The sequence below is a fragment of the Homo sapiens genome, chromosome 2, assembly GCF_000001405.40.
Source record: "Homo sapiens chromosome 2, GRCh38.p14 Primary Assembly".
Classification (NCBI taxonomy): domain Eukaryota; kingdom Metazoa; phylum Chordata; class Mammalia; order Primates; family Hominidae; genus Homo; species Homo sapiens.
In genome coordinates, this window is record NC_000002.12 from 74,907,475 (window position 1) to 75,484,190 (window position 576,716).

The 576,716-nt window shown below is 40.1% G+C and overlaps 2 protein-coding genes, 6 long non-coding RNA genes, 2 other non-coding genes and 1 pseudogene across 26 annotated transcripts, besides 24 other annotated features; 6 read left to right on the plus strand and 5 right to left on the minus strand.

Moving 5' to 3' along the window:
- The first annotated feature begins 1,486 nt into the window (after positions 1-1,486).
- On the plus strand, positions 1,487-36,020 carry LINC01291 (long intergenic non-protein coding RNA 1291). 3 transcript variants are annotated; one of them, NR_125792.2, is made up of 6 exons: positions 1,487-1,699; positions 23,944-24,062; positions 24,725-24,815; positions 25,187-25,316; positions 30,834-33,265; positions 33,564-36,020. It is a non-coding gene; the product is annotated as a long intergenic non-protein coding RNA 1291 (long non-coding RNA). The 3 variants fall into 3 exon arrangements; NR_189601.1 differs by lacking the exon at positions 24,725-24,815; NR_189602.1 differs by lacking the exons at positions 1,487-1,699; positions 24,725-24,815 and adding an exon at positions 10,522-10,985.
- LOC105374809 (uncharacterized) lies at positions 10,752-51,405 on the minus strand. 10 transcript variants are annotated; one of them, NR_187884.1, is made up of 5 exons: positions 51,258-51,405; positions 23,116-23,569; positions 19,667-20,782; positions 17,342-17,800; positions 10,752-12,812 (listed from the first exon to the last, which is right to left on the minus strand). It is a non-coding gene; the product is annotated as an uncharacterized LOC105374809 (long non-coding RNA). The 10 variants fall into 10 exon arrangements; NR_187882.1 differs by lacking the exons at positions 17,342-17,800; positions 19,667-20,782 and adding an exon at positions 25,916-26,135; NR_187881.1 differs by lacking the exons at positions 17,342-17,800; positions 19,667-20,782.
- Positions 50,755-51,255: an enhancer, noted in NCBI's record as "H3K27ac hESC enhancer chr2:75185356-75185856 (GRCh37/hg19 assembly coordinates)". NCBI's record gives its function as "activates a minimal SCP1, AML or CMV promoter by ChIP-STARR-seq in naive H9 embryonic stem cells {active_cell/tissue: H9 hESC(naive)}" and the evidence as "EXISTENCE:reporter gene assay evidence [ECO:0000049][PMID:30033119]".
- Positions 50,755-51,307: a biological region, named in NCBI's record as "H3K27ac hESC enhancer GRCh37_chr2:75185356-75185856".
- Positions 51,048-51,307: a silencer, noted in NCBI's record as "silent region_11676". NCBI's record gives its function as "represses an Ori minimal core promoter by ATAC-STARR-seq in GM12878 lymphoblastoid cells {active_cell/tissue: GM12878}" and the evidence as "EXISTENCE:reporter gene assay evidence [ECO:0000049][PMID:35858748]".
- Positions 51,169-62,654, plus strand: POLE4 (DNA polymerase epsilon 4, accessory subunit). Its single transcript, NM_019896.4, has 4 exons — positions 51,169-51,418; positions 51,867-51,951; positions 52,631-52,672; positions 61,935-62,654. Exons 1-4 carry the CDS (start codon positions 51,206-51,208, stop codon positions 61,946-61,948), a joined length of 354 nt encoding a protein of 117 aa, NP_063949.2. The 5' UTR covers positions 51,169-51,205; the 3' UTR covers positions 61,949-62,654.
- Positions 51,256-51,756: an enhancer, noted in NCBI's record as "H3K27ac hESC enhancer chr2:75185857-75186357 (GRCh37/hg19 assembly coordinates)". NCBI's record gives its function as "activates a minimal SCP1, AML or CMV promoter by ChIP-STARR-seq in naive H9 embryonic stem cells {active_cell/tissue: H9 hESC(naive)}" and the evidence as "EXISTENCE:reporter gene assay evidence [ECO:0000049][PMID:30033119]".
- Positions 51,378-51,617: a silencer, noted in NCBI's record as "silent region_11677". NCBI's record gives its function as "represses an Ori minimal core promoter by ATAC-STARR-seq in GM12878 lymphoblastoid cells {active_cell/tissue: GM12878}" and the evidence as "EXISTENCE:reporter gene assay evidence [ECO:0000049][PMID:35858748]".
- Positions 76,478-76,979: an enhancer, noted in NCBI's record as "NANOG hESC enhancer chr2:75211079-75211580 (GRCh37/hg19 assembly coordinates)". NCBI's record gives its function as "activates a minimal SCP1, AML or CMV promoter by ChIP-STARR-seq in primed H9 embryonic stem cells {active_cell/tissue: H9 hESC(primed)}" and the evidence as "EXISTENCE:reporter gene assay evidence [ECO:0000049][PMID:30033119]".
- LOC124907850 (uncharacterized) lies at positions 104,015-125,727 on the plus strand. The gene is made up of 2 exons (XR_007087110.1): positions 104,015-117,291; positions 122,786-125,727. It is a non-coding gene; the product is annotated as an uncharacterized LOC124907850 (long non-coding RNA).
- Positions 138,989-292,046, minus strand: TACR1 (tachykinin receptor 1). 2 transcript variants are annotated; one of them, NM_001058.4, is made up of 5 exons: positions 291,072-292,046; positions 213,100-213,294; positions 146,131-146,281; positions 143,777-143,973; positions 138,989-142,249 (listed from the first exon to the last, which is right to left on the minus strand). In NM_001058.4, the coding sequence occupies exons 1-5, from the start codon at positions 291,458-291,460 to the stop codon at positions 141,958-141,960; spliced, it is 1,224 nt and encodes a 407-aa protein (NP_001049.1). In that variant the 5' UTR covers positions 291,461-292,046; the 3' UTR covers positions 138,989-141,957. The 2 variants fall into 2 exon arrangements, with proteins under 2 accessions (NP_001049.1, NP_056542.1); NM_015727.3 differs by lacking the exon at positions 138,989-142,249 and having other exon boundaries at positions 143,562-143,973.
- Positions 146,234-146,313: a silencer, noted in NCBI's record as "silent region_11678". NCBI's record gives its function as "represses an Ori minimal core promoter by ATAC-STARR-seq in GM12878 lymphoblastoid cells {active_cell/tissue: GM12878}" and the evidence as "EXISTENCE:reporter gene assay evidence [ECO:0000049][PMID:35858748]".
- Positions 157,633-157,732: a silencer, noted in NCBI's record as "silent region_11679". NCBI's record gives its function as "represses an Ori minimal core promoter by ATAC-STARR-seq in GM12878 lymphoblastoid cells {active_cell/tissue: GM12878}" and the evidence as "EXISTENCE:reporter gene assay evidence [ECO:0000049][PMID:35858748]".
- MIR5000 (microRNA 5000) lies at positions 183,338-183,440 on the plus strand. Its single transcript, NR_049796.1, has one exon. It is a non-coding gene; the product is annotated as a microRNA 5000 (primary transcript).
- Positions 185,071-185,275: a silencer, noted in NCBI's record as "fragment chr2:75319672-75319876 (GRCh37/hg19 assembly coordinates)". NCBI's record gives its function as "represses an EF-1alpha promoter that drives an FKBP-Casp9 reporter gene in an ReSE screen in K562 erythroleukemia cells {active_cell/tissue: K562}" and the evidence as "EXISTENCE:reporter gene assay evidence [ECO:0000049][PMID:32094911]".
- TACR1-AS1 (TACR1 antisense RNA 1) lies at positions 246,844-372,333 on the plus strand. 3 transcript variants are annotated; one of them, NR_168009.1, is made up of 4 exons: positions 246,844-247,097; positions 248,724-248,841; positions 369,036-369,125; positions 370,604-372,333. It is a non-coding gene; the product is annotated as a TACR1 antisense RNA 1 (long non-coding RNA). The 3 variants fall into 3 exon arrangements; NR_168010.1 differs by having other exon boundaries at positions 248,730-248,841; NR_168011.1 differs by lacking the exons at positions 369,036-369,125; positions 370,604-372,333 and adding an exon at positions 279,356-282,470 and having other exon boundaries at positions 248,730-248,841.
- Positions 306,285-307,285: an enhancer, noted in NCBI's record as "NANOG hESC enhancer chr2:75440885-75441885 (GRCh37/hg19 assembly coordinates)". NCBI's record gives its function as "activates a minimal SCP1, AML or CMV promoter by ChIP-STARR-seq in naive H9 embryonic stem cells {active_cell/tissue: H9 hESC(naive)}" and the evidence as "EXISTENCE:reporter gene assay evidence [ECO:0000049][PMID:30033119]".
- Positions 309,677-310,176: an enhancer, noted in NCBI's record as "H3K27ac hESC enhancer chr2:75444277-75444776 (GRCh37/hg19 assembly coordinates)". NCBI's record gives its function as "activates a minimal SCP1, AML or CMV promoter by ChIP-STARR-seq in naive H9 embryonic stem cells {active_cell/tissue: H9 hESC(naive)}" and the evidence as "EXISTENCE:reporter gene assay evidence [ECO:0000049][PMID:30033119]".
- Positions 310,209-310,384: a silencer, noted in NCBI's record as "fragment chr2:75444809-75444984 (GRCh37/hg19 assembly coordinates)". NCBI's record gives its function as "represses an EF-1alpha promoter that drives an FKBP-Casp9 reporter gene in an ReSE screen in phorbol 12-myristate 13-acetate-treated (for megakaryocytic differentiation) K562 erythroleukemia cells {active_cell/tissue: K562(+PMA)}" and the evidence as "EXISTENCE:reporter gene assay evidence [ECO:0000049][PMID:32094911]".
- Positions 311,573-312,320: an enhancer, noted in NCBI's record as "OCT4-NANOG hESC enhancer chr2:75446173-75446920 (GRCh37/hg19 assembly coordinates)". NCBI's record gives its function as "activates a minimal SCP1, AML or CMV promoter by ChIP-STARR-seq in naive H9 embryonic stem cells {active_cell/tissue: H9 hESC(naive)}" and the evidence as "EXISTENCE:reporter gene assay evidence [ECO:0000049][PMID:30033119]".
- On the minus strand, positions 316,008-401,227 carry LOC107985900 (uncharacterized). Of its 2 annotated transcripts, none has more exons than XR_001739546.2 (2): positions 371,664-401,227; positions 316,008-330,388 (listed from the first exon to the last, which is right to left on the minus strand). It is a non-coding gene; the product is annotated as an uncharacterized LOC107985900 (long non-coding RNA). The 2 variants fall into 2 exon arrangements; XR_001739545.2 differs by lacking the exon at positions 316,008-330,388 and adding an exon at positions 365,265-367,663.
- Positions 380,257-380,306: an enhancer, noted in NCBI's record as "active region_16084". NCBI's record gives its function as "activates an Ori minimal core promoter by ATAC-STARR-seq in GM12878 lymphoblastoid cells {active_cell/tissue: GM12878}" and the evidence as "EXISTENCE:reporter gene assay evidence [ECO:0000049][PMID:35858748]".
- Positions 404,504-404,573: an enhancer, noted in NCBI's record as "active region_16085". NCBI's record gives its function as "activates an Ori minimal core promoter by ATAC-STARR-seq in GM12878 lymphoblastoid cells {active_cell/tissue: GM12878}" and the evidence as "EXISTENCE:reporter gene assay evidence [ECO:0000049][PMID:35858748]".
- LOC105374810 (uncharacterized) lies at positions 425,992-440,578 on the plus strand. 2 transcript variants are annotated; one of them, XR_007087111.1, is made up of 5 exons: positions 438,136-438,224; positions 438,328-438,468; positions 439,139-439,368; positions 439,880-439,949; positions 440,368-440,578. It is a non-coding gene; the product is annotated as an uncharacterized LOC105374810 (long non-coding RNA). The 2 variants fall into 2 exon arrangements; XR_007087112.1 differs by having other exon boundaries at positions 425,992-438,603.
- Positions 473,729-474,229: an enhancer, noted in NCBI's record as "H3K4me1 hESC enhancer chr2:75608329-75608829 (GRCh37/hg19 assembly coordinates)". NCBI's record gives its function as "activates a minimal SCP1, AML or CMV promoter by ChIP-STARR-seq in primed H9 embryonic stem cells {active_cell/tissue: H9 hESC(primed)}" and the evidence as "EXISTENCE:reporter gene assay evidence [ECO:0000049][PMID:30033119]".
- Positions 496,522-496,581: an enhancer, noted in NCBI's record as "active region_16086". NCBI's record gives its function as "activates an Ori minimal core promoter by ATAC-STARR-seq in GM12878 lymphoblastoid cells {active_cell/tissue: GM12878}" and the evidence as "EXISTENCE:reporter gene assay evidence [ECO:0000049][PMID:35858748]".
- Positions 509,025-509,074: an enhancer, noted in NCBI's record as "active region_16087". NCBI's record gives its function as "activates an Ori minimal core promoter by ATAC-STARR-seq in GM12878 lymphoblastoid cells {active_cell/tissue: GM12878}" and the evidence as "EXISTENCE:reporter gene assay evidence [ECO:0000049][PMID:35858748]".
- Positions 509,595-509,674: an enhancer, noted in NCBI's record as "active region_16088". NCBI's record gives its function as "activates an Ori minimal core promoter by ATAC-STARR-seq in GM12878 lymphoblastoid cells {active_cell/tissue: GM12878}" and the evidence as "EXISTENCE:reporter gene assay evidence [ECO:0000049][PMID:35858748]".
- Positions 511,372-511,475, minus strand: LOC124906160 (small nucleolar RNA U13). The gene has a single exon (XR_007088748.1). It is a non-coding gene; the product is annotated as a small nucleolar RNA U13 (small nucleolar RNA).
- Positions 525,263-525,342: an enhancer, noted in NCBI's record as "active region_16089". NCBI's record gives its function as "activates an Ori minimal core promoter by ATAC-STARR-seq in GM12878 lymphoblastoid cells {active_cell/tissue: GM12878}" and the evidence as "EXISTENCE:reporter gene assay evidence [ECO:0000049][PMID:35858748]".
- Positions 525,353-525,622: an enhancer, noted in NCBI's record as "active region_16090". NCBI's record gives its function as "activates an Ori minimal core promoter by ATAC-STARR-seq in GM12878 lymphoblastoid cells {active_cell/tissue: GM12878}" and the evidence as "EXISTENCE:reporter gene assay evidence [ECO:0000049][PMID:35858748]".
- Positions 525,693-525,782: a silencer, noted in NCBI's record as "silent region_11680". NCBI's record gives its function as "represses an Ori minimal core promoter by ATAC-STARR-seq in GM12878 lymphoblastoid cells {active_cell/tissue: GM12878}" and the evidence as "EXISTENCE:reporter gene assay evidence [ECO:0000049][PMID:35858748]".
- Positions 525,823-525,902: an enhancer, noted in NCBI's record as "active region_16091". NCBI's record gives its function as "activates an Ori minimal core promoter by ATAC-STARR-seq in GM12878 lymphoblastoid cells {active_cell/tissue: GM12878}" and the evidence as "EXISTENCE:reporter gene assay evidence [ECO:0000049][PMID:35858748]".
- Positions 525,933-526,092: an enhancer, noted in NCBI's record as "active region_16092". NCBI's record gives its function as "activates an Ori minimal core promoter by ATAC-STARR-seq in GM12878 lymphoblastoid cells {active_cell/tissue: GM12878}" and the evidence as "EXISTENCE:reporter gene assay evidence [ECO:0000049][PMID:35858748]".
- Positions 548,517-549,121, minus strand: GAPDHP57 (glyceraldehyde 3 phosphate dehydrogenase pseudogene 57; annotated as a pseudogene).

The following is a 576,716-nucleotide window of genomic DNA, read 5'->3' on the forward strand; positions in this document are numbered from 1 at the left end:
GAGTAGATCATGAGGTCAGGAGTTCAAGACCAGCCTGGCCAACATGGTGAAATTGTCTCTACTAAAAATACAAAAATTAGCCAGATGTGATGGCGGGTGCTTGTAATCCTAGTTACTCAGGAGGCTGAGGCAGGAGAATTGCTTGAACCTGGGAGGCGGAGGTTGCAGTGAGCCAAGATTGAGCGACTGCACTCCAGCCTGGGTGACAAAGCAAGACTCTGTCTAAAAAAAAAAAAAAAAAAAAAGAGGAAGAAGCAAAAGCAGAAACCTCTGATAAGCCCATCAGATCTCGTGAGACTTATTCACTATCATGAGAATAGCACAGGAAAGACCAACCCCCATGATTTAATTGCCTCTCCCTGGGTCCCTCCCACAACACGTGGGAATTCTGGGAGATACAATTCAATTTGAGATTTGGGTGGGGACACAGCCAAACCATATCACTTATTCAGAAATACAATGAGCATGTAATTTTTTTTTTTTTTTGTATTGGCCCAATCTAGTTTTGAATCAAGATTACATTAGCTTCATAAAAAAGGCTGGACAATTTTCTCTTTTTCACTTGCTGCAACAATTTGTGAGATAAAAAAATCTGTCTCTTGAAGACAGGTAGAGCATATTTGTAAAGCTATCTGGGCTTTAGGGAGAGGAGCTATGATTAGCGTTTCAATTTCTTTAATGCTTGTTAGTCTATTCAAGTATACTATATCTTGGCATTTAGTATTTCCCCACAAAGTTGTCTATAATATCTAAAGTTTCACATTATTTGGATACAGTTGTTCATAATACTCTAAAAACTTTTTTTTTTTTTAGAAAATTTCGAATACATTCAAAAGTGGATTGATAAACCTCTGGTGCTTCAGCAGTTATCAATTCATGGCCAATGTTGTTTCATCTAGAGCCCCGCCCACATCCCCTCACAATTCTTTGAAGTAAATCTCTGACATTGTATAATGACACCTGCAAATGCTCCGGTAAAAATCTTCAAAAGACAAAGACTCTTTTTCAACCTGTTCACAGTGTCATTACCTCCTCCCCAGATAATAATTTATCAACATCAAGAAACTCCCCATTAGTGTTTAAACTTCCAATTTTCTCACAAATGTCTTTTTTTTTTTTTTTGGCGGGGGAGATAACTTTGTCATTTGAATCAGAATCCAAAGTTTACACATTGCACTTGGCAGACCTGCCTTTTAATTTCTCATAACCTCTGTTTCTTTTCAGCTTTCTGTTTTCCTCCCAGAGTTTCCTATGATTGCATCTCTAGTTTGACACGTTCCCTTGTCCTCTGTATTCCTGTAAATTGGTAGTTAAATCTCAATCTGATACAGAAGGGCTGGGCTCCCAGCTAAACCCCACCCCTAAGCCAGGAACCACCGCCCTAAGTGAAAACAGGTGATCCTGGTTTTCCAAGCAAATGTTGCCTTTTTGGCCTGCCCCGCCCCTATCCTGTGCCCATAAAAGACTTCAGCTGGCAGCGCAATAGAAGCGGCTGAGCGGCGAGGATACACGCAGCTGAGTGTCAGAGACAATGGATAGATGCGGCTAACTTCAGACGGTGCGGCTTCAGAGAGGGACCTGGCCGGAGACTGCCGGGCTTCAGAGAAAGCTCACGTTCCCATCTGCTTTCCAGCCTCCCTTTCCGCTGAGAGCCACCCACCGCTCAATGAAGTCTTCCGCATTCATCACCTTTCAAACGGTTCGTGTGAGCTGATTCTTCCTGGACGCCAAACGAGAACTCAGGTGCCAAGAGGGCAGGGGCTACCACCCTGACTCTCCACTGAGCTGGTTGGCACTTGGCCGTACCTGGACGGCAGAGCTGAAAGAGCGCTGGTTGAAACATGCATGGACACTGCTGTGTAGCATGCATAGAGCCTGCTCCCTCCAGAGAGGAGCGACCGGCGGGTTCTGGGGTTCGTTTGCTTGGGTTCCTGCACCCGCTTGCTCTTACGCTCCCCCATGCGAGGAGTGGCCAGTGACGGGCTGAGTGAAACGAGCCACTCCAGTTCCTGCCCATGAAGGGGGTCAAAGGAACTATCCCATCTCAAATCCATGATCAGGTTTAGGTTTGATATTTTGACAACGTTACTTCAGAAGGGTTACTGCAATTACATTATTCTTTCATCTTTGTTGTGCCTGTAATTGTTTTTCCCCCTTTTTCATTGTAGGTTTTATCTATTGCAATTTCATTTTCTCACTCTTTTTCTTTTTTTCTTTTTTCTTTTTTTTTTTTTTGAGACGGAGTCTCACTCTATTGCTCCAGGCTGGAGTGCAATAGTGTGATCTCGGCTCACTGCAACCTCCGCCTCCCAGGTTCAAGCGATTCTCCTGGCTCAGCCTCCTGAGTAGCTGGGATTACAGGTGCGCACAACCACGCCCAGCTAATTTTTGTATTTTTAGTAGAAATGGGGTTTCACCATATTGGCCAGGCTGGTCTTGAACTCCCGACCTTGTGATCCGCCCGCCTCAGCCTCCCAAAGTGCTGGGATTACAGGCGTGAGCCACCGTTCCTGGCCTTTCTCACTCTTTTTCTCGATCAGTCTTGCCAGAATTTTATTTCACTAATCTTTTCAAATAATTAGCTTTTGATTTGGTCATTTCTTTCTGTTTTTTCCTTCTCCATTTTATTGATTTTTGCCTTTCTTTACTTATTTTTCCTTCTTGTTTCTTGGCTCTGTTGATCTTATTCCAACTTCTTGAATTTACAGTTTTACTTGTGTTTGAAGTTATAATTTCTATCTACTGCTGTAAGTCCTACACATTTTGATACATTGCCATTTCATTGATACTCTAAGCAACTAGCAATTTGCTATACTTTTTTTTTTTTTTTACCTTTTAAAATATATTATTTAGTTTCCAGTAATATGTTTGTATAAACTATCCCTCTGTTATTCATTTCTAATTTTTTGGCATTCTGGTCTGAGAACATGATCTGTATGACATTGATTCTTTGGAATTTATCAAGTAATCCTTTGAGGCCTGGTATACGGACAATGTCATAACCCTTATATATGTGCTTGAAAACTGTTTTCTCTAGTGTTGAGCATAGAATTAGAAGGGAGGGGGAGAGGCAAGCACAGAGGCAGATATATTCCACAGCATTCACAGAAGTTATTTCTGGGATGGGAAAATTACAGGTGATCTTTATTTTCTTCTTGGACAGCAGTAGTCTTTACTTGCCTGTGATTCCAAACATGTTTGAAAACAATGTCAGAGATCTCATAGGCCTCCCACTGCCCTGGGTGGGTAAGAGCACTGGTGTGGACAAGAGGGAACATTTGCCATTGCCCATCATCTGGGTTGTTCACCTGACCTTCTGGGCCTGCCATCCTGTTCTATGAAATGAGGATATTTGGCTGGGTGCAGTGGCTCACACCTGTAATCCCAGCACTTTGGGAGGCTGAGGTGGGTGGGTCACCTGAGGCCAGGAGTTCTAGACCAGCCTGGCCAATATGGTGAAACCCTGTCTCTAATAAAAATACAAAAAATTGCTGGGCATGGTGGCATGCGTCTGTAGTCCCAGCTACTCGGGAGGCTGAGGCAGGAGAATTGGTTAAACCCAGGAGATGGAGGTTGTGGTGGGCTGAGATCGTGCCACTGCACTCCAGCCTGGGTGACTGAGTGAGACTCCATCTCAAAAAAATAAATAAATAAATAAATAAAATAATAAAGAAATGAGGATATTTAAGCTCCCACTCAACTTGAACATTTGTATTGTTATTTATAAGCTCCATCTGCTGCTGGCATGAATACCTGAAAATCCTGGGACTGTGGGATGTGGTCCAGGCTCTCAGGTGTCAGCATCGCAGGGAATCCCACAAACCTATCCCTGGAGGGAGTGCAGAATCTCACGTGTGAAGGGGCTGGGGTGAAGCCTTTCTCATAGTATTATCTGGAGAGGGTGTGCCTTTCCCCTTCTTTCATTTTGGGATAAGCGTGGTTTTTTCTCTCACTGTACTCTGTTTTCCAGTCTGCAAGCCCATTTCCAGGGAAAGCAGACAAGAAGCACCAATCGGAGCGTTGAAGTAAATGGGAATCAGTATCCTTGGCAGTGCCTGGACCTGCTGAGCGACAAGCGTGTGTTTTGTTTTATTAAATGTTTTCCTTTTTAATAAGCAGTGGGAAATGTCAGGACCACCTGCAGCTGCCTGCTGACCCTGGGACTGGAGTAGGGGATGCAGCACTCAGCCTCCAGTTGTGTTTTTCTTCTCTGATAGCTCAGTTGTGCCAGGAGTATACTCGCCTTGGTGCTCCAGAATCATCCTAGGGAATCAGCTCCGCCTTCTATACAAGCAGAATTCTACCTCTAACAGGACCAGGTGACCCCTTCTTTGGCAACTTTCTATACATTTCTAAGCCCCTGATGTTGCCCTAAGGCCATTTTCCTATGCTCCATAGGATGAAAATATCAGGAAAATGGTTTGTGCATGTTTATTATTCAGTTTATACACATTATGCATGAAGCAAGTATGAAATTGCTGCACAAACACTGGGATCCAAGAAATGTCATACTACTGAAATCAGATTAGATCTAGTTCTGAGCCCTCCCTCACCAGGGGGATCTGATGTCCCAAATCAGGTATTCTCCAGGATGGAGCAAGAGTCCCTGGGGGATGACAAGGCCAGAACCACCTGAGAAAGAGCCTCCAGTCTTCAGCCCATGTGGTCCCCTGATTTCTGAGCCCAAGTGGCCTCTTGGAGGGCTCCCAGTGACTGCCAGTCAGCTGCGACCCCTGTGCTCAGGTATCCACCCCACTTCGCACCAGATGCTGACCCAGACCCTGCTGAGAGATAGCACCCCAGGATGCAGCACTGGGCACTGCACGTGGCAAATGACCATTTTTTTTTAAGACAGTGTCTCACTCTGTTGCTTAGGCTGTGGTGCAGTGGTACAAACATGGCTCACTACAGCCTTGACCTCCCAGGCTGAGGCTATCCTTCTGCCCCAGCCTCCCGTGTAGTTGGGCCTACAAGCGTGCAAAACCATACCCAGCTGATCTTTTGGTACTTTGTAGAGTCGGGGTTTTGTCATGTTGCCTAGGCTTGTCTTGAACTTCTGGGCTCAAGTGATCTGCTTGTCTTGGCCTCCCAAAGTGCTGGGATTATGGGGGTGAGCCACTGTACCTGGCCGACTTTTGGATTTTTAAGTGAAATGAGAAGCCACTGGAAATGGTTTTGAGCAAAAGAGTGCCAAGGTCTGAGTTAAATTTTAAAAAGTGTACATTAGCTGCCATGGAGACAACAGGGAGACACAGAAAAACCAGTCATGAGGCGATTGTGAAGGCCAGGTGAGAGATGATAGACCAGGGAGTGGCGACGTCAGCCGTAAGAAGTGGTCAGGGTCTGGGTGTGTTTTGAAGATGAAACCAATAGATTTCCTGATAGAATGGATATATGTGTGAAGGAAAGAGACTCAAGGCTGACTCCAAGGTTTTTGGTCTCCATTCCATGAAAGAATGGAGCTGCCATCGACAGACATGGGGAAAACTGAAGGAGGTGCAAGTTCTGAGGGGAAAATCAAGAGACTTATTTTGAGCCAACCCAGGAGCAACAGTGACCCTAGCACCCCGACCGTGGGCTTGAACGCCATTTGCCAGGTTTGCGGATCCACAGTCTGGGGCAGAAAATGGACCAGATGTCCTGGAGCTTCTTGAAGTACCAGATAGCAAGGAAACTATCAAAGATGATTAGGGTTCTGTCAACAGGACTAAGTAGCCAACTAGGAGGAGCTCCCGTTTGCTGAAAATGGGATAATGTGAGCATCAAAAGGATAAAACCACAGTGGATGGAAACATCATCGAATGTGTTTGGTCCATGAATTTATGGCGATATTAACATTGGTCTCATAATTGGTATCTTTTAGAAAATGACAGGGAATCAATTCATTATTTAAAAAACTAGTTAAAAATGGAAAGAAAAACCATTTTGTACTGCCTTTCCTGTACAAACTTTACCTCAGGGTAACCAAGCAGTAGATGAGGGGACATTTCTTTGCATGGAAGGATCCCAGTTAATGAATGAAGAAGAATGATAGGTTTTGAATGTCACCATCTGGCAATCTTCATGAGGTAATAGGCCCAGGCAGTGAACATAAACTGCTCAGAATACGGCAAAAAGAGAGAAAAGCAGACAATTTGTGCCTCTTGATGGGAGACCATACCACCATCTCCAGAATCCAAACACCAATTTGCAGATACTAGAGCAGGGGGTGGGACATGTTAGACTGTAGCATGGGGTGCATTCAGCAAAAGTAAGGTAAGGAAAAGTCTCTAGGACCTTGTTTCAACAAGCACATTGAAAAGAAAAAAGAGATGGAGAGAGAACTTATAGATTAAAAGAGATGTAAAAGATATATCATGCATTACACTGGGTGGGCTTTATTTGGATTTTGAATCAAACTTACAAAAATTATGAGACAATGAGAAATTTGAACACTGTGGTTATTAGAGATGTTAAGATTTTTTAAATGAATATAATAATAGTATGATAGTTATGTTTAGAAACGAGGCCTTATCTTTTTGAGATGCAAACTGAAATATATACAGATGAAATGATGCAACATCTATAGGACTGGCTTCAAAATAATTCAGGCCGGAGGGAAAAGAGACAAGATTGACCATGAGTTAGCAATTGCTGAACCTGTGTGATGGGTATGTGGGGATTCACTATACAAGTCTGTCTGTCTATTTTTGTGGATGTTAGAAATTCCCTATTATAAGAAGCAAAAAAGAAAGGATAAAAAAGGAAAAGGAAAAAAAAGGAGGAAGGATAGGAAGATGGAAGGAATGGAAAAAAGATGGCAAGGAAGAAAGGAAGGAGGGAGGAAGAAAGGAAAGCAAGGAGAAACTTTTGGGTGTGTTAAGTTTGTGCTGCTAATTTCATGTTCACACAGAGATGTTGCATAGGTAGTTGAGTCATGGAGGGACTGAAGTTCAGGACAGTATTAAGGTAGAGTTGAAAATTATGGAGTCTTAAATTGATAAATATTAAAATCACAGAAGTGTGTGAGATCACCTTAAAAATGAATATGAGTAAGAGACAGAGATTTAGTACTACTAAATCTTGGGGATTTCCAAAATTAAGAGGTAGGAAAGAAGAGGCAGAAAAGGGGCCATGCAGATGCAGCTAGAATGGGAGAAGAGAAGAAAGGGGTGTTCTGGGGACTGATGTGTCGGACACCATGTCATCAAGGAGGGGGCACGCGCCATCATCTGTGTCAAATGTGGGCAGGGTGGAGTGGATGTGGCTGAGGGCTGACTAGGGCATTGGGCAGAGAGGAGTTAAGTGTTGACCTGGACCAGGGGAGTTTTGGGCAAGTTGGGGGGGAGAAACCCTGGTGTGGATTACTGAAGGCAGAGATGGAGATGAGAGCCATGAGCACTGTTGAGACTTAGGGGAGTTTAGAATAAAGATCAGCAGAGAAATCAGATAGAGGTGTGGGTGGGATGTAAGGCCAATAGGGTTTTTTTTTTTTTAAGAGATGAGAGAAATTACCAGCATGTTTTATTCTGATGGAAGTGATGAAGGTAGAGGGAGAGAAGAAGAGAGAGAGAGAGAGAGATTGACTGAGAACAGTAATCAGTGATGATGTGAGAGGGGGACAATTACTAGCCAGATGTCCTGGATCACCCGGTGGGCCTGAAACAGGTTTGTAATCAGGTCAACTCTGATGCATTTGGTGTCAGGACACATATATTTCACGGTCAGAGGCCTGAATACCACGTCCAGGTCTTCCCAGGGACCTCATGGAGGTGCTGATGCAGGCTTGATGCTCATGTGGCTATTCTGAATCCGTGTCCACATTGAGGGGATGGGTTGGGCCTCCAGGTGTGGGGCTCACAGGCCAGCACAGGCAGTGTCAGCCCAGCTGAGCTCGCTTGGAGCCATTTTCTTGGTCAACTTGTACATGTTCTTAGTAAATCCCTCACCTTTCACTCACTGGCTGGCACTGAAAAGCAGCTGATGCCTTCCTGTTCCAACGGGAGCATGTGCCTGCTGTTTCCAGCAGGATCCCGACAACTCTGGCTGTGCTCTTGCTCTGCCACTTCTTGTGGCTGCCCATCACTGAGGACAAAATGGTGAGGTGAGGCCAGACAACACAGAACACACATTGGGGAAGGGCCAGCATTTGGTGCTGGGGCCTGTGGTCAGGCCAGGCTCTGCTGGGGCAGGAGGGCGAGATGCTGCTTCTGGGTCTGAGGATGAGACCAGAGGCAAGGCTGAGGTGGAGCTGGGAGCAGAGCAGGTGCTGGGATGGAGCAGCTGGAGAATGCTGGTTGCTTGATCAACACAATGTCTCTTCCCACAAACATTTCCCTGCATTAAGTCTCATTTAATTTCCACCATGTTAATAATAAGAAGCCTGGTAGCCCCTTGGGTACCAATCACAAGGATCACCACTAGACTGAGTCATCCTTCCCGGGTGTCTGCATGTGGTTTCTTCAGCATACAGAACGGAGCTCTGAGGGTTTCCCCCCAGCCACTGCCCACAGCCACATCCCACAGGGAGGGACTTCAGTGCAAAATGTGGAGCAGTCACTCCAGTTTCCCACACTCTGGTATTAGCTCTGGCTTAGGTAACCCACCAGCTCTTCATTCCCCAAGCGATGTGTGTCCTACTACATCCTTTCACAAATGCCTCATGGCACCACGGAGAGGTGCCCTGGACAGAGGGTCCAGAGAGCTACAGTTTACTTCAAGCTCTGCACTGACCAGCCTTGGGCCTCACTTCTTCACGTTTGACACATTTTTATTCTAAGCATTGGAGATGCAGTAGTGACAAAAGAAAATTCCTGCCTGCATAAAATGTGTATTCTAGTGGGGAAACAGATATTAAGCAAATTAAACATATAATGTGCCAGACAGTGACAAGGTCTATGAAGAGAAATAAAACAGGATAGGGGGCAGGGAGGTGTGAGTGGAGTGTGTATGTGCATGTGTGTGATTTTACATAAGGTGATCAGGGAAAGCTTCTAGGAGGAGATATTTGAGCAGAGGCCTGAAGGAGAAAGGCATATGGTTACCTGGGGAGAGCATTCCAGGAAGAAGAAACAGTGGGTGCAAAGGCCTTGAGGCTGAGCATGCTTGACGTCCCAGGAAGAACTGGGGCCCTGTGTGGCTGGACAAGAGGGACTGAAGAGGAAGCTGGCAGGAGATTAGTTTCCAGAAGTGGGGACAAAGTGGGCAGGTTGTGTAGCATCATGGGTCACTGGAAGGTCTCTGGCTTTCGTGCTCAGTCACATAGGAAATATTAGAGGGGTTTGAGAGTGGAGTTACATGTTTAAAAGAATTGCTCTGGTGTTGTGTGGAGAACAGGCTGTAGGGGGTGGGAGGAGGCAAGGGCAGGAGCTGGGGGTCCAGTAAAGGCTATTGTAATGACCCAGATGAAAGATGTTGGTGCTTTGGAGGAGCTGGAGAAGAGGTCAGATTTCTGGATAATTTTGGAAAGTCAGAAAAGTTTTGCTGGTGGATTGCATGTGCAAAGGGAGGGGCAAAAAAGGAGTTGAGCATGATGTGGTCATCATTAGAGCTGTTCACAAATATTTTGGTTGTTTTCTTTTTTTTTTTTTGAGATGGAGTCTTGCTCTGTCATCCAGGTTGGAGTGCAGTGGCACAATCTCAGCTCACTGCAACCTCTGCCTCCCGGGTTCAAACAATTCTCTGCCTCAGCCTCTAGAGTAGCTGGTATTACAAGCACCTGCCACCAAGCCCAGCTCATTTTTGTATTTTTATTAGAGATGGGGTTTCACCATGTTGGCCAGGCTGGTCTTGAATTCCCGACCTCATGATCCGCCTGCCTCGGCCTCCCAAAGTGCTGGGATTATAGGTGTGAGCCACCGTGTCCAGCCAGTTGTTTTCTTTTTTGGGCACTTAGTAAGTTTGTGCTTCCAACCCTCCTTTAAGTTAGGTGTGGCCATATGACTTGTTTTGGACAATAAAATGTAAGCAGAAGAGGTGCACGGGGCTTCTGGGCAGAAGCATTTCACTGCAAGTGCAAGACCCTGCAACATGCACCTTCCCCTGTCTCTAAAAACATGAAAACATTTTGTCAAGATACAGCCTCCGTCAGCCTTAGTCCCTCAGTGAAACTGATGAGTAGAGTCTCCTGTCAACTCAGCCTGGACATCAGCAAAAACATGAACATTTGTGGTGTTTTTGGGGTTCTTTGCTACGGAAGCATCACCTAATTTATATCGACAAATACAGATAACATGATGACAGCATTTATTCTGAACAACTGGAAGATTAGAGTTTTGATTTATTGAGATGGAAAAGGCTGTGGGAGCAAATGGGAGCAAAAGGTTTGAAGGGGGAGGATTAGGAATTTGCTTTTGGACATGCTACGTTTGAACGCATTAGGCATCCACGTGCAGATATTGAGTCAGCAGTTGGGGATGTATGGGTCTGAAGTTCAGAGGAGAGTTCAGGCTGGAAAGAATATATTCGGAGTTGTAAACGTGAGGCCAGGCAGGATCACGAGGAAGTGAGTGTCAGTAGAGAAGAATGTGCATAGCCTTAGGCACTTGAGTGAATAGGCTCAACTGTGTGGAAGTCTGCTGACAGGTCATCTAAGATGAGGACTCTCAACTGACCGTTGGATTTGCAATGTGGACCTGAAGAGTAATTGTGGTGAAGTTGTGAGAATGAAACTGAAGTGGGTTCAAGAAAGAACGAGAGGAGAGAAAGTGGAGTTTGAGTATAAATAACTCTTTTGGAGAGGATTGGTGTAATTGAATGGCAGGGGTATGAGATTTGAGGTCAAGGAAATATTTTTATTATTTTTTACGATGAGAGAAATTGTAGTACACATGTATATTTATGGGAATGACTCAGTAGAAAGACCAAAAATTTCATATGTGAGAGAAGGACCAATTGATGAAGCGATGTTCTTGCGTGGGCGCGAGGATGGGATCGAGTGCACAGCGGAAGGTGGCACTTAGGAACACGCAGCACTCGTCCATGCCAGCAGGAGGCAAGGCAGAATGGTGAGTACAGGCACACGTGTACTGATGTGGTGCTGGGAGTGTGGGTAGAATAGGCGGTTGTTCTGGATGATGGATACGGTTTTTCTCAGCTCTTAAAAATGTATTATTTCAAAATCAAACTTTTCATCATAATCTTGTCTTTAGCTCTTTCCTATTCTTCATCTTGCAGATCTAGATAGTCATTAGGCTCTGTTGATTTCACCTACTGAGTGGGTCTTGTCTGTAATGCCCATCTGGCTCCTTCAGCTCAGTGCGATGGAAGGGCTCTGCTCTGTAGCGACTAGAATTTAAAGCTAGCTGGAATTTATCAGGCATTTGATGGCTACCTGTTTAGGGGCCCTACCAGGGAAGTATTCCAATAAAATTGGGATAATAATATGCTTACCCCATAGGCCCATTTAGAGAATTAAGATAAATATCAGGTGCTAAGCGCTCAGCATTTCCCTGGCACATAGGAGGTTGAGCTGTTGGTATCTTCATCCACCATCACTGCTGTACTTCATGGTGAGCTTTCTATAGAGCAGGTCTCTGCTTTAGAACCTCTGACTCTGCCAGCTACCTGGATCAAATTTGAACTTTTCACCTGTTAAACCAAGGCTTTCACGATCTGGCCCCAAACTCCCTTTTTTGCCCCATGTCCCAGCACTTCTCTTTCATGTTCCTTCTATTTCAGACACAGAACTAGCCCTTCTTCAACCTATATCCTTTCTTTTCAGTTCCACGATTTTACGGAAGATATCTTGTCACTAAGCCTGGCAAAATCCTGCCCATTCTTTAAGATTTAATATATATCACGTTTTCCTGCGGTACTTCCTGGACTTCCCTTCGGACGCCTCTGGTCCCCAGTCTGGCTCCTTCTTAGGCCTGTCCCGTAATTCTAAGCTTGTCTGGCTGTCCTTCCACTATGAGCTCTTTGGGAGCAGGATCTCTGTTTGGTTCCATTCTTTTTGGTGCCTTGAACAGTACCTGGCACCAATAAACACCTTAAGGAATGACCACATTCCTTATTCCCTCCTTTGTATCCACCTCTTTCCTAGCCCTTAGTGTTGCACATTGTTGATGGCCTGTCTTCCCCATCACGCTATTAATGCCCTGGGAAACAAGACATTATCTTTATTTCTCCCCACGTCGCCAGAGCCTAACACACAGTGGCTCCATCTCCGCTCACTGCAACTTCCGCCTCTCGGGTTCAAGCGATTCTTGTGCCTCAGCCTCATCATGAGTAGCTGGGATTACAGGTGTGCGCCACCGTGCCCGGCTAATTTTTGTATTTTTAGTAGAGATGGGGTTTCGCCATGTTGGCCAGGCTGGTCTCCAACTCCTGACCTCAAGTGATCCGCCCGTCTCGGTCTCCCAAAGTGCTGGGATTACAGGCTTGAACCATCGCTCCAGGCCTCGATAAATGTTTAATGAATAAAACGATGAAAGGACCCGTCGCCTCCTAAATGCAGATCTCGAGGGAGCCTCCAGGTGGCGCTCGCCGCTCGGAGAAGCAGGGAGTCGGTGCGCCGCAGCTCCGGCAGGCGTCTGGGAGGTGGTCGCCTCCTCACCTGCCCAGGCGGCCGTCCCCCGGGAGCGGGTGGCGGTGACCTCAGGACTGACGCACTGCCTCCTCCGGGCGGGTGCGCAGCCTGCGTCAGGGGCGCTGTTCTCCCTGTGCTCTTGGACCCCGCAGTTGTTTTAGGAACATTCACTGGAGAGCGAGAAGGGGGCCGCCTTCCGGTGCCCGGTGGGCAACACCTAAGCCGCGGTGTTTACTGGTGAGGGAGTCGGCTGTCTGCTGGCGGCTGTGACAGCTGCAACACGCCACACAAAGATGTTATTTACCTGTCATATTAATGATAGTGTTAGCAAGTGCGTGGCACGTCCAGTACTTTTTTTTTTTTTTGAGACGGAGTCTCGTTCTGTCGCCCAGGCTGGAGTGCAATGGCGCGATCTGGGTTGACAGCAACCCCCGCCTCCCGGGTTCAAGCGATTCTCCTGCCTCAGCCTCTCGAGTAGCTGGGATTACAGGAGCCCATGACGAAGGCCGGCTAATTTTTTGTATTTTTAGTAGAGACGGGGTTTCACCGTGTTGGCCAGGATGGTCTGGATCACCTGACCTAGTGATCCTCCCGCCCCCGCCTCCTAAAGTGCTGTCCAGCACTATTCTAACTGCTATGTACACATTTACTCAAAGGTACATAAGATAATACAAAATAAAAATTTCCATTTTATAATGAGGAAACATAGGGGCAGAGGTTGGATAACTTGGCCGAGATGGTCCATTTAGCAGTAGCAGAGGCATGGTTAGAACCCAGGCGGTCTATACCAGAGCTGGCAGATGCCCCTTTTATGCACCCCTGCCTCCCTCTCAATGTCCAGCAGGGCTACCATCCGTGTTCCAGCTGGCCCGCGCTCAGCCAGCCAGACACCATTTATTAAGCACTTACTATGTGCCAAACACCTTGCTTAGTGTTGGGGATGAGCAGGTAAAGGGGAGAAAGTGTCTCCCTTTCAGAAGCCTCCAGGCTATCAAGGGAGAAAAAAGTGTTGTGGGTGAAAAAGGTGTTGTGGGGGATGGTTGTGCCAAACGGTAATGATGGACAGAGTAACAATGGGCACCCATGGGAGGAGCCGTGGCAAAGGAGATGCTGGCCTTCCCAGACAGCCCACCTGGCCCTTTTCTTGTGTGCCGCTCTTGTTATGGGTTTTTCTGGGGGAGGCATGGGGACACTGGTGCTCTGGCCTCGGTTCTGAGAGCCTGTCCAGGCCCGAGTCCCTCTAGGGCTTGGGCACACCCCACTCCAGTCTTGTCCTTGAATCCCTGCACAGTGGCTGGGACCCTTGTCCTTAGTGCCAACTTCTCTGGTGCTGCCTGCCTGCCTAAATTTCTGAATATCAGGGACTGTGCTCCACTTGCTGCTTGGACACTGCTCCCATCCTCCCACCGGTTCCCATCCTCAGCCTGGTCCCATGATCAACAGCCACAGCTTGCCTGATCTTCCCCTAAACTCTGGTTTTTGTGGCCCCAGACTAGCCAGCTCCCTGTCCTTCTGGTGCAATCACACTTCTACCTCTGCTCCAACTAGTGGTGTCTATGTGTAAGACCCCCAGATCCCAGACTCTTTCCTTTTCCTCTGATACATCAGTCCCCTGCTGACTCCACCCATCCTAGATGCCTTCTCGGTTGATCACTTGAACCACTTTCTTGCTGGCCCCTCAATTTTCTGTCTCCTTGTAAACACTTGCTCTAGAAACCCCCTCCTTTCTCCACTTCTTCACCTGGGGTGCTCAGGGATGCTGAGCTGGAATTCCCAGAGCTGGCAGGTTGGTGCTGGGCAGTTTTGGAAACATGATTTTCAGGCCCCAGTGTAAAAACATGTGGGGCCAGGCACAGTGACTCACATCTATAATCCCAGCACTTTGAGAGGCAACTCAGGAAGACCACTTGAGACCATGAGTTTGAGACCAGCCTGGGCAACATAGCCAGACCCTGTCTCTGCCAAAAATTAAAAAAAAATTAGCCAGACATGGTGGTGCGTGCCTGTAGCCCCAGCTACTAGGGAGGCTGGGGTGGGAGGATGGCTTGAGCCCAAAAGGTTGAGGTTGCAGTGAGCTATGATTGCATCACTGCACTCTCACCTGGGTGACAGAGTGAAACCCTGTCCGTAAACAACATACTTTTTATTGTCTGTAAAAAACAAACAAACAAATAAATAAAATAAACACATGGGGCCCTTGTTCAAAAATTTTAAGAATTTCAAGATGACAACAGTAGACAGCAGTTAAACCAAGTTCAGGGCCCTTCTACTCATGGAGCCTGTGTGACTGCATGGGTTATAGCCCCCTGAAGTGCTGGGCCAATGCCCCCACCTTCTCAGAGCTTCCAGGGCTATCTGATTACTCTGAAGTCTCAGACCTGTGGTCTCTCCTGTCTTCTCAAGTGGCCTGCCACCACGGTTGTCCTTAGCTATCCCATCCCATCCCATCCCATCCCATCCCATCCCATCCCATCCCAGTCTCAGACAACATTCCCTGCAGCCTCACTTGCATTCACCCAGGCTTTCTAGAGTGGAGGAGAAAGCCTGGAGTTCCCAACAGTGGGAAAGCTACCTGGACCAGGTGGTGTGGTTGACAATGACTGAGAATCTGTCTTCAGGGATCCCTGCAGAGGCTGGTGTCCTCAACTGTACAGGGATTGGATCTAGATGTCAAGGGAGAAGACGGAAGGTAGAGAAGGAACCAACAAGCAGGCTCCTTCCCATTCTGACTAACTGGGCACTTTCCACAACTTCCTGAATCTAATTCTCTAGGGGCCTTTTATTTTTCCTGTTTCATAATTGTAGAGATGAGGAAACAGGCTCAAAAAGGTTAAGCAGCTTGCGAGCCCACACAGCTAGTAACTGGTGGCAGCAGGCCTTAAGGCTAGGTTGGTGTGAGGGCAAAATCCTACCCTTTCCTCCTTGAATCTCGCTTTCCTAAGGGGCAGAGCTAGGCCTTGACAGTTATTCCCTAATCAAATCTAACTTCCTTTCCTGCCCCCTCTCCCCTGCCACCATCACAATGATTGCCTCATGAGGAAATTTAATCTCATCCTCAGAACCTGCCAAGTTGAGCACTTCTGCTCGCTGATGATAAAAAGAATACCCAACTCTCAGGAAGAAAAAGTCATTTGGCTGTTCTCTGACAGTCCCTCCTCATCTGAACCTCACCTTTCCAGAGTGGGAGAGAATTTTGTCCCTCTCTGCTCCCCACTTGCCCCTGGCCCCGGTTATCTCTGGGCATCTCTCTTTTTCTTCTCTTTTCCTTTTCTTTCCTTTTTTTTTTTTTTTTTTTTTTTTTGGAGACGGAGTCTTGCCCTGTTACCCAGGCTGGAGTGCAAAGGCATGATCTCTGCTTATTGCAACCTTTGCCTCCCGGGTTCAAACGATTCTCCTGCCTCAGCCTCCCAAGTAGCTGGGATTACAGGCACCTGCCAGTTAATTTTTGTATTTTTAGTAGAGATGGGGTTTCACCATGTTGGCCAGGCTGGTCTCAAACTCCTGACCTTGTGATCGGCCTGCCTCGGTCTCCCAAAGTATTGGGATTACAGGCATGAGCCACTGTGCCCAGCCATCTCTCACCCTTTTGTCCCCCATTTGAAACTTTGCCACCAGCCTGGTCCTGGCCACAAGCAGGGTCACATGTTTTCCTGTCTTACTTCATGCCCCTTTCTTTTTTTGTTGAGATGGAGTCTCGCTCTGTCATCCAGGCTGGAGTGCAGTGGTGTGATCTCGGCTCACTGCAACCTCCACCTCCCGGGTTCAAGTGATTCTCCTGCCTCAGCCTCCTGAGTAGCTGGGACTACAGGCACCCACCACCACACCCAGCTAATTTCCATATTTTTAGTAGAGACGAGGTTTCACCATGTTGCCCAAGCTGGTCTTGAACTACTGACCTCAAGCAATCTGCCCTCCTCAGCCTCCCAAAGTGCTGGGATTAGAGGCGTGAGCCACCATGCCCGATCACCCCTTGCTTTTTGATTGTGCTTCAGCCAGCGCCCCTCCCGAGGCAGGTAAAAGTGGTATTTTTTTTTAAATTTTATTATTATTATACTTTAAGTTTTATGGTAAAAGTGGTATTTAGGAGACTCTTGGAAATGAGATCACTGACCAGATACTTGATAATGTTAGGAATTTGTGTTATCTAGATGTGGTGAAGGCACTGAGGTTATATATATATTTAAAGGAATCAGTTTCTGAGGTATAGCTCAAAATATTAATTGACGAAACCAATCCCAAACCAAATATTTGGGATTTGCCTCAAAATAATATCAGAGGGGAGAAATAAGTAGGGTTTTTGGTTAAAACAAGATTGACTATAAATTAATTGATGGTTGCTGAACCTTGGTGCTGGGTACATGAGGGTTCATTGTGCTATTTAACCTACTTTTGCATTTGTCTGAATTTCTCCATGATAAAAAGTTTTTTTTAAATGTTAGGCATTAAAATGAAAGACAGTAAACTCAAGAGCTCTGTGTATGTAAGAGTGAGAATGGGGTGGCAGAACTGGGAAGGGGCCTAAAGTAGGTGAGTGCAACGAGGCAAAGTACAGCACATTTCTGCTTTCCTGGAATAAGTCTGTAAGCAGCCACAGCTCTCCCAACCCTGCCCCAGGCCCGCTGTCCTCAGCTATGACTAGCAGGAGTCCAGGGTCCACTGCTGGGAGCCCACCTCCTCCATCATGTCTTGCTGGAATCCCGGGGGCTTATGCAGGCCTGAATGGGGCTCCCTGAGACTTCTGTCTAAGGAAGCCATGCACTGGCCAGCTTCATGGCTGTGGCTGCTCTTTCCCTCTCTGACACGGGATGCTTTTGCTGGGTGATGGCCCCTTACCTTGGCTTCTGCTGTTTTCTTTTCCAGCAAAGGGTGCTTCTCTGGGTGGGGCTTCAGAAAGAGGCTGGCCCCATAGTGCCTCTCCCTTCTAGGATCCGCTCTGCCCCGGTAGTCTCTTTTATTCTCTCAGGGTGCAACCCTGGGCTGTGGTTTTAGGTGCCCTGCCCTGGTCTTGGTGGGGCTGGCCCCGCCCCATAGGACAAGAAGTTCATGGGCCTTGTCTGTGTGCCACCCAGGGCCAGTCCTCCTTTTGGTGCATGGTTCGTAACCCAGGGCCCAGAATTCCCTGCTCAAATGTCCCAGCCTCTTCCAGGGCTGTGTGAACCTCTTCCCATCTGTCCCGTCTGTGGTGAGGTCACTGAGGCCTCAGGGATAGCTAAGGGGTGGCTCTTATTAGCGGCCTTTACACAGAGTTTGGGCATGCGGGCTGAAGTGTTTGTTCAGTGCCTGCTGGTGGACCTGAGAGGGGAAGAGAAGGTGGGGTGCTGACCAACTGCCTTCATTTATACTTTTGCCAATATTAGAGGCAGATGTGGGTCTGGGGTCTATTTAGGAAAGGGAAAAATGTGATTCCTTTTTCCAACTGTGTCCCCCCTTTCCCTAACCTTCCTTTCTTGTAGGGTGGATTAACAGTTTTTTTTTGGCAGAAAAACACACCAACCAACAAATGAACAAAAATCAACACCCCAAGCTATGCATACAAAACAACAGGCCCAACCCACACACTGAGAAATCGGACACTCAGCAGGCCACTCTGCCAACATGCTTTGAAAGGATACTCTTAAGAGGTTTTGGAGGTAGGGTTAACCTCCGAAGGGGACAATAGGGACTGATGTTTGCCTCAGGCTGGTAGGGACAAAGGGCATTGCAGAGGAGAAGACAATGGAAGTGAGCCTTGTGGGCTTATTTGGTGGCTGGCAGCTTGAAGGTTTCTCCCTCTAGGGCAAAGGTTTCCAAGCTATTGTTCACTGAAGAGCCTCCTCTTCATACATAAGCTTACCTGGAGACCCAGTATGAGAAACAAATGTTAGTGGAGATATTCTGGCCAAAACAGAGTTGGGGGCAGGGTTACTGTCCTGCTTGGTGACCTGCCTACTTTGCCCAAGAAACAAGTTGAAAACTTCCACATCTCGGGAAATGCCCAGGTCAGGCTGCATCAGGGCTGTTCCTCAGGAGCTCAGGGACAAAGTGAAAGCAAAGGACACCAATGCTGGGTGCTTGGGACAGTGTCCTGTTCTCCTCATGTGGTGGTCAGTGCCAGTACACATAGGCAGTTTTCTGCCTTTAAATAAGATAACATAAGAAGCTGTTTGTAAAGTGTAAAGAACTGAGCACGCATTAGGTGATTTCTTTTCTTTTTTTCTTTTCTTTTCTTTCTTTCTTTTTTTTTTTTAGACAGAGTTTTGCTCTTGTTGCCCAGGCTAGAGTGCAGTGGTGCAATCTCAGCACGCCGCAACCTCCGCCTCCCGGGTTCAAGCGAGTCTCCTGCCTCAGTGTCCCCAGTTGCTGGGATTACAGGCATGTGCCAGCACGCCTAGCTAATTTTGTATTTTTTTTTTTTTTGAGATGGAGTCTAGCTCTGTTGCCCAGGCTGGAGTGCAGTGGCGCGATCTCGGCTCGCTGCAGCCTCTGCCTCCCAGGTTCAAGCGATTCTCCTGCCTCAGCCTCCCGAGTAGCTGGGACTACAGCTGCCTGCCACCACGCCCAGCTAATTTTTTGTATTTTTAGTAGAGATGGGATTTCACCGTGTTGGCCAGGATGGTCTCGATCTCCTGACCTCGTGATCCACCTGCCTCAGCCTCCCAAAGTGCTGGGATTACAGGTGTGAGCCACCGTGCCCGGCCCTGTATTTTTTTTTTTTTTTAAGTGGAGATGGGGTTTCTCCATGTTGGTCAGGCTGGTCTTGAACTCCTGACCTCAGGTGATCCACCTGCCTCAGTCTCCCAAAGTGCTGGGATTACAGGCGTGAGCTACCACACACAGCTGCATGAGGTGATTTCTACCAGTGAAGGGTAGGTGTGGGTGTTTTGGGCCTGGCTGTTCTATCTCAGGGCCTACCATTGTCGTCTTGTTCACACTCCCTGTGCTGATTATGAAGCTGATGTCTCTAAGGTCAGACCCACCTGTCTGTACTCTACCCTGTGATTCTGGGGCTGGAACTTGGCGAACCACACTGCTCTGTGGCCAGCTGGCTCCATGTGGGGCTCTGTCAGTAAGGAGGGATGGCAAATTGGCAGAGCAGGGACTTGCCTCTTCCTGGGACTGCTTCTTGTCCCTGTGAGCATCACCCCAACAATGACTTTTCACCTTGCAGTGGCAGTTTACCTCAATAGCAATGGGTTCCAGTCTTCAACATTTTCTGGACTCTCAAATCCAGCCTCACAGATACTGTGCAGTCGCCGCTCCTTAGAAGCCTAGGTCCCAGCTCCGCAGGGCTCCTCTTCCAAGCTTTGAAATTATTGCAACCCCAGTATCTTCCCTGTGTTCTTCAGCCCCAGAGGTAGAGCTGCCTCTGGCAGTTACCATCCCTGTGTTTATCTTGATACTTCCTTTTTGCCTTTCAGCCTCTAATACCTGCTTACTCAATTGCCTAGATTAAATTATTTCTGTTAAAATGCAGGTCCTTTTCCTGTTTTCTTTCCTAACTAGATCTGACTGTTAACATGCCCCTTGGAGGCATTGCCTGAGAAGCACATCAGGGTGTAGCCTTACCTCTCTGTGCTGCTCCGAGGACCCTGATCTCAGAAACCCTGCCAGTGGCCCCAACATGTGAACCATCGTGGTAAAAGAACTCTCTGATCACAAGAAAGTCCCCTAATCTAAGATAATGTTGATAAACAAGCTAACTCCAGGAGGGAGGGTTTAATTTAAGAAAGCCAGTAGGGACCCTAAATCTTTTCATTCCAATCAAAGCTGTCAAAGCCAGTTATCGTCAGAGCCAGTCAGGTGGCCCCAAAGCCGCCATCTACCTGGCAGCTGTCCTGTCACCACGGAAACCACAAGTTGGTGAACAAGGCCCGAAGGAACCCTGCTGAAACTCAGTTGCTTGACATATTTGTCATTATCGAGTCTGCCAGAGTGCAGCATCTCTTGCAAGAGTGATTCTCTGAAACTTCTCCTGCTTCAATCCCTCTACCCATTGTTTCCCAAATAGAGAATATGCCCACCTCTGAGAAAGACATGTGCTGGCAGGCATCACAGGCCCAAGAGGAGGCACTTGTTTACTCGACAACAGACAAGGTGACTGTCTGCTGCATTGGCACCAGGACTAGCATTCTTTGGGCATCCCCAACTACCTTTTCAGGCCCCCGTGTCTTCAGGCTGTCTAGGTCCTGGACTGGTGGTCGTCAAGTCTGCCCACCCTCACTATCCAGCAGCACCAGTGGAGCATGCTTCATAACTACCCTTTCCTCTCTCCGAATTGAGTTTGATGTCATCACCCTGCAAACGATGAAACAAATCCCCATTTTATTGATGACTGATAACTTCAAATGTGACAAGAGGATTCATTTCCTTATTCAATCATTCCACAAATATTCACTGAGCATCTCCTACGTGCCAGGCACCAGGCTGGACTTTAGGATCAATCATAATAATTTTCAGGTTATGGATAATGCCAATGGGCACTTAGGATGATCAGGGAGGGCAGTTCTGAGAAGGGGCATATGAGCTGTGTTCCAGTTGTCTATTGCTGTGTGACAAACTGCCCCAAAACTTAATGGCTTAAAACAATGACAGAAATTACATTACTCATGAATCTGCAGTTTAGGCAGGTGGGGACAGCATGTCTCTGCTCCACCTAACATCAGCTGAAGGTGGGAACTGGAATCATCTGGAGGCTTCCTCACTTACATGTCTAGTGGTTGATGCTGACTGATGTTGGCTGTTGGCAAGGACCTCTGACAGGTCTGTTCCCCGAAACACCTGCATGTGGTACATGGCTTTGTCACAGCATGATGGCTGGGTTCCAAGGGTGAGCCTCACAAGACAGAGAACCAGGTGGAGGCTGTGCCATCTTTGGTCACCTAGTCTAAGAAGTTACAGTCACTTCTATACCATTTAATTCATTAGTAGCAAGCCACTGAGGCTAGTCCATGTTCAAGAGGAGGGGAATTGGATTCCCCCTTTTTTTAGGATAGAAAAGAATTTGTGGACATGTTTTCAAATGACCACAAACTATGACCTAAAGAAATTAGTGGAAGAGCATTCCAGGAAGAATTGTAAAGTCTCTGATGCTGGAAAGGCTTGGTGTGTTTAAGGAAATGAAAGGCCAGAAAGGCTTGAGCACAGCAAGGGCAGAAGGTAAGATTTGAGGTTAGATGTGGACAGAAGCCATATTAGGCAGTTATAGGTGCTTGGATTTTATTCTGGATGCAGTGAGGGCTGTTGAAAGATTTAAGGTTTGTATTCACTTCTTGAAAGGATCACTCCAGCTAATATGCAGAGAATGGATTGAGGTGAGATAAGGGTAGGGAAAACCAGTTAGGATGCTATTGGAGTGGTTTGGGGAGAGAGAGTGATGGCTTGGACAAGAATGTTGGCACTGGAGATGAAAAGAAGTAGATAGAAATGGTGGAAGTAAATGAACAAGTCTACCAGGAGACTGAATGTGAGAGAAGGAAAGGAAGGCAGGAAACAAGAATTCTTGGGTTTTAGGCTCATGTCCATCTTGATGGTGGAGCCCTTTCTGTGATTGGAAGACTAAGAGAGGAACTTGTTGATACGGGCAAAAGGTAAAATCCAGAGTCCAGTTCTAGGCACGTCAAACTTGAGAGGTTTGTAAGGTATACTGAAGGCAAGAAGTAGACATTTGGATATATGAGCCTGAAACTCAGTGGAGAGCTTGGGACTGGAAATATAAATTTGGGAATTATCAGCATATGGATGGTATTTAAAGCTGTAGGCCTCGGTGAGGTCACCAGGGGAAAATCTAGAACAAAAGAGTGTGGAGACTGAGCCCTGTAAAGGGTAGCCTGCAAAGGAGATTGAAAAGGAGTGGCCAAAAAAGACAGCAGGGAAACTAGGGCATTGGATGTTATAGATACCCGAGAAAGCGTTGGTCTGAATGACCGTTAAGACTCCTCCAGATATGAATTTCTGTAACTTTATGGATGTTTCAAATCCCTTCAAGCTGGGAAATTCTGTCTCTGTTGCATCTTTGGGATAACAAACTTCCTGAAGAATCACTGTGTCTTTTCAAAGACTGAAAATGGATTCCCAGCAATGTGAAATCTTGTGCCTGAGTCCTAAAGTGATCAAAGGTAAGGTTGAGCCTAGGACAAAATGAGGATCCCCTGGAGGGAAGCTAGGGCAACACAGTAAGTGGCAAAAGAATACGAGTGAGGTTATTTGACTATCCTCTTCCAGTAGGGCTGGCTCAGCTATGGCAGACCCCAGGGTGGTTAGGACAAATGGCAGCCCCATACAGGGACATACATGGACACTGATCCTTGTTTTTTTCCTTTTTGGGGCCTTTCTGAATCTCCACTCCATGTGCAGGGTTGACCTGTTTCCTTGAGGAACTCTGAGATTTGCATCAATGGAGTTATCTGAGGGCTCTGTGGCTTGGGCTCTGTGCAGGAGGGCAGCCTGGCAATTGGATTGTTCCTGCTGGCTGGTGCCATTGTGTGATATTGAGTCACCAGAATGGTGCCGATGCACTGCTTTTGGGTGATAATCAGGCGCAGGATGAATTCGGGGCACTGGGCTACTGATGGTCAACTGTTAGCACCTGGGCTTGGGCTGTGTGTGGGCACCCATGCCTCAGCTCTCACCTGTTCATGTTCCTCCATGGTACCATCTCTGATTTGTGGCGTTCAAAGGCGTAGGATGGCAGCAAGCCTCCTTTACCCTGTATATCCATCCCCTTGCTGTTGGCACCTAAGGTTGTCACCCCATGCCCTCATCAGTCTCTGTACCACATATCAGGAAGTCCTCCAGTGGTGGCTATGCCTGCCTTCTCTGAGGACTTTAAAGACCTTGGCTTTGCCACGCCAACAGGCTCTTCCAACCAGTGCCTTTCCTCCAAATGATATGGCGATGTTTTGCTTTCCCAGGTCGATCTTAAGCCATTCCCAACAAGGAGTGGACATCCTTGTGTGAAAAACACTGTTTTTCTTGCTCCAGTCACGTCTCCTTGCCTTTCTTGTCTTTTGGTGGTAGTGTGCAGAAGCAGAGGTGCAGGAAATGTTGAAAGGGATCACATTCTAAGAATGTAGTTATAATGGCCTGAAGAATTCAAGAGAATACATGGTTGGAAGATGTGTCACTTTATGGTTACACTATAAAACTCCAAATGAAAAATAAATTATCATTCATACTTTCCTGAATATTCTGGGTAAGGCTTGCATTTTGGTCATTATTAATGAAGTACAGAAACAACCTCTGAGAGAGTGGTTGGATGCCAGTATTTGCAGGTGCCACGATGAATGATGCAGCACTATCAGTCAAGATGCAACCAACATTAGACAAATGGTATCAGAGAACCACAGAGGCGAAAAAACAAAACCAAAACCCAAAACTATATTGTTTCAATACAAACAGGTTCCAAAAGCTATGACATCGTGAGTGACAACAATGTTGCCGCCTCTTTCTCACAATAGGAAATAAAACTTTAACCAAAAGAGCATGGGCAGATATTTCCCGGATCTGAACAGGAATAGCTGGTGTCTGGACTCTATGAAGAATCTTCATGTGCAGTGATAGAAGAATAAACACATTTGTAAGTACCTCTTCTCTATGGATTATTCTAAATCTTCATTGACAAATGTCAGCACCTCACATAGGCCCATACATTTTGAAATACCTTTTAAAATTAAATTGTTTAGATAGGCAAGGGTCTTATAAAATATTTTTTTAGGGCTTTGTATACTAGGGGTGGCCCTGGTTACTGGTGATCTTGAAGATATTGTCTCAGTGGCCTGGTGGTGATAAATACCTCACTGGAGTAAGTGCAAGCGGAGTTAGAAGAGAAAAATTGGAGACAATGAATATAGACAAGTTAATAAAAAGGACTTTTTCTATAAATAAGAGCAAAGAAGTGAGGCAGAAGTTGGAGGGGTGTGGGGTAAAGAGTGTGTATTTTTTAGATGCATTCATGTATTCTGTTAGGAATGGTCAAGTGGAGGGGAGAAATTGATGATGTAGGGAAAGGAGAGAGAGAGAGAGAAAGAGAGAGAAGCAGAGTGAGTTTCTTGAGTAGGCAAGAGGGGATGGGAGTCTGATGGAGAAGTAGAGAGGATGTCCTTAGAGAGGAGCCCTGACATCTCAGTCACTTAGCTGGTGGGAAGGCAAAGGATGTGGGTGCAGATACTGGTAGGTGTGCAGGTGTGGTGGTGCGAGCTTGCAAAAGTTCCCAATGCTTCTATTTTCTTTGTGAAATAGGAACCAAGTTCACCATGGAGAGAGTGAGTGGGTTGGGGAAAAGGTGTTGTATGTTTGAGGAGCGAGGAGAAGGTGTCAAATAATCATCCAGGTGAGCAGATTAGTGAGCAGCATGAAAATGTGATAGGATTTCTGGCCACACTAATGACCGTTTGAGACCTAATGACAAGACCAGTTGGACCAATCAGTTGGGTTGTTGTTGTTGATATTGTTGTTGCTTTCTCTAGCCGCATATAGCTGCATAGGGGCTGGTGTGGAATAGGCATAGAATTTGATTTCACCAGGGTTGGGGTGCTGGTTATCACCTCTTGCCTCTCAGCTCCAAACCCACCTTCATTGCTTGCTTGTGATATTGGAACCTTTCCCCTTGCTTAGCTAGTATGATGTTATATGCTTCATCAGTAGGGGACACTGGAGGATGAACAGTATTTCCTAGTTTAATGTTTTTTTTTTTTTTTCTAGGCAGACTTTTGTAGTGCACAGTGACCGGTGACCAGCAGCATGTGTTTCCATAGGCATCTTCTCTCAGTACCCCAGAAGGTGAATTGCCAGTGAGTCCTGCCAGGATGCCCCTCGGTGACTGCACCACCCAGTAAGTCATGGCTGTGTACTTCCCATCAAGGTCTGGATCTCAGCTCAGGTAGTGGGGGCTGCTCTTCCATAGTCATTCCATCCTTGTGTGCTCTGCCTCAGCCCTGGGGATAGTGGCCGCTTTCTGTACATGTCAGTCCTCTATTCTTTAGACTTCTTGTTACCCCATTAGCAGCCAATTCTCTTTTGTTACTGCTTAGCAGCCAACTTTTTTTATATTAAACTTTCCCCAACCAAATTATAGTGTGGTTTCTGTGTCTTAATTGGACCCCGGGTGATACAGTTTGCGTTTTGAAAGTGAAGAATTGTCGAAGTGATGTTCATCACTTCTTTCTTTTCATTTCTGTATTTTTATTGCTCCTTTCTGTCTCCTTCCCCAGTAATATATAAACTTACTCAAATGTCTCCTACCTGAAAAATAAAACAAAATGGAAGCCATAGTTGGCTTCTTATCTTCCTTTAGTTACTGCTCTGTTTACTTTTACCATCAAGTTCCTCAAAAGAGTACACTCTAAATCTGTGGTAGAAAGAACTGTTGTTCCCAACTCCTAGTTTCCCCCTGTAATAGGGTGACACAGCCCTGCCCATGGTGTGACTTGCCCATTCTCCCTGAAGGGACACGTGCACCCCTGCTCCACTGATGTGGGGCTTGGCCTTAATTGTTGCTTTGATCCGTGGAACATGGGTGGAAGCGACAAAGTGCCAGTTCTAAGCACAAGGTTATGAGACAAGGCATATTTTGGTTCGTCCCTCTTGATCTTCTGCTGTCTGCCATGAGAAGAGAATGTCCCACAGTATGGTTGCTCTTTAGGCCTGGGACCTGGAATGAAAAGACAGGCAAAGGCCAGCTGAGGGTCTGCTCTGTGGCTAGGGCTGTGGCCACTCTCCCATTCTTTTCCCTGGCACCATCTCAGGTCCAGGAATAAAGAAGAGCAACAAAAGTTTTCATTAGACTTTAAAAACTTTGAGTCTTACTCATATTTAATCCTTAGTTGCTGAAGAAGTGACTTTCATATATAGGAGACCCTAAGGGGGTACATTCTCAGTGAAGTGACAGCCATGGGGGAGGGAAAGATTGATCCATATGAGGACTTCAAGGTCCTGGCATATCAGGACAGGTCTTTAGGAGTCCTGTTGACATAAATAAAATAGGTAGATTATTGAGACTGAGGCCAGGCCCTAAACACTAGTGTATTAATTTGCTAGAACTGCCATAACAAAATACCACAACTGGGTAGATTAAACAATGACATTTGTTATCTCACAGCTCTGGAAGCTAGACTTCTGAAATCAAGTTGTTGGCAGGATTGGTTCCTTCTGAGGGCAGTGAGGGAAGGATCCATTCCAGGCTTCTCTCCTTGGCTTATTGGTGGGTGTCTCCTTGTTTATATCATATTCCTGCTGTATGTATGTCTGTCTGCCTATTTCTCCTTTCTATAAGGACACCGGTCACGCTGGATTAAGGCTCACTCCTTAATGACTTCATTTTAACTTAATGATCTCTCTAAAGACCCTCTATCTAAATAAGTTCACATTCTGAGGTACTGATAGAAATACAACATGAATTTTTGCGGAGACAACATTCAACCCATAAAAACTAGAATTAATATTCCTGAGAACAAGGGGTGGCAAAGCCTCCTCCTTCATCTGGGGTGAGGGGAGTCTTCTGAGTAGATAAAGAACTCCTTTTAGGGTAGAAAGGAGCTGAAGTTCATCCAGTGCAAGTACTGAGTGAATTTATTCTAAGGTCCCAAGACAAGAGAAAGATAAAAACAAAAACGGATGTATCACTGAAGGAGATGTGCTCGGCCAGCTTCCGGCAGCAGCAAGAACAGTGGGTATATAAGCTCCAGTAGCCAAGGTTGCCCAGGTTACCCTTTTCAGGGGCAGCAGTAGAGGCATAGTTGGTTCCGGAGTCAGAAAGACCCAGCATCTTCTGCTGATGCTCAAGCTGCATGTTTTTTTTCAATCTTCGCAGCTACAAATTTTTATCCCAATGGGGAGCACTGTTTATAGGTTGGAGGATTAGGTTCCATAGGAAAGAAAGAAAATGAGGAGAGACACATTGGACAAGTTGGTGGGAGACTGTGCCACTCGCCCTCTAGCCTTTGACCATAGACAAAGATTAAATAAGGTTATATAGATAGGAAGAAAGAAGTAGAGGGGGCAAAGAACCAGGTAGCTGACTCATTTAATCCTCCCAAAAGGGTTTTTCTTATTGCAGTTTCTTTGCAACTCTGACCATATTGTAATATTAATCAATCAATCTATCACTTGCCTTTGTTGATATTTCTGTACCCTCCCCCTGCCCTAAATTTATATGTGGATGCCTTAACCCCCAATATGACTGTATTTGGAGATAGGGTCATTACAGAAGTAATTAAGGTTAAATGAGGGCATACAAGTAGGGCATTAATCCCACAGGATTAGTGTTCTTATAAGAAAAGACAACAGAGAGCTCCTGCTTTCTCTCTCTCTCTCTCTCTCTCTCTTTCTCTGTCTCTCCTCTCTTCCTTTTTGCACATGCACAAAGAAGAGGTCATGTGAGCATGGAGCCCGAAGGTGGCCATCTACAAGCCAGGAAAACAACCCTCATCAAATTGGCTGACACCTCGACCTTGGACTTCCCCCTCCAGAACTGCGAGAAATTAATTTCTGTTTAAGCCACCCAGTCTCTGGTATTTTGTTATAGCAGCCCAACTGGACTAATGAAATTTATTTAAATTATATTTCCCCCATTAGAATGCAGAAACCAAGCATCTCCATTTCCCAAATACCACCAGTACCTGGCATGGTAGCTTTCACATGGCAGACACTCAATAAATATTTGTTGAATGAATGATTAGTAAATCAATAACATAATAGGTAGTATTATCCTCATTTTAAAGTGGAGAAAATTGACAGATATGAAAGGATGCTTAATACTCACAACCTAGGGACACAAATGGCATTTCCTTAACCAAAGTTAGTTGAAAGTGGGCCAGGATAAAATAACATCTTCAGACACAAACTACATTAAAGATTGCTTTAGCTGATCCAAGAGAAGGGTCATATTTGTTCCAATTTCAGTCTAGTGTCCTCTCTGTAAAAGGGATTAGAGATTTGCCAATCCACATCTGGTTCACTCCCTGTAAATCAATGCCCTCAGAGTCAGTAGACAGACACAAAGCTTAGAGGAATTTAATTGCCAAAGGCAATGTGGGGATATGAGAGGATGAGCATTTGCTGTCTCCTGAGAGACCTCACAGGGTGGCACTGCCTCGGTCCAGGGTCTGGTCTATGCCCTGCAGGTTTAGAAACTGGATCTGTCAGCACACTGAGAGTGGATCCATCCCTCAGCTTCAACTCTAATTAATTAAGCTCAGAGAGCTGATGCATGAAACCAGCATGTCAATGTATTGATTCACAAGAGGGATAAAACTGCCACTGTGTCTGGAACACTTGTCTCTACATGACTTGCACATTCTTTTAATGAAGTCAGACCTCCAAGGAGGGCAAGTTATCAGAATGTTGCTTAGTGAGCGTGGAATCCAAAAGAGCTAGCTAGTTAGATGATTCAAACATTTAATGACATTAAGCTAGGAGAGCCGATACTGCCACGTTTACTGTAGGAACGGCCTTTCTAAAGGTGTTAGATTATTCAAAGCCATTGGCTGAGGCACCATCTCCAGTGGGCACTTCTTACACGGGCTCTGCTGATGTTCACCATTCTCATGCTCCTGTTTTTATGCTTTTTATGGCTGACTAACCCTGCTTTGACTGGCTCTTTTAGTCTTTGTACTTGCTAAGCTTTCAGACATATTCTGTCTGTTTCAGATGACTTTATCCATTGGTTTTGATCTGTTTTGTGTAGAACTTAATTCTCAGACAATAATCTTATTTCTTTAATTTACTCATATTTGTGAAAGTTCTCACGAAACTCTTCAATAGCCAAATAGATAGATGGCTTCTTGTAGTTCTATCTTACTTTATTTGAAAGATATATTTGAGAACACTTATCAGAGACTCTATGTCTCATCTTTGTACTGTGCCCAAATCACTTACTTTCTCCATTTGTAGATAATCTCCAACTTAATTACTACTTGTTGATTTTTGAAATTTGCTCATTGAGTACCACAGACCTTGGAACAATGCAGGAGTTAGAAGTGCCATTCCCCTCCATGCAGTTGAAAACCCATGTATAACTTTTGACTCCTCCAAAACTTAACTACCAGTAGTCTACTGTTGACCAGAAGCCTGGCTCATAACAGAGTTGGTTAACACGTAATTTTGTATGCTCTATGTACTATATACTGTATTCTTACAGTGAAATAAGCTAGAGAAAAGAAACTGTTTTTAAGAAAATCATAAGGAAGATAAAATATGTTTACTATTCATTAAGTGGAAGTAGATAATCACAAAGATCTTCATCCTCATTGTCTTCACATTGAGTAGGCTGAGGAAGAGGAGGAAGAGGAGAGGTTGTTCTTGCTGTCTCAGGGGCAGCAGAGGAAGAAGAAAGTCTGTGTATACGTGAACCCACGCAGTTGAAGCCCATGTTGTTCAAGAGTAAATGGCAATGTGATCCATAACCTGGGACACTCTAAAAGATAACTCAGTTGGATATTTCAAAATGTTAATATCAAGAAAGAATGGGGGGACTGTTCTGTTAAAAGAGTCATCATAATGAAATATAATGCATGAAACGTGATTGGGTTCAGGTTAAAAATATAAATGCAACTATAAGAGATATTGTTGGGAAAAGTGGAAATTCAAATATGAACTTGTTATTCAGTGGTATTATGAACAATTGCTAATTTCATTTGGTGTAATAATGGTAATGTAGGGGACTGTCTATGCTCCAGAGATGTAGGCAGGGTGTTTCGGGTTGAAGAGTTACAATGTCTGAAACTCGGTGTTAGATGATTCAGCCAAAAACAAACAAACGATGTCTATCTATCTACACAGAGAGAAGCAAACATGGCTAAATATTAGCAATGTCAAATCTAGGTGGAGAGTAAATGAATATTTATTTTACTATTTTTTAAAAAATTTTACTTTAAGTTCTGGGATACATGTGTAGACCATGCAGGTTTGTTACATAGGTATACATGTGCCATGGTGATTTGCTGCACCTATTAACCTATCATCTAGGTTTTAAGCCTTGCATGCGTTTAGGTGTTTGTCCTAATGCTCTTTCTCCCCTCATTTTACTATTCTTTCAACTTTTGTCTATGTTTGAAATTTTTCATACTAAAAAGTTAAAAAAATTATGTATTATAATAAGTGGTTTGTAAATGTAGTGGTAAGAATAAAAATTGAGCAATATTTACTAAAAAGTAAAATTTGAGAACCTAGGAGATAATTGTCTCTTGGGAAATTGGGTCATTCCTTCACCTCCCTAGGCTTCTACTTTCTCACTTCAAATCAGGGAGGTAGAGTTGGATTAGGAAAATCTTTAGTGTCTATTGAGGTGTAATATCCTAGAGTTTGATGTAAAGTATAAATGTACTCAATTTTGTTTGCTCTCTCTTCTTAGGTAAAAAGACATCCCTTAACTATGGCAAAACAACAACAACAACGACGACAAAAAACAAAACAAAACAAAACAAAACCCTGCATCAATTTGATAAATAATCCTCCCCGTTGATGTCACTGGTTTTTTTCTGCACATCTTCTCACTGATATTTAAATGCTGAGCTTACACTTTCCATGGACATGCTTAATGACTAAACAATAGTTGAATTCTAAATTAATCAACTGACCAACCAGTAAGAATTTATTGAGCAACTCCTTTGAAGCCGTCTATCTGTTAGGTGCTGTGGGAGCACAAAAGAAATAGGACATCATCTCTGCCTCAGGGAATTTAGTGTTTTGGGGAAAACCTGAGTGGTATACACAAAGCAATTGAGGAACAACCTAGGACCTTGTAGTCCATTAGGATTTCCAAAAATAGAAAGAGAATGGAAAGTCACCTGGCTAGGAGAAGCCAGTGGAAACTTGACACGAAGAAAAAAGAGCAGCTAATTTCATTCCTGTCCACCAGTTATTTATGTGTTTATCTTTAATTACATTTGTTTGATTTCCCTTATTAAAGTCTGATGTCTTAAAAAAGCAGAAAAGTGAGGCAGGTCAGCAGGGGATGTAAGTTGGGAAGAAAGACAGGTGAGGGCAAGAATTTAGGCAGGAGCCACAGTGTTGGTTGTGCAGGTGAAGGTCAGGTGACGGAGGGTAACCAGTCATGGATGACCCAGGCAGGAGCCATAACCAAAATGTTAGAAAAAGTTGGTAAGAAATTGTTCCAGGCCAGGCGCAGTGGCTCATGCTTGTAATTCCAGCACTTTGGGAGGCCAAGGTAGGCGGATCACTTGAGGTCAGGAGTTTGAAACCAGCCTGGCCAACATGGAGATACCCTGTCTCTACTAAAAATACAAAAACTATCTGGGCATGGTGGCACGTGCCTGTAATCCCAGCTACTCAGGAGGCTGAGGCAGGAGAATCACTTCAACCCAGGAGACAGAGATTGCAGTGAGCCGAGATTGCGCCACTGCACTCCAGCCTGGGTGACAGAGTGAGACACCATCTCAAAAAAAAAAAAAAAAAAAAGTTTTCCAGGAACAAGGGCAGAACTTAGCTACTGAGTTCTACCGAAGGCCAGGATCTGAGTCAAGCACCAAGGTTAACTCCCAGGGAAGCCAAATGTTCATAAAAGGAAATCTTTCCAAATCACAAATATCAGGGCCTGCTAGGTAAATTCTAGCTTCTCTGTGCCAAGGGCTGTGTTCCTACTCTCAAGCGCCACTCACTGACTGTCTGGGTGGTGCTGTGGGCTTCTGTACTTTTAGCTTCATCAGCTGCACCTGTCCTCTTTTCCCATAAGACGCCAGGACCCTCAGAATCTTCCCTCTTACCAGAAATTTGGGTTTTGGGCTGGGTCCCTGGACCGAATTCTGACACTCTAAGTGTTTGCAGACTATTTTGATAGAGGTAGTGATTATGATGCCAGAAAAGTGAAGCCAGTTTTTATTAGAATGTTGGCCATCTTGAATAATCCATTCCCCCACTTCCATGGGACATCTTCAAAGAGATTTTTAAAAGACAAATATGATCTCTACTAATGAGATATCTTCAGAAGGTAGAATTAAAGCAAAATTAATGTACACAGAATTCCTATTTCAATATATTTATTATTCACAACATTTCTACACACACACACACACACACACACACGCATACACACACACACACACACATTCCTGCACAGGTAATTTATAGTGGCTAATCCACTCAGTACTGTGGACTTTGGTTTTAGAGAGCATTGTTTTCAAGGGTAGTACAGATAATCTGCCTCCAACATATTCTATTCTTAGGGCTCTAAAGTCAAAGGAGTTTGTACAGACCCCTCCCTGCTAAGGTAATTATGTCCTCTTCATATCTTGCATGAATGTTTGCTCTTAGAGTGATGATCTGAAATATCAACATCCTGCAGGACCTAGTCTGGTCTGGAAGAAGAAGAGATATGTCATCTCTATGGGCTTTGATCTTGGTAGGCATATTTATTCACCAGGTACACAAATGCAACTTTAAACCCTCAGCCACATTTAGTAAACTATTTCTTCATCTGTTGCAGTCTTATTCTGATGGGAAAAATTTCCTCTGTTTTTCAAGTTTAATTTATTATTTTTTCAAATTACAAGAGCAATGCATATTATTGTAACCAGAGAGATAATGCCAAGATCGGTAGAGAAAAACTTAATAATCTCGACCTCCTATAACCATCTCTCTTCCCATCCCCCTGAGGTAATAGCAAATGTTAACAGCCTGCTACCTCTGCACATCTTCCTTCCTTCATGATTTCCCTACACACACACCCATACACACACGTGCGCATGCACACACACACCCACTCAAACACACGGTGTACGTCCAGGAGTCAGAAGTGGCTACAGAGATGGAGTCTTCATTATTAAGGTGAGAAAATGATAAGACAAATCACCCTTCTATTTCTACCTCCATGGAAAGCTAAATCTTCCATTTATATTTTTATAGTCTTTTCAGCACTGTCTTAATGGTCTTGAGAACATATTACCCTGAAAATGTAAAAATAGAGCCAAAGAGGTGAAAGCTCCTTGCGTGGCTTCTGACCAGGGATGGCTGCTTCCATGGGCTTTAGCTCTGCCAGTTCTCCCTAGACTGGGGCAGGTAGGCAGTGAGGATTTCAGCATATATTAAGTGCCAAATAGAAACAAATATTTGTTTCTATTATTAGAGTAAAACAACAGAAGCCTGTATTTTGACCAGAGGCCTGGAATCTACTACTTTGTGAATTAGCTAAGCAGCCCCAGTTGAACGTGAACCAGCCTGGAACAGAGTGGACTGCAGAGGCAATAAACAAGGATGTCGTGAAGACCCTGTTTCTTTCTAGCGTGGCATCCCAGGATAAAATATACAATTAATAGATACTGGAAGGCACACTTTCTGATTATGGAGAAACCATCAAATTTGGCCATGGTTTTGCATAGGGGCTAGGTTGGAAATTCAACTAGAACAATTTAATGTCTACTGGCAAAGCTTCTTAATTATGGAATGAAAGCTACCTCAAAGTGCCTGGAGGCTTGAGCTGAATGGTGAGATCTTCATTGACCTGACCTCCTCTGTGCTGAAGTTTGCTGACTTGAGGAGACCTCCCCTAAGAACAGACCCTCCCCTCAGGGCTGCCTTCAGCGATGATGATTGACGCTGGCAAGTCAGTCAAGTGGGAAGTTTGCAGCACACACGGCTCAAAGGACTCACCCAGTTTGCCCTGTTGGAGGATGTTAACCTTTGCACACTATTTTTGACATTTAATTTTTCCTTCCATTTAGTGCATGACTCTTTTTTTGTCTTTCTAGTAAATTCATTTAGTTAGTATTATTCTTTGCCTATTTTGTCTTTTAAACTTCTGGTTTTTAATCTTTCGTATTTTATATTATTTATTCTTGGTGTTCATGCTTCTTATTCTCTTTTCTGCTATTTTATCTTATTGTTGTGATAATAGTATATTTGCAGTAAGCTCCTTTTACTAACTTCATTTATTTCTACATAATGTTTTATCTGGCTTTGACCACAACTATATAAGGGGACAGCAAAGTGGAGCCACAAATGGGAAGATTGTGAAGAGGGCCCTTGACCAAATAAAGAGGAAACCTTTTCCCTGAAGAGGACTTTTCAGCAACCCAACTAATTCACTCATTTTTCTCAAAGTTGAATTTTCTTCCACAAAAACCCCTTGACTTTGTTATTGAGTAGATCCTCAGGCCTAGGAAAATAATGTCTACATCGACCAAGGAGATATCTGAACTACCAGTACTTCCTGCAGCATCTTTGTTTTGGTTGGCCTGGGCAGGTGGTGGGGCACGGGGGTGAAGGGAGGGGTCTGAGGTGGGTAGAAAACAAGGGTATCCCCAGGGCTATGGGAGGAAGGTCTAGTGGACTGGAACCATTGTATCTGTCGATTAGTGGAGGCAATCATATTTGTGATCCTTGAGCTAATGGTCTAGTAAGACTATAAACTTGTTCATAATTAAAGCTGGCAAGAGGGTTCTTACCCCAGGTAATGAGACAAGAGTGAACCACAGGAGGAAGCCAGCACAGAGACCGTATGTAATGAGTCCCTTCATGGGAAAGGGATGGAAAACAGTCCTCAGGCTAGCAGCAGAGGGAGTGCTGTCTGTTGTGGGTCTTGACCTGCTTAAGAGGTCTGACTTGAGGTGAGGCTGAAAGACAGCCCCGCTGGGGGCTTCAAGATAACGATGGACGGATAGAGTTCTCTCACCGCTGAATATCTCCTAAGGCATTAGTAAAACACTATTTAAATATTTCCTCTGTAACTCAGTTGTGCTATTAAAGCTCTGTTTCTCAAAGTAGGTCTGTAGATGTTCTTGAGAGAGTGAGTGTTTCATGAGAATTTTCAAATTTTCTGCTTTCGTTTTGAAGATAATCTTAAAGAAATAAAATCAAAATGTTCTACTACATTATTTTTAGTGCTGAAGGCTGAGTTTGGTGCCAAATGAAGAACAAATAACATCACGGCATGCTATGGAAATGTCGATTTTGCATTAAGTTTGAATAGAGAAAGATGTGGGAAAATTGATCAATTTTGTGGCCCAAAGGTAGTACAGACATCATTAGTTCAAAATGTCTTCTGTCATAGCAGTGGCATATCATGTTGAGAAGTTATTGTGAGACATACCAACTTGAACTGTCATTCAATAGCAGGAAAGAATACTGTTATTTTTATTCAATAGTATTTTTAATGTTAATCTTCAGTATTTTTATTATTATGTACTTATTGTGGTGCACTATTAAATTTATCAGCCCCTCAAACTAATGGATTAGTAGTTAAACAAGCTTATTTACCAAAAACGATTAATCCTACGATAACTTGAAGAAAGACTTAAGATATGCTTCCAGTATTGTTCAAAGTCAAAAGAATCAAGAGGACAGAAAGTGAAGCATAAAACATACAAATAGTAGGTGTATTAAACCCAACGCCAGCAATTTAGTTCCAGCAAAATATCATTTATCACACTGATGTTTTCTATATGAACTCTAGTGGCTTTTGTATGTTTGCTTGTTTTTAATTTGCAGCTTTGCTTGAGTTTTGAAGTAATTTAAGAGCTATATGTATGGGAAATTTATATCTGTTCATTTTGAAGTAACACAATAAAAATAATGTAGAGCAACAGTAGGATTTTATGGGAGTTTTTTTTTATCTTTTAAACATTATTCAAGCTTAAAAAATCTATGACAGAGAATTAATGGGAGGCTTTTATGTCTACTCTTTCAGTCTCAGGCTAACTGGGCCATAACACCTCTTCAGGCTGGGGTTGGGGTAATGGAAGCAATTAATGAAAGACAAGGAAAGAAATCGGGGATGAGTTAGATATTTGTGGACCAGTTCATCCTCTGAATGTGGATAACTACTACTTAGTCACAATCTTGGTGAATTTTGTTTTATTTTGAAAATCTAATATTAGGATATCTGAGTTCTAAGAAAACCAGGAGAGACTTGTAAGTGTTGACAAAACTTAATAGAGTAAAAGTAGATATTGGGGTAGGCGCAGAAAACTGGAAATTTAGGTTCATAGAACTGAGGTGAAATGTGTGTGTGACTGGAACAAACCTGTGTGTGTGTGTGTGTGTGTGAGCTTGTGTATTCATGGTGAAGTTCTCAATAAATTTGCCTACAATTGTGTGTGGCTGGTGGATGGGCTGTCTGGATGAATGGCATCACCCATGCACCAGACTTCTTTCCCTAAAAGTGTTTGTTCTGGGGGCTTTCCTGGTTGTCTCAGGTGTAAGTTCAGATGTACTCTAGGATTTTCTTGAGGTAGAAAACAAGATTCCATGACTGCTTTTCAGGACTGTTACTTTCCATTGCAACCAAATGTTGGAGTGACCATCGTGCTAGCGGGAGGCCAGCACTCTTTCTACTACCTCTCTCACTGTTTATTTCAGTTCTTTCTTGATTGCTGTAAACACATGTATGGCATGGACAGCCAGGTCTTGGTCAGGGTTAATCTAGGAAGGGTGAAAGGCAAAGTGAATCCAGATAGATAGATGTCATTAGAGTGAGAATGCCAGGGATTAATGGCATTTGTGACTTCATGGGGCCTCAGATAGCCACTTTCCAATTTTATGAATGGATACTACATTTACATAGAAAAACAGCATCTGCTCTCCCCAGTGCTTAGCGGTGATCAGTGTAAGTCTTGGAATGCCAGAGGGTGATCAACTGATGCTTTTAGCTGCTTGTAGTTCCTCCGTGTACTGGTCAGCTACAGGGTGGGAGTTCTCTGATATACAGAAACATGCCACGGATGCTGTGGAATGGACTCCTCCGGATGCAGTAACAGGGTGATAGTGCAAGTGCATTATCTGTTCAATGAGCAGCAGCAGTACTACAGGCTTAGGACCCGTTCAATACATTCTCCCTGACTCTATCAGCGAGTGATGGGTGGAACAAAGGTGAACTGGAAAATGGAGAGGCTTTGAGTAATACCTTCCAAAATAAGAATACAAATTGAGATCTGAGGTTTTCCTACTCTACGTTCTTACGATAACCCATAGTTTTCTTTTGTTACCTATAATAGTTTATAATGACATATTTATGCATTTATTTGGTTAATGTCTATCATATATCCTATATTTTAAGCTATATAAGGCCAGGAATTGTAGGTACTTTTATTTACCAGGGATCCCAGTGGCTAATACAGTGCCTGAATGTGTGGGTTTTTTACAAATTCTTTAAGAGTGACCCACTACTATTTCTGATTATAAGTATTAGTCATCTTGTTGCTGCATAACAGATTACCCCAAAATTTAGCAGCTTAAAACAACATATATTTATTATCTTACAGTTTCTGTGGGTCAGGAATTTGGGAGTGACTTAGCTAAGTGGTTCTGATATTAGTTAGGCTGCAGCCATTGAAGGCTTGACTGGGGTTGGAGGATACACTTCTTAGAAGGCTCATTCACATGAATGCTAGTAGAAAGTTTCAGTTCCTTTGCTGCTTATTGGTGGGAGGCCTCAATTTTTAACCACATGCATGACTTCATAGGGCTGCTTGAGTGTCCTTATGACATGACAGGTAGCTTTTTCTGGAGTAAGTAGTATGGGGATGCAAGGAGAGAGGGAGAGACAGGAGGAAGAAGCAATACTTCTATTAAAAATAGGCTTTTTCATACCGTAAAACTTACCCCCACCCTTTTTTTTTTTTTTTTTTGGACATAGGGTCTCATTCTGTTGTCCAGGCTGGACTGCAGTGGTATGATAATGACTCACTGCAGCTCTGACCTCCCGGGCTCAATTGATCCTCTTACCTCAGCTTCCCAAGTAGCTGGGACTACAGGCATGTGCCACCACACCAGCTAATTTAAAAAAAATTTTTTTTTTAGAGATGAGGTTTTGCCATCTTTCCCAGGCTGCTCTTGAACTCCTGGGCTCAAGCGATCTACCCGCATTGGCCTCCCAAAGTGTTGGGATTACAGGCTTGAGCCACTGTGCTGGCAAATTTACCCTTTTAAATTGTACAATTCTCCCTGGTCATCTAGTGTTTATGAAAAATCACCAAAATAAATGAAGTGTACAATTCAGTGGTTTTAATACATTCACAAGGTTGTGCAACCATCACCACTATCTAATTCTAGCATATTTCCATTACTCCAAAAAGAAATTCCATTATTTGTCGGCAGTCACTTCCTATTTCTCCCTCTCCCCAGGCCCTGGCAACCACTAATCTTTCTGTCTCAATGGGTTTGTCTAATCTAGACACTTCATATAAATGGAATCATACCATATGTAGCCTTTTTTGTCTCACTTCTTTCACTTAGTATACATGCCACATGGCAGCATGTATCAGCATTTCATTCTTTTTTATGGGCAAATAATATTGTACTGTATGAATAGACCACATTTTGTTTATCCATTCATTAGTCAATGGATATTTTGGTTGTCTTGGCTTTTTGGATACCATGAACTTTGCTACTATGAACATTTGTGTACAGGTTTTTATGTGGACATATATTTTCAATTCTTTTGGATATGTACCTATGCGTAGAATTTCTGGGTCATATGGTAATTATATGTATAAATTTTTTTGAGGAACTGCCAAACTGTTTTCCAAAGTGGCTGCATCATTTACATTCTGACCAGCAGTATATGAAGTTTCCAGTTTCTCCACAACTTGCCCACATTTGTTTTGCTGTTTTGATATTTGCCATCCTAGTGGGAAGTGGTATTTCATTGTGATTTTGTTTTGTATTTCTATTTTCCTAACAAATATTGATGTGCAACTTTTCATATGATTATTTGCCATTTGCATATCTTCTTTGGAGAAATGTATATTCAAATTCTTTGCTCATTATTAAATTGGGTCATTTGTCTTTCTATTATTGAGTTGTAAAAGTTCTTTATATATTCTAGGTACAGTTCTGGCTATCAGGTGTATGATTTGCAAATACTTTGTCTTTCCACTTTCTTGATAGTGTGTCCTTTGACACAATTAATTTAAATATTTTGATGAAGTTTGGCTGAGTGTGGTGTCTCACACCTGTAATCCCAGCACTTTGGGAGGCCAAGGTAGAAGGATTGTTTGAGGCCAGGAGTTAAAGACCAGCTTGTGCAACATAATGAGACCTTATCTCTATTAACAAAATTTTTTTTTATGAAGTTCAACTTATCTGTTTTTTTTTCTTTTGTTGCTCATGTTTTTGATCTCATATCTAAAAATTCTTTGCCAATCCAAAGTCATGAAGATTTAACTCCGTGTTTTCTTCTGAGTTTTATAATTGTTGCCCTTATTTGTAGGTTTTTGATCCATTTTGAGTTAATTTTTATGTATGGTGTGAGATAGTGAATTCAACCTTATTCTTTCGCATGTGGCTATTAAGTTGCCCTAGCACAATTTGTTGAAAGGACTCTTCTTTTCCCATTGAATTGTTTTGGTGCCCTTGTTGAAAGTCAACTGACCATAAGTGTATTTCAATTTTTGGATGTGATTATAAGTGGAATTATTTTATTAATGTGATTTTTGGCTCGTTCATTGCCATTGTATAGAAATAAAATTGATTTTTGCATATTGATTTTTGTTATAGTTCAGATATTTGCCCTACCCAAATCTCATGTTGAAATGTAATCCCCCTGGGGGGTGGGGACAAGATGGCCAACTAGAAACAGCAGTGTTCGAGGCTCCCATTGAAAAAAACCATAATAAGCATGTGAATGTTTCCCTGGCAACCAAGGTATCCAGGTTCTCTCATCAAAATTGACTAGAAGGCTGGCATGACCCACAGAGAGAGGGAAGAACAGTGCAGTGTGGTGGCCCACCTGAGAACCACATGGGGTAGGGGTGGCGGTGAGTGAGAGTGCTACACAGCCGGGGAAACTGCTTTTTCCATGGAACTGTGCAACCTATGGATCGGAAGATCCCACTCGTGAACCCATGCCACTGGGGCCTAGTGTTCCAACCCCAGAACGTGCAGATTCTTACAGCCTCTCAGCTGGAATCAGCTTAAGCCTACCAAACTCCCAGGAGGAGGGGTGACCAGCACCATGGCTGTGGCTGCCTGCTGTCTAAACTGTTTGAGCACCTTGGGGGAGGGGCAGCAGCCAGCATTGGGACTGGCAACTACCTAATATGGTAAGCTTCCTGGGTGGGGGAAGGGTGGAACCCATTTCTATAGCTCCAGTCTGCGCCTTTCCCCTGCTGGAGCCAGGGAGGCTGGATGGCTTGATCCCAAGACTTGTCCCCACAGCCCAACACACTGGATGTGGTAGTTTGCAGCCAGAGTATGTCTTCAGGCCTGACCCTGCCTGACCCATCCTTCCCCATTAGGTGGGGGTTTCCTGCAGGAATGCCAATAACTCCAGCCAGAGGCTCAGGGACAGAATCCGAATCTCCCTGGGCCTGAACCCCTAGGGGAAGGGGTGGCTGCAGTCTCTGTGGACCCGCAGACTTATCCTCTCCTCCTGGTAGTTCTGAGGAATCCGGGCAGCCTAGATGAGTGGGTTTCCCGCGAGTGAAGCACACTCCCTCCACCAATGGACAAAGTGCCTCTTTAAATGGGTTCTGTTTCCCGTGCCACCCAACTGGGGGAGCCCCTCCAACAGGGGTTGTCAGACACCCTATACAGGAGCGATCCTACTGGCATCAGGTTGGTGCCCCTCGAGGTCAGAGGTCTCAGAAGAAGGAGGAGGCACCCATCTTTGCTGTTCTCCAGCCTCCTTAAATGACATCTCCAAACACGGGAGTGAATTAGATGAATAGGGCCTGAAGTGAACCCTCGGCAAACTGCAGCAGCCCTACAGAAGAGAGACCTGACTATTGAAAGAAAAACAAACAAGCAGAAAGCAACAACAAGATCATCAACAACAGCAACAAAAAGCCCCCACAAAAACCCCATCCAAGGGTCAGTGGGCTCAAAGACTGAAACTAGACAAATTCACGAAGATGAGAAAGAATCAACAAAAATGCTGAAAACCCAAAAAGCCAGAGTGTCTCTTCTCCTCCAAATGATCGCAATGTCTCTCCATCAAGGGTGCAGAACTGGACGGAGCATCAGATGGATGACTTGACAGAAGTAGGCTTCAGAAGATGGGTAATAAAAAACTACACTGAGCTCAAGGGGCATGTTCTAACTCAATGTAAAGAAGCTAAGAGCCTTGCTGAAAGGTCAGAGGAATTGCTAACTAGAATAACCAGTTTAGAGAGGAACATAAATGACCTGACGGAGCTGAAAAAAACAGCACAAGAACCTCATGAAGCATATACAAGTATCTACAGCTAAACTGACCAAGCAGAAGAAAGGATTTCAGAGTTTGAAGACCGCCTTGCAGAAATAAGGCATGCAGACAAGAATAGAGAAAAAAGAATGAAAGGGACTTCCTAAAAAGACTGAACCTGCAATTGATTGATTGGAGTACCAGAAGGAGATGAGGAGAATGGAAATGAGCTGGAAAACACACCTCAAGATATTATCCAAGAGAACTTCCCTAACCTAGCAAGATAGGCCAACGTGCAAATTCAGGAAATACAGAGAACACCATTAAGATACTCCATGAGAAGATCAGCCCCAAGACACATGATCGTCAGATTCTCCAAGGTCAAAAAGAAGGAAAAACTGTTAAGGGCAGCCAGAGACAAAGGCCAGGTCACCTACAAAGGGAAGCCCATCAGACTAACAGCGGACCTGTCAGCAGAAACTCTATCAGCCAGAAGAGACTGGGGGCCAATATTCAACATTCTTAAAGAAAAGAATTTTCTACCCAGAATTTCATATCCAGCCAAACTAAGCTTCATAAGTGAAGGAGAAATAAAATCCTTTACAGACAAGCAAATGCTGAGGGATTTTGTTACCACCAGGCCTGCCCTGCAAGAGCTCCTGAAAGAAGTACTAAATATGTTAAGGAAAAACCAGTACTAGCCACTGCAAAAACACACCAAAATATAAAGAGCAATGACACTATGAAGAAACTGCATCGACTAGTGTGTAAAATAACCAAATAGCATCATGATGACAGGATCAGATTCACACACAACAATACCAACCTTAAATGTAAATGGGGCAAATGCCCAAATTAAAAGACATAGACTGGCAAATTGGATAAAGAGTAAAGACCCATTGGTGTGCTGTATTCAGGAGACCCATCTTATGTGCAAAGACACACATAGGCTCAAAATAAAAAGATGGAGGAAAATTTACCAAGCAAATGGAAAGCAAACAAAACAAAACAAACAAACAAAAAACAAAAAAGCAGGGTTGCAATCCTAGTCTCAGACAAAACAGACTTTAAACCAACAAAGATTAAAAAAGACAAAAAAGGGCATTACATAACGGTAAAGGGAACAATTCAACAAGAAGAGCTAACTATTCTAAATATATATACACCGGATACAGGAGCTCCCAGATTCATAAAACGAGTTCTTAGAGACCTTCAAGGAGACTTAGACTCCCACACAATAATAGTGGGAGACTTTAACACCCCACTGTCAGTATTAGACAGATCAGTGAGACAGAAAATTAGGAAGGATATTCAGGACTTGAACTCAGCTCGGAACCAAGTGGACCTAGTAGACGTCTACAGAACTCTCCGCCCCAAATCAACAGAATATACATTCTTTCAGTGCCACATGACACTTACTCCAAAATCGACCACATAATTGGAAGTGAAACACTCCTCAGCAAATGCAAAAGAACTGAAATCATAACAAACAGTCTCTCAGACCATAAAGCAATAAAATTAGAACTCAGGATTAAGGAAATGCACTCAAAACCACACAATTACATGGAAATTGAACAACCTGCTCCTGAAGGACTTTGGGTAAATAAGGAAATTAAGGCAGAAATCAAGAAGTTCTTTGAAACCAATGAGAAAGAGACAATGTACCAGAATCATATACAAAAATCAACTCAAGATTGATTAAAGACTAAAATGTAAAATCTAAATCTATAAAAACTCTGGGAGACAACCTAGGGAATATCATTCTGGACATAGGACCAGGTAAAGATTTCATGACGAAGATGCCAAAAGCAGTTGCAACAAAACCAAAAATTGACCAATGGTCAATTAAACGAAAGAACTTCTGCACAGCAAAATAAACTCCCAGCCAGGCATGGTGGCTCATGGTTGTAATCCCAGCACTTTGGGAGGCCGAGGCAGGTGGATCACTTGAGGCCAGGAGTTCAAGACCAGTCTGAACCCCATCTCCACTTAAAAAAAAAAAAAAATTAACCGGTGTGTGGTGGCGTGCACCTGTAATCCCAGCTACTCAGGTGGCTGGGGCATGAGAATTACTTGAACCCAGGAGGTAGAGGTTGCAGTGAGTCAAGATCATGTCATTGCTCATAGCACTCCAGCCTGGGTGACAGAGCAAGTCTCTTATCTCAAAAAAACAAAAAAACAAAAAAACAAAAAAAAAAAGAAGAGAGAGAAAAAGAAAGAAACTATCAACAAACCAAACAGACAACCTAAAGAATGGGAGAAAATATTTGCAAACTATGCATCTGACAAAGGTCTAATATCCAGAATCTATAAGGAACTTAAACCAAAAACTACCCAACCTTATTAAAAAGTGGGCAAAGAACATGAACAGACACTTTTCAAAAGAAACATACACACAGCCAACAAGCATGTGAAAAAATGTCCAACATCACTAATCATTAATGAAATGCAAATCAAACTACAAGGAGATACGATCTCATACCACTCATAAAGGCTATTATTAAAAAGTTAAAAAATAACAGATGTTCATAGGGTTGCAGAGAAAAAGGAACATTGATATACTGCTGGTGGGAATGCAAATTAGTTCAGCCATGTGGAAAGCAGTGTAGTGATTTCTCAAAGGACTTTAAACAGAATTACAATTCTACCCAGCCATCCCATTATTGGATATACACCCAAAGGAATCCAAATTGTTCCATCATAAAGACACATGCATGCACTATTCACACAATAGCAAAGACGTGGAATCAACCCAGATGTCCATCAAAGGTGGACTGGGTTAAAAAAAATGTGATACATATGCACCACGGAATACTAACACAGCCATAAAAAGACCAAGATCATATCTTTTGTAATAACGTGGATGGAGCTGGAGGCCATTATCCTAAATGAACTAACATAGGAACAGAAAACCAAATACTGCATATTCTCACTTATAAGTGGGAGCTAAACATTGAATATATGTGGACACAAAGAAGGGAACAATAGATACTTGGGCCTGCTTGAGGGTGGAGGGTGGGAGGAGCATGAGGATCAAAAAACTACCTATTGGGTACTATGCTTATTACCTGGGTGATGAAATAATCTGTACACCAAATCCCCATGACATGCAATTTACCTATATAATAAACCTGAAAAAAAAAGTTGAGAAAGTTTGAGAACTGCTGCCTAAACAATTCATTTAAACACTGAATTGATTAAGAGTAACATTTTCCTTTGTATCTTTTGTTTTTCTCTTTTCTTTTTCTAAACATGCTTTCCCCTTGTAATTAGTTTTTAAGTGCTTAAGTAATTCCTGCATCCCAGGATTTCCATGGACAAACTTATGATACTTTATTTTTGTCTCTTTATTTTTTCCTTTTAAAGAGTCTGGTGATTTTTTTTTTCTTTTTTGTTACCCTAGTATGCCCTCTATTTTCCCTATGATGTATTTAATCATTAACCTTCCAAATATGTGTCTGTATATGTATACATTTATGTACACATATATATTCATGCACAAATATAGATAAAATGATGCCCTGTTAAAATAAATAATTGGGAGGCCATTAGGCTGAGATGGCTCCACTGTCTCGGGTTTCTATACGGCCAAACTGAAACCTAACTCAGTGTGAACAGCCATATTGCAGGAAAACAAAGCTTAAGCTTAACCAGTCAGAAACTGTTGAGCTGGAATTTTTTCCTTGACCTTGTGGGAGGGAACTGGAGTAGCACATTTCATTCAGCCTGCCACTGGCCACTCCTCATGAGAGGGAGCATGTGAGCAAGAAGAGTGCAGGAACCAAAGTGAACTAATGCTGGAACTGGCCGGTTGCTCCTCTCTGGCGGGAGCCGGCTCTGTGCAGGGCCCTGTAGGAGTGTCCCAGCCCTTGTCCTCTTGGCATTTGGGTTCTTGTCCAGTGTCTAGGAAGAATCGTCACACGAATGAATTGAAGGTTGGCGTATGCAGAGGATTTTATTGTGTGATGGAAGTGGAAGTGGCTGTCAGCAGAATGGGGAGTTGGAAAGGGGATGGTGCGAGAAGAAGATCTTTGCCTGAAGCTGCACTGTCTGAAGTTAGCCACATCTGTCTGTAGTCTTAGATGCTCAGTTGCTTCTCTGCTCAGCCATTTGTATCCCTGATGCTCAGCTGCTTGTATCCTCAATGCCCAGCTTCTTGTGTCCCTGACGCTCAGCTGCTTGTATCTCTGACGCTCAGCTGCTTGTATTGCTCTGCCAGTTAAAGTTTTTTTATGGGCACAGGATAGGGGTGTGGCAGGCCAAAAAGGCAACATTCAGGTAGAAAAATGGGTCAGCTGTTTTCACTTAGGGCTGTAGTTCCAGGCTTAATGGTGGGGTTTAACTGAGAGCCCAGCCATTCTGTTATCACTGCCAACTCACCTCTAACTAGGAACTTTATGGCTACTGCTCTACTTTAACCAATCAAATATTTTCTTTGTCTTGTTCCTCAAATACTTTATAAAGCATCTCCCCTCCCCCTGCCTCAGTGGAGCCCAGACCCAGCTGTGGTTTGGCACTACCCGATTCATGAATCACTATCTGCTCAAATCAACTCTTTAAAATTTTAATGTGCCTAGGTTTATCTTTTAACAATACACACGTGTACATACAACACATATATGATTTTTTTTTAAAAAAATTCAGAAATGAAGTGATACTGGTTCCTCCACTAACTTATCTCCTGGATAGGACACTTACTCCAGTATGGTAGATGGCAAGCTGTCTTTAATCTTTAGCTTATTAGATAAAATACTTCACAAGTTAAAAGAAAACTTTAGACAAGTTAAATTTTACAGAGTTTAACTGAGCAAAAAATGATTCTCGAATCAGGCAGCCCCCAGAACCAGAATAGATTCAGTGTGATTTTAGGCCTGCCGCATGGTAGGATAACAAGGAAAATGATGTCCAGAAAATGGAAGTGAGGTACAGAAATAGCTGGAACGGTTACAGCTTGATGTTTGCCTTATTTGAACCTGGTTTGAACCTGGTTTGAGCAGCTGGCTGCCTGTAATTGGCTGAAACTTGGCTATTTCTTACAAGAGTAAGTGACCGTTTTCACATCAAGTTACCTTGCATTTCTCTACATATGAAGAAACCTTTAGGCCAAACTTAAACTATGTAAAGAGACAGCTTTAGGCCAAACTTCACTTAACACACATCATGTTTTTTTTGCATTAATTTTCATCACGTAGCCTTTTAAAGATATTTTTAGCCTTCATTCTATTTGGACTGGAATGCGAACCGTGTGTGCGTGTGTGGCTTTTTGAGCTTTTCAACCTTCGTCTTCCTGTTTCTTCTGCCTTTTTTCCACTGAAACTCAAAAACTGTGAAACGTGATTTCCCTTTCTAACACACCTTAGTGCTGTTCAATACTTATAGTCAGGAAGTCCTGTCTGGTCTCCATAAACTCTTGGTTAGTCATAGTCAAACCAGGGAGAGAAGGACTGCACCAAGTGGTGAGACATTCAAGTGATGAGGAAAAGAAAAGAAAAGAAAAAAAAAAGAACACGAAGGGGAACAAAAAAGGAGAAAAGGAGGAAAGGCAGGGAACATATGAATGAGACAAAATTGGGAAGAAAAGGGGGTTGAAATGAGAATCCTCTGAAAGCCAAGTTGACTCAGCCCTTTCAAGAACTCTTAACTCCTCCTGCCCGTTAAAGGTGTGTGAACCAGAGCAACTCCATCTTGAATAGGAGCTGGGCAAAATGAGGCTGAGACCTACTGGGCTGCATTCCAAGATGGTTAGGGCATTCTAAGTCAGCGGATGAGATAGGAGGTTGGCACGAAATACAGGTCATAAAGACCTTGCTGATAAAACAGTTTGCAGTAAAGAAGCCAGCTAAAACTTACCACCAAAACCAAGATGGCCAGGAGAGTGACCTCTGGTCGTCCTCACTGCTACACTCCCACAAGCACCATGACAGTTTACAAATGCCAGGGCAACATCAGGAAGTTATCCTATATGGTCTTAAAAGGGGAGACATGAATAATCCACCCCTTGTTTAGCAGATAATCAAGAAATAACCACAAAAATGGGCAACCAGCAGCCCTCAGGGCTGCCCAGCCAATGGAGCAACCATTCTTTTATTCCTTTACTTTCCTAATAAACTTGCTTTCACTTTACTTTATGGACTTGCCCTGAATTCTTTCTTGTGTGAGATTCAAGAACTCTCGCTTGGGGTCTGGATCAGAACCCCTTTCCTGTAACATTTTTCTGGTGACCACGAAAGGACTCTAGCAAGGAAACCCCTGACCCAAAGGCTAACTTTGGGTAAGTGGTGGGGTCCAGTAACACCCCCACCATTGTCAACTGTCTTATGTTAATTCAGAATTTAGGTCAATTTAGTACTTAGCTACTTTGCGATTGCTGGAGTATAGCTCTTGTGAGGTGTTCTTGTGCACTGTGACACAAGAATCTGGTCATGCTTTTATGAATTTTGTGTGGAGCTTTCCATGAGTGAGAGTGTCCATAAATGTAATCTGAAAAGAACCCAGGACTGAGGCCCTAATGGCTGCTCTGGTTCAATTTTCAGCAACTCATATCCTCTTCTGCAGATTTTAATTCTGGGCCAAGACTCTTATTCTGCTATAGTGGAGTGTCTCTGTGCTAATTCAGGGTTGGGGCTCATTACATGATACCCCAAAGTATGGTACTTTGGAATGCTGAGTACTTTGAACTGAAGAAAATTGGAAAGGCCTCAGAAGCAAGGTCTTTCTGAACTTCTCCTGTCCTGTTTTCCACTGTAAGCAGTAGAAGTTATTACAGTTACTGGCAGCAAATTGCAGCAACCTCGATTCTTGTCTCCTCAGAAGATGTCGACTGAGGGGCATAAGGCAAAAGAAGAGACTGAGGCAAGTTTTAAAGCAGGAGTGAAAATTTCTTAAAAAGCTTTAGAGCAAGAACGAAAGGAAGGAAAGTACACTGAGAAGAGGCCCAAGTGGGTGACTTGAAGGACAAGTGCAAGGTTTGACCTTTTGACTTGGGTTTTTATGTGTTGGCATACTTCTGGGGTCTTGCATCCCTTCTACCCTGATTCTTCCCTTGGGGTGGGTTGTCGAAATGCACAGTAGCCTGCTAGCGCTGGGGAGGGGAGCAAGTGCAGTGTATTTATTGAAGTTGTAAGCATGCTCACCTGAGGCGTTCTTCCCTTTTTCAGTAGAATGCCCCCAGAAGGTCATATATCAGTTAAATTCCACCATTTTGCCTCTTAGTGTGCATGCGTGAGCCCGCTCGCCCAACTCCTGAGATCTCATCAGGAAGCTCCTGATCATCAGTTTCAGGGTTTTTCTATCTATAGGGAAACTGCCTTTCCCTGGCGCTGGCTATGAGCAATTATTATTTTAGAGAGGCGGTGTGACCACTGTCTGACCATCACCTGATGATCTTCTGACATTCCTGGTGGAGCGTGGGGGCCCTATCCTGCCCTGTTCGTGTCTGACTAGCTACCCACTGTAACATCACCACTCTTCGCAGTGAGTCATGGAAACCAGAATTCCTCTTTCCCAACGCAGGTCATAGAAACTAGAATTCTCCTTCCTCCAAGCAAGTCGTAAAACCTAGAAAGGTTATTTTCTGCCTTCTCCCTTGAAGACCCTCATTCCAGAAGGGTCCTGCCCTAATACCAGAAGGAATGCTACACAGGGAGGCCAAGAAGAATATGAACAGACAGGCCTTGCTGGGTTTCCCCATTCAGTCTATTACCATTAGACTATTATCATTCCCTTTTTGTCCAATCCCATTTCTTTTTCTTTTTAAGACACAGGGTCTCTCTCTGTCGCCCAGGCTGGAGTGCAGTGGTGCAATCATTGCTCACTGTAACCTTGAACTCCTGGGCTCAAGCAACTCTCCCACCTCAGCCTCCCAAGTAGCTAGGACTATAGGATCACAATACCCAGCTAATTTGTGTGTGTGTGTGTGTGTGTGTGTGTGTGTGTGTGTGTGTGTGTAGAAATGGGGTCTCCATCTGTTGCCCAGGCTGGTCTCAAACTCCTGGGCTCAGGCGGTCCTCCTGCCTTGGCTTCCCAAAGTGTTGGGATTACAAGTGTGACCCACCGTACCAGGCCTCTAATCACATTTCTACACAGCGATCCCTTCTTCATATAACCTAAGCATAAAAATAGTTTCCTCTAGGTCTCATGGTCTGCATTTTTGGACTCTCATGTCATGTAAAACTTTGATTAGACTTGTTAGGCTTTTTGTGTGTGTTATAGGAGTGTCAGCTGTGACCCTTAAAATGGGTAAAGAAAGGTTTCACACCTTTCCACTCCTACACCAGTCAGAGTTTACTACATAATTTTGGAACTGAGTGATTTCAGATGTGTTTAATTCAGCTTCATCTTGGCTTCACCACATTCTGCCCTGTGTATGCGACTCAGTAACCACTCTGCACCTCAATTTTTTCAAATAAGGTTTGAAAAAGAAGGTTATAATATTTACCTCAATAGGGTATTGTGAAAATTACAGAAGTTATGATTTACATAAATCTAAAACACTTTGAATCATGCACATAGTAAATGTTTAAAGGTGTTCACTATTATTATGATTGACTTAGATTAAACCTATTTTAAATATTAACTGTTCCTCTACGCTATCAGACCTCCAAGTGTGGTGTGGGGATTCATGGGGGTGGGAATTTTCTGGAGACCCTTTTCAGGAGTCCATGAGGCCAAAATTATTTTCTTAATACTACTATGAGGTTGCCTTTTTCATTCACATTCTCTCAAGATGTAGTAGTTTTTTAAGAGCTACCTGAGAAGTGCTAACGTTAGCAACAGAAGCAGCTAGAGAATCCAGTTCTCACATGAAATCAGACATTAGAGACTTTTCTTACTAGATTTAAAAAAAATTACTTGTCATAAAAATGTTGTTTGTTAGCTGGTAACGCATTAGTAATTTTAAATCAATATTTTAAAACTTTAATTCTAATATAGTAAGTATTGATATAACTGACAGAAACAAAAGCTCCCTGGGCTCTTTAACAATCTTTAAGACCGTAAAGGGATCTTGAGGTCAAATTTGAGAACCAAAGCTGTGATGCAACCTCTTTTTGAACAAACGTGGATGCCTCACCACCACAATTTCATCTTTTCTAGCCTCCATGACTTTTTCTTGTTTCCTCTGGCTGGGCTGAATTTCTTCATTTCTGCCTGCCAAAAGCCCTACCCCTCCTTCAAGAGCATCTATAACTGGTTATCCTTGAATTTGGTCCAGATTTCGCTGCCTCCTTGGCACCCTCTTCCACGATGCTGGGCCCTCCAGGGCCGGGCCTCCCTCGGACACGTGCCCTCGTTAGCCTTGGAATATGCACACTCTGTTTTGACGGAGACTCTCTTGCGAGCCTGGTCTAGATTTCTCCCCTCACCAGCCAGGCACAGGCACCAATGGGAGGTGCCTGGGCTCCACAGGCCCGTCGGGGCCAGAGGGTCGCCGGTAGCGTCAACCAAGTGCACGACAGCCCACGGGTGGCTAGGCGCGTGGGAAGAGCCGGAGCCCGACCCCCGCCCACCCGGTTTCCTGGCAGCGCACTGCCGCGTAGGGGCGGAGCCGCGCGCCTACACAGGGTGTGGCCTCCAGCCCGCGCGGGAAAGGGCCTGCGCCGCATGCGCGCGCACAGTCGGCGGCCGCGCGCAGCACGCTCAAGGCCGGGATGGCGGCGGCGGCGGCGGCAGGAAGCGGGACGCCCCGAGAGGAGGAGGGACCTGCTGGGGAGGCAGCGGCCTCGCAGCCCCAGGCCCCAACGAGTGTGCCTGGGGCTCGTCTCTCGAGGTTGCCTCTGGCGCGAGTGAAGGCCTTGGTGAAGGCAGATCCCGACGTGACGCTAGCGGGACAGGAAGCCATCTTCATTCTGGCACGAGCCGCGGTGCGCCTGCAGCGCGAGGGCATGCGGGAGTGGGGGAGGTGGAGTGTGGGGCGGGGCCTCGGGGCCTCCCGCGGGCGGGGCTTAGGGCGGCGTGGCCCGGGTTTTGAGATGTGGGCGTGGACCCGGAAGGCGGAGGAAAGGGGCCGGGGACCTGTGCGAGTTTTGTTAACACTCCTCCCTCTTGTTGAGGACCTGGATAGTGAGTGACTTTAATTTGTATCTCCAGGGCCTCGTACAGAACTTGTAGGAGTCTTTAGTGAATGAGGGAGAATACTGGGAAGAGGGTAGCGGAATGGATCTTCATGAAGTCCAGGACAATCTTAGCTTCCAGAACATTTTCTTGCCCCGAGCCTTTCTTCTCCCTTTCTGCCCCCACCCACAAACCGGAGCCCTCACCTCCTCAGTGTGTTAGAACCCATTACTAAAACTTTGCTTTTTTACTTCACAGGAACTGTTTGTGGAGACCATTGCAAAAGATGCCTACTGTTGCGCTCAGCAGGGAAAAAGGAAAACCCTTCAGAGGAGAGACTTGGGTAGAGTGGCACTGCAGTGTCTGGGGACAGACAAGGGAGGGCTGGGCTGGTTTCCCCTTGTGCAGGTTGAGAAGACGTCACTCTGATCTGAGAGGTGCCACAGCGTCTCTCCCCAGGATGGTTTCTGTTGGCCACAGTGCCAGGAAGCCCTACCTGTAGAGGCTGTCTGCTTGGGGTGGCGGGGCAGTGTGTGAAGGTGTCTGGGGTTGCCGTAGCGGACTGGATCCCTTCATACCTTCTGCCAAATTGCACCAGAAAAAGATATTTCTTTTTCACCTAGCAACTGGGGATTTGATTTCTGACTCTTGTCTGGCTGGGAACCCTCACCTGGGTAAGATTTCGTATACCGTATTCTCATGCGCCCTGCGTCTATTGCCACGTTCTTCTCTGACAACTTTAAGAGCAAAGCGAATAAATAATTTAGGGGTAATTTAGGAGGCCCCCAACCCCCGCGTTGAATGGTATTTGCCTATGCTTTTCTTAACTCTTCTAGGGAGACAGCTAATATATATAAGAGTTGCTGGTAGAGTAGATATGGATCTCAAGGCAGCAAGGGACGCATCTTATAAATGCCCTCATTTGCCCAAAGCCTCATGCCCTTCACTGCAGATTGTGCTGTTTTCTGACTGAGGTCAGCATGGCTGAAGTTAGTCAGGTGTCTCTTTTCCTTGTGTTTCAGATAATGCAATAGAAGCTGTGGATGAATTTGCTTTTCTGGAAGGTGAGTTCCCTCTCAGTGGGCAATCATTTCCGCCTGTCTTTTGCATGTTGATGTGAAATTCAAAATCTCATAAAACGGATGCCTGCTTCTTGTTTGTGTAGGGATAATTCTCCGCACTTGCTATTAGGATAGAAAAAAGTAACTTGCTAAACCTAGTGAGGTTCAGTTTTCTCCCTTGGGGAATTAAAATTTCTACCTGAAAATTGCTAACCATAAAGAAATAGGAGGGAATATAAAGATCCCAGTGGAGTTAGATGAATTCGAAAGTTCGATTCCTACTTTGATCGCCATCCCTAAATGTCAGGCTTGCCCCCCCTCATCATGTTACAGATCAGAAACAATTGTTAACATTTAAAGGGTCACCGCTTGTTCTTTTTTCTTCAACAATCTGTGTGAAGTGATTATTTTGCTGCAATAAGACTTGTACTTGTCTGTATTTTTAGGAGTCATGGATTAACTTGTGTACTAACTAAATTTTGTCATTAAAAAAGAAAATATTTGAAATACCTAATTTTAGCTACCTAGCCTCAGAGCGATTTCTGCTACTTAATTCTTCAGTCTGATCAGCTTACTCTTCACTACACGTATGTAGTCATGTGCTGCGTAATAACTTTTTGGTCAGCCATGGACTGCTCACATGAGGGTGGTCCCATCAGATTATAATGGAGCTGAAAAATTCCTTTTGCCCAGTGAGGTAGTGGTCATAACATCCTAATGAAATACATTACCTTTTCTATGTTTAGATTTGTTTAAATACACTTATCCTCATGTTACAGTTGCCTACAGTATTCAGTACAGTAACATGCTGTTCAGGTTTGTAACCTGACAACAATAGGTATACCCTGTAGACTAAGTGTGTAGTAGGCTATACCATCTAGCTTTGTGTAAGTACCCTCTATGGTGTTCACACAGTGGTGAAATCGCCTGAAGATGTGATGCATTTCTCAGGATGTATCCTTGTTGTTGAGCGACACATGTATTTTGATTGAATAGCTTAGCAAAAGCCATGTATCCTTATTCTCCCAGGGTGTTCTCATTACCTCCTTCAAGCCTTATTACCTTTAGAAATATCTTGATTTATTCCACTCTTTTTTACTCCTTTGTTCTGCATCTCCCTGTCAACCTAGGCCCCTGGTCCTTTTGATAGATATTTTTTAAATGTCTTATTAGATAGATAGACTACCATGGCCAACTCTATGTCTAGACTATTGAGCATTCTTTTAATTTGCAGATTTTTCTTCAGCCTCTCTTTCCACCTACTCATTTTTCTTAAAATTAACTTTTGTTAGTCCTACCTAAGGCAGGCACTCCTTGTGACAGACTTTCTGTAAGTTCTGCAGTCAAAAATGTTTGGAGCCTACTTTACCTCTTCATTTTTAATTACCAGCTTTTCAAAGACATGAGTGATATGATCAGATTTGTATTTTAAGTGCACAACATTGCTGCCCTGGGGAAAATAAACTGGAGGGTACTAGGAATAGAAGTGGGGTGGTCTTATGTAGTTTTCCACTCTAGCCTCTATCACAGCATAGTGCTTAGCTTGGATTTTTAATAAATGGCCATTTATTGAATGATTGGTGTGTTTATTTTCATCCTCTGCCTTCATCCTCATTTATCTCTGTAATTGAATCCCTTTGCTCTGTCCTACATTGGTAGATCTGAATGTTAGCCATCATAGCCCCTGTGGATTCAGTCTGCATTATATTATTTTTTACTGGGTAAAATAAATGTTCTTATGTCCTTAGGTGTGTATGGTCTAAGTAAATACATTTTTTTCGTTTTTATAATACATATCCATACTTGAAAATCAAATCGTTACCTAATGGCTTATAATGAAGTACAGCTGCCGTCCACCCACTGTTTTGTTTGTGTTTTGAGCTTTTCTGGTGGTTACGTTTATTTCTAACTAATATGCTTACCCATTGGTTTGTCAGCTGTAGACGGTATGTATTGACTTCCTGCTGTGATAAATGAAGATTTGGCTAACCTGTAGAACCCCATAAATCCCCTGCTGTCTTTCTGATTTTTGGTAGTTGTATCACTAGTTTTAGTTTCTTTACCTTTACAGTTTATATAACATACTAGGATGTCTTTGGTTGTTGTGTCCAATTTTTAATGTATTCCTTGACTCCCCAGTTTGTAAAGTATGACTATTAGTGCATGTATCCCTTTTCCCTTTCTAGTTCACATCTAGCTATCAATTTGTGTTATCTAGTAATTTGACATTGTCAAAGCTAATAACATTTGTATCTTATCACAATTAAATCTTCCATGCTTTATCTCTGGTTGATTGTAGAAGTTGAAAACTAGGACTGTAAACAGTCTTTCTCTACCTTCTCTCTGTCCCTTAATTCCTCATTCAGGTCCCCTCCCTGCAAACAACTGTTACTAGTTTTCTTCTGTAATCTGGATATTTTATGCAAATATGTTTGTATGTGTATATGTATATTCTTTTTCTAAGTCATATGAAATACAACGTATGTAAAGTGTGTGCTGTAAATGTAAAGTCAATAAATGATAAAATGAACACTCTCGTAACCACCATCTTGGCCAAGAGATAGGGTATTGTCAGCCCCCAGAGTCCCACGTATATTCATTCTTCATCATACCTATTCTCATCCCCTTTCCCGACATTACTGTTTCCTAACTTTTTTGGTAATTACTTCCTTTTCTTTATAGCTTACTATATAAGCATGCATCCCTGAACACTAAGGTTTAGTTTTGTTTTGTTGAACTCTCTGCAAATGGAACCAAACCGTATGCATTCGTTGGCCAACATCTGTCACACAACTGTTTTAAGTTAACACATTTATGAGATTCATCTGTGTGATTGCACATAACTCATTTGTTCGTGTTCCTTGCTATATGACAGTACCACAATTGAACTATTTTAATGTTGATATTTGGGAAACCTTATTTCTCCTATTATAAACAATTTGCTGTGAACAATCTTGTACATATTTCTCTAGGGTGGATGTATATGTGTGTATAAAATATATAATACTGCTGGGACCTAGGCTATATAGAGTATTCGTATCTCCATCTTTGGCAGGTACTGCTGAACTTCCTGTATTCCAATTCACGTTCCTACCAGCAGTGCATGATAATTCCCATTGCTTCTCATTCTTACCCACACTTGGTATTACCAGAGTTTTTTATTTTTGACAAGCTGTTATTGAATGTAAGTGATAGTTGCATGTGGTGTTAATTCGTATTGCCCTGATTGTGGGTGACATTGGGCGTCTTTTCATATACATGCCCATTTTTTTTTGAGGGGTGTCTTCTATTTTTCTGTTAGCTATTTTTGTCCTTTTTCTTATTGACTTATAAAAATGCTTGCTGTATTTTATTTCATTTTTATTTATTTATTTTTTTGACGTGGAGTCTTGCTTTGTCATCCAGGCTGGAATGCAGTGGCATGATCTCTGCTCAATGCAGCCCCCCCTCCCACGTTCAAGAGATTCTCACGTAACTGGGACTACAGGCGTGTACCACCACGCCTGGCTAATTTTGGCATTTTTTTGGTAGAGATGGGGTTTCACTGTGTTGGCCAGGCTGGTCTCGAACTCCTGACCTCAAGTGATCTGCCTGCCTCCGCCTTCCAAGGTGCTGGGATTACAGGTGTGAGCCACTGCGCCCAGCCGTGCTTGTTATATTTTAGATATGAATCTTTTTTAGTATATGAGACGTATCTTTTCCTGCCTTTTCACTCCTTAAAAGGTTGTCTTTTGATACGCATTAAAATATAAAGGTAATCAAATGTATCAATTTTTTTCCTTATAACTAATGCTATTTGTGTTCATTTTAGAAAATATTCCCTACTGTATTGTCATGAAGACATTCTGTATATGCTAAAATCTTTATAGTTTTGTCTTTCATAACAGTGGAGTTGAATTTTTGTGTATTGGGTTGGGGGTCCAGTCTCATTTGTGTCTTCATATTTAGATATCCGCTTGTCCATATCGTCATCTCACTGCTTTGCAGTGCTACCTTTCTTATCAATCAAGGCTGTTTCTGGCCTTTCTGTTCTCTTCCATTGATCTATTTGTATCTCTTTTCCATTGATGGGTATTCTCACATCAGTACTATACTGTCTCAGTTATGGTAGCTTTATCTGAGAGAGCAGATCTTCCCACCTTGTTTTTTTCTAAGTATCTTTGCTATTTTTGAATCTTTGCATTTTCATGTACATTTTAGAATCTGTCAAATTCCACAAAAAGAGATATTAATTGGGATTGTATTGAATTTATAAATTACTGTGGGGAAGAAACGATATCTTTACAATAGTGAACCTTTCATTTTATAAATATGGTCTACTTTAACATTTATTAATATTTAGTTTTTAATAAATTATTTTACCTGAAGAAATCTTGATGTATTTTGTTAAATGTTGTTCTGTAAGTACTTAATATTTTTGATGATATTGTTAATGGTATCTTTCTAAAGAAAATTTTATTTTCTAAATATTGCTGTTTTTAGAAATATAATTGATTTTATGTTAATTTTGCAACTAGCATCTTTCTTAGCTGTTATTCTTAGTTTTTTTACTTAAAAATTTTGTTTTGATGTAGTTCTTAATAATTTGAATGACATATCTGTTGATTTTTGAATTTCTTTAATTACATAGTAGTATATCATCTGCCAATAATAATAATTTTGTGAAGTTCTTTCCAATCCTTATCTTTATATATTTTTTTCTTGCCCTACTGAACTGGCTAGAATCTCTAGTACAGTGTTGCATGGAAGTGGTAAGAGCAGGCATTTTTGACTTCCAAGGGAAAGCTTTCAGTATTTACCTAGTAATTATGCTTACTGTAGATTTTATGTAGATTTTTTAACAGATTATGAATGTTGCATCCCTGTTTATAAAAGAGATTAGTCTTTTTTTTTCATACTGTGTGTGAGCTTCATACAATTCATTGGCAATTATACACTTTTTATCTATTTTTTTTTTTTTTTTGGTGGGGGATGGAGTCTCACTCTGTTGCCCAGGGTGGAGTACAGTGGTACGATCTCAGCTCATTGCAACCTCTGCCTCCTGGGTTCAAGTGATTCTCCTGCCTCAGCCTCTCGAGTAGCTGGGATTACAGGCTCGCACCACCACACCCCAATAATTTTTGTATTTTAGTAGAGATGGGGTTTTGCCATGTTGGTCAGGCTGGTCTTGAACTCCTGACCTCAGGTGTTCAAGGTCCACCCGCCTCAGCCTCCCAAAGTGTTGGGATTACAGGCGTGAGCCACCGCGCCTGGCCCACTTTTTATCTTATCTATTCTCTGGAAAACTTATTGAAAGATTGGAATTATTTTGTTTTTGAATATTTGATGGAATTCAGTGATGCTGTTAGAGGGGTTGCAATGCCAAATTTGGTTATTGTATAATTTAGATTTTCTGTGTTCTTACTGAATTTCTTCTGTCTGCTTATTTTACCTGTTTCAAAGAGTTATGTGTTAAAACTCTACTGCTATGATTATGGACTATTTCTACTTATATTTCTGGGTCTATTCTTTCATTATATATTATGAAACCATGTGATTAGATATATACAAATTTAATGTTGTTATATATTGTTGGTGATTGAGCCTTTTATATTTGTAAATTGGCTATTGTTATTTCTAACTGCTTTGAGCCCTAAAGTCTATTTTGTTTAATATTATTAAAGCTTATCAGCTTTCTTTAGTTAGTATTTATTTGCACGGTACGGATTTTTGTAAATCTTTTAATTTTTATCTTTCCATATATTTGTGAACAGAATTTAACTGGATTATTTTCCTAAATTCAGACAGTCTGTGTCTATAACTGGAGCACGTCATTTATTTATGTTTAATGTAATTGGTCATATCTATGAGTTTGAATTCTATTGTCTTATTTTGTCCTGCTTTTTATTTGCTTGTTTTATGTTTTGTTTTTTTTTTCTCTCAATTTTTGGCCTTCTTTTGGATTATTATTTGATTTTTTTCCCTCTATCAGCTTGGAAGTTATATGCTCTATTTCTATTCTTTTAGTGATTATCAGTTACTATGTAAGTCCTTAATTTATCAAAGCCTATTTAGTACCTTTCCCCTCATTCTCAACAAATTGAGATCTCAGGATCCATTAACTCAATTTTCAAATTCCTCGTCTCCTAATTTATGTGCTGTTATTGTCATGTATTTTTGTTTTGTCTTTGTCAATCTACATAAGGCATTTTTATTCCTGAATTATGCAGTCAATGATATATGGATTTAGTCACATACTACCTTTGCTTTTCTTTCCTTTCTGGATTATTATTATTTTTGAGACAGTTTCATTTCGTCACCCAGGCTGGAGTGCAGTGGTGCGATCTCAGCTCACTGCAACCTCTGCCTCCTGGGTTCAAGTGATTCTCATGTCTCAGCCTCCCAAGTAGCTGGAATTACAGGCATGCACCACCAAGCCTGGCTAGTTTTTTTTGTATTTTTAGTAGAGATGGGGTTTCACCATGTTGACCAGGCTAGTCTCAAACTCCTGACCTCAAGTCATCTGCCTGCCTTGGCCTCCCAAGTGCTGGGATTACAGGCGTGAGCTGCTGTGCTTGGCCTCCTTTCTGTATTTCCGATCCTCCATTTGTGATCATTTTCTTCTTCCTGAAATAAATCATTTAGAACTTCATTTAGTATGGTCTGGTAACTGACTCTCTCATTTTTTTCTTATGAAAATGCCTTGAATTTCATTGTTGGAGGATAATTTGTTGAATATAAATTCTAGGTGGAAAATTATTTTCTTTTAGCACATTGAAGCTATCATTTTACTGCTTTTTTTTTTGGCTTCTATGTTTTCTATAGAGAAATTACCTGTTTGTAATTCTTTTGAAGCTAGTTTATCCTTTTTGTTTTTTGTCTGCTTTTAAGATTTTCACTTTGATTTTCTGTGGTTTCACTCTGATGTACAGAGGTGTGGATTTCTTTTTATGTAGTTTGTTTGAGCTTCTTGAATCTATAGATTAATGTCTTTCATCTGTCCTGGAAAATTCTCAGCGAGTGTCTCTTCAGCTATTGGCTCTGCCTTGTTCTTTCCTGTGTCTCTCTCTGGGATTCCCATTAAATATATGTAAAAACTCAATCATAATTTTGCCTCTCTAGTATGCATTCTGTGTAATTTTTTCTGATCTTCCAGTTTATTCTCTCCATTTGTCTCATTTCCTTTAAACTATTTTTTTTGTTTTTTTTTTTTAGTTTCAGTTTTTGTATTTTTCAGTACTGTGAGTTCTGTTTGGTTCCTTTCCAAATCTGTTGTCTTTTTTTTTAGCTTAATAAAGTATCAAGCAATTTTTGTGAGTACTTTTTGTTGTTCTTATTTTCTGCAGGTATTTTGAAGTTTGTCTTTTAGTTCTGTAAACATAGTAAACACAGTTGTTTTATAGTGAATGTTCCATCCAATATATGACCTAATATTCAAAGCCTTTTGAGTTTTTTGTTTGCTAGTCTGTGCCGAATCTAACATCCATAGTCTCTTGAGACTGTCTTTTTGTCTGTTGTTTCTTTTGGTACTGTCACATGGCCTTTTATCCCCCTATATGCCTATCTTTGGATAATGGTTATTTTCTTTAAAAAGTATTTGTTAGATAAGTTGAGGCCATATGGTGATACTTTCTCCAAAGAAAATTTCCATTTGCTCCTGAAGCCACCTACAGCCATTATCAGTGCAGGACTTCTGAATCCAGATCTAAGACTTGAAGGTTTCTGGACTATCATACTGATATGAACTCAGGCTGCAGGCCTGTGAAGGGGCACTGATTAAATTCCAGTTCGTCCTTACTCTGAGGGGGCAGCCTTTTGGGCTCTAGCTTAAGAAAGATGGGTGTCAGACTTCCTTACTTGGGTAGACTCAGGGATTTGACTCTTGGTTCCTTCAGCCTACACAAATAACCGCCCAGTTTCTCAGCTTTTTCAGATTGGCAGATGTCATGAGAGCAGAAGTAACATTAGAGGCTGGGTTTGTTTTGTGTTCTTACTGTCTCTAGATTTCACATTTGCTTTTTCTTGATGTCTCTTCAATTCCTGAAGATTTCCTTTTCTTATATATTTTATTTAGCTTTCTCAGTTGATCTCAACAGGAACTTGCCATTATGAAAAGCACCTCTATTTTTTTTTAAATTAGAAGTGTTTTTGCTTTATTTTTCTTATGTTTTTATTTTCCCTATATTATCTAGGTCATTAAAAAAAGTTTTGGTATCCTTTCAACTGTGTAGCTTTCTTCAGATACCTGGTGATTTTCATTCTATTTAAGAATAAGGGAATAAGGCTGTTTGGTAACTGTGTGTGTGTGTATGGGATGAGGGGGTGGTTGTTGCCTGGCAGCTTTGCTTTAGGGTGAACAGGGGTGGGACCAGATGTTGTCCTGGGTGACCCCGAGGGTATGAATGCAGAATGCTTTGCTGTGGGAAGCTGGCAGTTTTAGAGGCTGTTCTAGTTTTCTCCATATAGTTCATTTGGTTCTTTAGAAGAGAGCCCTGTGATCTTTGTTTTTTTTTTTTTTCCAAGTTAGGTTTAAATGCCTGTCTTCTGGTTGTCCTGCCTGTGGGGAGGGTTGTGGGGAGATAGGGGCAACTGTTTGTCATACAGACCCTCTGGTCATTAACCCATTTTCATCTCACATCACCATTCCTGGTGACTTGAGCCTGGAGCTTCCTCATGGTTCTTTTAGGCATATGGGCCTCCTTTTCTGCTGCAGCCCCCTCTGTTCATTCTAGGCTCCTTTTTCCTCTGCTCTATTTATAAGCATACTTTGATCAGGTTTCTGTTACTCAGTTTTTTGTTGAAATCCATTAACTGCCAGTGGGCCCCTATTTGTTGTAGATTTATACTTTTTAAACTTTTTTACCTTTTGAATGGAATCTTGGATGGGAGGGCATACGTACTTGTGGGCCCAGTCCCCCATCTGGAACTGAAACTTTCTAAAAAGATTATAAACTCTTTAATTAGAGAGTTTACCTCATTTATTTTATATTCTTTTCTTATATGGTCTTCATCAATGTTCATTAACTAACACAACGACTTCTTAGCCCTTTTCCCACTTCTAATTCTAGCTCTTCCGACTAGTATGCTTAATTCCTAACTGCCCACCATCTGTAATGACATGTTTTCCCTGGGGATATTTTGGATGGATCATCCTCAAAATTAGTATTTTGGTCTTAGAGAACTGCTGCCAATACCGGAGCCTCTTCTGCATTAAGTTTGCCCAGCTTGTTACACTAATCCAGCTTCTGAGGTCCCCTGATATACTCATTGCTCTTTGTATGTTTAGGTACTTTAGATTGATTGCCGAGCGGGGCAGTTTTGTGAGCCTTCATCTGAAGCCTTCAGTTCACCCCTCTGCACAGGCCTCAGCTTTGAAGAACGGAGTCTTTGCACTTACACACACTCTTCCTGTTCTGCCTTCACCTATGCCGGGATAAGCAGAGATCTCATCAATTAGCTCTTCTCTGCAAGGTCTTCCACTATTTCTGTCTGTCTTCCATATCAAGCCTGGATGCAGCTGCTGCTGCTTAGAGCAGAGATGAAGAAAGTGTTCTGCATAAGTGGCTTCCTGAATGATGAGGACCAGAATAAAGGTTTTTGATCAACCTCAGTCCAGTGTGTTTTATAATCTCGCCTTTGTTCCTACCCTGTGACTGGAGAGTCACCATACCTGGTCACAGACCTTCCTGATCTTCCCTGCCAGCCATTCTAACATACAGTCCTTTCATTAATTTTGTTCTTTTATTTTTCCAGCACATCACCAGAAAGTGGTTCCAGAATTTATGGAACACCACTTGCCCTCAGGAGTTCAAATAAATATGGTCCTAGATTGAAAGCCAGTTAAATTTTTTTTAAGTTTTATTTATTGACATATCCACATACTCTATATTTCACCAATTTAAAGTGTACAATTCAGTGGTATTTAGTATATTCACAAATATGTACACCAGTCATCACAGTCGATTTTAGAACATTTTATTTATTTATTTATTATTATTATACTTTAAGTTTTAGGGTACATGTGCACAATGTGCAGGTTAGTTACATATGTATACATGTGCCATGCTGGTGCGCTGCACCCACTAACTCGTCATCTAGCATTAGGTATATCTCCCAGTGCTGTCCCTCCCCCCTCCCCCCACCCGACAACAGTCCCCAGAGTGTGATGTTCCCCTTCCTGTGTCCATGTGTTGTCATTGTTCAGTTCCCACCTATGAGTGAGAATATGTGGTGTTTGGTTTTTTGTTCTTGCGATAGTTTACTGAGAATGATGATTTCCAATTTCATCCATGTCCCTACAAAGGACATGAACTCATCATTTTTTATGGCTGCATAGTATTCCATGGTGCATATGTGCCACATTTTCTTAATCCAGTCTATCGTTGTTGGACATTTGGGTTGGTTCCAAGTCTTTGCTATTGTGAATAATGCCGCAATAAACATACGTGTGCATGTGTCTTTATAGCAGCATGATTTATAGTCCTTTGGGTATATGCGCAGTAATGGGATGGCTGGGTCAAATGGTATTTCCAGTTCTAGATCCCTGAGGAATCGCCACACTGACTTCCACAATGGTTGAACTAGTTTACAGTCCCACCAACAGTGTAAAAGTGTTCCTATTTCTCCACATCCTCTCCAGCACCTGTTGTTTCCTGACTTTTGAATGATTGCCATTCTAACTGGTGTGAAATGGTATCTCATTGTGGTTTTGATTTGCATTTCTCTGATGGCCAGTGATGGTGAGCATTTTTTCATGTGTTTTTTGGCTGCATAAATGTCTTCTTTTGAGAAGTGTCTGTTCATGTCCTTCGCCCACTTTTTGATGGGGTTGTTTGTTTTTTTCTTGTAAATTTGTTTGAGTTCATTGTAGATTCTGGATATTAGCCCTTTGTCAGATGAGTAGGTTGCAAAAATTTTCTCCCATTTTGTAGGTTGCCTGTTCACTCTGATGGTACTTTCTTTTGCTGTGCAGAACTCTTTAGTTTAATTAGATCCTATTTGTCAATTTTGGCTTTTGTTGCCATTGCTTTTGGTGTTTTAGACATGAAGTCCTTGCCCATGCAGAATGGTAATGCCTAGGTTTTCTTCTAGGGTTTTTGTGGTTTTAGGTCTAATGTTTAAGTCTTTAATCCATCTTGAATTGATTTTTGTATAAGGTGTAAGGAAGGGATCCAGTTTCAGCTTTCTACATATGGCTAGCCAGTTTTCCCAGCACCATTTATTAAATAGGGAATCCTTTCCCCATTGCTTGTTTTTCTCAGGTTTGTCAAAGATCAGATAGTTGTAGATATGCGGCGTTATTTCTGAGGGCTCTGTTCTGTTCCATTGATCTATATCTCTGTTTTGGTACCAGTACCATGCTGTTTTGGTTACTGTAGCCTTATAGTATAGTTTGAAGTCAGGTAGCGTGATGCCTCCAGCTTTGTTCTTTTGGCTTAGGATTGACTTGGCGATGCGGGCTCTTTTTTGGTTCCATATGAACTTTAAAGTAGTTTTTTCCAATTCTGTAAAGAAAGTCATTGGTAGCTTGATGGGGATGGCATTGAATCTGTAAATTACCTTGGGCGGTATGGCCATTTTCACAATACTGATTCTTCCTACCCATGAGCATGGAATGTTCTTCCATTTGTTTGTATCCTCTTTTATTTCCTTGACCAGTGGTTTGTAGTTCTCCTTGAAGAGGTCTTTCACATCCCTTGTAAGTTGGATTCTTAGGTATTTTATTCTCTTTGAAGCAATTGTGAATGGGAGTTCACTCATGATTTGGCTCTCTGTTTGTCTGTTGTTGGTGTATAAGAATGCTTGTGATTTTTGTACATTGATTTTGTATCCTGAGACTTTGCTGAAGTTGCTTATCAGCTTAAGGAGATTTTGGGCTGAGACAATGGGGTTTTCTAGATATACAATCATGTCATCTGCAAACAGGGACAATTTGACTTCCTCTTTTCCTAGCTGAATACCCTTTATTTCCTTCTCCTGCCTCATTGCCCTGGCCAGAACTTCCAACACTATGTTGAATAGGAGTGGTGAGAGAGGGCATCCCTGTCTTGTGCCAGTTTTCAAAGGGAATGCTTCCAGTTTTTGCCCATTCAGTATGCTATTGGCTGTGGGTTTGTCATAGATAGCTCTTATGATTTTGAGATACGTCCCATCAATACCTAATTTATTGAGAGTTTTTAGCATGAAGGGTTGTTGAATTTTGTCAAAGGCCTTTTCTGCATCTATTGAGATAATCATGTGGTTTTTGTCTTTGGTTCTGGTTATATGCTGGATTACATTTATTGATTTGCGTATATTGAACCAGCCTTGCATCCCAGGGATGAAGCCCACTTGATCATGGTGGATAAGCTTTTTGATGTGCTGCTGGATTCGGTTTGCCAGTATTTTATTGAGGATTTTTGCATCAATGTTCATCAGGGATATTGGTCTAAAATTCTCTTTTTTGGTTGTGTCTCTGCCTGGCTTTGGTATCAGGATGATGCTGGCCTCATCAAGTGAGTTAGGGAGGATTCCCTCTTTTTCTATTGATTGGAATAGTTTCAGAAGGAATGGTACCAGTTCCTCCTTGTACCTCTGGTTGAATTCAGCTGTGAATCCATCTGGTCCTGGACTCTTTTTGGTTGGTAAGCTATTGATTATTGCCACAATTTCAGCTCCTGTTATTGGTCTATTCAGAGATTCAACTTCTTCCTGGTTTAGTCTTGGGAGAGTGTATGTGTTGAGGAATTTATCCATTTCTTCTAGATCTTCTAGTTTATTTGCGTAGAGGTGTTTGTAGTATTCTCTGATGGTAGTTTGTATTTCTGTGGGATCGGTGGTGATATCCCCTTTATCATTTTTTATTGCGTCTATTTGATTCTTCTCTCTCTTTTTCTTTATTAGTCTTGCTAGCGGTCTATCAATTTTGTTGATCCTTTCAAAAAACCAGCTCCTGGATTCGTTAATTTTTTGAAGGGTTTTTTGTGTCTCTATTTCCTTCAGTTCTGCTCTGATCTTAGTTATTTCTTGCCTTCTGCTAGCTTTTGAATGTGTTTGCTCTTGCTTTTCTAGTTCTTTTAATTGTGATGTTAGGGTGTCAGTTTTGGATCTTTCCTGCTTTCTCTTGTGGGCATTTAGTGCTATAAATTTCCCTCTACACACTGCTTTGAATATGTCCCAGAGATTCTGGTATGTTGTGTCTTTGTTCTCGTTGGTTTCAAAGAACATCTTTATTTCTGCCTTCATTTCGTTATGTACCCAGTAGTCATTCAGGAGCAGGTTGTTCAGTTTCCATGTAGTTGAGCGGTTTTGAGTGAGATTCTTAATCCTGAGTTCTCGTTTCATTGCACTGTGATCTGAGAGATAGTTTGTTATAATTTCTGTTCTTTTACATTTGCTGAGGAGAGCTTTACTTCCAAGTATGTGGTCAATTTTGGAATAGGTGTGGTGTGGTGCTGAAAAAAATGTATATTCTGTTGATTTGGGGTGGAGGGTTCTGTAGATGTCTATTAGGTCTGCTTGGTGCAGAGCTGAGATCAATTCCTGGGTATCCTTGTTGACTTTCTGTCTCGTTGATCTGTCTAATGTTGACCATTTTCATATGAATGGAATCATGTAACAATGTGGTCTATTGTGTCTGGGTTTTTTCACTTTGATAATGTTTTTAAGGATTATCCATGCTATATAGCATCTACTAGTACCTCATTTTAAAAAATTGTGGTAAATTGTACATAAAGTAAAATTTACTTTTATAACAATTCTTAAGCATATAGTGGCATTAAGTACATTCACATTGTTGTGCAACTAACCCCATCATCTATCTCCAGAACTTTAAAAATCTTCCCAAGCTGAAACTTCATACTCATTAAATAATCATTCCTCATTCCCTACATCCTGCAGTCCCTGGCTAAATTTTGGTTTGGAGGAAAGGTGTGGGTGACATAACAGGAAGGAGGCAGAGTACCTAGAAAGTAGCAGTTAAGGAAAGCAGCAGGAAGCCTTGGACAGTGGTTCTCAAGTATTACTGGGTCATGGACCATTTTTAAAATAGTCCATGGGATTTGCTCCCTGGAATGATGCACAGATGTTCAGTACTGTCACATTTAAAAAATAAGCTTTATTTTGGAGTAATACTAGATTTGCAGAAGAGTTGCAAAGGTAGTAGAGAGAAGTCTTATATGCCCCTTACCTAGTTTCCCCATTGTTAACGACATTACCAAGTACATTTGTCACAACTGAGAAACTGACATTTATAGGTTACTGTTAACTACAGTCTATTTGGATTTCATCATTTTCTTCATTAATACTCCTTTTCTATTCCCAGATCCATGTTACTATATCACATTTACTTGTCATGTTGTCCCAGTCTTCACTGGTCTATGGCAGTTTCTTAGTCTTTCCTCATTTTTCATGACCTTGACAGCCTGAGTAGTGCTGGCTGGGTATTCTGTAGGATCTCCCTAACTGGGGATTGTCTTGTTTTTCTTGTAATTAGTTCTATAACGTTGCATATGATTTTGAGCATGAAACAGACCCCAGAGGCCCTTCTGTAGGCCTCCTATTATCATTGCCAATGGGAATTTAAAAGGACATCGTGGTCCGTTTTCAAGATAAACTCAGATTACAGTTTGCAGCTCAGTGGGGTATGAAATCAAAGTGTGTTGCCACTAGCATTTTGAAGTAGTAACAGTGTTGAATTTAGTAAAGGTAAGTGTTGTAATTGTTTCATTTACACGTGTGTACATTAGGTTATTGTGTAAAAAGTATATGGTGGGCAGAAGGGAGGCCCCCATCACCTTCACCTGCTGGTGTTATGCCCCTGAATGTGTTACATTACATGACAGATTTTGCAGGTATAAGTCATGTTACTAATCTGTTGACCTTCAAGTAGATTATCCTGGATTGTTTGTGCAGGCCCAGAGTAATTACGTGAGCTCTTAAAAACAGCTTTCCGCCAGCTGAGGGCGGAAGGGGCTGTCAGATTTAAGGCATGAAAAGGACAAGGCCTGTTGCTGGCTTTGAAGATGGAGGGGGGCATAAGGCAGGAAATGTGGGCAGATTTAGACACTGAGAGTGATGATCAGCAGTGAGGAAACAGCCTCAGTCTTACAACCACATGGAACGGAATTCTGCCGGTAGTCTGTCCAGTTGAATGTGGATTTTCCCCTCAAGCCTCCTCAGAACAGCCGGGCCAGCTGACACATTCTGACACATTTGCTTTGGCCTTGTGAAACCCCGAGCAGAGAATCTAGTTATGCCATACTGGACCTCTGGCCTGCAGAACTCTGAGGAAAATAAGTGTCTAAGGTGCTGAATTTGTGGTAAGTTATTATAGCAGCAATAGAAAACTAATATACTTCTCACTGAAAGTCAAGGTAAAAAAAAAATCAGGAATACTACTGTAGTGGAAAGGATCCTGGATGGGGTCCGGGAGACACTGGTTTTCATCCTGCTACTCATTATCTCCCATGATGTGTTAATCACTTACCCTTCCTGAGCTTTCTCTTACCAATTAAGTGGGTTATTTTAAAGTTTTTTCCACAGGACATATTTTTCTTTTGTGAACTTTATTTTTTTCAGCAAAATTTACCTATTTTAGTGTGCAGCTCTGAACATTAAATACCTAAAATCACCATCACAAGGTATAGAACAGTTACATCACCACAAAATTCCCTCATGCCACGCCTTTGTAGTCAACCCATCCCACCAATAATGTCTGTGGAAACCAGTAATCTATTGTCCCTGTGATTTTGCCACCTCCAGAATGTCATATAAATCAAATCACACAGTATGTAGCTTTTTGAGTCTGGCTTCAATTTAGCATAAGGCATTTAAGGTTCATCCATGTTGCATGCTATCAGTAGTATGTTCCTTTTTATTGTTGAATAGTGTTTTGTTGTATGGGATGTAAGTACCACAATCTGTTTATCTGCCAATTGAAGGGCATTTGAGACTTCCAGTTTTTAGTGATTATGAATAATGCTACTGTAACATTTGCATATAGGTTTTTGTGTGAACATCACTTTTTGTTGTCTCTTAGGTATATAGGAGTAGGATTGCTGGATCTTATTTAAGTGTATGTTTAATTATTAAAGAAAATGCCAACTATTTTCCAAAGCGGCTGTACCATTTTGTACTTATACCAGCAGTGTTTAAGAATTTCAGTTGTTTTGCATCCATGTCAGCAGTTGGTATTAAAAATTTTTGCCATTATAATAGGTGTGTAGGGGTATTTCAATGTGGTTTTAATTTGCATTTACCAGATATGTATTATGTAAATATTTTCTCCCAGTTCCACAAGACATTAAATTTTGAAAAAAATGCTATAAATGGTTCTTAGCTGCACTCAGCTCTGTTGGTGAGATGACTCAAATGAGGCACCTGTGCCTTCCAGGGGACTCCTCACTTTTCCACCTTTTGGTATAAGCCCCTGTGGAGAAGCAGGGCTTCCTTTGTGGTCACCAACTCCTGTGCCCTCCTCCTGCCTCAGTGTCTATCAGTCACGGGCTAATGGATCAGAAAGAGACCAGGCATTCCCAGTATATCTGACTGGGAGCACTAAAGCAGAATTTCCTGGTGGTAAAGATCATGCTTGGAGACGGGGAAAAGCAAGCTATTGAAATCTGATATTAACAGTGTGAAGGACTAATATTCAAAAAGAATCAGAGAACATTATGCTAAAAAGTAGAAAACTGTCCTATTTATTTATTTATTTATTTATTTTGAGATGGAGTCTTGCTCTGTCGCCCAGGCTGGAGTGCAGTGGGATGATCTCGGCTCACTGCAACCTCCGCCTCCTGGGTTCAAGTGATTCTCCTGCCTCAGCCTCCCAAGTACCTGGGATTACAGGCACGTGCCACCACACCCGGCTAATTTTTTATATTTTTGGTAGAGACAGGGTTTCACCATGTTGGCCAGGCTGGTCTCAAACTCCTGACCTCAAGTGATCCACCTGCCTTGGCCTCCCAAAGTGTTGGGATTACAGACATGAGCCACTGCGCTCGACCTAGGAAATTTAAAATGTGTTCCTGATTTCTTCATTGTATCTGAATCAGGGATCTGACATTCCTCATTCAAGGCTTCATATCTCTGGACATCTTAACACTTAAAGCATTTTTCTTTTTTTCCCCTAATTAGCTCAGAATGTTCTCTGTACCATCTTGTATTTTTTATACTGTTTAAAGTTTTGTGTTTCTTCTTCCTTCGTTTCCTGTAGGAAGCTAGTTTCCCTGATCAGATCTACAATATCTAGCTAACTTGGAATCTTCAAGAAAAATGGATGGTATGCTGTATGCATATCTGGATCAGGATGGTGAGGTAGATATGTCTCACAGTCTCTCTAATGCCTAATTTAATAAATGAGCAATCCCTGCCCCCCCCCCACCAAGTTCATACAAATTAGCAAAATATTTTGCCCCAGCAGTCAAGGAATGGGGCACGTTGCAGTGCCACAAACTTTAACAAGCAAATAAGGAATGACATGGAAGATTCTAGAATTGAGAGGAAGTGCATGACACAGAAAGGTTTCTAAACCCGTCTGCCAGAAGTCATAACTATAAGTCACCCAAATCTTGGAGAGTTTTTATACTCTCAGTCAGGAGGAAATTAAACCAAAGGGTTGGTAGCTTTTCCCTTTTCTGACTGTGGAGAAGTGGAAAGGGTTCCTGGGGAGAAATGGGTGAAGCAGATGGAGATGAACTCTTCAGTGGATGTGAGGGCTATAGGCTAAGCTAGAGGATGCATCTAGAGCTAAGGGGATGGAATGTAGCTCCAAGTAGGCGGAGTAAATCCTAGTACTGTGTGTTAAACCTCCAAGATGGCACACCTTCTAAGCTGAATCGTCCCTCTCCACTCACCATACCTTCAGGTCAGGTATATAGAAATACATAGAAGCGCCCTCAAACTGCAGCTCAGTTGAGAGCACAAATTGACCTCAGGTGTAGTGGAAAGTAAAGTGGCCAAGAAAATGGATGCCGGAGCCAGAATCCCTAGTTTCTTATCTGCTACTTAGGAGGCATTCGAGAAAGGAGACTCTGTGAGTCATATCCACTTCACCATTAAGAGATTAAGTTACGGCCGGGCGCGGTGGCTCACACCTGTAATCCCAGCACTTTGGGAGGCCGAGGCGGGCTGATCACGAGGTCGGGATATTGAGACCAGCCTGGCCAATATGGTGAAACCCCGTCTCTACTAAAAATACAAAAAATTAGCCGGGCGTGGTTGCGGGCGCCTGTAGTCCCAGCCACTCAGGAGGCTGAGGCAGGAGAATGGCGTGCACCCAGGAGGCGGAGCTTGCAGTGAGCCGAGATAGCGCCACTGCACTCCAGCCTGGGCGACAGAGCGAGACTCTGTGTCAAAAAAAAAAAAAAAAAAAAAAAAAAAAAAAAGATTAAGTTATTTAAACAAGTCACTTAATTTCTTTGTGCTGAAACTTTCTAATCTGTAAAATGGGAATAGTGATAATACCTCAGGATTCTTGTGAGGATTAAATGAGTTAATATATGGAAAGCTCTTAGAACAGCACCTGGCACATATTAAGTGCCATATAGTTGTGTCAGGTAATATTGTTATTATTATATCACAGCAAAATGGAAAGACTGCCCAAACATGAGCAGAGTGAAAAGAAATAGCACAACTATATAATAAGCAAGAGCAAAACCAAAAAGTGTCCAAAGGCAAGGAGCCCAGTCTAGAAGAAAGCATAGTCCAAGGTACAGAAGAAAATTCCTCCTGAGTGTTTGAATTACAGAATAGTAACATCATAAACTCAATGAAACGAGCCCAAAAGCTAACTAATACGTAAAGAAATGAAGGGGAGGTTGCAGACCTCACTTTTCATTGCCAGTCAATTTATATTCTCTAAAACGGAAACATGGTTTAAAAAAAAGCTTGAATTTCTTTTTTTTCTTTTTCTTTTTCTTTGTTTTTTTGAGACGGAGTCTCGCTCTGTCACCAGGCTGTAGTGCAGTGGCGCAATCTCAGCTCACTGCAACCTCTGCCTCCCGGGTTTAAGCGATTCTCCTGCCTCAGCCTCCCGAGTAGCTGGGATTACGGGCACACACCACTATGCCCAGCTAATTTTTGTATTTTTATTAGAGACGGCGTTTCACCATGTTGGCCAGAATGGTCTCAATCTCTTGAACTTGTGATCCACCCGCCTCGGCCTCCCGAAGTGCTGGGATTACAGGCATGAGCCACCATGCCTGACCTTAAAAATAGCTTGAATTTCTTAAATTTTTATAGTCTCTTAACCTTCAAGGAGTGTGTTCAGAAATCATTTTTCTTATGCCAAAGAAACATTCGAAGTCCAGCATAAAGTTCATTTTCACTTGGAGCTTTTCCTTCTGTTAAATTTTCTTCTAAAGGCAACTTTAGTATTTTGTAATTAAAATAGCAGGTGTTGTATTATTTTATGTAAGTATTTCTGTTTACCTGTCTGCTCATTCTACCCATCTTTCTCTCATGGAAGTATGTGTAAAGTGATTTTTACTTAATGATGGTTATTTCTAGGTGGTGCAATTTTTTTTAATCCTTTGTCTGTATTTTTTTCTGCATTGCTTAGTATATGATGCACATTGTTGTGTTGTGAGGAGGGACCAGAAGAACTAGGAGGAGATTGGAAAAACTTTGTGATACTAGGCTGGGACTAAACAGTAAATCTCTGAGCTGGCCCTGAGATTGCTTGTCCCAGTGTTGCCTATTGGTTTCCCAAGAGCGATAAAATCTCCCAATTTTCTGGAAGCCAGGTTACACTTTTTTTTCTCTGTGTTCTCTGGGACCTGGGAGGTGATAGCTCCTCTTGGACAATGATCTCTGTTCCAGTACAGGAGTTAGAGCCCCAAAGGCAACAAGGATCTCACTTGTAGAGTGCTACAATATGCCAGGCATTCTCATGATGCATTATTATTCCCACATCACAGAAGAGGAAGTAGGCTCAGAGATATTAAAAGAGTGAGCTTGAATGCTCACAAGTGCAACTTCCTCTTAAATGGTTCAGAATAAAAATTTCAGTGATAATATAGTATAGGTAATAAAGAGAGTGAGAAATTAAGTGGTGGAGCCTAGCCTGAACTGTAATTCCATGATTCCACCCCCCTCATTCTCTAGGAATGACCTGCATTCAGCCACAAATGTCTTCTAGGTTTTCTGCACAGACTGCATTGGGCCCAGATAGGTTGGAGAAAGTTGTCTTTTTGAGCCCCTAGCCTCATTGAAGAAGGCAGCATGCTGAGGCAGAAGGGGCATGGATTTGGAGTCAACAGACCTAAGTTAACTCTCACTCTGCTCTTTCCTAGCTGTTTAGCACTGGCAGGACACTCTGCTTTCTTGGTCCACTGTTTCTCTAAAACGAGGATGTAGACATGATAACGATAGAGGGTGTACTTGGAGCATCCATTGTTTTGGGCCCTGTGTTAAGCACTCGAGGTGCAAGATCTCATTTAAGTTTCCTGACAGCTCTGTGCAGAAGGTACTATTATCTCCATTGTACAAATGAGAAAACTGAGGCTTAGACCTAAGGTCACATAGGAATTAGGGTTAAAGCTGGGATTTGGATCCAGCCAATGTGATTCCAGGGCTTATTTTCAGCAAGCTACACTGCGATGGTCTCTAAGATCCCTGAAAGCTGTCAAAATGAGGTTTCCAGACACGAGTAGAACTGACTGTGTGGGTGGTGCTGTGAGGGCTTACCACAAGGCAATATTGGACCACCTCTTCAATCCTTCATTGGTGGCAGCCTGCTGGCCATACCTACTCCTTGATTTCTCTCCCCGGTTAGCAAATCACTTGAGGCCTTCAATTTAATTCCCTCTGAAGTCAGACTTCCTAAAAACAAAATCCACCCATTGTCCCAGATCTCCATTTCTCCATGGAGAGTTACAAACATACAGAACTGGATAGTGGCCAATAATTAATCATGCTAATGACATGTCCTCTTTAGAGAGTGTGTGCATGTAAGTGTAAATACCTTTGTGTGTCTTGTCCATCCTCACCTAAGCTTGTCCAAGGATGTGATGTACATGTTTTCATGTGTTAAAGACAACATTTGAAATGTTACTGCAATAAAACTAAACATCACCTATCCTATAAACTAGCAATTGCCTTAGGCACTTACTTAAGGAACATGAAAACATATATCCACTAAAAGAGTTATACATGGGCTGGGCACAGTGGCATGAACCTATAATCCCAGCACTTTGGGAGGCTGAGGCAGGAGGATCACTTGAGGCCAGGAGTTCGAGACCAGCCTGGGCAACATGGTGAAACCCCATTTCTACTAAAAATACAAAAATTAGCCAGGCATGGTGGCACTCACCTGTAATCCCAGCTACTTGGGAGAGAGCCTGTGAGGCTACAGGCAAGATGGAGTCAACCATGCCATATTTGTCTCACTGTTACAATCTTTGCAAGGGCGATTTCAAAATCAGGGTTAGGCTGTGATGATTTTAGAAATTTCCCTTGAGTTTTCTGAGAAATGACAATTACACTTTTCAACGGATTCTGGCCCAGAAGCCTCCCAGACTTTTTTCAAGCCACATACGGAGTTTAATACACAGAGTTCTCATGTATCATTCACTACAAGTTATCTGAACCTCAGAAATGTATTGTCCCTGCTTGAAAAATTTCTTGTAGTGCAAAGGAAATGTGTGAGCATCTGCTCAGAATACCATAATCAAGAGCCTTGTGCTCCGAATAATATGCTCTAGTATGCAAGCTGTGGTGGGCTCTCCCCAAGAATTTGGAACAAGAGGTAGGAAGATTGTCCCTTGAGAGTAGAACCTTAAAATAAAGCGATTCAGCCTCAGACTCAACTTGACCTGATCAAATATATCTAAAAGAAGGCATCAGTAGTAGGGGACACTGGTCAGTGATGAAAGTGAGGAAGGAGTCCCAGAGACAAATGTTGCTAGGGCCTGTTCTACACTACATGGGGTCACTAGAGCCTTAGTCAGTGCCTCTGTGTATAGTGCTATGGTCCCATTGGCAAGACAGACCTGTCAGCCTGTCCCATTCAGGTACCTTTAAACACTGCAATCATATATCCAACTTCCTTTGTTCTGAGCCCACCTTTTCCAAGCAACAGTTTGATGCTGACTTGGCTTCCCACGTAACTCTGTCTGTAGGGAGAGAAGGTGCTTGTTATGGGAAGTTGGACTATTTGCATTCACTGTGACATTGATTTTTCTTTGTGAATGAATGGGGCCATTTCTGGCTATGATTTTTCAATCCTTGTTGCTTCACTGTGGGGAGATGAGAGGATGTGGTGGCCATATTTACTTGGAATATTTCAGTCCTCGTGAGTGATTCCACTTGTAGATTGCTGACTCGCCAAGCCACGGACAAGCAAGGGATACGGGCAAGGAATATGTTCTTAGAAAATTCTATACTACCAGAAAACATATATGTTAAAAGAAAATTTCCCACAGGAAGTGATATAGGAAGGAATTGAGGCATTTTGGTCACTCATACTTGGGAGACTGCAGACTGCATTATGCCCATATTTATAAAATTCTATAAATATTTCGATGTTTCAGATGAGTTGGGGGAGGAAGAAAGAGAAAGGAAAAGCTGTAGAATCAGGAGGAGATGATCTGGCCTCATTGAGGGTGTGGGGCATCGTGGACCAGTTCCAAAATAATTGAAACACAAATGTCCAGTCTCAACACAAGACAGAGAGCACTGCCACTCACTGGCTGTTGTGCTGAATTACCTGGCAATGACAGGCACGGTTTTCTGTATTAGTGTAAAGATTAATTTGTTGTAACAAATATGCCTAGAACATACTGGCTTAAATAAAGTAGAAGTTTATTTCTCTTCCTTGTAACACTTCAACTGATCTAGACTAGCAGGGCAGCTCAGTTCCATGGGGTTATTCTGGGACCCAGGCTCTTTTCATCTTACTGCTTTGTCTTTCCTTACTATAGCACTGTCCAATAGAATTTTCTGTGATGATGGAAATGTTCTACATCCATGGTGTATAATATGACAGTCAGCAGCTACATCTGGCTATTGAGCAGTTGAAATGTGGCTAGTGTGACTGAACCAATGTGATTAGTTCAAAATAAAAATTGAACTAAAATTTTAATATTGATTTTAATTAATTTAAATGTAAATAGCTGCAGGTGGCTAGTGGTTACTGTACTTAAAAGAGCAACTCTAGATCAAAGGTGGGAGGTCTCCAAGTCTAGTTCTAGTTCATACGAAGAGGGAGGAGAGTGTTAGTAGGACAAGGTGCTTGTTTTTAAGTTGGCAATGACCCAGAAGTTGCACACATTATTTTAGTTCAAATCCCATTGACCACACTTAGTTAACTGGCCAATCCCTACTTCAAAAACAGCTAAGAAATACAGTATCTGGCCAGGAGGCCGTGTGCCCAGGTACAACTTTATTATTATGGTCAAGTGACAGATTTTAGTGGACATCCAGAAGCCTAAGCCACAGCATCTCATCTTTGCAACCCTTAACTGTATGACTGTGTAGAATGCTCATATGAGCATTTCTAAGCCTGCTTAATAATACCCATCACAATTTCATGAGGTTATTGTGGGGGTCCCATGAGATAACACTACTAAAACTCTCAGCACAGTGCTTGGCACATCATGTTCAGTCAACATTAGACATTGCTATCGTAGCTTTTCTTACCTATAATCTTGGCCTTCAGTAATGCATACTGAGCCTTCCAGACTTTCCTGTTCTGAGTGTGGGTTGCCTATGGTAACAAAAGCTCTAAATAAGTAATGAGGGCTATTTCAAAGACACATAAGGGAAACACCAGACATGTACATCAGACACTGAGCTTGGCTAATGAGAGTATGTTTCTGAGAAAAAGGTTCATTTTATGTGCTGACAATCCCAGGTTTCTCGGCCTGAGAAATACTCACTGAGATTATTAATGTTACCATGAAGGGGCTCTTTGGAGACAGCTGGAGAGCTGGACAGCCAAAGACAGACAACATGTCCCTTGCCCTCCCCACTCCCTAATAGAGTGCAGGATAGCAAAAGGAGAAAGACATGCTTTTAAAAAGATGTCTGTGCTGGTCAGCTTGTGATGTTTCTTGATGAGCCGATAATGAGCGCATCTCTACCTTATTAGAAAAGATAAATAGAGACTGACTAGGGCGCTGCAGGGCAGTGACAGCTGTAGAAATTATCTGCTCTCATCTCAGGGATGTCACACCAGTGTCACAAAACAGAGATCAACATTTAGCTTTTAAAATTACCTGAGTAAAGATAGTGAATTCACTAGAGACTGTCAATGCATTTTAAAGAAATGTGTCATTTCAGAATAAGCATCTGTGAAACTGTATTTCAAAACATTGTGTGACAGTATTTCTTATTTGTCTTACCTGCTAAAAAGAAACTTTGTGCCTTCTGTGTTTAGAAATAATAAAATACTAATCTGGTGAATGCTGGATGAAAATTTTAGGGATAATTTCTAGATTCCTCCTCTTTAAATTGTTACTATATGGCGCATGTTAAAAACGAAAGCTAAATTGGGTTTTTGTTTTCTCTTAATGTCCCTCATAATCATGAGTGACATGAAATACAGTGATTTCATGACATAGTTTGTAAAAGTGAGAAGGTCTGTAATTCAGAACAAGTATCCTAGTAGAGAAAAATGTCAGACATAACCGAAATGGGGAGAGAAGATTCCCAGGAGAGCTTGTGATCTACCGCTGAATAGACCTGTGGAGGATTTGACAAGGGAATTCCACTGCACTCAACTTTTGTAAAGGGCAAGATTTCTCCCAGGGTCTGATTCTCACAATTTTATATAGCTAGTGGTTTAGGAATGATGGTATAGTCAGTCCTGAAGGAAAGTATCTATTTAAGTTAGCCTTGAGAGCCAGGATTCAAAAGCTGGGGACAGATGGATGGAGGGTCCCCCTTCAGTTGAAGCTAGGAAAACACTACCCAGTATTTTAAAAGAGAATTTTGCATTTGTGAGACACTGAGAATAAACATGCTTGCTTCACAGCTGATGAAATCTCGTGGAGAAAAGACAGCTAAGGGATCATTCTAAAGGGAATGCAGTCCTCCTGTGACTGCCCTCAGGCCCTCGGATAAGGTCCAGACTGCTTAGTAAGACTTCAAAAAGTCTTTGTGATGGGACATTGCCCACCTTTCTATGCTGATTTTCCCCTCTCCCCTCCCTGTGCTTCAGCTGCTTTGGAGTTCCTGAGGAAGCCCTGGTCTGAGGCTTCACTGATGCTGTTCACCCTGCCTGGTGTACTTTCTGCCTCTTCTCCTCTCCCCTGTTTGCCTGCCTAACTCCTACTCACTGTTTAAGTCTGAGGCCAGGAAGGTTTTCCTGTCCACCCTCTAGAGGCAGGTAAATGCCCTTACTCTGGGATCCCATATCCCTCTCTCTTCCCATCACAGGGCTCGCCACACTGTTGAGTAATTGCCTGTTTCCCAGTCTGAGCCTCCCATTGGATGGCCAGCTCCATTAGGGAATGATGGGGTCTGTCTGTTTTGTCATTACAGCCTCAGTGTCCCCACTCAGGGTCTGCTGTAAGACAAATAGAAGATTGATCTCAAAAATCTCATTAAGATGTTTTTGGTTTAAAAGAGTAGTAGGTAAATCTATGATTACTATGGAAAATTAAAACCACAGAAGATAAATTTAAAAATGTAAGTTCTTTTTACTCCCACTCCACAGTCAATCTCACCATCCCCATAGGTAACAACTGTTACCAGTTTGCTGTGTTAACCTTCCAACCTTTTTGTATGCAAATTTCATATTCATAGATATATAATTTTAAGGCAAAAAGCAAGCCATATAAGGGTACATATGTGAAACACACATGTTGACACACCCAATTTATGTTAAAAATATATGTGTGTAGTTAACATTCTAAGTTGTCAGCAGCAAATGAACCGTTGATTTTAAACAAAAATAATTTAATGTAAAGTAGCTCATAAAATAAGCAGGAAGGCTAAATAAGCAGATTTGAAAAATGGGCAGGAAGAACAGGAAGCTGGACAGCCGGCAGCACAGCTACACTTCCCCACAGAGCAGGTCCCATGAGGACCCTGCAGCTGTCCTGCAAGCCCTGAGCTCGTCGGGGGTACCCGACTGTCTCCAGCAGGGCAGCTTACTGCTGACCAGCAAATGCTGATTGATGCTGTTGCTAGTGTTATGATGAAGTCCAGTCCACCCCGACCCCCAGTGATCTTTGCACTGTTAATTTTTGACTTGAAGGACCAGTCAGAGGACTGGTCAGGGCTAGGCAGGAGACTGCAACCAGCTGCAGTGGGACTGAACACACAGGTGTCTGGAGACAGGCGGCCTCTCCCTCCTACTAGTTCTCCTTCCTCCCAAGCTTTTCTTTTTCAATATTCTTTTGTTTTCTTTTAATGTTTAAATTTTGGATCCATCTGGGATTAATTTTGGCCCACAGAGTGACATAGGAATCCAACTTTACTGATTTTCTGAGTACTCAGTTTTCCATATGTCATTTTATTTTTTATTCTTTTTTTTGAGGCAGATTCTTACTCCATTGCACAGGCTGGAGTGCAGTGGCATGATCTCAGCTTACTGTGACCTCCACCTGCCGGGTTCAAGTGATCCTCCTGCCTCAGCCTCCCGAGTAGCTGTGATTATAGGTGCCTGCCACTACACCCAGCTAAGTTTTGTACTTTTTTAGTAGAGACGGTCAGGCTGGTCTCGAACTCCTGACCTCAAGTGATCTGCCTGCCTCAGCCTCACAAAGTGCTGGGATTACAGGTGTGAGCCACAGGGCCTGGCTTCAATATACCATTTAAAAAGTAACCCATTCCCTAAATTCCTTGACACATACACCCTCCCAAGACTAAACCAGGAAGACCAATAACAGGCTCTGAAATTGAGGCAATAATTAATAGCCTACCAACCAAAAGAAGTCCAGGACCAGATGGATTCACAGCCGAATTCTACCAGAGGTACAAAGAGGAGCTGGTACCATTCCTTTTGAAACGATTCCAATCAATAGAAAAAGAGAATCCTCCCTAACTCATTTTATGAGGCCAGCATCATCCTGATACCAAAGCCTGGCAGAGACACAACAAAAAAAGAGAATTTTAGACCAATATCCCTGATGAACATCGATGCGAAAATCCTTAATAAAATACTGGCAAACCGAATCCAGCAACACACCAAAAAGCTTATCCACCACGATCAAGTTGGCTTCATCCCTGGGATGCAAGGCTGATTCAACATACGCAAATCAATAAACAATCCATCACATAAACAGAACCAATGACAAAAACCACATTATTATCTCAATGGATACAGAAAAGGCCTTCGAAAAAATTCAACAGCACTTCATGCTAAAAACTAGGTATTGATGGAGCGTATCTCAAAATAATAAGAGCTATTTATGACAAACCCACAGCCAATATCATACTGAATGGGCAAAAACTGGAAGCATTCTCTTTGAAAACCGGCACAAGACAAGGATGGCCCCTCTCACCACTCGTTTTCTAAATGGTGTTGGAAGTTCTGGCCAGGGCAATCAGGCAAGAGAAAGAAATAAAGATATTCAATTAGGAAAAGAGGAAGTCAAATTGTCCCTGTTTGCAGATGACATGATTGTATATTTAGAAAACCCCATCGTCTCAGCCCAAAATCTCCTTAAACTGATAAGCAACTTCAGCAAAGTCTCAGGACACAAAATCAATGTGCAAAAATCACAAGCATTCCTATACACCAATAACAGACAAACAGAGAGCCAAATCATGAGCGAACTCCCATTCACAATTGCTTCAAAGAGAATAAAATACCTAGGAATCCAACTTACAAGGGATGTGAAGGACCTCTTCAAGAAGACCACTGCTCAACGAAATAAAAGAGGACACAAACAAATGGAAGAAAATTCCATGCTCTTGGATAGGAAAAATTAATATCATGAAAATGGCCATACTGCCCAAGGTAATTTATAGATTCAATGCCATCCCCATCAAGCTACCAATGACTTTCTTCACAGAATCGGAAAAAACTACTTTAAAGTTCATATGGAACTAAAAAAGAGCCCGCTTTGCCAAGACAATCCTAAGACAAAAGAACAAAGCTGGAGACATCATGCTACCTGACTTCAAACTGCACTACAAGCCTACAGTAACCAAGACAGCATGGTGCTGGTACCAAAACAGCGATATAGACCAATGGAATGGAACAGAGGCCTCAGAAATAACACCACACCTACAACCATCTGGTCTTTGACAAACCTGACAAAAACAAGAAATGGGAAAAGGATTCCCTATTTAATAAATGGTGCTGGGAAAACTGGCTAGCCATATGTAGAAAGCTGAAACTGGATCCCTTCCTTATACCTTATATAAATATTAATTCACGATGGATTAAAGACTTAAATGTTAGACCTAAAACCATAAAAAACCCTAGAAGAAAACCCAGGCAATACCATTCAGGACATAGGAATGGGCAAGGACTTCATGACTAAAACACCAAAAGCAATGGCAACGAAAGCCAAAATAGACAAATGGGATCTAATTAAACTAAAGAGCTTCTGCATGGCAAAAGAAACTACTATCAGAGTGAACAGGCAACCTACAGAATGGGAGAAAATTTTTGCAATCTACCCATCTGACAAAGGGCTAATATCCAGAATCTACAAAGAACTCAAACAAATTTACAAGAAAAAAACAAACAACCCCATCAAAAAGTGGGCAAAGGATATGAACAGACACTTCTCAAAAGAAGACATTTGTGCAGTCAACAGACACATGAAAAAGTGCTCATCTTCACTGGTCATCAGAGAAATGCAAATCAAAACCACAATGAGATACCATCTCATGCCAGTTAGAATGGTGATCATTAAAAAGTCAGGAAACAACAGGTGCTGGAGAGGATGTGGAGAAATAGTAACGCTTTTACATTGTTATTGGGAGTGTAAATTAGTTCAACCGTTGTGGAAGCCCGTGTGGCGATTCCTCAAGGATCTAGAACTAGCAATACCATTTGACCTAGCGATCCCATTACTTGGTATATACCCAAAGGATTATAAATCATGCTACTATAAAGACACATGCACACATATGTTTATTGCAGCACTATTCACAACAGCAAAGACTTGGAACTAACCCAAATGTTCATCAATGATAGACTGGATTAAGAAAATGTGGCATGTATACACCATGTAATACTATGCAGCCATAAAAAAGGATGAGTTCATGTCCTTTGCAGGGACATGGATGAAGTTGGAAACCATTAGTTTCAGCAAACTATCACAACACAGAAAACCAGGCACCACATGTTCTCACTCATAGGTGGGAATTGAACAATAAGAACACCTGGACACAGGGCGGGGAACATCACACACCGGGCCTGTCGGGGGGTGGGGGGCTGGGAGAGGGATAGCATTAGGAGAAATACCTAATGTAAATGATGAGTTGATGGGTGCAGCAAACCAACATGACACATGTATACCTATGTATCAAACTTGCACATTGTGCACATGTGCACTAGAATTTAAAGTATAATTAAAAAAACATAAAAAATAAATAAAAGTAATCCTTTCTCACCCTGCCCTTGGTACACGATGTTTTGCAATGCCACCCTTTTACTGTATTAAATCTCTGTGTGCTTGAATATATGTATTCATGGATCCTCTATTCTCTTACACTGATCTGTCTATTCATGGACTAGTACCAAACTGTTTACTTTTAATTTCAAAATAATCAATATATATTTTTTGAAACTTTATACTTTGAAATAATTCCAAACTCGAGTTGCAAAATTAGTGCAAAGAATTTCTATCATCTAGCTTAGTTTCTCACTCTCTTTATTACCTATACTATATTATCACTGAAATTTTCATTCTGAACCATTTAAGAGGAAGTTGCAGACATGATGTCCTTTTATGCCTACTTTAGTAACTATTTCCTCAGAACAAGGACTTTCACTTAGATCACCACAGTACCATGCTCAAAATCGGGAGATTTATCATTGTTACAATGCTATTATTTAATCTAAGGAATTTATTCACATTCTCTCAGTTGTCTGAATAATGTCCTTTACAGTAATTTTCAGTCATTTTTTTTCTGGTTCAATTGCAATCCAGGATCACTCCATTTATTTATTTTTATGTCTTTTTCTTTTTGTCTTCTTTAAAGTAGATGAGATCTTCAGACTTTGTTTCCCATGATTTTGACATTTTTTTAAGAAAACAGGCTATTAATATTTTTTAGACTATAATTTGAGTTTGTACAATATTTTAAAAAGTCACACAATGTTATTTGTATCTGCCAGCGTCCTGGCAGAAAACACAGGCACTCAGGCTATTCAAGAGACTTTAGTAAAGGGACAATTTTCAGAGATGTGGGCAGAATTAAGGAATGCAATAGGGATGGTGAGGTGCTCAGGGGAGGGCAACAGCAGAAGCCAATCTCATTTCTAGGTCTGAAGGGGTAAGGGGAGTGGACACAGGACAAAAGCCAGGAGAGATCCGGAGCTTGGAGAAGAAATGAAGCCACCGCGTGGGAGCTCTGCCCAGTGCAGGATGTCGCAGGAGCCCCTCTCCCTCCTTCTGCCCCTTTATCTCTGCCGTGCCTTCCATTGGGTGAATTCAACCAGGCCCCAGGGGCAACGGAGCAGCAAGGTCAGCTTCCTGGGGCCCAGGGCAGGGCAGAGGAGGGCAGAGTAGATGGGGAAACTGACAGTGGGAAAGCAGGGCAAAGCCACAACACTGGGCACCATGCTAACAGCATCAAATGAGGAACACACTGTCCACCGCTACCCAGTCCTGCTCCTCAGAGACAACCACCTCCAGCTGTTCTAGTTCATTTCCATAGTGTTCTACTGAGCCCTTGCATATTTCTAAACAATATACTGCTAGTTTTCAGTTTATCAATTGACTTCCTTCTCCTATTTTCCCTTCCTCTACTCCCATCACAGTTACATATTTTGTTGTTGTTAAATCAATAGTCAGTGTTTACATTATTATGACTGCAAAGATTGTTTAAGCCAAGGGCTTCATGATGGTTGAGCTTCCTTTCTTTTTAAATTCCTTTTTTCTGGAGCAATAAGCACATTGTTTTTTAATTTGTCTAGCTTTTAACAAACTTCTTGCTAAGCTCATCTAAACTCTCTAGAAATATTTTCATATGCTCTAACATATCTGCTTCTTTTATTTTATATTCCTGTCAGCCCGCTCCAATCGGGATTGGTCAGGCCCTAGACCTTCTACCTGCTGTTATCTGGAAGTTTCCCTATGCTGTTGTGGCAGGCGGAATTCTAAAGCTGTTCTTTAAGATTCCATCTACTGGTTCTTCAGTCAGACACTGGTCTAGTTTCTACTGTGGGACACTTTGTAGATGTTAGGAAGGTTACTAATCAGCTGACCTTAAAATAGGAATTTTATCCTGGTGAGCCCAGTGTAATCACATGAGCCCTTAGAAGCAGAAGAGGAAGGCAGAAAAGTCAGTCAGGGAGATGTAGCTGGAAAGATGAGGCGGAGGGAGAGGTGAGAGAGATTTGAAGCATGAGAAAGCCTGACTTGCTGTTGCTAGCTTTGATGATGGAGGAAGGGAATCATGAGCTAGGACTGGAGTGGCCTCTAGAAGCTGCTGAGACTGACCCCATGGAAACAGGGACCTCCATCCTACTGACACGGGCCAACCCCAAAAGTGGGGCTCAGCCAGGGAAGATTCTTGGCTTCACTCAGGAAAGAATTCAAGAGGGAGCTGACAGTGAAAGAAAACAAATTTATTAGAGCAATAGTGTACAGCAAAATGGCTGCTCCATAGAGGGCACAGGGCTATCTCATAGGGCGGCACAGAGGGGCACTCGTGGATTGCTTGGTAGCTATATTTATACCCACTCTTACTTGCATGCTACATAAGGGGCAGATTATTCACAACCTTTTTGGAAAAGAGGCAGGGAGTTCCTAGAACCATATAAAGTAACTTCCCGGTCATTGCCATGGCATTTGTAAACTGCTGTGCTGCTGGTGGGAGTGTCTTATGCAAATGTGTTATGATTCCTAGCCCTAGCTGGTCTTGGCTGGTTTAAATCAGCTCCTGTTTTGTTCAGTGGGGTCTTGTGATCAGTGCTCGGAAGACGAGTCTTGCTGATCTCCTACCTTACCACAACTATATGGAACTGAATTCTACCAACAACCTGAATGAGCTTGGAAGCAGACTTAACCGCAAAGCCTCCAGAAAGGAATGTGCCCTATCAACATCTTGATATAGTGTGAGGCTATAAGCAGGGAATCAGCTAAGCCACTCTGTGCCTGGGTTTCTGGCCTGCAGAAACTGTGAGGTAATAAACTTGAGTTGTTTTAAGCCATTACGTGGTAATTTGCTACATCAGCCGGAGAAAGCCAATACAGCTGTTGTCATGGCTTCTCTCTTCCGTTTTCTGTATTGGAGTCCCTATTTTCTAGGTCCTTTATCTTCCTCCTGGAGCATATTCTCTAGTACAGCTGTTCTTAAACATCATGGTCTCAGGATCCTTTTACATTCTTAAAAATTATTTAGGACCCCAAAGAATTTTTGTCGATGTGGTTATCTTTACCAACATTTATTTGCCATCCTAGAAATTAAAACTGAGAGATCATTAAAATATTTATTAATTTCAAAATAATAAAACATATTACATATTAACATAAGTAACATTGTTTATGAAAAACAACTATATTTTTAAAGACAAAAACATTACTGAGAAGAGAGGCATTGCTTTACATGTTTGCAAATCTCTTTAATGTCTGGCTTATTAGAAGACAGCTGTAGGGGTTCAGCCTACATCACATTCCAAAAAAAAAAAAAAAAGAGAAGACATCTAGATGCTCAGATCTGGTTTGATGTATTGTTTTGATCGAGGTATGTGAAGAAAATCTGTTATCACACAGATATGTAGTTGGAAAAGTGACGACCTCGCTGATTCCTGAAAATGTCTCTGAGCCTCCACTGGTCTCTGGACCACACTTTGAAAACTGCTGCTGTAGTATCTTGCTGCTCAAAGTGTAGCTCAGGGACTAGCAGCAACAATATCATCTGAGATCTGTAGAAATGTGGAATCTCAGACCTTCAGAATCAGAATGCACAGTTTATAAGATCCTCAGGTGACTCCTGTGCTCATGGAAGTTTGGGAGGCACTTCTTCAGTAGCTTCTAGCCAGGACAGTATTCTGGGGACCTTATATGTCTGAAAATTCCTTTCTTCTAGCCTCATGCTGGCTTGGTAGTTTGGCTGGGTATAAGCTAGATGCTAGGTGGATAATCATTATAGTTTTCCGTTTTTGTTTCCCCAGAGAATAAATCAATGGTATCGAGTGGGAGAGTTGGGGACATTATTTACTTGGCAGAGTTGGGGAAAGGACAAGGGGTTTCTCAGTGCCCTGTAAATAGACTTCCCACCTGTCTCCCTTTTTTCAGTTCCTTGCCTCATTCCTGCCTCCCTCAGAACATTGTCCTCATACTTTCTGGGTGTCTGAAGGGGCATTGTGATCTTGTCCTCATTGTTATATCATCTTCTACTCTGAATAAAGTCCTTTACAGTAATTTCATAGTGATCTTTTCTTTCTGGTTCAATTGCAATCCAGGATCACACCATTTATTTAGGTTTTATGTCTTTTTAAATTTACATTAGATCTTCAGACTTTTGTTTCCCATGATTTTGACATTTTGAAAAGAAAACAGGTCATTAATATTTTTTAAGACTATAACTTGGGTTTGTACAAGGTTTTAAAAAGTCACACAATGTTATTTGTATCAACAAGGGTCCTGGCAGGAAACACAGGCACTCAGACCATTCAGGAGACTTTAGTAAAGAGTCAATTTTTGGAGGTGTGGGCAGAATTAAGGAAGGCAATAGGGATGGTGAGGTGCATCATCCTTACTGCCTTCCTTCATTAGGAATAAAGGCTATAAAGGCGCCTCATTTATAGCTTCCTCTGCCCCTCCCCTTCTCTTTGGATTTTTGTTTTCCCTTTTATTATTTCACTGTCCTTTTAATGATGTTTCAATGGTTGTGTTTGCCCAGGAGTGTCCCAAATAGTTTTAATTACCAGAACACTACAAAATGTTCTGCTCTCTGCTGGAGCTAAAAGAGTTTTTCTGGCCCATCTTTTATTTTTATTTTTTCATAGAAACGTATAGGTTCCCCCCCCCCCCCCGCCTCAATCTATTGGCATTTTTATTGAGATCATATTAAATTTATAGTTTAATTTAGGGGAGAATTGACATCTTTAAATTACTGAGTCTTTCAAAGACAGGGTATGGTTTTTCATTTATTCAATTATCTTTTATGTCCCTCAGTAGAATTTTAAAATTTACTTCTTGTAGATTTTGCCCATGTTTTGAATTTTATCTCTTTGGTTGTTGTTGTAAATGAGATCATTTTTTCCCATATACTTTGTAACTGTTTGGTGTTTCACTTACCATCCTATCAATGAGGATTTTTGATCTGTAAATCTCCTTTTGATATATAAATCTCCTTCATAACTTAAAATGTATTCACTAGATGTTGGTTTAGTTTTAAAAGTAATACATGATATTATAAGCAATATTAACAAATGAAAAGTAAAATTTCCTCTCTCTTGGTCCCCATTTCACCCCTAGAGTTTATCACTGTGGGTTATTTCTTGTATAATTTTTCCAGAGCTTTTTTTTTTTTTTTTTTTTTTTTACTTATACATGGGTATATATGTATGTAACAAGATATTCTTTCTTGTTGAAATGATATTCTTTCTCCCTTTTGGGTGAGGCCCAATAGCCTGGACACACAATAAAGGCCTTATACTTCCATGGGTTCAACCACCTTTGTAGGCTGTGCTAAGAGATTTTAAGTGAGGGTTGTCTGCATTAGACAGCTTCCCTCTGGCCAATGAGAGTAGGGGGTGTAGAGGCCGAGAGGTTTCTTTGGAGTTTTCTTCTCTCTCTTTTCTTCTAAGAGTTCTTTAGATGCAAAGTCAGGGCCTCTCTTCTTTCTTCTGGGCCAGGTAAAGTGCTGCTGATTAAAGCCTGCCTTGGATTGAATGAGCTTCCTTCTCATGGCTTCTCTGTTGTCGCTGGCTTTTGTCTGAGTCACCTTCACAAACAATCAGCTCTCTAGCTGGTTTGAAGAAACCACCTTGGCCAGGCACGGTGGCTCACACCTGTAATCCCAGCACTTTGTGGGGCTGAGGTTGGTGGATCACTTGAGGTCAGGAGTTCGAGACCAGCCTGGTCAACATGGTGAAACCCTGTCTCTACTAAATTACAAAAATTCGCTGGGTGTGGTGGTGCTTGAACCTGGGAGGTGGAGGTTGAAGTGAGCTGAGATTGTGCCACTGCACTCCAGCCTGGACGACAGAGCAAGACTCTGTCTCAAAAAAAAAAAAAAAAAAAAAAAAGAAACCACTTCAAAATTACTTGATAGAATAGAAAAATCCAGGCTCTGTAAACACATGAAGCTTTGTGCATCCTGTTGGCCATTCCCTTAAATAATAGATGAGAGAGTTATGAATCCGATGACAAGAATGGTCACAGTGCCTGCCTCCACCAAAGTTGGATAAGTGATAAAGGACCAGGGGTGATGGAGGGTGATTTTAAGTGTCACTCAGGGCTTCAGTCAAAAATTTGGGGGGTTACTCTTCTAGGGATTTTCATACTGAACATCACCAGAAATTCCCTTTAAAAGATAACCAGAAATTTATCCTTCTTCCTGTTTTACAAGCGTAGAGCAAGAATTCTTTTAGGTGAGCACACACTAAGGGTGCAGAACATAACCAAAGAAAATTCTCCATAACCCATTTATCTTGCTGGACTTAGAAAGGTTGAGTGACAGTTACAAATGAAAGGCCTCCTAGGTATTTTATTTCCAGTGGTAGTTTAAGGAGGAAATGTGTTTCTGGGAATATTTGCATAACAATAATAAAGCTGTGCCCAACTTCGGATGACAAAAACTTGAGTTGATTAAAATATTTTTAAAAATGTGAATTGGATTGGAAAGTGTTATTTAAATATTTTCTGTTCTGTACTGACATTCAAGAGGACAGAAGTTGAGGAGAGAGGACGGAATGTAGGTGCTCAGGTTAGAGCCCCAGAGGTGCATCAGTTCCACGGTTGGGTCTTTGCTTTGTGTGCCAGAAATTCAGAGACAGTCTCATAAAAACCACATTCATAGGAGACTTATGCATATGGATATTCCATACCCTGCAGGTGAGGCACCACGGAGATCACCCCTGTGTGGGGCTGTGGGTGAGAAGAATGAGCAGCAGATGCAGTCTGTTTCCCATTGCTGTGGCCTTTGGTGCACCCCTCCTTGGACCATCTGTGGCTTCCTCTGGCCAGGGGTCTGTCACTGAGCCATCTGAAGTACCTGCCTCTCCCACTTCATCTCAAACTTCTGTAGCCAGCATTGCCTAAGTTCCCCATCAGAATCTACCCTCTGTACCCCATGCCAAAGATTGCAGATAAACATGCTGCCTAGGGGAAGATGTTTCCAGATACATGTATATGCAGAAGTGCCCCCCATTATGTTAGGACTTTACAGTTCATCTGGTACTAGGCTTGAGTTCCAGCTGAGAGGGTGCTCCCTTCTGAGCTTGAGGCCAAGACCCTTGGTAAGTCACCTACACTTACTCCTGGCAGCTGCTAGCCAAGATATGGCAAGGTGTGGGAGCTTCCTGGTTAGTCAAAGGTATTTCAGTGATTCCCAGATGGGCTTCATGAAAATTACTGGTGTTCGCTTCTCTTCACATTCCACCCTCTCTTCTCTTTAACCAGCATCTGTAAGAAAGAAATAGGAGGGGAGGAGGGGTGGGATTAGGGTTGGGTTTTGCAGTTGCAGAATTTTAGTGGTCAAGGCAACTAAAAGCATTGTATAGATCCTCACTAATCCTGGTGTCCCTGACTCCACTTAGGCTTACAAGGTCCAGGCCAATGCCCACCGCACAGCACTGGGAGTCATATTATAAGATGACCTCAGCTCTGGCAAATCTCTGTACTGTCTTGGGAGCCGGTTCTGGTAGAGGCCAACCATCTAGTTTGGGAATGGGAGTTGCTCACTACCAAGCCTGCTTCCAGCTTTCAAAGAGTCTGTGTTGAGGTTACCTGAACCATGGCAACTGGGAGAGCCATGCTGGCTCCAGAAGCTCAGGTCAGGCCAGTCATGCAGAACAAAATGTTTAGTTTCTTGAGTTCACTCTTTGTTAAGTGTGTGTGTTATGTGTGTGTCTATGTGTGTGTATATATGTGTGTGTGTATAAATATGTGTATATGTGTGTATATATCTACAAATATATATTAGATTTAACATATAGCATATAGTGTATATATCTACAAATATATATTAGATTTAACATATAGCATATATATTATATACATATTTTGTGGATGGTGAGGTTGTATGGGAGAATGCAGTAGACACTGTTTATATGCTATCATCTTACCTGGAAGTCAAGGATATGTAATCTGAATTTGCTTAATCAATTAGTTCATTAATTCACAGCTTACTGACTAGCCTCAGTGACCTTCAATGGTTATCCGAAGCCTAAAAATTATATAACACTATGCCAAGAATGAAGAAAGATTAAAAAAAAAGTTGTGTGCCCTGTCTTCAAGAAGCTCAGGATCTTTGGGGGAGACAGGCGTGTAATTCATTACATTTTACATCTGACAGAAATGAAGTGTTAAAAGAGAAGTATACAACAAGTAACGTGGAAGCTCTGATGAGAAAAGAATCAATTCTGTCTGTGAGGATTATGGACCAGACCCTGAGAAGATAATCTTTGAAGTACCCTTGGGGCATAAATGGAATTTCACTTCAACGGTTATAAAATAATTAGTCTTGGCTGCAACACCTTTTTTTTTTTTTTGAGATGGAGTTTCGTGCTTGTTGCCCAGGCTGGAGTGTAATGGCGTGATCTTGGCTCACTGCAACTTCCACCTCCCAGGTTCAAGCGATTCTCCTGCCTCAGCCTCCTGAGTAGCTGGGATTACAGGCGCCTGCCACCACGCCCAGCTAATTTTTTGTATTTTTAGTAGAGACAGGGTTTCACCATGTTGGCCAGGCTGGTTTCAAACTCCTGACCTCAGGAGATCCACCCACCTCAGCCTCCCAAAGTGCTGGGATTACAGGTGTAAGCCACTGTTCCCGGCCTGCTGCGACACTTTTAACTTATGTTTGTATGGCAGTCCCATTGACTGAGTAGTCTCTCACGCTTTGTCTTGTTTAATTGGAATAATAATTTTGCAAGGTTAGGTAAGAGGGTATTTTTTTTTTCAGGTAAGATTGAAATTTAGAGAGCCTTAATGACTCGCCCTAAGGTGATCCAGTTATTTGGGTGAGGGAGGGCTGTAGATGTGGAGCTAGTATTGTCTATCTGTCTCCAAGTACTGCGAGAGTCCTTTCTCAGCCCTTGCTTTTAACAGGCAAACCAGAGGTGCATTTCAGGAGTTTGCAAATTTTGATCATTCATAGCTTAATGATACAGGAATTTTTGCTCCTTAGTTCAGCTAAAATCCGGGTTCTTGTCTCACAACCAAGAAAAATTAGGCACATGGACACATTGAAAGGTGAGGAGGATGGATTCATTAGGCAAAAAGAAAGCTCTCAGCAAAGAAAGAGGAGGTCTTCTCAACAAACTCCCACTTTACAGATTGAATACCAGGCCACCGCACACGAGCTGAAGAGGACCTACTCCTCCTCCTGCGTAAGGCGTGAATTCCTGGTGGTTCCATCCCATTTCCCCAGTGCATGTGGGCCTGCTGCAGTCATGCCCAGGCAAGACCTTGTGCAGGTTCCCTCATCTGTACAAAAACATCTGGCACAAACACTTGTGGGGCAGGTCGGAGATTTTCCAGGGACCCTGCCTTATCTGCCTCCTGCATCTATCATTACTAACTAGCCTCAGTGACCATTAGTAGTTCTCCAAGTGTGGTCCCCAGAGCAGCAGCCTCAACATCACCTGGAAACTTGTTAGAAATATAAGTGCTCAGACCCCAGTCTGCAACTGCTGAATCAGAAGTGGTGGGGTGGGGTCCCGCAGGCTGTGTTTGAACAAGCCCTTCAGGGGATTCTGATGCAGGCTTAAGTGTGCGAATCTCTGGTGTAGATGATCTGAGGATTCTCTTAAATTAAAATAGATGATATGAAAACATGAGAACTGACTCTAAAAAAGCCTCTGACAACCCAAGTAATCCTTTTAGTATCAGCACTTAGGTTAAATCATGCTTTCCTTTCCTTGTCTGAGGACACTTATCGAGCAGGATGATGTGCCATAGGGCTGGAATAAATTTGGTATTTAAAGTGCATGTACTTATTTCGCTTTGAGAAAACACAAATATATTCATAGTCACAGAAAACAGGGACCTAGAATGCAAAGTCAAGTTCTCCCATAACTAAAATGCAAGGTTATATGTTGCTTCAGAACACAAAGAGATGGATTTCTGACAAGGGTTACCCACCAAAGAGACCCCAATCCTGAAAACTTCCAGATCGCACCCAGGAACGTGCAGTTCCCAAAGAAATTCAATAGAAAGATGGGAGAGATCCTAGTGTCATGGCATTTCATTCTCTTGAATAGTTGGTGAGAAAAAAACAAGAGGGATGAGGGGATTCTGTTACCATGACAACGTGGAGAGGCCTGGCTGGTACCCTGGAGCTGACAAAGCTGGGCATCCCGATTCTACAATAGAGAAACGGGGCTGTTGAGGCCTGGGGATTGGGTAGAAATGAATATTCTTCTATTCCTGTACACTTCTGCCACACTGCCTGATTTTTAAAAAATTGATGCAATTAAACAGCATGCACAGAGACTGTGGCTGATGAACATCTTTTCATGCATTTCCCCTACCTGGAAGGCACTCCCTTCCTTTTCTGTCTACTTTCTATTCATCTCTCACTCAATAGCTCCAAACCTGCTTCCTCAGGAACGATTCCTCATTCACTGGTACTCAGCAAACCACAGCATTCAAAGGCTCTTCCACTGAGTCCTGCTTTACAATAGTTTTTTGTTTTTTTTTTTTATACACATAAACTATGTCCTTCAGTGGGGAAAAACAGTAACTTTTACTTCCTTGTGCCTTCAGGATGGAAACAACAAAGCTGTCCATAATCTTTTTTCCTCCTTTCTTTTAAAATAAAAAAAGCTAACAATGATGTGTGCTCCACCTGACCTATTAGACTGGTAGAAGAGCAGTGTCACCTGAGGGCTTGTTAAAAATGCAATTTGGGGCTTTGCCCCAGATCTGCTCAATTAAAAACTTTTTAGAGGGTGGGGCCAAGGAATCTCTTTTTAATAAGCCCTTCAGATGATTCTGATACACATTGAGTTTGTGGATCACTGTGCTAGACACATCTGAGTGTTTCATAATTTTTTCTATTTAATTTTCACAACCACTCTTAATTTAAGAACTATTATTATCCTCCAAACAGATGGTGGAACTGAGGAGCAGAGAGTATGAGTAAATTGTTTAAGGTCCCTGTGGTGTATTGCTTCCAAAGATGTGGGCAGCAATCCCTCCTCCTTTTTCAATGTGACTTTGCCAATTTTCTCCATCAAAAAGTGCAGTCTATTTCCATCCTCTTTGAACTGTACTGGTCTATGACTTTCTTTGACCAGTAGAACACAAGTAAAGTGACATGGTGCAACTTCCAATGCTAGGCCTAAGAGGCCCTGCAGATTCTGTTTTCACTCTCTTAGTCCTCTCACTCTCCACGAAAAGTCTAGGCTATCCTGTTGGAGATGAGCCACATGGTAATAGGTATCCTGGAGAACGAGCAACTGGACCATGTGGAGAGAGGGGCAATGTGGAGAAGAATCAATGTGTGCCAGCTGACAGCCAGCACCAAGGCCTAGTCATGTGACAAGGCCATCTTGAACCTTCAGCCCAGCCTCTTCAGCAGCTGACTCCAGCCTCATGAGCCTTGCTAAAGCCACATGGAGAAGAGGGTTGCTAAGCCCTGCCTAAACTCCCAACCCACAAAATTCTGTGCGATAAAATGACATTGTTTTAAGCAACTGAGCGTTGGAATAGTTTGTTACACAGAAGAGGAGAACTGAAACAGTCATATATTTGTCAAAAATAAATCAATAAAATAAAATGGGAATTGTTATTTTTTTAACATATTGGCTTTAAGCCCAAATTCCAGTGCAAGGAATTTGGTAAGTTGTGGTACTGCGTACTATATATAGTACTTATTTTTTTCCACCTAAGCTAGGTAGTAAGAATGATAGCTAATGCTTATGTGGTACTTATAATGTACCAGGCAGTAAGTGCTTTGAATATATTTTAATTTGTTGATTTTTAAATAATTTTTGAAATATATACTAAGATAATTTATTTTCAGCCTTTTTTCTAATGCAAGTTCTTAAAGCTCTACATTTTCCTCTAAATACTACATTAGCTGCATCCTAAACATTTTGATATGTCATATTCTAATTAAGTTCAGAATAATTATGATTTCTTCTTGGACCCAAGAGTTTTTTTCCCAGAAGTATATTGCTTAATTTTAAGATTTTTCTAATTATCTTTTTATTTTTTTCTAAAATAATTCCACCGTAGTTAGAAAATAATATTCTGCATGTTTCAAACATTTGAAATTGATTGGGACTCATTTTGTGGCCTAGCATATTTTTAATTTTGGCAAATGTTTCACATGTACTTGAAAAAAAAAGCATATACTATAGTTGATGACTGGCTTCTATAAACTTTTGATGTTGTTAATTAAGGGATAATTGTTCCTTTAAGGTAAAGGACCTCTCCAGACAGAAAAAGATTGTGCACCCTTAAGAGGCCTGGAGGCCCACGATTGGAATTACAGGAACTTAACCATTTTTGAATGCTTTTTTAAATTTTAATATTAATAGTTTACATCAATTATGCTTTTGACTCAGTAATATATCTGTGTTTACTTTGAGATAAAATAATTTTTCCAACAACACACGCCAGGAAAACACCAGCTCCTAGACTGATATCTGACACATAGGAGACACACAATAAATATTTGTAGGACCAGTGAATAAATGAATTGGTTGGCTTTGCCTGCTGTCTTAGGCACAGGATCCTCTTCAAGGATGCTGTAGGCTCACTAGTCAGTTGAGGTCAGCACTTCTTCCTCAGGAGACTTCCCTGATATCTGCTGGAAAACTTGTAACAAATATGCAAACTATGATATCTTGAATGCAAACGGGGCCCCCAGAATTGTGTAATATCCAGCATGCTCAAACATGCTTGTAGTTTCAGCTGGGGCCCACGTAGAGTAATTTCATCCTCCTGGCTCATCATTCCCCCACATAAAGCGAACTGCTAGGGAAGCTATATTCAGGCCCAACTTGACAGTGGTCTCTCTTTACCTCAGCTGGAATCTAAGCTGAGGTCCTGGGTCCCAGTGGGTGTTGCAACTTGCATTGTGCTTCCACGGGGCAAGCCTTGGCCAACAAGTTGTATGTAATTGTGTTTCATGCAAGGAACAGTAAAGGAGGTACTGTGACATATCTTCATAGATGCAGAGATCATTTTTTCCAATGGAATAAAATCACTAGCTGTGCATTTGTGAATAAATTGAATATATAATTATAAACATTCCCACAAAGAAAACTCCATGCCCACATTTTTTCGCTGATGATTTCTAGCAAACATTTAAGGAAGAAAGAATATCAATTGTATATATAAACTCTCTCAGAAATTAGATGAGAGAATATTTTCTAACTTATTTTATAAGGCCAGCATTACTCTGATATCAAAATCAGACTGACATTACAAGAAAAAAAGATAGCTACAGATCAATATCCTTCTGAACATAGCCACAAAAATTCTTGACAATTAGCAAATCAAATCCAACAACATAAAAAAAGATATAAAACAACATGACCAAAATGGGGTTTAATTCCAGATATGTGAATTTTGTTTAACATTTAAAAAATCAATGCAACAATCACATTAACAGATTAAGAGAGAAAAATCAAATTATCATCTCAGTAGTTGCAGAAAAAGCATTTGACAAAATTCAACACCGATATGTGATAAAAGTTCTCAGTTAACACCAAATAGAAGGGAATTTCTTTAACCCAGTAAAAGGCATCTTCAACAAACCAAATGAATACAATCTCCTCACTCTTTGCTCACAGATCTAGGGTATCAGATCTGCATCTGTTAGGTACAGACATCAGTACCAAATATCTTTTGAATGCTTACTCTGTGCCAGACTATAACCCAAATTCTATACTGGTATTATTCTTTGATTATCTTAATAACCCTATGAGATATAGACTATTATTCTCATTTTGAAGATAATAAAATGATTCACAGAGACATCAACTACCTTAAGATTACACACACTGCTAGTAAGGGGAGGAGCTGAAACAGTCTGATTCTAGGGCCCATGCCCTTAGCCACTGCATGATAGGCCCATCTTCTTATCTGAGGTTTGACTTTGAGGCTTAAACCAAAGGGCAAGCATCCAAGGCCGAGGGTGAACCCTGGTCATGCAGTAAAAAAAACCTGTACAGTTTTCAAAAGCCACACGTGTCTGCCAGACCATGCCCTATGGTTGCATCAGTTATACACAGTGGTGGTAGACCTACATTTTAGATTCCCAACCTCTGAGATTTTGATTCTGTGTCATGAGGGTGGGCCAGGGCATCTGAATTTTTTAAAAAAGCTCCACAACTGGAAGGAGAACCACTATAGAAAGTGTTCTCTGTGCTTGACCCTGGACTGGGCACCTTGGTCCTCAGAAGCTTTACCTCTGAGTATAGCTTTTACCAAGGTGTTACTGTCTTAATCGCACCTTGTTAAGTCTCAATTTCTCATGCATGCTCCCATTTACACGTTCTGTGCTCAGTGCCTATGCAATGTTTATTATCTAATTCTTTCTAAGAAAATGCTGATTTTGTTCAGAATGGCAATATGCCCAGCTAGTAAACTACATTTCCCAGTTGTCCTTGCAGCTAAGGGTGGCAGTGTGACACAGTTCTGGCCAATGAGATATAAGTAGAAGTTGGCAAGGATATTTTAGAAAGTTTTGCCTTCATGATACAGACAGAGCTCCTTTAATCCTTGCCACATTCTTCTTTTTCCTCCTTTCTGGAATGGAGAGCAGACACCAGGCAACTTGAGATGACCAAGCTCAAAGAAGAGAAGCAGAAACATAGACAGTACCTGGGGCATTGATGTCACCATAGCACTGATGCAGCAGCCTTGGACCTCCAACCTCCAGTCTTAGTATGTGAGGAAAAATAATTCCCACAAGTTTATGTTTGTGCCACTGTTACAGGCAGCCAAATACAACCTCTAATTCATATGCTTTCAATACACATTTATTGAGTGCATGACTTTGTTAGCTGCCAGGGATATAAGGCTGACTAAGCCAGGCTCTTTTTTTCAGGAAGCCCACCGTCTGGGTAAGAGGGCACATATATAAAAACAAGAGTAATACAGTGTGATAATAGCTACTGGAGAGATGAGCGCTGATGGCCAGTGAAGATCAACTCTGAATGGGCTGAGAAGACTACTAAGAAAGTGATGTTTGCTTTTAGTCTTAGCAAATGAGTTGAAATTTTCTAGGTGGATTTAGGATGGGGTGGGTGAACGGGCATTGCTGATGGGTAGAAGGGCATGCGTGAATATATGGAGTCCTAAAACAGCACAGCATGCTCAGTCAGCTCAGTGTTGTTGACCTGTATGTAGGCTGAGGGTAAGAGGTAGTGTGCAGTGGGAGGTAGACCAGCTCATACATGTATAAAAAATATACATGTGCCATGTGGAAAAAATACTTTTTCTATCAGGTGCCTGTCCTTGGGAGTCAGCAAATTATTTTTAGCAGGGAAGTGATTTGATGAGATTCATGTTTTTAAAATCCACTCTGGCAGGAGTGTGGAGAATGGACTGGCAAGTGCTGCAGGAGAAAGACTTGTGAGAAAGCTAAAACCAGCAAGAGATGTTGAGAGCTTATGCCAAGGCAGTGGCAATGGGGCTGGGCAGGAAGGGGTGGAGAGGATTTTGATGGCCATTTCAATTTCATAAAATGACTTTTTGGCCCTTTATAGGACCAAAAAATCATTGGGATTTTATATTTCTTCATATTATCAAATTTTTATTTTATTATTTTATTTTATTCTATTTTGAGACAGAGTCTTGCTTTGTCATCCAGGCTGGAGTGCAGTGGTGCGATCTTGGCTCACTGCAACCTCAGCCTCCCGGTTTCAAGTGATTCTCGTGCCTCAGCCTCCCGAGTACCTGGGATTACAGGTGCCTGCCACTATCCCCAGCTAATTTTTTGTATTGTTAGTAGAGACAGGGTTTCACCGTGTTGGCCATGCTGGTCTCGAACTCCTGACTTCAGGTGATCCACCCGCCTCGCCCTCCCAAAGTGCTGAGATTACAGGTGTGAGCCACTGTGCCTGGCCATATTATCATATTTTTTATTTTCATTGGAACATTCCCTTTGATCTTATTTTACTTTCTTTTAGGCATGTGCTATAATAATAGTTTCTCTGTCCACACGATGATGGTTGAATGCCTTTGTCTCATTAAGTTTTCTTCCTGAGTCCTACAAAAGACTTTCTCAGCACCTCTTGATCTTCATGTCTGCTCTCAAGGGAAGGCTCAAGATTGACTTGCATTAGTAGATCACAGGTGAGATGTACAGCAGAATCCTCCTCCCGATACAGATTATTCCAGCACCAGCACCAGCTCTCAAGAATTGCTGAAAAATATTAGCTGTTTCTATGTTTCTCTGAGAGGAAGCCTACAATCTTAAGGCATGCTCTCTATTATGTACAGCAGATGATGGGCATTTGGGAAGTTCAGCTTAGAGAGAACCCCAATATAATGAACTCAGATTATATTTTAGAGAGTACTCAGAAAACACTAAGCCTCCCAATATGTCCCTTAAGAGGGAGGAAGAGGACGGATTCATGAAAATATTGCAGCAACTCATTTTATGTCACCTACCCTTAGATTAAAGTTGTTCAAAATGATTGACGTTGCTCCTCCCCCAGGTTCCCTGTGGTTTTCATCTACAGGTATGCATAGGTGCCTGCAGATGTTATGAGTTTGAACTTGGACTCACTGGATGTAACCCTGTTTTTGGTTGCTGCTGTAACAAATTACCACAAACTTAATGGCTTGATACCATACCAATTTATTATCTCACAGTTTTGGGGCTCAGATGTCTAAAATGTATCTTATGGGGCTAAAATTAAGGTGTCAGCAGAAATGTGTTCCTTGTGGAAGTTACAGGAGAGAATCTGTTCCTGGCCTTTTCCAGCTTCTAGATGCTGCCCACAGTCCTTGGCTTGAGGCTGCATCACTCTGACCTCTGCTTCTACCATAACATCTCTCCCTTTGACCCTCCTGCCTCTCTCATAAGGACTCATGTGTGATTACATTGGGCCCACCCAGATAATCCAGGATCACCTCCCCATCTCAAGATCCTTAACTTCATCACATATGCAAAGTCCCTTTTGCAATGTAAGGTAATGTTTCACAGGTTCTAGGAACTAGGGAATGCACGTCTTAGGCGGGGGACATTATTCTGCCTGCTACCCCAGATTCAAACTAGAGAACCTGGTCTGAAACAGGTGGCTTAGGAAACTACCCTGCGGCCACAATGAAAGATGAATGTAATGAGTGATGGAGGCTACCTTACCTTCTAATCTCAATGAGATTTTGTTTCATAAGCCCCAGCTTTTCATTCATAGTGATCAGAGCAATTTTAGATCATATATTTAGGGGTTGTTTCTTGTCTATCTTATTCACTGAACTGTAAGCTCCATGAGGGCAGAGACTATGCCTATCTTATTCATCACTATCTCCCTCATGCCTGGCTGTGGCAAACACTAGAGGTAGCCTCCCACCAGCTATTTCTACCTCCTCTTTTTTTTTTTTTGAAATGGAGTCTCACTCTGTTGCCCATGCTAGAGTACAATGGTGCCGTCTTGGCTCACTGCAACTTCTGCCTTCTGGGTTCAAGTGATTCTCCTGCCTCAGCCACCCAGGTAGCTAGGATTACAGGCGTGTACCACGGTGCCCAGCTAATTTTTGGATTTAGTGGAGAGGGTGTTTCACCATGTTGGCCAGGGTGGTCTGAAACTCCTGACCTCAGGTGATCCTCCCTCCTCGGCCTCCCAAAGTGCTGAGATTACAGGCATGAGTCACCAAGCCAGGCCTCTGCCTCCTCTTTAATGATTGAATCTCAGTTCTGTTCTCAGGATATTGCGCTCATCTTCAAGGAATGAACCACAGTGGTCTAAGCCAATGAAGTAAATCTATCCTCCTTTGCCAGTGATTGATGTACCGATGGCCATGTGATCCAGCCCTAGTCTTTTGAGGGCTTCCGGAAAGATCTAATCCCTTGGTGAAAAGAGAAGTCCATGTGAGTGGAAACTCTTGTCTCTGATCCTTTTCTCCCTCTTTAGGAGGTTGTATAAGGTTGTGATGCTTGGGGCTGTGGAAGGCACTGGAATACATGGCTTACTCACTGAGAGGAGCAGAGGGGAGAGATGGGAAGATCTTGGGCTCCTGCTGCCATAGTTGAGCTGCTGTAACAATTCTGGCACTATGTCCAGACTTTGGGTTCTGTGAGATAATTAAATATCTTCATCATTTAAGCCTTGTTAGCCAGAGATTTTGTCACTCGTAACCAAATGCACTTAAACTGATAAACTGTCGCAGTTTCTGGGGTATGGCAGAGATGTCTAATGAGTAAATACTTCACTTGACAGATATGCCCTCACCACAACCTCAAAATTTCCTAAAAGAAAAGAAATCCACCTTACAAGCTAAGCTCTTGCATATGAAGAAGAAGTCCCTGAGGACTGGGAATAGCTAAGAAAATCTCTGCTCTTTTGACTTTCACCATGAGGAGGGGAATGATTGCATTATGGGTGACTTGGGTGCTTCAAAGCAAATTATCCTATTTAACGCCAACCACTTCTTCCCGGCTGATTAGCTTTCTCTGTCCAATTCCCACTGGAGTGCTCACCAGCTGGGAACTGTGCGCCATCTGCTGAGTTTCAGGCAGGCTGAACCAATAGGCAGATGCTCCATCCTAGAAAGAGAGAGCAAGGCAACTTGTTTCTGGGAAATTCCTCACAAACCTCCTGCCTACAACTACAGAACTGGGACACGTAAGCACCCCAGAATCAATCAAGGAGGTTCCAGGCCTCCTGGGGTACCTTAGGAGATGCCTGTCTAAGGCCAGAGTGGGTGGCTCTGTGTGTTGGTGTGCAAGGCTCACACCTATATGCGTTACCTGGGTCCAACCAAAGTGTGGCCCCTCAGGTCACTGAGGGGTCCTGGCTGGGTTCAGGCTGGGGCTCCTGGTCTGAATCCCAGTGGGACCTCAGCCCAAACCCTGCACATCTGCATTCACCTCTGATGACCTGCAGACTGAAGCCAGAGGTAGCATACTGCCTGGGCACTGGAGGGAAGCTGCTGCTGCTACAAATCCCCACTCCATCTTCACCCTGAATGTCCTTCTCACTGAACCTTCTTATCCCATCGTGTCCTTGCACCCTTAGCACAGGGTTCAATACGACCATGGCACTCTACTCCCCATTATGCAAGCTCCTCCCTTTTCCATCCACTCATGTTTCTACTCCTCAGTCTTTAGCTGCCTGGCTCTCCATCTTACCAGGTTACCAAATCAAGAACTCCTGTTTCTCTCCATCTCTTCAGATTGATTGACTCAGTTATGAACTGTTTCCCTTGCTCAGGTTCTTTTTGGAACACAATGTCTCAAATTTATACATTATCCCCATGCTCTAATCATTAATAAAAAAAAATCACCACTTTGCCTGGATTTGGTTTGGGCAAATCCACCTTTTTTTTTGTGGCTTTCCTGTAGTGCTGGAGATCAGGCAAAATTGACTTTTGGGACTTGCAAGGGTAAGCGTCTGTTCCTGGATCCTGGGGATCCCACTAAGGTGTTACTGGGTGAGGAGGCCTTGTTCACCTGCTCCCTTGTTCATTTCTCTCTTCCTCTGGAATTTAGTCCAGCAAAAATAAAACTGTGTTATGAGCAGCAAGAGCATCCATGAGATTGAAATACTGTCCACAGCTGTCCTGTTTACATGATTAATGAGAGAGCCTGTGCCTGGCTGGATATGATGAGAATTCAGGATTGGCATGGAAAAGGAAGCTGTAACAACAAAGAGAGGCAAGGGATAATCTATCTCTGGAGAGCAATTATTTTAGAAAAAATAGTACATGAAAATAAAGCTATATGCTCACTGCCTTCCACTTCGGGTCAAGTAGCCTGAGGGAGTTGACCATTCTTGGTTTTAAATTCTTTAGATAACTAGGCACATACACCTGGAGAATAACAAATGTCCTTTTTAAAATGCCACTGCTGGCCAGGCACAGTGACTCACGCCTGTAATCCCAGCACTCTGGGAGGCCAAGGCGGTCGGATCACGAGGCCAGGAGATCGAGACCATCCTGGCTAACATGGTGAAACCCCGTCTCTACTAAAAAAAAAAAAAAAAAAAAAAAAAAAAAAAAAATTAGCTGGGCGTGGTGGCACATGCCTGTAGTCCCAGCTACTTGGGAGGCTGAGGCAGGAGAATTGCTTGAACCCGGGAGGCAGAGGTTGCAGTGATCTGAGATTGCACCACTGCACTCCCGCCTGGGCGACAGAGCAAGACGCTGTCTCAAAAAAAAAAAAAAAGCCACTACTCCCTCTTGGTCACTACTGGTGGCAGTGGACACTGCTGGAAATGCTTTGGGAGGCAACTAGGCCAAATGCACCAGCAGCTCAAAAAATATTTACAGTTTGTGACACAGAGATTTCACTTCCAGGAGTAAGTCAGAAGGAAAAATCCCAAATAAGGGGAAAAAAGTAATAAACACAAAATTGTTTACTGCAAGCCCATTCTATCATAGGAAAACATTGGAACCAACTTAACTACTCAATGATAGAAGGATGATTAACTCATATTGCATTCCCCTGATCAAATATTATGAAGTCAGGAAAATTTTAATTACAGAGATGACAGCAACATAGGAAAGTAATGATATAAAATTTTATGCACACTTAACTGTAGTGCCCTAAAAATATATGCTCATATAATCAAAGATACATAAAATGGGAAATAGCTGTGTTAAGGTGGTAGAATTATTGTTAGTTTTTTCTTTTTATATCCACCCAATGTAAAGTTATTATATGTCCCTTATAATACATAATAAATACATAAAATGCAAATGGTTAACAAATGGGGCAAGAACTAGCATTAAGGGGCTATTAAGTTTCAGGTATTATTTATATATGTGTTATCTAATATAATTTTTATTTCTGTCCTAAGCGATGTCTCTTTTTGAATTTTTACATATGGGGAAACTGAGGTTGAGAGAAGCTGATTGAGGGTGAATAGGAGGTGGAAAGAAAACAGATAAACATTTAGCATGATTTGGAACTTGTCCAGCAGCAGGACAATTAAGAAGTAGCAGGGATTAGAGAGCCCATTCTACTCACTGGCAACATGGGATGGTGAGGGCAAGTTCTCTCCTCAGCTGTTTTTCTCGTGCTGCTGTCCCGGCAGGGAATTGAGGGATGAACTATTGTAGTATCCAATGGATCCAGGATTGCTGCCCATCTCTGCATATTCTAGAGGTCCTCCTTCCCAAATGGGTGACATCCTGTTGGGCATCATTTCAACACTCGGGGAATAGGATGTGGTTGTGAAGCCCACCTGAAGATTCTCAAACACACATTTCTTGGGGATGCCCAGAAGAGGTGATGCAATAGGTATCCTAAAATGTCTAACCAGGGGTTCATGGAGTGTCAATTATGGGTCCAGTGTAAGAGGGGAAAAGAGTGAGCAGAGGAGGGAACTGGGGAGGTGATGACAGAGAGAAATGGAAGGACCCAGGGAAGTCAGAGAGCAGATGCAGTGAGAATAAGGGCACTGGAGAGCTTGAAGGACAGGAAATCATGGCTGGTGTTAACGTTTCCAGAAAAATGACATGTTCCAGGGTACAATTTGGAAGTGTGTGCCTGTTATGGACTGAATAGCAACCCCTGCCAAATTCATATGTCAAAGCCCTATACCATCCAACGTGAGCATATTTGGATATTGGGCCATTAAGGAGGTAGTTAAGGTTAAATGAGGTCAGTTAACCCCAATAAGGGTCCCTCATTATTGTGTCTTTAAGGAGGTACTTAAGGTTAATTTAAAGGGTGAGACCCTAATTAAATAAGGCTCTAATGGGAAAACATAAAGTTTTTTTTTTTTTTTTTTTTTTGAGACGGAGTCTAGCTCTGTTGCCCAGGCTGGAGTGCAGTGGTGCAATCTCGGCTCACTACAAGCTCTGCCTCCCGGGTTCACGCCATTCTCCTGCCTCAGCCTCCCGAGTAGCTGGGACTACAGGTGCCTGCCCCCATGCCCGGCTAATTTATTTGTATTTCTAGTAAAGATGGGTTTCACCGTGTTAGCCAGTATGGTCTCGATCTCCTGACCTCGTGATCCGCCTGCCTTGGCCTCCCAAAATGCTGGGATTACAGGCGTGAGCCACTGCTCCCAGCCTGGAAACATAAAGTTCTTATAGAGAAAGAGACACTCAAGAGCTCTCTCTCTCTCCCCACATGCACAGAGGAAAGGCCATACAAGGGCAGAGAGAGAAGATGGCCAGCTATAAGCCAGGAAGAGAGCCTTCACCAGAAACCAAATTGGTTCGCATCTTGATCATGGACTTCTAGCCTCCAGAGCTGTGGGCAAATAAGTGTCTGTTGTTTAAGCCACTCAATCTGTGGTATTTTGTTATGGCAGCCTAATCAGAGTGGGGTGGGGGAATCTATAGAGCTAAGATAGTCAAACTGTAAGGCTGATGTGTGGAATGGTTCACCTATATGAATGATAAAAATGCCCATGAAGGCCGGGCATGGTGGCTCACATCTGTAATCCTAGCACTTTGGGAGGCCAAGGAGGGTGGATCACCTGAGATCAGGAGTTCAGGACCAACCTGGCCAACATGGTGAAACCCTGTCTCCACTAAAAATACAAAAAATTAGCCGGGTGTGGTGGTGCATGCCTGTAATCCCAGCTACTCTGGAGGCTGAGGCAGGAGAATTGCTTGAACCCAGGAGGTGAAGGTTGCAGTGAGCCGAGATCGTGCTACTGCACTCGAGCCTGGGTGACAGAGCCAGACTCCATCTCAAACAAAACAAAACAAAACAAACAAAACGAAACTACCCATGAAGATGATTATAAAATGAATCACAATGTTAGCTAAACTTACTGGGCACTTGTGGGCCAGGAAATCAAAGTACTTTAAATGCATTAACTCCTCTACCAGTCCCATGATATAGGTGCTACTATTTCTTACCCACTACACGTGTGAAAGCACTGAGGCAGAGAGAAGTGAAGTAGCGTATCTAAAGTCACAGAGCTAGTCCGAGGTGGGGCTCGAACCACACACATAGGCTGGAGAGCCCACACCCTTAACCACTTTTCTGTATTGGGATGTGGGAAATGTTACAAATCAAGGGCCAAAGAAAGGATGTACTCAGAGAGGTGAAAGAAGAAAGGTTTCCCAAAGTAATCGGTCAGATCAGCTGACAACTCTGGATGCTCAGTGGGTGAGAGATGTCAGAAGATGATCTCCTTTCCTCACATCCAGAGGGAGATGAAAACCTGTGGTGTGAGTTTTAAGGGATATAGGATTTTTGTATGGGAGTGGAAGAGAAATAGTGTGGCAGTAAGAATGGGGTACTGAGCTCTGTGGCTATGTTCATACCTAGCAAGCTGCATCCACCTGAAAAGGTTGTGATGTGGCAGAAGGTCCGTGTTAAAAGTAGGTGCTGGCTAGAGAGGGTGCCTTCAGGATCTGCTGCTGCCTGCAGAACTGGAATTTCCTCCTGACCCACCTCTCAGGGATGGCCTGAGTCTCCAGCCCTCACCAATTCTTAGGAAAAGATGAAGTTGTTCTTAGTTGTAGCAGTCTAGATCAAATCAAGTGATGTAAAACACAGTAGCTTAAGCAGAAGCTTAATATGAGAATTATTAAATATGATAAAAAGAGGCTGGGCACGGTGGCTTGCACCTGTAATCCCAGCACTTTGGCAGGCCGAGGTGGGTGGATCACTTGAGGTCAGGAGTTCGAGACCAGCCTGGCCAACATGGTGAAACTCCGTCCCTACAAAAACTACAAAAATTAGCTGGGAGGCGCATGCCTCTTGTCCCAGTTACTGGGGATGCTGAGAGAGGAGAATCGCTTGAACGCAGGAGGCGATGAGCTGAGATTGTGTCACTGCACTCCAGCCTGGGCGACAGAGTGAAAAAAAAAAAAAAAAGAATCACTATAAGATATAAGGAAACTATATAGTACCCTAGGGCTGAGAGAGAGTACCCAAGAAAAAATTAAATTGGAAAGGTTTCAGATGTGATTGAAGAACATGTGATTTAGTCCACCTGACAGGAGAAATGTATACTGGCTTTCCCAGTCTGAAGCTGGTCTGGAGTTGCTGAGTGAGCAACAGGCCACCTTCTGAAATGCAAGTACAGGAGCAGGCAATTAGCAACTGGTGGCAAAGGCATGCAGTGGGAGTCTGGGCACTGACAGGCAGGAGGGCTTCAGAGAATGTGGCATTCTCTGAAATTTACAAAATTTGCTCCTCATCTCATCATCTTCTGAGGGCCAGGATTGGGGAATTCATGTGGACATCCTAGAGATATTTTGTGATAAAAATGTGAGAGTGTGGAATCTTGCACTGCTCACGAATGGGTTGCACCTTACAAGGGGTCAACAAGATTTCCAATGGAGATGATTTGATCATGAGAGGAAAATCCAAGGACCAACATTTCCAAATGGGAGGGGACACAGTCTTAATTTTGGCATTCCTCCTTTATGGCTCTCTGATAGTCCCCTGCCACCCTCCCTGTTTGTTATGGGGTTAAGTGATGGAAGCAGGGACAGACCAGGAGGGGGCTGTGCTCTGTGAACAAAGGCACAACCTTGTAAATTTAAATAAAATAAAACCAACTCTGAGTCCCCATCCTGTTGGATGAGAGGGGAATTGTACTGTAGGGCTTTCTCCTTCAACCCTTCTTTGCCTCAGAATGGTATAAAGGTTCCAGGGGCTTTATGAAGAATAAAATATTTGAGGAGGATTATGAGGGTTTTGGCTACTGTTGAGTGCTGTGGGGTTTTTTTTCTCTCTCTTTTCCTTTTTAATAAGTAGATAAATGGGGGAAGAAAAGGCTAAACTAATAAGAAAGAATAAAGTGTTTCACAATTGTTTTGAGGGTATTTCTCATAGTCTATTTGCCTAGAAAGCAGAACCCAAGGTAAAAGTTTATGGTGTAACTAATAAACTGAATTCAACAACACCTTAAAAGGATCTTACACCATGAACAAGTGGGATTTATTCCAAGCATGTAAGAATGGTTTAACATATGCAAATTGATAAATGTGATACACCATATTAACAAAATGAAGGATAAAAATCATATGATCATCTAAATAGAGACAGCAAAAACATTTGACAAAATTCAGCATCCTTTTATGATAAAAACGTTCAATAAAGGAGATATAGAAGAAATATGCCTCAACATAATAAAGGCCATATATGACAACCCCACAGCTAACACCATACACAACAGTAAAAAGCTGAAAGCCTTTCCTCTAAGATCAGGAAAAAGATAATGATGCCCACTTTGGTCACATCTTCTTTAATGTAGTATTGAAGGCCTAACCAGAGCAATTAGGCAAGAAAAAGAAATAAAAGGCATCCAAATTGGAAAAGAAAAACTAAAATTTTCTCTGCTTGCAGATGGCATGATCTTATATATAGAAAACCCAGAAAAGCTCTACCCCCAAGCTACTAGAACTAATAAACAAATTAAGTAAAGTGGCAGAATACAAAATTAACATACAAAAAATTAGTAGCTATACATGAACTATACATTAGTTTCTATACACTAACAAGGAACTAGCCCTTGAAAGAAATTAAAAAAATGATTCCATTTATAAGAGCATAAAAAAACTTTGGAATAAATTTAACCAAGCAGGTGAAAGCTCTATACATTGAAAACTATAAAGAACTGATGACAGAAATCCAAGAAGTCACAAATAAATGGAAAAATATCCTATGTTCATGAATTGGAAGAATTAATATTGTTCAGGTGTCTATATTACCCAAAGCAATCTACAGATTTAATGCAATCCCTATCAAAGTTCTAATGACATTTTTTCACAGAAATAGAAAAAACAATACTAAAGTTTATACGGAGCCACGAAAAGCCAAGAGTAGCCAAAGCAATCTTGAACATAAAGAACAAAAGTGGAAGCATCACACTACTTGATTTCAAAATATACAACAAAGCTATAGTAATCAAAAAAGCATGTTACTGGCATAAAAACAGATGCATAAGTCAGTGGAATAGAACAGAAAGCCAAGCACAGAAATAAACTCACATGATTATGATTCATTAATCTTTGACAAAGGTGTCAGGAACACACATGGGGAAAGGATAGTTTCTTCAATAAATGGTTTTGGGAAAACTGGATCTCCCCATGCAGAAGAATGAAACTGGACCCTTATCTCATACCATTTACAAAATTCAATTCGAAGTGGATTAAGACTTAAACATAAGACCCCAAACTGTAAAACTAGTAGAAAAAAAATAGGACTTCTTGATATTGGTCTTAGAAATGATTTTTTGGATGTGATTACATCCAAATGGGATTACTTCAAACTAAAAAGCTGCTTCTGTGCAGGAAATGAAACAATCAACTAAGTGAAGAGACAACCTATGAATGGGAGAAGATATTTGTAAGCCATGCATCTGATAAGGGGTTAATATCGAAAATACTTAAGGAACTTACACAATTCAATAGCAAAGAAACAAATAACCTGATTAAAAATGGGCAAAGGACCCAAATAAACATTTTTCCAAAGAAAACATAAAAATGGCCAACAGTTATATGAGAAGGTGCTCAATGTCACTAAGCATCAGAGAAACGCAAATCAAAATGACAATGGGATATCACCTCAAACATGTTAGAATGGCTGTTATCAAAAAGACAAAAGATAGCAAGTCTTGATGAGAATGTGGAGAAAAGGGAACCCGTGTACACAGTTGGTTGCAAAGCAAATTAGTACAGCTATTATGAAAAACAGTATGGAAGTGCCTCAAAATTTAAACATATAATACCATATGGTCCAGCAATCCCACTTCTATGGTATTTCAAAGGAAATGAAATCAGTATCTCAGTGAGATATCTGTGCTTCCATATTTATTGCAGCATTACTCACAATAACCAAGATGTGGAATCAGCCTAAGTGTCCATCAATGGATGAATGGATTAAGAAACTGTGTACATGTATACCTACAGCGGAATATTCTTCAGCCTTAAAAAAGACGACAATTCTGCTATTGTGACAATATGAATGAACCTGGAGGACATTAAGCTAAGTTAAATAAGCCAGGCACAGAAAGACAAATGCTGCATGATCTCATGGTTAGGTAGAATCTAAAAAAGTCAAACTTATAGAAGCAAAGAGTAGAATGGTGGTTTCCAGGGGCTGGGAGTTGGGAGAAATGCAGAGATGTTGGTCAAGGGTACAAAGTTTTAGTTAGGCAGGATGAATAGTTCTGGAGGTCTAATGCATAGTACAGTGACTCTAGTAACCAATGCTGGATTGTATACTTGAAATTTGCTGAAAGAGTAATCTTAAATGTTGCTACACACAATAATAACTAAGATAACGTATATGTTAATTAGCGTGATAGTGGTGGTAATCATTCCACAATGTATATACATATCAAAGCATCACATTTTATCCCTTAAATATATATAGTTTTATTTATTTATTTATTTTTTGAGACAGGGTCTTGCTCTATTGCCAGCTATGCTGGAGAGCAGTGGTATGATCATGACTCATTGCAGCCTCGACCTTCTGGACTCAAGTGATCCTCCTGCCTCAGCCTTCTGAGTAGCTGGGACTACAGGCACCCATCACGAACTGGCTCATTTTTAAATTTTTTGTAGAGATGAAGTCGTCTATATTGCACAGTCTGGTCTCAAATTCCGGGCCTCAAGTGATCCTCCCACCTTGGCCTCCCAATGTATTGGGATTACAGGCATGAGCCCCTGCACCTAGCCTACACATAATTTTTATTTGTTAATTTTACCTAAATAAAGCTGGAGAAGAAAAGCTTATGGCTTTATATTTTGTTTAGGAATGCAGACCAGTGGTGTCCTAGAGCTAGCTTGAACTGCCTCACAAAAGCTGATCATTTAATTTTCAGAGACTGTTGTTAAACACAGCCATTTAATTTTTAATAATTAAATTACATAAACGTACAATTAGAAGAAATTATATTAAAAACAAAAGCAATAAATACCCAAAACTCATGACTCCCTAATTATTTGACTATATTTTTCTATTATCTATGCTTTTGAGGTTATTTACATTTATTATGGATATACCAAAAAAATGTAGTATCAGAGCAACTCCACTTCCAGTAACATTATGTTGTTAGGTTGAAATCAGACATTTTGGGAGTACTGTACATCACAGATAGAGGCAAAGGCTACAAATCAGGGCTTGATTTGTCTTGTTGATTGTATAGAGTTAAGAAAGTAAAGAAGAAAATGTTAATATTACAAATTAAACTTAAAAGCATGTCATGTTTGGAGCCGTTATGTTAGGAATACTACGTAAAATGGAAATGTTCTTCCGGAATGTGAAAACTGTTGTCCAATACAACAAAGAAATTGTTCATGCCATGACGATTACAGTTCAGTCACATGTCTTTGTACTTTCCCTTTCATCTTACTTATTAATTTAAACGAAAATATCAGCCAACATTTACATTGGAACTACACTTGAGAGCCAGATATTAAATATTCACCAGCACATTACTGGCACAGGCCCCAGGGGCCAGGAGTGAGGGAAAAAGGAAGTGAGGTAGGGAAAGAAACAGTGCAAATATAAGGAGGTGTGGGTTCACATCCAAAGGAATTGAAAACAGGATCACAAAGAGTTATTTGCACACCCGTGTTCATTGCAGCATTATTCACAACAGCCAAGAGATGGAAGCAACCTACAGGTCCATTGATGGAAAAATGAATAAAGAAAATGTGCTATATATACAGGATGGAATACTATTCAGCCTTAAAAAAGAAGAAAATTATGTGATAGGCAAAAACACAGATGAACCCTTGAGAACGTTAAGGACACTGGCTAAGTGAAATAAGCCAATCACAAAGACAGATACATACAGCATGATTCCACTTACTTGAGGTATCTAAAGTAGTCAAACAGAAGTGGAAACAGAAAGCAGAATGGTGGTTGCCAGGAACTGTAGGGAGGGGGATAGAGGAGTTGCTGTTCAGTGGGAACAGAGTTTCAGTTCTGCAAGATGCAAAAGTCCTAGAGATCTGTTGCACAATGATGTGCGCATAGATGACACTGATGTATTGTAAACATTTACAAATAAGATGGCAAATTTTATGCCACTTAACTATATGTATTATATATATTTTTATACATGTATTATATGCATTTTACTACATAACATACAGAAAAGAGGAAAAAAGAAAAGAAATATAAGGAGGCATATTATTGATCTGGTCTCAGAGTCTTAAGGGCAGCTAATTGTGTGGTTTTGTAGTATACCTTCCGAGTTTCCAAATAGTCCACCTGGAGAAGAAAGGGAAAAGAAGTTATCTCCCAGCTCCAACCCCACTTTGTCTACCAGTGATCAAAGTCACTCTAGGGGGTGTAACCTCACCGTACCCCTGGCTACGTCACCAGAAGTTGGCAGGTTTGCAGGTGCAGCAATCTTTCTTAGTCTGCTCTGTGCATGGGGCTTCTCAACCTGTGGCTGTGGTGGCAGCAGCAGTGACCTGGCTCCATGATCATAAGCTACTTCTAGGGCCAGAAAGCAAGGCATGTGCATAGACCTGAGTGGCATAGATACTGAGCCTAGTACAGTGATTCCCTGGGTTCTACATTTAAGCTGAAATCAGGAAAGGAGTTTTATGAGGACACTGTTGTTTGTCACCAGAAATAGGGAGGAAAACAGAATTGCAAATTGGCATGTAAGAGTTTTATTTATTTATTTATTTATTTATTTTGAGGCAAAGTCTCGCTCTTGCCTCCCAGGCTGGATTACAATGGCGTGATCTCAGCTCACTGCAACCTCCGCCTCCTGGGTTCAAGCAATTCTCCTGCCTCAGTCTCCCTAGTAGCTGGGATTACAGGCGCCTGCCATGAAGCCCAGCTAATTTTTGTATTTTTAGTAGAGACGGAGTTTCACCATGTTGGCCAGGCTGGTCTCGAACTCCTGACCTCAGGTGATCTGCCCGCCTTGGCCTCCCAAAGTGCTGGGATTACAGGTGTGAGCCACCGTGCCTGGCAGCATATAAGGGTTTTAGTTGAGGAAGCCATTTGTCAAAAATGCAGACAGGTGACAATGACCTAGGTAATATATTTTCTGCAGAGGAAAAGCATTTTCATAGTATCTACTCAGAGTTCCATACAGCAAAATAAAGGCCAGTACTATTGGTGACTGTTGTACTGTGGCTGTAGTAAGTAGTTTATAAAACTCAGCTAACGAATGGGAGAAAGCTACATTTATTAAAAGATCATGATATTGATAAGAATGCATTTTAATTTTCAAGGTATCATTTCAGAGAGTGAATTTATCTGCATAAAGAGCTGACTGGAACGTAGATTTTATTATTCTCCACTATTGGGAAATTGGCAATGACAAGTAGGGTCAAATCCCCTTTATTTATATTGCATTTATGTTGTGCTTTGGAGAACAGATTGTCACATTAATTAAGCTGAACAAATTCTTGTGAAGAGGACTTACTTTTATTAGCGAGCACTTATTAATCACAAGGCTTTCCTTTCATCTAATCAGTTGTTACAACTACTCTCCTGGTGAAGCAGTTTTTATTTCCCTTCCTATTCAGCAGTGAAGAAATTGACTCAAGGTCATCCAGATAGAACTACACAGAGGAGACATGACATTTTTCTTAACAACGGTTTAGGATCTTGTAGCAAGGGTACTCCCTAGAAGAGGAAAGCAATTATTAAGACAATAAAATTGTCATGAAGGTGCAATTTGTCTCCTCTGTGCTTTCTGTTCCCCAGTCCATCTCAACTCCCTAAAGTTTGAATCCCTTTAGCAACACCCTCAGGGACCTCTGACGTCTCCTCACTTTACCATCCTCAGCCCTTGCTCCCACGCACGTAGCTTGACTATCTCTGGACAGCGTCCACGGTCAGACACAACCTGTGCTCCTTCTTTGTTGCACATCTCTGATGATGACAGTATAGTAGGTCATGGGTTAACCCTAGAAAAAAGTCCCTTTTATATCTCTCAGAAAGCAAATTAGTCCATAAGTAACTCCAGGCACGTTCTCAAGCCTGGGTGAGATATTTATGGCTGGTTGAAGAGAAGAACATCCAATGCCCCTATAATGGCTGCCAGGGCACTCCCCATCCCATCGCTCTCCGCTGCTGTCTTATCCCCTCGCCTTTACCACTTTACTGCACCCTGGTCTGACATCTGACTGCCAGCGCCTGCATTTCCGAAATTGTGGGTTTTTCCCGTGGGAGCTGCAGGCCAGCAGCGCCCCTACCCTCAGCAGCCTTCCACTGATTGACAGAAGTCGGTGTATGTGAATACCCCAACCGCTCACCCTGGGGGTGGGACAACCCTGAGGCCCACGCTCTACACTGGTCTCAGAGTTCCACAGCAGAATCAAGCTCCAGTTGCTTATGTATTAGCTTGCTTGATAATAATCCTTTCACTGACTTCCTTCCTTGCTCATCTCACTTCCCTACTCGCCTAATGGTGCTATCTGGGATTGCCTCCCCAATAAAATACTTTGCTTGGGGATTCTTGCCTCAAGATTGGCCTCTGGAAGGAACCCAAATAAGCAGACTCCAAAATTGTAGGACAAATTTGAACTGAATATAAGACCAACCTTTACTTTCAAAAGAGCCCTGGAAGATGGGGTATGAAGTTTGGCTGAGCTCTTTCTATGCTTGTTGCATGACTTTGATTTGCCTGGAGCTGAAGGGACTCTGGATGTTCCAGTTCTCCACACCTCATTAGTTTTTCAAAGTTGTTTCACAAAGCCAGTAGTTCTCTATTTTTATCTATGTTAGCTCTTTTTGAGATAAAGTTTAATTAATGTATTAGATTCTGTGAGAGAAGCAATGAGCCTGAAATTTAATGAGTTAATCTTTTTTCTCCCTTTCTTTTCTCTAATAATGGGAGCATGTTGGCATTTGGCTAAGTTCCATACAGTTTGATATGTAGTTGTAAATACAAAAATAGATGAACTAAGTACCTAGCTCCCCAAGTTAGAAGAGATGATGGCAAAATACATTTAAGGAAAGTAGGAGGAAAACACAATAAATATAAAAACAGTGATTATTGAATTAACACCCACAAAAAGTATAGCATTGATAAATCAAAGAGTAGGCTCTTAAAAAAAGCAATAAGTTATATAAACTTCTGGCAAGTCTGTTCAGGAGAAAAAAGAGAACACAAGCAGATTTACCTATATACTGTACATCACATTAATGAATCAAAGGATGCCTTTTTATCACAGCTGTTTTTCAGCATTGTTTAGGAAATTATGCAGAATTACCCTAACTTCAATCCAGTAGCACAGGTTTTCCAAGCAGTGGTGGCTGTGGAAGGTCTGGGTAGGAAAGGATAAGAGAACACAGGCTGTGGCATGGGGGTGTTGGAGACAGGACTGCCATTGTCCTGAGGCATATTAGTGGATGTTTTGCATATTAGTGGATGTATAATAGTGATGAAAGGTTGAATAAGTTTAGCTAGGATTCTTTATCACATGACTTTTCAAAGCCCTCAACACTCCAATGTAAGCAGAGAACCTACGAGAGGGAGATAAAGGATCCAGCATTTTTCAAATTCATGGAATGCTAGGGCCCTGTGGACTGTGGATTACACAACACTGTGCTAGGGGCTGTGGTGAAGCAAGAACTGAAAAGCAGCACAAAAAGAACTATAAATTTATTTACAAAAATAGATCATTAATTTTGTTTGCTAGAGAATATGATCGTTTCTCTAGGAAGTGTAAGAAAATTAATTGAAAACCTATATGACCAGCTACAACATAACTATGTACAAAGTAATAGCTTTTCAACATGCCAACAAACACCAGGTACAAATAAAATAGAAAAAAAATTATATTTAAATACCATGAAACTATAAAATACTTAGGAATAAAATTGACAAGAAATACACTGGATCTATATGAAGAAAGTCAAAAAGTGTTCCTGAAAACCATAAAACAACAAATGGGGAGCTTTTTCTATGTTTTGAAGATGTTGGTTTCCCAAATTAATCTGTGGATATCATATAGACACAATTAGAATAGTGATAGAAATTTAAAAGGAATTTAAACAATTATCTAAAGTTAACTAAAAGCTTTCTACTTTCGTGTTGCATTTTTGAAATAAAAATTCGTATTTATTATTTTTGCAATGAGATAAAAATTATTAAAACATGAGAAATACTCTTAAAATATTTAAGCAAGAAGTAATATAGGAAGGACTTACCTTACTAGATGTGAATATAATATATGAAAAGACTATAAAAATGTAACAAAGTTTCATGGTACTGAATTAAGACCATGTGATAAAGAATAGACGCACACTCTAGAAGACTAAATAGCTTAAAATGTAGCAAATGAGTCATCACAAATCTATTCCAAAGACATGAATTGTTTAATAACTGGTGTTGAGAAAATTGGCTATTTTCAAAAGCAGTTAACTTAGAACCTCACTTAGAAGTGTATGCAAAGCTTTAAAAAAAACTTGAAAAAAACCAGCAAGGAAGAGATTATGTATTTAATCTCTAAATAGGTAAAAAAAAATCCCCCAGTAGAAAACAGAAGGAATTACAAAGAAAAAACACGTAGAATTGATTACATAAAGTTTTAAATTTTCCACTCTTCAAAAACGATGTAAAAATGAGAAGGAAAACAACAAATGGGGATTATAAGTTTTAATCATTTAAGCCCTCATAAAAATGATTTAAAAAATTCTGAGATCTCAATGAACAAAGAACAAGAAGATGGAAAATTCAGAAAGGAGAAATTATAAATGACTAATACATATATTGTAAAGCTTTATTCACTTTTTATTAGAGACAGGGGGAGTAGAGGGAGCAAGGATTTGCTATATTGCCCGGGATGGTTTCGAACTCCTGGCTGCAAGTGATCCTCCTGCCTCTGCCTCCCAAAGTGCTGGGATTACAGGTGTGAATGACTGGGGCTGGCCCTAAAACATTTTATATATCGCCTGTATTCCCAGCACTTTGGGAGGCCAAGGTGGGGGGATCACCTGAGGTCAGGAGTTTGAGACCAGCCTGGCCAACATGGTGAAACACCATCTCTACTAAAAATACAAAAATTAGTTGGGTGTGGTGGTAGATGCCTGTAAATCCAGCTACACAGGAGGCTGAGGCAGGAGAATCGCTTGAACCCAGGAGGCAAAGGTTGCAGTGAGCCGAGATCACGCCATTGCACTCCAGACTGGGCGCCAAGAGTGAAACTCAGACTCAAAAACAAAAGAAAAGAAAAGAAAAACAAAACGAAACACATTTTATATATCAACTTTAGTGTTAATCAAAGAAATGCACAATAAAGCACAGTGGATTGCCAAGTCTGGTTGAAAATTGGAAGCTGTATCCTCTCTCAGACAGAGATGGCCTGCTTGCTCCAAGCATCATGCTGGGAAGTGCTGAGCAGCCATGGACCACATTTCCCACACAGTCAGGTGCCACCCTGTGCCTGCGTTCCAGCCAATGGAGAGTTGGTGGAACTGATGTAAGCCTTTTGTGGACTGGGCCCCTAAAAGCCTCCCGCATAGAAATACATCATGTTTTTTGTTCCTTCTGGCTGGCCAGAATAGAAGGCAACCCCAGGATAACCTTGAAGCCAAGTGTTGAAGAAAGCAAAGCCTTGTCAATTCTGGGTCCCTGAAAGACCCAGATAGATTGGAGCCTGCTTATTATTCCCATATCCACTACTGTAATGAGAACAAGAATAAATTCCTGTTGTGTATGAGCTACCATCCGCTTTGGGGTCTATTTGTTACAGCAGTTAGTCTACCATACCACTACTGCATCCCAGGATGCTTTGGCCCAGTCTTACTCTAACAAACTGGGTGCTGCCAACACATGGGGCTTTGTGGGCCATATGGTCTCTATGGCAACCACTCAACTTTACCATTGCAGAGGAAAGCAGTCTCAGACAATACTTAAATGAATGGCTGTGGCAGTGCTTCAATAAAGCTTTACTTACAGAAACAGGCAGCTGGTAAGATTTGTTCCAGGTGGCTGCCAGGTCTCTGCTGTATCCCTTTACCCTGTTTTATTTTCTTTCACAGAACTTACTGCTACATGATGTATTCTATATTGAAGCTCCCTGAGAAAAGAGATGTTTTGTGTCTCATTTATCAACATATCCCCCGCATGCAGAATAATGACTAGCTCATAACAGACCTTTGATAAACATTTGTTGAATAAATGATCATAAGGTTTTGGTGAAATCGGTTCATTCATCCACTGCTGCTATAATTGTTAATTTTAGTATTTTATTTCTGCAAAACAATGTGGCAGAACTTATTGAAAATGGTATTCATTAATTTTAACTTTTTCACTTCTAGGAAATAACCAGGAATGCAAAGAGCTTATCACCTCATTATTTACAACAGTGAAAATGGAAAAAGTAAGCCTAAATCGGGTGATAGTTAATCAAATTATAGTAGACACCTCTAGACATATTTTGAAAATATAAAAATTATTATACAGAATTTTTAATGACAACAGAAAAATGTTAATTTTAACGAAAAAAACAAAACTATAGTGTGTTTCTGAAATGTATATATAAAAAGTGTTGCATCAAACGAGAAGAGAACATGATGATCCTGTTCCTTTGTCTGTGTTTGACTGAGTCTTCATGAGTCTTACACCACTCAAGCAGTGGACACAAAATTAGCAATAAGTTTTATCTGGTTTGTGAGTGTTAAATGGGGCATTCCTCCCTCTTCTGAGCTAAATCTTGGGGAGGTAAAATGAGAATACATCTCTTAATTTTTACTCTTTCTCTTTCTTCCCCTCCCCACAATGCCTAGGGCCCTGTGAGAGGCAGGTGCCTCCCTCCTTCCTATGCAGATCTTTACTTTGTGGCCCAGTTAGTCAAGTCTTGCTCTTGATCTGAACTTTAGGATAATGATGCCTAATCAGCTTTAAGTGGCTACTAGTTCTGTGCTGTGAGGTTGTCCCCACCATTATTCCTTTTAGTAAAAGTCTGAGGATGCTGCAGTAGTGTGTGAGTGTTTTGGGGGTGGGCATGTGCATGGGGGATATACATAAGATGGGAAGGTGATGAGCCTTGGGTTCTGAGCTTTGATCAGGAGCAAAGTGTGCTGATCAGAAATCCAGAGTTGGAGGCCCAGGTTCAGAGTCAGGGAACAGCAGAACCAGATCTATCTTGGGCTGTCTCAGCAGTGGACATGAGCTAAACCTCTACTTCTCCCAAAGACATAGTTCTAGGAAAAAGTGAACCCCTAAGGATATTGAGGAAGGTGAGCAAGATCCTGTGTTTATGTGAGATAGAGGGCTGGTCATTTTATTTTGATATTTCATGGGGATATCTGGGTTATACTTGCATTTCCATACACTTGTACATCTTGTTAGCCTGCCTGGAATGTCCATGGTCAGGTAGTATAGAATAGTATTTAGGCATGAGGACTTCAGAACCAGACTGTCTGGATTCCAAGCCCAGATTTATCACTTCCAGAACTTGAACAAATTTGACTCTTTCAAGTCTCAGTGTTCTCATCTGTAATATGGGGATGGTAAATAGCTCTTGCTTTATGTAGTTGCTGTGGGGGCTAAATGCGATAATGGGATGATGGTGTGAGTGCTTAGTGTAGAGCCTGATGCAGAGTAGGAATTCAGTAAATGCCAACTACTGCTATTATCATTCATTTGTCTTTTCCTTCTTTTTCACTTATGGGATCCTGCTCATTCTTTAGGCTCAGCTCAGATGCCAGACTTGCAGTTGTCCTTTCTTTCTATTATTATGTGCCTTGTGATCTCACAAGTTCTGTGGCTTTAAATACCATCTATAGACTGATGCTGAGTCATCTTCATGCTGACCTCTGTCTGGACCATAGGTTCCTACAACTAACTGCCTATGTGATGCTTCCACTTGGATGACTCTAGGCATCTCTAACTTGAAAGGCCTCAAACAGAATTTTTGATCCCCTGACCCCAATATGCCCGTTCTGCAGCCTTCTCTATCTCAGAGGATGGTAGCTCCATTCCCCAGTTACTCAGTTCCCAAATCCTGCAGTCATTATTGACTCCTCCCTCTCTCTCACACCAAACTGCAGTCCACCAGCAAATCCTCTTGTTTCTGCCTTCAAAATACAGCTGGAAACAGACCACTTCTCTCCACCTCTGTACGTCCCCCTGGTCCAAGCCCCATCACTCTCACTGGGTTATTGCAGGAGCCTCCTGACTGGTCTCCCTGCTTCTGCCGTTGTGGGTCTACCAGCTATTCTCACATTTCGGTCAGAACCGTCATTTAGAAGTATAAATTGTAGGGCATCATGCCATTGCTCAAAAAACACCCTGGCTTTCCATCTTGCTTGAAGTAAAGACTCAAGTCCTTAGATTGGCCTCCAAGGCCATATATATATAGTTTTGTTGTTGTTGTTTGTTTGTTTGTTTTTGTTTTGAGACACAGTTTCACTCTGTTACCAAGGCTGGAGTGCTGTGGCGCAAACTCAGCTCACTGCTATCTCCACCTCCTGTTCCAGCGATTCTAATGCCTCAGCCTCCCTAGTAGCTGGGATTACAGATGCCCGCCACCAAGCCCAGCGAATTTTTGTATTATTAGTAGAGTTGGGGTTTTACCATGTTGGCCAGGCTGGTCTCAAACTCCTGACCTCAGGTGATTTGCCCGCCTTGGCCTCCCACAGTGCTGGGATTATAGGCGTGAGCCATTGCACCTGGCCCAAGGCCTTATATATTCTAACAGTAGTACCTCCCCCCAGCAACATGGATGACTCTCACAAATATAATGACTGAAAAAAGCCAAACACAAACAAGTGCATACTGTCTGCTTTTATTTATACAAAGTTGAAATTAGGCAGAACTTATTTATGGTGTTTGAAGTCAGGATAGTAGTTCCCCTTGGGAGGAGAGATGTTGAAGTGATTGGCAGGGGCTGAGGGGAGGTCCTAGGTGTTGGTAATACTCTATTTCTTGATTTGAGTGGCTGTGTGGTCATTTTGTGATAATTCACAAGCTGTGGCCTTACAATCTGTATACCTTCCTGTAGGTTTGTTATAGTTCAAGAAAGAAGCTTAAAGCTGCAAAATTGGGTTTGCAGATCTATAGGTAGAAAGACTCCTCTTTTTGTAAATTCCCAGTGAGGCACTTGAAACTCTGCCCTGGTGACTTCTGGGCATCAGCCTGTAGGTTAGGATTGGCAAGTACGTGTTGCATGCCAACTCCGATCAGTTAGTGGTGACTGCCTGGAATGCTGCATTGTGAGGGGTTTTGGGTCAGTTTCTGGGCTCAACAACAGCAGAGTGCTATGACTGAGAAGAGACCTCTGTCATGGTGGAAGGAGAGAGAACTGGCTGCACTGTGCCTAGTACTAGCCAGTCCTGTTGATGGTGTCGTCACGTACCAGCTACTTTCTTGCTTATAAAACACCCTATTTTGTACCAACACAGGATGGACCTGAGGTTTCAGAAGCACCACCATGTGCCATAGACACTCCTTTGCACCTCTCTGCCTATGGTTTCTTCGGTGATCCATCATGTTCTAAACCCCATCTGCCTCACTCATCTCAAGCAGCACCTTCCATCCTCTAAGAACTGTGAGGTTCTGGTAGCACCACCCTGATTGGCAGGCATTTACCATCTCATTGTCCCTGCATCCAGCCAGCCTCCAGCTGCCATACCTGCTGCCCACAGTCAGGCCCCTGACCTCACACCGGCTGCCGTCACAACCTGGGGCAGCCAGGGGGCTCTGGCACTGCCACCAGAGACTGGTAGATGACCACCTGTGGACCCAGAGGACAGCAGTGGGTAGAACTCTGCAGGTGGTCTGAGCTCCAGTGGCCTGTTATACCATAGTTGTCCTTAAGCCTCTTTTCACCTCAAGTCAGGGTGAAATGGATGCTGACATTGTCTTTCTGTCCTGCAAACACAAGAACCACATTTCCATCGCTGTGTTTTTACACTTGCTGCTCCCTTTGCACAGATCATTCTACACGTGGCCATCTCCTTCTCCTCATTAGGTTTCAGCCTTAAAGTTGCTTTCTCAGACAGACCTTCTCTGACCACTCTCAGTCATTCACTTTCACATTTATTCACTCAACAAATATTTGTTGAGTGTCTACTCAGCGCCATGTGCTGTTCTCAGTGCAATGGTGCAGCCGTGAACAAAGATGAAACCCCTCTTCTCTATGGACTGTCCCCATAAGGTCGGGCGGAGTCAGATAGTTCAAAAGTAAAAAAATAAGTATACAGTGCATCAAGTAGTGACAAATACTATGAATTAAATGAAAGCAGAATCAGGGGAGAAGAAATAAGAACAGGAATTGGAGCCAGGGCCATTTTAATAGGGTTGTTAGAGGAAGCTACCTTGATAAGATGACAGTTGAGTAGGAAATGGGTAAGCTGAGAGAGTGAGCAAAGGGAATGTCTGGGAAATGGTGTTCCCAGAGAGGGAACAGCTGGTACCAAGGCCCTGAACTGGGAGTACTCCTCTCCTGAGATACCCTCTGTCATATCATCCTGTTTATTTTCTTCCTAGTACCTTTTACTGTTTGAAATTATTTATTTATTCATTGACTTACTGTTTTTGTGTTACATTAGGGAGGCTCTATGAAAGCAGGGATCTTGCTGAGTGTTCACTGCTTCATCCCCTAAGTCTAGTATAAAAATACGCCCAATAAATGGGAATCACTTGTTGACTTCCCATGTCAATTAGTGCAAGCCACAGGAACTTGCAAAGAAAAACAAAAGAAAACCGAAAGAAAGTTTTGGAATGAGGTGAGCGCTCACAGAATTATAGGCAAAGCCGGAGAATAGACAACCAAGCCTTGGAAAGGAAAGGGCAGAGGCCAGGTGGTCCTGGGGATCTGGTTGCAGGAATGAGTGGATGTCTCTGCAGAGCTGTGTGCAGGAGGTGACTTAGCTCCCCTGCTTTCCCCACTGTGGCTCTCCTCTCAAGAATCCAACAGGCTAACCAGGGCTGGCTTCAGGGGTGTGTACCTGTCTTCAAAAGGCCCCTGCTTAGTTTAATGCACAGCATTAAACTTGAAACTCTTAATAACTGTTGAGCAAGTGCCCTTAATTTTTTTTTTTTTTTTGCACTGCAAATTGTGTCTTGGGGCCAGCTGGGCTCATGTACCCTCTCCCTTCCCCTCAAAATCTCCCCAAAGGAAAATGGAGAAGAGCTAGCTGGATTGGGGTGGGGAAATGGCAAATATAGCAGCCATCCCAGAATTCTGTTAAGCATTGGGTTTGTTGGGAGATGGGGGAAGTGGAATTGGCCATCCATTTCTAACTCAGGAGGCAAATCTCATGCCTGTTTCCATTCTCACCCACAAATGCTGTTTACACCATGAAGAGATAATTGTACTTGTGCGCAAGGAGCAAATAACCTACATATTTACCCAGAGGGGGGTGATTAAATAATTTGTGAAGTCTTGATGTTACGTGGCAATTAAACAGTGATAAATCTGTTTGTACTGATATAAAAATATATTTTAGACATATTGTTTAGTGAAAGGGCCACAGGATAAAATTCAAATAGGATGTTTCTGTTTACACAAAAAAGCCAAGCTATTTATATATTTAAATGTAGAAGTAGAGAAGTATATATATGCTTGTATTTAAATATACATGTATCCATAGACATGTGTATACATTTAAAGTATATATCTGTATTTTAAAAGCAGAAGTAGATAAGTATATATATAAATACTTTATATATACATAGCTTATATATATATGTATAATATATACCATGTGTATGTGTGTATATGTATATTGTGTATGTATTTAAGTGTAGAGTAGGGAGGACTGCACAGGGACCTGTTACTAGTGTTACCTCTGAGGTGGGGGTATTGGTAATGTGCATGAAGGGTAGTATTTAATTTAACATATTCTCCTTTCTTTAAATTTCCACAGGTATATGTTCATGTATATGAAAACCTCACGTGCAGATCATGCACTAGATCATGCATACATGGCCCTGGGTCTTCATGGAGGCCTAGGCCCTGCACCCAGCTCAGGTCCTAGCTGTACAGCTCTCAGAGTCAGAGTAGGAAACCCACTTGCTTCCTCTGAGATGAGCCATTTGTGAGACTGGCATTTTGTACTCATTCATACTTGTGGTCAATGTACCGTGTATTTTTTGAGTGCTAGCTATGGGCCAGGCCCTTTTCTAGCTGGAGGATAACAGCAATTATAAGACTGGCAAGATACCTAGGTATATACTGGAGCTTTTTTTCCTACTGGAAGAAGAGAGTAAAAAGTAAGACAATTTCATGTCATAATAAGTGCTAGGGAAGCTGGGATGGGGGAGCTCCTACTTTGGTAGGGTCTGGGAGTACTCCCCAGAGAGCTAATGGGGAGCTGAGAGGGAACCCACTGCCCACGTATGGGGATCTGGGAGAAGTACACCCCATAGTGAGTGGGGGTTGGAGAGAAGACAGTATGGGGTGAGTGGGTGAAAGATTGGTCAAAGGCAGGGCAGAGCCCAGATCTACAGCACCTTGTGGGTTGTGGCTGAGAGTTTGGATTTTATTCTGAGAGCAGTGGGAAACCACTGAAGGCCTTTAAGCAAGGCAATCAAAACATGACCTGATTGATATTTGCAGAGGTGTGTTGAGAATGGATTGTAGAGCTGGAAAGCAATCAGGGAGACCATAAGGAGCTGTTACAAGTTCATGGTGAGTCTCCCTTCTTTTTTGGGGGTCTTAACAGAAAGAGTTGAGGATTGGGGGTTGCAAGATCACATCAACTAGAAAGAGATTCCAGGGATGAGTGTGAGTCTGAGACACACGATAACCCTCTTCCTTCCACACCAGCATCCTGCTGTCCTCTATCTCAACAAATGGCTCCACACAGCCACCTCGGCCAGAAAACTGGCTTGCCAGATATCTTCCGTTACCTCTCCAGAGCCTCTCTGTCTTTATCCTCTTCTGCATCCAGGTGGGTGCTATATGGACCACACCAAAGGACTCCCTTGCTTTCTGGCTTCTGGGAGGGGTCAGCCAATGGGGAGTCCTATAAAGAAATAAGAAGAAGGGAGGAGAGTGAGAACTGGATATTTTTCCCGCAGGCTCATGCTGCTGGTTTGCCTCTCTTTGGCTGTGTTGTTCAACCAGAGGTCACTGTTTCTCTCATGGCAGCCCTTGTTACACAACGCCGTCTTTCTAGGTCAAGTAACTGCTGCTTTCGCTTGTGCCTTCAGGCCTATGGGTGGTATAAGCTCCACCTCTGGGGACTGCTTGATCTCTGTGGCTCCCCTACACCCTGTCCACACCTCTCTCAACAATGCCTTTATTAATCCTCTTGATGTTCTAATTTGATTTTCTGTTTTAGGTCCTGTCTGATATATGTGAGCATCATCCCTGATTCTTCTCTCATCATTTTTCTTTCGCTAATCTATCACCAAAGTATAAATAAAATTTTTTTGTCTTTTTATTCCAATCTCAGAACTAGTGTCCTAACTCAGGCCATTATCATCTTTTACTGGGATTTCTGAAAAAGTTTTCTAACTAGTCTCCTTGCCTTCAATCTTGTCTTCGTTCAGAAATTGTTTCCATTGTTGCTAACAGATCTTTCTAAGATGAAAACCTGGACTGGGCACGGTGGCTTAGGTCTGTAATCCCAGTGCTTTGGGAGGCCGAGGCAGGAGGATCACTTGAGCCCAGGAGTTTGAGGTTGCGGTGAGTTATGATCACTTTGCTGCACTGCAGCCTAGGCAAAAGACTGGGGCCCTATCTCAAATAAATAAATAAATAAATAAATAAATAAATAAATAAATAAGTCAAATGAAAGCCTGATCATATTTCTCTGTTTAAAACCTTTGAATGGTTCCTCATTGCTCTTAAATAAAATTCAAACCCCTAAGTGAGGATTTCTAGGACTTGTACTACCTGGTCTCTGCTTGTATCCTGGCTTATTACTTCCCATCTCATACATTTTGACCTAGCCCCTTAAACTGCTTACAGGCCTCAAAACTTCTGTGCCTTCTCTTACCCCTGGGCCTTGTTTAACTTGCAACCAGGAAGTGCCAAGGCAAAGAAGACAGTGCTAAGTCTGTGGCCAATGCACAAGAGGCTTTTGCCACCCAGGGAGGCTGTATTGCTTTTGAATAAACTCATCTTTCAAATTAGAACTGCCATTTTCAGCTTAGGTGCAGCCCTCACTCTAAAGATAGTCATCTTGGGTGATCTCACATCCTGACATTCACAGACTTCTGTAACACTCAAAAGTTATTGGACAGAATTTCTTCAAGGAAACAGTGAGACCCTCTAGACCTACACTGTTCGATACAGCAGCCACTAGCCACATGTGAGCACTGAGCACTTGAAATGTGGTTAGTGTAGTTTAAGATGTGCTGTAAATGTAAAATACCATTATGATTTGAACATGTTCACAAAGTTCGTGTGGTAGCAATTTAATCCCCAGTGCAACAGTGTTGGGAGATGGGGCTAATAAGAAATGATTGTCGTGACAACTCTGCCCTCATGAATGGAGCAATGTCATTATCACAGGAGTGAGTTTGTTATGAAAGTTTGGCCCTCTCCTGTCTCTCACCCTCTCTCATCTTTCCACCTTTTGTCGTGGGATGACACAGCATGAAGGCCCTTGCCAGATGCTGGTGCCATCCTTTTGGATTTCCCAGACTCTAAAACTGTGAGCCAAATAAATTTCTGTTTATTATAAATTATCTAGTCTGTCATATTCTGTTACAGAAATATAAAATGGACTAAGACAAATCCACACTGGATTTTGAAGATTTAGAATGAAAAAAATGTAAATATCTCATTAATAATGTTTAAATTGATCACATGTTGAAATAATATTTTGATAGGTTAAATAAACATATTGTTAAATTATTTCTGCCTACTTCTTCTTAATTTTTTATTGTGGCTACTCGTAAATTTACAGTTGCATGTGTTGTGCAGTGCTCCAGATCCTACAGCTCCTCACTTTTCTAAGTGTGGTCTGTGAGGCAGCTCCAGCAGCATCACCTGGGAGCTGTTAGAAAATCACATCTCAGGTCCTATCATGAATCTACTGCATCAGATGTTGCAGTTTAACCAGATGTTCACGTTATTTACACACACACTGGAGTTGAGAAATGCTGGTCTATAGAGAAGGGGTGGGATGAACAGAGCCTTACTCATTCTTTCTGGATGCAGATACTTCTTACACCTCCTAAACCAAAGGCTACAGGTGTGCCTTTTGCTTTAAGGAGAGGAATTAAAAAGAAAAGAAAAAGAATGAAAATCTGGAGTATTTTGTTAGATTAAAAAATTCTTTAAACCAGATACAAATTCCTAGATCCTAATCAAGCATTCTGAGCACAGAGGTTTAAGAGGAAGTAAATTTAACAAACTGACAGTTTTTTTTCTTAAATTACAAGTTCATAATAAATCATCCTCATCAGTTGAAGCATAAACTTTTAAGGAAGTAATTAAAACTCTTTTGGAACTCTAATAAAGTCCGAGATTCTGAGCAATCAAAATTTAGATTGCAAGCACCATTGCTGAGGATGGCTAGAACCATTAGAGTGATAAAGGGGTTCACGTCATTCTGAGTTCTAGGTCTGCATGGAACTACAGCAGGAATTGGCTAAGAAAAGTCTGATGAGAGACACAGAAAGAAGTGCAATTACTTTGTGTTTAAAGTTTCTTTTTTGATGAAATTCAAATAGTAAATGCCATTTGTTATTAAGCTTTAAACCACATGTCTCAAGAAATTTTAAGTGTCATATGACCACATTTCTGTGGTCACCATAGCTGCTAAAATGCAATACTTGGCCAGGCACAGTGGCTCACACCTGTAATCCCAGCACTTTGGGAGGCAAAGGTGGGTGGATCACCTGAGATCGGGAGTTCAAGACCAGCCTCGCCAACGTGGTGAAACCCCGTCTCTACTAAAAATACAAAAAATCAGCTGGGTGTTGTGGTTCACACCTGTAATCCTAGCTACTTGGGAGGCTGAGGCAGGAGACTCGCTTGAGCCTGGAAGGTGGAGGCTCTAGTGAGCTGAGATCATGCCACTGCACTCTAGCCTGGGCAACAGAGTGAGACTTTATCTCAAAAAATAAATAAAATAAAATATTTGGCATTTCTAGACCCATTGCTTGACGCCCACTGACAATATCATATCCCATTAGATAAGAGAGTTGTAATAAACCTTTTTATTCTGAATACATTATTATTATTATTATTTTCTTATATGTTGACTCTTATGAGCAGCTGTACTCATTTGCCAGAGGAAACAGAGTGTGATAGTTGCATAATTCTTTGTTCCTCTGACCCCTAGCAACACATGCATGCTTAAGGTTAAAATATTTTATAAATAAAATATTTCCCTTAAATAATGTATTCATATTACAGCAAAGGGCACTGAATAGGTGCATATGTACTAAGATAGCTGCTTCTGGGATGAATTCTTTTTTTTTTTCCTTTTTTTTTTGAGACAGAGTTTCACTCTGTCACCCAGGCTAGAGTGCAATGGCATGGTCTCAGCTCACTGCAACCTCTGCCTCCTGGGTTCAAGCAGTTCTCCCACCTCAGCCTCCCGAGTAGCTGGGACTACAGGCGTGTGCCACCACACCCGGCCAATTTTTGTATTTTTAGTAGAGACGGGGTTTCACTATGTTGGCCGCGCTGGTCTTGAACTCCTGACCTCGTGATCCACCTGCCTCGGCCTCCCAAAGTGCTGGGATTACAAGCGTGAGCCACCGCGCCTGGCCGATGATTTCTATAATAGGAGAAATTCCACCTCCTTTAAAGACCTCTGATATTCTGGCCAAGAGCTTTACTGTAGATCTCAGGGCTCTCCCCAGATGAGAGTTAACAACTCTATTCTCATTAAAACATACGAATAGCCATCATATCCTGGAAGCTCCAGGAAAAGATATTTTACTTCCCATGTTTCAAGCTTGTCCCAAGTGATGGGGCTGTCGTTCTCAATCTCCATTTACTGATTCCTCAGGTGTAATGCTCTTAGGATAAAGTCAAAGTGTGTATTTTTTGTGTGTTTAATTAAATTTTTTTCTGCTTTTCCTCTTTCCAAAAAGTTCTGAGGCAATTATTAGCAAGAATATATGCAACAAAGCAAATAAAATGAAAATGGAGTCAGACAAAGATAAATACATGGAAACAAGTATACTAATGATAAGATAACACCAGCCTGTGTGAGACTCAAAATTCTATTGTGAAGTTTCTGGAATCCAGGGATAAAAGACATGCAATGAATATTACACAACTCAAGATCAGGAAGGAGGAAGTACAGCGGTTTCCCAGTAGAGTCAAAATTTTCTTGGCAGTAAACTTCAAAAAAAAATTCTCATGCAGAGATTATTTAAGGACTGTGGTGTGACATTGTGGCTAAATGGACTTATAATAGCCCCTTCTTCCTTAGGGATATATGAAGATTAAACAAAGCAGAACATGCTGAACCCTTAGACTTGTGATTGACACATAGTAACCTCAAATAAACATTCACTATTGTCATCAGCATGATCTAAAATTACATATATATTACATCGTTAAGTTAATATTGTTTTTAATAATTTAATGGTTAAGGTCCTCAATAATTTAATAATTATTAATGTAATTAATTACATTATTTAAAAACAATTTAATAATTATTAATGTAATTAGTAAATACATTGATGCATTAATAAACACTAATAATATTCACAATAACTGTTTTATAGCAAATGCAGAAGCAGTTTGTATTAGTTGTTTTTAGCCAAGAGCACAGTGAAGGTGTCCAACAGGAGCCACAGCTAATGTGGTCCAAGCATGGGGCTGCCTCATAGGATCAAGTAACAGAGCAGAGGGGACCTAGAGGAATAGCTGGATTGCACAACTCCTAGACAACACATCTCAGATATGGTTCTTGGCCATGCAGTAAGCCATGAGGATCCATCGGGTGAGGAGGGAACTAATTTAAAAAATACAAATTAATTAAGGGCAAAGATGTGCAATTCTAGAGACTTTCAGTAAGTTGCTTACCAGTAACTACTAAGTGAAATATTAAGGGTTACTAAAATTTGGTGTTCAAAAAACTCACATTAACATTATACTAAAATTTGCTGAGGATCCTAATTCAGCATTCTACCAAGAAGTCTGGCTACTCCACAGTGCTTGATAACACTGCAAAGATCAGAGAATGGGAGGGCTTCTTATCAGTTCATCATTAGCAGTACCCTGAGTTTATTGGACTTTTCCTTGGAAACTGTACTTGATTTTTAATGTATTAATTTATTTTTCTGAAGTTCGTTTGGCTAGCCCCACAATGGGCTATGATGTATATTTGCATTAACAGTATTGCTGAAGTTACTGTTTGTATGATCTTCTCAAAATGTCTTTGTTCCAGGGTGTTGTCCTCATGGAATTTTGTCTACTGGAATAGCTTTCTCTGACTAAGTGACCAGTCAAAAAAATTTGAGAGCCACTGCCTTAGATTTTCTTTTCTGGGTATCACATCTCTCAGTTAGACTGACTAGCACTTGGAGGGCTATCACTACATGTTGCTCTGGAAACCAGCAAGGATGGCGTAGGGTTGACTTCCTAATGTATGTGTGGACCCTGTGATGTTCCAAATGACCGGATGTAGTTTATACAGATTTATTAAAGTTGAAAGCCTCTCTCCAGTATCATTCCCAGATGGAAGTGGGGAAGTCAGCCTGCTTCTATACAGAAATGAGCCATGGTGATAATTTCAAAAAATGCCAGATTTGTTTTCTTTCTTAGAAAGAAGTTTGACCTATTGATCTACTCTAACATTGTTTGTTTGTTTGTTTGTTTTTAAGACGGAGTCTCACTCTGTCACCCAGGCTGGAGTTCAGTGGTCTGATCTCAGTTCAGTGGTCTGAGCCTCCGCCTCCTGGGTTCAAGCAATTCTCCTGCCTTAGCCTCCTGAGTAGCTGGAATTACAGGTATGTGCCACCATGCCTGGCTAATTTTTGTATTTTTAGTAGAGACAGGGTTTCTCCATGTTGGCCAGGCTGGTCTCAAACTCCTGATCTCAAGTGATACACCCACCTCGGCCTCCCAAAATGTTAGGATTATAGGCACGAGCCACCATGCCTGGCCTGATCTACTTTAACTCTTGAATGAAGTCCTTGATTCAGTTACCAAGGGTTATATTATCAAACATGGCAGAGAAGATGGTGACTTAGAAAATTTTCAGCACTTCAGTACCATGTCTGTAATAGTGTACTACAACTGGTCTGTACCACCTTGTGAGAGTCAATTGTCCATTTTTTTAGAAATTTATTGAGATGGTTATTAAATCATTGGTAGTTTGAAATTGGCCACAGTGGTAATATTTACACTGGGAAAACCAGCAACTGTTACAAAAATATTTTTTTCCAGAGAGCCAGTTATTAAATATTTACCAGCATATCACTATCTGGGAACCATCTAATATTAAGCAATATAGTCTCCTTGTGTACCTCGGAAACTCAAAATGGGGCTTACCCATCTTCAAATAAGGATAACTAATTATTTTTTCCTAATCATAGAGCTATTTCTCTATAAGTAATATTTAAACCTTCTGCTAGCTTCACTCTAGAGACATATTTCAGATTTGGATCTCTTAATTGAATATTTGGTATGAAGAGAAAATAGATTTCAAACACAGCTATAATATTATCAGCCCCTATTAAACTTCATTCTATCTCAATTATTTACTCACTCATTTACTGTATTTACTCAAAAGATATTTATTAAGCTAATCTAATCTAAAATCAGCACTTTGTGCCTGATACATGCTAAGAAATGGGTGTACATTGTAAAGCAAAACTAAATTCCTTGCCATAGGATTTACAGTCTAATAGAGATTACATACTTTAAAAAAGTCATACAAATAATTTATATTAGAAATTGTGATAATGCCATGAAGGAAGAGAACAGGATGATATAAGAGAGAATAAATATGGGGATCTATTTGGAATGGGACTGAGGGTGATGGGAAACATTTCCAAGAAAGTAACATTTGATCTAGGATTTGAAGGATAAATGGCAGTTAACCAAGCAAAGATGAGGGGAAGTTCATTAAGAAGATGACAAAAAACCAAGTAAGACCCTTTGTAGAGTTCATCAATCTATCCTCAGGCTTCAAATTCATGGACAGAAACTATTTTTGTGTCAAGATGTATAATCTTGGCATAGTTACAATGCTTTTGTAAAACTTGTACAGTTATTCTTTCAAAATTAAGCTGGGTGAAGTTGGTGTTGATCTATCTTTTTGTGCATACTCATGTATCGTTACCTTGAAATTCTCATAGATAAATTAGATAAGGATTAGTGTTGTAACTCGTGGTAATTCTGGGGATGGAAGGGTTGAGTGGAACATGGTTGAGTGGAACATGGACAAAATATAATCCTGGTCTCTAAGTCTGATCCAGCTAGTAAGAAAAATACCACAGACTTGAATAACAGACATTTTTTTTCTCACAGTTCAGGAGGGTGGGAAGTCCAAGATCAAGGCAACAGCAGATTCAGTGTTTGGTGAGGACTCTCTTCCCTGTTCATAGACAGTTGTCTTCTTGCTGTGTCCTCACATGACAAACAGGAACAAAGACCTCTCTGGAGTCTCTTTTATACGGATCTAGGCTCATTCATGAGAGCTTCATCCTCATGATCTAATTTCCCAAAGGACCCTCTTCCAAGTACCATAACATTGGTGATTAGGTTTCAGCCCATGAATTTCGGAGGTGGGGGCAAAAACCTTCAGTTCATTGCACCTTGTTATTAGAGCAAGGACCTAAATTCAGAATAAAAGACTAGTTTGAGTTAATATTGAGTGCCTTGGAACTGAATTAAGATCTATTAAATTTCCCATAAGGTCAAGAATGGCTCCAGAGCCGCTTTGGTCAAACAACTCCCTGGAATTGTGTACTCCAGTATGATCTTTTTGGAAATATCTATTTCTTCTGCTCTTGATGGTGGGTTTCACATGAGGTCACAAAAAGGAACATGTCTTGAAACTCTTGGCCAGTGTTTCTCAAAGCCTGATCCCTGTATCAGAATCAGCTGTGTGATTTGTTTAAAATGTTGATTTGGAGGCACTGCCCCAGAACTACTAAATCACAGTTTCTAGGGAATCTGCAATGATTATTTGAAATCTTCTGTATACTTATAGCCCTGTTCCACAACTTCCTGCCTCCTTCCTAGTAGAAGACCTTGCTTTCTGCATCTCAGAAAAAATTGAAACCATCAGCCAGAAGAATTTCTCTGATATCCAACCATTGAGTCTGCTAGACTGCCTTCCCCCTTTGTCTGCCATCTTCCTGCTGTACTCTGCTTTCCACTGTCCTGCTTTCTCAGAAATTGTCCACTAATAATTCTCTGTTTTCTCTCCTGTGTATTCAGCTGTGCCGTCTCAAAAGGATTATCCTTCGAGGCAGGAAATTATGTTCAAGTCTATTTTATTGAACAACAAATACAAATTTAAAATATCTCCCTTGGTCCCATACTACCTCTAGCTACCATCTTCTCTGCCCTCTACTTCTAAACTAGCCTTTTAGAAGGAGTTCTGTAGGTTTGCATTTCTATTTCTTTCTTCATCATGTGTTCATTCTTCAGCTCACTGTGATCTGCTTTTAACTCATGACTCCTTTCAAACAGCTCTTGGTAAGGCCACCACTGATCTTTTTATCATTAAACTTACCAGGCATTTTCTATTTCCCCTCTTTCTCTATTAATTCTCAGTATTCAACATCACAGAAATCTTTTCTTGGAATATTCTCTTTCATTGGCCTCCAAGGCATCACATTCCCTGTTTTCCTTTCTTCTCTCTGGGCACAATCTGACTCCTCTTCTACTTAGCTATTAAAAGTTGCAGTTGATTACCCAGTGCTATCACACTTGGCAAGTTTATTCATGCCCATAGCATCGACTGCCATCTGTAATTGAACTGCAAATTTATATTCTCAGCCCAACTGCTTAGTTGATGCCTTCTTTGACGTCTAAAAGTTATCTCACATAGCATGTTTAAATCAAACCCATAATATTTCTGCTTCTCTCCTCTCCCAAGCTTGGTATCCCAAGTGTTCTTTGTTTCAATAAATGGTGGCATCATTCAACTAGTTACATAAGAAAAGCCAAATTCACCCTTGAAGCCTCCCCTTTCCTTACAGCCAGTGCCATCACCAAACAAAAGTTTCTCATATAGTTTCTAAAGACTTCTAAAATCCATCCATTTCCTACCCATCCACACCCACCAATTTAGTCCAAGACCCCATCTCTTCTTCCTTGAATGATAACAATTGTCTTCTAATTTAGCTTCCCTTCAGCTGGAGTGATCTTTTCCAAAAGCAGATTGATCCTACCACTTCCTAAATCTTTTGGTGACTTCCTTTGCTAATTCTTATCATGGCCTACAAGGTTCTCCAACACTCTCTGCCTCCCTCTTTTCCAGCCTCACCTACTACGCTCTCCTCCCTCTTCCAAGCAGGCACATTGTTCTTGTTTTTTCAGTACCTCAAAATGCTATATTCTCGTTAGTCACAGGACTTTCTCCACACCAAGTCTTTCCCTTCTCTGTCTAATGAACTCTTGCTCTTCTTCAGGGTCTCACTTTCTCAGGGAAGATTTTCCTGACCTCAAGTTGTGGATCCAGTTTTTTTGTTATTGTTACCGGCTCTCATAAAAGAGCCTTTCTTCCATTAATCATCCTTATCTCAGCTGTTAATTATACTCTCATTAGTGGGGTGATTTGATTAGCATACATTTCCATAAGCCTGAAAGCTGTTTTCTAGTGGGAACCATGTCTGTTTTTACTCCTGTTGCATCCTGATGCCAGCACTGGGCCTGGTGTGTTGCAGGAGATCAAAGAGTGAAGGAATGAAGAGCTAGGTGCCCTGGCTCGAAGGATGCTTTATATTTCTTGTCACAGGGGTCATCAAAGATTATTTCTGGTGTATCAAAGCACCAACATTGCCCTCCGTCCATGGGAATGAGTTATATTCTGTGAAGAAATATTTCTAGGGTTTTGATAAATACTTGTTGAAAGAATGGATTTTGGGAAATCTCACAGTTAGCCTTTCTCTTATTATGTAGCCAAAAAGGAATATGCAGATACTGTGTACCCAGCTCCTAACCACATGCTGGAGGCTGTTCCTGTCATCATGATATATCATGGAACCCAGTACTGTTATCTAAAGATGGTTAAAACTGGGAAGAGTTGTGGGTTATAGTTTTTTTTATTATTATTTTTTACTTGTTAGAAGAGAAAAATCTATCTGACTTCTGCTGTTTTTGTCTCAGTTGCTTTTTAATTTCCTTCTCGCTCTTTCCCACTGCCCACATAAAAAATATTGCTCTATTATATAGACTTCTTTTCTTGCTTGGATATGAATCTGAGTTGAGCATAAAAGGGAAGCTGTAAGTAATCAACAAAGCCATAAAACTGGGTTGAATGTTAGGATTGTATAAAAATATTTTCCTATAAAATGCTCTGGGAATTGTTTTAGAATTTAGGAAACACAAACAATTCCACTCTGAGTTGGACACCACTCAAGATTAGGGCCTCCCAGAAGTCAGCCGCTATGGCATATGTCTGAAAATCTAGAAAGTGAAAGTGTTAGATTTTAGTTTTGATTTGGCAAATTTCCATAAAGGAAGACTAAAACAGGAAGTAGTAGGTGGGGGATAGTGAGCTTCCTTCCTTCAGAGGAATAGAATTAAAATGTTGGAAAAAATAACATTGGGAATATCCAGATAGGGCAAAGTTGAGAAGTGGATTGGGTGGTAACCCCATCTCCCTACAGCTCCTCCCACTGTCTCTCTTCCCTCTGGTGGTGCTGACCCTGCATCCATGCACTCAGTCAGCTTCTCATGCCCAGTCCTTTGAGAGGCTACCTTGACCACGTGAGGCAAGCCTGCGTGTTAGGAATCCCCTCCGTTCACCTGCTCATACTTCATTCTTTCCTGTCAAAGCCCCTCCTCATCGACTTTCCAGCCCATTTTCTGTTTCTATTTTGCCTACTCTGGTGGTGCCATGCGCCGTCTGCACTATAATCACTGACATGCTTGTTAAAATGCAGATTCCTTGGCCTAGCCAGCACTCAGGATCTCTGGGAATGAGGCCAGGAATCCAGATTTTGGCCAACTTACTAAGTAAATTATGCACATTAGGGTTTGAAAACCATTCACTTGGTCCCTTTAGTTTTTAAATTCCTGGTTCCTTTGCTTGGGTACTGAGCTTACCTTTCTTTCCTGAATCAGCAGTCCTGTGGGCAGCCTTTTAGGTAATTTTCTGGCTCATCTTAGCCTCAGGACACCCTCATTTTCTCAGGCAATCAAGCAGTCCCACTCCACACTCCTGACCCCAATATCTAGGTGAGTTTGGCCTTATGGGCAGGACAGGGATATCTAACTTGTTAGTTGTAAACATGAGATATTATCCTGCCCAATGACATTTGTCTTTCTAAAAGAAGACTTTATTCTCCAAACAAATAGATATCTGGGGAATTTTGTGCACTCAAGACTAAATGTACCAAGGTTAATTTCAGTGGGAAATCTTGACAAGCACTCTTCAAATCATAGTTAGAGTCTGGCTGCACATCTTACCTAATCGTAGGGATCACTATAGTGACTGTGAAGACAATTTACCCTTTGAAATATTTGTCCAATGATCTAATGGGTTTATGGAAGCTTGCTGCTTCTTGAAATACTACCATATCAACTAGCTTCCTGGCAATGTGTGTAGGGAGGTCATGCCAGCCTGTGTTGGGTCATCTTTAAGAAAAGGATAGAGGTCCAGGAATATGATAAATAAAAGAGACAGAAGAGGATCTTTCTTAAGACCTTGGGCTTTTGGAATTGGTCATCACTGAGATTCACTTCTGGCAAAGAAATTTCAGAGAAGTTACTTCAACTATGCCCCATTGTTCTCAAATTAAATTAAGGACAATGATACTGATTTCATGGAGTATGAGGATTAAATGTGATAATGCACATACAGTGCTTGGCACAAGATCTACAGAGTAATGCCTGTTGTTATCGTAGTCATTATTATAACATTTGAAATGGGGAGAGGGAAGGAAGCAGTTTTGTTCTTCCACTTTTCAGAGCTTCAAACTTTTGGGAGCATACATTTCTATTTTCACTCATGTGCCTTTTCCTCTATGAAGCAAGGACCTTGGGGGTATCTTGCACTGTGTGTCTTTTCCCACCCCATTTAGTATACAGATGAACACCCAGGCCAAAGAGCTCTGCAGCATGAGGGGAACACACAGGAAAGGCAAGGGCCGCCTGCCCTTGGTGATCACTGGGGATGAGCTCTGAGGTCCTGCATGCTGGTGTAGAACAGCTGTAGTGCCTTCTTCTGTTCAGCTGCTTCTTTTTAGTGTTGGGACCAACTTGGGCATCCTGCTGTGAAAGCCATCTCAGTTTGGGAAAGTGGGTGAGAGGGTTAGGGAATAAAGGGAGAGTGTGGGTGAGTGACTACATGTGATGGGTAAGGGGCTTTGGAGAGATGGATAACGGGAATTTGTGAGTAGGGATGGATAGATTCTCATTGTCTTAGGTAGCTGGGGCTGCTATAACAGAATGCCATAGACTGAGTAGCATAAACAATAGAAATTTATTTCCTACAGTTCTGGAAGCTAGAAGTCCAAGGTCGCTGTGTCAATATGGTCAGTTTCTGGTCAGGGCACTCTTCCTAGTTTGCTGATGGCCATGTTCTTACCTTGTCCTTCCTATGGCAGAGAGCAGAGAGAGAGACACAAGCTCTCTTGTGTCTCTTATAAAGGACTAATCCCATCACGAGGGCACCTCCTTCATGACCTAATTACTTCCCAAAGCCCTTGGCTCATCACATTGGGTGATGGTTTCAGCATTTGAATTTGGGGAAGGACACAAAGCTGCAGTCTATAACACATATCAAGTCTTCTATTAATTAGTGCATCAGTAAAGCATCTAGAGTAGTGAGATAAAACCTAGAGATTTCAGCATAGAGAGCGTTGGGAGGAGAGGGCTTCCAGGGTTGGGAGCAGTGTCAGATGAAAGAGTAGAAAACAAACAGAAACTGGAAGTAAAAAGAAGAAAGAAAGGAAGGAAAGAAGGTGGAAGAGAGAGCAAGAGAGAGAGAGAGATACACAAAATGTAGGGAACCTAATTTTGAATCTGTATGAAAATCTCTGCAGCTACTGGAATATGTACAGCTAACATGCCATCAGATAGTGACTGCGACAGGGCAGCTGGCCCTTAGGGTTCATGTCATTGCTGATGTTGTTTAGTCACTTGTTTCTAATTGTCAGTCTTTTCCCCTTGCAAGCTGCCCAGCTTGAGAGAGAAGCCAGGACCAAAGTATGCAACTCCTTGATGCTGAATTTGGTGCTTGTGAGATATGAGGCTCCATGGCCTCCGTCCTCTTCCTCTGTTTTCCTGAACTGGGTAGAAATAAATAACAGTGTCTCAGAGCATTGCCTGTGGGGTTCAGAGAAGCAATTTCTACAATCAGATGCTCCTTTCACCTTTGAAGATGAAGGAGAAGAACATACTTGGTGTGTCCCCACCATACCCACTGTGCTGGGAGCCATGACTGAAATACTGCTCTTGGATTCTGAGCTCAGGAGCTCCATTAGAGAGTATTACTAAAGCCAGTTGTGGTGCCCAGCGCTGAGCACTTTCATTGTGCAGGCAGGCCACACATGCCTAGGAATAAGTGAAAACGACTTTGCCTCTGCACGGGAATGTCTGCACTCCGCATCCTGTGTTATTTCTTGATTTATAATTTCTTCAATTCGTAGTCTTCCCTCAGCTAACAAGTGAAGAGTGAGCATACCCCTTCATCATGAATTTGGCGTTTTTACTGCCACAAATATTTTAAATGACATTCTACAGCTTTAACTCATCTGAGTATCTGAGGTGAGCTATGATTTTATTCCAAAGCTGTTTCTAGCTTCCCAGCAACCATTCTGGTTCTCTCGGGGCTCATCTGCCTCTCACCGCTCTGAAAGTCTCCAGTTCCTTGCCACTCTTTTATAAACAATTTAAATTGTCTCCTCCTCCTGGGGAGCAGAGGGTGAATGATTTCTTTTGAGAAGATTCAGCTTTAATTGCACCTCTTATTAAACACACACAATGTTTGACATATGATTTGTGGGGATCTTGGAGGGGACTTGTGGATTCCTTAAAGCTTATCCACATACCCCTATTGAAGATGCCTCAATTTAAATAAAACATCTTTATTACTTGTTTCTGATACTAACTGTGTTGGATAGTCTATCTTCTCAAAATTCCCTCTTTCAGTGCCTTTGCAGTTGTTGCCACTACAATTCTGTTACCAGCTGCTTATTGTTCTTTTGATGGAGCTGCTAGGGGTGAGGTGGCACAGAGGATAGGCAACCCAAGGTGTAGGAGGCAGACTGCCAGGGCTCACAGGGATTATCACTGATGTTTCAAAGCCTGCCACAGGTTTCCTGTCTTGTGTTTTCAAACACAGGGGGCTGGATCAAAGCTTGGGTGGTAGTTGTGGAGGTACATGGCTCAGATCCCTCTTTGAGGAAGAATGGCAGGGCACTTGGCTGACAGCCTCCAGCTGCAGGGCTTCAGCATCCACCATGGTGTTCAAACACAGAACACTTTCCCTAGAGAGCCCCAGCCAGCGGCTGAGCACGGCAGGGCATCAGGCCTGGCCATTCTGTTAACGTGCAATGTCTCTCTGGGCAATCTTTGCACGTGTTGGGCTGGGAGCTGCACCACAGTCTGAGGCTCTTCCTAACCACCCCTTTTTTCCCAGGTGTCAGATTGGCATGGTGGTTTGAAGGCTGTCCCTGAGTACTTCTGCTTTCTTTCCCCTTTGTCTTTCTCAGATGTTATTCCCCCCAACCTCCTGTCCTACGAAAACTCTTGTGCTTATAACTCTGTTGTGTCTGCATCCTGACACAGCTTTATTCATAGGCAACATCACTGTCATTTCGCATAATCCCACCTCCCTTCCCAGATCTCAACCTGGGAACTGTTCCCACATCTTCCCAACCCATTTCATCACAGAGTTAAGAGTTTACTGAACATTGATTCCATCCTTCTAGCTATGCAAGTTATTAGGGTTTCTAGTACCATCCCATTTAGCATCCTATAGGATGTTTAGGACCCCTAGAGAAGAGACAGAGGCACGAGAGAGTGAAACACATACTTTATTTCTGTATAAAGATTCTTTCCAGGAGACCAGGCTGGAAAACACGGAAACCTCAGGAATGGCCCCTCTCCACTTATACTCCTCTCCTCACAAATCAGGCCAATGAGGTCAGTTCCTGAGTCCCCTTTCTCCAGGATTCCACTCAGTCCTTGTCTCTTAGTGTCCTGTTGGGGGATAAGGAGGAGAAGGACTCTTGTTCTCTAGCTTCTCCGATAAAGGCCCCCCCACCGCCCCTCAATTACTGTGGTCTAGGAACTGTGAGTTCATGATATACATCAGGGCTCCTCCCTGAGAAAGCATGAGGAGGAAGAGGAGGAAGAGATTCACACAATACAAATATCACAGTGACAGCAATGAGATCTCACATTTTGGAAGTCACGTAACAAAGATGGTTCCTTGATATTTCATATTCTATTACTACTGGACATTACACCAAGTAAACACACTTGGATAAACACAGGGTGATGCATTTCTAGAATAAGAATGTGACCCATGCACAGTACAAATCATGGTGTTTCTTACATGTGGGAGTTGATGACATTTTTATAAGTTAGTGGACATTGGAGACTGGGTCAGAGGAAGGCTTGCTGGCACTGTCCAAGCAGATGCTTTGCCATATTGGAAACTGCCCGGACCACCCAACATTCCCTCTTACTATGCACAGAGATGATACTGTTCAACCAAATTCCTTTAGGTCCCCTGGACTGACTGCCAGCTCCCTTTGGAAGTACCCCAGAGAACTCTCATTCCAGAGGCTCTCCAAAGGTCCCAGTCTTTGGCTTGACTGCCCATGTTGAGTGTGGGTTTTTAGAATTCTGTGGAGAATCTGTCCTCTCAGATGCCTCCAAGACTGCTGGGCAGCTTAGACTCACTAGGACTGGTGAGTTAGTTAGTGATGGCCAATAAGGTAGGCTCTTCAAGAGCTGCAGGGGCTGTGTGTTCCCAGTTCAGGGCAAAGTCCAGAGGAGGCACTCAGTTAATCCTCGTTGAGCTCAACTCTAACCTTCTCTTCCATAGATGGGGTGTCCCCAACTTCTTGACACCATCTTCTCAGGTACTTCTCATAATCATGTTAGCTCTTTACATTCTTCCAAAGTGAGTAATCCATACACAGCAAGATTCTCTATTGGAAGTATGACTAATGCTTAGGGCACTAACTTTTGTTGCTTCTAAATTTTGTCTTCCATTTATATATCTGCAATGATCTGGCTTCACTTAGTTTATTTAAAACTTTCCATGCTGCTTTAGAGAATGTAGTTCTTGAGGTTTTCTGGCTTATACTGTTTCTTCTTCCCCCAGGCCTGTGGATGCCCTGGTAGAATTAGAGCCAGCAGGGCTGGCAAAGGCTGTAAACCATGCATTATTCTCCCCTTAATGTTATGGATGCGGCACATGTGCATCCATTATGCAAACTACCAGGAGGACATTCATGGATGTTACATGAAGCTTCTGCTTCCAGCCATATCTGGAAAAAACACAGATTTGGGAGACAGAAAAAAAAACAAAACAAAACTGCATGCTCACCTTCTGGAAACTCTAAATCTAAATTAGGATATAAAGCATTCAGTTCATGGCTCTTGGAAGACTGACTGTCCTTTAGGGTTGATGAGTCATTCTACCCCTTAGAGACAGGAAGCTGGCAAAGCCATGGAGCAGGGAGGAGACATTCAGAGAGTCTGAAGGGAAGATGCAAGATGCCCTCTTCCCAGAAGTGCAGCTGCAAAGTGCAGCCTTCTTGCTTGTCGCACATATGAGCACGATGCTAGTGTAAAACTAAGAATGAAGGTTAGGGCCCCCACCCTAAAATACCCAAAAGGTTAAAGCAGGGAGCCCACATTTGTCTTCTCTGACAGTGTTCTGCAGCTATGAAATTCTGCCTGCTAAAGCTGGATGGATGCAGGCCTTGGCATGAAGTCCTCTGCTCTGTCAAAAGCCAAAACCTTCCATGAGAAGGAATGTACTCAGGATTTTAAGATAAATCGGAGAATGTCTGAGATGGATAGTTACAGATGGCCTTAGCAGTTGCTACATCTCCAGGAACTGGGTATTAGTTACAAGACTCACTGCTCCTATTCTTTTCTATTCTTTTATTCTTCGTTTTGTTTTTTTTTGTAAAACAAACAAAAAACTCATACAATCCTTGAACCACGGGATGTTAAGATTCGAAGGAACACTTAGATTATCTAGTTCAGTCCCCTTGTTTACAAGTAGGAAAAGAGGGTCAACTACACATTAAATGTAGTGCAAGTCTCCCAATTCCTGGTCTGTAAGAGAACTAGCAGGTATCAGTGGACATATTCTGCTTGCGTCGGCTGCTCAGGACAGTCACCGGGGACATAATGTGGAAGCCCGAGGTTCTCAATCTCATGATGTATAAATGTACTGAAATACTGAGATGCCAAAAAGGGGAATACATATGTTTCTTTTCACAGATGCTTAGAAGACAGGGCTAAATTTTTCATTTAGATGTTATGTGGTGCCTTCTTTTGTTCACCCTGTCAAGCGTAGGCTGGGGTGATAGGAGCCTCCAGCTGCAGGAGGCTAATCTGAGATAACTTTATTGAAGTAACACGGGGCTCCAGGAAAATGAGTCTTCCGGGTCCGCAGCTGTGCTGCAGAATTCATCCTGAAATGAGCACTCGCATGCAGCCAAAGTCACTTCCAGAATGGAATGAATGGGCTTTTGGGAAAAGCTGGTCCGACCTTTTATTTTACAGGCTCAGCAAAGTTCAGTGATTTGGTTTGAGTCACACAGCATGAGGGTGGCAAAGATAGGGAAGAATTGAGATTTTTTGACTCAAGGATGGAATGTTTTCCCTAACCCATACTGACCCTTTTTGCAAGTCCCAGTGTGAGGGTGTTTCTGATGGTTCCAGATGAAGGGAATTTCCATGCATGAAGGGAGGCAGGTCAAAGGCAGTGGGGGCTGCACCTGCCAAAGGCCCTGTGGCCTAGGAGAGCACATTGGAGGAGAAGCTGAAGCTCTCTGTCATGGTCTTGGAGTCACTTCGTGAAGAGCAGTTGGAGGTCAGGTCCAGGGACGAGGGTGTGGCCTTGGGGCCGTCCTCTGGCTCCTCCTCGTGGGCCCCCACCACTGTGGAGATGGTGGTCTCCAGGCGGCTGACTTTGTACACACTGCCCTGGGTCTGGAGATACCGGGTGGATTTCATTTCCAGCCCCTCATAGTCGCCGGCGCTGATGAAGGGGCAGCACCGGAAGGCATGCTTGAAGCCCAGACGGAACCTGGAGAGCGAGCAGATGAAGAGGTGACCCTTTGGGACGGCCTGCTCAGAGGGCTGCCCACCACTGCATCAGCTTGTTAACACATGGACATACCCAAGCGTGATTCTGTTATTGTTTTTAAAATTCAATGACAGCTGGAGATGCTGAGGCCAAAAAGGCTTAAGGGTCAGTCAACAAGGTCAAATCCAAGACTAGAAAAAAAAAATCCAACACTGGAACAATCTTTATGTGAAATACGTCTTTACTGGGGGTGGCCCTGAACTATGCTGTCTCCCCTCACATGGGGTCAGCAGACTTTGAGTCAATTCTACCTCAACAAAACGCATTCACCAAGTGTTTACTATGTGCACAGCACTGTGCTAGTTACTGGGTGGTAAAAACACATATCAAGATTCAGTCCTTCCCCTCGAGTAGCCTGTTAACTGAAGGAGGACTCTCTGCCAATCATGTTTCTTCAGTGTGCCTCAGTTTCTCTGGTTGTTAAATAGGAAGAATTAACCTTTACTTAAAGGCGTGCTGCTAGACTTAACCTAAAAAAAGTGTAGGTGGGTCATGAAACTCTTAGAAATAAGGGTGAATGTGTCAGTTAGACTAACAGAGACCCTTTGGACAAGTTGAAGAGAATGTCTTTCCCCAAATTTCTAGTACCTGAGTGTCTAATTCACAGAAGGCACCTTACAGGCTGAGGACTGATGGATATAAAGATGGTAACAAGCATTTTATTCCTCTCCCGCCTCCTTCCCCATCCAGAGGCTGGTGGTGCTCTGGATGACAGACTGTGCTGCAGCCACTATGTGTCCCTGCCTGCTTTTGGGAGCCCTCTGCACCCCATGGTGAATTCCCTAATGCTGACCACCATTCTGGATGGGCTCTGCCTTCTCTTACTTCTCTGACATTGGCTTCTGCCATCTGCAGGATGGCTCTCCCCAACCCCTTTGACTAAGTGAGGGCAGGAATCAGGCCTCTGGGGTCACAATTCCTTTTTGCCTTACCTTGTCCTGCTGGAACTGCTGGAAGAAAATGGGTAAAGCTGCTCAGATCGTAAGATGGAATGGGAAAAAGACAGTGAGAGATCAGAGAGGGCGAATGTGCTCTGTGGGGGGATGAAATTCTCTTTCTGCATGCATAGCCCGCTGTGTACTGGATCCATAGAGCAGAGTGAATAAACTCACAGGCCATGGCCTGGAGCCTGGATCCAGCTTGCAGACCTGCCTTACATGCATTAACCACAGAAGTTTTTAATTCCCCCACTAGCTGCCAGTATTTATGAATCAGAAGACTTTGGACAATAATATGGATTTCTGGTTCCCTTTGGAAAAGAAAAAAAGAAAATCAGTCCACTCCGGGCTCCCATTCCTGGATGGTGATAATCAGCCAGGCTGAGTTGTGTGATGATAAGTTAGCTGCAGTCCCCACTTGTCCCTCTTGTCTCACAGCTGGGTTTACTCATTTAGGATGGCCGCTTGGCCACTGTGTATGTAGATGGTCTTGTGGCCCCTGGAGAGCTCATGGGGTTGGGATCCTCACCTGTCATTGAGGCAGCAGTAGATGATGGGGTTGTACATGGTGGAGCTCATGGCCAGCCACATGATGGCCAGGTAGACCTGCTGGATAAACTTCTTCAGGTAGAGATCTGGGTTGATGTAGGGCAGGAGGAAGAAGATGTGGAAGGGCAGCCAGCAGATGGCGAAGGTGCACACCACGACAATCATCATTTTGACCACCTGGCAAGAGGGTGAGACAGGTGAGACCACCAGCACATCCCCCTCTCTCACGGCTGCTTCCTCTCTCCTCCCACGCCCTCACTGTGCACAGTATGGGATGAAGCGAGAAGTATTTAAAAGACGCCCCTTCAAGGAGGAGAAAGGATCTTTACTATATGGTGCTACAAGACTTCGGTTATGTCAGCTGTTCTCAGAGTGTGGTCCCAAAACCAGCATCATCACCATCCCCTCAGAGCTTGTTAGAAATGCAAATTCTTGGACCCTATTTCAGACTTACTAAATCAGAAACTCTGGGGATAGGACCCCAAATTCTGAGTGTGACAAACCCTTCAGATGATTCTGATGCATACTCACATTTGGGGACTACTGTGTTACATTATTCTTCATGACTGGAGGAACACAGGGAGACAAATTAATGAGCAAAGGTGAAAGGGTGTTCAGGAGGAAAAGGCCTGGAACAGCAGGCTGGGTGGGCGGGCACAGCAGAAGGGGTGGGACAAGGGGAGATGCAGTGAGCTAGGGCAAGCTGCTTGGTTTTGAGACTGAAGGGGAGGGAAGGAGAAGGGAAAAGATTTGACTAGCTGCAGTCAGAGAGTGCCAGATGTTTAAAAGCGATTTAAAAGGTTTTGTGAATACTGGATACTATGATCTGAATGTTTGTGTCACTTCAAATTTATATGTTGAAATCCTAACCCCTAAGGTGATGGTATTAGGAGGTGGCCTTTGGGAACTAATTAGGTCTTCAGGTCACAGCCCTCATCAATTAAATTAGTGCCCTTATAAAATAGGCCTGAGAAAGACCCCTTGCCCCTTCCACCATCTGAGGACTTAGAAAGTGCCATCCATGAACCAGGAAGCAGGCCCTCCTGAAACACCAAATCCGTCTGTGCTTTGATCTTGGGCCTTTCAGCCACTAGAGCTGTGAGAAATCAATTTCTATTTTTTATAAGCTCCCAGTCAAAGGCATTTTGTTACATCAGCCCAAATGGACTAAGACACCATGCGATGTAACCCCTTCCCAAGGCATCTTTAGCAAAGAACTCTACAGCATTCATACAATGCTATGCAGAGAAGTACCAACAGAGAATACTAAGCAAAGAAGTACCAAAGAAAAAAAAAAGGAATGAGAAAGCTCTTTATATACTGATTTTCAAAAATCTTGTCAATTTTAAGTGAAATAAGTGAGAACAGTGTGTATTTACTATTTGTGTAAAAAAGAAGAGAAAATAATATATATTTACTTATTTATAAGTGCCAATAGCTAGAAGGGTTAAGAAACAGATAACAATGGTTACCATTGTATGCATATCTGTGTGTGTGTGTGCGTGTGTGTGTGCAAGCTTGGGACCTGGGTAGATGACAGATCTAGAAGGGAGAGAGGCTTTCCATGATAAGAATTAAATTTTTTTAAATGTTTCGTTTTGAACTAATTGAAGGCCCTCGAGAAGTTGCAAAGGTGGTGCAAAGCAGTTCCAGGTAGTCTTCACCTAGCCTCCTCCAATGATATCATCTTACATAACCATACCACATTATCAAAACCAGGACACTGACCATTCATCAAACTACTGACTATATTTGGGTTTTTGCCAGTTTTTACATGCACTGTTTTTTTTGGTGTATAGATTTATGAAATTTCATCACAGGTATAGATGAAAACACCACCACAGTCAGGATACAGAGCTGCTCCATCACTGCAAAGAAACTCACTCACGCTCTCGCTTTGTAGGCCACTCCTCCCAAGCCCCCTCAAACACTGACTCCTGGAAACCCCTGATCCGTTCTTCATCACTATAATTTTGTTCCTTTGAATGCCTTTTGATGTTTGAACCACGTGAATGTATTATCTTGTCAAACTTTAAGAAGAGGACCAAATCACTCTTCACTGATCTTTTATTTAAGTGTGCGTGTGTGTGTGTGTGTTTTAATGGATCAAGAGGTTGCAATTACTCTTTAAGAGCAAGCGAAGTGGCTCATGCCTGTCCAGCCAGATCTGGGTTCCAAAGACACTGAAGAAAGATTCCTCTCCTCCTCTCTGTTGCTCCCCATACCTGGGGATATTTTGTGCTAGCTGCCTCTGGGGCTCACAAGTGTGCCATCCCTTCTCGACAGCCTGTTGTCTGTGCCAGGGTGGGTTAGTTCTGCCTGTCCCCTGCTCACCTTGCGCTTGGCAGAGACTTGCTCGTGGTAGCGGTCAGAGGAGTCCCCGGGGATCTCACTGGCCCATAGTGTGATTCCCACTACGGTGTATGCATAGCCAATCACCAGCAGGGGGAGGAAGTAGATCAGCACAGTCACACAGATGTGGTACCTACAGCAAGGTAAACAGGAAAGGTCAGTATGATATACTTATTATTTTAGGTTTTTAATTTTTGTTATTGTTATTGCAGTCAAGGTTTGGCAGCTACCTTTCTCAGCATATGCCATTAATAAGCTTGGGCTGTAAAGCCCACTCCAGGGAGACTTGTCACCTGCATAGGGTGGATAGGTAATACTAATGAATACACTACAGAAAACAATTTATGTTTTTCTTGTGGACTTTTTCCATAATGAATACTCCTGTTCAGATTAAAAAAAAAGAAAACATTGATGACAGGGCACTGAATCTGTTGTATACCCATAGCGATTTCAGTTGATGATCAGTTCAATATCACTTGCCCCACACCACCCCCCAAAACAAGAATGCAAACTCAGGCTACATTAATAGAAGTATAGTCTCTGAATGAAGGAAGTAATTATACCACTCAATTCATACCCGCCAGACTACACTTATGCTCAACTTAGTGCAGGGTTGTAGACCAACTAGTACGTTCAGTTGAGAACTACCATGATGGTTGATAAGGCCCAGTTTATGCTATGTGATAAGTGAATTTATCGGTATCAGAATAATTAGCCTGAATGAGAGAGATAAGAGTAATCCTAGAACTAGAATTAGTGGGTGGGTGAAAGCCACATAGCATAAGCCATTTCTAAGACTGGGCTTTAAGAATATATCTTCAGATAGAAGCTGCCTGGGTCCCTGAATTACCCATTGGAGGACAGGTGCCAACTGACTCACGTTTGACTGGGACATGAGCAAGAAATAAACCTTTGTGGTGTTAAGCCACTGAGATATTGAGGTTTGTTACAGCAGCACAATTTATCCTTTTCTGTTAAAGGGAAGGCTCCTTTTCAGACTTAAATAAGGTTTTTGAATTTTGGGAAAATATATTTTTCTTGGGGGTTTGGGGGTCCTTGGTTTGTCTGGTTAGTTACAGCCCTTTTCTTAGATGTGAGTATAATGGAGATACTCAGAATTCCTAATAATAATAATAATAATACTAGGAAGAACAGCTAATGTTTGGGGGCACTTACTCTAGGTCACTGTGCTAATAATAATGCTAATGATAGTATTAATAGCAGAAATGGTAGTTAAATTTGAGTGTTGATGAAAAGCACAAAGCCAAGCATTTTACTAGCATTATCTTATTTAATCCTTAAGCAAATGATTGGGTAGGTACTATGAATCCCATTTTGTAGACGAGGAAACCACATTTAGAATTTAATTAATTTTCCCAAATTCACAGCTGGTAAAGGGAGGAGCTGAGATTAGAATCCAGGTCTGTGATGTCAGAAAACCAGCCTTTTGTCAATGGAGAAAAGCCACCCAATGATTTTTTTCTTCCCCTCTGTTTACCATTCATGATTATTTTATGCAATGATTTTCTTCCAATGAGGAAAACCCACTTATTCACTCAATTTCTCCTTTGTAGATACTGTTTGCTTTTAATCACTTCTTTGTAAAGCCCCACAGTTTTTGCTACTTATTCAGTCCCTCTGCATATCAAATTTGCATTTGAAGATACTCAAAGACTGCTTAAGTGACAAATCACAGATTGCACCAAGCAGGGTGTGAGTGCATGTGTTCTGTGCAGACAGGCTGCTCCAGTCTCACCTGGCTTTCAAAGCCCTCTGAATTGTCGCCTCCTTTGGGAGCCTCAGGGCTCTCCAACCACTATGGCAGGGACAGCATATTGTGTTTCCTAGCTGATCTCAGTCCCTCCTGGTTGCTGTAATGGCATTGCTTGTAAGCAAAATGTTTGGAGACTACAGGGGCAGGGAGAACTTGAAAACCTCCAAATTGCACTGACTTCTCCTACCTGAAAGAACAGCCCTGCCTCATGCAGACTAATAGTTTGTGACCAAAACATGTTAGCTGAGCTTTGCCGAGACATTGCTACAGGGCACTGAGCAAGATTGGGTCTGAGTGTGATGGGAGGGACACTATGGTCAACTCGCCGATACTCCTTACCCTGGACCAGTGGCCCTCAAACTCGAGTGGGCTTCAGTATCACCTGGAGGGCTTCGACAACCCCACAGGGCTGGGTCCCACCCAGAGTTTCAGACTCAGCAGGGCTGGGGTGGGCCTGAGAATTTGCATTTCTAACAAGTTCTCAAGAGATGCCGATGTTGCTGTTTGTGGTTCAGACTTTGAGAAACATTGTCTTAGGCCAACGGTTCTCAACCGCAAATGTAAAAGAGAATCACCAGGGAAACTTTTAAAATGATCAGTGCCCAAAGGTATTCATTCAATTGACTTGAGGTTGGGAGCAGGAAATTACATTTTAGAAACTTCCCCCAAGTTACTGTAATAGACATCTAGCACTGAGAACTGTTTCAGACCTTAGGTATGCAAGTCTATTGGGACTCCATTGTTGTCCGTGATTTAATGACTTTATTCAAGTGTGTATTAACTGTGTTTTCTGGTTCTGTATCTGATACTTTGGCATCTGGGTCCCTGCAGCTCAGGGAGGGACTGTTTCAGGCAGAGCTAATTCCTTTGGAAAACAAACAACTTTCCACTTGGATGCCTTTCATATGCAAACTAACCGAAACAAAGCCCATACTTCCACTTGCTTGCTTTCTTGGGCTCTTACAGGGTAGGACACTATTTTCCCGCCCTAATCACCCAACGGCAGGCATCAGACAACTAGGGGCAGCTCCTACACCCCGGAGCCTGCCGAAGTTATTCAAACCAGCCAATCTTAAACCTGTTTACCCGGCCTTGCCTGCTCCTTCCTGAGAAAACCCCAATAAAGGCTTTCCTGTGTGGCTTGGCTTGGTGTGGGGCCATGGCCCTTCAGCTTGGGAACTGTGAGTAATAAAGTGTCTTTCAGTGGTAACCATGTCCTGATCTGTTGGCCACACCATACCTGAATACAAAATACAATCTGCTCTTTCCCTTTGTGAAATCACAGATCAGATCATTATGAACATGCAAAGATAAATACGTAAACATAATTTATCAGCCTTTAAAAAATCCCTCCCTTTTTAAAGAAGCAAAAGTTATTGTTATTTATTTGAAAACAACAAAAAAAATGGGCTTAATTTCAGCTAAAATGTGTTACAGTCAGGAGCATTGGTTTTTCCATGTTCCTATAGAGATAATTAAATACAACATAGAAATAGGATCCAGCAATTCTATTTTTAGGTATAGACACCAAAAATTGAAAGCCAGGACTCAAACAGACATTATTTGAATCTGCACACAACATCATTCACGACAGCTAAAAGGTGGAAACAACCCAAATGCCCACCAATAGATGAATGGACAAACAAAATGTGGCTTATACTTGCAATGGAATATCATTCTGTCAGGCCTCTGAGCCCAAGCTAAGCCATCATATCCCCTGTGACCTGCACGTATACATCCAGATGGTCTGAAGTAACTGAAGAATCACAAAAGAAGTGAAAATGGTCTGTTCCTGCCTTAACTGATGACATTACCTTGTGAAATTCCTTCTCCTGGCTCATCCTGGCTCATCCTGGCTCAAAAGCTCCCCTACTGAGCACCTTGTGTCCCCCGCCCCTGCCCACCAGGGAACAACCCCCTTTGACTGTAATTTTCCACTACCTACCCAAATCCTATAAAATGACCCCACCCCTATCTCCCTTCACTGACTCTCTTTTTGGACTCAGCCCGCCTGCACCCAGGTGGAATAAACAGCCTTGTTGCTCACACAAAACCTGTTGGGTGGTCTCTTCACATGGACGCGAGTGAAACATTCAACCTTAAAAAAGAAGGATGTTATGACATGTGCGACAACATGGATGAAGCCTGCAAACATTCTGCTAACTGAATAAGTCAGACACAAAAGGAAAAGCATTGCAGGATTGCATTTATATGATCTATATAGAATAGGCAAATTCGTGGAGACAGAAAGTAGATGAGAGGTTTACCAGGAGTTGGAGGGAGGAGATGGGAGTTATTGTCTAATGGGTACAGAATCTGTTTGAGATAAAGATGTGGATAACTTTGTTTAAGGGTGGGTGGGTAGAAAATTTCAGCTGTTACAGAAAGGTCGAAATGAAGTATCTCTGGAAATGGAAGGTGGTGATGGTTGCACAACATTGTGAATTTACTTGGTGTCACTGAATTGTACACTATAAAATGGCAAATTTTGTTATACATATTTTATCACAATAAAATTTAGTAATAAATTATGTAAGAAAAATTCAGCTAAGCTGGCATTCTAGGTTTCCAGATTCGCAGTCTTTTGCTCCCCCAGGCACTTGACAACTACACCCTCCCCGTGCCACATCCCCACTGAAAAATAAAAGGCAGATTTGATCCTTGGATGAGATAAAAGGTTAAACACATCCTTCTAAATATTGCTTAGATAAACCCCATTTACATAGAAATTACAAATGCTCAATCCAAACAGTGTCCAACTTATCAAAAATTATAAGTGAATGTAGGTCAAATCAATGAAATTCCATTATTAGAAAACATAAAATTAAATACTTTTTTTGATCTTGATGTCTTTTTCAGAAAAGTATTTTTTAAAATCATATCTTGTAGTTAACTGGAGATATGTCTATTTATATGTATATATTTGTTAAAATCATTATTTTAGAGAGCTGGTCAATGAGCCAGCACAATCTTATTTTGTGTGGCTCTATGCTTGCTTTGGCTTTCATTCTGCTATTTCCTAGATTTCTGCCAGTTAGGATTTTATCAGCTCTCAGAATTAATATCTGCCTTGGGAGAAGAGATCTGGGGTTAAGGATGCACTATAAGTGAACATAACAGCAACAGCAAGAGACAGCAACAGAAGAGACTGGCTGACCCCCACCTGGTGAGATATGTGCTGGGTTGTCATAGACCTGAGAGAACCCAGCACCATGATTTTGATCATTAAATCCTGCTGATGAGCTTATCGGAACTTTCAGAAGGAAGGCTCAAGCAACAACTTCATGCCTTTGTTCATCCCTGTAAGCAGTGAATGAGGCTTGACACATTTTACAGGATAAGCTTGCTGAATGCAGACCATGTAGCCTCAAATCCTGCAGATTCCCTTGTCCTTAATGCCACAATATCTTGGTGCTCATTAATCTAGGTTTCCTTATATCTCACTAGTGGGATCATTGTTGAAAGCAAGAACAGTTTCAGTTTCTGAAATAATCCTCAGCATTTGAAATCAAGGTTGATAGGCTAATTAAATAATAACTAGGTGTCTTCATAATGTACTTGGAGGAGACTCTGGGTGCCTTAAGGTAGGGGAAGAAGGCAGCCAAGAGGGCACAGCTCTGGGTTCTCCATCTTTATTCTAATGAGATAGTTCTGCTTTGCTGGGTTTACATATTGGCTTTCTGTGGATGATATTGTTTCGGGGTGGGTGGGTAGAAAATTTCAGCTGTTACAGAAAGGTCGAAGAGCATTGATAGAATCCCAACCCCAATCCAGTGCATTACCATTCTTTGCAATATCCATACCACATAATCATCCAGAATCTTCTTGAATACCCCTGTGACAGGCTGCTCACTACTTCTAAAGCTGAGCTACATCAGCAACCCTTGGAAGCCTATTACAGATGCAGACTCTCAGGCTCCACCCCAGAGGGACAAAATCAGAATATGCATTTTAACAAGACTACCCAGTAATTCCTGTGTATGTTCAAGTTGGAAGCACATAGCTCTTGGTCTTGGTTGCACATTGGAATTGCCTAGGGAGCCTTGAAAAATTCCAATGTGTAGATCCCACTTTAGAGCTTCTGATTTAATTGGCCTGCAGTGCAGCTTTGGGCACCAGAGATCTAGAAGCTCTCCAGGTGATACTCCTGTGCAGCTGGGGCTGAGAATTACTGGCATTGAGACTTTTGATGCTGGTAGCTGCAACTGATGCAGTTCCTCCTTAAACCCAGTGAAAAAACCTGTGGTCACGTAGCTTTCACACTTTATCCTATGTCACAAACAAACCTGAATCTGCAAACCTCCTGGGATGGTCCTGCAAATGCAAGGTGACCATGAACCTGCTGTTCCCCAGAGCCCCCTTTGCATTGAGGGCTTTTGAGGCCATCTCTCATTTGATACAAGCTGAGCAGCCTCGTTCCTCCTGCTCTTCCTCAAATGTCCTTCAGGCTTTCTCTCCTTCTCACAGCATGGTGCTAGATGCTTGACTTTTTACTTCCTGGAAAAAAAATTTCAGGTCCATGTGGCTTCTTGATAGTAAAAGAAAGCAATACTCATGTATTTATTGGTTCACTCACATCTGGGTGTTAGAGCCAAATTCCAAAGACCTTTGAAAGTTCTCTTGCAGGCAGGCAAAAATTGCAACTGGTTAATCGATAAATTCAGCAAAGATTTATTCAGCACCTGTTCTATATCTGGTCTGGTGCTAGGGGCTGGGGACACTGAGGAGAGTTCTAGTCATTGTTTTCTTCTTCCGGAGCTCACAGTCTGCAGGGGAGTAGTGCCAAAGAGTGTGCCATGGGAAGTGGCTGACAGTGGTTACCTCTTCAAGGGGAGTGGAGACATTAAGGAGAGGCACGAGTGAGCCTTTTTCAAATATAGATACAATGTAAAAATTAAAAATAAGCCTAAATACATGGTCCAGTGTTTTGTGCATGTGCGTTAGTGCATAATGCATTGGTGAGATATTCAACCAAGCTGGTCAGGGAAGCTTCCTGGAGGAGGAATTGCATGGCTAAGCCCTGATATACAAGTTGGAGGTAGGCAGGTGAGTTGGGCACTATAGGGAGGGGAGGGAGCAAGTGCAAAGGCATGGGGGAGGAGCCTGGCATGAGGCAGGTACTAAGATGCCATTAGAACTGAAAAGGACATGGCTGTGTGAAGAAGTGCCACAAGACTTGGCTGGAAAGGAAGACAGAAGCAAATCACAAAGGGCCTTTTATGACAGACTGGAGAGTTGTGATTTATTTTGAAGTTGGTGGAAAACCATGAGGTGGTTTTAAACAGAGAATGAACATGGTCAGATACTTGTGCTCTGGCAATAGTGGAGCATGGATGGAGGTGGAAAAGTCCAGAGGCAGTGAGCCTTTGGGGTGCTCTGCGGGCCTGGCAGGAAGTGGCGCTGGCCTGAGTGAGGGCTGTGGCAGGATGGATGGATGATATGAGGGGAGAGATTCAGGAAGCACTGTGGCTTGGGGGAAGAGCTGGTGGACTTGGCTGTGGATGGCAGAATTTACCTGAATTTCTGGCCTGGGTGAATGGGGGAGTGAAGGTGACTGTCACTAGTGTGGGGACCCAGGGAAGAGGAACAGGCTTGTCGGGCAAAGTTGGTAGATTGCCTTTTGGATATGTTGACTTTGAGGGCCAGCAGTTAGATGTCTGTATCTGGATTTGGGCTGGTATTAGATTTGGGAGTCCTCATGTGTCCAAAAACCATAAGAAGACAAGCGGATGCAAGATGGCCATGAGAAGAGAGGAGGTCCACATCTTGCGGTTGGGGGCAATTCCAGGGGAGAGGCTGGAGGGGAGAGGGAGGGGCAGGAGGGAGAGAGACTCCAGGGGCGGGTACAGCCTGCCTCTGAGGGGAGGGAGGATGAGGGTAGGAACTTGCTCTCTGCTTTGGACATCAGAGACCCAGGGCAGATTCAATTTTAGTGGCATCGTCAGAGAAGGTGATGATGGACCAGGTGAGTCGAGTGGGAAGTGAGGAAGTGGAAGCAGTAGGTGTAGATTCCATTCTTAATATACTTGGCCACGAAAGGGAGAGGAGAGAGCAGTCGTTAAATGGGGCCAAGGGCCGAAGGAAGCTGTCTGTGTGTTTGGTTGAAAGGATAGGGGATATGAAGCCCTCTGTACCTCTCTGACACATCACCCAGTCTTCCCTGGGTTATAGCGACACGAGTACATGTCCCATCTTTCTGCAGAGACAGGCCAGGACCAAGCCTCCATCAACTGCATCCAGACATAGGCTCTGGGCAGGAATGTCCCAGAGTCGCCCTGTATCGTGATGGGGTGACCAATCAAGGTGGATGCTCAAGCGCATGCACTTAAATTCATGGAAGAACTGGCGTCACAGGATCCCCATGCTCAAATGCTGCTGCCTTCTGGTGGAGTCAATTCCCATGGGGCAGCTCCTCAGAGGGAAGGCCACACTGACACCTACCCATGAACAAGACAGGGAAGGAAGCAAATTCTTACTGCAGTCTCTGCTCAAATTGCACAAGTCAGAATTTCGTTGTGTTGTTCTCCAGGTTACTTTTTATATACGACTATTTCATCTGCTTGATTAGATTAAATGTTCCTTCTAGGCAGAGCCCATGTGGTGCTCCTCTGTTTTCATCACAAAATCAGCACCAAGGAAATACTTCATAGAAAAATATCATCTTGGGTTTCAAAAAACACTGGAATTCTCACCAGATTTGTCCCCCTCATCCAGCAAGAAGCCCTGTTGACAGCGTCCTCCTCAGAAATTGGCCCAGCATCTGCTTGAATGAGAGCCTTCAGGCAAAGAGCCCGAGTGCCTGAGCTTTTCTTACCTCTTTCTTCTTTAATAGATAGGTTTCTCACTACAAGTACTATATACTCATCGTCGATTTGAAAATACAGACAAGCATTGAAAAAAACTTCAAAGGTTTTTCTAATTATATCACCTAGAAATAAATTCTGAGAAAATGGATTGATATCTTCCTCTATCTTCCTGATATCTTCCTACACACACTCATATTTGTACACACATAAGAATACTGTTAGATTACTTTGAAAACAACACTATGTCACAATCATCTTTTTATGTCAATAAGTATTTCTATAACAAAATTTTTAATAGCTGCAATAATGTTCTATTGCATGGAGGTACCATAGTTATTTAGCTAGTCTTCTATTTCTTCTATTCGGGACATTTGAGTTATTTACAATGATCTAATATTTAAGCGATACTTTAATTAACATATTCAAATATGTGTTGTTGCTCCCATTTTTATTTCCCAAGGTTAAAGTCACCAGAACTAAGTTAAAGGGTTTTTAAAAGGTTTGATATATACTGTCATTTTCCAGAAAACACGTGCCAATCTGTACCAGTTTATGAGATTACCCTTTTGTTTGCACAGCTGCACTGGGCACTATCAGGTATCATAGTTTTTGCCAACATGATAGGTCATACATGGTTCTCTACTTTAATTATAATTCTTAACTCATTGTAACTTAAAATTTTATAATTGTATTAGTCTGTTTTCATGCTGATAAAGACATACCTGAGACTGGGCAATTTCCAAAATAAAGAGTTTTATTGGACTTATAGTTCCACATGGGTGGGGAGGCCTCATAATCATGGCGGAAGGTGAAAGGCACATCTCACATGGTGGCAGACAGGAGAAAAACTTGTGCAGGGAAACTCCTCTTTTTAAAACTATCAGATCTTGTGAGACTTACTCACTATCACGAGAACAGCATGGGAAAGACCTGCTCCCATGACTCAATTACCTCCCACTGGGTCCTTTTCACAACACGTGGGAATTCAAGATGAGATTTGAGTGGGGACACAGCCAAACCATATCAATAATTATGCTTTTTAATCATTTTCATTTCTTCTTTTGTGAACTGACTGCTTGTATAATTTACTCAGTTGTATATTGGGGTGGTCATATTGTCTTTCCTAATTTGGAAAGAACTCTTTATGGCTTCTATTGTGTTATACTTAGAAGGACCTTCTCCATTTCAAAATCACAAAAACATTTACTGATATTTATTTATTTGTTTATTTGCATTATAACTATTCAGCCCATTAAGGATTTATTTTGTTGAGTATTATGAGAAGAAACTCCAAATATTTTTTTCTCCAACATTGCTTACACTTTTCCCAGGACCACTTATTGGATACTCTATCCTTTTCCTGATGATTTAAATTTGCACTTGGACCACATACCACTCACTATATTGTTGGCTCTGTTTCTGGGTTTTTCTTCTGTTTCCTTCATCTATCCCTCCTTACTGGTGTCAGCTCTGCACCATCTCAACTTTTATGACTTTGTAACACATCCTTTATCTATGGCAGTACAAATCTCCTCTTATTTCTGGGATAGAAACCGACCTGGATTACTCTGGTCTTAACTCAGAACACGTAGGACTTTAATCGTTGAACAAATGAACCCTTAATAGTGGCTACACCATTAGAATGTCCTGAATTTTACTTAGTTTTTAAAATAAAATATCTTCAGACCTGCACATTTCTTACGAAGAAGGTTAGAGAATGGTCTCAGTTATTTAGAGCCAGGTTGGCAGCTTCTCAGAAGAGATCAGGTTGTAAATCCACTGGCCCTTCCCAGCATGACATGCATGATGAAGTGTAGTGGTGAATGTTGTTGGTCTGCCTTGGACCTCATGGCCCCCTTACAGATTCTTTCTTGGGCAGCAGTGTTAGGAAAAAAAAAAAAAGGTTCTGAAAAGGGTGCATTGCTAGGAATGGCTCAAGAGTCTGGGAATGCTCTAACGAGAGACATTGAAACACAGACTCATGCAGAAGAAGCTGAGCTCCCTCACCCACACTCCTCCTCCCTTCAGTCTGCTTAGGGAGAGGAGGCAGGGCAGTAATGGTGTTTGAGGAGGCAAGTGGCTGATAGTCCTGCCTGAAATTTCAACTGGGTAGATACGTTAAGAAAAACAAACAAAACTTGAATTCTAAAGCTTCTGCAGGCTTTGAATTGCTGAGAGAGGACAAGTTAGACGGTCTTTGGGTTGGCTGGGGAGCTTATTGTATTTTGGGATAGGAAAAAATAGGGCAGAAGCCTAATTTAGGTGGAGAGTGAAAATGCTAAATTGATCTGTGTGGGGAAAAAATATAAAGAGTACAGGTAACAAGAAAAAGGGAAAAAGATACCATATTAAGCATGACAGAAAGAGGGGCGAGAAAGAGTGCGAGTGCACCTGAGCCCCATGGTTGGAAGAGGGACTTGCAAAAGGACACAGCCAGCAAGACATTTCCTGCAGGGATGGCTGCTCAATGCATTGTAAAGAACAGTGGTATCTGAGTGCGAATTCAAGAAAACACAATTTTGTCCTAGGCTGTAATTCCCCGATTCAGCTCCTCAAATCTTTAGTAAAATATGCCTCATCCAAAAATTCCATGGTAGTGGGGCTTTGAGGAAATAAAGGAGAGTGACTCTTTCCCAGAGTGGAGACAAGTGGGCAGGCCAGGGCTGGTGGCGACCACAAAGCTCCTAGTGGTAAGTTAAGGTTCTTACTTAGGGTGGAGAAGAGGATGTGGTGGAGAGGGAGACCCTGCCTCAGGCAGCAGGGAGACAGAAAGGGACCTCCTGAATCTGCATTATGCTCCCTGGTCAGCCTTTCCAGCCTGGCAAGATGATATCAGTCATCTGAAGATTCCTGGAATCTCTGAGGATGTTCTCCAAGTCCTCCGGCCCCAGATACGGAAATGTGAGGCAGGTAACTGCCACCAGGTGGCGCCAATCTGCAGCCGGCACCTGGACCAACCAGTATTCATTAGGCATTTCAGTAACCTAGCAAGAAAGCAGCATGCATTTTATGAGGTCGAATTCATTACACACCACACAGTGCCCACCTCCCAACCCCTACATTCCTTACCATGTCATGGTGCAGTTTTCCAGTATGTGGGGTGTTTTGTTTTAAACCACTGTAGCATGAGTTTTGCAAATCCCCTTGGAATACTGCAACCCTATTGAGGACAAGGCTGCATTTTATATGTGACATTTGCTCTGAGTATCAGTGGGTACTGATACATGTTTTGCTGATATAATCCACCCACTCTCAAACCCTCTAGATGGGTCTTAATTCTATTGTGTTGTGCTCTGCTTGAGGTTGAGTTAGCTGAGTATCGCATCGCCGCAGTGGAAGGCTTTTTGCTGGGTGGGTAGGCAGGGACAGATCTGGGATGAGCTTCTCTCGATGCAGCAGCTGGAATGAACACTGGGCTGGGGTTGGGGGTTGTGGGAGACGGATTGGATACATGCAGAAGTGAAGCTTGTACTTTATCCTTCTGTCACGCACTCCAAATCAGCTTATTTTTGGTGGGACATTGTTTAGAAACTGCTTCAATTGGTGCCAACGGATATGAGTAAACATTTCTTGATATACGTAAGTTACACCATAAATGTGGGTGTTGGTTGGTATTTTACACTTCCTCTCATCTCTCTCTGGAGTTTGAAAAAGCACTTAAAATAATCAAAACAGTTTTAGTCCCAATAGCCTGTGACTAATAGCCATCCATGTCTCTAAGTCTGGACTAAGCATCCAGACTCACAGCCCTGATGCTAAGTGCCCATTCTCTTTGCTGTGCCCTGAAAATATGTACTCTCAACAAGACAAATCTTAATACAGCCACTACTAACAACTGGCCAGGAACCTTTTCTTCTGAGGAAATTTATTATCAAGTGTAATACAATGTAAATAGCTATCGGCTTAGAAGATGTAGAAATTTCATATTTTCTACCTGCAGTAGTTTCATTGTAAAGGTGTTTCTGGAGAGTGGATTCCACTTCATCTCATTACCTCTGGGACTTTGGGTAAAAGAGAGATATTGCTAACCTCCTTTCAACAGGAAAAATTAAGGTGTAAGGAAGGTAATTGCCTTGTTCAAGTCACTCAGGGTTGAAATGGGAATAGAAAACAGATCAGTCCTTGTCTCATTTCAGCCCTGTGCATTTCTTTCTCTTTCTGCTCAGATGAGCTAAGAAGAAGAATGGATAAATGTCACTCAGAGCGGGGAAACCACAGTTTTTCAAGAATGAACAAATACGTCAAGCACAAAAATTATCTGCAGCATTTTATAATGGCAGATAATTTATTGAAAAATTGTGTAGCTTAAAAAAGCAGGCCCAGGATTGAAATTCATCTAGACGAGTGACTGGAATGCGGCCAAGTCTTCGATTCCATTTCATGTTTGGATTCATTCTTGTATTTCCACAGCCTGTTCTTGTCTTGAACCCTGAGCCCAGAGAGACTCTCGGTTAACTGAAATATGTGGGAAAGACAAACACCCTACTTTCTTTTCTTAGCCAAAAGTTTCCCAGCATAGACAATAGACCATTATGCCATGAGGCACATAGACTGCCAGTCTACAGTTTCCATTAACAAATTGGGCAATGCAATTTATGTGTCTCACAAGAAATTGTCAAGGATACTACATTAATCAATTTGAAGTCTGTTGTGAATTGTGTGTGAGAGGACAAACATTTAATGTGGGAGTGATGACAGATTTTTCTACCTCCCCAAGGCATCCAAAGAGAATCTAATAATTTCTGGACTATCTTTTATGCAACCTCCTCGTCTTACAAAAAAAAGGTCTTTATTGCTGGAAGAAAAGCTAAGCTAATCTATGCAATTGAGACAGAAAGTCTATGCAGATTGGATGAGGGAGAGGAGGTTTTGAATGGAGAGGGTCCGAGGGGAGCAGTGGGAGATTATGAGAGCAGGAGGTTAGCTAAGACAGGGACTTTTTTTTGATAGGTATTGTGGTGGACAGTTGTTTGGGGCACTTTTTAATGGAATTTCTATTTTATCACTTTTGCTAATTAAGCCAGGCTTCCTCAACTTCACAGTTCTTAGATGCTGAATCATGCAGATTTAGGCTTTATAAAGGCTTCATATATATTGTTAGCAAAGTCACCTGTTCAGGTTTGGGGCCAGCCGTGTGTTGAGGTAGCATCTTCAGTTATGGGCGAGGAACATGGGAAGAGGAGGCTGCATAGTTGCTGCTAGGCCCCATGGGTTCAGCTACCCAATTTTTCATGAACCTTCTATTTTGTACTAGGTGCTGAGGATATAATGGTGAATAGAAACGACATGGTCCCTGCTTTTGAGATGCTTGAAGTATAGTGGGGAAGACAGATAATAAACAGATACATCAGCAAATAAATATAAAATCATAAATGTTGCTAAGTGAATAGAGGAGCCAAACAAGGGGAGTGGTAGAGAGTACCAGGGGTGTCCACACAAAGGACTCTGTTAAGGTAATGTTTAACAGAGACCTGAAGTTCAAAGCAGCGACGTGAAGGGTGCAGTGGTGGGTGCCCCATGCAGAGACAAAAGCAGGCACAGAGGCCCTAAGGTCCAAATGTGCTGGGCACATTGGAGAAGCTAACAGAATGCCTCTGTGGCTTGAGTGGAGGGGTTGAGGGGTGAGGGCCATGAGATGTGGTGGGGGCCACAGCCTCTAGGGTCCTTAGGCCATGCTGTCAGGAGCTGGGCCTGCAAAGTGCCAAGTAAAGTCACTGAAGGGGTTAGGCAGGGTGGGATATGATCTGGCTTTGATTTGGTTAGACATGCAAGCCTGGGCCCCGGTAAGAGGCTGCACTTTCATCTGGGCAAGATATAATGAAGACTGGGACTGGAAGGGTGTATCAGTCAGGGTTCTCTGCAGAAACAGAGCCAATAGGAGATATCTATGTCTATGTCTCTAAGTAGCTATTTATCTATCTATTGAGATTTATTTATTTTAAGAACTTGGCTTACACAACTGTGGGGGTTGGCAAGTTTAACATTTGCAAGGCAGGCTGGTAGGCTGGGAACTCAGGTAAGAGTTGATGTGGTCTTGAGGCAGAATTCCTTTCTTTCTAGAAAATCTCAGCATTTGCCCTTAAAGCCTTCAACTGATTGCATGAGGGTCCCTCACATCATGGAGGGTAAGCTGCCTTAGTTAAAGCCAACTCTTTGTAAATGTTAATCGCGTTTACAGATACCTTCACAGCAACATATGGACTAGGGTTTACCAAGTAGCCTTGCCCAGGTGACACGCAAAATTAACCATCATAAGGGCACAGCTGGATGGAAAGAGCTGGGAAAACCCAGGGCATGATTTGGAAGCATTCTAGTAACAATAATAATAACTACCACTACTACCACCATAAACATATTAATAGCTGACACTGATACAGTGTTTCCTATATGCCAGGCTCTCTTTTAAATTCTTTACATATATAACCTCATTCAGTTCTCCCAACAGCAATCTCTGTGTTACAGATAGTAAAACTTAGGTACAAACATTGCAGAGTGCTTACAGACTTCCCTTAGCATAACTCGGGACACCACTCACAGAGACTATTGGGTAAATAGCACCCCCTTGAGTTGTGCAATCCACTTGACCCTGAGAGACAGTTTAAGTAACTGGCCCAAGAATTCTCCATTGTAGAGATTAGTGTTGTCCAGGATGGAAAGAATTATAAAACTGTATGGGAAGGAATGCCATCAGTATGGCATACATACTTTTTAAAATTATATGTACATGATACTGTTTGGCTGTGTCCCCACCCAAATCTCATTTTGAATTGTAGCTCCCATAATTCCCACTTGTCATGGAGGGTACCTGGTGGAAGGTAATTGAATCATGGGGGTGAGTCTTTCCTGTGCTGTTCTCGTGAAAGTGAATAAGTCTCACGAGATGTGATGGTTTTATAAGAGGGGGTTCCCCTGCACCAGCTCTCTTGTCTGCCACCATGTAAGATGTGACTTTGCCACTCCTTTGCCTTCCGCCATGATTGTGAGGACTTCCCAGCCATGTGGAACTGTAAGTCCATTAAACATCTTTCATCTATAAATTACGCAGTCTTGGGTATGTCTTTATTAGCAGTGTGAGAACAGACTAATACAGTATATACATATATATGTATATGTATATCTATATCTATATATGTATATATTTATTTATTAATATAGTGAGTTTTAAAAAATGACAATTTTATTTTAGAATAATTTAGATTTACAGAAAAGTTGCAAAGATAAAACAGAGTTTCACAGTGGCTATTCCACAGCCAGTGCCCCCTTTTACTAACATGTTATTAGTGTAGTACATTTGTCACAATTTATGAACTAATATTGGCATAGTATTAACTGAAAGTCCACACTTTACTGAGATATCCTTAGTTTTTCTCTAATTGTTTTTCTGCTCCAAGATCTCACATTAAGTTTACTTGCCATGTCTCCTTAAACCCCTTTGGGCTGTGACAGTTTCTCAGACTTTCCTTGTTTTTGATAACATTGACTGTTTTGAGGAGTATTGGTCAGATATTTTGTGGACAGTCCCTTATCTGGAATTTGTCTGATGTTTTTCTCATGATTAGAATGGGGTTATGGCTTTTTGGGAGGAAGTGCCATTCTTATCACATCATATCAAGGGTACATGCTATTATTATTATTTATCACTGTTGCTTGATCTCCAGGCTGAGACAGCATTGTCAGGTTTCTCCACTGTGAAGACACTCTTTTTTCTTTCTTTCCATACTCTAATCTTTGGAAGCAAGACACCATGTGCTGCCCACATTCACAGGATGAGGAGTCATGCTCCTCCCTTGAAGACAGATATCTGTATGAAATTTTTGGAATTATCCTGTGTGGGAGGTTTGTCTATTCTATCTCATTTATTATTTATTCATTCATTCCTTTATATCAGTATGGACTCATGAAATTTATTATATATTTGGCATTATAATTCAATATTATGTCATTTATTTTGCTCTAATTGCTTCAACTTTGGACATTAGAAGCCCATTCAATTGACCTACCCCCAACATTGTATGTATGTGTGTGTGTGTATGTGTGTGTGTGTGTGTGTATGTGTGTGTGTGTGTGTTTTGAGCACTTCTTTTCTGGAAATACAAGGTACTTCAGGCTCATGTAAGTGCACTGCTTCTGTCATAGAATCAGCCATTACTCTAAGGAGCCCTGGTTCCTTTTATTGGAGAATAAAAACCACCATCTAGATGCTGGGTGGTACAGAGCCTTGTTAACTTTTCTAAATGAAATCATGTTGATTATGCCATTTCTTCCCACATGTATCCTTCAGAGTGAGTAAAATTATCCTATTTTACATAAGAAGAAACTAAGGAAATGGCCTCCAAAGGTCACACAGCAGACCTCGAACCAGACCCTAAGCCTCATGGCAACAAGCCTCAAGTTTCTTCTAGCCACGCTTTTATTTTCTGCATTGTTTCTCCTGTGTGTCTCTGGGTAAATTTCATGGGTTCAAGAATTTTTACTCATTTAATTCTCATAACAACCAGAGAAGACATGTACTGCTATATCCTTAGCTCTACTTTGCAGGTAAGGAAGCTGAGATACAGACAGGTAAGCAGGCTATGCATAGCCATGCATCTGGTGAGTGGCAGAGGTCAGACATGGACCCAGACCCTCCAATTCCATGGGCTCCATGTCCTAGTCCTCTATGGCAGGGGCCGCAAACTATGGCCCCAGTTCAAAGCAAGTCGCCATCTGTTTTTATATGGCTTGCAAATTAAGAATGGTTTTTATATTTTTAAATGACCAGGGAAAAAAAAACAAAGAAGAATATTGTTTTATGGCATGTAAAAATTACAAAATTCAAGTGTCAATATCTGTAAATAAAATGTCCTTGGAACACAGTCATGCCCGTTCACACTAAGTATTGTCTGTGGCTGTTTTCGTGCTCTGGTGGCTGAGTGGAGTAGCTGTGGAAGAGACTGTAGGACCTGCCAAGCATCAAATATCTACTACTTGGCCTCTTAGAAAAATGTGTTGATCCCTGCTGTAAGGGAAAAATCTAAAGTCATCCTCTTAAAACTGTAAAGGGAAGGGGCTGAATTACAATCATTATAGAGGAAAGCAGCCTAGGCTGGGCCCAACTCTTGCCAATGCTGTGCCTTCACTGGCCTTATTTAGGCTATTGGGATGCCCTCCCTTCTCTGGCACCAATCCAAATCTTATCCTTCTTCAAGGTCCATCTTGTGCTGCTGGGAGATTCTCTGAACCAGTATGGTCTTCCTAATCCCTTCCCGCTCTCATATCCCAGAGTATTCAACATCGACTTACATTTTCATTAACTGATGCCTTGTGCAGTTCTTCATTTCGTGCACATTAGCTTTACTTCCAAGTGCTCTGCAGGCTCCTATAAACCAGAGACCTCACATATCTTTCTTCTCCACTCCCTATGTTATCAACCACAGATTAAGTTTTCTAAAACCCTGCTCTGATCATTGATACAAATGACCTTCCTGTCCAGGCTTCCAATTGCCTATGAAATTAAGCACAAACTCCTTAGCACGACAGTTAAAACTCTCCATAATGTAATTCCCAACCTTAATTCTTACTACTTAGTGCCCAGATTAATGCTTGGCATAGAGTGCCTGCTCCATCAATGCTCCCTCCTGCTCTCCCTCTCTTTGCTATCTCTCATGCCCTTGCCAAACTGGAAGAGAGAACTGAGAACAAACCACTGGGTTTGACAATTATCAGGTCACTCATGAGCAATTTCAGTGTCGGGATGGAGACAAAAGCCAGATAGCAGGAACTGAAGGAGTACGTACGTCATGAAAAAAATAACTGCAGCAAGCGTAGCATAGATGTTTGTTTGTGCTAAGGAGGGACTGGAGGAGTGGCAGCCAGGAGGCCAGTGTTTAGTCTAGGGGGAGCACAGAGTGGATTTGTGGGTGAAAGACAAGGAGTCAATGGCACCGTGAAGTAGGAGTTAGTTAGGGTCAGCTCAGGAGGAGCAGGAACAGGGATCCAGGGCACAGAGGGAGAGAAGGGAAGGAAAGAAAGAAAGGATCCAGTTTCTGTCTTCTCAGTGAGTCTGATGTGAGTCGTCTGCCAGGTCAAGGATGCAGGACGGGATTAGCGATCTGAGACCAGCCACAAGAAGGCAGCTGATGGCATCAGTAAGAGAAGTGCTGAAAGATCGCCAAGTATCATAATCAATATGGCCACAACTAGCCTGGTTTCCCGTCTTTTGCTGGCATTCCTTGGAGACCCAGATGTGAGAGGGAAGAAAATATAAGGAAAATATAGGGCAGAAAAGTTGAGGTTGGGGATCGTCCATGAGAGCATGAAAAGCCCAACTCTAACCCTAACCCTAACCCTAAGCCTAACCCAAACTGGGCATTGGCATTGGCCAGATTAGTAGGGTCGCAGATCACAATCAGATATGGCACCTGGAGGGTTCTTTGGTTGATTCCAGGGCTTCCTGGCATCAGACTCTGATAGCCTGAAGGGCATGTGCACTCCACTCCACAGTGAGGATCTGAGTGTCAGGAGGATGGATATGCTTGCCCTGAGGGCACCCAGCTCTGCTGCCTTGCACAGCGCCTGGCACACATCTGGTGTCCTGGAGGTGACTTAGGAGGATGAGACCAACTTCAGGACTTTTTTCCTCAAATCTTCAAGGTCTATGGTTCCAAGTTTTCTGCGTTTTATGGAAAATGTTTAAACAAAATTTGAGGATTGATGTAGATTTTTTTCAGTCTCTTATTCTGCCAGATAAAAACATTAAAAAACTAAGCTGAGCTAAACTAAACTAAACTAGACTAAACAACTATTGTCATCATCACCACATTCATTAAATACTATCTCAACACCAGAAAACAAATAATCTCAGCAAAAAAGTCAGATTTTTAAATATAGAAACCTCTCTATATAAGAGGAAAACCTCACTACTCACAGGAATAGGGACCCGGTGTTTGGAAACCCCTGAGAATCTATAGTCACCTTCCAGAAGAGCTACAGCACAGCTGACTTCATTTCCACCTACTCACAATCACCCTGATTGGAGCTTTAGGTGTTCCTAAACCCAGCAGTCTAATTTTTACAGAGAAGCTCCATTTTAAAGACAGCTCCCACATCTTTTGTGTGTGGACACTCTCAGTGGAATTCTCACACAGTCACTTTATTTCTAAGAGGAGAAGAATGGAGTAGTAGGTGGTGACTACCTGGTGACCAGGGCTTAGAGCCAACTTCTTTGGACTGACATCCCCCTTCAAGGGAGTAAGTGTGTGTGGCAAGGGGACCATACATGAGGTTGGAATTGGCTGGTAAGGTAAGGAAAGGCAGCAACTGGTTTGAGCCCTGTAACTAAGTGGCACCAAGGCCAAAGAGGGAAAGAAAACAAGAGGGAATAAAGGAAGAGAAGGTGAAGGTCAGGATTTCCTTGGCTGGTGTCAGGTGTCGGGTGGGCACCCACTGAGGCTGGTCTGGCAGGAGGGGGCAGTGGGTCTGGGGGGAGGTGGGAGCTGACAGGAGGCTCCTCTGTCTGGAGACCAGGCACAGAGAAGAAAATCCTCCTGCCATTTGCCGGGAAACTCACTCACTCTTCTGGCCTGTGATGAGGCCCTGGGCAGATTCTCCTTCCTATAGCCTCACATAGGAATGCCACTTCTCACCAGAAGGGCTGTTTCTGCTGGATAGGGTGAGGCATTACTTTTAGACATTTACAGAATATGTTCTCCTCAGCACAGCTGTGAGGCCCTTTCCTACTCAAGGGCTGTGAACCTGAAGGCAACTCCTCAACCCCTGAAATAGAACTGTGGTGGTACCTACCCCTCTCATTCTGTGCATTGCCCAAATCAAAAATGTATCTTGATATTATATAGTATGGTTATGCCTGAGATAAAGCATACATACCAGAATTTATGTTTCTACTTATTTTTAAAAAATACTTGTTATGTAATACTATTTACGAAATGGAAATGAAAAATCAAAATATTTTCACAAGCGGGGCAAGCTGTAACCTGTGCTCCTGGATGCCAGCTCTACTCACCAGGAGCATCAAGCTCATTAGCAGGGTGAGAAACTGAGGCAAGTGGCAAGTGTTGGCTGTGTAGTTGTGACTTGTTGCAAAGGAGAGAAATTGACAACAGGGATTCCTGTCACTTTAATTCCCTGAAACTTCAGCCTCTAGCAAGAGCTCTGTTAAACCTGCTTTTAGACATAGGCATCTATCTGGAGCCCCTGGGTCTTGTAGGGAATGCAGAGCTCAGATTTCATGTCCGTATAACATGGCCCTACAGCATGTGGCTCATTCTCCCAGGAAGATTGGCCCTAGAGCTTGTTGTGTCAGCTTTGAAATGTCTTGTTAAGATGTCACATTTCCCCAGACTGGGGAAATAGAAACTTTAAGAAGAGCAGCTAGTGAGGAATACACTATAATAAAAAGTAATATGACCCAGATTTTTCTTTTAAAGTGAGAAAACTCTTTCACTCACCTTAGCCATTAAGGAATGGCCCCTGAAGGCAGGGATTTTTTTTTTCTTCCAGGCAAGAAGGTGGCTTCAGATCATAGTCTATAGGCTGCCTTCTGCCATGGAGAAGGCAGTTGTGTTTGGGTTGTGTGTGTGCATGAGGATTAGGCTCTGTGCATGGAATAAAGCATTTTAGTACTAACAGGGTCAGGGAACATCTATGTGTGTAGCGTGGGTTGGTAACCAGCTGGTCTTGATTTACCTGGGGTTTTCCCAGTTTCAAAACTAAAAGCCCCACATCTAGGGAAACCCCTCAGTTCCAGGAAAACCAGGATGGTTGGTCACTTTAGATGTGGAAGCACTGAGAACCTGCTGTCATTTTCCCTCACTGGCATGTGACAGGGCTTATCATCCACTATTTAAGATCTATTCTTTTGAGTCCAGGAATTGTCCCATGTTAAAATGCAGGCAGCTTTAAGAAGAGTGACCCATTAAACCATTAAAGCTGAGAAGCGGCATTCTACACAGCTGATTATTCCCTCCTGCTTAACTGTCTCTTTCCTCAGGGATATACAGATTAAGACCACAATAGGATAGCATTTTACATTTACTAGCTAGGGAAGAAATAAAAAGTCTGACAATACCAGGTGTTGGTATGGACATGCTACAACAGGAACTCTTATTTACTGCTGGTGGGTGTGTAAATTCGTGCACCTACTTTGGAAAACAATTATCTTACAAAGTTGAACATGTGCAAACCCAAATGAATTTCACTTTAAAACATATGTCGGAGAGAAGCTCTTGTACTTGGGCCTCAGGAATCATATGAAGAGAGGGATTCTATGACCTAATAATGCTTTAGTTCACAAGATGGGTGTTAGGATTACTTGTTTCAAATTATTATTATGTCCCATACTTACATATATGCTATATACATTCATTTGTAAAAATAAAAATATATGATAACTATTTTAGGAAAATAAGGCAGAATAAATCAAAATATGTCAATGTTCACAATAAATGTAAAAACTAAATTCATCAGTTAAAGGACAGGGATGATAAGAATGTGTTTAAACAGCAACAATAACAACAAGAACAAATTCAGCTAATTGCTGTTTGTTAGAGACATATGTGAAATGTAAAGACTCAGATTAAAAGTAAAAGGACAGAAGAAGATATTTTAAGCTAGAAGTAAATATGTTAACATCAGACAAATGACGTTAAAGCAAAAATAGGAATATATAATCTTAATGTCCAACATTAGGAATTCATAGTTTTTACAAAATCACCATAAAGCTATAACTTGTTTGAATCTACATAACATGTCTTCAGTGTGTATAAAGCAAATCCCAACAGAATTAATAGAAGAATTGGACAAATTCACAACCATAGTGGGAGATTTAAACACAGCATATGAATGGCAGGTTTGTGCTTTGATCTGCCTTTGCTGCTTATTCTGTCCTTTCTTATTTTCTACTGGACTTTAAGCAAGTCTCTTCCTTCTGTTAGACCTTAGTTTCTTGCACCTGAAAAGAGGGAATTGGACCAGATGGGTGAGGACTCCATGAAATAACCATACTCCCATGCCAGTCAGTGCCTGGAAAAAGCCTTGTCACATGATGGATGCTTCTGAGACCAGTGGCAGCTGGCGCTGTTTACTCAGCATGTCCCAGGAGAATCCATCACCTGTTGTCTTTCCTGAAAACGCCACTCTCAAATCCCCCTTACTGATTGCAGGCAGCTTTGCACACACAGAAGCTTATAAACCTTTTTGTCAGCTCAAGGGCCAACAGAGTGAAAACTCATAGACCCAGCTTCTTGGAGCTACATGTTTGGTTTGTCTCTCAGAGTCAATTAGGAGGTGAGAGAGGAAGTCAGTATAGACTGATTCCACTGGCGGGCTGACACTAACAGGACATGCATGCTTGGAAACATGGAAGGGGCCATCTGTGAAAGCTTGGAGTACAGCTTCCCTAAATGGTAATTTCAAACGCAGCATAAAAAGATGAACTGGGAAATGCTAGTTTGGTAACATGGAGCCCGAGACCAGGAGTCAGGAGCCTGGTGCTGGTTTTCTGGACCTGACAATCACTGGGGCAACGTTAGCCAAGGTGCTGCTTGTCTCTACATCTCTTCCTCATTTCTGAAGTGATGGGATTGTGTTCTAACTTCTGAGGCCTTCGCATCTTCGGTAAGGCCTGAGAACTCTAAGTTTTGGTAGGATATCTCTTTTGTTAATTGACTTTTTTATTCAGTAGGAAGGGGGAAGTGAGCTAAAATTTACCAGGTGCCTACTAGCTTCCGCTTTACACAGGTAATTTCATGTAATTTTCACCACACATCTATTATTATTATTATCATTTGAGACAGAGTTTCGCTCTTGTTGCCCAGGCTGGAGTGCAATGGCTCGATCTTGGCTCACCGTAACTTCTGCCTTCTGGGTTCAAGCGAATCTCCTGCTTCAGCCTCCTGAGTAGCTTGGATTACAGGCATGTGCCACCATGCCTGGCTAATTTTGTATTTTTAGTAGAGATGGGGTTTCTCCATGTTGGTCAGGCTGGTCTCGAATTCCTGACCTCAGGTGACCCACCCACCTTGGCCTCCCAAAGTGCTGGGATTACAGGCGTGAGCCACCGCACCCGGCCTATTATTTTAATTTTACTGATGAGAACAGAGGTTCAGAGAGAGAATACTTTGGACAGTGGTGATTTGAACTCAGGTCTTTTAAAACTAAGGACTGCACTGTTTGTACTATAACCACCTTCTCCAGTGGGTAGGACACCTCCAGTAAGAAGTTAGATGGACCTACTGTGAATTTTCATTCCTGTAAGGTAGACTCTTCCAGAAGAAGCTGAGAGGAGAGGTTGTTGGTAAAATCCACAAGTATCTGATAATTGATGTGGGAACAACACAATACACAAACATCCTGGTAAATGATGCTTAGCAGGCTATCCTGAGGCAGAAGCCTGCAGGTAACAGGTCAGTGTCTGCATTCATTAATTCCTGTGTCCATTTATTGAATTTTTTTGGTGTTTACTGTGGATCAGGCCTGAGATGCTGGGGTAACAGTGATGAACAACACAGACCAGCCCTCCTGTCTTGTACTTCAAATCTACTGAGAATTTAGGGGCATCCTTGGGAGTATGGAGCTGTACCCATCCCCAGATAAGAGGTATAAGGGAAGGCCCCCAGGAACATAACCCATTAATGATCTTTTCCTCTTTCCTTTCTCCTCCAATTTCCCAATTTTAGTCAGTCCAAGCTCTGTGTTCATCTCATTTTCTTCCCATAATCAAACTTAAATCAGTGAGCTCAAGTTGGAAAGCTCATTCATATCTATTGCATTACCTCTTCTGGAGAATCTGCATTTTAACCTAGGACTCCTGAGATTGAATTAACCACTTCTCTACTGGCGTAACTGCTATTACTGCAGCAGGACGGTGTTTCAAATCAAGAGTGAGGGGGTGTTCCCCAGATCACCGAGGTAGGTCTCTACTACCATCATGGAGGTCTAGAACAGTGGCACAGAGCTTACCTGAAAGAGCTGTGAAGTGTGACGATTTTGACTACAATACTTAGCTGAATTATGAGCCTAGTTCAGTGCCCCCATTCAGATTCTATTTGGGCTCTTGTCTCTTTTGAACTTGGAGTTTTGCATGTTTTTTTTTTTTAAGTTGCATGACCTTGAGTGATTTCTAAACTCTCTGAATCTCAACTTATGTATCTGTAGAGAAGAGATTATAGCCCTCCTCACAGGAGGTTGTGAGGATCAAATGAGATGATTCATTTAAAGAGCCTAGCACAGTACCTGCCTCATGGTAGGAGCTAGATAAAAACTTAAAATTATTTAAAATAATAAGAGTTTAATTTCTATTAGTCTCTACCTTGTCTCTATTTTATTATTTTTTTCTTTGTATTAAGATACTCTTCTTCTAGCCAATATATCCAATGGCATCTTTGTTTGCTCTCCCATGTTCCACCTGAACCTACTCCAGTCACATCATTTGTGCCATTTCCAACATCATGGGGGTAGAACAAACACGAAACTGTGCCCTTGTAGGAGTGTATTCAGGGAAACCAAGAATTTTCTTTGCATCAGAAGAGCAAATAGTAATTCTAAGTGGTTTTCAAACGATGGATATTCCAGGTTTATTTATTCCTTTTCTGATAATCATTCTGTATGCAAAATGCTGAGCACCATGATCCATCTTTTGTAGGTTCTGGGTGAAGAGAGCTTTCGTTGCTTTAGACCCCCTTTTCCTACTCACTCTCCATCTAGTCACAAATCCTGAAGAGTCTCAGTATTTTAAGGGAAAAATATGACAAAATATTCTCAAGTTCAGGTAAAGTAAACATACACTCTGGCAAACACATCGAAACATCAAAATCCTGTCTGTGCTTGAGGTCCTACCAGTGCTGGGGAGCTCACCACCTCACCAGGCAGCCTATACCATTAATTTCCAGGAGTAATTATTCCTGAAGTTGCCTTTATATAGAAGCCACATGATATACCTTCACATCCCTTCCATTCATTTGTCCTAATTTTGCTCTCTGGAGCAACCCAAAGTAAGTCCCATGCCTCTTCCATGTGACAGCTTTTCACTCTCTCTTTCATATACTTCCCTTCCTGTCCAACACATGGCCGCTGCTGTAGGGTTGCTATCATTTTGAATGAGCTACTATAATAAGTTTCCTGAGCATGTCTCTCTGTGTGTAGTCTTTCTCCCTTCCAACCCATCTTCCCCATTCGTGCCAGATTTCTATTCCCCAAACCCAGTTACTTTCTACTGGTTAAAGTGTTAAATTTGGCACTTGGGCCAGTGCTGCTGCCTGTGGTGTCCTCCCTGCTGTCCACTGGTAGCCCCACCATGCCCAGTCTGTCTTTCTTGATTTCCCTCCTAATGTAACCCTACACCAGTGGTACCCAGTGCTATCTCCAGGCACCATGGACAATTTGTTGCCAAAAATACCTTGTGATTTTCTGCCTCCTTGATTTCACTTGTTCCATATTTATTCTTTCTCTTGAAGGTTCCCCCACTTCACCCTCTGTGTTCAAACTGGATTCATTTACATCTCAGGAAAAGTCCAAACTGTGCATCTAAACCTAATGCCTTTTTTTTTTTTTTTTTTTTTGGTCTCACTCTGGAATGAGTCATTTCCATTCATCCTCTGAGAGATTGCTCTGCAGGGGGTTAAACCAGTCGTAACAATGTTCTGGAGTATTGATCCCATGTTGGTCTTTGGAGTTATCTGGGGAAGAAAGAAAGACTGCAGGTGGAGAAACCACCATACTGCCTCAGCAGCTGTGTCACTCTGGGCAGGTTGCTGCATCACAAGGTACAGAGAAGTTTGGCAGAAACTAATTTTGAAATAATTAAGTTGTTCTGTCCACAGATCATAGCACTAGAAGCAGTTACCCTCCAATCTTGCAAAAGGTTATTATATATCTATTACTTATACTTCGAGATAGTAAGATTGAGATAAGGTTAATTGTTACTGAAATTAGAAATCTAAATGCAACTAGAACTTTCTAATTAAGTTGGTGTAAATATTTAAAAGAGTATAATGCACATTTCAAAGGGGTGAATGCTAAACGTCCCTTTGAAATGTGCTGAGGAAGAGAAATGCAGTGCTCAGTCACTCCGTCCTGGAAAAAGGTTGGCTCTTCAAGAGGCAGAACTCACACAAAGCACATGCATGACAACACACATGCACACACACATGCAGGCATACACACACAACCATCATCTCTTCACTTGAGCATCTATCGCCATTGGTATGCTCAAAAATAGCTATTTATCTGGATTTTTTATTCCCACAATCACTGTCCCATTGGGTCAGTTATAGTTAGATTTTATAGTCTTCCTAGATCAGAACTTTGGAAACATATTGAATTGCCCATTATATAAGAGCATTATTAACTGGCTTAGGAACCTGATGTCTAGAGCCATCACTTGGTTTAGGGGGAAATCACCTAACTACAGAGGACAGAAGATCAGAGCCTTCATTCAAGCTCTTCTATTCACCAATCTCATGAGCTTAAATAAGTCTTTTATCCTTTCCTATTTCCAGGCAGGGTTAGCAGATCCATTGCCTACTTCCCAGGCCTGTTGTGAGGATATATAGAAATAACTGGTGTGAAAATACTTAGGAAAGTTAAAAAATGCACCCAAATATTATTGTTGTTGATGTAATTATTACTCAGTTATTACCCTATTAGCTGATAGATTAGCACATACAAAAGAAATACTTCTTAAACCATCTCCACCTGGGATGGGGATAATTGGAAGGAAGGAAGCCGTGGGTAGAAATTAGATAAGGAAATAGAAAAGACAGAATGAGAATGGATGAATGAGTCAGGAAGAGTGAGGGAAGGATTATTTTTACAAAACCAACTGGGAAATTGCTATAATTCCAGGCCCTATGGCAGACTGCTCGAGAGAAAAATGGGCATGCCAATCAATGCATCAGCCTCTCAATTCACCACACCAGAGGTGCTAGGAGGAATACAAAAGAAGAGCCAGGCCTGCCCTGGGGGAAATCACTTTGAATATAGAAACACGATGTAAATTAGTAAACAAAACAAGACTGTATAATAATTAACAAAAAATTGTATAACGGGCGTGTATTAGTGCTGCCAGGCCTACCTTTATATGAAGGCAAGAGGGGTTCCTGTCCTTGGTCCTGTGATACAGGGGTCCCACGAAGGCTCTTCCATGACCAGCCCACCACCATATGGTGAAAAATCTGCAGGACCAAGAACCCTCTACCCTCATTATGCTGTTAGACAGGGGATGCTGAAATTCCCTGGAGCCTCTTCTAGGGCCTGTGTGAGCCTCTTCCATTGGATTAGTCTCTCCAAGGGTGGACCATCCTGCTCTTTTTGCCTTAGGGGTAGCCAAAGGGTGAAAATAACCTGGATGTAGAGATTGGGGTGTCACATGTATAAGACCCCTCTAGGTTGGGGGCAGAGTCAGGGAGGGGTGGAAAAGAAAGTGGGCCAGGATGAGAGCTATGGGCTGCATTGTCCTGCAAGGGCAAGTTTCCACAAATAATTCCAAGGAGTCCAGGGGTTCAAATCTGGCCTCCAGGTCCACATTAATGCATGTTTTTCAAGGTAAGGGATAGAGATTTTAATTCATCATTTATTAGCATGACCTATAACTTAAATATTTAGAGATGATATGCAGACTCTGCTCTTGTTTCTGACTTGCAAATGTTAGTTATAGGTCTGAGTGCTACAGTAGCTTGTAGAAGGGAGAAACCAACATTTCTTTTTTTTTTTTTTAAATATATATATGTATTTTTTATTATACTTTAAATTCTAGGGTACATGTGCACAACATGCAGGTTTGTTACATATGTATACATGTGCTATGTTGGTGTGCTGCACCCATTAACTCGTCATTTACATTAGGTATATCTCCTAATGTTATCCCTCCCCACTCCCCGCACCCCACAACAGGCTCTGGGGTATGATGTTTCCCTTCCTGTGTCCAAGTGTTCTCATTGTTCAATTCCCATCTATGAGTGAGAACATGCAGTGTTTGGTTTTTTGTCCTTGTGATAGTTTGCTGAGAGTGATGGTTTCCAGCTTCCTCCATGTCCCTACAAAGGACATGAACTCATCCTTTTTTATGGCTGCATAGTATTCCATGGTGTATATGTGCCACATTTTCTTAATCCAGTCTATCATTTATGGACATTTGGGTTGGTTGGTTCCAAGTCTTTGCTATTGTGAGTAGTGCCACAATAAACATACGTGTGCATGTGTCTTTATAGCAGCATGATTTATATTCCTTTGGGTATATACCCAGTAATGGGATGGCTGGGTCAAATGGTATTTCCAGTTCTAGATCCCTGAGGAATCGCCACACTGTCTTCCACAATGGTTGAACTAGTTTACAGTCCCACCAACAGTGTAAAAGTGTTCCTATTTCTCCACATCCTCTCCAGCACCTGTTGTCTCCTGACTTTTTAATGATTGCCATTCTAACTGGTGTGAGATGATATCTCATTGTGGTTTTGATTTGCATTTCTCTGATGGCCAGTGATGGTGAGCATTTTTTCATGTGTCTTTTGGCTGCATAAATGTCTTCTTTTGAGAAGTGTCTTTTCATATCCTTCATGCACTTTTTGATGGGGTTGTTTGTTTTTTTCTTGTAAATTTGTTTGAGTTCATTGTAGATTCTGGATATTAGCCCTTTGTCAGATGAGTAGATTGCAAAAATTTTCTCCCATTCTGTAGGTTGCCTATTCACTCTGATGGTAGTTTCTTTTGCTGTGCAGAAGCTCTTTAGTTTAATTAGATCCCATTTGTCAATTTTGGCTTTTGTTGCCATTGCTTTTGGTGTTTTAGTCATGAAGTCCTTGCCCATGCCTATGTCCTGAATGGTATTGCCTAGGTTTTCTTCTAGGGTTTTTATGGTTTTAGGTCTAACATTTAAGTCTTTAATCCATCGTGAATTAATTTTTGTATAAGGTGTAAGGAAGGGATCCGGTTTCAGTTTTCTACATATGGCTAGCTAGTTTTCCCAGCACCATTTGTTAAATAGGGAATCCTTTTCCCATTTCTTGTTTTTGTCAGGTTTGTCAAAGATCAGATGGTTGTAGATGTGTGGTATTATTTCTGAGGGCTGTGTTCTGTTCCATTGATCTATATCTCTGTTTTGGTACCAGTACCATGCTGTTTTGGTTACTGTAGCCTTGTAGTATAGTTTGAAGTCAGGTAGCGTGATGCCTCCAGCTTTGTTCTTTTGGCTTAGGATTGACTTGGCAATGTGGGCTCTTTTTTGGTTCCATATGAACTTTAGAGTAGTTTTTTCCAATTCTGTGAAGAAAGTCATTGGTAGCTTGATGGGAATGGCATTGAATCTATAAATTACCTTGGGCAGTATGGCCATTTTCGTGATATTGATTCTTCCTATCCATGAGCATGGAATGTTCTTCCATTTGTTTGTATCCTCTTTTATTTCCTTGAGCAGTGGTTTGTAGTTCTCCTTGAAGAGGTCCTTCACTTCCCTTGTAAGTTGGATTCCTAGGTATTTTATTCTCTTTGAAGCAATTGTGAATGGGAATTCACTCATGATTTGGCTCTCTGTTTGTCTGTTATTGGTGTATAAGAATGCTTGTGATTTTTGCACATTGATTTTGCATCCTGAGACTTTGCTGAAGTTGCTTATCAGCTTAAGGAGATTTTGGGCTGAGACCATGGGGTTTTCTAGATATACAATCATGTCATCTGCAAACAGGGACAATTTGACTTCCTCTTTTCCTAATTGAATACCCTTTATTTCTTTCTCCTGCCTGATTGCCCTGGCCAGAACTTCCAACACTATGTTGAATAGGAGTGGTGAGAGAGGGCATCCCTGTCTTGTGCCAGTTTTCAAAGGGAATGCTTCCAGTTTTTGCCCATTCAGTATGCTATTGGCTGTGGGTTTGTCATAAATAGCTCTTATTATTTTGAGATATGTCCCATCAATACCTAATTTATTGAGAGTTTTTAGCATGAAGGGCTGTTGAATTTTGTTGAAGGCCTTTTCTGCATCTATTGAGATAATCATGTGGTTTTTGTCATTGGTTCTGTTTATATGCTGGATTACATTTATTGATTTGCATCTATTGAACCAGCCTTGCATCCCAGGGATGAAGCCCACTTGATCGTGGTGGATAAGCTTTTTGATGTGCTGCTGGATTCGGTTTGCCAGTATTTTATTGAGGATTTTCGCATCAATGTTCATCAGGGATATTGGTCTAAAATTCTCTTTTTTGGTTGTGTCTCTTCCAGGCTTTGGTATCAGGATGATGTTGGCCTCATAAAATGAGTTAGGGAGGATTCCCTCTTTTTCTATTGTTTGGAATAGTTTCAGAAGGAATGGTACCAGCTCCTCCTTGTACCTCTGGTAGAATTCGGCTGTGAGTCCGTCTGGTCCTGGACTTTTTTTGGTTGGTAAGCTATTAATTATTGCCTTAATTTCAGAGCCTGTTATTGGTCTATTCAGAGATTCAACTTCTTCCTGGTTTAGTCTTGGGAGGGTGTATGTGTCGAGGAATTTATCCATTTCTTCTAGATTTTCTAGTTTATTTGTGTAGAGGTGTTTATAGTATTCTCTGATGGTAGTTTGTATTTCTGTGGGATTGGTGGTGATATCCCCTTTATCATTTTTTAATTAGTCTATTTGATTCTTCTCTCTTTTCTTTTTTATTAGTCTTGCTAGTGGTCTATCAGTTTTGTCAATCTTTTCAGAAAATTAGCTCCTGGATTCATTGATTATTTGAAGATTTTTTTATGTCTCTATCTCCTTCAGTTCCGCTCTGATCTTAGTTATTTCTTGCCTTCTGCTAGCTTTTGAATGTGTTTGCTCTTGCTTCTCTAGTTCTTTTAATTGTGATGTTATGGTGTCAATTTTAGATCTTTCCTGCTTTCTCTTGTGGGCATTTAGTGCTATAAATTTCCCTCTACACACTGCTTTAAATGTGTCCCAGAGATTCTGGTATGTTGTGTCTTTGTTCTCGTTGGGAGAAACCAACATTTCTTAAGCCGATGCATCACCTTGGGCAGTTGCTGCATCACAAGGTCCAAAGAAGTTTGCCTGTCAGAAGCTGATTTTATCCCCCTTACTCCAACCAATCAACACCCCCAATTTTCCAGCCCCTTACCCTCCATGATCTCCTAAAAAACCCAGCCCAGAACTCCTTGGGGAGATAAATTTGAGGATCTTCTCCCATCTCCTCACTTGGTGTCCTGCAATCATTTCTCTTTCTCTGCCACTTCTGTCTCAGTGGAATTGGTCTGTTACTGCGCAATGGGCATATAAACCCATTGGTCCTAGCGCAATCGCACTGGAGGAAGTAGTTACTCTCCAATCTTGCAAAAGATTGTTGCATGTTTATTACTTATACTTCAGAATATTAAGATTGGGAGAAAGTTAATTCTTACTGAAATTAACGGCAAATATCATGGAGGATTTGAGGAGGTGGGATCTGACTTTTGCCTTGAGCTAGCTGTTGGGTTGGGAAGGAATTCCAAGGCATGTGAATGACTGAGCAATGTCTGGGAGATAATGAGGGTAATAACGGTGACCTGGCTGGAGTCAGTCACTTTTGATTCCTTCCAGTCCCAACCACTCTCCCTACTCTTCCCTGGGGTTAAATTCCCACCCTTTTTTCATATCTTATTGAAGCTCTACTCACTTGTTAGAACATTTTCAGATTTCCTCATTCCATAAACTCATTCTCTTTCTCTGATCCCCTCTGGAATTCTTTATGTACACCACTAGTATGCACCAGTATTTTTAGAGAAGCTATTGTATGTGACACCGTAGATTAGTTGGCACTACCCAGTATAGAATTTAATTATGAAAGTAATAGTTTCTGGAGTATTAGTTTCATGTTCTTAGAAGTTCCCAGAGATCAAGAGCTCTTCAGTTAAACCCAAAGTGACTATGAAACTGGGCTGTAACAAGGTCATCTTAACAGTTCTGTGTTGTTTGGGTTGAGGAGAGAGAAAATGGAAGAGGAGGAACAATTATTGGTCTCCTCAAACTTTTCCAGGAAAGTTGCTTCTCACAGCAGAGGAACTGGGAATGTGTATCCTCTGGGGAGACTGAGAGCATAGCCCTAGGCTATGCATGTCAAGTCTAGACATTTATATAAAATCTCTTGTTTTATCTAAAAACTTCATGCAGATTTTATATTCTAGTCCATGATATGTTTTTGCATGTCTTAAAACAGAATTTTAAATTACTTATCACTGAGATAAGACAACTGTCTTGTAAGATTTATCATGCCTGTTTTATAAAGTGCAAATTATTCTCAGGTCCAAGTGCAGTACTTGGCACACAGTGGACACTCAATAAATATTTACTGACTGACTGACTGACTGAATGAATGAACCAGGTTGGGGAGTCTCATACACCCAGTCCATTGTACTATATCTCCAAGAGGAAGCAAGCCTGATTTTGTGAAATGGGGGATTATGATGCTATTTCAATGGTCCATATGTGAGGAAAAGGGCCTGGTCAAGGTTTTGGCAGTGTAGGGGAAGGATGGATATGAGAGACACTTCAAAGGAATAATAAAAGGGACTAAATTATTGCAAATGGAATCCAAAAATAAGGATGATAATCGGAAATGGGGAAGTTTCAAAAGAGAGAGAATGTTTAATTCAACTTTGGCCTCTGAGTTTGTGATGACAGTGTCAGATTCAGGTACTCTTAGGTCATATTTCCTAGCAGTGGGGATTTTGAGAGTCATTGTCAATGTGACAATGACTTTCACCTTTCAATAAAATGTGAAATCTTCAATCTGGTAAGAGAAATCATCACTGTTTAGACCCATCTTGCCCAATATGGTAGCCACATGTGGCCAATGAGCCTTGAAATGTGGCTGGTCCAATTGACCTGTGCTGTAAGTTTAAAATACACATTGAATTTTGAAGACAAGTACACACCCACACTCACACCTATACCCAAAGAATAGAAAATATGTCATTCATACTTTTTATATGGGTAACATGTTGAAATGATACTACTATGGATATATAGGTTCAACAATATATACTCTTAAAATTTGTTTCACTCATTTGTACGTTAAGAAATGTGGCTACTAGAAAATTAAAAATTCCACTTGCATCTTGCATTTGTAGTTTGCATGTTATTTATATTGACAGTGCTGGTCTAGAATGTTGAAGTAAGATGACCTGGTAACAGATCCAGTAGAAGATATCCCAGTAGTTCTTCCCCAAAGACTACCAGTGATAAACTTCTGCAAACCTCCCTTTGCAAAAAGTGCTTTTCTCTCTGGAGTGTTTGGAAGACACCATTAATAGATGGTTGCAAACAACAATCATCATTCACCATGCACATTTGACAGAACTTACTATTAAGAAAGGCTGTAGAAGTGTAAACTTGAAACTAATTAAAACCCTTGCCTAAGGAAGCCCCACCAACCCAAGCAACTTTAAGCAGAAATCTGTGATTAAACGCCGTGTTGTGCTAGTTAACATTTCCCCAGCTGTATCTCCACATTGTCAGTGACTCCCCTCACCTCTTGCCATTTGAAACAGTAAATAATTGGGTTTCTGTTCACTTCCTTGCCTTCTTAATCACTTTTCCCCTGCTGAAGTCCAGTCATTTAGACATAACTGGTCTATCCCCTTGGAAAATTTGAAATGTTTTTGATATTGAGACTTAAACATCTGTCACAGCTGTAGCAGGTTCAGGAGTCTCATTGCCTCTTTGCTGTTAGTGGTATTTGGCAAAGTGCTACATAGCATTACATAAAGAACTACTCACTGATGATGAACTCAGCCTCCAGTGGCAGGCATGAAGGGATTGTTTTTGGAATCCTTCTAAGGAAAGCTCTCCTTTGTGGTGGAATGAACTTCCCTCATCTGTAGTCCCCCCATGTCTCGGTCCTCATTTCTCTAGCTGACGTCTACCTTGCAGCTGGATCTTGTTAGCTGAAAACTACAACCTATTTCTTTTGAGTTAAAGACTCAAACCATCCATGTAGCCAGTGATGCTTTGCCTGACCTGCTCCTGCTCCTTCTGTGGCCGCACTCAGCCCACTCTCCTCTGCACCCTGCTCCAGCCACATTGGCTAGCCCTGGCTCTTGTCCTTGATCAGGTCCTGCTGTCCACCCTTATGTCCTGGCCCTGCAGTGCTCTTTGCCTGGAATACACCCTCCTTCCTTCCCTCTCCACGCAGCTAACTCCTCAAAGCTTAGCTCCTGAAATCTCCAGCCTTTTTATTTGCTGTCATGAGGGCCTGAACTTTTCTATCAAAGTGCTTATCACAGCTAATGATATATAGTCAACATGGTTATATAATTATATAAAGTATGTGCTTACTACTTGGTTTTAAGTAGCTAGAGGGATAATGTTTGTTTTGTTCACTGTTGTATCCCAGGGTTAGAGACTCAATAAATATTCACTGAATGAGTGTATAAATGTGTTTGTTATGTTCCTCCTGCAGACTGCTGGAGGCTTCCTGCAGGTGCTGTCTGCATGGCAGGGGGCATTTCTCTGTCCTCTCCTCCTTCTAGCAGGTGGAGGAGACCCCTGTGCTTTAGACCACAATCACCATGTGTGGGGTGATGGGGGTTTAGGCGGATCGGTGACAAGGAAGGGGGATGGTATCCCCTTCGCCCCTGAATCTTGAATCATTCTTCCCTTCTTTATTCCCGTGGCTTGGGTTGATTCTCCTCACTCCCTGCAATTTCCTTCTCTCTAATTTCACATCTTCTCCCTCTTCCCCACAGCTCATCTGCTTTAGCTGCGTGTGGTTGTCTTCCTTCCCTTTCCACATGCTGCCCCCACCCTCCTGTGAGTTTGACAGTTTCCCACAGAGAGCATCAAGCTCTCTTGGGATGCATGTAGGCACTTTTCCATCTGATTATAGTGGTTTCTAGTTTTAACGCACCCTAACTGAATCACACAGGTTCAATTAACTTCACCATATGTGCTGCCCTTTGGCCTAGAACACAGGGCTGCAAGGCAGGTACAGAGCTCTAAATTAGTCCACTGGTAGAGAATTCTTCATCTCCTGGAGATCATAGCTGTCATGACCTTATATAGTAGGTACAGAATGACTTGCCTTTTGCATAAATGAGAACTTTCTTTCATTGGTAAAATCTTCTAGCTCTCCCTTCAAAGATATACCAAGAAGAATAGCACTTCTCACCACCTCCACTGGCAGCCCCTGCCCTCACCTCCTCCAGGACTCTGCTCAAACTTGATCTGATAAATGTGTGGACCTAATGTCTTTCTCTTAACTTTTCATTGGACTCCTCCTGGGTTTTACTCTGAAAACAGAAAGACAAACCATTGAGATTACGTTAAACATGAGCGGGTTAAGAGCACCCTTTCGGGAGTCATCACTCTTGCTTGAAAGTATCTGATGACTTAAAAGAGACCTTAGAGACTAAGGCAATGGTTTCAAACTTTAAAAAAATAAGTGGAGCCCTTTCATTAAGTGAAATCATATGTAGAAGACTTTACTTCTGCATGTTTTAGAGAAATGAGATGTTTGGCCATGTGGACACATTGCTGAGTCACATGGTGCGCTGGTGGCAGAGGCTGTCAGTACCTTAGGTGAGAGGTGAGGAAAGTGAGGCTGAGAGAGTTTAAATTCTTAATGTAGACACTGGGAGCAGTGAAGGGGAATCTGGGCTTGAAGGTCTTGGCTTTGTCACCACTACCACCCCATGTCCTCTCAACCCAGCCAAACCATAGTACATTACAAAGGTTTTACAAATCTCAAACAAACAAATTTCTGGAAAGCACCACCTAGACTAAAATAAATGCACCAGCAGCTCATTACCATCTTAATCTTCATCAAAATCATCATCATCACCATTCAACTAATTGCCTGTATTTCATTGTTTTGCCAATAAGAAGAGTGTTAGGACTTACCACATACATTTGCTAAAACAAATATACTCCCCACCTCCTTCAAGTCTGCTCAAAGGTCACTTCTCAATGACATGACCATCTTGCTGGGGTGTGCAGTTCCCTGCTGTGCCCTCCCCTGAATGTCCATCCTCCTATCCTGTTCTGCTTTTTCTTTTCTTTCCATAGCACTTTTCACTTTCTAACATATGATATAATTTACTTTGTAAACCAAAAATAAAATTCTAAGGCCCCCCAACCATCTAAACAGACTTCCTCCTCAGCCAGGGCTCTTAAAATTTAATCTGAAAGACTGGTTCAGGCCATGAAGGGAAGTGGGGTCGAACAGGCCTCATCATACCTGTATGGGGCATTAACATCAACACGGACTTTAAACATTTCACAGCCTGTTCTCTCTGAAGCCTGCTAGCTAAAAGCTTCACCTGCATGACAAAACTTTGGTCTCCACAACCTCTTATTGCACCAAACATTCCTTTCTATTGATCCCAAGTCTTTAGACAAACTCAACCAATTGTCAAGCAAAAAATGTTTAAATTTACCTATAGCCTGGAAACTGTAGGTAAGAAACTAAGTGCAAGTTTCTCACATAATGAGCAACAAATGTCAGCTAGTAGTTGTTATCCCATCCCCAATCACCACTCTTTTAATCTGTATGCTCTCTTACACCTTTTGAGAATTAGGACAAAAATTTCTCAAGGAAGAGTGGTGACCGTTCCCCATCAGACCCATAGTGTCACCAAGAATGTATCCCTTATGATCCCAAAGTCATCCTCTCTGAAGAGTAGAGTGTGTGGTCCCAGTTCAGAAGTGTTCCTGAGTAACTTGTGCTTATAACTCAGGACACTTCTGAACTTGGACCATACAGGTCTCCCTGCTTCTGTTATCTCTCAGACTGGTCTGTTCTTAGTCACACTGTGGAAACGGGGCCACCTAGCTAAGCTTCCAGCACTTCTCACCTTATCTGAAAAGGCAGCCACTCTCTGTCCATTAGCATTCTACTCTTCCTTCAAGTTCTAATCAAGATATAACCTTCATTCTTGGCTCGGTTTGCATCAATTCTACCTCCTTCTGATTGCTCATGGAGTAAATTTTTTATCTCACACATTATAGTGCTTCACAGAACTCCTTCCTGCAGTCCTCAATTTCTTATGGGCTCGTAGGTGCAAAAAAAAAAAAAAAAAAAAAAAAATCTCCCCTGAATTTCCGCTCCTAACTCTACCATAACTCATGGTGAACTCGGGAAATTACTCAACCATTCTGGATCTCCTTTACTCCATTTTATAGATAAGGAGTTGAATTGGGTGATGTTCAAGACCTCCTCAGATTTCACATTCTAGGAGATTACAGGCAGTTTAACAGCATGGTTCATGACCAATAATAACATGACATTTCTCATTCACAAGGGCCTGGTAGACCCTTCAACTTTGTCAGTTCCAATCTTTTCCATAATCCTATAAGGGAGGTACTATAATACCCATTTTAAAGATGAGAAAAACTAACGTTCATAACTGTTATAAAACCCAACTTGCTTAAGTGAGTCTGTTATTGCAACAGGGCTGGGATTCTACCCTGAGTCACAGCCTGTGTTCCTTTCTCCTTTCTGATCTGTCCTGTGTCTTCTACTTTTTCATATCACTCTTAGCCATGACTGACAGACCTAGGCACAACAAATGACCTGACGTGAACTCTAGAAGTGGGTTCCAAAACTTAAGAAGAGGGATTCACTCACATTCTCTTGGTTGGCTCTGTGACTTATCTGCTGTATGGGCAGTGCCGTGCACTCTTGGGGCTCCTTGATGCTGGAAGTTGGGCAAAAGGAAGCCCACATGGGGAAGAAGCAGTTCTTCCCCTCACTAATGTACGGCTGTGGACAGGTTATGTAAGTTCTGTAAGCCTCAGTTTACAAACAGTCTTCATCTATTAAATAAGGACAACGATATCTATCTCCAAAGATTGTGAGGAGAACTTTATATGAGGAAATGGGCATAACATCAGTGTGAGGTGTTTGTTTTTGTTTCAAACAAATCTGAATGCAGAACTCAGCATGCTATTTAGTTCTCTCAAAAGCACATACACACACTAGTGAGCAGCAGAGGGTGATGATCTTGTAGGGTGACGTAAGAGAGGGTTTATATCACATACACTGTAGCAAACAACTTAATATTCACATTCTGAGTTGCCTTTCCTCACACGGTGCTAAGCCTCACTGGTTCCTACCTCCCATCCCTCCCCCAATTTTAAAAACCTCCCTGCTTGATTATGCAGAATGCAACACCACCAGCTTTAATTTCCAAACTCATGACCCTTAATGCATTGTGGTGCTCAGAAAACCAAGTCCCTGCCAGTTAATAGGACTTACTCTCTTTGGGCAGTCTTTGGGGTTAAAAAAAAAGATTTTATTTCCTTGTACATTATCATCATCATTTTCATCAACAAAAACTTTACCTGGTAACTTAGAAGAATGATTCAGAGAGATGCTAGAAAATGGGAAATGGGGACATTGTAGCACAATTTTCAAGAGATTCATAGATGGATCAGGAAAATCTAGCACTGGATAAAGTAGCTCTGGAATGAGCCTCCTATGGTCAGAATAACTGAACCGACTGTGTCCAGCCACCAAAGCTCACCTGTCACTCTACACTGGTTGAGTGTAGACTGGAGACTCAGAGCCCCACTGGATTCTCACAGCTACTCCATCTGTGAAAGCTCCTGGGAGAGGGGTAAGGCGGCCTCCAAAGACCACTTGGAATTGCCTCACCCAGAAGATCAGAACCCTACTTTCTGGGCAGATACATGGGATCCTCTATAATCTGGTTCACTAGACCAATCTCACTGATCACCATTCAGTGAGAGTTGCAAAGATACGGAGAAATGGAATTAAAGCTATCAAAATAAGAAAATTCCTGATCAAAAGTTTTCAACTACTTATCTACAGGAAAAGTTATTTTATGTGTAGTAAACTAAATTCATTTACAATGTCTTTGTGAGTTATTAATCATCCGCCAGTGGGAGGCAGGCAACAGGAGAAACAGGCTGTGTATCTGAGAGTGGGACCCCTTAAGAGTGCAAAGGAGAAGGGGAGAGGAGAGAAGGTGACAATATGTTGCAGTTTCATTATTACAATTTACAACAGCCTACACATGTTTAATCCTGATTTTCTTCTCTTCACAAATCAGTTCTCCTGTATGACTTTCCACAGAGCAGAAAATGACTATACCTGAACACTAAAAATTTAAATTTTCCATCTTTGCATAGCATCTATGCAGCAAAAGTTTCACAGATCTCAGGAATTAGAGGCTGGGCAATGAAAGGAAGCAGAAGGCTTGTCAGTGACAGCTGTAAGCCTTGCTCTCTTAGCTAGATTTTCTCCATCAGTCAACTTGGAGCAGAATGAGTGTGATCTACTGCTAATCTCCCCTGTGGAATTCTCAACAAACTCCAGGCTGCACAGGTTATAGACACTAATGAAACGTTATGGGTGAGCATTGAGGACAAAGGCTTTAACATCTGTGAAGTAGACAGGAGTCTGCAGCCCCTGAGCCCACCCATCTGCGTAGACTGCAGGAGCTCCCTGCCTTGTATTTGGTTGGGTGCTGTTTTAAGTCTTTGTGGGGTTACAACTAGCACATTCTGTTTGATTTGTAACACTTCAGCAACCAACCATATAGGCTGTTTGGCAGATAGTCATTTATAAATAAGAATAATATATATTATTCTTATTAAGCATAAGAATGCTGTTAGGCATTTTAAACGGAAAAGTTTCATGGCTATTCCATTGATAACTGGATTTACCTGTGGGGTAACAAGACAAAGCTGAGTGTTTTTGCCTTAGAATCCTGGGGTATTAGAATTGATCTCGTTTAAGAGGCTCTCTCTTTCTACATGTGAGGAAACAGGCCCACAGAGAAGCACAGATGTACTCAGGTCACACAGCATGTTAGAGGCAAAGCCAGGGCTAGAAGCTGAGTCTTTGAACTCTGAACAGTTTAGTGCTCTTACCTGACACCACGTTTTCGTAGTTTTGTTTAAGATACTCTGTCCCATGTGCAGATAGCACCACATGCAAATAGCTCTTGAAAACATATTTGTGAGTGGATGATGACAATGCTGTTGGTGCTGATTTAATTATAGGATGCCATGGGGAAAAAAGCTCTACAGTTTTCTAAATGGAAGGGATAAAGTTGAATAAACAAGAGAGTTAAAGCATTGTTCCAGGTCCAGATTAAATGTTCCATAAATACTCTTTGAATTAAAATAAAGAGAAGTAAGTAGGCTATGGAATTTCGTCGGGTAAAGTATTAAGAAAATAGAACCAAAGCTTCATTTCCTTGATTTTTCCAGGCGCCATGAAATTGTTTATCACTAGGAGGGGTATTCACTGTAGTCCAGGGACCACAGTGGTCTTTGAAGTCTCCCTGCATGGTAGCTGGCCTCTTAAGGCAAACAACATTTACAGAATGTCAAGTCTACATAGTTTGTGATTCTCAAACCCTTCTGTAGTGAGGGTTCTCCAAGACAGTGAGTTGTGGTGCTTGTGGTGATAATGGCAGTGGTTGCATTGGTGGTAGTGATGGTGGTAGTGGTGGAGATGGACATGATGGTGGTGGTGATGATGATGGTGGTGATAGAGGTGGAGGTGGTGGAGGTGAGGAAGTGGTGGAAATGGTGGTGGCAGCAGTGAAGGTGGTGGCAGTGGTAGTGATGAGAGATGTGCCATTTGCATTCAGCGTTCAAGGATGGGCAAGAATTTCAATATGCAGAGTTTGTGGGAATGGAAATTGCAAGCTGAGGAAGCAGAAACATATATATATATATATATATATTTTTTTTTTTTTTGCCCAAGATGGCAAAGAGAACAGCTAGAATATGACTGGAATCATTCAGATTAGCAATGATGAGGAATTCACTCACAGCAGTAGCCTTTAGGATAGAGAAGCTACAGTAAGTATGAGAGTCCTCTGAGGATCAACAGAACTTGACCACTGACTGGGAGTGAGGATGGAGTGAGAGTCATGCTCTGTGATCCTCTCCATGAGGGCAAGGGCGGGGAATTGTGTCCCTTGGTTCTTCCATAGGGTCTGTTCCTGTGTTTAGTACATGGTAAGCTTTCTGAAAATGTCTGGTATCTGTTTAACTGCTTTGAGTCACCCTGGCTGAGGAAGTGGACATGTGGCTGGATTTCACCCTTTTCTTGTTCCTTCACTCTCCCTGAGGGTGCACACTTGGGTGGTGGCACACCCGCACATGATTTTAATTTTCGTGGCTGTAACCCAGTTCATATTTTGGTCAGCCTTCAGGTAATCAGCCAGAGATGCTAGCATTGTATACTGCTCTCTTTCCACAGCCTCCATTAGAGGAGGGAATTCACTGGAGGGTAAGGAGTCTGGACAACCTCACAGAAGAGGTGATATTGATCTAAATCTTGGAGAAGGGTAGGGTTGGATCAGCATGGAGGGAGGGCGTTTCGAGAGGGAAGAAAGCAGGGGCTGAGGTTTAAGCACTGGCACGAATGGATCAGTTTTGCAAAAGTGGGCACTGTTGGATGGACTCATTCTGTCAAAGTAGGAAAGGCCTTAAATGCTTAGGTAAAGAAGCTGGGCTTACCCTCAGGACAGGGGCTTTTGGGTCAGGAGAATTAGCGCTCGCCTAATATCCAGGAGCTCTCCCTCATGACTGGTCTTCATTATAGTTAGTTGACTGACTCTGGCAAGTGGGTATGTGAGCAGAAGTGAGGCATCACTTCCAGTCAAGTCCCCTTAGGATGCTTCGTCCATCCCCCTGTCCCTTCTGTGTGCCCTTCTAGATGCTCCAGGTGGTACAGCTACAAGATGGCAGAGCCTCCATCACCTAAGTTCCTGACTAAGGAGAAAGATTCTCCTGGCCTGGGCGGGACTTACACTGTGAGTGAGAAATAAAGTTTTGTTGTGACAAGGATCTGGGGTTTTGGATTATTTTGTTAGAGCAACTATTTTGACAGCCTCTAAGGCTTAGGATCAAGGTGAGAAATAGTGGAGGCAGTGAGGGGCAACTTTGTACAAAAGGGGACATGTACAAAGTCAAGTCCTCTTCATCTGTGAAGCAATCAGATTCTGCAGTGCTCTTTTGGGCACTGGGGAGAGCAGTTGATTGTAAAACTCATGAAATCCCTCTCCTTTCCTCTGGATACCAGCCTTTGGCCTGTGCTGCTCTTTGAACATCTTGGAGTGGTTGGGTTAACAAGTTTGAAAAGAAGAGCTATACTGAAGTGGAAGCAGGGCCCCTCTGCTCTCCCTAAACATCAGCCAGTCCCAGTGGAGGCTCCTTAGAACTCCCCATGCAACTCAGAGTCCAGTTTGAAAATGCCCTGGTAGCATGAAAGGGTGCCAGATTTGGATTTGGAAGATCTGGATTTAAATCCTGGCATCACCAGTTGTGTGATGGATAAATTTAATTGTGTGTATTGGGGTAAATTTCTTGATCACTTTGTGTTGTATTCTTAATATAAGATTGGATATGATAATTGCACTTTGTATTGTACAGGGCTATTGTGCAAATAGAGAGCAGATGTGTAAACGACACTTTGGTACATATTTAGAGCTTTGCAAATATCTGGATTTTGTTTGTTATCATGAATGCATAGCTGTAAAACTGGTTCAGCTGGGGCCTTACTACACCCTCCCATGTTGTTTATGGTATACATTCCAGAACCTTCTCACTTCTTTCTGTCAGTGACCTTGCCTCCCACTTCACTGAGAATATTGAGAGCTTCCAACATAGGTATCTCAACTTCTCTCTTTACCTCTGCACATCCACTCATTCTTCTCTCTTGCTTCAGTGGAAGATGAGATCCTCCTCAGACCCAGGGCCAAACCCTCCATGTGGGCTCACACCCCATTCTATTACACCTCTTTCAGGACTTTGCTCCAACAGTCAACCCCTATCTCTCTTGTATCTTCCAGTACTTCCATCATTCAGTCAGATAATGTGTTCAAGTCTCTTGTATCCTGGAAAATGACATTACTATAGCATGTTGCCTCATAAAGTTAAGTATTATTTTTCTCTCCTCTTTACCACATGCACTTCTGAGAGACTAGCCCAAGTTCCCCATTTCCTTGTGCATTTGGTGGGAAGAATAGAAGTAGGTGCCTTCTGACCACAATTAAACAGTCAATTAATTTTTCATGGGAGTGATAAATGTGGTCAAATAAAGATAGCGAAGTGTTTTTTTTCAGTCTTTTGTTCTGAGTAGGTACACAGTACTTAAAAAATGTTCTACAATGAAGGAACTAGGTGAAATAACTTGCTAACATTTCTTTGATCCTTTCCCACTCTGGGTTTTCAGCAACACCATTTCTTCATTAGTTTTTTTTTTTTCCTACTGTAGGTGGTGAAACTATTTCTGTTCTGTAAAGTACATAAGTATTTGGAGACTTGACCTAAACTTTCTCTTACCTAATAAATGGCACATTCAGGATTAGAGACAACCTGGATCTTTTTAAATAGGTGGCAAAATCATGGGGCTCAACATGTTAAAAGTAATGACAGTGACAGATCATCACAGAAGAGTCATCACAGAAGACTGTGGGAGGCTAAGCCAGTCTCAGGCACCCTTCCTATTCTCAGTCTTGGGGTGAGCATCTGACCACTGTCCATGCCCAGGGTCACCCAAACTTGAGGCAACTATTATTTACTCTTTAAATCCAAGAGATATTTTGTTTTTTTCTCTTGCTCAGCTGAAATGTGAACAAGTGATTTCTCTCCTCCCTAGGGATCTGCATTAAGGTAAGGACAAATGGAGCATTTGGTCTCTCCAATCCTTACCTGTTCCTGGTGGTAGTACAAGGCCAGTGGTATGCTGGTAACACTTGGCTCTTTGAAAAGAAAAACATCCCCAGTTTGTAGCATTCTGTGGTGTCAATACTTGGGTTATAGCTAATTACAATTTCAAAATACAATGTGATGTCACTGAACATGGAGTTGGGAAGAGATGTGCACAGTTGGCTTTTGCCAGCTGGCTCTGGCACACTGCTGAATATGCCACACATTCTGTTAAAAAATAATACACATACCATAGAAAATCTGAAGATCGTAGAAATGCAGGGCAGATGCAGAGAGAAAAAAAGTACTAGGAGACAGATTCATTCTCCAAAAAGACTTAATAATTTGATATATTCCATTCTCAAGAAAGAAAGACAATTCTATGCATAGATTGCTTTTAGTGCTTAGTTTTTACATCATTGTCATTACCATACTGCAGTTCTGTTTCCTTTTTTTACCCAAACATAACATGAGCATTTTCTCATGTTATCACAAATTTGTCCTAGATGTTTTCATTTTAGAATATAGAATATTCTAATGCATAATCAAACCAGACCATATCATGGCACATTGGGTTTGTTTCTAGTTTTTCATAGAAAATTATCTTTTTTACCTTAAAATTCATCCTCAAATATCCCAGAAATATTTCTTGGAGATGCCTGAGGGAGCAGTTGTCTGATGAGAAAGATGAAGAGAGACCTCTGAGAATAGCTGCCTCAATATTGGCCAATCCTTGAGGACCACAAAGCCTTGAAGTGAGCGACTCTCATCTGTTAAGAGACTTCCAGGCTTCAGTCCCTGAAACCCACATCCCTACCAGCCTTGCTCACCACCACATCCAGCTTGCTCTAGGAGTGGATTCTCATCCCCCAACTTCTGGGTTGGTCCCATTAGCTAACCCAGTCTCTCCCACTTTCCTCTCAAACTCTCCTGCTCTGCCTTTGGGTTCCTGCTTTGTGGCAGGCAATCTCCTGTCAATACTTGAAATTTTAGGAATGTTCTTTTTAATTCCAGCCTTAATAGAACTCTGGCTGCTTCCTGAGAATATGTGTTCTTTGTAGTTCTTGCAAATTAAGGCTTTTTTTTTTTTTCTTTTCTTGCTCTCACATTTATTCCCCTCAGAACCAGCAGGTGGAGTGAGGGTTCTCCTGCTCCTCCGTGCCACTTCCAGACCACTTCCCCTTGTGTCCTGTCAGATGCCACCCCTCTGAGGAGCACATATCCTGCCACATCTTCTTTTTCACTTGCTGCTGTCACTCTCCAGCCTCCTGGTCACTCTTCCCTGATCACTGAGGACCTCAGCTCTGGCTCGGAGCCTCCCTCACTATCCCAGCCTCTGTCTCACCCCAGTGACTTCATCCTCCTTGAGGAGGACCACCCAGCACTCTGGCATCTCAGTGCTGAGACTCCTCATCTCCAGTGAGCTCCTTCTCTCTTTTGCATCAGTTATCTGCATCCTGGCCACACCTGGGATATGCATGACTTTTTAAAACATCCTGTCCATAAATACCATGTCCATCCTCCCAAGTCACTTGCCTGAGTACCTCTGCTGTTACAATTCTCTCTGTGGAAACTCACATTCACTGAACCTGACATTTTCTTCCTATTCCTCAGACTCTTCATGTTTTCTTTCCTTCCTTGTCCATCAATCTAATCACTCCTATACAAGTCACCTCCAATTCCCTTACTCTTTCCTCCTTCTATGATACTCATCTGATAAAAATCTCAGGCTGAGATGAATCCAGCCACCCACATTCTTGCCCACAGCTGCCCCAGAGGCTGAACCCAGGGAGAGGTTTGCGCGGCCAGGTTGACTGATGTCACTGTAGATTCTCAGGCCCCTTTCCTTGCATTCTCAGACACCACACCTCTAGTTTCTCTCCTACCCTGCTGGCCACTGGCTCACAGCCCCTTTTATCAAGTCCTCCTTTTCTATCGACTTCCTCAGGGCTTTTTCTAGACCTTCTTCAGCCAGATCTCCCCAGGTGATTAATCTGTCCCCAAGGTTGTAAATCCATCTATGAGCTTATGACTCACGTTTTTATATCCATACCTCAGACCTCACAGAACACATATGTCCACTGGGATGCATTTCACAGGCGTTTCATGACCACTGTCTTCTTCCAGCATTTATTCCCCATTATTGTTAGAATAAAGCATAAACTCAGTGATCCTACAATACTCTTTATGATTTCCAGCCTGGGATCTCTTCCCTTATTCCCATTCTTCCTCACCTACCATGCCACCCACACCCCCACACACATCACACACTCCACATAGCCATGCTGAGTTTTTTCAGAGAGGCAGGATGATGTAGTAGCTAATGAGTGAGCTCCAAAGACAGACTCCCTCAGTTCAGATTCTGGTTTTGCCACATACTTGCTGGAGCACTTGGACAATTTGCCTACCACTTTGAGCTGCTGAGGGGATGAAATGAGATGATGCATGCAAAGTTCTTGGCAGAGTGCCTGGAACATCATAGGTGCATAATGAATGCTAGCAATTATTATTTTTAAATTTAGTTTCTTTGGCATAAATTATAACCTCTCTTTCAAATCTTTGTGCATGTGGTTGTCTCGATTTGGAATTCTTTTTTCCAACAAACTCTGCCTACTGATTTGCTTCCCTCATCCTCCAAATGCCATATGACTAACTCATATCTAACCTCCAGGACTCAGCTGATTACTATCTTGGTCTGTTGAGCATTTCATGACTCTGTGGTAATGAATGGCACTGTGGATTTATTGCAGCACTAACTACTGTATCCACATGCTTGCTTCCCTGCCCAAGTGTGCAGTAGACTCTAAGAGCTTTAAGGTGACGAGTGTGATAGGTCATTGTTTTATCTATAGCATAGTACGTACTATAAAGTAAGGGTTCATAAATATTTGCTAAGTGAATGAATAAAATGATAAATCACATTGCAGAGCCATAGCTCTCTCATTGTGAGAATAAGTCAAAAAATAATGTTCTTGGTAACTATAAGGAAATTTTGTGGTTCAGAAGAATGCAACCTTCAATTCACTGAATATTTTTGGTAACATAAATGTGTCCCCTGAAATAGATTACTATAAGAAAAAAATACTGTTGAAATAGCTAATTTATGTACTTAATAACATCTGTCTTCAAGAAACAAAAGGAGACTTCCATGAAATGAGTTCCAATGTCTATACCCAGACAACCATGATGAAAAATGTGGTTGCTGTATTAAAAAAAAAAAGAATGATGAATAACATGTTGGACACGGCAGAAAACTGAATTAGTCAGGCAGAGGACAAGTTGATTATTCACTGAGAATATTTTAGAAAAAGGAAAACAAGGTGAAAATAAAGATAAGAATATAATAGAAATAGAAGTGAGATTCTCAGCAATCCTAGCTTCTAATAAGAAGATATTCCGAAAGAGATAAAAATAATAGAGATGAAGCAAAAAATAAAAATGATGTAAGCATCTTTTTAATAAGTCCTCTCATTAATGATACTTCAAGACTTTCCATATTAGTAATACTAATAAATAAAGCATCTTAAAGGTAGATGAATGATCACTGTGTACCAGACACTGTGCTAAGGGTTTTATATACAATATTTTATCTAATCCTCACAATAACTCATGATGTAGGTAATATTATTATTCCTAATTTTCATATTGAGGAAACTGAGGCTCAGAGGAGTAAAAAGTAACTTGCCAAAGTCACATAGCTCATGAGTGGTAGCTCCACTGTAGATTACTTTGGGAGTGAGCTCTTGACTCACATTGGGCAAATCGTCATCATGATTCTGGAACTGCACCTGATAAATAAATGCTAGGTTCTCTTTGGCAATTGAAAATAAAGGCCGGGCACGGTGGCTCACACCTGTAATCCCAGCACTTTGGGAGGCCAAGGCAGGCAGATCATTTGGGGTCAGGAGTTCAAGACCAGCCTGACCTATATGGTGAAACTTCATCTCTACTGAAAATACAAAAATTAGCTGGCCATGGTAGCACATGCCTGTAGTTCCAACTACTCAGGAGGCTGAGCCACATTGCTTGAACCCTGGAGGTGGAGGTTGCAGTGAACCGAGATCGTGCCACTGCACTCCAGGCTGAGTGATGGAGTGAGACTCTGTCTCTCCAAAAATAAAAAATAAAAAAATAAAAAAATAAAAATAAAGACATGCCATATGGGTTGCTTGACTAGTGGCATGCTGGCATATGTGAGATAAGCAGAGGCTCAAAAAGCATTAGTGCCATGGGGTTTGTCCTCTTTTCCTGCTTTTGAACTCAGGCCACCATAAAGAAGCTTAAACTCGCCTGTTGGGTAATGAGAAACACATGGTTCAGTTACCTCTGTCATCCTGGTTGACAATCTTCCAAGTACAAGATAAGTGAATAAGGCTTCCTAGGTTATCCAGCAGCCACATGACCCATAGGTGACTGCAGACATATGAGACACTCCCACAGAATTCAGTTGAGCTGGCACAAACCAGAGCAGCCAGCAATCCACAAAATCATGACCTAAATGGACAGTTGTTACTTTAAACCACTAAGTTTCGGAATGATTTGTTACGCAGCAGGAACTAACTGATACACGATCTTACTTCTATTATTTGAAGCCAAAGGTTCTAACTGTAATAGAGTAAATTTTTTTTTTCAGATCTAAAATATATCTTGGTCTGAACATTGACAGTAAGTGTTAGGTTATGGGAAGACTTACTATTTAAATCCTGTTTGGATTTTCTAGATTAACATATAATCATACAAGTATCTTGGGGGGTACATATTAGGTTATCCACAAAAGAAGATATCACTTTGCCTTCAAACAACAAAGGAGCAATCTATGCTGAGCTTAAAAGAAAAAAAATTATTTATATATTTATAAATCGTGATATTCCCACAATTTATACCCAATCAAGCAGCCATTGGTAAGTATATGCCAAATAAAGGTATTATCAAATATGTAAGAAAGTACTATTTTCTGCAGAGAAACTACCAAAAGACATGATTCAGAATGATGGATGATGGATCAAAACTGAAAATTCAAAATAATGAGGCCATAGAACTAATAAACTGGTGATTATCAGTAAAATAAAAATATATAGAGATGACAGTAAATCATTGTTTGTGGACCATAATTATGAAATGGAATAGAAAACATTTTTAAGAGAGCAGATCTCTATTACTTGTTCCCAACTTATTTGGTCTTGGTATTTCTTTACACTAATAAAAATAATTGAGGACTCCCAAAGAACTTTTGTTCATGTGGGTCGTATCTATCAATACTTACTATATTAGAAACAAAAGCAGAGAACCATTTGACAGTGTTTGTTAAGTTGTTTAAAAATAACAATAATATACCTAGAGCCCAGGTGTTGGTTTCTAATATCATTCCCTAATAGAAGAAACCAGGGCTTCTTAGAGAAGTGGTTGATTGTAGAACTGGGGCAGGAAATATACAAGATGAGCCTGGAGCATCCTGTAGTAGCACAAAGTAAGAAAGTCCTCAAAACACACGACACAACACAAAAAGCACAAAACTAGAAACTAAAAACAAAACAAAACCCTCGAATCCCTGTAAGTATGGAATATGTCATAATGGGGTATGTCAAAGAGATACAGAAGCAACCTGAAAGTGGCCCCAATGGCCAAAACTGGAACAATTTGAGCAATAAAATAAATTGAGTAACTCAAAGAAATTATACCCTGAGACCAAAATAAATACCCATGAGTCCATACTAACATAAATAAATGATTGAATAAATAAATAAATAAATAAATATGTAAATGATGGAGAAGAGACAAATCTTCAGTGCATAAAAATTGCAAAGAATTTATGTAGCTACTCTGCAGTAAAGGAGTAGGAACATTCCTCTCCACTCCTTAAGGATAGCCTTCACACAGTAACTTCCTTCCAAAGACTAGAGTATGGGAAAGAGGGGAAAAATAATAATTTTAGTATTTGTGGAGAAATCTGACAAAGATGGTGGAGTAGGGGATACAAGCCTAAGTTGTTATCAGTTTCAAATAGACTGTTATAACTGTCAGATATTTTACATAAGCCTCATGGTAACCACAAAGCAGAAACATAAAGTAGATACATAAAAGATAAAGAGAAAGGAATCAAAGCATACTATTATAGAAAATAGTCAAATCACAAAGGAGGAGAGCAAGAGAGGAAGAAAGCAACAAAGAATCTACAAAACAACCAGAAAACAATTGACCAAATGGCAGTAGTATGTACCTATCCATAATTACCTTGAAAACAGAAAATAAGTGAATTAAATTCTCCAATCAAAGGACACAGAGTGCTTAATGGATTGAAAAATTAAGACTAAAGTATATTCTGCCTGTAAGAGACTCATTTTGGCTTTAAGGACACACAAAGACTGAAAGTGAAGGGGTAGAAAAAGATACGCCATCCAAACAAAAAATGAGCAGGTGTAGATATACTTGTATCAGACTTTAAGTCAAAACTGCAAAAAGAGGAAAATAATATAATTATATAATGATAAAGGGGTCAATTCATCAAGAGAATATAACAATTGTAAATATATATGCACCCAACTATATAAAACAAATATTAATTTAATGGGTCTTAAGGGAGAGATAGACAGCAACATAATAATAGTAGGGGACTTTAATAAGCCACTTCAACAATGGATAAATCATCTAGACAGAAAATTAGTAAGGAAACATAGGACTTGAAACATGCTTTAGACCAAATGTACCTGACAGACATATATGGCACATTCCATCCAATAGCAGCAGAATACACATTCCTTTCAAGCACACACAGAATACTCTCCAAAACAGATAACATGTTAGGATGTAAAACAAGTCTTATTAAATTTAAGAAGACTGAAATCATATCAAGTATCTTTTTTGACCACAGTGATATGAAACTACAAATCAATAACAGGAGGAAAAATTCTCAAAATACGACATACAAATGGCTTTCAGGTATATGAGAAAAATGCTCAGCAGCACTAATCATCAGGGAAATACAAGTTAAAACCACAATGAGCTATCAGCTCAGAACTGTTATGATGGCTATTACTAAAAAGACAAGAGATAACAAGTGTTGGAGAGGGTGTAGAGAAAAGGGAATACTTGTGCATGGTTGATGGGAATGTAAAATATTACAGCCATTGTGGAAAACCATACGGAAGTTCCTAAAAAAATTAAAAATAGAAATATCATATGGTTCAGCAAACCTACTTGTGGGTATATATCTGAAAGAAATGAAATCAGTATGTTGACAAGATATTTGCACTTCCATGTTTGTTGCAGCATTATTCACAATAACCAAGATATAGAATCAACCTGTGTTCCTCAATGGATTAATAGATAAAGAAAATGTGATAAATATACACAATGGAATATGATTCAGCTTTAAAAAAGAAGATGCTTTCATGTGTGACAACATGGATGAACCCAGAGGACATTATGCTAAGTAAAATAAGCTAGGCAGAGAAAGACAAATACTGCACGATCTCATTGACATGTGGACTCTAAAACAGTTGAACTCATAAAAACAGGGAGTAGAATGGTAGTTTCTAGGGGCTGGAGGTGGAGGGGAATGGAGATGTTGGTCAAAGGGCACAAAGTGTCACTTAGGATGAATAAGTTGCAGCAATCTATTGTATAACATAATGACTATAGTTAATAATAATGCATCGTACACTTGAAAATTGCTAAGAGAGTAGATCTTAAATGTTCTCACCATGAAAGAAATGATAAGTATTGAAGTGATAAATATTTTAATCAGCTTGGTTTAATCATTTCCCAATGTATGAAAACATCATATTGTACGCCGTAAATGCACATACTTTTATGAGTTAAATATACTTCAATAAAGCTGAAAAAAGATTAACATCAATAGTAGTAAGTCATATTGATAGCATATACCCTCTAATGAGGTGACAAGAATGGAACTCTACCTCTGTTTTTTTCCCTAAAACATATTACCCCTGTGTAATCATGAAAAAAATGTCAAAAAAATTCCAACTGAGGGATCTGCCACAAAAAACCTGATCACTATGCCTTGAAACTATCAAAGACATCACAAACAAGGGAAGTCTGAGAAACTGTCACAACCAAGAGGAGCCTAAAGAGACATGAATGTAATGTGGCGTCCCGGATGGGATCCTGGAACAGGAAAAAGACACTAAAGAAAAACTGGGAAAAAAGTATGGATTTTAGTTATGAATTATTTATAAATATTGAGTTTATTCATTGTGATAAATGTACTATACTATCAGACATAAATACTAAGAAAAACTGAGTGTGGAGTATCTGAAAACTTTTTGTACTATCTTTGCAACTTTTCTGTAAATCTAAAACTGTTCTAAAATATAACTTTATTAAAAATGGCAATGATAAACTCATCGAAAGTTAACATAAATAATACATGAATTACAAACTATTCTATTTATTTCAAAAAAATTATTAAAGAGAGGGGCATTGTTTTGCATTTTTGCAAATCCCTTTAATAGCTAGGTTGATAGACATCTGGATTCTCATATCTGCTTCTATATTCAGTGTGTTGTGATATCAGAAATCATGGAACCTCTGAAAAACTCTACTGTAGACTCATGAGAGAATGAAAAAGGTAAATAATGTCTTCCTGTCTTTATATAAGTAATTTTAACCTCATATACCTCTTAAATGTATCGCAGGAGTTTTGTTACTACACTTTGAGAATGCTGACATATATTGTAGAACACACAGGTTATAAACTCCAGGTTATTAACAGAAAAACTGGCAAGGGAATATGAGAATAGAAAGTGACAAATTTCCTTTTCCTATAAATGGAAGTAAAAAATGAATTCTGTTATTAAAATTATGTCAATAGTTGTCAATATAATGCCAAGTGACATTATAAATATTGTAAATGTTAATAGCTATGGAAGTAGGGAATATTTTTAAAAAAACTTTAGGATAACTATTTATATAACGAAATAAAACATATGTATCTTTGAAATTACCAAAGATAATAGTCAACAAACCATCTATAAAGGAAAAATAGAAAAAAGAGGAAACAAAAACCAGAAAGTATTAAACCAAATGATGAAAGAAGACCAACTATAACAATATATATAGATAAAGACAATGAGTGTGGAAATGTTCAACTAGCCTATTAAAAGAAAAAAGAATCTTAAGTTATGAACCGATATCAAAATATACTGTATGTAAGAGGAATTCTCACAACAAAATGATAGAGGAAAACTAAATATATGGAAAAAACTAAAATAAAATGATGAAAAAGTATAAGTAAACAAATCAGAGGTGTTACTATTAATACTACAGGAAGTAGTGTTAATGGCAAAAAAGCACTAAATAGAGATATAAATATATTTTCTGTTACTAAATGTATAATCTATAGTGAAAACAAACATATCTTCAGCACATGTAAGGCAAAGCTTTTAAAAATATAAAGAGAATTTAGCAAAAGGACAATTACAATGAAAGATTTTAAGGTATCACTCTCACTCTATGATTGGATAAGTTATCAAAAATCCATAACAGCAACAAATTGAACAAAACAATAAGATGATTCACTAACCAACTTTGAATCCTCATCTGTCTCCATATTTCAGGCCAAAAAGAGCATTCTAATAAGTCCCAAAAGGTAACCTTTGATATATGCCATAGTCTGTTTTGCATAAGAAAGGAAGGAAAGGGAATGGAGGCAAGGATGAAAGAAGGAAGGGGGAATGGAGGAAGCAAGGAAAGAAGAAAGGAAGGAAGAAAGGAAGGAGAAAAGAAAGAAAGAAAACTTGAAATACATTGGACTTAAAATTTTTCTAAATACCTATTGAGTCAATAAAAAAATTTAGGTAGTGGTAGATTGTTTAAAAAGTAAAGAATACGAGAGCACTATATATCAGCATTTATGGAATGGAGACAAAATGAATTTTATTGGTAGATGTTTTCACTATTTGACAATTGAAAATAAATGAACTGAGTATTAAAATAAAAAATCCAGAAAATGTGCATTTAAACGAACTTAGGTAGGGGGAGAAAAATAAAGATAAAAGATACATTAAAGAATGAAAGGCAATAGAATTGGTAAATAAACTATTTTGGCAAGTATTTTGGAAAAAATAGAGGAAGTAGAAATTAAAAATGTGAAAAGATGATGTATAATTGTATGTTATTAAATTAAAAAGTCACTATGAAATAGATTTTTTTCTTAAAAATATAAATTAACAAATTGAAAAAGCAGAAAAACTATAAGTGGCAGTGATGAAATAAAATGTATTATAGAGTTTCTTTCATAAAGGGCTCAAGGGCGAGCTGGTTTTATGGGTAAGTTCCTTTGCTAATTCCAATGCTATTTTGGAAAACAAAGACAGTTTTTAAAAGCATCCCTAGCCTTGATACCAAAATCTGACAAAGACAGCACACAGAAAACCAAACAAATATTACTTTTTGATATTGATATAAAAATCCTATGTAATATAACTAGTCAGTATATTAAAAGCATAACTTACCATGACCAACTAAGATTTATTCAAGAGACACAGGGAATAGAATTAAAATGATTTGCATACATGGGGTACATTAAAAATATACTTTTCTCAACAGATGCTGATATATTTTTACAAAACTCTGTCGTACTAGGAATAGTATAATGCTTCTTAAAATAATAAAATGTGTGACTATTGATAAACAGTCTTCTCAGCAGTTCATTGAACATTGAACTTAATTGTGAAACCAATAACCCAAAACTTACTTAATGGTGAAGTATTGTAGGTGTTTCCAGAAAAGTAAGAAAGTTAACAAAATTATTATTACTTAATACTGTGAAAGTTATGGTCTTACAATACAACATGAAGCAGAAATAAGAGGCATAACCACTAGAAAGATGGAGACAAAATCATTATTTATAGATGATATGATTGTATTCCTAGAAAAAAACAGCTTAATCATTATTAGAATCAATAAATTGGCTAGATAAAAGATAAGCTCACAAAACTAAATTACTTTGATGTATCACCAGCTGGAAAAAATAAAATCATTTCAAAATCATTTCAAAATTTGTACATAATACTCAAATTTAAGCTCCATGTAGTTAATTCCTTTTCCCTCTGAAATGGTTCCTGAGATTATCAAAGGAATGTAAAAATTCGTCTCAGCTCTGGAAACAAGTGCAGGAGGTCACCCACTGGCCAGAATAAATTTCTTCAGTTACTGAGCAGCTGAGACCAAACTGAAGGAGGATCTGGGCAGCTGCAGGAAGAACAACCTGTTTGGGAAAACAATTTTAAGGAACTTGCTGCAGTGCTGAAGGCTGCAGGGTGGAGCTGAGGAAGGGCTTGAGAGAAGGGGTGAGGACAAACCTTGAACCTTCTGTCATCTTTGGGATGTACAATCGGCATCGCGGTAAGAAACTGACAGCTCGCGGGCCAATGTGCACTTCCCATTGGCTTGAATATTTGGAGACATGAACCGTAATGACTAATGAGGGAGAGGGCAGGGCTCTGAATATCCTCAGGCTGCTCCTGTACAGTGTTGAGGCAGCTGGGAAGGGCAGAACCACAGCAAAGCCACACGTACTCCTTTTTAAATCTGGAATTTAAAGACTTGAGTAGAGACCCCTTTAACTTGGAATCTATTTTAACTCTCCATACCGGACTACAGTTATTAGAATGAACAAAAAGGGAAAATGGTTGGATGTTTGCTGAAGCTAATGTGGGAAGAAAAGTAAATGTCTCTTTGTGAGATAGCTTACTTCAAGAAACAGGTGGAAATTCAAAGTAATTCCATATTTGTTTTTAAACGAGATTTGAGGCTGTTGCACTTATGAGAAGGGCAGAAAATACTTCTTTCAAATGAAAACATGGTTACAGAATTAAAAATGCTGTTGCACTTAGGAAAAGGGCAGAAAATACTGCTTTCAAATAAAAACAGGATTACAACATTAAAAATGCAGAGGAAGCCGTGAAGAGCAGATAATCTCTTCATCTTACAGTTTCATCAGAAATGCCTAAGAATTCACCCAGAAACCATAAAATGGTGAAAGAAATAATCAAGTTAGTAAAATAGTAAGGGACACGGAAAGTACACAATTTATGTGTAGCAGTAACTCTGAAAGGAGAGCAGAAAAGAGGGCAGGCCATTAAAAAATGTTGTTTTTAAAGGAGAATTTCCCTGAACTAGAGATCTGACTTTAGATTAAAAGGTCTCAGCAATGACAGAAAATGACAAAATCCTCTACATATACATGTCTTCTGGTGCGGCTTTTGAAAATACAATACGAAATGAAGCATTACAATAAGATAAAGAAAAATCTTAAATGTATGCAGGCAGAAATCACAAATTATGTAAAATGGGAAAAAAATCAGATGGTATCAGATTTCTTCACTTAAGTAAATATTGGAAGACCATGGAACAGTGTCTTAAGAATTTAGAGAGAAAATGATTGTGGTCTATTTTTCATATATTCATTTTATCTCATCTTTTTATTTCTTGGTGATTTTTTTTCAAGTGATAATATTTTTATTCTAGAAGTAGATGTCTTAAAAATTTCACTTTACTTAATTTAAAAATGCAGTCAAGGCAATAATTTATTTTCAGTATAGATAAATTATTTTAAATTGCAGAAAATCTAAAGTAAAAATTTTAGATGACCTATAATTCCACATCAAAGGCAAAAACATTGCGTATTAAATTTTGCTGCATAATTTTCCAGACTTTTTACCTATAATCCATAAGTGCATGAATATACTTTATGAAACATACAAGGGGCACTAACTGCACATATTACTTTGAAGCCTGCTTTATTTACTGATTATAATATTATGATAAATAATATTATGATCATAATATATGATCGGTATTATTAATATTTTCACATTAATGTGCTTGTATAATGCCATTTTAACAGTTGTATAGTTTTTTGTATGAATGATCCATCATTTCTTTAATCAATCTTTTATGATTTGATATTTGTTTCTAATTTTACAGCTCTATAAACCATGCTGACAAAATCTTACATAATTGCTGTTAAGACTTTCTAAGAATGTAATTGCTGATTCAAATCAACTACACATTTGAAAACTTTGACAGATATTGTCAAACTATGCTCCTGAAAACAGCTCCCACCTTCCCCATAACCTCACTGATACTTAACATTTTCATTAAGTTTAACATGGGCCACTCAAATAAAGGAAAAATTGTATACATTATTTGGAATATAATTTTTCATATTCTTTTATGAGCTATAGTGTTTTGAGGGTTGCTTTACTCTTATTGATAAGTTGCAGTCCTCTATGTTAGTTTTTCTCATATATTATAATCTTTTTCTCAGTTTGTCACGTGCAGAAGTTCTTCATGGAGTTTCCTGATATATAGAATTTAACAAACTCATCTATAACTATATCTGTATGTGTGTATCTACTTATATATGCAAACCAGCAATCTTTCATTTTGGCTTCTACCTTGAGGGTTATGCATTGAAAGCCTCTACTCCATCCCAATTTATTTGGAATTTATATTGGTTTTAAGTTGTGAGAAAGGAATCCAGTTTTATGGTTAGTCCAGAGTTTCCCCAGAATATGTTTTATGGATAATACTTCTGTGTGATGTTTACAGGATTAATCAAAAGAAGGATTCCACAATCAAATAAGTTTGAGAAGCAGAAGGTTTAAGCAAAACCACTGGATTTCTTCACTGCAATACTTACTAGGATGGAGACTAGTCTTTGTAATAGAATTTGAAGTGGCAAAACATTAGACACAATGCAAATATATGTCAATATCATACTGGATAAGTAAATTATGGTTTCTCCATATAAAGAATACTATGCAGCTGTAAAGAAAAGATGTGAGAATGCTTGCAATACTGATGGGAAAGGATATCCAAGATTGTTAACAGAAAAAGTCAGAATAGGGTATACTGTATATTGTATTGTGCATTAAGAAAGGAGACAGTAAGAATATATGTTTACACTTTCTTAGATGGCATAAAGAAATGTTAGAAGGTTCATTAGAAACCAAGAATGGTGGTTGTCCATAAAGTGGTAGGGGTAGAAACAGGGCGAGTATGAGAGAGAGAGAGAGAAACCTTTTCCTAATTACTTTTTTACACTTTCTGATTTCTAAACCACACAAATATGTATAAATTTTTAAAAAAAATTTAAAAAGGAAACCCTCTCAAAGGCTCCAATATGCTATTATATACTGTGACTATCCAAGTTGTGGGCAGCGGTAGTATAGAGAGTAATCTACAAACTCATTCAAGTACAGAATCCTACAATTTTAGGTTATTCAGGTTTCCAAAAATAGTGATGGAATAATCCTTACAAATTTGACATGCTATCTTTAGCACATACTAAACACAAAATTTTATACGTTTGAGTTTTTGTGTGTGCATGTGTAATTTCTAGTCTGCTTTTATTAAATGATTCTACCCCTAGTACTGAGTATTTTGATATCTCGAATGGCAAGTCATTTATTATCATTCTCTTAAAAGTTATTTTGCTGATATAAAAATTAATTCTTGTTGTTTATTATTTTCTTGAACGAGTTTTATCCATTAACTCTTTCAGATGATTCACTTTATCAAACTGCCTAAACGTACTCTTAGGAATAGTTTGAGAAGAACTGATATCCTTAGGAATTATATAAAGATAGAAGGGAAACTGTTTTCTATATATCCTTAAACACTTTCTGTGTTTTGAATCATGTGGAATGTAGTTCTCAAATATTTTCTTATGCCGTCCAGTAAAGTCTAAATTAGCATGATATTTTTCATTTTGCTTACATAAGTTCTGGCTATTTCTTAATTATTCTAAGGGTTTTCACTTTTTTTTTGAAAAGGAAATCCATTTTTCATTTTATTTTGTCAAGGATTATTGCTGAATAATTATTGCTGAAATAAGCTACTTTTTTCTTCAACACTACATTTTAACAAATTTAATTTTGGCATTTCTTGAGACAAATATATGATGCTCCCCTTTAACAATTTAATTTGAAGAAATATAATAACAGATTTCCTGATAATTTATTTGCTAGTATTATTTGCTGGAAAAAGTCATGCTCAAAAACATAACATTACTGTTTCAATATAATTTTTATTTTTTTGGTGAACGTTTTAATTGGGATGTTTGCATCTATATTTGTAAATGGAGTTGGTCTGAAGGTTTGTTTTTGGAGTTGTCTTTGTTAGCTTTCTATATTTAGGTTTTACCAAATCTCCATAATAAATGAGCAAGATTTCCATATTGTTCTGTGCTCTTGAAGAGCTTATAAGAGTATTTGAAAGATTTTTCCCTGCACAGATTTTGATCCCAGTGCCTTTTGTAAATGTAATTTTTGAACAGTAGTTTCATTCCCCTTTACCTCCAAGCTGTATCAGTTTGATAATTTATGGTTTTGTGGAAAATCATCCATTTATTCTTATTGTGAGTTATGCTCTCTGGCCTCTGTGCTTTCTCTTTCTCCATCTGAGGACAGCTGCCTCCGGAAGTTGATGGCAGCACCCCAAAGGAGTCCTAAATTGGGTGGACCCATCTTTCTCAAGGCTTCAAGGCTCACACTTTCACCTCCTAATTAGGGGCTATTGGTATGTAGAGGCCATAAAGCACTTGGTGGCTGCCTCCTGTTTGGCGCTATCTGCACAATGTCTACCAGAAATGTAGTAAAATTTCTGGCATTTGTGTGGCAACCTTCCTAGTTTCTGCAGTAACGTTGGCTTTCCTCCTTTTTTCTTCTTCCTTTTTTTTTTTTTTTTTTTTTTTTACTTTGTTCACTCTGATTTCTGTCTGGGAGTCAAGGTTAAGGGCATGTGTTTATGCTAGCATCTTCCCCTGCAGTGTCAATGCACTTTTCCCTCTCCATTTAATTGCTTTTCATCAACCAAAGCGATAATACTAGGGGCTCTGGGCTGTATTTATAAGTGTAGTGGGTGTCAGGGGAAGAGAGTAATCACAACAGCTAGCATAAACAATCAATCCTGGAAACACAAATATGTTGACACCCCTTTGGCCAAGGCCTAGAGCAGCTTGCCAAAGGATCCACATTTTTTTTTAAATTTGTAAAATAATCAAGAAGACGGAAAATTTAAGAAGTAGTGCTGTAGGTATATTTTTAAATATTCCTCTCTTACTCCCTGTTAATGAGGTGATTTTCAATTTTTATTATTGTGAACGAAAGTAAAGAATACACATAGATATAAAAATTTCGGCTGATTTTTGATAATGAATCATAATATACAAAAGATGAAGTAAATAATGACGATGGCATATTTTTGTAGTCTGCTGTTACAGTTGGTACCTGTAGAGAATTATATTAGAGCTAACATATTCATATTCACTCACATTTCCACAAAATATCCAGTTAATTAAATGAACGATTCTGTTTTCTAACATAGCCTCCTCTCCCACTATTATTGGTAATATTTAGAATTCAGAATAGGAATGTCTTACTTCTTGCTAAAACTCTACCATAAAATTATGTACATAGAAATTTAATTATCAGAAAATGACATATGACCAATATTAATAAATGACTCAGGGAAGCAGAAATTCCCAGCTTGTCTAAATCTCATTTTTTTGGATGTCCTTTTCATTTTTCATCCTCATTACAGATTTTTTCTTGGCCTTGATTGTGGGTTCTCTGATGAAGAAATGTTGGCTCATTCATCTTCCTTGTCCTCAGGGGCATTGCCCTAGTACCTTCTGAGACCATTGCCACCCTACAGCCCACATAACAACTACAAGAATGGGCTTAGCTCTCATTAACTTTGAAAGCTACTGCATGCTCCTCACAGTTTTTATAGAAAAAAGGAAAGGGTCAGTGCATTTTGCAAAGTCAAATTTTTCTTCTTTATACATTCACCTTTCTTTCTCTGTGCTTTCTTCTTCAATGGGAAGAGTCACCTTTGATTACATGTAAAATCTTTATCACCTGTCAGTCATCTCCACCTTCCTAGAACTTCCTGTGTAGTGTCATAGTTTTGCCAGAGCAGCCACGCTAAGCTGCTGGGTTGCTAATTATTGCAGGACTTAATTACAAATTATGATAATATTATATTAATGATGAGCCTAACTCCCCATTTTCATGAATGTTATAATGTTAGCATAATTATCTATAACTGTGAATTGTAAACACAGACAGGGAATGGCAGATAAAACTGAGCCAGTTCCCCCAGGGATCTAGGAATATAGCTAGAAGCAGCTAACTTTGAAGCTGGTGGTTTATCTTACCAGTCAGTTAAGAGAAACCACTGAAGTAATAAATTTTCAAAGGAGGGGATTTGTTAACATACGTGTGTGTGTGTGTGTGTGTGTGTGTGTGTGTGTGTCTTCACATCATGTCATAGAAACAATTTTAATAACATAGAAATTGTCTATATGGTAAATGAAATAAGCAGATTATAAAATATATATATATGAATGACTATTAAATTATAAAAAGATGTTCGTCCCCACTCCTAAAAGGGAAATGAGCATTTTAACTATGAGATCCCATTCTCATTATTTTCCCCCATCAGATGGGTAAAAATCTAAAAGCTTGATGATATACTTTGCTGGTGAGGTTGTGGAGAAACAGGAACTCTCACACATTGCAGGTGAGAATGTAAATTAGTACAACCTTGTATGGAGGGCAAATATCAAAATTAAGATGATATAGTCTATTTTTGAGATTTTATGCTATAGGTATTCTTGCATGATATATATAAATGTTATGCATGGTGGCACTCTGTAATAGCAAACCGTTGAAGACAATCTAAAGTCCACCAATAAATGATTGGTTAAATAATAGCATACATTCAAAAAGCAGAATACTAAAAAAAGAATAGAGAAGAGGCCGGGCACGGTGGCTCACGCCTGTAATCCCAGCACTTTGGGAGGCCGAGGCGGGTGGATCACGAGGTCAGGAGATCGAGACCAGCCTGGCTAACACCGTGAAACCCCGTCTCTGCTAAAAATACAAAAAAATTAGCCGGGCATGGTGGCGGGTGCCTGTAGTCCCAGCTACTCTGGAGGCTGAGGCAGGAGAATGGCGTGAACCTGGGAGGCGGAGCTTGCAGTGAGCCGAGATCGCGCCACTGCACTCCAGCCTGGGCGACAGAGCGAGACTCCGTCTCAAAAAAAAAAAAAAAAAAAAAAGAGAAGCTCTTTATGAATAATATGGAAATATCTCTAAGACATACTGAGTTTAAAAAAACAAGGTGCATAACAGTGTGCATAATAGGCTATATTTTGTGTTATAAAGAGGGAAACAATCTATATTTGTGTTGACTTGTACTTATATAAGGCACTTTAAATTTTTATAAGACACCACATTTTTTTTCTTCTTCTTTGAGACAGGATTTCACTCTGTCACCCAGGCTGGAGTGCAGTGGAGTGACCTCAGCTCCTCTCAACCTCTGCCTCCCAGGCTCAAGTGATCCTCCCACCTCAGCCTCCCAAGTATCTGGGACCACAGGTCAGCTTGCCACCACGCAGAGCTAATTTATTTGTAGAGAGGGGGTTTCACCATGTTGCCCAGGCTGGTCTTGAACTCCTGAGCTTAAGCGATCTACCTGCCTGGGCCTCCCAAAAAATACTGGGATTACAGTCATGAGCCACTGCACTGGGCTCCACAATTTTTTTTGTTTGTTTTATCCGTTCTACTGATGATGGATATTTGAAACATCTCCAGTTTGGGGGGTATTAAGAGCAATGCTGATGGGAACATTATGTTTGATGTCATTGAGTGTATATGTGAATGGGTTTTTTTTAGGGTAATTACCTGCAAGTGGAATTTCTGAGTTATAGGGTATGCATAGCTTCTTCTTTTCTAGACAGTATAAAAGTATTTTCTGGGCTGGGCACGGTGGCTTATGCCTGCAATCCCAGCACTTTGGGAGGGCAAGGCCGGCGGATCACCTGAGGTCAGGAGTTCAAGACCAGTCTGGCCAACATGGTGAAACCCTGTCTCTACTAAAAATACAAAAAATTAGCTGGGCGTGGTGATGGGCGCCTGTAATCCCAGCTACTCTGGAAGCTGAGGCAGGATAATCACTTGAACCCAGGAGGCGGAGGTTGCACTGAGCTGAGATAGTGCCATTGCACTCCAGCCTGGGAAACAAGAGTGAAACTCCGTCTCAAAAAAAAAAAAGTATTTTCCAATGTAATTATCAATTTATACTTCTTCTAGCAGTTGACAAATGTTCTTATTGCTTAGTTTGAAACACTTAGTTTTGTCAGATTTCTTAATATTTTCTAGTTTGATGGCTGTGTAGTAAGATCTCATTATCACTTTAATTTGCATTTCACTGGTAACAAATGAAGTTGTGTGCCTCCTCATAATATTTATTGACTTTGTGGATTGTGTGTGTGTGTGTGTGTGTGTGTGTGTGTGTGAAGCCCATGTTCAAAACCTTTGCTCATTCTTTTATTGGATTTCCTGTCTTTAATAGTGCTTAATTTAATTGATGTTTTAGTAAACGTTAGTTTAACTGTATTTGCAAACGTTAGTAAAGAGTTTGAATGAATGATCATGGTTGAAGGTCCACCATACAGCCAGAAGGCAGGTGCAGCAACCTGAGATTTTTCACAAAACATTTTATGTAATTAGCTTACACAATTATTCATCAATTAAATTGGGTCTAAGCATCTTCCCATCACACTGTTTGCTGCCTGTCATCTTCCAGTGAAACCAGATTAATGAATGATGCTAACATTGGTAGTTAACATTCACTAGACCCTTACCCCTATCCAGGGCACTAGGCTGAGGACTTCATATAGGTTATTTTTACTTACATCTCTCAATGCTTCTTTGTGGAATGTACAGCTGCTCCTCGACTTACAATAGGGTTAGATCCAGATAAACCCATCATAAATTGAAAATATTTTAAGTTGAAAATGCACTTACCACACCTAACCTACCAAACATCCTAGTTTAGCCTGGTTTACCTTACATGTGCTCAGAACACCTACATTAGCCTACAATTGGGCAAAATCATATAACACAGATCCTATTTTATAATAAAGTGTTGACTATCTCATGTAATTTATTGAAAATTATACTGAAAATGAAAAACAGAATGGTCGTATGAATACTCAAATTACAGTTTATACTGAATGCATATCATTTTCCCACCATTGTAAAGTTGAAAAATCGCAAGTTGAATCTTTGGAAATGGGGGACTGTCTGTACTATTAGGCTCAGAGCCTTAAATTGCTTGACCATTATGACTCAGCTAGAGAGTGATGGGACTGGGAGCTGATCGCTCATCTAACTCCAAAACACACACTCTTCTAATTATTATACTGCCTCAAAACAAGTTTCCATCTGGTTTCAAATTTGGGATTGTTGTGTACTGTGAAAGTGGCAATCATTTCTTCTAAAAGAAGAGAATATAATTAAGTAGTCTGTTTAGACATGGTAAAATTGAAATTGTCTAGAAAAATAATATAATGTATTATGAAGGATACTGACAAAAAGAAAATAGGTTTGAATAAAGCTATGCTATGCACTTATGTTTCCATCACTGTCATTAAGTGAATGACAAATATACTATTTTGATTTACTATTGTATCAATAAACATGTTACACTTCATGAATAGATAACATTAGATGCTCTTAAGCCAAGCTTACTTTTTAGATTAAAATGATGAAATAAACAACAATGGCAAACATAACTGTACATCCAGTAGCAGCTACCCTAAATTCTCAAAGCAAGGAAATAAGACAATCCAACACATCATATTGAGTCTCAAAGAGATTTTCTAGTCATTCATAAGCATAAAACACCAAAATGTTCAAAATTAAGACTCCCCCAAAATATTATTCTTTTTTGGAAAAGACCCCAGAGATCTGTGGGAAAATTAATCTTTATTTCCAAGTTAAACTTTGAATTTGTTGTAAGATTAAAGAACTATGAGTATTTTGAAACAAAAGTTGTAGAAAGTGATCAGATTTTGAAAAGACCATGAAAACTAAGAGCTGAGCTACAGCCCGTGGAAACAATGGGAGATATTTCTGAAACAGTTTATATAACGAGCTTTAATTCGGAGATTTTTTTTTTCCCTTTTGAGGAAACCTTCTGGCTTGAACATGTTCACAGGTTCTGTATGGCTTGTAAAGCTGTGTTCTTTCTCCCGCTGGGACCTTGCTCAGGCTTGTAGTTTCATCTGAAAGAATAATTTTCGATATTTCCTAGGCTGAGCATTAATCCCTCCATTGCTTGATCGATTAAATCCCACTGTCTGTGTCTGGAAGGCGATGTCTGAGCTTTATGTATTGCTTTCTGGCAAGCTACATTTCCATGCTCATGGAACAGATGCAGCAGGGTAACTGTGTGCAACAGGCTTTCAGCCCTCAAAGCTTGGGGGAAATGACAGGTATGGTGTCCCATTTTAACTTAAGTTTAAAGGTCTCATAATTATACTGCTATCTGATGAATTTGGTTCATACCTTTTGTATGGCATTTAGTAGCTTACAAGGTGAGAATACATTATCTCGTTTGATCTTCACAAGAATTGTTTATAGGAAACAGAGCTCTATTATCTCTCATTTTAATAACGAGGAGAGGCTGTGACCCTTGCCCAGGGTCATATGGCCAGTAACTGGCAATCTTGTAATTAAAATTCAGATCTTTTGATTCTAACACCAGTGTTCTTTTATGATTCACATAAAAAACCCGAGATTGGAGAATTATAGAGGGCTTTCAAAAAGATCCACATTATCCATGTGCTCTGAGTCCAGAAAACTAACTGTAATATAAATGTCACATTGTGGCTCACTTGAGCAGAATGAAACAAAGATATGCCATTTCAATGTTGTTTCAAGGATAAGAAGTCTTGGAGAAAATTGCTGGGATACTTCGAGAAACCCTAAATGTGATCAGGCAGGCCCCTAGAAGATAAGTATGTCTGCCCTGTCAGGGACCTGTAACTCATAAGGTCTCAATGCCTGGCCTGACCTTCCCATGTGTTTCACCTGCACATATTCTATTTCTCCAGCTGTAAAATCCTGGGTGTAGGTGTATTGTTTTGGTCTTCCGCAAAGGGGAATCCTTATCTCAAGATTTTCAAGTGCAAGTACCTTATTCGGGAGAAGAAACACCAGTAGGAAAAGGGAGCAGTGATATAGGGAAGATGCAGTGGCCAATAAAGAGTACATTACCCAGGCAGCTACCCGTGGAGATTAATCCCACAAGGAAAGCTCGGACGTGATGTAAAACACAAACCACAGAGACACACTCCCCTGAGGGGTGAGAGATGGGTGTTCAGATGCCAGCTCCCCTTAGGCATTGTTCTTTTTTTTTGGCAGTGCAAAGTGAAAGCAAGTTTATGAAGAAGGTAAAGGTATAAAAGAATGGCTACTCCATAGACAGAGCAGCCCCTCAATCATTGTTGAGAGCTGCTGGGAGTGGGAGGTAATTCCCCACCTTCCTGCAACCTGTGCAGGAGAGAAGAGCGGCATTCTGTAGCTTAGGAAAAAGTTCCTAGGCAAAGAAAGGCAGATCCCGGCAGGGTAATGTCTCTGGTAAAAGGCCCGAGGGATATGGCTCTGCTATAACAGGATCTAGATCTTACACTTCAAAAATTATCTTTCAATGCTCAGAATAGTATTTGGGATACTATAGTCCCCTGACAACTGTGGACATATCAACCTGATATGAGGGTATATGTGAGAAATGCTTGCAGATACACATTAAATCTGTACCAACAAAAGAATATGGAAAGAAAGAAAGAGCAAGAAGGGGCCAGGAAGGCAGCCTGCACCATCGTTTCTTTGGCATGGGGAGTCATCTCTACTCACACTTTCTCATAAATCTTGTTCGGATGCTCTGGCCATTCGATCATGCACACGACTCTGCTGGGCATGGTCTCTGTGGTTGAGTAGTAGCCCTGGGGGAAGGCCAGCAGGAGAGCCAGGACCCAGATGACACAGATGACCACTTTGGTGGCTGTGGCTGACAGCCGGGGCTGGAGGGGATGTATGATGGCCATGTACCTGGAACAGAGAAGAAAGAACAAAGTTCTGATCTGGTCACCAAAATCTGTATCAGAGATTCCATATTTTTCCTGCCAATAAGAAAATTCATAGAAACCCTTTGATTCCTGATGATTTGTACAATTATTTTCCAATTCCTTTTCCATATTCTACCCTTAAGCTTTGTGATATGCCATACAATGCCAACATGCGTAAGAAAAGCCAGCTAGATTTTTCAGTATTTCAGAACCTATCTAGCAGCATTCAAGGAGAGACATTTTCATCATTGAAATGCTTGTGCTGGGGACAGGACAGCCAAGTACAGGTAAGTGAAATTAGAAAAATAAGAACAATGTTGTAAATTTATTCAATGTAAAGACTGACTTTCATTCTTTCTAGATTAAGGGATAATGGTGATCAGAATAGTACTTTTTTTCAGTCCTTATGTGATATTATAAAAGATTAGCAGTCCTACCTCGGTCCATACAATTTGAGGGGAAGTAAACATGTCTCTGTGACAAAGCATTGGCCTAAAGTCAGCAAAAAACAACAGCTCCTGGAGAAATCTTCATCAATTCTTTGAGCATCTAGGAGTCAGTGTATGGCTAACTATACATACTTCGTGAAGAGAAAGACGGTCTCCACCTGCTGAGGCAGACAGACTAGAGTGCACAAAGGACCAGTATGGATGACACTTCATTGCAGGAAGAGGGGAGCACAGCAAATGATGACTTCATGTCTGGAGCCATTCCTCCATCGCTTCATTCCTGGGCTCTGGCACTAAACAGTGTCATCTGAATGAATGTGTCCACATGTTTGAGTTTGTGCACAGCCCCTGAGATGTTGCAGAGATTTGAAGGATAAGTATTTCATATCAGCCTTTCATATCAGTGATAAGCACATCAATTCTGCCTCTTTCATTTTAAAAGACATCTCTCTCTGCATATTTTTCTTGCAAAGTTTATAGCTCTATACCTTAAAATAAGCATTTTTTAAAAGAGAAGGAATGATATCTTATAGGGCCTTTGGCATTTAAATATTATCTGACAAAACCTCAGAATCACACATTGATTCTCTGACAGTCAGGTGTCTCTGACGTCCATGCGACAGAATGGTCAACGGAGACTTCAAAAATCTGCAAAGAGTAGCAGAGCTGTCAGCTGGCTCCACATCGTTCCACATAATTCTTTTACTGTATTCTTTGGACTCCTAGGATCTCTAGACCAGAATTAGGACCAGGGTTACAAGTAAAGCAATTTTATTCAGTATGCGCTCAATAAATTCCCACTGGACACCTGCCGCACATAGAGCACAGCGTTTCCTTCTGGGCTATAAGCTTGTAATTTCTCCAGGGAGAAAAGGTGCATCAATAAGCAGCTCAAAACACAGCAGTAGGATAAGTGACCTCAAGTGGTAATTGGATCAATACCTTAGAGTCTTAGGGGAGCTGCGGAGACACTCAAGCCCTGGAATGGCAGGTGGTCTACTGGAGGGGCTTCGACAGGTGTGCTGGATTTGGGGTGAGTCTGCTGAGCATCCTGCCCCAACGGGAGGAAGTGTTTGGAGCTTTCTTGTTTCTCCATGTTAGGATTAGGCTTTGTTTGCATGAAGGCTTCCTTGAGCATCCTCTTATCACTGTAAACTTTAGAAACTTTTCTCTGCATTTTTGTGCTAGGGACCTGGGATTTCCCTCTCTGGTCTGTAAGGGCCACTGAAGGTGTTTAGTGTATAGAGTATGTCTACTAGGAGGACACTTCATGCCAACCTTTATATCAGAAGTCATGACAACTCCCAGGAAGGAAACTCCTAGAAACTCTTTCTTCTGCCTCTTTTAGAAAGTGGGTAGGTGGTCTTAAAGTGAGGAGAGAGTGGAATTATAGGAACAGACTTGGAAAAGATATGATGTTGGGGGTGTGTAGTAATCTATAAATCTCTGGGCAAGTTTCCCTGGTTCTGTTGATACTATAAAGCCTATCACTCAAATGCTGTCTGCAGGTCATCAAAAGGGCAAAAACAACTCTCAATATGTTACAAATCAAACATTGTCTGTTTTCTTTAGGTTACCCCAAAATGGCCACGACTACTGCCAAGGCAGGTCCAGGACACCATAGACTAGATGACCTTCCATCTCTGGGGTAGTCCCTTGAAAAGGACCCTGAGAAGTGTTGATTTCTCCCCTAGACCTGTGTCTTCCTTGATGCCTGACAGTGGTGGAGCCCTGTATCCTCTTCAATCATGGGGTGCGGTGGGTGGGGGAAACTCAGAATCAGAGCCAACACATGTGGGCCTGTTCAACCATTATCGTTGCCGTCTTTCCAATTCAGTGAAGGGCTGGACCCAGATGGTCATGGCCAGAACCTCTTTGAGTGTTTGTATTAAAACCATAGGATTGCTTGTTGGATTATTTCCCAAATGCAGCGGTGAAGATGCCTTATCTCACCTCCAGCACTGCATAGTTCCTACCCTCACTGGCAGCTGTGCATTCTCAGGCTTCACAGGAACTTGAGGAGGATGCTCAGGGGAGAATGTGGTAATTACATTGCCCTCTTTTAATATTACCTCAAATGCAAGATTTTAATTTGTTTCTCATTCAGGATAAATGCTCAGTCTTAAATAAACAAATCCTAACACCACTCCCCATGCTCGAATTGGCGATACACCATTCAGAATCTAATGTGACTGGGCTTACGGGGGATTGCACCAGCGTATTGGCACTGTAACTCCAAATGGGTGGCAGAAAGCCATATTTTATCCTTATTGCAAAAATTGCAATTTGGGAACGCACTTCAGTTAACTCTCTACCGTTCTTTAGTGTAGGAGCCATTTTAGTGGCAGATGAAAGTATTACCCACATAAAGCCAGAGAGAATAAAAAAGACTGGCTTTAAAAAATGTATATATGTTCATTTGTTCAAAACAGAGGTGTTTATAAATCTCCCTCCCTCCTTCCTTCCCTCCTTTCCTCTCTTTCCTCCTTTCTTCTATCCCTCTCTTGCAATCCTCATTTCTGGGGCTCGTTTAACATGTTTTTTTCTTATTCACCCAAAAGCTAGTACCATTTGGATAACCTGTACACAGATGGATGAATATTTTCTTTCCTACTCCCCACTTCTAGCTAGGATTCATTAACATACATTTATATATTTATCTGGAACCAGCCTGAGCAATTCTTGCTTATTTGGTTATAAGATATTACGGAGCAAGTGCTGCAAACCCAAGGAAAATACATTCAATAAATATTTATTGACTGCACCGTGCTCGTGGGACTCTAAGGCAGTCAATGAAACGTCTTTCTGGTGTAAGCATTAATCATTAGGCTGCCAGCGACAGGGATCTGGAGGCGTGTGGGATATGGATTATGTTCTTTACTTCAGGTGGTTCCAGTCCCACTGAGGGCCATCAGGACTGATTTGAATTGTATGTGTCCTCCCAGCTGAAAAACCTGAGATGTAGCCTTCCTCTTGCATGATGATGCTTTATAAAAAGAACTCTCTGCTGCACATTTGTTTTTTCTTGTAGGCAGAGTGAAAACAATCTTATTGTGAAAAGGAATTTCAATCCTCTGACAAGCGGCAGTATCTTCATAACTTCCTGCTATACCAGTCCCAAATCACTCAGCAGAGAGAACGTCTTTCCTCTACGATGAGATTTGTCCAGTGGGGCCCTTCTTCCACAGTCTTTCTCATCCAATTCCAGTTTCTGCCCTCACTTCTCCCACTCACTCCTGGGGTGTTACAAGTTTCCTTTAAGGGACCACATCTTCCTGAGTTCAGATAACCAGGGTGGTAATAGCTGAGAGTGTGGCTGCTATAGTCTAGCTCAAGGGTTGGCAATTTTTTTCTGGGAAAGACAGATATTACATATTTTGAGTTTTGTGGTCCATATAGTTTCAGTTGTAATTATCAAACTCTATCTTTGTAGTGTGAAAACAGCCACAGACAGCAAAGAAACTATTGGGCATGGCTGTATGATAATAACATTTTATTTACAAAAACAGGAGGTAGGCTGCATTTGGTCCCTGGCCCATAGCTTGCTGTCCCCTGGTCTAGTTTACAGGAAGCGAAGAGCAGGAGGAATTAGAACCATAGGAGAAGATGGTGTGATATTCAGAAACACTCTTTACCTTTGGCAGATGGGAACTCATTGGGTAGATAACTCCTGTGTCCCACAAGCAGTGAGTAAGGTGGTCTACGGCCAGTCATGACCAAGAATCAGATAAGACCCTGGTTCTAATGTGAGCACAGTGGTCAATCTGGGATGTTTTTCCTCCTCGATCCCTTCCTGGCTGTTCCTGTTTATTTTCACAACTTGGCCCAGTCATCATGTCCTTGTGGCTGTGTTTGTTGCCTGCCTTTACTGCTGTGAAGATCTCTAAACCTTGTGCTGACCACGCTTCACTTTATTTTCTATTTTCTTTTCTTTTCTTTTTTTTCTATTCTTTCTTTTTTTTGTTTTGAGATGGAGTCTCGCTCTGTTGCCCAGACTGGAGTGCAGTGGTATGATCTCGGCTCACTGCAGCCTCTGCCTCCCGGGTTCCAGCAATTCTCATGCCTCAGTGTCCCAAGTAGCTGGGATTACAGGTGCCTGCCACCATGCCTAGCTAATTTTTTTGCATTTTTAGTAGAGAAGGGGTTTCACCATGTTTGCTAGGCTGGTCTTGAACTCCTAACTTAAGTGATTCACTGTCCTCGGCCTCCCAAAGTGCTGGGATTACAGGCATGAGCCACCGCGCCGGGCCTTTATTTTTCTAATTGCATATCCTTCTTTTCTCTTTTCACCCTCCACAGGTCCTTGGCCTGCCCAGGTGCTGAGGATGTAGTAAATACTCATTGAAAGTTTGGTTGCATAAATGATATCTTGGCACATAGCAGTGGCTTCATGAATGCTTGTTGAGTGAAAATAAGTGTAAAAGGAGAAAAACATACATGTTATACCTTTATTCCTCCCAGTCTCAACACATGTAAGACTGTTATGTGAGAATAATTATTGCTCAAAGTGTTTTCTGTCATATAGACACCCAGGATCATCCTGAAGGAGTGACCTCACTGGAATTGGCTCTTCAGAATTTTTTATCTCTTGACATTAAGCCCCTAAATAGAGCCTCAATACCTACTTGTTGACTAACTTTTGTGTTGACTATACGTTGGGAACTGTGCAGGATTCAGTCTTTCTTAGTTTTTTATAGCTTTGATTTTAGGTTCAGGGGTACATGTGCCAGGTTTGTTCTATAGATAAACTCATGTTACAGGGGTTTGTTGCACAGATTATTTCATGACCCATATTAAGCTAGTACCCAATAGTTATTTTTTCTGCTTCTCTTCCTCCTCTCACTCTCCACCCTGAAGTAGACCCCAGTGTCTGTTTCCTTCTTTGTGTTCATCAGTTCTCATCATTTAGTTCCCACTTATAAGTGGGAACATGTGGTATTTGATTTTCTGTTCCTGTGTTAGTTTGCTAAGGATAATAGCCTCCAACTCCATTCATGTTCCCGTAAAATACACGATTTCATTCTTTTTTATGGAAGAATTATATATATAGTATTCCATGGTGTATATGTACCACATTTAAAAATCCCATCTGTCATTGATGGGCATTTAGGCTGATTCCATGTCTTTGCTATTGTGAATAGTAGTACTGCAGTGAACATATGCATGCATGTATCCTTATAATAAAATGATTTATATTCCTCTGGGTATATACCCAGTAATGGGATTGCTGGGTCAAATGGTAGTTCTGATTTTAGCTCTTCAAGGAATAAAGACTTGAATGTGAAACCCAAAGCTATAAAAGCCCTGGAAGGCAACCTAGGCGACACCCTCCTGGACAAAGGAAGGGACAAAGATTTCATTACAAGGACACCAAAAGCAATTGCAACAAAAGCAAAAATTGACAAATGGGATCTAATTAAACTTAAGAGCTTCTGCACAGCAAAAGAAACTATCAACAGAGCATACAGACAGCCTACAGAATGGGAGGAAATATTTGTAAACTATCCATCTGACAACGGTCTAATATCCAGCATCTGTAAGGGACTTAAACTAATTTACAAGAGAAAAACAAACAACCCCATTAAAAAGTGGGCAAAGGACATGAACAGACACTTTTCAAAGAAGACATACCTGTGGCCGCAAGCATATGAAAAAAATCTCAATATCACTGATCCTTAGAGAAATGCAAATCAAAACCTCACTGAGATACCATCTCATACCAGTCAGAATGGCTATTTTGAAAAGTCAAAAAATAACAGATGCTGGTGAGGTTGTGGAGAAAAGGGAACATTTATATACTATTGACAGAAGTAAATTTGGATTCTGTCTTTCTATATGGCATCACCCTCTGGCTCTTCTTCTGAACAAATTGCTCCATCCATTCTCCTTCCATCCTCCCTCCGTTTTAGGGAGCACACAGTCTTTTTACCTGAGGTCACTAACATTTCATCAGTTGAGATTTTCTTCCAGGATATTTTTTTATCATCGAAATTCAGGGATGTTATTTAAGCATATCACTCAACCAGCATCCTTATCTATTCAGCTAAGCTCAAGCTCACAAAGCTATAACCAAAGAGGCCTTTAGCAGCCTGCAGAGATGACACAAAGTTCACACACCACTAAATCATTTTTATTATTAATTAATTATTGTTTATTAATATTAGCAGCAGAGTCTTCGCATCCTCACTGCTATGTTGTGCACAATTCTAAAAAGCATGAGGTTTTGATCTCCATGCCCAGTGCTGATTCACAGCATCATCAGTGGACCCACTTCAAAAGGTGCCAGCTGATAGCAAGGGCGCCATCAACAAGACCATAAAAAATGGGTGCAAAGTCAGATGGATTTGAAGGCCTGCGACAGTTTAGGGTAAAGTGAAGGAGGGGATGCAGTTGACTGTTGTTTGAGCTGTTCTGTCTCATGTGTGATCAAACAGTGACCCATATTGTTCAAAGAAGATTCAGAAATAGAGTCCTTGGGCTATTAGGAAACAAAGTACCTGATGTAGGAGCTCATGAGACGAGGTGATTCCAGACCCTGGGAGCCTTCCAGCCTTGTCTAGATTCTACTTCCTATCTCACTACTATCTGTAGAAATTTTGTTTATCCTTTAAATGTGGATCAGAACCCATCTCTTTCAGGAAAACTTTTTCAATCGTTCAAAAATCTCTTGGAGATAATCATAACCACATTCTATTGAATACCCTCCCATACTCCTGTTAGCTGTCCTCCCTTATGGAACCATCTCATTTTATTTTATAGCAGAACAATCTGTGCTCCTGTTCTATCCCATCACTGGACGGTAAGCTTCCTGAGGGCAGGGGTTGTGTTCACATATATTTTTGTCTTTTGGGAAACTTACCAAAGAGCCTTACACAACTGGTAAAAGTTTGCCTGGATGTGCCAGCTGATGTTTGACCAAAGAACTCCATCTTCATTCAGCAGTTGCAAGCTGGCGGCTCCACTTAGGGCATTCAGACTAGTCTTAAAAGACAAGCTTACAAAGGGACAGATACAATTCTGGAGTATTCTTTCCACAGTGAACTCCTTAATGCTATTTTGGAATGTGAGGCACTAAGCCAGGATTGATAAAGCGCCCTAGTTGGGCATAGATAGAAGGTGCCCCCTAAGCAGCCCAGGTTAAGCCCTTTGATTTTTGCAGAGCCAGGGCTACCATAAAAATACGTATCACTAAGGTCTGATGTGAACGAAGGGGAAAAAACAGTGAAGGTCCAAGTTGTGTATAATATTCTGAGTGTTTCTGCCAGCAGGTGGGCCAGACAGTAAGCATTGGGAATGAGCAACACTAGGAGTATCAGTCAGCTAATCGCTGGGATCCTGCCATTCACAATAAAATGCTACCCCTCAGGGGTGGGACTGGGGTTGGGAGTGGCTGGGGTGAAGCAGGAAGACAGAGCGCGCATTTTTTTCTCCCTGAAAAGAGCAATGGTAGCAAGTTTGTAACACAATGGAAGGTGAGTAAAGTAATGTACCATTTCATTTCCAGCTTGAGGGCTCCTGTCAAGGATTGGCAGAAGCTACTTGTTAGGTAGCTCACAACATTTGTGAGCTACTGTTTTCTTCCTATATGGAATCTCATGCTTGCATTTGGGACTCCACCCCTGAGGCTGTGCTGACATGTATAAGACAGACACACACAGCAATAGCTATCCCCTGGGCAAAAGGCTGATGCTACTGGGACAAACTAGATCCTTTGTGACATTGACCTGTTTGCGATTTAGAGCTAAAACTTAGGTAGGAGGTGTGTGCTGACACACGGGAGACTCAGGTTTATAGAAATTTGACTGGGGAGGTGATAATAGGACCACATTAGCTCCAGCAGCAGAGTAAGAAAAAAAGAAAGAAGAGAGTAGTTTGGATTGTAATGTCTTTGAGATTTTAATTACCGTAAGGGAAAGGGGAATTGCACTGATTGAACTTCATGATTTTAGTGGAAACTCAATAATGGAAAGAAGTTCAAATTTAGGGCATCTTTAAAATTGTTGACACTGTGCTTTTTGGCCGCTGCTGTCACTGCAGTATTGAGTAGTCCTCTCTGGTAAGCTAGTTAGGAAAATGTAGTTGGCCATAATCTTAGAATTGTATTTTCATCTTATGCAGTGTGGCCTTGATATTAAGTTATTAAATAATTAATGCTCTCTTCTGACCAATTTTGAAGTTTTTGTGAACAACATCAAAGATGCATTTCTTTTAGCTATTTGAAAATACAAAATAAATTGTCGTTGAATGGATTTTGAATGTTCCCAACCCCCCAAAATACTAAATGTTTGAGGTGATGGATATGCTAATTACCCTGATATGACCATTACACATCGTATAGATGTATCAAAATATCACACTGTACCTCACAACTATGTACAATTATTACGTGTCAATTAAAACAAATAAACAATTTTTTGAAATCTTAAGAAAATGATGCATTTTTTGGAGGGCTGGATCATCCATTCCATTGGGCCTGGCAGGCTATGTAAAAACTGCTGCAGTCACTCACAAGTATATTTAGAGTTTCCCTGATTCTCTAGCCTCCTCTTTCCCCAAGTGGTAAGCATGTTTTCTGGGTGACCATAGGGTGACCATTGACTTAATTTTGGCCGCAGAAAACTTAAAGCAGAGGCACTTGGGGCCAAAGGAAGGACTAGGAAGGGGAATGATATTTCCCTGCCTCCTCCTCACTCAGGGTAGCCTCTCTTCTCCCACAGATCTCTTTTATTCGAACTAAAAAGCCAGAATCTGTGGGCTGGGATTGGAGTGAGGTGAGTGAGGCACTCACAGTGCAAGTGAAGAATTAAATCCCGTCTTTATTTAAAATGTTGATATTTTGTTAATCATAGATTTTTGTGCATTGTTTGATATCTTAATGTATTGCATTAAAATATTATTTGTCTTGATTACTGAATTTTTGGGGTCCCCTTAAATTTTGCACCCCAGGCAAATGCTACACTTGCCTCACCCTAATCCCAGCCTTGAAAATGTCTCCTGCTGAAGTATAGCAGGTAAGACAATCACTAATCAAATGAAGTGTACTCAGACTCAGGTGCTCAGCATTATTCAGTGCTGCTGCCCCTGCCAGGCACCTGATGTACCAGTCTGTTGTGCTGCGTCCTGTGCCTGCAGCCACCAGATGGGGTGGCAGGCTCAGCAGGAAGCCCCTAACAGTTTAAGTAACATGAACAGGAAAGATGCTGAGTAATCCTTCTCTGGAGAGTATGAAGATTATTTGGGCACCCTTGCTACAGTGATTTTGCTTTTTCTTGTATAGTGTAAATCCACAACTGTTTATTTATTTTTGATAGTGCTTTCTTAGTTAAATCTTTGACAGCAATAAGTTATAATTTCAAAGAAGCACACATCAAATGAAAAGTTTAGTACTGGATTTCTGCTTTTCATAAAAGTTGATGATGAATGTGTAACTTGCACAAAATGATTTTAGACATCTACCTTTTATCACACCAAAGCGTTAATCACTGAACCTGTGAAAACCAAAAGACACACATCTGCTGAAGCAGCAGCAGCATCTACACCAAAAGTTAGTAGTTATTTTAAGACAACCGTGCTCAAAGACAATTATTTAACCTATGCAGGGAAAATGGTGCATTTCCTCATCATTCTGTGAAGCATGACTTCTCGCTTAGATTAAATGACCGTTGTTCTAAATTAACTTCACTCTTTTTCAATTCCAATGTTTCTTGTGCATGTACAAAAGGTCGAGTAATAGCTATTAATATGTTGGCTCAGTTATCAGAAGAATTTGGCAAATAGCTAAATGATTCTAATTTTCTATCAGTGTCATCAGAGTTTTCAAATAGAAAATCAGTTAATATCAATAATGAGCCAATTTTTTTTTCTTTTTTTTTTTGAGACAGAGTCTCTCTGTCACCCAGGCTGGAGTGCAGTGGCACTATCTCAGCTCACTGCAAGCTCCGCCTCCTGGGTTCACGTCATTCTCCTGTCTCAGCCTCTCGAGTAGCTGGGACTACAGGTGCCCGCCACCATGCTTGGCTAATTTTTTGTATTTTTAGTAGAGACTGGGTTTCACTGTGTTAGCCAGGATGGTCTCGATCTCCTGACCTCGTGATCTGCCTGCCTTGGCCTCCCAAAGTGCTGGGATTACAGGTGTGAGCCCCCGCACCCTGCCAATAATGAGCCAATTCTTTAAAAAATTCAACTCATAGATTCAAAGTTTTTGGAAGGTGAAATAATGGACATTGTTGTGAATGTTATCATGGGTCCATTTCAAAATTCAGCAGTGAAGATTAATTTGTTTTGGTACTAATATGAATACATTATGATAAAAATAATGCACTTACTAAATTAAGAAACCCATGGAACAGAAATGTACTTGTAATAGGTTGTGATACACATAATTTGCAACTATGTACAAATAAACTGTGGTATCTTACTAATTGAAACAGAAGCAGTAGTTGAAATTTATAAAAAGTTTTGTAGGTATACAGTAACGGAACTAATTTATTTTGGGTGTGTTTTTGTATGATGAATACAAAAGTATACTACATAGTATTTTAAAAGTGTTTGAGCCTTTGACTGTTTTATGAATTAACCTAAGTAACAGTACCAAACTTTTTGTAAATGAGTCCTCAAAGTTTTGGTTATATTTTATTTAAAATTAGTTGAAAATTGTAAATCAAAATATTTTCAATGGAGTACTCCTACATTTTTAACTTCTGAAGCTTTTGGCAAGTTGCAATTTCTCAATACAAATCTGGCAAACAAAAAAGACATTGAAATTCATTTCTATAAAAGCCAGAGACAAACTGCATGAAATAAAAACTGAAAGCTCCTATGGGGTGCACAATTTAATTTGGAAATTCTTGATTGGCTCTTAGGAATATTTTGATTAGAGGAAAGAATCTTTTGATGGATTTCTTGTTTTTTAGTAAATTGTTAATATTCTCTATCAAAATAAAGTATAAAATTGAGAAAATTTCATTTCTCACAATTATAGTGATTAAATTTGGCAAAACACTAAAATGAAACAACCTGTCAACTAAGACAACTTAGTTTTGTCTTCTTAGTTTTATCTCTTAAATCTAACCTTCTGTACCTCTGTGCTGCATTCTGGTTAATTTTTTTGGATCTTCCAGTTCACTGACTCTCTTCAGCAAGTCTAATCTGCTATTAGATTCGTCCACTGAGTTTTATATTTTAACTGTTATTATTGTTCATTTTTAGAATTTTGATTGCATATTTTTAAAAATGTCTAGTCATTCTTTATAATTTTTACTCACTCCTCATATTGTCAGACTTCTTTTTATTTCATTATACATAATAAACATAATTTATATTTAGTGTCTCTGTTAACTCTAATAGCTTAAGTCTCTGGGTTTGCTTCTGCAGGTTCTCACTCATGGTGACCTCTTCCATTATCTGTTTTATGCTCACTGCATACTGCTTATTTTCTTTGGAACTTTATCTTTGAGGATTTGTTGATGCCTTGTTGAAGGTGGGTTCCTTCAGAGACGATATACAATTGTTTTTGCCAGAAACCTGAGAATACTTCCAGACTGGGACCACTGCAAACTGGATTTCAGAGTGAGGTTTGTTTTAGACCAACCAACTTAAATGAATTTGGTCTGCATCCCCATGTGAGGATACTTTTTCTGCTACGAACTCTCAGAAGAGATTTTTTTTGTTTTCTGTCGACAGCACCAAGGTTGGAGATGGGCAAGTTTCCTGCAGCTGTTGGCAGGCTAGGCATTCGTTTCTAGTTCTCTTTTACACTGAGGATATAGCTTTTTGGTTTCCAACTTTAAGGGAAGGTGGCCTATTAGACAACCCACCTTGGGCAGGTCCTAGGCTTTGTTTCTTGTCCCCATACTCTGTGAGTCAAGGTCAAGGTCAAAAGCCCTTAAGACAAAAGCCAGCTTCACTGCTGTCAGTATGTAGAATTCCTGCCATTATTTAAATTTTGACTTGAGCATTTTTTACTTCTTGCAAGACAATGAATGATTTAAGAAGAAAAAATTTTTTGTGCGTGGTATCTTATTCGGCATTTTTTATTTAATTTCAAGAGCAGCAATCAGGATATCTAGTCTGTCACTTTGCTGCTGTCTTATTTTTCATTTTTCTTTTGTCTAATTTTTCCAAGTAAAAATTTAAAGAATACAGGAAGATATAAAGGTAATGCTTCTCTTTGACTTCAGTCCTTAGGAGTAACACATAGTTAACATACCAAGCACACTCCATTCTATGTACTTTCTTTGCGTTAATTCATTTCATCTTTCACTAACTCTTTGAGGCAGGCTAATGTTATGACCTCCAGTTTCCAGATGAGGAAATTGAGACACAGAGAACTTAAGTAACTCATCCACCAAGTGCTGGGGCTGGGTTTAAACTTGGCAGTCTGGCTTCGGCACCTTTGGTTTGCTTTTTATCAAGGCACTATCCAGGATCCTCACACTCACTGTCAACAATGAGTGCAAACTTCTTTTCTCTGAACATATAAACATATATATTTGTCGGGGACATCTGAACCAGAGTAACTCCATCTTGAATAGGAGCTGTGTAAAATGAGGCTGAAACCTACCGGGCTGCATTCCCAGACGGTTAGGCATTCTAAATCACAGGGTGACATAAGAGGTAGGCACAAGCTACAAGATACAGTTCATTAAGACCTTGCTGATAAAACAGTTTGCAGTAAAGAAGCTGGCCAAACCCCACCAAACCAAGATGGCGAAGAGACTTCTTTGTTTTGGAGACCAGAAGGATGACTTCTGGTCGTCCTCACTGTTACACTCCCACCAGTGCTATGACAGTTTACAAATGCCATGGCAACATCAGGAAGTTACCCTGCACGGTCTAAAAAGGGGAGGCATGAATAATCCACCCCTTATTTAGCATGTAACTAAGAAATAATCATAAAAATAAGCAACCAGCAGCCCTTGGGGCTGCTCTGCCTGTGGAGTAGCCATTCTTTATTCCTTTACTTTCTTAATAAACTTGCTTTCACTTTATGGACTTGCCCTGAATTCTTTCTTGCACAAGATCCAAGAACCCTCTCTTGGGGCCTGGATCGGGATGCCTTTCTGGTAACACATCCATACTTTTTCCTGTCCTGCTTTTTAACTCACTCATTCAATAAGCCTTATTTAACCCCCTTTCTATATGTCAGAGAAGGGCTCAGTATATTCATGTTCTGAAGGAGTGGCTGTCTCTGGAGAAGGACACACATGATAATAAAGATGCAATTTGCTGTGTGCTCCAGAGGACTTATGATGCATTAGAAGCATGAGCAGACAGGAGGACATTTACGCCTGGGCAGGGAGGTTGGGGGAGTTTCTCAGTGGAGGTGACATTTGAATTTGACCTGAAAGGTTGAGCTGGCATGCACAATCTATGGAAAGCTGTGTGCAACATACTTTCTAGGAGAAGGCCACAGCATATACAGAAGCCCAGAGAAGCAAAAATGAATGGCTATTTATAATCTGTTTCAACATTTCATTAGATGCTTATCAGGAGTCAGTATTGTATCTTCTATTTCATTGAATCCCCATGGCACCTGACCAGGCACAAGAAAGCTCCTTAGTAACTACCAGCTGATTAACTTAACGATCCCTTTCTTCTTTCTATTAAGCAGGCAGAGATGTTGACTCTCAGATGTTGATGAAGAAACAAGGCTAGAGGATTGAGTGAGGAAAGACAAGGTCTCACAGGCCTCTGCTGGTGAAGTGCTCAGAGAGAATTCTAGCTTTCAAAGGAATACATGAAAGTTGCTGGGACCAGGGCTGCCAAACACAGAGCAAGAGAGAAATAGGCTCTCCAGAAAGTAAACATTTCCCAGATCTGTGTTTACAGACCACCCTGTGGCCTGTCTTACTGGTGATATAGGACTTCCTTAGTTTGGATTCTCTGGCAGTGGAACCCCTGCTGCCTGAATTATGACTTTCCTCTTCCCATGCGGGCCCCAGCACAGGACATATCTCTTTCCCTCTCCCTATTGCTCTTACTTATTGCTTTTTCAGCTACTTAATCTTTCTTAAAGTGATTTCTTAGAATCTCAGTTTTCTCCTTCTGAAATAAGGATTGATAGTATTTACTGGGCAGTGATGCTGAACAAGATAATATGCATGAAGGGACTAGACAAATTCTGGTGCATAGCAGGCACTTAACACTTGTTCACATTCCCCTTGCTATCTTTGTAACTTCCAGAGGCCATGTGGTCTCTTTCCAGAGATTCAGTGCCTAGCTGAAACCCAGGGTACCCAGGACACCTGGTGCTACTGGCTGGATCCAGTGTCCCGGCGCCCGTGCTATCCGTGCTACTGGCTGGATCCAGGGCCAGGCGCCCAAAGATACTCAAAACAGCAAAAGGCCAATGAGGCAGTGGCGTCGGCTTAATAGCTGCTTCAAGGATGGAAATACTCAGTTTATAACTTAAATAGTATTTCATGGGAGAAAGTAAATTGGAGTAGAATTATTCATCCCTGTAGTCCCCACATGCTAATTCCACAGAGACACTTCAGCATGATGATTGCTGAAACTGCAGACCGGTAAATGGGGCACTAACACCCAGCAGCTGCATATTGGGCCTCCTCCAGAGTTTGCTGGAATGAATTGCTTCCTTGCAGGGGGACCTTAAGACCTAGCTTTCCTGTGGAGGAGGAGCCTGATTCACCCTCTCCCACCTCCCCTATATTCTCCCCTCTCCATTTCGCATTCTGTTTCACCATCGTTTTGCAAATCTCACTTCTAAGAATGGTTGTTAGAGGCTCACTAGGGACACCAGGAACTAGTGGGTCATTGCCAGAGGATGAAGCAGCACAGATTGTGAATGTCAGGATTGCACAGGCGGAGAAAAGCACCTCCCCAAGCAAGAAGGAAGCACATGGGTGTGGGCAGGGGTTGGCGGAACTTGGGCCTTGTAGAAAGAAACCCAGGCACATCATCTCACAGGGCACAGCCCAGCCTCTTCGTTTCCAGAGCCCTCTGTACAGCCCTCACTCCAGCCTTCCTTCCTGCCCTGTGCTGTGGCTACTTCCTTGGGAGACAGGAGTAAGAAGTCCAAGGGGCTTGACCCTCACTTCTTCGTCCTTATCAGCTCACAGCAGAGGACGTGCTAAAGACGTGCTTATTAGTGCAGTGTATTAACAAAAACAAAAACTCATCTGCCAAGCCACCTGAGTCAGAAAGAACAGAGTTCTAGTTTTTTGTTTTTCTGCCACTGACAGGTATGCACTTTTGGCAAATCACCTCTTCATTGAGTCTTAGTTTTCTTCTTGGTGAACAGTTTCTGCAGATGTTCTGTAAGGTCTGTGAACGAGTCTAGGGCCTGAATGAAGGTGGAACTGGGCTGCCTTCCCCCTCCTCCAGCAAAGCCTATCCCCTCTGTGATTCCTGCCTCATCTTACAGCATCCCTGAACCAGCATCTCTCAAAGTCCCCTTACTCTCATCAAAAATGGTCAAAGTCATAACAGGCGCTTTAACTTTTCCATCACACTTGATTATTGTGAAGATCAAATAAGACAAAAGTTAAGAAATTGTAATTGTTATGTGAGGCATTGTTAGGAGTCTCACCAAACAGACATTTAGGCACAGGAAACATAGGAAGAAAGGCAACTCCTGATGGTGTATCAGGCCACATTCAGAGCTCCAGGAAGATCACAGACAGCTGGGGGTGGATGATGGCAGAGCAGAATGCCTGGTAGACTACCTAGGAGATCTGTGATGCCTACAACTGGCTTAGGCCGGGGTCTCAATCAGATGACGATATTCTAATTATCAGTTTGTGTGGTCTCTTGGCCTGGGCTTCAAGGAGAAATTGTTAGGTCAATGGTATCTCACCAGGCTAGAAGTAGCTTGAGTCAGGGATTGGGGTTAGCATGAGTGTTCCTTGTATACTCATGGTGCATGGGACCTCAGTGAGTATGTAGGCTGTTAGGATGGGGAGGGGGATTGAAGGCTGATTGTTTCAGTCCCCTCACTAGACACATGACAGATTTCAAACAACACATTCCAGGTCTTTACAGAGCATAATTAAAAGGCCATATTTTCTAATAGAAAGAACAGCTTATTTTATTTCACTTCTACAAGTTATTTAAAATTAGTATTTATGAAATAGAGTTTTTATAAACAGAATCCTAGACATATAGGTAGAGTGGTCACGCATGGTGCGCCCTCCAATCCCCTGAATCTTCTAGGTCCAAGATAAAATATTTCTTAGAAATCCAGCTGTCGGCAGGGCATGGTGCCTCATGCCTTTAATCCCAGCACTTTGGGAGGCCAAGGTGGGCGGATCACGAGGTCAGGAGATCGAGATCATCCTGGCTAACACAGTGAAACCCCATCTCTACTAACAACACAAAATCAAACTTAGCTGGGCGTGGTGGCGGGCGACTGTAGTCCCAGCTACTTGGAAGGCTGAGGCAGGAGAATGGCATGAACCTGGGAGGCGGAGCTTGCAGTAAGCCAGGATCACACCGCTGCCCTCCAGCCTGGGCGACAGAGAGAGTCTCCGTCTCAAAAAAAAAAAAAAAAAAAAAAAAAAAAGAAAAAATAAAAGAAATCCAGCTGTCCAGGAAGACTCTTTGGCCCCTAGGATCTTCCAGTGCTTGAGATATTTAGAAAGTCTTTGTTGTTCCTATACTCATCTACTTTCTCTATACTCTTAGATCTTTACTGTGTTTCTGTATGATGGGATCTTTGGCATAAGACATTCCAGAGTATTAAGCATATAGTGGTAGGCTTCATCAGTGCTACCCAGGACCTTTTTACATCCAAGACAGCTTAATAGCTTCAATGGATAAAACGGCACTGACTCAGAATGCCAGTAGTGAGGTGTACTGGGAAAGATAAACATTTACCATCACATTGTCCCTTGACGACAGGTGAGGAAACTGGGGTTCGTGGATATGCAGCAGTTACATAGTAGAGATGGGACCCCCACCCATCAGTTCTGCCTGATTCAAATTCCCCACTTTGAAAGGGGTATGTGAGTGTTCCATAGTGCAGAGGCCCAGCAGGAAGACGGGGGACTGGGAATGGCTCAGTCACAGATTTTAGCATTGCTGCTGGCAGTTATTTATCTTCACCACCTCCTATGTGCCAGGTGCTGTGTACCATGAGATAGTTCTACTTTGGGCAGATTAATGCTTGAATAAACTCATTGAAACTTTGCTTTCGACCCATGAATAAAACTACCTAGCCTGGACTCTTGCCTTCTTCCCAAAGAAGGTGGTGGTTACTCAAGTATTATAGAAATACACTACAGGGCTGAATTGGTTCTTTCCATGAAGAAGTTCCATTTTCTTGACTCGAAACTGAGGAAATGTTTGAACAGGCCCATCCAGGTGGGAGTGTCACCCAGTTGATGTGGTTGTGTTCTGATGAAGCTTTGGACTGTGGTATGTTATTACATACCATGGTAAACAAGCTTCTGCTGGGTGGTCGTCATGTCAAGGACTGGGGGATCTGCCTCTCCTGGCTCTGTCCTTATTGGTCAAATATGTAGTCTTGATCCATGGCTGGGTGGTAGCCTGGAGACTCATCTACTCATTCAATCATTCATTCATTCATTCATTCAAATACTGAGTACCTATCAGAGCCAGGCACTATGGCAGGAGCTGGGACACAGAGGAAGAGATCATAAATACCACCCCTCCTCTCAGGAAGCTCCAGTTTTATGAGAGTGATGCATAGCAATTAACTAAACCTACAAATACCTGTGCAATTACAACTGTGGTAAGTCCTATGAAAAAGAACGGTCATGAGAACATGCAACAAGGGGATCTATTTTATTTATTATAAAATAAATTAAATACATAAAGGATGGATGGATTTGATCTGCTGGCCATAGTTTACTGACCTCTGTACTAAATAGTTAACATATTAATTAAGGCTTCTAAAGGAAAGGGAAATGAAATTAACATTTGTTTAAGCATTCAATATAGGATATTTAACCAATGGGGCTGTCCAGGTATCATGTAGACTCTTCATAGCTATCATTTCTTATGAACTGCTCCATCAGTCAGGTATTACCATCCATATTTTACCCCTAAGAAAACGGAGGCACAAAGCAATTCAGTCATTTGCCTCAGGTCACACTGCTAGCAAGGAATTTGGGCAGAGGAGGAATCTGAACAGGCCTCTCAGGCTAGGATCAGAGATCAGACAGGATTTGAATCCAGGCTATCTGACTTTAGCATCTGCAATTTTTTGATTAAAATGAGAGCAGCAAAGGAGAATCTATGCTGGCTGGTTTCCCCACTGCAGCCATGAAGGTATAGCTATGCACATGGTCAGCTCCGTTGGAACACGGGCTTAGCTGTCCTTTCTTTGCTGCTCAGTGGACAGTGGCATCTTTCTATGCCCTTAAGCCACTAGGTCTCTACATAGAGAATTAGGAACTGTTGTATAGGAAGTAGAATATGTCAGAGCTTTATTTTCCCAACATATAAACATGTAAATCATCAGTGTTCAATATTCTGGTAACAAAGTAATCTCCTTCCTGTTGAGCTGAAGATAAGGGATTTGAGAGGCTCCGTTGGGGAGAAATAAAAACCCGACTTGTAAGTTTATTTGAGACAAAGCCAAAATACTAACATCGCATTCAGAAGGGGGAAAACAGTGAGGGGAGGCGTGAGAGGAGCACTGGAAAGATTAGACATCAGGTAATGCAACAGCCCTGGTCAGCCTCTTTAGCAAAATAGAAATAAAAATGTAGCTCATTAATTCTAGGTGCACATCCAGGTTGTTAACGGAGAGAGGAGACATAGTTCAGAAATCTGCTTTTCTTTCTTTTAAATGAACATGTTTCCATTAAAATGGAAATTAAAGCCTCATCATATGAAGCAGTCATTTTCTGGGTACTGTATGATTATCTCTATCTTTCCTGGCCACAATGAGAATGGAAATACTCACATTCATCCATTAGCCTTTGGAAGTTACTACTCTGAAATTCTCAAAGTAGCCTCCTTTCCTTAGCATTGAATGTAGACAGTATTTTTAGGGGTAGGAGGCTGGGTGGATGTAAGTACACACCTTTTCCCACTCAAGTTAATTCAGAAAGGCAAGGGGCTAATGAAAATGAGGGTGGAATGTTGGAAGTGGCAGAAAAGTTTTGTTTTACTTTTTGAAAAAAAAGCAAAGGCAGGTAAATGTACATTTGGAAAAATGATTTTAAGGAAATCAAATTTGCCTGCAAAGTTTACACAAGCAGATCATGTGAGGCATGTGCTTAAAATGAGCAGTGGATGGAGTTGCTTTTGTCTTGGGTAGTTCCTGATTCGTCTGTTTCAAGAGGTGCTGTCAGGGAGTTCTTGAAAAGGCTGTTCCTGGGATTCTGCCAAACCAAATACTGTCATCTCCCTCTGAAGACTCAACTCAGGGTGGCCCCTTAAGAAGCCCTCCTTGAGGCCTTTCTCTAATCTTCTCCATCATCATTATCTGTTGAAATTAAAATGCATCCTGAGGGCATGCTGCCCAGTGGCTTTATATCTTGTCTGCACAATGAGATTGTAAGCTCCTTGAGGAAAAGGACCAGGTTGTGTGTGAATTATGCATTCCTTGTGGTGTCTAGAATAATATCAAGTTCAGAAGACTCAGGTATCACTTGAGATGTCTCTTTCTGGCCCCTCCAATGGTCTGAATAAATCTGACTCAAACTCCCAGTTTAACAGTCTTGATGAAGCCCAAAGCCCTATCCATGATACGTGAGAATTCTTATTGTTTTTCTTTTGATGGGTCCCATTGTGACTAGTTCAAAATACTGGAGACTATGTCTTTTTTCCTTCTCATTAACATGGTTACAAAACTCTCTCTTTTATAAACTTCCATAAAAGCTGGTGAGTCTCTTAAGAACTGGGTATTTAGAGACCTCAGGAAGGTCTCATTGGGCAACACATATAATCTTTTCAGCTCTCTCTCTTCCTCTCTTATCTCCCTCTAGTATTACCTCAGAAGCTAGAAGCCATTCTTCCTTTAGTATTTGGGATCTTCTAGCTCCTCCAGTTTGCAAATCCACATTTATATGGTCTCAGCAGAACAAAGCCAACTCATAACAGGACCCACCATCCTCAGAAAATAGCTGGAGTTTTAAATGTTAACTTTTCCCTATTCCATTGAACAGAACTTGTTGCCTCTCCAAGATAAAACCCTCCCTAATGAAACCGCTTTACAACACTTACAACTTTATTTAACAGCAGAAAGCTCAAAGCTGCCATGCAGAGGGAAGCTATGTAGACTCTGGAAGCCTTGAAGCTTAGGAGCATAGGAATTACAGCTCTGTCTGGTTGGCTTAACCACATCCAGGCATGGAGGCAAGGAAAAAAAAAAAAACTCAAAGCTTTGTTTGGAGGATGGTACTAGGAAAGAACTAGGAAACTAGTGAGAGAAGGTACCAAGCTATGCCTTTGTCCACCCACTATTCAATTTACAAATATTTCTTGGTCCTATATCAGGCACTCCATTGGGTACTAGGAATAAATACGCAGATGAATGAGGCATGGCTCTTTCCCCAAAAAGGACTTATATGTGCTCAAAATGTGTTACAGAAATCCCATGAGGATTCTTGGATATTCCAAGAGGGTCAAATTTCATTGCTCTGTTTTTCATACCTGGGACTGGGCTTTAGTAGACTCTCTCTGGTTTCCTGAAGCTTCATACCCCACATCTGCCCTACTGTGAGAGTCCAACCCCAGGGCTCTAGCTGGCTTCTCTCAACTGTTCTACAGTTTTCTAGGCCACAGCTTGAGATGTGACAGAAAGGAGAAAGGAAACATTTATTGCACTCTACTTGATCTTTCATGTATACTATTTCAAATGATTCTGTGACAATCTGCTTTCAGCCCTCTTTTATGGAGGAGGACACAGAGTTCAGGGTAGTTAATGCCTTGCCTAAAGTAAACCAACTGGAGGGGAGGCAGTGAGTGGAGAGGAGATGAAGCTCAATCCTAGAGCCTCCAGCCTCTGCTTCCACCTTCTGGCTAGCTCGCCACTAAGTCCATTTAAGGTGTCGGCTCACACTTTCTGAGTGTTCCATTTTCTCATTCCTTGTGCCAATTCTCATGCCAGGATTAAAGTTGCCAAATATTTAGGTCTCAGGAGAAGGTTGTTTCACAATAGCCTCTCTTATCCCCTGGGCCTCCTTTCTCAAGAAGGCAGAAGGTTCGCAGTAAGTTTGGCAAACAAGTCTAGTGTATGTTGCCAAACCAGAAACAATTATTCCTGTCTCTCTTATAAGCTCTTCAGTTAAGTCTCTGAAAATCAAATGTGGTGGGTAAAAGCAATGAATAATAACGATAGAAATACCTAATCCACTGGAGGGAAGAGGTCATTCAGTTATTCATGCGTTTATGAACACATTTTTGAGTGCCAGGAACTGTGCAAGGTGCTGGAGACATAAGACAGATAAGACAAATAAGGAATTTACAGGCTGTTAGAGAGTAGGATGTGCTAACCAGAGGGGAGTGCAGGTTACCAGAGGAGAGGTCAGGTTAACCAGCTGGGAGGGAAGGTTACCAGAGGAGAGGGCAATCAAATCAGAGGGTGTGTGTTATTAACTCAAATTCGGCTGATTCTCAAAATCATCCCAGTTGTTTTATAAATATATGGATTCCTGGGCTCTACCCATGGCCTAATGAATTGGAATCTTCCAGAGCCATTATCTATACTTTTAATAAGCTCCCTCATTGATTGAAACAATCATGATAGTTGTGGAGTAAGGTCTCACAGACACAGTATAGAGAACTTTGCTCTGGGTGCAGGGTGGATGCCAAGGAGGGGTCAGCTGATGTGATTCTGGGCTTTGTAGAGGGGGTAATATCTGAAGTGAGCCCTCAGAATTACAGACAAGCAAGTTAGGTGCATGGGGTGCTAACAAGGGAGGGAGGAAGGCCTCACCTGAGCAGAGGCCCTGTGGTGTGAGCTGCCACAATGAACCCAGGAGGTTTGGTTGGGCTATAGTCTGAGGTGCAAGCGAGGACAGGGTTAGAGAAAAGGTAGAAAGCAGGCTGGATCCTGATTGGCCTTGCTGATACTGCTAACAAGTTTGAATTTTACTTTTTCTTGACATATTTTCATTTCAAAACATTTTTGACCATGTTTTCTTTTCAAAAACATTACTTTAGAACTTCTGGAACAAGATGGAAATATGACTCTTCCAGCTTTAGCTCTTGTCTTCCTTCCATTGAAATGTCCAAAGAAATTTATAAAAAAAGAAAACATCAGGGAAGGATGCCTTCTTCGAACCAGAAGTATTGGCACTATTTTGCATTGGTTAACACTGATCGAGCATTACTGTGTGTAGGCATTGTCTGAAATGTTCAGCATCTATTAGCTAATTGAGTTTTCATGGTATTCCATAAAGGAGGTGCTGTCACTAAGCTGCACTGATGAGCTATTATTGTCCTCCTGTTACAGATGAAGAAACTATGGCACAGGGAAGATTACTAACTCCAACGGTCTCATGACTAGTGATATTAGGTTGGTGCAAAATAAAAGCAAATTGGCAAAAACCGCAATTACTTTTGCACCAACCTAATAGTATTTGGACCCAAGGAGACTGGCTCTGGAGACTGGACGCTTACTCACAGCATTGTATTGCCTGATATATTGTGAAATGTGGTGCTAGTGGCCTGGATTGACTGATGAGCCCACTGCCCCCAATTCTGTGCATATGAAGGAAAAGTTGATTCAGGCAGTGGGTGAACGGGGTACATAGTGTAACCTCCCTAACTTCCAAGCGTGTAGAGGGAATATTCTAATGCTGGTACATAGAACAAAGGAGGAGGATCAATTCCTCACCTGCTTAGCAGTGAAGCTCCCTGCCACAGGACTGTTTTCCTTGGTAATTATTTTCCTAGTTTCCACGATCATGGGGAACTTTAACTTGGCACAAATGTTCCTAACTTTCAGCCGTAGGGTCCAGACTCCATGGGGCCACTACTGGGACAATAAGTGTGGTCTTACATAAGTATACAGAAGTTCAGTGGGAGCTGATCGATGGAGCTCCCTGGACTGGAGAGGTGTGATAATTAAAGCGTGGGCACAGCCTGTGGGCTTCTGAGATAAAGTGGACTTCACGATAGACTGGAAGGAATCCTTCAGCACAACATGAGTTCTCTTTGGTGCAGATGCCTTTCACTGTGGCCTCTTCCTGCTCCTCACAGCCAACTATGTTGCCACAAACTGAAGCTGCAAATTTATCTTTTTCTTTTTCTTGGATATAAGATTTGAATAAGCATCCCCACAGCCTCATAGAGAAATGATCCTAACTTGGAACCATGGACATACAGTGCTTTCTCAGGAAAGATGGATAAACAGAAAAATCACTGGGTCTATGAAATGATTTAGCAGTTTGAAGAAACTCATCCGAAGAATCAAAGCAAATATTTTCCACTAAAAGAAGCTTATTCCAAAAAGTGAGACATAACCAAAAAGAAAACTGATTCATATTATCAATGAGACTTGAGATTCAAGCACTCATTCTATCCACAACTAACAAACTGATATCAGAAATATTACTGTTAAACATTTAAAAAATTAAATGTGAATTTATCTTATAAATTTGTGAATTCAAATTTTAAATTTCAAATTTTTAACTGGAAGTGGTAGCAATGAATAACAGATTGGATAGCACAGAAAATGACACTGATGATTTGAAAGTCCACTTTGAGGAGTTCCCCAAAAACCAAGAAGCAAAAGATAGAGATGAATATAATATGTAAAATATAAGAGATATGAGGGGTAGGTTTAGGAGATAAAATAGAGTATAGTAGGAATTTTAGAAAGAAATACAATAATCAATACATTTGGAATGTATTAACACAGCCTGAGCGGAATAAGATTTTAAGTTAAATGGATCCTTTCTAGAAAAAGCATTACCATAAAGATGATTCACTGTTAATATCATTTATTGTATGATTAGATCAAAAGAGAAAAAATTTATAATCATTTCTTTGGATGACTAAAAGACATTTAATAAAAATGTATCATCACTTCTAATATAAGATAGAAATAGAATAATATGTCTTTAATTAAATAAAGTGTATATATTTTATTTAATGGTGAAAATATCTTAAATGCAATGATGAAAAATAGAAGTGGTCTGTCTGTGAGTCAGAAACTATGGTAATGACCATTATTATTAGTAGTAACATTGTTCTAGGAATGCGAGTCAATGCAACTAAGACAAGAAAAAGGAATAAGATATAAATAGTGTAAAGTAGGAGATAACTATAATTATTGTAGATGATAGCTTATCTAAAAAACCAAAGAAAATCAACTGAAAAACAAGACAAATTCAATTTCAGAATGCTGCTGGTTTCAAAACAAATGTGTTAAAGATCAATAACTTTTCTATATAACAGCATAGCCATTTACATAATATAATGGAAATAAGTTCACAATGGTCATGAGAGTATATAATATCTAGACATAAACACGTACTGAAATATGTGGGACTTATATGAATGAAACTGTCAAATATTCCTTTACTAAAAGAAATAGAAATTTGAGTAAGCAAAGAAGCATTACATGCTGCTGAATGGGCAGACCTAATACTGCACTGTTGGAATACTCTAGTACAGTCACTTTTAGGTGTGTGGAACTTGAGGTTCTTATTGCAGATCCAGGTGGAGAGGTGCAGAAAGTAGATGGGATATATATTTTGAATTCCGTAGGGAGATTTGAATTACAGATCCAGCGACAGAGATGTGGGAGTTACTATTGTAGAGTGGTTGGAGCCATAAGATCTCCCAGAACACTGTGGGGAATGCAAAGAGAAAGTGGCCAAAGATCAAATCCTAGAGAATATTAACATTCACAAGGAATGCCAGGACAGAGCGGGCAGTAAAGGAGGGGTGGTATAAGACATAGGAGGAAGGCATAAAACCAGGAGAGAGAAGAACCTTTTTAAAATTTTTTTTCTATTTTTTCAGATGGTGTCTCTCTCTGTCGCCCAGTCTGGAGTGCAGTGGCGAAATCTTGGCTCACTGCAACCTCCACGTCCCAGGTTCAAGCAATTCTCCCATCTCAGCCTCTTGAGTAGCTGGGATTACAGGCATGTGCCACTATGCCTGGCTAATTTTTGTATTTTTAGTATACACAGTGTTTCACCATGTTGACCAGGCTGGTCTCGAACTCCTGACCTCAGGCGATCTGCCAGCCTTGGCCCCCCAAAGTGCTGGAATTACAGGAATGAGTCACCATGCCCGGCCAGCAGCATCTTAGAAACCAAAGAAGACAGCCTCAAAAGGTAGGGAGTAGCCCATGTGGTCATTTGTTACAGAGGAATCAGGCAAGATAAGGATGAAGAAGAGTCCGCTGTATTTGGCTTCTAGGAGATTACTGGTCACAATGGCAAGAATAGCTTTAATTCATTGCAGCTGTGGGGGTACCAAAGTGGAGATGAGGATTATTGCGTTACTTGTGATGCTAATAACCATAGAGGAGCCAGCACATGTGGAATCTACTAGTTACTGAGTGAAGTCACCAAACCCTAATGAGTCTCAATTTCCTCATCTATAAAATAGAGTTGCAGTTGCAGTAAAAAAGTGTGATAATGACTGTAAAATGCTTTTTAAACTATAAACCACTATACAAACAGATGGCATTATTTTTGGTTCTGGTGATCTTCCAGGCAATATTTTAACATGAAATGTGCTAATGATGATGGCACTGAAATAATGGCCTTGAACAATTTCCCCATCACTTCTTCTGTGGTCCCAGTGTTTCATTCCAGGATGGGTTCTGTAACCCTTTTAACACAGAAACACAATCTGCTGTGTGCATTTACACTGATGCAAACTAAGCTGCTGGGGGAAGTCAACTGATCTGAAATGTTTTGCAATACTGTGCATTGTTTCAGCCATCAGACGGTGAGTAGGATTCCTGTTCCAGTCAAGTTAGGTGGCAGAATATTTTCCTGTTTGTCTAAGCAGATGCCAGCACTTAAATAAACACCATGTTCCTTCCCAGAATTTAGCTGGAAAATGCCCCCACCAAAGAGAACCCTGAGATGCTTGGCACATGGCCAAAACCAGCTAACATTTCAATTTTCCTTTACTCCTATTGTGTGGCCATAGGGCTGATATTTCCCCAGAACCTCAGTGGGAACATTCCAGTGACAACTACCAAGTGGTCATAACATAATGGGTTTATCCCCACATTCCTTTCATCCTTTATCCATCCCTATAAAGTGTATTTTTAAAAATTTTTATTTTACTTTAAGTTCTGGGATACACGTGCAGAATGTGCAGGTTCATATATGCGTGCCATGGTGGTTTGCTGCACCTATCAACCTGCCATCTAGGTTTTAAGACCCGCATGTATCAGCTATTCGTTTTAATGCTCTTGCTCCCCTCCTGCTCCACAGGCCCCAGCATGTGTTGTTCCCCTCCCTGTGTCCATGTGTTTTCATTGTTCAACTCCAACTTATGAGTGAGAAAATGCGGTGTTTGGTTTTCTGTTCCTGTGTTAGTTTGTTGAGGATGATGGCTTTCAGCTTCATCCAAGTCCCTGCAAAGGACATGATCTCATTCCTTTTTTTTTTTTTCTGATACAGAGTCTCCCTCTGTAGGCCAGGCTGGAGTGCAGTGGTGCAATCTTGGCTCACTGCAACCTCTGCCTCCCCAGGTTCAAGCGATTCTCCTGCCTCAGCCTCAGGAGTAGCTGGGAGTACAGGCATGTGCCACCACACCTGGCTAATTTTTTGTATTTTTTTAGTAGAGATGGGGTTTCAACGTGTTAGCCAGGATGGTCTTGATCTCCTGACCTCATGATCCACCCATCTCGGCCTCCCAAAGTGCTGCGATTACAGTTGTGAGCCACCACACCTGGCCGATCTCATTCCTTTTAATGGCTGCATAGTATTCCATGGTGTATATGTACCACCGTTTTTTAATCCAGTTATCATTGATGGGCATTTGGGTTGGTTCCATGTCTTTGCTACTGTAAATAGTGCTGCAATAAACATACGTATGCATGTATCTTTATAGTAGAATGATTTATATTCCTTTGGGTATATACCCAGTAATGAGATTGCTGGGTCAAATGGTTTTTCTAGTTCTAGATCCTTGAGGAATCACCACACTGTCTTCCACAACGGTTGAATCAATTTACATTCCCACCAACAATGTAAAAGCATTCCTATTTCTCCACAGCCTCTCCAGCATCTGTTGTTTCTTGATTTTTTAATAATCACCATCCTGACTGACCTGAGATGGTATCTCATTGTGGTTTTTGATTTGCATTTCTCTAATGATCAATGATGTTAAGCTGTTTTTCATATGTTTGTTGACTGCATAAATGTCCTCTTTTGAGAAGTGTTTGTTTATATCCTTTGCCCACTTTTTGATGGAGTTGCTTGTTTTTTTCTTGTAAATCTGTTTAAGTTCCTTGTAAATTCTGGATATTAGACCTTTGTCAGATGGGTAGATTGCAAAAATTTTCTCCCATTCTGTAGGTTGCCTGTTCATTCTGATGATAGTTTCTTTTGCTGTGCAGAAGCTCTTTATTTTAATTAGATCCCATTTGTCAATTGCAGCTTTGGTTGCAATTGCTTTTGGTGTTTTCATCATGAAATCTTTGCCCATGCCTATGTCCTGAATGATACTGCCTAGGTTTTCTTCTAGGGTTTTTATGGTTTTGGGTTTTACATTTAAGTCTTTAATCCATCTTGAGTTATTTTTTGTATAAGGTGTAAGGAAGGGGTCCAGTTTCAATTCTCTGCATATGGCTAGCCAGTTTTCCCAGCACCATTTATTAGATAGGGAATCCTTTCTCCATTGCTTGTTTTTGTCAAGTTTGTCAAAGATCAGATAGTTTTAGATGTGTAGTGTTATTTCTGAGGTCCCTGTTCTGTTCCATTGGTCTATGTGTTTGTTTTGCTACCAGTACCATGCTGTTTTGGTTACCGTAGCCTTGTAGTATAGTATGAAGTCAGGTAGCATGATGCCTCCAGCCTTGTAGTATAGTTTGAAGTCAGGTAGCATGATGCCTCCAGCCCTTAGCTATACGGGCTCTTTTTTGGTTCCATATGAAATTTAAAGTATTTTTTTCTAATTCTGTGAAGAATGTCAATGGTAGTTTGATGGGAATAGAAACGAATCTATAAATTACTTTGGGCAGTATGACCATTTTCACAATATTGATTCTTCCTACCCATGAGGATGGGATGTTTTTCCATTTGTTTGTGTCCTCTCATTTCCTTGAGCAGTGGTTTGTAGTTCTCCTTGAAGAGATCTTTTATGTCCCTTGTTAACTCTATTCCTGGGTATTTGATTCTCTTTGTAGCAATTGTGAATGGGAGTTCACTCATGATTTGGCTCTCTGCTTGTCTGTTGTTGGTGTATAGGAACATTTGTGATTTTTGCACATTGATTTTGTATCCTGGGACTTTGCTGAAGTTGCTTGTCAGCTTAAGCAGTTTTTGGGCTGAGATGTTGGGGTTTTCTAAATATACAATCATGTCATCTGCGAACAGAGACAATTTGACTTCCTCTTTTCCTGCTTGAATACCCTTTATTTCTTTCTCTTGCCTGATTGCCCTGGCCAGAACTTTCAATACTATGTTGAATAGGAGTGGTGAGAGAGGGCATCCTTGTCTTGTGCCGGTTTTCAAAGGGAATGTTTCCAGTTTTTGCCCATTCAGTATGATATTAGCTGTGGGTGTGTCATAAATAGCTCTTATTATTTTGAGATATGTTCCGTCAATACCTAGTTTATTGAGAGTTTTTAAGCATGAAGCGGTGTTGAATTTTATCAAAGGCCTTTTCTGCATCTATTGAGATAATCATGAGTTTTTGTCACTGGTTCCGTTTATGTGATGGATTATGCTTTTATTGATTTGCATATGTTGAACCAGCCTTGCATCCCAGAGATGAAGCTGACTTGATAATGATGGATAAGCTTTTTGATGTGCTGGTGAATTCACTACAAACTCTATTTGTTAAGCATTATGAAACACCAGACACTTTGCCAGGAATAAGGCTTAAAAAGGTGAATGACATTGAATTGCCCTTGAAAAGCTCAGAATTTAGTGAAAAAGAGAAACATGCTATAATTTAATTACAATTTGGTGAGGTAGGAACTTTAATAAGCATATGCTCTAATACGGTTTGGCTGTGTCCCCACGCAAATCTCAACTTGAATTGTATCTCCCATAATTTCCATATGTTGGGAGGGACCCAGGGGGAGGTAATTGAATCATAGGGGCCTGTCTTTCCCATGCTTTTCTTGTGATAGTGAATGAGTCTCATGAGATCTGATGAGTTTATCAGGGGTTTCTGCTTTTGCTTCTTCCTCATTTTCTTTTGCTGCCACCATATATGAAGTGGTACCAGTGAATCTCCTGCCATGATTGTGAGGCCTCCCCAGCCATGTAGAACTGTAAGTCCAATTAAACTTCTTTTTCTTCCCAGTCTTGGGTATGTTTTTTATAAGCAGTGTGAAAACAAACAAATACAATAAACTGGTACCAGTAGAGTGGGGCATTGCTGAAAAGATACCTGAAAATGTGGAAGCGACTTTGGAACTGGGTAACAGGTAGAGATTGGAATAGTTTGGGAGGGCTCAGAAGAAGACAGAAAAATGTGGGAAAGTTTGGAACTTCCTAGAGACTTGTTGAATGGTTTTGCCCAAAATGTTGATAGCAATATGGACAATAAAATCCAGGCTAAGGTGGTCTCAGATGGAGATGAGGAACTTGTTGGGAACTGGAGCAAAGGTGACTCTTGTTATGTTTTAGCAAAGAGATTGGTGGCATTTTGCCCCTGCCCTAGAGATTTGTGGAACTTTGAACTTGAAAGAGCTGATTTAGGGTATCTGGCAGAAGAAATTTCTAAGCAGCAAAGTAATCAAGAGGTGACTTGGATGCTGTTAAAGGCATTCAGTTTTATAAGGGAAGCAGAGCATAAAAGTTTGGAAAATTTGTAGTCTGACTATGCGATAGAAAAGAAAAACTCATTTTCTGGGGAGAAATTCAAGCTGGCTGCAGAAGTTTGCATAAGTAGCAGGGAGCCTAATGTTAATCCCCAAGACCATGGGGAAAATGTCTCCAGGTCATGTCAGAGACCTTCATGGCAGCCCCTCCGATCACAGGCCCAGAGGCCCAGAAGGAAAAAGTGTTTTTGTGGATCTGGCCCAGGGTCCCTGTGCTGTGTGTAGCCTAGGGACTTGGTGCCCTGTGTCCCAGCCACTCCAGCTGTGGCTGAAAGGGGCCAATGTACAGCTTGGGCTGTGACTTCAGAGGATGCAAGCCCCAAGCCTTGGCAGCTTCCACATGGTGTTGAGCCTGCAGGTGCACAGAAGTCAAGAATTGAGATTTGGGAACCTTTGCCTAGATTTAGGAAGACGTATGGAAGTACCTGGATGCCCAGTCAAAAGTTTGCTGCAGGGGTGGGGCCCTCATGGAGAAACTCTGCTAGGGCAGTGTGGAAGGGAAATGTGGGGTTGGAGCCCCCACACAGAGTTCCTACTGGGACACTGCCTAGTGGAGCTGTGAGAAGAGGGCCACCATCCTCCAGACCCCAGAATAGCAGATGCACCAACAGCTTGCACCATGTACCTGGAAAAGGCTGTAGACACTCAACACCAGCCTGTGAAAGTAGCTGGGAGGGAGGCTGTACCCTGCAAAGCCACAGGCATGGAGCTGCCCAAGACCATGGGAACCTACCTCTTGCATCACTGTGACCTCGATGTGAGACCTGGAGTCAAAGGAGATCATTCTGGAACTTTAAAATTTGACTGCCCATTGGATTTCAGACTTGCATGAGCCCTGTATTGTTTTGGCCAATTTCTCCCGTTTGGAATGGCTGTATTTACCCAATATCTGTACCCCCATTGTGTCTAGGCAGTAACTAGCTTGCTTTTGATTTTACAGGATCATAGGTGGAAGGGACTTGTCTTGCCTCAGATGAGACTTCGGACTGTGGGTTAATGGGTTAATGATGAAATGAGTTAAGACTTTGGGGGACTGTTGGAAATGCATGATTGGTTTTGAAATGTGAGAACATGAGATCTGTAGGGCCCAGGGGCTGAATGATATGGTTTGGCTGTTTCCCTACCCAAACCTCAATTTGATTTGTATCTCCCATAATTCCCACGTGTTGTGGGAGGAACCCAGGGGGAGGTAATTGAATCATGGGGGCCAGTGTTTCCCATGCTGTTCTCATGATAGTGAATAAGTCTCATGAGATCTGATGGTTTTATCAGGGGTTTCTGCTTTTGCTTCTTCCTCATTTTCTTTTGCCGCTGCCAAGTAAGAAGTGTCTTTCACCTCCCCCCATGATCCTGAGGTCTCCTAGCCATGTGGAGCTGTAAGTCCAATTAAACTTCTTTTTCTTCCCAGTCTCAGTTATGTCTTTATCAGAAGTGTGAAAATGGACTAATACATGCTCCGAGGCTGAGAGTTAAAGTGTCAGATGTCTGATTCCTTCTAAATCTGAAAACAGGAAGCTTAACAGTTGGTACATAGTAGATGCTCAATTAATGCTTAATAAATGATTGATAAATATCACTAAACAGGTGTATAGATCACAGCTCTCTTAGTCACCCCAATGCATTCCCATTAGAGAAATTCACTGCTAAGGGGTTGTTCCTTAGGAGAATAGACTGTACACCTCACTCTACCATTTCTAGTGGGTGGATCAAAGGCTATTAATTCCAAAGAAAGATGGGGCCAAGACTTCTTTTTTGTTTGTTTGTTTGGTATTTTGTGAGACGGAGTCTCATTCTGTCACCAGGCTGGAGTGCAGTAGCGCAATCTCGGCTCACTGCAACCTCTGCCTCCTGGGTTCCAGTGATTCTCCTGTTTCAGTTTCCCGAGTAGTGGGACTACAGGCGTGCACCACCACGCCTGGCTAATTTTTGTATTTTTTAGTAGAGATGGGGTTTCACTATATTGGCCAGGCTAGTCTTGAACTCCTGACTTTGTGATCTGCCCACCTTGGCCTCCCAAATTGCTGGGATTACAGGCGTGAGCCACTGCACCAGCCTAAGACTTCTTATAAGAGTTCTTTTAGGCAAAAGCTCAGCAGAGGGCAGGGTAGGAACAATACACAATCACCTTGACTGAGTCTAACAAGATGCTATGGCAAGAAAGCACAGGAATTGTCAGAAATCTTTTCTGAAGGCATCCAAGCCTCAGTGGGATGTTATGAAAGACTGCTTCTCAGAAGATAGTCCTGACACCTAAGTGGGTGACTGAGCTAGAACCAGCTACTCACTTGCTGAGAATTATTGACCTCTCTTGTGAAATGTCAATATTGACTGACTGCACTCTGAGCTGTGCTGTTAAAGGCGTTCAGTTTTACAAGGGAAGCAGAGCATAAGGTCTGATGTCTCTTCCAGATCTGATGACCTAAGATTTGTTTATAGGATCAGGAAAAAAACCCATTAAAATACATCTCTTAATTCTTAGAGTATTATTGAAATTGTGTACAACTTGGAGAGAAGCAATGGCAAAACTTCTGAAATTCACCTGGCACATTCCCTGTTTCCTTCCATGTGGCTGCTAACCCTTTTAAGTTGTGAAGACAGAGGATCCAGGTGGACCAACCAGGGATGCAAAAGGGAGGAGGTGGTTTTAACTCCTGTGTGCAAGGATTTAATTCCTCACGTATCCTCTCTTCCTATTCAAGCTAATTCCAGGTCATCAGTGTACTCTAAGTATTCTAATCAGATTCATTAAATTTTTTTTCCTGGAATCACTGATGGTGGGCAGCACTATTGAGCTTTATTCAGGGTGTGGGACTGAGGTCTCTCCATGAGGCCATTCACTTTTGATAAGGAAACTGGCCTCACTATAGGAGTTCAGTAAAGGCCCAGCTTGCTGGCTCACTGATTAATTGAAGGGCGGGGGTGTGGGGCTTGCTGTGCACAACTAAAGTTCACTTGGATGCCCCCCTCACTGCCCAAAGCAATGCTTGGCCTACAGGAAGCTGAGCCTGCTGCTGCCTTCCTCCCGGCTCCTGGCTCCCTCGGGATCTGAACACTCAGGGTCATGCTGTTGCTGCCCAAGCAGGAAAATCCTGTTTCTGAAAATCCCAAACAACAAACAGCTCCCCTACAGAGCTCATGGGGGAGTAGTCAGAACCTCCAGACTGAGCATGTCACAAGGAAGGACTGCTTTGCTGAAGCCACTCACTCCGGGAGATTTATAATTGGAAGTTTGGCCCAGGGAGATAATCAGCCAAGAGCGCGCACGCACACACACACACACACACACACACACACACACACACACACTCTGAAGAAACCCAGTGGAGATTCAGCACTAACCCACCACACACACACACACACACACACACACACACACACACACTCTCTGAAGAAACCCAGTGGAGATTCAGCACTAACCCAGCACAGGTGAGTGAGAAATTACAACCTGTCAGCCAATGAGCCATGGTGATTCCCTCTGAAGAGGGTTTCCCAGCTATCATTCCCTTTCATCCCCACTGTAAGTTAGGCCCTCGTGCATGTTGCCTGGACTGTGGCTGGAGTCTCCTAACTGTCTTGTCTTCTCTGGGTTTTCTGGCCCCAGGTCTCTCCCTGTCTATCTACCCTGCATCCCTGCTGCTGTTGGAAGAGTCCCCTAAAAGACCTTCTCCACAGCACTGCTTAGCTCCTGGTACTCCCTTATCCCTCCTTTCGGCCCATCCTCTGCCACTGGCTTCCAAGTTCGCATTTGGCCTGCTCCCTACCTCAGTCCTGGGCAGTGAGGCAGGAAGCTGCCTTTCTCCTCCAGATGAGTCTGTGCTCTGCCTCTCTCCTTTGCGTCTCCAAATTCACACTGAGCATGAACATCTCTGACCTCACCTTTTCAAACCAAATGAAAGGGCTGCATAAGGACAACTTAGTTTATTTTGGAAGGCTGTTACACTTTGACCTCCATTTAAAAAACAAACAAAAAAATCTAAAAACCCCAAAACGTTGAGGGACTGTTCCCAAGCCCCAGCATCTTTGCCCCATCCTCAAGCCTTCCAGGACCCTCTCTCCATTCTTGGGATTGCAGCTCCTAACGTAGTTCTCCTCTTCAGCTCAAGGACAATTCTAACTGTCTTCTTGCCTGGTATGGCTTAATGAGCCTCAAGCTCACTTAGCATCATCTGGATTTAATTTCCTCTCTTGCCGTGAGCAACCTTGGCTCATCTTTCTGCCTCTCTTCTCCTCTCCTCTTTTTCCTGTCTCCCCCTCCCTTTGCTTACATGCCCTTCTTCCCCCTTTCTCTCCTCTCTCTATCTCTACCTCTCTAATGTCCACAAGTGCCTCACAACTGCCCCATTCAACCCCCACCTGAGTATCACCAGCTCTTCTGGTCCAGCTCACCTGTAAAATCTCTATTCCATCCAGAGAGGCCACCATCTCCTGTTCTAAGGGTCACATAGCTCAGATACAGACAAACAAGGTCAGGACAACCACCCTCCTGCCTTGGAAAATCACCAATTACCCTCCATTATTATATTTCTTGTGAAGCTACATTTACATTTTATCATATCCACATAACAAGAGAGAGAGTTTTAAAAAGGAGAGTGGTCAAATGTATGTCAAGAGACATAGAAACACTTAGAATAATGTAGACAGAACAGATAGCTGGAGTTATTAGAAGGTTATTGGAGACCATCAAAAAGGAATCAAGATGGTTTAGGATATATTCTATTATTCTAACTCAGGATTGGTAAATTATGGCCCATAGGCCAAAGCTGGCCTGCTGCCTATTTTTTTATATGGCTTCTGAGTGAAGAACAATTTTTACATTTTTAAATGATTGAAAAAAATAAAAAGAAGACTATTTCACAAGTAAAAATTCTATGAAATTCAAATTTCAGTGTCCATAAGTTAAGATATCCTGGAACACAGTCACACTATTTGTTTACATATTGTCTATGGCTGCTTTTGTGCTATAACACAGAGTTGAATAGTGTGACAAATATCATATTGTGCATACAAATTATTGTGGTGGGTCCTCGATATGATAACAAGTATTCTTGTAAGCGATAGAAGAGGAGAAGAGACATACAGAGGACAAGGCCATGTCACAACAAGTGGAGACTGGAATTATGCAGCCACAAGCCAAGGAACCTCTGGAACCACCAGAAGCTGGAAATGGCAGGTAAGAATTTACCCAAGAGGCCGGGCGCGGTGGCTCATGCCTGTAATCCCAGCACTTTGGGAGGCCAGGGCGGGCGGATCACAAGGTCAGGAGACCGAGACCATCCTTACCAAAAATACAAAAAAAAAAAAAAAAAAATTAGCCGGGCATGGTGGCAGGCCCCTGTGGTCCCAGCTACTCAGGAGGCTGAGGCAGGAGAATGGTGTGAACCTGGGAGGCAGAGCTTGCAGTGAGTGGAGATCATGCCACTGCCCTCCAGCCTGGGTAACAGAGCGAGACTCCGTCTCAAAAAAAAAAAAAAAAAAAGAAAGAATTCTACCCAAGAGTGTCTGGAGGCAGCACAGCCCTTCCAACACCTCGATTTTGGACTTCTGGTCTACATAACAGTGAGAAAATAATTTTCTTTTGTTTCAAGCCACCCAGTTTGTGGTAATTTGTTATAGCAGCCCTAGGAAATGAATATACTGGTCTTTCATACAAAGTTTACCAACCCCTGTTTCAATCTGTCTTTCTACATTGGATTTGGGTATGCTCATTAGTGTCTAGTTTTCTTCTAAATGAAGTAAAGAGATAGTGAAATGTAGGGATACACTGCATTTCCATTAAAATGACTAAGAGAATGAGAAAGAATGCTCAGCACTATGAAGCTGACAGCTCTTCTCCTCCCATGATGGAGATGGGAGTCGGGGCTGGGTGCTCCATCCATTTCTCCAAAGGACTCATGTCTCCCATGCATTCCAGCTGCTGACCTGGATCAATGGTTTTCAGAAACAGAGGCTAGAAGGGATTATCTCATCAGCTTGTATTCAGGTCTGTGGTAGTGGCAGGGCAGGGGTTGGGGGATTGATAAGGAGGAGGATGAAGAAGGAAAGGCACCACCGTGGAGCAAACTGGTAACTGAGACTTGGAGGAAAGCTAGACCCTTCTCCTCCAAGTCTAAACAAATTCCCTTTCCTTTCATTTTCCTTACTACCATCTGCCCACTGTAGTCCTCCTCACCCACCTATGGAAGCAAGGCTTACCCAGTGACTTTGGGTAGGTACTCAAGCTTCTCTTTCCTACTCTCCCAAAAGAGAGGACTCAGGTCCTGACAAACAAGCATCATAACGACCTACGAAGACAGGATTTGACATAGGAAAATCAGAGCTTGCATTGTTAAGAGTTAAGAAGGGGGATTGTACCCACCTTGTTCCTCCACCTGTTCACAAACAATGTGTCAAAGAAGGGGCAGGTAAGTGGCCAGGCAGCCCTGAAATAGCCTGGGGCCAGGACTGTGACAAATACTCACTGGGAACATCCCCCACCTAAGGGTTGAAGTCAGGAAGAGGAGTGCCCTGTCCTTACACTAGATGGAACTGTTCCTCTATAAAAAAGAAGAAGAAATAAAACCTGATACATGTATTAATCTTATTCAGGGAGATGTGGGTTTTAAGCAATTCAAATATTTCATTCTGTTCTTTCAGTTCTGCCTACTGGCCATTATCAGGAAGATGTGGGAAATAGACTGAAAGAAAATCTTCTGATTATTGAAAGAGAATTTACAGCAGCAAAACAATTTGCAGTGTTTCTACCTAGAGACAGGGAAGTAAGAGAATCTGAGTCCAAGTCCCCACCAAAAAGAGCTTTAGTTTAGAGCCTGTTTCTCAAGAAACTTGCATATGCACACATGAGTTTGGGAAATTCTCATTATTACCTCATAGGTTAGGTCTAAACCTTATTTTAAGACTGAGAAATGGAAACCTAGCTGTGTGAAGAATGCATCAAAGATCATAGAGATGGTTAAGGGCAAAGAGAATACAAGACTCCAACTATGACCCAACTGGGTCCTCCAACACTTTTTACTATCTTTGGATCTGATTCACTTCGGGTAAATGTCTCCTGAGATCTTCCTATGGACGAAGATCGAGCATTTATCGGAAAAGCATTACTCTAGGCAACTATGTAATCAGTAGAATTTTAATTTGACCAAGTGGACATGGAGAGATTTCCACAGCTTATTAACTTTCCCTTGCTCTCTGCCTTTTTCCCAGGCAGAAAATGCATATTATGTATTCCCAGTGTCTGGCTTAATAAGAGGGATTATTATAAAAGGCAGCAATAGGACATCTATTTTCTAAAATATCAAAAAATATGTATTTATTTTGATAAACAGCAAAAATTAAAATGGTCCTGGGGGAAGAGTGCTCTATCGCAGGCCTCAGGCAAAGTTCTAACCTTAGAATCTGTTAGTAGTTAGCAGCAGGGTTAAAAGTTGTTTTTATCAGCTCTGGGTGATTGCCATATATTTTCATCAATTAATTTTTGTTGAAATGCCTGCTGAATATGTGATGTTGCATAGGGAGACAGCTGAATGTTTGCAACATAATCTAATTTGGCAGCTGGGACCTGAAAGCTGAGTATTCCTCAAATCAATATGCCCAGCATCGCAAAGGAAGCAGAACTGAAAAGAGAGGAATGGGTGGTTGGGTGAGATGCTTGCAATGTGGTGATTTAGCTGGAGTTGGGCCTCTGTTCCGAACTCAAACGGTCCCATGTCCCAGGCCTGGCTCTGCCACCAACCAGCTGTGCAGCTTCCAGCAAGTTATCTCAACCTCGAGCATCTGCTTCTTCATCTGTAAATGGAGCTAGTAATTGTACCAACTTTGGAAGACTGTTGTGTTAAGTGCTTTAGAAGTATTATCTCATTTAATTCTTACTACAACCACTACCTGGTAAAATAATTTTTTATTGGTACCTTTTTTTTTTAATGTTTTAGAGAGATAAACAATGTAGCTAATTTTGTAGGAAAGGCCAAAGTAGCTAATTTTGTAGGGGACCTGATTTTTAGTCCAGCTTGGCTGGCAACTAATTTTAGGTCTGTAAAGGTTCAGAAAGTATATCCTGAACACAAGCCCTCCTCAGTTACGTTATTTAAAGTGTTAAATACTCAAGCCAACCGAAACACAAACCAAAGTAAAGAATTTAGATAAGAAAGACATGTGAAAAGGAGGCTACTGGTAAGTACAGAACTCAGTTAAATGTAAATAATTATGAATTAATTGTATTATCTTTTTATTTAAAAATCTAATAAATTCTGATTTTTCTCTCCCCAACTTCCTGTGATATAACTAAGAAAAAACAAAGAGAAACTAGTTTCTGTAAAACTGGAAACTCCGAGAATTCCTCAGTGATATGCCAGGAAACAGGAAGAATTTCCACTAGCCAAAGTTCTGAGGAAGTTACAGGCAGGAAAAAAGATAAGGGTTACCATCTTTTTTTAGTCAATAAAGCTATGCCCACTCTAGGTACTTTCCTTAGAAACATGGAGTCTTCCCAGCAGAGAAAGGAAAGCTAGCCCCAATTTGACTTCTAGAATAATAGAGCCATTTTGACCACACTTTCCCTAATATTAGTTACTGTTTTCTTGCACTGGCTTGAGGCTACAATTACCCATAAAATGTTGTGTGACTAGGAGTGCTTATACCTAGAGGGTCTGGGTGGCAGTTAAAAAGAGCTGAGTCTGACAGAGTCGTAGTGCATTCTGGGAGTTATATTGAATCCTGGAGAAACTATTTACCGAGCATTTACTACATGTCAATAGAGGTACCATTCGCTGGATCAGGCACATAAAGAATTGGGAAGAAGGTCTGACTCTACAGGAATCAATACCACTCATGAAAAGATAGGCAGTGGGACTGGATATCTCCCCATGGCAATATATTCACACTACATACAAGACTTTAAGACAGCAAAAGATGGGCTGGAAAGTAAGAATATCAAACAACACTTGTTCATAAGAGAAGTGAACCAGCAGAGAAAAGAGAAAAGAATTGTACCAGCAGTTATGTGGATAGCCAGGGGAACAAAATTAAAAACATACATTGGGAGTTTTGGGAGTTTACAGGAAAATCTCTCCTGAGCAGACCTTTGCACATTAAAGAATGAGTAAATAGAAAAAAAAATGAAATTGATGACAATGAATTATGAGTACGTATTATAAAAGGAGGGGAACATAATGCTCAAAAGGCAGAAAAAAACAGTTTTGAAAGAAGATTTATAACAAATAAATCTTTGTTTGATTTATTTGTTATGCAAATAAATCCAAAATAAATTAGAAAATATGGTAGTTTTGGACTTTAAAAGCTATTCATAACATGGACACTGTGGAACAGTTCTGACTGGAAATCAAAGGAATAGAAGCTGAAATAAAAAGGAACTTGCTGGGGACAAAAAGGCAGGAATAAAGAATGATTGAGATGAGAAACAATTCTGAAAGAGTTAAAAATGCAGTTACAAAATCGGATTCAGCATCAGAACAGGTAAATTGCAAAAAAGCAAATTAGAAATGAAAGAACCAGCTTTAGAAGTTGCTCCACAATGAAAAGGAAAAGAACAATAAGATAAAAAATAATGGGGAAATAGGGATTCCTGGACAGGAGAACTAACCAATTTGAACAGAAGTAATGATTTAAGACATAACCGAAAAAAAAGTTCCTTAATGAATAAAAGTTGGGATCTGCTTACACTAAGCAAAATCAATATACGTGAGAGAGGGGATACATATCCAGAGATATTCTGATATATTTTCTTATTTCAATGGTAAGGAAAGAATTCTACCAGCCATCCAAGAAGGTAAACATTTTGCCTATAAAGGAAAAATATCAGGCTGGGCTCTAATCTTCTATTATAATGCCAGAAAATAACAGAGCCACATTTACAAAATTATGACATGAGAAATCTTATAGAGTGATAATTGTCTACCTAAGTTGTGCTAAGGTAACAGAAAGAACTTCTCATGAATATAAGAGATCAGGAAGTATATTCACAATACCATTCCTGGAAAAATAAACAAAAACCAAACCCCCCAAAACAAACAAAAACCACACTACTCAAAGACATTAGGGATAAACGGTTGAGAAGAATATTAAAAAAGGAAAGCTGTTTACTAAAAGAATTATGGCAAATCTTGCAAACATTTAAATTGAAAATTAAAGCTTAATAATAGTTATAATATCATTATGAGGCTTATTACAAATGTCAAAAATAGCTCTTTAAAGAGAAAATATACAGCATAATATTTAATAGTAAGAATATGAGTTAACATTCCATAAAAAACTGGGACAGTGAGAGAAAAGAAAAGGGAATTAGAAATACATACTAAAATGTTAATCTTTCACAGAGGTACAATCAATACAGTTTTATTTTTGGCATTGATAGGAAGAAAAGAATAGTTTCAAGTAAGTTATTTTTAATGTAAACTACCAGGAAAATAACAACAGAATGCGCAACTTTCAAGTCATGAGACAAAACAAAGTCAAAGAAAATAGTCCATATAGTAAAGGAGGTATAAAAATGAAAACAGTAGAGAGAACAACAAATCACCTAAAATAGAAGCAGAAGTAGACAAAGCATAGTCACTATTACATGAAACATTAATGGTTAAAACACTTTTATGAAACGAAAATGACTCTAAAAGGTCAGAAGCATGTGAAAAACCATATGGACTTCCTAAAAAAACTATTACTCAGGAAAAGTTACAAACTAAAAGATGGAAAACTTGTGTACAAATATGGCTTATGGATATTGAGCTATATCTTCTCATCAGTTCTGTGGAGAGAAACAGATGGGCAATATTGAGTCTAGGTCAGTGAATGTATCAGGTAATCACTAATCCAGAGGGAATATTAGATGAATTTGTCAAAATTGAAGGAGGAGACCAATTGAGATGCTAACAAGTATTGACTCTTCCAAAAAAAAAAAAAAAAAAAAGAAGTGAGTCTGTGTTGGGGGGAGGGGAAATGTTGGAAACCTTCCAATTAATATCACTCAGGAGCGTATTGAAAATCCATTTGCAGAATGGAAGCCAAAGAATGTTCTGAAAGTGCATTTTAGAATAAAATGTTATTGCTCTGTGACACTTACAAATTCAAAAGAATACAGCCATCCAATTAAAAGTTTACATAATCAGATTTATGAAGGTCAAAGGCATCCTAAAGTATTGCATGCTTTCATTACCCCACCTAAATATTTCTTTAAGCAAAATGGCAGAATCTTTAAAAAATGTGTTAGAGGCACACAGTGTTTTGTTCCCTAACTAATTCTAGCCAATGGCCAATGGTTCTGGATCTCCAAATAGTACTGGAAGAGTGCCAGTGCCTTCATATGAAAGTTTACAATATTTAGTTCTTCTATTTTAGGAAAGAGAACCTTGGGACTAGAATAAAACATGCCAGTGAAAACTGAGAAGCTCCAGCTAGAAGTGAAAAATGTATCAAAGGAAATAGATCTATTTGAGTTCTGTTTTATCTCAGACATACTTAATTATATTTCATGACTTTCTTGGTTAGGAACACAGTTCCCTGTAATTGAAGGTCAATATGATGATATTTTTAGCAATTTTTTGTGCAGTATTTTTTGTCTGAGAGACACTCAAGATTCCACTTTTTTCTGCTTAAAATCTTTTTGCACATTAATTGTATATTACCATTTCATTGAAAGATAGATGACTCAAAAATTTTGTTGATGTTTCAAGGTTGTTAAAATTCCATGCTAGAATCCCAGTTACAATCTGCTATACTTGAGTATGAAGAACTATGCATTTATCATGCGTGGAAGAGACTACTGGGCCTACCTCATATTTTCCCTGTCCTGGTCCCATAAGAGATTATACTTCCCAGTCCGTTTGCAACTAGGCAAGGCTGTATGAATAAGTCTAACCAACAAAATGTGAGTGAAAGTGATGTGTGCCACTTCCTGGCTAAGGCAGTTAAGAGCTGACATGACACTTCCACTTCCCTCTTACCCAGTCATGGCAAACTTGGAAGTCATGTGTTGAAATGACAGTGTCACAGAATGGAGGGAGATTTGATCCCTGAGTCAGCAGATGGTGGAGAGTCCCCATTGATTCACAGGAGACTTTGGGAGAGCAAGCACCAAAGTGCTGTGCTAACTAGAGAAGTCAGGGTTTGTCTATGGCAACTTTTATCAATTTTTTTACCCTTACATAAGCTTTTTTGTGCTTTCCTTTTGGGCTCAAGTTCTTTAGGACCTAAGAATATTTATTTGCCTTGAATGAAAATGTGAATCAGTTCACAGCAGTACAAACTCACAGAGTACAAACTCTAAAATAAAGGCATTTACATAAGTCTTAATAATAAGTTTTGTGTTTCATAGGCATATATTCTATTAAATGCAATTCTAAATGGATTGCTTGGCAGGGCAAAGGTAAATGTTGCCAGATTTCTTATAATTTTTAAAGTACCTCTTTATCAGATAAATGAGAAAAAAGTTGAAATAGAAACAGTGAACTCTGAACTTCTTCCCTAATGACTTATTCTACAAAGTTGGTGCACAGGTGTGTTAAAAATATGATATTCAACGTTGTTTTCATTAGAAGTATTTTATGACTTATTTTGAAGAAAATAATCAATTCAATATAAAAATGTAGATGTCTTAGTAGTAAGGGAAGAGAGCAAGGGAGAGAGAGAGTGATTTGTATCCCAATATTGCATTATTACTCTTCATGGATTTAGTCATTTGATTCAATGAAATTTAAAATGAATCATTTAAGTTTCTTCATGTTAGTTAACCAGTCTATATTTTGCACAAAATGATTCTTCTATTTCTTTGGAGTATTTCATGAAGTGATATAAAATTATCACCCTTGTCTTGAAAAAAAAAATCTCCTAAAAAAGTAAACAAATGGAGGTACAAAAACAATCAAGCAAATACAAACTAAGAAAGCAGGAGTGGGCCGGGTGCAGTGGTTCACAACTGTAATCCCAGCACTTTGGGAGGCCGAGGCGGATGGTTCACGAGGTCAGGAGATCAAGACCATCCTGCCTAACATGGTGAAACCCCGTCTCTACTAAAAATACAAAATATTAGCCAGGCGTGGTGGCGGGCACCTGTGATCCCAGCTACTCGGGAGGCTGAGGCAGGAGAATGGCGTGAACCCAGGAGGCAGAGCTTGCAGTGAGCTGAGATCATGCCACTGCACTTCAGCCTGGGTGACAGAGCAAGACTCCATCTTAAAAAAAAAAAAAAGAAAAAGCAGGAATGACAATATTTATATTGTACAAAATAAAAATAATAGAAAAATAATTATGACTAAATGAATTATCTTGTAAGAATTAAAGACATTATCTAAAAAGGTATAACAATAATGAAAATTGAACGCAGTACGTGAAATAGATAATTTTCTGGCAAAATACAAATGACCCAGTCCAACTGAAGCATAAACTGATAATCTAAAAAGGACAATAGTCTTGGAAGAAAATGAAAAATAATCTGTTGAATTACTTTGGGCTCAGGCAGTTTGAAAGGTAAACTTAAAAAAAAAATTATGTGATAACTATTCCTGTACAAAGAAAAGTAGGTAAAAGCACTGAATTGATTTCATGAAGCAGAGTTAATTTTCTATGACTGTAGTTACACTGGCTCCGAGTGCTCCTGGAAGGCTCTGTCATTTGGGCTCCTGTCTCACCATGCCCACTGCTAATTGGTCTAGCTCAAGCCTTAACTTGGCCTCTGCAGAGGTTGCTAACAATGCTCAGTCCCAAGTTCCATTAACACTTTATGAAAATAATTAGTTATAAGAAGCCATAGATAGAGCAAAGTCAAGGCATGAAGTTGGATCCATGACCATGTGACACTGAACTTGTCCCAATCCTTCTCCTGAATTTTATGATTCATCCTATTGTAGAGGATGTGTGGAGGGGTGGATGCATGGGACCCAGCATGAGCAGGAGCATTGGATCAACCACCTGAGCATCCATGTTAGTCTTACTATCTTCCCAAAGGGCTTATCAGAAGCTAGACGAGGGTTTGGATTAGATTCCTATAACGAAAACCACTAAGACAAAATACCTCAGCATAATTGGTCACAACTCCCACTTCTGGCCTTAATCCCTTTTTGAACGAAAGATCTGCTCACTACAACCTCCTTAATTAAGGATACTCAAGGGACGATGCCCACTTGGGGCTGGTGTCCCATCTTCCATTCTTTTTTATTTTATTTTACTTTATTTTTTTGAGACAGAGTCTCGCTCTGTCACCCAGGCTGGAGTGCAGTGGCGCGATCTCGGCTCACTGCAAGCTCGCCTCCAGGGTTCACACCACTCTCCTGCCTCAGCCTCCCGAGTAGCTGGGACTACAGGCAACCGCCACCATGCCCAGCTAATTTTTTGTATTTTTAGTAGAGAAGGGGTTTCACCTTGTTAGGCAGGATGGTCTCAATCTCCTGACCTCGTGATGCCCCTGCCTCAGCCTCCCAAAGTGCTGGGATTACAGGCGGGAGCCACTGCGCCTGGCCCCATCTTCCATTCTTCAGGTCAGAGCATTGGGCCACTGGAGTAGTCTGGGAGGGGCCTTTGACTTCTCTGCCCCTAAAAGTGAGTTCTCATAAAATATGGTGCGCCCAGGCTAACGCTGGTACTTATTATGGCAAATCCTTTAGCTTCAGGTCCCTGCTCTTTTTGTCCTCCACTTCTGATATGACAAATGCCCAACAGTGGAGGCAGGAAGACAGCCCACCTTCTGTCAGAGCCTACTCCCCAGCTCATGTTTCTCTGTCCCTCCGTTGTATAGCAAACTCTTGCCAAGCCTTTTGGAATGACTTTTTAACAAGAAAAGCCCCATACTTTAATGGGCCAATTCAAACAACTGACATCTGTTAAAGAAGCACACAAATATCCTTTAAGTCCTTAACCTTTAATTAAAAAGTCATGCAAATGTACATTTCCTAAAGGGATACTTTTCCCCTCACTGTGATTAGAGAGGAGTGAGACTCTAGGTCAATCCAAAACATGCAATCATATAGGCACATTGCTCTATTAAAACAAAAATGATTTAATATTAAAACATTCATTATTTAATAAAATGTCACATCATTAGTTTAGGGGAGAAAAACGTGGTCATCTGGAGACAGACTAGAAATTGATTCAGTAAAATTCAACATCCATTTTTGATAAAATCTCAGAAACTAGCGCAAATCTTTTCTTTACAGGATGAAAAGTATCACAAATCAACAAACATAGAATGATGAAATTATAAAAGCATTCCCATTATATTTTGAATGTTCACTATTTAAATATTAAACATATTTTAATGTGTTTTAATATGAAGGCTGCTTTAAGAAATTCAATAAAATAGTATAATCAACTGACTTGAACATTGCAGAGGATAGTGATGAAAACTTAGTCGTTGGCCAATCAATCAGCGCTCCTTCTGTCTTACCACTCCTCAAACCCCACTCCCACACACCTTTATTGGTCTTTGGCCTTGGGGCTCTCACTGACTCTTCCAGAGATAGCAATCAATCTGGCCAATAGTCTCAAGATATTTTCAAAGAGAGCAAGAGTGAGAGAATGAGAGCACAGCAAGTGAGTGGGCTAGAGATTGTGGGCGGCTGGGGTTGCAAAATGTAAAACTTGGAGGCTATTAGAGGTTACATCCTCTTTTATTTGGTTCAGGTTATCTGAGGAAAACTGTTTGTTGGAAGAGAGAAGGATGGAGCAGACATACAGAGAAGTGCAGATATAGGAAAGTCTAGTTCTAGGTCATCCTGAGATGCAGCTGCTGTGCTGCATTTGGGTTATAGATGCCTTAGTGTTCTTATAATAAAATGTGCTTTTTGCTTATGGTAGTTCTAAATGAGCTAATACCAAGAGGCAGTTAGTTACTAAATAGATAGCAAACATTGGATTTTTAAAAAATATGCTCACAATAGCAATAAATAAGACTACATTATGATAATAAAAATATTTTTCCACACTTAGCAACAAAAAGATAAACGACAGGAACAATGAAACTAAAATGTGCAGGACATCTGTATGAGAAATACATTCAGTGCTTGTCAGAGGTAAAATGGAAAACTTAAAAATGGAAGGCTTATAATTGAAAGGAAATTAATTATCCCCCAATGTTTTTATATTTTAATGCAATTCCAATAAAATCACAGTGAAATTCTTCTTGGACCATGACTTAATGATTCTAAAGTTCACATAGGAAAATAAACTGGCAAATGGGCCCAATAGATCAGAAACAGAGAGTAGCATGGTGTATATAGGAGGGTGGCAGAAGGTACCTGCTTGCCTTGTCAGATATCAGAATAAAGTCCTAATAATCAAAACATTGTGATATCAACATGAGGATTGAAAGATGGATCAAACAACTGTAATAAAATGCCTAGAAACAAACCCTACTACTTACAAGAATTTAATATAAAGTACCATGACATTATAAATTTATGGAAAAGAGAAACATTTGCCAAGACATCCTTCTGGCACAATTGGTAAACTATTTGGAAAAAAATTTCATTATCTCACTCATACAAAAACTACAAGGAAATAGAGGCAAATATCTTGGGGTGACAGAGAACATTTTAAACTAAAAATCAGTAGTGAACAAATAAATGCTTGGTATATTATGTAGAACTCTGAATGTCAAAAAGATCTCAGAAAAATTAAGAAAAAATAACCAACTTGAAGTATATTTGTATCTTATAGTAAAAGAGTTAATATTCTTAACACAGACAACTCTTACAAACCAATTTAAGAAATAAGCCAATAAATTCAAATAGAAAAATGATACCATTGTTCACTCATCAAATTGTCAAATATAAAAAAAAATTGAAGCAGATACATGGTCCCCAGTTGCCAAGAAGCAAAATTGGGCATTTTCATACACCACTGGAGAAAGATGAGTTCAGAACTCTCAAGAAGTAAATTCACCAACATGTCAAGAGTTTTGGTATTTAAAAAAATAATCTTTGACTTGAAATTCCAATTTTAGAAGTTTGCCCTGTGGAAATACTCAGTTTTCACAGACTATGTAGAAGAATACTTGTTGTTTATTATTTTAAAAATCTCTAAACAAATGTCAAACAAAGGAGAATTGGTTAAACGAGCTATGACCATATAATAATGGGATAGGCAGAATAGTGCCCCTCCACTCCCAAAAGTTTAAACTCTAATCCCAGGAGTCTGTGATTATGTTACCTGACATGGCACAAATGACTTTGCAGATGTCATTAAGTTAAGGGCCTCGAGATAAGGAGATCATCCTGGTTAATTAGGTCTGCCCAATCTAATCAGGTGGGGCCTTAAAAGGCAGAGAATCTTTCTTAGCTGTGGTCCTAGAGAGGCATGGTAGCAGCTGAATGGTCACAAAGATGCTGTGTTACTGGCTTTGAAGATGGAGGAAGGGGGCAGTGAGCCAAGGAATGCCTTTGGCCTCTAGAAGCTAGAAAAAGCAAGGAAACATTCACCCCTACAGTGTCAGGAAAGAACACAGCTCTGCCAACACCTTGATTTCAGCTCACTGTTGATCTGTGGCGGACTTCTCCCCAACTGTAAGACAATACGTTTGGGTTGTTTCAAGCCATTAAATTTATGGTAATTTGTTACAGTAGCAATGGAAAACTGATACAAATGGGCTGATTTGCTATCAGTAATTAAAAATCATTTTGGTTAAGAACCTATTTAGTTACATGTAAAAAGCGGATTACAAAATTGTTTAAGTACAGCAGCCTAGTTCCAATGATGAAATGTGAATATAGTAGCAATGATTATTTCTCGGTGTTGTAATCACCAGAGACTTTTTCCCCTACTTGATTTTCTATTTTCCAAAATAAACACCTCTTCCCTTTGTAATCAGAAAAAAATACAAAGAAATATTAGGTAAAATACACTTTAATCTACATTTCTCTAATTATTAAATCAGAATAACCTAATTTACAATCGCTTTATTTCTTAAGGCAAATACTTATTTCTACCTTCCCAACCCTAATTAAATCTTTATCTAATACTTTCTGAAAAGTATTATTGTTTTTAATAAAATATAAATCTCTTTCAAGGCTTATTTTCTTAAATTTCATTTTTTGGTTTCAATTTAATTACATATAACAACTGAGTGGAAATCATGTTTGATAGATTACAATTCTCATAATCACTTCTTTTGTTTCGTTTATTCCTCCTTTGAGTCCTCAATTTTGATTCATTTATTCACTAGTTATAGTATGTCTTTGTATTGGTTTAGTTTTTATCTAAGAAAAGGATGTGATGGTTCTACTCTCAAAACCTTGCATATCTGAGAATATCTTTCATGCAGGAATAACAATGAGTAACAATGTGGCTAAGTATATAAGGTCATAATATTTTCTGCTAAAAATTCTATATGGATTTTGCTCAATTACTGTCTGACATTTATTGCCATCTATCAGAAGACTGAGATCAGAATAATTTTTGTTTCCTTTTAGTTATCTTTTATTTTTCTTGCTAGGATAGATGAAGACATTTTACAATTTAAACCTGGAATTCAAAATTTTACCATAAAGTGAAAGGAATATTAATGGGTATAGATTTTTTTCCATTGATGTTACTTTGAATATGTGAGCCCATTTTATATTGATTCTGGAAAGTAGATTCTGCTCAGGAAAGTTTTATTCTATTGTAATTTTATGATAGCTATTCAACTTATGCTGGTTTCTTTTTCAAGAATAACTAGTATGTGGAGTTGGATTTCTGGCTTGTCTTTTTCATAACTAATGATTTTTCTCTCCAGTTTTCATTTTTTCTTCCCCTTTCGTCTCTGTTCTAGAGCTTGAATTTTTCTTCTACATGACAAATTTGGGTTTTCTGTTTCCATTACTACCTTCAATGCAATTTTATTTCCAAAATTGCATTTTTAGATTTCTTTTGTTTTTTTCCTTTCTCTTAGCCAGACCCTTTTGATTTTCTTATCATCTGACTTTTCCATTTGAGAGAGGAAACATTTTCTTGTATATTCAGAGAACCTAATGCAGTGATACGGTTTGGTTGTGTCCCCACCCAAATCCCATTTTGAATTGTAGCTTTCATAATTGCCACGTGTCATGTTGGGAACTGTTGGGAGGTAATTGAGTCATGGGGATGGGTCTTTCCCATGCTGTTCTTGTGATAGTGAATAAGTCTCAGGAGATATGATGGTTTTATAAAGAGGAATTCCCCTACATAAGCTCTCTTGCCTGTTGCCATGTAAGACATGACTTTGCTACTCATTTGTCTTCAGCCAAGATTGTGAGGCCTCCCTAGCCATGTGGAACTGTGAGTCAATTAAACCTCTTTCCTTTATAAATTACCCAATCCTGAGTATGTCTTTATTAGCAGCATGAGAACAGACTAATACAGTAAATTGGTACTGGTAGAGTGGGGTGCTGCTGTAAAGATACCTGAAAATGTGGAAGCCACTTTGGAACTGGGTAACAGGCAGCGGTTGGAACAGTTTGGAGGGCTCAGAAGACAGGAAGATGTGGGAAAGTTTGGAACTTCCTAGAGACTTGTTGAATGGCTTTGACCCCAAAATGCTGATGGTGATATGGACAATAAAGTCCAGGCTGAGGTGGTCTCAGATGGAGATGAGGAACTTGCTGGGAACTGGAGCAAAGGTGGCTCTTATTATGTTTTAGCAAAGAGACTGGCAGCATTTTGCCCTTGCCCTAGAGATTTGTGGAACTTTGAACTTGAGAGAGATGATTTAGGGCATCTGGCGGAAGAAATTTCTAAGCAGCAAAGTGTTCAAGAGGTGAATTGGGTACTGTTCAAAGGATTCAGTTTTATGTAGTCACAAAGATATGGTTTGGAATTGGAACTTATGTTTAAAAGAGAAGCAGGCCATAAAAATTCAGAAAATTTGCAGCCTGATGATGCGATATGAGGAGAAATTCAAGCCGGCTGCAGAAATTTGCATAAGTAATGAGGAGCCAAATGTTAATCTCCAGGACAATGGGGAAAATGTCTCCAGGGCATGTCAGAGGTCTTCACTGCAGCCCCTCCCATCACAAACCAGGAAACCTAGGAGGAAAAAATGGTTTCATGGGCTGGGCCAGGGGCCTTGCTGCTTTGTGCAGTCTCTGGAGTTGGTGCCCTGTGTTCCAGCTGTGGCTAAAAGGGGCCAAAGTATAACTCAGGCCATTGCTTCAGAGGGTGCAAGCCCCATGCCTTGGCAGCTTACATGTGGTGTTGGGTCTGTGGGTGCACAAAAGTCAAGAATTGATGTTTGGGAACCTCTGCCTAGATTTCAGAGGATGTATGAAAATGCCTGGATGTCCAGGCCGAGGTGTGCTGCAGGGGTGAGCCCTCATAGAGAACCTCTACTAGGGCAGTACAGAGGGAAATGTGGGGGTGATCCCCTACTCAGAGTTCCCACTGGGGCACTGCCTAGTGGAGCTGTCAGAAGAGGGCCACCATCCTTCAGACCCCAGAGTAGATCCACCGACCGCTTGCACTATGTGCCTGGAAAAGCCACAGACAATGCCAGCCCATGAAAGCAGCCAGGAGGGGGACTGTACCCTGCAAAGCCACAGGAGCAGAGCTGCCCAAGACCATGGGAGCCCTCCTCTTGCATCAGCGTGACCTGGATGTGAGACGTGGACTTTAAGATTTGACTGCCTTGCTGGATTTTGGACTTGCATGGGGCCTGTAGCCCTTTTGTTTTGGCCAATTTCTCCCACTTGGAATGGGTTTATTTACCCAATGCCTTTATCCCCGTTGTATCTAGGAAGTAACTAACTTGCTTTTGATTTTACAGGCTCATAGGCAGAAGGGACTTGCCTTGTCTCAGATGAGACTTTGGACTGTGTTTTTTTGAGCTAATGTTGAAGTGAGCGAAGACTTTGGGGGAATATTGGGAAGGCATGATTGGTTTGGAAATGTGAGGATGTGAGAGGGACCATGGGTGGAATTCAGGTATTTCTTCATAGCAGTATGAAAATGGACTAATGCATGCAGATATTTTGATTGTTTTCTCTTTCTTGTGCTAAATTATTGAAAATAATGCCTTTTCTAATTCATCAGAAGAGTGCTCTCCTCATTTTGTGCTATAGAATCTTTCTTACAAACCCCATTGTTTTCTTGAATGGAGAACCAGCCAAACTGGGTTTGACAAACAGGGGCCATTGAACATTTGATAACTGGCAGAATCCTTTCTAGCATCTAAATCTGGAAGGCACCCTGAACAGCCCCATCCCAAGTTTTTGAACCTAGAAAGTGTTAATTTTGTGTACTTTTGCTGAACTGAGGTGGAAATTACTCTTTTTGCAAATGCCTGTTTCTCTGTAAGAAAGAATAGTCACATAATTCTTTAATCTGAGAAGGAATATGAGAAAAAAAGTTCCTTGGACACTTTTCTTTTCGGGCTGTCCCCCGTCTAGGCAGCCCCCTTCCATGTCTTCCCTAAGGGGCCTGAACACACATCTCAGATGCCTGAGATGTGTGTTCCCTGTCCCTTCCCTGTCTTCTCCTTGCTCTGCAGTACCCTAGAAGTTGTAGCTCCCCAGGACAAGAGGCTCTTAAGTGGGAAAGAGAATGGAACGAATATATTCTTCTGGTCACCTCAGAAAATTATGACTTGCCCCAGCATCTGCAATACCTGCTTCCTCTTATTAACAGCAGAAAGTACTTGCATTCGTTTGAAAAATAGAAATTTATTTATAGTTTTGGAGGCTAGAAGTCCAAGGTCCAGAAATTGGCAGAGTTGGTTCCTTCAGAGGGTTATGCAGGGAAGGATTTATTCAGATCTTTTTCCTTGGCTTGCAGATGGCCACCTTCTCCCCGTATCTCTTCATATTGCCTTTCCTCTATGTGTCCAAACTTCCTTTTTTTTAAAATCAGGATACTGGTCATACTGAACTGGTGCCTACCCTAATGATCTCATTTTAACTTATTACTTCTAAAAATCCTATCAGCAAATAAGGCCACATTCTGAGACACTGGGGATTAGAACTTCAACTTATGAATCTTGGGGTGGGGGGTCAGGAACGGACACAATTCAACCCATAACAGTGCTGGCAAATGACTCCTCCATCTTTAATCCTGGAGGAGGTGCAACTCCAGGTAAGGGGTCAGGGGATGGATAGGCTTGGTAAACTTCTTGCAATCCAGTAAAAATTGCCCCCATTCACTGGTATAAATTCAGCTGTTAACCTTAGTACCCAATGCAGTTGTAGGTTTCCATAATTTTTTCTACTTTGCTGAGTATTATATTGCAAGAATAAAGCCTGACTGCCAGATTAATCTGGAAGTTCCAGTCATGAAATATTCGTTTATAAATAAGTGATTTTTTTGAGCCTGCTTTACTGTAACTATACTATACCTCATCACTGCCAATTGTATTAATGACTTTTGGGGTTATTTATCAAACCATGAATAATAATTAGGGGTCATTTTCCATCAAGGAAGTTGGCTTTTGGTCTACTTGACAAATAAATCTTGTTAGACTAAAGAAGAAACATCAAAAATGAAGGAAGAATGGAAATGACTGAAGGAATTTAGCAGCTGCCATCTCTACAATGAAGCTGGGGAAAAAGGAGGAAACAGCTCCTTCCCTAACCTTCCTGCAGGAGTGAGCCTCCAACCAATCCTAAATTGAAGTTTTGTCTAATTACACTACAATTATCTACTCTTTTAACTTGAAAGTATATTCATCATACTTTTCCCTCACTAGAAAGAACATCCTTTGACTTGGTAATGATCAAGCTACATTGTTAAGTCAAGAGAAAGGCAGAAATGAGATCTTCCTGTTCTTATGCAAAGAACAGTTCTGTAATGAGGTGTCTTACTCTGCTCCATTTTTTCTGAGCCACTTGGCCTTCCCAGAGGACAGACAGCCTGATGTGCTAAACACCAGTCTCCCTGGTGAGGGCTAATTACAACACTGCAGCTCAGGAACAAAACAATCATTCTCTTTGCTTCACTCCTCACACACTCTCCTGCCTCACTCCCAAAACCCAGGAACTTTTCCTGACTTGGCTCCCAATCTGCCATTACCATCTCTGAATTCTGTGGTCCTTTCTCTTGATATGATACCCCAAATCCCCCACTGAACCCTCAAGTAGTATCATTGTTATGACATCCACTGCAACACTGAAGACTATTCTGTATTGTTTTCTAGTATTTTCTACTGAAAGCACTTGCTAAGCATACAACACCTTTGCAGATAGAGTAGTCTCCTCTTACCTGCAGGGGTTACGTTCCAAGACCCCCAGCAGATGCCTGAAACCATGGATGGTACTGAACCCTATATATATAGACTAAATTATGTTTTTTTGATCTGATAACCAACAGGGCTATTAAGTGACTAACGGTAGGTAGCATAGACAGTAGATACACTGGGACAAAGTGATGATTTACGTCCTGGGTGGGCTGGAGTGGGACAGTGTGAAACTTCATCAGGCTACTCAAAATGGTGTGCAAAGTAAAACTCATGAATTGTTTATTTGTAAAATTTTCCATTTAATATTTTCAAACCCTGGTTGACCGTGGGTAACTGAAACTGCAGAAATGGAAACCGTGGATAAGGGGGGACTATTGTAATAGCAAATGGTTGCTGACAGAGGAAGAGGTGTAATGTAAAAGAAGTTTCTTTTTCTCCTCTCTTCTTAATCCATAGCAATGGAGAGTGAAAGGAGAATCACTTCTATTTCCATTTCAATTGTATCAATTCTCCCTGGTGAGAATTTGCATAATGGTTGGGGATTTCATTAAAGATATCTCCCTAGGAAACTAGATAGCTATGGATTTTGATGACTTCTATTACCAAAGAGAGATTCTGTTCTCAGGCCCAATTTCAGGGGCAGAGGATGATGAGGGGCTGAACACAGGCTTTTAAGAAATCAATTCAGGAGTCTTTATAGATTGATCAGAATCCCAATAGTTTATTGATTTTTACTCTGAAATAATGTCTCCTTTGAGGCTACTGAGTTCCAAGTAACTAAAGGCCAATGAAAGTATCTTTGACACTGTTTCTAGCTCACAAAAGTCCTCAGATATGAATTCCCTCAAATCCCTTTGCTTCTAGATGGTGAGTACTTCCTTTTGCAAATTGGATATTTGTGGGAAGTGTGTTTTGTCACAATGACTCAGGGGAGCTCCTGGCATTTTGTTGTGGGAACCAGGAACGCTAGATGTCCTGCAGTGAGTGGTATTGGTCCTGCACAAGGAAATATTGTCCCACGCCCCAAATGATTTTTGAATGTCCCTCCAGATATTCATGCAGGTGAAAAATCTTATAATTACCCAAACCTAGAACTTATCTCTGATTTTAATATAAATAAAGTGAATAGTTCCTATTGCTGCTCAAAACGACACAAATTTCTTCACACAGTTCTGGGGTTCAGAAATCCAAAGTGAGTTTTGCTGGCTTAAAATAAAGATGTCCTTGCAGAGACTCTAGGAGAATAACTTTGACCCTTCTTTTTTCAGATTCTAGAGGCTGCCTTTATTTCTTTGCTCATGGCCTTTTGCTCTGTTTTCAAAGCCAGCAGCATAGCATCTTCAAATCTCTCTCTGACTTTGACCCTCCCGCTGACTTTGATCCTCCTCCTTCCCACTTTCACTGCGAGGCTGCTTGTGATTACATTGAGCCCACCCAGAATGCCCAGGGAAACTTCCCTATCTCAATATCCTTAGCTTAATCACATCTGTAAAGTCCTCTGTGCCGTGTAAAGTGACATAGTCACACATTCTAGGGATTACAATGTAGACATCCTTGGGAAGGCATTATTCTGCCTATCATAGAAAACATACATTTTGAACTTTGAAAACAGATATCCTGGATTTTCTCAGAAGCTAACTACCATATACATCAAAGAAGATTTTATTTTCTTTTATTGCCGATAATTAATCCTCATTTCAGAAATCACATTACTGACTGTAGCATGGCTCACTATGTTTGAGCTGTCCAAAAAAAAAAAAAAAAAAAAGGAAACAGAAAAAAGAAACCCCACTCTTGTATCTGCCATCCATTGCTACTACATTCTTTTTATTTTAAATAACAGTGTAAGCCTAGCAGATTCATCCTCTATCCTAATGTTGTGTGTCTGATGTTCAATTTCCATATTGAAAAGCAGAGTATTTTATTATAAACTGCTTTTTTCTCATTCTCTTTTATAATACAGTTAGGACATTATATTGATTTTTTTCCTTGAAATTGCATATATAGGTAGATTGTAATATCTATAAATTTTTTTCATTATAGTAAAGGAGACATTATACATTTTTTTTTTTTTAAGTACAGCATTAAGTCGTCTATGGGCATCTCAGATTCCAGGTTCCTCTCTCGGTTGGAGAGTCTTCTCCACGCCAACACTATGCATTGTGTTTTACTCCCTTCAATCTCCTTTAAAACTTCAATCTCCTTTAAAACTCCTCTGAGCCTATCCTTGCTGAGCTCATCAAGCAATTCCCTCATAATAGATTCTATAGTTCTGGTGGCATTCCACTCCCCAAATGGACTTTCCCAGAAGATTTCTGGGGGAGGCCGCTAGCCATCTGAGACTCTTCATCTAGACTGCTGTTCCACAGCAGGACTTTGGGGACTCTGATGGAGCCCCAAGTACTCCCCACAAGGCCTCTACCTTGTCCTCCCTGCACCACCTGCCTCATCACAAGATGTCTCAGTGTCTAATGTCAAGTAGGAAACTCTAATTAGGAAGATGGGCCTTCCTCTTAATGACCCCCAGGACCAATCTCATCATTCCTTACTTCCCTGACCACCACCAGAGGTCTGGGCTTCTCAGTGAACAGTGACTAGGCTTTTATCTCCAATATGGCTCCAAACATTTTCCTACACTGATGTAGTCTCCTGCTCTCCCTGACCCCCAAGGAACACTGTCTTCAGCAAAATCCTCAACCTCTTCTTCAAAGATTTCCTTCACCTTTTCACTGCCTCAAACTTGGCTGTTCCAGGAAACCACTTCCAACACTGCAGTCACCTCAGATGGTGGCTGTTCCTCCTCCACAGTCCACCCACCACAGAGCCGGCACCAGGAGTACTTGCTGCCCCCCACCACCACTTCCAGAATTTTACTCTGTCTTTCTCTTTCAGACCCCACCCCCTCTGAAGCACTTGACTACACCATCTGCCTGCTGCACCATGTTGAAGCCATTTCTTGACTCATTTATTGCTCATTCCCTCTCGTTCGTTGGACCTTTTCACCCCTGGCTCATTGTCTTCATCCCCACCACTGTTCCTGTCTTCACGTTTGGTGACAATAGTATCCACATACATGATTAATTCAACTCCCTGACTCAGTTTCTTGTCGTCCTCACTTCCAATATAGTTTTCTCCACTTGCCTCTAGCCTTCCACTTTCATGTTAAATCATTATCTGGACTTTGTTATCAACAATAACTACATCATTTTCAAAATGTCTATTTTAAGCCTCTCACTGTCTGACCATTGCCTCCTGTCTTTCCAGTTCATGCACTTTTTAGTTGAAGTCCAACAATTCTTAATACTCATCAGGATCTCTAGCCCATTGATTGCACCACTTTTATCTTCTATCTCCTACCCACGTCCTTGCTTCTTTGTTTACCTCACTTAGATTCCACCCACCACCCTACAGTCACTCCTCACATATGCCCTTGACTCCACTTTACTCCTCTCACAAAACCCCAATGCTAATAATTTTCTGCCTGCTCTATGCCTACATGACAGGAAGCCATACGTTATGTTGACTGATTTCTAAATTCTCCCATTAATTCACAAATCTCAAGGCATGCTTCAACATTGCTTGACAATCCCCAAATATTTCTGTAGTCACTTCACCCTCCAGCTCCACAACATGACGATTTCACTTTTCCTCTCCTCTCAACCTCTAACACCTCCTTCCTCACCTTCGTCTATGACCTTATTTTTTATTTCTTTGGGAAAACAGAAGCAATAAAAATGAGCTGTCATTTTATCATAAAATCTACCAGTCTATCTTCACCTTTACCCATATGTCCACCTTCCCTCTAGATCCAGAAGATCTACTTCATTTTGAAGGACAACCTGGACCCATATGCTCACTTAAAACCTTTGCTCCTACATTCATTCATCCCTCACTAGCATCATACATTTCTTTCAATTTCTCTCTTTTTTTTTTTTTGAGACAGAGTTTCGCTCTTTGTTGCCCAGGCTGGAGTGCAGTGGTGTCATCTCGGCTCACTGCAACCTCTGCCTCCTGGGTTCAAGCGATTCTCCTGTCTCAGCCTCCCAAGTAGCTGGGATTGCAGGCACCCTCCACCACGCCTGGCTAATTTTTGTATTTTTAGTAGAGACGGGGTTTCACCATGTTGGCCAGGCTGGTCTCAAACTCCTGACCTCAGGTGATCTGCCCGCCTCAGCCTCCCAAAGTGCTGGGATTACAGGCGTGAGCCACTGCACCTGACAATTTCCCCATTCTTATTTCTATTCAAACATGCTACAATACCTTTCCCCATTGAAAAAAAAACAACTCCCTTAAATCAATGACCTTTCTACCTAATACACTTTCTCTTTTCTCCCACTTATAACTCCACTTCTCCCCTCACATTCTTCTGTTAGCTCACCACTTTAATGAAGCCACTCTTGAGTAAGTAATGATCTCGTCTTGTCAAATCTAGTGGTCCAGTCTTGGTCCTCATTTTACTTAACTTCTCAGCAGTTTATGACACGTAGGTACTTCCTTCTTCCCGAAATGCTTTCTTATTTAACTTCCAGAATACCTTACCTATTAGTTCTCTTAACTCACTGGCTATTATTCCTTGTTGGTCATATTTGCCAGTTCCATCTCATCGTCCTGATTTTCTAAATTTAGAGTTCGCCAGGGCTCAGGCAGGGAAAATGTCTCTATCTCCCTCTTTCTCCTGGGTGATTGTATACAGTCCTATGGTTTTAGTTATATGTCAATAAGTCCCACATCTGTATCCCAGACATTATTGCTCTCCTGAACTCCAGGTTTAAAAATCAACTGCTTATTCATGAAGTATCTCTACTTGTCTATCTACTGCCTATCTCAAACTTCCTGGGCCAAAATGACTCCTCATTTCTGTTCTTGAACCTATTTCTTTTCCAGTCTTCCCCATCTCTGTAAATGAAATCAGCATTCTCCCAGTTGCTCAGCATCAAACCTAGCAGTCATTCTTGACTGTGCTTTTTTCTCTTCTATTTCACATATATCCCATCAACAAATCCTTTGACTTTACTTTCAAAATGTCTCCCAAATCTGATCCCTTCTCACCATGTCTACCACCAGACCCTGGTTTTAGCTACCATAATCTCTTTCCTGGGGTCACCACAGGAGAGCTCCTAACTGGTCTTCCTGCTTCCACTTTTGGCCCCTTACTGTCCATTTGCCACACATCAGCCAAATGATCTTTTAAAACTGTAGATAAGATCATGTCCCTTCCCTGCTAATAATCCTCAGATTGCTTCTTATCATGCATAGAATGAAATCCAAGCTTATCTTGTGGTGGTAGAGAATTTTAATGCTCACTAAATATTCATAGGCTTGCCCACATTTTCCAGAGCCCTTGAAGTTGGGCCTGGCCATGTGACTAGCTCTTGGTAATGGACTATGAAGAGAAGTGATGTGTATTGCTTCTGGACTGGGACAGGTTAAACCTCCTTGCAATTCTCAGTTCTTTCCTCCTTAAATGTAGCAACCAAGGAGCTCAGGTTGAGATGGCTGAGCCACATGATGGAAACAACCTGCAACCAAGTAATATTTTCAGGGAGGTTCTCAGGACAGAAATTGTGCCTACACTAGAGTAGACTTAGACTGAGTGATGAATAAACTGCATGATAAAGCCATTGAGATTTGGGGGTTTGCCTGTTACTCCAGCATATCATAGCCTGCCCTGACTAATAATTGTGGTCTATATGGCCTTCTTCTCTAGCCTCTACCCTGACTCACTCCAATCCTGACTCACTCAGGCTTTATTGCCAATATCATTCCTGCTTTGGGGTCTTTTATTCTAGCTGTCCCTTCTACCTGGAAAGTCCTTCACTAAGATCATCACATGGCAGGTTCCAGGTCTTTGTTCAAGTACCATCTCTTCAGAAAAGCCTTCTGTAATCTCCCTGTTTTAAATGGCTTCCTTCTACTTCCCATGACTCTCTATCCTCTTACCCTTGTCGGTACTCAAAATTACATATTTTATAGTTTATTGCTTGGTGTCTATCACTCTAAATGGAGAATAAGGGCTCTTATTGTTCTTTGTTGTATCCTTAGAATCTAGAACAATACTGGCATATAGTTGATGTGTGTATTAATTACATTAATGGTCCCAACTATTTATCCCTCTCTGTATACTTGCCCTTTTCTATGAGTGTTTGCAGTTCTTGTCACTGAAGAGGTAGAATATAGCTCCCCTACATTAAATCTGGTCTGGTTGTAGCACTTGCTTTGGCCAGTGGGAGGTATTAGATGTGACACAAGCATAGACTTGAGAAGGTGCTTGCATGTGTCTGTGTGCCTTTTGCACTTTTCAAATCCAAAATTATCCTGCTCTGATAGGATAACCATGACAGCATACCTTAGCTAGCCTGTGGAAGCATGAATTGCATGTGGAGCAGAGCTGAGTGGCCCCAGTCATCCCTCCAGGGCCCAGATTATATCAGTTGGCAGCTGGTTGGCCCCAGGCATGTGAGTGAGCCCAGACAAGATTCAGACAAGCACAGCCCAAATTCACTAAATGCTCCAAACTAATGAACTAAATAATAGTTCATTGTATACTGCTGAGGTCATGTGGTTGTTTGTTACACAACATTATTGTGGCAATATATAACTGATACAGCAGAGGCTCAATAAATAACTGTTGAATTTCTACAGTGGATATTGCAGACATTTTACAGTGAATATGTAGACGCTCTTTTACAACCTGCTCCATGTTCCTGATTTAACCATCTGTCTAGCAGTCTGCCAAGTTGGTAAACTGGGAGAAGCTTTAACTTCTTCCACATTCTCATTTCTAACTCTTTACTCTCTTGCAAACATCTAATGGCCTACTAAATCTTCCAATTCCACCCTCAAATCTCTGGAATCTTGTTTCCCCAGTCCTATGTTTTGAATAATATTTTGCCTCCATATCATAATAACTTCCTATTTGGAATCATTACCAATTGTTTCTTCCCCACTCTTCAACATTCTCCCACTCCTCTTAATTTTATTAGCCTCAAAAACAAATATGAATTTAAAAATTGAGGGATCATTTTGAAAAGCTTCTTTCCAAAATTTCCTTTAAAAACATCTAGAAAATAATTTAAAAAGAAAAAAAAGGAAATATAATCTGAGCAGGTTCATTAAGGGGAAAAAAAAATGACAAAGAAAACATACTCCAGACCACGGGTTCTTAACTGTCTGATGTTAAAATTAATTTATCTTTCCCCATATAAAATGAGATATTAGAATTATTTTTAAAAACCATAGTGGATTTAACATTATCCCTATGGTCATGTCACTCATTCATTTGCTCTTCTGAGTATGAAATAAACGATGAATTCATAGTGTCAAATTCCAATAATGCTCAGACTATCTAGTTGAACTCCAGCCTGCAGTGAGTTTGTTACTGAGGCCCCATTAATAGTTGGGGTGGTAATGAATTACCATAGTGCTTATAAGTTGTGATTTTATGTTTCTTCCCTTTTTGTTTTAGTTTTATTCATGGATAAATTTTTAATGTAAGAGATGGAAAGTATAAATAAAAAGTATTTGATCCTCCAAGGAGTCATGCTTCCTCCTGCCCAGGGTTTTCATAAATGCAGTTAACTTGTTTACAATTCTTTCCTCCCAACCTGACCTCACTCCTCTTAATTAGCTAAGACTATATTTGGTTACAAATAACAGAACGTCTGTTTATCAAGCGCTCAAAGAACTAGCGGTTTCATTGCTTTTCTTAACAAGAAGCCCAGAGCTAGTCAGTTTAGAGCTGGTCTGTGGATCAGTGATGTACTCAAGGGAATTCCAGGTACTTTCTAACTTTCTGATCCACAACCCTTAGCTTAGGCTAAGGATTAGACAGGGCTTGTTCTCATAGATGAAACCTGGTGTTCTTCTCCAGGCCTCTCGCCTGTGTTTCAGACAGCAAGAAAGGGGAAAGCTAAGAGTGAAAAAGCATTTCTCCTTGTGGCTGTTGCCTTTTTATTCAGGAAGAGACGCTCAACCTAGGGACTTCTCCTGTACCCCCATTGCCCCAAAATTTCTCTCATGGCCTGTGCTCCCTGCAAGGAAGGCTGGGATGTGGACAGCATCACTAGTAGGGGACTGCAAAGGGCAGGCAACTGTAAATGGCTTGTATGTGGTCAATCTATAGTATCTGCCACAATACCCACCCCTGACACTCTCACCCTGAACTCCCGCTCTTCCTTTAGATCTCAGCCCTGAGCCATACTGACAGTGTGAATTTTCATATACAGCCATGCGCCACAAAACAATGTTTCAGTCAATAACAGACTAAGTATATGATGGTGCTTCCATGAGTTTATAATGGAGCTGAAAGATTGTTATTGCCTAGTGATGTCGTAGCACAACACATTACCTTTTCTATGGGTTGGTATGTTTGGATAGACAAAAACTTACCATTGTGTTCCAAATTGCCTACAGTATTTAGTACAATTACATGCTGTACAGGTTTGTAGTCAAGGAGTAACAGGGTATTCTATATATAGCCCAAGTGTATCGTAGGCTATACCATCTAGATTTGTGTAAGTTCTTACACATTGTTCATGATGTTTGCACAATGACAAAATCACCCAATGACGCATTTCTCAGAATGTATCCCCATTGTTAAGCGATGTATTTCTGTACTCTCATAGCATTAATGTTCTTTACTAGCTCTTAAGACAGTTTAAAATTATACAATGATGTGAATAATCATTGGATTAATGTCTTATTAATACTTATTTCTCCCAATTGACTGTAAGCTCCTGAAGGGCAGAAATCATGTTTGATTCTTGCCATTGTATCCCTGAATCTCAGGTATATATGATGTAGGAGCTCTATAAATATTTAGATCTACATTTACAAGCATGAGTGTGTTCAATGTCAGTAGAAGATAACAATAAAGCAAAGTCATGATAAAAAGAAAATGTGCCAAACTTGACTTGTATTAAAAATAACGTTAGAAGCCAATAACTTACATGCAATAAGAATACATTAGAGGCACAAAGTAAGATTTATTTCTATTTCTTCTTCAATAGTATCTACTTGCTTTTCTTACTGTATAGTTTATGGGAAGGGAGGGCCTCGAAAAAATGAAACTTAGTGTTTTAAAAGAAAAGTTTAATTTTTAAAAATTGCAGCGTTTATCTATGTTTTTTCTCTAAAAAGGTTAATTATTGAGATCCTTAAATCAACAGCTATATTAATCACAGTCTTGTCAAATGTCTTACAAAATGCACAGCCAAGTGAAAAAGTCTGCATTGCTATACTGTGCTTATCTGTTACGTTTCCCTGGGTTTTGTCAACATCTGTGCCCATGAGGATGTGTCTCCTGGGGAAACCGTGTACTACGGCAGGAAAAAGATGGAGTACCGAAGTTCTGCTCACTGAGAACCGCTGCAGTAGTCCCTCCCCTGCTCTGTCCGAAGCTGGCTTTTGCCTTGATCACCCCAGGAAGGAGTACACGGCTGGGTTTCTTTCTCTGCGTTTATATCATTTTCTGGTAGAGCCCTTAAGCTGAGGGAGTAAAATCCTCAAACTACTGTGAAGACTCCATTCCCATTAGTTTTCTGTGTCAATAACGTATTGTGTTATTACTTTTATTCTTTTGCTTCACCTGAAAGGCTCAGCAAAAGTCCTGTGCTACTGCATGATGAGTAAACAGAGAAAAATAAGGAATTTATATTATTTAGGAAACTGGTTGGAAGAAAAGCTTCTCACTGAAGTTCGCTTATTTCAGCCAACAGAATTTTAGAAAACAGTTATTTCACTTATTCATGGCCCTAAACCTAAACTTGAAAAGACAGCATTAAAAAATTAAAGCTTATGTAAGTTGTATTTTATAGCAAGGATGCAAAAACGTAAATGAAATGTTAGTAAGTAAATCTAATAGTGTGCTAAAAGGACAAAGCACAAGAACAGGTATTGTTTATTCTAGGAGTTCTAGAACAGTTGAAGATTAGGAAAGTAGGCAATATGAAAAAATGTATTAATAGATGGCAAAAACACAATTGGCAAATTAAGTATCTAGATTTGATTAAATCTCTTAGTAAACTAGAAATTAAATGATGTAATTTTAAAATGTCTGTCTTAAGCCAATGGGCAACATATTTAACAATTATATTAAGAGAAACATTACCATCACAGGTTAAAAAAAAAGGTGCTTATGATCATGAGTTTTAATTAACTTGTTCTAAAAGATCTAATAAAAAAAGTAAAGGACACAGACACTAGATGTAAGATTAAAGCTGATGATGATTTATAGACTATGCCATTATCTGAGGAAAACCTGAGAAAAAAAACCAGAAAAATCATTAGAACTTCAACTGAATTACAGGACTTATTAAGATAGCTGGTTTCAAAATAACTATTAAAAAATAAATAGCCTTCTAGTACACCAATAATAATCCATTAGAAAAAAAACCAAGGGGAAATATTGTATTTTCATTAGCAACCAAAAAAGTTAAATTTATATATATAATTTATATACAACATATGTGGTAATATGATATATATTAGGTTCTATATTATGTATTATGCAATATATAATAAAACTTTTTAAAAAATGTGTGGGATCTATAGAAGAAAAATGTAAAAAACTGTAAAGAAATCATATTAAAAGCTCGACTACATAGACTATGCATCATGTTCATACACTGAAAAAAAACTTGATATGCTAATAATTCTTTCCAAAGCTAATTTCTAAATTTAATGCATCTATTGTATTTCCAGTAAAAATTTCAACAGGACTTATCCATAAGGGTGTTTTAGATTATGAATCCAGAATTTATCAGGAAGCATATATGCATGTTGATACGATTAAAGAAATAGTCAACAAAGTAGATAGATCAGAGAAAGCCTAAATATAAATAAAATTCATTGTAGGACAAAAGTAATATTTCTAATCTGTAGGGAAATGATCAATCAATAAATGGTGTTTGAACAATAGGATAAACTTATATGGCATTTAAAAAAGAGGTAATCTAATTATATTAAATTATTGGAGTGGAATATTAAACAACAACTAAATTATAAAAGTACAGTAAATGAAATTATTTATGCATATTTGCCTACTTTTGAGTTGAGGAAGGTCTTTTTATGCATAATAACAAAGAGAAAGCACAAAAGAAAAGGCAGATAGATATAACAACATAAAATAATATAAAATAATCACTGAAAAAGAAATGAACATTTTAACCTGAAATATAAAAAATTTTTATATCACATGACCATCAAAAGGTTATAGCCTTTAATATAGCCTCAACCTACAGTTTCTGCAATTCAATATGGAATTTAAAAATTAAGATTTAAATTTAAAGCTCTATTAATTCACAAATACAAAGGAATAACAAATATATTAAAATATACTCACTAGTAAGAAGTGCAAACATAACTAACATTTTAATCTTTTAAATTGGAAAAGATTTTTGTAAAATTGTTAGGAATATGGATAAAGGAACACTCCAATATGTTGGATCTATATATTCTGTTTCACACTGCAAATTACTAAAGCTTTCTGAAGAGTGGCTTAACAGAATGAAGCAAAAGGCTTAAGATGGCTAACACTCTGAACAAACAACTTTTCTTCTAAGAATTTATCCTAATAATCATCCATGTGCGCTAGTTTTGCTAAAACACATTGATGACAAATTATATGTTGTAGCAAAATCTCAAAACACCCCCCAGGGTTTAAGCATGAGGGATTATTTAAATTACGATACTTTGTAACCACTTGGCATGATCTTATAGAATAAAGTTTATTACATAAAATATATCTTTATTATGTAAAAGAAAAATAAAATTGTATATGCTATAGGACTATAATTATGAAGATTCTATGCATAGAAAGAAAGTCTTGGGCCAGGCACTGTGGCTCACGCCTGTAATCCCAGCACTTTGGGAGGCTGAGGCGGGCGGATCACGAGGTCAAGAGATCAACATCATCCTGGCTAACATGGTGAAACTCCGTCTCTACTAAAAATACAAAAATTAGCTGGGTTTGGTGGCTCGCGCCTGTAATCCCAGCTACTCGGGAGGCTGAGGCAGGAGAAATGCTTGAACCTGGGAGGCGGAAGTTGCAGTGAGCTGAGATCGTGCCATTTTACTCCACCCTGGGCAACACAGCAAGACTCTGTCTCAAAAAAAAAAAAAAAAAAAAAGAAAGAAAGTCTTGGCATGAAATAATTCCTAAGAATTGACAATAGTGGTGCTTAGGCAGTGAGATGAGCGTTGATTTTACATTTATTTTTCTTCAAACTATTTTTTTGTAAGTTGCTAATTCTCTTTAATAAGTGTGTAATATTTTACGATTTATTTATAATTTAACTATATTAAACTAAATTTAAACTAAAATGTGATCAGAAAAACATTGGAGTTGTGCAGGTAATATTCAATAGTAAGTTATTTTTCTTAAAAAAAAAAAAGGTGGCTTAAGTTCTTACCTAAATGAACAGCCTCAAGAATCCTTTCAGGATCCTTCCAGACTCATCTGCTTAATCAGAATGTTAGTAATTTGCATTTTTTTCTATTGCTGTACTCATCAACTGTTTTATATACAGCAGTTTTTGTTTTCATCTGTTTCATCTCCATTTTTCAGTCATTGACATTTATTGAAGCTGTGCTATTTTCAAAATGCTGAGGAAGTATTGGGAGGAGATGAAGCAAGGAATTTTTATCCAGGTGTACAGAGAAAAAAAGAAAGGAAAGATGCAGACAAAGAAAAAAGGATGAAAACTTCCAGATGACATGTGGGTCCAGACAGACCCTGGCAGAAAGCCCAGCTCTTGGAAAACTGGCCCTCGCCCCAGGATTTGTAAACAGCACAAATTCACTGATGAAGATGCAGGAGAGGTGAAGAATCTGCTTTGGCCATCTCAGCAGCACTGCCCTGCTGCCCTTAACCCCAACCCACTGGACTGGCTGAGAATATATTCCACAGTCCCTTCTTAACATCCTTCCAGGTTGTAAAGATATTACATATTTATCAAAACAATTAGTGACTTATAAGAAGTCTGAAGAAGACAGAAGCAAATACGCAAACAAATGCAGAGTGCAGTAGCACCTCAGGGCAGAGATAATTCTGCCTGTGACAGGAAAAGATCTTTCAACAGCAGTTTGACAGCTCCTGGTGACAGATCCCCACCACAGTATCCTCCAGCAGACCCCTTGGTGGTATACCTGGGACTATTTTTTGAAAGCCAAACTCTGGATACTTCTGTATTACCTAAACTCCGGCACCTCTTACATTCCACATTGGCACAGTTCCGAGGTCTAAGTTTGTTTTAATTCTCTACAATCTTTCCTGTTCAAGGAGTAGGTAACTAGAATGAACACATTCCCATTTTAAGATACAAATGGGACCTTGGAGGTAGAAAGACGTCCATATTGTTTGTACCGTAGTGTGATTTTAATTAGCTGCTCTTCTCTTGGTTCAACTCAACTTACTAAATTGGATTGGCTGTGAAGGGAATGGAGCAGTAATTTGGGTTCATGCATTTGTGAAGCAGGATTGGGGAGTGCCTCAATGCAGACTGTAGCTGGTTATAACATTATTGGAGGGAAACCAACAAAAACGAGGGAAATAGTATCTGCGCCTTCTTTGCATTCTGCCTAAAGTCTTAGGATCACAGTGTCCTAATTGGATCATTGAAAACCTATGATGGCTTTGATTTGGCAGGTAATCTAGCTGAATCTTTAACACATTAACTTCCAGACCCCTCATCATTCCAGCTGGGAAGAGAAAAGAACTTCAGGAACAAATTTTAAAAATGAAATTTGTTAAATCATGAAAATTCCAATGAAGTTTTCTCTTTTATCTTCCTAGCTCATGTTTGAAGAGCCCAGCTAAGTTGTTGAGCTAACTCGTATTTCAAGCTCAGGGCTGCATTCATTTTGGTTCCCATCACGAATTCTAAAGGCATTTGAAATTTCCCCTTGGCTCCCTGGGACTATTTAGAAGAGTATCTCAGTTGTTTGTAGGGTTTTCTTTTGTTTAAACATTTTCAGAGTCAGACAAATTCTTTTATGAACACATATTCACTATTCAAGTGGATGTTTCTCTACAGTAAAATAAAATTAATAAATCATACAAAGTGGGTATTTAAGCTTATGCTCCTAATCTCCTCACGTGCCACTCAATGTGCACATGAGGTTTTTAAAAATTAGTGTCTCAATTATATTCTATGATAGAGAGAACAGAGGTGTTGCTAGCATGACTGCTCAGCACTCTCCCCTCATGAGCTCAGGCAGCTGTGTGATTTGTGAAGGTGGCTGCTCATCAGTCCATCTGTGGCTTAGGGCACTGGGCTGAGCTGTAAAGGCAGAGTATCATTACAGATTATTTTTTATTATCTGAAATAATGGCAATAAAGTGGAAGTGAAGGTGAAGAAACCCAGCACTCCTAGAGCTATGAAAAAGCCATAAGGCTCTGGCCTCAAGGGGAAACCCAGTTAATTTAAAGAAGGAATCTCTAATCATCCAGTTGGAGGATTCAAGGGTACTAGGTGGTTTTCAGGCTCCAGGAAGAAGGTCCCTGCCACTGATGACCTCATGCCAAGAGGAAAGAAAGCTGCTCTGTAGACCTTCTTTATAAGAGTACAGGTTGGAACCATACTAAGAGCCTGGCTTTGTTAAACCCAACACATACTACAATATTTTTGATGATTTATGTGGGTAAATAGGATACATCCAGAAAAAATCTGGCACATATTTTTCATGACCTCAGAATCTCAAAAAGGCAACTTTAGGACCAGGTCTTGTGGTGATTCTTTTTTCTTTTTGGTCATTTTTTTCATGTCAATAAAAAGGTAAAATGTAGAATGTAGTTAACGTTAATCAGGTAGATAAAGGATGCAAACTAGGGGTGGGGTGAGGCTGTGCATGATTCCGTCTATGCAAATCAGTCAAGGATTTACACTGGAACTACAAAACTCGATTTCAGTGGAAAAAGCATGAGTGGACTCTGTAGGCACCAGGTAGGCAGAACTCCACTGTGAGAGGGGCTCAGGTATCGAGATGCAGCTCTGGGCAAGACCCCTGTGAGGCATAGCCAGATTTGGGTCTCCAACTCAACCCCTGATTCCAGAACCTCAGCTGCCTCTTACAGAGAAGATGATTCTGCCACTTTTGTTTGTATGACTTTGTAACTCTAAGAAGGCATTTTTAAAAAGTAAGTAGGCAATAAAGAAATGGTACTTCTATGTAAGTAGTGCATGTGTAGTAGTGAGTTTTGTGATCAATATACATTGCTTTGTATGTGATTTGCTTTTAAGATGTTGGAAATGAGAATCTGATATATTAGAGAATTTGACTTACAAGATTTGCAATTTTAAGTGTAACACCTAGGAGGATTTAATGAATTAATTTTGTAGTCAATGTTTGGATGCTCAGGAGAACCTGAATTTATCAGTTTAATTCTCAGCAGGTTGAAATGCTTTAAGAGAATTTGTGTGCTAAATTTAGAAGTTTTGATTTATTAGTCTTACAAGAACTAAGTAAGTCCTGAGAAAGATTTTGTTTCTTCTATTTGTAAGTCTTCCTGTTAGGGATTTGAAGATTTTAACAAAGCCAGATGTATCAAATTTGTGAGTATAGTTTGAAATGCTTAGAGGAATTTAATTAATCAAGTTTATAAATACTGTTTACATTTTGAAAGATTATTTGATTTGTTAAGCTTATAAAAATTGTGACTAATAAAAATATGTAAGATTGATTTGATTAAGTTTGAAAATGGTATTCAAATACTTAGTTGGAAGTATTCTATCTCATGTTTAAAGATTTATTGAGCTTTAGTCAAAGAACAAAGGCAAATGAATGTTTCATACTTTAATGCACACAAACTAGATATATAAGAAAACTTCCATGATTTATAAAATATGTTCAAAGGCTAAAAAACACTGTAACTTCAACAAATTGAATATCAATTAAAACTCACGCAGCTATAAGAGCTTTTTGCAATGAACACATTCTCATTCAGATATTAAACAATGATGCTCACTCCATATAAGGGTGGTGACTTTGTGACATAAAGGATTGGAAATGAATGCTTAGGGGATGGTGTAAAAGAAAACATTTGGGTTTTCTGGACCATGATATACAATATCCAAATGATGGACTACTGGTAGACTGTGTGTACATTTCCAAAGATGGAAAGAATGTTGAAAAGCATTTAGCAAGAGATTTGCTGACCCAGTCAGGACAGTTTTAAACTACCATCTTTAGGGGGAAGAACATAAATGTTTTACCCTGTAGCTATTGTACTTGATGTAGAAGGAATCCAGGAGGAGGCTGAGACAAGAATGGACACGTATAATGGATATGATTGTGTGTCAGAGTTTACTAGAGGGCATAATATTAATTACTATTAATTGGTATTTTAGTGGTATTTAGTGGATGTCAGACTTTTCAAATCTTTCCCTCTCTTCTTACCTTCTACAAGGTAAGTTTCATTATAACCATTTTATCAGTTGAGGAAACTGGGGGCCCAGATAGGTTAAATACCTTGCATATGTACACATAGCTACTAAGTGGTAGAACCAGCACTGGAACCCATCGCCTGGGCTCTTTCCTAACCATTCTACTGCCAAAGGCTAGGAGTAAGTTTATTAAAGGGTGCGCTCATACAAAAGACATGAAAGGCACTCAACAGGGAATCCCAAATATTAAACATAGTGATAAAGCTGAATTGGAAAGTAGATTAAGAACTATACAAGAGAAGGGCAGGGGATTAGGCCCAGGGCTGCTTAGACAAATTAATTTCCTTGAGCAGTTCATATGTAGCATTAAAACTCATGCTGATTCGTATGTCTCCAGGTCATCATAAAGCACCTCTTCATCTTTGGTGCTCCTCATCCAGAGAGCTTCATATTTCCCCTTCCACTGAGGTGGAATTGAAGTCTCTCAAGGTGGCAAGAGAGAAGTTTGGTGCAATGTAAGCCAGTTCCCCAGTCAGTCTCACATACGTGGGACTTCACATGCACCACTTCATGCTGGAATTTTCCTGTGTCTATCGTATTTTTATATGGTGTGAACAATGCAGGAGTTGGAGGGCTGGGTGGAGAGTAGGTTTCTCCTGGTTTCACCTCAGCAAGGACAAGTAAAGGAGAGAGTGCACCTGCTGCTAGTGGGGGGTGTTAGAGAAAAATCCAGGGGGTTGACAGCAGTTAGGCCAGAGAAGGGTCCATAAGATGGAGGAGGTGCTTATCATTTTCATCTCTCTGAGTTTCTGGTATGCTTGGGTAGACGGGAGGTAAGATGGTAATGATAAGCACCTCCTCCAATCGGAAGTCTTTTCCTGGGGCACAATACCTGTTGAGGGTGGCAAGGTGTGGGTCAGGTATCCTGTGGGGCTCAGTCAACTGGAGTGTGGAAGAAGTAAGTGTGAGTTAGAAACCATGGTTATTCTAGAACGGGGGTTCTGAATCAAAAGCATTCTATTTTGTAACAAACCTTTATGGTAGGGAGAAATTTGGCCCAGTTTTTCTTTTGCATCAAGGCACAGCATCGTAAGTGTGCTATACGGTCTGCTTGAGGCATCGGGTCTGGTTTTTAGATTTTGGCTGATGTGTGCAGAAGAGAAGCATGGTCAGTTTGCTCATGACGCACACATTTTAATGAGTACCTACTCTGTGCCAGGCACTTGGATAGGTTCTGGGAACAGGAAACAAAATAAGGGATCCCTGTTTTCATGGAGCTTGCAATCTAGTAAGCAGGGAGGTGTGGGAGAGATAGACAAGGTACAGACAGTTGCAACACCACGGGATAAATGCTGTGGAAATATAAGGACCCCTCAGCTAGACTTGCAGGTCTAGGACAGCATCTTAGTATAAGCACTGAGCTAAGTCAAAGAGGACAGCAAGGTCACTAGGGAGGATGCCAGTCCTAGGTGTCTAGGTGATGCTAGACAGAGTGATGGTAGTAAGGTAACTCTGTTCTGGTCATCTCCTTTTAAGAGGGCCATTAACAAATGGAAATAACCAGTAGAGACTAATGATGATGATGTAAAGTTGGAGGAACCAGGGACAGTTAACCAGAGCTGGGGATGCTTCAAGATAAATAGAAGCTTAATACCTTATCCTTATACTTACTGGAAAGCCTGCTACGTGGAAGAGGCCTGAGACAAGTAGGAATAGTCCAAAACCAAAGAGGCAAATTTCATTTCAAGAAAAGGAAGAATTCTGTGATGATTTAATAATTTATTGAATTTAACAAATGGGAAAAATAGAGTAGAATATTTAAGCAGAGTTTGGTACTCTTACAATGGCCCTGTTTGGAAAGTTGAGGGGTTGAACTTTTATTTGGGTGGAAAATTGTCAAAAAGGCCTCTAGTATTTTCTCTTGTGTGATAGGACTCTTACATTGCTTTTCTGCCTCCAATGACAGTTTTCCTTAAATGAGGTATCATCCAAAAGCCACCAAGTGCAGGAGCATGTAGGCAGATGTCTAAGGCACATAAAAGCAAATTGCATGGGTCTTCAAGCTGTGAGGGGGTGGAGAGTGGGAGGACAATGCTAAAAGAAATTGTTTCTAATCGCTCTTCCAGGTTGAAACAGAATCCTCATTGGCATGATGAAGATTAAATGAGACAATGGACTGGAGGGAACATAAATAAAAGATATCATTATCAATTTTATTAACATAAAACTTCCTTTCTAGTTTCCAAATGATGGATATTAATAAATTATTATGAGTATTCCCAATCCAGTGTTCTTGAAGTTAATTAAAACACAAAACTCCACATTCATTTCCCTGTGCCTTGCTGCCTCTCTTCCTCTTTGTCGTTTCCTCCTCTTCTTTCTCTTCATTCTCTTTCATTCTGTCTCCTCCTTCTCTTTTCTCTCCCCTCCATCCTCTCTCCCCTACTGCCCTCCCTCTCCTTCTTCTTCTCCTTTTACCAGGAAGTCTTTCCCATATTCCCAAGGGAGTTCTTTGCTCTAACTCTGCTCCCTCTGCATGGCATTGATTGCATTGGGTTATATGCTGTTCGTGACCTTGTTAATCTCCAAAGACTGAGACACAATGGCAAAGGCAATGTCTTACTGCCTCAGAATATGGCACACAGTAAGTGCTCAATAGTGGTTTGATGGACGGATGGATGAGGAAAGAGATCATTCCCTTCACTGCCATCTAATTTTATTTCCTCTTACCATTCTCTGCTGATATTGTCTCTTTGATCCCTGGCTTGTCATTCTCTAGCCTCACTTCTCAAGTTTCTTGTCGGGCATTCCAACTAATCGTTATATTTTCATGTCAAATTCAACATAGAGTATTCTCATATTTTTCTGGGCAACTCCTCAATTCATTCCCTGATTCACCTGTGAATTCACTTCGGTTGAATCAGTCTGTCATTGACCTGAGGCACTTTGCAACATTTGACTTCCATGCTTCTGTCATACAGCTTCTTCTACCTGAAAGGTCATTTCTTTTTTTTTTAATCAACTTCTCTAAAAATCTTATCTAATCTTCAAGGCCTAACTCAGTTGCCCTATCTTGAGGTCTTCCTTGATCATTCATCACTGCTGGGCAGGATGTCCCTCCTCTTGTCTCCTATGGAATATATCTGTACAACCCATATGAAACATTTTACTTAATACCTTATATTTTAGTTACCTCTAAATCAGTCTTATTTGCCTTCATATATAGCCCTTTGAGGGAATAAACAAGGCTGTGAGTTAGGAAACCTCACCTTACCTTGATGGCATCAACACTTGATAGACTGAATATCTTTATCTAAGTTTGATGGTGTTTCTGTCTCATGATCCTCACTCTAATTCAGCAACAATAATAGTAACAGTGTCTTGTGCTTGTGCTATGTGCTTTTATTTTGAGAATTATTCTTTATTTGCCTCCAATTCAAACTATGATTTCTTCCAGTTTTTTAAAAAAGTAACACCCTTGACCATTCAGGACACTGCAGGCTCCCAGGAGTAGGGAGAGAGTGTGGCAAGTGTAACGGAGCAGCTCCAGAGAGGAGGTGGGCATTGGACCTCTTGAAGAAAGGCCCTGAAATCTAAATGACCCATCTGAGAATTAACAAACTCCATTTTGATCCACATCAATGCTGACATTGGAAAAGACAGGGCCAGTTGTGGCCAATGAGCTTCTAGTGAATGGCCATTCACAGCATCACAGCAGTGCATGGTAATGGGTTTCCAGGGCCATCCGAATTAGTGCAAAGGATCCTGGAATTTAATTCCCCCTCCAGGTGGGGTGAGGGAAGACTGCTCTGAGATAAACAATGAGATTGCAGTTCAACCAACAAGGTAAAGTTCAAGGATAGAGTGCAGGTCTAATAGAGACCTGGAAAGCAGGATATTTAAATTGGTAGCTGAGTATGGCTGGGACAGAGTGTGTAGACACGAGTTCAGTGGACAAAGTTTTTGTGATTTATTCATGTTTTTGTTCTAGGTTCCTCTTTTACATTATCAGCTCTCTCAGAGAGCTCAATTCCTCTTTTGCCTTCAACCATTACTCTCTCTGGGCAACTATATTTTTTGGTCTCAGAGAGACCATTTTATTTGGAGTCTGAGTGAGCAACTGCTACCTTTCATTTTGCTGAAATTATGCTTGCCCCTACCAGGTAGAGAAACAGTGATACCAGGCCAGTGCTTGTCTGGACCTCGCTGTTGCTCCTGTTGCTATGTGCATGGTTTCAAATCAGGTTATCTGTTGCCCATTCCCCAGCTCCCTGCAGGGCTTGGAGATTGCCTCCCTTCCTCTACTCCCTTCTTAGGTTCTGCTCCACAGTACTTGCCAGAGCATCATAATAGAACCAGTAATTGTCACCAACTCCTGAAAATGGGGGTTAGGGGAACGGGGCTGTTGAGGGGGGAGTCATCACCTCTCTGTGTCCCCCATCTTCAAATTTCATGAAACATCATACATACCTTTTAGTTTTATAGTTGTAAAGAATTTTTAAATTCTAAGTCAGAGAAATTATAGAGTTTCAATAGCTAAAATCCCTGGTATTTGTTGGAGTTTAGATAGAGGTAAACCTGATCTTATTTAGCTACATTTGTCTCTGAAACATTTTTAAATTCTAGGTAACTGCTGCCTTCAAAAAATAAAACTCTTTCTAATGGAGATATTTCTTCCCTCCCCTCCTCTCCTATCCCCTTCCCACCTCCCACTTTTCTTCCCTCTTCCCTCCTTCTCCTACCTTCCCTTCCTTTCCCCCCATCCCTTTTTTTCCTTCCCTGACCCCACCCCACCTTTCCTGTAGAAAGACTACAGGAAACATTTAAATTAGTACTGCAATCTGCAACTGAAGTTTTTCTCCGCATATATCTTGATTCTAATAGGAAATTTGACAAAGTTTACCAAGATAGTTTGACTCAACAATTCCTTTAAAAATCCTTTAAAATGAGAAGATATAGCTTTTTAAAAATTCATTTTATTTGATGTAGTAATTCTACTTATTGGGATCTATCTTAAGAAAATAATCAAGAAGGCAAAACAAAATTATCATATATAAATATTCCTTAGATTATTAATTATAATAGCAAAAATCTAGAAATCACCTAAATACACAACAGTAGAGAAATGACTACGTAAATAATAATAGCATATTCACATAATAGAATAGTATGAAGCCATTAAGATTATGTTTCTGAAAACTTTTGAATAACACAGGAAGGTGTTATTAAAGTCTTTCATTAATACCAATGGAAAAATATAGGCTACAAAATTATATAGAATCTAACCTCAATTATGTAGTATAATAGTCATAAAAGAGAAATTCAAAGGTTAGCAGGTGTTGCTTCTTGTCGGTTAGGTAAGGGGGATTGGATTTTTGTGCTCTTCATATTTCCCAAGTCTTCTGCAGTGAACAGGTTTAATTTTACAATCAGGAAAGCCACATTGCTGTTATTTTTAAAGACTTGATTCAAAGGTTGTCTGTTAAAAATTCAAGGAATATACAAACAGCTGATTTAATATTTCCTCTAAGTCTGCATTTCCATGCTGGAGAAAAGGGAGATAACTTACAGGGAGAGGACTTAAAGCCCCCTTTCTTTCCAATACATTCTTGGGAGAGAATGGATGACCACACATGCAGGAAATATATTCATTGGAAGGCCTGAGGGGGTGAGTTTATAGTGTGCTCACCAGGCTGAGCAAGAAAAAATAGAAGGAGCACTTGGCAGACATGGAGACAGAGACCTGAAGTCTCATCCCTAATTCTACCTTGAACTCTAATCTTAGGAATGCCATTGGTAACCTCCCTGGGCTGTATCTGCATGTTGGAAACATGGTGACATTCCCTGTCGCTGTCATTTCCTAAAGCTCTGGCATCCGAGACCTTTTGGTCTCACTGAGCAGGTATCACAGAGGGTCGGGGCTCTGCGGTGGTTTACCTAGAGAAAAACAACAACGGAGCTGAAATCTGGCTCCCTGCCCAATCCACTGTGCGGACTCTGACTCTCATCCCCACCCCTAACCTTCTAAGTTCCAGAGGAAAGATCAGGGCTGCAGAACATGTTTCTGTGTAAGCCAAAAGAGAGAGCTGTCTGCTGGTGCTCCATCAGCTACTGAATGCTCCAGCTCACACTGACTGACAGGTCTTCCTAGAGCTTGTGCAAAGCCCCAGTGCAGAAAAAGCAAACAAACAAACAAAACCCCCCAAAAAACTTGCCCTCTAATTTAGGGGGCATCAAGAGAGTGTTTGTAAGGCTGAACTGGCATCAGGTTTCACTACCCTGATATTCACTTATATATCATGCTATCGACTTTTTTAAGTTTAAGGAAGCTGTTATGAGATTAAAGGAGCATGTCAATGCAGAAAGATTTACAGGTGTACCTCACTTTCAGCAAACTGAATATCTGAAAACCAGTGTAGTACAAAAGATAAATTTGCAAAATAATTCATTTCACTCCCACTTTGAGTAATTGGTTTACCATCTACATTTAAAATACAAACTGATTTTCCACAATTTGTTTTACATAAAACATAGTAAGCACATAGGAGCTGCATATAGAGAGATGTACAGGGAACTAACAAATCAGTATTTGGACACCACTGCAAAGGATGGAAATGAAGATTTCCCTGATTTTAAAAGTGTTCATTGACTACAGGAGCTAAAAAAGACTTCTAATAATTTGCAAGTTATAAACAATCTTTATGCAAAGAGGGTTAGTAGTTTGGAATTTTTTTTGAAGTTTTCTCCTAGCTCCTTCTTTGGGTTTCTCACATTCAGTTATCTCAGGAAGGACATCAAAAGACTCCATTTTAAAATCACAGTGGTAGGTGTTTTAAGCATACTTTCACATCCCAGGTAAACATTTAACACCTGTGCACACATAGACATACACATTGGAGACCTAAGATACTCACAAAGGAGACAATACCAACAGAGCTGTGCTCCAATAATCAATTTTCCATCATGCTACCTGAAGAGCCATTCATTCCAGAATACCATCCCCAGTGTTTGAAATGCCAACCTTTTCACTTTCAGTCAGCTTTGGGAACCCTAACCTGTTGGTTGCCGGAACAGAAGAGCTCTCAAATGCCTTTGCCAAGCATGTTTCTCTGTGGATAGAGACAGGCTAAATACATACATTTTACATTGCAGGAGAAATTTAGAACACCTCTTGGGTAAGCTTCCTGGATCCCTATCCGTGGAGTTTCTTAAGGATAGCATAACTGTCTCTCATTCCTGAATGAGAATTCCTAGCATTACAGAGTAAACTGCATTAGAATTCTGAGTATCTTATGATACTGATGAAATGCTCTTTCACATCCAAAACAAACAAACAAACAAACACAAACCAACGAACCAACCAACCAAACAACAACAACAACTACAACAACAAACTGGAGAGTTGCAGTGGGAGCAGAAAGTCCCAGAATCCTCTAGGTGTACTTAAAACAGGAAGGCAACAAGAGGCTGTCTGACAGAAAAACAGGCCTGGAGGAATTTACAAAGCCCCTTCCAGGGTCTAGTCCTTTGACCAAACCCTAGGTATTGTTTGCAGCCTGCAAGGGTAAAGGGGAGAAGGAATATATGGAAAGGAGCAAAGCAGAAGTTGAAAGTGTCAGGAAGATGAGTGGAGAAGAGATGAAGAAAGGGGAGTTAAATGAAGAAAAGGGGGATGTGTGTTGAAAGGAAGAGAGAGAGTGATGGGTAAAAAAGAGGAAAAAAAGTTGAAATACATAAGATGAAGTTCCCCATCAACAAATGACTCAGTTGATCAGTAAAAAAACCCTCAGAGTGGCCAATCTTCCACTTGACCCATACCCCACCCAGTTCCAAACCTCACAGCAATGCCGTGGTCCTCTATGAGCACTTTCTCGCCTTTTCACAAAGGCTAATCTCACCTATCAAAGGCCACAGCCGTCATGGAGTAGATACTGGCGAAGACAGCGGCGATGGGAAAGAAGTTGTGGAACTTGCAGTAGAACAGGCCGTAGTACCATTCGTTGTGGACAGCATAGGTGAAGTTCACCACTGTATTGAATGCAGCCATGGAGGCCTCCGCGAAGGCCAGGTTCACCAGAAAATAGTTCGTCACTGTCCTCATTCTTTTGTGGGCTAAGATGATCCACATCACTACCACGTTGCCCACCACAGAGGTCACCACAATGACCGTGTAGGCAGCTGCCCAAAGGACAATTTGCCAGGCTGGTTGCACGAACTGATTGGGTTCCGAGGTGTTAGTGGAGATGTTTGGGGAGAGGTCTGAGTCCACCGGGAGGACGTTATCCATTTCGAAGCTAGGCGGTAAAGCCCTACTATCTGTACACAACCCCCCTCTGCAGCAGAGTCCTGTGGCTGGCGCCTGGGGCTCAGGGTCCTTCTAAAGCCAGACAGGAGGGTGGAAGGCTTTTTCTGGGCAGCACTCTTTTTGAAAGCTGAACTGGCGCTCAGAATATAAACGCTTCTGGATGCACTGCCCGCCTGCCCGCGGTGGCTCTGAATTCCTCCACTTTCAAGCTTCAGGAGACGTTTGAGTTCAGAAGTCTGGAGACAGCATCTCTCTTGCGGTAAACTGAAAAAGGGAAAGAAATTCCACCGGTCACAGTTCTAGGAAGCAAGAGATCCCCCGCATTTATGCACCTGCTGCTGCCTGCAACTCCTATTTCTCCTTCCTCCGCAGGGAAAGGCAAAGCCCTGTGCTGCGTGAGGACTTAGGAGCGAAGTGGGGGCCCATTGCAGCGCGACCTGTAAAAGTTCTGAGCCTATGGCCAGGATTCTGGAGCTTCGTATCCAGCTGGAGATTTTTCCTTCTCTTTTGCTGCCGCTGCCGCCGCCTGCAGTTTCGCGGGCACCTCTCGGTTCGGGTTGCTCAGCTCGCGAGTTAGCTGCGCACGAGGCTTTTATAACCCCCTGCAGAGACGTCACTGGGAAGGGGCAGTACCTGGGCTGCGTACTCGCCAGTCCCGGTGCGCAGCGCGGCAGCTGCGCCAGCTGTTGACAACTGTCTCATTCCACCGCCGCAGCTACCACGCCTTTTGCTGCTTGCTACTTGCCGTGGGAGTCTGCGAGCCGGGAGCCCCACGCACTCCGCGAGGGGGCAGTAGGTGGCTTGGAAGTAACTGACACAGATGCGGTCCGCAGCTGGAATCGTCGTTGCACGAGGGGTGCTGGGAGGAAGGAAGGATTTGGGAAACAGCTGGAGTGGAGGACAATCAACTTCCAGGGAATGAAGCCCAGAGCCCTGAGACAGCTCTGCAGAGGCGGCTTGCCTGTGGCAATGGGAAACGGTCATGTGTGGGGGCGATGTGCCAGCGCCGCGCTCCGGGCCGCGCTCCAGCTACCGAGAAGCCAGAGGCGACGACTCCCTGGTCCAGGTGTCCCGAAAACAACTTTCCTGAGGCTGTGTTTAGGAAACACCCCCACAAAATATCTAGCTCAGTTACCTGGCTAGCTGATTCACCTGGGAAGTGACAGTCTCTAAGCTTTGAGGACACTTTCCTCAGCCACCCTGGTGACTTGGCCCCTCGTTCCAGGAGAAGCTCCATTTGAGCCCTCCACCTGACCCCTCTGGATGAGCCTCTGCTCAATCACTGGGGACAGGGCTGAGCTCCCTGCGAATCTTGGTGAGCGCAGGAGCCACACTCATAGGCAGCTTGTCGCTCAGACGCGCGGCTCTGGGCTCTCCGCCAGCAATCACTGCGGCGCTGCGTTTGCCTCCCGGGGACCTGGCAGCCTCCGCCTCCGCGCCTGCCAAGCCTGCAGGCCAGAGCCGGGCTCGGGGTGGCATCGGTGGTCCTTCTCCCTGTTCCCCTTCCAGGTTTGCATAGGGGCTGGAGGACAGGTCAGCCAGCCTTCTCTGCCCGCCTCCATCCTGCCCTGCCGTCTTCTGACTTTGAGGCCTCGTATCCCAGTCCAAGACCATTTCAAACGGTAGAACTGGTGCCAGACACTTGGAGGAGGCAGGGCAAAGACTCGCCAGTCCGTATAAACCCTTTTGGAGAAGCCAAGATGGGATGAGCTCCGCAGCACGTTCCCGCCAGACTGCTGCAGGCAGAGTTCCGCGGAAAACTGAACCCCGGGAGTCCTCAGGGGCCCATCTACCCCGGTGCACCGCCCCCTCCTTTCACTGCGGGGACTCGGAGCTGTGGGACTGGAGCGCGCACCGGCAGACTTGCGCGCAGGTTGGAGTTGGCGCACACCCGCGCCAGCCGGGGAGCGGCGTTTACGCACTGGTACCGCGAGCGCTCAAAGCATCTCTCGGGAAGTGCTTTAAGGCTGGGAAATTTACTATACACTTATGCCGGGCAAAAATTGGATCCCACGCCGGGGAGGAGAATCTGCTGTTTCACTCTGTATTTTTTCGGAGCCTGGGATTTTAGCGTATATAGGAACCGCACATTGCTTTGCCAGGTTCTCCTAGGCACCCGTAAACACACTGCATAGAAAACTCTAGAGATGCTTTCAAGAGAACAGCGTCCCTTTATTTAGAGCGGCTGCACAAGAGGTCTTCTTTGTGGAAGGGAATGCCTCCTCCACCTTGGATCTCTGCTTGAGGCTTCCACCATCTCAAAGAGCTGACAGAGAGAGGGAGGAAAAGGGAGAGGGAAGGGGATGCGGAGGGTGGGGGAGGGGGGAGGGGAAACTTCTCTATCTTTAATTTTCCTTCCAAGCTGTTTAAAGTTATCTTTTCTTTTTTCTCCCTGTCCATTAGAGCCAGGCTGACGTTTTCAAAAGGAACTTTATTCAGTGGTTAAGGGAGAAAAAGAAAGCTAATCGAATAAAATCTAAATATGTAATAAGAGCTAAATATAAAATAAATATGAAATAGCTAAAAAGTAAACATTAATCCATTTATCCTCCATTAGTACAGCAAGTTGATATTTTGAAGCAGGTACTGTGCTGGGCACTGGGGCTGGGGGGTGAACAAGCACTTACAGTATGGAGGAAGACAAACAAGAAGCAATGAACCATACAAAATGGGCGGTATTATGATGACCAAAGGTACTAAGCCCTGAGTGAGGAGAGAAGAGGGAGGCCACCTAACCTAAACAATGAGGGGTATCCGTACAGATGGAAGAAAATCTCATCCATGAAGAAGCCTGAAGAATGAGTTAGGATGGGAAGAGGTTGAGGGTGGAAAAAAGGCGAATATTTCAGGCTGAAGTTTTATAAATCAAACCTTGTCACTCTGCTTAAAGTCCCATAATGACTGCCCACCTATGAGCCTGCAGGTCAGAGCGGGGCCCTGGGTGGCATCAGGGGTTCTTCTCCCTGCTCACCTTCCAGGTTTGCATAGGGACTGGAGCGCAGGTCAGCCCGCCTTCTCTCCCTGCCTCCATCCTGCCTAGCCCTCGGCTAACTTTGAGGCTTTGTATGCCAGTCCAAAGCCACCTCAAATGGTGGAACTGGTGCCAGGCACTGGGACACCTACGTTCCTTACCCTGGCCTTCAACTCTGATGTGTTGATGAGTCTGACTTGGGGTTGTTTTTCTTTCTACTCCGGGATTTTCATGGCTGGTAGCCATATCTTAGGAATCCTTATGACTTGCTAAAGCTAGTTTCTCTTCTTAAAAAGAAAAAGCATATTCATGATGGGTTCACCATTGAGGAAAAAAAAAAGCCTCAGCTATACAGTAGCAGAAGTTGTTTTTGGTTCATACCTATGATATGAGGAGACACTTTATCTAGCATCACCCATCTATAAAGTAATGAATTTTCCCCCTACAGCTTTGCACAAATATATAGATAAAATTCTATACATGCTATTTCCCTCCAAGAGCTGATATTCTTGTTTTCTTATCCTTTTTCCCCCTTCGTTCCTCTTTTCACTGAACATCTTCCTTGACACTCAACACAGGATCACACATCTTAAAGTAAACGCTGTTAACAATGTAGTATAAATCCTTCCTTATTTGTCCAGACTCTTTGATACTATCTAGATGGAAATACAAACATACATAATATTCACACATGTAAATGCAAATATAGGACTTTCATTGTTGTCTGTATTTTGTTTTTCCCACTCTAAACTTTGCCCAGCTGTTTCAGAGTCAACAGGTATAGATTTAACTCATTTTTCAGTGGTTAAATATTATTTCTATGTTATGGATACACCGTAATTTATACATTCAATTCTCTATTCATGAAAATTAACTTTGTTTCCAGTTTTTGTCACTAAAGGCAATTAACAATAAACATTCTCTACATCCTGGTGTTTTCTTTCTATGGGGGTAGATTCAAAGTGGAATTGCTGGGAAGTAGATTATATTTATATTCCTATGCATATGCATATATATGTTGTGAGTTTCTATTCATATTTGTTTATTTTTAAAAGTTTTAAATAAAGTTTTGTTTCTTTGAATTATTTCCTATATTTTATACAAATAACTAAGAGTCTATACCAACTTCATGTATTACTTTTTAAAGCGAAAACATGAATTATTTGCAATTTGCCCATATATTTGCACATACACAGACACCAGCATGGTTTTTAAAAAACTTTTATTTTGGGTTCAGGAGTAACGTGCAGGTTTGTTATATAGATAAATTTTGTGTCACAGGGGTTTGGTGGACAGATTATTTTGTCACCCAGGTAATAAACTTAGTATCTGATAGGTAGTTTTTTGATCCTCACCCTCCTCCCACCCTCCAGCCACAAGTAGGGCCCAGTGTCTGTTGTCCTTTCTATGTGTCCATACGTACTCAGCGTTTAGCTCTCACTTATAAGTGAGAATATGCAGTATTTTGTTTTCTGTTCCTGCTTCAGTTTGCTTAGAATAATGGCCTCCAGATCCATCCATATTGCTGCAAAGGACATGATCTTGTTCTTTTTTATGGCTGTGTAGTATTCCATTTACACGTGTATATATATACCACATTTATATATGTGGTATATATACAAATATGTACCACATTTTCTTTATGCAGTGTACTACCATTCATGGGCATTTAGGTTGAGTCCATGTCTTTTCTATTGTGAATAGTTGCTGCAATAAACATATCAGTGCATGTATCTTTATGGTAGAACAATTTGTATCCCTTTGGGTATATACCCTATAATGAGATTGCTGGGTCAAATGGTAATTCTGTTTTAAGTTCTTTGAGAAATTGCCACACTGCTTTCTACAATGGCTGAACTAATTTACATTCCCACCAGCAGTATACAAGTGTTCCCTTTTCTTTGAAACCTTACCAGCATCTGTTACTTTTTGACTTTTTAATAATAGCAATTCTGACTGATATGGGATGGTATCTCATTGAAGTTTTGATATGCATTTCTCTAATAATTAATGATAGTGAGCAATTTTTCATATGCTTCTTGGCCATGGGTATGTCTTCTTTTGAAAAGTGTTCATGTCCTTCGCTTACTTTTTAATGAGGCTGTTTATTTTTTGCTTGTTAATTTAAGTTCTTCACAGATTCTGGATATTAGACCTTTGTTAGATGCAGAGTTTGCAAGTATTTTTTTCCCATTCTATATGTTGTCCATTTGCTTTGTTGATAATTTCTTTTGCTGTGCAGAAGCTCTTTAGTTTAATTAGGTCCTATTTGTCAATTTTTGTTTGTGTTGCAATTGCTTTTGGCATCTTTATCATGAAATCTTTGCCAGGGCCTATGTGCAGAATGATATATCCTAGGTTATCTTCCAGGGTTTTTATAGTTTTACATTTAAGTCTTTAATACATCTTGAGTTAATTTTTGGATATGGTGTAAGGAAGTGGTTCAGTTTCAGTATTCTGCATATGGCTAGCCAGTTATCCCAGCGCCATTTATTGAATAGGTGCTGTTCTAATGGTCCATGTGTCTGTTTTTGTACCAGTAGTATGCTGTTTTGGTTACTGTAACCTTGTAGTATAGTTTGAAGTTGGATATGTGATGTCTCTAGCTTTGTTCATTTTGTTTAGAATTGCCTTGGCTATTCAGGCTCTTTTTTGATTGCATAGGAATTTTAAAATTGTTTTTCTAATTTTGTGAAGAATGTCATTGGTTGTTAGGAATAACATTGAATCTGTAAATTGCTTTGGGTAGTTTGGCCATTTTAGCAATACTGATTCTTCGTATCTAAGAGCATGGAATGCTGTTTCATTAGTTTGTGTCATCTCTGATTTTTTTGAGTAGTGTTTTGTTGTAGAGATTTTTGTTGTAGAGATCTTTCGCTTCCCTTGTTAGTTGTATTCCTAGGTATTTTATTCATTTTTTGGCTATTCTTGATGAGATTGAATTCTTGGTTTGGCTCTCAGCTTCGATGTGGTTGGTATGTAGAAATGCTACTGATTTTGTACATTGGTTTTGTATCCCGATACTTTGCTGAATTTATCAGATCTAGGTGCTTTTGGGCAGAGACTATGGGGTTTTATAGGTATCATCTGCAAACAGAGATAGTTTCATTTCCTCTTTTCCTATGTGAATGTCTTCTATTTATTTCTCCTGCCTGGTAGCTCTGGCTAGGACATTCAGTGCTATGTTGAATAGGAGTGGTAACATTGGGCATCTTTGCCTTGTTCCGGTTCTCTAGTGGAATGTTTCCAGTTTTTCCCCATTCAGAATGATATTGGCTGTGGGTTTGTCATAGATGCCTCTTATTGTTTTGAGGTATGTTCCTTCAATACCTAGTTTACTGAGGGGTTTTAACATGAAGGGATGTTGAATTTTATCAAAAGCCTTTTCTTCATCTATTGAGACGATCATGTGGTTTTTGTTTTTAGTTTTCTTTATGTGATGAATCACATTTATTGATTGCATAGTTGAACCAACTTTACATCCCAGGGGTAAAGCCTACTTGATTATGGTGGATTAGTTTTGCTGCTGGATTGGGTTTGCTGGTATTTTGTTGAGGATTTTTGCATCAATGTTCATCAAGGATATTAGTCTGAAGTTTTCTTCTTTGTTGTGTCTCTGCCAGGTTTTAGTATGTGAATGATGCTGGCCTCAAGGAATGAATTAGGAAGTCCTTCCTCCTCAATTTTTGAGAATAGTTTCAGGAGGAATGGTACCAGTTCTTCTTTATACATCTGGCAGAATTTGGCTGTGAATCCATCTGGTCCTAGGCTTTTTCAGATTGATAGGCTTTTTATTGCTGATTCAGTTTCAGAACTCATTGGTCTGTTTAGTGATTCAATTTCTTCCTGGTTCAATCTTGGAAGGCTGCATGTTTCCAGGAATTTATTCATTTTGTCTAGGTTTTCTAGTTTGTATGCATAGAGGTGTTCATAGTAGTCTCTAAAGGTTTTTTAAAATTTTTATTTCTGTAGGGTTAGAAATAACCCTACATCTCCTTTGTCATTTCTGATTGTGTGGGGTGTTTTTTTTTGGATCTTCTCTCTTTTTTTCTTTGTTAGTCTAGATACTATTCTACCCATGTTACTCATTCTTTCAAAGAACCAACTGCTGGACTCAATCTTTTGTATGACTTTTCACATCTCAATTTCCTTCAGTTCAGCTCTGGTTTTGGCTATATCTTGTCTTCCGCTAGTCTGGAGGTTGGTTTGCTAGTTTCTCTAGGTGTGGTGTTAGGTTGGTAATTTGAGATCTTTCTAACTTTTTCATGTGAGTGTTTAGTAGTATAAACTTCCCTTTTAACACTGCTTTAGCTGTGCCCGGAGATTCTGGTATGTTGTATCTTTATTCTTTCTGGTTTTAAAGAATTTCTTGATTGCTGCCTTAATTTCATTGTCATTATACCAAATGACAATTGTACATTGTCATTTTTGTTGTACCCAAAGTCATTCAGAAGGAGGTTGTTTAATTTCCATGTAACTGTATGGTTTTGAGCAATTTTTAAAGTATTGATTTCTATTTTTATTGAGCTGTGGTCCAAGAATGTGGTTGGTATAATTTAGTTTTTGTTTTTTAATTTGCTGAGGGTTGTTTTATTGCTGATTGTGTGATCAGTTTTAGAGTATGTGCCATGTACAGTTAAGAAGAATGTAAATTCTGCTGTTTTGGGATGGAGAGTTCTGTTAGTTCCTATTGATCAAGTGTTGAGTTCAGGTCCTGAATATCTTCGTTAGTTTTCATCCTTGATGATCTGTCTAATACTGACAGTGGGGTGTTGAAGTCTCCCACTATTATTGTGTGATTATCTAAATCTTTCATAGGTTTCTAAGAACTTGATTTATGAATCTGGGTGTTCATATATATATATATATGTATATATGAACAAGAAGATCTAACTATCCTATATATTTATGTTTTAAGAGATTATTTATATATATATAGGACATATAAGGTGAGATATATATCTATATCTATCTATATGTAGGATAGTTAGGTCTTCTTGTTCCATTGAACTCCCTTTGCCATTATGTAATGCCCTTCTTTGTCTTTTTGATTGTTGTTGCTTTAAAGTATTTTGTCTGAATTTAGGATAGCAATCCTTGCTTTTTTTCTGTTTTCCTTTGCTTGGTAGATTTTTCTCCATCCCTTCACTTTGAGCCTGTGGGTGTCATTGCATGTGAGATGGGCCTCTAGTAGATGTTGGTTTTCCATTCCTGAGTTACTTCACTTACAATAATGGTCTCCAATCTCATCCGGGTTACTGTGAATGCAGTATTCCATCTCATATATATATGAGTAGCATTCCATCTCATATATATATACCACAGTTTCTTTATTCACTCATTGATTGATGGGCATTTGTTCTGGTTTCATATTTTTTCATTTGCAAAAGTTTTTCGTATATTAACTTCTTTTCCTCTGGGTAGATACCCAGTAATGGGATTGCTGGATCAAATGGTAAATCTACTTTTAGTTCTTTAAGGAATGTCCACACTGTTTTCCACAGTGGTTTACATTCCCACCAGCAGTGTAAAAGTGTTCCCTTTCTGCCCCATCCATGCCAACATCTCTTATTATTATTTTTGGAGACAGAGTCTTGCTCTGTTGCCCAGGCTGGAGTGCAGTGGCATGATCTCAGCTCACTGCAACCTCCGCCTCCTGAGTTCAAGCGATTCTCCTGCCTCAGCCTCCCAAGTAGCTGGGACTACAGACACGTGCCACCACACCTGGGTAGTTTATGTATTTTTAGAAGAGATAGAGTTTCACCATGTGGCCAGGCTGGTCTCGAACTCCTGACCTCTGGTGATCCGCCTGCCTTGGGCTCCCAAAGGGTTGGGATTACAGGTGTGAGCCACTGCGCCTGGCCCAACATCTATTTTTTTTTATTATGGACATTCTTGCGGGAGTAAGGTGATATTACATTGTGGTTTTGATTTGCATTTCCCTGATAATTAGTGATGTTGAGCATTTTTTCATGTTCGTTGGCCATTTGTATATCTTCTATTGAGAATTGTCTATTCATGTTCTTAACGCACTTGTTGATGAGATTATTATTATTTTTTTCTTGCTGATTTGTTTGAGTTACATGTAGATTCTAGATACTAGTCCTTTGTTTGATGCATAGTTTGCGAAGATTTTCTCCCACTCTATGGGTTGTCTTTTTACTCTGCTGATTATTTCTTTCTCTGTGCAGAAGCTTTTTAGTTTAATTAAGTCCCCCTATTTATCTTTGTTTTTGTTGCATTTGCTTTTGTGTTCTTGGTCATGAAGTCTTTGCCTAAGCCCATGTCTAGAACAGTTTTTTCCAATGATATCTTCTAGAATTTTTATGGTTTTAAGTCTTAGATTTAAGTCTTTAGTCAATCTTGAGTTGATTTTTGTATAATGTGAGAGATTAGGATGCAGTTTCATTCTTCTACATATGGCTTGCCAGTGATCCCAGCATCATTTGTTGAATAGGGTATCCTTTCCCCACTTTATGTTTTTGTTTGTTTTGTCAAATATCAGTTGGCTCTAAGTATTTGGGTTTACTTCTGGGTTCTTTATTCTGTTCCATTGGTCGATGGGCCTATTTTTTTTACAAGTACAATGCTGTTTTGATGACTATGGACTTAATAGCATAGTTTGAAGTCTGGTAATGTGATGTCTCCAGATTCGTTCTTTTTGCTTAGTCTTGCTTTAGCAATGCAGGCTCTTTTTTGGTTTCGTATTAATTTGAGGATTGTTTTTTCTAGTTCTGTGAAGAATGATGGTGATATTTTGATGAGAATTGCATTGAATCTGAAGATTGCTTTTGGCAGTATGGTCATTTTCACAATTGATTCTACCCACCCACGAGCATGGGATGTGTTTCTATTCAACATAGTATTGGAAGTTCTGGCCAGGGCAGTCAGACAAGTGACAGGTCTCACACAATTCCCACACAGCCTGCAAGGCCATTCTCACTCCCATCATGCCCCTGCAACAGCACTGAGTTTATTTCTAGGCAGTCAGAAGCAGGGCTGAGATGTTGCCCCAGGCCGCAAGGTTTCCCTCTGAAAAAGCAAACAGGGCTTTCAGGTTTTGCACCTCCCCACCTGCTGCGGCTTCTGTGCTTGTATCTGCATTCCGCGTTTACCCCCTTCCCCAGATTCCGTCCAGGAAACTTCATGTTCAGTCAAAATTATTACAAAGTTCACCTGGAAGTTTTCTTCTCTCTGTGGTGTTTCCTCAATTACACTGGCAGCCCTCCCCAAAGACCTGGGAGACAAACTCAGAAACTGCTTCCCTGGGGACCGAGAGTGCCCACAGGGCTCTTCCCACTGCTTCCTCTCCCTGCATTTTTTGCTCAGCTTTCAAATTCTGGTTCAGCCCCAGGTAAGGTCAAATACTCCTGCTATGATCTGGACTTTCAGTTTTCCCTGTGAGGATGTATGTTTGGGGGTGGATGTTTTCCCTTACACTCTACAGACACTCGCAGTTTTTCAGCTGTCCCATGGGGCCTGCAGTGGTAAGCTGCCTCTTTCAAAGAGGTCTGTGGATTCTCTTGGATTTCCTGGTGTGTTCCTGCAGTAGTTCTTGGAGCAAAGGTTAATTGTATGAGTCTCCACACACTGCTGTGTCCGTCCAAGAGGGAGTTGCATGTTAGTCCTGCCTCCTATCTGCCAGTTTCCTCAACCCTGTAGAATCTGATGACTATGTATCTTGGTGGTGGTAACCTTGTATAGTATCTCACAGGGGTTCTCTGCATTCTCTGAATTTGAATGCTGGCCTCTCTGCCAAGGTTGAGGAAATTTTTATGCATGATATCCCCAAATATGTTTTCCAAGTTGCTTGCTTTCTCTCTCTCTTTTGAGGATGCCAATAAATTGTAGATTTGGTCTCTTTACATAACCCCATATTTCTTGGGGGTTTTGTCCATTCTTCCATATTCTTTTTTCTTTATTTTGTCTGACTGAGTTATTTTGGAGAATCAGTCTTCAAGCTCTGAAGTTTTTTCCTCAGCATGGTCAATTCTGCTGTTAATACTTACGATTGTTCTGTGAAATTCTTGCAGTGAGCTTTTCAGTTCTATCAGATCAGTTTGGTTCTTTCTTAAAATGGCCATATAATCTTTCACGTTGTCTTATTGTATGCCTTAGATTCATTGGATTGGGTTTCAACTTTCTCCTGAATCTCCACGATCTATGTTCCTATCCATATTCTGAATTATATTTCTGTCATTTCAGTCTGGTTAAGAACAATTTCTGGGAAACTAGTGCCGTCATTATTTGGAGGTAAGAAGACACTGGCTTTTTGATTTGTCAGAGTTCTTGTGCTGGTTCTTTCTCATCTGTGTGAGCTGATGTTTCTTCAGTCTTTGAAGCTGCTATCCTTTGGATGAGTTATTTTGCTTTTCTCTTCTATGATGCCCTTGGAGGTTTGATTTTGGCGTAATGTGGGTTCAGTCTACTGGATTCACTTCTGGACGATTTTAGGAAACTAAGGCTCAGCTCAGCACTCCTGGGCTGCATTCTCTAATTCTGCATGGCTGGTAGCAGTCTTCTGGCTTTGTTCTCTGATCACTTAAGGTTAAGAACCTTCTGCACTGGAGGGGCTGAGGTGTTCTCAGTCCATTGGCCACAACACTCTGATGAGTGGTGCTGGCTAAAGCGCTTCACTGGGGACATGGCAGTGGGATCCAGGCTTACTCGCATATGCCAGCAGCCACAGCAGTGTAGCAGGGTGCATGTGTATAGGCTGGGGCGGGATACCAGGGGGAGCAGGGTTGTAGTGTTCCTGTGTGTGCTCATGCCAGTGGCAGTGGCAGTGTGGCAGGACTCTATTTGTATTTAAATGATTGCCTTTCAAAAAGGCAATCTGTATATTTTACTAGCAGTTAAGATTATCCTTTCCCCACATCTACTCCAGTTACTAGGCTTGTTAGTTTGATCAGTCTGTTGGCTATAAAATATTGTAACACTGTTATGATAGAGTGTACATTTTCCTGACTACTACAGAATTTGAACTTCTTTAAGTTTTTTTGTTGTTGTTATTTTGTTTTCGGTTATTTGGATTTTCTTACCTATAGATTGTTTATTCACATCTCTTGCCCCTTTTCTGTTGAATTGCTTTCTAGTCATTTTTTCCTTAGTGTTCTTTGTATATTTACAGATATAAACGCTTTTCCTTTCATAAATATTTCAGATATTTACTTCTAATGCTATTATTTCTCTCTTGAATTGATACGTTTGTCACAAAAACTTACACAATTTTTATGTAGTCATATTTGCTTTAATAGTATTTAGCTTTTCCAGTATGGCTTTTTTTACATAGTGTCCCAGATTTTCTTGGTGGTTTCTTATTTTTTGCATATAGGTCTTTAATTCACCTGGAGTTTTATTATTGTATATGATTAAAAGGAAGTGAACATATTTACTTTCATTTTCTTTCATGTGGTTAGCTGGTTTTGACAGCTGCATTCATTTTCTTAGTGAATTAAACCATTATTATTGTCAAAGATTAAGTTTTCAAACATATGTGATTTAATATTTATATTCTCCAGTCATCCTACTGATCCATTTGTCTATTCCTATGGCATTGCTATATATACCACATAATTTCCTACTTTCCCTATCACTTGCAATCAGGCAGAGCCATGTGACTAATTTAGTCCAATATGTTGTGAGTGGAAATGACGTATGTCACTTCTAGTCTGAAGCATAAAAATGTGTGTGTATGTGTGTGAGAGAGAGAGAAAGAAAGAGAGAGAGAGAGAGAGAAAGAGAGAAAGACAAAGAGACTACTTCATGTATTCTCTTTCCTCTACCAAGCCCCCTTGTTCCAAATGATCCAGCTACAAGATGGAAGGTCTCTATCACCTTGAATTGCCAAGTGACTGTGTAGCACAGACCCCTGTCAAATCATTACGGACACGCAGCATGAGCAAGAAATAAACTTTTGTTGTGTTAAGGCACCAGAGCTTTGGATTAATTTGTTACTCACCATGCAATAACTCATCCTGACTATTACAGGAATAAAGATTCTGATATTTGGTAAGACAAGTTCACCTGAATGGTCATTGAATGCTTTTCTTATTTATTTCTGGGAACGACATTTAAACTTGAATATTTTTTATTCAATTAAACACCCCGTGCCAGTTGACTGGCTTCATTTCTGGAAGATTTTAGGGGACTAAACTGCAGTAGAATTAGTATTCTAATTGAAACTGTCTGAAATTTACTTGTTAATTTTGACAATATTTATATTTTTGATATTACATTTTTTCATCCAGGAACATGATATGCCTTTCTGTTTCTTTAGGTCTCATTTTATATCTTTCAAAAATGATTTTATAATGTTGGCTAAAATAATTTTAGTCTTTTGATTAACTTCATTTCCATGTATTTTGTTGGTTCTGTTTCTATTGTAAATGAAATACATTTTTCCATTTCTTTGTTAGATCAAACCTATTGACTTCTGTGTGTGTGTGTGTGTTTATGCATGTGTGTGTGTGCATTTATGCATGTATGTATATGCTGTATATCCTAGCCATTTTACTAATTTTTGAATTTATTCTAGTGGTTTATTGAGTTTCCCTAGTTTTCAAGCACATAACTAGTATTTTCTTGTCTCACTTAATTTCCTTTACCTTATCAAGACAATGTTAAATTCAAAATAATACCAAGGGCTGGGCATGGTGGCTCACGCCTGTAATCTCAGCACTTTGGGAGGCTGAGGCAGGCAGATCACCTGAGGTCAGGAGTTCGAGACCAGCCTAGCCAACACAGTGAAACCCTGTCTCTACAAACATAAAACAAGAGCGAAACTCCATCTCAAAAAAAAAAAAAAAAAAAAAGATACCAGGTATTTCTGCATAGGTTTCAAATTTAAATTAATGTTGCTTTAGTTTTTTTTTTTTTTACCATTTAGAATAATATTTCTTATTAAATTTGCTAAATAATCTTTATGTTTTATAGTTTATTTCTACTTTATTTTTTACTCTGAAGTATTAATAGAAATGGCTTATTTCTTTTATTTTTAAATGCCTTTTTCAGAATCTGTTGATGATTGTGTAAGTTTTTCCACTAACTTACTGACATAATGGATTAAGTGGATATACTTCCCCACGCTGTTCCTAATACTGACCCGCCATTGCATTCCTGGCGTCAGTTCTGCTTGGTCAGAGGCTAAGTCATTCCTTTGATATATTGCTAGATTCAACTTGCTAATGCTTTATTTTGAATTTTTGCATCTATTTCTCTATGTGAGATTGTGTATAGATTTTTTTCTTTACTTTTCTCTCTTGATCAGGTTTTAGAATTAGTGTTTTGTATTAAAAAATGAAGTTAGAAGCATCTCATCTTCAACTATAGCCAGAAATAATTTCAGTCCTAGTCCCTGAACTAGCAGCACTGGCATTACGAGGAATTGGTTGCAAATTCTTGAACAGATCCAGGACTACTCAACCAGAATCTGCATTTTATTGATTTATATGCACATTAAGGTTTGAGGAACTTAAAATAGGTCCAATGTTTTCCAAATTATCAGATGATATGAAGCTCTTGAGGTGATTATTAAATAAACATTATTATATTCCCTTGAAAATTCTGATTTAGTTTGTCTGAGCTGGAGTTCAGCAATCTGGGTTTTTAACAAGTCCCCTGAATAAGTCTTATCTTCAAGCAAGTTTGGAAATATGTGAGTCTTTTATTTTAAATCCAGCATGAAACTAGGTGAGTCCTTTCTTCATCTCAAAGAAATATTCCTTTAGTATTTTTTGAAATTACTACCTCTTCTTCATCGGTCCTTTTTTTCTCCTTTGGGAATTTTATTGCTGGCATGCTATGTTTCATGCGCGTCCGTGTGAAGAGACCACCAAACAGGCTTTGTGTGAGCAACAAGGCTGTTTATTCCACCTGGGTGCAGGTGGGCTGAGTCCGAAAAGAGAGTCAGCGAAGGGAGATAGGGGTGGGGCCGTTTTATAGGATTTGGGTAGGTAAAGGAAAATTACAGTCAAAGGGGGGTTGTTCTCTGGCGGGCAGGAGTGGGGGTCGCAAGGTGCTCAGTGGGGGTGTTTTTTGAGCCGGGATGAGCCAGGAAAAGGACTTTCACAAGGTAGTGTCATCACTTAAGGCAAGGACCGGCCATTTACACTTTTGTGGTGGAATGTCATCAGTTAAGGCAGGGCAGGGTCTTTTCACTTCTTTTGTGATTCTTCAGTTACTTCAGGCCATCTGGGCGTATATGTGCAAGTCACAGGGGATGCGATGGCTTGGCTTGGGCTCAGAGGCCTGACATTTCTGCCTTCTTATATTAATAAGAAAAATAAAACAAAATAGTGTTGAAGTGTTGGGGCGGCGAAAATTTTTGGGGGTGGTATGGAGAGAGAATGGGCGATGTTTCTCAGGGCTGCTTCAAGTGGGATTAGGGGCAGCGTGGGAACCTAGAGTGGGAGAGATTAAGCTGAAGGGAGGTCTTGTGGTAAGGGGTGATATTGTGGGGATGTTAGAAGAAACATTTGTCGTATGGAATGATTGGTGATGGCCTGGATATGGTTTTGGATGAATTGAGAAACTAAATGGAATAACAGAAGGAGAAAAACAGGTATAAAAGGTCTAAGAATTGGGACGACTCAGGATATCTGATTAGAGAGTGCCTAAGGAGATTCAGCATAGTCCTGCCAGCAAAGATTATTTATTTACTTCAAGAGTTAAGAGTGGCAGTTTGGGGATAGCCCCAGGAGATATCAGCTGTGATGGCTTGGAAAAACAGTGTAAACCGGCAGTGTAAACAAGAGCAGGGCATGTATGAGTAGTTGAGAACGGTGAATAGGAGTATGACTAGACAGAAGATAGTGGGGATGACAAGTTTTTTGGGGCACAGTCTAAGTTGGTCTGGTGTCTGGAATGAGACTGGGGCCTAATAAAAGGAGCGTCTATACAGGAGCTTAAATGGGCTGTACCCTGTAGCATTCTGAGGACAGGCCTGAATTCTGAGAAGGGAAAGTGGTAAAAGTATTGTCCGGTCCATTTTAAGTTAGTGGCTGAGCTTGGTGAGGTGTGTTTTTAAAAGACCTTTAGTCCATTCTACTTTTCTTGAAGATGGAGGACCGTAAGGGATATAAAGGTTTCGCTGAATACTAAGAGCCTGAAAAACTGCTTGGCTGATTTGACTAATAAAGGCTCGTCTGTTATCAGACTGTATTGAGGTGGGAAGGCTAAACTGAGGAATTATGTCTGACAGAACGGAAGAAATGACTGCGGTGGCCTTCTCAGACCCTGTAGGAAAGGCCTGTACCTATCCAGTGAAAGTATCTACCTAGACTAAGAGGTATTTTTTAGTTATCTGACTCAGGGCATGTTGAGTAAAGCTAATTTGCCAGTCCTGGGTGGGGCAAATCCTCGAGCTTGATGTGTAGGGAAGGGAGGGGGCCTGAATAATCCCTGAGGAGTAGTAGAATAGCAGATGGAACACTGAGAAGTTATTTCCTTGAGGATAGATTTCCACGATGGAAAGGAAATGAGAGGTTCTAAGAGGCGGGCTAGTGGCTTGTACTATAAGCTTGTACTTTTGTATATGCAAAAGCATAACCTGCCTTTGCTGGTGTGTGGCGATTAGGCCTGGTGGAACCGCCATCAATAAAGCAAGCGTGATCAGGGTGAGGAACAGGAAAGAAGGAAATTTGGGGAAATGGGGTGAATGTCAGGTGGATCAGAGAGATACAGTTATGGGGGTCAGGTGTGGTATCAGGAATAATGTGGGAGGCCAGATTGAAGTCTGGGCCAGGAACAATGGTAACTGTGGGAGACTCAACAAAGAGTGAGTACAGCTGAAGGAGCCGGGGAGCAGAAAGTATATGCATCAGGTATGAGGAAGAAAATAGGTTTTGGAAGTTATGAGAACTGTAGAGAGTGAGTTGAGCATAGTTTGTGATTTTGAGGGCCTCTAAAAGTATTAAAGCAGTGGCAGCTGCTGCATGCAGACATGAGGGCTAGGCTAAAACAGTAAGGTCAAGTCGTTTGGACAGAAAGGCTACAGGGAGTGGTCCTGGCTCTTGTGTAAGAATTCTGACTGCACTAACCATGCCTAGGAAGGAAAGGAGTTGTTGTTTTGTAGAAGGTGCTTGGGTTTGAGAGATCAGTCGGACACAATTGGCAGGGAGAGCACGTGTGTTTTTATGAGAATTATGCCGAGATAGGTAACAGATGAGGAAGAAATTTGGGCTTGATTGAAGTAATGGGGGCTGTCTGTGAAGCTTTGCGGCAGTACAGCCCGGGTAATTTGCTGAGCTTGATGGGTGTCAGGGTCATTCCACGTGAAAGCGAAGAGAGGCTGGGATTAAGGGTGCAAAGGAATAGTAAAGAAAGCATGTTTGAGATCTAGAACAGAATAATGGGTTGTAGAGGCAGGTATTGAGGATAGGAGAGTATATGGGTTTGGCACCACGGGGTGGACAGGCAAAACAATTTGGTTGATAAGGCGCAGATCCTGAACTAAATTGTAAGGCTTGTCTGGTTTTAGGACTGGTAAAATGGGGGAATTGTAAGGAGAGTTTATAGGCCTTAAAAGGCCATGCCGTAGCAGGCGAGCGATAACAGGCTTTAATCTTTTTAAAGCGTGCTGCGGGATGGCATATTGGCGTTGAGTGGGGTAAGGGTGATTAGGTTTTAATGAGATGGTAAGGGGTGCATGATTAGTCGCCAAGGAGGGAGTAGAGGTATCTTATACTTGTGGGTTAAGGTCGGGGGTACAAGAGGAGGACACAAAGGAGGCTTTGGATTGGGAAGAAGGGCGGCAATGAGATATAGCTGTAGTCCAGGAATAGTCACGGAAGCAGATAATTTAGTTAAAGTGTCTCAGCCTAATAAGGGAACTGGGCAGGTGGGGATAACTAAAAAGGAGTGCTTAAAAGAGTATTGTCTAAGTTGGCACCAGAGTTGGGGAGTTTTAAGAGGTTTAGAAGCCTGGCCGTCAATACCCACAACAGTTATGGAGGCAAGGGAAATGGGCCCTTGAAAAGAAGGTAATGTGGAGTGGGTAGCCTCCGTGTTGATTAAGAAGGGGACGGGCTTATGAGAGTTACCCAAAACTCTCCACTGTGAGAGTTACCCAAAGCTCAGTGTCCGTGATGGTCTACGTGGCTTCCGAGGTGATCGGGCAGTGTCAGTCTTCAGCTGCTAAGCCGAGAAGATCTGGGAAGGAGTCAGTCAGAGAGCCTTGGGCCAGATTTCCAGGGGCTCTGGGAGTGGCTGCCAGGTAAGTTGAACAGTCCGATTTTCGGTGGGGTCCTACACAGATGGGACGCGGCTTAGGAGGAATCCCGGGCTGCGGGCATTCCTTGGCCCAGTGGCCAGATTTCCGGCACATGTAGCAAGCTCCTGTGGGAGGAGGTTCTGGAGGAACGCCTGGCCGCTGCGGTTCAGGCATTTGGAAGTTCTTGTGTGCTGGAGATGTGGCTGCGGTTTGTCTCACAGTGGAGGCAAGGAATTGCAACTTTTTTCTATTATTGTACACCTTGAAGGCGAGGTTAATTAAATCCTGTTGTGGGGTTCGAGGGCTGGAATTTAATTTTTGGAGTTTTATTTAATGTCGGGAGCAGATTGGGTAATAAAGTGTATTTTAATAAGATGGCTTTTTGACATTTTAGGGTCTAGGGCTGTAAAGTGCCTCAGGGTTGTTGCCAAACAAGTCATGAACTGGGCTGGATTTTTATATTTGATGAAAAAGAGCCTAAACGCTCTCTGATTTGGGATAAAGAAAAAGGAGCATTAACCTTGACTATGCCTTTAGCTCCAGCCACCTTTTTAAGAGTAAATTGCTGGGCAGGACGGGGAGGGCTAGTCACGGAATGAAACTGTAAGCCGGACCAGGTGTGAGGAGGGGAGGTGATAAAAAGATTATAGGGTGGAGGAGCAGAGGCGGAGGAAGAATTGGGACCTAGCTTGGCCTGGCAAGGAGCAGCCTGGGGAGGAAGGGAGAGGTCAGATGGGTCTGTAGAAAAGGAAGATTAGAAAGACTCAGCGACGCTTGGGGTTGGTACTGAGGGGACAGGTGGGAGGGAAAGAAGGAAGATATGGGACGAGTTGCACTGGGCATAGAGACTAGGAAGGGACTGATGTGTAAAAGAATGCCTGGACATCAGGCACCTCAGACCATTTGCCCATTTTACGACAAGAATTATTTAGATCTCGTAGGATGGAAAAATTGAAAGTGCCATTTTCTGGCTATTTGGAACTACTGTCGAGTTTGTATTGGGGTCAAGAGGCATTGCAGGAGAAAAGATGCTTAGATTTTAGGTCAGGTGAGAGTTGAAGAGGTTTTAAGTTCTTAAGAATATAGGCTAAGGGAGAAGGAGGAGAAATGGAAGGTGGAAGCTTGCCCATAGTGAAGGAGGCAAGCCCAGAGAAAAGAGTAGAGACACTGAGAAGGGGTAGGGGTTTCTTGCCCTCCAGAAAAGCAGAGAAAGGGTTGGGGCATGGAAATAAGGAATTGGGGCACAGAGATAAGAGGTTGGGGTGTGGAAATAAGGGATTGGGACACAGAGATAAGAGGTCGGGGTGTGGAAATGAGGGATTGGGGGTTCTTGCCCTCTAGAAAAGCGGGACTTGCCGCAAAGGGTGAAGGAGAAGGGGTTGAGGGATACTTGCCCCTCCCCCAGAAAAGCAGAGACGGGGTAGAGACAAGGAGAGAAGGGGTTGGGGTACTTGCCCCTTCTCCAGAAAAGCGGGACTTGCCGCTAAGGGTGAAGGACCAAGGCAGGCATCCCTGCGTGGTCTGACACCCTTGAAACATGGGTGAATAATCAGAGAGGTGTCCCTGCAATGATTAAACACCAAGGGAAGGCTGCCTTCCCAGTCCGTGACCGGTGCCGGAGTTTTGGGTCCATGGATAAAACCTGTCTCCTTTGTCTCTACCAGAAAATACCAGAAAATGAAAGGAATTGAAATTAAGAGAAGGGAGAGATTGAAGTTTGGCGCCAAGATTGAAAGGAGAAAGAGGTTGAGGGATAGTGAGGGAGGTTGGAGAAGAGAGTAAAAAGAGGCCGCTTACTGGATTTGAAATTGGTGAGATGTTTCTTGGGCTGGTCGGTCTGAGGACCTGAGGTCGTAGGTGGATCTTTCTCATGGAGCAAAGAGTAGGAGGACAGGGGAGTGATCTCCCAAGGGAAGTCCCCTGATCCAAGTCCCGGGTCTTGGCACCAAATTTCATGCGCGTCCGTGTCAAGAGACCACCAAACGGGCTTTGTGTGAGCAACAAGGCTGTTTATTTCACCTGGGTGCAGGTGGGCTGAGTCCGAAAAGAGAGTCAGCAAAGGGAGATAGGGGTGGGGCCATTTTACAGGATTTGGGTAGGTAAAGGAAAATTACAGTCAAAGGGGGGTTGTTCTCTGGCAGGCAGGAGTGGGGGTCGCAAGGTGCTCAGTGGGGGTGCTTTTTGAGCCGGGATGAGCCAGGAAAAGGACTTTCACAAGGTAATGTCATCACTTAAGGCAAGGACCAGCCATTTACACTTCTTTTGTGGTGGAATGTGGTCAGTTAAGGTGGGGCAGGGCATATTCACTTCTTTTGTGATTCTTCAGTTACTTCAGGCCATCTGGGCGTATATGTGCAAGTCACAGGGGATGCGATGGCTTGGCTTGGGCTCAGAGGCCTGACACTAAGTCTCCTGCATTCATTCTGTGAATGTTTTAAAAACTATTCCTGACCTCTTGGTGGTGACTAGCACTTAAAAAAATAAGATAGCACAGACTAGAAAATGTCAGAATGCATAATAGATACAGTAAGGGTAATTATCGTTTTGTAAATCTTTTATTTCATTACTTTCCTCTGTGTACAGGGTTTCAATGTAAACTCTACTTTTTGAAACATAGGTTGCCATAAAAAATATTGAAAGCAATTCTATAGGTGTCAAAAATTTTCTCATGGTTTCTATCTTTTTTTATGTTTCTGCTTTGTGCTCAAAGGTATTTATTGCATTTGATCTTCTAAGCCATTTCTTTGTGTCTTTCAATACAGCTACTGAATATTTTAGCCAAAAGTTATTGTTTAGCTTCTGAAGATCATGTTTTACTTTTACTGCACTTGAATCTCTTTAAAGATACATCATTATTATTATGTTTTACTCAGGTGTTCTTTGAGCTCTTTCAGGAGCTCTCTTTTAGGAGGTACCCTTGCTTACATTGCTATTTTCTTTCCTTTTTTTTTTTGTTTTCATTATATTTTTTATTGTATATATTTTTGGGGTACAATGTGATGATGTTTTGATACATGCATACATTGTGCAGTAATTAAACCAAACTAATTAACATATTAATTGCCTCACATATTTGTCATTTTTTCCACGGTGAGAACATTTAAGGTCTCCTCTTTTAGCAATTTTCAAGTGTATAGTAGGTTATTATTAACTATAGTTACCATATCGTGCAATAGATCTTCAGAACTTATGACTCTTATCTAACTGAAACTTTGCAGCCTTTGACCAACATCTCTCCATGCCCTCTTCCCCCTAGCCCCTGGTAACCACCACTCTTCTCTCTATTTCTGTGAATTCAACTTTTTTAGATTCTACATATAAGTGAGATCATGTGTGATATGGTTTGGCTCTGTGTCCCCACCCAAATCTCATCTTGAATTGTATTCCCATAATTCCCACATGTCATGGGAGGGACCCAGCGGGAGATAATTGAATCATGGAGGCAGTTTCCCCCATTCTGTTCTCGTGGTAGTGAATAAGTCCATGAGATTTGATGGTTTTATCAGGAGTTTCCACTTTTGTGTCTTCCTCGTTCTCTCTTTGCCTGCTGCCATCCATGTAAGACGGGACGTGCTCCTCATTGCTTTCTGCCATGATTGTGAGGCTTCCTCAGCCACGTGGAACTGTAAGCCCGATTAAACCTCTTTGTTTTGTAAATTGCCCAGCCTCAGGTATGTCTTTATCAGCAGCATGAAAACGGACTAATACAATGTGATAATTTTCTTTCTGTGCTTGGCTTATTTCACTTAACATGATGTCCTCCAACATCCATGTCGTTGCAAGTGACAGGATTTCTTTCTTTTTAAAGGTGGAATAACATTCCGTTCCATTTTGTGTATGTACACACATACGTACATACACATGTACACACACAAAATGGAGTGGGATTATATATATAATTATATAATTATGTATTTATATAAAATTATATATTTATATAAAAATTATATATATAATTTTCTTTATTCATTCATTCATTGATGGACAATTAGGTTGATTCCATATCTTGACAATTGTGATTAAGAGGGAATCCTTGTGCACTGTTGATGAGAATATAAATAGTACAGTGCTTATGAAAAACAGTACGGAGGTTTCTCAAAAAATTAAAAAGTAGAACTACCATATGATCCAGCATTTCCGTCTCTGGATATTTATCCAAATAAATGAAATCAGTATGTTGAAGAGATAGCTGTATTTCCATGTTTATTGCAGCATTATGCATAATTAAGATATGGTTATTATTTTCTTTATTGGGTCATCAGGGCTCACGTCTGGTGGTTGGTGTACCCTAAACAGTGGGCATTAAGGGATTCCCCAGGTCATTAAAAAATTGGGGGGATTAGTGTTAGGGTTAGTTCCTTCCCATCCTTTCACTTACTTGAATCAAGAAGCTGGCAGGTTATCAGAGCTCTGCTGGGATACCTCCAGAAAGCCTCCCTGCCTTTCATTTTGCTGCCTCAGGGCCAGAGAGACCTAGCTCATTCTTCCTTCTCCCTCTAGGCCTTGTGGATAGTAAGGAATCAGTGGTCCACCATGGGGCAGATGGCCACTCCGATTCTCAGATGTTTTTTAAATTTTCCCTCAATTTTATTTTATTTATTTGTTATTGTCTTATTTAATGTTTGTGGGTACATAGTCGGTGTATATATGTATGGGGTACATGAGACATTTTGACTGCCATATCCTACCCAGGCTCCTCTGTCTTGGTCCTCCCTCTGGGTCTCCATCCTGATCTCCCATCAATGCGCAGCCTGCCAGAGGAAGCCCTGCCCAATTCTGTCATTCTCTCAGCCCAACTCTCCAACAGAGCTCTCAAGGCCCACTTACGTCCAGCTGCCCTGAAGTTCTGAAGCCACTTGGCTGATGAAGGACAACATTGGCAGGGAGAGTGATGGCAGCTATGTTTAGGTCCTCATAAGCCGGATGTGGAGGCATTCCCTTCTTTCTCTGCAGAGTTGATGAGTTACTATTAGTCACTGGCTCCCTTCCTTAGCCATCCTTTCATAAGATAAACTGTCTGGTGTGCATTATGTCTTTTTCAAATTAGGTTGTAGTTCCCTGAGAGCAGGAACCATGTTATTCTACTATTCATTTTCTAGCACCTCCTTCCATACAGTGCTTTACTCAAGTGGATGAGCAATACATACGTATTAAACTGGATTGATTTGCATAAAAATAGTTGGTTTTAGGAAGGTAGTATGAGGTGGGATGGCAGCAACAGAACAGAAATCATCAAACTGTAAATCTTCCCAACACAAAACAGGAATAAAAATTAAATAGTAATAACAAGAAGCCAGGAGAAGAAGAGAAAGGCAGCTGGCACTTACACAGTGTCTATATATGCCAGAACTGCTCTACCTGCTTTATGTGTAGGCACCCTGTTTGACCTTTCGTCAGCACTTCTAACTTATAACATGAGTACTGACTGAGTTTATAACTGTATGTGAATGTTATTCCTCTCACTAAGCAACATTTATCTCACTTCAGCCATTTTCCACACAGATGTTTACGTACTGAGCGGTGAGACCCCTCTGTACTGGAGGTGGTGTGGATGGCAGTGTGGTCTGCTCAGCCAGAGTAGGGACAGAGGCTATGATCTGTCCGAAGAGCTGCTACACAAAGGCTTTGTTTATTAGAGGGCCAGAGAGGCATCAGCATGCCTTTAGGGAGTAAATGACCTAGGGATTGTCTGCGTTAGTTTTAGAGAAGAAAGTTGTCACCAACAGGCTTAAACAAATTATTTTCTTTTAGCTGAACTGATTGAGAGTTGCCATTTAAGTGACAATTGGAAGAAAAGAAGCTGTTATTAGGATGGGGGCGGGGGTGGAGCACAAGAGCGAGCAGATGCTCTAGGTCCATTGACATCCGTATTGGGTTGCGGGTACTGTGAGTTTCTGAGATGGAAACTGATATCAGCATGAGTGGAGGATAACAGCATTTTAGTGTATCTATCTGATAAAGAAGAGTATATATGAAAAGTTGAGGAAGATGCAGAGCAAGCATAAGAATCTGAATGTTTCTTTGCAAAGTGGAAGAGAAAGGAGGAATAAAATAAAAAAAATAGGCATGCCTCTTAAAGACTAAGATTCTAGCTAATGAATACACGGTAGGTGAAACATTAATAAATATATTAATTATGGTTTTGTTTTCGCTTCTATTTCCCAGGATTTATAGCTCCAGTGTGATGTCTTCCCTAGATTAGAACTATGAACATATATATTTAAATGTGTCTCTGTTTCACATGTATTACATTTGACAGGAAGAACTCAGTATTAACCAATATTTTCATATGCTGTCATCCCTTTTAAAACACAGAGTATTAAATAAATAAATTGGCTCAATCAGAGTTGTTTTAGAAACAAAATTTATTAACTCACTAATTGTTCTTCTCTTCCAAAAACATAAAAAATTTAAATTTACTCTAAAGATGGTTCTGTTTAAAAATGTCATTTATTATATAAAGAATTAAAATTTTTGAACTGAAACTTCAGGTTAAAATTTTAAGAAATAAACACAAAATTCAAATAAACAAAAAACTATGTCTATAAACAGAAACAGACACCTACAGTAACAGAGATTTAAAAAATAAGAGAAAACTGCATAATACCGAGTATAACGACTTACATTGATAAATTTTAAACACTTGATTTGTGGTCTTGTCTCTTTGTATCTTGTTTCCTGATACAAAGAAATTAATGGCTGGAAACCAATATCCTCAAATCCTGAACCAGTCACCTATTGGATCCCATGTTACTGAATGACAGATGTATATATGGGACCCTAGGCAGATGGACATTATTACTAGGGCTTTGGCATCAAATCCTTGCTGGCAGAGGTATAAATTGACATAAACTCTCTGGAGGACAATATGACATTAGGTATTAAAAGTCTTAAAACAATACTTACCCCTTTGATCCAGTGACTTTATTTTTAGGTTTTTATTCTCAATAAAAACCAGGGACTTTTGTTTAGGAAGGCTAACTGCAGTTTTATGTGTAATAGGAAATTATAAAAATAAATTAAATATTCAATAATAGAAGCTTGGGGTTGCTTAATTCATGGCATATGCTTATAATGAAACATAAACTATCCATCAAAAATCATATTTTCAACCTTAATGATGTGGCAAAGATGTTTGAGAGTGGCAGGGTACCAAATAGTGTCTGTAATTTGATTCATATTCTGTAAAAAATAAGTACTTATATTACTTACGAGAGAAAACACTGAAAAGAGACCCACTAAAAATTAGCAGGGTAATATGAAACAATTAAAATGTTCTTTTCTCTACTTTTCAGTATTTTCCAAATCTTTAATGATTAACATTTTTAATATTAAGTAAAATTTTAAAAGTGACATTCTCTAAAATTATTAAAGAAAATCAGGGATACATTCTGGCAACCTGTACTATAAAAATCGATGTGGCTGAAGTGATTCCCTTAACTCATGAAACTATCTTCTGGAAAATGGCAAAACTATCCTGTTGCAAAATCCCTCTGTACAAAACTGGTTTCGCTCTTGATAATTGTTTGCTTGTTCCTTTGTTTTGGCTCCTGGATGTGACAGGTGGCAGGCCTGAGCATGAGGCCTTTTGAGGTCTCTGGGCAAATTGAGTTTCAGGCAACCAGTGGCTGGGGGAAGTGGTTAACCTTGTCACATGAAGCCATCTTCTGAGCCATATCCAGCTGGAGTGATGTCTCAGATCCTGGATGTTATAGACACTCTTTAGGATGGCTACATGTTTTGGCGCTTTGCCATCTTCTCAAGTTTTGCAGATGCAGCTATTTAGAGTTAAACTCATTCATCCCTCAGCACTGGAGGCACCACACTAGGATCTGGGAAGACATTGAAACCTGTCAGATAGCATCGGTTCCCACTCCAGAGCAACTGTGAAGAGGCTCTGCTATACATCTATTCACGCTGGACACCAGTTTTTGACTTGGAAGGATGGTAATTAGGTCTGCCTGGTTCAGATGCTGCTCCATAACATGAATTGGAAAAATTGTAATCTTAAAATTGTATCCATTTCATTTATTATCAAAGTAATTCATAATAATCTTTAAAATTACATATGGAAAAGGGCAATAACAGGAAAAGTGATCACCCTGCCAACAGTGCTGCCTTTGGACGGCCCTCCAGCCAGTTGCTGGCTGAGGGATTTCCCTTTGCATCACTCCACATGCTCCTCTACCTTAATGGGAGGATACCTGATCGAGCTCATGCAAATTCTGGAGCCCCAGACCAGACCTACTGAATCAGAAACAGAGTTGAAGGAGAAGGTGCTAGTATAGGGGAGGGACACAATTTGTGTTTTGATAAACCCTTCAGGCGATTGTGATATATGCTTAAGTTTAAGATCCAGTTTGGGGTGTGGTAGCAAATGCCTGTAGCCCCAGCTACTTAGGAGGCTCAGGTGAGAGGATCACTTGAACCCAGGAGGTCGAGGCTACAGTGAGCTATGATTGTAACACTGCATTCCAGCCTGGGGGATGAAGTGAGACTCTGGCTCTGAAAAACAAAAAATGTTTAAGATCCATCATCCTAAAGTCAAAGACGTTTTCTTATACAATGAAAATAACATTGTCATATTGTCATGTATTTAACACTAATACAACAGTCTATTATCTGTTATCTAATTGATGGTGTACTTTTAATTTTTCCAATCATCCTAAAATGTCTTTTTTAGCTTTTTTTTTCCTGATGCAGACCCAATCATGTACCGTACGCTGCATTCATTTGATTGTCATGTTACTTTATTTTCTCTAATCTTGAATACTCCTCTGCCTTTATTATTATTTGAAAAAAAAAACCTTTCAGTGAATTTGGTATTTTTTTTGTTTGTGTTTTTGAGAAAGGTCTTGCTCTGTTGCAAGACTGCTTTACTCTTTTTATAGAGACAAGGTCTCACTATGTTTCCCAGGCTGGTTTCAAACTCCTGGGCTCAAGGGGTTCTCCTGCCTTAGCCTCTCAAACTGTTGTGATTATAGGTGTGAGCCACACTTAATAAAATGTTTCTTAATGCAATCATGATGTAACAATCAGACACTTCCAGACTGTAAGACATTCTGTAAGACTACTGGCATGGACTTTTCAAAAAATACTGTAGAGAAAACTGTTGCTCCCACTACATTTTCAGTCTCTCCTTCATGTCTCAGAAATTGAAAAGTCATCAAAATTAAATTTGCCTGAACTCAGCTTACGGAATTTTCTAGAACAGTGCTGGGGATGAAAATGGTTTGGGAGTTATTTTGTTTTCTACTTTTCTCCACGTTCTGGTTGGAATTCTGCCATGATTAATGGAGAACATAATTAAATATTTGTTATCAGCCACGACCTTTAATGGGGTAGTGTTTGCCCAGTCAAGGGTTTTTCCCTCCTACTATTTCCATGAGATATCAACAGTCACAACAGCTGTCTCTACCTTTCTATAATCTGTTCAGTGCATTTGAACCTCAACAATATAAGATTAGTAATCATTATCTGTTCATTCAACAAATATTCAAGTGCCAGATTCTGTGCTACACATACAGTAGATAAGTATGATTCCTGTTCCGAACAAGAGAGACATATAAAAAGGCAAGTACAATATAGCATGATACATGTAATATTAGGGGAAGCATGGAGCACATACAGGGAACCTGGCCCTGAGCTGGAGAGTCAGGGCAGGTTTCACAATGGGGTGACATCTGAGCTGCCTATGCCATGCTGCAGTAACAAACAGCCCCCACATCCCAGTGGCTTAACTAATGGAGGTTTATTTCTTGCTTCTGTAAGAAGCATTCTAATTACAGTTCCTTGGTCAGAACTAGTCACATGGTCCCCCTGAGCTGCAAGGAGCTTAGGAAGGGTGATTGTCACGAGCTCGGAAAGGAGGACTGTGAAACAGAATTTTGAATGGCATTGTCTCTGCCTCAATCCATCTTTCTGGCTACCAGATACCCATTTTATTCTCTCTTCCACACACAGAATACAGTCAATTCAGTATCTCAGCCAGTTACTGTACCAAATTCAAAGTCCAGGATTTCTGGATAAATTAGATGATTAAGAATATGGTACAGCACGCATATTTAAATGTTTCTAGGTATGAATATATTGACAGATTCTCAGATGAACTAAAAATAGATGAGTATCTGTTCTTCCACCCTACACCAAATATGCAATTGTAAAATAAGACAGGGGAAATCACAATAAACATTCTTGTTTAGAAGGGAGAAGGATAGGAAATACATAGCAGTCACTAGTCCATGGCAATTCGGAAATCCTCCTGGGCAGACTTTATGGGATGCCTTTCACCTAAAGCAGTGATTCCCAGCCAGGGACAATTTTGTCCCTTAGGGGACATTTGGCAATGTCTCCAGACATTTCTTTTTGTCACAACTGGGGAAGAGAATCTACTGGCATCTAGTGGGTAGAAGTAAGGGATACTGCTAAACAACTTGCAACGCACAGGACAGCCCCCATCCCTTAACAAAAAAATTACTGAGTCTAAAAGTTCAATAAAGCCAAGGCTGAGAACCCTGAGCTTGGGATAAGAAGGATTCCTTGAGTAGACCCTGCTCTTGCTTCTTCATCCACTGTGGCTTTGGGTCTTAGTTCTTACTTTTTGGAGCCTTGTTCTTTTCTCCCCATTTTTCTTCATGGTCACATCTAAATGGAGCATTGAGGAGTATTTCTCCTTGAGTGTAGCACAGATGTTACCTCTGTAAAATGAGGGACCCAAGTGTCATTTAAAAGTCTTGAACAGTCATAATTTTCTTTTTTTCCTAATTCTTGGTTTCTTTGACAGCTTAACTGTTTCAAAAACATATCTGATTCTTCTCAGTGTCTTGTGTCTGTACTTATACCCAAAGTTCTTTATAAGACATGTGTATTAGCCAGGGTTCCCTAGAGGGACAGAACTAGTTGGATAGATGTATATATGAAGGGGAGTTTATTAAGGAGTATTGACTCACACAATCACAAAGTGAAGTCCCAGCATAAGACATTTGCAAGCTGAAGAGCTAGGAAGCCAGTCTGAGTCCCCAAACCTCAAAAGTAGGGAAGCTGACAATGCAGCCTTCAGTCTGTCGCTGAAGGCTTGAAAGCCACTGACAAACCACTGGTGTAAGTTCAAGAGTCCAAAAGCCGAAGAACTTGGAGTCTGATGTTCAAAGGCAGGAAGCATCCATCATGGGAGAAAGACGAAGGCTGGAAGACTCAGCAAGTAGGCCTCTCCCACCTTCTTCTGCCTGCTTTATGCTAGCCACCCAGATTGAGGGTAGGTCTGTGTCTCCCAGTTCACTGACTCAAATGTTAATCTCCTTTGGCAGCACCCTCACAGACACATCCAGGGACAGTACTTTGCATCCTTCGATCCAATCAAGTTGACTCTTAATATTAACCATCACAACACGCTTCTCATACGTGTTCTCTATTTTTGCTTTTTCATCCCCTGCAAGCTGTCTTAATGGAGAAGGTCTTGAGTGTCTATTGAAAGGCTTCACATTTAGCCTCATCTCTGACCCAAGACTGAATTTTAAGAGGCTTTTGCCACCACTCAAAGACTTTTTTTTTTTTTAACATTGTTATCTCTTCCTATTTGAGGAATAAAAGAAATTGGCTTTTCCAGTCCTTCAAAGCTACGAATTTCTGAGCTGTTTGTTCTTCATTTCTGCTTAATTTCCTGATTCCAACTCTTTTTGTAATTCCTCGCCAAATGCAGCAAATAACAAATAACACAGATTATTAAATTTCTTCTTTCCAGTGTCTTCCATTCGAGCTGAACAACTTCACTAGGGAAGTCTTTTCCAAGTATTCACAGACAACAATTTTACTAAATATTTTCAACTTTATACATGGATTAATGTTTTCCCAGCATTGAATATCTATTTTCTTACCTTTGCTACCCATCTGCTAAGCCAATGGCACATATATTAGTTTTTACTGTGGTAGTATCCAACTCCTGACACCATTTTCTGTATTAGCCAGAAAATACTAGGCGATGCTATGGTCAGGAATATTTCCAAAGCTTAGTGGGTTAACAACAACAACAACAACAACAACAACAACAACAACAAAACCTCTTGTTTTTTGCTCACAGAAAGCCTGCTGTCGGCTTGGATGACTGACTCTTTTTTTTTGTAGTCACTCAGAGATGCTGCCTCTTCAGGCTTAAGGCTCTGCCTTCTCAACTTGAGACCTCTGAGTTTGCAATAGCAGGTGAAGCAAGACATGAGAATCGGGCAGAAGCTTTCATTGCCACAGGCTGGAAATGACACACATCACTTCTAATCACATTTCATTGGTAAAAGCTAGTGATATAGCTTTCCCTAATATCACAAGGGCTGAGAAGTGTACTTTTCCATGTGCCTAAGAAAGGGAAATATTAAACAAGATTTTATAAACATAAAATATTGTCTCCACTTAGCCAAAAACCTGAAGAGTTGTAAGTAGTTAATGAGATAAAAGGAATGGAATGGGAGAAAGAGTATTCCAGGCAGAGAGGATTATGTATGTGAAAGCCTGGAGACTAAAAAGAATGTGGATCATTGAAGGAATTGACAGAAGTGTTCTGTGGCTGAAATGCTGTGAGGGCAATATTGGGAGAAGGAAGAGAAGAGAGTAAAGAAAACCCAGATAGGGGCTCTCATTGTGCTGAGCTTTGTTAATTCATATTAAGGAGAAAGGAATTCATTCAATGTCAAAGTGGGCATTTTAAGCAGGAGAGTGATAACTTCACAGATATATATTAGAAAAAATATTCTGGCTTCTTAGAGTCCAGAATGGATTGGAGTGGGCAAGACAGGAGGCAGGGATCCAGTTAAGAGATTCTTGCAAGGGACTGCCTGAACTTGAGTAGTTTTAGAGAGGATAGAGTGACGTGGATGAGTTTGACAGAGTCATGGGAGGCAGAGTCAATAGAAACTGATGAGTTATTAGCTATAAACAGGTGGTAGAGTCAGAGACGAGACCTGAGTTTCTGATTGTGCTATTCGGTGGACTGTGACATCATTTGCTGATGGAAAATACAGGCAGAAGTGCCAGCACTCAGACACAGGCACCCCATCCTGTCAGTTTTTATAGTAGAAAGCTGGCCTGTTGTTGATGACAGAAAGACTTGACAATTATATTAGCCACTGAGCATCAGGAGTCAAGGCCTTATTTCAGAACCCCCACTCCTCTGGGAGTTTTGGGGGGCTACTCATTCTATAGGAATAAAATAGGGTGCTTATCAGTGTCAACCATATCCTAATGAGAAGTTGAAGATCCCCACCCATAATGACTCTATGTTAGTACAGTCACTTTGGAAAATAGTGTTACTTACAAAAGTTGAACATATACTATGATAATTAATTTTATGTCTCAGCTTGGCTGGACCATGCTGTTCAAATATGTGGTCAGACATTATTCTGGATATTTCTGTGAGGGTGTTTTGGATGAGATTAACATTTAAATAGGTGGACATTGCAGCTGATGGTCTTTGGACCTGAACTGTATGCTTGGCTCTTTCCTGAGTCTCCAGCCTGCTGGCGCATCTTGTAGATTCTGAACTTGCCAGCCTCCATAATTACAAAAGCCAATGTCTTAAAACAAATATTTTTATAACTATATAGACACACATCCTACCAGTTCTATTTTTCTGAATAACTTGGTCTAATACATATGCTAACTATACAACCCAGTAATTCCACCCTTGGGTAGGTACCATGGAGAAAGTGGAGAAGATGAATAGATGCACAGACAAAAATGTTGACAGCAACATTGTTCATAGTTGTCCCAGTAACTACACAAATGTCCATCAGCAGTAGTATATATAGACACATTGTGCTATGGCCATACAATGGAATAATATACAGCAATGAGAATGAATCAACTAGAATAACACACAAAAACATGAATGAATCTTATGAACATAATGCTGAATGGAAAAAAAGCAAGCTATAGAAGACTATGCACAATAAATTTCCTCTATATAAATTTAACAACATGAAAAAGTAAACTATAATTTTAAGGATGCATATTTAATTAGTAATAATTTAAAGAAAAAAAAGCAATTACCAAAAAAATTCTGGGTAGTATTTATTTTTAGGGTGTATGAAAAGGAACATACAGGAGATTTGCAATGTTCTATTTCTTGTCCCATGTGGTGGTTATGTGAGTCTTCACTTATACTTATCCAACATACTACTCTTTTATGTTTAAGACACTTTAGGTGTTTTCTTTCATAATGTAAAAAAGAAATATAGTTTTCCGATATTCCCTCTAATTTTTTTTCAGTCAGAGGATGGTTTATCCCAGCCATTGGAACTGATAAATTATTCCCATCCTGTTCCCTGCAGAATAATATGTGTGTGTGTGTGTGTGTGTGTGTGTGTGTGTGTATGTGTGTTTGTGTGTGTGTTGGGGGTGGTTCTCTGCTAACAGAGATAAGACCTTGCCTTGTCTACCCCCTGAAAGCATTAATGACCTCAACATGATCTCAAATTGCTGGGCCATATTTGCTTTGACTTCTACCACTAAAGCCTGAAGCAGGGTTTCTGTATCTTGTGATTTTTCTTCTGTTCATTTGCTTCTCCTGATTAACTGTGACAGTGAAAATCTAAAGAGGCCTGGAGACTTTAAAGCAGTTTGAGTAACCACAGTAGCATGTCACTGTTTATAGCGTCTGTTGTCACAAGTTCCAAATAGGCCTGCATTAGCCAGTCTTCAAATCTACTGGCCCTTTTTCACTATTTTTTGTAATGATTACTTTTGGTATGGGTCCAGCTGGGGGTGGTTTTGCCTGGACTGTGATGCCGTGTTAAATCTCCACCTGCTTTTTAGCAGTCAGTCACTTCAAGGCTCCAATGACCTCTAATGGAAGAAACACTGACTTTGTGATTTTTGTTCTCTTCCTTGTCTCAGGGATGTGCCATTATGGCACTGTCTTAGTCTGTTTGGGATGCTACAGAAGAATACCATGATCTGGGCAGCCCACAAACTGAAGCTTGTCTCTCCAAGTTGTGGAGGCTGAGAAGTCCAAGTCAAGGCACCAGCTGACTTGATGTCTGGCGAGGGCCTACTTCCTGGTTCATAGATGGCAACCTCTTGCTGTGTCCTTGCATGGTGGAAGGAGTAAGGCAGCTTTCTGGGACCTCTTTTATAAAAGCACTAAATGCCATTCATGAGAGTTCTGCCCTCATTACCTAATCACCTCCCAAAGGCCCCACCTTCTAATACCAACACATTGGTAATTAGGTTTCATCATATGAATTCTGGGGGTACACAAACATTCAGACCATGGCAGGCACCATCTCAGCAGTGCATTCTAACCCAATTTTGAAATCTTCTTCTGCATGAACTGGGAGTCACTGAGTCTCCAAACATGTCCACCTGGTGTACCGTTTGCTTCTCCTCCAGGCGTCACTGCTTTCCCTCTTGCCTGTCACAGAAGCTCATCCCAGGGGATTCAAAGGGCGTTTGAATTGATCCAAATTTACTTGCTATCATAAGTCCTTTTTCCAGCTCCAGGAAAGACCCCATTAAAAATAATTTCATAAATTTGGTTTCTTTTGATACTGGCTTCTAGGACTTCTCTTCATTTAATAATTTTCCCTCTTAACGCTATTCACAAATTTGTGAAGGTCCAACTCTGTGTCCGCCATATCAAGCCCAATCAGTGTTCTCCCCCAGGAAGTTAACTAGCTTCATTTTTTTCCTTCCTTGGGGAAAAAAGGAAATGGGACCAGCCTAATCTTTGAACATTGGCACATATTTCAAGACATGACTCTGCCAGTGGTCAGGCAGCCATGATGCAGATGCCCTCCTGGATTTATTCTATGAATAGTGATTGTTTTATTCTGCAAATGGGCACCATGTCAGAATTCATCAAAAACCTTGGGTTAGATCCTCCAATGTGTAACCTCTGTTCACAGAGACCACACTTTATTTCAGGGTCATATTAACTACAATAATCTGATTACACTGGATCCTGGCCTCTCCTTTCTTAAAAGGACCTCTAGACCCTGAAAACTCCCAGTTATTTCCACAGACTCTCTCATCAGGGCTTATTAACAAATCCTTCTGGCTACCACATAGCACTTGCTATTTCCTTTACCCTTCTCTAGCCTTCTTTAATGAGGCCTGTGTAGTTCTCTGCCCCAGCTACCCACCAATGAGCTGCCACCCTCAAGACTCTCTGACCATAAGAGTAAGAAGAAATTGGGGGCATTATCCATATTCCTCTTTTGTGACACTCTTTGCACCCCAGTGTCTGAGTCTTTCAGTGAAATAGTGCCTTCCATTTCTGTCTGCAGCCGCTTTCTCCTCAGGGCTCACATGGGGGTCGCCACAGAAGTTAATTTCTATTCTTCTTCATAGCCTTCTTCTTTCTCATCATTCACCAACTCCCATAAGTTCTAAAATCAGCCCTTTGGACATGAGACTTGTATTTTACTTTAAAGCTTTTTCTATGTTAAGCTGCTTCTTCACGAGGAGAGGAAATTGAAACACTATGACAATAATAGGAAGAAGAAGAGAAATCTCTAGGATCCAAGTAATCCTTCTAATAGCAATACATTAATCTTGTCTGGCCATTTGAAAGTTTTCGGTTCTGGTTTGAGGATAATGTTTGGCAAATAATTTAAGAAATCGACTGGACGAAGGCTTCATGAATGATCCATGTTCTCTTTAGATACAAAATTAACACAGAGCTGTATTGTGGAGATAAAGGGCAGGAAGCCATGGTGGTAATCAGTGGACATAGGAAGTGACTCTCTGAGGAAGAATATAATTATGTAGGAATAGCAACAACAAGACGTCTCTGCCCGTGATTATAATTGAGTTCCCTCCACTTGCCAAAATACAGAGTGTTGTCAGAAGGAAAGTAGGCTGGACAGGCATGAGCTACAGGGATTTCTGGAAAGTGAGAGGTGAAGAAATTGCAGTTCAGACAGCTAGGGGGGCTTGGTTCAGGCTGGGGGTGCCTGTGTAGTAAGACAGTTACGGTTCTTCAGGTTAGCAACAGTAAGAGCAGGGCCTGAGGGCTTGCTCTGTCCCTGGGCTGACCTAAGGGCTCTCCCTGTCCCTGGTGGTGGGAGTAGGTAGAATGGACAAGGTATCAGAGCATCCATGGTCTTCCCCAGCTGGGATGCCAAAAGGTTCTATGTGGCCTGCTGTGGGTTGGCGTCAGGTACTTTCGTGAGGATGCATCATTTCCTGCACTCACGAGGAACAAATAGTTTGCCTTTCATGCTCCTTCTTTCTCTAGCATTGCTTTTAGATGACCCTTTTTACTCAAATTTCTATCTCATCATGCCCTTACTTTTGGCAAAAACTCGACTGAATGTGTGTTTGCCTGAACAATGGATGACACAATGCCATTTAGAGCAGTTTCCAAAGGTGGCAATCATAATTTAATGCTTCTTAGTCACTGTGGAAATATAGGGCTTTATCTCTGCTTGACAGAAGGTTAGAGCCTAAAGGAATCTTAGAGATCATCTTCTTCTGTTTGATGCCCTGTAGTTTAAAGTTTATCAATCCAACCATTATTTATTGACTTTCTACCATGTGCCAGGTAATATGCCAGATGTTGGGGACAGAGATAAACAAGACAGAAATAATTCCTCCACTAATGAGATTTATAGACAACAGGTGAGGGCAAAATAGGGTGCTATGGGATTTCACCAAACCTTGTCTTGGGGGATCAGGGAAGGTTTCTCAGAGCCAGTGATATATGAGCTAAGACCTGAAGAATGAGAAGTGGCAGCCAAGCAAAGGGAAGACAGGAAGCCACAGCCCAGGAGAAATAAGTGGCTTTTTAAGGGGAGAGCCAGGACTGTTTCTCAAACCTTCAAACTCCCAGTTCCTTGTTTTTTCTTATTCTGGGCATATCCTAAGCAGTGGAATTAACGAGAAGAAATCACATCACCTCCCTTCAATAATTCCATGGTCTAATAGAGAGATTGATACATAAGTTAACACAACACAATAAGTGCCATGATAGCTCCCAGCACAGGGAGCACCTCAATGCATGCAAGGGTGACACTTAATTCAAGCTGGAGTAGAGAAGGGGAATCAAACACAACTTTCCTGAGGAGGTGACTCTGAACCTGAATTTTCAGTAAAAAGTAGGTGGTTACCAGGTAAAGAAACTGAGGAGAGCAATTTAGGTAGATTTTGTTGGGAAGACCCAGAAGCATCTAATCCCATGGCATATTTAAGGAATTACGAGTCATTCAATATGACTGGAGTGTACATGTCTGTGAAAAAGGGGAGGGAATTAAGGAATGGAACTGGCAGGCAAAAGCCACATTCGGGAGGATTTGCAGTGGATTGTGTTAAACAGTTAGAAGTTATCCTTGAGACAGTAGGAGCTAATGGATGACTTAATTTGGGGCTAATCAGATTTACATCCCTGAAAGAGCATCTTATCAATAATATGGAGAATGTATGGGAAAGGGTAAGTTTAGGAGCGAGGAGACTAGAGCAAGAGCCACTGGAGGAATTCTAACTTGAGACTGTGGTTGTCTGAGTTAAAGCAGTGGGGATGATGGGAAGTGGAGGGTTTTGAGAAATACTTAAGGGTGGAATTAAGGTGACCAGCTTGTCCCAGTTTGTCTTGGATTTTCCTTTTTTTAGCACTGAAAATCCAAAATGCTGGGAACCCTTCAGTCCTGGGCAAACTGGAATGATTAGTCATCCTCGTGAAATCAACCGAACCCCCAAGAGAGACGGAGAGGTAGAAAGCAAAGTCAAAGATGACTTACTTCTAGGACTTTAAATTGGAAAGCTTGACCAATGGTGGCACCATTTATTTATTTATATGTTATTTATTTATATGCTATTTTTATTTCACTTTTTCTTTTAGATTCAGGGTGTACATATGCAAGTGTGTTACAAGGTATACTGCATGATGCTGAGGTCTGGGTTTCTAATGATCCTATCGCCCAAGTTGTGAACATAGTACACAATAAGTAGTTTTTAAACCCATACCCACCCCTCCCCTTTTTAGGAGTCCCCAGTGTCTATTGTTCCTATCTTTGTGTCCATGTGTACTCAATGTTTAGCTCCCACTTATAAGTGAGAATAAGCAGTGTTTGGTTTATTGTTACTGTATTAATTTGCTTAGGATAATAGCCCCCAGGTGCATCCATGTTGCTGTGAAGGATATGATTTCATTCTTTTTTATGGCTGGGTAGTATTCCATGGTTATATGTACCATATTTTATTCATCTAATCCACTGTCGATGAACACCTGGGTTGATTCCATGTCATTGCTATTGTGAAGGGTGCTGCAATAAACATACAAGTACATGTATTTTTCTGGTAGAATTATTCACTTCTGTTGGGTATATACAAAGTAACGGGATTGCTGAGTCGAATAGTAATTATATTTTTAGTTCTTTGATAAATTACCAAACTTTTTCCCACAGGGCTAAACTAATGTGCATTTTCACCAACAGTCATAAACATTCCCTTTCTCCACAGCCCCACCAACATCTATTACTTTTTGACTTTTTAATAACCATTCTGGCTTGTGTGAAGCAATATCTCATTGTGCTTTTGATTGGCATCTCTCTGATGATTTGTGATGTTGAGCATTTTTTCATATGTTTTTTAGCTGATTGTAAATCTTCTTTTGAGAAGTGTCTGTTCATGACCTTTGCCCAGTTTTCAATGGGAGTTTCTTCTTGATTTCTTTTTTTTTTTTTTTTTTTTTTTTTGAGACGGAGTCTCGCTCTGTCGCCCAGGCTGGAGTGCAGTGGCGGGATCTCGGCTCACTGCAAGCTCCGCCTCCCGGGTTCACGCCATTCTCCTGCCTCAGCCTCCCAAGTAGCTGGGACTACAGGCGCCCGCCACTACGCCCGGCTAATTTTTTGTATTTTTTAGTAGAGACGGGGTTTCACCGTTTTAGCCGGGATGGTCTCGATCTCCTGACCTCGTGATCCGCCCGCCTCGGCCTCCCAAAGTGCTGGGATTACAGGCGTGAGCCACCGCGCCCGGCCTCTTCTTGATTTCTTTAAGTTCTTTATAGATTCTGGATATTAGTCCTTGGTCCAATGCATAGTTTACTCATGGCGATGGTGAGATGCAGCTTAGAATTAAACTCTCAAAAGGATGCCTTGGGCTTACATCCAGGGAGAATGGGGCAATGCTCCGGCAAGCAGTATGGGCAAGAAGCTGTGGGGAGTGTGGTTCACTCACATGTCAGCCAGTTTCACAGCAGCCTGTTGCAGAGCAGTGAGTATCGTCCTAGATATGAGTAGGATGACCTGGTCTCCCTGTCCCTCCTTAGCCAGGCAGTGGTTGCAGCTGCATCAGCCTGAGCTCAGGCTGAAGATAGGGGACAGTCCAGAGTTAAACTCTCAAAATAGAGCCTTGGGCTTGGGACCAGAGAGAGCCAGGGACCACCCAGGCTGGCAGCATGAGCAAGAAGCTGTGGGAAGTGTGGTCCACTTGAGTCTCAGTCTCAACAGATGATTGTAGCAGGGGAGCAAGTCCCTGCCTGAGTGTGCATGAGTGCACCCATTTTCCTTTCTCTCTCCTTGGAGCAGTGCAATGGCTGCAACCATGTCTGTAAATCTCCAGTATCTGGGGTCAAAATGGCACCCAGCTGAGGCTGCTCCAGGCTCAGATGCCTGCGGAATTCTGTGTGGTTTCTGTTTCTGGAGCAATATCTCTGTGCAAACTTTAGGCAGCTCCACATGTGCCCTTGCACTTCCTACTTTTGGAGAGACCTGTAGTGCCAACTGTCACATCCATATCTTGTGTCCTAGATAGTAAAGGAGAAGATCAATTGCCAGTGATGGTCAATTATAAGCTAGTTGAAAAAAGTGATGTGAGGCAATAGGGACACAATTAGACTTTCTGGTTTATAAGAGCATAAACTTGAAACAATGCTTTATCTTTCACTCAGCTCTACCAGAAGTGCCTCATTACACACCCTCATTCTCAGGACCAAATCTATTTTGATTAACTTTTAACTAAGAAAAAGAGCTGTCAACATGAATCCTTAAAATTATTTGTGTCTCTAAAAGACAGCTGAACTGTAGTAAATATTTAATACTAAAAGCACAAAATGGACAAATGTTCAAATTAATAAATTTTTCTTCTGACTCCCATTAAAGAAAATAATAAATCCAGAATTTATGAAGCAAGTTTTGTTTAAGCATCCTTCAAAAATACACTGTAGATGCTTTACTTTATTTTTCTAAATTTTGCATTTTAGAAACTTTTAAAACTATAGAAATAGTGAAAGAATAGTGTAATGAACTCCTACATATTTTTAATTTACACTTATTCATTATTAATATTTTGTCACCATTACTTATTTACCTATGTCATCTATCTACAGATATATATATTTCTGGCCAAATTGTTTGAAAGTTGAGTGCAGACATCAGAACAGTTCATATCTAAATACTTCAACCCATATCTCATAAGAACAAAGCCATTCTTACACATGTGCTATCTTTACTAGGTATTTTTCAAGATTGTTGAAAGGATAGAATGATATAATATGTTTAAAAGTACCTTTCAATAAAGTTTACTTTATTAAACTTTAGGAGCTCAACCACTACAAACATTATTCTGAGCTTTATAGACCCCAGTTTACCTTATCAGCAAACTGTTTTTAAGTCTCACATAATTTTCTTACTGCTTGATGATTTTATTTTTAACTCTGAAAAACCTTGACTTTATTCTGAGTATAGTGTGACAGATATAAACATTGTCATATTTCAAGTAACACATCAATTGTCTCAGCATCTCTTACACAATATTCCTCCCTTTCTTTTGACCCTGAATTATAGCAGTCTCTTGCGCGCACACACACACACACACACACACACACACATACACAAACTCCTCACTTGACATGGTTCTGATATGCATGGATTTTAGTTACCATGGTTTGATTAAATGACACCAGTCTCCTAACAACATAATTAAATTTCAGTTATCATGGTATATCGTGAGTGCTTGTATAAGGTACAAGTTTCAGCCCACAAATGACTACATTAAAAAAAAATGTGCATCATCATCCATGATCAGCAACATTCTTTTAAATTCTGTCTATGACTAGTCACTGTGCAACTGTTATTCAGTCTATGTACACACAGAAAAGTGTGAAGTTTTAGTCCCTCCTTGTCTCACAATGATAAATACGTGATGTTTTACAAAAGATGAATAATAAAAAGAAGAAATTCGCCAGCAAAACTGAAAGCGCAACAAAGAAAGTGATAAACTAGAAGTAGAGGTAGAATTGAACATAAATGGAGTTATAAAAGAAATAAATGACCATAAAAATGTTGACACTGCTGTCATTGGAGAAATTCTAGATAAGTAGCCAGAAGGAACTTAGTAAAAGTCTACTTAATGGTGTAAATAAGGAAAGTGGTTCTGACGAAAAGAATGAAGATGTCCTTGAGGAAGCGCTGCCAGGAATAAACTCAGCATTAAAAGAATTCTCAGAGACATTTTACAGCATTGAAAGTGCAAAGGGTAAAATAATGTAAACGGATCCAAACTTAAGAAGGAATATGACAAGTTGCCAAGATATAGAAGTGAAGCTTGCTTCCTATCATAAGATATACCATGAGAAGAAGGTAAGCAATGTTAAAATGACTCTTGGTGAGTTTTTTTGCAGATAAATGTAGCGCTTTAATTATCAATGTTTCTAAAATTTCAGCGTGCTAAATAAACATTAGTTTTGCCATTTTCCGCATTTTTCTATGCATTTGTAACTAACCACAGGATAATTTTTTAAAAATTTATGAAAGATTATAATTTTCCTATTGATTATTAAAATTGTTATGCATGGTATTGGCTTGCATGGTCATTTTCACAGTTTCTTTTCTGTTTAATTCAGACATCTGTATTTTATTTTAGTGTTGCCAAAAGTATACTGTCTTGAGTATCATAGCTTTTAAAATCTGTTTTATCATGTGTCAGAGCATGCTCTCCACCCTTATTATTCTTACTATTAAAAATTCTTTACTATTCTCTCTCTTTAGGTAAATTTCAAACTAATTTTGTCAAATTCCAGCTCCCATGGAGGTTTGATTAAAATTACGTTAAATACAATACTCATTTGGAAAAATTATTGTGTTTATAATACTGCCTCCTCCCTTCAAGAATATAATTGTCGCTGGGCGTGGTGGCTGACGCCTGTAATCCCAGCACTTTGGGAGTCTGAGGCCAGCAGATCACCTAAGGTCAGGAGTTCGAGACCAGCCTGACTAATATGGTAAAACCCCATCTCTACTAAAAATACAAAAATGAGAGAGGCATGGTGGCGGGCGCCTATAGTCCCAGCCACTCAGGGGGCTGAGACGGGAGAATTGCTGGAACTCAGGAGGCAGAGGTAGCAGTGAGCTGAGATAGTGCCACTGTACTCCAGCCTGGGCAACAGAGCGAGACTCCGTCTCAAAAAAAAAAAAAATTGTTGATCCTTCTCTCACAGCCTCCTGAGTGGTACCCTCCTCCTGCCAGTGCCTGAGCTGATGGTGGGAACAGCATGCCTGTGCCCACTGTTCGAAAAAGCCAGAGCCCCATTCCCACCCTGGACACCTAGGCCTGCATGCTCATGCTCTGCATGGCTGTAGCCCTTGTGGTTGGTGGCACCTTGGAGCTCCTGGGCACGAAGCAGCTCATGCTGCAGAGATTGGCAGTTGTCTTCAGAGGGGACAAAATGGCTCACTAGATGCATCCAGGAAGCACTGCTTCCACTGAGAGAGACCAAAGTATTGCACATACTTTGAGCAGACCTTCAGAGAGAAAACACCAACAGCTATTGGAAAGGTGATACAGACACTGAGGGTGAAGAGGGAAAAAGCTAGGAACCCTGTGCAGGATACATGAATGCTAGGGCTAGTTCATGGCCCTGAATGGATCATGTGGAAGGAGTGAGTAGAGAAACAGAGGGACAGCTTACTTTCACCATGGCCCTCTGTGATCTTAGCTATAGGGGACCCCACATGCCCCATGGATGTTTGAATTGGCAGGGGAATCTTCCCTGAGAGTAGGCAGAGACAGGGCTTCAACTGGAGCAGAGCCTAGGGGCTTTTGTGCCTGGGGCAGCTGCAGTGGAGTACAGCCATAGGCGCCCATAGGGCTCTCTATCTTCTTCCAAGTAACTCTAGCCCCAGCTGACCACCAGATCAGGAGAGAACAGGGCTGGTGCTTCCCAATGGGACTGGGTTGCATCTTTTCTGCAGACCCACCTGCCTGCCAGCCCTTCCCAGGACCCCTGCCTGGCCATTCTGCAGGAGTATGCACACAGCACAGCCTCTGCTGCTTAGCCTGGATCCTTTGCTCCATCTAAGTAGTTTCCCAGTGGCCTGGGAGCACATCAGATCCCCCAGCACAGCTGGAACCCAACCCAAGGGTCCAGGGGATGAAGCTGCTGGCTGGTCCCTGTATCCTGGGGTTGTGGTACAGAGCTCGAGAGTGTTGAGCTGAGATCTGTGGCTGGTACTGGAGCTGGGGAGGAGTCCTCATACTCAGAGCACTGAAAGGGGTGATAAGACATATCGGTTCATGGGTTGGTGTGGGAGCAGGGTGTTCCTCCCTCCACAGGGCCAGTTTGGAAAGAATGTGGCCTATCGCCCTGCCATAGCCTCTGCCTGAGGGAGTCTCGTGGCCCAGAACACCTAATAAAGGAAATAAAGACAGAACACCAGTGATCAGAGAGGTCTCCCCCAAGGCCTAGAAATGGACCCGGTGAGGGAGTCAGCTCTCCCTCCTCCACCACAGAGGACAGCTGCAAATATGAGGAAATACAATAAAGCCCTGCAGATAAGCACTTATCTTCTGGCTATAATTCTTTAGTGCCATCTACTGAATCACAGCCTAAACTACAACTGCAAAAATATTCTGTCACTTTGAAACCAAGGACAAGAATCCAGCCGCAAATAAAGATAGTATACAGAGTCTTGGCCCTCTGAAAGCACCCAGAAATGAAGCCAATTGACTATATTCAACTTACACAACAGTTAAAGGAACATAAGTCCTTTCAGATGAGAAAGAATCAACACAAGAATTCTGACAATTCAAAAAGCTAGAATGTCCACTTATCTCCAAACAAACCCACTGGCTCCCAAGCAATGATTCTTAAACAGACTAAAATGACTGAAATGACAGATGTAGAATTCAGAATCTGGATGTCAAGGAATCTCATCAAGCTTAGGGAGAAAGTTGAAACCTAATCCAAGGAATCCAGTAAAATAGTCAAAGAGCTGAAAGATAAAATAGTAATTTTAAGAAAGAACCAAACTGAACTTCTGGAACCAAAAAATGCATTACAAGAATTTCATAATACAATTGGAAGTATTAACAGCATAATACCTAACAAAGGAAATGCAGACACAACACCAGTGTCATGCAGCTGAGAAACAGCATGAGACCAAGCTGAGGAATCTCAGAGCTTGAAGAAAAGTTCTTCATATCAAGTCAGTCAGATAAAAATAAGGGAAAAAAAAGGATTTAAAAATTCATACAACTTCTGAGAAATATGGGATTATGTAAAGACATCAAACTTACCACTCACTGGAATTCCTGAGAGGAGAGAGAGTAAGCAACTTGGAAAATATATTTAAAGACATAGTCCATGAAAATTTTCCTAAATAAGCTAGAGAGGTTGACATGAAAATTCAAGAAATACAGAGAACTCCTGCTAGGTATCATTCAAAACACCATCCCCAAGGCACATATTTGTCAGATTCACTGAGGTCAACATGAAATAATCTAAAAGGCAGCTAGAGAGAAGAGTCAGTTCATGTATCAGGCCAGCAGCAGACATATCAGCAAAAACCTTATAAGTCAGGAGAGGTTGAAAGCCTATTTTCAGCATCCTTAAAGAAAAAGAAATTCCAACCAAGAATTCACTACCCTGCCATATTAAGCTTCATAAGCAAACAAAAAATAAAATCCTTTTCAGACAAGCAAGCACTGAGGGAACTCATTACAACTAGACCAGCTTTACTTATGGCCAGGTGTGGTGGCTCATGCCTGTCATCCCAGCACTTTGAGAGGCCGAGGCGGGCAGATCATGAGCTCAGGAGATTGAGACCATCCTGGCTAACACAGTGAAACTCCATCTCTACTAAAAAAAGAAAATACAAAAAATTAGCCTCATGGTGGCACACGCCTGTAGTCCCAGTTACTCAGGAGGCTGAGGCAGGAGAATCGTTTGAACCCAGGAGGCGGAGGTTGCAGTGAGCCAAGATTGATCACGCCACTGCACTCCAGCCTGGGCGACAGAGGAGAATCTGTCTTAAAAAAAAAAAAGTACTTAAAGGAGACCTAATATGAAAACGAAAGAAAGACAGCTGCTATCACAAGAACACAGTTAAATACATAGCCCACAGACACTATAAAGCAACTAAACGGTCACGTCTGCAAAATAACCAGCTAACAACAGATGGCAGGATCAAAATCTCACATATCAATACTAACCCTGCATATAAATAGTCTCAACGGCCCACTTAAAAGACAGAGTGGCAAACTGCTATCTTTAAGTGGCAAGTTTGCTATCTTCAAGAGACCCATCTCAATGTTAGATAGGTCTCAACAGAGCAGATTCCCTTTTAATTCATCCACAAAATTATGTAATTTGAAGTTATGTTTTCTACCTTCAGAAATTCTTTTTTGTTTTTCATTTCAATTTCCTTTCGTACTCTATTATTTTTTAATGAGGTTTTTACTCGTGTCTTCCTGATATTCTTATTTTACTTGCATATCTTCTTTGATCCTCGGTTGCCCTTTTCTGTCTTCTTTCGGGTTAATTGAAAAAATTTAATATACCACTTAATTTCTTCTATTTGCTTCTTGCTATGACTCCTTTTATTATTTTTAGGGGTTGCTTTAGGACTAACAACATGTATCCTAATTTATCAAAGTTTACTTAGAGTTAATATTGTAAGACCTGACTTCACACTTCATGGATACTTCTTACTTTCTGCTTTCCCTTTCAAAAATGTAACGACATTACAACGGTACAATATTATTCATTCATATTCATTTATTCATTCATATTCATTCTATCGTTTGTGCTATTATATTTTTTTCTTCACTTATTTTAAACCCCACCTACTTTACAATGTTTGTCTTTTTGTTTTGTCTTGTTTTGCTTTAAACACCAGTTGTCCTATAAGAAAATTATGAAAAGAGAAAAATTAGATTATATTTATATTTACTCACTTCCTGCTTCTGGTATTCTGCATTTCTTTAAATCTGAGTTTCTGTCTGGTATTATTTCCCTTCAGCCTGAGAAACATTCTTTAGCACTTTGCATAGTGTAGACTTGCTGATGACAAATTTTCTTCATTTTTATCTCTTTGAAAATTATTTTTATTTTTATACTTGCCTTTAAGAATATGTTTACTAGACATGGAATTCTGGGTAGGCTATTTAAGAATTTTAAATACAGCATTCTTTTGTCTTTTGGCCTCCATTGTTTTTTATGATAAGTCTGTAGTAATTTTTATTTTTAATTCCCAGCAGGTGATCTCTGGTTCCTTTCAGTTTACTCATCAACTTTTATTTTTTTGTAAGTGATTAGACTACAATATATCTTGATGTTGCTTTCTTTGCATCTATACTGCCTGGAGTTCACTAAGCTTACTGTATTGAAGTCAATGTTTTTCATCAAGTTTGAAAAATATTTTGTCATTATGTCTTCAATTATTTTTCATTGCCTCATGCTCACTCTATGTTTTTCTGGGAGTCCAACATTAATTACATTAGTCTGATATTGTCTTAAAGGTCCCTGAGACTCTGGTCATTTGTCTTTAGTCTTCTTTTTTTCTCTGATTTGATCATTTATATTGGTCTTCAAGTTCACTGACCCTTTCTTATGATTTTTCTAAACTGCTGTTAAGCCCAGTGAGCGATTTTTAAATGTTATTTATTGTACTTCTCAGTTCTAGAATTTTGATTTGGTTGTTTTCTGAAAAATAAATTATATTTCTCTTCTGAGATCCCTTGTCTGTTCACTCATCAAGACTGTATTTTTCTCTAAGTCCTTCAAGATATTTTAAGAAGACATTTTAACGTCTTTGATAAGTCCAACCTCAGGCTCACTTTTGAGACTCTTTCTATTGGCTTTTATCCTCTTGACTCTGGATGACATTTTCTTATTTCTTAGCATGTCTGGTAATTTTTTGTTTATAATTTATAATACTGGATATTATAAATAATACATTGTAGAGTCTCTGAGTGCTGTTCCTATGAAGAACGTTATTTTTGTTCTAGCTGTCAGTTGGATTGATTGGTCATTTTGAATTTGTATTGTTTGGTTTTATGCTTTTTAAGGGCAAATCTCTGACATTTCTAAGGTGTTTTCCAAGCTCATATTACTGGTGGAGACTCAGCCTTCAAAACCCACTTTTTATGTGGATCTTGTCAAAGCTTGATTTTAGAAGTCGCTAGGACAGGACTAGTCTTGGTCTTACACTAGGGCAAGGGTCAGCAAACCATGGTCTATTGACAAACTATGAGCCACTGCCTTTTTTGTAAAATGTATTAGAACAAGCCTTTTTTTTCATATTTTATATAGCTGCTTTCACACTAAAACGGCAGAATTGAGTAGCTGCAACAGAGACTGACCCTCAAAAGCTAAAATACTATTATTAGATCCTTTATGGAAAAAGTTTGCCACCCCTGCTTTATGGCATGGTTGTATTGTCATGGTTGAATGTGAAAACTCCACTGGATATATCTTCCCACGCCCCCCTCCTCGTTTTCCCTCTCTTTGGCTCCTCTGTCCCATTAGGTGGGTAGGCTCACCAGGGCTCAGGGCTAGCCACTAGAAAACCCTATACCACAAGAATTCTGTAGCTTCTGGAAGGTCTGCTCTGTAGAAGCAGATTGTCAGCGCTCTGCTGAGGAAGCTTCCCTGCTCCCTGGTCTCTATGTATTCTTGAGGCCTCTGAGGCAAGAAGACTCAGTCCATGCAGATCCATCTTAGTCTTTTATGAGTTGTGTGACCAGTATGCTCATGTGAGGACAAGGTCAAATCTCTCTCCCTACTCCAGGTCTCTGAGTACCAAGTTTTTTCCAAGATCCTCTGCTTTCTGATTCTCATCTCATGGTTGTGATGCTCTTGGGGAGAAAGACACACACAGTTCTCTTTGCTGAGATTCCCAAAAGTGTCTAAATTCTTATACTCAGTACCTGTTGGTTTGAGCAGCCCTTTGGCTCAAGACAAGAAAATAGCTTAGAATTGGAAATTAGGAAGAAAATAAATTATTTTCAGTTCTCCTTGTTTGCAGAATCTTCATTTATTTATTTATTTATTTATTTATTTATTTATTTATTATTTACTGAGCACCTACTATGTTCCTGGCATTCTTCTAGGCAATAGAAACAAATGGTGAGCCAAACAGGCATGGTACCTGTTTCAAGGAAGCTAGTGAGAAAGACTGACATTAAACAAATGATCCCATTAATAAATTCATAATTATGAATCATTATAATTGCTTTGAAGGAAGACTCTGGGGTAGCACGAGAAAGAGCATAGTGGGGAGCTGACTTAGACACAAATGCATGATCATGAACTGATGATTAATGCTTAAATCTCTCAGCTTTCCCACTGTAATTGCTCCCTGATAATGTTTTTGAATTAGCAATGTCATTTTCCCCATAGAAGCATCTTCTGCCCTGGCCGTGTCCACTGAGGACATGATATTTTAATATTTACAACTAGTGATAAGGCTCATAAGTTTAAATGTTTCAGAAAATCCAGATTTTTATTCTAAAATGATCTCAGGCTAAAGCCCTGTAATCCTAAACTACTAAGCAGAACGAAAACGAGAAGACTGTTTATTACTGATGAAACATTTCCTACAGTGAATAAGTATGAACATACCGAAATTTGTTTACAAGATGTTGCGGTTGTGGTTGGGAGGGATAAGGGACAAAGATGGAGGCACAGTTGACTTCTGAATTAATTTCCTGGATAACTAAAGCTCAGTGGTAAACGACTAAGACAAATCATTTCTTTATCTCCAAAATAAACTAAAGTTAAAGTGATGTTTCTTGACCCAGGTATTCTTGGAACCTTTGCTTTTTTATTGCTGGAAGTGTGGCATGTGACCTTTGTTATTGTGAAAAAATCTGAGGCCTGAGCAGCCAATGGAACTAAAATAAACAGATTATTAGTGGAGGGAGCAAAGAAACTAAGTTTGGTGATTCTCAATCCAGTATCTTCCCACTAGGTTTTGAATCCTAGATGCTTAGTCCTGAGTGAAAGTTTTGCTGATCTTTTGCCACAGCTTAGCAGAACCATGTCGTCTTACCAAATCACTATTTTCAAAAAGTGTTAGTAGAGAGTTTCTTTTTAATGAGATTAAGATAAAAATTACTGTGAGAAATCCAGTTATCACTAAAATGGAAGACTTTTATGACATATTCTGAGGGAATTAACTTTATTTTTAAAATTTACCATTATTTTGTTTACCTAAGACAAGTGGAAGATTAACACCACACTTACAAGCAATAAGGTTGTCTGAAATTGATCTATTTTATTTTGGAAAGATTGAGTTGATTTTCTAATAGTTGTTTTTATTGATACCCAGGTGATTTTGTTTATTTTATATTAAGAAAGAAGTATTTACTAAATATTTAACACTTTCGTGCATTTTACAATTTTTTATGATCTATGCAATGTAAGAGTCCTATTGCTATGTGTTGTGCATATATCACAAATAAAACTATGTATTATATACGTACACATTATATGTATATATAATATATATGTATAAATCCAGGGTGGAAAAGGCTTATGTAAATATCTGACACACACACACAAAACACAACGCAGTACAGTTAGACTGCTTTACATAAATGACCATGAAAATATGGGTATCAACACTATTAGCACCCAGCTTTATCTTCTTTGCCATTGTTGTACAAATATTCAGATTGTCTATTTGGAAAATTAAAAGAAGAAATGGATATTATATATAATATAAGTAGTAAAGAAAATAAAATACATGGGAGAAATTCTGGAAGGAGATATTTTGATTATGCACATAGTATAAGCACATATATATATATATGGTGAAATTATATAGTCACATACCTCACAGTTATTGCAGGTTCAGTTCTGACCACCTCAATAAAGAGGATATCATAATAAAGCAAGTCATATGAATTTTTTGGTTTCCCAGCATATGTAAAGTATTACATACTTTTTACATACTTGTAAAAAGTAATTATTGTATTAAATAATTATGTATGCATGTAAAAAGTAAGTAATACTTGTAAAAGTATTGTTGTCTGTTACAAGTGTGCAATAGCATTATGTCTGAAGAAACAATATACATATCTTAATTAAAAATACTTTATTGCTAAAAATGCTAACAATCATCTGAGTCTTTAGTGAGTCATAATCTATTTTTTATTTATTTTCTTTTGAGACAGAGTCTCACTGTCACCCAGGCTGGAGTGCGATGGCACAATCTTGGCTCACTGTAGCCTCCATCTCCAGGGTTCAGGTGATTCTCCTGCCTCAGCCTCCCATGTAGCTGGGATTACAGGCACGTGCCACGATGCCTCGCTAATTTTTGTATTTTTAATAGAGACGAGGTTTCACCATGTTGGCCAGGCTGGTCTCAAACTCCTGATCTCGGGTGATTCACCCAGCTTGGCCTCCCAAAGTGCTGAGATTACAGGCGTGAGCCACTGTGCCTGGCCTGTGAGTCATAATCTTTTTGCTGGTGAAAAGTCTTGCCTGGATGTTGACAGTTGCTTTGCTGACTTATCAGGGTGGTAGTCACTGAAAGTTAGGGTGGCTGTGGCAATTTCTTAAAATAAAACAACAATGAAGGCAAAATAAGGCAAACAATGAAGTTTGCCACATCAATTGACTTCATGAAAGATTTTCTGTAGTATGCAATGCTGTTTGATAGCATTTTACCCACACTAGAACTTCTTTCACAATTGGAGTTGATCCTCTAAATCCTACCTTTGCTTTGTCAACTAAGTTATGTAATATTCTAAATATTTCATTGTCACTTCAACAACGTTTAAAGCATCTTACCAGGAATAAATTTCATCTCAAGAAACCACTGTCTGTGCTCATTCATAAGAAGCAACTTCTTATCTGTTAAACTTTTATCCATAAGATTGCAGCAATTCAGTCACATCTTCAGGTTCCCCTTCTAATTCTAGTTCTTTTGCTATTTCCATCACATCTGCAGTTACTTCTTCCACTGAAGTCTTGAACCCCCCATCGTCATCCGTGAGAATTGGAATCAATTTCTTCCAAACTCCTGTTAATGTTGTAATTTTGACATCCTCCTATAAATCATGAATGTTCTTAATGGCATCTTGAATGGTGAATCATTTCCAAAAGATTTTCAATTTACTTTGATCAGATCCATCAGAGGAATCACTATCAATAGCAGCTGTAGCCTACAAAATGTATTTCTTCAATAACAGGACTTAAAAGTCAAAATAACTTCTTGCTCCATGGGCCACAGAATGGATGTTATGTTAGCAGGCATGAAAACAACATTAATCCCCTTGTACATCTCTGTCTGAGCCCTTGACTGACCAGACACATTGTCTATGAGCAGTAATATTTTTTAAATACTCTTTTTTTTTTTGAGCAGTAGGTCTCAACAGTAGGCTCAAAATATTCAGTAAACCATGCTGTAAATGAATATGCTGTCATCCAGGCTTTGTTCTTTTATTAATAGAGCTATGCAGAATAGACTTAGCATAATTTTTAAGGGCCTTAGAGTTTTCCAAATGGTAAATGAGCATTGGCTTTGACTTAAAGTCATCAGCTGCATTTGTACCTAATAAGAGAGTAAGTCTTCACTTTGAAGATTTGAAGCTGGTGTTGACTTCTCTCTAGCTATGAAAGTCCTAGAAGGCATCTTCTTCCAATAGAAGGCTGCTTCATGTACATTGAAAATGTATTGTTTAGTTTAGCCACCTTCACCAATTATCTAAGCTAGAGCTTTTTCTGGATAACATGGTGCAGGTTCTACATCAGCACTTGCTGCTTCACCTTGCACCTTTATATTATGGAGATGGCTTCTTTTCTTAAACCTTATAAACAACCTCTACTAGCTACCAACTTTTCTTCTGCAGCTTCCTCACCTCTCTCAGCCTTCATAGAATTGAAGAGAGTTAGGATCTTGTTCTGAATTAGGCTTTGGCTTAAGGGAATGTGGCCGGTTTGGGCTTCTATCCAGACCAATACAACTTTTCCGTATCAGCAACAAAGCTGTTTCACTTTCTTATCTTTCATGTGTTCACTGGAGTAGCACTTTTAATTTCCTTCAGGAACTTTTCCTTTCCATCCACAGCTTGGTTGTTTGGTACAAGAAGCCTAGCTTTTGGCCTATCTCAGCTTTCCACATGCCTTCCTCACTAAACTTAATGAGTTCTAGCTTTTCATTTAATTTGAGAGATGTGTAGCTCTCCTTTTCATTTAACACTTAGAGACCATTGTAGGGTAATTAATTGGCCTAATTTCAAAATTGTTGTGTCTTTGGGAATAGGGAGGCCCAAGGAGAGGGAGAGAAATGAGGAAAACAGTCGGTGGAGCAGTCAGAACACACACAACATTTATTGTTTGCTGTCTTACATTAACATGGTTCATGGTTCCCCAGAACAATTACAATAGTAGTATCAGAAATCACTGGTCACATATCATCATAATAGGTGTAGTATAATAAAAAAGTTTGAAATATTGTACAAATTTCCAAAATATGGCACAAAGATAAAAAGTGAACACATGCTGTTTAAAAAACGGTGCTGTAAGGTCAGGAGTTCGAGACCAGCCTGAACAACATGGTGAAACCCTGTCTCTACGAAAAACACAAAAATTAGCCAGGCGTGGTAGCCTGCACCTGTATCCCAGAAACTCAGGAGGCTGAAGCAGGAGAATCTCTTGCACTTGGGAAGCGGAGGTTGCAGTGAGCCGAGATCATGCCACTGCACTCCACCCTGGGCAACAGAGCAAGACTCCATCTCAAAAAAAAAAAAAAAAAAAGGAAAAGAGAAGAAAATGGTGCTGATAGAGTAGCTTGATGTAGGGCTACCACAAACCTTCAATTTGTAAAAAATTGCATTATCTGTAGAGTATAATAAAGTGAAGCACAATAAAATGATTTATAGATATAAATATAGATATACTCACCTACAATGATTGCACATGTGGAGACTGGTGAAAAGAGAAGTCGAAGGTTTCTCTAGGGTTTTGTTTTTTAAAAAAATGGTTTTAATTTGATTTTATTTACCCAGAAGTAAAATATTTTCCCAAGTGTTTCTGACCATTTTAGGAGTTACTTTTCTACTTAATGTTATTTATCCATTTTCCACTAAGGGTTTCTTGTTTTCATTATTGCTTTATGTTAAGTTGTATGTGTGTATACAAATACATATATTTATTTATTGAAAGCATCTCTTTTTATTGTGTTCAAAACACATAGGATAAAATTTACCATCTTAACCTTTTTTAAGTGTATAGCAAAGAAGTGTCAACTGTATGCACATTGTTGTGCATACAGACCTCTAAAACTTTTTCATCTCACAAAACTGAAACTCCGTATTTACTGAACAACTCTTCTTTCTTCCCATCCTCCAGCCCCTCCCAACCACCATTACATATTCTAACAGTCTGACACCTCTCATAAAAGAGAAATTGTGTATTTGTCTTCTTGTGACTGTCTTATTTACAATAATGTCTTCAAGGTTCATCCATGTCATAACATGCAGCAGAATTTTCTTCTTTTCTAAGGCTGAATAATATTTTATTGTATGCATATGCCACATTTTCTTTATCCATTCATCTGCTGATTAACAATTAGTTTGCTTCTTCCTCTCGGCTATTGTAAATAATGCTGCAATAAACATGGGTATGCAAAAATCTCCTTAAGATCATGTTTCCATATTTTTTGAATAAATACTCTGAAATTTCATGACTAGATCATATGGTAGTTCTATTTTTAATTTTTGGGAAACCTCCATATTCTTTTCCATGGCAGCTGCACCGTTTCACATTCACACCAACAGTGCACAAGAGTGCTAATTCTTCCACATGCTTGCTAACACTTGTTCCTTTCTGACTTTTTAAATAATAGCCATTCTAATGTATGTAAGGTGATAGTTCATTGCGGTTTTGGAAGTTTATTTTCTGGGGAAAGTGAACAGGAGTACCTCAAGGACTCTGGGCTCATTAGAGAGCTTAAATGAGACACGGTGCTGAAAACAGAGTTAGGTAATAATAGGCATGTGCTTCCTTTACTAACAGACCTTGGCCCCCTTCCCTAGTACTGCTTCCAGAATGACAGCAGCCAGGGGTATACCAACTCCCACCTACAGTCAGGAGATAAGAAAAAACTTTCTAGTAAAAAAAAAAAGGCTCCACAGAAAAGACACAATTGCAATTTCAAAGGTCCCCAATGAAAATGTTCACTTAACAACAATTTTGAGTATTAGCACAATAAGTTAAATGCTTTTCCAATTCTCAGTTAAAATTACTTTCAGGGAAGGATTCTATACCTATCATCAATCTAGTGTGAAAAATTAAACCAATTTCAGGTATTTAAAAGATTGAAAAATATATTCCCATGTGTCCTGTCTTAAAAGCTAATAGAGGAGGTATTTAAGCAAAAGAAGGGAGTAAATGAAGAAAGGAAGACATGGTATCCAGGAAGCAAAGAGCTTTAACAGAAAGGAACAGTGAAAGAACATTTCAGAAGTTCAGATGGATAGCAGACCTAGAAAGACCTAGAGTCTGGATTAGTTCAGAAGAATAGATGCTTCAAGGTTCTTTGAGGGAGATCTCCATGTTAATAATAGGCATATAAGACATTGGGAGATGATAGAACATTTTTTACAACTTCATCTACAAAAACATCATTCAAAAAAGGCAATTTCTAACAACATACATCTTACATCCCAATTCTTCAAACTTTTAAATTTTCTGTCAGCAAATTCTTCAACCCATTGCTCAGTCTTCTTGGTCATCTATCTATAATTAAATCTGTGTTATCTATAATAAAGAGAGAGTAGCAGCACCTGATCAGTTCATGTGGCATAAGGGTTTTTCTATTAACAGATTTATCAGTTCCAAGTAAGAGACAAGATGGGTCCCTGTCTGCTTTTGGGGTTTGCAGTGTAATAGAAAGATGATTGTTCTAGGGAATCAGAAGCAGTGGGCTCTATGTCATCTCTTGCAATATCAAACTGTGTAATTTTGGGTAATTTGTTTATCTTCTGTTTTTACTTTTTTCTTTGCTAAATAGAGTCAAACCTGTCATAAAGGACTGCTATTAGTTGCAAATTAGATTTCATACCATTTTTAAAACCATAAAGCCTTCTCTCTAAAGAAATCACACTATTGAAATTTTTCTGTTTACTCAGATACCTTCTTGCCACATAAATCTTCCTAGCTGACTTCTGAAAGAAATTATGCAAATGTTAGCAGTAACAGTTCTTTAAAATTTGCTGGTATCTGAGGAGAATCATTGTCCAGAGACACTGTGTTATTTGTGATACTTGAAGTAAGGTGAAAACTGAAGATGAAATGGGCCAAGTCCCCTTTCTTTTCCATAGTGGTATTTTAGTATTATGGAATTGTGTGGTTTTATGGGATCCCTAGTAGCCAAGGAATTTGCTGGAATTTGATGGGTAGCTGAATCACACAGGAAATCAGTAAGGCTGAAAAAAAACCAATCATATATAAAAAATTATATGCTTATATGCTAGGAAGAGCAAATATATGTATATACACAACAAGATATTCTAGGGAGAGCAAATCCAACCTTCTTCTGTCTTTTCTATTTTCTCTTCAGGCCTTCAATGGATTGGATGCTGCCCACTCACAATGGGGAGAGCCATTGGCTTTACTCAGTCCACTAATTCAAATGATAATCTCTTCTAGAAACCCCCTCGCAGACACAACCAGAAATAATATTTAATCAGATATCTGGCCAACCTGTGACCTAGTCAAGTTAACACATAAAATTAATCATCACAGGGGGCCTTCTTCTGTGCGTTTCCAAAACAAAAGGACAAGTGCAGAGATTGCTGCATTTGCTTGTGTCAGCTCAATTTTCTTTAAATAAATAAAAAGTTGAGAAATCAGGAAAATTTAGCTGCAACTATGAGTGTGTTTGTGCTTACAGCAGAAGATTAAAAACCAATTTCACACCTGATAAATAGGTACAACTAATCTGTTTTCACAACAAAGATTTCAAAAAGGTCTTCCTTTTCGAAGGTCAGGTTTATTTTGCAAAGGTAGAGATCTCTACATACATTCTTGCTTTCTTAGCAGTGGTTTATATCGAAGAAACATACAGAGGCTAAAAACTTTAGAGCCAGGCACACCTGGGCTTACATTTTAGCTCTGCCTAATATAAGCTCTATGAACCCAGGCAAGTTACTTAACCACTCTGAACCTCAGTTTCTTTATCTGTAAAATGTTATTATTACCTTCCTCAAAGGCATTTTAATATTAAAGGATATAAAATGTGTCTTTAGCACTGCTCTGATCACATAAATGGTGGTAATAACAATGAAATACCTGCTACCTAAACATCTCACTTTTAGTATCTGCACTCCCCATGACACATAGCATATATTTAATAAGTATTTATTGAATGAAAAGAATCTAATGATTGCCTCCTCCCCTTGCCCCTTTAGGGAGAGGATTAACACTAGCGTCTCGTTTTTATTAGCCTTAGGTTACTATCTTCTTCTTCTGACAGTTTTCCTTACACTCTGCTTACTTTTAGTAAATAAACCACCCCCAACTTTTAACACTTCTCAGTTTACCTAGTTTGAGCTTGCCCTCTGTTTTCTGTTCGGACTCTGTATGACATAGGAATAGTATAACTCAGAAAAAATGTAGTTTCAAAACTTCCAATAATTCTCTGATTTACACTGTTATTAACTGAAACTGACCTTTGGGCAAATCATCAGTTCTGGGAAATCCACCTGAAAGGTCCTATCCTCGATATGCAACGGTAAATGAAGATATTACTCTAAGAAGTCTCCTCACAATATTTAAATTAGGCCAAAATCTGGGGAGAATTAAATGTTCCACAATAGGAAATTGGTTATATACAATTATGAAACATCCATTAATGAAACACCTGAAGCCAGAGAATTATGTCTAGGCTTCAGATTAAATTATGACAATCCAGAGAGAAAGGACTGGCATACTTTCAATTTCATCTAGAGAGATGGATGTGTAGCAAATTTCCAGGAAGTCCAAGGTACTGAGTGACTCTGAGTTCTGAGATCCCAGAATTGTGAGAGATATAGAAAAGCCTACTACTAGATGAGAAAATCTCTCTGTTTCTTTATTCACTGCTGTGGATTCAATGTATGTGTCCCTCCAAAATTCATATATTGGAAGTCAAACCCTCATGTAATAGTATTAAGAAGAGGCGCTTTTGGGAGGGCATTATACTCTAAGGGTCCACCCTCATGTACAGGATTAGTGTCCTTCTAAAAGGACTTGAGGAAATGATTATGTCCCTTTTGCCCTTCTGCTCCTTCTGCCATGTGAGGACATGGCATTTGTCCCTCCCATTATGGGAGGATGCACCAAGAGGTGCCATCTTGGAAGCAGAGAGCACCCCTCACCAGATGCCAAATCTGCCAGCACCTTGATCTTGGACTTCACAGTCTCCAGAACTGTGAGAAATAAATTTCTATAGTCTATAAATTACTTAGTCTAAAATATTTTGCTATAGCAGCAGGAATAGCTGGAGACAGTCACTATATATGTGAGAGGAGTACTTTGAATAAGTAGTCCCAAATTTGGATGATTTGGGTAGCCTGGGAATTTTCAGTCTGTGTAAGTTATATATATATTTTCATTCAGCCCATTTACATAACAACGTCTAGGGATCAGAGATTTAAAAATGAAAACACATGATGTCAAACTCCATGAGAGCAGGGACTTTATTCATTGCTAAGTCTTCAGAAATATTTTTAAAATGTATCCTCTTTGTATGTTTAGTGTCTGTCTTTTTGGCTAGAAGGCCAGCTCCATTCGGGCAGTGATCTAAGTCTATTTGGTTTACTACTATATTCACTGTGCCTTGAACAGTGTCAGGCACATAGCAGATGCTTAATAAATACTTAATGAATATGTGACACTTTGTTATACATTCTTATTTGGAATAATTTTTCAATAACTTTTTTTTTTTTTTTGAGACAGAGTTTCACTCTTGTTGCCCAGGCTGGAGTGCAATGGTGGGATCTCAGCTCACTGCAACCTCCACCTCCCGGCTTCAAGTGATTCTCCTGCCTCAGCCTCCTGAGTAGCTGGAATTGCAGGCATGCACCACCATGCCCAGATAATTTTTGTATTTTTAGTACAGACAGGGTTTCACCATGTTGGTCAGGCTGGTCTCGAACTCCTGACCTCAGGTGATCTGCCTGCCTTAGTCTCCCAAAGTGCTGGAAGTACAGGCATGAGCCACCGTGCCTGGCCCCATTAACTTTTTAAACAGCCTTATTGATATGTAACTCACATGCCATAACATTTACTCATTTAGGTAACCATCACTACAATCAATTTTAGAATATTTTCATTGCCCCAAAAAGAAACCTTTTACTCTTTAGAAGTCACTCTCATTTCCCCTTTTCTCCAGCCCCTAGACACCACTAATTTGCCTTTTTTCTATTAATTTGCCTAGTCTCATAATTTCTTAGAAATATAATCATATAATATGTTGCATTTCATGACTGGCTTTTTTAACATACCATAATGTTTTCAAGGTTCATCCATGTTGTAGCTTGTAAATACTTCATTCTTTTTATAGCTGAGTAATAGCCCATTGTATAGGTATACCACATTTTGTTTATGCATTTATTAGCTGATGGACATCTGTGTTGTTTCTATTTTTTTGACTATTATGAATAATGCTGCTATGAACATTTGTGTACAGGCTTTTGTGTGGGGATATGTTTTCATTTCTCTTGGGTATATATCTAGGAGTGCAAGTCCCAGGTCATGTGGCAACTCTGTGTTTAACTTTTTGAGAAACTACCAAACTTTTTTCCAAAGCAGCTGCACCATTTTACATTTCTGCCAATGATGTATGGGTGTTCCAATTTCTCCACATCTTCACAAATATTTGTTATTTTCTGTCTTTTTTATTATTGTCATCACAGTGGGTGTGAAGTGGCACCTCACTGTGATTTTGATTTTCCTAATGACTAGTAATTTTGAACATATTATGTTTTTATTGGCTTTTTGTATATCTTTGAAGAAAAGTTTATATAAACCATTCTCCTTACCCTTTTTTGGTTTTACTTGTCTTTTGATTGGGTTGTAAGAGTTCATTATATATTTTGAATAGATTTTTATATATTCTGGATAGACTCTTGTTAGATACATGATTTGCAAATATTTTCTCCCACTCTGTATGTTATATTTTCTCTTTCTCGAGAGCACCCTAAAAAGTGCTTAAGAGAGTACAACAGTTTTTAATTTCAATAGAGTCCAATTTTTTATTTGGCTTCTTGTGCTTTAGGTATGATAGCTGAGAAACAATTGACTGATCAAACTTCATAAAGGTTTACACCTAAGTTTTATTCTGAGAGTTTTCTAGATCTAGTTATTGCATTTAGGTCTTTGATCCATTTTGAATTAACATTTGTATATGGTGTGAGGTAGGGGTCCAAATTTATTCTTTTGTATGTAGATATCCAGTTGTTCCAGCACATTTATTTTAAATAATATACTTTCCCCATCACAATTTTTTGCACACTTGTTGAAGATCAATTGCCCATATACATATATATGGCTTTATTTCTGGACTTTCAATTCTATTCCATTAATCTATTTGTACTTATGCCAGTACCACATTGTCTTGATTTCTGTTGTCTTATAGTAAGTATTGAAATTGGGAACTGTGAGTCCTCCTCATTTGTTCTTCTTTATCAAGATTGTTTTGGCTGTTCAGGATCCCTTGAATTCCCATATACATTTGATAATAACCTTGTCAATTTCTCCAAAAAAAGGAATGTAGAATTTTGATAGGGATTGCATTAAATCTATAGATCAGTTTGGAAAGTATTGCTCTCTTAACAAAATTAAGTATTCCGGAGCATCATGAACATAGAATGTCTTTTTATCTCAGGTCTTCTTTAATGTTTTTCAATAATGTTTTATAGTTTTCAGAGTATTAAACTTATTCCTAAGTATTATTGTAAATGGAATTGCTTTCTTACTTTAATTTTTGGATTATCATTGCTAGTATATTGAACTATACTTGATTTTTGTATTTATATCTTGTATCTTGCAAGTTTGCATATGAAAGGCTAGGGTGGGAGGGCCAGTTTGCTCTTGTGGATTTGCATTATCATCTGGTTTAATTGATTCCTCTCACCTCCTTTGTGCTTATTGTTAAATAGATTACATTTATATGCATTACTAGAACAACAATATAATTATATATGTATTGTTTGATACAAGTGCTTTTAAAATCAGTTAGGAGAAGAAATATGTGATTATATTATCTTTTATAATTACCTACAAAACTTCCATTACTGGGATTCTGTGTTTCTTCTTGTATATAATTACCATCTGGCTTCACTTGCTTTCAGTCTGAAGAACTTTTAACACCCTTTACAAGGTGGGTCTGACAGCAACAAATTATCTCCATTTTCATTTATCTGTGCTTGCTCTTATTTCACCTTCATTTCTCAAAGATATGTTTGCTAGATATAGGATTCTCTGTTGACAGAGTTTTTTTTTTTTTTTTCCTTTCAGCACTCCAAATATGTCATACAACTGGCCTCCATTGTTTCTGATGAGAAGTCAGTTTCTTTTATATAAGACAAGACATTTTTCTGTTGGTGTTTTTAAGATTTTCTCTTTGTTTTTGGCTTTTTCACTCTGATATGTCTGAGTGTGGATCTCTTTGTATTTATTCCATTTGGGTGTTTTGTATGTGTAGATTAATTTTTTTAAAATCCTGATTTCATCAGTTTGAGAAGTTTTCAGCCATTATTTCTTTGAATATTCTTTTGAAGAAAGAATCTTTCTTTCTTTTTTCTCTCCTCTCCTCTGGAACTACCATTATGCATGTGTTCAGGTGCTTAATGATGTCCCACATTTCTCTGAGACTCCATTCAATTTTCTTTCATTCTTTTTGTTCTTCTAATTGAATAATCTCCCCTAATGTATCTTAAAATTTGCTCATTCTTTCTTCTGCCAACTCAAATCCTCTGTTGAGCCCTCTCATGAATTTTTTGCTTTGGTTATTGTATGTTTAATTCCAAAATTTCTATTTTTTAAATAATTTATATCTACTTGTTGATATTCTCTATTTGATGAGACATCTTCATCTTCCTTCTTTTACTTCTTTAAGTATGATTTCCTTTAGTCCATTTAATATATTTATAATATCTGCTTGGAAGTCTGTCTTATAATTCCAACATCTGGGCCCTCTCAAAGGCAGTTTCTTCTGCCTATTTTCTCCTGTGTATGTGTCAGGCTTCCTTGTTTCTTTGCATTTTTCATAACTTTTTGTTAAAAAATGGAAATTTAGATAATATATTGTAGCAATTCTGAATACTGATTTACTCCTGCCTCTCCCTCTTCCACACACGCAGTGGCTTGGTGGTGTTGTTTGCTGGCTTCTTTGTTCAGTGATTTAGCTGAGCTATTTCAGCCTATTTCTTTTCTTTGTATGTAGCCTTTGATGCCATTTCTCAGAAAGTGCAGGGTTGGATAAGCACACAGTCTCCCTGGAGTAACAATGGTTTTAACATGGTTCTCTTTGACAGTTTCTTTTCCTGATTTTTTGGTTAAGCTGCCTGTCTATTGCTATCACACCTGCTGATAGCCTCCACTAACTGCTGGCTGACTGCTCTATTGTTTTCAGTAATGCTATGGAGTACAAATGTCACAACATTCCCATCTAAATTTAGGCCTCTTTGGAACAGTAGTTATTGAAGACAAATCTTTGAGGCTTGTTTTAACTCTAGCTATTGCTTTCCTTGGTTCTCTCTATTAAATGTATAGCTGCCCTACAATTGAGTGTGTTGCTCTCATTGCTTTTAACAGCAACAGTGGGCTTGAAATTCCACACTCTGTTCCAAATAAATTAAGTTCCCTTGAGGGGAGCTTGAAGCTTGGGACCTGGCCTTACCCCTGGACAAAACATCTGCACCATTATTCCAGAGCTGGGGGTGGGTACAGTGACTAATTTCTTTTGGAGTAACACCCCTGCTTTATGAGTGGGCCACTAGGTGGGTGCATTAGTCTCTGTTCTTCTTGGTTTGCCTCTCCTAGCATAAAACTTTCACCCTATGAGCAGGTTGCAGTGTGAGCAATTGGATTCAGTATGCTCATCCTGCTGCATGGTAGAGCTTCTACCATATGAATGGGTTCTATACTAAAGAAGGGAGCCCCATATCTCTCAGCTACCCTGGCCTGGAATTCAGCTTCTGCAACAGGGAATCTGGGAGTGGGTTTGAGGGTGGGGGTGGGGATGAGAAATGCCGATAGCCTGGTCCTCTTGGAATGATGCTATAGCCCTAAACTAGGAGTTGTGGAAAAGACAGCCCTGTGATTTTTTTTTCATTCACCCATAGTAGAGCTTCTATTATGCTGAGCTGGAGGACAGAGAAGGGAGCAGGTCATAGCTCAAATGCCACAGACTGTCACTCTTCTTACCGAGATATTCATTTTTTAAAAATGTTTCTCCATTTGTCATACTCTCTTAGGACAATTTCCAGAGACTTAAACATTTTAAGAATCATTTTCACCAGTTATGATTTGCAGGGGAGAGAGTCTGTAGAGCTCCTTACATTGCAATTCTGGTTTTAATAACTTGTTGTTAAAAAATCTTGAAATTGTTTTATATTTCAGATATTCACAAAAGTTATAGAAGAGGGGAAAATGCCAACAAAGGCAATCATAGAAGTAGCTAATAATAAGAAGAACTTGTGGAGCATTGCAGTCACAGAGTTTATATTGTATTTCTGAAAATATACAGCCTGATTTCATTAGCATTTCTCTGTTATTCAAGAAGCCTCAGGGTATCATAAGACCAGATTGTTATAATAACATCAACTAACATTTGTGTGGCACTTAACAATGTTAGTCTTTTCATTTACATAATCTTGTGGTTTGGTATAATACTAAACTTACTTAAGATGGAGTGCTAAAGGCTTTGTCATCTCTGCCTCAACTTTTTCTACCTTTGCTTTGCATACAGTATTGAAAAAGTGAATCTAAACTCTGTTAGAGAAGAAATGACTATGCCTTCATTCAATCATTTGTTTTCCCTTTATAAAGCATATGGCTTATTAATATTTATTAAGGTGAATAATGTGCACATTATATGTGAGTACATGTATGATTTATTCATTCTGTACTTTGTTTCAAAAAATATAAAGCACCTTTCAAAAATTTGTAGAGCAAGATAAAAAAATAAGAAATAAAAAGAGGCAAAGGGAAATGTCAGTGTAGAAAAATAAAATGACGTACCTGGGACTTGCCTGGCTTTAGCTCTGAAAATTCCACTTCTGGGGAAACTCCTTAGTCCCGGGCACACTGAGATGGTTGGTAATTCTAAATTACCAGTAAGCCATTATGGGGCTCTTTTAATATGCTGAACCATGTTCTAAGCACTTAACATCTACTATCTTCACTTGTCCTCACAATAACCCTTTGAAGTGTGCTACTACTACTGCAGCCATTTTACAAGAAAAAAATACTGAAGCACAAAAAGGCTAAGCAACCTGACTCAAATCAGACATCTAGTAAATTGGTAGAACTGGGTATCAAAGGACCACCAGCTCCAGAACTGAAGTTCTTTACCACAGCCGTAAAGTGCATGTGAGTTTCTATAGATGTTCCATACATTTGATTTTAAGATTCCTAGTAGCTAAAGTGAAGAGGAAAATATGATCAGCTACAAAATTCACATTGTCCCTAAAATATTTACTTAGGAGCATGATTATTCCTAATTCTATGAGCCTTCAAATATTTACAGAGTGCTTACTTTGGACAGGCACTGTTCTAGGTGCTGAAGATACAGCAGTGGAGAAAACACATGGAACCTCTGCCCATGTGGACCTGACATGCCAGGGAGATATGCATTAGAGGGAGATAGGTGTTGTAGACAGAATAAAGTAGGGTAAGGAGAATGGGAGCTTCTGGGGAGTGAGTAGGCTACAAATCTAAATAGAATGGTGAGGACAGATATCAATAAGAAAATGATACTTGAGCATAGCCTTGAATGGAGAAAGAGAGAGCCTTATGAGTATCTGGGGGCAAGAATGTTTTAGGTGGAAGAAACAGCAGGGACAAGGGCCCTACATTGGTGGGGGTCAGGGAGGATTGGTGTGTCTAGGGCACACCGCACAGAATAAGTCTAGAGAAAAACAGTAAAAGAGATGATCAGAGAGGGCACTGGGCCTTGAAATGCAGCACAGGAGATAGCATTGGGCGTCGTACAGACTGTGACATCTACTCTGAGTGAAATAGGGTTTTGACAGAGGAGTGCTATAACTTGGCTTGAATTTTAAAATGATCACTCTAGTTGCTGTGTTGAAATTGACTGTGGGAAGGAACAGGGATCAGGGAAATTAGGTAGGAGGCCACATCAATCATCTAGGTAAGAGATGACAGGGCATAGACAGGAAAAGTAGCAGTGGGGAAAATGGGAACATATTTTGTCAATATGGCTTTGGAGGTGAAGTCAGCAGAATTTGTTAGTGGATTGGATGTAGGGTGTGAGTGAAAGAGAGGAGACAAGGAAGACTTCAAGGTTAATTGAGATGAAGAAGCCTGAAGGGGGTTCAGGTTTGTGGACAAAGAGCAGAAATTTAGTTCTGAACAATTTGAGTTTGAGGTGTTTGTTAGACTCCAACTGGAGGTGTTCTATAAGCCATTAGAAATAAGATTCTGGAGATGGAAGAGAGGTTTGGGCTGGAAACAAAAATTTGAGATTCACCTGTTTATAAATTATATTTAATGCCATGAAACTCAATGAGATCACCAAGGAATTAATATAAATATAAAAGAGAAGTAGCCTGAGCCCTGGGGCTCTACAATATTAAGAATCAGGGAGAAGATGAGGAACCAAGAAAAAAGATAAAGAGGAGCCAGTGATGTAGAAGGACATCAAGCTAAGCATGGTGTTCTGTAGGCCAAGAGAAGGAAGAATTTCAAGGAGGAGAGAGTGATCAACTGTGTCAAATGCTACTGTTGGTCAAGTTAAGTAGGGGCTGAGAATTGACCACTGGAATTAGCAACACAGAGGTCACTGGTAATTTCCATAAGGGGCAGTTGAGAGGTCAACAATTTTAAGAGAGAATTCAGGATGAACTGGAGATAATGAAGTTGACTACAGGCTCAGCTTGTGTGCCAAACCTGGCCTGCCACCTGTTTTTGCAAATAAATTTTTAAAAAATACTTTTAACTTTTTTTGGGGGGGGGGTACATAGTAGGTGTACACATTTATGGGTTACATGAGATATTTTGATACAGGCATGCAATGCATAATAATTACAGCAGGGTAAATAGGGTATTCATCACCTCAAGCATTTATCCTTTGTATTACAAACAATCCAATTACACTCTTTCAGTTATTTTGAAAGATACAATTATTTTTGACTATGATCACCCTGTTGTGCTAGCAAAAACTGTCTTATTCATTCTTTTTTTTTTCGTACCCCTTAACCATCCCCACCTCCCCCTCATGCTCTACTACCCTTTTCAGCCTCTGGTAACCATCCTTCTACTTTCTATCTTCAGGGGTTCAATTGCTTTAATTTTTAGCCCCCACAAATAAGTGAGAACATGCAAAGTTTTCCTTTTTGTGCCTGGCTTATTTCACTTAACATATGACCTCTAGTTTTGTTCATGTTATTGCAAATGACAGGATCTCATTTGTTTTTTTTCATGGCTGAATAGTACTCCATTGTATATATTACTATATTTTAAAATTTTCTTTATGGGATCATGTGATCCCACTTTCTTTATTAATTCATCTGCTGATGGACACTTAGATTACTTTCAAATCTTGGCTACTGTGAATAGTACTGGAATAAACATGGAAGTGCAGATATCTTTTCTGTAAACTGATTTTTTTTCCTTTTGGGTATATACCTAGGAGTGGGATTTCTGGATCACATGGTAGCTCAATTTTTAGTTTCTTGAGGAACCTCCAAACTGTTCTCCCTAGTAGTTGTACTAATTTACATTCCCACCAACAGTATACAAGGGTTCTCCTTTCTCCCCATCCTCACCAGCACCTATCTAACTTTTGGATAAAAGCCATTTTAACTAGGGTGAGATAATATCTCATTGTAGTTCTGATTGGCATTTCTCTGATGATCAGTGATGATGAGCACCTTTTCATACGCCTGTCTGCCATGTGTATGTTTTCCTTTGAGAAAGGTCTGTTTAGAACTTTTGCCCATCTTTTGATCAGATTATTAGATTTTTTTTTCAACAGAGTTGTTTGAGCTACTTATATATTCTGGTTATTAATCTCTTATCAGATAGGAGGTTTGCAAATATTTTCTCCCATTCTGTGGGTTGTCTCTTCACATTGTTGTTTGTTTCCTTTGCTGTACAGAAGTTTTTTAACTTGATGTGATCCCATTTGTCCATTTTTGCTTTGGTTTCCTGTGCTCAAAAAATATTTTCCCAGACTAATGTCCTTGGGAGTTTTACCATTGCTTTCTTTTAGTGGTTTCACAGTTTGAGGTCTTTGATTAAGTCTTTAATCCATTTTGATTTGATTTCTGCATATGGCAAGATAGAATGCAGCTATAGTCTAGTTTCATTCTTTTGCATATGGATACCCAGTTTTCCCAGCACCGTTTATTGAAGAGACCGCCCTTTCCCCAGTGTATGTTCTTGTCACCTTTGACAAAAATAAGTTCATTGTAGATGTGTAGATTTATCTCTGGGATTTTAATTCTGTTCCACTGATCTATATGTCTGTTTTTATGCCAGCACCCTGTTATTTGGTTACTATAGTTCTGTAGTATAATTTAAAGTCAGGTAATATAGTTCCTTCACTTTTGTTCTTTGGCTTTTTTGGGTCCTTTCTGGTTCCATATACATTTTAGTATTGTTTTCAGTACTTTAAGTATGTCATTCTACTCTCTACCGGCCTTCAAAGTTTCTACTGAAAAGTCTGCTACCTGATGTATTGGAGCGCCATTGAATGTTGTTTGTTTCTTTTCTCTTGCTGCTTTTAGGATGCTTCCTGTATCCTTGACCTTTTTGGAGTTTGATAATTAAATACCTTGAGGTAGTCTTCTTTGGGTTACATCTTCTTGGCGTTCTATAACCTTCTTGTAGTTGGATATTTATGTCTTTCTCTAGATTGGGAGGTTCTCTGTTATCATCTCTTTGAATAAACTTTCTACCCCTATCTCTTTATCTACCTCCTCTTTAAGGCCAATAACTCTTAGATTTGCCCTCTTGAGGCTATTCTTTAAATCCTGTAGGTATGCTTCATTGTTTTTTATTCTTTTTTTTGTCTCCTCTGACTGTGTATTTTCAAATAGCCTGTATTCAAGCTCACTAAATTCTTTTTTCTGCTTGATCAGTTCTGCTATTAAAAGGCTCTGATGCATTCTTCAGTATGCCAATTGTGTTTTTAAACTCCAGAATTTCTGCTTGCTCCTTTATAATTATTTCAATTTCTTTGTTAAATGTATCTAAATTCCTTCTCTGTGTTATCTTGAATTTCTTTGAGTTTCCTCAGAACAGCAATTTTGAATTGTGTGTCTAAAAGGTCACATACCTCTGTTTCTCCAGGTTTTGTCCTTGGTGTTTTATTTAGTTTTTTGGTGAGGTCATGTTTTTTTGGATGGTGTTGATGCTTGTGGATGTTTGTGTATGTCTGCGCATCAAAAAGTTAGGGATTTATTATAGTCTTCACAGTCTGGGCTTATTTGTGCCTGTCCTTCTTAGGAAGGCTTTCCAGGTATTCCAAAGGACTTGGGTGTTGTGATCTAAGCTGTATCTATATTAGGGGGCACCCCAAGCCAGTGACACTCTGTTTCTTGCAGACTTATAGAGGTACCACCTTGATGGTCTTAGGTAAGATCCAGAAGAATTCTCTGGATTACCAGGCAGAGACTCTTGTTCTCTTCTTTTGCTTTCTCCCAAACGAATAGTCTGTCTCTCTCTCTCTCCCCACCTCCTCTTTCTGTTGTGAGCCACCTGGAGCTGGGAGTGTTGTGACACAAGCACCCCTGTGGCCACCACCACTATTACTGTGCTGGTCAGAAACCGGGACAGCATTGGGTCTCTTCCAATGCCTGCTGTTACCACTACCTGGCTACCACTACGTTTGCTCAAGCCCTTGGGCTCCATAATCGGCAGGTGGCAAAGCCAGCCAGGCTTGTATCCTTCCCTTCAGGATGACAAGTTCCCCCAGACTGTAGATAGCTCCAGAGGTGCCATCCAGGGGCCAGGGTCTGGAGTCAAACACTTTAACTGCTTGGTGTTCTATTGTACTGCAGCTGAGCTGGAACTGAAACCACATGTGAGATAGTCTTTCCCACTCTTCCTCCCCTTTCTATAGGAAGAGGAGTCAAACCTTGTGGCCATGACCACCACAGGCCCATGAGAAGTACTTCCAGTCTACTGGTGATGTTTACTTAAGGCCCAAGGGCTCTTCAGTTGGCTTGTGGTGAGTGCTGTCTGGCCTGGGACTCATCTGTTAGGACAGTAGGCTCCCCTCTGGCCCAGAGCAGGTCCAGAAATGCCATCCAAGAGACAAGTCCTGGAATTGGGGACCCCAAGGGCCCACTTGGTGCTCCATCCCTCTGCGGCTGAGCCTGTACCTAAGGTGCAAGACTAAGTCTGCTTTACTTTTCCCTCTGCTTTTCTCAAGCAGTAGGAGTCTCTCCCCATAGCTGGGGATGTGCTGAGTCTCACCTGAAGCCAGCAAGTCTCAGAGTCTCACCCAATGCCCATGGCATACTACCTGGTTATCACTACTAGTTATTCAGGGTCCAAGGCTCTTTAGTCAGCAGGTGATGAGTCTTGCCAGAATTGGTTCTGTCTCTTTAAGGCAGTGGGTTGCCTTCTGGCCCAGGATGGGAAATGTCTAGAAATGTCATCCAGGAGCTAGGGCTGGAAAGGAGATCTCATGACTCTGACTGGTGCTCTAATCTGTGGCTGAGTTGGTATCCAAGATGAAGACAAAGTCCCCTTTTTTGTTTTCTCTCCTTTCCTCAAGCCGTTGGAAGGAGTCATTTTTGGAGCCATGAGCTGTGCAGCCTGGGGTTTGGGGAGTGGTGGTACAAGCACTTCCTTAGACACCCAGCTAGTGTTTTAGTAGGTTGTGTGCTCCCCAAGTTCACTGGCTCTGAGCATAATTCAGCAGTGGGACTTGCCTAGGAGCTGCAGTCCTTGTGTCTTTAACTGCCTTTTAAGTTTATTCAGAACCCAGAGCTCTTTATCCCACAGTGGTGAGGCTTGCCAGAACTCAGGTTCTGACCACTTGGATGGGTGCCTCCCTCTCGCTAGGGCTGGTTTAAATATTTTATCAGTGGGTGGGCATCAGTTAAGTTCATCCTGGTTTTGTTTTTTGCTGTGACAGGACAGCACTGAGTTCAATACAATGTCTCACCCTCCTTTTCCCAAGCACACGGATTTTCTCTCCACTCCATGCAGCCACTGCTGGGTGTTGAGGGAGGGGTGGCATCAGTGATTCAAGACTGTCTTTCCTACCATCTTCAATGCTTCTTTCAGTGATATGAAGTTAAAACCAGGTACTGTGAGTGCTCACCTAATTTTGAGTTCTTATGAAGGTGTTTGTTTTGTGTAGATAGTTTTTTGTTTGTTTTTAAGACAGGGTCTTGCTCTGTTGCTCAGTCTGGAGTGCAATGGTTCAATTATAGCTCAGTGCAGCCTCAACCTCTCAGGCTCAATAGATCCTCCCACCTCAGCCTCCTGAGTAGCTGGGAGCTGTGACTACAGATGCACATCACTCACCTAGCTAATTTTTTGATTTTTTGTAGAGATGGGATCTCACCATGTCACCCAGGCTGGTGTCAAGCTTCTGGGCTCAAGCAATTCTCCCGCCTTGCCTCCCTAAGTGCTGGGTTTACAGATGTGAGCCACCATGCTTGGCTTATGTAAATAGTTATTAAATTCCGTGTTCCTTCAGGGAGGAAATTCGGTAAAGCCTTCTACTCAGCCGTCTTGCTCTGCTCCCACAAATAAAGTTTTGTTGGAACACAGCCAGGCCTATTTGCTTGTGTACTTTCTGTGGTTACTTTTTCATTACAATGGCAGGGCTGATTAGATGTGACAGAATGTACTGTCCTGCAGAGCCTAAAATACTCTCTGATTCTTTACAGAAAAAACTCATGATACAGACAACAATCTTGAGTTACATTTTTTTTTTTTTAAAAAAAAACATATATTGAGCTGTATTAGGGAGGGAAAATAGAGTTAGACACATTTTCCTCCTAACTAAAGAAAGACTACCATGTACTGAAATAGACCTTCAGCTACATCCATATAGGAAACACAGCACTGAGTTTTAAATGGCTGTTTCTTATAAGATTTCTCCATATTGGCCAAAGGCATCACTTCAAAACACTGTTAATAGAAGTATTTTAGAAATGTATGCTACAAATCAGGGATCTAGCATGTATAGATGCCCTTTTTAACATAGGGATAAAGTTTATGTATCTGTGAAGGAATGTCCTCTATACCATTCAGGCCATCCATCCATTTTTTTCTTTTTAAATTGATGCTTAATAATTGTACATATTTATGGAGTACCTGTGATAATTAATACCCGCATAGAATATGATTAAATCAGAATAATTAATGGTAATCACCTAAAGCATTTGTCATCTCTTTGTACTTGAAACATTTTACATCTTCTCTTCTAACTATTGTAAAATATACAGTAAATTATTTTTAACTATAGTCACCCTAGTGCTTTCAAACACTAGAACTTATTCCCTCTATTTTGTACCCATTAACCAAACTGTCATCATTCCTTGCTTCCCTCTACTCTTCCTAGCCTCTGGTAACCATCATTCTACTCTCTACATCCATGAGATCAACTTTTTTAGCTCCCCCATATAAGTAAGAACATAAAACATGCAATATTTGCCTTTCTGAGATTGGCTTATTTCACTTAACATAATGTCCTCTAATTTCATTCATGTTGCTGCAAATGACAGAATTTCATTATTTTTTATGGCTGAATAATATTCCATTTTGTGTGTGTGTATGTATATCACTTTTCTTTATCCATTCATCTATTGGTGGTCACTTAGATTGATTCCATATCTTTGCTATTGTGAATAGCACTGCAATAGACATGGAAATGCAAATGTCTCTTCAATGTACTGATTTTCTTTCTTTTGGATATATTCCCAATAGTGGGATTATTGGATCATATGACAGATCTATTTTTAGTTTGTTCAAGAGCCTCTGTATTAGTCAGGGTTCTCTAGAGGAATAGAACTAATAGGATAGCTGTATATATAAAGGGGAGTTTATTAAGGAGTATTGACTCACATGATCACAAGGTATGGCCCCACAGTAGGCCATCTGCAAGCTGAGGAGCAAGGAAGCCTGTCCGAGTCCCAAAACCTCAAAAGTAGGGAAGCCAACAGTGCAGCCTTCAGTCTGTGGTCAAAAGTCCAAGAGTCCCAAAATTGAAGAACTTGGATTCCAATGTTTGAGGGCAGGAAGCATCCAGCATGGGAGAAAGATGTAGGATGGAAGACTAAGTCAGTCTAGTCTTTCCACTTGCTTCTGCCTGCTTTTATTCTGGATGCACTGATAGCTGATTACATTGTGCCCACCCAGATTGAGGGTGGATCTGCCTTTCCCAGTCCACTGACTTAAATATTAATCTCCTTTGGCAACACCCTCACAGGCACAGCCAGGAGCAATACTTTGCATCCTTCAATCCAATCAAGTTGACACTCATATTAACCATCACAGCCTCCATGCTGCTTTTCATAGTGGCTGTACTAATTTACATTTCCAGAAACAGTGTACTAGCATTCCCCTTTATCTACATCCTCACCACCATCTGTTACTTTTTGTCTTTTTGATAATAGCCATTTTAACTGGGGTGAGTTAATATCTTATTGTGATTTTCATTTGCATTTCCCTGATAATTAGTGATGGTAAGCATTTTTACATATACTTCTTGGCCATTTGTATGTCTTCTTTTGAGAAATGTCTATTCAGATCTTTAGCCCATTTTTAATGAGATTATTTTGGTTTTGGCATTGAGTTATTTGAGTTTCTTGTGTATTCCGGTTATTAATCCCTTGTCACATGGATAGTTTTCAAATATTTTCTTCCATCTTGTGTGTTGTTTCTTTACTCTGTTTATTGTTTCCTTTGCTATGCATAAGCTTTTTAGCTTGCTGTAATCTCATTTGTCTAGTTTTGCTTTGGTTGCCTATGTTTTTGAGGTCTTACACCTGAAATATTTGCCCAGACCATGTCCTGAAGTATTGTGCCAATGTTTTTTTTCCAGTAGTTTCATAGCTTTGAGTCTTAAATTTGAGTCTTTAATCCATTTTGATTTAATTTTTGAATATGGTGAGAGATAGGGGTCTAATTTCATTCTTCTGCTTATGGATATCCAGTTTTCCAAGCATCATTTATTGAACAGACTGAATTTTCCCCAGTATATGTTCTTGGTGCCTTCGCTGAAAATAAATTGGCTGTAAATGTGCAGATTTATTTATGTGTTTTCTATTCTATTCCATTGGTCTTTGTGTCTGTATTTATACCAATACCTTGATGTTCTGGTTAATATAGCTTAGCAGTATGTTTTGAAGCCAGGTATCGTGATGCCTTTATCTTTGTTCTTTTTGCTGAAGATTGTTTTGGTTATTTGGGTTCTTTTGTGGTTCCACATGAATTTAGAATTTCTTTTCTATTTCTGTGAAGAACGTCATTAGTATTTTGATAGGTAATGCATTGGGTAGTATGGGCATCTGACAAAATTAATTCCTCCTGTGCTTAAGCATGAGCTATCTTTTAATTTGTGTCTTTTTCAATTGTCATCAGTGTTATATAGGTTTCATTGTAGGATTCTTTAATTTCTTTGGTTAAATTTATTCCTAGGTTTTTTCTTGTAGCTATTGTAAATGGGGTTGTTTTCTTTATTTTCATTCTGGTTGTTTGCTGTTGGTTTATAGAAATGCTACTGAGTTTTGTATGGTGATTTTGTAAACTGAAACATTACTGAATTCATTTATTGGTTCTAATAATTTTTTTTGGTGGGGTCCTTAAGCTCTTAATTTATTTTATTTTGTAGTTTTGAACCAGAATCTCACTCTGTCACTCAGGCTGGAGAGCACTTGTGCAATCTCAGCTCACTGCAAACTTCACCTCCTGGGTTCAAGAAATTCTCCTGCCTCAGCCTCCCCAGTAGCTGCAACTATAGGCATGTGCCACCATGCCTGCCTATGGTTTTTTTTTTTTTTTTTTTTTTTGTATTTTTAGTAGAGATAGGATTTCTCCATGTCAGCCAGGCTAGTCTCGGACTTCTAGCCTCAACTGATCTGCCTGCCTCGGTCTTCCAAAGTGCTGGGATTACAGGTGTGGGCCACTGCATCAGGCCTCCTTAGGCTTTTCTAAATATAGGATCATGCTGTCTTCCAACAAAGATAATTTGACTTCTTTCTTTCCAATTTGGATGCCTTTTATTCCTTACTTAGCCTAACTGCCCTGGCTAGGACTTCCAGTACTATGTTGAATAAAAGTGGTAGAAGTGGACATTGTTGTCCAGTTTCACATCTTAGAGAAAACACTTTCATTTTTACCCCATTGAGTATAATACTAGCTGTGGGTTTTGTCATATATTTTGTGTTGGTGGTATGCTCCTTCTGTTCCCAGTTTGTTGAGAGTTTTTATCATGAAGGGATATTGGATTTTATCAAAGGCTTTTTCAGCATCTATTGAAATTATCATGTGGTTTTTGTTCTTGATTCTGTTAATGCGATGTATCACATTTATTGATCTGCATATGTTGAACTACCCTTTCATCCTTGGGATAAATCTCATCTGATCATGATTAATAATTGTTTCAGTATGTTGTTGAGTTAGGTTTGGTAGTATTTTGTTGATGATTTTACATCTATGTTCATCAGTCATATTGGCCTGTAGTTTTGTTTTTTATTATGTCCTTCTCTGGTTTTGATATCAGGGTAATGCTGGCCTTATAGAATGAATATGAAAGTATTCCGTCCTCTTCAATTTTTAAAAGACTTTGAGTAAAATTGGCATTAGTTCTTTAAACATTCGGTAGAATTCAGCAGTGAAGTCATAAGGTCTTAAGCTTTTCTCTGATGGGAGACTTTTTATTACTGCTTCAATCTTATTACTTGCTATGTGGTCGGTTAAGGTATTCTATTTCTTCATGGTTCAATGTTGGTAAGTTGTGTGTGTCCAGGCATTTATCCATTTCTTTTATATTTTTCAATTTGTTGGTGTATAGTTGTTTATAATAGTCTCTAATTATGCTTTGTGTGTCTGTGGTATCAGTTATAAAGTCTTCTTTTTTGTCTCTGCTTTTATTTGTGGCTTCTTTTTTCTCAGTCTAAATAAAAATTTATCAACTTTATTAAAAAAAAACCCAAATTTTTGTTTTGTTGATCTTTTATATGGTTTTTCTTTAGTCACAATTTTGTTTATTTATGCTCTGATCTTTATTATTTCTTTTCCTGTGCTAATTTGAGGCTTGGTTTGTTCTTACTTTTCTAGTTTCTTGAGGTACATCATTAGGGTGTTTGTTTACTTAAAGTCTTTCTACTTTTTTGAGGCAGGCATTTATTGCGACACGGATTCCATTTAGAACTGATTTTCCTCTATCCCACAGGCTTTGGTATATTGTATTTCCATTTTTATTTGTCTCAGGAATTTCATATTTTCTTTTAAATTTCTTCTTTGATCCATTCTCTGTTCAGAAGCATGTTGTTTAGTTTTCATGAATTTGTACAGTTCCCAATATCCTTTCTGTTTTTGATTTCTGATTTTATTTCATTATGGTCAGAAAAGATACTTGATATCATTTCAATTTTTAAAAATTTGCTAAGATTGTTTTGTGACTTGCCGTATGATGTATCCTGGAGAATGTTCCATGTGCTGTTGAGAAAAATGTGTATTCTGTAGATGTTGGATGCAGTGTATGTAAATTTCTGTTAGGTCCAGTTGGGTCTAGAGTGTAGAGTTTAACTTCAATGTTTCGTTGCTGATTCTCTTTCTGGATGATCTGTTCGTTGTTGAAAGTGGGGTGTTGAAGTCCTCTACTATTACTGAAAGCTGTATTTGGGCTCTGTTGAATGTGATATGTTTGTTTTCTCTTGCAGCTTTGAGTATTATTTCTTTGTCTTTGATTTTTGCTAATTTGATTATGATGTGCCTTCAGGAACTACTTCATTGAATGGAATTTGATCAGTGATATCTAAGCTTCCTATAGCCGGATGCTGTTGTCTTTCTCCAGGTTTAGGAAATTCTCAGCCATTATTTCTTTAAATATGCTTTCTAATATGCCATTTTTTCTCTCATCTCCTTCAGGAATTCCTATTATGCAGAGATAATTCTCATAGGCCTTCTTCACTTTTTAATTTTTTTTCTTTTTGTTTCTCTGATTGGGTAATTTCATATATTCTGACTTCAAGTTTTCAAATACTTTTCTCTGTTTGATCAAGTCTGCTGTTGAAACTTTCTAATGAGTTTTTCAGTTCAGTGTTTCAATTGGTTTTCCATGCATATTTTTTTTTGTTTTTCAGAACATCTTTAAGAGGATTATTCTGAATTCTCCATCAGACATTTCATAGATCTGTAATTCTTTTGGATCCATTGCTAGTGCTTTGTGGGGCTTTTTTTTTGTGTGTTGTTATATTTCCCTGAGCTTTTACAATCCTTGTATCTTTACATTGATGCCTGCATATTTGAGGAAGCAGCCACCTCTTCTGGTTTTTGTAGATGTTCTTTGGTGATGCTAGAGCTTTACTACTTAGCATCAGAATTTAAATGTTAGTTTGTTGTTGCTTCTTATTCTGGGGATAATGTATAGTGAGCACCAGAACTAAAATGCTGCATTGAAACTAACTCATTGCCCTGCTGTTGTTTCCCAATCTGGGGAAAACTTACAGTGGGCACTGAAACTTAAATGCTGCCCTATAACTAAATCACTGCCCTGCCATTGTTTCCCACTCTGGGGAAGGCTTAAGCACATACTGGAACTTAATCCCGATCTTTTAGTTTTTTCAGGTCAAAGGAAGGCTCCTTGCAGACACCTGAGCTTTGTAGAAAATCTGGCCAGGCAGCTGGGCCTTCCCATGGATTGTGTCTCCTGCAGTACTATGGTGATGGCCAGCCTCTTCAGTGTGGTGTGTCCACTGGTGGATGTGCAGAGTAATTACCAAGATCTGCATGCCAGTTGCTGCAGTCAGTGCCCCACTCTTTGTCCCAAGTAGTTTGGTTCTTTCCTGGCTCCCCCAGTGTTTCCTGTGGTATCAGAATGGAGTAGTCTTCCTGTGAAGATTCCCAGATTAGTGGGGAGATTGAAAGTCTACCTGCAGCTCCCTACTCTCACCTCAGAAACTGGGTCTGGGGAAATTCTGTCGGTGGCATTATGCTGACTTGGGGTAGGGGTGGCGCAGTCTGAAATGACCATTTCTCCTATTTGTTGCAGCTTCTCTCAGTTCTGTGGGCCCAGGGGGCTCCTCCACTTCTCCCCCAAGTTTGGATGAATTCAGGGTGGTATGTTTGTCTTTGAACAGTTTCCAGTTGTATTTTTGTGAGGGGAGTGATATGGGGGAATTTTCTGTTCTGCCATCTTGCTGATGTCACGCTCAGTTTTTCCTTCCATTGATTTTCCCATTTCTCCTTTTTCCTTTAGATAAGATTTTGAAGGATGAACAATAGTTGTTTTGTTTACTTGGCAAGTATCAGGAGTGTAGCTAGTATGTGTGGCAAATATGGAGTACAGTCATATCAACTAAACTGTGATAGAACTACGGTCCATTTAAAAGAACATGATATGGTTTCCAGTCTCAAGTAGTTTGCCATCTGGGGATAGAGATAAGACAGGTACATGCATTTATAACAGTATGAGGCAGAATGTGATAATAACAAAAGTAGCTAAGGTTTCTTAAGTAACAAGACTGAACTATTGCTCTTTCCTGTCCATAACCATAACCTTCCTTGTTCTAGTAGATGGCAACTCCACCTTTTCAGTTGCTCAGGCTTAATGCCTTGACTCTTTCTTTTGCATTCCATATCCAATTTCTCAGAGCATTTAATTAGGTTTGCCTTTAAAGCACATCTCAAATTTGACCCCTTCTCACCAACTCCAAGGCTATCCTCCTTTTCTTCTCCCTACTCCCACCCCCAAATTCCAACCTGAGCTTCTATCATCCATCACCTAAGGTACAACAGTAGCAACAGGTCTCCTTGATTTTGCTTTTCTCCCCTATGAACTATTTTCAACAGAGAGCCAGACTGAGTCCCTTAAAATGTAAGTCAGATCATGCCACTCCTTTGCCCAAAGTCCTGCAGTCTTTCTACATGTCACTCAGAGTGAAAACTAAAGCTCTTAGAGTGGTTTTCAGGGCCGCAAATGATTGAAACCTATTATCACTTTGACTTCATCTTCTGCAACTCTTTCCTGGCTCCTTCTAATCCTCTGGCCCCTCACACTTGGGCTTGGCTCAAGCTTGAAATGCTCTTCCACTGGTTACCTGCTCAGCTCACTCCCTTACCTCCTTTGAGTTTTTGCTCCAATTCCACCTCAATAAGATTTTTCTCTTCTATTCGATACTGCAACTTTTCCCACACTTCACTCACCTCTCCCATCCCTCTCACCCTGCGTTACTTTTCCTTTTGTTTCATATCACTTATCATTGTGGAACATACTCAGAAATTTACCCATTCAGCTGATTTATCGTTGCTTGTCTGTCTCCCTTGCTAGAATGTAAGACCTATGTCATTCTTGATTTGTTTTGTTAAATTCCTACAACAGTGTCTGGTACATAATATGTTCAATAAATATTTGTTGAGTAAAAAATGGGCACTATTAGCAGAAACTGGACTACTACGTTACATGAATTACTGATTTGAATTTTCTCAAAACAATAAAGTATTATGCATTATCAGCTTCATTTTATTGATGAGAAAGCAGACACGTAGACAGGTTAAGCAATTTTCCCAAGGTCACACAGCTAGTGCATGGTGGAGCTGGAATTTGAACCCAGTAAAATAGGATGAGAGACTTACTGATGAGATGTTACTCATTACACTTGGACAAGTACAAATGATTTGCTTGGCGCCAAAGCCAAACAAGAAGTGGGTTAATTGTAAAAGTATCCAGGACTCTTATTTAACCTAAGGAATACTAAACCTCCATTGCAGTAAACTGAAAAAATATACATTGATTTTGCAGAGCCAGACCTTGATTTCATGCGAGAAGGTGGAGTAGGAGGAAGAGAAGGAGGAGAGTTAGAAGGAGTAGGAGGAGGAGGAAAACCTCCTGGTGAGTGCATTCAATTTCTGTCAAGTATTTTTGTGACTCAGCATGCAGTCAATAGTCAGCTAAGATTCAGAAGTCTCCTTGCCAATAGGGCTGTCGGCATTGTGAGGACAGTTGAAAGGGAGGGAAGCCTGTCGGATAATCAGATGAACCTGTTTGGGGCATAAACTCCTAAACTGTGGTGTGCTGCTTGTGGTTAACATTTATTTCTCAGGGAATAGTTAATAGCCCGTTGTGCTTTGCTTCAATAAATAATGGAAAGAAAGAAAGGCAGGGACAAAAACCCGGGGCTGGATTTAGAGAGTTCTAAACCTTTGGTTTGACAGAGCATATTTTTTACACTTTTTATTCTAGACCAGGTAAGCTTTTACAACTATAAAGCAAGATGCTTACATCAGATGCCAAATTGTCCCACCTGATTCTTTATGCCAGCATCTGCAGATGCATTTAAAAAAGCTTCATTTGATTATGCAGCTTCTTCACAGCCCAAAAGCCAAGCAAGCTGTGGGCTAGTTGTAAAGGTGTCCATGAGCTTTGCTTTATCTAAGGAATACTAAACCTCCAGTGCAATAAACTGAAAAAAAAAAAAAGTTGGTTCTACAGAGCCAGACCTTGATTTCATGGGGGAATAATAATAAGGAGAAGAAGAAGGAAAACTTCCTGGTGAGTGCATCCTACTTCTGTCAAGTATTTTTATGATTCAACATGTAGTCAGTCAGCTAAGAGTCAGAAGTCTCATTCAGCTGAAATTCCAAAACTGAATAATGCATAGTATAGTGTCATTTACTGGAAAAGAGAGGCTTGTTTATTTCCTGAGTTTTACACTCTTTAATGTACTGCCCCAGAAGTTTTCTTTTTTGGAAACCACAATAGAACACTAAAGAAGTGTAATTCAGAAATGTGGCAGATAATTTGCCATTCTATTTTCTAGAACATCAGCTCTTTTTCAGCTAGTAAAAATGGCTTACTAAGTAAATCAGTTTTGGCTCCAAAAATTATTCAGAGGAATCCAGTTTTCTTCCTCCCTCACTAAATAAACAATGAGAAAGATAGATAAAATATCAGTTTGGAGAAACATCAAATGATTAGCTTACATAGGCTACCTTTGCATTTCAGCTGTCCCTGGGTGGCCCCAGGAAAACAATCATATCTGAAAATGATATAATGAGTTACACATGTTTAAGCAGTTACTCTGTGTTAGGCACTGTTCAAGGTAGTCTATATATGCTATCTCACTTAATCCTGCAACAAACCCGTATTTTGGTTATCTGTTTTCACGGTATTGCTGCCTGACAGGCAACAACAAAGTCTCAGTGCATTCAGCAATAGACATTTATTGCTCATGTATCTGGAGTCAGCTGGGTGGCTCTGCTGATTGTGACTGGCTCACTCATATACTGGGTGTCAGCTGATCAAGGCTGGCCCCAGGTGGGACTATTAGAGAGACTCAGCTTTACCCTAATTTGCCTCTCTTCTTTCAGCAGGCTCGTCTGAGTATATTCCTAGGTGATGGCAGAGGGGCAAGAAAGCAAGCAAAAAGAAGCACAGAAGCCCTCTCATGGCCAAAACTGGCTTGGTGTCACTTTTACCTCATTCTATTGGTCAAAAAAAGTCAACAGGCTGAGCCCAGAGTCAGAGTGGGAGAGTACTGCATGGTTACATGACAGAGGATGTGGATATGAGGAATCGTGAAGAACTGCATCCATTAGAGCCATCTGTCACAGAAGGGACTATTGTCATTTTACTAATTTTGTACATGAGGATAGGGAAGCATGGAGATGGTAACATGCCTAAAGTCACATAGCTTCTTAGCTGTGGAACCAGAAAGTAAACCTGGGCCTTCTGGGCCCAGGGCCCGTGGCTGTTAAAACCACTGTGCACACTGCCTTACTCCTACCCTTCACAATCAGGTTTCTGCTCTGACCACCCTAGAAAACATGCCCGTCTCAGGTTACCGATGCTCTCCTATGGACAGATCCAATAGCCTTTGTTAATTGTCCACATCTCTATCCATTCTGTAATACTCCTGCATGCTGCATCCTTGGAGTTCTTTTCTCCTTTGATTCTGCAGAACCTGTACTGTTTTGTTTCTCTTTCTGGCTTCCTCTGTCTGTCTCTCTTCACCAACTACATAATGCATTCACTTCTTTTTCTTGGCATCTCCCTTTCCAAGCACACCCACTCTCCTGGTTTCCATTATCTCCCTGCAGACAACTCTCAACTGGCTCTAAGAAAGCTCACTATAATTTTCAGCAACCTAATTCAGTCGTTTGTCCGTCACAAATAACAGCTCAGGAAAATCAAAGGATTTTCTCACTAGCATCTTATCATTCCATGTCACCTAGCAACTATCCCAGTGCTTGATATTCTGCTACTAGAAACTCCCTACTACACAGATAATACCACTGGAAGGTATAAAGCCACTTGACTGACCTCTCTCCATTCACAGCATTTATAACTGTAAGAAATTGCCAGTGGTTGACTCTTTCCGACCTTCGAAAGTGGCAATTTCATGTGGTTCAGCTTAATAGTATTTATTACCTTGTGCTGTAATAATTTTGTATCTGTATCTCCCATGAGACTCAAAGCTGCTTGATTGAGGAGATCATGCTTGCTTCTGCTTTTCATCAAGTTGCCTAGTACATGACACTCTGTAAGGATTAGACCAAGTAGGTATTGAATAATTGTTTGGCGAATTTAAAAAATTAAAGAAACATTTGAAATCAATGCACCAGAGGCTAGAGACAGAGTGCTAGGAAGGGAACAGGATGGGGACAGGGACACCAGAGCAAAGATAGAGTCAAAGACACATTTCCAAAATGGCAATTCATGCCTTGTGTCAGTTGTACCCACCTCACATTCTTTAACACTTAAGGTTTTTCTGGGTAGTAAGTGCAATACATTCTTATTATAAAACAATATAGACAGTTCAGTATGTATAAATGAGGATAAAATCAAAATCACCCACAATCTCACCACTTTGTGATAATAACCATTAACTTCAATATTGATGAATTTCCTTGAATGTTTTATCTACAATATTTCTTTCATATAGTTGATATCACTCTGTATGCACAAACTTGTATCCTTTTTCTAAATCTTAATATCATAATATTAGCATTTTCTAATGTTAGTAGATGTACTTCTTAAATATTGCTTTTTAATGATAAAGGTTTTTTTTTTTTTTTTTACAAATAAAGATTTGTCTATATTTTGGGTTATTTCCTTAACACATATTCACAAAGGTAAGAATTAAAAAGTAATTTTAACTAAGTCAAGGAGCATGAAAAGTTTTTAGATTCTTGGTACACATTTTTATCCAGTGTTTTAAAAAACTACTACCATAGTACACATCTCCAATTTCAATATCTCTATGTGAGTGCTTGCCTTATCATGAAAAAGTCAATATTGAATATTATTATTATTTTATTATACTTTTATAACTTCATTGGCAAAATGTTAACCTGCCATTTTAAAGTTTGCCTTTGTTAGATTATTAGAGAGATTGAATTTGTTTTCAGACAAATATTTTATTAAGTATGTTATTTTCTCATGAAAATGGTTTGTTCATAACCTTTGCCTTTTGATCTATTGGAATGTGTTTTCTAATCAGCAAGAATATTAGTTTTATTTTGCTTATTATATATTTGAATTTACTTTTACTTTTATAAAAATAATACCTGCATATAGTTAAAAGCCACAGGGTGCTAAAAGATTTGTGGCAAAATAACAGCAGTCCCTTTCTCTGAAGCCCTCCTCAGGACCTATTCTCATGTGTCAGAAGCAACTACTTTCAATTTTTTAGCTGTTTCTTCTAAACATTTTTTGACCATTTTTTGAGGTTGGGTTTTAGGTGAGATCTGCCATGGTATCCTATTATGAAGACAAAGATTTTGCCTCTTTTAGACAGCCTCCTCATTTTCTTCTTAATCCTCCTAAAGTGGTTAAAGTGCAATTTTTGGTTAAATTACAAGTCAGTGTTTCTAAATGCAACGTGGACTCATGCATTGGATCCCGGAATAGAAAAACTGGTAAAATTAAAATGGTATCTAGTGTCACATAGTACTGTATTGACAAATGTCACATGGTTATGGAAGATATTAAAATGCAGGGAATCTGGGTGAAGGGTATACAGGTATACAGAGACTATATACAGGTATATAGTCTCTGTACTATATTGACAACTGTTCTATAAATCTAAAGTTATTCCTAAGGTAAAAGTTTATTCAAGGAAAGTCAGTATTTACACTACGATACACATATATTTGCTGCTGAGCCAAAAAGTATGCCATAGTTATGGCTGCTTTGTAGTACAACATTTACTTTTTTTTCTAGAGTTAATACTTGCCTCATTTTAAATTTATTTATGAAACTATGTTCCAAATCCTCAAGTAAATCTGTTTAACAGATATGACAAATATCTGTCAATATTATTATCCAAGTGCTTAAATACATCTGATAATCTACAGTTAAATATGTTTTAATCTACAGTTAAATATGTTTTCCCCTGGTACCTCCTTCTTTGAGCCCTTGATTCTACTGCTCTAATTTGGTTGATTGATTTGGAACCTTCCTTTTCCTCTTCCCTGTGTTGGATTTGCTGTTTGCTGGATTCCTGTCTTACTTACTCTTCACTTATCCTTTATTTTGCTAAAATAAATATATCTTCCATACCATTCTAAGAAAGAGTATATGATGGATGAACAGTTGAGTCAGGGCTAATACTATTCTTACTCTACTCTTATACCTGTTTGTAATTTGAATAGTATAGAATAATAGCTGGGAATACATTTTCCTCCGGATTTGGAAGGCATTGTTCCATAGTCTTGTAGCTTCCAGTGTGACTCTTGAATAGTCCGATATGATTCTGATTGCAGATTCTAATTATGCACCTATTTTTCCTCCGAGGTTACTTATTTATTTTTTTTGAGGCGGAGTTTCGCTTTTGTTGCCCAGGCTGGAGTGCAATGGTACAACGTTGGCTCACTCCAACCTCTGCCTCTCAGGTTCAAGCGATTCTCCTGCCTCAGCCTCCAAAGTAGCTGGGATTACAGGCATGCGCCACCACCCCCAGCTAATTTTGTATTTTTAGTAGAGATGGGATTTCTCCATGTTGGTCAGGCTGGTCTCGAACTCCCAACCTTAGGTGATCCACCTGCCTCGGCCTCCCAAAGTGCTGGGATTACAGGCGTGACCCACGACGCCCAGCCTCGTCTGAATTTTTTAGCATCTTCTCCTTATCTATCTCTGAAGTAACATTTTACTATCATGTATCTTGATTAGTTTTTTCATTCATTCATTCATTCATTCATTCATTCATTCATTCATTCATTCTTCTGGGCATTTTGACAAGATCTTTCAACCTAGAAATACGGTTTTTCTTCTTTATTTTCTTCTTTATTCTCTCTGATCTCTGGAGTTCCTACTAATTGAGTCTTCTGGGTTGATCCTCTAACTTTTCTCTCCTAATCTTTTTGTTTTTGGTTTTGCTCACTTTCTGAAATATTTTCTCAATTGTATCTTCAAACTCTTCTATTGCTTTTGAAAAATATGGCTATCCTTTTTGATGTCAGTCTTTTTGGTAGATTTTTTATTTTATTTTGAAGGCTATAGAGCAATAACTGGTGATCCTAAGCTGTCCATTCATACTTAAGAATAAAGTATTAAAAAACTAATTAGGAAACTATTCCAAGTAATTTTAAAATGCAATACTATGACTATAAAACTGTAGTGGGTTATACTCCAAAGACAAAAACTATTCCAAAATATATTTAAATAGTTTTCAGTAATCATATTGTTTGTACAAATTGATACTGTTATTCTAAGTTGTAGAGTATGTATTCCTACATAAAACAAATGAGTAATTATATGAAATTCAAATTCTATCATCCTCAGTGTTGTTGAAATCAGAATTTTCATCATGGGAGAAAGGGCACGATAGAAGAGATTAAATAAAAGCTCTAGTCTGAATTTAAATTGAAGCATCATTTTAAATTTGTCATGTATTTTATCTTTTTTAAAAAAATAAATCTTAGCCTTGTCTACTGAAAAAGTCTAGAAATAATGACCGACCTAGTAGCAATAAGTTTCCCTAGCAGCCAAATGGTAGTCTTATAATACCATTTCCCATTGAAAGCAGCCAGAGTTATTTAGAGAAATGGCTGATTCCCGGCCCAGAACAAATTGTCCTACAGACAGCAAGAAAAACTATGAATGACTAATGGCATCATGTCAAAAGGACTCAGGAGCCCACTTTAAAAGGCCCTTATAGCCAAAGATGGGACAATTGAGCGTAAAAAGGAAAATAAATGCAATGAATTGAGACACATTAGATATTTTTAAAATCATGAGATCATAAGCATATCAAAGAAATCTAATTGGTCAACATTAGAGAACACTGGGGAACCAACTCATTATTTTTAAAAGCGGTAAATAAAAAGATGGGATCAAATAATTTATGGGAATGTTTCTCTGTAAAATTATTTTACCTAATAAATAAAGACAAAATAATAGAGTTACAGTATAGCAGTTTTGCAAAATAAATGAATCTAGGTATTGAGCTTCCGTGGCTGCTAACACCATTCAAAAAAGACTCAGTGAAACACCATGTACCTTCTAATGAGCCAACCCAACACCGTCTAAGAAGTAGCTTTGCCACGAAAATAAATCTGAATCTGATCAGCCTTCATTTCCCACTCTCAACTTAAAAGAAATACAGAAGACAGAGGTGTATGTTAAACTTAGCATGAGCAATTGCTTCCAGTTTAGCACTGGAAGTCCTGTGTCTCAGAAAGCCCCCCAGTCCTAGGCAAACCTGTGGGGTTGTCACTCTATCTGGAAAAGTCATCAGGAAAACCCAGAATATGGCAAAGCCTGTCAGTGGGGTGGGCACAAAGATCTTGACTTTAGTTGATTTCTTCTGCTCTCAGTCCTAAGCTTCACCCTAATAATTGGGCCTGAGTCTTTCTAGAGTTTGGTGAGACAAGCAGCCTGCTGCTTTAGGCTATCTTTGTCCTCAGGCACTCACACAAAGTTGTCCATTTTCTGGCCATTTCTCCATCTACTTTTTTTTTTTGGTGTGTAAAATTGTCATAAAATATACATAACAGAAAATTTATCATTTTAGCCATTTTAAAGTGTACGTTTCAGTGACATTAAGTACATTCACATTGTTGTGCAACAATGACCACCATCCATCTCCAGATCTTTTCACTATACGCAACGGAAACTCTATACCCATTGAACAATAACTCCCCATTATCCTTTGGCCCCACCCTGGCAACCACCATTTAACTTTTTGTCCCTTTAGATTTCACTACTTTAGGTACTTCATAGAAGTAGAATTATACAGTATTTGTCTTTTTGTGACTGGCGTTTTTCCCTCAGCCTGATGTCTTCAAGGTTCAACTGTATTTTAGCATGTATCAGAACTTCATTTCTTTTTGTGGCTGAATAATATTGCATATATATATGCATATATATACATATATAATGTATATTTTTGTACAGTGCATGTGTAACATTGCATATATATGCATATATATATATGCTGTGTTGCTCTTTGTACAGTGACTAACAACAGATAATCTATCAATATGTTACTACATCATATTATTTGTGCCTAAACATTCATTACTAAGTACACACGTTAAAGGATGTAAAAAACACATGTACTAAGTACACATGTTAAAGGATGTAAAAAGGATGTTTTCTTTTTTGGACTTTTAATTAAGATCTCAAACCCGGGGAAAATAGGTATTAAGTATCCCCTCATTCAAAAGCAAGTCACTTGACTGTCTCTGCAGGACTTGCAGAGAGAATGACTCGAAACTAATCTGCCTTGATACCTCCTATCACCTCCAGGCTATGTAAGAATGAGCTAAGGACCAAGAGGTCCAGAGGAAGTCAGAGTGTTGGGACATCCCCCACCCACAGGGGAGATGAAAGCTTTTCAAAGATTACAAAGAGGTCTGTTCTGACAGCATAGGGAGTGAGCCTGACTTCCAGTGGATAAGAGTGTGTGTTTCCCATGGGACAGACAGGTGAGGACTCTGGGTTATCCTGGAGCAAGAGCCGCTGGAAGCCAGGGCTTGACAGGAGTCATTGGTGGCCACTGAGGAGATATTGTCCATAACAGGGAGCTGCAGTTGGAGGTCTGCAGTTGGGAATATGCAACCCTGGAGAAGCCAAAGGCAGAGTCAGTGGGGAAGACGGGTAGAAGATCAAGGTAGGGAGAAATAATGAAGGAAGTACCACAGTCCCTTTCCCTATTGCTGATCTCAAAACATGATTCACAGCAGAGCTTAGAAAGGGGGGAAGTTTTAGTTTGTGTAAAAGACTGAAGTTTGGGTATATGGTATTGAAGTTTTAGAATTTTGAACTAATGGAAAAGTTCTGGAATTTGCCTGAGGTCCATCCAGTGCCATAGAAGGAAGATTAAAGAGAGCCATTTTACCAGAGGATGGTGAAAAATACAGTGGCATTCTGTTTACACACTACTTAGTTCAGGTCAGTTTCATATATTAGTACTATTTCTTATTCATGGGTTTTCATCTATGTCCTATTATCTGTCTCTTCATCTATATGCCAGAAGTATACTGTGATGTCCATTGTAACTTTCAATGATGCTCTAATATTTGGCAGATTAAAAAATAGTCTCCATTTGATAATGTATGATCTTGTATACAGTACACCCTTATCTCATACAACCCTCACCCCATACATGCAAGGTTACTATTTTCCCCATTTTAGAGCTGAGGCTTAAGGAACTTAAGATCACAAAGCCATTATGTGGCTGTCAGATCCTTAACCTGCACTCTTGACATAGGACTGTGCCCAACCTGCTATGCCCCCTTATTAATCTTTTGTCAAGAACTTCACAGATACTCTTGTCTGTTTATTTCTCTGTATTACCTTAGTATTAGTTTGCCAATGTATTTGGCTGAGCGAGTAATTACCTGATCAAGTATATTCTCTTTCCAGGTTCTCTCTGCCAGAGGAGACTCTTCTTCTAAGGGACATTTATTTTTTTTACATGGTAGTCACTCCAGATAGGCAGATTGTCACACTAGTAGGGAAAAATGCCCCATGTATTTTCATACCTTAGTCTCTTCATTAGTTCCTTCCTCCCTGGGTTGTTTCCTTATAACATTTGCCGTCTAAAGTGTATCATGATTTTTCCTCAACTCTGCAGTGCTTATATTATTTTCCCCACATTAAACATTTGGAATTAACCATTCCCTTACCTTCCCACTTCCACTTTTTCAAATTACCCCTTTCTTTAAAGCCTAATTCATGTTTCAAATGCTCCACCATTATCCCAGTCAACAGCAGGCATCTTTTCAGTCTGAATTTATTGTGTGCCGCTTGATAATGTTAGGAGCCTTCCTGTGATTTTATGTTTGCTATGAAAAGCATGGCTCTATCTCAAGGGCTCTTAGTATGAACTGATGAGGGTGGGCAAGCCTGTTATATGGGGTGATGATGGAATGGGGTGGGGTGGACAGATCAACTTTTGTGATAGGTGTGGCCTGACAGCTAACTCTCCAAATTGTCAACAGTGAAGTGTGCTGCCAACCTAAGCCTGATTCTAGCCAGCATCTATCCCCAGGGCTGAATGGTCATGCCGTTCACATTCATCTATGCTCAATGCAGCCAGGGCAACTTGGACATGTTTCAATGTACTGAAGAATTAAATCTCCCCATCTCTCCCTTGATTCCAGGATGGAGGCACTCGGGCTGTCAGGCATTTAAAAAATAAACCTCAAGTGTCTTTTCTATGTCAAGCATTGACCTAGAAGTGAGATAGGGAAGACAAGCACTGTGCCTTCATGGGGCTTATAACACCAGTGGAAGGAGAAAGAAAAGTACAAAGTCAGAAGTTCATGACTGCAGTCATGGACTCACAGCCCAAGGAAGTCTTTCTGAGTCAAAGGAGACATGTAGAAGAGCATTTAGAGCAAGGGTTCTCAACTGGGGGTAATTTTGACCTCCAAAGGACATTTGGCAATGTCTAAAGACACTTTTAATTGTCATAACTGTGGGAGTGGAGGCTGCTAGTGGTGTCTTGTGAGTAGAGAGGCTAGGGATGCTGTTAAACCTCCCAAATGCACAGGACAGCCTCACAACAAAGAATTATCTGGCCCCGAACATCAGGTGTGCCAAGTTTGAGAAACCCTTCTTTAGTGGGAGGGCAAAGAAGCTGAGGGAATCAGGACTTTCACTGACTGGGCTGGGGTTCAGGGCTGAGAGCCAGTAATAATAGGAATAAGGACAAACAAAACAAAACAAACAAAACAAAAGCCTGAAAACTACGGCAGAGGGTGAGTTGGATGTATAGATTAGCAGCAGCAGTAGTGTCATGCAGCTGTCATAAGTGACAGCTTGGGGAGCTTGGCTACAGAAGATGATTCCCAGAGCCATTTAAGGCAAAGGAACGCCTACATGCCTGTGATGGACTCAGAGTGAACCTGCAGGTGCTGGCTACTACTGGCTGAGTGAAGGAAGTCAATAGGGTTGAAAGTGGCCTTTAAGTGGGCCTGGTGGCTCACGCCTGTAATCTCAGCACTTTGGGAGGCCAAGGCGGGTGGATCACGAGGTCAGGCGTTTGAGACCAGTCTGGCCAACATAGTGAAACCCTGTCTCTACTAAAAATACAAAAAATTAGCTGGGAGTGGTGGTGCGCACCTATAATCCCAGCTACTCAGGAGGCTGAGGCAGGAGAATCGCTTGAACCTGGGAGGCAGAGGGTGCAGTGAGCCGAGATCACGCCACTGCACTCCAGCCCAGGCGACGGTGCAAGACTGTCAAAAAAAAAAAAAAAAAAAGAAAGAAAAGAAAGAAAGACAGAAAGTGGACTTTCAGTATTTCCTAAATAATTTCAGGGTAGGGACTAATTCTTAGCATGTTTATGTTCTCCATAATGCTTAACCAAGTGTCCTATATTTGTTCAATTACTGCTTATTAATTGACTGATTGATGGTGTCCTTAATTGGTCATGCCATTTCCATCCACCTATGCTCAGCACAGCCAGGACAATTTGGACATCTTCCAATGTATTGAAGAATTAAATCTCCCAGTGAGGATCTTGGCAATCATATCACCAATAGGCTTGGATTCAAATCTGCATTTAAATAGCAATGAAACAAACACACTCCATCCCTGTGGATAGCAAGCAGCATAATCTGCTTACTTATGGCTGGGCACCTGTGAGAAATGAAAGTGATAGGCAGTAACTTCAGTGATGAATTACAGAACAGTTTCATTTAGCTCATTGCACCAAGACAAAGCATCCCAGCAGCCTCTGGAGAAATTAATGTACCTTAACTTGAATTAGTGGATAATTTCAGATCAGCTATTTTACATATCTAGCTGCTTCTCCTTCCCTCCATAGGCCACCTCTTGCCCTTTCTCTTCCTAAATCTGGCTCTCAAAGCTAAGTATTCTAGAAGTTAAACATTGAAGTAGAAATCAGTGGACATGATTCATGTCCTTACCCTCTCAGCAGATGCCTAGCCTTGTTCCTTTTTTACAGAGCCTTGTTTTCACAATTGTCATGTTAGCTCATGGAGGAAGTTGTTACTTCCTCCCATGATAGTTACATGACCATGGAGAACCCTAGAAGTCAGACAGACTTTACAATCCAAAGAAAATTACTCCTCGGTGGTAGGATTTTAGGTACCACAAAGGCAACTGTGGACAGAGAAAGCCTCTGACTGCCCCTAAAAATCACATCATATCTACAAATAAATAATGATGCCATTGCTTGATCATTAAATTCCTGTGGGATGTTGGCCGTGAAACTTCATCTTTTTGTATCTCTATTTCTCCCTTCCTGATGATACTTCCTTTCCATTTGCCAATCCACAACTGGCAAGGAGATCATCAAACGCAGTGGGCAAAGGCAGAATTTCTCTCTTTCTCATAGTATTTGCTGTAGTTCCACACATGGTGACTGAACACCTGGAGCAGAGGCCCCGTTGCACACTGAATTGGCCTCATTATATCATGAGCAAGATCTTCTATCACTGTTACTCCTTATTGTTGTGAAGACTTCTTTTATGTCTGGAAAGACATTTAGGCAACTTAGCATTGTGATAGAAAACAGCTAAACTACTACAGTTTTCTAAGTTCAAATCAAGATTTCACTCACCCCCTAGCATCTTACTAAAACCTGGGTTTCCTATAGGGGAGGATAAATTGCCCACAAAGTTATGACTACCAGAATTGGGACTCTGTTCTGTGAAGTAGAAATAAATGCAGAGACCATTTTTTCATCCTAGAGTAAGTAGAAAAAAAGCAACAGTTATTTTCACTTTCTTTTGGCACACTTGGTTTGGCCTAAAACCATCAACTGTAGAGGTATATTGGTCTTGAAAAGAAAAAACAACCAAGGTGTACAGAAAAGGAAGTGCCTACTTGCATAGTGGAGTTAGAGAAGGTTTCCCAGAGAGGCCATTTTACTTGGCCATTGAATGCTGCAAAAGTAGAACTTTTATAGACATGCAAGTATCAGAGGCATGTGAACCAGAACAACTCCATCTTGAATAGGAACTGGGCAAAATGAGGCTGAAACCTACTGGGCTGCATTCCCAGACAGTTAAGGCATTCTAAGTCACAGAATGAGATAGGAGGTCGGCACAAGATACAGGTCATAAAGATCTTGCTGATAAAACAGGTTGCTGTAAAGAAGCTGGCTAAATCCTACCAAAACCAAGATGGCCAGGATAGTGACCTCTGGTCATCCTCACTGCTACACTCCCACCAGTGCCATGACAGTTTGCAAACGCCATGGCAACGTCAGGAAGTTACCCTATATGGTCTGAAAAAGGGGAGCACGAATAATCCACCCCATGTTTAGCATATCATCAAGAAATAACCGTAAAAATGGGCAACCAGCAGCCCTCGGCTATGCTGTCTATGGAGTACTCATTCTTTTATTCCTTTACTTTCTTAATGAACTTGCTTTCACTTTTCACTGCGGACTCGCCCTGAATTCTTTCTTGTGTGAGATCCAACAACCCTCTCTAGGGGTCTGGATGGGGACCCCTTTCCTGTAACATATTTCTCTGTCCTGTAACACTAAGAATAACAAGACATTACAGCTGTTTCTGTAATAAACAGCCAATAAACATTAACAGCTTAAAATGGTAAAGGTTTATTTCTTTCACTGTGTGCCCTTTCTGGGTTTGCAGGCACATTGTGTATTACTGTCATTCAGGAAGCAAGCTTCAAAGTTGCTTGTTACCATGCCAGAGACAAAATTAAATATATCAAAACATACTGGCTCCAAAAGTGACACACAACACTTCTACTCAACTTCCACTGGGGAACACAAGGCACATGGCCACGCCTAACTTCAAGTGGGCGGGAGAGTCATTCTTCCATGTTCCTGGAGAGTGGGAAGCAGAATATTTGTGAGTAGCCTTAAAACTATCCTGAGGCATGTGGCTAAGAAGAAAGGCATCAAAGAGCCTGGCATGTTTGAGACACAGTAAAAAGGTGAAATCTTAGCTTGGAAACCACCAATGAAAAACGTTATATGCCATACAATTTGGAATTTGTTCTGAAGGTGTGAAAAGTTTTTTTAAAAAGGATGTTAAGCCAAGGAATGATGTATTACATTTGTTTGAGGTACCTGATAATCAGATTAAATCAGATTCCAGCGCAATGATCCCCCTTGCTGCCACATGTGGAAAAATTCACAGATAACCTTGATGGGCTCCTCCATATGGGCTCCTAGGAAGAAAGAGTGAGCCAGGGTTCATGATGGGGCAGCACCAATTTGCTTTCCTGATTTTGTAACAGGGAAAGCAAAGTATTAAGCAGTATGGAGTGATCATTTTGCACTGTAGCATACTTCTTAAAGTTCATTCAGGTACCAGAGGCATTACCATGCATTATGCTAGGAGCACTGCCCCATGGCCAGTAAACTGAAATGCTATTTCCAGACTGGTAAAAAGTGAGATTAGCAAATGTGTTTACAACTTGCAATCCTAGCCCTTCACCCAGGAGCTGTGTTGAAACAACCTGAATCTAAGGGCATAATTAAGAGGACCCAGGGATTTATAGTTTGAGGCTTTTTGCCTGAGTACTTTCCCCAATTCACCCACTACTCTGAGCACAGAAATCCACAAATGTGCTGTCCTGAGGTGTGAGAGGGCAAAGGTCACAGCATTAGAGCAACCAGAATGTTCAAAAGTGTGTTGGTTTCCTACGGCTGCTGTAACAAGTGGCTATAAACTAGGTGGACTGCAATAGCAAAAATTTATTCTCTCACAGTTCTGGCTGTCAGCAGCCTGAAATCAGGGAGTCAGCAGAGCCGTGCTCCCTCTGGAGGCTCTAGGGAAAATCCATTCCTTGCCTTTTCAAATTTCTGGTGACTCTAGGCATTCTTTGGCTTGCAAATTATCACTACACTCTCTGCTTCCAAAGTCACATTGCCTCCTACTCTTCTGTATGTCTTCTTTTATGTGTCTCTGTCCCAACACTTCCTGTCTCTCTCTTATTAGAATACATGTGATTGCATTTAGGGCACACCCAGATAATCCAGGATAAATTCCTGCTCTCAAGATTCTTAATCACATCTTTGCCCCATTCATTTCATTTATTCATTTTGAAGGTAACATTCATAGGTTCCAGGGATTAAGATGCAGAAATATATTTTGGCAGGGGTGGGGGGGGCTACCATTCAACCCACTCTATAGTGGAAATCCTGGAAGGAAGGGTTCCTCAGAGGGATTGAGCCCCAAAATATGCATTTAAAATATGCCCAAAGCTTTGGCTAGCTGTCAAACTATACTATAAGTGTGGGACCCAAGAGAGCCTGATCAAAAAGAAGCAGCTGAAAACTGAAAAAACTGAGTGGAGATTCTAGCTGCTGCCAATGGAAAGGGAGACCATTTGGAGTTTGACTCTAGCTAAGTTAACTCTCTGCTAGAAAAAAAACAAATCATGCTCCAGAGAAATAACAGAATCTAAAGCCTCCATGGAGGAGTTGGCTTCAGGTCAAAATTGTATAACCATAAACAATTACAAAGATTTACCTGGCAGCCTGGCAAGGGGGAAAACTTACCCTCCCTCCCCGTGCCAGACTTGGTGCACAGTTAGTACATTGCAATCTCTGAAGGAAGTTGAGACTCCTTCAGAGACTGAAGACTCTGAAGTGGAGGACTCAGTCACCCTCTCCACCAACCCTAGCTAGCCATGCTCTTGTGCATATCTGCATTTCCAGCCAAGGCACCTCCATTCAGCAGCCTCCTTATGGGTAGGGTGGGGTGGGGTTCAGCTTAGATACCATGCAGGCACCACTGCTAAGACCTCCTTATCCTTGAGGACACTTTTCACCACTCTGACTCAGTCTTTCATGCGTATCTTTTTCCTGTTTCTCTCATTCCATCCCCCGAGTCCAGAAAATGGCAGGAACCTTTTGTTCCCCAGCTGCAGTGATCCATCTGACCCTCACCTGGTGGCACTCCATGAGGAAAAAATGGAGCATTGAGAGAACTGGCACTACTCTTCTCTTTTTGGCCTCTTGCTTAGACTAACACAGTAAGTGAATAAAGGCTTGATTGTTGCTTTCAGTTTGGCTGTTGCCTGAATTGATCACCTTGACACCTCATAGCTCTCAACATCTACTCTATATATTCATAATGTACAGTTTTCAGTTAAAAAATAAGACATGTAGAAACACAAAAATGATGGTGATACTCAAGAAGAAGGAAGATGAGGACGAGGAGAAAAATATAAACCAGACCCAATATTGTCTAGATGCTGCAATTATCAGACAAGGACTTTAATGCAGCTGTTATAAATATAGTCAAGGACTTAAAGGAAAATATATGTACAATGAATAAGCAAATGGAGAATATCCATAGTGAAAAAAACTATATTAAAGAACAAAATTTGAATTCTAGAGCTGAAAAAAATAAAATTATAGAAATAAAAATTTATTGACTTAACTGTAGATTAAAAATAGCAAGAGTCAGTGAATTTGAAAATAGATCAATAGAAATGATCTAATCCGAAGAACAGAGAAAAAATGATGGAATTAAAATGAACAGTCTCTCAGAGAACTGTCAAACCATTTATCAAGTAGCTTAATGTGTATGCAATTGGAGTCCTGGGAAGAGAAGAGATAAAAAAAATTGAGCAGAAAAAATACTTAAAGAAACACTGAATGAAACTTATGAAGGACATCAATTTAAAGATCCAAAATGCGCCCACAAACCCCAATAAATATAAATGCAAAGAAAATCACATCAAGACATATCATAGTCAAATAGATAAAATGGAAAGATAAAAAAGAATTTTGAAAGCAACCAGAGAAACAATGATGTATTACATACAGTGGAAAATGGATGCAGATCACGGCTGGCTTCTTATCAGAAACAATAAAGAATGGAAAACAATGGCTACTTTCCTGGCAAAACCTATGCTATGACTCATATCTCAGTCATATTATAAGCTACAGCTAATAGATAGAAATCTGCTCTAATCACCCACACAAAGTGTCATTATAGAGACTAGAGCCAGGTTTCTTACTCATTATGGAGTAGAAGAGGCAGTGTATAGGCTTCTTGGGATACTAACTAAAAGACACTGGGACCAAGGCTTCAAAGAAACAATGTCAAGTTGGGGAACAGAGGCCTCAGAATTGGGGAAGTCAAAAGCTAAAAATGCAGTACCAGCTGTTTACAGCAGGCCCACTGCCATCTTAAACCTATAGTAGGGCTTGAGCAGGCACATTGGCTTCAGGATCTGATTTTTAAGATGGAGATGGCAAGAATAGCGTTGTAGCCTCTAAGATTAGGCCTACAAGTCCCCTTAACAAGAGTAGTTGCTCTAACATATTGATTCTTTACAATAGACCAACAACTTGGGGATTCAATTATTCATTAAACAAATATTTATCATGCACCTACTCTGTTAGGCTATTTTACATTCTGGAGATACATCAGTAAGAAAATAAGGCAAATCTTATTGCTCTTATGTTGCTTATATTCCAGCAGAAAGAAAGAAAGAAAAATTATGATAAATAAGTAAATTATCTTATATTAGCAAGTAATAATTAGTATGGAAAAAACAGAGAGATTGTGAGTGTTGAAGGAATATTGAAATTTTAGATGGGATGGTCAGGGTAGGCTTCACTTAGAAGGTGACATTTGAGCAAAGAGTTTAATGATAAGGAAGCATTGTGAATATCTTGGGAAAGAGTTTTGCAGGCAGGGATAATAGCCAGTGCAAAGACCCTGAGGCAAGAATGTGCTTTCGGCTGCACAAGGCCTAGTTCATGCATCCAAACAAGAGGTTGGAGCAGTTTATTTCCTCTCTCTTTGAGGTCAGGATGGATTTTGGGAACTGAAGTGGACTGAGCCAACAAGGCAGGGATCAATATCCAGCAGCTATAAGGAGAAGTGGGGATGCCAAGGCTGAGACTAGGACTGGGCCTGAGAACAGTAGTATGAACTCTGCCACTTCTCACTCAAACTATCGTCTAGCTTTTCTCTTTTTCCTGGATCTTCTTTGTGCCTAATCGATATGTTATTTGTAAGCATGAAATCTGACTTTATGAACTCTGTGATAATGTACAATGTTTTCAAGTTGTTTCACTAAAGGAGTAATTATAAAGTCTTAATTGCTTATCTTTTATATCAAAGCATTGAAATAACATTTAAATAGATCAAAGTGTTTAGAGAAAGATGCAAATTGGCTTTATCACAAGAATGTGGGAGAATCTGGACTTTGACTTGGCATATAAGTTGGGTTGCCTGTCCAGTACCACCTTAACTCCTGAAAAATAGGGGCTCCTGCTCAAACTGAGGCTGTACCTATCACAAACACCAATGAATGTGGTAAAGAACACATAATACTTTTGGCCACAACTAGTCAGTGCTGGTTCATTGTTACCCATAACTCAGCATTTGCTCCTGTGGTTAACACCACTCAGGCCCCAAAGAAATGCTTCAGTACATTTCTTGGTCTGTGTGCTCAAAGTACAAAGTAACTGTTTCAATAATACTGTAAGGTTTATGGGTTATGCTGCTGTTGATATTGGACACAAATGGCTTTGAAGTGCAAGAGAACTGGAGCAGTGAAAGTGCGTAGTTAAGTGAAAAGATAAATTATTTGACTTGTCAAATCTCTACTCTCAGATAGCATGCATACAATGAATTCTTGTGCAACGAAGTATAATTTCTCTATAATGCTGAGTGTCTATTTTTTTGCTCTTTGATTTCATGTCTTCAGAGTTTCTCACAAATTAGTATGGAATCCCAACAATTGCAAATGGCAGCTGAGGAATATTTTATAATATCAAATAATTCACATCACTTAAATTTTCATATGTGTAGGTCTATACATAACTTTTGTAGTGCATAACACAAATTTTTACTTTGACAATTAGATGGATATGGTATAAGATAATTGTGAATGATTTCATGTAAAAAATGTTTGATAAGATTTATTTTCAAAAAGTAAAATAAAAGTTGATATTCACCAGTTGTAGTTGTATTTCTTATATTTTAGGAGAAAATTTAATCTGAGAGCATATAATATAGTTTTAATTAATTTTTTACATTTACTTTAAGATTTTTAACTAAAATTTACACAGATGTTTAGAGTTCAAATATATGTCTCAGTTTTAAATTCTCAGATCATTGCTATCAATAGAACAGGATTTTGCCAGAATGGAGACAAAAAAAATGAATGTAATGAAATATATACATAGTAAATTTTGAATTATGTATGTCTTAATATTGCTGTTTATCCAAACATTGCCAGACTATTAACAGACACCCAGATGCAGCAATAACTAAATGTAATCACTTTTGATATTTGATTCATTTAAATTAAAACCATAACTTTATACATATTTTTTGATTTTTATCTTTATGAAGATACATTTGTCAAGATTAGAAGTAACATTTTATTCAATGATTGGTTTATAACTTTTACATATTTAAACAAAATGTATGTTTCTCCATTTGTACTCTTGCCCTTGGTCTTTGAAATATTAGGGAAGCTTCTCCCCTGGCCTTCTATCCACAGGATCTTTTCAGTATGATGATATGAAGCCCAGGGCTCCAAAGATAATTTTTGAAAAGATCATCCCAAACAAGTCACACTCTGGCTGTGAAATATACATTATTTAGATTCCAGAAGAATCAGGTTTGGGGATTCCTTCACCTAACAGTACCTTGTTAGAACAGTGGCTCTGTAATGAAAAGGGGTGAGGACCTGGAGTTAGAAGTCCCAGGTCTATGTCCCAGCCTCATTAGTTACTTCCTTTGTGATCTTAGACAAAATAACTCACCTAGAACATCAGTTTCTTCATCTACGTGATAATAAGTGCTGTTTTGACTACTAAATAAGATGACATGTAAAAGCCTACAGAACAGAATATTGAATTTTGATAGTTGGATTAATAGCCAATCCCAGAAGCAATTTGTGGCAAACACAGTGTGTACTTGTTTACCTGATGGGCATTTTCTGGCTCTTTGCCCTATAGTGCTAAAACAGGAAAGAAAATTTCAAACATATACAAAAGCATAAAAAAAAAGTAGAATAAGTTTTGAATTACCTACCTATACTCCTCTACTTCTCTCCTTTCCCATGGATAATTTTGAAGCAAATTTCAGAGTTATATCACTAAATTAATAAGTATACTTTTTATTTCAGGAAGTCTTTTTATTACACAGGAATTAACATATTTTAGAGTTTGCCTTTGGCATAGATTTTAGGTCTGACATTTGGCAGTTTTTCAAAAGTCTTAATTTCTTTTTTCTCATCAGGGACTCTAGAAATGAATTGAGCAGAAAGTTAATAGATTATCACCTATGTCACCTAAACACATAGCACTAGTATCAGTACTCTTTGGGCATTCTGTAATTTCTAGTAATTTTCACTCTAGCATTATTTCTTCATGCTAAGCATTGTCAACAGAAACACCAATAGAGTCCATCCTTATACCTGCTAGGTTATTAAAATTTTATATGTGGTTGATTTCTCTCTAATTACTAGCTGTAAAACTCCTATCAAAATAGAAAGCTTATTTGTATGCATGTTGTTTCACAAACTGCAGGGTGCAGAACAAATTAAGACACTTTCTTCTGCTTCCCAGAGAGTTAGTGCATTAGCTTCTTATTGCTGCTGTAACAAACTGTCACAAATATAGTGGCTTATGACAACGCAAATTTATTATCTTACAGTTCAGAAGGTCAGAAGTTTAAAATGTGTTGGCAGTATTGGGATCCTTCTGGAGGGTCTAGAGGAGAATCTGTTTCCTTGGCTTTTCTAGAAGCCACATACATTTCTGGATTCTTGGCCTCTTCCTCCATCACCAAAGCAGCAGCATAGCATCTTCTGTTTCTGTTTCTGTGCTTAATTTATTACATTGCCTTCTGTCTTTTATCCTCCTTCCTCCCTCTTATGAGGACCCTGCTGGTTACATTGAACCCATTCAGATAATCCAGAATCTCTTCATCTCAAGATACTTGATTTAATCACACTTGCAAAGTTCTGTTCTTTTCTTTTCTTTTTCCTTTTTTTTTTTTTTTTTTTGAGACAGAGTCTCTATCCCCCAGGCTGGAGTGCAGTGGCGCGATCTCCACTCACTGCCACCTCCGTCTCCTGAGTTCAAGCGATTCTCATGTCTCAGCCTCCCGAATAGCTGGGACTGCAGGCGTGCACCACCACACCTGGCTAATTTTTGTATTTTTAGTAGCGACGGGGTTTCACCATGCTGGCCAGGCTGGTCTGGAACTCCTGACCTCGGGTGATCCACCTGCCTCGGCCTCCTAAAGTGCTGGGATTACAGGCATAAGCCACCGTGCCCAGCCTTCTTTTCTTTTAAATGTAACAAAACATTTCATAGATTCTGGGAATTTGAGTATAAACATCTTTGGGAGACCATTATTCAGCCTACCACACCCAGCCAGCTTAGGGATAGAGAAAAAGGGAAAAGGAAGGATAAAGCAAGCAAGAAAAATAGAGGGAGGCAGCTGGTGGAGAGATGACGACAGGTTTGCAGCAAGATGGTGCAGAGAAGCAGGAGAAGCATCCCTATGTGTCTGACTTGTAGAAAAGTGCTATGGCATGAATGTGTCTCCTAAAAGTTCATGTGTTGGAAATTTAATCCCTCTACCTTATGAATAGTTTAACAGATTAATGAGGATTCTTCTCTCATGAATAAATTAATGTCACTATCACAGAAGTGGGTTCCTTATTGAGAGAGTAGTTTTGTTTCAAAAGTGGGCTCTCTCTGACTTTCTTCTTCTTGCCCTCTTGCCATATGATGCCCTGTGCCATGTTATGACACAGCAAGAAGGCCCTCATCAGATGCCAGTGCTATGCTCTTGGACTCTCCAGCCTCCAGAACTTTAAACTAAATAAACTTCCTTTCTTTATAAGCTATTCTGTCTGTGGTATTCTATTATAGCAACAGAAAATGGACTAAGACAGAAGGTGCTCTTCAACAGCTGGCAAATTAGTGGGTGGAAGCTTCTATCTACAACCTGCTGAAAGCTTTAGAAAAGTGGTGAAAATATCACAGAGAAATGTAGAAATAAGGACTGTTTTAGTGTTTTTTTTCCTGTGGGTACATATATTCTTAATATTTATAAACATGTCTTTTAACCATGAGTAATTTTTATAATACTGGTTTATTCTGAGTGTATGCACACATTTAGACCCTAAGAACCCTAGAATAAAAATAAAAATATTAGCCAGGTGTATTAGTCTTCTAAGGCTGTCATAACAAAATACCACAGACTGGGTGACTTAAATGAGAGAAATTTATTTCCTACAGTTCTAGAGGCTGGAAGTCCAAGCTCAAGGTGTCAGTTTTGGTTTCTCCTGAGGTCTCTCCCTTTGGCTTGCAAATAGCTGCCTTCTTGCTATGTCCTCATATGGTCTTTTCTTTGATGTCCCTTCCTTTTTTTTTTTTTTTTTTAAGGGACACCATTCACATTTGATTTAAACCCTTACCCACATGATCTCATTTAACATGAATTATCTCAAGGGCCCTTTCTCCAAATACAGCTACATCGGGAGTTAGCCTTCAACCTACACATTTGGGAGAAACAATCATTCTATAACATCAGGAATCAGAATGTGCTGGATAAGACAATCTTCCAGATACTATGTTTTGTACTAAGAGTACATATCAGATAACACTGTAGTAAGTATGGGTTGAAAGAGACAATTCCCAAAATGGAACAAATAAAGTGAAGGCCTAACTCCAAACCATCCAGTAATGCCTGCCTCCATAGTCAGAGTGCTCTAAGCAGAAAGAAACACAAGGGCAAAAGTCCTGAGAAGGAAAAGATGCTTAGTAGAGTTGAGGAGTAGAGAGAAGATCTCTCTAACTAGAGCATGGGACAAGAGGGAGGAGGGTAGGAAGGTAATTTTTTTATTAATAGGGACAAATCATGTGGGGCTTTGCAGGACATGGTAAGGACTTTAGATTTTTCTTTTATGCAGAAAATAAAATTTTATCTCATTGCCACTGTGTGGCTGATGAACTTGGGGTTGGAGTGGTAAGAGAGCATCTAGGAGACTGCTTATGAGGCTGCTGTGTTTCTTCAGATGGGGGAAGAGGTGGTTTGACCCAGAGTCATAACAGTGTAGTGGTATTCAATGGTCATATTTGTAATGTATTTTGAAGGTGACCCGAAGGGGGTTACCGCTAAATTAAATTTGGGGTGTGAAGGAAAAGAAAAGAATGAAGCTTGTAGAAAGAGCCCTAGAGAACCCAATATTTTGAGAGCCGATTTGGCAGGAGATGCCCAAAGGAGATAATAAAACAGAGTGCCACCTCCACGGAAGATCGGGACTGAAGACTGGGGCTAATGGGCAGATTGTGGAGAAACCAGGAAAATAGTTATCTTCCTTAAAATGGAATTAGAATGTGATTTTCCAAGAATATTTTATTCCTGAAAAGGGAGAGACTGACGATTGAGATAAACTGGATTGCATCCTCCATCGCTATGCAGTAATTGTACATGTCAGGCACAGCAAGAGTTATGCCATGATCTCCTGTGATATTGTTTGTAGTGGATAAAATGGAAAAGTATAGCATAGACAATATAGGGATTTGTAATTTATTGAGAAAATTTGCTCCAAATGACAAATGACTCAACTACAGCTTAGGAATACTTTTCTTATAACTATAGAAAGCTGCCCATAGCTTAGATGAGGACATAGAGGGCTTGCTCGTTAAATTTGTGTATGATATGAAGCTACAAAGAGACATGAATACATAAAAGACAAAATCATTATCTAAAACCATTTGCATTTATATCTAAAAAGTTTAATTTAATGAGGATTTATGTAAGGTCTTTTACATGGTCCAAAAAAGCCCCACAAACAACTGAACAAATGCAAGTGTGGAGAGTTATGAGTGGATAGACACATCCATGAAAGACATAGCAGTTTTAGCATTCAGAGAGGCCAATATTAGCCTGTAGTGTGATATGACTGCCAAATAAATTAATGCAATCCCAGGTGGTGTTCATGATATATTATCTAGATATACATATCTTAGATATGTATATATATACGTGTGTGTATGTATACATTAGACCACATTTAATCTCTTCGAAGTCACAACTTAAGAATATTGACAAATGGAAATAAAGTTTAACCAAGAGAGATAGACTGAAAAACACACCTAAGATATGGAAGACCTAGGTTATGTTTAATTCATTCAACAAATATTTGCTGTATGATCAGTTCGTGTCAGATGTCTTTATAGGCACAGGAGCTACAGCAGGAAAAAACTGCTCTTAAAAGGATGAAATCCTAGAAAGGAGTAATAGCTAATAACTGCTATATAGAAGAGATATAAGATGCATTCTGGATGGATCAAAGGAGAAGACATTAAAATGATTAGGAGCTTTAGGAAAATCTAATTTTAATATTTAAAAACTAACAAAATTCTTAACAGCTTTCTAAGAAAAATGAATTATTTTGACATAGTAAGTTCTCTTTTAGTAGACTTGTTAGGAAAAATAGGAAGCCATACATTTAATCTTTTCTAAAGGCATTTTACATGCACATTTTAGAAAAGTAGAAGTACAAAAAGAAAGAAAAATCACACTTAATTCAATAACTTTGTGGTAGTCAGTATTTCTCCCTCTTTCTCTAAATATCTGTCTCCATACACTGAAGATCAGGATCACACACACACACATGACTAATCCTATAATTATATTTACATATTAGATGGTTGAGATCTTACTGTGATATAGCTTTACGTTCCTTTTTTACTAAACATTATAAGTATTTCCATAACACTTAAAGTTCTCTGTGAATATCATATTAATGGTGGAACAATATTATATCATATGTGCCATGGATTTTTAAACCATTCCTCTGGTGCTGGAAATTTATGATGTTTTAATTTATTTGGTCATAAATGATTCTGTGGTAAGTAGCTTTGTGTTCGCTGTGCTCTCATCTAATTATTTACTTGGAATAGAGTTAGGAAAGTGTAATTACTATGCAAAAAGCTATGGGATTTTTTAAGATTTTAGATGTATATTATAAAATTAATTTCAGAAAGGTTAAATCCATTTACATGCCTATTAGCATGAGAATTCCAACCTCACCTCACTCTTAGCCAATATTATTATTTTTAAAATCTTTTCTAATTTCATGGGCAAAAATTAGTGTTACATTTTCATTGACTCTCCTTAGATGACTAATGAGGCTGAAAATGTACTTCAGATACTTATTAACTACTTGTCTTTCCTGTAAGTTTTCTTATGCTCAAGTTTTCCAATGGTGGTGCAGAATTTTCCTTATTGACTTGAATATAATCTCTAGACAGTAAGAATATTACTTTGTAAATATTTATTATGTCTTTGTGGCAATTACTTTTTCTTCCTTGTCTTTCTTCTTTGGTTTTGATTATTATATTTACATAGCAGAAAAAATATTGATAAATTTGATGATAAAAAATAAAATTTAGTGAATATTATAAAATAATATCAAAATAAAATGCATAAAGCTTTGAGACACTTGAATCAAATGTTTCCAACAAAATATTAACATGCCTCATATTTAACACTTCAAGCAAATCTATGAAAAATATCAAAATGCAATAAATAGGTGCAAAAAGAACAAAAACACACAATGAATCCAAGAAACAGTTTAATCTCCACAGCAATGAAATAAATCAAAACAAAACATCAACATCAATGATGAAATTTCATCTATCATATTATCAAATATTAAAATAAATGATAATACTGCTGTCCGCATGGTGATACAGATGCATGCAAATTTTGGGAAAACATTTTGGTAACATGCTATGTATTAACAACTTCAAAATATGCTTATTTTTGTTTCAGTAAGTGCAGTTTTGGAAAATTGTATTGAATCAGAGATATGACACAGGCATGTTTATTGCATCATGATCTGTAAGCAGTCTACATATGCAATATAAAGAGATGATTTAAGTAAATTATGTTCTGTTTATAAAGTGAAATGTCATGCTGCTAATGAGTGAGACTGTCATTTTGGAAATTAAAATAGGATAGCTAAGAAAACATTCAGTAAAATGCTTGAAAGATAAAACTGTGGATATCCCCTGGAAAGTAGAAGAAAAAGGTGAGAAATATATGGAAATCCTGGAATCTGTTTGGGAAGGCCAACATTCAATTAATAGGTTTCCAAAAGGAAGAATAAGTAAATTAGTGGAAAAGGAAATGATCAAGGAGTAAAACATGCAAGGACATTTTCCAGAACTAAACGATATTTGTTTCCAGATTCCTGGGCCCTCATGGCCACCATAATGCATGGGAGGGGTATGTAGGGAAGAGACCCACACCAACATAATCATGACATTTCAGAACACTCTGGAGATAAAGATCCTAAATATTTCCAGAGAGAAAAATCATGTCTCAGGCAAAGGCCTGAAACAAGAAGGCAGCAGATTTTCTCAACAACAACACTGGATGCTAGAAGACAAAAATGCCTCGGAAAATCTGAGAGAAAAGGATCTTCAACCTAGAATTCTATATCCAGCCAAACTATCAATCATACAGAAGAGTAGAGTAGTGGTATTTTTTTGGCCAGCAAAATTTCAAGAAATATACCTACATTTATCTTCATTGAAATCCTCTCAAGAAACTACAAGAGGCTGTTTTGTACCAAAGCTAGGATTTATAGTAAGAGAAAAGCACAGAGTTCAGGAAGCAAAGGTCTCTAACAGGAGGGAGGCAAGCAAAATCCAAGGATGATGGCAAGGTAGCTCCCACAGGTCAGCTGTGCAGCAGGCAAAAGGGAAGCCTGTCTTAATAACATTGTGTGGACAGAGGAACTCTGGATGGCTATCTCTTTCCGTTTATCATAATCACCACTAGTCCTTATAAATTTCCCAACTGTGATCTGCTACCTGATAGATTTGAACGTGAAGAACATTGTAGTAAGAGGTGTTTTATGTAATTGTTGAAGGGTGTCAGAAGACTAAGAGATTAAAAGAAATGAAGAAAAAATGTCAATGAGGCAACTTTAACTCCAAGATAAAGAAAAAAGGTAGTAATAATCATTGCTTTTTTTTATATTTTACTGACTACTTCCATCACATGACTTAATGTTCTAAGCCATTTTACACATATCAACTCATTTAATTGTAAATATCACCTTAGCAAGTTGGTACTATTGATATCTCCGTTATTCAGGTGGGAAAAAATAGAAAGATTGGCCTGAGGTGCCAGAATGGGATTCAAGCAGCCTGTTAGGCTCTGAACTGCCTCTCTAAGAAAGAAAATGTAATCACAGCATTCAATTTCATTTGGCAGTAAGCACTATTTGCATAGTCAAAATGATAAAACCACTGAGTACACATTGAACCAAAACTGTCATGTAATCATATCAGGAGGATGAGGGAGTGGGAAAAAGAAAAGACATAAAAGCAAATAAACTAACAAAACACTCTGCCTGCAATAAGAGTCAATAAATAACACCTAGACACACACATATGTGTGCATATATATGTACATATGTGTTCATGTGTGTATATATCTAGGTATTTATCAACTTCCTGTTACTGCGGGTGATATATGTGGATATATATGTATATGTGGGTGTGTATGTGAATAATATGGAGGAAAATATTCGAAGAAAAAAATCGAGAGTAATAGCTTCTAGTAGCTATTTGGCAGCATTTGATTTTTAATTTAAAACTATGTGCATGTATTACACACACATACATACCTATACCTATAATGTACTATATCTATGTACATTTCATGCTGACAAAGATTTTTAAAGGTCTTGGTCCTGGTTAATAGCCTGTGGACCTGAGTGCACCTCTGCTCTTCTGCCTGTCTGGAACCTCCCCTGCCTCTCAAACTTACCTACAACCCTACAATCTAAAGGGTACAGGCCTGCTAGAGCCTGGGACTCCAGGACCCCCTCTACCCCACAGCCAGCCTGGCATGGACCTCATCCCCATTGGGTCTGTGCTTATGTCCTCCCAGCCATTAAATATTTCTTAATATTATCCTTGTTTATGAAATTACCTTAAATGAAAAAAGAAGATACAAATTATTTCTATAAAGTCAATAAAAATGAGTTTATGTGGGAAATAATACATTGTTTTACTCTTTATACTTGTCTAGATTTTAAAAGTGTTTCACATAAAAATCACAGAGTAATTTTAAGACTGACAACAAATGTAAGAAAAAGCACAAAATGAAACTCATAGATGGATAAAGTCACGGATTTATAATATGCCTAACTATGTCTCTGCATTACAGAAGCTGGTACAGGCCAATCCTCACTTTCATAAATAGCCCTGGAAACATTTGAAAGGCAAATGTTTGAGTCAAAATATGGACATAAGTGTTATGAAAGGGATCTTGAGCCTAGATAATTTAAACTAATTAAAAATCTCTATTTATCACCCTTATGATTATAGGAAAAGACAACCTCCTTTGGACCCAGGAGGCCAGGTAGACAGATGACAGCTCTCATGAGTGCCCGGTCAGATAGGAGGCACAAGCCAACAGTCCTAGGCCAGGTTAGATGACTGGCCACTCTCAATCATTAAATCCTTATTCAGCTGTATTAGATATACAGAGCAGGGTGAGAAGTGGTCTAATTTGTTTAATTTTCCAAGCCCAAGACATGTTACATCTTAAATTGCTCCCCTGTCTGCCAGCATATAAGAGTTCTTATTGCAGGCTGCCTATAACTTCTCCTCACAACCCTTTGAACTTTCCGAGCCCAAAAGTCTGCTCCAGAGCCAGATGCCCACTATTGCAGGCTGCCTATAACTTCTCCTCACAACCCTTTGAACTTTCCGAGCCCAAAAGTCTGCTCCAGAGCCAGATGCCCACAGTGTCCAATGCCAGAGCCCCTTTACCCAGGTGAAGATAAGCTGACCAACTATCCCATCTTGCTCTTGCTTGGGCCTGGGTGGAAAGAGAGTTTCCAGGATATGAGATTTTTAGTGCCTAAATCCATCTTGGGCAAACTTGGATGAGTTGGTCACCCGAGCTGGAGGTCACCCTAGCTGTAGATTATTATTGGATAAGATGTAACTGTCACCCACTGGGGCTGTAGAGGAGGGGATCAATGGACATCTCTGCTAGGTGACCAAGGGCTACCTGTGAACACTCTCTGTCCCCCTAACTTTTTCCAGAGGGACAGTGGCTGGAAGATAGAGTCCTCTCCATGACAGTGAGAAATTACCTTTCTTTAAATGAGATGTGAAGGAGAGGTCAGCTGACACAGGAGTCAGCTTTTAAATATTACGTGTAAGACCAAAAGCTTCAGGGGCCTGATAGGTGAAGTAGTGGTTGGGGAACTCAAATGGACAGACGGAGTGGTAGAGATCATAGCAACCTAAGAAGCCTCTCTTAGGGCAGGTGATCCTCGGCTCCCACTGAAATCTCAAGTTGGAAACAGGATCTAGTTTGGTAGATCTTCCCATTTTTTAGGGGAAGCTAGCAACCTGGATTTTTATGTGATATTTCAACTTTTCAATGTGGAAGACCAATTCAAAAACATGTAATCACTGTGCAGTGTTTCTCAACTCATGTCTGTGAGTAACTGTGATGCATGCTCTCTGCAAAAGTAAGATGTGTGTCTCCGTTACACTAATTAAAGGTTCACCATGTGATATAGAAGATGCCTGGAGTGGGGATCAGAGAATATCCGCAAGACTCGCCATTTGGCGTCAGCTGCTTTGCATCCTGGTTCTCTCTCTCCTTTTCTCTCCAGGTGTGCAAGTCTCTCCACATCCCCTTCACTCCCCCCCACCCAAGAATTGGGCATACTACATGGGAGAGATCTTCTTTGATTTGTTTCTTTGCTTCTTCCTCATCCCTCCCTCCCCCAACCAGCTTTGAATATTGAACTGGCCATTTCTCTCTAAGGTGGCACATGGCATTAGAGCAATTCGAAAAATTGCTCTAATTTTTCAATTAAAACTTATGGGTTCATTATTAGTATCTTGCATTTTAGAAATTCCTGCTGCAGAATCAAATTCCCTGGGCTCCTATTTGGCCTTTGAAACCAATACTTTATCTAGACACAATGAAGGGGAACACCCTTGGCTGGGGCTTACTAATGGGGAAGAGCGAGTCCCTAGAGCTGTTGGTGTCTAAGGGCACATTCTACAACTCCTAATTAGTGATTCAGAAATTAATTTTCGTTTTGTAGATTAAAGTTGCATTTGTAAATTAACACATATAAGCCTTCTGGCATATCAATGAAGGGGGAAAGCCACCAACACTGAACTACTGAGCTCTAGTAGCTCTGAAATGCCCAAATAGTGTGAGAAGTTAGGAAGGTCCCAAGGACAGTGCTTCTGAAAGTCTTATCTGAAGCTCACTTGCAACAAATGAAGCATTTCAGGAGGTATTTTAGAAATACAGCTTCAAGGCCAGGCGCGGTGGCTCAAGCCTGTAATCCCAGTACTTTGGGGGACTGAGGCGGGAGGATCACCTGAGGTCGGGAGTTCAAGACCAACCTGACCAACATGGAGAAATCCTGTCTCTACTAAAAATACAAAAATTAGCTGGGCTTGGAGGCGCATGCCTGTAATCTCAGCTACTCGGGAGGCTGAGGCAGGAGAATCACTTGAATCCGGGAGGCGGAGGTTGTGGTGAGCCAAGATCACACCATTGCACTCCAGCCTGGGCAACAAGAGTGAAACGCTGTCTCAAAAAAATAAATAAATAAATAAAAAATAAAAATACAGATTCAAGGGCCTAACTCTCAACCTATTGAATCACATTATGTAATCAGAAGGCCCAGGACTCAACTTTAACAAGCTCCCGGCGTCGTTTTCATGCACAATACATTAGAAGACCTGCCGCTACAGGGCCTTTATTCCTGGTTTCTAAGCAGCCACCAAAGCCTCAGATTCCAGGCTGGGAGAGCAAGATGGAGGTTAGTCTTATCTCACCTTTTGGTCAGATAAAAGAGACTAATAATAAATAGGATAAAAGAATACAAGAGAAGAGGAACCACTCATATGAGAATTAGAAAATCATGTTTGAAATGAGGGCAGTTTTCAAAGAGACAATTATGAGAGGAGACAGCCCAGTCTCATAATGGCAAGGTATTCTGAAAGGCAGGCAAGATTTATTTCAAGTGTACCTCATGTCAAGAACTCCACTAGGCAGTGACATTCATTACTTCAGCAACATTTACTGAACACCTATATGTAAAAAATTCAAGCCAAAACACATTACATAGAATATATAGGGCAATTTAATATTGATAACCTGAAGCTATAACAGCCATTATACTTTCTGTGCAAATAGCATACACTGTTAGTAATATAAACGTAAGCAGAAAGACAATAGTAAGATATTTTGACATACCTTCAATCAATCTGCTAAACCAAGTAGATAAAACTTAATGTTAGAGAACTTTAATAATGTGACCAATAGGTTGGAATTACTAGATGTATGGCAAAGTATATAACCTAAAATGGATGATCCATGTGTGCCCTCAAACACTGATAGTGTAAATAGGCATAATTTTTCCAGAGGGAAATTGGGTAGTATGTATCCAAAATCTTTGAAATGTGCATATCTTTAATCTTGAAATCTTAAACCTAAGAATTTTTACTATGGAGAAAGATGTATGCACAAAGATGGTGGCTGAAACATATACAAGTCCCAAAATGGGGGACTTCTCAAATAAATCAGTGCCTTTGGCATATGGGCATACCTCATTTTATTGTGCTTTTTTTTTTTGAGCTTTGTAGATATTGCATTTTCTACAAATTGAAGGTTTGTGGTAACCCTGTGTTGAGCAAGTCTATCAGCACCATTTTTCCAATAGCATGTGCTTATATGTGTCACATTCTAGTAATTCCCACAATATTTCAAATGTTCTCATTATTATTATATCTGTTATGATGATCTGTAACCAGTGATCTTTGATATTACTATTGTATTTGTTTTGGAGTGCCATGGACTGCACCCATATAAGACAATAAAGGCCAATTAATAATTCTACAATGGCCTCTAAGTGTCTAAGTGAAAGCAAGAGTTACACATCTTCCACTTTAAATCAAAAGCTGGAAATGATTAAGCCCAACAAGAAAGGCATGTCAAGAGTCAAGATAGGCCAAAAGCTAGGCCTCTTGGAGCAGTCAGCCAATTATAAATGGAAAGGAAAAGTTCTTGAAGCAAATTGAAAGAGCTATTCCAATGAACATACCAGTGGTAAGAACGCAAAACAGCCTTATTGCTGATATGAAGAAAGTTTTAGTAGTCTGAATAGGCGGTCAAACCAGCAACAACATTCTCTCCATCCAAAGCCTAATCCAGAGCAAGGTTCTAACTTTCTTCAGTTCTATGAAGACTGAGAGAGATGACAAAGCTGCAAAACAAAAGTCAGTAGCTAGCTGAGGTTGGTTCCTGAGGTTTAGTGAAAGAAGCCACCTCCAGAACATAAAAGTGCACAGTGAAGCAACAAGTGCTGATGTAGAAAAGCTGCAGCAAGTTATCCAGAGGATCTAGCTAAGATCACTGATGAAGGTGGTCACACTAACAACAGATTTCCAATGTAGACAAAACAACCTTCCATTAGAAGAAGATGCCATCTAAGGCTTTCATAGCTAGAGAGGAAAAGTCAATGCCTAGCTTCAAAGCTTCAAGGAACAGGCTGACTCTCTTGTTAGGGGCTAATGCAGTTGGAGACTTTAAGTTGAAGCCAATGCTCATTTGCCATTTGGAAAATTCTGGGGTGCTTAAGAATTATGCCAAAGCTACTCCACCTGTCTGCTATAAATGAAGCAACAAAGCCTGAATGACAGCACGTTTGTTTATGGTATGGTTTACTAAATATATTGAGCCCACTATTGAGATCTATTGCTCAGAAAAAATTCCTTTTGAAATATTACTGCTCACTGACAGTGCATCTGGTCACCTAAGAACTCTGAGATATACAAGGGAATTAATGTTTTCATGCCTAACACAATATCCATTTCACAGCCCATGGATGAAGGAATGATTTAGACTTTCAAATCTATTATTTAAGAAATACATTTTGTAAGACTGTAGATGCCATAGATAATGATTCCTCTGATGGATCTAGGCAAAGCAAATGGAAAACCTTCCGGAAAAATATTATAATTTTTTTTTTTTTGAGACAGAGTCTCTTGCTCTGTCACCCAGGCTGGAGTGCAGTGGCACAATCTTGGTTCACTGAAACCTCCGTCTCCCAGGTTCAAGCGATTCTCCTGCCTCAGCCTCCTGAGTAGTTGGGACTACAGGCATGAGCCACCTCACCCAGCAAATTTTTGTGTTTTTAGAAGAAATGGGATTTCACATGTTGGCCAGGCTGGTTTTGAACTCCTGACCTCAAGTGATCCGTCCTCCTCAGCCTCCAAAAGTGCTGGGATTACAGGCATGAGCCACGCACACAGCCAGGAATTTATAATTCTTGATGCCATTTAAAATATCTGTAATTCATAAGAGGAGGTCAAAATGTTAACATTAATAGGAGTTTAGAAGTTAATTTCAACCGTCATGGATGACTTGGAGAAGTTCAAGACTTCAGTGGAGGAAGTCACTGCAGATATGGAATAAATAGAAAGAGAACTAGAATTAGAAATGGAGCCTGAAGATGTGACTGAATTGCTGCAATCTCATGATAAAACTTGAATGGATAAGGAGTCGCTTCTTATGAATGACCAAAGAAAGTGGTTTCTTGAGATGGAATGTATTACTGGGGAAGATGCTATGCACGTTGTTGAAATGACAACAAAGGATTTAGAATAGTACATAAAACCCTTAGTTGAAAAAGCATTGGCACAGTTTGAGAGAATTTACTCCAATTTTGAAAGGAGTTCTAGTGTGGGTAAAATGCTATCAAACAGCATCACATGCTACAGATAAATCTTTTGCAAAAGGAAGAGTCCATTGATACAACAAATTTCATTGTTGTCTTCTTTTAGAAAAAGGCTACAGCCACCCTAGCCTTCAGCAACCACCACCCTGATTAGTCAGCAGCCATAAACATCCATTAGCAAAAAGAGTATGACTCACTGAAGATTCAGATGATTATTAGCATTTTTTAGCAATAAAAAATTTAATTATGGTACATACATTTTTCTAGATATAATGCTATTGCACATTTAAGGGTTTAGTGTAAACATAACTTTTACATGTACTAGAAAACAAAAACATTTATGTGACTCACTTTACTGTGATATTTGCATTATAGCACTGGTCTGGAACTAAATCTACAGTATCTCTGAGGAAGTATATCTGTATTTTTATCAAAGCAACTGTTTCTCCAGATGAAATTAGAAAGCACAATTTATGAAATTCTGAATGAATTGGAATAGTAAACTCCTAGAGCTTTGTACATTCCCAAGAGAGGTTCCCATTTTCAGTGAAACAAGGTGGGGAGCCCCGAGGCCCGCAAAGGCTCATGACCAGCAGTAGACGTGCAGTGAATTGGTGTGGGCTGGCTAGACATCTGAAAGTCCTCCAACATGAAGGCTGGCCAGGTCTCAGGATCAGATGAGAGGCTTAGAAGCCAGGTATTCAGTTGTAAATCAAGACCATACACATCCCTCCATTATCTGGCATTATGTAATGGAGGGACCAAGATACCACTGGGGTAAAGGAGGACCAGGAAAAACACCCAAACTTTGACCGAGATTATTTGAAAGCAAGCAGAAGGAGAATAAGAAAAATTAAGAAATATGTGTCAATAAGATCGGAATAGTGGTTTCCCTCCGGAAGAGTGAATAATTTAATCGGGGGAACACATGGGTCTTCAAATGCATGCATAGCATTATACATCTTAAGTCAGATAGATGGTAGGTACCTCCTTGAGTGTCCAGAAGATTCAATAATACAGTTCTTAGGAGACATGTGTTACTCTTCTGGGCTGAAGAGATAAGCTGTGAAGGACTATCAGATGTAAGAAGGGTGGAGCGACTTCTTCACAAAAGGAAACTAAACTCAATTTTTCGCAAAAAAACGAAACTAAACTTTAAGACAAAATTAGTGCCCCAAGAGGGTGATGAGTAATGGTGGAGCCATCTGTAAACATCGGTAGAGGTTGCTGGAAGCAGGGAATAGACTGCTTTCAAATAGCAGGTTAGAAGTTTTCTGTCCTCAGGCTGCAGAGGCAGCAGCTCCCACTGTCACCAAGAACTCTGCTCTGGGGTTGGTGGTACATGAAGTCTCAAAATTATCTGTTCCCATAAGCTTGGGTGTGTGTGTGTCCTTCTGTGTGTTCTCTGCCATTCCACAGGCTGTGTGTGTGTGTGTGTGTGTGTGTGTGTGTTGTTGTTGCTGTTGTGTGTGGTGGGGGGGTGGGTCAGAGGGAATTCAGAGGGGGCTCAGAGGCTCCAAAATAAATAAGTGGATGAATGTCTAGTTGCCCCCTTCACCCCCGAGGTGGAAGACAGATTCTTTTAGTATCCTCCTTGCTCTATCTTTAGCAATAAAAAAAATTAATTATGCTGCATACATTTTTCTTAGATATAATGCTGTTGCATATTTAAGAGACTAGAGTTTAGTGTAAGCATAACTTTTATATGTACCAGAAAACAAAAACATTTATGTGACTCACTTTACTGTGACCATTACGGCAGTGGTCTGGAACTAAATCAACAGTATCTCTGAGGAAGTATACCTGTATTTTAATCAAAGCAACTGTTTCTCCAAATGAAACTGGAAAGCACAATTCATGAAATTCTGGTTGAATTGGAATAGCAACCTCCCAGAGCTCTGCACATTCCCAAGAGAGGTTCTCGTTTTCAGTGAGGCAGGGTGGGGTGTCCCGGGGCCTGCAGAGGCTTATGTCCTTGTTCCAGCCAAGGGAGAGAAACACAGTAGAGAACTGGACATTTGGCTGTGCTCTGGCCAAAGGTGGTGAAAATGAGCAAGAGTCCTGATCCATAGCTAACTGGGATGCCCTCGTTCCAAGCAGCACTGCTACAGTTTCTCAGGTGCATCTCACCCAAGGACACAGTCAGGCATCAGGGACCAGGGGGCAGAGTGATCTGGCCAATAGCAGGTGTGCAGGAGGCAGCAGCCTGCAGTATCCGGGGACAGCCACAGGGGTTCCCTGTATGGCCAGTGTGAAAGGCAGGAGGAGGATGTGAAACTGCTCATAGGAACACAGCCCTCTCACTGATTGCTGAGGCCAGGTGGTGGAGGGTGATAATATAAGATCATGCCCTAGAAAAGACCAGGAAACCACATGCATCAATATAACCTTTGTCTATTTCTCCCAACACATGTCTGAGCAACATACTGAGTTTAATTTAGTGTTGCATCGAAAGGAAGGAAAATACGACCTATACATGTAGATTCAAAGGGACCTTTGCTAAAATTATTACGAGATGAAGACTAGTGTCTTTTATACCGCTTGGTACTAACTCTATGAATGAGTACATTAAGAGGAATTAAAATGGCATGTCTGAATAGAACTAAAATTAGGGGAAGAGTTAATTTATGCATCATTTTTTACTAAACAATGAAATCTAAACATGTTATTTATGCTCAGTCATGAATAAAATGCAGCTTTCAATTTCTCCGTTATTGAAGGATGATTATTTCCACAGGCTTATTTAATACTTGTCTGACATCATTTAGTATAATATAATTACCTGAAATGAAATTTCATTTAAAGAAATTAATGGGGTCATGACCCCACACAATATTTTGTAGCCAAGATGCACTTTTTATTGAGAAAAATAAGATTCTTACAGTGTGAACCACCAATGTGAACCACATCTGTCCTGTTGTATCTTCACGATACACATTGACATTAGCATCCTTGTAGGGTAGCAGCATTTTGTGAAGGTGCACCAAAATGACACTTTTTTCCAAGCTTGTTGTTGAAGAAGTGAAAAACTAAATTGTTCCCAGCATTGGGGTTTGATTGTAAACAAGTCACACCCTAGACGGTGAGACAAATTGGATCGAAGTGGAAGAAGACACCCGCTTTCAGGACCCCTCATGGTAAGGGACAGTCCTAGGGCTGTGTAGGCCATCTGCGGAAATTCCATCAAGCCACAGAAGACATATGCTTACCCGGGAGAAAGGCCAAGGTTGAGTGAACTATATGCCAAACAGAAGGGATGAGGCAAGGGTGTGGATGGCAGAAGCAGTGGGATTTGGTGGTTAAGGTAGGCAGCTCAGGATATAAATTCACAGACACTAAGCCCATGGTGGCTGTTCCTCTTATGTGTGGCCTGGGGTATCTTGCTAGAACAGGAGCTGGATTGAGTAGAAACTTTTGTCCCAGGGAGTTGGCTAATGTCCACAGTTCCGGCAGCTAAATGGCAGATCAAGAAATGAACATCTCTTACAACCTCCTCCTGGTGTGCCTTTCTCTACTACAGAGGCTGGAAAACTGAAAACTATATATCCCAGACTTCCTTGCACCAAGATAACCAGAGGCACTTGTGTGAGACCTGAATGTAGAACCAAGTTCTGCAAGGAGGGAAGTGGCAAAATGCGAGGCATCTATTTTGTGGATGTGGCTCTAGCCAGCATGTGATGGCTTTGGAACCAGCTCCCCGTGGGGCAGCTTCTTGACCCCCAGTTAGACATGGAGTGATGTGAGATCCTGGAGCCAAAAGGGGTACAGTAGCTTCCTCATCCACCAACATTCTAATTATAGAAAAAGTCGCTATACTTTTAGTCAGTTTTGTTCCAAAAGTCATTTCCAGAGACCAGCCTAGACTCTGCTTCTCTAACTCTTCCACAAACTTGGAAGTGCCTAATTTCCTATACTAAATCCCGTTCTATTTATAGTCAAGGGGACCCTGACTACTACCAGAGCCCTCCCATTTGACCAGTTATTCTGGTTAGCCTTTCTGGTGCTTGGAAGCCAAAATCAATACTTCCTAAATCAGAAATATATGTTGAAATGTTAATAGTTTGTTTTTCTCTGCTCCACACTCTACCTTACCTCCCTTTTCAGGCATCAAGGATAACACTATTTTCAAATGACACCCAGAGGAAGCCAACACATAGACAACAAAGGGTCATTTTCTTGGCTTTGGGGTTCTTAAAAAGACTTGCAAATCTTTGAGAGCACAGTCTTGAAGGCCAGTACACTACTGATTTACAAAAGCTTGGTGCATGGGAGATAAATAATTTTCATTTTGAATTCTTAAAAAATGGCTTGGCTCAGAAGGAACAAGGATAAAGACTGGAGAACCAATAGTATAGAGTTTATACCATAAAATAAAGAGTTTGAAAAAAAAAGTATGATGTCATAAAGTTTTTCTTATTTAAATGAAGTAAGAGTTCAAAAACTGTCAGCAGGAAAGGAAAGCTAGAGGGGAATTAATGAGAACCTGGATACCTCCTAGATCCCCAAGAAAGTTTTCAGTGCTCCTGCCTCAAGTTTCAGGAGCTGCATATATGATGGGAACCCAAGATATGTTTTTAGAACAATCATGAGAACAGAAGATGTGTCTTGTGGTCCATTTGTCAGAGAGTAACCCAGGAGATGCAAGCCTCACCCAACATTGCTCCTGAATGGTAGAGTGGCAATGTCATTGGATGTTGGGGTAGATGTGCTTGGGAGCAGCTTCACACAATCAGCACTGCTCAGCAAAGGGAATTTATTGAGAAGCTAATGAGGCTTAAGTTCAGGGCTTCTCACAAAGCCTGGGGATGGGCCCAGCTATTTGTTCACAAAGCGCAAATCTCAGGTGCAATCAGTGGAGACAACTGTTTCTCTCTTCTTCACCTGCCTCTCCATCCATCTTCCCTTCATGTGGGGTGGCATTGGAGTGGCCGTAAAGCATTTGGGATCTGTGTAAAAGAAACCTGTGTTCAGGATACATCCCAGTTGAGTATGTTGTGATACATTTATGTGGCTTGCAGGTGCTTCTTGTATCACTAATCCAGTGTAGGAAGAGCCTCCAGGAATACTACTACTTTAAACTGTGCCAAATTGTCTGGAGTCATGAGAGGGGGACGAAGAGTCAAAGGTCATATGGTAATATAAATATGTACCATGGTGCTCAGAACTACTGGAAATACCTGGGTAGAGAAGGAGAAACAATGTCTGTACTGATACTACCAACAGAGAGTATATCTCTGTGTGAAGACATATGTTTTATCAATTAAGACAGAGGAAAGACTTATTTTCTTTCTAGTCCATTAAAAATATATATTCTAAAATGTTGTCATGTAAGTGGCAATTGAAAAATATGCAAAAAATATCAGACAAAAGAATCACCAAGTGACCTAAGACAGTTAATCAATAAAATTATTTTTCTAGATTGTAATGTTTGTTGTATGTCAGCTTTTGACATGTTAATCCAAGAACCATTCCCAAACAATTCAGCAAGGCAGGACATATTGTGTATCAATTCTATACTATAAACTTTAAAATCTTGATGAGCTGGGATATTTAAAATAAATAACTGGTTAAGAAATAGAACTTGAATTGCATTGAGTAGTAATGATAGAAAAAATGTTATGATTTATTTTCTCATTCTAAGTAAAAATTCACATTTGTTCCTAATTTTGTACTTTTGTTTTCTTGAAACAAGTCCCCCGAATTACTTAAAGTACAGGGCTCATAAAAACCAGATGTAACTCTAATACCAGCCTGAAGTTCCTGAGCTTCTCAAAGATGCTGTAGAGCTTCTGAGAGGGCTATGTACCAAAAAGGTCCGTGCTCAGAATAAAGAAGATGCGATGTGTGTGACACTTGTGGCTGGAGGTCAAACCAGGAAGACAGACACCAGTAAGAGAGGCCATATGGAAAATGGGCACAGGCCAACAAGGAGAGAGGAGGGCTGGCAGAGCAGAGATTGTCCCCCAATGGCAGCATGATAGCTGAGTCTCCCACCCCACCCCTGCCCAAAGAAGAAGGACAACAATAAAAGGGATAAAAACTTGATTGCCTTAAAATTAGAAGTATCTGAGCTACTTTGAATTGGCAAGATAAAGTTTTCAACCACTGGGGAAACACAAACACAGCCCTGACAACTAGATTAAATTCAGTTACAGGGAAGTAAAGAAAAATGCCCTTTGATTCCTAGAATGAGTGACTTGCAAAATTCATGCAACTCTAAGTATTTTGGCTTCCCCTCATGATCATCAGAGCCAGCTGCAGAGGGCACTGCAGAGCAGGGCTTTTTCCAGTAGGACATCCCCGAGAACTGGTGGGTGAGGGTGGGTATGTATAAAGGAAGAGAGGCCAGCTGCAGTGGCTCACGCCTGTAATCCCAGCACTTTGGGAGGCCGAGGCGGGTGGACCACCTGAAGTTAGGAGTTTGAGAAAGATTGCCCAACATGGCGAAACCCTGTCTCTACTAAAAATACACAAAATTAGCCAGGTGTGGTGGCGGGCACCTGTAATCCCAGCTACTTGGGAGGTTGAGGCAGGAGAATTGCTTGAACCAGGGAGGCAGAGGTTGCAGTGGCCGAGATCGTGTCACTGCACTCCAGCCTGGGTGACAGAGCAAGACTCTGTCTCAAAAATAAATAAATAAATAAATAAATAAATAAATAAATAAATAAATAAATGGAGGAGAGTTGGAGAGGATGTATGTGGGGCCAACCGCCCCAGCCCCCAAGTGTAGGCTCAGGAACCTGCCCCCTAATTGCAGGAGTGGATCCAGACCACAGGGCTGGTTGTGGATCCCCACTTTTTTGTTCGACAAGCATTTCCTAGAAGCCTCTCATGAGGTTGTTGCTGGAAATGGAGCAGTGAACACAACAAAGTCCTTGCTTTTGTGAAGCTGCCATTCTAGCAGAAGGGAGATGATATGTAAGTTAGCAAAAACCTAATATATTAGGTTGTAATAAATGCAATTCAGAAAAGTAGGAGATTCCAGGGAAAGGGTGCTATTCTACACCGGGGAGTTAGGGAAGCCCTCCATGAGAAGGGGAACAATGTGGAGTCATCTGAGGGAACAAAAAAACCAGGCATGTGAGATCTGGTAGAAGAACTTTCCAAATAGGTGGAAAAGCAAGTGCAAGCCCCAAGAGAGGAGCCTGGTTGGATGTCTAGGAATGGGAGAGGGACCAGTGAAGTTGCAGTGGCAGGAGGGAAGGAACTCACAGACATAGCCAGAGGCTGGACCCTGGGGCTTAGCAAGGACCTTGGATTTTACTCTAAGTAAGATGAGAAGCCACTGGGGAAAACACCTTTGAAAATATTGTAACTGAGAAAATTTTTACAGTGAAGGAAATCTGACCTCACTGACTCCATCTTGCTTCTAATCTCCAAGATGTTCTTGTTCGTTCCTGGGCATAGGCCAAACTAATTTTGGGAGGAACTTAGTTTATAATTTAGCTTCAAAACAAAGATGGTAACAGCCCTTTCCCCAAACAAACACGCTTCCTGCCTGGGGAATAGACTGTCTATGAGGACTAACAAATTAGCCACAAGATTAGAAATTATGGTTTAGGAGTCACATAGCTGGAGGCTGCAAGATTCTAAACATCCTCAAATTGCTTCCAGGGATAACGTCACTACTGTAAAACCTAAGATCAGTGCTTGAAATATTTACAGACTCTGCACTCAGTGGATTGGCTGGCACCACCTGGATCAATTAATTGGCTCATCTGGTCTTGTGGCCTCCACCCAGAAACTGATTCAGTGCAAGATGACAGTTTCAATTCCCTTTGATTTCACCTCTGACCTGACCAACAAGAACTCCCGACTCATTGGCCCCCTACACACCAAATTATCCTTAAAAACTCTGATTCCCAAATTGTTGGGGAGACTGATTTGAGTAATAATAAAACTTCGGTCTCCCCACAGCTAGCTCTGTGTGAATTACTCTTTATCTTTTGCAATTCCCCTGTTTTGATAAATTGGCTCTGTCTAGGCAGTGGGCAAGGTGAACCTGTTGGGCAGTTACACTGGCAGGCTTAGGGGAGAGGAATTAGTTGGTCAGATTGTTTCTAAATTAATCCCTCCAGCTGCTATGTGATAAATTTACTGGGGGAGATGTAAGGGTAGAAGCAGGGAGACTAGTTGGAAGATTCCTGCAATAATCTACAAGACAGATAATGATGGTTTGGGCCACCACATGGAGGTGATAAGAAGTGGTCTTATCCTGGATATATTTGAAGGAAGAGCCAACTGGATTTACCAATGGATTTGATATATGAGTAAGAGAAAGAGCAGAGTGAAGGATAACTGCAAGATGTTTTATGCTAAGCAATTCTTAAAAGAGTTGTCATTTACTGACATAGGGAAGACTGGAGGAAGAACACATTTGGGGCAAGGAAATGAAGAATTCAATTTTGCACATATTAATTTTGAGACAAATATTAGATATCAAAGTAAAGATTTCAAGTAAGTGGTTGGGTATAAAAGAGCTGAGTTCAGAGGGGAGGATGGGGAGAGAGAGAAAAATTGGGGAATCATTGATGTTTAAATGTCTTTGAAGTTCTGGGCCTGCATGAGATCACCTAGTGAGTGAGGATATATAGAAAAAAGAGATATGAGACACGAGGCTAGGGATACTGGAATATTTAGAAGCTGGGGAGATGGAGAAGAAGCAACAAAGGAGTTGAGGAGTGGCTGGAGTTGAGGAGTGGTGCCACATAAATGGAGAGAGTTCTTCTATAAACGGAGATAGTTCCTCCATTTACGTGGCAACTTCTCATCGCCAGCTGTGGGCTGAAGGAAGCTGTTGGAATTCTTTGCATTGGAGGATTTCCTATCATTTTTTTAGGGGACTCATCATTCCTCAAAGGCTGGTTTGGGAACTGAGGTGGAGCTGGTGCTGAGTGATTTCTGTTCTGACTTCAGCATGACATATTTTCAAAGCATGCACCCACCATGGAGAGTGCATTGTTCAAAGCGGTCTCCAAAGAAACAACTCCTGCTTTGCCCAACCTACTCCTTTATCTTCCTATCTAGGTTGGACACCTTACTTTTAGCTATTTCCCATTTGTAATCCCCATGCAGACCCACAGCCTTTATAGGTTGACGCTAACTCCTCCACAAGAGGTGCAGCAGTTTTTGCTACCTCCAATGGCCAACAATATTCCATATTGAGTTCTTAGCCACGACAAAGCAGAGGACCCTGGTATACAGCAGGAAGATGAGGCAAGCAGGCAGATAACCAGGTGAGAATTTGCATCATCAGAGGGCACGGCCTCCACCACTTCCTTACTGGTTCCCTCAGATCTTACATTCGGCGTTCGCAGGGCCTCTGAATTGTAAAACGAGAGGTCACTTCACACGTTAATGTCCAGGCAAAGCAGTGTCAGAAAAACCAATACCCAGGAATGATGAGGAAATGGGAAATCATAGAAAATTAACTTTCAATAAAAAGAAAAGAATTTTCTGCCTGCCTGCTGAACTGAAAGTGACAGGAACCTGCTTCCGGATTTATGCCCAATGGATTTCAAGACATCAGATATTTTTAAGGATAACGTCTTAATCCAGAGGATTCTATATGACAACTTAGACCAAGTGGATATTTATTGGAGGTGTGTGTCCACTGCTGAGGAACATGTTAATTCAAGAAACATTCCCAAACAATTCAGCAAGGGAGGACATACTGTGTATCAATTCTATACTCATAAACTTTAAAATTTTGATGAGCCAGGTTATTTAAAACATAAATGATAACAACTGGCTAAGAAATAGTAGAACTTGAATTGTATTGAGTAGTAATGACAGAAAAAATGTTTAAAGTTTGAGAATTATATCCAAAAAATGCCCTGAGCCAAATAATTGTAATTTTAAAAATCCGTTCAATCCTTTAAGGAACAGGCAATTCCCATACCATACATAAAATGTCCTGAAAATATACTAAGATAAAAGCTACTTACTTAATTATATTAAGATAGGATAATATCTGCTACTAAAACCTGAGGACTATAACACATGCACAAAAGAAAATACACAAGCCACATCCCCTAGATTAATGCATTTAAAAATTTCAATGAAAGAGTGATCTGATATCATTATGGCAGTCCTTTCTGGACCAAAGTGGTGTCTTCCTCAACTCATACCACTGGGCTCCTGGCCCTAGACCCATGGGGCTACATCAAGAACACAGATGAGCCAGAGTGTCACAGGTTCTTGAAAAATGGGCCATACATCTCAGAATTATCTGAGCCAGCCCAGCCCCACCTCCTATTTCTGTTTATATTCTAGAAGCTGCAGACTATGAAAGTTTATCATGATGGTGGAAGAATAAACGGGGGGAGGCATAAGAGGGCAAAAGTGCTCAGGCTACCTCAGAATCCACACCTATGGGTTACAGAGACTGGGACGGAGAGTGAACACAGGACAAAGAATCTGCTTTTCTATTTTCAGGTTGTGTGTGTATAATTAAGTGAAGTCTTTTTTGTTTTTGCTTTGTTTTAAACATGAATTTAGTGGCATTTGCCTTGTAATTTGTAAAACTTCCACCAAGATTCTGGCATTAGTCTGCCTGTTACTTTGAGTTTTTTTGGTGTTGTGTATTTCTTTTTTTTTTTTTGAGACGGAGTCTTGCTCTGTCACCCAGGCTGGAGTGCTGTGGTGCAATCTCGGCTCACTGCAAGCTCCACCTCCCAGGTTTATGCCATTCTCCTGCCTCAGACTCCTGAGTAGCTGGGACTACAGGCACCCGCCACAACGCCCAGCTAATTTTTTGTATTTTTAGTAGAGATGGGGTTTCATCGTGTTAGCCAGGATGGTCTCGATCTCCTGACCTTGTGATCTGCCCGCCTCAGATTCCCAAAGTGCTCGGATTACAGGCATGAGCCACTGCGCCCGGCCGATGTTGTGTATTTCTTTACATTTCCTTATTGCATTATTTATTGCAAAGTTTGAAAGAGCCATAGAGGAACTGCTGCCCAAATGCCATTTTGAACTGGAAGTCGAGGCCACTGGATTTTTTTTAACCAAATGGGTTCACCCATACTTATCAAAGCCACTGCTTTTTTAGCATGCAGCCTTGATACCCAGAGGATGCCAAGAGACATGAGGTGGCCAGTCCAGGCTGAAATGCGATTTCCTTCTGGCTTGCCAGTTGCTCTCCCTAGCCCTGTCAGCAGCCTGACACTTCATGTTCCTTCTTATTTCTGACTTGGCCACATTTTATGAGCTCAGCTGATTGAATTAGTGTTCCCACTCCCTTCCCAGTTATGTGTTACACATTCTCCAAAGGGTATGGCTAATAACAAGGTTGGAGCTAGAAATGTGTCCTCAAGCAAGAATGTCACGAAGAATCCCTTTGTGTCAACCACAAAATAAATATGGCTCCAGCCTCTGAAAAGAGAAAAATGTTAAGATTTTCCTTTATTTCCTAGAAAGACCTGAACCCCTGGGGGAAATCAGCCTAGTTCAAGCAGACACTGCTCATTAGGTAAAAATAATTAGCCCAAGTGCATCTTGTTCTTGTCTGGAAAAGCAAGATTTAGGAGAGATGCCAAAAGCCTTAATATCACTCTGGATGTAATCCAGAAGAAAGGGGGAGGCCTCCTTATGTTGAGGACCCTGGTTTCCCAGGCCTTGGGGTGGGATCAGGTGGTAAATACATGAATATATTACTTCCCATATTCGCTTTGATCAGGAACAGGGAGCAGAGCCAGTGTGAGTAAAGAAAACAGCAAAGAAAAATTTGCAGCTTGCAGCTTGCAGCTTGCATCTCTGGTTGTCAGGCTGCTGTGCCTGCTGTGAATGAAAGGGACGTTGCCCTCCTCCCTCAGCCTCCCTGCAGCCTTTCCTTGCTCTGCAGCCCAGGACATCACCAGCATATAATCAATAGCAGCCCACAGGCCACACGGGTGGTCCTCCAGGCCCTTGAGCATTTAGTGGCAGTAATCAATGCAGTGTTCCCCCTAATGATGAGAGACATCTGCCCTTGATTGCCCTAGGTTACAATGGCTGTGTCATCCTGTCCTGCCACTTGGGCCCCGAGAAACTACTACTTCAAAGATAGTATAATACTGTGCTTGCTGTGTTTACTCTTTAGGTTTACTTTCCCTTAACTCTAGAGTGAATCCTCTTTGCTGTTTGCCATCTTTTCTCAGATGCCTTGGTGTTGAGACAACACAGAAGGACATGGTAAACTGAAAAACTGGACCACTGTACAGCTGATGTTATCCTGGACAACGTGTAATCTTTCCTACTGCTCCCCATTCCATCTTAGCCCCTTTTTCACCTCTTTCCACATCTCTTTGTTTCTCTAAAATTCTGGGTGCAATACGTCAGCTAATTGCCTTTACATCTTATTTGTAAAATGGGATTCCAATATTAAAGAGGAAACAGTGTGGTCGAGGGTAAAGTACACACATTTAGGAAACATCAAACGCCAGCTTCAGACCTGGCCCTGCCATCTGGTAACTGAAGACTTGGTAAAGTTATTGAACCTCTCTGAACCTCTGTTCCCTTATTTGTAAACTTGGAAACAAGTCATTACAATGCCGAGTCATCTTTCAGTGACAATGCATGCATGGTGCTTAATATCATTGCTATTATCACCACCAGCTGATTTTTATTATTATTATTATTTTTTTGGTGAAAATTAGATGAGATGTGAAAGTACTTTGAATACATTGCTAAATAAGTTGTAAAATATTTGCCTACTTTTGGCCAGGTGTGGAGGCTCATGCCTGTAATCTCAGCACTTTGGGAGGCCGAGGCAGGCAGAGGACTTGAGGTCAGGAGTTCAAGACCAGCCTGGCCAACATGGTGAAACCCCATCTCTACAAAAAATACAAAAGTTAGATGGGTGTGGTGCTGCGCACCTGTAATCTCAGCTACTCAGGAGGCTGAGGCAAAAGAATCACTTGAACTCGGGAGTTGAAGGTTACAGTGAGCCAAGATCGTGCCATTGCACTCCAGCCTGGGTGATGGAGTGAGACTCTGTTTCAAAAAAAAAATTGCCTAGTTTTTACATACAGTAATGTTACATGCATTATGACAGCTTTTAATCTCTCATGACATCCTATGTAAACCTTTTTAAATGCAGTGGTATATTGATTTAAATAATATATGTTATGGGGGAACTATACATTTTTATGAATGATTTTGATCATTCTATAACTAGTTACAGATTCTAGGCTATATTACATAGTATGTTTTTGGTTTCAAGTGAAGGAAACTAATTTCCTATGTAGTGGTGGTCCCCCCTTATCTGTGGGGAAACACCTAAGACTCCCATTGATTGCCTGAAATCATGTTTAGTACCAAACTCTACATACACTGTTTTTTCCATGTTATAACCAAAACAGATACTAATGGGCGACTAATGGGCAGGTAGTGTATACAGTGTAGATACACTGGACACAGGGGTGATTCATGTCTGGGGCCAGACAAAGCACCGTGGTGAGAGGTTTTATCATGCTACTCAGAATGGTGCACAATTTAAACCTTATGAATTGTTTATTTCTGGAATTTTCCATTTAATATTTTCAAACTTTAGTTGACCATGGGTAACTAAAACCATGAAAAGCAAAACCACAGATAAGGGAGAACCACTGTATTTTACACACACATACACACACACATATACAGAATTATATGTATAATATATATGTATAGTGACCCTTGAACAACATGGGTTTGAACTGTGCAGGTCCACTTATTCATGAATTTTCTTCTACCTCTGCCAACCCTCAGAGAGGAAGACCAACCCTTCTCCCTCCTCTTCCTTAGCCTACTCAAGATAAAGACAGCAAGGATGAAGACCTTTATGCTGATGAACCACTTTCAGTTAATAAATAGCAAATATATTTTCTCTTCCTTATGGTTTTTCTTATTAACATTTTATTTTCTCTAGCTTACTTTATTGTAAGAATACAGTATGTAATACATAAAATATACAATATATGTGTTAATTGACTGTTTATGTTATTGATAAGGCTTTTAGTCAACAGTAGGCTATTAGTTAACTTTTGGGGGAGTCAAAAGTTATATATAAATTCTTGACTGTGCAGAAAGTTGGTGCCCCTAACCCCTGTGTTGTTCAAGGGTCAACTGTACTTATATATTCATATATATGAATTATACACAGAATTATACATAAAATTCTATATAAGTATATAATGTGTGTGTGTGTGTGTGTGTGTGTAAAGAACGATGCAGATATAGCTTACAAAAATGTTGAAAAAATGGTGGAAACTAGGAATTAGGGCCTTGGGATTTGAAATTGGGGGTTCAGTACCACTAGTATTGTCCTTGTCCAGTTCTTGTCCTTCTCCACAAGGTGGAAACCATGGTCACTGGTGTGGTCACCAAGCCACTATCAGCCAGGAAAGTGTATTTCTCCCAGTGTCTGCATGAGTCATGTGCCCATGCCAGAACAAATCACTTCACTGGGCAATGGGGGCTCATGATTGGCCAGGCCTGGTGACAGCTAAAGCTCTTACTAGAAGGTGGAAGGAATGTTTCTTAGGCAGATAAGTGCAGCTACCATAATCTCTTACATTCCACTTCATGGCTGCCGGGGCTTACACTCACCGTCTTTATTTCCATACACACAATTCCAGAATTCCTAGTGTAACACAGCTATCCCATGTGAAATCAAATATGCATGCCCCACCACCCCTAAAAGGAAAAGATCTCAAAATCACATCCAGTAGCCTCATCTAGCCTGAGACCTGGATGCTGGCTGATGGTCATGTCCAGATACAGCTTCTTATAGTATGTCAATTGATGGCTAATTGGTCCATGTAACCATCCCCAACACACTGAATAACCAATAGTGAAGGTAAAACAGGAAAACCACAACAGGAACTCTCATCTATAAAGGGGGAACATGAAAACATTTGAGATGTTCTCTCCCAGTCTATTGCAGATCCTCTGCATCTGCGCTTGGTTGGCTGGTCTGGCTACCCTGATGATTCTCCTGCTGGGAGAACTTTCCCTACTTGTTGACCTCCAGGACCATGACTGAGAAGCATGTAGGAATGTTTCCTCATCAGGGAGCTGCTTTAGCAATGCCTTTCCTGTTGACATGATTTTGGAGCCTGGGAATTGTTTTAGGAGTGGAGTATTATGGGTTGCTTCTTTCTAAGCTGGGTTTTCTTTGTCACTTTAACTTCCTTAAAACCCTGCTAAGCTGCCAGTCTATTCAATTCATAGGAAAATTTATAGCTAGTAACCAAAGCAATAAATTTTTAAAATCATGGTCCTTAACACCAGATCTTACTCATTCCTTTGCAGTTTTCTTCTCTTAGCAACAGGTCTGGGGGCTCTGTCCACTGGACCAGACCTCAGCCTGGCACTGCCATGGTGCAGGATGAAGGAGTAAGCCCTGATGAGAGACAGAACCAAGCTCCCAATCTTACATAAAGTATCAGAAAATAAAGGCACAGCAACAGCCTCATGTGTGGGAAGGGGGACAGGGGACTGGTCAGGCTTCGCCCACTTCTGAGGACACTCCCATCCCCTCTCTTACAGATGCTCTGTTCCCACCATTGCCTTGCTTTTACTCACAAACAGAATTTAAGTCCCACCCCCACACGTCCTGGATTGCTGGTCACAGGAGAAAGGTCAGCTGCATTCTGCTCTCTTTCTCCTTCTATTATTACGCGGGCTAAGTTGGACAAGGGCTTGTTTCTTTCTTGCAAGGTCTTCCTGTAGGCCAGAAGTGATATTTAACCAGTACGCCTGTAGGCCCAAAACTGTTTATAAATATGAAAAGAGCTACAGCCTTAAGCCTCTTTTGCCTCTGAACTACCCTCTACCCTTCCCCACTGCCCTGGCCCTTCCCCAGGACCTCCTGAGGACATCACAATTAGCAATTAAGGGGCTGGTGTGAGCCAGTCAGTGCCTCAGGGCCCAGCTGCTCATCCCACATCCATTCTGATTGGTGGATTGAGAGCTGTATGAGTTGTTGAAGGTATTTTGAATATCACCCCTGCTGAAAGCCACAAGTAGTCAAGATCCATTAATAATCAGAAATTTTCTGCCAAATCCCCTGAAGTTCCATGTAGACATATCATCTGAATGCCAACAAACAGTTAACAGTTTAGCTATTTTTTTTTTCTGTAGCGCATAAATGTATCTGAGCCAGAATAGATCACAGTCTATGCCTCAATATCTTGAGCCAGCCAAGTTTTGTATTTAAGGTCATCTTTTAAAATCTGTTATTTGAACACTTCAGGCTCTAGTTTTTTAAAGTAATTAGTAGTTTTTGACCTTTAGTAACATAAGCCAACTTCTGTCTAATTTAGGCATAAAACAATATTTATTGGAAACATACTGATAGTTTTCAGGCAGTGAAACAATAAGAAAATTACACTAAGTTTTTAATGAACATTCCAGAATTTTTGTATTCAAAAGAATGTTGTATTTGAAAGTGGTCACCTTGAATGATTTTGCATTTATTCCAACCTCACCATCATTGCTCAGACTTGGTTTTGGACTGTCTAACTTTGAATTGCTTCCAGAACGTACGTTGTACTCTATCGAATAACTAAATTATGCCAGATTTTTGCCCTTTGAAGGTGGATTTGATTTGCTTAGAAAATCATTTGAAATCACATTTGGTGGCTGAGGTGACTTATCAGTGGTTTGGATAATAATTTGGTAAATCATTTTTTAATTTTTTAAATAATTAATTTTTTAATTTTAAAGTCTTTTTTTGTAGCAGAGACTGAAAAGTAGGGGTGAAATGTTGTTTTCTTTAATATTATCTAAGGTTCTTCCTCTCTTTGCCTGGTTGATGACAGGTTCTTCCTCTTCTTACTAACAGGTTAATGATGATAATTAGTTAGTAATTGGCTGACAATCTTCAGCCAACAGAATGTGTGACCAAAAGAGTGACTTTCAGAGTCCAGACTCAACTAGATACTGCAAACTGACCCAAGGGAATAAGGGAAGGGAGCTATTAAGGGAAGTAACTAAAGACTGCAATTCTACCTAGAGACTAATTTAACCATAAGATAGGGAAGTTGCGGAGACAAGTAGTGACTTCTGTGAGTATGCTGTTCGGAGAGTATGGCTATGGCAGACAGGGCTTTGGAATAAAGTGGACCTGAGTTCAAATCCTGCCTTCCCTGTGTGGCCTTGAGCAAGTTACATTACCCTCTTGGGAGCCAGTTGCCCAATCCACAAAGGAGGGATTATCACACCCATCTTGCGGGTTGTTGCGAGAATTACATGTGTATCTTAATTTTAAAAGCCTGGGACAATGCTTAACACATAATAAATACATGATGACACTATTGTCTCACCCACAACAACAGAAATGAGTATGTGTGTTTATTTGCTCTTAAACCCATGCTTGAGCAAAAGACGAGAAGGTTTGAGGAAATGCCACACTATATTCCAAAGTAATAACATAAAGAATCCACGCGCATGAAACCACACACAAATAAATGCAGGAAGTTTAATATTCTATGCAGTCCAAGGTCGATAAAAATGTGTCAAAAGCACGACAAGTGTGAGGTGATAAGAAAGGAAATTGCTTTCAGTGTGAACACCCCCGTTTTCTTTTGCTTTTCCTCACCCTGGCTTCCCACCACTGTCACTGCTGATTTCCCTGATGGCTGTGTCCACCCCAGTTGCCAGATCTTCACGTCGCTGCAGCAGCCTCCAGGTAGACAGATCTGACTCACAGGAGCCCAGCAGGGGCCTCTGGGTTCCCACAGCGTTCAAGTTGACATGGTGTAAAGAGGTGTAATTTAGTGTTCAACCTCTCATCCCTGGGAGCTTCCGCTTTGTCAATGAAGAGTCAACCAGATGCATTTTATTTTAAAATTCTGTTTCCTATAGCAAGTAATTTTCAAAGATGTGCTCTTTCTGAGCCTTCAAATCATCCTCTTAACCTGAATTTTTTTTTCTTAGAGCCCATGTTTGCTTATTTTATATTATTTTTTAGTTAACTAATGCTTTAGGGAACAACTCTCTTGAGATTTATCATCTAGAGAATTGTAGGGGATATCTTTCTCCTGTTTCTAGCCACGGGGTGCTGCAGCTTCCCTCTTCCAACCTGGACTGAGAGGCAATTTTGATGAGTACTGCATCTGGCCCAGATACTGGGGCCTGACCTGATGTCCCCCAGAGGAGCTCTGCTGGACTCAGATGGGCTTTCCCCGCTTTCTGCCTCACAAGTTCTCTGATGAAGGAGGAGTATCAGCTATTCATTTTGTGTATGTGGCGCCTGAACCTTCATGGAACATATCCCAGATCGCAGTGTGCCACAGCCAGATCTCTCATCTGGGTTCTTTTTTTTAAAGTTGGGCCTGAATGGAAATAGAGATGCTGCTGTGTGGTAGGTGGGGGGGAGTGACAGGGCCCCGACTGCTCAGAAGAAAGTCCCCTTTGTGTGACAAGTGACGCACTCTTGAGGTGTGGCTGCTGGAGCAGGTGGTGGGGATGAGGTAAGGCAGGGTGTCTGTAGTTCAGTATGTTTCTCAATCTAATGACAAGGCAGTCATTAGAAATTCCCCAGACTGGTATGTTGTGTCTTTGTTCTTGTTGGTTTCAAAGAACGTCGTTATTTCTGCCTTCATTTCGTTATGTACCCAGTAGTCATTCAGGAGCAGGTTGTTCAGTTTCCATGTAGTTGAGCGGTTTTGAGTGAGATTCTTAATCCTGAGTTCTAGTTTGATTGCACTGTGGTCTGAGAGATAGTTTGTTATAATTTCTGTTCTTTTACATTTGCTGAGGAGAGCTTTACTTCCAAGTATGTGGTCAATTTTGGAATAGGTGTGGTGTGGTGCTGAAAAGAATGTATATTCTGTTGATTTGGGGTGGAGAGTTCTGTAGATGTCTATTAGGTCCACTTGGTGCAGAGCTGAGTTCAATTCCTGGGTATCCTTGTTGACTTTCTGTCTCGTTGATCTGTCTAATGTTGACAGTGGGTTGTTAAAGTCTCCCATTATTAAGGTGTGGGAGTCTAAGTCTCTTTGTAGGTCACACAGGACTTGCTTTATGAATCTGGGTGCTCCTGTATTGGGTGCATATATATTTAGGATAGTTAGCTCTTCTTGTTGAATTGATCCCTTTACCATTATGTAATGGCCTTCTTTGTCTCTTTTGATCTTTGTTGGTTTAAAGTCTATTTTATCAGAGACTAGGATTGCAACCCCTGCCTTTTTTTGTTTTCCATTTGCTTGGTAGATCTTCCTCCATCCTTTTATTTTGAGCCTATGTGAATCTCTGGGACGCATTCAAAGCAGTGTCTAGAGGGAAATTTATAGCACTAAATGTCCACAAGAGAAAGCAGGAAAGATCCAAAATTGACACCCTAACATCACAATTAAAAGAACTAGAAAAGCAAGAACAAACACAATCAAAAGCTAGCAGAAGGCAAGAGATAACTAAAATCAGAGCAGAACTGAAGGAAATAGAGACACAAAAAACCCTTCAAAAAATTAATGAATCCAGGAGCTGGTTTTTTGAAAGGATCAACAAAATTGATAGACCGCTAGCAAGACTAATAAAGAAGAAAAGAAAGAAGAATCAAAAAGATGCAATAAAAAATGATAAAGGGGATATCACCACCGCTCCCACAGAAATACAAACTGCCATCAGAGAATACTACAAAGACCTCTACGCAAATAAACTAGAAAATCTAGAAGAAATGGATAAATTCCTCGACACATACGCTCTCCCAAGACTAAACCAGGAAGAGGTTGAATCTCTGAATAGACCAATAACAGGAGCTGGAATTGTGGCAATAATCAATAGCTTACAAACCAAAAAGAGTCCAGAACCAGATGGATTCACAGCCGAATTCTACCAGAGGTACAAGGAGGAACTGGTGCCATTCCTTCTGAAACTATTCCAATCAATAGAAAAAGAGGGAATCCTCCCTAACTCATTTGATGAGGCCAGCATCATCCTGATACCAAAGCCAGGCAGAGACACAACCAAAAAAGAGAATTTTAGACCAATATCCTTGATTAACATTGATGCAAAAATCCTCAATAAAATACTGGCAAACCAAATTCAGCAGCACATCAAAAAGCTTATCCACCATGATCAAGTGGGCTTCATCCCTCCGATGCAAGGCTGGTTCAATATACGCAAATCAATAAATGTAATCCAGCATATAAACAGAACCAAAGACAAAAACCACATGATTATCTCAATAGATGCAGAAAAGGCCTTTGACATAATTCAACAACCCTTCATGCTAAAAACTCTCAATAAATTAGGTATTGATGGGAAGTATCTCAAAATAATAAGAGCTATCTATGACAAACCCACAGCCAATATCATATTGAATGGGCAAAAACTGGAAGCATTCCCTTTGAAAACTGGCACAAGACAGGGATGCCCTCTCTCACCACTCCTATTCAACATAGTGTTGGAAGTTCTGGGCAGGGCAATTAGGCAGGAGAAGGAAATAAAGGGTATTCAGTTAGGAAAAGAGGAAGTCAAATTGTCCCTGTTTGCAGACGACATGATTGTATATCTAGAAAACCCCATTGTCTCAGCCCAAAATCTCCTTAAGCTGATAAGCAACTTCAGCAAAGTCTCAGAATACAAAATCAACGTACAAAAATCACAAGGATTCTTATACACCAACAACAGACAAACAGAGAGCCAAATCGTGAGTGAACTCCCATTCACAATTGCTTCAAAGAGAATAAAATACCTAGGAATCCAACTTACAAGGGACGTGAAGGACCTCTTCAAGGAGAACTACAAACCACTGCTCAAGGAAATAAAAGAGGATACAAACAAATGGAAGAACATTCAATGCTCATGGGTAGGAAGAATCAGTATCATGAAAATGGCCATACTGCCCAAGGTAATTTACAGATTCAATGCCATCCCCATCAAACTACCAGTAACTTTCTTCACAGAATTGGAAAAAACGACTTTAAAGTTCATACGGAACCAAAAAAGAGCCCGCATCGCCAAGTCAATCCTAAGCCAAAAGAACAAAGCTGGAGGCATCACACTACCTGACTTCAAACTATACTACAAGGCTACAGTAACCAAAACAGCATGGTACTGGTACCAAAACAGAGATATAGATCAATGGAACAGAACAGAGCCCTCAGAAATAATGCCGCATATCTACAACTATCTGATCTTTGACAAACCTGAGAAAAACAAGCAATGGGGAAAGGATTCCCTATTTAATAAATGGTGCTGGGAAAACTGGCTAGCCATATGTAGAAAGCTGAAACTGGATCCCTTCCTTACACCTTATACAAAAATCAATTCAAGATGGATTAAAGACTTAAACGTTAGATCTAAAACCATAAAAACCCTAGAAGAAAACCTAGGCATTACCATTCAGGACATAGGCATGGGCAAGGACTTCATGTCTAAAACACCAAAAGCAATGGCAACAAAAGCCAAAACTGACAAATGGGATCTCATTAAACTAAAGAGCTTCTGCACAGCAAAAGAAACTACCATCAGAGTGAACAGGCAACCTACAAAATGGGAGAAAATTTTCACAACCTACTCATCTGACAAAGGGCTAATATCCAGAATCTACAATGAACTCAAACAAATTTACAAGAAAAAAACAAACAACCCCATCAAAAAGTGGGCGAAGGACATGAACAGACACTTCTCAAAAGAAGACATTTATGCAGCCAAAAAACACATGAAAAAATGCTCACCATCACTGGCCATCAGAGAAATGCAAATCAAAACCACAATGAGATACCATCTCACACCAGTTAGAATGGCAATCATTCAAAAGTCAGGAAACAACAGGTGCTGGAGAGGATGTGGAGAAATAGGAACACTTTTGCACTGTTGGTGGGACTGTAAATTAGTTCAACTATTGTGGAAGTCAGTGTGGCCATTCCTCAGGGATCTAGAACTAGAAATACCATTTGACCCAGCCATCCCATTACTGGGTATATACCCAAAGGACTATAAATCATGCTGCTATACAGACACATGCACACGTATGTTTATTGTGGCACTATTCACAATAGCAAAGACTTGGAACCAACCCAAATGTCCAACAATGATAGACTGGATTAAGAAAATTGGCACATATACACCATGGAATACTATGCAGCCATAAAAAATGATGAGTTCCTGTCCTTTGTAGGGACATGGATGAAATTGGAAATCATCATTCTCAGTAAACTATCGCAAGGACAAACAACCAAACACCGCATATTCTCACTCATAGGTGGGAATTGAACAATGAGAACACATGGACACAGGAAGGGGAACATCACACTCTGGGGACTGTTGTGGGGTGGGGGCAGGGGGGAGGGATAGCACTGGGAGATATACCTAATGCTAGATGACGAGTTAGTGGGTGCAGCGCACCAGCATGGCACATGTATACATATGTAACTAAACTGCACATTGTGCACATGTACCCTAAAACTTAAAGTATAATAGTAATAAATAAAAAAACAACAAAAAAACCCAACCAAACAAACAAAAAAAGAAATTCTCCAGACTGTGTCGTGCGGGTTTCTTGTATCTCTGAATTCAGTACTTTTGCTAGTTTTTCTTTCTTGTTCTGTATCTTCTTGGGTATTAAAATACAGTGGTGAGATAAGATAAAGAAAGCAATATTAGTCTACTATACCATCGTATAGTGCAAAACTTTACTATAAATTTTTTTCCTTTGGTTGGTCTGGAGTTTCTGTATCACTCACCGTCTGCTAAACATTGAAATAAGGTAATCTGCTACTTAGTTTATTTTGGGAACTCTCTGTTCAGAAAAGAGTTGAACACACATCAAGTTTGTTGTTAAAATAAAGGTACCTGGTGTACTTTTTACAAAAATATATATATATTTCTATAATATCTATCTATCTATATATATAGAAATGACTCATGTCCAGTGATTCATGACCACTAGACCAGCCTCTGGATATCAATATTTGAGAGAGATCTTGTTTCTCAGAAACCAGACATGCACTGGTTTGTGGATGATAAAGATTTTTTTTCCACATGGACATTCTGCTGCCTTCTCCCTGCTAACCTCCCAACCTCTGCCTGAGAATTAGGTAGCACATCATAATAATTACAAACAGCCTCTAGCTTCTCCTGGCCTCTTCTAACATGATCCAGGCTCCAGATATCTGAATATTTCTTAGAGATACCTTTTATTTATACGTTATTTCAATGTGGTTGAAAACAAGCCACCGGGCACGGTGCCTCACGCCTGTAATCCTAGCACTTTGTGAGGCTGAGGGAGGCAGTTTACCTGAGCTCAGGAATTTGAGACCAGCCTAGGCAACATGGCAAAACCCTGCATCTACTAAAATGCATAAAAGAAAAAAAAATATTAGCCGAGTGTGGTGGTATGTGCCTGTAGTCCCAGCTACTTGGGAGGCTGAGGCATGAGAAGCTCTTGAACCTGGGAGAGGGAGGTTGTAGTGAGCTGAATTGTGCCCCTGCGCTCCAGCCTGGAAGACAGAGTAAGACTCTTCTCCAAAAAGATAAAAAAAAAAAAAAAAAAATAGAAAAGAAAACAAAGGCCATTCACTAAACAGAATGTTTTGCTCTAGATAATTACAGAGCACAGGCAGAGTGGGGTGTTTATCAGCCATGAGACCTTTGCAATTGATCTATTATGATGTAACACATTTTGGAAAGATGATTTTTAAAAACATGTGTCCCTGGACTCATGGTAATATGGTTCCAGGCCTATTATCACAAATTTGCTCCTTTCTGGTGTCATGCATGATCAATTGAAAGCTACATAATCCTCAGGTGTGAGGTAGTTTTATTCTGGAAAAGCTCTCTTAGATTGTATTATGTACCAGCTTATTTATCCTCTAAGTAAAAATGAGCCAAGCATCCAAGGATCTATTAAGCACCTTCACATTGGTCCATTCAAATCCACAGGCTTTCAGGCATTAACCCATCCCCATAAGAGGCTTCATGAAATGGCTCATCAAATGCCTGGCAACAGAGGAAGCCATCTGGTGAAGGGTGGATTGTGATTATAACCCATCCAGATTTGCCTTCTCATCAGCAACAACACTGTTGTCTCATTCGCCCCTGTAATTGGTCGTGAAAGCCTAGGGACAAAAGATTGAACATAAACCAATCTGACCACCAGGTTTTTTTTGTGTACCTTTTTTTTTTCTTTTTTAAGTTGGGAGCATCCAATCACACTCATCTCTGAGGTTAGAACAATTTACCTTGTGGAAATCCCCTTCGTCATTGAAGATGAATCTTGCTCAGCTAACTACTTCCCAGCTGCTGGGCAGCAGGAATATTCAGGGCCACCATTAAGCCTACCCCTCAGCAAAATCTCCCCATGGCTGAAGGCCAGGCAGTTCAACAGGAATCCTACGGAGCAACCACTGCAAAGCTCACTGAGTGGACTTCCAGGCATTTTCACACCCACAGGAAAAATTGCAAGAACCCATAAAGCCATGCTGAGGAGTATAGGACGTCAGGCACAGGTCAGTGCTGATTTCATCAGAGCGCTGTTCAGATCGCTTGTGCTGCCATTCCTGTGAAAACACTGTTCCAGTCATGTGGCTGAGCAGTGTGTAGACGAACTAGTCTTCCAAATCTTGGCTGCCCACTAGGTCTCACACTTGGGGCTCTTTCCTCATGTGGTTCCACTATGCAGCCAATGTTAACTACTCCAAGCCTAGTTAGCAGACCAGCAGCAGAAGTGTTATGTGGGAGCTTGTTAGAAATACAGAATCTCAGCCGTACCTAGACTTTCTGAATCAAAATCTGCCTTCTTAAAAGATTCCCAGGGGATATGTATGAACGTTACCATTTGCGAATCATATAAGTAGAGTATGGCCTCCCAGAACATGTGACCTATTGGAATCACTAGGAGAGCCTAGACTTACAACGTTATGGTAGAGCTTAGAAGTCTCTATTTAAAACAAATGTTCTAGGTGCTTTTATTGTGACCTGGCACAAGCCTATGGACAGCACCATGGACCAGAGTCTCCCACATGTCCTTGATAATAAGAACAACCTGGAGGAGGAGGCTTATTTTTTAAAAAACAAAATCCTATGCTGGGCTTAATATCTAGGTGATGGGTTGATCTGTGCAGCAAACCACGGTGGCACACATTTACCTATGTAACAAACCTGCACATCCTGCACATGTACCCCTGAACTTAAAAAGTTGAAGAAAAAAAACCCCCAGGCCACTTCCCAGAAATTCTATTTCAGTTGGATCTTGGGGCGAGATACGAGAATCTGTACTTACTCCCCACACACATATGCACACATACAGTGATTCTTGAAAAATTTGGGAAACACAGGAGTGTTCTATAGCAGTGACTCTTCAATGTTGTTGTGCAACAGCATTGTCTGGGGAGGCTGCTAAATGTACTGACTCCTGGAACCTTTGAAAATAAGGGAAGACTACCCAGATAGGAACAAGCAAAAGCTATTTATTCAGAGCTCATTACAGCAAGGAAGCCAGCCACTATCACTTGCATTTGGCAGAAACACAAAGGCAGGCGGGGAAGTGTAAAAGCTGTATAGTGAGCAAAAGGGAAGGGTTCAGTTGTGTCCTGATTGGAGGGTGTTGGCAGGGGCATGCCGTAGATGGTCTAACTAAAAGCAGAGCATCCCATGCAATTGGTTAGGGGTACATATTTGGCTTTCTCCAGCTGGTCTTAAGTTGGAAGGAAGACACACATTAGGGAAGCTAACCAAATCCTGGCCATTTTGGGCTGATTGCTACAGAGGTTATGGTTTGTTTTCCTGGATTGGTTGCTACAGAGGTTGTGGGTCAGAATTCTATTTTTATGTAGCTCTGGCCATTGTCCATTTGTATATTCAGTCTCTCAACATCTACCCCAGAATTATTAATTAAAAACAATGTAATGAGGCCTGGACACCAATATTTTAATAAGCTCCCCAGGTTCTCAAATTGGCTAGCCACACATCTACAGATATCCTGAGTTTTTGCTAACCATCCTACTGCAGTTTCAAAGGTGTCAGGCAGTTTTTATTCCCACTCTGATTACCACACACCATTTGAAACAAGAACTTCACAATCAGAGGGGGCTTCTTGGCAGCTTCCCACCATTTATACACATACCCTATGGGTGGTCAGTATGATACCTGAATGCCAGAGTTGTCAGCGATCTTACTTTGGGGTGAAGCAGGGCAGAAGAATTGAAATAAAGACATCAAGATGCTTTTCAATAAATGTCATCTGAAGACCAGAATATGAACAAGGAGTTGAATATGAATGAGGAATTCTCTATTAGATAATTACATCAGAATTTCCTAGACAACAATTGTAATCAGATAGGGCTCCAGAGGGGCAGGCATCCCAGAATCATCCATGTGGAAGGACGTGTAGTTTGAAGAAGCCACCTGGTTGACTGTGATATTCTTCTGTACCCCTTTGTTGAGAACCACTGATGTAGAGAATGTAATAAACAATTCAGGGGTTACAAACTCCAACACCCACATGAGCCATGAGGGTAACATAAATTGGTAGCATAGCTGGGAACCTTAAGCTGTCTTCTTTTGACACAGACCTAACTTGTTTGTTCATTAAGCAAATGGATATATTTTTCACTTCCACAAGTAAACATGTTCTCTCATTTATATTGGGGGAGAAAGTTCTCAATCTGCCTTTCATTTTCTGACTTTTGAGATATAATTTTTAAATGATTACTGAGAAAAGCAGCAGCGAAAAAACATCATGCTAAATGGCAAAGGAAACTCAGTATCAAAGGAAGAGCTGTAAATGGTGAGACTGGGCCCAGCTGGAGGCTGGACAGCTGCTACTCAGCTCTGGGGAATTGGAGTTTGTTGCCTTTTCTGATTTTTTTTTTAAAGGCAGAAATAGGAGATTTAATATGTAATTGTCTGATCTTTAAATGTTGGCTTAATTTTTATTTAAGATTGTGAAGGTCAAACAAATAAGTCTGATGGGTTGGACACAGGCCTCAAGCCGCCAAGTTTGTAACCTCGGCACTGTAGCATTGCCTGCAAATGAGGTGTTAGCACAGGACCCCGTTCATGCTAAGGGCACCGCAAAGTTCTCCAACCAAGCACGCACCAAGAGCGGGACCACGTTAACTCTACCCAGCCTCCATCTCCCTCCTCAGGTCATCATTTCCACAGTGGAACTTAACCTTGCTATCTTTAGAAAGTAAAGATACCAAACAGATCTGCCGATAGCTTCGTTTTCAATGATGAGCTCAATCTCTCTTCTTTCTTTTCCTCTTTAATTCACAAAACCTAGTGGTTAGGCAGCCTAAGCAGGGAAAGTGTGGGAGTGGGATGTAACTGGTCCCTTGTCAACAATCACTGGGGTAGCTAAGTTGTTTATTTCTTAAATTTAGTTTAAAACGGATGCAGTCAGCAGTTTCTAATTCCTGTCTGGGCTAAAGAAAAAAAATGTTTGCATTTTTACTTTTTCAAGAGTTTTCAGCCTTATTTGGAATCAACTGACTCACATTTGGGTCAGGATCGAAGGGTTGTTGATTCGGGAGTCAGAAAGGAAAAGTAGATAAATTTTAAAATACTTTAATAAAATCTTTATACAAAAGATGTTGGAATTACTGAAAACTTTTAGTCTCTTCAGAATCAGAGTCAAGCAAAAGTGGGCTGGGAAAGGTAGAGGTAGGTGGCTTGAGATTAATGTTTTTTTGTGGGGTACTTGATTAAAATTTATATTTTAGGTGAATGGGTTGATTCACCTAAGCAATACTTTGGCAGGTAATACCTTTTTAAAAAATACCACCGATGCAGATCTGAATAATGGTGTCGATTAATTCAGTTTTCTCAGTAGTGAAATATAAATTGGAACCTCTCTCCACCAAACTTCATGGAAATTTTTGGGAGCATGCTCCTCACCAGCACCATCTCCCTTTGTTGGCCATTTCTGTAATGCAGTTGTGTAAGTTTCATAGTGCAACCCAAGGCCAAACGCTGCCTCCAAGACCAGTGAAGCCAGAGGTCAGGCAAGCTACAATTCTGAAACTAAGTGATGCATAACAAAAAGCTGATTGCCTGAAAAAGGCAATAAGCTGAATTAGCCATAATTTTAACTGGTTTAATATGCTTTACCCAGGAACTGTCTGCTCTGAAAAATCACATGTAATACATTCCTTAATTGTAAAATAAAACATGGAGTATAACACTTTTATTAGTAGTAATTTAGGTTGTTTTCTTCTTCACTAAGAATTGAATAAATATCTATATGTAAAAAGCGCTTTGGTATGTTTCCACAAAGTTTGAGTGTGGTTTCACGTGATCACTCCAGCCAATAATCATTAAAGGCCTCAGCACTCACTGGCAAACCCATGCCTGTTCATTATTAAGCACTGAAAATGATGAGCCAATGAAGAATATGATAATGCAATCTTTAGAATCATTTATGGTTATGAGCATTGATTCACCAAATAAAGGCTTAAAATGTAATGGCCCTGAAAATGGAAAGACTATGTGTAAGAATTTTTAGAAACTGTAAGAGAAGAATGGTAATAAACTGTAAAGAGGAGACCAAATTCATTAGAATAAAAAAAATTGAGATGGGCTGAAGACACTAAGGAACGATTGGAATGAGAAGAATCGCCAAATGTGGAGCACCTAATCAAAAAGAGAACCAGAAATGAATAATCAACAAGGAGCTGTAATCAACATGGGAGAGCAAAGAAGAAAAGACCGGCTGGGAGAGCAAGCCTTGAGGGAAGCTGGAGAATATTCTATCTTGTGTATTTTGCATTTCAAAATCTCATACAAATATGCTTTTCTTATCCAAAAGAAGAGTTTCCCATCTGCTTCGCTTTTTCAGTGGTCATTACGTCACAAAGACAGACTTTTGAAGAAAGGTGCTGAAACCTGTAATTAGCTCTCCACTCTGTGATGTTTTGACAAGCACTGTCATCGGTTTCCTTAACAGTCGTAACTGAGAAAAAAAGGTTATTTGACTGCACAATGAAATTAGACATATGTATATATAAACTTAAATATAATTTGCTAATATGTTATCAATGGCTACTAAGTTCAGTCAGAGTGGGTTACTTTACATCAGGTAAAGCTAATGTAAACATATCAGTTTGAAGGGGTGCCAAATTATTAGCCCTCCTTTGGCACCTTGTGAAGAGTCTCACTGTTGTCTGCGTTAACTTTTCTCACGATTCTTCCCTCCTTTTATTCACTGCCTTCCACCCAGATTCTACTGGGCTTCAAAGCGTTGGACCCCATTCTCTGTGCCTTCTTCTACTTTTGTGTCATGATTTTGCCTGAGTTCTCTTCTCCTCTAGCAGCCACTTAGACTCATAACCTAAGGAGGCTTGCAACCTTGTCCATAGACTAATTTTTCCACCTTAACTAGAACCATTAATTGTAATAAAATTACATATTTAAATAAATTGCTTTCAGAAATTTGACAATAAAATTCCAAATTTGTGCTTTGATTCTTTCTCTTTGTTATACAGTTAAGACCCATTATTCCCTGTAGCTATGGGGAGTTGCAAATCATCCTTTACTCTCCGAACACTTCTTATTCAAATTAGATCAAAAATTCCAGATTCTGCCCTCCTCTGCTGTAACTTCCAGGTCACTTTTCCATTGACACAGGCAAACACAGAAAGTAGGGATAATGCAAAAGGCAACCTACTTTCCTGTGTCTGTGTATTCAGTAAAAAGGATTAGCTCAAAACAAAATGGCAAATTATTGAGCTTGTATTGGGGGTTCTGCTCACTTGCTGCCTTCCACTACTTCTAGAAACCTACTTCCGGGTGATGTTCTTAGGCCACTTCTGGTTGTGCTGAGGATCCTTCCCAGACCTACTTCCTCACGCAGAATACCGTGTGTCAATCCTCATCCTCCTTCCTCCATTTAAGGGGAAAAAGTGTTCCGGAAACGATATCATCTAATATAGTGATGATTTATAAGATGTTGATGCATTTAGTCTCTCAAAGGTGTTTCAGTTTCAACAGAATTATCTTACTCCAGAAGAGTTTAAGGCCAATTAATGAAATACTTTTTTGGGGAAGACAAGGAGACCTTTTCTGATACTCTCTAATAACCCCATGCAACTGAAAGTGTCCGGTGTTTATACCAGTCCTTTAGTCACAGTGGTTGCATCTAGAGTGGGTATAAAGTCTTACTTATGCATCTTAGGCCACCCTTGAAGGCTTCCTTTACTGACTCTCTCTACCAACAACCATTAGGATCTTTCCTCCAGTATAGAGGTGACCTTGTACCATGTTCATTAATTCACATGGTCACTCCCATTTTCTGAGCCCCTGTCTCATGTCAGGACCATGTAAGGCACTAAGAATGGAATACTAACAAGAATAGTTTCTGTGCCCAGAGAGCTTACCTTATATGTGAATGAGGCAAGTGTGTAAAGAAGTAATTATTGCAATGCACTAAGTATAGTAATGGGGCTTGTGTAAGGGCTTGATTCTGCCTGGAAAGATCAGGGAAGTCTTTCCTGAAGAGCTCTCCATTGCCTGCTTCATCCTTATCTGTTTTGTTTATGTTGTGTTGTCTTCCCAAGGAGGTTATGAACGGTCATTTTGTACTACTCACGTGATAAATGCTTATCTACTTATTAAATAACCATAACTAAACACAACTTTGCCCAACTTTTCATTAACCACCTCTTGAGAATCAAAAGTACAGCCATGGAGAGCATTACCCAAAGGTCTATGACTTCCAATCCAGTCTTTGCATATTTAGTGATTAATTTTGATGACTCCCCATGCTGCCAATACATACTCCACCCACACTATCCACCACACACATACCATGCATGATGCACATACATTATGCTGACATGCTGGAATGTTTAACAATCTGAAAATGGGGAAATTGTATCTCAAGATTAAATAAATAAAGCGAGCCCTCATCAAGTCATCAGCATTTGCCCCACAGGATTCCCCCAGGGGGTGGCTCTCCAGCATTTGTCATAAACAGAATGGAGGTCATTAAAGCTTGGCAAAACCTAACAACGTATCTAATTATAGGTTTGAAATTGCAGAACCAAGCAGTAACTACAGGGCACGCTGAGTTTAGTTACTTCTGAACACAATTTATTGCTTTGCTTGGGTAAATTACTCCCCATATTTAAAAAGAAGTGGAGATTTTTTGCATCATCTCCAGAGGGGCAGTCGGTAGGACAGCATCCTCGGGCAGAAATAAAGAGTTTTGAAGTTTTCTAAATGGACTCTTTAATGCAGTTGAACAAAAGGCGCAACCCTTACCAGCAGGCAAAACTAATCTTGAGGTCATCTGGAAAGAGTATCTGACAATTTACATTTATCTGATAAATCTGTCCCCTCTTCAAGTTCTTATCAGCCATGAGGGAGCTGCCAATACTTCCTTATATTACTGGGGCAAATTGGGTAATTTGGTGACTAGGAAAGAAAATAAAATCATAGCTGTGGTTTCGGTTTGCACTTTGTTTCTGGGGAAAAAAATACATTTTTTATATGTGCGTGTGTGTCGTTCCATGGTTTAAAAAATAGATCGGAAGAAAAAATCTTATAACAATGACTGCGTAGCTGTTATACAATATAAGATGTGAAAATTTAAACACATTTTCAAGATTTATTGATTGGCCTTGTTTTTTTTTTTCTTTTTTTAATAAAGCAAGGAACATATCACTTAAAGCAATCATATTGATATAAATATAAAAATGCATAATTTGTTATTCTTTTCTACCAAAATAAGTTTGGGCGATCTTCTCTATAGTGAGTGCACATAGATTATTGGTAAATTAAGTGTTTCTTAAATATATAAAATAAAAATAATTATTTTCAAAATAATTATTATTATCTTGTAAGACAAATAATTTTATTAGTCTTCTTTTCCAAAATGTTATTGGACATTCTTGCCCTTTTATTCATTCAGAAAAGTCTAAATATATATGTCAAATTCCTAAAATCTCCCTTTAGAATTTTGATTAAAAAGTCTAATAGATATAATTTGGTGAACATTGTCAATTTTTTAAAATGAAATCTTTTTCATTCAGTTATATGTTGGACTTTTAATTCAAAGTCTTTTTGTTTCTTTGTTTTTGTTTTAAATTTTACTCACAAAGGTTCTATACAATTCTAACTATGCTTATTTCTAAGTATTATAATTTTTATATTTGAATTGTTCTCTTAGCAATCAGTCTACTTGCATTGTACTGCCACATTGCTAAGGAGAAATGTTAACCATGATAAATAAATTATTCTATATGAAAACCATGTGAGAAGCAGTTTGAACATAATTAGGGTCTGCAGTTTGGAAAGATGCCCCTGAGTTCTGACTTGGAGTATTTTTTGACATCACCATTGTGTTGTTTGTTTTCCTGTGTGTGTGTGCATCTTGCTCCTCTCTCCCTGTCATTGTACTCTCCACAGGATTTTTCTCCTGACATTCACGCATGCACCCCCACCCATCTTGGCTTATGTAGAAAATTACTGCCCATGTCTTTGAGATGCATTCTTGGAACACCCAGAACAAATGCTCTTTATACCCAAAAGTCTTAGTTTAAAATCAGACAATTCAAACAGAGCCTTTAGATTTGTGGAAATCCAATTATCCACTTTTATGAGATATCATCACAAACAGATGAAAATATATTCATATGCTTTAATATATATTCATAGGTAAGATTTGTTTGTAATTTTCTTTTTTGCTATCTATGGTTTTGTTCTAGATAATGCTGGTTTCATAAAATAGATTGTACACCTTATGTCATTTTCTGAACTCTGAAACAATTTGAATAGTGTGATAGATGTTAAGCCCTTGAAAGTGTGAATTTACTTCTCATGAAAAATAATCTACAAGTTGTACTTTGACACCTGTTCCAATTCCTCTCTGTTCATGCATTCAAGTTGTTGAATGCCTGCCCTCTGCCAGAAACCATATTAGATATGTTTCAGTTTCTACTTATCCTTGATTCAATTTGAAGTAATTATTTTGACCCAGAGATTCATCAGTTTCATTGAGATATTCAAATTGAGTGAAGTTATGCATAATCTTCTTTTATAATTTTTGAATCTCTTCTAATTTGGATTTTTGTGTTTTCACTTTTTTCATTAGACTTGTCATATGTGTATATTCTATTGCTTATATGTAGAGAGTTTGTCTTGAATATCTCAGTTCTGCTTTTTCCCTCTATTTTTAAGTATATTAGCTTCTGATCTTATTATTTACATTTTTCTAGTATATTTATACTTATTTTCTAATTTCTTAATGAATCTATAGTAATTGTTTTCTTCAATAATGACCGTATTTACAGCCAAACATGTATCTCTGGTAACTGCTGTGGCTGCATTTTCATGTGTTTTTATATGTAATGTTCTACGTTTTCATTTTATAAATAGTTTGTATTTTTATCGTAAGCTTAAAATATATTCAGTCATTTTATGTGTCACAAAAGAAACAGACACATTTAAGCTAGCAAAAAACTTTTCATACAAAGCCTGTGTGTCTTCTGGCTTTGAATAATAACCACAGTCACTTGAAATACTTTAAATTTTATGTGATTAAAATTAAGGCCTAGAAATTTATTAATGGAATACTTCAAACCTAAATTTTATTTTTAAGAGTCTTTATCCTCCTAGACTGATTTTTTTTTGACTAATTGTGTTCTCTATTAAGACATAAGTTAAGTTTTATTCATCTTTTTATTATCTAAGACATGTATGCTTACAGGAACATAATAGGTTTGCATAAATTTTATTAAACACATAAAGGCAGTCTATAGAAAATATCGTTTTCAGGACAAGAAATAATCATCTACTTTAGGAATCTGAGTAACCACTGGAAATCTCTGTGTTCTATTAATCTGAACAGTTGCTATTACAGGCAACAGAAATGCAAATTTGTTTGAGTAAATAGAGGGGACTTAGGGTGGCATATGTGGGTTAACAGGCACCAGGCAAACACAACAGGATCACAAGCGATGTTGTCAGGATCTATTGTCCTTGCTCCATCTTTTGAATCTGCTTTCTTCTGTGTTGGAGTTCTTAAGGCCCTCTGCTCATGTCAGGAAAGATGTCAATAGCAGCTACAAGCGTATGGGATTTACCAGCTAGCAATTCCAAGAAATAATATATTTCCCAAGTAAAGCCACTAGGAAGGCTCAATTCAGCCCATTTCTGACTCAATTCCTGAGGCTGGGAGGATGAGCTCCTCTAAGATTCCAGGCCTGGGCATGATCACACCTCTGTAATGAGGGCATGTTCACACCTCTGTAGTGAGGTGTAATGACGGGGGCAGCTCTCCTCCACCACCTGGGCTGGTGCCCATCATGTAGGAAGGTTTGTTTCAGAAGACCAGAGGATGAATATTGGGGCAGGCAACAGGTAAGAGATGTTTGCAAAATCATTGTTTTCATAATTTTGAATGTCCTATACTTTCAATTGTAACATGATTGCCTGACATCAATTCAAAACCCTGAGCTCCCTAGAGAGCTCAGTTGGTGTTGCTGTTCTCTTTACTCTTTCTTTAGCCATGAGCTTCAACTAGTTCTCAGCTCAAGTCTTACAGCTCCTCTTTTGTTTCTTTATGTTGAGGAGCGGGGGAAGATTACATTCAACTTCAGACAGCTTGGAAAAAGTTAGAAGCAAAAGATGAATCTGAATGCTGTCTGATAGTCCATTTTTAATCAGAGGAGAGCAATTTTCCCTTCTCAAAGAATGTCTCTTCACATCAGGTATTTGGCTTCTAGGTGCTTGCTGATTAATTACTTACATTTACATAACATTAATCTCCTTTCTAACAATTTAGCAGGCTTCCAGCCGTTTTCCCCGCCTCATCAGTCTGGCAGAACATCCTCGATCTTAAAAGAGCCACAACTACTTTTGCAATGTGTAGATTTTGAAAACTTACTTAAATAAAACAGAATAAAAATCTTAAGCAAAGCTATAAATGATTATATCTTCCATGTATATTAGGTAGATATCTGAATGAAATGCTTGGTCTACACACTTTATTTTGAGTTGTGTATATGGAAAATATCTTCCCTTCTGTTTTGAAATTCCTTCCTTGAATTCTTTCCCAGAATCTTATTCATTCATTCTAAGCTCAGCTCCAATAACACCTCCTTTTGGAGGACCTTCCAGAGCCTCCTGGTCACTTGATATCTTTCATTACAATTCCACATCACTATTTGGGATTACATTCATGCATTCATTCAACAGAAATTTATTGAGCTCTTCCAATGTTAACCCCTATGTAGGTGCTGGGGGCAAAAATGTGATGAAAAACAGAAATAGTCTCTGCTTTCCAGAACCCTCAGTCAAAAGGGATGTGTAAGGTATAGTGACTGTGATGTCACAAAGATAGGAATTTAGCCAGGAGGAAATACTTGCATTAGATCTTGAGGAATAAGCCCAAGTTCACCACACAAGTAAAGAATGGGGTTGGCAGTACTGTCCTTACATGGGCCAAGAAGGGTACCCCATGCTTTCAGGATCCTGCTGTGTCCTTTCTCTAGCTCTGCACCACCCTATGTTTCTGCTTTCTAGAACCGGTTTCAACCACCCAGTGCCCCAGAGTTCCCTACCCAAACATCCCCAAACTCCCTTCCAGGCCTGCACTGGACTTTTCCCCAAGTCCGTACTCTTAAAGGCCAGAATGTGCTGATAGTGTGTGTACCCTAGGCCCAAGCTTTGGGGTGATGTTGGGGAGGGTGAGTGGAGCTTAGATTAAGTGGTCCATACATCTATACCCAAAAGCGTTTGTTGAATTGGAGAAAGCCAGGGAGCAGAGAGCAGTGGAGCGGGCTGGCATATTCTACAGCAGTAAGTTCCAGCATGGAAAAATCCAAGGAGCCTGAAAATTCTAAATCTGAGCTTGGCCTTCAGGTCATTATGAAGATATATTTGTCACATAGGAAGACAGAATGCATTTTTACATAACAGTTTGTTGGCTTGATTTATAACTTTTAAATGTATGCATGTTTGATAGGTGTGCTTCCATTTATGCTCTTGCCTTGGGCTGCAGAAATGTTAGGGCAGGCCTGGAAGCAAGGCACAGAGATGGTTCTGAGCCGACAGAAGAGAGACAGAAAGGTCCAGAGGTGTAATTTGGGAATCCAATCACAAGCAGGTTGGTGTGACCACAGAATGACTTGGAAATTGGCTAGTTATGCATGTGTTCATCTTTCCCTCCAGACGGTATATTCTCTGAGGTCAAATGCCATGGAACATTCATTCCTGTGTTTGGCAGAACATTTTATACAGAGTAAGCCCTCAATTTATGGTAGATGAATTCATGTTGAACTAATGAGGTGATATACATTACTTAGAGGGAAACCACAAATACACTTACACTTTCCACCATTAACTTATCATTAAGACAGCTGTAGTTAAATCAATAATAAAACCTTAATTTATATCAACTGATACATGTTACATGTGGAGTGGGTCTATGCTATTTTGGTTTAGTCACAGATAACTGGTAATAAGTAAAATAAGAAAAACAAAAATGTGGCTAATATGCAAGTGTTGTGTCTCAGTTTACTTTTCTAAAAAATAGGGGCTTATTGTGCTAACCCAAGCCACTATAGGCAGGAACGTGACCATGCATCGAGCACTCAGAGGGGCAGGCATTCTAGGAGATAGATCTCCAATGAGAGCTTGGCACCCTCTGACCCTCTGACCTGTTCACAAGGCCCAGCCATGTTCACTGTTGAGTGCAGGGTCTTTCCAACACAGTTTAGAATGAATTGTATGTGTAAGATTTCTAAGTTTTTGAATGTTCTTTTTTTCTTTCACAGGCATAAGGCAGCCAAGAAGGATGAGCCGGTGATCTCTGCAGTCTGCCCATAACTCCACACAAAACTTTACCCATTGTCACAGGAGAGTATAAGCATAGCATAAAGATCCTCGTAGATGGACTTTCAGCTCCATGCTTAAAGCAACTGACAAGAATCCATTTCTTTTCAGTGTACAAGTGAAGGGTAAAAGACAGAGAAGGAAGATAGAGCATAGGAAAAAGAGTGGGGTGGTGAGTGAATGATAAATAGGTGGCAGTCCTGTGTACGATAAAGATCTCCCTGAACTCCTATCATCCCATTCCCTTCTCTGCCCTCTAGGTACCATCTGTGCATGTGGACACTGACACCACAACCGCATATCTGCTTACCTCTTGCAGTGCTCTGTAGTCTGCACCTACTATGAAGTCCTTCCATCTCCTTGCACACATCATTTCTCTCAGCTCTGCACTTTGGCACATGGAGTTCCCTTTTCTCCTCTCTTCCTCCCACCTGCCTCTTCAAATGGTGACATCTTACTCACCCCTCCCATCTGATCACAATGCTCAGGGATGCTCCCTTTGGCCTTTCGATCCTGGTTAGTTACCCTTTGGCCTGCTTCCATAGTTTCCTATATTTCCCCCATAATAGCATTAGTACATGATATTGCAAATTTCTGTTTACTTATGTGTATCTTGCACTAGACTGAAAGCTCTGTGAAGATAAGGAACTGTGCCCTCACAGCCTTGCTCATGTTCTCCACAGATATTTGTCCATTCATTTGTTGAAGAAATGGTTAAATAAAGGAATGAATGACTAAAGACCAGGTTGGCAGGTAAGCTTATGGTGGGATGCTGTGCTTTGACTGTTTGTGCCCCCACAAAATGCATATGTTGAAATCCTACCTGCCAAGATGATAGGATTAGAAAGTGGGATTTTTAGGGAGATCATTAGGTCATGAGAATTGAGCCTCATGAATGGTATTAGTGCCCTTATAAAAGGGGCCAAGAGAATTATTTGCCCTTCTGCCATGCGAGGACACAGTGAGAAGGTACCATCTATGAACCAGAGAATGGGCCCTCACCAGACACCAAATCTGTTAGTTTCTTGATCTTGGACTTCCTAGCCTCCAGAACAGTTAGAAATAAATTTCTGGTGTTTATAAGCTACCTACTTTCTGGTATTAGGTGTTCTGTTATAGCAGCCCAAATAGATTAAGATGTGGAGCCTAAACTTTACATTCATTTATTTAGGTGAAAGCCAGGGCAGGGGCCTGGGGCAGCAGGCAGAGACACAGCTCTCACAAATGCAAGAGGAAGACGAATCAGGCACTCGTCTGTTCTTCAAAGGATACAGAATGGTTTTATTGACCACCTGTACATGTGATGGCTTTCATCCTGGAGGAGAAGGGCATATCCACACCTACCGAATATCTGTTTCACAGGCAATGTGCCAATTATTTACATGCATAATCTCAGTAAATCCTTAGACAACTCTGTGGAGGCATTTACTGATATCTCCATTTTACCCAGGAGGACACTGAGGTCCAGAGAGATTAAACCATTTGTCTGAGGTCACACGGCCAGTGAAATTTTGATGCAGGATTTAAATCCAAGTCTGTCTCTTACCACTGTATCATGCTGTTTTCAGAGGTGAGGGGAGGTGTCTTAAGAGTACCATATGGCTTCTGCCACTGGGGAGACCACTGTCAAATTCCAAGAGGAAGATCATGAGGGTCTCAACTGAATTACTGAAGGGGAGATTGTGTGAGAAGAGACAGATTTAAGACTTATCTGCAGGGTAGAAATTGGATTGGTGAACTTAATACAATGTTTCTTTATTCATTCATTTATTCATTTCAATATTCACTGAGTTTTATTATGTGTCAAGACACTGCATTTAGTTGGCCCAGGGAAGAATAAATGTGAATAGGACACTGCATTCAATGAATGCTGATTCTAGAATGAGCAGCAAACTAAATCCAGTAATGATATTACAGCATCACCACATACTTTCAATTCTACCTCTTAAATATCTCAATCTATTTCTTCTTTTCTACCCTCACTGACATGTGGTTCACAGACCTCATTATCTCTCACCCGTTGCTGTAGCAGTCTCATACCAGGCCTTCCCATCTTGTATGTGGCACTAACTCGAGTATAAGGCCATTTCATGGTTTTCTGCCAAGAATTGTTTTCTCAGCTCATTGGCAAAACAAACACAGCTTCAGTTCCTAACCTGAAAAGTTTATGCATGAAGAATTTAAAATATTAGTAATCTTTTATTTAACGTATATTTTTTGAACACCTACTATGTGTGAAGTCTTGAGCAGGCACCAAGTATGTCACTGCAAGAGGCATGGCCTGTCTTTGAGGGAGGTACAGACAAGTAAATAGGCAACCCTAATACAGTGCTATAAGTGTAAATGCCTAAAATAGTTTAATGGGGTAAATTTTGGTAGAATATAGGAGGGGCATTTCTTCCAAACTAAGAGTCAGATGGAGGAAGTGACATTTAAACAAAAAAAATGAGAGAAATATGTATGTTTGGAGATGCTCTCCAACAGAACCTTTCATCCTACTCAAAAATATTTTGAATGTATCTTTTGAGATATAGGGAGCTAGAAACATTAAAGAAAATATTGTGCTATTTTTTTCTGGAACTTGAAAACAGAACAGATTGTAAGATGGGGAATGTTTCCTCACTAATGACTTTAATAAAAACTCAAAATCTACTTGTCAGCTTTAATATTCAGAGGCATGTTATGAGGGCGCCAACTAAATTGTATCTTTCTAATCCTTTTCTCAGTCATCTTTTATCCTTCCTATCCCCTTTGTTGAAAGAACTGCCAAAGCTAATTCCCTATCCTGGAGTTTAGGTTGATAAATGGAAAGATTATTTCCACTGGGAATATTGATAGGCTCCAGGTCTTGACGCTTGGGTTTTGAAAGAGGATGCTGCTTTTGTTAATGGAAATTCATGAGTACTTGGAACACAGTGATACAATAATTCCTAAGTCTGGGGTCAACAGGGACCTATGTTTGTTGGCAGGAGGCACCGGCTCAAATCAAATCAGCAGTAACATTAAGACCATCAAAATCAAGAGCTCTTAAAGTGGTGCCATATACAAGTTTGATGCATAGCTATAAATGATGTAGCTGCTTGAAGTCACAGAATCTGTCTGTGGTGCTTTTGTTACCTCTACTTTCTCCATCTGAACTGAGCTGAACACCACCTAAGTCTGATCATGAGTTTCCTGTTCCATAATGGGACCAACACCAAGGACTCTGTCCACTGATTTGCTGCAACCATAACATTTGCTCCCCCCTTCTCTTTTTCAAGTATTTCTCACAATAAAATAAGTACTTCTCCATTCCACAGTTGGGATATATATTCAAAAAGTTGAGATATATATCTCAACTGTATAATGACAGGTGACTTTTTCCCTTACTTTATAAATTGAGGTTGAAAAGTTAACTAATATGGAGATGAGTACATACCTACTAAGTTGGATCTGGGATTTAAATCCAAAGTGTTTGACTCCATACTCTGCGCACTGACTTTGTTACTCCAATATAGATCGGGCAGCAAGCCAGACAAAAATCCCAGCTTCAGTTTCTGGCTCATGAGGTTGACCAACAATATTTAAGTTAAAATCAGTGAGCAGGATGGTAGAACACAGGACTTAGCAAATCAGATTTCCTATCAGACTGGTGGTTTATACTGTTTCTATGATATGGGTAAGTTGCTGGCTCATTAAATTTCTCAGTTTCTATTCTTTTGTTTGTTTTCCAACAAGGACTACAGTCATTTATGCTATTGCTCTTTTGTTTCATTCATTAAATAATAATAATAATAATAATAATAATAATAATAATAATAATGAAATGAAGTGGCACATTGGAAGTAGGACTATTATTTCATGTCATTGCCCTTCTAATGGCAGGTAGTCTTTAAGAATGGTCTTTCCCAGGCCTAGCAGGCCAGTTGGTGTAATAACTACCTTTGAATTCAGAATTTTAGACACAGTCACTATAATGAGCAAGGTCAACCAGATGTCTGTTTAATGATGGTCTACCAGATGCTGATTGGATAGTGATTAGTCACATGGAAGGATGGGTAAGATCAATTGGAAAAAGATTCAGATTTACAGAGATGCTTAAACTTTGTATGTTTGTGGGATGTGTTTAGTAGTCAGTTTGGGAGGAAAGAGAGCCAGGGAGAAGCCTGAAAATATATACATATTCCCATTCATATGAATTCTCTCTCTCTCTCTCTGTCTGTCTCTTTCATTTGTCATCTGAGAATCCCAACCTTAGACATCTCAGAGTCCAGCAACAACCTGAACTTTAAGATCATTTCCAGTCTTGGGAGATTTATTTGGGATGTTCTGAAATTACTATGAGCTTTCCAGGAACTCCCTAGCCAAGAAAACATGACTAGGATCTGACATTGCACAGTTTGATCTGATGAGCCCTAGAGTCCTAAGTCATTTTGACATTACTTCTAACATACAGTTTGATAAAGGAGAAGAGAATGGTACAACCCAGATAGCATCTTAGAAACTCACACAATTAGATTCATAACTCCATTTTCTGAAGAACTATAAGGTAAATGGAGAAAGAGAAAGGGACTCCTTCCTTCTACATTGGAATAGAAATCCAAATCCAAACTAACTAGACTGCTTACTAGCAATCCTAGAATCAAGCTAATTCATTGTTTTACTTAAGTACCATCAAAATAAGCATCATAATAGAAAGAAGGAGGACATAGAGAAAAGAGAAGCAAAGAAAAAAGCCGATCAACTAGGATGTGAAACTTGGAAGGACTGTAATTAAAGAAGATTTCAAAGCTGAAGTGAGCATTTGATGAGAGTATTCATTCTCAGTCTTGGGGAACACAAAAATATCTGGGAATGTTCACACAAAAATCTATACATGAATGTTTATAGAGGCTTTATTTGTAGTTGCTGGAAACTGGGAGAAAAAAACATTCCTCAGTTGTGGAACAAATAAACAAACCATGGTACATCCATACAACAGACAATAAAAAGGAATTGTATTAGTCTGCTTTGCATTGCTATAATGGAATACCTGAGACTGGGTAATTTATGGAGAAAAGAGGTTTATTTGGCTCACAGTTCTGCAGGCTGTACAAGATGTATGGCATCAACATCTGCTTGGCTTCCAGTGAGGCCTCAGGAAACTTGCACTCATAATAGAAAGAGGCATGTCACATGGTGAGAGAGGGAACAAGAGAGAGAGAGGGGAGGGAGGTGCCAGACTTTTTAACAATCAGATGTTGTGGTAACTAGTAGAGCAAGAACTCATTCATTATTGTAGGGAGGGCACCAAGACATTCATGAGGGATCTGTTCCCATGACCCAAACACCTCCTAGTAGGCTCTGCCTCCAATATTGGGGATCACATTTCAACGTGGATTTGGAGAAGACAAACATTCAAACTTATATCAGGAACAAACTACTAATATATACAATAACACAAATGAATCTCAAATGCATAATGCTAGTGAAAAGAAAAGTCAAATTTCGCATAGTTCATTTATAAGACATTCCAGAAAAGGTAAAACTCGAGGGACAGACAACAGTTTACTGGTTAACAGAAGCTGAGAATGGTGGGAAGCACTGACTACAAAATAGCATGGGGGAATTTTTTGGAGTGATGCAAGTAATTTACATCTTGATTGTGGTGGTAGTTACATGAATATATCTTCATTAAAACTCACAAAATTGTACATTAAAAAGTGTAAATTTTGTTGCACATAAATTATATCTTGATAGAAAACAGTCACCTGGGAAATTTTTTTAAATAGCAGTGCCAGGGCCTATGGTAGACCAATTAAATCAGAATCTCGAGGGGCACTGGTAATTTTTTTAAGCTTCCCAGTTAAGAATGCCTGAGATAGAGTGGGGAAAGGTGGGTGGGGGCTCAGGGACAATTAGATCGACTATCACAAACACAGACTCTTCCTAAGGTTGAAGACTTCTTAAGTGGAGTAGGCTCCAGGACCCCATGGAACTCCAGCTTTCTTGACAGGACATAGTGTAGTATCCCTGTCTTCCCATGGGAGGCATTCTTGGAGACCCATTATTTAAACAAAACTCCTCCTGTATCTACCACTGACAGCATCCTAGAGGCTCAAATCTTCACAAGGAATCAAATCAAGTATAACAACATTTAGGTTTGAAGCCTCTGAATTGGTTTATGCTAGAAAAAGATTCAAGGTGGGGGGCCCAATCCCAATATGGTAGAAAAAGATGCAGGGTAGGAAGGCCTAACAATTCAGGGAAAAAAAATCTCCATACAACCCTAGAGATATTTTTCTCTACCATAAACAGCCTTTAAAGATTATGACAGGTCAATATCATTACAGATGTAAAAAGCTGCTTCAGCTTTCTGAAAGCTTTGTCCATCACTGAAGTCTCATTAAAGTGTTACTGCTTCTTGAGTTCAATAATTATAAATATTTATAAATAATTATTTATAAATAATTTTAATAATTTATAAATAATTCAAAAATTATAAATAATTATAAATTATACAATTTATAATTATTCAATGGAATAATTAGAGCAGTTCACTACTCTGAATTTGTACCCATAAAACTCAGTTTTTTGGAAGGACTCTATGTGGAGAAGCTACTTAAACAAGAGAAAGCATGCATGAGCTTGTGCAAAATGGCCCAGACATGAGTTGCTATCAGTGATGTCTCTCTGGGCCAGGTGAGTTTGTGGCATGTTGATAGTTGTACCATGCTCAGTTGACAAGTTTGCTCAGTGTCTCAATGTATACATCATGGCATGCACTCAGCTGGAGAGTTGGGCTTTCTAGATAAGACCTGCCAGTCCCCATTAAACTTCATGCAGAGGGAAGTATTAAATAAGGATGAATCTTGGGCAAGGAGGTAGAGTTTAGCCACACACTGACTCAGAAGTGCACAGGATTTCATCCTTATGGAAACCAATAAATATTCTCGTAGTTGCTTGCTTGTAGGCTGAACTTTGATAAGTGGTACTGTTGCTGCATGTGGGACCAACCCATGTTTCACTGTATGAGCCAGGTCCAACAACTAGAGGGCCAATGAATAAGATTTTCAAACTGGAAAACTGGATAACTAGACGAGAAAATTAAAAGGGGAGACAATATGGAGCATACCACAGCTAGTTGCAGAACAGGATTTTTTTTTTTTTTTTTTTTTAATTTATGGACTGGGATCCTCCTTCCACATTGAGGACAGTCCTAGAGCATCTAAACAATCCTTGGAAATATTCTGGACCATGGGCTACATCACTGAGTTGTTCTTTCTATAATGGGTATTGCCCTTTATCCCTTGTTCCTAATTAATCCAACTCAGGCACAAACATACCTTGCTATAAGGATACCAAATTATTACAGTTTTCTTCCTTTATGGGAAAAATGGAGCAGCTTGCCATAATTCTGTCTCAAGAAAAGATTTATAATACAAGTCCCCTAGCACTAGCTCATTTTCATGATCATACATTGTTCTGGAGAGTGATATTTTATTTTAAATGCATCGTATCAAAAGTACAGCAGACAGATGTAGCCTTCTCATCTTACACATCTTTCCACAATGAATCCTGGAGTCAACATTTCTCACAGTTGTGACTATAAAGATACCGTTGAAATACTCGTAAGAAAAAAAAATACTTACAACCCCAAAGCCCATAAGGTATTGTTTTAAGAAGCATTTTGATAATTTTGTAGATTTTTCTCTGATACCTAATTAAGACAAATTAAAAGTATCCTATCTCAAAACCAACTACCAAAGCCGCCCCTGGACTTGCTCCAGGCTCATGGATTGAATGTGCACAGAATGGGATGCAGTTCCACTGAGGCAGAAGACAGAGCTGGCTGGGGCTGATTAAACGAACACCATAGGGAAGGCCACAGGGGATCCTTCTAATGTAACAGCTACAGCAGAGACAGGCAGAAGAAAGGCAGTCAGACTGACTCCTGTTAAAACAAGGATCAGGCAGGATGGTAATGAAGCTGGATTTTACATACTGGAATTTTTACATGAGATAGAGGCAAACCTGACTACAGCTTGACAGGTAAAGTTTATGCTTGTGGTGCTGTTCTCTCTCATGGGCCCATTTCACTGTTGGGGTGGTATTCTGCAAAATGTACAGTTGTTTAAATATTCTGATATTTGTTCTCATAAAATACCCATGAGTCTCTGATTCCATGATTTTCTCCTTAACTCTCTCCCCCATACAAAGTTTCTTGTCCTGAATCACATTTTTCTCTGAGTTTAGGAAGGCAATTCAGCATGACGGTGGGAAACCTGAGGTTTGAATTTGGACATGTCTGTGTTTAGTCCTGCCCCACACTTACTAACTATAGAACAGAGGTAAGTTCCTCCAGCTCTGTGGGCTTCTTTTCATTCATCCATAAAATAATGGAAATACACCAACTGTACCTACCTCAAAGTTTTTATGTGAACATAAAACCATTAAAGCAAATGACGGGTGGTTGCTGAGCCTGACACACTAAATTCTCAATAAACCATAGTTACCCTTGATAGTATTGCTGTTAAGGAGCCACAGGTGTCTTTATCCAGGGCTAATGAAGCATTTAAATCACTATTGCCAGGAATTTTTCTAAGCTTGACCAAGCAGTTTCTAAGGCTCATCTCTTAGTTAACTAGGACTCCTGGTGGGGGAGAAACCAGCTTGTTCAGCTTCTGTGCACACTCCTCTTGCTGGTGTCAGTACTGTGTCCCTGCACTTAACTCATGTCTCCTCACCTCTATGCCCCAATCAGTGAAATCAATGCTTCAAAGAGATATTTTGCCTTCATCATGAAGATGCTGGGAACTCTTCAAATTCCTTCACTGTCTATTAGTAGCTCCCACTTGGAGACCCAGTCTTGTTTTTAGCTGTGGGATTCTAATCCAATAAGACAAATATTTATTGAGCTCATGACCCTTAAGTTGATTCATTAGTCAGGGTTCTCCAGAGAGACAGAACCAATAGGATGATGGATAGATAGATAATTGATAGATAGATAGATAGATAGATATGGAATTTATTAAGGAAATTGGCTCATATGATTATGAAATAGTCAGTCCCATGACATATAATTTGTAAGCTGGAGATCCTGGGATGGCCATAGTGTGGTTCAGTTCAAGTTAGAAATCCTCAGAGCCAGGTAAGTTGATGGTATAATTGTCAATCTGAGGCCAAAGGCCTTAGAACCCAGGGGTCCACTGGTATAAGTCCTGGAGTACCAAAGCTGGAGAACCTGAAGTTCTGATGTCCAAGGGCAGGATGAGGAGAGCCTCCCAGCCCCAGGAGAGAGAGAGACAGAGAGAGAGAGAGAGAGAGAGAGAGAGAGAGAAACCCTTTCTCTCCTTTTTTGTTTAATCTGGGCTCCTAGCTGATTAGATGGTGCTTGCCCACATAGAGGGTGGATCTTTCCTACTCAGTCCATTGACTCACATGCCAATCTCCTCTGGAAACACACTCACAGACTCATCCAGAAGAAATGCTTTACCATTTCTCTAGGTATTCCTTAATTTAGTTAAGGTGACACCTAAAATTAACCATCACAGTTGAATAATGGACATTCTTGATGATGAACCAGCATTTGTTTATCCTCTCCTGCAGGGCTTTGGATTTTTTTGTTTGTTTGTTTCATTTTTGTTGTTGTTTTTTATAACTGGCCACTTTTTTTTAATAACTGGTTGACTTTCTAGCTCTTTTTCTTTTTGGGATAGACCATCCATTCACAATTGAGACCCAGTTCAAAGTGATTGTTCCTGTTTTAACCAAATCTATATCAATAATAGCAGCTTCTTGTGCTACCTCTCACAGAAGACCTAGGAATTGTTTAATATGTTCCTTTTCCTCTGTATTTCCTATAAATTGGTAGTTAAATACGGAGATTTGATTGGATTCAGACTGATATTTTCCCTCAAGAATACTTAGTAAGTGGCATTGTGTGCCTCCATCAGAAGAAACTTAATATTTGGTTTATCTTTTAGTAGCCAATGTTAATAGTACTAGTGTTAGTGACCAATGATAATAATTTTCTAGATCTATTAATTCATTAAGGGTTGAGAAAGGTTGATATAGTCTAGTTGTATCATTCCATCTTCATTTATTATTTGAAAAACTTCTATAAAGAGAGATTATCTCCTTACTAATGCTTTAGTTACCTAAGGTATTTTATAGAGAAAAGGCAGAATAAATGTTTGATCTTATTCCCCTTCATTTTTTTGTTTTCAAGTAATTGATTGGCTTCTTTGTTTTCTCTAACATAGGCCAGTAAAGGCTTGTTGTTAGTATTATTATGAATTCTTGCGTTTAAACCTATTTGATATTTGTCAGTCCATTGGAGTTATTATCCTTATTGATGCATAAGGTGCACCAGCTGTGGCTAATGGGATCCCCTTTAAGTTGGCTCCCAACATTTTTTTTTGGCATTGTTCCAAGAGTTTTTTTACAGCCACCTTGCTATCTGGCATGGCAAGATGTTCCAGGCTTTGCTGTGCATCTTCTGTCTAACTTTATACCGCTTACAAGAGATAATAAAAGGTCACAGAGAGGGTAAGTAAAATGGTGAAATAAGGATATAATATGAAAACATAAACCAGAACAAAAAGCAGTGTAGCTCTACCAGAATCAGATAACCTTTAAGGCAAAAAGCAATTCCAAAAGTAAGAAGAACATGTAGCAATACAAAATGTGTATGTACCTAATATCATAGCTTCAAAATATATAAAGCAAATTTGATAGAAATGGAATGAGAAATAGGCAAATTCACAAACATGGCAACAATTTTTAACACATCTATCTCAGTAACTGATAAAACAAGCTGAAAATACATCACGACAATCTGTGCCTTAGCTGTCACATGACATTCTTCCTGAGCATATCTGTGTCTTTGTGCCCAAATTTCCCACTTCTTGTAAGAATACCAGTCACTAGATTAGGGCTTTTCCTAGTCTAGCATGACCTGATCTTAACTTGATTATATCTACAAAGACTCTATTTCCAAAGAAGGTGATATTCAGTTACTGGAGTTTAGGACTTCAATTATCAGTGTATCTTTTGGGTGGACACAATGTAACTCAAAATAATACCTAAAGACAAAATACATTTTTTTAACTTTTATTTTAAGTTTAAGGGTGCATGTGTAGGTTTGTTACATAGGTAAACTGTGTCATGGAGGTTTGTTGTATAGATTATTTCATCACCCAGGTATGAAGCCTCATACTCATTAGTTGATTTTCTTGATATTCTCCCTCCTTCCACCCTCCACCCTCCAAAAACGTCCCAGTGTGTGCTCCCTTCTGTGTCCCTGCGTTCTCATCATTTAGCTCCCACTTGTAAGTGAGAACATACGATATTTGGTTTTCTGTTCCTGAATTAGTTTACCAAGGATAATGGCCACCAGCTCTATCCATGTTCCTATAAAGGACATGAACTCATTATTTTTTTATGACTGCATAGTATTCCATGGTACATATGTACCACATTTTCTTTATCCAGTCTATTATTGAAGGGCATTTAGGTTGATCCCACGTCTTTGCTATTGTGAATAGTGCTGCAATGAACATATGCATGCATGTGTCTTTACAATAGAATAATTTACATTCTTTTGAGTGTATACCCAGTAATGGGGCTGCTGGGTCTAATGGTATTTCTGTCTTTAGGTCTTTGAGGAATCACCACACTGTCTTCCACAATGGCTGAACTAATTTACACTCCTACCAACAGTGTATAAGCATTTCTTTTTCTCCACAACCTTGCCGTCATCTGTATTTTATTTTATTTTATTTTATATTTTATTTTAGAGTCTCCCTCTGTCACCAGGCTGGAGTGCAGTGTGCAATCTCAGCTCACTGCAACCTCCACCTCCTGGGTTCAAGCAATTCTCCTGTCTCAGCCTCCTGAATAGCTGGGACTATAGGCGCTTGCCACCATGCCCAGCTAATTTTTGTATTTTTAGTAGAGACGGAGTTTCACCATGTTGGCCAGGATGGTCTCCATCTCTTGAACTTGTGATCCACCCACCTCAGCCTCCCAAAGTGCTGGGATTACAGGCGTGAGCCAATGTGCCTGGCCTCTGTTATTTTTTGACTTACTAATAATAGCCATTCTGACTGGTGGTAGATGATATCTCATTGTCATTTTGATTTGCATTTCTCTAATGATCAGTAATGTTGAGCTTTTTTTCATATGATTGTTGACCGCATGTATGTCTTCTCTTGAAAAGTGTCTGTTCATGTCCTTTGCCCATTTTTTTATGAGGTTACTTGTAAATTTGTTTATAGATGCTGAATATTAGACCTTTGTTGGATGCATAGTTTGCAAAATTTTTCTCCCATTCTGTAGGTTGTCTATTTCCTCTGTTGATCATTTCTTTTGCTCTGTGCAGAAGCTCTTTAGTTTAATTAGATCTGTCAATTTTTGCTTTTGTTGCAATTACCTTTGGCATCTTTGTTATAAAATCTTTGCCTGTGCCTATGTCCTAAATGGTATTGCCTAGGTTGTCTTCCAGGGTTTTTATAGTTTTACACTTTATATTTAAGTTAAAGACAAAATATTAAAAACATTCTTCCTTAGATCATAAATGAGGCAAAGATGTGTACTATTACTACTCCTATTCAATAATTTATTGCATTGCATGGTGCAATAAGGCAAGAAATAAAAGGCATGGAGTTTAAAAATAAAGAAATGAAGAGTGATAGGTTTTATATATAACAAGATTATGTACATATAACATGTAAAATAATTTATAAACTATTAATAAGTAAATTTAGTGACACCATTGAGAAAAAGTCAATGTATAAAATCAATTGCATTTCTAAACACTTGCAACAAAAAATCAGAAAATAAAAAACTTTGTATAAATATAAGTTAGCCTAAGAAAATTTTTAACAAAAATATGCATAGTTTTTCTGCAGAAAAATAGAAAACATTCTCAAATAAATTTTAAGTGACTTCAGTAAATAAAAATATACAGCATATACTTGGACAGTAACACTCAATATTTTAAAAATAACTATTGTCTCTATATTGATCCAAAGAGTTAATGAAATTCTAATGAAAGTCTCAGCAGGTCTTTTATTGTTGCTGAAATTGATAAACTGTTTTGAAAATTTAAATGGGAATCAGACTATCAAGAACAGCTAAGAATATCCAACAGCAAAGTTGGATGACATATTACCTGATATCAAAACTTATTACTGTATACACATGCAGTAATTGAGACCATGTAATATTGGTGCAAAAATAAAAAAAAGAGACCAGCAGAATGGAACAGAGAGAATAAAAAGAGATCCACATATACATATTTACTCGCTCTGTGACAAAAAAGCCACTGTAGCAGAGCGGGAAAATAACGGCCATTTCAATGAATTCTGTTGGGTCAATTGCCTATTTATGTAAAAATAATTTAAATGTTACTCTGCACAAAAATAAATTTCATGTCTCAATGAGGAAGCCAAAAAATAAAACTGCTGAAAGATAACATTGGTGGAGATCTTTATAAAATTGGGATTGACAAAAATTTCTTAAAGAAGATAAAACAGTGTTAACTTAAAGATTAAAAACTTGATAATTTGAACTTTGCTAAAATTAAGAATCTCTATTCAGCGAAAGACACAATTAAAAGAGTGAAAAAAGCAAGTAATAGAGTGGGAAAAGGTATTTCCTGTACACATATTTGACGAAATATATTTCAAAAAAGATAAACTCATAATCATCAATAAGAAAAAAAGGCAATTCCATAGAGAATCAGGCAAAATATTTAAACATAAACTTTATAAAAGTGGACATATAAATATTCTTTAAACAAATGAAAAGTACTAATTATCATCAGATAAATAAAAATTAAAGCCACAATGAGATATTGTAATGCATCCATCAGAATGAGTAAAATTAAAGGCTGATAATACAACAGAAATGCATACATATAGTGCACATACCAAAAGATATATATATATATGGTTGGTGCAAAAGTAATTGTGGTTTTTGCCATTAAATGTAATGCCATTATATGTATGCATTTCTGTTGAATATTCACAATAGCAACATTCTAATATTCAAAAACTGGAAACAACTCAAATGGCATAAAAATAAAATTAGTAAATAAAATGTGAATTTTTTTAAAAATGAAGTACTATTCAGCATGAAAAAACCAATTACTATGCTATGCAACAATGTGGATAAATCTCATAGACACGCTGTTAATCAAAAGAAGCCAGATATGAAAGAATGTATACTGTATGTGTTCTATCATTTACAGTTCAAAAACAGGAAAACCTATGCTATAGCAATGACAGTTAAAAAACAGCGGTTAATTTTGTAGAAGTTGTAACAATTATGAGGGGCCACAGAGGAGTTTCTATGCGGTATTAATGTTCTGGTTAATGTAATGGTTACAATAATGGGTTCACTTTGCAAAATTCATGGTTGCTATAGCCTTAAAATTTTTGCATTTTTCTCTCTATGTGTATTATACTTTAATGAAAAGAACTTGGGAAATATGCATAGGTGGCAATAATTATAAGGGTATTAGAACAGAAAGGAAGACATTTAATTTCAGATTAGGTGGATTTTATCAGTATGGGTGCACTTACCATATGGTCTGCATTTAATGTACTTGCTTGAGCAGTTGGAATAGGTTTAAATTGTTTGGTCATTTGAATGCTGATATCCAGACTCAATATGACCTACATAAAATGAAGCTGAGATTCTATACATCAGTTTTGTAATTGCAATGTGGAATTATCTGGGGAATTTTGAAAAATACTTTTGCTTGGATCCCACTTCTAAAAAGTCTTGGATAGAGGTACAACTTGTACGACAGGATTTTTAACTCCCCACCTGACACTAACGAGCTGACAAGGTTGAAATATAAAGAAAGAAATCCAATAACTTATAAAGACAGGTGTGTAGGATAAGTGAGATTTATCCCTTAACTAGAACCACCCCCTCAATCTTCCACAAGAGTCTCAGAAAATGCTCACTTCACAGTTACATAGAGAAATACATTGGTGAAGGGAGCACCAGCATTTTCAAAAAGAACTTTAATAGCTGTTTCCTGTTGATAAGGATGTGGGTAAGAGATGTCATCATTGAAACAGGCTGTATAATTTCAATGGAGATGGTGGGATCCTGAGTAGAGAGAGGCCAAGTAGTAGCACTTACCCAATAAAGACAAGATTGAAATTGTTATTATAATAGACCCCAGGGCTGGGGTTGATAAGCAAATAATCTAATCAACACAGATCTCTGGTACTGCTTAATTAATTATAAAGCCATTAGGACTAAACTAGATGGTCAGTCTAAGGTACCTGCATAATTATATATATATATATTTTTTTTGTTTGTTTGTTTTTACAAAAAAAACCCTCTAGAGCTGACCGACAGAAGTCTGACTGGAGCCATGGTAAAAGTGAAATAAACTTATTAAAATCTCAGACCTGTGTTAATTCACACATCCAGAGTTCTTTGTCTAAATGGAAGTCTAGTATACTTGAGGTAATAGCACAAGTTTGTTGTATGACACTGTCTCTCTGCTTCCTTAAAGGACCTATGGCCCAAGTGTGCATCATAATTTCCTCTCTGTCCTTTTCTAAAGGTACCAGGGTATCTATACATTAGAAAAAAATACCCTGTACAATGTACCAAGGTATCTGTACATTGGAAAAATTACACAGATATTTTAAGACTTTCTGAACTTTGATTTTGAACTAATTGCTTGATTCCTGGGAACCCAGATGCCACTCTGCTTCAATAGTTATGTAAGTGATAAATGTTTAAGGTTTGTCCAGGATTTATACTATAGTGTGAATCTATTTGTCTAGTTCTTGAGTATTTACTCAGGAAGGAGTTTACTCAGTAATTGGCAAAAGTACCATATCAGCTCCTTGATCCATGGCAAAATTATAAAAAAAACTAATACTACATTCCTGGGAGAACAAAGGAATTAATGCTACTGTCAATGGTCTGAAATATTTAAGGGTAGTGATCCCTATCATATCTCCATTTAACCCAAACATACTGAATCAGACACTCTGGGGCTGTTGTCTGGTAGCCTGTGCTTTAATGAGCTCTCTGGATGAGTCTAATATATGTTTAAAATTTAAGAATTACAGATATAGAGCACTTATTGCTGTGTCTCAAAAAGGAGAGCACACCCAGAAGCACATTGCTTTAATCTGGAAGGGACAGGAGTATATTCTCTATCTTGCTTGAGAGTTACATTAATTCTTCAGATCTATACCTCTATTTAGTCCACAGATACCTTTTTTGTCATTTTGAGTATGCTTTATTTATTTGTTTTTTGTTTGTCTGGTTATTATAATTTGAAATTTTATTTCAGATTCAAGGGGTACATGTGAAGGTTTGTTACCTGGGTATACTGTGTGATGCTGATGTTTGGGGTATGATGGATTCCATCACCCAGGTGCTGAGCATAGTACCCAATAGTTTTTCAACCCTTGGCCCCTTCTCTCCATCTTCTAGTAGTCCCCAGTGTCTATTGTCACCATCTTTATGTCCATGAGTACCCACTGTTTAGCTTCCACTTTTAAGTAAGAACATGCGGTATTTGGTTTTCTGTTCCTGCGTTAATTTGCTTCAGATAAAGGCCTCTAGCTGCCTCCATGTTGCTGCAAAGGACATGATTTTGTTCTTTTTATGGCTGTGTAGTATTCCATGGTATATATGTACCACATTTTCTTTTTCCAATCCACTGTTGATGGACACCTAAGTTGATTCCATATCCTTGCTATTGTGAATAGTTCTGCAATAATCATATAAGTGCATGTGTTTTTGTTAGAACAATTTTCTTTTGGACATATATCCAATAATGAGATTTCTGGGTCAAACAGTAATTCTGTTTTAATTTCTTTGCAAAATCTCCAATCTACTTTCCACAGTGGCTGAACTAATTTACATTCTGACGAACAGTGTATAGGCGTTTCCTTTTCACCGCAGCATCACCAGGATATGTTATATTTTGACTTTTAAAACATGGTCATTCAAACTAATGTGAGATGGTATCTCATTGTGGTTTTTATTTGCATTTCTCCTATGATTAGTGATGATGATCATTTTTCATGTTTGTTGGTCGCCTGCACATTTTCTTTTAAGAAGTTCCTGTTGCCCATTTTTGATGCTGTTATTTGTTTTTTGTTTGTTTAGTTTCTTATAGATTCTGGATGTTAGACCTTTTTCAGATGTACACTTTATGAATACTTCCTCCCATTCCTTAGGTTGTCTATTTACTCTGTTGATCGTTTATTTTGCTGTGCAGAAGCTCTTTAGTTGAATTAGGTCCCAATTGTCAATTTTTGTTTTGTCGCAGTTGCCTTTGAGGACTTAGTGATAAATTCTTTCTCAAGGCTGATATCCAGAATGGTGTTTCTTAGGTTTTCTTCTAGGATTCTTTTAGTTTGAGGTCTTTCTTACACTTAAATCTTTAATTCATTTCGAGTTAATTTTTGTCTATGGTGAAAGGTAAGGATTCAATTTCATTCTTCTACATATGGTTAGCCAGCTATCTCAGCACCATTTATTGAATATGGAGCCCTTTCTTCCAGTCCTATCTATTCTGTTCCATTGGTCTATGTGTCTGTTTTTGTACTAGTACCATGCTGTTTTGGTTACTGTAGCCTTATAGTGTAGCTTGAAATTGGGTAATGTAATGCCTCCAGCTTTATTCATTTTGCTTAGAATTGCTTGAGATATTTGGGCTCTTTTTCAGTTCTATATGAATTTTAAAATAATTTTTTCTAATTCTGTGAAAACATGACGTTGGTAACTTGATAGGAGTAGCATTAAATCTGTAGATTGCTTTAAGCAGTATGGCCATTTCAAAGATATTGGTTCATCCAGTCCATGAGCATGGAATGTTTTTCCATTGGTTTGTGTCGTCTATAATTCCTTTCAGCAGTGTTTTATAGTTTTTCTTGTAGAAATGTTTCACCTCCTTGGTGAGATGCATTCCTATATTTTTTTTGTAGTTATTGTAAATGGGATTGCATTCTTGATTTAGCTCTCAGCTTGAACATCATTGGTGTATAGAAATGCTACTGATTTTATACATTGATTTTGTATCCTGAAACTGTACTGAAGTTGTTTATGAGTTGCAGGAGCCTTTTTGTGGAGTTTTTAGGGTTTCGTAGGTATAAAATCATGCCATCCACAAAGAGATATAGTTTGACTTCTTCTTTTCCTGTTTGAATGCCTTTTATTTCTTTTGCCTGATTGCTCTACCTAGGACTTCCAGTACTATGTTGAAGGAGTGGTGAGAGGGGGCATCCTTGTCTTGTTCCAGCTCTCAAGAGGAATGCTTCCAGCTTTTTGCCCTTCATTATGATATTGGCTATGGGTATGTCATAGGTGCCTCTGATTTTTTTTTTTTTTTTTTTTTTTTTTGAGACGGAGTCTGGCTCTATTGCCCAGGCTGGAGTGCAGTGGCACGATCTCCACTCACTGCAAGCTCCGCCTCCCGGGTTCATGCCATTCTCCTGCCTCAGCCTCCCGAGTAGCTGGGACTACAGGTGCTCGCCACTACACCCGGCTAATTTTTTGTATTTTTAGTAGAGACAGGGTTTCACCGTGTTAGCCAGGATGGTCTTGATCTCCTGACCTCGTGATCCGCCCACCTCGGCCTCCCAAAGTGCTGGGATTACAGGCGTGAGCCACCTATTTTGAAGAATTGTCCTTCGATGCCTAGTTTCTTGAGGGTTTTTGTCATGAAGGGATGTTGGATTTTGTCCAAAGTTTTTTCCACATCTATTGAGATGATGATATGGCTTTTGTTTTTAATTCTGTTTATGTGATGAATTTATCAATTTGCATTTGTTGAACCAACCTTTCATCCCAGGAATGAAGCTTACTTGATTATGATGTATTAACTTTTTGATATGCTGCCAGGTTCAGTTTGCCAGTATTTTGTTGAGGATTTTTACATTTATGCTCGTCAGGGATATTGGACTGTAGTTTTCTTTTCTTACTGTGTTTTCACCAGGTTTTTGTATTGGAGTATTGCTGGCTTCATAGAATGAATATTGGGGGAGTCCTTTCTCCCTGATTTTTTTGACATAGTTCCAGTAGGAGTGGTATCAACTCCTCTTTGTACATCTGGTAGAATGCAGCTGTGAAATCCATCTTGTCCAAGGCTTTATTTTTGGTGGGTAGTTTTTTTTTAAATTACTGATTCAATTTCACACCTTTATTTTGGTCTGTTCAGAGTTTCAATTTCTTCCTAATTCAATATTTGGAAATAGTGTGTTTCCAGGAATTTATCTATTTTCTCTACATTTTCTGATTTGTTTGCATAGAGGTATTCATAATAGTCTCTTAGAAACTTTTATATTTCTGTGAGATTGGTTGGAATGTCACCTTCATCATTTCTGATTGTGCTTATTTGGTTCTTCTCTCTTTTTTCCCTTTTTAATCTAGCTAGTGGTCTATCAATCTTGTTTATCCTTTTGGGTCTCTATTTCATTGAGTTCTGCTCTGATTTTAGTTATTTCTTTACTTCTACTAGCTTTAGGGTTTGTTTGTTCTTGTTTTTCTAGATTTTGTAAGTGTAATGTTACATCATTAATTTGAACCCTTTCTAACTTTTTGAGATAGCTGTTCAGTACTATAAAGTATCCTCTTAATACCACTTTTGCTGCATCCCAGGAATTTTGGTATGTTGTGTCTCTGTTTTCATTTATTTCAAATAATTTTTTTCTGCCTTAATTTTACTGCTTACCAAAATGTCATTCAGGATCAACTATTTAATTTCAATGTTTTCAGAGATCTTCTTGGTATTGATTTCTATATTTATTCCACTTGGTATGACTTTGATTTGTTTAAAATTTACTGAGACTGGCTTTATGGCTAAGCATGTGGTCAATCGTGGCGTATGTTCCATGTGCAGATGAGAAAAATGTACACTCTGTGATTGATGGGTGGAATATTCTGTAGAGATGTCTATTAGGTCCAATTAGTCAAATGTAAAATTTAAGCCCAAAACTTATTTGTTTTCTCCCTTGATGATCTGCCTAATGCTGTCAGTGAGGTATTGACGTCCTCTACTATTATTGTGTGGCTAAGTCTTTTCATAGATCCAGAAGTACTTGTTTATGAATCTGGGCTCCAGTGTGGATGGAGTGTGTATATATTTAAGACAGTTAAGTGCTGTTGTTGAATTGAACCCTTTATCATTATGTAATGTCCTTCTTTGTTCTTTGTTACTGTTATTGGTTTAAAGTCTATTTTATCTGATATAAGAATCGTGATCCCTGCTTTTTTATTTGTTACATTTGCATGACAGGTCTTTTTCTAACCCTTTACTTTCAGCCTATGGGAGTAACATGTGAGATGAGTCTCTTGAAGACAGGAGATGAATGGACCTTGTTTTTTTAAGCCAACTTGCCACTCTGTGCCTTTCATGTGGAACATTTAGACAATTCACATTTCAGGTTAATATTGATATGTGAGGTTTTGATTCTGTCATGAAGCTCTTAGCTTTATAGTTTCTATTGCATGGTTGCTTTATAGGGTCTGTGGGCTATGCACTTGTGTGTTTTTTGGTAGCAGGTATTGTTCTTTCATTTCTATGTTTAGAATTCCCTTAAGGATCGCTAGTAAGGTTGGTCTAGTGGTAAGCTTGTCTGGAAAAGATTCTGTTTCTCCCTCATTTATGAAGCTTAGTTTGGTGGTACATGAAATTCTTGTTTGGAATTTCTTTTCTTTAAGAATGCTGAAAATGGGGGAATATGTCCTATGCTGGAACACCAGGATCTGATACCCCAGGATGACTGCTTAGAGAGGAAGGAGGTCATGGCTCTGAACAAACATTCCTGCCATTACAGGGCATTATTGGTGCTCACAGTTTGCAGGACCTGGCAGCGCAATGACTTCAGAACATTTCAATAATAATGAAAAATCAGCAATTAATTCCTGGGCAGAAGTAGTATCATTGTGAGCTCAGACAAGTTAAAGAGGCTGGGTGGTTGATTGCATCAACTGTGCAAACAAAACCCTCAGGCAATTTCTATTTTCTGAATGATGTTACTCTCCTCCCTGGATTTGTGAGGGGGGATATGGATTTTTTTCTCCTCTCTGCTCTAAGAAGACAATAACACTGAAGGCTTAGAAGTCTCTTTTGCTAGGACTACAGGTGGAAATTTTGCCTGCTACCCATCTCTCCAGCTATCCAGGTATGCTGAATGTAGAGATTGAGAGGAGTTTTTAGCCAGGGTATTATGAGTGTCAGAGTACCATGAGGTATAAACCAAGCTTAGCTATGTGAGGCCTTGGAGATATGTGGACCTGTTGCAAAACCTTGAACAGTGTTAGACTGTGATAACAAATATCTCCTCATGGGACAGAGAGCTTCAAAATTCCACCCAACAAGTTGACAGAAAGGGAATATCAGAGTAGACAAAGTAAGAAATTTCTACAGATGAAATTTCTTAATTGGACTAAGGGTGTTATTTAGTGAACATCGAAGACAAGGAAGATTTTTACAATTCAGCATTCCTACAAACTAAAAAAAATTCATATCCAACTATTTTTCCCTTTCTTTGGTAGACCTCAATAAGTAATTCCTTTAAATTCTCAGAAGATAGCAAAATTTAAAAAGCTGTATTTATTTAATGCATAAAATACCAAAGTCCAATGAAAAAATATTGTAATCTTCACCTATGATAGTCCTACCATTGTGTTTAGAATAAACTGTGATAAGGGGAAAAACAAACAAACAAACAAACAAACAAACAAACAAACAAACAAAAAATCCTGAAAATAGGGCCCCAGTCTCTCTTGGTTTATAAGATTTCTGCTGAGAAGCCTGCTGTTAGCCTGATAGGGTTCCCTTTGTACCTGATCTGACCTTTTCCTTTAGCTGCCTTTATGGCTTTTTCTTTAGCATTGACCTTGGAAAACCTGATAATTATATGCCTCAGTGATGTTTATTTTGTATGGTACATCTTCTTCATCTCAACATTACCGCAGAACATCAACTGGATCCTACCATAATTATATCATACTTGTAGGAAGTACAGCAAGATATAATAGTGCTCTAGGTAAGCATAGGGGATAAATTTGTGTCAGAAGACAGGAGGTATTTTTCATAAAAATACAGACTTGAGCCACCAGAGGGAAGTTTGCAGGACTCAGTGGTGAGGACATTGTGAAACATTCTCTCCAAATTGAAAGACAGCTTCCTATACCTTTTCTCCCTGTCCCCATCAAATCCCAGATTTAAAGGCATGTTGTTGGCAAGTCTCTGGGTTTTTTAAAAATTTATTATTATACTTTAAGTTCTAGGGTACATGGGCACAACGTGCAGGTTTGTCACATAGGTATACATGTGCCTTGTTGGTTTGCTGCACCCATGAACTCATCATTTACATTAAGTATTTCTCCTAATGCTATCCCTCCCCCAGTCCCCCACCCCCTAACTGGCCCAGGTGTGTGATGTTCCCCGCCCTGTGTCCATGTGTTCTCATTATTCAACTCCCAACTATGAGTGAGAACATGCAGTGTTTGGTTTTCTGTCCTTGTGATAGTTTGCTTAGAATGATGGTTTCCAGCTTCATCCATGTCCCTGCAAAGGACATGAACTCATTCTTTTTTATGGCTGCATAGTATTCCATGGTGTATATGTGCCACATTTTCTTAATCCAGTCTATCATTGATGAACATTTGGATTGGTTCCAAGTCTTTGTTATTGTGAATAGTGCCACAATAAATATATGTGTGCATGTGTCTTTATCATAGAATGATTTATATTCCTTTGAGTATATGCCCAGTAATAGGATTGCTGGGACAACTGGTATTTCTAATTCTAGATCCTTGAGGAAACTCCACACTGTCTTGCACAATGGTTAACTAATTTACCCTCCCACCAACAGTGTAAAAGCTTTCCTATTTCTCCACATCCTCTCCAGCATCTGTTGTTTCCTGATTTTTTAATGATCACCATTCTAACTGGCATGAGATGGTATCTCACTGAGGTTTTGATTTGCATTTCTCTGATGACCAGTGATGATGTGCATTTTTGCATATGTCTGTTAGCTGCATAAATGTCTTCTTTTGACAACTGTCTGTTATATCCTTTGCCCACTTTTTGATGGGGTTGTTTGTTTTTTTCTTGTAAATTTGTTTAAGTTCTTTGAAGATTTTGGGTATTAGCCCTTTGTCACATGGATAGATTGCAAAAATGTTCTCCCATCCTGTAGGTTGCCTCTTCACTCTGATGATGGTTTCTTTTGCTGTGCAGAAGCTCTTTAGTTTAATTAGATCCATTTGTCTATTTTGGCTTTTGTCGCCATTGATTTTGGTGTTTTAGTCATGAAGTCTTTGGCCATGCTTATGTCCCGAATGGTATTGCCTAGGTTTTCTTCTAGGGTTTTTATGGTGTTAGGTCTTACATTTAAGCCTTTAATCCATCTTGTTAACTTTCATATAAAGTATAAAAAAGGGATCCAGTTTCAGCTTTCTACATATGGCTAGCCAGTTTTCCCAACACCATTTATTAAATAGAGAATCCTTTCCCTATTGCTTGTTTTTGTCAGGTTTGTTGAAGATCAGATGGTTGTAGATGTGTGGTGTTATTTCTGAGGTCTTTGTTCTGTTCCATTGGTCTATATTTCTGTTTTGGTACCAGTACCATGCTGTTTTGGTTACTGTAGCTTTGTAGTGTAGTTTGAAGTCAGGTAGCACGATGCTCCCAGCTTTGCTCTTTTTGCTTAGGATTGTCTTGGCAATGTGGGCTCTTTTTTGGTTCCATATGAACTTTAAAGTAGTTTTTTCCAATTCTGTGAAGAAAGTCAGTGGTAGTTTGATGGGATAGCATTGAGTCTACAAATTACTTTGGGCAGTATGGCCATTTTCACAATATTGATTCTTCCTATCCACGAGCTTGGAATGTTCTTCCATTTGCTTGTTTCCTCTTTTATTTCATTGAGAAGTGTTTTCTAGTTCTCCTTTAAGAGGTTGTTCACATCCCTTGTAAGCTGGATTCCTAGGTATTTTATTCTTTTTGTAGTAATTGTGAATGGGAATTCACTCATGATTTGGCTCTCTGTTTGTCTATTATTGGTGTGTAGGAGTGATTGTGATTTTTGCACATTGATTTTGTATTCTGAGACTTTGCAGAAGTTGCTTATCAGCTTAAGGAGATTTTGGGCTGAGATGATGGGGTTTTCTAAATATACAATCATGTCATCTGCAAACAGAGACAATTTAACTTCCTCTTTTCCTAATTGAATACCCTTTATTTCTTTCTCTTGCCTGATTGCCCTAGCCAGAACTTCCAACACTATGTTGAATAGGAGTGGTGAGAGAGGGCATCCTTGTCTTGTGCCAGTTTTCAAAGGAAATGCTTCCAGCTTTTGCCCATTCAGTATGATATTGGCTGTGGGTTTGTCATAAATAGCTCTTATTATTTTGAGATACGTTCCATCAATACCTAGTTTATTGAGTGTTTTTAGCATGAAGGGCTGTCGAATTTTGTCAAAGGCCTTTTCTGCATCTATTGAGATAATCATGTGGTTTTTGTCGTTGGTTCTGTTTATATGATGGATTACGTTTATTGATTTGCATATGTTGAACCAGCCTTGCATCCCAGGGATGAAGCCAACTTGATCGTGGTGGATAAGCTTTTTGATGTGCTACTGGATTCAGTTTGCCAGTATTTTATTGAGGATTTTTGCATCAATGTTCATCAGTGATACTGGCCTAAAATTCTCTTTTTTTTGTTGTTTCTCTACCAGGCTTTGGTATCAGGATGATGCTAGCCTCATAAAATGAGTTAGGGAGGATTCCCTCTTTTTCTACTGATTGAAATAGTTTTAGAAGGAATGGTATCAGCTCCTCTTTGTACCTCTGGTAGAATTCGGCCGTGAATCTGTCTGGTCCTAGACTTTTTTTGGTTGGTAGGCTATTAATTACTACCTCAATTTCAGAACCTGTTATTGGCCTATTCAGAGATTCAACTTCTTCCTAGTTTAGTCTTGGGAGGGTGTATGTGTCGAGGAATTTATCTATTTCTTCTAGATTTTCTAGTTTATTTGCATAGAGCTATTTATAGTATTCTCTGATGATAGTTTGTATTTCTGTGGGATCGGCGGTGATATCCCCTTTATCATTTTTTATTACATCTATTTGATTATTTTCTCTTTTCTTCTTTATTAGTCTTGCTAGTGGTCTTTTTTGTTGATCTTTTCAGAAAAACAGCTCCTACATTCATTGATTTTTTGAAGGGTTTTTTCTGTCTCTATCTCTTTCAGTTCTGATCTGATCTTAGTTATTTTTTGTCTTCTGCTAGCTTTTGAATTTGTTTGCTCTTGCTTCTCTAGTTCTTTTAATTGTGATGTTAAGGTGTCAATTTTAGATCTTTCCTGCTCTCTCTTGTGGGCATTTAGTGCTATCAATTTCCCTCTAAACACTGCTTTAAATGTGTCCCAGAAATTCTGGTATGTTATATCTTTGTTCTCATTGGTTTCAAAGAACAAGTTTATTTCTGCCTTGATTTCGCTATTTACGCAGTAGTCATTCAAGAGCAGGTTGTTCAGTTTCCATGTAGTTGTGTGGTTTTGAGTGAGTTTATTATTCCTGAGGTCTAATTTGATTGCACTGTGGTCTGAGAGACAGGTTGTTTTGATTTCTGTTCTTTCACATTTGCTGAGGAGTGTTTTACTGCCAATTATGTGGTCAATTTTAGAATAAGTGCCATGTGATGCTGAGAAGAATGTATATTCTGTTGATTCGGGGTGGAGAGTTCTGTAATTGTCTGTTAGGTCTGCTTGGTCCAGAGCTGAGTTCAAGTCCTGGATATCCTTGTTAACCTTCTGTCTCATTGATCTGTCTAATATTGACAGTGGGGTGTTAAAGTCTCCTATTATTACTTTGTGGGCGTCTAAGTCTCTTTGTAGGTCTCTAAGGACTTGCTTTATGAATCTGGGTGCTCCTGTATTGGGTGCACATATATTTAGGATAGTTCGCTTTTCTTGTTGAATTGATCCCTTTACCATTATGTAGTGGCCGTCTTTGTCTCTTTTGATCTTTGTTGGTTTAAAGTCTGTTTTATCAGAGACTAGGATTGCAACCCCTGATTTTTTTTTCTTTCTATTTGCTTGGTTTATCTTCCTCCATCCCTTTATTTTGAGCCTATGTGCATCTTTGCACATGAGATGGGTCTCCTGAATACAGCACACTGATGGGTCTTGACTCTTTATCTAATTTGCCAGTCTGTGTCTTTTAATTGGGGCTTTTTGTCCATTTACATTTAAGGTTAATATTGTTATGTTTGAATTTGATCCTGTCATTATGATGCTAGCTGGTTATTTTGCCCATTAATTGATGCAGTTTCTTCATAGCACTCATGGTCTTTACCATTTGGCACGCTTTTGCAGTCGGTGATATTGGTTGTTCCTTTCCATGTTTAGTGCTTCCTTCAGGAGCTCTTGTAAGGCAGGCCTGGTGGTGACAAAATCTCTCAGCATTTTCTTGTCTGTAAAGGATTTTATTTCTCCTTCACTTACGAAGCTTAGTTTGGCTGGATATAAAATTCTGGGTTGAAAATTCTTTTCTTTAAGAATGTTGAATATTGGCCCCCACTCTCTTCTGGCTTGTAGGGTTTCTGCAGAGAGATCCACTGTTAGTCTGATGGGCTTCCCTTTGTGGGTAACCTGACCTTTCTCTCTGGCTGCCCTTAACATTTTTCCTTCATTTCAACTTTGGTGAATCTGACAATTATGTGTCTTGGGGTTGCTCTTCTCAAGGAGTATATTTGCGGCATTCTCTGTATTTCCTGAATTTGAATGTTGGCCTGTCTTGCTAGGTTAGGGAAATTCTCCTGGACAATATCCTGAAGAGTGTTTTCTAACTTGGTTCCATTCTCCCCATTGCTTTCCAGTACACCAATCATACATATATTTGGTCTTTTCACATAGTCCCATATTTCTTGGAGGCTTTGTTTCTTTTCACTCTTTTTTCTCTAATCTTCTCTTCTCACTTTATTTCATTAATTTGATCTTCAATCATTGATATCCTTTCTTCTACTTGATCGAATTGGCTGTTGAATCTTGTGCATGTGTCACAAAGTTCTCGTGCCATGGTTTTCAGCTCCATCAGGTCATTTAAAGTCTCCTCTACACTGTTCGTTCTAGTTAGCCATTTGTCTAACCTTTTTTTCCTAGGTTTTTAGCTTCCTTGTGATGGGTTAGAACATGTTCCTTTAGCTTGGAGAAGTTTGTTATTACCGACCTTCTGAGGCCTACTTCTGTCAACTTGTCAAACTCATCCTCTATCCAGTTTTGTTCCTTTGCTGGCAAGGAGCTGTGATCCTTTGGAGGAGAAGAGGCACTCTGTTATTTTGGAATTTTCAGCTTTTCTGCTCTGGTTTCTCCCCTTCTTTGTGTTTTTATCTACCTTTGGTCTTTGAAGTTGGTGACCTACAGATGGGGTTTTGGTGTGGATGCCCTTTTTGTTGATGTTGATGCTATTCCTTTCTGTTTGTTAGTTTTCCTTCTAACAGTCAGTCCCCTCAGCTGCAGGTCTGTTGGAGTTTGCTGGAGGTCCATTCCAGACCCTGTTTGCCTGGGTATCACCAGCGGAGGCTGCAGAACAGCAAATACTGCTGCCTGATCCTTCCTCTGGAAGCTTCATCCCAGAGGGGCACCCGCCTGTTTGAGGTGTCTGTCGGCCCCTACTGGGAAAGTGTTTCCCAGTCAGGCTACACGGAGGTCAGGGACCCACTTGAGGAGGCAGTCTATCTGTTCTTGGAGCTTGAAGGCTGTGCTGAGAGAACCACTGCTCTCTTCAGAGCTGTCAGACAGGGATGTTTAAGTCTGCAGAAGTTGTCTGCTGCCTTTTGTTCTACTATGCCCTGCCCCCAGAGGTGGAATCTATAGAGGCAGGAAGGCTTGCTGAGCTGTGGTTGGCTCCACCCAGTTTGTGCTTCCAGGCCTCTTTGTTTATACTGTGAGCTACTGGAGCCTCAGCAATGGCAGATGCCCCTCCCCCCATCCAGCTGCAGTATCACAGGTTGATCTCAGACCGCTGCGCTAGCAGCGAGCAAGGCTCTATGGGCATGGGACCTGCTGAGCCAGGCAAGGGAGGGTGTCTCCTGGTCTGCCAGTTGCTAAGACTGTGGGAATAGCACAGTATTTGGTCAGGAGTATACTGTTTCTCCAGATACAGTCTGTCACGACTTCCCTTGGCTCAGAAAGGGAAATCCTCCAACCCTTGCACTTCCTGGGTGAGGTGATGCCCTGCCCTACTTCAGCTTGCCCTCCGTGGGCTGCATCCACTGTCCAACCAGTCCCAATGAGATGAACCGGGTACCTCAGTTGGAAACACAGAAATCACCTGTCTTCTGCGTCAATCTCACTGGGAGCAGCAGACCAGAGCTGTTCCTATTTGGCCATGTTGGAAGTAACCAAGTCTCTGAGTTTTTAAAGTAACAACATAGATGTATGTGCTGTCCCAACCTACTTATCAAGGGAATCAAAAGCCTGAAAACTTTGACTCAGGCTCAGAGGAAGAAGTGGGACTCCAACTGATCCAGGTGGATATTTGGCGCTTAAGACCTAGCAGATATTCTGCAGAAGATTCATGTGTTAAATAAAGTCTGTGGCAAGCCAGAATTGAAAAATCAAAGCAGAGTTTCCTCTTGAATTAAGGTATGCCTTCTCTCTATATAACTATATTCCTTTCCAGAAATAGCTACCGTGATTGCTTCTGAGCCCTAGTAGAGACTGAATGCATAAGTATGAAACATTTGGTCATCAAACAATCTGAGCTGCCCATAATGTGCAGGATTTTATGTGATTCGTCAAATTATAAGATTGTTCATGTCCAACAATACCCCACAAACTAGTGGAAATGTTACAGTCAGAGAGGGAATCAAGAACATCCTGAAGGCCCAATTAGGTTCCATAAGCAGATGAATTACATCCCTAGTGTGCCTGCTGCTACCACACTGCAATCTCTTCCTCACCCAAATCGAGTCTTCCAGAGAACGTCTTATAATTCCTTAAGAGAGAAGAAGAAAACTTAAGCCTCATTTGCAAATGCTCTGGATGATATGTTGTTGTAATACAGATTCACTCAGGATAGTCCTCCCAGGAGGTAGAATTTAATTCATGAAGAGAAAGATGGCCTGAAGTATCCATCTATAGTGATTCATGGGAAGTGACTAATGGCTTGGCTAGATTTTTCGGAGATATTAAAGGAAAAAGATTGGAGATTGGTGGCAAGGAAACTGGGTATGAGTTATATGAATAAAACTTTCAAAATTGGCCCATATGGGGTTCATCATTGAATACACAACAAAAGGTCCCAGCTTTGGTGGAAATTGTCAGTAGTCAAGTGGATGAAATCACTGACTTGAAGATGCCAGTCAGCCTCCTTCTCCAGTTTCCCCAAGTCCTTGTTCAGTATGCTCAATAACAAAGCACCCATGGTGACAGGCATGAGGGTTAAGCCTGGGCTCAGCATAAGCACTTCACTTCACTAAGACTGACCCAGCCAGCTATCGCCATAGCTGGGTCCTTACTGTGCCAGCAGCAATGACCAATGCTTAGTCTTTAATAGACTGCAATGGCTCGGGGATCAGCCAGCCAGCTGGCAGTAAGTTGATTGCATTGGACTCTTTTCATCATGGGGTGGAAAATGATATCCCCCTCTGGAATAAACATTTATTGTTGAGCCACTTACAAAGCTTTTCTTTTTTCTGCCTGCCAATATTCTGCTAGCAACACCATGTGTGAATTTACTAATCATCTTATGCACCATGTGAGACTCAACACAACATGATTTCTAGCAAGAAAATTTATTTTACAATGAGAAAGAAAGAAACTGATGCCCATGTATTCACTGTTATACCATGTATTTCATGTCCTAAAATTAGTTGGCTTTAGCAAATGATGGAACAGTCTATTGAAGACTTGGAATGTCATTGGAAGACCACACTTAGTGAGGATGATATGCTGTTCTATATGGTATTTGTTCTCCTATAGTCAGGAAATGTGGTTCCAGGAGCTAAGAAGAGGAAATGCAGTGAAGCTGCATGTCTCATTATTATACCTAACGAACTGCTTACAAAACTTTTCTCTTTTCTCGCCCTATGACTTTGGGCTCTAGAGGTCTTACTACCCAAGGAAGGAAACCTAACCTAGTAAACCAATATTCCTTCAGACTGTTCTGAGTTTTTCATGTCATTAGGCAAAAAGGTTAAAAAAAAAAAAGGGAGTGAGTAATCCTATCACTGCAGCAGCTGCGAAAAATATGTATTTACTCTTAGAAATTCTATAAAATTAAATGTTTTAAATGGTCAAAAGACATGAAAAGATGTTTCACAAAAGGAGACATTTTAAAAATGACAAACAAATGGATGAAAAGATGTTCTATATATTTAGTTATGCAATATAAACTTAAAATACGGAGATACTACTGTATGCTGGCTAAAATGGTTAGAGTTCAAAACAAATTACCAATACCAAGTGTTTATGAGGATTTGGGGCAACTGGAACTCTCATACATTGTTGGTAGGAGTGCCATATAGTCCAACAGCCTTGAAAAATAGTCTGACAGTTTCTTATAAAGTTGAATATACATTTACTGTATAACCTAGCGTTCTACTCCTAGGTAATTAAAAAGAAATTTTATTCATAATAGTAAAAAAATCTAAATATTCATTAGCAAGTTGAGTGGATAAACAAATGAGGCATATTCTTATAAAGGAATGCTAACCAGCAATATGTATGAACTAGTGAAACAGACAAAAGCAAGAATGAATCTAAAAAACCTGCTGATTCAAAGAAGTCAAGCACGAAAAGAGTATACAATAACTGATACCATTTATGGGAAGTTCTAGAACAGGCAAGATTAATCAGATAAATATCAGATCAATGATTGCTTGAGGGAGGGCATGGGAGTTACATAAATAAAGGAGTCTTGGGGAAATTCCTGGGATAATGGATATGTTCTACGGTTTCCTGATTGAGGTACTTATTAGTCAAACCTCATTAAAGTGTTCCCTTAAAATGTGTTCATTGATTACATGTAAGTTACGCATCAGCTGATTTTAAAACTCAAAAATAAAATAATTTTTCCTTTTCCTTTGCCCCATAATTTCGCATTTTTATGAGTATGTTAGTAATGGTTAGCTTAACACTCTGATCCATAGCTTATGAAATATTAAGGTAGGGATTGTTACAAACCTAGAGAAGTTATAAACACAGCTAGAGGTCCTGGGCTTGAAGGCAAATCCAGTAACTGGGTTAATACCATTGGGGGAAGTGGTAAGTGATATAAAATGTAGTGAGAAAGTCTGGCATCTCCAACCTCTGGTTCCTTACTATGCAGCAATGTTGTCCTAATGGACCAGTTCCGTGCTTTTTACCTATTGGTCCTGACTGCATAGACCTGAATCTGATTTTCTCAGAATCCTGGAAACTCCATAAGAAACCAAATATTAATTAAATAAGTTTTTTTCTTACGTAAGCCGCATTTGATTTTTGTTGATTGCAGCTAAAATGCTGCCTGATAAAGAAGGGCTTAGGGAAATGTCCTAGAGAAGGTAATGCCTGAGCTGTGTCTAAAAAAGTCATTACAAAGAAAACAGGAGACATAGGGCAGGAAAGGATGTTAGATGAGAATAATGGCAAATATTTGGGTGTGGATAGAACATGAATTTCAAAGCAGAGAGTCACTAAAGTTTAAGCTGGAAGAGTCTGCAGGAGACAGATAATGTAGGATCTTATGTGTTATATTAAGGAGCTTGAACTTTATCATATAGATGATGGAATACCATTAAATGGTTTTCAGCAGGGGGATGACATGGTCTCATTTGCATTTTAAACAGATCACACTGGCCGCTGTGTGGAGAATGGGTTTGACTGGGATATAAATGGAAGCAGCAAGTTCTTTTGGTAGTTCACACGAGAAATGATAAGGGTCTAAACAGAGTAATGTTCATCTAGACAGAACTGAGGAGACAAATTTAGGAGACCTTTTAGTGGTAAAATTAACAAGACTAGGTATTTGAAGGCGAGAGAGTCAGAGAAATTCTGTTTCCCCAGTAGGCCATTGGTAATAATGGTGTATTCTAATTCAGTTGATATTATTAATACCAATAGCCCACTAGGGAAACAGAGGAGGGCTCCATTTAGAAGAAAAGATGATAAGATCTTTTGAAATATGTTGAGACTGCATATATATGGTACTTCCAGGTGTAAATGTCCAACAATTATCTTGAGAGATGCACCTGAATGCAGGATAGATAACTAGAATTGCCTGTTGATGTAAGAATAGTGAATTATTTGGTGGAATTCAACTCATCATAATAGATTAAATAACAAAGGGAAGCATGTAGGGAGTATGGCTGCCACATATGGCCATGCACGTCATGCATTGAAACCATTCCAGGTGATCCTGGTGATTTTTTTTATATATATATATATATATGTATATATATGTATATGTATATATATATGTATATATGTATATGTATATATGTATATGTATATATGTATATGTATATGTATATATGTATGTGTATATATATGTATATGTATATATGTATATATGTATATGTATATATGTATATGTATATATGTATATGTATATATGTATATGTATATATGTATATATGTATATATATGTGTATATATATATATACACACATATATATATACACAGACACATACACACACACACACACACACAACCCTGTGGGCTGAGGACAAAACCCTTGTGAAAAACACATTTAAAAGGTAGACATATTAGAGCTCTTAAAGTCAAGGAAGAAATGGTCAGAGAAGCAGGAGGACAATAAGAAAATATATTTTGCCCCATGGACTGAAGAAATATTTGTTGCTTGCATGTAATGGCAAACAACAGTAAAATCTACTACAATGACTTAAATAGATGGGGATGTATTGATCTCATGCAACAAAAAGTCTAAAGAAAGAGAGTTCCAGGCTAACACGGTGTTCCTCTATTCTTCTTATCATGGGGCTTTGTCTTTATGGTCATAACATAATCGCTACACTTTCAGGCACATCCTCATTCTAATCAGGCAGAGGAGGGAAATGGAAAGAGGCTGATATTGCATGCCTGCTATGATAGACTAATTGCGAAATTGTTTCCAATTACTTACCCTTCCCTGACTCCACACCCCTTATAATAGGACTATAATGTTGCAAATCCTCTGATTAAGAGACGGAGTCGATTTCCCCACCTTTTGAATCTAACTGGGCCTATGACCAGTTGCTTTGGCCAACAGAATGCAGTGAAAGTGGTGATATGTCCATTGCCAGTCTAAGCCTTAGAAGGTCTGTGTGCTTTCATGAACTCTTCTGGAACTCTGCTACTGCTACATGTATAAGCATGCCTCAGCCAACAGCCAGCCAAATCCCAGAAGCCGATTTATGTAGGTGATCCTAGGATAACCACATAACGGAGCACAATCAAAACCAGAAAAACCACTCACCTGAGCCTAGCCTAAACTGCTGACCTACAGACTCATGAGCTAAATAAATGGTTGTTGTTGTAAGCCCCTAAGTTAGGGAGGTAGTTTATTTTTTTCAAATGATAATTGATAAATAAGTAGAGTCATATCCCCTTAGAAATCTTTCCTAGGAAACTTCCAAGTAAAGATGATAAATTGAACACAAACACCTACTTACATTTCCTCCTATATCACAAATGAACTTAGAGTAAACAATTTTAGAAGGGCATAAATTCACAAGGATAGGAAGAATGGACAAGATGCAACATTTTGGAAGCTGGAAAGCAAATAGTACAGAACAGAAAATTAAAATCCAAAGTAGAACTAGGGAAACTTAAGAATCACTCATTTTATAGATCCTCTAAAAGGTTAAGAAATATATGTTGCAAGGTTTCTCAGTTAGTTGTTATTTGAATATAGGAAAGCTACTGACGGTGAAAGAAGGCAGTCAAACGCTTAGGCGGAAAGGGGTGGGTCCCTGGTGAAGCTCCACCTCCAAGCCGAAGACAGTTTAAAGCCTGAAAGCCTGAAAGCTAGATTTTTTCAGAGATATTAAAGGAAAAAGATTGGAGATTGGTGGCAAGGAAAATTGGCCTGAAAGCCAAACTACAAGGTAAATCCTTGGACCAGACTGAGAACCTGTTTTCCTGTTTGGTGCACTTTCCTCTGATTCATCCCCACCCTTCACCTATTTTACATATGCCTACCCTTTCCTAATTGGTTTTCTGCACTGTGATGCCCACCTTTGAGTGGTGTCTTTAACCTTTTTTGCATACTCACAAACCAATCAGCATGCACTCCCAATTCTGAGTCCATAAAAAGCCCCAGACCCAAGAACACTGAAAAAGGAAAAAACTACCCCAATGTGGAGGTGGGGACCATCCCCCCCATAAACCCTCCTCGTCCTTCCCCACTGAGAGCGTTCCATTGCTCAATAAAATTCTTCTCCGCCCATCCTCACCCTTCAACTGTCAGCATATCTTCACTTTTCTTGGGTACAGGACAAGAGCTTGGGAACCTTCCAACGTGTTTACAAGCTATAATACAGTGGACTAGGGTGTACTTGGCCCAGCTGCGGGATGAGCTGGCGTGCAAGCCAGACTCGGCTCAGGCGGCTGAGTGGGTGGGATGCCTCCAGTGGCACGTCTGGGGCAGAGCAAGGGGGTGGGGGGCGAGGGTGTGTCACTGGCTAGAGGTCCCGGCTGATAAAGTGACCAAGAGAATTCCTGTGTCACTACTGACTTGGGTATATTATATTTTTACCCAACCATCTTAATATTCTTCATTGGTTTTCAGTTGATTTCCAGATTTACAATTATATTAGCTATAAATAATGATTATTTTATCTCTTCCTTTCTAAATTTTACACTTATTATTTATTTTCTAATTGTTTAGGGTTAATCTCCAAAACTATATGAAATAATAGGGAACAATCATAAAATTAAGTAGAATTTATGACCAATTAAAAAAAGCAGAAAGAATCTTTTTGAGGTAATCAAAACTTTGGGGGCATTGTAGTTACACAGGTGTATACATTTGTCAAACTTTATCAAATTGTGAACTTAAAATATAAGCATTTCATACAAGGTATGTAAATTTTCTTTCTTCTTGGTTTAAAAAAAGAATAGTGGTGATATTGAAAATTCAATTTCTATTCTTATCTACAATTGGAATGATCTTAGTTTCCTCATTAAATGTGATGCTGACTTTTGAGATAAATTCATTTAATTGTCTTTAATAAAAGTATATGCTAAATTTATGAAATACATTTTGAACATTGCTATGGACTGAATTATTTCTCCCTAAAATTCATTTGTTGAAGCACTAACTTACAGTGTGATGGTATTTGGAAATTTGGATAGTATTTGGAAATTCACGGGCCTTTGGGTGGTAATAAGGTTTAGATGAGGACATGAGGGTGGGGTCCTCATGATGGGACTACGGTTTTATAAAAAGAAACAACAGAGAACTCACTTGCTTCCTCTCCCCCATGTGATGACACAGTGAGAAGGTAGCCATCTACAAGCCAGGATAAGAACCCAGAAACTGACTATGGTAGCATTTTTATCTTTGACTTCCAGCCTCCAGAACTGTGAGAAAGTAAATTTCTATTGCTTAAAAGCCACCCAGTTTATAGTATGTTTACAGCAGCCTAAACTAAGACAAATATCTACAAAGCTAATTATTTTATCTTTATCCTATAAATCTATTAATTTAATATGTTCCTATATTGCCACAAAGTAAACTATCCCTGAATTCTTCGTGAGGTCCACTGAGCCACAGCATAACATGCTTTAAATGTGCTGCAGGATTCCGTTTGCCAAGATTTTCCTCTGTATTTTTACAGGAAAATTCTTTAATAATTTGTATTTTTGTGCCCTTTTTTGGTTTGATTTTATTATCTAATAGTATACTAGAAAAGAATCCCATTGCAGCTCTGAGTCCTCTGCATTAATTTGTCTATTTAATTTTGTAATTTTTTCAGGGTCAATTTTTATGTTTGTTTTCAAAGATTACCTACTTTATAGGAATTTCAGGTTCATCTAATTAATGTTACATTAAATAATCTCATAATTCTTTTCTCTACTTCTCTTGGTCCCATTTTATTTCTTATGAATATACCTGCTTATTCTTCCTCATCAACCTTATTAAATCTGTAACTCTGCATTATAGTTATTAATTATTTTAGCTTTATCTTTCTGACTTCTTGATTTGGATGACTTGCCATTTATTTTTATACTCTCTTGATTAGTAATATGAGTATTTAAGTTATGAAATTTACTGAGAAGAGCTTTAGTTATATTCCATAGGTTTTGATATGTAGTATTTTATTGTTAATTTATATTTATTTATCCATTTCAATTTTGACTTACTCTTTGACCCAAGAATTCCTTATGAGACTTTTTTCAAGTTTCCAAGTAGCATAATGTTGTTTTCTTCTGTTTCTTGTTTTGCTATTATTATCTAGCATTGAAATATGTTGCATTAAAAAGGAATGAATTTTGACTTTTTTGGAAATTATAGATGTCTTTTTTGTGGTCCATTTGTGGGTATTCTATTGACATTGAAGATAGCAATATTCTGTGTCCAAGTATAAAATTCAATCAGATCATCTATATCCATATGTATATTTCTTTTTTGGGGGGCCGAAGATGGCAAATTAAAGTCTCCTACTTCTAATGTATATTTAATATTTTTTATTTATGAATTTTGATATTACTATTTTTACATAGGTATTCATAGCTACTGGATCTTTATTGTGGATTTTACCTTTTATTATTATATGGTGATTCTATTTGTTTCATTTATTGCTTTTCCACTAAATTTAACACTGTCTAATATTAATACTGTGAACATGTTCTCTTTTTGTTTGCAATTATCTGGTAGACCCTCAATATCCCTTAACTTTCAGCTTTGCTTAGATAGGTTCATTATATAAAACAGTTCTCTATACAGAGCAAGATTTTGCAGTGTGACTTTCAGAGCTCTTTTTCTGTAATGGAGAGTTTCTGTTTACATGCATTGCTATAAAAGGTAGGTCTGATTTTATCTTTCTTTTTTGGTAACAGTTTTATTGAGCTGTAATTCTCATATGATATAATTCTCCCATTTTAAGTAAACAATTCAATAGTTTTTAGTATATTCCAGATATGTACAACCATTGCCACAGTCAATTTTATAACATTTGTTATCACCTCAAAAAGAAAACATGTACCCTTTAGGAAACCTCCCTAGCCTTCCATGCCCCCCAGCCCTAAGAAATCTACTGCTAACTAATCTACTTTCTGCCTCTACAGATTTTCTGATTTTTAGGAAGAAAGAATTCAGTCTTCCGCCCTTAAACATGATTTACCTATGGATTTTTTGGGGATCCTGTTTATCAAGATGAGGAAGTTCCCTCTTATTCTTGAGTGTTTTTACCATGAAAGAATGCTGACTTTCATCAAATGTTTTTTCTGCATCTATTGAAATTGTAGTTTTTGTTTGTGCTCTATTGGTCACTTAATGGTGCATTACATTAATTGATTTTCAGATGTTAAACTAAGCTTGCATACCTGGATAAATTCTACCCCATTATGTTAAATAATTATTTTTGTATTTGCTGCATTAGATTTGCTAGAATTTTGCTGAGGATTAGGGGGGTCCATATAAATAACAGGTATTGGTTTGTAGATTTCTCTTGAAGCCTTGGTTTGGTCAGAGTATTAGAGTTATACTGATATTATACAATGAGTTGCCAAACTTCCTACTACTGAATTTTAACTTTAGGTATTGTATGCTTTAGGTACAGAATTTCCATTTGATGGTTTTCGAAAAATAATTTCTATCTCTTCATTAATTTTCTCTACTTGATTCAACATTATCATCAGATCTTCCTTTACTTCCTTAATTATGGTTTTCTTTAGTTCTTTGATCATATATATGATGGCTACTTGGAAGTTTTTGTCTCTTAAATCTAACATTTGCTTCTCTCCCAGGCAGTTTCTGTTGCCTATATTTTTCCTAATGTGTGGATCATACTTTCCTGTTTCTTTTCATATCTTTAAAATTTTCTTTTTGGAAAGTGGACATTTTAGATAATATCTTGTAGCAACTCTGGGTGCTTGTTACTCCTTTCTAGCACCGGTTAAAGTTCTTTGCTTATTTGTTTGATGACTGGCTGGATTATTTAGTGAGATCTGTTTCCCTTCTTCAATGCTAAACTGCTGAATTTACTCCCTGGGAGACAAAGCCTTGGGTAGCCTAGTCATCTTGGGATGACAATGGGATTTAGCAGGGCTCTCTTTGACCATCTTTTTTCCTGACCATACCCAGCTATAACTCTACAACTAACTGGCTGATGGCTCTATTGCTTTCAACAATGTCCTGGTGCATAAATTGCTCTATAGAATAATCCAATCAAACTCAAGTTCCTTTGAAGGGATAGTTTCTGAGGTCAATATTTGAGATATGTTCTAAGCCCAGAAAAGTTTCTCCCAGCTGTCTCTTTTTTCTGATTCTGTCCTATAAATTTTCTTGCCTGCAATTTAGCCTATATCTGATAATATTCTACCGATTTCTTACCCCAATATTCTTCCGATTTTGTTCACTACAATCTCCACTGTTTTTGAGAGTCCCCTTAAGTTTAAACTTCTTTGTGTTCTGCAGCACAGCCTCAGGAGCTCTGCAAACTAACAAACTAGCAAAACTGGTGAATATGACTGTTTTAAAACAGCCATTTAAAGTCTCTGGAAATGGACCTATATTATAGAACAAATGAAGAAATATATATTCCAAAAAATTTACTAAAATTTAATAATAACAGCGAAAGTCTTTGGTATTTGAACCAGGACTGCTCCATCTCCCACTCTCACAGCTCAAATAGTAGCAAACTGAATTCAATAGCACATTAAGATTATGCACCATGATTAAATGGGATTTATACCTGGGATTCAAGGATGGTTCAACATAGCAAGTTAATAAATATGATACACCACATTAAGAAGATGAATGACAAAAGCCATATGATCAGCTCAATTGATACAGAAAAAGCATTTGACAAAATTCAACATCCTTTTACAATACAAATTCTCAACAAACTAGGAATAGAAAGAATGTACTTCCATGCAATAAAGGCCATATATTACAAGCCCACAGGTAACATAATACGCATTGGGAAAAAGATGTAAAATTGTCTTTCCAGTAGTCTTAAATACATGTTACACTGTTAACTCTTAGCAACTTTGACTTTTGGTGAAAAACCTGGTAAGTACATGATTTTACTTATGTACTAGACGTGGAGCCCAGGACACCAGACAGAAGTGCAGATAAAGTCTGACTCTTTCCAGCATGGCTAGGGCATGGATAACTCTATGTCCCAAGGACTTAACTAGCTGTAGAGCAGGCAACTTGTACAGATAAGAGTCATAGTGGCATTTTATAAAGCATTTAGTAGACCTAATAGCTTTTAAATGGTACAACTTTTTTTTCATAAATTCTCTTCATGGGTCTTGTCTCAAAAATTACACAGACCCTCTATGACATGCTTGAATGTTCTGACTTGTTCTAAATATTCTTCTTTTTAAACAACCAGACATTTTATTTTAGGACAAGAATTTACCATGCAAGATTTTTTATTTTTTTTTTAATTTTTAATTTTTATTTTACTTTACTTTAAGTTCTGGGATACATGTGCAGGTTTGTTACATAGGTATGCATGTGTCATGATGGTTTGCTGCATCTATCAACCCATCATCTGGGTTTTAAGCCCCACATGCATTAGGTATTTGTCTTAATAATGCTCTCCCTCCCCTTGACCCTATCCCCTGACAGGCCACGGTGTGTGTTGTTCTCCCTGTGTCCATGTGTTCTCATTGTTCAGCTCCTACTTATGAGTGAGAAAATGCAGTATTTGGTTTTCTGTTCCTGTGTTAGTTTGCTGAAGATGATGGCTTCCAGCTTCATCTATGTCCCTGCAAAGGACAGGATCTCATTCGTTTTACAGCTGCATAGTATTCCATGGTGTATATATACCATATTTTCTTTATCCAGTCTGTCATGGATGGTCATTTGGGTTGGTTTCACATCTTTGCTATTGTAAATAGTGCTGCAATAAACATACATGTGCATGTGTCTTTATAGTACAATGATTTATATTCCTTTGGGTGTATAACTAATAATAGGGTTGCGGGATCAAATGATATTTCTGGTTCTAGATCCTTGAGGAAGCACCACACTGTCTTCCACAATGGTTGAACTAATTTACATTCCCACCAACAATGTAAAAGCATTCCTGTTTCTCCAGACTCACCAGCATCTATTGTTTCTTAACTTTTTAATAATCACCATTCTGACTGGCGTGAGATGGTATCTCATTGTGGTTTTGATTTGCATTTCTCTAACGATCAGTGATGTTGAGATTTTTTTTATCTGTTTGTTGGCTGCCTAAATGTCTTCTTTTGAGAAGTGTCTGTTCATATCCTTTGGTCACTTTTTAGTGGGGGTTTTTTTTTTTTTTTGTAAATTTGTTTAAGTTCCTTGTAGATTCTGGATATTAGAGCTTTGTCAGATGGATAGATTGCAAAACTTTCCCCCATTCTGTAGGTTGCCTGTTCACTCTGATGATAGTTTCTTTTGCTGTGCAGAAGCTCTTTAGTTTAATTAGATCCCATTTGTCAATCGTAGCTTTTGTTGCAATTGCTTTTGGTGTTTTTGTCATGAAATCTTTGCCTGTACCTATGTCCTGAATGGTAATGCCTAGATTTTCTTCTAGGGTTTTTATGGTTTTAGGTTTTACATTTAAGTCTTTAATACATTTTGAGTTAATTTTTGTATAGTGTGTAAGGAAGGGATCCAGTTTCAGTTTTCTGCATATGGCTAGCCAGTTTTCCCAACATCATTTATTAAATAGGGAATCCTTTCCCCATTTCTTGTTTTTGCCAGGTTTGTTGAAGATCAGATGGCTGTAGATGTGCCATGTTATTTCTAAGGCCTCTTTTCTGTTCCATTGGTCTATATTTCTGTTTTGGTACCAGTACCATGCTGTTGTTGTTACTGTAGCCTTGTAGCATAGTGTGACGTCAGGAAGAGTGATGCCTCCAGCTTTGTTATTTTTGCTTATGATTGTCTTGGGCATATGGGCTCTGTTTTGGTTCCATATGAAATTTAAAGTAGTTTTTAAAAATTATTTGAAGAATATCAATGGCAGTTTGATGGGACTCATGATTTGGGTCTTTGCTTGTCTATTGCTGGTGTATAGGAATGCTTGTGATTTTTGCATTTCAATTTTGCAACCTGAGACTTTGCTGAAGTTGCTTATCAGCTTAAGGAGTTTTTGGGTTGAGACAATGGGATTTTCTAAATATACAGTCATGTCATCTGCAAATAGAGACAACTTGACTTCCTCTCTTCCTATTCGAATACCCTTTATTTCTTTCTCTTGCCTGATTTCCCTGGCTGGTACTTCCAGTACTATGTTGAATAGGAGTGGTGAGAGAGGGCATCCTCTTCTTGTGCTGGTTTTCAAGTGGAATCTCTTTTCTTTATAACCTTCTTTACCAAAAATTCCTCTTTACTTTTATAAGCTTTGAATTAGATGAAAGTCATCTTCCTTCTATTAAAGAGTTAAGGATTTAACTGCATGTTTCTGTGCATGTCCTGTGAAGGGGGAGCAGATAAGGAGGTTATCTACATACTGTAGAAGTTATCCCCCTTCAAGAGGATTGCTCAGTTAGATTTTTGCTAGGGCTTGCCCAAATAAGTTTGGGCTACTTCTAAACCCCTGAGGTAGTATTGTCCAGGTAGTATTGGAGTTATTGGCTAAGAATTTAGGTAGCTTTCCTTGTAGAAATAGGGCTATTAGAAAGATGAATTCAGAGGTCAGGTAAATATTAAGTGAGCACTGATCTTGGAACACACAGTCTTGCCCCAAAGAGGTGTGGGGCATTTAGACATTACCAGGGACTGGTGGGAGAATGATAATTAGTCCCTTAAGCAAAATAAAGAGGTGTGAATCTTTTGTTTTGGAGGGAGAGGATGTCATTTTCCCCAATTACCCAACAGGCTTAGCCTTGACCTCCTTATTCTGCTCTCAGTTATAAAAGACTGAGGAGGCTAATCTGAGGACCTCCTGCACAAAGACACTGGGTTCCAAGGCTGGCTTTTGTAATTTCCTCCCAGTTCATTTTTAAGCCAAGCAATATTACAAAGGAAATCTAGTTTTTTTGTTTTAAGGTTTGGGGGAATTAAACTGCAGTTTTGGGGGATGGATTTGAGCAGCATGTTTTGTGGGATGGAGATACAATTACCAATCTGTGAAGAAAAAAACAGAGGAAGAAGAAAAGGAAAAAGAAAAAAGAAGGTGTCCCTCCCTTTTTTTTTTTTTTATTATCCTGAATGGGGCATCTCCCATCGTCCTTGAGTTCTGGAATGAACCGGCTTTACTGTGTACCCTTGGTCCCATCTCATCACAATTACTTGACAACAGAGGAGATCTGGAGTGAAGATTTGGTTCCCTCTTCATCCTTGAGGTTCCTAAATAACTGGTCTTACTGGTTACCCCGCCTAATCTTTCATCTGTGTTCCAATGGTAATCCATTAGGCTGAGACCACCCTTCATTTCTGTTCTGTGAGTCTCTTGCATGTGCAGCCTTGGGCCTGACTAGAGCCTTATCTCCTTGGCCTTATAGTGACTCTCACTCACAGCATTTTGGTAATAAGATGATTATCTCTTTTCTTAGATTTCCATTTCCTATGTTCTTGTAAGTAGATGAGAAGCCAGTTTTTTAAAGCTAACTGCCAAAAGGAGGCTGTACTTCCCTCTCCACTCCCTTGGGATATGACCTTGAAGGTTGTGATGCATGATAAGGGTGTGTAAGAGATTAAGAGAAGTGGAGTCTACAGGAGGAAGTGAGAGAAAGTAAGAGCAATACTCATGGGAAGTGTTCACATGCTCGTGAAAACAGCAGCCCTTGGATTCAAGAGGGAAACATTTATTTGCCCTCTGGACATAAAGTAGTAATGTCTGGAGGACTTGAGGTGTGGGAAAAGAACTCGAAAATGGCAAAGGAAGAATTTCCCCTCTTCCCAAAGGGGTGCTTACTTGAAAAAAAAAAAAAAAAAAGGCCAGGCACAGTGGCTCACGCCTATAATCCCAGCACTTTGGGAGGCTGAGGTGGGCGGATCATGAGGTCAGGAGATCAAGACCATCCTGGCTAACACAGTAAAACCCCTTCTCTACTAAAAATACAAAAAAAATTAGCCTGGCATGGTGGCATGCACCTGTATTCCCAGCTACTCAGGAGGCTGAGGCAGGAGAATGGCATCAACCCAGGAGGCGGAATTTGCAGTGAGCTGAGATTGCACCACTGCACTCCAGCCTAGGTGACAGAGTGAGACTCGGTCTCAAAAAAAAAAAAAAAAAAAAAAAGAAGAAAAGAAAATAGGTGGACTCCTTATAGGACCAGAGTCCTTTAAGGATTTAAGTCCAGTATGCACGCTGACAATCTGCTTTGAAAGCCACCAAAAAACTCAGTCCTGGGGCATAACAGGAACAAAAAGCATATACTAAGTCATAAGGAACTGGCAAAGGCAGAGTTCCAATTAGTATCTGTCCCAGCCATATGCCAATGGGCAGGAGAAGGGCTGGAGGTTATTTGAGCTGCTAGGGTAAAAACAAGTATCAATTTCAGGGGATATCTACAAGAGAGCCCATGTCTCTGCTGCTGCATATATGCAGAGAGCCGTGGGCACAAGAATAACAAGGAGTATTTGTTTAAGAAGTCACATGGCATGCAAAGTGAAAGCAAAGACAGAGACTTGCCCCTGGAAATGGATGATCTGGCAGGTACGCAAGGCCATCTCGGAATACACACATTGAAAAGAGGAGAATGGGAGGTGCAGGTCTTTGGGAAAGAGCTGATTTTAGTTGAAAAAGCAGAGGAAACCCAAAACATTGCATGGTTTTAGGCCTTAGTCCTACCACTTGAGCCTCCTGTCCAGGAGGGTCATTTTAGTACCTTAGATCTATTTGGTGCAGAACCTAATTTCCTTCCCACCCCTGTGAGCCACCCATCAGAACGAGCTGAGAAACCCACCAGGAGGTGGGCAGAGTCACTTACGGTCAAGAAGAATTGTTCTGGAGGTTGGTTAGTAAAGAGGAGAGAGAAAGGGGAGAAGAAAACTGCATACAGGGGCTGAATGCCTCTAGCTGAAGAAGGTGAGGTGTAGAGATCTCTTACCACTAGGAAAGTGGTGGAAGTTATCCATGTCACCCGGCACCAAAATATGTTACTGGTGGTGAATTCCTTTGGAACTGCAGCAACCTCAATTCTTGTTCCTCAGAAGAAACAATTTGACTGAGGGGCATAAGGCAGAAAAAGAGACCAAGGCAAGTTTCAGAGCAGGAGTGAAGTTTATTAAAAAGCTTTAGAGCAGGAACAAAAGGAAGGAAACAAAAGTACACTTGGAAGAGGCCCAAGTGGGCATCTTGGAGGTCAAGTGCCCAGTGTGACCTTGAACCTAGGATTTTATATGCTACTGCCATCTGGTGTTTTGCACCCCTTTTCCCTTGATTCCTCCCTTAGGGTGAGCTGCCTGCATGCATGATGGCCTGCTAGTACTTGGGAGGTGAGCATGCACAGTGGGTTTACTGGAGTTGTACACATGCTCACCTGAGGCTTTCTTCCCTTTTATGGTGGAATGCCCCCAGAAGAAGGTCATACTCTGCTGTTTTGCCTCTTAATGCACGTGCTTGAGCCTACCCACCCAATTCCTGAAAGCTGTTAATTACCAATTTCAGATGCTTCTGATGTACTGGAAAATGGCCTCTCCCTAGCATTGCTGTGACCAAATATTATTTTAGACAGGCAGTGTGACAACTGCATGACCATGACCTGATAATTGCCTGACATACCTGGTGGGTGGGGGGAGCCCTCTTCTGTCCTGCTTATGCCTAACTACCTACTGTAACAGAAATTAAATTATCTGCTCTTGAATGATTTTGGATTAACAATGAAATCAAGATGGAAATTTTAAAAAATTTTAAATCAATGATAATAGTGACACAACTTATCTAAACCTCTGGGAAAAGCAAAAGTGGTGCCAAGAGAAAAGTTCATATTTAATGCCTACATCAAAAAGTCTGGAAGAGTGTGAATAGACAACCTAATGTCATACCTCAAGGAATAGAGAAGAACTAAACCCAAACCCAGCAGAAGAAGAGAAATAGCAAAGATCAGAGCAGAACTAAATGAAATTAAAACAAACAAAAAATACAAACGATGAATGAAACAAAAAGCTGGTTCTTTGAAAAGATAAACAAAATTGACAGAACATTAGTGAGATTAACCAAGAAAAGAAGAGAGAAGATCCAAATAAGCTCAATTAGAAATAAAACTGGAGATATTAAAACAGATATCACAGAAATACAAAGGACTATTCAAGGCTACTATGAACACCTTTACATGCACAGACTAGAAAATTTAGAGAAGATGGATATATTTCTGGAAATATACAACCCTCCTAGATTAAATCAGGAAGAAATAGAAACCTCAGATAGTCTAATGACAAGCAATGAGATTGAATCAGTAACTTATAAAACTGCCAACCAAAAAAAGTCTAGGACCATATGGATTCACATCTGAATTCTATCAGACATTCAAAGAAGAATTGATACCAATTTTGCTGAAACTATTCCAATGATAGAGAAAGAGGGAATCCTCCTGTATTAGGGTTCTTTAGAGGGACAGAACTAATATGATATGTGTGTGTATATATATGAGTTTATTAAGGAATATTAACTCACATAATCACAAGGTCCCACAATAGGCCATCTGCAAGCTGAGGAGCAAGGAGGACAAAGCAGAAGAACTTGAAGTTTGATGTTCAAGGGCAGGAAGCATCCAGCATGGGAGAAAGATGTAGCCTGGGAGGTTAAGCCAGCCTAGTCTTTTCACATGCTTCTGCCTGCTTTTTATTCTGGCCTTGCTGACAGATGATTAGATTGTGTCCACCCAGATTGAGTGAGTCTGCTTTTCCCAGTCAACTGACTCAAATGTTAATCTCCTTCGGCAGCACCCTCAGAGAAACACCCAGGATCAATACTTTGCATCCTTCAATCCAATCAAGTTGACACTCAGTATTAACCACCACAAGTCCACCCCTTGTCAACTTGAACCCATACACATCTCCTGAGATCATACATAATATTAGAATAAAGACAATGATAAGGTCATAATTATGCCAAACACAATACAACTATCCTTCATACAACTGGAAATACACCAATCCCCAACCTAAATGTTATTACATAAAGTTAACACTTAAATGCTGACATGAAGTCAATAAATCTTCTGTCATATGATAAAGGAAAAAAGAAAATAAAATGAAGATATTTTCTTAGTACAAGTGTATATGTGCACAAACATAGTTTTTAAAAAAAGAAGTAGGAAATACTCATGACAATTATAGTCCTCGTTTCTGCAACTGGTCACATGGTCATAGCTGGCATTAATGAGTACCTTCTTCTGCTACCCATTCTGTATTCCCTTTGCCTTCAGCAAGCACCTCAGCAGGTCATGTTTTTTTTCCTGGTGGAGTGACCCAAACCTTTATTCCTGAAAGGTCTGTGCCATTCGTAGTCCTGCCTGGATTGGGCTTTTTAATTTCCCATTGACCTTAATCACAGGGCATGGTAATGCTAAGAGATGCCCTAATGGATCTCCTGTATTCCATGTATATTCTTCTTTAGCTCTGTTGTGGAGTAGTAGACTGATTTTATCTCGATAGTCTGGGTCAATCACCCCAGCCAACACTGTAACACCTTCTTAGTGTGTTGGCTTAAAGGTAGGAAGAGCCCACCCAAAGTGTCCAGGTGGCAACCTTAATTTACAGTTTAATGGAAACGTTGTGTCCCCTGGTGGCAGTGTTCCTCCCTCTGGAACTAAGACCTCTAGGCCAGCAGAACATAGTGTCACAGGAACAGGAGGCAAAAATTTTGCTAGTCGGTCACTAGGGGTGATGGTGAGTGTTGCCACTTCCACTTCCACACCTTGATTCCTGGACCCATGAATCCTGGCTATGGGAGAAACAGTTCCATATACTGGATGCAATTTGGAGCATGCTCAGCCTTCTGGAGAATGTTGCCCCAGCCCTGCAAAGTATTGTCACCTAGTTGGCATTGTAGTTGTGACTTCAAAAGGCCATTTCACCATTCTACCAATCCAGCTGCTTTAGGATGATGGAGAACATGGTAAGATCAGTGAATTCCATGAGCATGAGCCCACTGCCACACTTCTTTAGCCATAAAGTGTGTGCCTTGGTCAGAGGCAATGCTGTGTGGAATACCATGATGGGGGATAAGGCATTCTGTGAGTCCACGGATGGTAGTCTTGGCAGAAGCACTGCGTGCAGAATAGGCAAACTCATATCCAGAATAAGTGTCCATTCCGGTGAGGACAAACCTCTGCCCCTTCCATGATGGAAGAGGTCCAATATAATCCACCTGCCACCACGTAGCTGGCTGATCACCCTGAGGAATGGTGCCATATCAAGGGCTCAGTGTTGGTCTCTACTGCTGGCAAACTGGGCACTCAGCAATGGCCATAGCCAGGTCAGCCTTGGTGAGTGGAAGCCCATGTTGCTGAGCCCATGTATAACCTCCATCCCTCCACCATGGCCACTTTGGTCATGGGCCCATTGGGCAATGACAGGGTTGGCTGGGTAAAGAGGCTGAGTGGTGCCCACAGAATGGGTCATCCTATTCACTTGATTATTAAAATCCTCCTCTGCTGAGGTCACCTGTTGCTGAGCACTCACACAGGATACAAATATCTTCACAGATTTTGACGACTCAGAGAGGTCTATCCACATACCTCTTCCCCAGCTTTTTCACCAATTTTCCAATCATGCTTTTTCCAAGTCCCTGACCATCCAGCCAAACCATTGGCTACAGCCCATGAATCAGTATATAATTGCACATCTGTCCATTTCCTCTTTCCAGGCAAAGTACACAACCAGGTCCACTGCTCAAAGTTCTGCCCACTGGGAAAATTTCCCTTCCCCACTGTCCTTCAGGGATGTCCTGGAAAGGGGCTGTAGTGATGCAGCTGTCCACTTCTAGGTGGTGCCTGCATACCATGCAGAACCATCTGTGAACCAGGCCCCAGTCTTCTATTCCTCTGTCAATTCATCATAGGGAACTCTCCATGAAGCCATTGGTGCAGGCTAGGGGAGAGAAGGCAGGGTGGCAGGAGTAGAGACCATGGGCATTTGAGCCACTTCCTCATGTAATTTACTTGTGCCTTCAGGACCTGCTCGAACCTGATCACATATGTACCACTTCCTTTTCACGATGGAATGCTGCTGTGCATGATCCACTTTATGGCTAGATGAGTCAGAAAGCACCCAGTTCATGATAGGCAGTTCAGGTTGCCTGGTGACTTGATGACCCATATTCAAACATTCAGTTTCCACCAAAGCCCAGTAACAGGCCAGGAGCTGTCTCTCAAAAGGAGAGTAGTTATCTGCAGAAGATGGCAGATAGTTGCTCCAAAATCCTAGAGGACTCTGCTGTGATTTACGTGTGGGGGGCTGCCACAGGCTCCAACCAGCATCCCTATCTGCCACTGACACCTTAAGTACCATTGGATCTGCTGGATCATATGGCCCAAGTGGCAGAGCAGCTTGCACAGCAGCCTAGACCTGTTGCAGAGTCTACTCCTGTTCTGGACCCTACTAAAAACTGGCAGCCTTTAGGGTCACTTGATTAATAGGCTAGGGTAACACATTCAAATGAGGAATGTGTTGCCTCCAAAATCCAAATAGGCCCACTAGGCCTTGTGCTTCTTTCTTGGTTGTAGGAGGAGCCAAATGCTGCAACTTATCCTTTACCTTAAAAGGAATATCTCGACAGGAAGTTCCATCTTTTAATCCATATTTCAGCTAACCAAGCCAATAAATTATTAGAAAAATTTTTAACTCCTTGAACTGCAATATTAAATGCAGAATCAATATTTAGTGGGCCCAGATCAATAAATTCAGCCTGATCCAACTCTATGTTCATTCCACCATTATTTTATACCCTTAATATCCATTCCCATGCCTGTTCTCCAGATTTCTCCTTAAATAAATTAGAACACTTAAGCAGTTCTTTTTGAGTGTAGCGCACCTCCTCATGAGTCACACTCTGAACCTCACCTCTGAGGGCCTGCTAGGACTTTAGTCTAGTTATAGGTCTAGAAGCAAACAAAGGTGTTGGGGATGGCCCCTGAGGAGAATCAACATTATCTTGCCTCGCAACTGCCTCAGGGGAGGGCAACACTGTTGCCTCAGGCAGCACAGCGTTTATCGCCTTAGACAAAGGTGGAAAGGCTGATAGCAGCATGGGTCGGGGAGCGGATGTTGCCACAATTGGGGATGGGGAAGCTGTTTCTTCTGGCAAAAAAGGTTCATCAGAGTTTACAAGCTCAGTGCCCCCAGCTTCTTCAAGGTCCTCCCACACATCCCTATTCCCAGTTGCAGGGTCCCATTCCTTTCCAATCAATGCCCTCACTTTAACGGTTGATACCTGGGCAAGGCTGTGCATGCAACTTTCATTGTAGGTCAGCGGTCAGCCACTCATGTGATAAGAGCTTGTGTCTGATTTTCCACAATTTCTGCTTTCTATACAGGAGATAAGACTCTTGCTCAGGGCCACCTTAGCAGATTTGAGGCTCAGTATCTGCTTCTGAAACTGGGAGTTACAATCCCTGTGTTCATCATTTTCTTTCATCATTTTGTCTAGTGAACTTAGGAATAACCAGCCAACTTCATTATGTTCCTTGGTTCTCTACATAGAGTCAAAAGTATTATGTATAGAGTCATTAAACTCCTTGCCTGTCACCAGCTGTGAATCAGGAGTGTCAAATGCATTTATTTTGCATAACTCTAAACACAGTTTATTTTGCATAAACTCTAAACTCTGTGTTTATGCGTAGTATGTAGTATGTGTAGTATGTCCTCCATACTATTAGAAGTAGAGTCCTTAGCATTTTTGGGTCTAATCTTATTAAGCAGCCAACTCCAGAAACCCCCAAACCAACGAAAGAACTCCATCCTTAATATTCTGTTCCTCTAGAACCACTCCTGGTACCAAAACCTGTATTAGTCAGGGTTCTCTAGAGGAACAAAACTAACGGATATATATGGGAGTTTATTAAGATGTATTAACTCACATGATCACAAGGTCCCACAACAGGCCATCAGCAAGCCGAGGAGCAAGCAAGCCATTCCACAGTCCCAAACCTGAAGAACTTGAAGTCCGATGTTCAAGGGGAGGAAGCATCCAGTATGGGAGAAAGATGTAGGCTGGGAGGCTAAGCCAGTCTAGTCTTTTCATGTTCTTTTGCCTGCTTTTTATTCTGGCTGTGCTGGCAGCTAATTAGATTGTGCCCACCCAGATTAAGGGTGAGTCTGTCTTTCCCAGTCACCTGACTCAAATATTCATCTCCTTTGGCAACACCCTCACAGACACACTCAGGAACAATACTTTGCACCCTTCAGTCAAATCAAGTTGACACTCAGTATTAACCATCACACCTCCCCTAAATCATTCTATGAATCCAGTATCACCCTAATAGCAAAGCCAGGAAAGAACATAACAAAAAAAGAAAACTACAGACCAATATTCCTGATGAACATAGATGCAAAAACCTTGAGCAAGATACTAGCTAACTGAATCCATAGCACATCAAAAAGAATATGTCATGATCAAGTGGATTTTATACCAGGGATGCAGGGATGCTTTAACATACACAGGTCAATGAATATGATACAACACATAAACATAATTAAAAACAAAAACCATATGATCATCTCAATAGATGCAGAAATAGCATTTGATAAAATCCAGCATCGCTTTATAATAAAAGCCTTTAACAAAATAGGCATATAAGGGACATACCTCAAAGTAATAAAAGCCATATATGACAAACCCACCACCAACACCATACTGAATGGGGATAAGTTGAAAGCATTCCCTCGAGAACTGGAAAAAGATGAGGATGCCCACTTTCACCACTTCCATTCAACATAGTACTGGAAGTCCTGGCCAGAGCAATCAGACAAGAGAAAGAAATAAAGGGCATTCAAATCGGTAAAGAAGAAGTCAAACTGTCACTGTTTGCTGATGATATGATCGTATATCTAGAAAAACCTAAATGCTGATGATATGATCGTATATCTAGAAAACCCTAAAGACTCATCCAAGAAGCTCCCAGATCCAATAAATGAATTCAGTAAAGTCTCAGGATACAAAATCAATGTACACAAATCAGTAGCACTGCTATACAACAACAATGGCTAAGCTGAGCATCAAATTATAACTCAATTCCTTTACAACAGCTGCAAAAAAATAAAATACTTAGAAGAAGTCTACTTAACCAAGGAGGTGAAAGATCTATACAAGGAACACTACAAAACACTGCTGAAAGAAATCATAGATGACACAAACAAATGGAAACACATGCCATGTTCATGGATGGATAGAATCAATATTGCGACAACTGCATACTGCCCAAAGGAATCTGCAGGTTCCATGCAATTCAAAATACCATCATCATTCTTCACAGAATTATGAAAAAAAATCCTAAAATTCATATGGAACAAAAAAAGTCCACATAGCCACAGCAATATTAAGCAAAAAACAAAACAACAACAAAACACATTTGGAGGCATCACATTACCCCACTTCAAATTACACTACAAGGCAATAGTTACCAAAAAAGCGTGGTACTGGTATACAAATAGGCACATAGACCAATGGAACAGAATAGAGAACCCAGAAATAAAGCCAAATACTCGCAGTCAACTGATCTTTCACAAAGCATACAAAAACATAAATTAGAGAAAGAACACACTATTCAATAAATGGTGCCGGGAAAAGTGGCAAGCCACATGTAGAAGAGAAACTGGATCCTCATTTCTCACCTTATACAAAAATAAACTCAAGATGGATCAAAGACTTAAACCTAAGACCTGAAAACATAAAAATTCTAGAAGATAACATCAGAAAAATTCTTCTAAACATTGGTTTAGGTAAAGAATTCATGACTTAGAACGCAAAGGCAAATGCAACTGATACGGTTTGGCTGTGTCCCCACCCAAATTTCATCTTGAATTGTAGCTCCCACAATTCCTAGGTGGGAGGAACCTGATGGGAGGTGATTGGATTATGGGGGTGGGTCTTTCCCCTGCTGTTCTAATGATAGTGAATAAGTCTCATGAGATCTGATGGGTTTATAAAGAGGAGCTCCTTTGCACAAGTTCTCTCTCACCTGCTGCCATATAAGAAGTCCTGTTGTTCTTCATCTTTTGCCATGACTGTGAGGCCTCACCAGGTATGTGGAACTGTGAGTCCATTAAACCTTTTTTTCTTTATAAATTACCCAGTCTTAGATATGTCTTTATTAGCAGTGTGAGAACAGACTAATATACAACAAAACAAAAATAAATTAATGGGACCTAATTAAACCAAAAAGCTTCTGCATGGCAAAAGAAATAATCAGCAGAGTAAACAGACCACCCACAGGGTGGGAGAAAATATTTGCAAACTGTGCATCCAACAAAAGACTTACATACAGAATCTACAAGGAACTCAAACAAATCAGCAAGAAAAAAAACAAATAATCCCATCAAAAAGTGGGCAAAGGATATAAATAGACAATTCTCAAAAGAAGATATACAAACGGCCAACGAACATATGAAAAAATGCTCAACATCATTAATTATCAGGGAAACGCAAATTAAAATCACAGTGAGATACCACCTTACTCCTGCAAGAATGGCCATAATTCAAAAGTCAAAAATTAATAGATGTTGGTGTGGATGTGGTGAAAAGGGAATGCTTCTACCCTGCTGGTGGGAATGTAAACTAGTACAACCACTGTGGAAAAACAGTATGGAAATTCCTTAAAGAACTAAAAGTAGAACTACCATTGGATGCAGCAATCCTACTGCTGGATGTCTAACCAAAGGAAAATAAGTAATTAAATGAAAAAGACAGATGCACATGCATATTTATAGCAGCACAATTTGCAATTGCGAAGATATGGAACCAACCTCAGTGCCCATCAACAAACAAGTGAAAGAAGAAAATGTGGCATATATACCCCATGGAATACTACTCAGCCATAAAAAAGAATAAAATAATGTCTTTTATAGCAACTTGGATGAAGCTGGAGTCTATTATTCTAGGTGAAGTAACTCAGGAATGGAAAACCAAATATCCTGTGTTCTCACTTGTAAGTTATAAGTGGTAGCTAAGCTATGGGGGTGCAAAGTTATAAGATTGATATAATGGACTTCGGGGACTCAGCAGGGAAGTTTGGAGAAGGTGAGGAATAAAAGACTACATATGGGGTACAGTGTACCCTGCTCAGGTGATGAGTGCTCCAAAATCTCAGAAAGCACCACTAAAGAATTTATCTATGTATCCAAAAACCACCTATATCCCCAAAACTACTGAAATAAAAATTAAGTAGAAATTTGTGGTGTTTCTATACACTAAAAGTGAATTATCTGAAAAAAAATAAAGAAAATGATCACACTTACAGTAGTATCAAAAAAGTAAAATGCTTGGAAATAAATTTAACCAAGGAGGTGAAATATCTGTATGCTGAAATCTGTAAGGCATTGATGAAATAAATTGAAGAAGACACAAATAAATGGAAAGATGTCCTATGTTTATGGAGTCGAAGAATTACTATTCTTAAAATGTCCATACTACCCAAAGTGATCTACAGATTCAATATAATTCCCATCAGCAAGTTGGAAACTCCACTTCATACTGGTATAGCCAAGGACACAGTACTCCTTCAGCTCCCTGTGGGAGGGCTGTTATCCTAAGGAGCAGAATGTCAGCTTTTTTCCACCCTGTCTTGTGCTCCTTACGCTATAATGCTGGAAGTTGATCTCCTAATCTTTCATTTTATGTCTTTCATTCTGTGGCCTGTGTTTTCTATGTGCATTCCTTCTGGAAATTTTTAGTATATTCTGTTCTTGATATTTCAGAGATTATTTTAAATATATCTTCATATATTTTAACTCTTTCATTAAAAAAATAGATCCATTGTATTGATAAAATTATCATATTTCACTCCCTTACTACCCTTTCCTTTCCTCTGTTGCTTGGTCTTTGCTGATTATATCATATTATTATTCTTAGCTTATCCAGTGTTTATTTTTAATTCTAACTGTATTTAATGCACTAATTGGTTTATAAATATCTGTTTTTAAAAGCTAATTTAATGTCTATGCTTACATTACCTTGTAAATTATTTCCTTCTTAACCTTTGATATGGTCTGGCTGTGTCCCCCCCCATATCTCATCTTGAATTATAGCTCCCATAATTCCCATGTGTTGTGGGAGGGACCCGGTGGGAGATATTGAATAATGGGGGCAGTTTCCCCCATACTGTTCTCATGGTAGTGAATAAGCCTCAAGAGAGCAGATGGTTTTTTAAAACAAGAGGTTTCCCCTTTTGCTTGGCTCTCTCATTCTCTCTTGTCTGTAGTCATGTAAGACCTTCCACTATGATTGTGAGGCTTCCCCAGCCATGTGGAATTGTAAGTCCACTAAACCTCTTTTTTAAAATAAATTACCCAGTCTCAGGTATGTGTTTATCAACAGCGTGAAAATGGACTAATACAACCTTCCAAGTTCGTTTTATAATTTCTAAATTATTGTATTTCATAATATTTACAGTTACAACCATAACTTGTAGAGTTGTTTTAATCTCAGCCTTACAATTAAATCGACTTTATGCTCACTGTCAATCTGTTTGCTGGTTTCCTCATTCATCTATCTGTTGGCTAAAATTCATTTGGTCATTTCTTCAAGAAGCTTTTATGGGAACTGTATTTTCCTTTATATTAGAACTACAGTTTAATTGGATATAAAATTCTTGGGCAATACTTTTTTTTCAGCTAAACCTGAAGATTTCATAGACACTGGTGTCTTTTAACATTGAATGGTTCTTAGAGAAACCTGAAACCACACTGATTCTTTTTTCTCATTTAAGTTGATAGGTTTGAATGGATGCACAATAGCTTTTTCTTTTCATTATCTATGAGATCCCAAAATTTTGTAGGACATGTCTTAATATTAATTGTTCTGAAAATCTCTGTATACACTGTTTTGTCTACTCAATCTAAGACTTACCCTGTCAGGTCCTTTTACATCTTTGGGAAATTTTCTTGAATGATACCTTTCAAATTCTTTTTTGTTACATTTGTTTTGTTCTCTTTTGAAGAACATTAACTATGCATAGGTTTAATCTCATAAGACCTCCATTCTTATTTCCAATCTATTGCTATTATTTTTTCCTAATTCCTCTCCTTCTTTCTGTAATCTTTTTAAAATTAGCATGTAATAGTTTTACATGCTTATGGGGGTACAGTGTGATATTTTGATACATACATACAATGTATAATGACCAAATCAGGGTAATTAGTATATAAATCACCTTAAAATTTATCATTTCTTTGTATTGGGAACATTCAAAATCTGCTCTTCTAGCTATTTGAAAATATAGAATAAGTTATTATTAACCATAGCCGCCCTGCAGTGCTAAAGGACACTAGAAAGAATTCCTCCTACCTAGCTGTAATTTTACATCTGTTAACCAGCCTTTGGCTATCTCTTCCTCCCCACTACCCTTCTCAGTTTCTAGTTAACACTATTATATTCTCTACTTCCATGAGATCAACTTATTTCACTTCCACATATGAGTGGGAACATGTGGTATTTATCTTTCTTTGCCAGACTTATTTTATTTAATATAATGTCCTCCAGACTCACCCATATTGCCACAGGATTTCATTCTTTTTCGAGGCTGAATAGTAATACATTGCGTATATATGCCACATTTTCTTTATTCGTTAATCTGTTGATAAACACTTTGGTTTATTTCATACCTTGGCCATTTTGAAAAGTGTTGAAATAAACGTGGGGGTGCAGATATCCCCTTGACATACTGATTTCCTTCCCTTTGAACATACACCCAGTCGTGGGATTGCTGGATCCTATAGTAGTACCATTTTTAGATTTTTAGATCTTTGAGGTACCTCCATACTGCTTTCCATAATGGCTATACTAATTTCATTCCCACAAACAGCACACAGGTTCCCTTTCTTCCAGCATATCCTCTCCACATCCTCTCCAGCAGATTTTGAATGTTCTCATCCATAAATGGTTGAGGTGATAGGTATGCTAATTACCCTGATTCAATCATTACACATTGTATACATGTATCAAAATATCACACTATATCACATAAATATGTAAATGTACTGTGTCAATTTAAAAAATCATAAAAGCAAAAAAATAAGAAAAAATCAAGAAACCCATCTCATTTACAATAGTCACACAAAAAATATAAACTTAGGAATAAATATAAACATGGATGTCAAAGATCTGTACAATGAAAATTATAAATATAATAAAAAATTAAAATGGACACAAAAAAGTGGAACAACATTCATGTTTATGGATTGAATTAATATCGTGAAAATTACCATAGTGCTCAAAGTTAACTACAGATTCAATAAAATCTCCATCAAAATACTAGTGACATTCTTCACAAAATAGAAAGAAAAATTCTAAAATTTGTATGAAACCACCAAAGATCTCGAATAACCAAAGCAATCCTGAGCGGGGGGAGGGGGTGGGGAAAGAACAAACCCGGAGAAATTACACTACCTGACCTCAAAATATCTACAAACCTATAGTAACCAAAGCAGCATTGTACTGGCACAAAGATAGACACATAGGCCAATGAGACAGAATAGAGAACCCAGAAATAATTCCACACACTTAGACCTAACTGATTTCTGACATTGGAGAAAGGAAAATTTCTTCTGTAATCTTTTAAACTTTGTTCATTTATATTTCATTTTGCTTTTTTTGTTTCTGATCCTGCTTTTTTGTCTCTTACTGAGTGTATTAGTTTCCTAGGGCTGCCACAACAAACTACCACAAACTGGGTGGCTTAAAACAACAGAAATTTATTGTCTTACCGTTCTGGAGGCTAGAAGTATAATTTTAACATGTAAGTAAGTTTGGTTCATTCTGAACTGTGTGAGGGAGAATGTGTTCTGTGCCTCTCTTCTAGCTTTTGGTGATTTGCTGATGCTCTTTGGCGTACCTTGGTTGTAGATGCGTCATCCCAACCTCTGCCTTCATGTTTGCATGGTATTCTCTTTGTATGCATGTCTATTCTCTTCATATGGCGTTCTCGTTTTAAGGATACTAGTTATATTGAGTTAGCGAACCACTGTACTCAAGTGTCACCCCATCTTTTTAAAAAAAATTTTTATTTTTTGAGACAGACTTTCCTGTTGTTGCCCAGGCTGGAGTGCAGTGGCATGATCTCGGCTCACTGCGACCTCCGCCTCCGTAGTCATACTTTACACTCCCACAGATAGACCCTACAACATCTACTCGTTGGTCTAAATTAGGTTATGTTGCTTCTTGCTTGCTGAGTGTGCTCCTGACTGTGGAGAATTCCTCCCTCTACTGGTTTATCCTGAGAATTGCAACAATTTCTCTGTATATCACGCCTATCAGGGTCCCAGGCAAAAATTCTTTTAACCCGGTGGAGTAAATTTCCCAAATTCCTCATGACTGTGTGAACACATGAAGATATAATAAAATGGGGTTCGTCACTCTATCTTATACATCACATTACCATACTGCAATGGTTCTGAAACTTTTATTCACGTACTAACATCTCTAAAATAAGACTACATCTTCTAATCAATGGAATCATACAATTGTTATCAGTATTGTGATATAGTTGTTATTATAAATCTAATACAAAATTAAAGTGGACACAAAAAAGTGGAACAACATTCACGTTTATGGATTGAAAGAATTAATATCGTGAAAATTACCATAGTGCTCAAAGTTAACTACAGATTCAATAAAATCTCTATCAAAATACTAGTGACATTCTTCACAAAATAGAAAGAACAATTCTAAAATTTGTGTGAAACCACCAAAGATCTCGAATAACCAAAGCTCCTGTGCATGCAGGAGCTTCCTCATAGCTGTTCATATTGTTACCACTTCAAAAGAATTATGCTCATTGTTGATGCTCTATGCATTAAATTTAATTGACATGTGCAATGTACCCAAATTGAATACACTGATTAATCACTGAAACAAAATGTTATTAAGTACACAGAAAGGTATGAAAATAGTGTCTCAGGGCATAAATTTTATATCAGTAATGCACATACTCATTGTTTTAAGGACAACTGCATTTCCATATTTTCTTACAAAGCAACAACCAAATGCTTTATAGGACCTAAGAAAGAATGGTATGCATGAGTAGGTGACTTTCTATTATGATGTTCTATTGTTAAGATCTATGCAAAACGATTGCCTATCACTGACTAAGCAGTACAACTGGAGGCAGAAGAAATTGCAAAATACTCCAGGATAGATTAAAGAATTTCGAGCCAGAGAGAGGCTATGTGACCCATTCAGGTTGGGTAGAAATATCATTAAGGCATCACATATCAATTTGTTAGAAGCTTCCTGTTGTCACATTTGATGGCAAAATTTTACTGTACTAGACAGCTAAAGAGCATCCATCCATCATAAATCTCCTTCTCTCTGTCTCTTTTTTTTCTCTCTCTCATTTGAGATGTAAGCTCTTTCTCTTTTTTTCCCCCAGTCTAAGGCATACTCTTTATTTTTCTTATCTGGGTCATGGCTCTTTCTCTTGAGCACACATATCTTATAAGCTCTAACTGCCGAACTATCTTTTCTTTCCTGAAAATCTCCCTCTGGGTTCAAATAGCTTTTCTTTGGCTATCTGCCCTTTCCTTAGTTTTCCACATGTTATTGTTAACATATGGTGTAATTATAGGTGATTAATACTAAAATGAGAAGTAATAAACTATAAACAAGCAGAAAAATATTAGAATTTCACTCACCCATTTCCACGTATTGCCAAGGATTTTGGCATCATCTGAAGGCAGAATAAAAACTAGAATGCTTATCTGCATGTAGATTTCCCTTTTGTATTTTCAAACTTTTTAAGTAAGTGTTCCAGAATATCCCTGTCAGTTGCCGTATCTCTTACTGTGTGCTTCTGGCTCTTATGAAGGCTTATATCACACTTCACCTCACGGAAAAGTTAACTATATTGGGGGATCTGCAGGAGGAGATAATCATCTTGGCCCCAGAAAAGCTGGAATGAGTCTCTGAGATTTTATGTCAATGTAAATCCAGGCCAAAATGAAATACTTTGAGATGAACTTAAAATCTTTCATTGACCTTTATGTGGAGGCTCTTATCTTTATCATAATACATTTTCTATATTAATATAATCTAGCTTTTTGGGGTCTTTTCTGACTTCTCTAGGATTCTAAAGGCATTCTACATACTACAGGAGAGTTCTGAGTGTTTTCAAGGTTACTAAAGTTTCCCACCGCTCACTAGAATTCTATTTTCTGAGTATTTTTTACCCATTTCCATCCATGCGAAGTTTCTCTTCTGAGCCTGGCATTATTTTCTTTTATTCCACTCAAGTCTTCACAAAACACATCTGCCTTTTGACTCTTGCTATCTGGGCTGTCAGCCGAAACCCACAATAGTGTGGAGCCTGTGAAAGATGGCTCAGCCTTTTGTGTTGTATGCATCCATTCAAAAGGACTCTATAGGCAGAGTTAAGCAGACATACAAAATCTCCCTGCTTCTCACCCATTAATTTCAGTCACTTTCATAGTACAGAGAAAACCCTTTCATATTTTAGAAGTTGAATTTGCATAAATGTGCATAACACTGATGTTGCTGCCCTTTCCCTTCAACTATTTTCTGTTCCAGTAATTCATCACCACCTGCCCTTGCATCCTGAAGATTTATGTTTTGAAAATCACATGAGAGTAGTTATATGGCTCATTATTCTCAGGGAAACATGCTTTCAGTGTATGATGGCTCTTTGCTCCTTATCTCTGGGCGCAGAAAAATCTTGCCTATTTGTAGGGCTCTGTGCCATGCTCCGTCTCCTTCTGCACATCGTTGTCTATTTTTCTTTCTTTTATTAAATTAATAAACAAAAATTTATAACCACATTTAAATGCACATAAGAGAGAGCTCTCTGTAGATGAACATTCTACATATGTGTAACAAAAAAGAAATAGAAAGTAAATGAGAATGTTTCTGAAGTTTATTTTCCCATGAAGCATAGACTAGGTAAAAAATTTATGTCTTACTGAACTTTCTAAAATTACCTAAACTTCTTATTTATCAAAGCACACTATCTCAGCTACTGAATTGCATCCCAAAATAAACTAATGACATGAAATTGTTAAGTCTTCCCGACCCTAATGGAAGGTGCCAGTTGACAAGACATATTGTGATGACTATAGCACCAATAAAATAAGTTCAACAAAATACAGCTAACTATAAAAACACGTGAGAGGTTTAATTTTTTAAGTTTTAAAATATTTGTTATTCTCAATATATACATCTATAGCATAGCAAAGAGACAAAATAGGATAAAATGAGAAAAAATATCAACCCAGTAAAACACTCAGCAAAATAACTATACTAAAAACAAACAACGCACAATGGGAATTGGGGCTGTCATATCCCATAAAGTAGTTCCAAGGCTCAATAAATGTCAAAGTGAAAAATCTGTCATTGAGGAGATTAGACGAGAGCAGGAAGAGGTAGATTGGTCTCATAGAAAGAAATAGAAACACTTTTTAAAGAACTAAGGACTAAAACCTTACACCAGAGCAACAATAAATTTACTCCAATGGCATAAATGGGTTTTTACAAGGTAAGGTATGACTCATAGCAAAAATGTTGCTTTCATGATGGCATTTTTTAATAAAAAGAGAGAAAAAGAAAAAATAAATTAAGGATTTTCTCAATAGTTTGGCAATCATTGGCTCTCCATTCAATTTTGAGAGTAAAGTATTACAAAGCTGATTGGGTGTTTTCTGTGCATGAGAGAGGCTTGTTGATGTGTGAGTTTCAGAAAAGAGGGGTGGGGATTGGGCTGTTTCTTTGGAAGACACCCTAAATATTAATATGCTTAAGTCTTATTACACTAGTCAGTTTCATAGAGAGGAACCTTCCAATATCTTGCCTGTCATGGAGAGAGGCTATGGCAGCAGAGGTAGAAGCTTGGATTTCAGATTTCTGGGAGCCAAAAGGGGCCTCATCACTTAGTATTCTGACTTCGTTTAGCTCTTGTGTTTTTGGCATGGCACTCCAACTCTTAGCTAAACCTGAGACTTCGATTTCTGCAAAGAGTTATAACTTCTCTAGTTTTTTTATCCCAGTGTGGGAGGAATGGTCTTGTGAGTGTACTGTGAGGATGGGGGTGGCTGTTTGTTTTACTGACTTTTGGCAAATTCTTCTATTTCCAGTGCTGACTTGTACCCATAACTTTAGTCTTCTTCAATAAACTCCCCTTGATTTTTTTTTTTTTTTTTGCTTCCCTGTGTCATCCCTAAAAACCAATACTTCTTCCCCTCGCACTACCACCAATACCAGGTATTTGAGTTTCGGTTTTCTTTAATCTCTTCAGTAATTTAAGACTCATCTATTCTCAATTCATCTTCTAAATATTATAGACCTTTACAATCTACTGTGACTGACTTCGTTTCTTCTTTTTTAAAAACATTGAGTTGTACTTTTTCATTCCTTTGTTGTCAGTTTTATAGGAGTTGGGAAGGGAGTAGAAGTAAACATATTTAACAAGAAGTTCCTAACAGTTTAATAAGACACAGATGTATGTTTTATGAAGACATTTGCAAAGGGGGTTCTCATGATAAATGAGGTTCACATCTTAGGAAGTAGGTGACAGGTCTCACTCACAACAGTAACAGTGAATTTTATTCATAGGATGGTTCAACAAAGCTATGGTAATTCATAAGAACTCACAGATGAAACTCCATAACAACCTACAGTATGCGTAAGTTTGTGGGGTTGTCACTTGATGCTGAGACATACGAGGGGCATGACAGGTATGGACCTTGCCATAGGCTTGACGCTCCTTGTATACAAACTTTATGGAACTCTAATTTCACCTCTTTCCCCAACTATTCCCTCTTTGAGCTTTAGTTTGAGCTTTATAGAACCCTAATTGCACCTCTTTCCCCAACTGTACACCTCTTTCCCCTGATTGTGGCCTCTTTGAGCTTTAGTTCATTATTTGTAAAATAAAGATAATTTTACCTACTTCATGGTGTAGATATAAGGATTTAGTGAGATAATGCATGCAAAAATATTTAGCTCACTGGAGCTCAGTCAATGATAAAGTTAAATATCCAGAAGTTCCTGGATTAAAGTCAAGACCTGGAATACATCAGTTAGCTTGTTTCTGCTTCTATATCACATTTTTTTGGGACAGTTTATTCCATCTGTAAGCAGCTCTGATGACTGGAAATCTCATCTTTATGTCAAGCTTATTTTATTATCTCATTCATCCTTTAAATGGCTAAGGTCAGCAGTGGACAGGATGGAGCCCAGCCCTGCCATTATGGAACATACAGTCAATGTTATGACTTTTTATTTTTCTCCTGAATCTTTCTATCTGATCATTTTCCTCTTGTCTTAAGAATATGTTTTAGAATTTTCTTTAGCATGGGTCTGCTAATAGTGAAATCTATTTTTATTTGCCTGGAAATGTTCCAAATTGTCTTGATTTTTTAAGAATTTTTTGAGAATAAGAATATTATAAGAATATTTTTACTGCCTGGATTGGCAGTTCTTTTCTTCCGGCAAGTTGAAAATATCACATAACTGTTTTATGTCCTCGTTGCTGTTGTTGAAAAGTCAATTGTTAGTCTAAACCTTGCTCTTTTGGGAAACTCTGTCCTTTTTTCTCTGACTACTTTTGAGGTGTTCGCTTTACCTTTAGGTTTTCTTTAACTCCACTATGTTCAGTTGCAAATTTCTTTTTATTTATTTTTCTAGCACCAGAGGCACATCTCTGGTCTCAGGCACCAGGCTGCCACATACAGACACAGACTCCAGGCCTGGCTGACTCCAGCCTGATTCCAGGCTGGTCCCTGCAGCTGCATCCTCCATATTGGCCCTTATTGCCTCATGTTCCAGCAGACCCAGGGTCCAGATCCATACCTGAAGACCCAGAACACAGACCTATCTTCATTTGCTCAGGCTCCAGATCTTCCCCAGTCCCAAGCTAGCGCCTATGGACTCAGGCTCTAGGCCCATCCCAGTGGACTCAGGCTCCAGGCCTGTCCCAGTGAACACAGCTATCAGGCCCATCCTAGTACCAGGCTGGCCACTGCAGACTTAGACTCAAGGCCCACCCCAGCACCTGGTAAGCCCCTGTGAACTTAGGTGCCAGGCATCCACCTGCTGACCAAACCTCCCCAAAGACTCCAGCAGCAAGCCTCCCCACAGACCACACCAGATAGCCTGCCCCTGCCCAAAATCTCTACATGGGCTGACTGAGGAAAGCTTTCCCAGACAAAACCAATCTGCAAATATTAGAATAAGTCTCTACTTTTTCAAATGTGCAGATATCAGTGTAAGGCAATAAGAAACATGAAAAATCAATGAGATATAACATCACCAAAAGAACACTATAATTTCCAATAGCTGACCCCAAGAAAATGGAGATACAAAAAGTGCCTGATAAGGAATTTAAAATAAGAGAGAAACAATTTAATTAAGTCAGGAAAACAATAAATGACCAAAATTATAAATGTAACAGAGAGATTGAAATTATTTTTAAAAAACAACAAACAAATTATGGAGCTGAAAAACACAATAAATAAAAATTTTTTAAATGTAACAGAGAGCATTAACAACAGAATTGATAAAGCAGAAGAAAAAAATCTGTGAAGTTAAAGACAGGTTATTTGAAAATATACAATCCGAGAAAAAAATAAAAAAGAATGAAAGGGAATGAAGAAATCTTACGGGATTTGTGGGATAGCATCAAAACGGCAAATGTTTGAGATATAGGAGTTTAAGAAGGAGAAGAAAGGGACAAAGAGATAGAAAGTTTACTTAAAGAAATAATAGCAGAAAACTTTCCAAATTGGGGCAAATGTAAATATCCAAGAAGAGGAAAGTCAAAAGCCTCAAATGAAATCCAATCCAAACAGGACTATCCTAAGACATATAACCAAACTGAAAATTCAAAGACAAAGATAGGCTCCTGAAAGCAACAAGAGAATATAAGCAAATCACATGTAAGCAGAGCTTTAATAAGGCTGATAGCAGACTTCAGCAGAAATTTGACAGGCAAGGAAAAAGTAGCTTCACACAGTCAAAGTGCTAAAGGAAAAATATTGCAGACTGAGAATATTGTACCCAACAAATCTGTCCTTCAGGAATGAAGGAGAAATGACTAAGAAGAGCTGAAAGAGTTCATCATCACCAGAAGTCTTATAAGAAATCTTAAAGGGACTCCTCTAAGCTGAAAGAAAGAGGCACCAATTAATAACATGAAAACATATGAAAGTATAAAACTCACTGTCAAAAGTAAGTACATAATCAAATTTAGAAAACTCTAATACTGAAATTATGGTGTGTAAGTCACTTATTTCTTTAGTAGAAAGCTTAAAAACAAAACTATTAATAACAACCACAATAATTTGTTAAGGGATGCACAATATAAAAAAGTATAAATTATAACTTTGAAAACATAAGATGGGGGGAGGTGAAATAAAAAGGTTGAGTTTTTTAAGTACAATCAAAATTAAGTTGTTTCAGTTAAAAATAGCCTGTTATAACTACAAGCCTCAAGGTAACCACAAAGCAAAAATCTATAGTAGATTCACAACAGATAAAAAGTATGGAATCAAAGCATAGAACTAGAGAAAATCATCTAATAAAAAGAAAAACAGCAAGAAAGGAAGAAAGGAAGAAGGATCTATAAAACAATCAGAAAGCAGCAAAATGACAGTAGTAAATCCTTACCTATAAATAATTACTTTTAATCCTACTACTGAGCATATATCCAAAGTACATGAAATCAGTATGTTGAAGAGATATTTGCACTCTCATGTTCACTGCAGCACGATTCACAGTGTCCAAGATATGCAATCAACTTAAGTGTCCATCAACTGATGAATGGATAAAGAAAACGTTGTATATGTACATAATGGAATGCTCTTCAGCCTTAAACAAGAAGGAAATTCTGTCATTTGCAACAACACAGATGAACTCAGAGGTTCTTATGCTAAGTGAAATAAGCCAGGCACAGAAAGATAAATACTGTATGATCTCACTTATATGTAGAATCTAAAAAAGTTAAACTCACAGAAACAGAGAGTAGAATGGTGATTACTAAGAGGTGGGTGGGAAGCAATTTAGGGAGATGTTGGTGAAAGGATCAAAAATTTCAGTTAGATAGAAATAAGCTCAAAGGATCTATTGTACAACATGGTGACTATAGTTAATGACAATGTATTTTATTCTTGAAAATTGCTAAGAATACATTTTGTGTTCTCACCACAAAAAAGTTATGCAATGTAATGCATATATTAATTAGGATGACTTAGCTATTCTACAAACGTATATATTTTAAAACATCATGCTGTCTAAGATAAATATATATAATTTTGTTAATTTAATTTTTTTTATTTTAACAAAGATTGGTCATGATTTGAAGAGCCGTGGTTTCAGGTTGAATCCCAATAATTATTTGAAAGGGAAAGAAACATTATATAGTTTTGTATTAGTTCCTTATTGTTGCTGAATCAAATTACCAGAAATTTACCTGCTTACACCACACAAATTTATTCTTTTATTATCTGAAGGTTAGATCTCTAACATTGGTTTCACTGGGTTAGAATCAAGGTATCAGGCAAAAATGCATTCCCTTCTGTAATCTCTACGGAAGAATCTGTTTCCTTGTTTTTTTCCTGTGTCTAGAGGCTACCTGAAATGCTCAGCCCATAGCCCCTTCCTTCATCTTCAAAGCCAGCAATGGTCTATTGAGACCTTCTCATAACACCTTACTCTGACTTTCCTCTCATCATCACGTCTCCTTCTGTGATTTCTTCTGCCTATCTCCTCCACTTTCAAGGACGCTTATAATTACACAAGGCTTCTCTTGATAATCCAGGATAATCTCTCTATCTTGAAGGCAGCTGAATACCAACCTTAATTCCATTTGCAATGTTAATTAATTCCCCTTTGCTGTATAATGTAATAGATTCTAGAGCTTAGGATGTGAACATCATTGGGAGGCCATTATTCTGTCTATATTGTGTCCCAAGGGTAGATTATTGAAAAAGAGACAGGCAAGGTATCATGGCCCCAGGAAAATGAACTGGGGTGCATGGCAGAGCTCTGGTTCTAGTGAGGAAATAGAATGTAGATTCAGAACTAAAAGTGATACTTATTATGTGTTTTGGGAACTCACAGAGGGAGTTGGGGAGCTGTTTTTGTTGGGTGAGGATAATGACAAAAATTCATGCCCATATTGACATATTTTGTATGCACTTAGGTGCTAATTCCTGCTCAGTCCTGACTCCATTGGCCCTGCCCCAAAGTAGGCAAAGTGAAGTAGCCTGGCAGAAGGATGCTAAAAGGCAAATGGAATTTGGAAACATTTTGTTGTTGTTGTCCACTCTTAAAGGCAAAACTCACGGGTCATACAAAAATATTCCTTAGAAACCTGTGACAATTTGAAAACTGTACTTTCCATCCCATCCTGTACGGGGTGGGGGAAGGAAAAGGAGGGCGTTTTTCTTGCTTTATTCCTAACAGCCATTTCTCCAAGCAGTGAGCTCTATTAGATTTTCCTGTGATTCCCACCAAAATAACTTCTAGTTAATGACCTCAACTATACATGCCACTATACAATGCTTCTTCTCAGAAATACAAAAGTGCTGTCTTCACTTTGCCACCACCAGTAGACACTGATGAATGCTCAAATTGGGCTAGAGTCTTATCTTACTTGCTGGGATGCATTTTCTGAGGATTACTGGTGTGTTAGTCTGTTTTCCCACTGCTTTAAAGAACTGCATGAGACTGGGTAATTTATGAAGGAAAAAGATTTAATTGACTCACAGTTCAGCATGGCTAGGAAGGCCGCAGGAAGCTTACAATCATGGCAGAAGGCGAAGGGGAAGCAAGGCACCTTCTTCACAAGGTAGCAGGAAGGAGAATGAATGCAGGAGGAACTAGTCAATGCTTATAAAACCATCAGACCTCGAGAGAACTCACTCACTATCACAAGAACAGCATGGGAGAAACCATCCCCATGATCCAATTAACTCCACCTGGTCTCTTCCTTGACACATGGGGATTGTGGGGGTTATGAGGATTATAATTCAAGATGAGATTTGGGTGTGGACACAAAGCCTAACCATATCAATTGGCTTCTCCTGTTCAAAGATAAAGACCTACAACTTTTCCAGTTCTCCTTGGCTTATATGCTAGTACATTTGACAGGTTTAATAACTGGCTGAATGGCCATTACCAGACAGACATTTCTACTTGCAGTAAAGCAAGTCCTGTCTTAATAAATCTTTTTTTCCTTTTCTTTGCCAGTGATAAGAAGCTAAAAACAATAACAAACATGTTGAATGTCAAATTATGGCTAGGAAAGGCCTTATCAGGTCAAAATAATCGACTGATCTAACAAGATTAATTTCAATAAAGATTTATGTAAGATTCTTCCCTTGCCCCACCCCTCCAAAAAATCAAACCAACTAATAAAAGTACAAAGGTAGATTAAAATATGGTTTAGCTGTAGCTCATATGAAAAAGAGTCAGGGGCTTTGGTCAGCAGTGAACTCAGTTACACATAGCAGTGCGTAGCAGCTTCCAAGAAAGTTCTGTCAGTTTCAACCTATATTACTAGAACTGTGTCACCTAGCCTTAGGGAGGAAATGATACCCCTCCAGTCTTCGTCAGTTTACAATGCATTGTCTAGCACTTTATTTGGGGCACCTCAATAGAGAAGATTTCGGAGGAGCAAGACCTATAAATACTATTAACTGAGGAATAAGTGCCTATAGAAATTTGAGATGTTTAGCCTAATGATTAAAGATTCAGGAAGCCATGATAACTCTTCAGATCTTAATAGTTGTGCATGGCCCCAAAGATCCAAAACTCATAAGCAGGAATCTCAGAAAGATAAGTTTTTGCCACAACATCTAGTAGTTAGGAATGTCTCAAGCTATTAACTCAGAAGACCGTGAGTGCTTTGACATGAGAGAACTTTACGCAAAGGTCAATGCCTGCTGACAGAGGGTCTAAGCTACAGATGGGAAGTAAACTAGATGACCCTGAATTCACTATAATTCTGCAGACTTTTCAATGAATTTCAGGCAGTCTTAGCCTTAGTTGAAAATCCAAAGTAGGCCAAGCTGGTCATTTGAAGCCCTCTACCTATCCCCAGTATGGTCTTCCTTATGTGCCGTGGCTTAGCACTTGCCTCCCTCAGTTACTCACCGTCTTCTGTATCACTGACCTTCCACAGATATGCTCTAATGAGACCTTCTTATACTAAGAATATAAATGTTTATCTTTTAAGCTTTATCTCTGGACATCTTGGGCTCTGTCTCATATTCTCTAGGCTCCTTTTTCACTCTAGCCCTTGGTATGGCTACCAATGCCTGAGAATGTAGCCTGACAGCACCTCTGTTCAGCTCCACCATAAATCTCTTGATTTCTGCCTCTTAGCACTTCTCCACCACTGCCTCCCTAATACCTGCCGAAACTTGTTCAGCTATTCTGGTCTCCAGGCAAACCTGGAAGTAAGATGGAGTTAATATCCCATGAAGCATTCACCAATGGGGAACAGAATTTGCTTGATAACTATTCTCCCCTTGAAGCCCTTGAGTGAATAACTCTCAGGTGAATTATCATTGGCTCCTCAGATGTTCCCACGTGGATTGAGTTTCAGCTGCCTACAGCAGTAAAAACTTTCAATAACACACCCTTGGATTATTTTTCCTCTCTTCCCTATTCGTTACTTTCATTCTTTGTGATCGTTTTCCAGAATAAACTATCTGTATGCAAGTTGTTGTGTTAGATTTGACATATTGAGGCGACTTAGACTAAAACAATTTACACTTATGAGAGACATTACCCACTTAAGAATTTCAGAAATTAGTGAACAGGTGTAGAAATTTTCACTGCAAATTTAGTTGCTTAACTTACCTGTTTATAAGGCCAATTCAACTACACAGTCAACATTTATGGATACAGTATTAAGAAGAAGTCAGTATTGACCTCTTTCCTTAGCTATGTTCTATCATAGACAATAACCAGATGATATAAATGCAACTATGAGCAATGGAGTACTTTCTCTTGGCAGAATCTAAAAACACACGACACAATCTCCCTTGGAAATAACTTGTAGCACAGGAAGGAAAGTGCATGAAAGAGCCAAGAAATAAAGTTGATTTGAGGTTGAAAAGAAACATCTCTTCAGGGAGCCACATACTCCCAGAATTTTTAAAAGCAAAAACAAACAAACAAAAAAAAAAAACAAAAAAAACAAAACAAACTATTTGCTTTTCTTCAAAACTTCACATCATAAACCCTGAGTAATTTATGCAATTATAATATTCTACATCCATAATGAGATTTTACAGCCCTTCATCCAAGAGAAACAAGCCTTGGAATAATTTTACTCTGAAGTTCCTAAATAACATAAAATTCAATTCACAGAATCACATTATTACTGAGAGAATCGATAATATTTTTCAATAAATGAGTTTAACAAAAATGATTTAATTTAATCTCCAAGTTTATGAGGGTAATGGTTGTTTCCTGCAACTATTATCATACTCGTTTCAGGTTAACTGCATGAATAATATCATCTAAGCTGTTTCTAATGATTGATCTATGTAATAAAAACCAAATTCCTGTATACTCCAATCCTTGGAAGAAATTAAAGATCTTTGCCAGCATTAGTCAAAATCCCACAGTATGTACCATGAAATGCTCAGAGCAGTCAGCTCTGGATTCTCATGAGAACACAGTTTGTACAAAAGCCCAGCTGTCTATAGTAGACAAAGATATGGAGTAGACAAAAGTTTTCATTATAACATTCTTAACTCACCATTCCCTTCCTGCAGGTCTTCTCATCACCCAGTGCTCTCAGGCTCTCTCGGGTTGCTCTGGTCTTTCTATTTAACCTCTTATTGACTCCTCCTGTGCCTTCCTCCTCTTTCCCACCCCCACCTTCTAACAGCACTCACCTGTGCTTCTTACCGTCCCTTATCAAGCGCTGTTGTGTGGGGGGGATAATCTGCTCAAAGGCACCAATTTCCTCCTTCCAACAGACTTGCTAAGGAGAAATTAAGGAGAATGTCCATGATCCCAAAATCAGCATTTCTGAAAAAGACACTGTTCTTTGGCAAAAAACAAAGTGTCAGGATTTCTGTGAAGTCTTCTGTTTAGAACTGTTCTGGCCGAGTCTGTGGTATATCAAGTGTAAAACGCACTTAAATTTTTTGCCAGGTCTACTTCCTGTTTAAGAAGCTGTAAGAGTGCATGAGGCCCCCAGAGAAACTGCAAAGCTGAGGTTATAGATAGGAGAGCTGACATCTTCTATCATTTACTTCCTGACATCATAGCCTCTGGCTGTAGAAGAAAAGTGACTGCAATTTTCAAACATGCACACACACTCTCTCTTCTTTTTCCTTCTGCTAAACATTAACCAAATCAAACACTCTCAGAGCAGAAATAAGAAAGCAAGCTCCAGGTCTCAAATATTGGGAAGACAAACATATTTAACTTATTTGGCTAGAATAACTGTCCCATATTACCAAGAGCAAATAATCATTTCTCCTTCAGACAGATATAAAGTCTTGATATTTTGGGACTGTATTGTGTTTCTGTTTCCTTTAGAAGAAATTTCTGCTTATGGGGATGGTCAGCGGATTGGCAATCTCCAACTCACTTTTATTGTTATAAAAAGGTAGAATTTGAGTTTATATTTTATAATAAATCTTTCAGAAAACCAGTGCTTGTTTTTCATTCATCTTGAAATCAAAAGATACGAGGTACAGAAGAGACTCTCAAACAGGCTTATCACCCCTGTATGTTACAGCTGGAAAGACAGAGATCCAGAAAAATTATGTGACTTTCCTGAGCTCGTGTAGCTAGATGTGGACCCTCAAGAAAACACATTTTGTATAGGTCTCTGTGAATCCGATGGCATCTCTAGGAAAACAGGCTGCCTTTCTTCTTGGTAAGATATCATTGCAGAAGCACTGTGTACATTGTAACGACTGTCCATCCATCAGTGAAAGTCCCTGACGTTTGCATGTTTTCCTCCTTCAACCTAATCTTTAAATCATTTCTATGCCCGTATAATATCTCTTCTTTAGGTATTTTATTGGGACATTGGAAGAGTAAGAATTGGCATTTAGATTTTGGGGTGCCCTCTACGGCCCCATACATTCCTTCCTACGATAAAGATTTGAAGTAACTGCATGTGCTGGGAGCTGCACCAGGACGTAGGGACAGATAACTGATTAAGTCATCACTCTAAGATGCTACTGGCTAGTGGGGATTATCTACCTGTAAGTAAATAATTTTAATTCAATGAGACAAGTACTATAATAAACATATACTTACTGGTGCCATGGGAGTCACAGTTCTCTGCCTAGTGGGACTTCTCCATCTTTCTCAACTTGAGGAGCTGTCATTATTATGATTTAGAACTAAATTCAAAGTACTAAATAAAAGCCAGTCAGATTAACTTGTTATGACATAGGTTTATATTTTTTTTAAGGCTAGAGAACTTCAGATTATAAACCAGATAATCTTTTAAAAAGTCCTTCAAGATACATTAGTAAAACATTTTGGTTTTATGAGTCTGGGGCCTGGGTAGTATTCCTGTCCTATAACTAATATAATATTATAAATTACCAAATTTCTTTCCCTTCTTTTTGTTTAAATTGTCACACATTTACAGGAACAATTGCAGGTCACAGAAAAATATTAAAAATGATTAAAAACTGAAAAATAATAGGACCAAAATAGTGGTGCCAGCTCACTTTCAATAAAATACTAAACAAAGTACAAGCCAATGAAATTCAGGTAAATTTAAATGATCACCATCTCCATCTAGTTTATTTCACTCGAGTCCTGCAAAGCACTTTGCTATTAGAATATCTCAATACATAAAATGTGATACAAATGGGCCTAATATGAAAATTTATATAAAAATCTCAAAAGATGCTGAAAAAGCATCTGATAACTTTCAACATAAATTTTTTTCTTCTTTATTTTTCTCACATGAGATGGGTAATGTACAGATGTCGTAATAAGATGTGAGGGAGGCACATCTCACACCTAAGCATAAAAACCTAATCATCATGTTTACGAATCACAAAAGGATCTCAACATACATTTTTTGAGGGGAAAACATACTAGAAAATGAGGAATAAATATGTAATTCTTCAACATGATCTCTAAAATCATTAATCTTAGTGGTTACACATTAGAAGCATGTTTATCAAAATCAGAAACATGAAAATTACACACATCATTGCTATTACAAAGTTATGGTAATGATTTTCTAGAAGTTATGGCTGATTCAATAAGACATGAAACAAAAACAGAAGTCTAAGTGCTTTTCCATTGTAGCACTCACTATATTTGTAATTAAATAATGATTATATGGTCACTTGTCATCTCCCTTGTAAAAACATAAGCTCCATAAGAACAGGAACTAGGTCTGTATTATTTATTAAGGAATCTCAATGCCCAGAAAAATACCTTTTACAAGAAAGTATGAAATAGATACTTATTAGATGAATGAAGTAGAACTTCAGGGTATGGCTTAGTAAGAAGGTTAGCAAATCCTCTCCCCAAAAGCAAGTGAGAAGCTAAACAAAAATGACAAAAACAACTATGTCTATGCTCTTGGAATCTGCCAAAGGCATAGCCAATTGGAGAAGCATTTATGCTTGAAAACCTGTGGAACTGTGAAGATTAGTAGGAGCTTAGGACATTTTTTACTGGGACAACTCCAAAGCTCCTGCCAGCCTGGTTGACATGGATGTTTTGTGAGAGTGGAACAGGCTGTGACAACTAGTAGTTTTGCTACCATGGTCATGCTGGGCACACTTGATCTGGAGAGGTGGGCCATGCCCATGCAGCAATGTCAGTAAAAGTGACAGTCTTGGCAGAGGGTCAGTGGAATTGACCAATGATTTTTCTAATCTGAGGTTTTTGTTGGGACAAGCATAATATCAGCTAAGGCTACACATATCCACGACAGAGACCAAGATGGCCTAAGCCCCTCTACATACTACTGGCCAACACCGAGGTTGCACACACAGAGAAAATGTGCAGAAGAGCCTGGTGGGAAGAAAAATCTGGAGGAAAATTGAAAACAGCTTGAAGTTTGTACTCTTCCTACATAGAAATCCATCAACAGAGAACAGAAACCTTATTGGCTCAAGTGTTTTGAGTATAGTGTCTGCCCAATCATTGGCCGACCACCAGGCTACACAGAAAGAAGAATGATCCCTCATAAGTCCAACATAAAAACAACAATAACTTAAAAAAAAACAAAAAGGAACAGAGACATAAGCAGCCATTGGGAAGACCAGTTTCACAGGTTTGGCCCAGGAAAGCTACTCAACAAATAAAACAACAAAAACAAATATCAGAAAAGAAAACCATGACCCAGAGTTGCTGTATTATCAAAATGTCTAAATTTTCTTTCTTCCTTGCTTTTTCTTTTTCTTTTCTTTTCTTTTTTTTTTTTTTTTGAGACAGAGTTTTGCTCTTGTTGCCCAGGCTGGAATGAGATTCTCCTGCCTCAGCCTCCTGAGTAGCTGGGATTACAGGCATGTGCCACCACACCTGGCTAATTTTGTATTTTTAGTAGAGACAGGGTTCCTCCATGTTGGTCAGGCTGGTCTTGAACTCCCGACCTCAGGTGATCCACCAGCTTCAGCCTCCCAAAGTACTGGGATTACGGGCATGAGCCACGGCGCCCGGTTCTAATTTTCAATAAACAACGTTATGAGATATACAAAGAAATAGGACTCATATTCAACGGAGGGGAAAAAAAGCAGTTAGTAGAAACTGAATCTGATGTCTCATTTGTATCCTCTGCCTTCCCCAGCTTTTCTTGATCTGACCTCTGCAAACCAGCCTTCCTTGGTAGGTAGAGTTAGACAGTGTAGGAGACAGAGGCACAGAGGAAAGAAGCAGGTTTCTATTCTCCTCTGCTTTGGGCCGTGTCTCTGGCCACATCTCCTATGAGGTTCCAGTCTCACTGGAAAGCCCTAGCTGCTAATACCAGCTTTTCCTTTTGTCCTTCTGGCCCTAGAGATGGAAGGGCTGCCTGATGTTGTTATCTCTGGGTTTCCCCACCAACTCATTTGCTCTTTATCTCTTCTAATTTCTTTGTAGCAATTTCCCTACAAATTCCTTCTCAACTGTCAAGCAATCACCCATTGATAGACATTTGTGTCATTTCCAGCCTTTTCCTATCTAAAAAAATGCTTTAAAGAATAGCCATGTGCATGCATGTTTTTATGCTTTTGCCAAGTGTCTATTTGGGATAGATTCTTAGAATTGAGATTGTTGATTCAAAGAGTAAATGCATATGTCTAAGCAGCTTAAAGAGGCATTGTTGTTTCAAGCCAAAAATATCTTCTTTAAATATAGTTTTATTAAAAAGAAAGTAATTAAGAGAGAGCTTTGAAATAGCAAGACAAGTGAATCTCTTTGGGAAAAAACGTATAATAAAAAAACTTCTGACTGTCCAGAAGAAGTAGGCTCCCATGCAGGTGGAGTGAAGAGAGGAGAGAGAAACTTGCTCTTGATTCATCTTTAGTTAGGAGTGAGAAAGGTGCCTGGGAAGAGATGGAGAGACCATTTGTGAAAGAAGCAGCCCTGTGAGGCATTACATATGCTTGGCACTGTATAATTAGGGTGATAGCATCTTCTGATGCATACTGTATAATCTGTTGCCTTGGCTAATCAGAGTCACTGAACCCCATTTAAGATGGAAAGTGGAATACTGAGTTGAATTCCTATGTCAGAAGTTGAGTAAAGATAAGTCACACCCTCTAATCCATTTAAAAATACTTAGCAGGTGATTCCAAAGACTGAGCTACTGAAGTCCCCATGTTATCCCAGGGGGACGTGCAAAAACAGGCAAGAATTAAGGAAGCAGCTCTACAAGCCAGCAGAATTGACCTGATTCTCCAGAAATGTTTCTGCATAGGGCATGGCCACAACCCTGGGGACTGTAGTTTTCCCTGTATCCCAATTGGGGTTAAAAAGAGAAAGAACAAAAACTGGGAGCAGGGGAAGGGGATTTTGGTTTCCAAGGGGTAAGGCACAGAAGCAACACTAAATCCTTCTCCTGTCCATCTCCCTTTTACTCCACCCTAAGGATGAGTCCTAAATAAAAGTTTGATCCAAAGGCCTTTGGGATAGTGAGAGAAGCTTGCAAGGAGGAAAGGGTCTCTGTATGGACATTATCCGCTTTATTCAGTTCTTCTGCTCCACACTGTTATTTGCTTAACACTGTAGGATTCTAGTTATTTTCTTTCAGCACTCAAAGATGTCACTCCATTATCTTCTCTTTGCTTGGCAGCTCACCAATGCCTTCAAACAGATGGTTTTTGTGTTTTATCTGGCTTTTCTTGTTTTCTTGGCAGGAGCATTGGTCTATAGCAAGCTACCCCATCAGAATTGCAAGTCAAAGCCTCCACTCTTAATTACTGAAAATGTACATGCATTAATATCTAGTATTATAGATCCCTGTTCCAGTTTTGTTTGAAAAAATTTATAAACTATTATTGCCTATTTGTCCACATGAACTTTAGCATCTCAATATTGTACACCTTCCCATTACTAATTCTACGAAATGTATACATTTATTTGTAGACAACTTTTATGATATTGAGAATTCTGTATCCAGAAGCATGGTATCTATTTTTATTAAATTGTGTATTTTTGTTACTTTTGGAGCTTTATTTCAGTTGGTTCTGAATATTTCAAATTAAGTTTAATCCTGCATATTCCAATTGTTTTTGTCAGTGGGCTCTTTTTACAATTATATGTTCTGCATTGTTGAATATATACAAAATCTTTAATGTTGTATATGCCATTTTTAACTCATCATCTTAGTAAATTTTTATTAGTTTATTTCCTTTGGTTTTCTAGGCAAAGAACACAAGGAAATCATAACTTTGTTATGTCATTTCCAATAATTACCAACCTAATTCATTTCCATGGCTTGTTTTTTTCTAAAACTTTCAGAACAGTGTTAAACCATAGTTGTCACAGTGGTCATACTTCTTCTCTACTTCTCTTTAATGGGAATCCCCTAGGATTTTATGATAGTGTGTGCATGTTTCTCATGTTAAACAAAATTATCTTCCTATTTCTAAAAAAATTCTGTCCAGAACTAATATTAAATTACAGCTGCCTCTTGAACAATGCTGGGGTTAGCAATGCTGTCCCCACATGCAGTCTCAAATTCACACATAACTTTTGACTCCCCTAAAACTTAACTACTGATAGCCTACTGTTGACTGTAAGCCTTATGAATAACATAGTCAATTAGCACATATTTTGTCTGTTATATGTACTATATATTGTATTATCGCAATAAAGTAAGCTAGAGAAAATAAAATGTTATTAAGAAAATCTTAAGGAAGAGAACATATATTTACTGTTCATTAGGGGGAAATGGATCATCATAAAGATCTTCATTCTCATCATCTTTACATTGAGTAGGCTGAGGAGGAGAAAGAAGAGGTGTTGGTCTTGCTCAAGGGTAGCAGGGGTGGAAGAAAATCTAGGTATAAGTGGACTTGCACAGTTCAAACATGTAAATTGGGTAAATTGTATATGGATGGGTTCAAGGGTAAATTGCATATGAATGTCTATTTAACATCTATTTGAATATGATTTTTCCACAATGAGATGTCACCTTACACCTGTTAGAATGGCTATTTTATACACACACACACACACACACACACACACACACACACACACACATATATATATATACACCAAAAAAAGATAACAAGTGTTGGTGAGGATGTGGAGGAAAGGGAATCTTTGGACACTGTTGGTGGAAATGGAAATTGTTGTAGTCACTAAAGAAAACACTATGGAGGTTTCTCAAAATATTAAAAATAGAACCACCATATAATCCTGCAATCTCACTTCTGGGTATACATCCAAAGGAAATGAAGTCAGGATTTTAAAAAGATATCTGCATTCCCATGTTTATTCCCACATTATTCACAATAGCCAAGATATGGAAGCAGTCTAAATGTCCATCAACAGATGAATGGATAAAGAAAATGTGGTGTATAAATATATATACCCTATGGAGCTATGGTCTGAACGTTTGTGTGCCCCAAAATTCATATGTTGAAATCCTAACCCCCAAGGAGATGGTATTAGAAGGTGGCAACTTTGGGAGGTCATCAGATCATGAGGGCAGACTCCTCATAAGCAGGATTAGTGCCCCTATAAAAGAGATCCCAGAGAAATTCATTGCCCTTCTGCTGCTGAGGTTACAGTGAAAAGATGACACTTACCAGGCATCAGATTTTCTGGCACCTTGACCTTGGACTTTCCTGACTCCAGAACTGAATGAAATAAATTCCCATTGTTTATAAGCCACAGAGTATTTTATTATAACAGTTCAAACAGACTGAGAAAGTGGAATATAATTCGGCCTTAAAAAAGAAGGAAATCATGTTATTTATGACAGCACAGATGAACCTGGAGGACATTAGGCTAAGTGAAATTAGCCAGACACAGAAGAAAAAATACTACATGATATCACTTATATAATGAACCTAAAATGGTCAAACTCATAGAAGCAGAGAGTAGAATGGTGGTCCCCAGGGGCTGTGGGGAGGGGAAAATTAGGAGGTATTAGTCCAAGGGTACAAGGTATCCCTCGTATAAGGTGAATAAGTCCTAGACATCTACTTGAAAAAGCATAATGTCTACGATTAACAATACTGTATTGCATATGTTTGCTAAGAAAGTAAATTTTATGTTGTGTTCTTATCACAAAAGATAATAAATAATTTTGCGCAATTTTGTATACAATACTGTGTTGCAAAATTTTGCTAAAATGGTAAATTTTATATTACATGTTCTTAGCACAATAATAAATAAAGAGGGCTGGAAGAAAGAAACTTTTGGAGGTGATGGATGTTTTTGGATGAAAAGGATGCATTTCCAGTAAAATGTTTCTCAAATTTGACCATGTATCAGAACCTCCTGGAAGTTTAGTTAAAACACAAACTACTGTTGATGTAGGATTTTTCTTAGTCACTTTCTCAGGTGGAGACCTCCAGCTGGCAACGCCCCTGTCTGGGATTTACTCAGGCACCAGATCACTGCAGGAGATGCACCATCCACTCAGCCTGCTTGGCAGAGTCCAACCTGCACTCTGGTGCAGATTCTCCTGTTGCTGCAACTGCACACTCAGCCCCTGGTGAGAGGGGGTGTGTGAGCAAGAGAGTGCAGGGTCTAGCTGGCCTCTCCCAGTGCTGGCACAGAAATGGGCTCTGTGTGGTACTTGTGGCTGGACCAGGCACGTCACAAGCCACTCCCATAGTGGACTCCAGTGTCCAGAGAAGGGGAACACAGTGGCATCCAGGCAGGGGTGCCCTCGACCCTGAAGCCCCAGAGGGGGTGCTACAGCATGATAATTAACTCTTTCAGTCACATCATCTGCAGCACGATGAACAATGGCATGTTAACAGTTCTGTCAGCCCCTTACCCTGCTCCGGCTCATGGCTCCAGGGTTGGCTCAGCCCCACCACTGCTTCCTGTCATGTGAGGAGGTTGCCCTCCACTGGTGAGGGCAGAGGGCTACAGTTGTTACAGCCTTCTGTGTACCCACATTCACTGGGTCCCAAATTCTTGTCCTGCATCCAAGAAGAATGAGGTCACACTGGCAATTGAAGAGTGAGGAGGGTGGAGAAGAATTTTATTGAGCAATGAAACAGCTCCCAGCAGAGGGTGAACATGAGGGTGGTCCCTCACCCAAAATTGGGTGGTTTCTCTCTCAGTGTGTCTGGGTCCGAGGCATTTATGGGCTCAGAATGGGGAGTGTGTGCTGATTGGTTTGCGAGTATGTGAAAAAGGTTAAAATAAAGGCACCACTCAAAGGTGGGCATGACAGTGTAAAAAACCAATTAGGGAAGGTAGTTATATTTAAATAGGTGAAGGGTAGGGAGAAATCAGAGGAAAGTGCACCAAATGGGAAGACAGGTTCTCAATTCAGTCTGTGAATTTGACTTGTAGCTTGGCGTCAGGCTTGGCTTCAGGCATTTGGCTGCCTCCTGCCACTATCACTGTGCTCCACTCCCAGAGTTTCTGACTCAGTGATCTGGGGTTACAACCTGAGAAGTTGCATTTCTTTTTTTTAAATTTAATTTAATTTAATTTTAAGTTCTGGGATACACGTGCAGGACAGGCAGGTTCATTATATAGGTAGGCGTCTGCCATGGTGGTTTGCTGCACCTATCAACCCATCACCTGGGTATTAAGCCCCGCATGCATTAGGTCTTCATCCTGATGCTTTCCCTTCCTTCACCTCCCTCACCCCAAAGGCCCCAGTGTGTGTTGTTCCCTCCCTGTGTCCATGTGTTCTCATTGTTCAGCTCCCACTTATAAGAGAGAACATGCAGTGTTTGGTTTTCTATTCCTGCATTAGTTTGCTGAAGATAATGGCTTCCAGCTCCATCTATGTTTCTGCAAAGGACATGATCTCATTCCTTTTTATGGATGCATAGTATTCCATGGAGTATATGTACCACATTTTCTTTATCCAGTCTATCTTTGTTGGGCATTTGGGTTGATTCCCTGTCTGCTATTGTGAATAGTGCTGCAATGAACATACGTATGCATGTATCTTTATAATAGAATGATTTATATTCCTTTGGGTATATACCCAGTAATGGGATTGCTGGGTCAAATGTTATTTCTGGTTCTAGGTATTTGAGGAATCATCATACTGTCTTCAACAATGGTTGAACTAATTTACATTCCCACCAACAGTGTGAAAGCATTCCTATAAGCAGTTGCATTTCTAACAAGTTTATGGAGGTATTGATGCTGCTGGTGTGGGAGCAGTACTTTCAGAACCACCGTCTAGATTCTAAATATAAATCCTAAGTTTAACTTCAGAATAAATTGAAAACCAAAAACCTAAATGTAAGAGCTAAACCTATAAAACTCTCAGAAGAAAACAGGGGTAAATATTTGTGACATGCAAACTGCCAAATAAAACATTAGCAGGTTGAATTAAAAAAAAAAAAAGGCGCTCCAAGGATTGATCAACATTTTTTTAAAATAATTCATGACATTCACTGATCAGATAAGAAAAGAAAACCATACAAACGTATAATCATCCCATTAGATGCCACAAAAAGGTGTTTGAAGTTTTCAAGAGAAAATGATAGGTTAGAATTTGGAGATAGCAAGTGGAAACTGTTTTGCTAACCAATTTGGCTTTTCAAGGAAAGATAATCTAAGAGTTGAAGGAGGACACAGGATCAAGGGACAAAGCGTGTGTGTGTGTGTGTGTGTGTGTGTGTGTGTGTGTGTGTGTTTGTGTGTATTAGATGAGACATACTCAAACACATTCATAGGCTAATTTGGAAGTGGCCAGTAGAAAGAGGAAATCGGAATATACTAGAGAAGCTATTGATGGAGTAAGAGTCCAGAGGAAATGAAAGGGTCTCAAGAATGGAGTTTGAACAACAGATAGGCTCACTCAACAGGGAAGGGAGTAAGAATGCGTGATGTGAGAAAATTCAAACTTGTTCACATTCATTTTTCCTATTTAAAAAAATGAAGCAGGAGGTGAAATCAGGTAAAAAAAAGTTTGGAGGTTGAATTTGGCTGTTAGCAATTCAGTGGTGGCCTTCACGATGATTTGCCATGGACTGATGGTGGCCCAGAATCCAGTAAGCAAAGGAGTGACTGGGGAGAGGTTGGGGAAATTGTTGGGGGCCCGGGGGGCGGGGAGCAGGCGAGAATGTGGCGACAAGTGCAAATTTTTCTTCCAAAGATGAAGACTGAAAGGGGGATAGGGAATTAGAGTGACAGCTATATTTCAAAAGAAAACTCCTCAAATTTTAAGACAATTTCTGAGTATTCAAGAAAGCCATACACTGGGAGAGAAGATATCATTAACTGACACATGATGAAATTTGTTGTTTTGTTAGTTAACAAAGCATCAGGCATTGCATTGTAAAGGCACAATAAACTACAAATTACCTGTCTCTCATTCAAAGGAAATAAAAATTGGCACCACGACTCCAGCAAGTATGGAAATGTAAAAGCTTAGGGTTTCTGAGCTTTCCATTCAAATCAAGGTTTTCTTAAAGACTGAATGCAGCTCCTCATTCTCCATAATAACCACCTCCACTTGGCCCTGTTCTACAATCCATAAAATGGGCTTCTCTGAATAGACAAAAAAAAAAAAAGAACAAAACAGACTTTTGAAAGTTACATCTAGAAGTCTGATTTAGCAAGCAATCCAGCTAGTGGGCCCAAATGCAGCATTTTTCAACTTTCCACTAAAAAGCCTGTGAAGACATAAGGGGAAAAAAAGACAACAATTTCATCAACTGGGAGTGAAAATCAATCTATCACAAAGATCTTACGGGGATATAATTGGATGACACAGCCCACACGGGCTTTGTTATCAGAAATAGCACAAACCTGTTGGGCAACATTTTTTTTGAAAAAGAGAGGAAAATGTGGTTTCCCTCTCCCAGTGCCTATTTCCTGATTGGAAAGTTCAAGGAGAGTATCAGAAAATCCAAGCTGCATTATCTCTTTAGAGCTGGGGCTGATTTTTGAGCATCTATAAGGCTTTGTTTCTCTTCATCCCACACGTCTACCTTTCCCTAAACAATATAGTTCTAAAAGAATTCATTAGGTTTCATCAGTTTCTGAAAACAACAGGTTAAACATGTGACAAGAACTAATTATGGTGAAGAAATCCTGGAAGTAGCTACATAGAAGCAATTGAAAATTCTAAAGTCTCTGATAAAAGCCCATGCTAACACTGTTGAAAAACCAGCATGGAGTTACAAGATTGCCCCCTAGTCCCTCAGAGACATATTAGGTGGATTAATAATGCTAGGAGCCGGCATCTTAAAATACTTTCTAGTTGTCACTTTTAGAGAGGGTTCTGCCTTGCATGCAAATCAAGCAGATGAGCAGTGGCAGCAGAATGTCAGGATTCTGAAATCTCACTGCCCTGCTAGTGCAGTGCCAGAGGAAGAGGTGCCGTGAAAGACCTCAGGCTTAAGAGGAAAGCTCTGCTGTGCTTAAGCATGTGCTGTGTAGGCCATACTTAAGGGCTGCATAAAGAGGAATTATGAGAAGATGATGCATCTCCCTGTGGAAGAGGAGGCTGGCTGGGGTAGAGTATGGGCGTCTCGAATGGAAAGTTCCATATCTGAAAGGGAAAATATCTCCCTGCAGCAAAAGAGGCAGTTTTGGTAAAATGCTGGGAACTACCCACAAAGCTTGGTTTGTGTCCTGCCTGTGTATCTGTTGTCACTACCATTCCCAGAAGCCATGGCCAACTGTGGCAGGTGCCTTGGCAATATTAATTGGTCATACTGGTGGCATTGTAGATCTTGGAAAACAAAGTGGTTCAGCAGACGTGGCAGTGAGCCCAGCCAGGAATCAGACTGAGTGGTGCCCAGCAGCCTGGGAGCAGCACGTCTCCATAGGCATGTGGTGGGAACTGCTCACTGCCTTGGTTGAGTCGGTGCAAATGCAACTGCTGTCAGCTAGAGCAGTTCTTTCTGTTCCACTGGGAGACAGCTGCTCTGTTTCCTGGGACCACCAGTGCTGCAAGCAAAGCTGAACCTGGCTGACTACAGTCTCAACTCTTTTCTTAAGTTAGCTTTAGATTTTAACTACAAATGCATGACATGCTAAATACTAAAACTGGGATCCACAGAAAGGCACAAAGAAGCTGCATCTTTAGGAGGTCCCACCATTTGTCACCTTTCCATTTGCCATGCCCATACCTGCCTTTGCACCTCCCATCACATTGGCTTCCCAGTGTTATTCTACAATGCTAAAAGGACATCAAGCCAAGAACTCCCCACCTGATCCACAGAGAACTGCCTTCTTTTCCAGTTTGAATTCTTCCAAATTAGGGTATCTTAATGGGACTCTTATAATAGGGTGTACTCTCTCAGGTGGGAAACTTGTGGAATGATCTGTGGCATCTTTCATCAACTTCAGCTTGTCTGCACTGTAAGTGGTAAAAATATCTTTGGTAGTTATAATATTAAAGTAGGCTTCCCCCTTTCTTTTCTAGAAGTTTTATGGAAAGAGATAGAATTTTAGGCAAAAAGCATGACTCAAAAACATGGAGATGTGAAAAACATGGTGTCCTGGGGAATGATGAGTAATTTCATGTGGAGACTATAGGGTATACAGAGAATGGAGCAAAGGGGAAAGAAACCAGCATTCAGGGATTTGTTGAAGTCAGGTAGTAAATAAACTTAAACACTGTGAGTGCTAGTTTCCTGTTGCTGTTGTAGCAAATTACCATACACTTAGTGGCTTAAACAGCACAGATGTATTAGCTTACAATTCTGAAGGTCAGAAATCCAAAATAGATCTTACAGGCTAAAACCAAGGTATCAGAAGAGCTGCACTGCTTCTGGACATTCAATGGGAGATCTGTTCTCTTGCCTTTTCCAGTTTCTAGAGGCCATTTGCATCCCTTGAATTGCAGCCTCTACCTTTGTCTACAAAGTGCATAATTTCAGCTTCTGCTTCTGTCCACATCTCGTCTCTGACCCTGTCCCTTCTGCTCTTGTTTTGTAAGAACCCTTGTGATTACATCAAGCCTATCCAGATAATCCAGGATAATTCCCCCTCTCAAGATCCTTAACTTAATCAACCTCAACAAAGTCCCTTTTGCTACATAAGGTAACGTATTTGCAGGTTCTAGGAATCAGGATGTCAATAAAAAGAGGCAAATTCTGTAAGATATTTGAAGAGATTTATTCTGTGCCAAATACGAGTGACCACAGCCTGTCACACAGCCCTCAGGAAGTCCTGAGAACACGTGCCCAAGGGGGTTGTGTCAGGCCTCTGAGCCCAAGCTAAGCCATCATATCCCCTGTGACCTGCACGTATACATCCAAATGGCCTGAAGTAACTGAAGAATCACAAAAGAAGTGAAAATGGCCTGTTCCTGCCTTAACTGATGACATTACCTTGTGAAATTCCTTCTCCTGGCTCATCCTGGCTCAAAAGCTCCCCCACTGAGCATCTTATGTCCCCTGCCCCTGCCAGCCAGAGAACAACCCCCTTTGACTGTAATTTTCCCACTACCTACCCAAATCCTATAAAACGGCCCCACCCCTATCTCCCTTCTCTGACTCTCTTTTTGGACTCAGCCCGCCTGCACCCAGCTGGAATAAACAGCCTTGTTGCTCACACAAAGCCTGTGGTGGTCTCTTCACATGGACGCTGTGTAAGTTGGGGTGCAGCTTGGTTTTATACATGTTAGGGAGACATGAGACTTCAATCAAATACATTTAAGAAATACATGAGTCCAGTTCAGAAAGGCAGGACAATTTGAAGTGGGGGGCTGGGGGGAGCTTCCAGATTATAGGTGATTTTTAAATTTTCTGGTTGCCAAATGGTTGAGTTTATATAAAGACCTGGGATCAATAGAAAGAAAATAGATAATGTCTGGGTTAAGATAAAGGATTGTGGAGACTAAAGTTCTTAGTGTGCAGAGAAAGTCTTCAGGTAGCAGGCTTCAGAGAGAATAGATTGTAAATACTTCTTATCAGACTTAAGGTCTGTGTTGATGTTAATGCCAGAGAGGCGTAATGAGGCATGTCTGAGCCCCACTTCCTGCAATGGCCTGAACCAATCTTTCAGGTTAAATTTTAAGAGTGTCCTGGCTGAGGAGGAAGTCCATTCAGATGGTTGGGGTGGGGGTGGGGGGGTTAGAATTTTATTTTTGTTTTACAAGGACTTAGGTGTTTTTGGGGAACATAATTCAGCCTACCATATCATGCAAGAGAATTTAAACTGTACTGTGTCAGCCAGGGGTTAAAATCTTAATGCCTACCAGGGCTAGGCAGGTAAAGAAGCATCTTAGTCCATTTTGTCCTGCTATAAAAGAATACTTGAGGCTGGGCAATTTATAAAGAAAAAAGATTTATTTGGCTCACAATTCTGGAGTGCTGAAAAGTTCAGGATTGGGCATTTGCATCTGGCAAAAGCCTCGGGCTGCTTTCACTCATGGCAGAAGGCAAAGGGGAGCCAATGTGTACAGAGATCACCTGGTAAGAGAGGAAGTGAGAGAAGGAAACTCTAGGTTCTTTTTTAATAACCAGCTCTCATGGGAACTAATAGTATGAGAACTCATTCATCTCAACCCCTCCCCAGAGAAAGGATTAATCTATTCATGAGGGATCCACCCCCAGTGACACAAATACCTCCCAGTAGTTTCCACCTCCAACACTGGGATCAAACTTCAATGTAAGATTTGGTGGGACAAACCAACCATATACAAACTCTAACAGAAGTAAATAAAGCAGTCTGGTTATTAGCCAACAGGAAAAAGTGAAGAAAGTGAAAACTCAGAGAGTACTATCTAAAGTGAGTTCTGAGTGTTATCAAAATAAATGCAAACCAGTGTTGCCTGATTACCTGATTCTTTTGGAGAAGCTAAGATCCAGATATTTATGTAAATTTTACCAGTTTTATAAACAATTTTCCAGTCTCTACTGGAATCCTACAAGGATTTTCATGTTAGGAGTTCCTGGTACTAAAATACCTCTGAAGACAGCATTGAAGGAAAGAGGCTAGGAATTAGAATGAATCAGAAAAAACTGTAACAGTGGATAAGAATGCAAACCATAGAGGAGAATAAAATATTTTAAAACCATATGCCCAACAAAGGACTAATGTCAAGAATATATATATATTTTAAATTCTCCAAATTCAATAACAAAAAAGCTAACAATCCAAGTAGAAAATGGGCAGGAGGCATGAAAAGGCATTTCGTCAAAAAACAAATACAGAAGATAAATAAGCACATGAAAAGATGTTCTATGTTTTTAGCCATTAGGAAAATGCAAATTAAAGCCATAGTGAGATACTACTACACATCTATCAGAAGCTCTAAGATAGAAAGAATGACTGCAGTCAAGATGGCCAACTAGAAGCAGCAGTGATCAGACGCTCCCACTGAAAAGAACCAAAACAGCATGCAAATCCAGCACCGGCAACCAAGGTATGCAGGTTCTGTCATCAGGACTGACCCTAGGCAGCTGGCGTGACCCACAGAAAGAAAGGAAGAGCAGAATGGTGCAGTGGCCCACCTGAGAGCCACACAGGACAGGGGAGCTTCCACCCCCCAGCCAAGGAAGGTGGTGAGTAAGAGTGCTATCCAGCCTGGGAAACTGTGCTTTTCCCATGGAACTGTGTAATCCACAGATTAGAAAATCTCACTAGTGAGCTCACACCACTGGGGCCTAGAAAACCACAAAGCTGAGCAGATTCTCAACAGCCACTCAGCTAGAAACTGCTTAAACAGGCTGAGTTCCTGGTGGGGAGGGGCAGCCGCCTACTGTCTAAGCCTTCCAAGAGACTTGGAGGAAGGGCAGCAGCCAACAATGGGACTGCTAGCTGTCTAATACACTAAGCTCTTGGGGTAGAGGAAGGGTGGCAGCCATCTCTATAGCTCCAGGCTGCACTTTTCCCTGGCTGGAGCCAGGGAGGCTGGAAGGCTTGGTCTTAAGAGGTTATTCCTCACAGGGCAACACACAGGCTGTGGCAGACTGCAGCCAGAGTGCATCTTCAGGCCTGACCCTGACCCATCCCTCCTCACTGGGGTGCCTCCCTGGAGGAACTCCAACAACTCCATTCAGGGGCTCAGGGACAGAACTCTGATGTCCCTGGGCCTGAGCTCCTAGGAGGAGGAGTGGCTATATTCTCTGCAGACCAGCAGACTTAGTCTTTCCTCCTGCTAGTTCTGAGTAATCCGGGCAACTCAGACGAGTGAGTTTCCCCCCAGCATGGCACACCCCCTCCACCAAGGGACAGCCAAAGTGCTTTGTTAAATGGGTCCTGCTCCCCGTGCCACCCAACTGGGTGAGACCCCAATAGATGCAGAAAAGGCCTTCGATAAAATTCAATGCCCCTTCATGCTAAAAACAGTTAAAAAAACTGGGTATTGAGGGAACATATCTAAAAATAATAAGAGCTATTTATGACAAACCCATAGCCAATATTATATTGAATGGGCAAAAGCTGGAAGCGTTCCCTTTGAAAACTGGCACAAGAGAAGGATGCCCTCTCTCACCACTCCTATTCAACATAGTGTTGGAAGTTCTGGCCAGGGCAATCAGGCAAGAGAAAGAAATAAAGTATATTTAAATAGGAAGAGAGAAAGTCAAACTGTTTCTGTTTGCAGATGACATGATTGTATATTTAGAAAACCCCATTGTCTCAGCCCCAAAACACCTTAAGCTGAGAAGCAAATTCAGCAGTCTCAGGATAAAAAATCAATGTGCAAAAATCACAAGCATTCTTATACATCAATAATAGACAAACAGAGAGCCAAATGATGAGTGAACTCCCATTCACAATGCTACAAAGAAAATAAAATGCCTAGGAATCCAACTTATAAGGGATGCGAAGGACCTCTTCAAGGAGAACTACAAACCACTTCTCAAGGAAATAAGAGAGGACACAAACAAATGAAAAAACATCTCATGCTCATGGATAGGAAGAATCAATATTGTGAAAACGGCCATACTGCCCAAAGTAATTTATAGATTCAATGCTATTCCCATCAAGCTACTATTGACTTTCTTCAGAGAACTAGAAAAAAACTACTTTAAATTTCATATGGAACCAAAAGAGAGCGCATACAGCCAAGACAATCCCAAGCAAAAAGAACAAAGCTGGAAGCGTCACACTACCTGACTTCCAACTATACTACAAGGCTACATTAACCAAAACAACCTGGTTCTGGTACCAAAACAGATGTATATATAGACCAACGGAACAGAACAGAGGCCACAGAAATAACATCACACATCTACAACCATCTGATTTTCGACAAACCTGACAAAAACAAGTAATGAGGAAAGGAATCCCTATTTAATAAATGGTGCTGGGAAAACTGGCTAGCCATATGCAGAAAACTGAAACTGAACCCTTTCCTTACACCTTATACAAACAATAACTCAAGATGGATTAATGACTTAAACATAAGACCTAAAATCATAAAAACTCTAGAAGAAAACCTAGGCGATACCATTCAGGACATAGACATGGGCAAAGACTTCATGACTAAAACACAAAAAGCAATGGCAACAAAAGCCAAAATTGACAAATGGGATCTAATTAAACTAAAGAGCTTCTGCACAGTAAAAGAAACTATCATCAGAGTGAACAGGCAACCTCCAGATTGGAGAAAATTTTCGCAATCTGTCCATCTGACAAAGGTCTAATATACAGAATCTACAAGGAACTTAAACAAATTTACAAGAAAGAAAAACAAAGAACCCCATCAAAAAGTGGGCAAAGGACATGAACAGACACTTCTCAAAAGAAGACATTTACATGACCAACAAACATGAAAAAATCTATCATCGCTGGTCATTAGAGAAATGCAAATCAAAACCAAATGAGATACCATCTCACGCCAGTTACAGTGGCGATCATTAAAAAGTCAGAAAACAACAGATGCTGGAGATGATATGGAGAAATAGGAATGCTTTTACACTGTTGGTGGGAGTTGTGGAAGACAGTGTGGCAATTCCTCAAGGATCTAGAACCAGAAATACCATTTGACCCAGCAATCCCATTACTGCGTATATACCCAAAGGAATATAAATTATTCTACTATAGAGACACATGCACACATATGATTATTGCAGCACTATTCACAATAGCAAAGACTTGGAACCAACCCAAATGCCCATCTATGATAGACTGGATAAAGAAAAGGTGTCACATATACACCATGGAATAATATGCAGCCATAAAATAGAATGAATTCGTGTTCTTTGCAGGGACATGGATGAAGCTGGAAACCATCATTCTCAGCAAACTAACACAGGAACAGAAAACCAAATACCACATGTTCTCACTCATAAGTGGGAGTTGAAGAATGAAAACACATGGGCACAGGGAGGGGAACATCACACACTAGGGCCTGTCAGGGATTGGGGGCATGGGGAGGGAGAGCATTGGGACAAATACCTAATGCAAGCGGGGCTTAAAACCTAGATGACGGGTTGCTAGATGCAGCAAACCACCATGGCACGTGTATACCTAGGGAACAAACCTGCATGTTCTGCACATGTATCCCAGAACTTAAAATATAATAAAAAAAAAAACTCAAGATAGATAAAAGACTTAAATGTAAAATGCAAAACCGTAAAAACCCTAGGAGAAAACCTAGGCAATACCATTCAGGACATGGGCACAGGCAAAGATTTCATGATGAAAATGCCAAAAGCAATTTCAACAAAAGCTAAAACTGACAAATGGGATCTAATTAAGCTAAAGAGCTTCTGCACAGCAAAAGAAACTATCATCAGAGTGAACAGGCAACCTATAGAATGGTAGAAAATGTTTGTGATCTACCCATCTGACAAAGGTCTAATATCCAGAATCTACAAGGGACTTAAACAAATTTGCAAGAAAAAAACAAAAAACCCCATCAAAAAGCAGGCAAAGGATATGAACAGATACTTCTCAAAAGAAGACATTTATGCAGCCGACAAACATGAAAAAAAGCTCAACATCACTGATCATTTGGGAAATACAAATCAAAACCATACTGAGACACAATCTTACACCAGTCAGAACGGCTATTACTATCAATAATAAATAAAAGTCAAGAAACAGTAGATGCTGGTGAGACTGTGAAGAAATAGGAATGCTTTTACATGGTTCGTGGGAATGTAAATTAGGTCAACCATTGTTGAAGACAGTGTGGCAATTCCTCAAGGATCTAGAACCAGAAATACCATTTGACCCAGCAATCCCATTACTAAGTATATACCCAAAGGAATAGAAATCATTTGGCTATAAGAACACATGCACATGTATGTTTATTGCAGCACTACTTACCATAGCAAAGACATGAAACCAATCCAAATGCTCATCAATGATAGACTGGATAAAGAAAGTGTGGTACATATACACCATGGAATACTATGCAGCCATAAAAAGGAATCAGATCATGTCTTTTGCAGGGACATGGATGAAGCTGGAAGCTACCATCCTCAGCAAATTAACAGAGGAACAGAAAACCAAACACCACATGTTCTGACTCATAAGTGGAAGCCGAACAAGGAGAACACATGGACACAGGGAGGGGAAAAACACACACTAGGGCTTGTCAGGAGGTGGGCAGGTGGGGAAGGGAGAGCATCAGGACAAATACCTAATGCATGTGGGGCTTAAAACCCAGATGATGGGTTGCTAGATGCAGTAAGCCACCATGGCACATGTATACCTCTGAAACACACCTGCATGTTCTGTGAATGTATCCTGGAACTTAAAGTAAAATTAAACAGTAAAAATTTATTTTCATTTTTATTTTTACTATTATAAGTTCTAGGGTACATGTGCACAACGTGCAGGTTTGTTACATATGTATACATGTGCCATGTTGGTGTGCTGCACCCATTAACTCGTCATTTACATTAGGTATATCTCCTAATGCTATCCCTCCCCCATCCCCCCACCCCACAAAAGGCCCCGGTGTGTGATGTTCCCCATCCTGTGTCCAAGTGTTCTCATTGTTCAATTTCCACCAATGAGTGAGAACATGCGGTGTTTTGATTTTCTGTCCTTGTGATAGTTTGCTGAGAGTGATGGTTTCCAGCTTCATCCATGTCCCTACAAAGGACATGAACTCATCCTTAACAGTAAAAAATTTTTTTAAAAAATTTAAAAGGAAATTTTAGTAGACTACAGTGAAAATACAACCCTGGAATATATTTCTAGGTGCATTATGCAGATTCTGAAAATATTTGTTAAACTGAATTAAAGTCTCCCAACCTAAAATTTTTTTACTTTTGTGAATGCAATTTCAAAGTTTTTCTAAGTCTATAAGAACTCAGTCATATACACACAAACATACAGAAAATATTGAGTTAATCAAGTAAGATGAAGCCTCAGGCAGGCAAAACTCAAATTATTTCTGAAAAGTTTTCTAATTCTTTCCAACATTTCAATATTCTTTTGAATTTTCTACTTTTTATAATTTGTTTTTTGTTTCCATGTTTACAATATAAATGAAAAGTAACACACAACCTATTATTGAACGCTTCCAAAAGCTTTGGATAAAGAATCTGGAGACTATTTTGACATTTTCTTTGAGTATAGACATCTTTGAAAATTTTCAAATTAAAGAAATACACAAATAAAAATATTCTATTAAAAAATAAAGGTAACCACTCTTGGCTTTTAAAGTAACTGCTGTGGTTTGCTTCACAATTTTATCACTTACTAACATGTTCCCTATACATCAGATTTGCCTGCTTTTGAACTGCTATCATACAGTATGTACTCTGATTCTGTCTTCTGTTTAGCATTGTTTCTGAAATTTAACAATTTTGTTACATGCCAGCTATAATTTATTCATTTTCATTGCTGTAAAGTGAATTATTGTCTTCATGAAATAAAATATATCTATCCTAAAAAAAAAAAAAAAAAGAAAAGAATGACACCACCAAATGCTGGCAAGGATGTGAAGAATCTGGGTCACCGATATATTGCCATTGGTACAAATCCTCTGGAAAACAATTTGCAATTTCTTTAAAAACTAAGCATGCAACTACCATATAGCGCAGTAACTGTACTCCCAGAAATTTATTATAGAAAAATGAAGACATATATTCACACAAAAAACCTGTATACAAATATTTATAGCTGCTTTATTCATAATAGCCAAAAATTAGAAACAACCTAGATATTCTTCAGTGGATAGATGGTTAAACAAACTGTGGTACATCAACACTACGGAATACTACTCAGCAACTGAAAACAAATGAACTATGGATACACTCAACAACCTGGATGAATCACCAGAGAATTACGACGAGTGGAGAAAAACAGCCAATCTCATATGGTCATATACTCTATGTTCATTTATAAAATATTTTTTAAATGACAAAGTTATAGAAGTGGGTAACAAATTAGTAGTTGCCAGGGTTAAGGAGGAGATGTGGCCCTTAAAGGGCAACCTGAAGGTTCCTTGTGGTAAGGAGAATGGTTTGTATCTTGACTCTAACGTCAATATCCTGGTTGTGATACTGTACATTAGTTTTCAAGATGTTACCACTAGGGAAACTGGGTAAAGGGTACATGGGATCTCTCAGTATTGTTTCATACAACTACATGTGAGTCTACTATTACGTTCAAATAGAAACTTTTAATTTAAAAAAAAACTAAATTAAGAAAACTGATTGGTATAGTAAGGGAGAATGACGAAAAAAGCCTCAACCATGATGGGGTCAGTATCAATAGAGAAAGAACACATTCAAAAAATATTCAGAAGGAATAATTCACAGACTTGAAGTTGCATGTCAGCTCTGCAGCTTTATGAAGGAATGAGCCCAGAGAGGGGTAACAGTCCCAAAGGAGCCTCCACAGAAACAGATACCTACAGATCTGAGCACAAAACCCTGGGAACTCTGCTACTTCACCTGCTGAAAACCAGAGAGGAAAGTCTGGAAAATAGCATTAGAGAGGTAAGAAGAAAACCAATTAGAAAAGGAAAAAACACCACAGAAACTCAGAACCTGAAGGAAGGAGTGCTAGGAATGTAGGAATAGCTCTCCAGAGAAAACCTCTCCCCAGCTGGAAAATGCTGTATTTCATTCATCTAAGATGCCGTCAATTGGAAGACATTTATATACCACAAAGGCAGAAAACAAAACAAAACTCTGCCAGTTGAATCAAAACACAGTGATTTATCTCTTAGAATTTTTACTTTGCCCTTACTAAATGAGCTCTTTTAAACTTATTAGTTAGACAGACTTCTTAATCACATATTACTCATGTATTTTTCTAATAATAAGGGTACTATATGCTTATTGTTAAAAACAAACATTTGAAAAATGCTGATAAAAGTATGGTGAAGAAAACTAAAACAGCTCATGCTCCTAGAGTAGGGTTTCTTAATCTCAGCAGTATTGACATTTTGGGATAGTTAATTCTTTGCCATCCTGTGGGGTCCATCCTGTGCATTGCAGGATGATAAGGAAAATCACTGGTCTCCACCCAGTAGATGCCAGTAGCATTTCACTCCACTCATGGCATCCAAAAACTGTCTTCAGTCATTGTCAAATGTCCCCCCGACAGAAAAAAAATTATCTCAGTTGAGAATCAATGTTTTAGAATATAGAAGGTATTGCCATTTGCACTTTGGTTATTTACTGCCAGATTTCATGTTTTAACGATGTAGATTGTAAATTCTGTGCTCAGTTCAGCCTCCTGCCTTTATTCTCTAACAGCACATCAGGGACATCTCTATTCTTATGGACACAGCATGGCTTACTGAACCATCCCCCAGCATTGGAAATTAAGGTTGTTCCCAATTTTACATCATTATGAATAATGAAATGATGACCACTGTGCACATGAATCATTTTCTGTAATTCTGATGATTTCTCTAGAATACGTATCTCATAATAGAATTAACAAACCAAACAGCACTGAGATGTCTTTAAATTGCATGAGTGGGATGTGCAGGTAGAACCCAGGGGCTAGGAACACAGTGTCCATTATTTGCCTCTCAAAATATGCCCCTGAAGACAAATGACATTCCTTGAGCTAAAATTCAAAGAGCTAAAATTAAAAAGACATCAACAAATCAGCCTTTCTCCAATTAATCAAAACTTAAATGGATAGAACTTCTAAATTTTACTTTTTACATCCAGTAAATATCTGTTAATCATAGGAAACTGCCTCTGCTTGCTGCCAGTGAGACCTAGAAAATATCAAATGAACAATTTAAAAACCAGCATTCTTGGGGGGCATAGGGAATGTATTTTCATTAAATAAATACACACACTATTTGTCAATCATGACCTTAAATTTACCAAATCTAAAGTATTCTGAAAAGAGTATCCTGACTTCTAGGTGCTCCTGACATTGAAACAATTTAAAAATTACCCATATAAATCTTTTGATTTGACATTTATTTTATTAATATAACGGTATATACTCATCTAAACATGGCTATGTTGCACCAAAAAGAAGCCAACATGAAAAAGAGACCACCAGGAAAGTCAAATACAATGCAAGGAGCTCTTGCACTGGCTGATGGAGCAATCAAATGTAAATGCTACCATCATGTGATCATCAGCAAATGCTGCCAATGGATGAAAATAAATCGCATTTCTAGTATATATTTGGTCTTGAATGCAATTTTGTGAATTATAACTAGATGCACTTTCTTAAAATGAGATAGAATAGAATCATGCATTGCATATAGTGAAGGTAGGTATTGCTTTTGAAACTTTTTCTCAAATATATGAGATATATATTCACATATATACACACGCATACACACACAAACACATACATGTACTGTGATAAGATGAAACTTTTTTTTTCTTACTGTGGGTCTCAGCCAAAAATGTTTCAAAGTCACTGACCTAGAAGGCAAGAGATGGTTATGTCCGTCCAGGTTCTCCAAGAAGCAGACACCAAGACAGAATTAAACATGCAGAAGCTTTATTGTAGAAACAACTGTGAAGGAAGGACAAAGAGAGAGGAGAAGACAGAAGGAGCCGCCAGACTGTGATGTGGGCCTAACACCTGAAAGAGGGGAGGATAGGAAGGCAGATTGAACAAAATGAGCCTTAGACTGTAGTGCAGCTCTGAGATAGTCTTGGCTAAGCTGATGGGAAACCCAGAGCAAACTTTGTTGTTTAAGGAAGTCTGGTGTTGGGAAGAAATAGTCCAGCAAAATTAAGCCCCCAGCCCTGGGAGGGTGTAGCCTGGACATGAAAGCTAGGGAAGACCCTGAAGTGCAGCCTTGGAGCCTGTCCATCACCTACACTTCTTGCAGGATATTCTTCAGAAGGGAGATCTTTGGCTGCCAAATGAAGGTAAAGGGAGAAATTGTCTCCATATCTTAGATCTTTCCCTGTGGTATTCACATGTACTACAGTTAAAATAATGTATTCTGAAGAAAGACTCCTTGGGTCCAAATCCTAGCTCCAAAGCCAGGACTCGAGTGAGGCAAGGGAGGCCCCTAGGGTAGCCAATTTAAAGAGGCTCTTACTCCCTGAGGAGCACTTGCATAACTTTGGGAACGAGACATCATCAATATTGCAACCCAGGCATCATTAAAACGTGAAAAAGCAATACATGTTGGCACAGATGTGGTGAAAAGGGAATGCTTATACACTGCTGGTGGGAATGTAAATTAGTACAGCCTCTATAAAAAGCAATATGGAGATTTCTCAAAGAACTGAAAGTAGATCCACCAATCCCACTACTGGGTATCTACCCAAAGGAAAAGGAATTATTATATCAAAAAGACACCTGCACACATATGTGTACTGAAGCACAATTCACAATTGCAAAGCTATGGAATTGACCTAAGTGCCCACCAACCAATGAGAGGATAAAGAAAATGTGGTATATATACACCATGGAATACTACTCAGCCATAAAAAGAATGAAATAATGTCTTTTCCAGCAGTTTGGATGGAACTGGAGGCCATTATTCTCTCTCTCTCTCTCTCTCTCTCTCTTTTTTTTTTTTTTTGAGACAGAGTTTCGTTCTTGTTGCCCAGGCTGGAGTGCAATGGTGTGTTCTCGGCTCACTGCAACCTCTGCCTTTTGGGTACAAGTGATTCTCCTGCCTCATCCTCCCAAGTAGCTGGGATGACAGGCATGTGCCACCATGCCCAGCTAATTTTGTATTTTTAGTAGAGATGGGTTTTTCTCTATGCTGGTCAGGCTGGTTTCAAACTCCCGACCTCAGGAGATCCGCTGGTCTTGGCCTCCCAAAGTGCTGGAATTACAGGCATTAGCCACTGCGCCCAGCCAGGAGGCCATTATTCTAAGTGAAGTAACTCAGAAGTGGAAAATCAAATACCACGTATTCTCACTCATAAGTGGGAGCTAAGCTATGGGTGTTCAAAGACATACAGAATAATATAACGGACATTGGAGATTCAGAAGTGGGAAGGGTGGGAAGAGGGTGAGGGATGAAAAACTACCTATTGTGTACAATGTACACTATTCAGGTGATGCGTACACTAAAATCCCAGACTTTACCACTATACAATTCATCCATGAAACCAAAAACCACTTGTAACCCTTAAGCTATTGTAATAAAAAAAAAATTTACTGTGGCCCAGGAATCTCACCCTAGAGCCAATCTTGCCTAGCTGGGTCATGTGACTTTGAGTCAGTTACTCACCTCTGTTTCCTCATCTGTAAGTGGGGAGTATGAGAATAATAGACCCTACTCACAAGACCAATGTGACTATTAGGTGAGTTATAACTATGGACAATCAGGACAGTGCTTGCCACATAGGAATGACTACGTGAGGTTGACCGCTTATGCAATAATCAGTTTTATGGTTATATTTAAAATTCAGACTTTCAGGCACCATCCCTCATACCCAAACATTTTTGATCCAGCAGGTCTGGGATGGGGTGGAAGAATCTGTCTTTGCAACATGTTCCCTTAGTTATTCCTGTGCATGCTTAAGTCTGAGAACCACTGTACAGCCTCTCCTTGATGAACACTTTGTTTTTACCACTCAGCCACTGGCTGCTTATCTATCTAAACATTTTTTTCAAGTACCACAACATAGGCAATGAAGCCAAATTTTGCCAGGTACACTTTCAGTGCAAAGAATGTTGTGTGTATTGGGGGAGCCCAAGGGAACCAGGGTCCAGCCTCATCAGGACATGACCTTGGCTGAGTCAGTCACTTCATTCCTTGGTAAGGTAGCCATGAGAGTTGAAAAGTCGATGGCCTAACGTCCCTTCCCAGCAGGTATGCACAAGTTCTGCATCACTGTACTCCCATTTGAAATGAACTCTTCTGTCTTCTTCTTCTCATATATTTCTCACCCTCCCTGTCTGACTCTGAGACCTCCTTGAGAATGCAATCACTCAGCTATTCATGGTGCTCTGGATCACGTCAAAGACCAGTTTTGTGAGCGTCACTTTTCTTTCATATGTAGAGAACATGATGCATGGCTGTGAACACCTCCAAGCTGACTGGCATTGGGCCCCAAACATGCACTGACCCGCAGCTTTGAAGTCTATCATTCTGGAAATATAGCCTGGGAGAAGCACACAGGTGCAATTTCAATAGGGGATTGTGGGGGACAATAGCTTCTGATTGGGATAAGATCCCACCCATGTCAGAAATCAGCTGTGGCGTAATCAACAACTTTGTATTAAATGACAGCACATTCAACAGTTACCTTATATTCTGAAGGAATGAGTTTAATGTGGAAAACACAAGCCAGAAAGCTAAAGAAATTGAAATGCTCTGCCTGATTCTCAAAAAGGGGCTGGTCAGAATAAAAAGCCATTATTCCAAACACAACCTGAGAAGGAAGTTGCTGGGGCAGGGAATGCATCTCAACCTGGCCATCAGTTGGAACTGCCCTCCTGCATTCAGTCCATGTCATGGAGTGCCCAGTATGACCTGGCCCTTCATCCAACTCAGCTGGGTGGTATTGGCAATGATAGGCAGTGCTGCTATCACTAGCAGTTGTTGCTATGATTTATTGAGTGTTGACTAAATGCTAGGCACAACATTTTACAAATATATTATCCCATTTAACCACCATGACAACCCTATGAGGTGGGTATTATTATCCCTACATAGATGTAGTTGCTGAGGCACAGAAAGAGGCTAACATGCCCCATGTCACAAAGTTAGAAAACAAAGGGTCAAGGTCTATGTCCAGCTCCATCTGGCTCCAGAACCACTATTATGTTTTAAGGAGAGGCCTTTGAACAAAATAGGACAAAAATGTGTGGACTGGCTCTTTCTGATAAATTTCAATATGTAGCTGGAGAAGGCATCAAACATATACAAACTGGGGGTGGGGAGTCAGTTTTGAAAAGGGCAGAGCATTAATTCTGCAGAAGTAGAGAGAGCATCAAAGTGAGAGAATAGTTTGTACAGGTAGGCATAGATTGGAAAGGGCGTCTTGTTGCTGATCTATCTTGTTATCTAAGCAGGACTGGGAAGACTATAAGACCTGGGACTTGTAACTAATCCCATCTCAAAGAATGGTGGGCTGCAGGGACCAGATTCAAGTGGATCCAGATTCATGGATGGATTTATGCAGTGTCTTCCCAAAAGAGATTCAATACAAGGAAGCAGGGTGAAGCAGGTAGATATGGCAGCCTAAGAAATTTGGTGGCAATTGGATGTTCCTTGAATGGTGGACCACAGGGATGATCCACCAGGAAAGTTGAGAAGTACTGTAATTTGAGTCCTAAATATGTACCAGGCCCTATTCTAAGCACTACATGCCTTACCTTCTTTACACTTCACCACAGTTTCTATGATGTAGGTTACTATATAACCCTATTTGACAGATGAGAAAATTGAGGCTCAGAGACAGGAACTAACTTTCTGAAGTTCATGTAGCTAAGAAGTAGTGAAATGAGAATTCAAACAAGATAGCAAATGATCTAATTATTGTCCTCAGATTTCTATTAAGTCCTTGATTCAGGTTTATTTTTGTGCCTAACCCAGGTGTCAGGAGGGTTTTTATTACCTCTAGATTCCGAACTAGACTCTCTTTAGCCCCTGATGATCATAGTTACCCAATAAAATAACATTTTGGGTGTTAGGATACATGTGATCTAATCTCATCCAAGTATCTAGATTATAATCATTTCCACACTCTTCATCCATCTCAACCATTATTCAGTTCCTCATTCAACAAAAACCTTTTATTCTTTTTCCTACATTCTAGGCACTATTCCAGGCCTTACAGACCAAAAATGAATAAGACAGACAGGCAGAGAAATAGGAAAACATATAAACTCAGATCATTCCTGTAAATAACTTTGGTAGAAGCATTAAAAGATTTGTGTGTATATGTGTGGGGAGAGGGAGACCCAGAATGCCTTATTTAAGAGATGCAACTATGGAAACCTAGCAACTCAAGTTTCACTCCTGGACCCTGTCATCCTTGTCTCCATTCTCATGCCAGCTCCAATGTGCTGTGCCCAGCCTTTCCCTTTACCCTCTAAGTCTTGCATTGACTTCAGTTCCATTCCAGTTCCTAAATTCCTATTGCTCCTTTGACCATATAATGTTCAAATTCACTAATAAGTATTGGAAATGACATCTACCTTTTTCCCAAAACTTAGGTTTTTGGATAATAGAGAGCGAGAAAATGAAAGGCCTATTTCTGAAAGAAGAAGAAGGCAGAGAACCATGGCAGGAAAAGTCTGTATCGCTTGTTCTAACTTAAGGGGTGTGTGTGTGTTTGTGTGTCTGTGTGTGTGTGTGTGTGTGTGTGCGCGTATAGGTACTGTTAGCTAATTTTTATGAATGGCGTGCTAATCAGTGGAAAAGTTTCATGTCTACAGAAATTCTTTTCCATTGGCTCTTTAAAATATACTAATAACTCAAGACATTTTGCTTCCTTTTCAGAGATGATTGTGCAAGTCACTGGCCAACAACCAAGAAATCAAAATATCTTTCCACTGGTACTTAATCAATTTTCTTTGACTTACCTAAACAAAATCTATAAGCAACATGTGGTCACAACACCCAGAAAAAAAATGAGAGTGATCCCATTTTTATGATGAGTATGTTAGTATAGAGAGCACAATTTTTAGTGCTTTATTTCTCAGCCGTATCTGTAAAATGGGCATGTGCAAAGCAAGACTTTATGCTAGAGAGATGTGGAGGGTTGAGGGGGTGAGAGATCTGGCATGTTCCTCAGTCCATGCATGCTTATTGATGCACAAATGTGATGATGCTGGCAAGCAGAATCCAAGCAACAGGTTAGCTCCATGTATTTGGTGCATGGTAAAGCCGAGTTGAGTGAATAACTAATTCTGTTTAAACCCCCTATCCTTCTGCCTCCTCCCTTCTCTACGAAATGATACATAGCAATGAGGTAAGTAGGATAATACATAGCCTCTTTATGTATTAGTTTTCTATTGTGTAACAAATTGCCCCCAGAATTTAGTAGCTTAAGACAGTTTCTTTAGGTGAGGATTGTGGGAGCAGTCTGGCTGGGTGGTCTGACCCAGTGTCTCTCAGAAAGTTGGTCTTGAACTCCTGACCTCAGATGATCCAACCGCCTCAGCCTCCTAAAGTACTGGGATTACAGGTGTGAACCACCACGCCCAACTTCTCATAAAGTTGGAATCATCTGAAGACCTGATTGGAGCTGGAGGACTTGCTCTCAAGGTCACACACCAATGGTTCTTTGCCAACTGTGAGCTGGAGGCCAAAGTTCCTCACCTCATTGACCTCTTCACAGGGCTGCTTCAGTGTCCTGATTACATGGCAGACGGATTCCCTCACAAACAATTAAACCTGGAGAGAGAAAACAAGGCAGAATCCTCAATAATCTCAGAAACCATATACAAGGAAATCATATACTTCCTCTATATTTATATTATTCACATGCAGCAATTACGATACGATGTGGGAAAGAAGGGAGTGAATACCGGGAAGTAGGGATTACTGGGAGCTGGCTAGCATCGGTTTCTGTGGGATTGTTCATTTTCTGTCATGTAAGCTAAATATGGGGATGAATGTGAGTCTCACAGCCCAACGTTGTTCTGCTGTGGCATATGCTACAGTCAAATAAGAATATAAGATGTATTTCTGATTTACTGATTTCAGATTCAGATTTAGACCATAGTATTTACCATCTTCTATGTCTCTATTTTTCCTTAGTTCTATTCTAAACTCTTGCTGTTTTTATGGCATTATCTGCAGATGACCAAACCTACAGTGTACCATTCTTGATAATTCTGAATTTCATAGATGTTGAAATATTGGGGAGATGTGACCCCCCCCCCAAAGAAATAAAGCTCTTAGTCCCCATGAAAGTTCTGAACTAATTAAGACCAAAAAAACAAATAAGGGTATGCAAAATACTTTATTTCTGAAAGACTGATACTGGGAAATGCTATTTATATCTAAAGGCAAGTAGCTTGCCTGATATTGAATTTCAGCATTGAAAGACCCATCCCCAGAGTCCTAGGTAGCCCTGGACCATGATAAGCCTCCTTTATGGCCTGCCTCCATAATATGGAATAAAGAAATAGAGTAGATAGTGTGCTTTCAGTAGACAGGCTCACTTGCAAGAGGAAAAAGAGGAAATATGTGGACAAAGTTATGCCTTCTCAGTTTTCCATACAAACTCATTGACTGGTAAAATCACCACACCTTCTATAAGATGAAAAATGAGCAAAGAGAAGCCAGGAATTTTATGCTAACAGGGATCTATCATATGGTAAGAAATACCAGGTGTAATTTAAAAGTCATATACTCCTGGCTGGGTGCGGTGGCTCACGCCGTAATCCCAGCACTTTGGGAGGCTGAGGCGGGCAGATCACCTGAGGTCAGGAGTTCGAGACCAGCCTCAACATGGAGAAACCCTGTCTCTACTAAAAATACAAAATTAGCCAGGTGTAGTGGTGCCTGCCTGTAATCTCAGCTACTCAGGAGGCTGAGGCAGGAGAATTGCTTGAACCTGGGAGGCGGAGGTTGCGGTGAGCCAAGATCGCGCCATTGCATGCCAGCCTGGACAACAAGAGCGAAATTCCGCCTAAGAAAAAAAAAAAAGTCATATACTCCTAATAACAGATGTTTAAAAGTAAGAAATATAAGATTCTGCTTATGGTATATAAAACAAAGCCTCTACCAAGCCAATACTTCCTCAGATGTCAACTAAATATAAATAACAACTACTGAAGGCATTGAAGAGTGAATAAAAGTAGGAATATTCTTGAAGAGAATCAAAATTTGGAAGAAGGACAAATTAGATAATTTGACTTATCTTCAAAATAATTTTTGTGTTTTCTATCTTTACAGCTTTTTAGTCTGAAGGTGGCCACAAGGAAAGGCTAACAGTTTGATAGAAAACTGCAATCCTTCTAGTTTGAAGAAGCATAGTCTGTGGAAAATGAGAGGAAGGCAGAAATCTCAGAAAGGAGAGAGCTAAAGTAGGAAGGACACAATCTACATCTAAAATCTGCCCAAATCTCTGAATAAACGCTGAACCATATAAGCATGAGACAGAGTATAAGAATAATAGCTAAAAATGAAAGAACTGGACTTATATTTGAGCTACTACCAAGAGACCGAGTTTGCAGTATGAATTCAAACAAGTTAACCACCTGATAAAACAAGAGAAAATTAGCATTTTTGGAGACATGAAATAGAATCAAGAACATAATAGTCACAATATTCATTATATAATCCAAACTTCTTTAACATATGAAGAGTCAAAAAAAAAGTGACTTCTTCTAAAGATAAAAGACAATCAAAGGAAGACTGCATCAATAAAAATGATAAAACAAGGCCAGGTGTCATGGCTCACACCTGTAATCCCGGCACTTTGGGAGGCCGAAGCAGGCAGATCACTTGAGGTCAGGAGTTTGAGACCAGCCTGGACAACATGGCAAAACCCTGTGTTTACCAAAAATAAAAAAAATTAGCCAGGTGTGGTGGCATGCACCTGTAATCCCAGGTACTCGGGAGGCTGAGGTACGAGAATTGCTTGAACCTGGGAGGCAGAGGTTGCAGTGAGCCAAGATGACACCATTGTGCTTCAGTCTGGGTGACAGAGCAAGACCCTCAAAAACAAAACAAAACAAGAATGATAAAAGTAAGAACCGGCCGGGCGCGGTGGCTCACGCCTGTAATCCCAGCACTTTGGGAGGCCGAGGCAGGTGGATCACGAAGTCAGCAGATCGAGACCATCCTGGCTAACACGGTGAAACCCCATCTCTAATAAAAATACAAAAAATTAGCTGGGCGCGGTGGCAGGCGCCTGTAGTTCCAGCTACTCAGGAGGCTGAGGCAGGAGAATGGCACGAACCCGGAAGGCGGAGCTTGCAGTGAGCCGAGATAGCGCCACTGCAGTCTGACCTGGGCGAAAGAGCGAGACTCCATCTCAAAAAAAAAAAAAAAAAAAAAAAAACAGGAAGAACCAAATGAAAATTTTAGAACTAAAAAATGTTATATCTAAACTTAAAAATTCACCTGGTAGGCTTTATAACCAAAAGGAAATGACAAAGGAAGGAGTCAGTGAACTTGAAAATAAATAAGTCAAATGATCTAATTTGGAAAACAAAGAAGAAAAATTTTTTTTACATGAGTAATATAAAATGGTTCAACTCATGTGTAGTTGAATTCTCACAAGAGAAGATAGAAATTTGGAGAGAAAAAAGTATTTGAATAAATAGTGGTTAAAATTTTCCCCAATTTGGGGAAGGATATAAATTGAGACTCAAAAACTCAGTAAAATACAAGCAGAATAAATGCCAAAAAAAACTAACATATCTCGCTAGCTACATTATAGTCAAACTAATAAAAATCAAAACCAGAAAAATTTGAAAGCAGCCAGAGACAAGTGACACATTACATCCAAGGGAGTAATAATTTGAAACCACTAACTTTCCACCAGAAACTATGGAAGACAGATGATACTGGAACAACTTGAAAGTGCTAAAATAAATTTTAAAAATAATAACAACAACTGTCAACCCAAAAATCTATATTCAGAAAAATGTCCTTCAACAATGAGGGCAAAATAAATATGAGTCAAGATAAAAAAAACTGAAAGAGTTTATTGCCAGCTATACTGAACAACCAAGAAAATTCTTCAGGTTGAAGGAAAATTATAGAAAAAAGAAACTCAGATCATTTGGATATAGTCAAGAACCTCAGAACTGGTAAATATCCACCAGAAATGTCAAGTATGTGAACAAATGTAAGAAACTATTTTTCTGTTAAATTAAAAGCCTTCTTATATATTATATGTTGTATGCATGTACTAAGATATCACTCTGCCTCATAAGTATGTACAGTTATTATGTATCAATTAAAAATAAAAGAAAAAACTCTTCTCTAAAAAAAAAAAATATGACCTAGCTAGCTTCACTGGGGTAGCTTACCAAACATTTATGGAAGAGATGGTACCAATTCTATACAATTTTTTTCTAGGAAGTTGAAGATTAGGAAATATTTTGCTACTTATTGTATGAGGCCAGCATTACCCTGATACAAAACCAGAAAAATGTACTAGAAGAAAAGTGAATTTTTCACCTATAGTCTTGAGGGATATTCTCAAAGAGAATCAAAATTCCCTTCAGATGACCACACCCAGAGTGTACCATTCTTGATAATTCTGAATTTGATAGAGGTTGAAATATTGGGGAGACCCCTCAAGAAACAACTCTTAGTTCCCGTAAAAGTTCTGAACTAATTAAGACAAAAAAAATTACATAAGGTAGGCGAAATACTTTATTTCTGAAAGACTGATAGTAGGAAATGCTATTTATATCTAAAGGCAAGTAGCTTGCCTTTAGGGATATTTCCTCAAGAATGTAGGTGAAAATTTTAAAGCAGACTTTTAGGCAAATTGAATTTAAAAATATATAAAAAAGAATCATTCATCATGACTGTATTAGTCCGTTTTCACACTGCTATAAAGAACTATCTGAGACTGAGTAATTTATAAAGAAAAGCTATTTAATTGGCTCACAGTTAAGCATGGCTGGGGAGACCTCAGGAAACTTACAATCATGGCAGAAGGTGAAAGAGAAGCAAGGTATATCTTACTTGGTGGAAGGAGAGAGAGAGCAAGTGAGGGAGGAAGTGTCACACACTTTTAATCCATCAGATCTTGTGAGAACTCACTCACTATCACGAGAACGGTATGGGGGAAATCTGCCCCCATGATCTAATCCCAGAAATGCAACATTTGGCAAGAGTACCACAGAGGTGATATGCTCTTCCCAATGCACCATATCAGGGGAAATATGATGTTAATAAGTCTTATTACTGGTGATGCTAGCCTGCTTACTTGATTAAGGTAGGGTCTGCAGGGTTTCAATCTCACAAAATCACTATTTTTTTTTATAATAAATATGTACTTTAAGACTGGGCAATTATCTTGTTTTTCATACTTTCATGCAATGATTTTGACATTGATCTGTGTATCTTGCCTGTAACAATGATTACTGTGGTGTTTTAGTGGTAGTTTTTATATTTCCCCCATTGCTTCTTCTACATTTATCAATTGGAATTAAGAAAGAGCTGTTCCTTTTTCACCCACTTATTAATTTACTAAACTATTTATATCAGTGAAGATTCATGAATAGTTTCTTATTCTGTGAGTTTAATAAGCCAGCATTACTCTTATTATTTATTTATGGCTCTTTTTTTTCAACTATGGTCATTGGGAGCTTTTTCAGGCTGGTTTCTGCCCTTTTGATGTGCCTTCATTCTTTACTAAGCACTTCTTTATTTTATGGCCCACAAGGTACTCCAGAGGAATTTTGTGTTTTCTCCTTCCCCAGCCTTGCAATCAACTGTTTCTCCAAGGAGCCCTTGATCCTTTTATTAGAGAATGTTTAGAAATCAAGACTTACGTGTTTGGTGTGTTCATTGCTACTAGGATATCATAGTTTCTAGGCCCTCTCAGAGGTCAGAACTAGGAAATATATGTATGTATATTACATATATGCATAATATAGATGTATATAACATACATGTATATATGTATGTACACACCCATATGTACACACATCTATGTTAGTTTCTATGTCTATCTCTCTGGATATGTATTTAAAAGCCATGAGTTCCTACCTTATGAATTCAATACCTTCCATTTTAAACCACCACCCCAGGGGTCATTCTAGCTTTCCCTTTTTCTTTATGTACCTTAACTTTTTACTTGATATATTCATATATATTTGAGGGTTTTTAAAAAGTTTGTATTACATTTATAATTAAAACATCAAAATAAAAATAAAAGCAAATGATATTATATTAACAAGTATAGTGCTTGTCAGTCACCCGCACTGGGCAAAGCAATAAGATGGATATAAATGAAAATGAGACATATACTCTGTCTTTAAAGAACTTTATCATATTGACAACATGTGATGCAACAGCAAGTCAATCTTGCCCAAGATAAGCAATTGAGTAGTAACTTAACATGATAGAAAGATTTGACAGATATTTATGGTCTTAATAGCTAATATTCTCAAAGTACTTTTGAGCTATTCTGATAAGGAGGTCTTAGAAGTTGCCAATACTCTCAAGCTTTCTCTTGTATTGTTTCATTTTATTAGAGCAATAAATTCTTTCTATTGATTATGAAACTTAGTTGCTCTTGAACAGAAAAAAAGATAAAGAACTACTGAAAGCTCTTAGTTTAAGTTCTCTGAAGTGTGGCAAGATATAACTTGCCTTCAGATTGTGATGCTTTTTATGACCTGATCAGCAGCAATAGCTATTGCTCCCTCCAGTGATCAATTTAACATTTAGTAGGACTCAATATCCTGGTAACCAACACAAATGGATGGGAGGAACTTAAGTGCACAGACCTAATTGATATTAGTCTCCTAGCCAGTTCCTATAACCTGCAATCAAAGTCAGGGTGTAAGCCTCCAGTAAATTTAGGAGAGAGAGACTTCTTCCTTTAGGTAAGAGCCTTATTTAGGACTTTATACACAATCATTAAGAAATATGCTCAGCCCTCAAATATCTCTTGATTGATGAACTGATGGTAAAAATTCCACTATTAGCATTTTTTCTCTTTTATATACTGCCTTTTCCTCTGTTAAATTCAAGAATTTGAGAGCTGTAGGCAGGAAGTTACAATCAATCCAGTTTGGGTCAATAAGCATGTATTGAATGACTTTTATAGACAAACACTGTGCTAGGCTTAGGCTGCAATGCTGAGTAAAATGCATTCCTTGATTTAAGAACCAATGTAGTCTAAGCAACAATTTCCCAAAGCCACCCAAAGAAATGCAGAGGATTGAACCAAGGTCCTTGTTAAATGAAAATAAAGATACCCAGGCTCTATCCCAGAGATTCTGATTCAATGAATCTGAAGTTCTGAGAAATTTATAGGGTAGACATAGTATTTAGACTGGGCAATGATAGATGAGTGGAGTTCATTTGTTAGACAACGGTGTGAGGAAAAAAGGCATTCCAGGCAGAGAGAAGAGCGTAAATGCAAATGCAAAAGAGGGAAAATGTTTTGCATGTTCGGTGGGCAATTCATTGCCTGCTGCAGTTTGAACATAAACAAGTGGGATGTGTGAACATATGGACAAAGAGAATGAAACTATGGGAGAATTCACAAAGAGGCCACAGACAAACAGGAAAAATGCATTAAGCTATTGATTTAAATGTAGATGTATTCATTCACTCATTCATTCAACAAATACTTATTTAGCACCCACTGTGCCCACATTGAGTAAGCAGCTTGTCAGATAAAGATCACAGGACACGATGAGAATGGGGTCTTGCAGCATAGAAGGGAAAGTAAAACTCAAAGATGACTCGCTCCAGCATTTCAATGCAAAGTGTTGAAAATGTTGGGGTTGGAACCCAAGACAAGATTCTTGAGATGGTGCTAATTTGCATTTGAGTAGAAACATTGGAATTAGATGGGATAATGTATGTAAAAATTAGTTGTAGCTATATGTTGCTACACAAATGTTCTGACCGCTACATAGTCATGCAAAAATTATGCATATGAAGTATGAGCGGAGATTGACCCCAAGACAGGTTACTTAGGAAGGAATAAGCTTAAAGTCTGACTTTTGGTTCCTTAATTGTCTATCATAAAGGAAGAAGCTTAAGGTCTGACTTTTGGTTCCTTAATTCTCTATCATAAAGTCTCCCACCAGGCCCCAACCCAAGGACACCCATTTTGTTCAGAAAATCTCATTTGCCCCCAAATGAGATATTTAAGTCAAGGAATTTATGCACAACCTACCTCCTGCTCCCCTCTCCTCTCTTTCCCTCCCTTTTCATCTCCCTCCCTCCTTTATCCTCTTTCCTCCCCTCCTCCCTTGCTTCCTTCTCTCCTTTGCTTTCTTTTTTATTGGTGTTGTTGTGCTTTGTTTTCTGGTTTGAACTGTTTGAGGGTACTCTGTTTAGGGAGTTTCTTTTTTGTTGTTTTGGTTTTGTTTTTCATTGTTGTTTTAGTTCACTTCAAGTTTTTTGTGTGAGTGTGTGGAGAGGTACACTACAGGCTTTTCTGATGTGACGGATGATCCATGACAACATAGGTCTCTCTAAGCTCCTCTGCTTCTTTAAGTGACCTGACGTGGAAATTATGTCAAGGATAAGAGAATCTCAGTGTTTTAAGAATTAAAGCTGGGCCATTATCTTAGTCATCTCAGCCTGACATAACAAAATACCATACACTGATGGCTTAAACGCCAGAAATATATTTCTTACAGTTTTGGAGGCTGGGATGTCCAAAATCAAGGTGCTGGCAGATTCAGCGTCTGGTGAGGGCCCACATTTTGACTTGCAGAAGGCCGCCTTCTCACTTTGTTCTTACATGGTGGGGAGAAAGAGCAAGATCTCTGACGTCTCTTCATATAACGGCACTGATCCCATAATGAAGGCCCCATCCTCATCACCTCATCTTAACCCTAATTACTTCCTAAAGGCCACATATCCAAATACCATTATATTGGGAGCTAGGACTTCATCTAAATTGGGTTGGGAGGGAGACACAATTCAGTCCATAGCCACCAGTGAATCCCCAGATACCAAGAACCTTTCTCTTCATGTGCTATGGCTGGGGCTGATGGTCCAGGGTGCTTACTCCTTAAGGCCACATGGCCTATGAAGTTCACCTCACATATGCTATAGCCAAGTTTATCATTAGACCAGAAAATACGTCTGACCAGGTAGTTGTAAGGACAATGAAAGACCCTGCATCAAAGGTGGAGGGACAGATATCACTATAAAACTTCAGTGCAGCCTGGGATACCCCTGTGAGGTCTCTCTGATGCCTTCTCATCACTTTTCTGATGTTGTTATATTTTTCTTTTTTCTTTCTTTTTTTTTTTTTTTTTTTTTGAGATGGAGTCTCACTCTGTCGCCCAGGCTGGAGTGCAGTGGCGTGATCTTGGCTCACTGCAAGCTCTGCCTCCTGGGCTCATGCCATTCTCTTGCCTCAGCCTCCCGAGTAGCTGGGACTACAGGCACCTGCCACCACGCCTGGCTAATTTTGTTTTTGTATTCTTAGTAGAGACGGGGTTTCACTGTGTTAGCTAGGATGGTCTCAATCTCCTGACCTCGTGATCCGCCCGCCTTGGCCTCCCAAAGTGCTGGGATTACAGGCGTGAGCCACCATGCCCTGCCGATGCTGTTATATTTTTCATCTTTCTCCAGTGGTCAAGTCAGATCTCACATTTTGGGTGGGTACTTGGAAGGTCATGTCAGTGAACTTTCTGTTCAGCTCAGGGATGACCCTCCCACAGCCTTGGCAGTGCCAGCGAATGCAGGGATGATGCTCTGGGTGGAACCCTAGCCATCATGCCAATTTTCCATTGGAGCTATCTAAAGTTTTTGTATGGCAGTAATAACATGGACTGTGGTCACTAATCTCTCCACAACATCAATGCTACGGTGACCTTGGCCAGGGTGGCCATGAGTTTGCTGGTGCAGGAGGCACTGCTGCCAATCTTGAAGGAGTGGTCATATATCTTATGACTCACTGCCACCACAAACATGGCAGCAACCACAGAAGTGGTAGACATGATGATACCTTGGGGTCTATCCTACAAGTGAGTCCCAGCCTCTTATAAGGTAGTGAAGACACCAGTGGACTCTATAACATATTCAGCCCCAGCATTACCCGCCTTGTGTGCTGTAAGATGGAGATGTACCTCCCACTGATCACAGGTTTCCAGTCTCAGCTTTGACAGTGCCATTTAACTTGCTATGGAGGACTCATACAAGAATCACAGTTGGTGATCAGTGTGGTTGAAGTAAATGGCATCCAATGAAAGTGACGATATTGCTCTGCAAATGTTAAAGGCAGTTCTTCCTGGCTAGCAGGCACCTGATGTGACCAAATCTGTTTATTCTAAACCTTCACCACCATGTCTTAGAGATGCAGCTGGCACTGCACCGAAAGCACAGCTGACTGTTGAGTGGGAAGGAGCTTTTTCTTAAAGAGGAAAAAGGGCAACATGTTTCTCTGTATCTAATCTCTAGTTTCTCACATTCTTACTGAAATAACCAAAGAGGAAATTATCTGTATTAACACTGGAACCTGGAGATGAGTACCAACACATGCCAGACGCCTGGAGGAAATTTCTCAGATGCGTTTTGCAGAAAGAACCACTGGGGGCTGAAACAGCCTCAGAGAGAAACTGGACCATAAAGATGCGGCAAAAGAAGTTCCCAGGGCCAGAGCACACAGCCCCTGTGACTGACAGAAAGGGTGTTTTACTTGTCTATTGGAGCCATTGAGAGGTTCTAACCAGGTGAGTGATTAAGTGAACTTCTATTTTTCACAGATTAACCTAGTTACTGGAAGGCAAATAGGCTGCCCGGGAACAAGAGTGGAAAAGAGAGACCAGTTTAGAGACTTGTACTAAGGTAGGAGAATTGGGAACAGAATAGAGTGGATAAATGTTCTATATATATATTGTAGGGACAATAATAGGATACAGTGTTGCATTAAAAATATTTGTCTCTGCTGGTGAAATTGTAGGTTGATTTTTAGTTACCTCTTTTTTATGCATTTTATAATTTTTCTACAAGGAATATAAATTACTTAAATTTTTAAAAACTTAAAAATTAAAAAAAAATCTTCCTGAACAAACTAAAAAGAGATAACTTGATTACGTATAAGGCATATCCTGGATAAATAGCTTTCAAATAAGACAAGTTCTCAAAATAAAAACAAAGCAGATGAAACAGGAGTAAGACTAGCCACTGGCATGTATTAGGGGGTAGGATTTTCCTCTTTATGTTTAACTAGGGCAGTGGTGTAGGATTTTTTTTTTTCAGCATTGGAATTCTTTCTTCAAATAAAATCTCAGTGGATGCCCTGTATGTGGTAGACATCACTGGAGCACTGTCTGGGAAAGAGCTAGGAGGCTCTGAGTCCCACCTGCTCCATTCATGCCTGAGGCTGTGCTCTTCCCTCATCTTCCCATTTCCCCAGGAACAAAGGCCAAGGCACCTCCAAGGGTGAGATCAACAATTGTTTTGTTTTTTCTTTTCTGTTAGCTTTATGGATTTCAGCAGAGGCAGCTCTGTTTGATGCATGTAATATGTGGCTGACAGATAAAGCTGAGTGGAAGCCTGGCTTCTATCCTTAGTCAATCACAGCCATTATTGTGCACTGGCTAGAAGGAATGCACAGTGAAGGCAATATAGCACTGATTACAAAGATACCTTAGATGGAAAAACAAACAAAACGGTGGAAAGCAAGAAGAAGAAGCCTTTTCTCTTTCAAGGAAAGAAAAGACAAATGAAAGATGAGAACATGACTTACAAGCAAAATGTCTGCCCCAGGTTAGGCTTGAACTACATCTTTGATTTTCTGTTTGAATCCAAGTCATTGCTAAGGATACCTAAGCAAGTCTGAAGGAGCAGGGCCAGTTCAGCAAAGGCAAATGGACTGGCCACCTTTCCCACAGGCAATCACTTCCCCTTGCCTGTCACCACTCAGACAATCAAGGGGTGTAATTGCTCCTACAAAATCCAGTTTGCAGCACGGCTTTAAGAGTTTATGAATTCAGGTGGGGAAACCATACCTGTTAGACTAGTTTGTCTGGGAAGAGGTGTGATGAGGAGCAGGTTCATGGGAGAGTAGGTAAGAAACACATTATTTTTCCATCTCAAACTCTTCTCCCTCTTCATTCTTAGGGTTTCAGTTAGCAGCTGCCCTATTCTCATATGCACTCCTGGTCAGATGGTGCACCTGGGTTGGGCATAGACTCATGGTGGACCAATTCTAACACCTCATCGCCACATCCAGGGAATTACTTCTCCAGGGGTGGTGATCTAATACATGTTGAGCCTCTGAGTGCCTCACCAAGGTTTCTGGATTTGAAACTAAGAACATCATTTAATCTTTTTCTGGCAATGAGAAAGGTAAACATTAAGATTCTACCCCCTCTTTCAGTAGGTGAATGGATTAACAAACCCTGATATGTCCACACAATGGAAAACCACATAGCTGTAAAAAGGAAGACACTATTGATACATATATCAAATTACATTAATTTCAAAGACACTATGCTAAAGGAGAGAAGCCACTATCAAAAGGTTACAGTGCATAGCTTGCTTACATTCTCAAAAAGAAAAACTTTAGTGACAGAAGGAATATTAGTGCGTGCTAGAGGTTACAAGTGGGGTAACAGTGTTACTATCATGGGATAGCAGGAGGCAGTTTTAGTGGCTCTGAAACTGCTCAGTATCCTTATCATAGTGGTAGTTACATAAATCTATACGTGTATTAAAATTCACAAACTTTTTTTCAAAGAAAAAAGTCAATTTTATTGTATAAGAATTTTAAAAATGGTTTAAAATTATATTTTAAAACATACCTCTAAAGAGAAAGCACAGATGGCTGATTTACAGAAGATAGAAGATAGAGAAGATTAAAACTGTTGAGAAGCAAGAAAATATGAAAGATGGCCCCAAGTCTGCTGGATCCAGCTGTTCCAGGGCAGTTATAGTTTCATTCTTGGGTTCCATGACACAATCTTACACTCTTATAATAACTTTCCTTTTGTGCTTAAAGCTAGTTTAGCCAGGCTGGTTCATTAGCAATCCAGAATCCTAACGAATGTAGTAAGTAATCACTGGTTCTAAGGGAGGAGACCACCCCTCATATTGTCTTATGCCCAATTTCTGCCTCCAAATAAAGAAAAAGTGAAAACTGAAAGGCAGAAATGAAATCCACAAGCAGACAGCCCGGCACCACACCCTGGGCCTGGTAGTTAAAGATCAACCCCTGACCTAATCGATTATGTTATCTATAGATTACAGACATTGTATAGAAAAGCACTGTGAAAATCCCTATCCTGTTTTGTTCCGATCTAATTACCGGTGCATGCAGCCCCCAGTCACGTACCCTCTGCTTGCTCAATCGATCACGACCCTCTCACGCACACCCCCTTACAGCTGTGAGCCCTTAAAAGGGACAGGAATTGCTCACTCGGGGAGCTTGGCTCTTAAGACAGGAGTCTTGCCGATGCCCCCGGCCGAATAAACCCTTTCCTTCTTTAACTCGGTGTCTGAGGAGTTTTGTCTGAGGCTCTTCCTGCTACAGTTCAATTTTGCATTAGTTATTCTAGAGCTGGAGGGTAGCTTTCCTCTTTACAAGCATAACAGTGAGTGGACTTTACAGATAATGCCACCTCAGCATTTATAGATTTACCACATGGATACTAAAACATACATTCCAAACTCCTGACCCACTAAAGTTTAACACTTGCCAAGCAGTCTCTCTCCCTACGGTTGCCACATAACACAGAGTGGTCATTAAATCAAAGGAATTTTAAGTGATATTTATTGTTATACACAGTTTAGCTGACCTTATGGGATAGTTTACACAAAGCATGCCAGGAGAACTCCCATGTTACTAGTCTGCTAGTGAAGTTTCCTTCCATGGTAGGGGTGGGGATAAAGGAGGTATAGCATGGCTAGAAACCAGTGTTTCTTCCTTTTTTGTTTTTTAAAATTATTAATATTATTTTTGATTGACCAATCATAATTGTATGCATTTATGGGGTATAATACAGTGTTTTGATATATGTATACAATGTGGAATGATTAAATCAAGCTCATTAACATATCCATCACCTTGCTTATCTATCATTTTTATGGTGAGATATTTCAAATTTAGTCTTAGTTACTTTGAAATATACATTATTATGGATTATAGTCACTCTGCTGTGCAATTGGTCTCAAAACCTATTCCTCCTGTCTATCTGAAACGGTGCACCCTTTGATCAACAACTCCCATTCCTTCCCTATTCACCAGCACCCACCCCACAGCCTCTGATAACCACTGTTCTACTCTCAATTTCTAAGACTTCAACTCTTTCAGGTTCCACATTTAAGTGAGATCATGTGGTATTTGTCCTTCTGTACCTGACTTATATTTCACTTAGCATAGTGTCCTCCAAATTCATCCATGTTGTTACAAATGACAGGATGTCCCTTCCTTTTTTAGGGCTGAATAGTATTCCACTATGTATAGACACCACATTTTCTTAATCCATTCATCTACTGATGGACACTTAGATTGTTTCCTTCTCTAAGCTATTGCGAATAGTGCTGCAATGAATATGAGAGTGCAGGTATCCCTTTAATATATTGATTTGAGTTCCCTTAGATATATGCAAAGAAGTGGGATTGCGGGTTCATATGGTAGTTCTATTTTTAGTTTTTAGAGGAAACTTGAATACCTTTTTCATAACAGTTGTATTAGTTTACATTCCCATTAATAATGTATAAGAGTTCTCTTTTCTCTCTATCCTCACCAACACTTATCTTTCATCTTTTTGATAATAGCTATTATAACAGGCATGAAGTGATAACTCTTTGTGGTTTTAATTTGAATTTCCTCAATGATCAGTAATGCTAAGCATTTTTCCCCAGAAATGACAAATATCTGGGATATCCAACAAGCTTATTTTATTCCTCATGAAAATTTACTATATTTATCTAATCCCTGATTCCACTAGGGCTAAATGTCATAAATATCTCATTTATTCAGGACTTCACTTCCCCCATTAATACAAGAAAAAGAGAGAGCTATACTATCATATATTTATTAATTCATTCACATGTTTGAATATCTTCACATTTATTAATTTATACAACAACTATTAATACGGTTTTATTTCCTTCAGTGCCAGGAAAGCAAGGTGAGTAAAACAGAATAGTGGTTAAGGAGATACAGTCACATAAGGGAAGCAGACTTTCCAATAAATATCTCTACACTGGAGGCAGATACATATTCAGAAATGGCACTGTGGAAAGAGTGAAGGGCAGCAGTGGGACAGGACACTGCTTGGAGAAAGTGGCACGTGGGTTTCAAGGGGTGGGAAGTTGTTTGGCATGCTTCTAAGCAAGGAAGAGCTGTCTAGAGTGAGGGACACAAACAATGCAAGGGCATTAGACCATACAGTGGATTTGGGAGAACTCAAAGGAGTCTCATACTGTGCAGAGGGGGCCGAAGAGGTAACCAGGAGCAAGGCAACAAGTTAAGACTTTGTCCTGAAGGGGATGAACAACAGGATGGAGTGAGAGAATTGAATAGCAATGAGGGCAAAGTTGAGAAGATAAATTTAGAAGGGAAAAATGATAATACCTGGTAACTAACTGGGCATGGGATTGAAAGACGAGATCAGGATGCAGCTCATATTTATGGTTTGGGATCACAAGTGCATGGTGAAGCGATGGGGTCAAAGAACAAGAATGAAAACGGAGGAACAAGGAGTGAGGTGGGGATGAGAAATATTGAATTCAAGAGGGAAGTTGTTTCCTCTATCAAGAAAGCAAAATAAATCAGTGAGGAGGCCTGTCACTGGAATAAAAATTTTGTTTTGTCAGCATAGCAATGTCCTGCATATCTTTTTTTTTTCTCTTCTGGTTTATGTAGAAGAAATGAAGGAATTCTGGAGGATTTTCAGAAGACTGGGAAATGAGTTTTTCTCATCTGAAATACTTGGAGGCAGCCAAAGTGAGATAGAGGGGAAGCCACTGCTGATGAGTGGCCCACAGGCTGAAGGAAAACTGCTGAAAGGCTGATGGTGCCGTGCTCCAAGGGATGATTAAAAAACTTAGCAATCTAATTACCATCTGTGTGTGAGGCTCAGTTTGAGATAAGTGCAAAAACATTTCAGGAACAGTGAGAAAGGCAAAGGTCCCTTTAACTATGAGATTTGCTCTCAGTCACAAAGGCTTGGTGTAACATTAAGAGTCCTGTTTTAATAGAATTCTATTTTTTATTTGAAAAATGAGAAAAATAGGCTTATACATGCCTTACTGCCCCTGGAATAAGCAAAAAGACAAGAACAGAAATTCTGATAAACTGAGAGGTTAAGTTTGTTTTATTTTAAAGCTTGATTTTACAAAGCAGAATTTAGGATTTAAAAGGAAATATCATTACATGTATATACATAAAATTTACTTTGTAGTAGAAGTTCTCTTAATCAGCCTCAGCTAATCAGCAGATAAGCCAATATTCTGATCCTCTCTGTAAGAATCCTGACCCATGCTGCAGCTGTTTGTTTGCTCTATAGAACACCCTGGCCCTTGGCACCTCCCCCCCACCGCCCCCGTTGAGCTGTGTACTTAATTACCGAGAATATTTGTTCCTCATTCAACTCTACTGTTATTTTATATGCACTGTACTTAAATATTCCACAATCTGAACAATGTGATTGCAAAAAGAGTCGAATGCTTTAGAAAGACTTAATAAAGACAAATTACTTTTAAAAAATGAATTAGGTTGAGTGAGACAGCTATAAATGACCAAAAGGAAAAGTAAACATCTAGATGGAATATATATTCAGATTTTTTTTTTTTTTGCAAACAACTTTTGGTTCTCGTTCTACTTCATAGAAATGAAAACTGGAAATCACAGATAATGTATTCTAAGTATGACCTAAGCAATAAAGACCATGTAGAACTCCAGTCATAGGACCTAAGTTGCAAAACCCGTATTTTTATATTAAAGATTTTCATGTGAATATGTTTATATTTTAACAAAATGTTTTATTATTTTACACAAAGGTGTGCACTTTATGTCATTCACCTTAGCCAACATTTGGATTACCTGTCCACCTTGACAGGTAATCTACAGATGAGAGAATATCTGCTCAACTACTTTGTCCATCCACTCATATAGCATCAATTATCATCAAAATACTGATGTCTCCAAAATCTGTATCTCTAGGACAGATTGCTCTTCTAATTTAAGATAGACTGCATATTGGATCTCCCCACTCCCAACCTGCATCTCCTTATGCATTTCTTGTCTCTAGGGGCCCAATATCACCCACATGTAAGCTTCATCTCTGATTTCCTCTTCACCCACCATTGCCACTGCAGCATCTGATCAATTCCTGAGGGGTGTGTGTAAGCAAGGGGGAATGTGGATTCTTATTTGTTAAGAACCCTTCACGTCTATGTAGTTCTATTTAGCCACACTGCCACTGTCCTATTTCCAGCCATTGTCAACTCTCTCCTGGAATCCTGCAACAAGCTCCTAATTGATTTCTCTGCTTCAACCTTCTTCCAATTCAAATATTTTAATTAAAATTGTGGTTGCCTCCTTTGAATGGGTCAACTTCTCTTCTGTTCCCACCAGCTTCTCACTTACAGATCTACCTGTTCCCTGGAGACTTTGAAGATTTTGACCCTTTGTGTCAGAATAAAGTCTAGACCTAGCATAAAACTTAGTCAGTGTGTATCCAGCTCACCTCTCCAGCATAGTTTCTACTGCATCCCGTTATTCTAGTTACTCTGAATAGAAAATGGTCATAATATACCCTGCTTTTTCCTATCTTCCAACCCGTGAACATTCATTTCCCCTGCATGGCCAACACCTGATTTATGGATTTAAAAACACGGCAAAGGAGAGCAAGCTATAGAAAGGTAGAAAGGCTACAAACTTTCTCCTCAGACAAGGCATTAGAATGGCAACCCCGCATTAGGAAGCCACAGAAATTAGCACCTATCTGTGCAGAACCCATGCATAGCCTGAATCTACCATTGAATTTGCTTTAGAATAAACTTCTCCATTAGGTAACCAAGTTAAGGGCACTATAACCTTGCCTGCTGGCTTTGCATCAGTTTTTCACATCACTGCAATGAAAAAGCTGACAACGGTCTGGTGTTGTGTGGGTCATCAACATGATGTGTCATGGCAACACTTATCCAACCGACTGCTTTGTCAAAAGTTACAGGAAAACAGAGAAGAGGCAGATACTTGGTGACAACTCGTCCTAGGGCAAGATAAGATGTATTACAAAGTCACTTTAAAATATTGAAGATGTAAATTACCTTTTTTTCAATATAGAATGTAAAAACTAGTTTTCTTCGTTCTAAGTATGGGCAGCAGTTGTGTATCTGCCCAGTAGAGGGAGGTCTCTCACCTGCTTACAAAAATAGCATTCAATACATAGTCATGCTCAAATGTGCAGGAAAAAAAAAAGATTTCAAAAACTTGAAAAAGGTTTGAAATAAAATCATGCCAAGGATTATTGGCATGATAATGGGATGCAGAAGAAACTAGTGGAGAGGTGAGCTGGGTACACATTGAATAGATTGTATGCTGAGTCTAGACTTTATCCTGACATAAAGGGTTATAATCTTAAAAGCCTACAGGGAAGAGGTAGATCTGTAAGTGATTGAAACAGCTGGCAGGAACAAAAGAGAAGTTGACCCACCCCAAGGACGGTTATTGGTGACTTGAAATCTGACTAAGATAACAAACAGAAAAGGAAAATAGATCATAGTAATACTCTTGGAGATTATTACGAAGTTCTCTTTGGTCCAGACTGCCTGACTTATAGAAAGATGTTAATATATGGCCCAGTCTGAGCATGGAAAGTCTAGTGAAAAACTCAGGCTCTCCATCCTGAGCAGTTAAGCTAGTGAGATATAGAAGATGTCTACCTTCAAAGATGGAGGTGGTTGATCACATTATTTTGCTATAGAATACATCCTGTGAATAAACATTTTGAGTGATAACAAGTGATCCAGTGAATAAAGATTTTGACTGATAACATCTCAACTAGAACCCAGGATTCTGAACCTACACAACCTACAGAACCCCACATTCAATATGAAGAACAGGCCAAGCAAACACAGGCTCTTTTCTGCTCCAGTCATGTGACTTCTTTAACATGGTCTCCTGATAATTAGGCTGACTTCAGGGAGTTCCAAACCAAAGTTTAGAACAAAACAAGGCAGTGGCTTTCCTAGTTCTTTCCCCCAAAAGATAAAACTCTAATCCAACCATTAGGTGCCATGCTTCTCTGATGACAAATAAAGGTGAGCCAAACAAACAGTAAGCCCATGGAAAACACACCTTCAAAATAGCAGGGAAATCACTGCTCCCTAAACATGGGGCAGAGCTTGTCCAAGCCACTAGGTGCCACCGCACAGCAGCACAAATGGACTTTTCATAGTCTTATTTAAAGAAAGTGTTTCAGAACTGAACCAAAAATTGGATAGGGTCTAACACATGAAATGAAAACTACAAATAAAAGTAGTAATATTGCCAAATGCCTATATGGTACTTGCTATGCCCTAGGCTCTATTCTGAGAGCTTCTCTCATACTGACTCATTTGCTCTTCAGCATCCCTGTGGTACTGTTATTTCCATCTTCATGTTACAGTTGAAGAAACTGAGTCACAAAATAGTTATTTTGCTAGTAAATGATAGGGTCAAGATTGGAACGCAAGTGTCTGCTTCCTGAGTCCTTGATTCTGGATGGCTAAGCCAGGAGAGATCCAGAATTGTGACATTTCTCTAAATAAGTGCATCTTTCATTTAAATGTCTACAAAATGTAGTATTGTCTCAACCAGAAAACTGTCCTCCAACTCGACTCTTACAGTTACATATAAATTACATTTATTAGCAATGTAGTATATTTAGTAAAGTTTGATGTAGTAAAGTAGGAGAGGCTAGGTCCTGTGAAAGTTTTAAAGTAGCTCTGAAGCCAGGTCCTCAGAGCTGCAAGAGCTTTGTTGGAGAACCTGAGAAGAAGGTCCTGGAGAGCCACAGGAGTGAACTCACTGCTCAGACTCAGGGCCTCCGTGCAAGCACCATCTCTTGCTCCATAGGCCAATAACATTCTTGCTGACCACCCTAGACCAAGGGTTGGCAAACTATTTCTGCAAAGGTCCAGCAAGCTTTGCAGACCATTCCGGCTCTATGGCAATCACTCAACTCTGTCATTGTAGTGCTAAAGCATGTACAGCTAATACATAAATGGATAGGCATGACTATGTTCCAAGAAAACTTTATTTATGAACATTGAAGTTTGAGTTTCATATAATTTTCATGTATTAGAAAATATTATTCTTCTTTTGATTTGTTTCAACCATTTAATTTGATTTTTGATATGTTACAAAAATTTTGATCTGTTACAAAACTATTCTCAGCTCATGGGCTGTACAAAGACAGGCAGGCATGATTTGGCTCTGGGGCCATGGTGCGCCTACCTTTGTCCTTCATGGAAATCAGGAAGGAGGAGGTGACAGATGGGGAGGAAGAAGCCTGAGCGCCACCTACAGGCCAGAAAATCTAATGTTACTCCCAGGATAACCATTTTGGAAAGTCAAATCATTTCTGTGGTTCCCAACCGTGGAAATACAACAGAATTATCCAGGGTGCTTGTTAGAAATACAAATTTTTAGGCTCCACTGCCAGAAATTCTGATTCAGTCATGTGGTTAGGTGAGGAATCTATTATTTTTAAAGCAGCTCATTGATTTAGGCAAGAGGTCTTCAAAATGTGGTTTGCACTCTGGGGAAGTATAGATATAGCCACTAAAGTATGGAAAGAAAATAGTAGAACTGCTTTCTATATAATTATTTGTCAATAAAAAGCAAGAAGAAAATGAAGTTTTATAAATACTTCTCACATAAGTTGACACTGGCTCCTTCACTGGGTCTGTGTGTCAGTGGTCATTGATCACAAACAATACATGAGGAAATTCTACAATGTGGAGGAACTGGTAGAGGCACCTTCACTCCTGTTTCCTGTCAGTGTACTACATAAGAAAAAAGGCCAGGACCAAGAATGACTGAGACAATTCTGAAGAAGAAAAAAGGAGATTTATCTACCAGATCTCAAAACTCATCATAAAGCTATGTTAATTAAGATTGTAGTAATGGTGCAGGGATAGACAAATAGGTCAGTGGAATAAAATAATCATGTAAAAGATGATGGACTACTCAATCCATGATACTGGGGAAACTGGTTACCTCTAAATGAGAAATGAATGTAGATCCCTAATTCACTTCATCAATAAAAATGAATTATAGGATAAATAAAGTATGAAGAATACAAATATTAAACTTTCAGAAGAAAATATCTTTTTGGTTTCAGAATAAGGTAAGATTCTTAAATAAGACATAAAAAGCATGAATTGTAAGGGGAAGGACTGATAAATCTGACTCCTCTAAAAGAAAAACGTATTTATGTTAAACAAGAAGCATCACAAACGTAATTAAAATTCAAGCCATGAAGCAGGAGATTTACAAAGTATATAACCAATAAAAGATTGTAGCTAGAATTTGTAAAGAATTACCACAAATCACTAGAAACAAACAAAAATACGCAGTAGGGGGAAAAGGAAAACAATAGGAATGGGTAACTCATAGAAGAGGAACTTACAGCTAAAAAGCCAATAAATACAGGGAAAGATGTTTAATATCATTAATATCAGGGAAATGTGATTTCAAATAACAAGATACCAAGTCATATACCAGATTGTGACTAGATTAAAATAGCTGATAATATCATGTGTTGTCAAAGATTGGGAGATAAGGGAACCCTCCTATGCAGATGCTGAGAGTGTAAGCTGGTATAACAATTTCAGACAGAAATTTAGCAATACTTGTTAAAGTTGAAGAGGCACAAACCTACAGCCTCAAATTCAACTTCTGGAAATATACCCTAGATAAATTCTCATACATGTTCCAAAAGAAGATATATAGAAGAATTTTTCGTAGCAGCACTGTTTGTAACAGAAAAAAAATAGTTAAACATAAACGTGCATGAAAGGGAGAATGAATAAACTGTGGTCTATTAGAAAGGACTTTTTAAACTGAGTGAATCAGAGTGACATGTGTTAGCACAGATAAACATCTAAAAACATAATGTTACTGAGAAAAGGCAAATTGCAGAAAGACACATGCAGTTTTAAAACAGGAATAATAATGCCAGACATTGTTTATGGAAGTGTGCATATGTGGTAAAGTAAAAACATGCAAAAGAATGATAAATTCAGCAATAATTCAGGATGATGATTGGTTCTCTGATGAGAGAAGAAGAGATAGGAAAGAAGGAGGGGATACAAGGTGTCCTGTCTATGTCTGTTAGACACCTAATAGGGTTGAGTTTTCTTTGTAATGTAATTCTGTGTACTTTTTAGTATGAGTAAACTGTTGTAATAAGGAGGGTTTAAAAAAAGAATAGAGTTAGATATAAGGTCACAAATTTTTAATCAAATACCAGAATGTCCTAAGCTTTAGTAGTGAACTGGGGTGGAGAAAGTTTCAGACAGATTTTGTCACCAACCAATAGATTCAAGAAATAAGGGGCTGCGCTGAGGTGACTGACACTTACAATGAGATCAACCCATCCTAATTTGCCCCAGACAGTCCTGGTTCATGTATGTTGCCTGGTGTGATTATTAATAGTTGTTCCTTTCCCTTTCAAATGTGCCTCACTTTGGAAGATCAATGATATGGTCTCCTGAATGATAAATCACTGTGGCTGATGAGGCAGGCTATGAGTGTTGGATTCAGGGGCTTGTCTGGTAGGAGACAAGCTCATTAGAGACCTCATTAGATGAATAAAGAGCTACACTGAGGAGAAGTTAAAAAGAATATGGATAGTAGCCAGTCTTCAACTGATCTTTTATCTGAAAACTGAAGACCTCAGGGGTCTCACCTTTTCTTTAGAACCATTCCAGTTTAGAATACAGGTCTGCGATCTTCTCATCTTCTCAAAGACACACCTGATGGAGTAAAAAGAATTACAGAGTTAAGATCACAAACCTGGCTGTGGACAAAAATCACCTGGGGAGCCTTGAAAGACAGATTCTTGGGTCCTAACACCAGATTATTGATTTGAAATCTGTAGAGTTGTGGCCACAGAATCCATACATTTTTTTAAACTCTACAAGTTACTTTGGTTCACAGACCCATGGAATTTTTTAATAAATACCAGAGCTCTCGCAGTTGTGCTATTTTAAATAGCTTACGGGGAACTAAAATCTTGTTTACATTAAATTTAAATCCTTATATATCTGACATAACCTGTCTTCATCTCTTGCCTTAATAATTTTCTAGCCTCATTATTCACAGCTTGCAGTCAATCTTTCTCTTGGCTGGGTGGAAGTGGATGGGGGTCTGTGACTAAGATCAAGAGAAGGCTGGGACCCAGAATCGGAACAGGCTTGTCATGGTCCCTTCTAGCAGCCATAAGGACACAGAAGACAATGCCAGACCAAGGAGTGTTCAGTTATTGTGCTGATCCCACACCCCCATGAGAAACTCTAGTCTTGGTTAGTTAGTGGATAAAACAGATGCCAGTGGGCTCCTGCTTTCTGGAGGAGGCATGCCAGAATGAACTTCCTTTTCTGAAGCCTCATGCTGGTTCCCGCTGGGTTTTTGTCTAAGAGGGTGGGCTGAAAATTAGAGAAAGAAAATTGTCTCAAGCTGTAGTAAAACTTACTGAGAAATGCTAAAGAATAATGTTTTGCATTTCCTGCTCTTAATTTTTTTGTTTGGTTTGGTTTTAGTTGTTCTTTATTTAGTTTCATTTTTTTTCTCCTAGAAAAGCATCTTTGGATTTGGCCAAGGGTTGCTGGATTTACTTTTTAATATACTGAAATACTGGAAGATATCTGTATACAATGAGAATGTGACTGGCTGGGTGTGTCGCAGCCAACAATAAAGGGTATACACTACTGAGCACTAGCTAAGCTTAGGTAATGGCCTTGCCAGCTTGAATTTTTTTTTTTTTTTTTTTTTTTGAGACGGAGTCTCACTCTGTTGCCCAGGCTGGAGTGCAGTGGCATGATCTCAGCTCACTGCAACCTCCGCTTCCCGGATTCAAGCGATTCTCCTGCCTCAGCCTCCTGAGTAGCTGGGACTACAGGTGCGTGGCACCATGCCCAGCTAATTTTTTTGTATTTTTAGTAGAGATGGGGATTCACCCTGTTAGCCAGGATGGTGTCAATCTCCTGACCTCGTGATCCACCCGCCTCAGACTCCCAAAGTGCTGGGATTATAGGCGTGAGCCACCACGCCCGGCCCAGTTTGAATTTTTAATTCATTGGCACTGGATTCTTGAGGACCCGGGTAATATTGTGTAACATACATGAGCTCCTAGAAATTGTTCTCATCGAATTGTCTGGGAAATAGTGTAAGTATAAAGTTAGACATATCTTGGTAATAATTTTTAGATATTTCATCTAATTGGATTTTCTCATTCCCTTGTTTAACTCTCTTTTGGGAGAGAAGGTTTTGGGGATAGGGAGAGTGTTAAACCATAAATACCTTCATCTCCCAAAGGCCTCTGAGAATTGAGGTCAGGCTAGAAATCTATCAGAAATTTATCTTATCATGTCCTAAAAGAATCCTTTGTCACTGGCCTGATCAAGCTGATTGATGATCTCCTACATGTGTAATTTTCAACCTTCATTGAATATCAGATGATGTCTAAAAGTTCCCCCAGGGGAACATTAATGTTCCACCCACACCCAGCATAATTAAAAGATAATGCCTGGAGAGGGGGTCTGGACATCAGTGGTTTGCTATTGCAAACCACTGATATAAAGTTCCCAGGCATAGGATGACTAAACATTCAGTATGCCTGAAACTGAGGGGTTTCACTTCCAAAGCTAGAAAAATCCTGCCCAAATCAGGATGAGTTAATTACCCACAAAGGAGGTGAGACTCCCATTAGGACTGTTGCTTCCTGGCTCTGTCTTACTGCACCCTAATGGGGATAAATCTCTGGGCTCTGCACTCAGTTAATAGACCTTGCCAATCTCTCACACTGATGGGATTCATAACTACTGTTGATGGAAAAGAAAATTGTTACCTGGAACCTTCTAATATTGTTAATTATAACCTAACAAAAGGATATGAGCAAGATAATAGAAGATGCAACAAACATGCCCTAAGAAGATGGAAAAGAGAAAGTGGCTCTACACTGCTTGCAACCAGAGAGCAATGGCAAAACCTTTGAGCTCACATGAAAAGAAAGGTGATAAGGAGGGATTTCAAAAACAACACTCTCCTATTAGTCAATCTTTCTTATTCTATTTTTTTCTTATTCCTTATTATGAAGAGATTAGTGACACCCTTCACAGTATCAGATGCTTTGCCTCCCCTCTGGATGTTCCTCCTCTTGGGAGAGCCAGCTTTTGTCTTTTTCCAGGTGTTACATCCTAAAATGTGCAGGCAGCTAGTGAGAACATCAGCTTGTTTATGTGGTAGAGTCAGCACTGTTGCCATCCCTGGGCACCTTAGTCTGAGTCACTTGGTCTTCCCTGAAGCAAGGCTGGACTGTGTGGAACTTACTGCACTTCAGTGTAAAGGACATTTGGGTGTATAGAAGAGGTTGCCTGATTTTTGAGTGTACCAATGGTAGGTAGATTTATTTACAATGCAAATGTACTTGGGATGAAGGTGAGCTAGACAAGGTACCCAAATCTAGAGGTGAAGCTCATGCAGTAGACAGCTCACACCTGCCTTGGAGTACAGCCCTCTGCCCTTTAGAATAAAGCCTTTATGAGGTCTTATTTGCTTATTTACATCATCTCTTGTGAATTAGATATATTTGTCTAATATTGGTATCTTCTGGGCATTGGGAAAGGAATCTTCTTGGTATGGAGAAGTTCGAATCCCCTGGATCCACCTGGTGGATTTCCCAGTGCTCACGAACATGTTCTTTATGCCACAAAATGTCAAAATTAAACCCTGCAGAGCAGATAATTATGAAACATGGAAAAGGATGCATTTGTAGACTCATTTCTGTTTTCCTAAAAATACCCCTTCCACTTAAAGGATGTGAGTTGTTAGAATGATAGAAAAAGACTGAACTGGGAGGAGATTAGGCAATGGGGTGGAAAGTTGTAAACTACCTAAACTTTTATGTAAATTTCCCTTTAGCCAGACTTGAGATATCATATGGCCTGATCCTGTGATAAGTGCAGAAATTGATAAAGCTTCCTTGTTTCAAATATGGCCCATCTCTGTCCTCCACCTTGAGGGTTCTTTGTTTGGAAGGCCACACTCCTGGGAGAAAAGGAGTCTTGGAAGTACTGACAGAGATAAACAATACTTCTTGAGTTTGTATTACATGTTAGACTGTTTTTAAAATGTTATCACCCCCACTTTACAGAAGGAAGCTGAAACACAGAGAAGGGGAAAAAATCCCCACAGTGGCACAGCCAAGAAGTTCAGACTCAAGTTCAGACTCAGGCAGCTCCTGACTTCTGAGCTCATCAGGCTCTTGCTAGACCCCAGGGCCCTGCCTTAGCAGTAGAGCATGAATTCATCCACTCAGAGTGAAGGGAGAGAGGTTGACCAATCTGGTAAACACTTGAAATAATGAGAATGAAGGGGATGAGTGAAGGGTGAGATGGGGAGGGTGAGAGACCTAGCCAGTAATGGTTAAAAATCTTGTGGGGCAGCAGCATTGGAGAGCAGGGATTTGTAGGAGCACCAATCTGCACATTTGGGTGATTTTTGTTTTTCATCAGTGACCTATACATATTGAGACAAAGAAGATAAGCAACTAGGCTTCTCCAGACCAGTACATAGCCAGATGGTGTACATCTCAACAAAAATGGGGCTTTTATACTAGGATAGAGAGTGGTTTTAAAGCAGCAATGAGGGGCTTGTAGAATGCAGACCTCACCAGGTCCTGTGCTTTGTGTAACGTGGGGAATGGGCAGCCTCCAACCCACAGGGTTGCAAGGAGAAGCTCCACCCTAGTCAGATTTCCATTACAACAAGATGTTGAATAAACCCCCAGGGAAGAAGTGAGTAATTGTTTCTTACCTTATAGTGCGGCGTACATAGAGCTTAACAGAAAGCCTTGTGTCTTAGTCCATTCATGCTGCTATAATAACTACCCTAGACTAGGTAATTTTTTTTTTTTTTTGAGACAGAGTCTTGCTCTGTTGCCCAAGCTGGAGTGCAATGGCGTGATCTAGGCTCACTGCAACCTCCGCCTCCTGGGTTCAAGTGATTTTCTTGCCTCAGCCTCCTGAGTAGCTGGGATTACAGGCACCCATCACCGTGCCTGGCTAATTTTTTGTATTTTTAGTAGAGACGGGGTTTCGCCATATTGGCCAGGCTGGTTTTGAACTTCTGACCTCAGGTGATCCACCTGCCTCTGCATCCCAGAGTGCTGCGGTTACAGGTGTGAGCCACCATGCCGAACCCAGACTAGGTAATTTTTAAAGAACAGAACTTGTTTCCTCATAGTTCTGGAGACTAAGAAATCCAAGATCAAGGCACCGGAAAGTTTGGTTGTCTGGGGAGGGCCAAATCCTCCAGAGATGAGGAGTGCTCTGTCCTCAACTTGGTGGAAAGAGAAAGGGCCAGGCAGACAGTAAAATGCCAGGTGAAGCCTCTTTTATAAAAGCCTTAATGTCATTAATGAGGAAGGAGCCCTCATGGTCTAATCACCTCTTAAAGGCCCGCCACTTGATAATATCACATTGGCAACACCTGAATTTTGGAGACGACACATTTAAACCACAGCACCTTGGAAGTGAGAGAGGAAAGAAAGCAAAAAGTATATGGGAGGCAAAAAGTATACGAAAAGCAAAAAGTATATGGGATAGGGTGGCCAGGAGGGGAACGGGCACCAAGAAGGCTTGCATTATCAGCGTTCGAGGCATGGAGTGTCGGGTGTTCACCCTACAGATCCCACAGGACTCGGGCACAGGCACTCCCTGGCTAGTTAGGCTGAGGTTTGGGGGTGTTGGTGTGTGATCTTCAGAGGCTGAGGTGGGCGGGGACTGACTAGGGCCAAATGAGTTTCTCTCCCCTTATTTTCAATGTGTGTTCTTTCCACAAGTTGCAAGGTGGGTGAGGAGGAAGCACAGAAGTTGTGTGGGGTAGAAAAAGCCTGGGGAAAATGGTGCCTTTAGGCCACCCATCACGTGCCTCAAGTTCCAAAGAATGTGAACAGCAGGAAAAGAGATTTGCCCTCTCCCCACTGTCATACATGTGACAGTAGAAAGCTGAAGATTTGAGCCAGAAACTGGTAAGTACACCCTGGTCTCTCAATAAAGTATGGCACAGGACTTTTTCTTGGTCCTCCCCGAGCCTGGTCTGATACCCAGGAATTTATATCAGCAGGGTGGGTGGTGTGGTTCAAGTTTTGGCCTCAGCACAGGAGTTCTGGTGGCTGTTTAAACAGAAAGCAGCCAGGGTATTTTTGCTTGTGATAAATGACAGCCTTACCTGCTATTCTTTTCATTTCTTTTCTTTTTTTATCTGTTCCATAGGTTGATTTTTTTTTCTGTTCCACAGGTCACCTTTTTATTTTACCTGAAGGTAAAACCTGACCCAATTCATCAATATTCTCTCAAGCTTCCTTGACCAGGAGCCCAGGCAGGTTTGAGTGCAGCATTTCTCCAAGTGTGGTCTGAGGACCACCCACAAGAGAGAGGCCCTGCCCAGGTGCTACGTGTTTATCAAGTTCCCCAGCACACTCTCAGGCACATTCTACTTTGGGAACCTCTGTTGGAATGTCCTGCCCCCTCTCGTTGCTTCTTAATTAATTTCTCTTTATTTCCTCCATGACCTTTAGTCATTTACTTACCAAAGCCCCTGAGAATGTAAGCCCAGGCTAAGTGCTGGGGATGCCACAGCAAACCACATAGGCACAGGCCAGCCTTCTCAGTTTAGGGCTTCTGGTATTTGGGGAGGGGAAGGGGAATAGTAGAAAGGTTGGGAGACTAAACAAGCAATCATAATAAAGCATGAAGAGCATTACAATAAACTGTGGCAAGAATAATATCAGAATTTGTTAATGTGACTCAGGAGGCCACTAAAGAGAGGGAAAAGTGTGACACCCCCACCTTTATGGTTCAGCTGCAGATGGCACCCCCTGGGTCCTAGTATATACATGTAGGAGCCCATACAGCCTTCCAGAGAAAGGTGAAGATGAGAGACAGACTGAGCTCTACTCATGGGATACAAGGAGGGATGAAACAGTGTATAGAGGGGCTCTATACCATCCATGGCGTGGGGAGTTAAGGACAAAAGTCTGGAATGATTTATGTTTCAATGTCAGTGGAAGATGCCAAACTTTCCCAATATCTGTGACCTCACCCAGAGTAACAAGCAGTAAAAGCCAGAAAGTAAAAATGAGGGTGGGCTTGTATACAGCCTAGCAGAAAAGCGGGTGTAGGGAGATCTGCAAACCATGCTGCAGACAGCAGCTAGCCTGGTGGAAAGGACAGACAGTGAGTGAAAGTTCTATAGTGAGAAATAAGGGTGCATGGGGAGCCAGCTTCAGGAGGAAAAAAAGACCCAAGCAGCAGACGTGATGTGGCCCTAGGCACGTCCACACTCAATTTTCCCCACTGCCTTCCACATAGTCAGACCTTCCCTTACAACTTGGTACTCTATCTCTTCCTATAGGCAGATTCAGTTCTTTTTATTTTGAATTTCTTTTAAAGTTTCATTTCATCCGGCTGCTTTCTTTTCTTGGACTGCCAGCTATTAAAATTGTCTTCTTTTTTCCCTCTGCTACTAGGAAAGTCAGAGCTAAAGTCAATGCCTAGTTAAAATAACCAGATTTTCCTAGGCATTCAGTCAATTTGTTTCCTGTTCCTTCCTGTTTTAATTTTTTTTTCTATTTTAACAGCTGCACTACAATTTATTTCTATTCTTGAATGCTGTCTTAACTTTTTTGGAAGTTTATGCAGATATAAATTATGATGAAATGAAACACGTGTGTCCATTTTCTCCCACCCACCAATCCTTTACCCCTCCCTGACTGCAGTCATATTGCCATGGAGTCACCTCTTCTTATGGTCTTTCCCCAATCTCCATAATAATCTTTTGTTACTATTCACTACAGGCACAAACACACCTGCCAGACCTCCCCATTCTCTTCATTTTTCTCCTTGATTTCCACCTACTGGCCTTGCTTGTGGCTCCCACCTCTGTCCTGACCCTAACATTTAGTGTTCATTGTTCTTCCCTAATTCTGATGCATCCCCTGTCTCCCAGATGTTGGCTAACATAACACCCATTCCCCTAGAGAAGAATTAGTGTCAACTGTCTTTCCACAACAGATTCCCCTAGGGAAATTGAGCATTCAGTTATGAGGGACCAAAATGGGACTTAGTTCAGAGATTCTTACACCCTGCCCCCAAATCCTGAGCAATGAAATAAACTTAACCAAGGTCTTCTTTTGTGCATTTCTGTCCTGCTGCTTGGTAAATGTGTGCTCACTCATTCATAATGAAGGCTTATCAGCCCAGCATTGCTCATCCTGCTGTTTGACAGTTGTGCCTCCTAAACCCTTTGAATCTTAAATTAGCGTCACAGCAATGTTATGATTCATTGCTCTCACTCTTTCTCGAGGTTGTGGTTGTTTCTTTTAAACAGCTCTTCCATTAAGGTGAAAGAGCCAACACAGAACACACACATATATCTTCCCCAGTCCCCAGCTCTGTGGGTGGTCCAGCAATTTAGTTCCAAATATAGCCTCTGAGAAGGGGAAAGCATGCTTGTTTGTCTGCTCTTGAAACTTAATTTTCAATGGAAGTCAGTACTGGTAAAAGATAGTTTAAAATTTTTGAGGGGGGTATAGCTGTTTGTGTTCCACACTATCTGAGTTCTACCGGTTTGGCTCTGTGTCCCCACCCAAATCTCACTTTGAATTGTAATCCTCATAATCCCTGCATGTCAAGGGAGGGACCTGTGGGAGGTGATTGTGTTATGGGGGCTGTTTCCTCCATGCTCTTCTTGTGACAGTGAGTGAGTTATCACAAGATCTGATAGTTTTATATGGGTTTGACTGTTCCTCCTTCTCTCTTTCTCTCTCTCCCTCTCTCAATCTCTCTCTCTCTCTCTCTCTCTCTCTCTCTAAGAGTTAGAAGATGCTTGCTGCCCCTTCGCATTTCATTAGGATTGTAAGTTTCCTGAGGCTTCCCCAGCCATACAGAACTGTGAGTCAATTAAACCTCTTTCCTTTATAAATTACCCAGTCTTTATAGCAGTGTGAAAATGGGCTAATACACACAGTCTTAAAGATGAACTTTAGCTTTGCCCAATTTGGCTAATACAGAGGATGAATATCATTCATTCATTCAACAAATGTTGGGCAGGCTGTGACATGCTTTGGCTGCATCCCCACCCAAATCTCATCTTGAATTCCCACCCAGTGGGAGCTAATTGAATCATGGAGGTGAGTCTTTCTCATGCTGTCTGGTGATAGCAAGTAAGTCTCAAGAGATGTGATAGATTTAAAACAGGGAGTTTCCCTGCACAAGCTCTCTCTTTGCCTGCTGCCCCTCATGTAAGACGTGACTTGCTCCTCCTTGCCTTCCACCATGATTGTGAGACCTCCCCAGCCACATGGAACTGTAAGTCCTTTAAACCCCTTTTCCTGTATAAATTACCCAGTCTCAGGTATGTCTTTATCAGCAGCATGAAAACAGACTAATATAGGCTCTGTTTTAGGAGCTGGGGATACAGCAGTGAACTTTTGGTGGAGCTTGTATTCCAGTGAAGAGAAGACAGACATCAAAGCATACGTAAGTGATGTAATGTTGGATTATGTTAAGTGTTATGAATAAAAATAAGATAATTTTGGGTAAAATGACCAGGAAAGGCCCCTTTGATGAGGTATTATTTGGGCAGAGACCTGAATGAAATGAGAGATCCTTTCCACTTCCATTGACCATGGCAGACATGAGTAATCAACCAGAGCCATCATTTCTTTTTCATGGAGCCATACAATTCTCCACTCAGTACTCCAGGCCATCACTGCCATTTGGTTGGTATTGACATGCATGACTGGGCCTATTTTCCATTCTATTCCAAAAATGCATTTCTTTTCTAAAATAAGGAGGAAAATTTAAAATAGAGAATGGATCTAGGGACAAGATTTTACCCATCATTATTTAAGAGCTTAATGATGTAGGATTGTCTCCTGTATGAGTCTGTTTTCACACTGCTGATAAAGACATACCCAAGACTGGGTAATTTACAAAGAAAAAGAGGTTTCATGGACTCACACTTCCATGTGGCTGGGGAGGCCTTGTAATCATGGTGAAAGGTGAAAGGCACTTCTTACATGGTGGCAGCAAGAGAGAATGAGAGCCAAGTGAAAGGGGAAAGCCCTTATAAAATTATCAGATCTTGTGATACTTATTCACTACCATGAGAACAGTATGGGGGGAAACTGCCCCCAAGATTCAATTATCTCCCACCGGGTCCCTTTCACAACAAGTGGGAATTATGGGAGCTAGAATTCCAGATGAGATTTGGGTGGGGAGACAGCCAAACCATATCATCTCCTCTTCTCTTGTCAAAAGGAAGATGTTTTTGTCCTTTTGTGATGATTACTTTGTATGTCTGAGTATATAACTCACCTCTTTAGTGGTTTATGGCCCTCTCACAGTCATGGGGCTGTGCAGCTACCTAGCTTTATTAGTCCTAACTACCAGCTTTAAATTGTGGATGCTGTCATGCCATAGGCATATTCTTATATGAATATATAAGAATATATACATGCCTGAAGCGTGTTGTAAGTAGCATGTTTTCCTTAACAAAATCCATTTTCATAAATAAAAACACTCTACACATACATATCCCAATTTTCTTTTTATCCTTTCATTTATTGAGTACCTGTTGGGTGTCAGACACAGAGTATTAAAGATGAATAAGACATAGTGTCTTACTGAGTCTTGTATAAATGCTAATGGAGAATAAAATAAAATATTATATACAGGGGAAACTCATATCTTATTCTCTTATAATTATTTTTAAGATACATGACTCTACAAATCACAACCTTAGTGATCACCAATGACCTACAGTTGCCAATCCAGTGGGAATCTTTATTCTACTTGATTTCTACTTAGCCCTGAGGACCATTTCCTGCTTTACTCCAGTTGCCTTTCTCAGTTCCTGTTGTTATGTATTATCTTGCTCTTCGTTCTCTTCCATCTTTCTCTGCATTCTTTCTCTTGTGGATCTCAGTCACTCTCAGATATTTAATATTACTTTCATGCAGCTGAGTCTCAAATATGTATTCCTGCTTACAACTTCTCTTCTGAGTTATAGTCCACTGGAATATAATTCTGGGACCTGAAATTCTATATGTTCAAGTCAAACACATGATCACTGTAGTTACTAGCGTCCTTCTGATTGCAAATGATGGAAATGCAACTTAAACTGGCTTATATGGGAAAAAAGAGTAATAAATTTTCCTGTGCAGCCAAAAGACTCCTGAGCTACATCCAGGAACTCAAACAGTATTATCAGAAATTGAGTCTGCTCTCCTCACCTCTTCTCTCACTCCCTCCCACCATCCTCTCTCTCTCTCTCACGTGTGTGTGTGTGTGTGTGTGTGTGTGTGTGTGTGTGTGTGTGTATGTGCTCACTGACTTTCTAGGTCAGGGTCTCCATGTTATAGCTCCCATAAGCCCCAGGCTTTCCTTCACTGGCTTAGTAAACCTACAGAAAGGGAGAGAACTTGTCTTTCCCGATAGTTTCATAAAAAATCCTACAATTGAATTTCACTGGGCTAACCCAGTACACTGGCCAACCTGTAACCAATGGCATGACTCAAATGTGGAAATATGCTCTATTAAAGTATAAGATTTGGGGAGTTATTGATAAGCTTCAATCACATAAACTCAGAGCAGGAAGGCTTAGTTATCTATAGAAAAAAATGAGTAAAAGGGAAAAGTATGCTAAGTAGGCAAAAGCAACAGATGTCAGCTATAACCCACTGCCCCCAAAAAACCCTCATCAACTCCATTATTTCTATTAAACAAGATAATGCGTGTAAAACATTATGTAAATGTAACAGTACTCCTCTATGTTATTAATTCTACTGGTATAATTTTTTTTTTCACTCTTATTGCCCAGGCTGGAGTGCAATGGTGCAATCTTGGCTCACTGCAACCTCTGCCTCCCAGGTTCAAGCATTTCTCCTGCCTCAGCCTCCTGAGTGGCTGGGATTACAGGCGCCCGCCACCACGCCCAGCTAATTTTTTGTATTTTTAGTAGAGACAGGGTTTCACCATGTTGGCCAGGCTGGTCTTGAACTCCTGACCTCAGGTGACCCACCTACCTTGGCCTCCCAAAGTTCTGGGATTACAGGCATGAGCCACCGTGCCTGGCCTCTACTGGTATAATTTTAATAATATTGAAAGTTTAAATAAAACAGGCTTGAACTCTTGGAGCCATCTTTGGCTGCACCCTCCTCTCTCATCGACATTTAATCAGTTGTCAGAGCTTCTTGATTCTGCAACCAAACTATTTCAGTATCGGTAAATCCCTTATGACCAGACTCTACTCTTTCCAATCCAGATTAACTTTTTTTGAAGCACAGTGCTGATCATATTTTGGCTCATAAACCTTCCATACTCTCCACTGCCTAAGGACAAATAGCCAATCATATCAGCCAGTTAGTTCTCAAAGTCCAGGAACTAGATCCAACTTAGCTTGCCAGATGTGCTCTCCACCATTCCACTTAGCATGCCCTCTGCCTGTAGCCAACAGGAACTACTCACTGTCTGTAAATTACTCCATCTCTGAAACTGTCTCTGGCTGTTTCCTAGAGATGAAATGCATCACTCCCCACTTTTCTGTCAGCATTCTCATCACATTTTGGACCCACTTTTAGGATCCCTGTGGATATTTCAGAAAGGTATAGTGACATAGTAATTTAAGATTATTTCAAATGGACCAAAATCCTGGATCAAACAGACATTTTCTGTTAATCTAGGATGGTAGATTCTGGTCTTGGAAGATTCTTTTATATATGAGAATATGTTATTTACCCACAAAGGGCTTTGGTAAACAATAAATAATCTAGTGTGCTGGTAACTCGAATGTACTGATAAGGCCGCCTTTCTGAGAAAAGAAGGCAAATATGGTGAGTACCTGCTGTTTGCCATCTGCTGTTTGCCAACTGACACAGGAAGTGTAAGTGTTCAGCTTTGAGGAAAGACGGCTAACGGATACATGTTTACTTTTAATGTGTATTTATTTGGCTTTCTTTGTGTGCTGAGTCTTCATTCTCACTAAAACTGAATACTTCAGGGAAATGGAGGCAGCTCCATGGCTGTGTTCTCCAGCTGCCAGTTTTGTCTTTATTCTCGGAAATCCTAACACTTCATATCTTTCAGTCTCATTCGTACCAATTTATGCTTTGCTAAATAGCCATTAAGCACTTTTTTATCTTCTCTGGCTGACTGAGGCAGGGGACATAATCCTTTTGATGTTCTGAACATAGTAATTATTCAGTAAACATTTGTTGAAGTGCGAGTAGGAACTCCAGAATCTATGTCAAGGGATCTTGGTGGGTTAAAAAAAAAAGTGTGCTTTACAAACATTCTACCCTTTCACAGATTTTTTTCATATTAAATAATAGAAATTTTCAGACATAACCAAGAGTTAGTTGTATTTATTTGTTCATTTTTCACCAAAAGAAGGCATTTTATTCTCTTTTGGCAACTTCAATTAGCTTTGCAGAAAAGAACTCAAAATAATACAATTAGTATTACCACCTTGTACAGCAATTGCAACAACACCAAAATTTCCTCTGCATTTCAAAAAAAAGCTTTTGGATGTGAAAACTTAACATTCCTTCATTCATGTAGCACATGTTTACTGAGCACATGCTAAGGTATGGCATTGTGCTAGGAATATCAAGACAAAATTTATTGACCTCATAAAACTTAGAATCTAGTTGTGATGACAAATAAGAAATTACCTGACTAAATATCCTTTAACAGCATTAACAGCATTAACAGCAGAGAAATTCAATTAATAAACTGCCTGCCTCTTTCATTTGCAGGCTATCAAGATTGATTCAGGTTGATTCCCAGGGTTCTGTTTTATTTCCACCCAGGAAACACCAGCATTCTTGAATCCTTTCAGCATTAGGCAAAGGAGCAGATGTGGGCATTCTGCATCTCAAGGAGGTCTTTAGCAACACCTGCTGCCTTGCTGGTCCCTAAAGAAGTCTTGTCTGTGGTCCCCATCACCTAAAGGGAGCTGGTGATTGTGGTTGAAGACATCCTGGGTAAAGGAACATTGTGGATCATTGCACATACATGTAAGTTGGTTCAGAAAGTTCAGAAACTACTCAGGGATTTGGAGAGAACTTCCAAAGCTAGCTTTGGATTTTCACATTTTTATGTTCATATTGTTCACAAATAATTTTTAACTGTGAGCCCTGTACCATTATGGACTCAAATTTCTGAGAAAGCCTCAGGAATTCTATGTACTGGTGTCTCTTTTAAGGCTAGGAACACAAGCAGAAACTCACTCCAAATTTGAATTTTAATATGTGCTCTGCACTCAATTTAAATGCTTTAAGGAGGCACTTCCTGAAGTTTGCTCTATAGCTCCTCAGTTCCAAGGGGTGGTCACTGGTGAATATAATTTGAGAAATGTCTTAAGACATACTGGTTTGTTTAATGAACAGTTTCTGGAAAAAGGACATAATTTTGAACTCTAAATGTTGTATCTGCCACAAATAACTGGCTGCCAAGAATGCCACTGTGTGCAAATTACAGAGATTATAATAAGCAGATGGATTCTAGGTTCCGGGGAGGAAAATTCATCTGAATTTAAGAGGTAAGTGGAGCTAAAGATTCTAATTGGACAGAAAGTCACATGGTTTATATGGCTGACATAAAAACACACCCTGATAATTTTTAGGGCTCTCTTCTTTCTGCTCTTCTGCCAATGTGGATATCATTTAGTTTCATCTAGACACCTGGGCAGAGGCCACATAGAACCTGAAGCTAGCTAACGCAACCATATCTGATCTCCCACATCTTGCAATCATCTTTGTCCCCTTGACTTTTAGCCATATTCTACTTTGCAGTTCTTCTCTTTACCACTGACCTTACAACTGGGCTCTTCCTTTTCAAAGTGCTCTCTAAAACTAGAATTCTATGATTATCTGTATGTTCTACACTCTGAACTTCCTCTTACAACTGTACCTCTCCTCTTACCCAGCTGGCCTATGGGAATTCATTATACATCATGAGACTCTGTGGGGAACCCTGTGATTCTTCTACAACCCGGGGCGTGTAGGGCTGAAAAAGTTGTTTGTTATCTATTGCTGCTGCAATAAATTACCATAAATCTAGTGGCCCAAAACAACATCAATGTGTTGTCTTACAGTTCTGGAGGCCGGGGTTTGAAATGAATCTTATGGGGCTTAAAGAAAGATGTCCTCAGGGCTGTGTTATGTCTGGAAACACTATGGGATAATCCTATTTCTTGCCTTTTTCAGAGGCTGCTTGTATTCCTTGGCTCACGGCTGCGTTACTCCAACCTCTGCTTCTGCTGTCACAGCTCCTTCTCTGACTGTGACCCTGACCCTCCCCCGCATAAAGACTCGTGATTACATTAGGTCTAACCAGATAACTCAGGATCATCTTCACATCTCAAGATACTTAACTCAATTATATTTGTAAAGTCCCTTTTGCCATATAAGGTAACACATTCACAAGCTCCAGAGGTTAGGATGTGGACAGATGTCGGGGGTTATTCAGCAAACTCTACTACAGTTGGGGAAGGGGAGATTAGGTTCT

Coding starts and splice junctions, on each gene's coding strand:
- POLE4 (NM_019896.4), top strand. CDS start 51,206: ATGGCGGCGGCGGCGGCGGCAGGAAGCGGGACGCCCCGAGAGGAGGAG. Junction 51,419..51,866: donor TCATTCTGGCACGAGCCGCG/GTGCGCCTGCAG, acceptor TTTACTTCACAG/GAACTGTTTGTGGAGACCAT. Junction 51,952..52,630: donor CCTTCAGAGGAGAGACTTGG/GTAGAGTGGCAC, acceptor CTTGTGTTTCAG/ATAATGCAATAGAAGCTGTG.
- TACR1 (NM_001058.4), bottom strand. CDS start 291,460: ATGGATAACGTCCTCCCGGTGGACTCAGACCTCTCCCCAAACATCTCC. Junction 146,282..213,099: donor AACAAGATTTATGAGAAAGT/GTGAGTAGAGAT, acceptor ACCTTGCTGTAG/GTACCACATCTGTGTGACTG. Junction 143,974..146,130: donor AAGTCTCTGCCAAGCGCAAG/GTGAGCAGGGGA, acceptor CCCTCTTGCCAG/GTGGTCAAAATGATGATTGT.